This window comes from Trachurus trachurus, assembly GCF_905171665.1.
Source record: "Trachurus trachurus genome assembly, chromosome: 23".
NCBI classification, from domain to species: domain Eukaryota; kingdom Metazoa; phylum Chordata; class Actinopteri; order Carangiformes; family Carangidae; genus Trachurus; species Trachurus trachurus.
In genome coordinates, this window is record NC_139912.1 from 21,073,384 (window position 1) to 21,650,099 (window position 576,716).

At 41.6% G+C, this 576,716-nt stretch overlaps 10 protein-coding genes across 11 annotated transcripts; 6 read left to right on the forward strand and 4 right to left on the reverse strand.

The window, feature by feature from the left end:
• Window positions 1-207: 207 nt before the first annotated feature.
• Window positions 208-67,510, forward strand: arhgef39 (Rho guanine nucleotide exchange factor (GEF) 39). Its single transcript, XM_083999444.1, has 11 exons — window positions 208-354; window positions 2,493-2,587; window positions 14,082-14,202; window positions 19,302-19,420; window positions 34,252-34,322; window positions 44,022-44,150; window positions 52,065-52,294; window positions 60,541-60,629; window positions 65,202-65,331; window positions 66,069-66,166; window positions 67,345-67,510. Exons 1-11 carry the CDS (start codon window positions 220-222, stop codon window positions 67,379-67,381), a joined length of 1,254 nt encoding a protein of 417 aa, XP_083855570.1. The 5' UTR covers window positions 208-219; the 3' UTR covers window positions 67,382-67,510.
• Window positions 67,511-78,102: 10,592 nt separating this feature from the next.
• Window positions 78,103-86,490, reverse strand: rergla (RERG/RAS-like a). Its single transcript, XM_083999179.1, has 5 exons — window positions 86,321-86,490; window positions 86,168-86,224; window positions 82,709-82,782; window positions 80,577-80,725; window positions 78,103-79,171 (listed from the first exon to the last, which is right to left on the reverse strand). The coding sequence occupies exons 1-5, from the start codon at window positions 86,370-86,372 to the stop codon at window positions 78,886-78,888; spliced, it is 618 nt and encodes a 205-aa protein (XP_083855305.1). The 5' UTR covers window positions 86,373-86,490; the 3' UTR covers window positions 78,103-78,885.
• A 13,289-nt stretch (window positions 86,491-99,779) lies between these two features.
• Window positions 99,780-113,782, forward strand: il17ra1a (interleukin 17 receptor A1a). Its single transcript, XM_083999600.1, has 11 exons — window positions 99,780-100,047; window positions 100,841-100,865; window positions 101,347-101,493; window positions 101,900-102,018; window positions 102,198-102,324; window positions 103,789-103,836; window positions 103,932-104,080; window positions 106,066-106,140; window positions 106,254-106,323; window positions 109,435-109,548; window positions 110,788-113,782. Exons 1-11 carry the CDS (start codon window positions 99,955-99,957, stop codon window positions 112,260-112,262), a joined length of 2,442 nt encoding a protein of 813 aa, XP_083855726.1. The 5' UTR covers window positions 99,780-99,954; the 3' UTR covers window positions 112,263-113,782.
• An 8,489-nt stretch (window positions 113,783-122,271) lies between these two features.
• tmem121b (transmembrane protein 121B) lies at window positions 122,272-123,447 on the reverse strand (the record flags this gene model as incomplete). Its single annotated transcript, XM_083999445.1, has 1 exon — window positions 122,272-123,447. The coding sequence occupies one exon, from the start codon at window positions 123,445-123,447 to the stop codon at window positions 122,272-122,274; it is 1,176 nt and encodes a 391-aa protein (XP_083855571.1).
• Window positions 123,448-127,342: 3,895 nt separating this feature from the next.
• Window positions 127,343-150,231, reverse strand: mkrn1 (makorin, ring finger protein, 1). The gene is made up of 8 exons (XM_083999633.1): window positions 150,037-150,231; window positions 149,009-149,140; window positions 137,784-137,971; window positions 136,069-136,292; window positions 132,677-132,891; window positions 132,127-132,237; window positions 131,165-131,309; window positions 127,343-129,317 (listed from the first exon to the last, which is right to left on the reverse strand). Exons 1-8 carry the CDS (start codon window positions 150,108-150,110, stop codon window positions 129,105-129,107), a joined length of 1,302 nt encoding a protein of 433 aa, XP_083855759.1. The 5' UTR covers window positions 150,111-150,231; the 3' UTR covers window positions 127,343-129,104.
• A 1,497-nt stretch (window positions 150,232-151,728) lies between these two features.
• cnot4b (CCR4-NOT transcription complex, subunit 4b) lies at window positions 151,729-184,126 on the forward strand. 2 transcript variants are annotated; one of them, XM_083999596.1, is made up of 13 exons: window positions 151,729-151,963; window positions 160,447-160,685; window positions 161,318-161,515; window positions 163,184-163,270; window positions 163,364-163,465; window positions 163,733-163,858; window positions 164,935-165,056; window positions 165,227-165,430; window positions 165,732-165,789; window positions 166,576-166,834; window positions 168,243-168,827; window positions 177,551-177,808; window positions 182,106-184,126. In XM_083999596.1, the coding sequence occupies exons 2-13, from the start codon at window positions 160,512-160,514 to the stop codon at window positions 182,390-182,392; spliced, it is 2,460 nt and encodes an 819-aa protein (XP_083855722.1). In that variant the 5' UTR covers window positions 151,729-151,963; window positions 160,447-160,511; the 3' UTR covers window positions 182,393-184,126. The 2 variants fall into 2 exon arrangements, with proteins under 2 accessions (XP_083855722.1, XP_083855723.1); XM_083999597.1 differs by lacking the exon at window positions 165,227-165,430.
• A 9,948-nt stretch (window positions 184,127-194,074) lies between these two features.
• On the reverse strand, window positions 194,075-357,215 carry tmem178bb (transmembrane protein 178Bb; the record flags this gene model as incomplete). Its single annotated transcript, XM_083999604.1, has 4 exons — window positions 194,075-194,325; window positions 199,679-199,816; window positions 270,666-270,779; window positions 356,777-357,215. The coding sequence occupies 4 exons, from the start codon at window positions 357,213-357,215 to the stop codon at window positions 194,075-194,077; spliced, it is 942 nt and encodes a 313-aa protein (XP_083855730.1).
• Window positions 357,216-363,902: 6,687 nt separating this feature from the next.
• On the forward strand, window positions 363,903-367,436 carry mrps33 (mitochondrial ribosomal protein S33). Its single transcript, XM_084000019.1, has 3 exons — window positions 363,903-364,050; window positions 366,327-366,543; window positions 366,863-367,436. The coding sequence occupies exons 2-3, from the start codon at window positions 366,329-366,331 to the stop codon at window positions 366,966-366,968; spliced, it is 321 nt and encodes a 106-aa protein (XP_083856145.1). The 5' UTR covers window positions 363,903-364,050; window positions 366,327-366,328; the 3' UTR covers window positions 366,969-367,436.
• A 1,242-nt stretch (window positions 367,437-368,678) lies between these two features.
• Window positions 368,679-398,544, forward strand: braf (B-Raf proto-oncogene, serine/threonine kinase). Its single transcript, XM_083999602.1, has 20 exons — window positions 368,679-368,849; window positions 381,080-381,181; window positions 381,275-381,574; window positions 382,682-382,785; window positions 384,303-384,405; window positions 384,521-384,669; window positions 386,009-386,128; window positions 386,304-386,463; window positions 388,075-388,114; window positions 389,315-389,434; window positions 391,369-391,505; window positions 391,585-391,702; window positions 392,491-392,575; window positions 392,706-392,882; window positions 392,988-393,034; window positions 393,164-393,282; window positions 393,906-394,037; window positions 394,681-394,815; window positions 396,183-396,336; window positions 398,403-398,544. Exons 1-20 carry the CDS (start codon window positions 368,694-368,696, stop codon window positions 398,423-398,425), a joined length of 2,481 nt encoding a protein of 826 aa, XP_083855728.1. The 5' UTR covers window positions 368,679-368,693; the 3' UTR covers window positions 398,426-398,544.
• Window positions 398,545-416,525: 17,981 nt separating this feature from the next.
• LOC311006707 (cytochrome P450 2J4-like) lies at window positions 416,526-426,150 on the forward strand. The gene is made up of 9 exons (XM_083999603.1): window positions 416,526-416,815; window positions 417,828-417,990; window positions 418,221-418,370; window positions 418,464-418,624; window positions 418,742-418,918; window positions 419,031-419,178; window positions 420,901-421,088; window positions 421,169-421,310; window positions 422,248-426,150. The coding sequence occupies exons 1-9, from the start codon at window positions 416,627-416,629 to the stop codon at window positions 422,424-422,426; spliced, it is 1,497 nt and encodes a 498-aa protein (XP_083855729.1). The 5' UTR covers window positions 416,526-416,626; the 3' UTR covers window positions 422,427-426,150.
• The last annotated feature ends 150,566 nt before the right edge of the window (window positions 426,151-576,716 follow it).

A 576,716-nucleotide genomic window follows, 5' to 3' on the forward strand; every position in this document is an offset into this window, starting at 1 on the left:
TTAGGATGGGATCTCTTTTTTTTGCACCATTATAGAGATGAAGAACAGTAACAGTGATCAATTGCTCAGTCTGCATACATTATTTTGAGACATTATACTTGCAGGAGGTACACACCTATTCATATTAGGCATGATGTTCAGTTTGTTATCAGTGCAATCAGTGCATGTCTGTAACCCTGAGCTGCTCCGTCTCTGCAGTGTCTCCTCATCACCGTAACCATGAGTTACTTCCCTGGTCCAAGGAACAGCATCCAGGAGCAGAGGGACCGCTGGGACAGGAAACGCAGCCGGACAGCCAAAGAGTTGGTGAAGACAGAACAACAGTACTGCCAACAGCTGAAGCTGGTCACCACCGTAAGTACTGTAGCAGTCATGAGCATTGATTCAGTCACAGGTTACACAATGACTGAACTACTGACCTCAAAGGTATCAGTCCCAGGAAACAAACACTGAGAGATTGTCTTTACTTTCCAATGTTGGGTCTGTTTTTATTTGGATACTTTAATACTAGCAATAGAAGTCACAACAGCAAGTGGAATGGTGAATTCTCAAAGATTTTAAAAGTTTTAATAAAATAATTTTAATTTAGACTTCTTTTCAATTTCTATGAGGATTTTTCTCTCAGCTTCTGGAAACCAAATCATTTATTAATCACATAAAATAAATTAACTTTTGTTATCTTAATTTCAACTGAACAAAGATTCTTTAACCTGAAAGTGAGGAAGATTTAACTCCTCTTCATTGTTGCGACTCAGAATAACACAAGAGTACTGTGGCGACAACTGGAAAACAAAGCTAAATCTCCATTGTCAAGACTGATGATCCTCAGACTGATCAATATTTATGTGATTATAGGCTACATCTAATTAAAACAATTTAAAGATCTCAAACAGGAAACAGTTTTCTCACTGCAGCTGAAATGTTCAGACCTTAACTTCAGCTTTATCTTAGTTAACACATGTTCATAACAGTTTATTCATCAGCAGACAAAATACTTGTAATTCAGTTCAATGCTCCTCATCATTTTCATATTTGCCTTTGTAGCCAGAAAGGAAAACCTCAAAATTAACTGGGCCAGGTGATTTCCAGCTTCATAGTACAGGTTATGTCAGACAGTCAATGCTTCATACAGTCAACTAGTTTAACATACCAAGTTATCATCTGAATGTTAAACTAGCACAGGTTTTGCACCATAGAAATTATAACATAGAAATACAACATTAACCATAATATCAAACTCATGCAAAAAGTCAACATATTTACTTTCTAATAAGTGATCTTAATGCTTAAACTATCATGTTATTAAACTGATAGAGGAGCGTCTGGATCAGACTGATTCAGCTCAGAATTTGACAGAACATGATTGATCTAGAGTGTGGTATGTTTACTTTGCCGTCATGTGGGTGAATTAAACTCGCAGATGGACTCTGGCCCACCACCAAACTGATAACGCACATTATCATTATTATTCATATTATTGACCATCTTGACTGGGCCCCATTTAGTTTGCATCAAGCTTTGCAATCAGAGTTATTCAAAGGAGGAGCACAGACTTGTTGGCAGGTTTGACTGGCTGGCTTTCTGCCTGGTTGGAAAAACTGCTTACACTACGGTCTGTCAGTGGATTACCCAGACTAACAACAGGGACACTGTTACATTTTCATATTAAAAATGCCATTGTTCAGTATCGTATTGATCCCTTTAACCACCTAGACAGCACCTGAGTAAAGGAATTTGGAAATATGTTCTTTTTTTATTGAACCATATGAAAGTATATTTGATTAATACTGTTTTTTTTTATAAAGATATTGACAGTATGAACACAAAAATCTCCATGCCAAAGGAAAAAGATCAACGCACCACTGTACAACATGTTCCCCCTGCTTGTTATAAAGTGCACTCTTGCTGTTCAATACATTAACAGACTAAAGGTAGAGTTCATGGTAATTTCCCTCCCCGCGGTAGAGAACACACTTTTTTCCCGCCCGTCGCTGTAGCCTCATTTCGACACAATTACTCACCCCTCACCCGTTCACTCCAGTTAGGAGCCATTTTAGGCCTAATGCACATTCAATTTGCTAATCCCATTTTCATTTCAGTTGACTTGAGACCGGCACAGCTGTCGGTTTATTGCGAGTGTCGCCGCACAATAACAACCCCTCTGTGCTCGGTCTTCGTACAGTAGGTGCCACGCAGTTATAGGACGTTGGCTTTAGACCAAAAAGCTATCAAAACTGCAAGGCCTTCTTATTAGAAGTTAAGTGTCTTCTACTGTTTTTGCAGCAGTCTTGGTCTTGGTATTACATTTGCTCTCTGTTCTTGGGGAGTAATTAAGATGTCAGCAGCGAAAGCACGTCCTTATCGAGGAAAAAAAAAAATATTTCCATTCATCAGTGGCATATCCAATCAGAGACAGCCCAATTCCATCTTATTAATACAAATGCAGAGAAATAATGACATTTTGTCTCCCTCTTGTCTCTTGTTTCTCTCAGTACTTTGTGGAGATCTTGAAGGCCAAAGGAACCCTGAGGCAGGACATTAGAGAAAGCATCTTCAGTTCAATTAAAGACATCCATTCAGTAAACCAGTAAGTATCCTACTGAATAATTTAAGGAATATCTATGCTGTAGAGATTGGTGTTGAGAGACAGTAAAGGGATGAGATTAGTGGGTTGTCTCTTGTGTTGAAATACGCTCATGATACACCCTAAGGTTGGCGAACTGTAGGCCTTATCTTCACCATTAGCACCAGTCAATGATAGCTGTGGACCAGCATGGAGGTGTTGTCTCTTCCCTGGTGGATGCATTACTGCATATCAGGCGGAATAACTCCTGCTGATATCGCAAATGAAAAGCATTATTGTTACCGTAGAGACTTAATGAATCGTTGCTATACCTACCTACCTACCCTGACCCACAGCAGCTCAAGATCTTGGGCGGTGGGGGCAGGGTGGCCCAAGCCGAGAGAAGCCGATCTCGCCGCATGTCTAGATGTCAAATTGATCTCGAGCTGTAGAAGTAAATCCTCCAAAGACTTGAGAAAGTTTGGCTACATAAATAAAAAGGTTGATGTTTGAAGTTAGCACACGTGTACATGCCAGGGCACTAGATTCAGCTACGGTATCCATAAATCAATAAAGAAAAATAGAGCGCGTAGTGAGGCCGGGGTTGTTGAGAGCTGATGCCAAAACTGATATTTTTGTTTCAAAGTGGTAAGAGTTAAACTTTGATCATTTTCTATGTTAAAGGATGTTTGATATTCTCGCCGGAGTTCAGGCTTGTTTGTTCAGAAGAAACCTGAGAAGCATTTTATCAGTGTCGAGCCAAGATGAATTTATCACTAAATCTGCTCTTTGTCTTAGTAAGTTGAAGGTACAATGCTTTCCTGGTGCTAATGTTTGCAACAGCAGTTCTTTACCATTAATGCAATTATAAATATGTAAACCTGACTTGGTGGCACAAGGTGTTCCCCCCCCCATTCCCAAACCAATGCTATTAAAAAGGCTGGAATGTAACCATGTATAGAAGGTAGAGAGAACATCAATCAGACTGTATGGCTTATTGTGGATAATTGGTTTGTTAGTCTGTTGTAACCCCCACCCTATCACTCCCCCTTTGGCCTTTTTCCAATATCTACCGGCAATCAGATAACCAATATGTTTACTGTGACTTTAGAAAATGAGCATACCCTTTCACCTTTTTTTTTTCTTTTCTTTTTTTGGTAAAAGGATAAATTGCTGTAAACTCCTGTGGGGAATCAGGTGTAGGAGCAGATACACATGTATATGTAGGGTCTTGGATTGTACACGCATCTACTGTCAGTGGTGGAAAAGTCATGATATAGTCGGTATCAATTAGGGGTGCATGATAACGATTGGTGCTTATAATTATCAACCCGATATTGGAAAATACACAGATAAATCCGATAATATATTTGTTTTGGCAATTATAATTGCCCAACATTTCCTTAATTTTGCAAATTTTCAGTCCGTTTGATTTGAAACAATAATAAAAAATCATAGTCATACTGTAGTTATATCTGTCCTTGTTTGTTCTTGGCTGTTATTTAGAGCTATATTATTAAATTCATCGTTACTCACTACATCTTAGCCTGTCTTAACCTCAGGTGTGAATATAAACTATTAAAAAATGTTATCAGTTATTGGTATTGGCATCAGTTATGAGAAGCAGGAAGTTATCGGTATCGGTGGGAAATAAAGTTATTTTTATTGTGCAATGTGCATCCCTAGTATCAATGAAATTTAATGATTCTCAAATGATCACATTCAATAAATTCACAGACAATGAAGTTGTAAAACGGCCGTGTGAGTGGGTCTGAATACTTCCTGACATTGTAATCCATTCAGACACAATCATTTATGAATAACAGTGTCAACGGTCAGCTTCTAGATTTGAGCAGCCTATCAGTTTAGCTGTCTTCAGTGTAAACACAGTCTAATGGACAAATACTGTACACACACAGACACAGTTCAGTATCAGACTGCACAACAGACTGTGTGTGACTGGGGAATCCATTTTCCAGACTAGAAAAACGAGCGGCACGGTTTCCCACAGGTCCTCATCCTCCACACACTGGCAGGCTTTCTTGTTGAGGGTGCTACAATGAAGATTGAAGTATGAATTACACAGTCTTATGTATTGGATAAATGGTTAGGCAGATCTCATACATCTTCATTATGAGCCCCTCATTGAATCAATGGTTGAAACATAATGGCAAGTACTCTATTAAAAAAAAAAAAAAAGAAGCTCCATAGAGAGACAGTGTGATAGAGCCAGTCTTATTTACCAATGTTAAGTGATTGATTATAGATTTTTCCCACACACTCTTTTCACTTTTTTTTTCAGTCTGACATTTGCTATACATTGATTATATGTGTGACAGTGTCAAGAGTAATTGACAACAATAGTGGTGATAATTAGCTCTCAGACAATTATGAGTTTGACTGTGTCATCAATCTGTCACACATTAAACACCACGTATTAAAAGGACTTATTACTACTGCTCCTGCCGGTACACAGTCTTAATATATGACATAGTTTTGAATGAGTTATATATAATGAGTAGTTTAACAGCTCATACAAAGACAATGGTGATGTTTTGAAATGACCATGCAGTCTAACACTTTGACAACACCAGGCCATGTTTTGTTATTCAGTCATCAAGTTGAAGACATCTCATACAACTTTTTCCACACTAAAGTGTGGGTGAACCAGAGTGATTTTTATTCTTCCGCCTCGTGTTCTTCATTTTATTTTATCGGTTTTGCTTTATACAACAGGATTCCAGGCATTCAGAGACAAAGTCCTGATGAAATTATCTGTGCCACTTATTCATACATATCATGTGACGTCACACAGCAGTCGCAGCGCCGACTTACAACAGGCCGTCTATCTGTCGCCTTGTGGACTGTGACACAAGTCTCACAAAAAGAGTGTATTAACATTTTTTTTATGACACGGCTTTTTTCAATTCTGCATTTTGATCACACTCTAATGAATTACTCTCTGATTCTACATTTTATGGTCTTTTATTAGAGCAGAAGAGCTATGCAGGATATTTATAGTACCTTATGTTTCATTTTTACCGTCGTTAAACAGATTGGGACTAATTGTGATGTTAGATAAATGACTTGTTAGAGAGTGGAGCCTCTCTGCCTTCCACATCACTGCTGGAAACCAAACCTGCGATCAGAGCCTCGGACCCAGTGTCACAGCTCTCGTCTCTGTGGCTCCGCGAGTCCACGACACAAACGTGTCCTGTAAATATGGAACAGGCATGTGATTTTTGAGTTCGAGCACACATTTTGAAAGAAAGCAGCAGACGTTTAAGTGCGAGCACAAAATGTGAGCATGAGGAGAAAAAATCTGAGCACGCGAAGGAGCTGTGTCACTGAAAAGGAATGAAATCATGCCCTCAAACTGAAAATCTATGCACTCGATTAAAGATAGGATCATTCTTCCATAGTAAACTGTAATGTCTTGTTTATGACATGACTACTCAAATACACAAAGTAACATGTAAATGATAATCCAAAGATCCACTGATTGATTATCTACGGAAGCCGAGAACGGCCACGTCCATAATATTTTTTTTATTATCGTTTTCTCGTGATAACGACTTATTATTTCGTTTTCTCGAGATAACAAAGTCCGTTTTCTCGTGATAACGACTTATTATTTCGTTATCTCGAGATAACAAAGTCCGTTTTCTCGTGATAACGAATTAATTTATTTCGTTATCTCGAGATAACAAAGACCGTTTTCTCGTGATAACGAAATAATCATAGAATGTGTCGTTGACATGGTTGCCTAGCAACATGTTTCCCCGGTGCAATCGCTTCTGCTTACGGGGAAGTAGCAGCTGGTTAGCCGCTGTATGTTCGTAGCAGGAGGCTACTAAAGCGAGTCTGTTGGAAACACTACACATCTACAGATCTAACGTAACAGAAGAGATGTTTTCGTGGGATAATTGCTCAGAACCATGTGTAGAACTCAAATCAGTGAGCTGATTAATGTGATCACATCATCCTGATTTCAGCCTTCAAGAGCTGCCACTAACGTTAGTCTGCTCTGAGGAGCTGTCAACAATGAAGTACCGGTAAGTTACACTTTAACGTTAGTTTGTTTACTGAGCTGGGTTTATTTAAGGGGCTACAGTTTAGCATAAACACATGAGAGTTGACTAACTTACGTTATGGCAGCTTCAGCTAAGGTAATGTTAGCTAGTTGCTGCTCAGATAAAGCTCATGAACACTGCTGTCTTGCCAAATTAACATTAGCCTACATGTCGGTGGTCGCAGGCAACAGGTGTCTGATGGTTCGAGATAAGGTTGTGATTTCTGACAGCAGCAGACAGTAGCTAACGTTAGCTTAGCTGAAACAGGATAGATGGGACCACCGGCCGGTAGCCCCTTAAATAAACCCAGCACAGTGACGTTATACAAACTAACGTTAAGTGTAACTTACTGGTAAGTTGTTGTTGACAGCTGGTGTGGACAATAACCACACCAGTGAGTAGAGTAGACTGAAGCAGAGCGATAGATAGATGAATATCTATCGCTCTGGACTGAAGTTAACTGCCCCGAGCTGAACAGTAGCCTCCTGTTGCTAGGCAACCATGTCAACGACACATTCTATGATTATTTCGTTATCACGAGAAAACGGTCTTTGTTATCTCGAGATAACGAAATAAATTAATTCGTTATCACGAGAAAACGGACTTTGTTATCTCGAGATAACGAAATAATAAGTCGTTATCACGAGAAAACGGTAATAAAAAAAAATGTATACGGACCTGGCCGTTCTCGGCTTCCGTAATTATCAAAGGCTTCACTGAAAACAAATGCACACGACCAGGAGGAGGGTTAGCAAAACAGCGGAGAAGTTACAGGACTTGCAGATTGGCTAAATGATGCAATTTATAAATCGATAAAAGTCGTATTTTGATCAAGATTACATCTGAAATTAATTATTTCACTCATAAGCCGTGTAATAAGTGGGATAATGTAGAGTTAGTCTGTTGTTATGGAGAAATAAAGACTGATACTGTACTCGATATCGGCTGATACCCACAGCACAAAGATCAGAATCGGTGTCAGGAGGGAAAAAATGGTATTGGAACTTCTCTAACGTGTATGACGTGTTGAAAATGGTGGAATAACTAGTTCTGTTAGTGTTCCAACTCTTAAAACTGTTAAAGCAGAAGTAAGCGGAATGTTTGTGTTATATAAGTCTTAAATAGTTCTATCTTCCGACAGCAATCACTTCTATAGAGTGTTTGGTCTGAAACACGGGTCTGTCAGTCACTCTGCTCTGAGCCGAGGAGAAAACTTTCCTTGTATCCTACAACCTTTATCCAATGAGGAGAGAGAACGGCATAAAGGGGCAGTCCTCTCTGTGTGTGCAGCCAAGGGATGCGCGTGAATGTGGTGACGTAGGGACGAGGGCGGGGACTGCTAACTCCATCAGCTGACAGGATCGCTTACTTCTGCTTTAAGAATTAAACTGATTAATGAAAAAAACCCAAACAGTAAGGAATATCAAGCAAGCGGCACTATGTATCACACTTACGAGAAGCTGTACAAGGAGGTTATGATTTGACGGAGCTCAGTTAAACTCCACCTCGGTGTTGAATCCTGTGTGGCTGTGAAGAGTTCCACACCTGATAAGGAATCTGCCCAGGATTATCGCAGAACAACTGAGTGACATTTTTCACAGCAGGGCACCGATACTTAGGATGAGTTGTTGATCTTCACCAAGCAGCAAGAAACCACTTTACAATGTCAGAAACATTCTGCGAGAACTGTGCGTGTCAGCTCCACCCGGCCGAACGGTTCTCTGATCATAATACAAGCGTACAACTTCAGAGTGCAGTGTGGAAAGTGGCGATGAATTCTGCTTTCATTAGGCTTTTGGTAGTTACATAAGAAAAGGATAACTGATATAGACAGAAGTCACAATGTTAAAACCACTCACAGGTGAAGTGAATGATATCGATCATCTCATTCCAACAGCACCAGTCAAGGCGTGGAGGCATTCAACAGGAAGTGCACAGTCGGTTCTCGAAGTTGAGAAGTTGGAAACAGGAAAAAATGTTCAAGTGTGTGGTTCAGTGTACTGCATAAAATGTTCAGGAGGAATATTACATGAAGTGCTGAAGATGTTGACCGGGCTTCTGAATTCCCAGGGCCCAGTTGTTCAAAAGGTGTAATCTGGATATAAATGATCCGGATTTTGAAATCCCCTTTTTTGCTATCCAGGATCACGTAATCTGTTTTACTTTTATCCCAGTTGTTCAAAGCAAAGTTGGATTGGATCAGTCTGATCCAAATCCAAATTTTCAAGATTACCAAATCCGGATAATGAGTGCTCTAGATGGGACTGTGTATCAGACTGAAGGCTGATTGGTCTGTAAATAACAGGAAGAACAGCAGCATGGGTCACTCAAGTGTGTTTATTTGAAAACGGAGTGTATGTGTTTTCTGTGCTCTTTGTTGTTTCTTCAATGTCTTTTAAACAGCCAGACTCCATCTGGTTGGGCTGTTAAAATAAATTGAAAAAAGCAAATATACACAAATATATACAAATATACATATATTTCCCCATGTGTTTCAACATTCAAACTTCAAATTTCAAAATTCAAACTTCAAATTTTAAAATTCAAACTTCAAATTTCATTAAATTCAGTTTGGGGAAAAGTAGTTGGGGAAAAGTTTTTCAGTTGTAGAATATTCAAAAGTTAACATTATTTACTAATCACTGTTGTGGTTTAAAATTAGGTGCAAAATGTAAATCAATAAATGTATATATACTATATTATGAATATTGTTTATTTGACCAGTTTGAATTTAATTTAAATCACATTTTGTTCTTGAAATCCTCCCTGAATCCACCCAACTGCTGGGATCAGAATAATCCTGATTTTTTGGATCAAAGTTATCCCGATCCTACTGAAAAGTTTTGAACAACACAAACTGAGGGTTTTATCCAGATCAAAACCAAGATTGGATTACGTGATCTAATCCGATCTCAGAATCCGTTTTGGGTTTTGAACAACCCATTTTCAAGATTTGATCCAATCCATTATCCAAAATCCGATCGGATTACCTTTGAACAACTGGGCCCAGGATCTTAATACGATTGAGCATCTGTAGGATGAGCTGCTGATAAGGTCTGAGCCCTGAGGCCCTGAGGATCTGATGCTACCACACAGGACACCTCAGAGGTCCTGTCAAGTTCATGTGTTGCTTGAAGGGATGCACATTTAATTTTTTTCTTTCAGAGCGATAACTGATGCTTGTTTACCGATTAATAATCATCTTTTTGCTTTTTCTTAGCAACGCAGTCCTTATAGGTGCAGATGTGTACGAGTGGAAGTCTGCACGTGTAGACACGCCCCCTTGAGTCAATGACATAGCTAATTCAAAAAAATAACCGATAGTATTAATCGGTCAAAGTTCTTGTTACCGGTTAAATGGTTAATCATGTGCATCCCTAGTTGCTATAGACAGCATGAGTTGGACCTACACAATATTAGACAGGTGGTTTCAGTGTTGTGGCTGTTGTGAGTGCGGATATGAAATCACTCATAGGAATTGTGGAGCAAACAAAAAAGTGTAAGCAAAGCAAAATGTCTTCGATTTTTATATTCATCAAGGTAGCTGTTATTTAACAGATTTGCACACTAACAACCAGCTCCATGCATTCATCAGCTTCAGTTGGAATGTTTTTCTAACAGTGTAGTCCAACACTTCCCAAACCACATCAGTTAGGTTGAGGTCAGGTCATTGTGGAGGTCGGATCATCTGATGCTGCAATCCAACACATTCCTTCTTGGTTATACAGCCTTTGGTTTGTCTGGAGGTTTGTTTTGGGCATTTGTCCTGTTGATGATCCCACTAAGTGAAAATCAGATGGGATAACATGATGCTGCAGGATGTTGTGGTAGTAATGCTGTGGTTAATGTTGAATAAAGCACCCCGATACCATCACCATGCTTCTCCATGCTTCACAGTGGGAACCATACATACACAGATCACCCTCAGGTGCCCTTTTCTGCATCCCACAGATTAAAAGTATTTATTTCCATTTGTTGTGTTTCCTGCCCTAAGCGACTCTCATCTTAATGGCTTTTCTTAGTTTTGGGTGCAGCAATTTCAGCCGTGAAGCACAGACTGACACAGTCACCTCCAGACAGTTGATGTTGAGATTTCTGTTATGTCGGCTCTAATCTGAGGTGCTGTTAATTAGCAATGTCTGAGGCTGGCTTTTCTAATCAATGTATCCTCTGATGACGGACTTTTGCATTTCTTCACTTAGCTGAATCTCTTAACATAATGTGGATCAGTGCAATTTTGTGTTATATTAACAGGCGTCCCCGGTTCGAATCCCGCGCCGGGCGGACCTTTCCTGCATGTCATTACCCCTCTCTCTGCCTCCCCCTTTCCTGTCTATCTCACTATGTGCTATCAAATAAAAGGCGGAAAAGCCAAAAAATATACTTAAAAAAAAAAAAAAAGGATAGTTCAACATTTTGGCAAATTGGCCCTTTGCCATAATCCCAATAGTTTTAGGAGTAGGTTCGTTACTTTTAATTGTCAGTGCAAGCTGTTTTTAGAACAGCGGAGCAGAGCCGCAAGCTGCTCAGAGCTACACTATGGAGGCTAATGGGATTTCTTCTCCATTCACCACGCTATGAGATAATAACGGAACATTATGAGACAGAGTTGTTTTCGAGGCAAATGCAGAGACTGCTTGCTGAAAAACTGCCCCCGACGGGAATGCGCATCAGCATTTTGCATGAATTCACCTCGAAAACAACTCTGTCTCGTAACGTTCTGTTATTATCTCATAGCGTGGTGAATGTGCAGGTCACAACTTGTCCACTAGAGCGTTTTGGAGTTTTTGGATTGTGTATTTGATGAGTTTGCTGAAGGAAACCAAGAAATCCCATTAGCCTCCGTAGCATAGCTCTGAGCAGTTCACGGCTCTGCTCCGCCGTTCTAAAAATAGCTTGCACCGACAATTAAAGGTAAAAAACCTACTGCTAAAACTATAGGGATTATGGCAATTGGTCAATTTGCCAAAATGTTGAACTATCCCTTTAAGGCGTCCACATCTCTGCTCATGCTTGGATTAGCCTGATAGTTACAGCTTTGCATGGAGACTACGTGCCTCTTTATACACAGTCTATGTCTTAAACACAAGAAATTCCACTAATTATCTTATGCCAGTGCACAGCTGGTAATTGAAAAGCATTCCAGGTGACTGACAACTTTGTGAAGCAGGTTAAGGTGAAACCAATATTGTGTAAAGCTGTCAGTAAGGTAAATGTGGCTTCTTTGAAGAATGTAAGAAATAATAGCATTTGTTTTTTTAACACTCTTTTTCTCTTTTACTACATAATTCTGTGTGTTCCATATGTAATAGTTTGATGCCTTCAGTGTTGTTCTATAGGATCAGAATAAAGAAAATCCTATAGGTGTAACAGACCTTTTGACTGTGTGTGTGTGTGTGTGTCTGTGCATAATCTACACATACGCATATTTATTCTACTCCTGACTGTGTGTGTGGAGCACATACACACAGCACAGGCAGCAGAAGGAGCAGCCCAATTATTGCCTGCTGCTAACATGACAGACAGGAATCAGCTACTTGAAAGAGCTGTCAGTGAATCCGGTACGGAGCATAAAATAAAAAATAAAAAAAAATAACAAGCCACGGATTCGAGGAGGTCACGATAAGTGTAGGTGTGGTCTGATCCTGATAGGTAGATCAGACGGGAATCAGTGTGTCGACGCAGCACGGAGCACATCACACAGTTCACCGAGAGGCGACAAAACGCCGCTTTATTACTTTGCCTCCCTATCAGCGATTTGTGCTCGTTGTTTATTTTTCATTAATTAGTAATTTATGTTTAGCGGATGCTCACGCTGTGTCATAACAATTAGTATTCCTCTGTTCGAGCCTTCCCCAAATGAAGGCGTCTCGCCCTGAATTGTTCGGTCAAGGTTGCATCCACCCCAGATGTCGCAACTGCTCGGAATTAATGTGGATTAACGCGACACGCGCGGAATGCTAATGTTATCTCCATCCTGCCCCGCTGATGGCCAGACAATTTAATTGCTGTGGAAAAAAAAAAAACGAAGTATAAAAATGTAATCCATAATTTCATATTTATCATAATAGCCTCTGGCAGTGTGAGGGGAGGAAAAAAAAAAAAAACGGAAACACAGTTTTTCCCGCCCTTTGCCCTCGTTAGAACTCTCCCGGCTGCTCCTGCATCTCCTGATTATGAACAGAGGCTACCTTGGCACGCAACTTCATTAAAATCTATTTAAATCAACTTCAGCGGCAAAGTACTCCTTTTTTACAGCATGTACGAACAGAAGTCTCTGGGAGCATCATTAGAGAGTAGGACTGTGTGTGTGTGTGTGTGCGCGCGCATGTGTGTATATGTGTGGTACTTCCTCTAAGTTTGGATAACAAGCTCCTTCACAAGTGTCAACACCCCCAACCAATTGCGTCCGTGTTACTGTAATGTGCCTGACAGGCTGAACGATTGCTTTGCCTCTCGCCTTGATCTAGTTGTTTTGTTCCTGAGTTCAGCAGGCAGTGCTCTCACTACAAAGTGGCCCTGGGTGCCCCGAAGACAGACCCCACCATCTGGGTCCCCGGTAAATACGTCACCCACGGGGGAGAGAGGCCCCTTCAAATGACACTACAGAGCCCCGCTCGCTAAACCTCCCATTAACAGGGAAGCAATCCTCTGAACTTTGCTCAACCCCCTCACACTTTCTCTAAACATGTGTGCCTTTGCCGAAAGTGATGTTTTTTCTTCTTTTTTCTAAAGATGTGATCCGACTCCTTCCCCTTTCCTCTTCGCTTGATGCAGAGCAGCAGCAGCTTCTGGCGGCGCTCGTCCGGTGTGCGGCCCTGGCCTCGGCACCATTTTCTTTTTAGAATTAAACTAAAAAAAAAAAGAATTAAACTAAAGTCACAGCACTTTAATATCCAACCAACAGCCTCTTGTGATCGGCGCGCGTCGTTCTGCACCTCTCTCTGACCTATCTAAAATTGACACGAGGCAATCACATCTGTCATTTACCGAGCTCCAAGACTGGAGGTGTTTTTTTTTTTTTTTGTTCTTTTTGAGCAGCGAAAAAATTCAAAGCACATTGACGCTATTTTCAGACACGACCGCTTCAGAGTGATGCGTTCCTTTGATGGAAACTGTCTTTGACCGAGGCAAAATAGAGGCATGCAAAAAGAATATTAACCAAACAGCCAAGAGTTTATTTTTTGTTGTTTGGCCAACTCGCAGAATTAATGTTAATTAACTACAGCTGAGTTGCCAGCTGCCATTACAGTCGGCCTGAATGTTTCATCTCCTGCGACTTGTTGAGACGCAGCTTATTATGGAAATTTATAATTAAAATCTCAGCTCTTTAGGTTTGAAACTGCAGAATGTCAAATCATGATTGTGGATTTAAAATGTGTGCCATTTTTAATGTTTTATTATATCTTTTTTTTTTTTTTAATGAATGTTATTTCTTCTGTCAGATCTCTGCTGGTCCATTTGGAGAATGGCTACTTCGGCCGAGGGTTCGACCAGTTCTGCCCGCACCTGCATCTCTACAACACGTACGCCGACAACATCTACAATTCCACCAAAGTGCTGCGGGTAAGAACACGCCGCCCGCCGCTCGTCCACGTCGCACGTTCCCGCTGCACTCATGAGCATTTCAAAAGACGTGTGTAACATTAAATTTGAGTAGATTTTAATAACCCCTCCCTCCCCCCGCCGCCCCTGTGGGGAAATTGGCCCATGTATTCCTCAGGTACTGGAGTTAATACACATGCAAATGTATATGTGGTTATTGGATTCTTTGCAGACACAATCAATTCCCTCGCTGTCAGTGATGCTGCTAATGCCATGGCAACGCATTCATATAGAGTGGCTTCAGGAAGTATTCAATCCCATTCACTTTTTTTGCACAAGTAATTGCACTGTAAATTGGTAAAATTCAATTGTTGCCAAATCTTCTACACTTAATGATATATAATCACAAAGGGAACCTACGTTTTGGATGTTTTGCAGATTTATTAAAACTCAAAACTGAAATCTCTCATTCACAAAAGTATTCAGACTCTTAATTGAATACTTTGTGGAAGCGCCTTTGGCAACAATTACTGTACAGCTTCACTTCTTCTTGAGTAAGTCTTTACGAGCTTCACACAGCAGTTGTAGAGCTCTGTTCCCCCTCGCTTCCAGTCTTTATGGTCAGATGGAAAAATGACCATATTTCCCAGTTAATGAGTTTGATTTCTTAAAATGTCACGTCCTTGGTTTGTGGACTGACATGCTGGGAGCAGCAGAGATGTCCTCTTGTTGACTTAAAATCAGAGTTGCAAAGACAATGTTGTAAATGTAGCCTTAATTAAGAATAAGGACCACTAATTACATTAGTGGTGGACTAAAGTTTTGTATAATTGCACTGATCTACTTTCGGAGTGACAAGAGAGAAACATGTTTACTTCATCCAAACGATGGAAACCTGTGTGTCTCTGCTCTCAGTTCACAAATCAAATGAAATCTTAAACATGAGTCAGCAAAATGTAGCGAGGACTAATAATTCAGTATTTTTAATCAACTTTCAGCGCAATCATATTGAGATAATGTGTTTTTATTACAGACAAAAGCTTCTGTGAGACATCTATGACTTTGTTTCATATGATGTACATCAGTTTATTGGTTTTATATATGATTTTTTCATACATATGTTTACATTTATGATATACTTTGGAAAACAGTATCATGATGATAACTAATCACCAACTGCAAAAGATCCAGGACCAACAATGTGATGATCCATGTCTGGACACGTCCTGTCTGTAGGTCTCAGCCCCAAAGCCCATTAGTTTGTATATTGTATGTATGTAAAAAAAAATAATAATCTTTTTTAATCAGAGTAATTTCCTGAAACAGCAGGTCACTGTAGTTTATAGCGAATGTTATTCAGAATTTGGCGCTGCAGTGAATCATTTGGAGCAGCAGGACGGTGCGACATGAGGGATTAAGTCAAAGTGAACTACAGTGTGTGGTAATGAAGGAACATGTCGCCCAGTGCAACAATGTGGCTCATTGATGTGTTTTTTAATAGTTTTTGGACATCAGGGGAGCCCCGCGGTCCAGAGAAATGAGATGGAACAGGCTTTGGACACACAGCTCCTGTTAGAAAGACACAGTCACTGTTGTTTTTGGTCTGCACACGGGGTCTGTGGACAATAAGAAATATAGAATATTACCGGATTAATTTAATGCTTATTGCTTATTATTATAGAAAAGAAGGAGAGTGAATCTTTATATAAACAGGTGCATCTCAATAAGTGAGAATATCACAGAGGTCAGCAGTCTTCCCTATGACAGTGGAGCCTACTGGACCAGACTAAAGCCTAGTTTATGCTTCTGCGTCAGCTCCACGCCGCAACATGCCGCCGTTGCATCTTTCGAAGTTCTGCGTCGAGGGAGCAGGTTGCTATGTAATTCACCGCCACAACGGTAGAGGGTAGCGGACCAATCACTGCTCTCGTGGTCTGTGTCGCCTCAATGCGTAGTTACAGTTTTTTGGAGGTGCGCTTCAGGCTACAGCGTAAAGTCTCAGGTAACCTTTGCAGGTGTTTTTTTTTTTTTTTTAGATATAGAATTTTGTGTTTTCATTAAATGGATAGTCCAATATTTTGGCAAATTGGCCCATTGTCATAATCCCTATGGTTTTAGGAGTAGGTTCATTACCTTTACAGTAATTGTTAGTGCAAGCTATTTTTTGAACGGCGGAGCAGAGCCGCGAGCTGCGTGTTCCTGTCCAGTTATCATGGTTATTGTACCTCTTGCTGATATTTGAGGCTGCGAAGGCAAATCAACATGCAGAGCTGTAAAATGTGAAGTTCTACAACACTAAATCCACACGGTCCGGTCTCTACGGCCTCCAGTTTACACCCTCACTCTGTCCACACTCTGCCTCCACCTAATCACTGATTCCTCTCACATTGTGCCCATCATCAACTGACTCACCACCTGTCTGTTTACTATGTCCAAACTCTACCTGCCACAGGCATAATGACCAGCTAAACAGCTGTATGTGAGCAGCACACACACATACAGTGGACACATACACACACACACCACAGCTGGCATCTAAAGTCAAGTGGCATACACTGATGTTTTTCAAAGCTGTGAAATAGCGCAGAGCTCTCCTCAGGTCTATTTAAATACAGCAGCGATGTTTATTTTGATGATTGACGTGAATGACAAGACGAGGCGTTTTGTCATCCAAATGTTGACACACACTCGAGCCGACACGATGTGGAAATTCACGTTTAATGACATCCACAGGCTGCCAGCCCTGCCTCCTCCTCCCCGCGCCTCAGCTGGCAATGCAGCGGAGTGACAACTACAGGGTTTCTGGGATTGTCAGGTGGAGTCTGCAGCTAGAAGTGACATGAGATGTATATGTATGTGCATGTGTGAGAAGATATCTATGAAATATAGACACACTATGCACTTGAAAATTTGATTTTATTAAGATCCCCATTAGCTGCTACACCTGCTAGCCGCTACTCTTCCCGGGGTCCATTAAAAAGCCACATAAAGTAATCAAACACACATGAAACTAAACTAAACTTCCAAATAATATGAAAAGCTGCATGGTACCCATAACAACAATAATTATAATAATAATAATTAAAAAAAAATCAAACAACAAAACAATATCAAATAAATACAACAATAACATACCAATAACAATGTCAACAATGACAAAATCAGTTATAACAAGACATAAACTTTAAAGGGATAGTTCACCCAAAATTGAAATTTCACTCATTATCTACTCACTCTCATGTCGACTAAGGGCTGGGAGAAGTTTCAGAGTCCTCCGTGGCTTCTCTGAGTTACAGGGGGTCTCGGCGTAGCAGTGCATGTCCATATAACGGTTGCAAATGGATACCAACTGTCTTCGTAACAAAAAGACACACCAAAAAACATCCAAATACCTCCATGCTGCTCGTATGTAATGTCCGTCTTGTATTGAAGCCCCGAAATGAAAATTTGGACGAACCAATTCAATTTCAATTTTGGGTGAACTATCCCTTTAAAGTAACCCTGGACAGACCGGAAAACAAAGCAGACTTAAAATAATCTATACCGTCTGCCTGTCGAGGCATTGTCTTTTAAGATATTTTTTAAAAAGTAAATGGACATTAACTCTTTCGCGACCATTGACGAGTAAACTCGTCACAGCCTGCCGAACGTTCACGACCATTGACGAGTTAACTCGTCAAAACCGTTTTTTTTTTTTACAGATTACGATAATAGACACTCTCAGGTACCCTGTGTGTGAATATGGTAGTCCTCTGATATGTAAAACTGTTTTAAACTAAAATCAAAACATAATGTTTTTTATAAACTGTGTGATCTAGGTTTTGTTTGAGTAATCGTTCTCCTTGAATGCTGCTCTGTGGACAGCGTGCAGCGCTGTGCGGCTGTCGGCTACAGTGTTGCCACTTTCTCGCTGAATCTGGCGACTTTCCAAACCCTCTTGGTGACTTTTGACAAAAGCGACTGACGACAAATCTGGCGAGTTTTTCCGGTGCTGTTACAAACGTTTCTGGTTTGGAGACTCGGATCTGAAAGCCGGTTATCTCTGCTGTTTTCACGGTGCAGCAGAGCGGGCGCTCTGCAGCGGGGGCTGTGACCAGCCGCCCCCGCCCCAGAGCACCCACCAGCGGCCAGTCACACAGGAGTGTCACGGAGCTGCTGCACTGCAGCCAGAGACCCGCACCGCTGCACCGCTGCTCTCCACGCTGCCACACCCCCCAGATTTGCCTACAAATATATTTATTTAGCCGTAGAAATGATTTGGGAGACATGCCACACTGCAGAGTACCGGTAAAATGAGCAGATTGCCACTTGACACAAAAGTGCGTTTTTCTCTGAAACTATAGCGGGAGCTCCGTTTTTGGAGAAACCCAGCTCTCTTCTTCTACTTCGTACTCACGAACGAAACGGCGGAAAAACTCGCCGTTTTTTCGAGGAGCACGTTGTAAAGTCACTCTTCAACCACGTGAAAACCGTTTGTTTCTAGGTGATGTACAGAGTTCGGTTCGACGTGAGATAAAAGGTAAACAAATAGCCAAAAACATGTGGTCCTGAGCGGATGTGCTGAGGAATTAGTGTGGTCGCGAAAGAGTTAAAGGTGAACCTTGCTTCAAAAATTAATGCACTGGTTTTTTGTCTCATGAATTAATAGAATAAAAAGCTAAAATTACTAAGTCTTACAGGAGTTCCTTATATATGTGTTTGGCAGATATCACAGACTGTAAATGGTTTTCTGTCCTTAATTTAGGAATTTCCACTGATCTTCTGAGATTGAGTTTCTGACATATTTTTCGGTTGTCTCGTGTGCAGACTAGCAGGTTTAAGATCTTCCCACAGACTTAGTGATGTTCAGAGGACTGAGGGCCGTTCCCACAGCTTCACCTTGTCTTTCTTGAAACATTCTTGAGTTATTCTTTGGCTCCTTGTCCCGCTGTAGAAACCAGTCTGACTTAATTTAGTATGTGCTAATGAGAGATTTCTTCTTACAACATAACTCCCCAAGTGCTCAACACTGCAGGAAGACTTGTTACGTCTCACAAAACGTTGCCTTGCAAAAGCCCAAAGCTGTGTCTTGTTTAATGTGCCTAAGAATAATGTCACAATGTCTTGTGTTATGTTCTTAGATCCAGCTGAAGAAAAACAAGGCCTTCAGACGCTTTAAGAAGCTACAGGAAACACGCCCGGAGTTCAACGACCAAAGGCTGGAGGACTTACTGCAGCTTCCCATCCTGCGGATTGATCAGTAAGCCTGTCTGCTGCCTACTGTGTGTAGATGAAGAAAGGCTACATTATGAAATGTAATTTTTTCTCAAGTGCACTGTGGAGTTGAGTCGATTAACAGTGACACAGGGCTGAAATTCCATCTGCCTTAAAAGTTTATCATGAAAGAAGTTCATTTTAAATAACAATATCCAATCCTTTTTTTTCCTTCACAATATCAAAGTCTGTATTATATTCAGCCAGATGTTACATTAGAGCAGTGGTTCCCAACCTTTTTTGGCTCGTGACCACATTTTCACATCACAAATTTCTGGTGACCCCCCGATCACATGCAGTCGTGATCGCGGCCGACAGTCGTGCTTCAGCTCAGATATTTTTATATGCTGCATTTTATTTGAACTCAATTTATATTTAAGAAAGTGTTGTTTAAAGCAGAAGTAAGCAGAATGTTTGTGTTAATATAAGTCTAAAATAGTTATATCTTCCAACAACAATCACTTCTATAGAGTGTTTGGTCCGAAACACGGGTCTGTCAGTCACTCTGCTCTGCTGTAAGCCGAGGAGAAAACTTTCCTTGTATCCTACAACCTTTATCCAATGAGGAGAGAGAACGGCATAAAGGGGCAGTCCTCTGTGTGTGCAGCCAAGGGATGCGCGTGCATGTGGTGACGTAGGGACGAGGGTGGGGACTGCTAACTCCATCGGCTGACAGGAAGTTAGCCAAAACGACCGGATCGCTTACTTCTGCTTTAAGATTGTGTGTGGTCTTTTTAATCATAATCTTAAAAAGAATAATAATTAGTTAAAAGAATATTTTTATCAGTATTTCTTTCTTTTTTTTATCAATTACGAGACATTCAGGCGACCCCATTTGAATTCCAGGTGACCCCACGTGGGGTCCCGACCCCAAGGTTGAAAAACACGGCATTACTGTAGATTCTCTTGTTGTCCATCATTATGATGAATAAGCTCTGTCATGATCTATCATTACCCGTCATTTTAATTTTCCCAAAAGATTACACATTCATCAGATACCGGAGTGGATAGACGAGCAGTGACTCGGACCGTGTGGTCAGTTTTCACACCGACACCACAGGAAGCAGGTGAATTAGTTGAATTTTCTCAAAGTGACAGTGCCGCAGTCATCAGGCCCTAACTAGGAGAATATGAGCTATACCGTGTTACAGACTTCATTAAAAATGTGCGCAAACCACTGACAAGGAGTTGAGTTGAACCCAGTTGACTTGTCTTCAAATGGACGTTCCTTCACATCCTGCTCACAACGGTACAATTACTGGATAAATCCAGTGGAAATGGATGATAAATTTTCCGCTGCATAATTATAGGGTTGTGTGATATTAAGCGCTTAATTTTGTTTACTTATTGTTTACTACCTAATAAAGCGCATTTACTAATTAAAGGCTTCTGTTTGTGAAGCTATCTGTGAAATTCCACACCCCCTTCTCCCTTGTTCTCTCCGTCACCTTCCAGTCCTTGTCATTTTTCCTTCCAACACCGCTCAGAGCCTCGCAGGCATCCCCCCCCCCCCCCCCCCCCCCCAAAAAAAAAAAAAAAAAAACACAAGGAAGAGGAAGAGAACATGATGTGTGCGAGTCTTCATTTGACAACCAGAAAATATTTCCAGTACATCTTCAGCCGTCTGTACGTACTGTAACTGATGCTTCACGTTGTATGGGATCCTCGTGCACACCTCAGCGTTGTGTTTACGGACGTGTTGCCGTTCCACCGTCGAGAGCACCGCCAGCCGACGGGTCACGGATTTCATGCTCGAGTTCTGTTTCCGCTGTTAAGTTGTTTTCTTTTCATCAGTCGCCCGCTACAATGTATATAGTCTCCCTGACAGATGTAATTATTATTATTTGATGTAGCGCCTATGCCGTTGCTCAGACTGTCCAGAAACTGTCATAATCCCTTTGATGAGACACTAGTTTTTGTTAGCTGTAATTTCATGCGGTCTTGATCTCGCTTGTTAATTAGTGGAACAAGGAGGAGAAATGGGCTGAAACGTACTCTTCCAATGCAGCAGATATCATGACACTGGTTTATCAAGCTGCTTGCTTGTATCTTAATTAGGGCCCCGCTCGTCTTCTCATCTCTCCGCATCTTCCGGCGGAGCACTCCAAATGTTTCCATCCATCCATCATTGCGAGGGAGAAGTTGCCTGTGAGACGAGATGACTCTTTCGCCTTCACATCGGAGGCGCTTTACCGTATATCTCATTTATGTTCGCTTTCTCCCCGTACAACAAAAGGAGCAGTTTCCCCCCTTGATTTTTTTCTCTCCATGTTCCCACGCTTCTGGGATAAGGCAGATCTCCTCAGCGCAGCTTTTCCAAGCCATGGAAAAATGATTGTGATGCACTAATTCACCTTTTTCTGCTTCTGATGGGATACCTCCACAAATCTCCAAGACAGAACACCAGTCTGATATCAGCGCTGTCTTTTTCAAAAATGTAAACTTTGTATAGCTTATTGTGGGAATCTCAAGGGAAGGGCAGGGATTGGTTAAGCTTGCATGTATGTCGGCATAACATACAGGGATAAATCTTCCAAATACGAGCAAAATGGCAAGACTCAAAGACAAATGATGATGAGCTTTTTTCTTATTTTCCTTTTAATGACCACAGGCGCAACCAGGCTCAGCTGGGTGCAACATGGAAGAGAGAGGCCGAATATACCGTCGGAGAGCTGAATACAGAATCAGCAGGTGGAGTCGGGTTGTATTGAGCTTCTGTAATTACACAAGCTCCTCTCATCCTCCTTTTTAAAAGCAGAAACAGAGAGAAGGAACATATGCTGTCAATGGTAGAATTAACAGGCAGCTGATACATGTTGGTGCAGCAGCAGCTGGAATATCAGCAGGGCTGGTTATAGTTGTGCAAACAATTAGGTCACAGACAATTTAATTTAAACAGCAGTTCTTCTCCCTCATATGAAAACGCTCATTTATAATAAGCACAATAAACATTAACAAGTGCACTCGCAAAATGTCAGCTTTTATTTATCCAAAGGGAGAAAATGAACCAGCCCTTTTGGCGCCCAGCACTAGGTGTCTTTGCTAGGTTCAGACAGATGTCATTTTCCAGCCAGGCACCCATGTTTCTTAAACAGCAAATGCCGAAGGGGTGCGTTGGTCTCCAAATTAAATGTGGTGAGGTGCATCGCTATCTTGAGGCAACAGAAAAGGGGTTGACTAGCAAGAAATCTGGCCTGAAATCAATGTCACAGTATTTCAGTTGGTTTAAGGGTGTTAAAGATAGCAATACATTTACGGGCGCCCAGTGTGCTGAACTGAAAACACATGCAGAAGTCTCAGTCCAACCCAGAGTCAGTAGCCTACTGGTCTGGCTTTATTGACATGGAGACCTAAGGTTCAGCTGGACTCATAATAGGCTTTTCTTTTTCTCACTATTGTTAGTAACTTGAAGGCAACATAATGTTACACGTCTGTTTTCAGTAGGTACTGTACAGTACAGGGTTTCCGCTACATGCATTTTTTTCAAGGCGGCCCGCCACGACTAAATTATTTCCGCCACTGCTTCAGTATTGGGGCGGACGCACAATAATAGTCTACCAGTTACTTTGCACCCTTTTCCACTACACAGCTCTACTCGGCTCGACTCGACTCGGTTTAGGTCCATCACAGCTGAGTTCTTCATAGTATCTCAAACTCACTCGTCTGCACCTCCATTATGGACCACAGTGTTGTTTTCCACACAGCAGACATTTAACTTGTGTAAAAGAATAACAAATGTCTCAGTAGGCTACAGAGCCGTGGTCGCTGTTGCTGGTGTGTTTTTCAAATTAGCGGGTTTGATTCTCATGTCGGACGTCACGCTCGAGTGCAAGTGGAAAAGCCAAAAAAAAAAAAAAAAAAGTCAAAAAAGGCCATAAAGAATAAACCCCCATGTTATTGTATAATAAAGAAATAGATTGTATAAGTTTAACACCACGTAGCCTACCCCTTTTGTCGGTACGCAATAATGTTGCAATCAAAAAAGGTAGCTAACTTGTTGTTGGCGTTATTATGAATCGCAAGGGCAAATATTGCTAACATTAGCATTAGCATAGTAGTCGATTGTGGCTTTCTTTTTTTTTTTTTTTTGATTTGTTTTATTTTCTTATGCTCTCTTGTGTACATGGAGCTTCAGCTGTACTTCCTGTGTGTTGATTGGTCTCTTTCACCAGGCTACCTTGCTTATTGAGAACATGGGAGGATGGGGTGGGGATGGTCCAGTACCGGTTCACCCAATACGCACACTATGCAAGTTGCGTAGGGCCCCGCAAAAATAATAGAGGCCCCGTGAAAAAAACTAAACAAAAACCTGACGACGTGACCGTCCGTCAGGCACGTGTTGGCCTACCGGATTCAGACAGCATTTAGCACGCCACGATGAAGCGGAGTTATCCCTCGGGGAATAACTCCGCTTATTTTTAAAGACAATGACCTGCAGGAACAGCAGTCAGGTAACTCTCCTCTCCGGGTGGGAGAGTGGGAGGGAGGGAATAGTCCGTGTTTGACCTGCATCAACAGAGCGATGGGCCCATGGGTGAACCCCAGTCTCTCTGTGCGTATTGCTGGCTTCTATAATTTTTGTTGTAGTGTAGTTACAACTGCACTTATACAAAATGGAAAGTAATGGATAAATATTGACTGAAGATTGAATTTGGTTGCTTGGATACAGGCAAATATAGATGCAGATATCTTAGTGACTTAAATAAAACTTGTGAAATATTGTGACAATGGTGCTAAAAAAAATAATAATATAATAAATAATAATATACATAATTACCTACATTTGAAGTATGTCAAAGTGTCAAGTGCAGCCAATTTGATGGAGCTGAATTAATAGTAGCCTTATCCAGGGTTTCCCCCAGAAAACTGGTTAAGCCCGGTGGTAGGGTGGCACTGGCGGCCCATCGGCGGGCCACCGGTGCCCAAGCGTGTTTTTTTGTGACAGGGGCCTGACCCTGACCGATGGCAGGGCCCTGTAGGGAACAGATTCATTAATGGAGCAGTAGCATTTAGCAGGTGTGATTCCATAAGGCCTTAAGATCAATGTTAAAAGTTGACTAGAAATTTTAAAATATTATCAGAAACATCTGTTATTATAAGACTTTATGTAACATATTTAAACACCAGCTATAGCAGAGTCTTACAGAAAGGCACTCTTGAAATGCTGTTCAATCAACCACAAAAAAAGTAGGCCTAATAATTATAATTATAAAAAAATATTTAAATAAATAACATCAACTGTTTGCATTAAAAACTAAAAAACAACTGCCTGGTGTCTCCATTGTTAAAGTCTAGCCTTATTTCCATGGATTTATAGATCCATCATCCATGGGTTGTTTTTTTTGTTTTTTTTTACACATCTGGAGTCACGTGCACATGACGTACCACGCTCTTTTTCCGGTCAGTCGTCATGGAAACGTGACACTCACGGATCTACTAGAACAAACGTGTGTGATCGCGAACTTTACAAACTGAAAAATGAAACAATGGATCATTTTCACATCAGGTGAAAGCCCCGCGGCTCACAGGAGTCTGGAGCTCTGACGCTGCAGGGGACGACGTGCTAACAGCTAACAGCTACCAGATACTAGCTACCAGCTAACAGCTAACAGCTAACAGCTAACACAGCAGCTGACTGAGCCTCTGGAGCCGCTGCTCGGCTCACGTTAATGTGGACTCGGTGCGTTCCTCTCGCTCAGCTGGTGAAGCAGCGGTCTGATGCTGTCTATTGTCTGATGAGCATGATGTCCGTGACGTGTCCCGTTATGTGCGACGAAGTTGTAACGTTGTCAGGTGATGAAAAAGACACCTGATCACGTGTTTATTGAGTATAAAAACTGATTAAAAAAAATTAATAAACGATGTTTAGCCTGGCGGGGGGGCAAGTAAGGCCTGGCGGCCCGCCAGGCTTATAATACACTGGGGGAAACCCTGCTTATCTATATTTTAGTTTTATTTAATGGTGAGTTATTTCAAACATTAACATGCATGCCCAACATGTAAGACTGTATGATTGTTTGTTTACACATTTAGTTTGATTTGTTCTGAATTTATTCTTAGTTAGACCAACAGTGCAATATGTTTAAAGGGGGGATGAGTGGAAACACTGGGTGTCAGGTGCGACTGTTGAAAGTTTTTGGGGTTCAGTTAGGATGGCCCCTTAGCAGAATTTTGCCTAGGGCCCCATGGAGGTCTGAACCGGCTCTGGGATGGTCTGATACGCTGGTGGTGGTAGTGCAACATCTTGCAGCAAAGGTTTTTGAACACCGTGGTATTTAAGGTAAAATAGACCCAGAATTATAACCAAAATCGCTGCACTTATATCGTATCTGTTCGATATCATCTTTTGTTGCCACCAGCACTTTGTCCTCATGGAGCTACAGCTGATAAACACATTTAAAAGCACAATGAAACATGGAGTAGGACTCCAACGTTTGCTTTGTCACACATTGATATTTCCAGCTCCACCGGATTAAAATGGTGGCTCTGCACTTTAGTCGCCTGTTGCCATGGTGACTTATAGGTAGTCAATAGTTGTTGCCTGTTTTTTATTTTTTTTATTTTCATTCATCACGCACAAACTCAGAACAAACACACTGAGTTGACTGAACCAAACACCGGTCAGCTGATCTAGAAGAAAAACCCGGCGTTTCCCCACCTCGGGGGTTTCGTCTTAATAACCGACCAGCGGGGAAATCAACGCAACTTCCATCTCGTACTCTGTCGTATTTGACTCTGACACATAATCAGTCGGCCTCGCTCTTTCCAACTCGACCCCCCCTCCCCTCCCTTTTCTCTCTCCCTCCGCGTCACACCCATCATCATCATCGATTCATCTGTTCACCAGGAGACTCGAGGGATGTGTCTAATTGTATGATGATTTTAAAGTGCGTTGGCTATAGATAATCATCCGCGGCTGGTGCCTTTACCTTGCTCCGGCTCCGTGGCTGGGAATAGCGGGGAAATTGTTGTCACTTATCGCCATTCAAGGATGATGGATGGCGAGCGCGGCCTGGAGTGTGGATACTTATGTTGCTGCCGGGGGAGGAATAAAATCATTGCCTTTATTAAGTGGCATTCACTAGAGCCGGCTGGATTGGCGTCCTCCCCACTGAGCCCACCATTATGACAGTGATGGGGTCTTGAGTTGATTGTGGCAGTGAATAGCAACCTTCGCCGCCTGTATTGGCCATGTCTGTGTCAATAATAGAGATGAAGCTCTCATAGAGGTGCCAGCAATTGGAGGCCTTGGGATATATCTGCTCTAAGCTGAGCACCATTTAGTATAACAAGGGAACGGCCCGGCGGGGGGGGGGATACTGTAGAGAGTTAGCATGCTATATGTAAAGGCCGTACATCTCCAGAGGTCTCTGGGTCATTGTCATACTTTTCAAACAGTTACAAGTATGCGGCCGCGTGCTGCACTGACCGTGATTGATTTTGTCTTTAATTTGTGATAGTTGGATTTTCAAATTAAGTGCTTTTTATGCGCTCATGGTAGCTCCATTGTCTCCGTCAGCCGAACACAGCGCGGTTCTCCAACACAAGGTCGGAGTTTTGATTAATTTCTTTGAAAAAAAGGGGACTCTTTCTTAAATGTCTCCTCTCTGTGGTCTACAGGTATTGAGTTGTAGTTCAGGTTAATAATTTGCGTGGCATTGTCTGTCTGCCAACCCGGCGGTTCATTGCCAGGTTTGAAGTGAGCCTTACAGTGAGACAAAGCGCCTCAATTATGGCGTGCGACTGTTTTTGTGGTGAATCATTAGTTAATTCCATTGAAGAAACCACATTTTTAAAGCTGAGAGGACGAGTTCAAGACTGTGATTATTGAATGTGAACATTATTGAATCAGTAATTGTCCGAGGTACCTGTGTGGATGAATTAATGCATTAAATGTTTTTGGTAAGAGGTGGATTCACTCATCATGAAAACAATATATTTTTTAATTTAGACACTTTAAAAGATTAGGCTCCATTCAGCTCTCGTAAAGTGCACTAGAGACCCTCTCCAGTACAGACGGGCCTGAGACCACTTGTTGGCACAATAATGAGTCAAACAATTTAATCAAATGGCTCTTTCAGACTTCCCAGATGTACTTGGTGCATCGTGCCCAAGCCTGTCTCCTTGAAATTTCAGCGGAACTGTAAAAGCAGATGTATTCTGTAGGAAATTGAATATAGATGACTGACGCCTTCGCTTGATGCTACAGGTCTCTACATCTGAGTCTTTTACATTTTTTTGTTACGCTTCCAGTTTACCTGACTGACCTGATACTGTATATGCCCCACACAAGGACATCAGAGCAATACACACCTCATTCTATATATGATGTAACATTACTTTGAATATGAACTGTAAATACTCAAATGTAAATAGTGTAAATGCTCATTCAGTTTCTTAAACCTCTTATTGTCTATTATTGTATTTTATATATGTAATCAAACCAACGTGTCCAATATTAATTAACTGCATTTAGGCCCCTTCAATTAATTTCAACTGGATTATGTTTTCATGCGACGTGGATTTAGTTTTAATTGAAGTATTTGCCAAGTCACACATACATTCATGCTGAACGTGGCAGTTAAATGTTTCAGGCGACATGTTTGTTTTCCGCAAGAATATCTGTCCTTGCAGAATAACGTCCACTTGTAGAGACCACAGCATTATTCAAACTTTTTATTATTATGTTTGTATTCCAGAAGGTCAAACTATGGGCTGCTATTGAGTAAGGGTGGGGGGACACTTCGGTTTGGTTCAGTTCTATTCAATTCAAGTTTACTTATATATATATATATATATATATATATATATAATTTTTCATAACCATGTCCCATAATATTATTTATAGAGACCCAACATTCCTACATGAGCATCAATGTCAAGGAAAAACTGTCAGCTGCAACCAAACTTCATGGACAATCAGAGAGACAGATGGGGAGCAGAAAGAAGGAGATAGACTCAATGATACCTCATGAAGATGCATCATAATAATGATGATAGCAATAGCAGTAATAAAAACTGATGAGGCAGGTAGTATGACTAATAATGAGACTAATAATAATGATTGTAGCAGTGGGTGTGGAGCAGGATTTCGGGGGCACTAGGTGGTCCACAGTCACAGATCCAGACTCTACAGCTCCTGAGGTAGAAATACCTGCAGAGCATCAGGAGAGAGAGACAGACAAGAAAGCACCAAACTATGAGAGAGAGAAGCAATGTTAGGAACATGTATTAATGGGATATGAATCAGTACAGATGGAGAGGGGAGTGGAGGAGAGAGGAGCTCAGTGCATCATGGGAAAGCCTCTTGGCAGTCTAGGCCTCCAGTGTCATCAGTAAGGAGTGGTTCAAGACGAACCAAAGCCGGGCCTAACAATGAGCTTCACCAGCTTTACTCTTAACCATGGAGAGGGCATCTCCCACACCCACAGGGGAAGATGTTTCCACAGCTCAAGGCTCCGTAGTCAAGTCTGCATCAGCTGCTGAGCTGTTTTCCTGCATTATTCCATGTACAGTGACACCATAAACAATTTAAATTGAATAAAAAAAGACATAAAACATTGAGGAAATTTAGTTTTCAGAAAGAAAATAGTTTATCTCGAGTAGTTTCAGTTTGTTTTTTTGTTTAGCAGCAGCAACATGTTATATAAAACATAAAATATGATAAACATAATCATATAAATGAGGCAGTTATGTTATAAACCCCTCCCTTCAGCAGTCATATACTTGTTTCCCTACAATATTACTCTCTGAAAATTGCCTAATTGCACTTCCACACATTTACAGGCCACTTCATGGTGTCCATTTGCCCGTGGATGGACCCAAACAGGTTACACGAGTCATTCCAGTCATCCACACTTGAAAGAAAGGAGAACTTTGTTTGTTGTATTTGGCTGAACAACACAATAAAATTAAGAAACTGAGAAATAAATATGAAAAAAAAATACATGAATACGAGGGTAGGCATAGAAACTTGTGTCACATGGTCCTGTGCGGGCCCCTTGAAGATGATTTGGCCTCATGATGCCTAATGGAGCGGCACACAGAAACAAAAGCCGCCGTCCTTCTGGAGTTTGAAGTGTTTTTCGAACGTCCACGTTTACAGAGTTCCTTTAATCACCCTTTTGGAAGAGAGATAAGGCGCTCTTCACAGTCCCTCCATATTACATATTAATTGCTTAAGTTTGGACAGTGGAGTATCTCTCGTCCTTCTGTATTTACCACAAGTGTGCATTCCTTTGCTTTTAAGCTTTTAAGTTGAGTAATTACCCACAAGCCCATGCCATGTTCACTAACCCATGCAGAAGCCTGCCAGCGCCTCTTGTCTCTTAATTACAAATTTGAATCCTTAATGCATGTATGGGTAGCAAAATAATTAGACAGATATTTCCTCCATCGCTTTTTTCTTTACCGACGTGTGTGCAAATGCCCAAATGACCCGACGTGTCTGACAGGAGAGAGAGAAAGAGAGAAAAGCCCCGCATATCATCTGCATATTACAAAGGAATTAGCTGCAGCGCGGAGCGGTGGTGGTGGCGGTGGCGGGCGCATCCCCTCAGCCAGCGCACAGCCACACGCTTTCTAAAAGCTGCATTCTTCATTAGAATATCTGAACTGTTATAAATATGGCTCAGATTACGTTATTGTCTCATTACCCGTTCTTTGCTTTGCCGCTAATGAGCGGGACAGGACAGCTAAATGAGAGAGTTCCGTTTACATTATTTGAAATGTGCCGTAATAATGATCATCGTTGAGTGTTGCTTTTTTGTTGCGCGGCTGCTTTAATTAGATTTTTCCCTCTCCGCTCCCTAACAAGAAAAAAAAAGGGGGGGGTGGATTGGGGCATTGCTAATAATACCTGTAATGTATTTGTTATTACAAGATGAGACAAGATGAGAAAGAAGGGAAATTATTTCTCTTTCTAAGTGTCTCTTAATTGAAGGCGGCATAATTGGAGCTTGTTTTGGCTTCCGTTTCATTTCTAATGAGTAGTCGACAATGCCTTCCTCCTCTGCCACCCACAGACCCACTGCTGTGCGAACAAATTCACGGTAGTGCAGCGCACACTTGACCAGATTATTCACAACACAAACTTTTACACCACACTTCTTTTCTACCACACTGACGCTGCACAACTGACTAAACAGACGCTGGTAGTAGAACCCACTCTGTTGTCATCCAGCTGACAGGCCGAGCGCGATGAGATCCACAACTTTGATTCTTCTGCTTGTGCGTTAATCTGATATTATCATGTCACATGTGATGGATGTTCACATGAGCTGAGTGTGGGCTGGCTTCTCTGCAGGTGGTCTGAACTGGAGCTGTGCCGAGTCGACGCTGTGAATGATGTATTATCATAATTAAAGAGAAACATTGCGGAAACAATTAGCAATAACGAGTATTCTTAGTATTTATTCTCATGAAAATATCTATTTTGTAGCTAAGAAAAGCATGAACTTCCATCTACTTGAACAGTGCATAGCTATGTATCACTAATTGGAGCTTTGAGTCAGCAATTGTCATGAGTAATTGATTATTTTATCACCAAACTGATTAACTGCTAATCAGTTTTGCCATTTTTCAAGCAATCATTCCAAATATTTGCTGGTTAATCAGAATCAGAACTGTTTTTATTGCCAAGAGCAGTAAAGGTCAGTTTACAGCACGGGGAACTTGTCTTGGTGTCAGGTGCAAACATGAAGGTACCAAAAATGGTTTAAAGGGGGGGATAAAAATAAAATTAAAAATTTAAATAAAATAGAATGAATTAAAATATTCTAGTGCAAAAGATATGCATACTATATGCAAAAGATATGCATATACTATACATACACATATACTATATAAAAGAATAGAATAAAGATATACAAAAAAGATATACAAAAAACTCAAATTAACATTTTGGCTTTTGGGTGAAATAAACCAAGCAGTTTATAGAGGAACTATGCAGGATTTTACCTTAATTAAACAGCTTCTGAGTAATTGTGATGGTTAAATAAATGACTTGTAACTTGTTAAAGGGAGAATGGAGGCTATCTGCCTTCCACCTAGCGTCTCTTGGCCGAAAACCAACCTTGTAAGATCAGCGCCTCCGACCCGGTGCCCCGTAACCCATAATCTCTTGTTAATGACAGATAAGACTACAAAAATATACACTTCGTAATAAACAACGTTATCCACCGCTCCATGGATTGGATCCTCATAAAAGTCAACCAACAAAGAAAACAATAGCAAGGAGGCCATACTGTCGGCCACATGTGGCATACTGCTTTATTCTGACAATACAGCAAAACAGAGGAAAAGCGACTAGTTCTCCTTTAAATCCATCATCTAGGACTTTGGGATATCGAAGTGGTCACATTTCACTGTTTTCTGACATTTTATATTAGAAGGTGATCAATCAATTAATTGAGAAAATAATCATTACTGTTGCAGCCCTTAAATACAATGATAAAAGGTTGTCAATTCCCATTTAGGTGACATAATAAAGTTGTCAGAATCCTGTTGAGCAAACAAGTTTGTCAGTGCAGCTTTAAGAACCACAATGGTGTTTTCTGACACTCTCTACACACAGTACACTACATACAGACACCATCACACCACACAGTTGTCACCCCGACACATCTCGTCCCACTCGTGCCACCAAATGGACGAGTGGCGGCGGTGTACAGTCTGCTAGCTTGTCACTAATGGCCTCTCTCACTGGCACCGCTGTGTCTCTCAAACAAGCCCAGACTGCACAAACACAGGGCTGCGAAGACAGAGACAGACACTGGAAATCAATGTCAATTGTCAATGCACTTCAAGGTCACATTATCCCAGTGAAAAGGATAAAGATTTCTGAGGAGGCTAATGCTTCACAACTGTTACTTTAGATGAGACTAAAATTGGCACAATAAGTTCCTTCATTGCACTTCAAGCAGATTGCATTTTAGTTTTTTTTTTTAGAGAGATTCATTCACATGCCACTTAACTAGAGGAGCCATGCAGGCAGCTATGGGCACTTGTCTTTACCCCCATCCAAACTCCAACTTCTCACAGAAAACTGTTTTGTATGGGGCCGCAAGTTCATGGAAAAAGCTTCCAAGGGATATTCAAACCACCAGAGAAAAGAACTGTTTTAAGAGGAAACTTGGAACATAGTTGCAGTCATCTGTTATTTTAAATGACATTTTTGTATGGTTGTTTTTAGTTTTTTTTCCAGGGATGTCTGATATTGAAATATTTGCCGATATCCGATATGCATCCGATATGCTGGTGCTGTCCACCACTTAATTTCCGATTCCGATAACCGATACCAATATACAGTATGTGCAGTATGCCTACGTGACGGTCCGCTGGTGCTTAATTTGCTACGAAATCCAGGGCTTCTACTCGTGTAGTGGTGACTGTGTTCGCAGAAATGGAGAAGGCATCCATGTGAACAGCAGTAGAACATGGGTCAGTCCTGACAACTGCTGCCAGGGGCAGGGGGCATGCACAGTTAAAGGCAGAGTTCAACATTTTGGCAAATTGGCCCATCGCCATAATCGCTACAGTCATAGCAGTAGCTTTGTTACCTTTAATTGTCGGTGCAAGCTATTTTTAGAACGGCGCAGCGGAGCGGCAGGCTGCTCAGAGCTACGCTACGGAGGCTCATGGGATTTCTTGGTTTCCCTCATCAAATACACAATCCAACAACTCCACAACGCTCTGGTGGACAAGTTGTGACCTGCACATTCACCACACTATGAGATAATAATGGAACGTTACGAAACGGAGCCGTTTTCGAGGTAAATACAGAGACTGCTTGCTGAAAAACTGTCCCTGAACGCAACGCGCATCAGCGGTTTTGCATGAATTTACCTCTAAAACAACTCTGTGTGACGTAACGTTCCGTTATTATCTCATAGCGTGGTGAATGTGCAGGTCACAACTTGTCCACCAGAGTGTTTTGGAGTTGTTGGATTGTGCATTTGATGAGTGAAACCAAGAAATTCCATCAGCCTCCGTAGCGTAGCTCTGAGCAGCTCACGGCTCTGCTCTGCCGTTCTAAAAATAGCTTGCACCGGCAATTAAAGCTAACGAACCTACTGCTATGACTATAGGGATTATGGCAATGGGCCAATTTGCCAAAATGTTGAACTATCTCTTTAAGCCATGAATGTTGTGTTTACAAACTGCAGCGAACAAACCTACAGACTCTACCTTTGAGTTTATGGACCAGAAAGACTAGCTGGTTATCTAAGCTGGTTATCTATCTTTAGATAATGGGGATCCATGTAATAAATAAATAGTTTGATTTAGTTTCGTCACATCATAAGTAAGACTTTTTTTTCAGACAGTGATGTCCATTGACGTCCATTTTTTAAAAATGGTTCATCTTGGTTCGTTCACCAGTTCTAACCTCTGGATGGAGTCCGAGTCAATGTTTCATTTGTTTTCTGCCAAGCGAGTGTGTCTGAGGATTCAAGTAAAAACCAGTGCAGATCCTCATCTCATGATCTTACAGCTGTATCCGTCAGAGGTTGTCACCATCAACTCCGCTTCAAAGCAAAACCCGCTCTCTCCATCTGTATCATTCAGGAGCTTCAATCAGACACTGTGTGTTTATATATTTTCCTTCCGGCCTGTTGGATTCCTCCGAGCTGCATTTTGTTGGATGTTTTCCTGCGAGGTTCAGTCTGCAGTGACAGGACAAAGAAAACACTGTTAACAGAAATGAAAAGTCGCTTTATTTACTTTGACCAAGTTTTTAAAGTTTAACCTGCGTCTTTCTTTCTCACAGATATTCTTTTAGCAAACAGTGACTGTGTTTATTTCTCTCTTTTCTCACAGGTATAAGCATTTCCTACAAGACATGGCTGCCAACACAAGTCCAGACAACCCAGAGTTCCAGCAGCTTTCAAGTAAGTTTCCTCTCTGATTATTATGCTGCAGCTCCGATAATCACACACAACTTTCACATTCCTCCTGAGCGCTCTTATTGTGGAGGGATGAGTCTGGAGCTTGCACGTGCACATTTGCGCACGTGCAAGCTCCGAGGTCGATGTTGTCACCCCCCTCCACTCTAGTCAGGATCATTGAGGTCCTTCAGTAGCAACTTAACAACAAGTGTGTGTGTGTGTGTGATGATGTGCGTTGCATCACCAGTCGCAAAGATTTCTGGCTCGCTCACAGAGGAATTCCTCCAACTTGTAACAAGCGGTTTGGAGCACAGGAGAGTTAGGCAAGGCTGTACAATTTAGAATAAAGGCCAGAAAAACAAACAAGCAAAAAAAAAAGAAAAGAAGAAAGAAAAGAAAAGGAAAAAAACAACAACCTGTGAAGACTTTCATCGCACCAGTCAGACTCATAGTGAAAGACAGCTCTCATTATCTTCATTTGAGGAACAAAGGAAAGTGCTCCTTTTGCCTCTCATTCCTCATTTGTTATTATTGTCACAGCAGCGCTTGGCTAGTAGAGAAATGAAAGCGAGGCAAAGCTCGGTATGCGTGTAAGTTGGAGTTTGATGTGGATTTTGACATAATTAATTGGGAGCGGATCAGAGGATATTAAGCGGGAGCTATATTAATAAATAAAATCTCGAACATCAACACGAATCCCGATAATGACTAATTTCAATCGTCAAATAAACAGCAAATCTGACTCAAGTGCGGATGTACACAAGGAATTATTTATGTGTATCAATTAAAATCTCATTGCTGGTGTGCTGCCTTTGCTTACAAATTAAAACAGCCCCTGACTCTAAGATGAAGGTACATATCTAAATGTGCTCCACCATCGCCTCTTCCTCTTCTCATTAGAGATCCTTTTTTTAAACTCCGATGCTTTTTATTGGAGGGGTGGGGGTGGAGTGGTGGAGTGGGGTTCTGTATGTTTAGAAAAAAAAAACTTCACATAGTCAGCTCGGTTGTGTTGTAAAGGGAATAATTTTAAAAAGGAAATACCAGACAAATCACGTTGTATCTGATTAAGCAAATAGAATCACAAGAGGCTTTCCCGTTGTTATTGTTTTCTTGTTGTTGCCTTTCTGCTTTTTTGTCTTTTCTTCTCCCTCCTCTCCCCCAAGCTTCCCTCTTTTTCCCCGGCAGCGCTCTCAGGTTGAATTTAATTGTTGTAATTACATCACTTTAGGATTTTTTTTTTTCATCGGGAAAGCTTTAACATCGCGCTCCAGTCCCGACTGCAGCAACCGTACAGTAAACCAAGCCTGACCACACTACAGGCAACTATCAGGCTCTGTCAGAGATTTAACATTAAAAGTTAACAGCACTCATACCACAGCCAAATACTCTAAATAGTGAATAAAAGGAATAAAGAGCTGTAAGAAGAGGAAGTTGACTTCGGAATGTGTAATGGGCTAGATGTATTATTAATGCCTCAGCCAGAGCTCAGTCCAAGAATACTGTAATTAGGAGCTGTTGTTTTTCTTAAGCAGGCAATGGAAAATATTCCAAACACGTACAACAAAGGGAAAAAGTCTACACGGATGCCTTGTTTGGTTTACATTGTAATTGTTGTGAAGTTAAGCGAGCCAATTAGGCCGTGATTATTTTAGTGTAGACAAGTCACCCTGAGGATCAAGTTCATCTGCCGAGTTTCAGCGCTCAGAACAAAAGCAGGAAAGTTGAGCTTGAAATTAGAATCCATCTGTTTGTTGTTATTTTGGACGCGTTAATGATGCAGTTCTAAATGTTTACAGCAATTATTATAGCTGACACACAGTAATTGGATGCTTCTATTTTGATGATTTGCCTATTTGTTCTGGGGCAAAGATTTTAAAGCTTTGTACAAAAAAAGTAAGGGATGCAGTTTGAGAGAGTCTTTTTTTTTTTTTTTACAGATACATTTTAAAATAACGCAGTTTGTCCACTGACAGCAAACTAATCAGTTTGATGGATTTACATTGACAGTTGTTTGTTGTTTTAAGTGTAGAAAACTGTCAAGATTTCCATCCATGCCACTGTATTGTTGTCAAATAAGGAAACATAATGGTGATCACCCACCCAGGAAATTAAATAGTAGTAATTGAATTTGACATTTTTATGAACTGGGTGTCTGTAATGACTGCATGAAATCACAAGCAGTCACTAACATAAAGTTAAGTTAAGTTAGTGTTCTGTCAAAGAGAGTATACAGCTAAAGTGACAGATTCACTGGCCAGCTAACCTGTCTGTGTGAAGCAGTTCACATTTGTTCAACCTATGTAGACCTAAAACTAACTCTTACAATGGCTGAACAAAGAAAATAAGGATAACAAATGAGGATTAATTTAATGAAAATCTAATTATATGATCAGAAGAAGGAAAACAGTCATTAAGGAAAGCAACAATCAGCTAGTTTTAATCGCTGAATCACTGAAAGAAAAAATAGACAGAGGTCAAACAGGTGTGGCTGTCTGTCTCTTGGCTGGTAAGAAATGTGTAAAATTAAGTTGTGTATTGTATACATTTCTATAAGGGAACGCTACATTGGCTATTCACTTCTTTTCTTCACAGTTTGATACATTTTCCTGTAGTTATTTCGCTTTTCAAGTCAGATTTGTTTTTAAAAAACACTGAACGTTAACACATTTGGAGTTTTTTGTCAAATGTCAAAAGGGTTAGAGTTAGAGTTGTGGAAAACAAAGTGAGTGTTTTCTTATTTGGTAAAGACTAGAGAACTATCATCGTCAGGGTTTAAATAAATCAGTGTTTAACTCTCTGTGTATTTAGTTGAATGATTGTACCAGGCTCATTACCTCCTTACAACGTTTTGAGGTTTTATAAGAGATGTCCTGAGCAACACTTAAAGGAGACATATTCTGCCCCCTTTCCACAAATTAAAATAGTTCCCAGGTGTCTTAAAGACATGTCTGTGACATGCTTTGGTCAAAATACCTCAAGGATCAAACATCACAGCTCTTTTCATCCTCTCAAAACAGCCCTGTTCAGAACGGATGGTTTCAGTGCCTGTCCCTTTAAATGCAAATGAACCACTGCTTGCCCCGCCCCACCCCTTCTACTGGTACCAGGGTGGTATTATGCAAATTTGAATCCTAAAACTGCATGGATTTCAACCTAGGGAGTCTGCACATTACAGATTTTTGTCAATTCTCACATTTTGGGGGCCGGAAGGCAAGACAAACACCCAAATATATGTTAAAGAGCCTTCAGGAAGTGATATTTCCATAATAAGATCATCACTGGGGCCTTTCCAGACATAGTTTAATGGATCAGTATCAGCTAAAGTCACACAGTTCCTTTCTTTACTGAACTCTAGTGGGTTTTTTCCATCACAGCTCCACAGTGAATATTTCACTGCATACGAGAGTGAAAATTTGTGTGTGAATTTGAAAAAGTTATTTGGCTGCACCAGTAAGTGGCACAGCGCCCGTCTTTGCTAAACTCCCATGTTAATTATCAATGTGCAAAACATTCAGGTAGCAGCTTTTTAATTTTTAGCCAGCGCTGATCGTCCCTCACCCGAGAGAAAGCCTCCGGAGGTTTGTTTGATTTCCACGGTATCTCACCTCTGTTTTTACTCAGCTCCTCACTGACTTCACAGTTTTAAAATCTGAAATACAACCAAGTCATCTGGCTGTAGGTGGAGCAGACATGTATTTTGTATCTTCCATGAGCAGATTTTGTTGTGTTGGTGGGCTGGCTGCACGAGACTAATGATGTTAAAGGTCCAGTGTGTAAAATGAGGGGAAAACAGTGACGTCTAGCATTGCGATTCTATTATTTATCTAATAAATAATTCTATTGTTTATTTATGACCGTGAAACTCTTGAAACGCGCTCTCTGGTTGGCTGGATTTTCCATTCCGTACAAACATGGCGGCGCAAGATGGCAACACTCTCTAAGCAAGACCCTTGCTATATATGTATATATAAAAGAAGAATTATAAGGCTACGAAAACCAAACAGATTTTATTATAGGCAAGGCAAAGCAATTTTATTTGTACAGTATTGCCCGTTTTTACAAACAGTTTGTCTCAAAGGGCTTTACATGGCATCACAACAACATCCTCTGCCCTTAGACCCTCACATCGACTGAAGAAAAACCCTTTTAACAGGGAAAAATTAGAGAAACCTCAGGGTGAGCAACAGAGGAGGGATCCCTCACCCAGGACGGGCAGACGTGCAATGTTGTTACAGACAGGGAAACAGTTTATAGTTTATGACACAGAATGTGGGAAACATGGAAATGTTAAGGGGGGGGCTGGCCAGCTTAATGGGAGGACTATACACACCTATACAAATATATTCATTGGTAGTATATTCAGATTTTGCCAATAAACCTTGACAGATTTTACACACTAGACCTTTAAAGCTTCATACATCCATGGTGTTATATCAAAACACTGATCTTTTGATTCACCAGATAATTTAAACGGAGTTCTGTTTTTTAACTTAGCCCGTGTCATAACTACATAGCTAACAGTCCTATCTGTCATGGTCTGTGTGTCTCGTCCCTTTGGTTCCTGTTTTATTTTGAAGTTCAGTGTCTTGTCTTCCTGTGCGCTCCCTCCTCTGATTACCTCGTGTCTCACCTGTGTGATTGCACCACCTGTGTCTCGTTTCTCCTGTGTGTATTTCACCTCAGTGTTTTCCCATCGTCCTTTGTCAGTTTGTCTGTTGTTCGTGCCCTGCGTGAGTCCATGCTGAGTTTTTTCCCCGTAAGTTCAAAATAAAACAGGAAAGGGACACAAACCATGACCCTATTGTTATTTCAACAATAAACTGATAAAAATAGATACAAATCACCCAACCCCAATGAAGTTTGCAGCATTTTGGTCTGATGAATCCTGTGAGGCCACAGATTGTTTGCATCTGTGTTTCTACAGAACAGAAATGTTGGGCCTGCAGTCAAATGCTGTTGCCACCAGTCACAGTGTCAACAGATCAACCAGAACTGACCTTTGTACAGTTACAGTTTCGGTAGTGAATCAGAATCAGAAAGCACCATTCATCCCAGACAGTCACTGACGTAAAGGGGAACTATGCAAGTCATATTTGACTGTCGTAAAAACTCACAGCTAACCCTCCTCCCTCCTCCCCCCGGCCATGTGCATTTGTTTTCAACGAAGCCGGTGAGAAGGCAATCCATGGAGCGATGTCTACCGAGGTGGGTAACGTTAACAAAAGATTACAGATTATGGGGCGCGTTTGTATCGTAGTGCCGTAAAGCAGTCCAGGTTTCTTGTGAGACGAGATCTGGGACACCGAATCAGAGGCGTTGATCTTGCAAGGTTGGTTTTCGGCCAAGAGACGCTAGGTGGAAGGCAGAGAGCCTCCATTCTCCCTGGAACAAGTCATTTAATTATCACATTTTCTCCAAAGCTGTTTAATTAAGGTGCAAATCTTGCATAGTTCCTCTTTAACAAGAACGAGCATGTATCGCAATCAGAGGAGCACAATAAGCAACAAGCAGGGAATAAAAAATAATTAAAATACACAAATAAGATAGAATAAAAACCAATTAAAAGAAAAGAAAAAACAAATAAGTATTTTTATGATCAATTCACTATTTGTAAACCAGCAGGGTGTTGTATAGGAGCTGAGGTGGGAATGGTGTGATGTTGTGGTCAACACTATGGAGGAAATAGGTTTGTTTAACCAAATGAGCTGTGCTTATTGGGGGCTGCTTGTTGTCTGAATGCAATTACAGACAGACAGCTCAGCTGATTTGCAGCAGGGCCCCGCGTTCTAAGCTACAGGGGCCCCCGCGGTGGAGACGAGCGTCCCTCTAATTAATACTACCATGCTTATAGGCGCCCCAACACAACATTTGAAACACAGCACACAGCCACAGCCGGACCCACTCAGCAGACCATCAGGCCCAATCAGGACTGCCTGGATATTTCAATTTGCACAACTCGGTTAAACTCTCTGCAAGCGCTCGCTGATGAAATCAAGCACAATCAGGCCCCGATGCCGAGTGAGCCTCCAAAACAAAGGTCTCCACTTCTTCACATGCCTGTTTGTGTTTACCTGTGGGCCATCTGTGGGCTGCCACACACTTTAGTGTATTACCAGAAGAAGAACAGCCTTCTTGGATATGTTTTGTTGTCATGGTTTAACAGTTTTGTTTTGTTTTTTAAAGGTTATAGCTACAACTTTTTCATCAAATTAATTCATTAATTTTTCAAAATTAAAGCAGAAGTAAGCTGAATGTTTGTGTTAATATAAGTCTTAAATAGTTCAGTGTTTCCTCTAGGAAACCCCCCCCCGCGCACCTGTAAAGCCGGGTTTCCACCGAATCAACATCTCTTTTTTTTTTTCATGACAACTTCATGTCATGATGTATTTTTGCTATTCAAACAAACTACCACAGGTCATATTTCTCTTAGTTTGATAACCTGGGCCTTCTTCAGGAGACTTTTGGTTAAGTAACCGCACGGACAGCTCCTACACAGGATCGTTCTGCCGTCTCGTCGTTGTCGGTGTCGCTGCCGTCATCGCCGTTACCCCTCCTCCCACTCGCACCAGCGGACGGCCGCGGAGAGGAGGGGGAGTTTATGCACGTTTATGTTACAGCGCAGTAGAGGATATGTCCTGTTAAACTTACTGTATGCGCTACAATAACATCATCATAAGCCCGACGGACTGACACACACTTTTTAGTTTTTTTTTCTTTTCCACCAGCACTGAGCGCGACGTCCGACACGAGAATCAAACCCGCTAATTAAAAAAAAAAAAAAACACCGGCAACAGCGACCACTGATCTGTCCTGAGTCTGTTGTCATTCTGTCACCTGAGTTCAATGATTCTGCGGAAAAACAGGCTGTGGTCTGTCATCGAGGTGCAGAGGGGGTGCAAAGAGTAGATACTGAGCAAGATAGTTATCTGTAGTTTACCTTAGTAGCTACTCGCGAGGTGCAGTGCAGGACTCTGCTGTGAAGGTGGAGGCATGTGGCGGTGGTGGATTAGCGACAATTTAAAAAAAAAAAAAAGAAAGAATTTGAAGCAGGGGCGGCTAGGATTTAGCTGTGGCGGTGCGCCACTGCTAAATGAATGTAGAGGAAACACTGTAGTTATATCTTCCGACAGCAATCACAACCGAGGAGAAAACTTTCCTTGTATCCTACAACCTTTATCCAATGAGGAGAGAGAACGGCATGAAGGGCTGTGTGTGCAGCCAAGGGATGCGCGTGAATGTGGTGACGTACTGTAGGGACAAGGACCAATAGATCCATGACAAGGGCGGGGGCTGCTAACTCCATCGGCTGACAAAAAGTTAGCCAAAACGACCGGACCGCTTACTTCTGCTTTAATACATCCAAATAACATCTAGAGGGGTGCAGAATAAAAGTTTTAATTTTACAGATTTTTTTTTAAATTATAGTATATAAATAATTGTTGTATAAATTTTGACGGGTCCAAAATATATAAATATTTACATCTGGTTACGTTGGCAACGTCGGCATGAAATGATCCCAGCGCCAACAGCATTAGTACGTTGATGTCACGTGAGGCGGAGCTCACCTACTGGCCGGGAAGAATTAAACTTGTAGCTAACACCTTTACCTGTAAGTAGAATAGAAACTTTATTTGTCTGAAGCCAAAGGGTAACAGGAATGTATCTTTGACAGAGCTCAACACCACCTTTTCACACAGACAAGACAGAAAGAAAGTATATTCAATAGGATAAGGATGAAAAACAATGAAATTAAATTAAAAAATGGAGAGTTGAAGAATAGCATGCAATAAAAGTCTCTGGGTGTATATGTTTCTGTTAATCAATTAAGAAATGAATCAGTAACTGCTGAAGTCAGCTAATTACTGTCATAGTTAGCGTTATAATTTCAACATAGCATATCTGTCCTCAGCGTAATTAAATCATTTGCATTTTTAGCAACAGGAAAGAATGTGCGAGTCTGTGAAAGCATTTGATCACTGGACTGGTATGTTAAGTATTAATGGGTGATAAACCCATTTTTGTCAAATGTCTTGCCAACAAAGAGAAATGAGAATGAGAGCGTGCTTGTTGATTCTGTTTGCTCGCTCTCTGTCCCGTCCATTTCCACAGCGTTCAAACCGTGTCACACTGATCCGTTTACATCTTTAAACAGCCATCATCATAAAATCAACTGACACTTAGAGATTCATACATACATGATAATTTACACACACACACACACACACACACATTGTGCATCAAGCTGGTTTGAACAGAACAATACTGTTATTTGCCGCATAGTGTTAAAAATGCAAAAAAAAACAGCTGCTAGCAAAGAAACCAAGGTCAGTAACACGTTCATTATCCATGTGTCTTTCTTTCAGCACTAGTAGCACTGATGAGAGCCAATCAGAGGGCAACAGTGGGCGTCTATGTGATTGTTCTCAAAGGCCTCGATTGCCCATCCAGGCTGCAATTCAACCAGGAGTTTTCAAACTGAAACAGGCACAGAGCTGTTTCCAAAGCTCCAGAGTTGTGTTGACACAAAGGCATAGAGTTATAAACTAAAACATGGTGGTGTGAGTGTAGCTTCAGTATCCAGTTGGTTCTTCATTCAGATTTTTGCTGGATCTTGTTTCATGTTCTTTTAGTTGGTGTGTTTTGTGTTTTTGGTGGAGTTGATGTTTGTGCCACAGTTAGTTTGTAGCGGCAACACTAGTTCTGTCTCTCTCATATTTGAGACTCTCTTCTTATTAAACCATCAAAAGGAACTTTGTCTTTAGTATAATACTCTGTAAAGTCATCCCAGTGGATAAGTAGTTTAATTGATATGGTACTTTGGTCGTAATTTCTACACTTCCAAAAGGAATCATAAAATACTTAAAAACTAGAGTAAAAAGCTCATAAAAATGTAGGATTTAGAAGAATTCATCGAAGAACGTGTTTCACAATTAAACATACTCAGAAGGGGAATCCACATCACCAGTAAAGAGAGGAAACTCAGTGATTTATTTTATTTAGCATTCAGAGTTTACATTGCTTTTAGGTTGATTTTTGTTTCTGGGGGGCATGTGGAACTTCTCCAACGTGTGTGAGACTGATATAACTATTAACTTGATATAACTATAACACCATTAGGCCAGCCCTGTAATTAATTAATGGACTGGTACACCAGAGACTGGAGACAAACAAACCTGTGAGCATCTGTAATGTTCAGTCTAGGATCTCCCTTGTGTGTGTAACTCTATGTTTATACAACCGATACATGTACAATCATATATACACGTGTGTATACATGATTGTACATTGTACACATTTATATGGTTTTGGCTTTTCTATTTATTGGTCTATTGTGATTTTATGATGTTTTTTATGAACTTGTATTGTTAATCATTTTATGTTTCTTGTTTGGGGATGAAATGGGGATGTATTCATATCTCATGTTTGCAGTGTTCATTAATACACACTGTCCCATCTAAATAAACAAAGAAATGAAATGAGAGCATACATTGTGACAGGAATATATGTTTTTAGCAGATTAAATACTGACCCAAATGATTTATTTACAGTTTCACACAGCTTCTTTCATGGTGATTTGCGACTTTGCACATAAAGGTGTAACGGCATTATGTAGATTAAAAACTGTTGCCACAAGATTCATTCGATGAGTGTCCTCGCCCGTATGGTTAACGCAAATGTTTGTGTCTTGTTTGTCTGCAGGCGCGGTGACTGCGGTGTGCGACGTGTCCCAGCGCATCGAGAACAATACCCGGCGCCACGAGAACCACCTGCAGCTCTGCCGGGTGCAGAAACTGCTGAAGGGGCGAAAGACAAAGGTGCTGGCTGCAGGTTAGAGCTTCTGATCACATATTCCTTTCATCTCCCACCGAGAACCTCCACCAACCTCGATCTCCTCCCCGCCTGCCTCCTCTGCATCTATTGCTACGTGTCCTCTGGGACGCATGGATGGGTGGAAGGAGGGGGGGGGGGGTGAGGGAAGTGTAGATAAACTGTGAAGAGAAATTAGCAAAGGATGGAGACATTTTTGAAGTCTCCATCGATGGAATTCGCGGGACCTCTGCAGGAAACTAAAGACTGGCTACGTTAACAGAGCGTTGTTGGCCGTCCCTCTTCTGAGTGGATGCGCCGCCGTTCCCCCTTCATCTCACCTTCCCTCCCCGCTCATTTATTCCCCCCTCTTCCGCTGTGGTTCCCTCTCTACTTGTGGAGCTGTGGCCCTTTTCTTCCTGCCACTCCCTCTCCTGTTGTTTATCTCCAGAGATCCTGGCCTCCTCGTTGATCCGCTCGTCCTGCCAATCTCCCCCAGGACCAATTAGAGCCCAGTCTCATCTCACGGACCAGCAGATAAAAAGGAAGCCAAAGTGTGTTTGCGAACACGTGTGTGTGTGTGTGTGTGTGTGTGTGTGTTTGCTTGGATATGCAGGCTGGCTTTTTGCGAGTGTATTTATGGATGTGTTGGTGTAGGCTGGGAGCGAGCGCTGAATAGCAGCTCATCTCTCTAATGCCGATGTGGGAAGTTTCAAAAGCTTCCTCTCATCCGAGCTCTCAGCCCCCCTTCTCCTCCTCCTCCTCCTCGCAAACTCCGCCGGCTTCCTTTCCAGCCAATAAAGCTCGGGTCCCACCAGACAAGACTTCAGAGCAGCGGCAGCACCACCCCAACCCTGCAACCCCATGCCGACCCATTCTACTTCCTTCCCACCAAACACCACCTCTAATGTGGGTAAAAGAAAAGCTCTGCCTTTTACAGATGAGAGGCTCGGAGCCCCTCAGACATATTAAGTAGCTCTGTAGGAGATGAGGGGAGGCGATTGTGAGACACAAAGCCCGAATCAATGGGACATTGATACAGCAGACAGTCGGCCCGTTTCCCTGGGAGGCCGCATATTTGTGTCTGCCAGTCTGTTCCTTCAATTTAAAACAAAGACGTTTCACATTTTCTATCATGTCTTACATTGACTTTTTTTTTTTCCAATTTAGGTGTCTTTATACCCCCGACTGTCGCGCATAATTGTGTTTTGGTGTTTTCTGTAATTTTTATTTTTTGTCTCAGGTGTCTACAGCTCAATCAGACTAGCTCATTAAATTAAGCAGGATTTTAAGTTAAGTAGAGGAAAAAACTTAGAGAGAAACAAATGATGAAATGTTTCCTCCATTTCCTTTGAAACTTCTCCTACACTGATCCTTCCCTTTTTAACGCTGAAACATTTAAATGATTTATTAGTCAGTCCACGGAAAATCAATTGACAGCAATTTTGACTAGTGAGTAATGATTGAAGTCACTCAGCGAGTAAAAACAGCAGCCATTCTCTGCTTCTATCAGGATTCACTGCTTTTTTTCTATTTAATGCTATAGTAAAATTAATATCTTTGGGGGTTAGAGGCAATTGTAATAGGTATTTTTGGAAATGTTCTATCATTTCATAGTTAAAATAACTGACAGTAGTCATTACACAGTTATAAGCTGGGTCTCTATCATTATGCCATCAAGTGCATATGACTGTGAGGTCGTAAATCTACCGGGCCTCGTGACAGACGACACCGTTCTCCCGCCCTAACCTCAAGTACCTTTTTTAGATTGACGTAAAGTACCTTTAAGCCGCTTTTAACTCTCAACCCAGGCAAATAGCAGATACTCAGCAGATTGACCCAGCCTGTAATTTGATGCTAAATGACTGCATATTAATGCCGGCTGTCTGCTAGGTTCTGTGTTGCCAGGAACACATCAGCAAATAGGGTCAGAAATTGTGGTCGACAGCACATCGGATGAACATGATGCATGTGCATTAGTGTAATATTTAAGGAAAAAACAGAAGCACGCCTCTTCCTCAGGTGACTGAGAATGTCAGCGCAGGACGTGATCGGACTGTGTCCGTCCACAATTACACAGAGAGGAATATTCTAGTAGGGTTGCAGCGCATAAACCCGTCATTACAAACATGATTGCACATCTGAGAGATCGTTTGGTGCAAAAGCCATAGGCGCTGGTTGAGGGGAAATGTGGAAAATGGTCAGATGAGTCATCCAGTGCATGTGTGGCGTAGGACCAAGAGAAGGGGGGCTCTGGTCTGCTGTGGGGACCAGTGGGCTGGCATGGTCTGGGTCTACTTGTCCCCTCAGAGGGACGGTTCCCTGGAAATAACTACTGATGGTTAGATGAGTATGAAAATATTATGAATTATATGCTGTGGCCCTTGTCGCTCAGTTGAACATCTCTTGGAGACTTTGGCGCAGTGTGTTAGATGGTGCTCTCCACCACCATCATCAAAACATATTTTGCAAGAACAGTGATGTTCTTGCAAACATGAAACAATTCTTGGAGCGCAGTTCAGTTCTGTATGACAACGTATTTCTGGTGGAAACACGCTGGTATGGAGGGACTTGTCGTAGATATTGATTGACATCTATAGTAGCCAATAGCATGGAATGTACAACATCTGAACATGGGTAACGGTAATGTCGGTAATGGCCAATAACTTTGGTAACTTCGGTATCTGACTTCTCAATATGGAAAACAGCAGCCAGGACTTGTCTCCACGCCTATACACTCTGATGGGTGATAAATACAGCCCCATCTCCACCTATAACCAACTTAGAGGCCTCAATTATAACCTCTATTGCTTTGGAAGCTGTATGTCCTGCCATGATCTCCACAAATCCAACTGATGCCTGTAGTAAACAAAGCAGTTGGTAAACTTAGAGTATCTGGAGGACCAAAGAGTTTTCCCCATACTTGTCCTCTGACTGTTACACCTTGAAATGAGTTATAGTGTTACCTGAAATGTGTTTTGACAGTTTTTTTTGTTGAATCTGTGGTTGTGTTATGATACAACCATCCCTCAGTCAGCCTGTTGGTTATTTGATACACTTCGGTAAATCTTTTGCACTCCTACAACCAACATATTAAAGGGACAACAAGGTGTTTTGGAAAGCAAAGTGTTTTCACACTACATTTCCCATGAGCCTCTGCGCGCACGGTGAAATTCTTGGACCGGCGCAAGACTGATAAAAGCGAAAACATTTGCCAAGAATGTTTTCAAATCAAGAATGAAAGTCGGAGGTTCGAAGACGATCAGATACCGTTGTAGTTCTGACCATAAACAGCGATCTGGCGGCGTTATTCCCATGACCCGTCGGGCACCGAAAGTAGGAAACGCTGGGCGAGTCGACCACTAAATGATAATAACAAAATAACGATAAAGACAAAACGATATATTTATTGAAAATTGACCCATTAACAAGTGGTAACGTAGATTCATCCACACTGATATGAAACTCTTTTATAACCAAATACAAACTCCTCATTGTCCCTTTAATAGATAGTGAAAATAATTAGTCACAGTCAGATTTATTCTTCAACATTCCTGAATTAATCTCTTACCTTAGTGTCATTAAGAGCTTAAGTATTCAACTTTCCATTGGGTCATGTCCCTTCTGTAAAATGTCTTCACATAAAAAAGTGAGAGACACTTTTTGACTCTCCAAACTCAACAATGGCAAACCCGACTTGTCCTCATTCTGCACTCAGCTTGTGTTATCTCTCTGGCTTCAGACACATCAGGAGGAACAGGACCCTTTGTAGATCAACCTTTATTTCCTGCCCCACCTTCCTCAGCCCCCCCACTCGGCCCAGCCCAAAAGACTTTGTAGTGGAGCAGAGGTGCTCTTTGACAAGGGGAGCTGAAAGGCCTGGACATGGAGAGGAGTGCTTGGCACCTCCTGCTCTTTGAACCTGCTGCTGCCTCAAAGCACCGTGGACGGTCAGATGTAGGCAGGGGGTCTGAAGAGAACCCGGTCCACAAAGAGACTCTCATACAGACCATATCCAACCTCTGTGACTCTGTCAACTTCATCAGTCAGGGAGTGTAATAGAGGACGTCCCTTAAAGGTTAGCAAAATCATAGTTAAGTCTCTTAAAGTAGCACCAAATTTAGTTTTAATTAACACAAAGGTGCATGGACTGGAAAAATTATACTTCTGTACAGATAAACACAAAATATCCTCATGTACAACTGTAGTTATTTCTATGCAATAAACATGTATTAAATGTTTATACATTATATAATGTTCATACGTGTAGTCTCAATAGTAAACAGTAGCAAAGGGGGGGAAACAGCACATCTGGATAACCAGCACACTTGATGTCTACTGAAATACATCAGTTTCACCACACTGGACACTGGCAGCATTCTGATGCTTGAGCAGACATGAAACACATAACTGCCCATGCATGAATTAAAAGATAAAATACTCTGTTACAGAGTGCTGCGATGTTATGTATTTATCAAGACACTCTAAACACGCTCAACATAACTCCTGTTGCCACAGTAAATGTCATTTTAGTGTCAAAACATTAGTCGAACATGAATATTATCAATAATCAATTTAGATTTTCTTTTATGTTGGATCAAATAACCCATTCATAGTAATTTGGCAGCTCTCATATTGATATAAGAAGTGTTCCACTGATTTTACACATGCAAGTCATTTTGATCTGCATGGTCAAAGGTTCACAGGCAAGAAAGGTCCAGTGAAATGTTTCTGGAAGAGATTTTCCCCCAATATTCACGATGTGTCAAAGAAGTAGACTGCAGGGGGTCTTGTCCTTCTTCCAACAATCTCTTCAGTCTTGCCTCAGACAGAAACACAGGATCCCCAAAGGTTATGAAACGATCTAATTCAATCCTGGACTATGCTGGTTGAATTAAAAAGAGCAGCTTTGATACATCTCCTTGGGCTGTAGGAAATTAAAGCAGTCATTTTTCACTATTTTCTGACATTTCATCAGCTAAGCCAGTGGTTTTCAAAGTAGGGTCCGGGGACCCCCAGGGGTCCTTGAGAGGGTTCGAGGGGATCCCCAACTTTTTCTCGAAATTTTACCACTTTTTTCCAGAAATATTACATTTTTTTCTCCAGAAATCTCTCAAAATGTTTCCAAAAGATTCACGCCATTAGCCCTAATTTGAACGTACATTGAACGTTATTCAGAACAAATCTCTGAACAAATATTTGTGTATTTCTGGTGTTTGTTTCAAAATGTTGTCCAATGGGGGGGTCCGTGGTCTAATTTGTGTCGGTTTAGGGGTCCTTGATGTAAAAAAGTTTGAGAACCACTGAACTAAGCAACTGAACCAGTATTTTTTTTTTTGTGAATGATTCATCGACTCTCAAAGTTATTTTCTAATTATTTTTGATTCAACTAATTGTCATAATTTATCCTGTAATCTGCCTCTGTAAATTTTACCAACTTTATGTTGGACCTACACATCTTCACATCTCAACATGTTTTAAAGCTGCAGGAGTATGACACCAAAACGAAGACAGATCCATTCCCCACTGGTGTCCTCTTCCTTCAGCTTCCTTGTGAATTACAAAAAACCTGAAACCTTGACATTGTTTTATGAAACACTCTCCCTGTACGGTTATGAGGTCGGAAAACGGCTTTGCAAATAGTGGATGGTCCTGTCAACTAACATGTCCTGTCATGATGAATAAAAGTCTGAAGGTCCGTGAGTTAATTATGAGAGAGCATGGGAGTTCTGTGTCATGAGGACGTTTCCCATCCTTCGTTTGTCTTTGAGCTCAAAACTTCCAAATGTGTGTAACTGAGCGGTTATTGACCACTTACCCTTGAGTAAATGTGTCTTCAAAGGGTCGTATAAGACTCAAGCAGGGTGTTATTTATATCATATTTAATAGAATGATTACAACCGCCCGCTCCAATCTCCGCACAACACCTGAGAGAGTCATGGCATGTCTCTTAACTGTTTTTCCGTTTGAGACCCGTGGCATTTTAAAAGCAATTTGACCCCCGCCTGGCCGTGCCACTTAATCTCAGTAGGCTTGTCTGTAGCTGAAAATGTCCTCGCTAAGCCCCAGAGGCACAGCTCCGGCCACTCAGGCTCGCTGCAATCACAGGCTACTGGCTGGGGCAATTACAAAAACACCCTGGACCCAGGCTGAATTTTCATTTTATCTATCCAAATGTCAGCCTCTTGCTTATTAGCTATCATCAGGCTGCTGCCAATCACGGCCGGAGAGATGAGAGCTTTCTTCTGCAGCCACACCCAGATCCCTAACCTCCCACTGAGTCTGTCTTACATTTTCTCTTGTCTTCTTTGTTCCTTCCCAAATGTTCCATCTCTTGCTTTATTGTTTCAATTCACCGTGGCGTAGTCTCATTATTTTTGCAGTTTGAAGTTAAAGACGATTATTTTTACCACCTTTCCACTACAACATAGTGATATCAGTCAAACTTACGTTGGTTTGCCATTCGGTTGGAACCAAAGTGAGAGATAACAAACCCCAAGCATGTCTTCCGTATAGCTCTTCAGTGTCCGTGTCAGCCTAGCTAGCTAAAACCTGAACATGAGCTGTGCATCATAAGACCATGTTTTTAACAAAGCGAGACACATGGGCCATGGATATTCTCTCTGTAGAGCACCTGCCACAAGCTTTGCCACATCAGATGTCAGCTGTTGCATTTCAGGACATGAACTCGTCGACAACACAGTTTTAAAGTTCAGACCGTTTGCTCTGCTCGACTCATTTTTGGAGCCAACCTCTAGTGGTCACTCAAAGAACTACAGGTTTTAGTGCATCTGTAATGGCTTCATCCTTTAACCCCAGGTACAAATCTGAATTCCTGTTTGATCTGTTGAGATGACTTGTCTGTTTTTACCAGCGGTGACAGCAGGCCTGTTGCTGCACCTGCACCTGCTGCTGCTATTCAACCCTTTACAGACTCACTGACTTAGAGGTGGGTTCACGTGAAGTGTGTGAGTCAGTGAGTGAGCCCTTTATGCCCCCTCCTGACATGCAGCGAGCAAGCGAAGTGGCGACGAAAACTCGCGCTAAGGTGTCCTGATAAGCAGCGTGACGATTTTGTCGCAAGTATATTCTATTGGTTCAGAATCCAAACCATTTTACACAGCAGTTTGAAGAAGAGCGTTGTGCTCGAAACGTCACAATGCTATTAAATCCTTGAAAGGGAGCTTCTATGGTGTGCGGATTTTCTTCATTGTTCCAGTATTCCCTCCTTTATCCAGCACCCATCCCAACTGGGTCTATCTGATGTACGTGTTTTTTTTGTTTTTTTTACAGTTTTTCAGAATCCAAACCAATCAAATTATCGAGGGACGTACACAAACTTGTGGCGCTATTTTGAGATTCCTGGCATTTCCTGGCAATTTTTCCTGGCGATTTTTTCAGGGTTGAGCGACATCGCTGGACAGAGCGATGTCGCTCGCGGCACGTCAGGACAGGCTGATTGAAAAGTATGTATTCTAATCACTTTTTCTCACTCGCTCGCATCGCTGTCGTATCGCTGTATGTCAGGATGGGGTGTGAGTCAGCGTAAAGATATTACCTACAGCTCATAGCTTTGTGAAGACAAATTCAGGGGATGCCGTCAGAACTACAACAACCAAAAAAACTGTAAAAACTCCTCCTCCTCCTCCTCCTTCGTCTTCTTCTTCCTCCTCCCTACTGCCCTCTTCAGTCCCACAAGAACCACCTGTCCAGTACCTACGACATCTTCAGTACTTAATGTCACTGTAGAAATAACCAGTATAGTCACATTTTCAGAATGTTGGTATCATGACATCCCTACAACAATAACGCCTGCTGTCCCGGTGTATGCTGGGAAATTCATCATCTTCCCTGTAACCCAGACTGAAGATGGCCCCGCTAAAAAAAACTTCCAACTCCGTTCATGCTTCTGTGTCTTCCTCCCTCTTCTCACAGGGAGGTGGTACATCCGTGAGGGATGGCTGAACGTGGTTCCCGCTAAAGGAGCAGAGGCTAAGCCCAAGATGTTCTTCCTGTTCTCCGACACGCTGCTGCAGGCCAAGCGCTGCAGCCCCCTGCAACTCACCAACGGAGACAAGTTCACCGGCCAGCACATGTACCCCCTGCAGGAGTGCACGTTGGAGAAGGTGTTTGGGCACACCAGGAGCAAAGGAGGCCTTCTCAGTGTGAGTAATGCACACATTCACATGAAGGAAAAACATGAAATACTGCACTAGTGCATGTTTATCTCAAATCTAAGTGGGGAGTGGGCTGAACAACATTAATCAACCACAAAGAGAAAAAATAGAACAGGACATAAGAATCACATCTGGTGTGAAGAATCCCTCACACCTTACTGTTATATATGTAAACTCATTTTATTTTGGTAACTTCCCTAATGTTCTCAGTAGAGTCTGAGCAGTATGGGAGTTCAAGGCCAATGACAATTTAGATTTTTAATATCCTTAAACAGAAATAGATGACATAAACAAAATATTTTTACCAAGGATCTCTGACATGTAGTTATTATCACCCTTAAAGGGATAGTAGCATTTTTTTTAAAAGTGGGGTTGTATGATCTACAAATAGCCCCTAAGTACTTTAATTGCAGTAGAAGACTCTCTGCACTCCTCCTGTTAGCAACGCCAGCCCATAGCCCTGCCCAGAGATTTACAACATACAGTGTTGTGAACAGACCCAAAGAAACGGCCTATTTTCCAACTCACGTATCCCTCCCCCCAGGGTTAGCGCCCGCCGATCAGCAGTTGGTTAGGTCCAAATAAAAACTGAGTTTTTCCTGCACTTTGAAGGGATGGAAAAAATTATATTATAGCGAACAATGGAACTGTGTATTTTTTTTCAGGTAAAACCTCTTTTAGGCCGCGGAAATAGGCCGTTTCTTTGGGTCTGTTCACAACACTGTATGTTGTAAATCTCTGGGCAGGGCTATTATGGGCTGGCGTTGCTAACGGGAGGAGTGCAGAGAATCTTCTACTGCAATTAAAGTACTTAGGGGCTATTTGTAGATCATACAACCCCACTTTAAAAAAAATGCTAGTATCCCTTTAAGAACTAGAATACAGTAGCATGCAAATGCCTAGGCTCCCCTGGGCAAAATTTCTGTTGTGAAAAGTTAAGTACATTAACAGAAACAGAAATTCTGACCAGGGGTGCCCAAACCTTTGCATACCAATGTACAGTATTTCCCCCCAAAAGCAAGTATTTATCTACTGTCCAACATATTTGAGTAAGAACTGGAGGCATTTCTGATCATTTGTGCAGCCAGCTGATGTGTGTGGTGACCCATCACATCCTGTGACCTGCAGCAATGTGGCAACAAGTCGGCCTTCAGGAAAAACGTCCATTTCTGAAACAAAACACCAGCGTTCTATTCAGTTGCTTTTCTGAAAGCCAAAAGTAAAAAATTTGTATCGTTTCCACTGTTTTGTTTGAGTTGAGCTTCTGTGGCCTCTGCAGCTGCAGCACAGCCTCCCTCTGAGGAGCACGCAGCGTTTTCCCCTCACAGCAAAAAAAACGAGCCAGAACAGCGCTGATGGGTGTCACACAGCGGTGACAAAATATGCGGTGAAAGTCGCACAACTCTTCAGCACCGCAGAGCGCGTGTGTGGTTCAGGTGTCAAGTGTTTGACTCCTGTAATTTACATCAGGGTGTCATGTTTGATTGATAATTGGTCCCCGAGTAACAATTACAATTTGAAACAGTGTTATTACTTTGAAAAGATAACGCCACAATCTCAATTTTTAGTTTTTAATCTGTTTGTTTTTGTTACTTTGCTGTGTGAAATAAAAGCATCTAACTCAGGGGTGTCAAATGTGCGGCCCGCAGGCCAAAACCCAGCCCACCAGTGTGAATGTGTGAAAATTACATAGAAGACAATAGAGGCATAATATTGTTGAAATTGCATGCATTCTTCTCATGAAATTTCAGGTTGTTCATAAAATATTTTGTAAAAGGATAGTTTATTAAAGCAGAAGTGAGTGATCCGGTCGTTTTCGCTAATGCTGCGTTCCAGGCAGGCTTTTGAAATCGTAAATTACAGCTTCAAGTCACAACTTACGACTTTGTAGCGTTCCAGGCAACCCACTCGTGTTTTTCCGACCTGTTTTACCGGTGAAAGTCACTATAACGGCCACTCGTAACTTCCGACCGGTGAACTCGTACCAGATCGAACTGGTACCACTTCACGGTCGGAAAAATACGAGTTTCCTTGAACGCACCATAACAGTCCTCGTCGCTACGTCACCACATTCACGGCGTTCCTTGGCTGCACACACAGCCCTGCATGCCGTTCTCTCTCCTCATTGGATAAAAACTGTAGGATACGATAAATGTTTTCTCTTCGGCTCAGAGCAGAGCAGAGGGACTGAGAGACCCGTGTTTCAGTCCAAACACTCTATGTAAGTGATTGCTGTCGGAAGATATAACTATTTAAGACTTATATTAACACAAATATATCACTCACTTCTGCTTTAACTGTAGACATCTTAAAGGGATAGTTCAACATTTTGGCAAATTGGCCCATTGCCATAATCCCTATAGTCTTTGGAGTAGGTTTGTTACCTTTTAATTGTCAGTGCAAGCTATTTTTAGAACGGCGGAGCAGAGACGCGAGCTGCTCAGAGCTACGCTACGGAGGCTAATGGGATTTCTTGGTTTCCCTCATCAAACTCATCAAATACACAATCCAACAACTCCAAAACGCTCTGGTGGACAAGTTGTGACCTGCACATTCACCACGCTATGAGATAATAACGGAACGTTACGAGACGGAGAATTCATGCAAAACCGCTGATGCGCGTTTCCATCGGTGGCAGTTTTTCGGCATGCATCGAAAACAACTCCTAATGTTCCGTTATTATCTCATAGCGTGGTGAATGTGCAGGTCACAACCAGAGCGTTTTGGAGTTGTTGGATTGTGTATTTGATGGGTTTGCTGAGGGAAACCAAGAAATCCCATAAGCCTCCGTAGCGTAGCTCTGAGCAGCTCGCGACTCTGCTCCACCATTCTAAAAACAGCTTGCACCGACAATTAAAGGTAATGAACCTACTGCTATGACTATAGGGATTAAGGCAATGGGCCAATTTGCCAAAATGAACTATCCCTTTAATAGTTTTCTTGTACTTCTTTGCACTAAAACAAAACGAAGAATTTAGAGTTCTCATTATCAGTGTTTTTTGTTTTGTTTTGTTTCCCCTTTTTATCACTGATTGTCAAACTGAAGGCATCAAACTAGTTCTCATTATCTATAGGTTATTATGCTATTATTTTACTGGTCCCGCCCAACTGAGATCACAATGCGCTGTATGTGACCCCTGAACTAAAATGAGTTTGACACCCCTGATCTAACATCTTCATTTCCCACCTAATAAACATTTTTCATAGATTCAATATCAGATTCAAAAGAATTTAGGTTTAGTTTGTAGAATCGGTGCTGATTTCAGCCTCCACACTGTGTTTACCGCAGTTATTCCCGTATGTTTACACGACAAGGGCCATCTACAGTAGCTGACAGAGGATTTGTGATTTCCTGTGTAACTGACTGTAGAGAAATGTGGACAGTTAGAAAATGCTCGGTGTTTGTTGGGCAGCAGGTGGGGGAGACATCTGTTCATTGATTTGAGTCCACACATGAGTGAGTCTTTAGCAGAGGCATTATTTAATTTCCACTTTTGATGCGCGCCGCTTTGATTTGTCTTACTTATGGCCTTGATGCTTCCCGTCGCATGATCCGCCAAACAAAAGGTTTCCCCCCCGATTGTTTTTCCAGCTTCGCCAAGTGAAATGTCACTCAGTTCCGCTTGTCAGAGGAGACCCCAACCCCCCACCCCTCCCCTTCTTCTCCCCAATCGTTGAAGTAGCCCAAAAAAGTTGAACTTTTTAATGTGTCTCTCCTCCTCGGTCTGCTCCGTCTTCCAGGTCTCAGTGCAGCTGCCGGCTGACAAATTGTGTCTAAATGATGCAGTTGCCGTCATGAAACATTCAAAGGAACGAGTCGCGCGTCATTGAGCAAGTAACCAAAGCGTTTATTCAGCAAGTGTTTAGTGCCCGTGCTGCGTAGTATCAATATTCATTTCAGCCGATACCCTCTCGCTTCAAAGAGCTCTTTATGTTTATGTTTCCAACGTTTCTTCTCTGTGGCACACAGCTCAGCCGCTCACACTGTCCAAGGACTGTCTCATCACACATCCAGCACAGCTGAGAGACCCTAATAAATCTGGACACACAATCAACCCATTTAAAAATTATGAATCGGTTGTTTTGATAATTAATTCTACAATTCATAATTAATAGTTTATTCTGCAGCAAAAAACATATTTAGATCTTGTTGTGAATTTATTTCCCTCCCCCACTCAGACAACCGTCTCCAACGCACAACCTACCTGGCTAAGTAAGAGAGAGTAAGAGAAGAAACGAAACGATAGATGACACAGAATCTTTTTGCCTTTTGTTTTGTCACTTTCATGCCGAGTGGAGGCAGAGCGCAGCACACACACACACACACACACACACACACTGCCCCGCCGTCGCACAACACTGTCATCCTTAAAGCACCAGCATTAATAAAACGGGTGCAGGTAACTCTAACACCTTTATAGTGTTGGTTCATCGTCCAGCACGGGTCTGAATAGAATGTGAGTGAAACACAGACCAGTGTTTCTTTACTTTCGGTTTCATGGCGAGTTATGAGAATAACGCCGCCGTATTGCCGTTTATGGTCGGGACTACGACGGTAACTGGACCTCTTTGAACCTCTGACTTTAATTCTTGATGAATGAAAACATGAGTCCGTCTTGCGCCGGTCGAAGAATTCTACGGTGCGCGCGGAGGCTCATAAATGTAGTGTGAAAACGCTTCACTTTTCCAAAACTCCTCGTTGTCCCTTTAAGTTAACTAAGCTAATAGGTACAGTAAGAGCCTCCCATTGGATAATTACTGCATGGATGATTATGTTTCAGCTGGCCCTAACTGATGCTGTCTCATTTCTTAAACAACCATGTCAGAAGACTGTTTCAGAAGGGTCAAATTATTGGCATCAAGCAAATTAAACATGTAAGGAGATTTCTGAGACTAAATGCTAAATAATAATAACTAAAACTGGGTTCAGAACTGTCCAACACTTTATTAAAAACTGGAAGGAGAGTGAGGAACCATCATCTTCAAGGAAGAAATGTGGTCCAATGTGACCAGACAGTCCAGACCTGAACCCCATTGAGAATCTTTGAAAAATGAATGCAACTCTAGATGGTGTGACAGTGCAGAAGCTTATTGAAACGATGCCACAGCAAATGCATTCCATAATCAAAGCTAAAGGCGGTCCAACGAAATATTAGAGTGCGTGTGTGTGAGAGAGTGGACGGTCATTGTATTTTGTAAAGTTTTAAATAAACCCAGTGAATCCAGTTTGTTTACGACTACGGTGTCCAGCATGTGTCTCTATAGGAGTCTCCTAACAAGGCCCGGTGACGTATCGTCATGACCAGACCTAAGTGACTAATGAAAAGGCTGCTGATGGGGAGATTAGTCAGAGCTGTATTATCCGGAGTGTGTGTGTGTGTGTGTGTGTGTGTGTAGAGCGGAGCAGTGTAGTGACGGCTGCCAGCTGCAACAGAATCTCTCAGTTGCTGGATCAGATTAGGCTGCAGATCCATCTCTTCCGGCCCCTCCAGTAAATACATCTTCCTCAAGCGCTGTCGCCCGCTCTCCACCGGCCGCGCTGCGCATTATCTAATGGCAGAAATGGCATTTCATTAGCCCCTTATCCCGCCGAGGCCCAGATGCATACTCAATAGCATTACATGTAATTTCTCATAAGGACACATTATTGATCCTGGGCCCCTACCTAAGCTCAAAGAAAAAGGGCTGTCAGCACTCCAGGGCCCTCGTCATCCAGGGCCATGAAGAATTAAAGGCAAATTAAATTTGACAGCTGTAAATGCCATGGCAATCTATATGCAAAGTTTGGGGGGGAAAGGGATAAAAAAAACAAAAAAAAAACAGATTTATTAAAATTCTCCCTTTTTTTCTCCCCCCTTCTCTCTCTCTCTGCCCATATGTTTGTGGAGCGCCGGCGACGGCGTTTACCGGTGGCTCGGCCCGTTCTCCTCTTCCTTCCCTCCCTGCTCTCCTTTTGTCTGTCTCGACCTTCCCTTATTCTCTCCCTCCCTCCCTCCCTCCCTCTCTCTCCGTCTGCACTCTTCCTCCTGCTAATATTCCCTCGCTACTTGAATATTTTCCCACATCCCTGACAGATTCTCTTTGATGTATAAATAATCAAGCTAAATTATGTGCAGCGATGAGGCTCCATGCTCTGCCGTTCTTATTATACAAAGTAATTTCTACCTAAGAGGGTCAGATTTCCTGACAAATCCCTAATTACCACATTCCAATAGAAGTGGAACGTATTTGTGAATAAATCAGCCGCCGTCCCCCAAGTAGCGAGCGCCTAATATCATGCGCCACTCAATTCGGCCCCACTCACTGAACTCTGTAATTAGATAATACTTTTGATGATGATACATTTGAAATCTTAATCTATTTAATGTATAATGAGAGACACTCCCCTCCCTGTGTGTAAAAAAAAAACAATTGTGTTTGATGAGCTGTATGTATGCTATATGATAAGTTCTGTCCACACACATGCGAGGACTCGGAGATGATCAATATGTCGGCGCTCGACAAGCCGGTTTTCCGTGTAGATGCCGCAGCCGCAGGTAAATGTGAAAGGCCATTTAATATGGTGAAGGGCTAATTCTGATCCCCTGTAATAGCTTCTCCCAGTGTAATTATGCTCCTCTAAAAGCTCCTCCTTTGTTTGGGCTCAGACGTCTCTCCCACCGCTTTGTTTGACAAGTTCAATCTGAGTCTGCTTTTCTAGCAATGCCAAACGGAGGAGAGTTGATAATTACTGTTGACTCAAAGGCAGTGGACCCCGTCACCACCGGAGATCCCACAACGCACCTCGCCGTGTCCAGACGCCTGTAGTTTTTTCTTTTTGGATGTGACCCTGAACGCTGCGGCCGTCTTTTACCTTCACGTGTCAAAGTTTGGAGGGTGATGATGAATGGAGGAGGAAGGCAGTGGGTTTTTGCTGTGTGATGAGTCGACAGAGAGACGAGGAGGTTTTTTTTTTTTTTTGCTTAATTTGGCCTACCCTCTACTGTCGTGTCGGTGTTACTGCACCACACACAGCTCAGACACAGCACACACTGTTTGTTCCCTGTGTCTCTTTTTATGTTTATTCTATTTGATATGGACATCACAAATACATCCAGACTGTTCCAGTGGACGGACCACATGCTTCGCTTGGTTGTGTGTGTAGCAACATTAGTCCATAGGCGGCTATTCTAAAAACACAGAGCATATTATCAACAGTATGAGATAAAGCAAAGTTCATGATCACAACAGAAATATTAGTAACACTGAGAAAGATCAGTGTATCAGTCTCCAGTTTCAGATGAGTGGGTAAAGTGTTCTATAGGTTAACCCCTTATTGAGAAGGCAGACTGTCCAAATGATGTTGTCCACTTGGAAACAATGCAGTCACCATTGTAGGAGGGTTGTGTGTTTACTTTGAGCTCCAGGGTCTTTTTATCAGTGCAGAAAACACAGTTATGAAGACAACCAGTCTGATGTTACAGTGAATCATGAAGTTTTCGAATTAAATATGACAAACCATGGAAGGGTAACACTTTATCCACACTATTAAGCATTAGTTAAGCATGAAATACTGAATTCAACATTTATAACTCAGGTTTTAGGTTTAGGTTTATTTTTTTAGCACACATTTATATTCGATGGTGCAAGGAGGGAACGAAGCCGATTGGCTTGTACATAAGTTCCACCCCTGTCTCTAATTACAACTAATGGCTAACAAATAAACATAAAGAAAAAAAGGAGATAAAGTGCATACATAATCAATGTTATATAAGCAAAATGAGCAAAAAAAAAAGGAGATAAAGAACAAAGTGATCAGTAACAAATAGAGACAATGGAAATATGGTACAAAAAATTCATAGATTGAAATTAAAAAAAAAAGATAAAGAGTAAGGATGTGGGATATGGAGAGAGCGGGAAATTCAAGAAAAGTTAAGATGTATTTTTAGCTGCTTTTTAAAGAGTATGTAGGTTATAAACACAGTTAAAAATGTTTTACTCATCATTGATAAGCACTAACTGTGTTTATAAACCATATACTAATGAGTATTCATGTGTTATAAAAAAGAATTTAGTATTTATTCATGCTTAACTAATGCTTAATAATGTGTACTTATTATAAAGTGTTACCCATGGAAGTGTCCTGACTGAGTGAAAGAATGAAGGAGACTTTATTATAGCAGTGCTCAGCCATCACACACACACACACACTCACCTTAACTCCTCTCCTCCTCCTCCTCCTCCTCCTCCTCCAGTTAACCTTCCCCAGAGCCAAACTCCTGCTCATGTCCAGCAACCAGGAGGATCTGAACGACTGGTACCAGAGTCTGAGCTCAGCTATCAGGTACGTTCACACACACTCACACACACATACGCATTAATACACTGCGCGAGGTGCTCACTCCTCACTTGGCTCTGCTTTAATAGACACGAGTGTTTTGACTGCTTTCAGGTGTCATAACACATAAGGCAGGTCTTCAGCTCAGGCAGCCCCACCTGAGAACAGCTGATGCATTTCTAAATATAAACTCTTGATCTTCTCCTTCAGTTGCCCCCTCTCTCTCTCTCTCTGTCTCTCCACCCCCCCACCACCACCCCGCGGGTTCTTTAACTGTTAAGAATATGAATAGTCTCTAGTCTTTCTCGACAGCTGCATGATGCAACACTTTGTATGCCGTATTGTTGTATTTTTGCAGAGAATAAAGACGATTCTTTTCATATTGGAGCCTAAAACGCAACGCATACATGTCTGCTCCAGTCCATCAGATGTTGTAGATGACTTTATATACGTGTCCTCTGAATTCAGCCTGATATAGTGTTTGATTTCTCTCATGTAGAGTTCCACTTTAAAAAAAAAAGACGAAAAAAAAAGCTTCAGTAATTTCCTAACCTCTTAACACCCACTGGGCCCGGCAGGTCCACCATTAATTAGAAGCAACATGATCCACAGGCCAGTGGTAAGGTGTTACTGTAGAATCTGGAGTAGCTATTTAAAATGTCCAGATACTTTCTAAATAATTGTCTTTTTGTGATAGTTTAACATGTCACATTGTTTTTATTAGGGATCAACCTATATGTTTTTTTCAAGGCAGATACCGATACTGATTATTAGTAATCAAGGAAACCAATAACTGATATTTAGAATTGATATATGAAAAAGGAAAAAAAAAATGGTGTCAAAATGTAGCTGTTTGATAGTTTTTTGTTAAAATCTGTGATAGAAAAGACCTTAATGTTTTTGTAGAATAACACAAACTCCAACACAAATCTTGTTTCAGTGGGCGGGACACTGTCACACAGTGGAGAGGACAGAGAGACGGTACCTCAGAGCCACAGCAGCACCTTATTTAAAGTGAATTTATTTTATTGGTGGAAAAAAACAAAAAAACAACCGAGGCCCATTATCGCAAAAAAAAAAAAAAAAAAAATGCTGAAATACGTCCGACGATGAGTCGACCCTGAGTTCTTTCTGAGAATATTTCTATTCATGTGCGTTTGTTGCTGTGGTGTGTTGAGTCAAAACAGACAAGTGTGTGTGATCAGTTTAATGACAGAACATGTCTGCTGGTGCAAGAGAGGAGCTCTAACATGTATCACACACACACACACACAGTATGTGGTGTAATTGTGTGTGTGCTTTGTAAACATTTGCTGTTGTCTCCCTGCGTTTCATCATCTGATGAACGGCAGCTCAGAACTCCACCTGTGTGTGTCTGTGTGTGTGTGTGTGTGTGTGTGTGTGTCTGTGTGTGTGTGAGTGTGATGTCTGCCTCTGCTCCCTCTCAGTACAGAATGACTCTTAATAAAACTTTCACACACACACACACTCTGTACTGTACGCGGGGCCTGTCTGCCTCTCGGCATTGATCAGCCAGACCTCAGCTACTCCGCTCCCAAAGCCCCGGCTGGGCCCCCGCTCCCCCAGAGGAGGGTCCGAGTGGGCCCCGGCCACGCTGAGGGGGCCGTGACCCCGGCGTGCCCCGGCCAGGCTTATTAGTTTATCACTCTGTCAGAGAGAGAGAGAGAGAGGAGAGGGGAGGCTGTCAAAGAGCTGAGACGAGGCGGCAGACGGGGGCCGGGGCCGAGGCTGCAGGCTGACGGCTCTAAACTGGAGGGAGGGTAATTAGCAGCGGTGGGAGAGCGAGGAGGGGACAGGGCTGAGAGGAGCAGGGGTCAGCAGCACTCACACCACCGGGGAGAAGTACAGGGCTGAAGGGTGTGTGTGTGTGTGTGTGTGTGTGTGTGTGTGTGTGTGTGTGTGTGTGTGTGTGTGTGTGTGTGTGTGTGTGTGTGTGTGTGAATTATTGATTTAACAAAGACTACACAGGATCTGGACTGACATCTCTGAGTCTCATGGATGCTGCTCCCAGTGATTATCAAACATTTATTGTTTTCTGGGGGTGAAGTCATATCACTACTGGTGATGAGCATCGTCTCCATGTTTCTATACTTTTACATCTTTCTTCAAAGAAGTCCTCGCTCTTTAAAGGTATAATGTGTAGGAATTGCCCCCATCTAGCGGTGCGGTTGCATATCGGAACGTATTCTTGATGTTGCATTCACCTGAAATCGGGCAGACGTCAGACAGACAACAGACGCTGCATGTAACAGGGTAAACAAGCATCTACGTAAACAAGTGGTCCGCCAGCACGAGGCAAAACAATACAGGTGTGACAATATGTTGTCATGGTGATGTGGTATTGTTTACCTGACCCATGTTTTACTGTCTTTCTCTCGTCGAGTAAAATGACATCCGGTTGGTTTGCCGACGGCCGTCTGCCTGACTGCACCTGAATGCAACACCAGTGCCTCCGTCCTTCCTCACACTACACAGTGGTGACAGTTTTAACAGGCCGAGCCCACAGCTCCGCTGAGTTTCTATGGTTACCTACGGTCACGCTGCCACTCAACGTAAAAAATGGCGATGCAACATGGCCGCCTCGGTTCGGTGCGTCGCCCACTTATGTATTTGTAACGACTTGTAACAACTCATTCTAAGGTATCAGAAAGCTTTCATTTGTATGCGGGTGTGATTCCACTTCAGTGAAATACTGTACGTATTTATGAAAGACATATTTGATTTTTGCTAATAAAAAGCCAAATAAGTTACATACTGGGGCTTTAACTCTTTATTCCACTTTCTTTTTTGTGCAGTTCCCCTTTGTTAAACAAATATCGTATTAATACCTACACACTCACACACACACAGAGAGAGAGACACACACAACTCTTAGCCAGGGGACTTAATTAGTGTGTAGATCAATGCTTGGTGACACTAAGTGAATGGTGAGGCAGGCTGAGGCCGGACCACCAGGGAGGAGGTGAAGGCTAAAGACAGTTTGACTCTTCTTCACTTTTCATGTGCAGATGGAGGAGGTGAGGGTCTGCAGGTCCAGCTCCGAGGACAAACTCATAATGATGGAGCCGGACATCAATTCCTTCTTATCATTTATTCATTTATTAATGGAGCAGTGTGGCGGAGTGACATCCTGTTAATGTACACACTAAAGTCAGGATACACACTCCTGCTGAACACACTGAATCATACTAAACATACTTTTTATTAAATATCATTGAATGTGTTACTATATAGATGCTGGAAAATGTTACGTTTGATATGATGATTAATATTGACAAAAAACCCAGTCAGACTAGGATGCTATAAATAATGAAAGTCAGAGCTCAACAATTATTGAAAATATTTTTCTATATCAAAATATGGCCAAGTGTAATATCCAAACCACAGGAGTTGCTTTTTTTTTTTACTTACTTTTTCATTTTGTGACAAGACAAGCTCATCAAAAAAGCAACACAGGATCACAAGATAATACAATAAACACAATAAAAACCAAAAACACAAATATATGTAAAGGACAAAATAAAATAAAAAGTGGGTGTGTGCACAAACCAGAAATGAAAATGAAGCATTAGTGATGATGTCATCATATTTTCTTGTTTGGTACAAAACCAAACTCCCAAATTCCAGCTGAAACAGTGACATTTCACCATCACAGCATCTGACAAAAATCATGTATTTTTTCTCGCATACAGTATGATTCAGTGCTGATGTAAAATGAGGGAACAGGGTCCAGATCAGCCAGAAGTCTAACTATACACACCCGTCCATTTAAATCTCCATATTTAAACCAAGTTCTGTCTGTCAAAGTGAAAACATTAAAACCCATCTTAAGGCAAGACATCTTTATTTATACAGCACATTTCATACCAAGGCAACTCAATGTGCTTTACATAAAGACAAAACATTTAAAAACAAGCATAAAAATTAAAAAAAATGTTAAACATTAAACATAGAGATAAAGCAAGAGTAAAGAAGAATAAAAAAAGAAAATAGATAATGTTTAAAGTTCTTAAATAGAGCTATGAGCACAAAAAAAGCTGTTTTACATTGTGTTGAGTTTGCACCTCAGCCAACATGCTGTCCAACAAACAGCAGTGTGTGGTCGTACACATGTACTGACTACAGGGAGGTTGTGCTGCTGCTGCAAGTTGGACATGACACTGTGTTGTGTCTTTCTTCTTGTATTTATTTGTCTCTTTGTCTCTGAAATGAATATTTAGAGAAGGTTAAGAGAATTGACAGGAATTTCTTTATTTTGTAAACTGTGCTCAATTTTCCCTGAAGATGTGTTTGAAACACGTTGTTCATCTTTAGTTTAGTGCTTAGTGTAATTTAACTTGCAAACTAGAGACAGAACATTAGAAAAATCCCTCAAAGGATCTTTCCTTTGAGGGATTTTTCTAATTCAGTCTGACAAGGGGATGAAATATAGCCCAGGAAATGAAATGAGTGTCATGAGGAACAGATGTTTTATAAAGCGATGATTCGGTGCAGGCCTGTTTTATTGGATGTCGGCGAGTTTTATGAACCTAATTGAGCCTGTTGTTGCGTTTCCAGGAAGCTGCAGACTAAACAGACGGTGGTCCATCGCAGAGAGGAGCCCGACCAGACAGACAGCCACTCAGCTGCTGACGGACACAACGTCCTGATCTCCAGCAGCAACTACCCCGGCAGGAAGAGGAACATGGTGACACACACTTTTCTGTCTCTGGCTAATCGTAAAACCTCCAAAAAAAACGAACATACCTGAAAAGACTTTTTAAAAATCTATAAAATATAACAGGTACAGCTGGATTAGACTGTTTTTATAATATAAACTATGAATGAAATGAGTGTGTGAGGTTTACAAGGTGCTTAATGAACCCTCTGAGGATTATGGGTAGGTCTCAGCTGGAAAAAGGTGTTACTGTGCAAAAGTTTTAGGCAGCCATGAAAAAATGCTGTTAAGTCAGAATGCTTAATATCCATCATGCAATACCATCAGTGAGGCGTCTGATTGGACCCAAATTTATTCACAACAACCCCAAACATTCAGCCAGTGTCATTTAGAACTATCATCAGCATAAAGAAGAACAAGAAGTCCTGGCAGTCCTGGAAGTGATGGTGTGGTGTGATTTAGGATTTTCGTCTCTTTATTCACTGCATTTTGTTAATTGATGAAAAAAAAAAAAAACACTTCCATCTTTGAAAGCATTCATCTTTTTTTTCACACCTGCCTAAAACCTTTACATTAAATCCTTCTATTCTTGAATGTGGCTGTGAGGATGTTTCCTCGTCACTGTCAGACAAATCAGACTCAACCACAGCTCCACAGTCCTGGTGAACTAAACTGAATGTTTCATTTTGATGGTTATATTTAGTAATTAATATTTCCCACTGCAGAGCGATGTCTGATTTCTGCGTCTGTGCCTCTGTGTTCCTCAGGTGAGCGGTGACGCCGTGGAGCCGGTGGAGAGGCCTCCAGTTGAGTGGGAGGGCAGCGCCCCCAAGAGGATGAAGCAGTCTGACACTCCAGAGCCCAGGTCAGATCCTTCAGCCCACTCCCACTCCAGAATGTACCATTTATGTTGTAGCTATCTGGTTAGAGCTTCACTGTGACTTCACTAAGTGTTCAGACAGATCCAGATGAAAAAGACTGTGACGTGTTTTATTTACAAAAAGTATTCAGTTGTGGTGAAGTGCTTCCTGTGTGCAGATGAACTCTAGAAACAGTTTAAACTTTGATCTGCTGACGGAGGAAAGTCCCTCTCAGTTCAGCATATTAACTAGGACATGAACTTTGACCCCATCACTGAGTAGTTCAACATTTAGATCAAACAACAGTTGCATGTTTGTGTTTTTCAGTGATAAAAATAATGATAACAATTTTTTTTGATTAGTACAATAAAGAAAGGACGGATAGAGGGACAGTTAAATACAGTGGACAATAAAGTATGCAGCTGAAAATATATGATAAAATATGAGAGAATTGAGTAAAACCATTTAAATTCTCACATGTCTGTGTCTCTAAAAGCTGTAGACAGAGTTCTCCACAGCATCATATAGAGTAAAAACGAGTCTGTGCTGGTGCTTTTCTTATGTGTAACATTGTGTGTGTTTCTGGCAGCAGAGGATCGATGAGCTCATGTCGGTTTACACAAACCGTTGAGAGCTTTGGAAACAAGCAAAAAATAACTTTAAATCTATTTTCAAGATAAAGGGAGTCTAGGCTGGCTAGTTGTGGATATAATAAACTGAAATTATTCAACCAACCACTTTGGTAGACCATTACAACAATGTTTCAAAGGAGGTTAAATTGAAAGCTCGAATCAAAATACTATGATCTGGGCAAATGAGAATATGCACTGGCTTATTACAACAATGGTATAAAACAGTTATAGCATATTTATAGCATATTTTTAAATGATAAAAAGCTGTTTTTGTCACCTTCTGTAAGTGTTTAGTCAAATTTAATTAGAGTATTTTGTCCAGGCATGTTACTAATGATTCTACCTCAACAATCATAGAGGTTGTGGAGAAAGAAATATAATTTAAAGTAAGTGAACTTTGTGTGAAAAAGCCATACAATCAAACATGATTATTTGAAGCAGAAAAAACATATTATGACAAGTTAATAGAAGCGCGAGTGATGATGCTGACTGCACCACATTCACGTTTCTGACTGAACTGGTCTGAACCCTGTTGTGTTTGTGTCGTGCAGAGCCGAGGCGTCGTCTTCCGGCTGCGTGATCCTCTGACGGACTCGTCCTCCTCCGGCCTCTGATGGGAGATCAGTTTGATCCTGAATGTTCAGTCTGAGAGTTTCACCTCAAACCGACTCAACTCGTTTTTTTTTTTCCAAACACACACATTTATTTCCTTTTGAGCTTTTTTTGTTTTGTTTTTTTTAAGACATATCAGCTTGAAGTCTGAGGAGGTGGAGTTTGTTACTAACAGCAGCTTCAGCTTCTGCTCATCCTGTGCAATATAAACTATATATGATCTTAATGTGAGCTGCTTCAAGACCAAATAAGTGGTGAATGTTCAACTGTGAGCCGTTTGCTGCTGCTGCGTATAATATACTATATATAAAAAAGCCAATCAGTGCCGTACAACCATGTATTCATAAGTTCAAGCCCTGGGTTTCCATTTTCCCGGTGCACCTGAACGCTCCACTCCACTACTAGTCTATTGATACACTGTTTGACTGTATTTACAGGGTAAAGCTGAAAAAATATATCACAATTGGGCGATTGTGTCGGTCCAGTGTCAGGTGGGATGTGTGAGACACACTGTGGTTACATGTGTCTGTTTTATGTTGTAAGTGAATGAGTGCATTTAATCAGGTGCACTTTATTTAAGAGATTGACAGATTGTGTTGATGTGGATTTCTGTTTTAACAGCCAGGCAAGAAAACCTGGTCAACAGAAGTTCACTATTCTGATTATTACAATTATTATTGATTTTATCCTTTAATCAAATCCTTTATCCACAAATTTGATTCAGTTCTGTATCAGACTATATATATTTTACTAACACTGTTTTTTTATGGATTATTTTAATCTTATATTTCTACACCTTTTTTTTCTGAAACTGATTACTAATTACAAATGGGGATGGAAATAACAGCAATTTCCCAATAAAACACTAAAATAAGTCAATGTGTATCTTGTGCTTTTCAAATGACCAAACATCCAATAGATGGACACACAGCAGTGGTGCAGCAGGATGGTTCATGCATAGACATTTGAACTTAAATTGTTTCTATTTGCTGTAAAAGTGATGGATCCAAACCAAATCCTAACAACATAACACCTGAGTGATGTTAAAAGATGAAGACAAAAGAGTCATTAGTTCAGGTTTAACGTCAGCATAAGAAAAATCTATGAGCCGCAGCACATTTGCAAATCTGACTGCGTTTGATATTAAACCGTATCTTAAACGGGATCTTGACTCTGATTGGATTATCATTAGTTCTCCTCCTCCAGCAGCAGGACAGTGTCATGTTGATGAAGATATTTTAAATATTCAACACTTCTTCTATATGTGGACACCACAGAGCAGAGAAAGTGATTAGGTTTCTATTTTAGAAGACAGATGAGAGGTGGTCACTTCACTTCCGTCCACGCTGGGTGAAACTCATCACGCTGATCAGTTTCTGTCCGGCAGCAGACGGACGAGCGGCCTCACGCCAGACTGCAGTACTGCTACATGGAAACAAGATGGAGCCAGAGAGCCACAGTTAGGGTCTGGAACCACCTGCACCGGTCACAGCAGTGGTAGGCTACTGGTGGGAAGCTGAAGTCATGAGAGGTTGGATCTTATTTTTGACAATAATGAAAACTGATGCAGCACAGAAGTATAAAAAAGTCAAGTCCATCTAATCACCTGTCTCAAGTGTAGATGAAGTCTGACGTTATGAATACTGCACCCAAGCAAAGAGATTTTTTTTATTTAGTGGTATAAGTCTCAAGTTCTCAAATTTATTCCTGTCTGACTTAAAGGGATAGTTCAGCATTTTGGCAAATTGGCCCATTGCCATAATCCCTATAGTTTTAGGAGCAGGTTCGTTACCTTTAATTGTCGGTGCAAGCTGTTTTTAGAACGGTGGAGCAGAGCTGCAAGCTGCTCAGAGCTACGCTACGGAGGCTAATGGGATTTATGGGTTTCCCTCATCAAACTCATCAAGTACACAATCCAACAACTCCAAAATGCTCTCATGGACAAGGTGTGACCTGCACATTCACCACGCTATGAGATAATAACGGAACGTTACGAGAAAGAGCTAAAACAACTCTGTAACATTCTGTTATTATCTCATAGTGTGGTGAATGGGCAGGTCACAACTTGTCCACAAGAGCGTTTTGGAGTTGTTGGATTGTGATTGTTAAAGATAACAAACCTACTCCTAAATCTATAGGGATTTGGATCAATTTGCCAAAATGTTGAACTATCCCTTTAAATTGAGTCATGTGATTCAGGTCTGCACCTCTGAAGCAATGTGTTAACCACCTGTGTTCATCATGTGTAACACTACTACCATTTATTAACCACAGCCTCTTTAAGATAAGAAGAGTGTTCCTCCAGCATTGAGCCAAAGCAACAAGAATCCATTCATCCATCCATCCATCCATCGTCCAGACTGCTTGAATGTGCAGTGGAGCCAATCCCAGCTGACACAGGGTGAGGCCACCTCACACACTCAAATTCACACCTACAGCAATTTAACGCCAATAAACCCAGTGTGTGTGTGCATGTGTTTGGACTGTGAGAGGTAAACGCATATAAGCTCCACCCCAGTGTTAATTTCGTCAGACGAGACGAGACGAAAAATATTCGTCAACGATGGTTTTTTTCATGACGAAAACGAGACGAAGACGAGACGAAATCAATGCCCTTAAACACTGACTGTGACGAAATTTACTCCATTTTTTGTTGACGAAAAAAGACGAGACGAAATCTACTTAATCAAATAAAAACTTAATAAAATGTCTCTTTCTTTTTTCGTCACAGACTTTTAAATTAGCTAAAATCATAGGCTAAAATCCAAAAAGTGCCTTCACTGGATGCATGTCATGTTTTTATCCTCTTGCGCTGCTGCCAGGAGTGTGTGTGTGTGTGCCTGAGTGAGGAACACACACACAGTGCTATGTGCGGCGAGTAGGCTACAAACTGGTTATGGGGGGCGGGGGGCGCATGGCCATTGCAGGGGGGCTGCGGGCGCTGTAAACCGGCAGCGGAATCGCTGCGAAGCTCCGAGCAACGGAGATCATGTGGAGCCGGAGCCCTCCTGTTCACATCATTACATTTGTCAATCGCCGTGTTTTATTTTGAAAATTAACCGGATTCTCTCGTTGTTTCTTTGTGCGACTTCCTGCCTGGTTTGACAGCATCGCTGGCGGCTCGCGGCCGCGGCGCTGCTGCTGCTGTGAACCAGAGCGATATGGCTCCGGTGTGAACGACACAATCGTTAACATCAAAGGGGTTACACCCCGCCTTTCCGAAGCCCCGCCTTTCCGACAATAGACCTCCATTCATCGCAATAGCGGGGTTTTCTATTTTTTCTAAAGACCCCGCTATTCCGAAAAGGCTATTGGGGAAACCCCTCCATTTCGACCCCCCCCCACTCCGAACGGACACAATCAGAAAGGAAACGGAGGCTGCGCATTTATCCTTTTTTCCTTTGTGGGTTCAAATAGATCATCTATAATCTTAACCGCAAAACAAGCAAATAGTCTACTTCATATAACGCTCATTATGCTTCAGCTGATCCAATGGCTGGTTATGTTGAAATTAAATTACTTTATCATGCTAAATATCCGAAATTGTATGAAAATTGCTCCAATGCGTTATACCGATCTTCGTGCATAATCACACAGCCTGATCTGAGCAAATGTGTCTCTTTTCTCCCCCGGTCTGTTGTCAGCAGGAGCGGGGGCTGCAGGCTCGCGCCTGGGTGAAGTGGGTTCAAGCCAGAGTTCAGTCGCGCTCGAGCCGAGCAGAGAGAAAAAAATGTTTTGCTCTGTGGGAGATGTCCCACAACAGAGTGGATGAGAAAGCAAGTGGGACAGATCTGCCCAGCAAACACCAGAGTGCAGAGTGCAGTCTACTTTATCTGTCACCTCAGCACCCTGGACAGCTGCCTGCGTAACTGGATGTGGGAATGTGATGCATTTGAAGCCGCAACATTTGGTCAGAAACGTCACATTGTTTCAAGTCGTAAACAGTTCTGTAAGTGGAAGAAATACGAATCAATTAGGCTATTAGTCTTTCTTAGGTGTTGTGTTACAGTCGAGATTGTGTGTGTGTGTGTGTGTGCGTGTGCGTGTGTGTGTGCGTGTGTGTGTGTGTGTCGGCAGATCGACAGTTTATTTCAGCACAGGGATTTCAGCACCACTGATAGCGTCTGTAAAAAGATTTGACAAACGTTTAAATGTGTTTGATACAAGCGAAAATATACATAGCTAATAGGCTAAATGAAGATAGTGACATAAGCCTATTAGCAATAAAAAAAAAAAACCAATGAGTTGCATGAGTGCGGCCGGTGAGCGGACTGCAGTGTTTGAAGTAATTTGAACTTGAAAATCAATTTCGGAGCAGCGGTGTTTCTGGAGAAGGGTCGGAACAGCGGTGTTTCGTAGTGGGGGTGTTTCGAAATGGAGGTGTTTCGAAATGGGGGTGTTTCGAAATGGAAGGCTGTCCCCCATCAAAGGGCGACACACCGGCGCTTCTGCGGCCGGTGTGTCCCTGGCGTATAGACGCGTCTCCGCGCTGGTCGGTCGCTTCTGCGCTGTGTGTGTGTGTGTGTGTGTGTGTGTGTGTGTGTGTGTGTGTGTGTGTGTGTGTGTGCATCTCTGTTTAGATACTGACAAATAGCCTACATAAACGCACACACAAGCTGGAAAGTTGGCTCATCTGACAGCTGCCTGTCAATATTGGTTTGAGTAGATTAGTTGTGATTAACATTACTGTCAATCTGCTTTCAAAGACTAAAAAAAGACTATTGACTAAAACTAGACTAAAATACTTTGGATTTTCTTTGACTAAAACTAGACTAAAATGCCAAGACTTTTCGTCGACTAAATGTGACTAAACAAAAAAGAATACAAGCTAACTAAATATGACTAAAACTTATAAGGGCATTTGACACAAGACTAAGACTAAAACTAAATTGAAAAATAGCTGACAAAATTAACACTGCTCCACCCAGAAAGGCGCCAGACCCGGGAATCGAACCTAGAACCTTCTTGCTGAGAGGTCAGAGAGGTCAAACAATTTGAATAAAGAATGGTGATTTTTTTTCCCTTTTCTTTTTATTTTATTTATTTAGTTAGTTGTTTTTTCAAGTATATATTTTTTGGGCTTTTTCACCTAATGAGAGAGAGACAGGAAATGGGGAGTTTGGGGGGGTTGGCATGCAGGAAAGGGCCGCTCAATGCGGGACTCGAACCGGGGCAGCCTGCATATTTATTTAGTTATTGATATGATGATAAAATGTAATTTTACTGGGTTAAATTGCAACATTTGGGGGGAAGGCGGACTCACCGTGTCCAGACCAGCAGGTGGCAGAAGAGAGCTGGATGTTGAGTTTTATGATGGAAGTGCAGAGGTGTGATCACAACAGCCCCACGGGGCAACTGCAGGGGCATCGTAGTGAAAAGGTTCAAGTGCAAGAACTGTGTGTGATGATATTGAGACTGTATACAGAATGTGTGAGCATGAAACCTCTTCACTGTTTCACTCTCTTCCTTTAAACTGAGAGAAAACAGGAAGGAAGAGAGACTCATGCATGAATCTGTCCATCCTGATTTGGGTCCATTACTTCTGATTAATAATGATGATAAATTACAATACTGTTCTTTTGTTATGTCATTGATTGAAGACAAACATTCCTCCGTCATTCCCACACACCCCCATAACACACACACCCTCTCCTCCCCCCCTCAGTTTCTACCACATGCGTCTTTCTGTGACGTCTGTGAGAGCTCAGACGTGCCTTCATTTCTCTGCCTATGAAACGAACGCAGGCTGTTCAGGGCTGAGCGTCACCGTGTTGCTCTCTTGCCAGAGAAATAGATGTGATCTAAAACAGTAATGGAAACACTTATGTGTCATTATGGATGTTCTCCCAGGCAGCATCATGACTGAAGAGAAGCTCTTATTGCTGCGGCTGGAAGACATTTGTTCCTCTAATTCACTGAACATCTCCTCTTACACATGTTTTACTTTGAGCCCCTGTAGGCCTACCTGTTGCATTGTGTTGTGTTGTGCGCTCAGTCTCTCAGTATTAATGCACGTGACAGCCATATATAGACCCACCTGTTAATAAGCTGGATATTTACAAGTATGGGAGGTTTTTTATGAGTTAACTTGTTCATACAGCACCTCTCATACACAGAGTATTTGAAATACCCATAGTAACATTTGTATATTTATTTTCAAAATATCAATAATATGACTTTTCATGTTTAAATTGAATTAAGTTTTCATTTAATTCTATTAAAACACACACACACAAAATCTAGTTATCCATTTCATCCAGTCTTATTTACATTTGTTTTTCTTTGTCATCTCTCATTCATTTTATTTCTCTTTTCATTCTGGATACATTTTGGAACACATATATGATATCAACATGTACTGGTGAATATACTGTTGTGAACTACACTACCAGTCAAAAGTTTGGACATACCCTCTCATTCAATGTTTTTCTTTATTTTTCTTTATTTATTAATTAACATTTTTGTGTTTATATAATTCCATATGTGTTCCTTCATAGTTTTGATGTATTCAGTATGAATCTACAATGTAGAAAGTAATAAAAGTAAAGAAAGACCATTGAATGAGAAGGTGTGTCCAAACTTTTGACTGGTATTGTACCCTACAATATATACATACAGTATACATGGCCATACATAATTGGACCCGGCATGGGTGTTAATAGATGACATGATTTTTCCAATTTTGTCATACTTTTTTTTTTTTTTTACATGGTGCTTCTTATAAATATATATTGTATATAGAAATGTACTATATGTACATGTATCACATTTGTTTGCAGGGTTAAAACCATACAAATACTATTATAATGACCCTTAGTCAACTATATAGTTTTAATATTATAGTTATTGTGTTGATTTGCATGTAGGTTTTGATTAACTCTCTAAGCATGGCTGAGATTCTGTTTTTAAAAGTTCTCAAATATGTATAATACAGTAGATTATCTGATGTGACATCATTCATTCATTCAATTCAACCTCACACATTGTGATATTACATTTCATGGATTTACAGATACGCTCATGTTTTCATGCCAGTTGAATCACAATGCAGAGTTCCTGGGCCCAGCGACAGAGAACAATATCAGTGTGTGGTATAAGCCCAGAGCTAAAGGTGTTTACCATGGAGCTGTCCGTCAGGCTGATCTGTGGAGTAATGTGAGAGAGAAAGTGAGAAGGATTTCTAATGGTTGGAGCGGATTAGACGCCACCATGCACCGTGCCCACGTTCAAATCCGCTGTCATAACACAGAGGGATCAGGCTCGGAGGCCGCCGGCTGCTGGACCCTGGTGGAGTCCTCAACAAGCCCTAACCAGAGCCATGTGTTCACCACGGCCCCGCCCAAGACATCAAACAGATTCCAGGTCTGTGAAGCAGACGCAGTCCTGGACCCAGCCTGGGTTTGGATACGCTCTGCACCAAGAGAAATACTGCACTCCTGCATGAGTGAGTACGTAATGACAATATAGTGGAGTAAAAAGTGTACTTTTTCCTACTTGTATTGGAGTAACGTTTGAGACGATCTGCACCATCGCTATAGAAACTGATGCTTCTTGATTGGAGGGAAGAAAGCTGTAGCAAGGAAGAGGATACAACCCAACGCACCAACACTGGAAGACTGGCAAGGAACTGTTCATTATGGAGACTGACATTCGCTTTAAAAATACAATCGGAGAAATTTAAAGGGATAGTGGCAAATTCGCCCATTGCCATAATCCCTATAGTTTTAGGAGTAGGTTTGTTACCTTTAATTGTCGGTGCAAGCTATTTTTAGAACGGCGGAGCAGAGCCGCAAGCTGCTCAGAGCTACGCTACGGAGGCTAATGGGATTTCTTGGTTTCCCTCATCAAACTCATCAAATACACAATCCAACAACTCCAACACTCCCTGGTGGACAAGTTGTGACCTGGACATTCACTACGCTATGAAATAATAACGAAACGTTATGAGACAGAGTTGTTTTCGAGGTAAATTCCCTCTCTGTCTCGTAACGTTCCGTTATTATCTCATAGCGTGGTGAATGTGCAGGTCACAACAAGTCCACCAGAGCGTTTTGGAGTTGTTGGATTGTGTATTTGATGAGTTTGATGAGGGAAACCAAGAAATCCCATTAGCCTCCATAGTGTAGCTCTGAGCAGCTCGTGGCTCTGCTCCGCCATTCTAAAAATAGCTTGCACTGACAGTTAAATTTAGCAAACCTACTCCTAAAACTATAGGGATTATGGCAATGGGCGAATTTGCCAAAATGTTGTACTATCCCTTTAAGAAAATTGGTCGAAATGGATCAGATATACACTATATAAGATCAAGAAGACCAGCTTTGAGTACGTTTGTTACGTGGTTTGAACTACCAATCAGACTATTAACTATTGGGATTAGTGAAAATTGCTATGGGTAGCTCTTCGTTAATGAGGATCTTATTTTGCACATTGTAAAATAAAAAGGGAGAGCAATAGATGGGAGAATAAAAGTACAAATGGTGTGTGTGCAATGTGTTTTTTGTGTGTAATTGTGCTGAAAGGATCTTGCATGCTGCTCTCTGATAAAAAAAGAAAAAAGAAACCAATGCTTCAGATTTGAAGGAATCACACCGTATGAAGCTGCTGCAGCTCAACAGTTTTGTCTTGTCCCTCTGTGTTTCAGCCGCCCTGAGATAAACAACATCACTGAGGGCCCTTCACCGCCCTGGGGCCTGTTCCGGGACGCATTCATTTCCACCGAATGATCCGGTTAACGTTGGTGAGTAAAGCCTGGAGAGAGTCCTCAAAACTGGAGCACGACCTGATCCGACCTGCACCATCCCAACCTCCACATGGTAACTCAGCAACCCTCTGTGAACTCCACTCACATCTAAAGTCAGGTTCATCCGTCCCAACCAGCTCCGATGAGGTGATGACACTCACAGCATGGCTCCCTATTCACACCGTCACCAATCAGCAGAATAAAAGCCCGATCTCCGTCTCCTTGAACTGATTCACAGCGCCTTCCACGTCTCCGATACTGAATGTCACTCTGATATCTGTGGCACATTCCTGACAGCCAATCACGTCAGACCTTACTTTACTCAAGCTTGTTTAATTATTAGATTTCAAGACACAAAGCCAACCGGTGACATTTCAGGATTGGAATGTGAAACTGGAGATGGAGACTGATTTCGGCTCATGCTAGATAAACACTCACTCACACACCAGCAACTATATAACCTGCTGAGTCCAAGCACTGCAGCAGGTTTAACAGTCTTTCTGTGTAAACACTCTATGCTACAAGTGCATGTATTGTACTGTGTTGTGTTGTCTGTGGGTCTGTCTTATTCTCATAGACATCTCAGTACAGCACCTTGACAGATTCAAGGACAAACTGACTGGATGTTGGTCAAAGGTCACTGTGATCTAATAAAACGCATGTAGGCCATGAGAACACGATATGTTGAGAACAGGAGAAAAAAAAAAGTCTTGGCAGAGGCAGACAGCCACACGTTAGTAATTCTAGATATTTTTGTACTCTAGTGGATGAATGTGTGTGTGGATATGACCTGATTATCTTCAGTCATGTCATGCTCTCTTTGCATCTTTACAAACTTACAGTGATGCATTCGAATCGTTCCTCAGCTGAACTTGGTTCCGCTTCTGCATGAGCTGCAGCGAGTACGGACATTTGTCTCATTATGTGACTCTATATTTAACTATTTTATCTCATCTTTTCTTATCTTATTTCATCTAATTTTATTTGTTTTTATCATGTATACCCCCCTTTTATTTATTTTTAACTGCATCCTGCACTTTAATTTGAGTCTTCCTGGTCTCAATTTGTTGTTGGGTTCTTGTATTGCCTGTGTTGCTGTATTGCTTGGGCGGTCCACCTCTTATGGCATTTGTGACTTGTCTCTTCTAGATTGTTCTGTGAAGCATTTTGTAAACTTGTGTTTTCAAAGCAGAAGTAAGCGATCCGGTGGTTTTGGCTAACTTTCTGTCAGCCGATGGAGTTAGCATTCCCCGGCCTCGTCCCTACGTCACCACATTCATGCGCATCCCTTGGCTGCACACACAGAGAGGACCGCCCCTTTATGCCGTTCTCTCTCCTCATTGGATAAAGGTTGTAGGATACAAGGAAAGTTTTCTCCTCGGCTCAGAGCAGAGCAGAGTGAGTGACAGACCCGTGTTTCAGACCAAACACTCTATGTAAGTGATTGCTGTCGGGAGATATAACTATTTAAGACTTATATTAACACAAACATTCCGCTTACTTCTGCTTTAAAGGTGCTATATAAATACTATTATTATTATTATTATCAAATCAATGATGTCCAAAGTTGATATAAGTTTCATAATTGTGATATTTACCAAAGTATAAATAAGCAGACAACACACAGGTGAAAGGACTTTTAATTCAAGAAAATTGTTACCATGGTAACAGATAAAAAAAATCACTTGCAGAAATAAAGGAAAACTGATGGAGGTCGCTCACGTATGACACCGTTTCCCATCCGCCCCACTTGTGTACGACAACTCTTTGGTCACATGATGATAAGTAAACCGTGGCTGTTCCTCAACCTTCACCATGAACCAATCTTAAGCGCTTATTAGCGTTACCGTGGCGACAAATGTCTGGTAGGAAAAGAGCCCTGATCATGTCATAGTGATGTTCTCAGGGATTTTCAGCTCGGTGGACTGGACACTGGTGCTGATACTGATGTGACCTAACAGTCTGGATACATCTTCTTATTTTGTCCACTGAATGTTGTTTCAGTGAAACCAACCACTCATCGTGACATCTGTGTGAAGCATCAATCTGAGCGCAGGAAGTGTGAAGCCCATTCATCTGATCCAACGGCGTCTCGCTACATTTCAGCTTGTTGTGGAAATATCTAGGTCCTTTAATTCCTACTTAAAGCCTCTGTAAACGATCATCTCTGCCATTGGATGTTACACCGGAGCACCAACACCTCAGACCTGAATAACAAATGCTTTTATTATCCCTCTAAATCTCATTTACAGAACCTTTAACCTCTGTCTGATCTAGAAAACAAGTCATTTCCATATTACATAATATTATATTACATACCATGACATAATTTCACCTCTTTTAGTCTGGACATGTATCGTAAAGCTGAAAAGATACAATATGTGAGACTAATCACAGTGATACAGCACAGATTTAAAGGCTGAGTCATATAAATCAGATTAAATACTTGAAGCTCAGATTTGATTAGTTCTTCAACAAATCTTTTCCATGAATTGAGTTGAGTTGCTTGGACCGAGAAGCTTCGGGACATTTTGTCTTTTGTCATTGTCACGATCTTAAAGAGTAAAAGCAGGGAGTGAGTGGGCTCAGGTATGTGCTGTGTAGCCTACTACTGTATTAGCACTATCTATATATCTACACATATATACCGTATGTCAGTTCCATGCTAATCAACAGCAACACAAAACACAATCGTATAGATACAAAGCCAAGCAAAGTGTCATTGGTTGTCCAAGCCTTTTCACACTGATTTCCTCCTCTTGCCGAACACGTTGTTGATGAGCTTGGCCATGGACTTGGAGCCGCTGGGGCGTCTCCTGCGCTCCTTGGCTTTGCTGCCCAGGCTGGCGTTCTGCACCACCTTGGAGAAGATAAACGCCACCTCCTGGTAGTGCTCGGCCACCGACAGCTCGTAGAACTGGCAGCGGTACTCGGCGGCCAGGCGCTGGCCCTCCTCGCGCTGGACCTCCCTCATGTGGCACAGGTCCTGCTTGTTGCCCACCAAGAAGATGAGAGAGTCCGCGTCCCTGTGGGGCAAAGACAAAGCAGCTAGGATTGCTCTCGATTGTTCACTGCATGCAAATATCTTAAAGGGATAGTTCACCCAAAATTCAAATTTCACTCATTATCTACTCACCCTCATGTTGACGAAGAGCTGTGAGAATTTTTAGAGTCCTCCGTCTCTTCTCTGAGTTACGGGGGGTCCGCGCAGCAGTATTTGTCCATATAATGGTTGTCAATGGATACCAACTTTCTTCGTCCAAAAAGACACACCAAAAAACATCCAAATACCTCCATACTGCTCGTCTGTAATGTCCCTCTTGTATTGAAGCCCCGACATGAGAAATTGTTCCGCCGGTCAGTGCAAATCACGCGAGATTTGCACTGACACAGGAAGAGCAGTGAACTACAAACAAGCTTAAAATATAGACTTTTTTTTTTTTTCGGAACAATTTCTCATGTCGGGGCTTCAATACAAGAGGGACATTACAGACGAGCAGTGTGGAGGTATTTGGATGTTTTTTGGTGTGTCTTTTTGGACGAAGAAAGTTGGTATCCATTGACAACCATTATATGGACAAATACTGCTGCACGGACCCCCCCGTAACTCAGAGAAGGAACGGAGGACTCTGATAATTCTCACAGCTCTTAGTTGACATGAGGGTGAGTAGATAATGAGTGAAATTTGAATTTTGGGTGAACTATCCCTTTAAAATGCATCAGAATTTATCATGGCTTCTGGTTGAAAACAGACTAAAATTAAGTCTCCTGACTTTCATGAGGAATTTGATTAACAGTAAAAAAAACACAATATTTCTCAGATCAGATAGCGTTCACCAGAAATGTCAATAAATATACAACCAGACAATCAAGATATAATAATTTACTGGCACCTAAACCAAGAACAAACTTTTTAAAACATACTGTAATATACAGAGCCATGGATGGAACACATTACCTAATAACATTAAGAAAATTAACTCAAAACACATTTTTAAAAAGGTAGTAAAAGACTATTTAAATACATTGAAAATTCAATGAGTAAGAAATAACGTATTATAATTTATTATAGGAATTTATTTGTGGGTTGAACTGTTGTGGTACTGTAATGTGACGTATGATGTATTCTTTGTACCTAATAATATACAGTATTTTAGACTAGACTGTTTGCTGTCTGTGTATATGATGACGAGGTGACAGTGATCTGTAACAGCGATGAATGTGAGTATGCACTATGTTCTTTTAAAAATTGCATTGGGGACCCCAGGAAGAATAGCTAATGTCATGACATCGGCTAATGGGGATCCTATAAATAAATAAATAGACAGAGCATGTTGTGAGATGAAAATCCACTGGTTCTCTCTGGTTCTGCTTTGGGTGTAGAACAGAACCAGTAGGCCAGTGTTATGTCACAGTGATATTACTCCATACCTCTTCCCAGATCCCAGCTGGAGCTCTCTGATCAGGTGGACGATGGCTTTGGCCGTGAAGAAGGAGGAGCGGTCGCTGATGTCGTACACCAAAATGAAACCATCGGCCCAGTGGATCTGGTCGTGTAACGCAGATTTCCCCTCGCACACCTAAACACAGAAACACTTAGTTTAATTGATATCAAATAAAAACAAAAGTGTTTTTTGTAGTTACGCTTTGTGCAAATTCACACAGACGTCGTCAGGCTGGAGGAACAGCCTCACACCTCAATCCCTATAGTCTTAGCAGTAGGTTTGTTATCTTTAATTGTCGGTGCAAGCTATTTTTAGAACAGCAGAGCAGAGCCGCGAGGCTTATGGGATTTCTTGGTTTCTCTCATCAAACTCATCAAATACACAATCCAACAACTCCAAAACGCTCTTGTGGACGGAGACGGAGTTGTTTTCAAGGTATATGCAAAACCACTGGTGCGTGTTCCCATCGGAGGCAGTTTTTCAGCAAGCAGTCTCTGCATTTGCCTCCAAAACAACTCTGTCTCGTAACGTTCCGTTTTTATTTCATAGCGTGGTGAATGTTCAGGTCACAACTTGTCCACCAGAGCGTTTTGGAGTTGTTGGATTGTGTATTTGATGAGTTTGATGAGGGAAACCAAGAAATCCCATTAGCCTCCGTAGCGTAGCTGAGCAGCTCACGGCTCTGCTCTGCTGTTCTAAAAATAGCTTGCACCGACAATTAAAGGTAACAAACCTACTGCTAAAACTATGGGGATTATGACAATGGTCCAATTTGCCAAAATGTTGAACTATCCCTTTAAATCTTAAACCAGTTTAATTAGGCTCAGCTGGACCTGTTTGTTGTCTACTGGTTGTTTTTTGTGTGTCAGGTCTTATCTACAGTTACTTTGAGTTGGTTGTGAGGATTGAATACACAAAGGAAGGTTTAGGAGGTGTAGCCTGGGACTGTGCAGACGGCCTCCATATCCTCCTGCTCTAACTCGGATTAATGGACCTAAGTCTGGAGTCAGGTTGGAGGCAGTGCTTCAGCTGCAAGCTTGACTGGCTCTGCAAACTATGATGGATGACAGTGACTGTTTTTTGTTTTTTTTGCTTCACATTCAAGCGCAACGAGTGTGAAGCAGCAGGTTATGGACACACAGACGCCGTGTGCAGCTTCAAGTGAGCCTGTTTGAATAAAATAAAGTTGTAAAGTAGGTTGCGATGCAGAGGAATAATGAGCTCCAGTAATCTGACATCTCCAGGTGGAATATCAAGCCATTAAAAACTCATGTGGTGAAAAATAATGTGGTAATGTGGCCCTTCTGTAACAATCTGATGATATTTGATCATGATTTCATCAGGTTCAGTCCTCTGTGGCGCAGCACTCGTCCAATCACAGGCTACGGATTTAACAGCGCGTGTGTGTGTGTGCTGCTGCTGCTGCGGGGATTTAATGACCAACACGCAGTGTCACAGCGGCCCTGAGGAGAACCAGGACTTCTCCCCAAATTGGGCCGGTGGCTGGATGTGAGAAGAATAAAACATCAGACGAACAAGAGGGTTAGAAATAGAGAGAGTGAGAAAAAGCCAGAGAGAGAGAGAGATGTGGCTGTTGTTGTTGTGTGGTCAGTCTAAAGGAGCAGCCTAGCCGTAACTAGGTTCTGGGCTCCATCCTCATAATTACAGACTGTGAGTCGGCGTCTTGAGGCAGCAGTGGACTCATAACATCCTTCATCGACTGTCTGTTTAAGTTTATTCTGCAGGATAATGTTGTTCAGCTCTGTTTTTTTTCTTCAGAGAAATTCAAATATGCTAATCTAAGTATTCAGAGTGTGTGAAATCAACAGTGTCTTATCACAGAAACATCCACCGAGACGTTAAAACCAACTATACGCTCCCTGTGGTCAAATCCTGGTTTTATAACACGATGTTCTCTGGACAGAAGCTCTTTATTTCTGGATGTGGCTCAAGTTTTATCCTCATTATGTGAGATAATAAGCACAACATTATGATTATGATGTTATCAGGGAGTTGTGCTTCCCCTGAGAGGAAGGAGGGCTCAGACTAAGACCAGAGCTTTGCAGCCGGGTGGCCGTGTTGGTGCGTTTGTGTCGCTTTCTTCTGTTTCTTTCTCACCTGAGAGCACGGGTCGTAGAGCTCCAGGTTGATCTGCCTCCCATCCACAGACACACACTTCCTGTATATGCACTCTGTGGGAGGAAGAGAGGAGAATCACACACAACTGAGACCCCATGTACTCTGTTTTTGAATTGACACCATGTGAATGAGAAGTTAAAAGTTCAACACACTCAGGAATTGTTGCCCAACAACAAACCAGTCTAATCACTACAACAGAGCGTCCTGTGTTTACAGCTTGTTTTGTTATTGAAACCTGGCTCTTACTCGATATACAGAGAAAATCCAATATGAGATGTTAGAGAGGGGAAAAGTAGATTTACGCAGATATGACACGGAAAGGACCCACATGACTCTATCAGTGTATTTAATTCTCAGTTCAACGAAAAGGAACAGGGCAAAACAGATGGCTAAAGAAACTTGTGGTATGAAGAAGAACAGATGAAATGTTCTTCTTGAGTGGGAGGAGGCAAGTAATGTTCCAGTTAGTTTTTTATTTATTTTTGTATTCTTCCATTTCTGTTCTTTGCATAAATTCTAAGTAGACCATCAAAAAGGCTGACAGTGTTGTAAATCATGAGAGGTTGTCCTGCTCACCACAGATGTAGAGACTGGTTACGTGATTGGCTGACTGGCCAGCTCTGATCATTTGTGGATTTAAAAAACCATATGCTTTATAGTTCTATAGCTTTAATTATTTGAATACAAATTTGCGGAGATCACTTTTTAGGGCATTAATTAGCTGTGAGTGACAGCTACTTGTGATACTGGTGAGCAGCAGCAGCATTTATAGAGAGAAAATGTTGATATTGATGATTAGTGGTGGATTTGGTAACACTTTATTTGATGCCTATCTCTATAACACATTATAACCATACTTATAATGAGTTATAATGCAGTTATAACACTGTATAACTATAGTTATAAACACTCATAAATGATCATAATGCTTTATAACAGTAATCATAACACACTATAAAGCATTTTATCATGACTTGGCTTATAAACATGTATAACTACCATTATAAGCACTCCTAAATTATCATAAGGCTTTATAACAATAAGCACAACATAATATAGAGTATTATAACTCTATTATAATACTTGACCTTATAAGCGATTATAAAATGCCCTATGATGTGTTATGTTTATTGTTATAAAGCCTTATGATAACTTATGAGTGTTTATAATGATAGTTATACGTGTTTATAAGACAATTATAACACATTATTACTTTATGATGCATAATCGATGTGGGCATTGTCAGCGGAGTTACAAACAATTATAACGTATTATAATAACTGACCTTATAAGTCATGATAAAATGCTTTATAGTGTGTTACGATTATTGTTATAAAGCATTATGATCATTTATGAGTGTTTATAACTAGAGTTATACAGTGCTATAACTGCATTATAACTCATTATAAGTATGGTTATAATGTGTTAGAGATAGGCGTCAAATAAAGTGTTACCATGGATTTGTACAGTAGTAGTATCTCCAATCCATGAACAAATACCAACCAATGACCAACAAATATAAACCATTTTACATATTAACACACCACAAATTGAATAAATTTGACATCTCAAGTCCACAGATATCATAAAAACATATCATCCTCCTACTACTACTACTACTATACGACTATAAGAGGCTCAGCTGATCTCTGGTAAGAGGTCAATGGGATAAAGTAATTACAAAATAATGTTTTAAAAGACATGACTGTTATCTAATCTGTGATGTATATTTATGAAATCTAGGTTGAACCCTAGTACAGTATATGGCTGAACTGTGTCATTGGTTATTTGAAGTCAGCCTTGTGTCAAGTAGTTTCATCGAGTGAAATCCTATAAACTCTAATCATCTACATGTTCCTCTGTGAAATAGTGAACAGGTGTGTAACTCTGTCATTAAAGTCAGTCACACACATTCACGTGAGCAGAGCTGGTCCTGTTGTCACACTCCAGCCAATAACTGGGTTTTGAACCCTTAAAATAGCACTTTTACTGCCTCTGTGCTCTAAATTTAGTGTAGATCATATAAACGTGACTGAGAGTTTCATGTGTTATCATCAAACCAGAGGAGATGTAGCGTGTGAAGCAGCTCCTCTCTCACCGGTGTTGATTGTGACCTGGGCAGCGACCCAAACAGTCGCATGCTGAAAGTGAACGAGCTCAGATGAAACTACCGGTAGATTATACTCTCGGGGAAAACAATGGCACATTGAGCCGCAATCTTTCAAACTCATGTGAGTCACTCTCCGTGTGCACGTTGTCAGCTCAGGTACAGGCTATCTGCTGGAGGAGGCTGCAGAATGTTGCCTAATCATTACAGCCCTGCAGGCCGGACAGAAGCTGGTAATCTCCCCAGAAAATAAAATAAATAACAGTGAGTGGAGGAGATCAAATATTTAAAATGAAGTTGCGGTCAACTCAGCAGAGATCAAACAGGAATAAAAGTACAAGTAAACAGTGTTATGAAACAGCAGTGGTGCTTAAAGGGATAGTTCAACATTTTGGCAAATTCACCTATTGCCATAATCCCTATAGTCATAGGAGTAGGTTCATTACCTTTAATTGTCGGTGCATGTTGTTTTGAGATCAGGGCAGAGACGCGAGCTGCTCAGTGAACACAATGGAGGTGAACGGTACAGGTCCCCTGTCCCTCATCAAACTCATCAAATACACAATCCAACAACTCCAAAACGCTCTCATGGACAAGTTGTGACCTGCACATTCACCACGCTATGAAATGATCATGTAATTATGTAACATTATGACACATGAAGCAAATACTCTGAACTACTTGCACTTTTGATATCACTCCGCCGAGCAGCAATGTCTTGAATGTAGTTCCGGCTATGCATTTGCCTCTAAAACAACTCATATGTTACATTATTATCTCATAGCGTGGTGAATGTGCAGGTCACAACTTGTCCACAAGAGTGTTTTGGAGTTGTTGGATTGTGTATTTGATGAGTTTGATGAGGGACAGGGGACCTGCCATTCACCTCCATTGTGTTCACTGAGCAGGTCACGGCTCTGCCCCGCTGATCTCAAAACAACATGCAGGTAATTAACCTACTCCTATGACTACAGGATTATGGCAATAGGCGAATTTGCCAAAAATGTTGAACTATCCCTTCAACAGACTTGGATATATGTGAAAGTGAAAGCTGTAGCCTATGTAACAGTGGATACAAAAGTTATTGCATTGTCTATACTGTACAGGTTCAAGAGGAACATCACAGCTGATCTGCTGGATTTCGAGGAAGTCATGATGTTGGACCAAACTTTGAATATTCCCTAAGTGTAAATGTGTTTTTTCATGTTTAAATATTTGAAAGTATAATGTTAATTATATGTTTTATGTTAATTACAACATTGCACTCGTGTCAAAGTGTGTAAATAGAAGTCAGTAGAGAGAAAGTAGAGGTGCAGGCGCGGATCACTTACCTGTGGAGGACGCGTACTCTCCGATAAAGCGCCTGGTGAGGAATCGGACGATGAGAGCTACACAGAGAAAGAGAGAGAGAGAGAGAGGTGAGCTCCATGATCACAGCTGGTCTTGTTTTATCTCCCATGTTCACCTACATGTGTCGCACCTACCTGATTTCCCGACACCCTCACTGCCCAGCACTGCAATCTTGATCTCGTTCATGTTTGTTCGCTGTAGAAACAAGACTGGTCTCTGTTGCAGCGGTGTCTCTCAAATATCACGCCCCGGGGAGGAGAGGAGGAAAGCAGCGTGACAGAGTCCGTTAGCGCGGCGGACTGACGGACTGCTGCTGGGGGAGCCTGGGTAGCTCAGTGTGCAGGAAGCTGCGCGGTGGGCGGCGACAGGAGGAGAGAGGGGAGGTATGGAAATGAGGAGGAGAATGATGAAGATGAAACGCACATCAGGTGAGGAGGTGGACCTGATCACACTGAACTCCAATGTAAGTTTAGTTTTTACCCGTCTGAGCCTCATAAGTTCTGACAAATGCTTTATTATGTGAAAAGTCTTCATCTTGAGAATAAGATGGCTAATAACAGGTCAGTAAATAACAGATTATTAAGCGTTAATCAACCAGAGCAGGACTGTTGCAGCACAGAATCCAGTCCAACCTACACGCTGGTGTATTTTCTCTAAATTTGAAATTAAATGCCACTGGGGGGCAGGGCCGTTGCTAGGAATTCTGGCCCCCCTGAAAGAATACTAAAGTGGGCCCCTGCCCCCTGACTTTTCCAAAAAAAAATTCATAAACTACGTATGTATTATCATTTTTCATTTAGCCTACTTTGTTTTGATGCTAATGCAGCATTACTACGAGTATTAGTCAGGGTCTTATGCAGAATAATTCAGTCATGCAAAGATTAGACTACTGGGGTTTTTTGTGGGCACTGGGCGCTGGGCCCTTAGAATTATCATCACCTTTCTCCATATACAACGGCCCTGCTGGGGGGTGAAAAATACTGTGTAACTCCTTTCTCTTAATCGTTTATCATCAGTTTGATTGTTCTGTCCATGCAGCTCTTTGCTCCACAGCGAACTGGTTCAGAAACTGCAGCTGAGATGTTTTTTTTTTTTTGCATATTCCCAGTCCCAATTAAGTGTAAAATGGTTATGTACCAGGATATACACAGTTGCCCATAAAGTTGGAAGAATTTTGTTTTCAGACACATTCCTCTTTTTTATTCCTATTATTAAGGTTGATTGTGGTTTAATTTTCACAGTGATATGCTTGGAAGAGATTGATCAATTACGTTTTGAGAAGATATACAGTACACTTTATCTATCAAGAATAAATCACATTGTCACAATTATTTTATGAGAAGAGGTTAAAAAAAAATGGTAATAATAATTTATTCCAACTTTATGGGCAACAGTGTATAATGTGTCTAATTCATGATCCCAGGAAGATGAACCTCTTCCACTGGAGACTGCATGGTCCTCCCTTCAGAATCCTGCTAAAATCGGCACATAACATGCTATATCTAAAGTAGTGAACACTTAAGTGATACATTGAGTGTCAATATTTTATTGATTTGTCACTGACATTAAGACAACATGAAGATAACTCAGTTGACAGTGAGGCTGCCACTGCCTGCATTATGATTTCCTTTGATTCCACGACGGTAACTAACAATGCAGCAGGTATAGTGCAAAACAGGTTTATTATTAGACCTGGTCGTCACCAATAAAGTCGAGTCATAGCACATAATTATGAGTCAGGTGCAGTGTCGAGAATCAAAACGTGCCTTTTATCTGAGAGCTGATGCCATAATTGGGCCTAAATTCCAAATTTAAAATACAAAATTAGACAAAAGGGGCTGCTAATCCAATCAGAGGACATGTGCCGGCAGCGAGCACACCACCTCTGTCACCTCTGTGTTCACTGCCACATTGGTCCGAGGTCAAAATGGAAAACACGTTTTAAATTCAACATAGGCTACTTCAAGTCGGACACTTTATCTATCAGTGTCTGGATGGAATACGTGCAGGTAAATGCGTTACATAACTGCATACTTCTGAGGCCTACAGCCCCTCTGGCTTTCCTCTTTATACATAACCGGCTGATAAGCTACATGTTTCTATTAGCTATAAACACACAGCGGCCCAGCAGAACGGCTGAGCTGCCAGGATCCACTTTTCTCTGGATCAGCATCATCCTGCAAAAGTGCTGGATGGGGGGAGAGGATTTCCTGAAGGATTTAGTTTCCTCTGGAACATCTGCATCACACACAGTCTCCTCCGGGGAGTCTGAAGAACATCTGGTGAAGCTTCTTCTGTGTTTTCTTCATTTCAACTCCTGGTCTCGAGCATTTTCCAGAATTTCTTTGAACAAAAGCAAAAGACTAAACAGAGACTGTCCGAATCAACTACAGGGAGGGAAATTATATTTGGCATCTGTGACTTTAGAGCAAGTTAATGATGTTAAACAGAAAGTCAAACCTTTGTCCACTGATTTATGACACATAAAATGTTTTCTCTTTTGACCAATTACAACAAATTCTGTTGTGTTTTCCACTGGGAAAGTGACAGGTTGAAAAACAAAGTCACTTTATCACAGCGGGGCCTTATTGCAAGTGGAGGGCATCATGGGAAACTGAGTCTCGATTAATATTATTCCACTGGATGAGCATGACTTTTAAGATTCAGTGTGAACAATGGAGGCCATCAAAGGTAGCACACAGTCATACCACGCAACTCAACTCAACTTCACTCAATTCAACTCAGCTTTATTGATATAGCACCTTAAACACAACACAAGAGGCAACTCGATGTGCTTTACATAAAGACAACACATTTAAAAAGAACAGCATAATACCACGTAAAAACAAACAAGTAAAACAAATAAATTAAAAATTAAAACACATAAGAAGTAGAAAAAAAAGACATACAAAAACAGCAACAAAAGGAGAATAAACACAACAGAAAAGAAAGGAAAACTGAATGATCATAAAAGCTATCAGTGATGAGTTTGACAGAAGTAATATGAGGCCAAGACCAGGGAGATTGTGGAATTAAAGGAATAGAAAATGAATTATAGGAAACGAAAAAAATCAGGTACAGTTAAAAGCTAAGGAGAATAAGTAGGGGGGGATTCCAGAGTTTGGGGGCGATGATAGAGAAGGCCCTGTCCTCATACTGCTTGGTCCTAGCTCTGTGGACGGACAGAAGTTGGAGGTCCTCTGATGGAGTTTCAATTTCAATTTAATTAATTAAAGCAGAAGTAAGTGATCCGGTGGTTTTGGCTAACTTCCTGTCAGCCGATGGAGTTAGCAGTCCCCGCCCTCGTCCCTACGTCACCACATTCACGCGCATCCCTTGGCTGCACACACAGAGAGGACCGCCCCTTTATGCCGTTCTCTCTCCTCATTGGATAAAGGTTGTAGGATACAAGGAAGGTTTTCTCCTCGGCTTACAGCAGAGCAGAGTGACTGACAGACCCGTGTTTCGGACCAAATATTCTATGTAAGTGATTGTTGTCGGAAGATATAACTAAGTAAGACTTATATTAACACAAATATTCTGCTTACTTCTGCTTTAATTTGTTTTTTTGAGGACAGTGTAGCATTCAGCACTTCCTTCAAAGGGGTGCAGCTGTAACCAACTGCAGCCTTGGCTGATTTACATTGGCAGTCCCCCTGCCGGGTGTTATTAGGCACAAGGGGCCATGCAGTGATTTGAAGACAATTAGCAGAATTTTGAAATGTATCCTGTGGCTGATGGGTAGCCAGTGGAGGGAGGCAAGAATGGGAGTGATGTGGGGTTTTTTTTTCGAAGAAGTTTCCTCAATGCGTGTCACAAGAATGGGACAGATGGACAAAGAGGCACAAAAATATGGAAGAAGACTTCTCCCTGCACCCACTCGGCTAGATCTCTCGGTCACAAAAAGTGACAATCTTGGCAAAGTGTCAGAAACTATCAAAGAAGATGAACGTCTCAAAACTCCCTCAGTTTGAATGAAAAAAAAAAAAGAAACGCTCGTTCTGATTGGCTCTGAGTGGCTGCAGCAGCCTCTAAGACCTTCATCCACTTGCGACGATGACTCATCACGGTTACATTATCACTGCATGTTATACTGACTTATCACAGAATGTAAATCAGCAGCATCCTGACATAAATAATCCCAGTTTGAACCAGATATGAGCTGCACTGACAGGTCGTGCTCCGTTAAAGGAATGTGCTCTGCTCAGTGTTACAGATAGGCTCTGCCCTAAAGGACCATGTAAGGGGGCACGGGCTCTGAAATATTCCTCTATGTCTTTTTTATTGAACAGGAGCGTGTGGAGATAGGAGTTTATATCTTTCTGTGGCAGGAACAGGAACATTCTATCTCCTGTGAAGATTATAAATGATCACAGCGAAGATTTTCTCAGGTGGAGGTGGATGATGTATTATTCTAACACCAGCCTCCTACTGCACTGTGCGCTGCGCTGAAGGTGTTGTTTTTACTGAGCTCCGGTGGTCTTGCATTTAAAGGAAGCGCCAAGGCGTTATCAGAAGGCGTGAAGTGGGTTTTAGAGAGAAACTGTGATTACATAATGAGGAGATAAGCACTAAAATCAACGCTAAGACTTGTTAGGCTGGAAATATGTGGCATAATACCACACTAACACACAGCCTGTGGATCACAGAGTACTGAGAGCAAGTGTTAGTTGTACAGAATGTGCAGAGGGTGAGGTAGGGAACCTCCATACCACACACTTTTTTTTTTTCTGTTTCTGCTCTCTTAGATTTGTCTAATGCTGCTTTTTGGATTTGATGACTTAAGACATTTCTCTGATGGGTGGTGGGTGGTTTTTATTTCCAGAACAGCAGCCAAGGACAACAGATGAGAGTCCTGCCAACATAAAGCAGTGACAGCACAGTGGGAGTTTGCAGTCTGGACTCCTTTGGCGACAGCAGCAGCAGCACCACGAGTGAACAGGAAGAGACAGACTTTTAGAAAGTAACAGATCACTGATTGCGTAGCAGTCTCCTTCAGGAGGCAGCCGAGCCGACCAGACGGGATGAATCCGCTGTTCGGGAAGAAAAGGTCGAGGATTGGAAGTTTTGATAATAGAGCAGGGATGGTTTCCTCTCCCTATAATCAGACCAGAGTGCAGCATCCCTGGATCCTTCCTTCAAGTTTCCTTCATCTTTAAGCAACAACCACCTGTCAGTCAGAAAGAGAAAACATCAGACTTTCGATCATATAATCAATATGTAGGTCCTCTCATCCTTAATGTATGTTTAACCCTTAAAACCCATTGACCTATGGGTCGTGGGCCGTGGATGGGCCAGTGGGTGTAAAGGGATAGTTCAACATTTTGGCAAATTGGCCCATTGCCATAATCCCTATAGTTTTAGGAGTAGGTTTGTTACCTTTAATTGTCGGTGCAAGCTATTTTTAGAACGGCGGAGCAGAGCCGTCATCAAACTCATCAAATACTCAGTCCAACAACTCCAAAACGCTCTTGTGGACAAGTTGTGACCTGCACATTCACCAAGCTATGAGATAATAACAGAACGTTACGAGACAGAGTTGTTTTTCGAGGCAAATGCAGAGACTGCTTGCCGATCAGCGGTTTTGTATGAATTTACCTCGAAAACAACTCTGTCTCATATGGTTCTGTTATTATCTCATAGCGTGGTGAATGTGCAGGTCACAACTTGTCCATGAGAGTGTTTTGGAGTTGTTGGATTGTGTATTTGATGAGTTTGATGAGGAAATGAAGAAATCCCATTTGCCTCCGCAGCGTAGCTCTGAGCAGCTCTGCTCCGCCATTCTGAAAATAGCTTGCACCAACAATTAAAGGAAACAAACCTACTGCTAAGACTATAGGGACTATGGCAATGGGTCAATTTGCCAAAATGTTGAACTATCCCTTTAAGGGCTTAGGGTTAAGTATAAGAACAGGGTGTGGAACTGACATAGTGCTGGACATAATATGAAAAAGACCATTAAAGCAGAAGTGAGTGGTCTGGTCGTTTTCGCTAATGCTGCGTTCCAGGCAGGCTTTTGAAATCGTAAATTACAGCTTCAAGTCACAACTTACGACTTTGTAGCGTTCCAGGCAACCCACTCGTGTTTTTCCGACCTGTTTTACCGGTCAAAGTCACTATAACGGCCACTCGTAACTTCCGACCGGTGAACTCGTACCAGATCGAACTGGTACGACTTCACGGTCGGAAAAATACGAGTTTCCTTGAACGCACCATAACAGTCCTCGTCGCTACGTCGCCACATTCACGGCGTTCCTTGGCTGCACACACAGCCCTGCATGCCGTTCTCTCTCCTCATTGGATAAAAACTGTAGGATACGATAAATGTTTTCTCTTCGGCTCAGAGCAGAGCAGAGGGACTGAGAGACCCGTGTTTCAGTCCAAACACTCTATGTAAGTGATTGCTGTCGGAAGATATAACTATTTAAGACTTATATTAACACAAATATATCACTTACTTCTGCTTTAATGACATTTCTTTCTGTCTGAGTACACAAATACAACTCTTACTATAGTTAGACAAGGACTTGATGGCAGAGTTCCCCCAACGTTACACTTTGAAAATAATTATTGTCTCTCAATCAAAACAGGCTAATAGGAAAACACTGTCAATCTCATCTACTTGTATCCATGTAGATGAGATTGACAGTGTTTTCCTATTAGCCTGTTTTCAACCTCAACAACCTCATCCAGTTATGCAGCGTTACAGTCAATGTTGGAGACATATTATTTTTGTGGTGCTCATCCACATGTACGTCGTGCGTCCATCTGTCCTATTCATGTGGACACAAAATCTCAGTAACACTATGTGAGGGAACTTACACAAATTTAGCACGAATATCTACTAATATCTCTTCAACTTAAATATCTCTATAAAAACAATTTCCTCATGTTTGATGCAAACATTCACATTGCCTTAAGTAAAGAACTGATCAGATTTAAAGGTCAAAGATCATGGTTAATGTGACCTCACAAGACACTTTTTATCCATTACTCAAGACCTCACACAGCAAATATAAAAAAATAAATGTAAAAAAATCACACAAATGGATCATATTATGACTCTGAAGTGGCAGGAGCAGAACTAAGAGGGTGTAACTCTGCTTTCAACAGGTGTCTGTTTGGTCTCCACTGACCTCCATTAGCCTCTTCAAGATTGGAGACAAGACGTTTGATTCTTCCTCACACAGGTTACTGGTAGCATGATTGCATCTGTTCCCTCTGCTGTATGAAATTGCTTTATCGTCTCACTCTGTTTCAGAGCCCGATGGAGGAAATAGCCTGACCCGTAGAGCGACAATGGGACGCGGCGCACGGCGACAACAGAACAAACAAGCCTTGCTGACGACAAGAGTTGTAAACACGCGTCCTCACCCTGCAGCCCCCATCTGCACCGAGTGCCACTTGACAATAGAGAGGTCCATTAAAGAGAAATATCAGAGCGCTATTTTCATCCGCACACTCGAGCTTCACGCTTTTATGTCTGCCATCTGAGAGCCCTTTACTCATTCGGCTAGGGGAGGGAGGGCTGTTATTTGGAACACAATTATCTTCCTTTAGTTGATAGATAAAGGGAAAAAAGGGTCCAAAGAGATAGATGATAGATGGAAGCAGAGCAATTACCTGAGGCAGAGCATGTCTCATCCTAAGTCTTGTACTCATCGATCTGTTTCCTTTTTGCTTTTTTTAAATCTAGAATTATGAACAAAAAACACTAATAAAAGAAGGTATTTGTGTCTGAGTATAGTTTGAGCAGGTTGTGTTCTGGGAAAATGGCATTTTACTCCCAGTCCAGCTGTTTTACCCATGAATTGGTAAGAAGCTTCCATCCTGGCCCATACCTTAAAATACTGTGTTGCTAATACAATAGACAGCTGTGCCCTTTTAACCCACGTTTGTCTTTTTTGCATTTGAATACACTGCCTATCGCTTTAAAATATAATTTGCTGTTATTTAGTATATTATTGTAGAATGATGTGTTTTAATACAGTTTTATACATAATTTGGAAGAAGGACAGTTCAAGTATTCGACTTGCCGTCAAATGTATTGCTCAGTGACACATTTTTATTGGTGTTGGCCAATGAAGTGTTCATCACTATTGTTGTAAGTGATGGGAATAACAGCGTTATAAAATAATAGCATTACTAACAGTGCTACTTTTTTCATTAACAAATAATCAAAAAAGTTACTATTTCCCCCATTATAACACTGTTACCATTACTGACAATAAAATGCACGGTTGGTTGCCGTTACTTGACTCAAGACATCCCATCACAAATAAACACGTTAAAGTGTACGTTATATACACGTTTTTTTTCATCAACTAGTTGGAAAGAAAAACGTTTATCTGGAGCTAACGGTTAGCTCATGCAGACAGAGGTGTTGCAACAGGGAAGGCTACCTACAGGCAATTGCCAAGGGTCCCAAGCTGGAAAGGGCCCCCCCGGAGGGTGGGGGGGCCATTTACCTTGGGCCCCCAGAGTGTCTAGAAATGCCCCTGGATGCAGATGCAGTGTCCTCCACCCTGAAGGGGGCTGGTACTGTATAATGATGGAGGTGAGGTGCAGGATGACCCTCAAGCTTTAGGCAGAAGTGAGGGCGACCAAACCTACATGTAATATATCAAGACAACAAGCAGAGCGGGACGAGGATGTGCTGATAGATCAAAGAGCACGAGACAAACCAGAGCTCTGGACGGAGCCTGTGAAGCTTGAAACGAGCCCTGATCATGGGCAGATAGGTCAATTAAATTAGCCAATTAGAAGCTGGCACAAGGCTGCAGCGGTGAACAGGGGGTGGTGGTGTTTGTTTCTCCGAAATCACAATTTTGTTTGTGTGAATATAGAGCTGACGTGAATCACTAAAAAGCTTTCTTTCTTCTCTTTTTTTCTGTTTTTTGATTTGTTCATAAGACATTAACCCAGAAACACTTTGGCCTGTCATCACAGATTTGTATCAAACTCGAGACTCTTTGTTTATGTCTTGTTCAAAAGTGAGGCCTTCATGACTTCTTCCTAAAATTGACACTGTTGTACCTTTAACATGGGGTCAACTTGGATCTGTTTAATGTGATTTTTCTTTGTTTCTGCTCAATCTGGGGTCATTTTTCTGCTTGTGGTCTTGTCCACTGAGATTAGCTATATTTCCATGGATCATAAGCAACAAGAGGATTAAACTGGATGTAGATGGTCTTATAGCCTTTACCCTGCCCATTCTTGGCTGTTACTTTCCTCCTTATCTCATCAGACAACTTTGATCCCTTCTTTTCTCACCGTGTTCGTGTGCAGTGTGGTTCTGCTCTATTAAAATAGACTGATACTAAGATGGAAGACAAATGCGATTCTGACTGAAGGCAGTAGCGACTTTAAATATCACCATTCCCTCCCTATTCGCTGACATTCGTCCGTGCAGAGGGGAGGACAGACGAAGGCTGAGGGCTGCAGAAGTGGGTCACCTCTGATGGATGGCAGACGGACTCGTTCACTGCTATTAAAGGAAAAGGATGCCCGGCACATATCTAACAGATAGACTGAAATAAAACAATGGTCAGAGATTTGAGTCAGTATAAATAATCTTGGAAGAGCTCATAATTATGCAACAGGGCCCAGAATAACTTCAGATAACAAACATCAGCGTGCACATTTACTGCGATGACATCAGGCCTCCGAGGAATAAAGGGTTAGGTTATGAAAACAGCTGTAACACAAGAAAACTGCAGAAGAGGAACTCAGAGCTGAGAGGTAGAGTGATAAATCCATTAGTTCCCTTTGAAACTAATGGATTTATCACTCTATCTCTTAGTTTACTTCTATTCACCCTCTTAGTTTAGGTTTGTGCCTCAGCATTGGTCAAATATAGTTTAGTTTGTATTGCTCACAGCACTGTGAAATGACATTCAAAAGCTGCAACTGCGATTTAGTCCAGACTTGTCCCCATGACATTTGGGTGTCATTGTAAAAAACCTTGCAATCCAAGACCTTGCCGTCTATAAATAGCCTTCGGCCATTTGTATTCACCCAGAAAACTTTTACAGGCATTTACCTCGTGTCAGTTCGGCTATTGCTACACCTCCCTCGGCTTGCTTGTGAGCTCTGTGGGTTAGCGTGGTGGGTAAAAAAGTGGGCAATATGCAGAGACCCGCAGTGGCCCAAGTTTGATTCCACTGGTGGCCCTTTGCTGCACTCCCCCCCTCTCTGTCTTCCCATTTCTTGTCTTTGTACAGCTGTCCTGTCAATTAAAGGCCCTAATAAGCCAAAAATTATTTTTTGGAAACACAGGGAACGTCATGCAACAAAGCATAGGTATATATATGCATTTTGCTCTGGTTAGTTAAAGGGATACTTCACCCAAAATCAATAATTCACCAACTTTCTACTAACCATCATGCCAAGGAAGGGTTTGGAGAACTTTCACAGTCATCAAAACACTTTTGGAGTTCCGGGGGGGAACTCCAAAACACACACTATGAAACATCCAAATACTGTACCTCCATACTGCTTGTCTGTACTGACCCAAGTGTCCTGAAACTGAGAAATGAAAAAGTTGTTCAGAAAAAAATAATTTGATCTCTGTTTTAGCCTTGTTGTAGTAGCACTTGTTGTAGTAGTTCCCCCCCCCCCCGGAACTCCAAAAGCGTTTTGATAACTCTGATAACAAAAGTTCTCCAAACCCTTTCTTGGAAAGACGGTGAGTAGAAAATTGGTGAATTATCGATATTGGGTGAAGTATCCCTTTAAAGGTTTGATTAGATAATGTGGTTTTTGTATTAAAGGTCAGGTCTTGTTGTTTCAATGGAATCTGAATCTGAAGACGATTTTGGTGTTTGTGCTCAGAGACATTATTAGATGAGTTCCAGCATTAACAAATGCAAAATCAACAATATTTATTTTAACGAGTATTTGACTATATTTGCTTTGTATTTTGTTTTTAACAGTCTTTGATCATTGTTATTTTGTTCATTATGTCAGTTTTTATTATTATTATTAAGCTTTTTAAATAGTGTCACCTGCCTGCACTGTGGTAACCCTGACTCCACAGACTGTAAGTGGATTGGAACACAGCTAAGACACAAATGTTTTGATCCCATCTGGACACAGCTGTATGGTGGTAGCATGTGACAGTTCATCATCCTGCACCTCCACTTCACAGTTATCTCAGTGACCTGTGCAAAGGGATCCTGTCAGATGGTTCAGTACAGATCAGCAGCTCCTGTGTCTTACAGCACCACCACATGTCGGCCACATTCCCGCCTCTCCTGAAAAGAAGCTCCGTCTTATCTCTGGTACGTCTAATCTCTGTTTGAAGGGCTGAAATAGCACACACACACACACACACACACACACACCTGGACTCACTGGGGGCGGCCCTCATCGCACACTGCAGGCGCAGTATCCTCGTTTGATATCGGCCAACAGCTTTCTGCAGCTCAGACCTCCATGGAGAGCAGCAGCACACTGATCCATGACCGTTACTCAGCTTTCACTCACGGTCAGGCTGCTTTGTTTCTGAACAGCTGCCATGATACTGTACTCTGTCTCTGCAGGCTGGGGGTGCTTTAGTTTAGGTGTGGCAGATTAAACCACCAGGTCCAGGTGCCGGGAAAGGACAGGATATTACATGAGGGACTTACTTTTTCTTTGATTTAGTGATGGTTGATTAATGAGGCTGACAAAATATTTCAACGAGGATACTGAGGGATTTATTGTAGTCTTATCATTCCAACATTGTACCTGAACAAGTTCAATTGAGCAGCTCAAAGGGATAGTTCAACATTTTGGCAAATTGGCCCATTGCCATCATCCCTATAGTTTTAGGAATAGGTTTGTTAGCTTTAATTGTCGGTGCAAGCTATTTTTAGAACAGCGGAGCAGAGCCGTGAGCTGCTCAGAGCTACAGAGGCTCATGGAATTTCTTGGTTTCCCTCATCAAACTCATCAAATACACAATCCAACAACTCCAAAACACACAAGTTGTGACCTGCATATTCACCACGCTATGAGATAATAACGGAACATTACGAGACAGAGTCTCGTTTTCGAGGCAAATGCAGAGACTGCTTGCCGAAAAACCCCAACGAGAACGAGCATCAGCAGTTTTGCAAGGATTTACCACGCTTGCACTGACAATTAAAGGTAACAAACTACTCCTAAAGGGATTATGGCAATTTGCCAAAAATGTTGAACTATTCCTTTAAATGTTTCTCACGTTACTGTCTGTATCCACACAATTGAACAAAGTACAGCAGGTAGATGAAGAAGGTATGTTTGGTAATTGTAATAGATTGGATGAGCAGTTTGAGTGCAGAGCTGTTACAGGGCAGGAACTCTTTAATGGGGATAAATATTAATCTGACAGGAGTAAAGATTTATGAAACTTTATGGAAAACTATGAGGAAGGTGGCATTTGGACGTTGTGCATTATTCTAAAGTAGCCTGCCAAAGGAAAAGTATTCAAAATCCTGCAGTTAAAGTACAATAAAGCACCAGGAACCCATGTTGGTATTACAGTAAACCTCAGCAGCACCCAAAGGTCAACAGCACCAAGCTCTAGTCTGTTAGGCCGATACTGTGGAGTAGGTGTTTAAGATGATCTGGGCTCTACTGTTACCAACTCTTGCTTACATGGAAGCACAAGGCTGGTATTAATGCTATTTGAGGTAAATGAGATCCTTCTGCAGTTGAAACGTTTGTGCCATCTAGTGGTGAACATGTCACAATGCTATACAGTATGTATTGAGTAATGAAAATTACTGAGAATAACTAAAGTGCAACTTAAGCCAGTCCCACTCACTTCATACTTCCTGTTCTGATGCAGTGAACGGCAGCGACAGTCCGCCTGGCTCAGCTCTGTTTGTGGTTTCACACCAGCTACAGAGTGTAACTGGGACATACACATCATTATGTTTTTTGTGTGTGTGTTTTCCATTTTCATGATTAAGATAAAAGATGAAGCAGAGAGGTGTCACTTTGAAGTTGTGTGATAGAGCCCACGCAACAAGGAAAAAACTTGAATAGCTACCAATAATGTTGCATTCAATGTCTATATTTAAAAAAAAGCTAGAAATCACTATTCATTGCAGTTTTCAGAGAACAAAGGGATGGACTGTCTTCATACTTCATACAAGATACAGTTTTTTAGTTCAAGTAGCCTATGTAGCCTACTATGTCAATGTTGTTGTTGTTTTTTTACTTATTGTGGAAGGAGCTGCAGCCTGAGTGATACGCAGTTACCCACTGAAAATGCATTCATATAGTATATACTACCACTATAACAAAACGTTTTAACTAGTGTGATACAGGTACTGTATGAACCATGAACCCACACAAAAAGCAGTAGCATACCCACTACAACTAGCTACACCACTGAGCAGGTTATGTGTCTTGCACATGAACATGAGGGACTCATATCAGTCATTGTTTTATAGTAAAAGCTCTAACATTAACACAACCAAACAAACATATTTGCTCAATTTTGGTTTGTAGGCTATCTGTCGCCCGGTAAAAAATGGTGATAGACAACTTTACAGAAGTAACTAGAATTCCCATGCGACCTGAACGCATCAGGTGAGTTTCTTGTAAACACAGCAGGTAATTTCCCTGAAGCTCCGAGGAGGAAGTTTTCATTAATCATCGGCAGCGTCAGTCACAGCAGCTGCTGCCGTCTTCGCTTCAGTTCACACGTTTTTAAAGTGATATTTTGTAATGGCGGCACTGAAACGCTTTGTACACCGGGACTGACAGCGTTTAGTTAGGCTACTGACTCCGGAGGATGTTTCTCACTGGGCTTTTGGTTTTACTGTGTGCGTCACTGTCGCCCGCGGTGAAGGTGTTAACATGGCCGCCCCTCCGCTGTCCTCGACAGGTGAGCGCCGCTCCACACGGACACACGGAGGAGAGTTGTTACAGTGTTACAGTATTGTACTTACTGTTAGTACTGACAGTGGCTATACTGTCTGTGTGTGTGTGTGCCCATAAAGTTTTATTCAACAGAACAAATAATTTCTATTATGTCGTAATGTTGGCAAGTCTATGTGGTGTTTATGTAGGTGTAGTTCAAGTCCAGTCATTTTGGTCAGTGATTCACTTTATTGTTCCTTTGTGTGTGTGTGTGTGTGTGTGTGTGTGTGTGTGTGTGTGTGTGTGTGTGTGTGTGTGTGTGTGTGTGTGTGTGTGTGTGTGTGTGTTTTAACTGCTCTTAAAGCCTACGTTACTATCTTTTTTGATATTTTTACTACTGTTTCTTGCACAATTATTTGTAGGTTTTATTAGACTGTGTGATGTATTTATTATAAAGTAGCTTAACATCTGTGCTTTAGTTATAGGCTACACTGAATTTTAAAAAAATGACACTGGGCAAATGTATTTGAGCAAACACAACATTAATCTTTTTTATGATAATGATACTACCCTGTTTGAGACATCCAAATTATACAAATACATTTTGTTAATGAATAATTATTATTTGTCTTAATCTTGTTGATTTGGCCTTTTCTCTAATAAGTTTATTGTCAACATAAAGTTCTATGTGACAAAGTAATGGAAAACATATTGCTGTTTGTTTTGTTTTTTTTAAATTTGGCCTTCTCCAAACCATCATGTGTAATTGGTGAAGTAAGAAAATTAATAAGTCTTCTTTGTCTCTTTCTCTGCCTCAGGATTTGAATTGCACGGTCAAAGAAAGTGAGTAAATGCTTCTCTTCTTATTTCTAGTTATTGTGATTACCCTGTTGCTCTGATTCTTTTCAGAACATGTTGAATAAAGCAGATTGTTATTCACTTTTCTTTAACCGCAACTTCACACATCACAGATTTGAGTTTTGGAGCGTTACGATACTGTTACTAAATAGTTAATCATCAGCTAACTTAAAATTTACCCCAGCGCTGTAAAGCTGTGGAACCGTTTCCTGCATTAAAATGAAGCAGAGTATAACGCCTCCTGCCTCCACGCTGCATGGAGAAGAGAAAAACACATCACAGTGCCCAGAATTGTCTTTATTACTTTTTATAACAGACCAACAGTTTAATTGGAAGCCACCTTTTAAGAGCGCTATGTAAAACCTTTTCATTTTTAAATAAATGCTGTAAACAAATGCATGATGATTAAATTTCAGATGTAATTTCAGGTTTCTGACATGTAATTTGTGTGTGTGTGTGTGTGTAGGTAACTGTATGGACAAGGGTTGGCTGAAGGTTAATGAGTACACTCCCAGCGGTCCAGAGGCGCTGCAGGTGTCTGTGGACACCAGGCGGGACGAGAGTGGACACCTGCACCCTGTGCTGAATGCTACCTGGAAGCTAAGGGATGATGGTCAGTCAGTCAGTCAGTTTAAAATTGTAAAGATATATAAAATAACTAAGGATCATAATTATAGTTTGTCTTGTAAATATAACAATGGCTGAACAATCACCACCACCACCTGCTCCGGACGAGAAAACTTATAAAGTGCCCCGACATAAACTAACAGCAGGTGTATAACAACAATGTGACGTCATTGATACACTTTGTAACAAATCAGCAGCTTAATGATGGTTAATTATTTGACAGACGAAGTGGAGGTGAATGGTTTAAATTTTACCCTGAACTCAAATGAGGTGGTGGACATCATCTTATCTGTCTGAACTTCTTGACTAAACATCCTTAGCTAAGTGTATTGTTTTTATGTTTTTTTGGGTGAAGACAGGAAGTGACCTCTTTTGTGTTTTTGTCCCATCAGGTAGTATCAGTCACCTGACGGCCACAGAGCTTCAAGTTCTGGTGCTGTCCACCAATCAGAACCTGTGTGTTCGATACTCTATCAAAGGAAAACTCAAACAGGGTTCACACCGTGAACAGGTTGGTGGCTCAGTTCAATTCAATTCAATAAAACCTTATTTGTCCCCAAGGGGCAAATAAAAACTATGACTTGTTCAGTTTTTCAGATGATGTTGATATGTTAATGCCACACAGACAGGATACAGTTTGGATTTCTCACTGAACCCGTGTCATAGCATAACACCGTTTTGTATTTTCAGTGGTCGTTCTCAGCTAACATGGTGGTGTTGGACCCTGGTCAGACCTACCTGGTCTCTGTGTTCAACATCCCCAAACCTGACATGGACCACAGCGTGTATGACGTCAGCGCTGAAATCACTGTTCCTGGTGAGTTTAGTTTAATATTTGACATCACCATCCAGTCGTCTGTAACTCTATAACTCTAAATTCATGCAAAACTGCTGATGCGTGTTCCTGTCAGGGGCGGTTTTTTGGCAAGCAGTCTCTGTATTTACCTCGAAAACAACTCTGTCTCGTAACGTTCCGTTATTATCTCATAGCGTGGTTAATGTGCAGGTCACAACTTGTTCACCAGAGCATTTTGGAGTTGTTGGATTGTGTATTTGATGAGTTTGATGAGAAACCAAGAAATCCCATGAGCCTCCGTAGCGTAGCTCTGAGCAGCTCACGGCTCTGCTCTGCCGTTCTAAAAATAGCTTGCACCGACAATTAAAGGTAACGAACCTACTCCTAAAACTATAGGGATAATGGCAATGGGCCAATTTGCCAAAATATTGAACTATCCCTTTAAACCTCTGCTGCTCTATATGCAGATGACCTGACTAGACTTCACAGCACACTGCTGCATAAAAGTGCATATTAACGTGGGAGCAATGATTTCCTGCATACTTGTGTATGTTTCACACTTTCAGATAAGATCGGTTTATGTGGTATGCAAATGCACAGATGGTGTGAATTCTAATTAGTGAGCTTCATTTGTAGAACAGGTATTTTTCTTGTGAACACAATAACTCCAAAACAATTCAGAGCAGAACCGTAACACTTAAACTACAGGTTCCCCTAATGCAGTGAGGAAGCTAATTAGACTAATTGTTTTTTTGAACCTCTGTTAGCTGTTAGTTACTGTTCTTATTTATTCATTTCTGCTGTGAGCAGTCTGTTTCCCGTGTGTGGGGCTTCGATAATATGGATACCTGGAATATCTAGGATTTGTGTTTATATATAGACATACGAAGTATCTGAAACATCATAGCAGCTTTATAAGTTAATCTTTTATTATTTACATTCAGTTTGATTCAGGCACTTAACAGGGTATGTTGAAGAACTTACACAATTATGAGGTCTCACATCTGGAAACAAACTTTTTAGTGTCCCTACACAAGTATGGAAAAGTATGCAATTTGATTTTATACATTTCCAGGTCTGGAAAAGTATGGAAAATGGAAACTATTGTATGGACATATATTTATCTTAATACTTATCTGGGTTTGGTCTTATGTGAAGTTATTTGGGTTAATTATTTTGTATGCGCTATTAACTACAATCTCCTTGGTGACAAATTCAGAATAATGAAAACAAATGATTAATTGCATACTTTATTTGCAAGGTACACATCTAATTACTCAAATGTCACAAATTATTTGAATTTTTTTAACTGAGAAGTCTGGAAATTAGGGTCTGGAAAAAGTATGGAATTTTGACATTTCAAATGTGTAGGATCCCTGTTTTTAAATGCCACAAATACAGTGTGACCCGACAACGGTGAAGTTTTGTTCATCAAGTTTCATCCTCACTTTGTTTGATGGATTTCTGTGAATCTGGTTTCCTCAGATTGTCAAGACTCCAGGATGAAGATGACCCAGTTCTGCATAGAGAGAGGTGAGTCACTGATGTTCTGAGGGTCCAGGTCCAGTGAGAATGAGTGACTCAGGTGAACCGTGTGTTAACGTGCACGTCTGGTCTCTGCGCTGTAGGAAGTCTGTGGCAGCCCAACGTCAGCATGGCCGAGGTCAGGGGAAGCGTGGCGCTGGCCGTCAGCTTCAGTCCCGATCCGCTGTGTGACGAGTACATGGTCATCGTGAAGTGTTCCACTTTTCAGCCTCAAGTGCATCGCGTAAACAAGGTGAGGTCGCTGCGTCGTGCCGGCCGTTGAAGCGCTTCTTGTGCAGTGGGCCGTGTCACACAGAAGATGAATGCAGTTTCCTTTCCAGTGGATTGACCCAGAATTACAGTCAGAGCTCATTACAACATCCTGTGTGTGTGTCTGTACCTTAGCCTACTTTTTACCCCACTTTGTTTCTTTTCACTGCAGGAAACTGTTCCATTTCCTGCAGTGCTTTTATGCTGATTTTGGACAAAACCACTCATTATATTTACAAGCTACCTGACTGTATGAAACTCTGCAGTCTCAGATTTTGAGACAGTGGCGTTATATTCAGCATGTAACGACATAAACCCCAGTCTGTTTTTGCATTTCTACAGTGGCATGTAAAAGTTTAGGCACCCTTGTTCATAATTTCTCTTAATGTGAACAGTTAAGCAAGTGAAAGATGAAATTAAATTACATTTTAAAGGGCCCATATTATGCAATTGGAAATGCTGCACTGCTTGACGTCACGAAGCACCGAACTCAGGTGACTCCACCTCCCGGTACTTCCTCATACTCCCCCTGTGCCAGTCTGGAAAAACGTGAGCTCCGCCCGGTGACACTTTTCCGGAACAGTCCCCCTCCACACACACACGCTCTCTTTCTGTCTCTCTCCCGTCCGTCATTTGACATGAAGCGGTGCGGGAGGAGCCGCCAGATGATCGGTTTGAATCATTGACTGAAAAACAGCCGTCCGTCATTAAAAATGAAATCGTGGACTGGAGAATATTGAAACGATACCGCTTCTCATCAGCGCAGCGGTCCTCATCACGGAATGAGAGACATCTGAACGAGGAAGTCTCCTCCCCCGGCACAAAACCACGTCAATATTCTCATCAGTCCATACAGTGCACAGTTTCACACAGAACTTTCTGATGGCTGTAGGAGTCCATGTAGGCTATCTCCTTCTGCCACAGTAAAAAAAAAAGGAACATTTAAATTTTTTCAGACAAGATGCGAGTCTCAGAAACTTTTTTTTTTTTTTCGGAAATCAATGCCCGACCCCATTCCCAATGTCAACATTGGCACATGTACCTGTAGTGAAAACCACACCCTCTCCCCGTGACAGGTGTGGAGTGGACGTGGTTTACACATCTTATTTGCATTTCAAGGTGCAGACACAGAAATGGCTCGTTCTCAGGAGAGCTCTGGAGAGACACTTTCAGATTGCTGAGATGTAGAGCTGCAGATTGATTTGGGGACAATACACTAGGAATACTATATGGTTGGACAACTTAGACCCATGTGAAATGGTTGAAAAACAGCATAATATGGGACCTTTAAACAATTTTTTTTTTTAATTTTCATTTTTTACATTCAAAATGACAGAAAAGGAAAAGGGCCTGCAGCAAAGGTTTGGCCACCCTGCATAGTTAGTAGCTAGTAGCCCCCCCTTTGGAAACTATCACAGTGTGTAAATAGTAAATATCTTGTCTGATGGTCAAAGTTATCTGAGAGCTCAAGTCTCCTGGGTTTCCTATTCGTTTGCAGGCTGCTGCTTTGTTTCTCCTTTTCACTCTAAAATTGTTGAAAACAAAATAATACACTGATATTCCTTAAAATATTCCAAAAGAGTGTTTCATGTTTAACTTTTTACATTTTGCAGATAATTTCATCTTCCACTTGCTTCACTGTTCACAGTAAAGGGATAGTTCAACATTTTGGCAAATGGGCCCATTGCCATAATCGCTATAGTCATAGCAGTAGGTTCATTACCTTTATTTGTCAGTGCAAGCTATTTTTAGAACGGCGGAGCAGAGCGGCAGGTCTTATTTGTTAGCTTACACCAATTTGCCAAAATGTTGAACTATCCCTTTAACAAAATGATACTGTATGTTGAAACTTACCAGGATTATAACCAGACTCAGCCAATGATTGTCTTAATAAATGTTCAATGGGCTACTTTTCAATGCTGTACCTTAATGATGAAATGATTAACATAAAAACGCTCTCTTCTCCAGGGCAATCACACGACACTGAATGCAACGTTCAGCCTTGACAAATGGCCGAGCTCCTGCTGCCAGTTCCACGCCTCGGTAAATCTTTTTCGAATCTGTTCCCCGCTCAACTAATGTCTGTGTATCGCAGAAGGTTTTTATTTCTGCCTCCACAATCTTAGAGTTAACGTGACTTTCATTCTTCACTGCAGATCAAACCTCTGTTCCCACAATGCTGCAGCGACTGTGCCCGCTCCGGAAAGACTCTGGATATTTGTCGAGGTACGTTATCGCTGTCATGATCCCACCGCAGTGAGTCTGTGGGAATGGAGAGATTGCCACCTCCACTCTGCTGTCCACATTCCTCACATTTTTACTCTTAAACTGCCTGCGATCGGTGCTGAACTACAGTGCTGGCAGTGAGGAGGAAACAAGATAATATCGTGTTGCGTAACAGAAGATTGATAGATAACCTCCCCGTATGTCAAGATCAAAGTTTTTTTTAATTCAGCAACGTAGTTCAGCTTCGATCAGGATGTGGCTACATGTTGTCTTTATCCTGTTTGTCCTGTTTGTTGATTTATAATGCAAACTGTTCCCTGTTCTGTACAGTTTCCTTCTCAGTAGAACAGAGACATAGTTTCAAGCCCATTGATAATTGAATGATCACCCTTAACCCTTTGATGCACAACATGGGTCTAAATAGACCCGAGTGAGTTTTTTTGTGCTATATCTTTGCGAAAAATTTATTTCATCATATAGAATTCCAGGTATTCCTCAATTAACTTGTTTTTGATCATAACACATCCTTATTTGATTTTTTACTTTTTCACCGTTTTTAATAAAAACACATTTTGTATCACTACCCCTCTAATGCGCAACATGGGTCTAAAATGACCCACATTCATTTCCAATGTGATTTCATGCTGAGTGATAGTTTCTTTGCTGTAACTTTTGAAATCTATCTATTTTATGATTGAATGTTCCAAGTATTATTTAATATCTTGTTTTTTATTAGTGGGGTCATTATTTCCATTTTTCATTTCTTACTTGTGAACAAAAATGAACAAAAATGTCTCAGTGAGTGGACCAGTTGAAAAAACAAGTATAGCAAGAATACTTTAATTTTAGCATTCCCTCACTATCTATACCAACAACAGACCATTGTTTCCTTGATTACATTAATGACTAGTCATTACTTGTCCTTTTTCCCCATTAATAGCTCTGTTAACATATTCTACTGTGGTCAACAGCTAGCCATAGTTTATTCTATCTGAGTAGGCTAGGCTATTTCAATGTTATATCCTTGAAATCACTGCACAGTATTTATCATTTTCTTCAGTAAATATTCTTTTTTAAGCACATATAATCATATTTACTTGTTTTACAATTATTCCAATTTACCTAAAGAAACATTTGATGACTCATTAAAGATAACTGTGCATAATTGATCAGGTAGCTACATTACTTGTCATAAAGGGAAATACCTTAATATTAGCAAGTTAGCTAACTGTTAACATGATGACATGTTCTAGCTGGTGACAACAATAGAATAATATTCTATTGTAGACACCAGCTAGAACATGTCAACAGCTACCTAGCTAGCTAGCTGGTGACATGTTCTACTGTAGTTAAAGCAGAAGTGAGTGATCCGGTCGTTTTCGCTAATGCTGCGTTCCAGGCAGGCTTTTGAAATCGTAAATTACAGCTTCAAGTCACAACTTACGACTTTGTAGCGTTCCAGGCAACCCACTCGTGTTTTTCCGACCTGTTTTACCGGTGAAAGTCACTATAACGGCCACTCGTAACTTCCGACCGGTGAACTCGTACCAGATCGAACTGGTACCACTTCACGGTCGGAAAAATAGAGTTTCCTTGAACGCACCATAACAGTCCTCGTCGCTACGTCACCACATTCACGGTGTCCCTTGGCTGCACACACAGCCCTGCATGCCGTTCTCTCTCCTCATTGGATAAAAACTGTAGGATACGATAAATGTTTTATCTTCGGCTCAGAGCAGAGCAGAGGGACTGAGAGACCCGTGTTTCAGTCCAAACACTCTATGTAAGTGATTGCTGTCGGAAGATATAACTATTTAAGACTTATATTAACACAAATATATCACTCACTTCTGCTTTAACTAATACAGTAGAATGTAGAAATGTCAACTGCTAGCTAGCTAACTGGTCCACTCTCTGAGACTTTTTGTCTATTTGTTCATAAAATAAGAAAGTAAAAATGGAAATAACACCCTGTAGTAATTAAAAACAAGATATTCAAATTATACTTGGAGGATTCAATCATAAAATATATTGATTTTAAAAGATACCACAAAGAAACACTCACCCAGCATGAATTCACATGGAAAATGAATGCGGGTCATTTTAGACCCATGTTGCGCATTAGAGGGGGTGTGCATACAGTATGTTGTGCATCAAAGGGTTAAGGCCAGGATGTCTTCTTTAGAAAATATATTTCCTCACTTCCTCATTCTCTGTATGTCTTCATGTTCCTGACCACTAAACACAAGCAGGCAGATGAAAGATAAGTGTCGTTAGTTTAGTTGGAAAAGCGAGTAGATAACTAATGTCATGCCTGAGATCTCACCTCCACATGAATCACTCCTCATCAGGTCACAGTGGTCTTGACCTCGGACCAAAATAAAACATTCTCTATAGGCTTAGGAGTAGGTTTGTTACCTTTATTTGTCGGTGCAAGCTATTTTTAGAACAGTGAGCAGAGCCACGAGCTGCTCAGAGCTACGCTACGGAAGCTAATGGGATTTCTTGGTTTCCCTCATCAAACTCATCAAATACACAATCCAACAACTCCAAAACGCTCTGGTGGACAAATTGTGACCTGCACATTCACCACGCTATGAGATAATAACAGAACGGTACGAGACAAGAGTTGTTTTCGAGGCAAATGCAGGGACTGCTTACAGGAACGCGCATCAGTGGTTTTGCATGAATTTGCCTCTAAAACAACTCTGTCTCGTAACGCTCCGTTATTATCTCATAGCATGGTGAATGTGCATGTCACAACTTGTCCTCTGTAGCATAGCTCTGAGCAGCTCACGGCTCTGCTCTGCCGTTCTAAAAACAGCTTGCACCGACAATTAAAGGTAACGAACCTACTCTTAAAACTATAGGGATTATGGCAATGGACCAATTTGCCAAAATGTTGAAAAACCTTTAAAACCTTGACCTGCTGATGGTGGTACATAGATGAACGGACTAAAAGAACACCTTAGAGGATATTGTATGGAGAAAACCAGGAGATCTGTACAGACCTGTGTCTTGCCTGTATGTCTCTGTCATGACTTGTTACCTCTGTAAAACAAAACAAAGAAAAACAGCAACACATAATCAAGAAATGATGTTGTGTCACAGTTCCTCCAACAGAAGCCCCAGATGATTCATCGTATGTGTTCATCATCCTGGGTGTGGTGTTCATTTCTGTGGTGATGGCAGTTGCTTTGTACGTCCGCTGCAGGAAGAAGAAAGGTTAGTCTCAAATACTGAGACTTTTATCTAACTCTTCTAATTTCATTTAAAATACAGATTTTATTTTACCCAGGGGGTAAAATCCCATTTTTTTAAAAAACGGACACGGAGCGTTGTAAAAGGTTTGACACCAGAAATGATATCTAGGAACTTCAAGGATTAAAACCTGGGTGGACAACCCGGTCAACTAGCTGCTGGAAAGCTACAGGGGGCCAAAACCCCTTTCTTGGGTCATTTTGCTGGCGAAATGATGTAAATGCAAATATTTAGCTACTACAATGGCATAAATAGTCATACAACTATACAATTTGGCAGAGAGTATCTTGACACATAGGGGGAGGCATTAAAAACAAATTCTGGGGTTTGTTGCAACTCGATTTTAAGATATCACCCTCAACATCCCAAAAAAGACCAAAAAAAGTACTGTTCGCCTGACAAATTCTCATGAAAATTATTATTTTTCAGCACTTTATGGAGAATATCTATGCTTAACATGTATATAGAAAATTTCCTTAATTCATAAGCTTCCATTTGAGTCCAAGATAGCCTTTCTACTAGCTACTGGAAAGCTACAGGCTGTCTCCAAACAATGCAACACCTATTGTGAAAAACTACATGTTAACTGGCCTGATCAGAAACCATTCTATTTCTGGTCTCCCTCAAGGTGAGCAGATAGATAGAGAAGACCACTGGCCACAGCAAGTGGGGCTTTTGAGATAGAAAGGCTATCTTGGACTCAAATGGAAGCTTATGAATTAAGGAAGTTTTCTATATACATGTTAGGCATAGATATTCTCCATAAAGTGCTGAAAAATAATAATTTTCATGAGAATTTGTCACAGTAGTTTTTCGGGATGTTGAGGGTGATATCTTAAAATCAAGTTGCAACAAACCCCAGAATCTTTTTTTCATGCCTCCCCCTATGTGTCAAGATACTCTCTGCCAAATTATATAGTTGTATGATATTTATGCCATTGTAATACCTAAATATTTGCATTTACATAATTTCGCCAACAAATTACCCAAGAAAGGGGTTTTGGCCCCTGTAGCTTTCCAGCAGCTAGTTGACCGGGTTGTCCACCCAGGTTTTAATCCTTGAAGTTCCTAGATATCATTTCTGGTGTGAAACCTTTTACAACGCTCCGTGTCCGTTTTTTTGCTTTGCCCCCTGGGTATTTTTTGTTTATATTGTTTGAAACGACTCATACTTTGCTGACGGCTTCTCCTCTGCACTTTTAGGCGAAGTCACTGAAGCGGATGAAGTCCACGTGATAGGTGAGAACCAGCAGCAGATCAAACAAGCCCCCAAAGTGCTGGTCATCTACTCCCAGGACCACCGCCTGTACAGGGACGTGGTGCTGAAGCTCTGCGCCTTCCTCAAGATCAAGTGCGGCACCGAGGTGGTGGTGGACCTGCTGGACACCACCTCGGTCGGCATGGTCGGCCGCGTCCGCTGGCTGGAGTGGCAGCGGCAGCAGATGACCAACCCGTCGGACAAAATCCTGGTGCTGTGCTCCAGAGGCGTGCAGGCCAAGTGGAGAGCGCTGTGCGGCCACGGTCAGGTGACGCTGAGGGAGGACGTGCTCTCCCCGACCGACGACATGCTCACCCCGTTCCTCCACCTCTTCCTGCCCGACATGCACCAGGCGGGCATGCTGGGCAAGTACATGGTGGCGTATTTCGACGACATCGGCGGCGAGGAGGACATACCGTCGGTCTTCGACATCGCCGTCAAGTTCAAGCTGATGAAGCACTTCGAGGAGCTCTTCTTCCGCATCGTCGACATGGAGAAGTACCAGCCGCGCCACGTCAGGCACATCGAGGGCATCGGAGGGGACGAGTACTTCAACTGTCCCTCGGGCCGGGACCTGAAGAACGCCATCCAGACCTTCGAGGCCTACCAGCTGGAAAACCCCGACTGGTTCGAGCGGCAGTGCGTGCGGAGCGAGGAGGAGGCGATGACCGAGGCCGACGCGCTCATCGAGAACCTGCGGATCCCCCCGGTCCTGGAGTGCGTCCCCCTGATCAGAGAGGGCCCCCCCGTCTACGTCCGCGAGGTGGAAGTGGCCGAGAACGAAGACAGCGTTCACGTCCTCGCGCCCGAGCTGAACGCGCAGCGGCAGCTCCCGTCGGTGGTGGAGCTCCAACCGATTGTGAACCCCGAATTCAGACACGGGTATCCGTCGAGTCTGGAGCAGGTGCTGCCGGATCACGTGAACCCTCACAGCCCCGGGACCGAATCCGTCTACGTGCTCGAGCCCGTTTTGAACAGGCCGCCGCCGCCGAGGCAGAACCTGCTGCCTCTGGAGGAAGAACCACGGTATCAAATTCCCGTCGAGGACAACGAAGAGGCCTCGCCGCTGTTTAAAAGCCACGTGGTGCACTCCGCCTGGGACCCCAGGAGCTCGGTCCTACAGAACTCCCTAGACTCTGACCCTCTGGGATCCTCGTGCACGAGCGTGCCGAGCGAGTATTACCCTCCTTCTCTGGTCAGCCGCTCCGTGCCCGTGGAGATGGAGGAGGATGAGACCGCGGAGCCCGGTGGAGGAAGCTGTCCAAACAGCGGATCAGATCAAGGCTACATCTCCAAAATGTCCTCGGCGCAGCAGGAGCCGCCTCTGAAGGAGGATCCACTAGCAGCTCTGGCCAAGCTGCAGGAGGAGCTGTTTCAGCAGAACCTCGGGTTCTCTGACACGGGTCCTGAAGAGGACTGATGCTCACAGTCCACAGCACTCACCTTTTAATGACTCTAGTCACTGACATTATTAATATTGTCACGTTAGAGCTGCAAAAAAAATCATATTACAATCATTTGGGCTGCATTTCATTTAACCATAAAAAATGAAACAATGATGAAACATGTTTTACATGCTGAATGTGATACAGTATCTAGGCCAGTGATTTTCATTATATCTTGATTAACTGTGCAGCCCGGGCTGAAATGTTATTCATTTATTCAAGCCTTCATGGAACAAAGAAGTAGACACAGTAACTGGTGAATTGTCCAGATGATACTTTTGTTGTCCAGTTTAGTGTAATTTTCTTATTGAAGACAAGATGTTGTTGGACTTCTTGAATGTAAATATTTGCACTCTGTTTTCATGACGGCAGCATCTTGTGAACTGGACTATAAGGCCAAAAAAGCAGCAGCTCAGTTTACACATCCTGTCAGTTGTTCCTTTATCCCAGCTCACCGTACCTAAACACACCTGAAGCGCCTGAAGGTAACACCAGTAGTACTACACACATCTTGAGGAGATAACCTACTTGAAATCTAGTTTTAATTCCTCTGTTATTTTACATCTCATCTCATTTGAAATCTTACATGGTTCAGTTCACTACACAGTATACATGCGTTTTTAATCAGTTTACCACTAACAAACACAGACAGTACACTTTACACAGACAATGGTAGGAAACACAGAGGTTATTAAAGGCCTGCTGCAACTCATTTTTCACCCCAGGTCCCACTAGTGGGTTAATGTGGCCCTGGTTGGTTGTGAAGAAAACTGACGAGTCAGTTATTGAAGTTGAACATTACGCCATAACACTGGCTTCAGAAAGACAACCTTGTGCTGCATTCAAGACAACTCAGAACTCAGATTTTTCCGACCTCCTACTTGAAAAAGTGCAACTGAATGCCACCTCATGTCAGAGCTACCCCTCGGAAAGAAATCGGTGAAGAACCACACTGTCAATGGTAAAACATTGATCAAAATGCATTTTCAATGTTGAAATATGTTATGAAAGAAATACACAATATTTTCTTAAAATATTTTACAGATTACTCTTCGATTTTAAATGTTTTGTTTCATTTTTAAAAAATGCTTCTAATTTAATTGTGTCTGTGCCCTTTGTAATGTTTTAATGCCTTAGTTACACAAAGCACTTTGAATGTGAAATTAAATGAAAGTTTGTCCTGGTCCGCCATGTTTGTGGTTATTCTGGCATGGTGCGTCTCGAACACTTTGAAGTGGTAAATGGAGTTTTCAACTGGGACATTCTGAGTTGTCTCGAACGCAGCATTAGTCTTTGAACTCGAAGGACCAAAGACAAAACCTGAGGTTTGCTGTTGCTGTTTTCCTGTATTGAAGGCAACATTTTTTAAGTGATTTTTTAAGTTACATAATGTTTGAGATTGTTATAATTGTTTAAGGATTACATTGTTGATTTACATTGTTATTTTTCTCTCTTTTTATAAAGAACATATGACAAATAAACACTTGGTACAGTACGTTCCGCAGATTTATTTCAGGTTTCAACCACAGAATACTCTGACTTACATCTACAGTACATAGATTGGATTATATCAGTACAGATATACACCACACGACTTTATAGTACAGGTAGAGTCTTATGTGTAAACAGCGATATTCTTTCCCTGTAAACAAGTTTGAAGAAAAAGGAAAACCCACGTGTTTAAGGTACAAGTGTTTAAATTGTACACGTTGTGTTTGTCATTGCACGTCGCCTAATTAAGAAGAAAAAACATAAACATGAATCTGTGATTAGCTCCTTTGAAGACCCATGTCCATGAAAGCCTTTGGTAGTTTCAGTGTACTTATGCACTGTCCTCATTCATGCAGGTTAAAGGCCCACTATACTGAATTTGAAATAAACAGTCCTGCCTGTGATTAAACTATGGAAAAGGTCCATGTGCAAATCCAAACACAGATTTTTTTATTTTTTTAAAGAGCCTTTCCGTCAGCGTACGGCACATATGCAAAGGTCCAGAAGATTACCGGCACCGGGAAAATGATACAAAATAGTATAGAGAATATAACATTTTCAATACTTTGGCAAGATATGAGAAGCGACAAACAAAACAGAAGCCGTTCTACTCTGAGTGCAGCATGAGAATCAAAGAGAAACCACTGAAGCAGTCAGCGTGGCGTATTGTTTGTACAGCAGCAGCAGCAGCAGCTCTGTGATCAGACCCCACACACACACACACATACACAGTCAGAGAGGTCAGGAACCAGCCTCACAGCAGCACCCTGAAGTCAGCAGAGACCACCAGCAACAATCCAGGTCCACATTATGATGGGAGTCACTGATCTGAGACTTCAAAAAAGTGTTTTCATAAAAAAAATATTGTCATGGTCTGTTGACTTTACAGAGCTTTCAACCACATCTAATGTTCCACATCAGCAGGTACTGGGATTCACATTGAGATTTCATCATGTGACCTGATTATGGAACTTCATTCCCATAAAAAAACAAAAAAAACAGTTCCTTCATGGGAAGACTGGTGCTATGGCAAGCCATTCTAACATTTAAAAGCCTGGATATATGTTGCAGATATCTGTAATTCAGTTTTGCCTAGTCAAAAATAATATTTCCGATATCCGCAACTACATTCTTCCTATCCACAATTGTTATTTCAGATATCCACAACTACGTTCTTCCTCAGACAAATGACGTCACTTTTGCCATTTATGTGTATGGGGTTTGTCATTACATTCAGTTGCAGATATCCGCTATGTGAATTACGGATATCTGTAACTGAATTACGACTAGTCATAATTCCAGTTTGAGATATCTACAATTTGATTCTGACTAGTCATAATTCCAGTTCAAGATATCTTTAATTCACCTCAATTAAAGATATCTACATGTCCCTTTTCAGATATCTTAAATTAAGTTTTGACTAGGCAAAATTAAATTGTAGATGTCTGTAAATGGAATTATGACTCGTCAAAATGACGTTGAAGATATCTCAAACTGGAATTAGGAATAGTCGTAATTCAGTTGCAGATATCCATAATTCACATAGCGGATATCTGCAACTGAAATGTCGATATCTGTAATGACAAACCCCATACACATGAACGGCAAAAGTGACGTAATTTGTCCTAGGAAGAATGTAGTTGCGGATATCTGAAATGTTCTTTTTGACTAGAGGCAATACTGAATTACAGATATCTTGAATGAAAAATCCAACTATTCAAAATGTAGTTATGACAAGTCAGAAAGACATTGTTGATATCTACAATGTTAATTCTGGATAGTAAAACTTAGCTTTTAAATGTTAAATCCGCTTCCCATACTAGTGCTGAGTTACATAGTGACACCTGAACAATTCTATTTACTGTAGAAGACTGAGCTGTAGCTGAAAGCTCTGAAAAAAAAAACAAGATGACCTTGAGATTGTTTTCTCAAACTATTCTATTATTTCTTCTTCTAAATAACAATGACCATTATTGATGATTATTAATTAGACTAAACAACAGATTACACTTCCAACAGCTGCACTGACTGAATATTATGTCTTGTCCTCTTCCCACCATGCTGCAGTCACAGCTGACCTCCAGGCTGGAGGACACACACCCACACCAAGTGGGTTGAGACACAATTAGAGACACAATAGTGACACCTGGTGACACTGATCTGTATCATGATGACTGACAGTTTTCAGGGGAAAGTGGACGTTCTTTCAAAAACCGTCTATTCAAATAGAAAGACTTTTCATTAGCGCAGTTCAAATAGAGTCATCTCTGCCACTTATCTGCTTATCGTTGTACAGAAGCAGTACAAGTTCCCAACAGCTTTAAATCTCATGAGTTATCAGACTTAGCATTATTAGAAATTCACTGTCTTTTTAGGATTCAAATGGGTTGAAGATTATCTCATTCATCCTGCAGGGAATCTTTTTTTTTTTTAAAGCTTCTGAAGCAGCTGAAATTTTCCTCAAGAGGATTTTCACATGAAGTTGTAGATATGTCCAGTGTTGGGCTGAAAGCTCCTTAGATCCCTTCTTAATTTACATTTCAAACTAAAACCTCAGTGGGGTTTGGGTTAGGGTCAGCCACTGTTCAATGGCAATTCAGCTGAAATGACAGAGCCGTCGTATTCAGCACAGACTCTTTCAAGTCAAAACCCTTAAAGGTAAATTAACCCTGATTTTCGAAAGGTGCTTAATAATAAATGCAAATCTCTAAATGTACCATGTGTTATTTTGAACAGAAGTAAATGCTAGAACCATCTTCATAAATCTGACCAGGATAAAGTTCATTTTAGACCTGTTTGATCCTTTTTTAAACCCACAAATATAATATATTTGTATCAGTGCTGCTCATTTTCAAAACAAACTGCATTTTCTGACATTGCTTTCTTCCCATCAGTCAATTTCAGTGCAGCAGGGAAATCAACAGCACAGTTAAGAAGAGGGTAATCCTTCACACAGGGGTGTCAAACATACGGCTGGTGGGCCAAGAACGGCCCACCAGAGGGTCCAATTCGGCCTGTGGGATCAATTTGCAGACAAAAAGATGCATAATACTGTTAAAATTGCACATATGTTTCTCAATAAATTTCATACTGTTTTGTAAAAGGACAAACAAAAATTTAGAGTTCTCATTATTCATAGGTTATTAAGCTGTTATTCTACTGGTCCGGCCCACTTGAGATCAAATTGCCCTGTATGTGGCCCCTGAACTAAAATGAGTTTGACACCCCTGATTAACATAATACATTACAGTGTATCAGTCAAAAGAAATGACACATTAAGAACCGACTTGGCTGCCTGGGAGGTAGGCGAACATGTGGAACACATTGAACAGTATATTTGTCATCTGTGAAGGACTCAAACCCTGACAACAGCTCTGGGCCGGTCCCTTATCTCTTCGCCAGGTCCTGACCCCTTCAGCAGTCATCTTACGCCGCTCACAAGGCACAGCTCGCGTTAACCTCTGACCTGCAGACACCGACCGACCGCTCACAGAAGCAAAAGAAAGACGAGAAATTGCACAGATTCCCTTCTGAGTGATTCAAATCACCTCATTCACAACTCATAAATAATAGGCACTAAAATCAGTTTGATCCCCTCTGACCTATATTGCACAAAGTCTTGACTCTAGTCACATATACTTATGTAATACACTTTGATCACCTAACATTACTATAAGCTTAAGGAGGAGCTCGTGGTGGGGGGACAGTGACCATGCCATGACATACCTACTGCAAAAAAAAAAAAAAAAAAAGTGTGTCAGTTTTAGGAAAGAGTGTCAGTTTTAGGGAGGTTGGACTCAGCTGTGCTGTTCCCAGCAGCACCAGGAGGCAGATTGTCTCCCATTATGTAACTGACCACAATGTAAACCAACACGTACACTCTGAAAAAGGCGGGTTTTCAACACAACCTGTTTGATACAGTGCGAGTGTCACTTTTTCATTTGTTTAAATTAAGGTCCATGGATTATTTTAAGGGAACAGTCGGACATTTGTGGATTATTCCACAGATTCATCCAAACTGAAACGAAAAGCAACCAAAAGAGGCAGGCCTGGGCCTTGTTAGCCTAGCTTAGCATGAAGACTGGAAGCAGGGGGGAACTGTTAGCTCGGTCCTCAGGACGGAACTTCTGCCAGCAGTCACCTGTCGACAGCTCATCCAACTCGGCACCTTTCAAAATGACTCAATAGAGCATCATTTAAATTGTGCGCATTACATCTGAACTGATTCAGCATCAGCACTCACTGCTGGCATCAATCTGGACAAATAGGAGGGTTTTTGGCACTGTAGCAATGTCATGAAACTGTGCTGTGCTGTATTTTGATTGGCTGAACAAAGCTTTGATCTGGTGAGGAAGATCTCTAGCCTATTTCTTCGCCAAACACAGTTACAGTTTCTAAATGTGTTGAAAAAAGAAGGCACAACATGTATGACACATGACAACGAAGATAGTGAAATTATTTTCCATAATGTCCGACTGTTCCTTTAAAAGTCAGTGACTGGGCACTGCGTTATACAATACTAAAGCCAATACCATCACATTGAACACATCCTGGTGTGTGTCACTGGTTTAGGAAGAGATGGATTGTATTTCTCATCCAGAGGCCTGAGGCTGAGTCCAATATTCACTCTCCTCTCCTGAGACCAATATCTGGCTCTTGAGCTGATAAATGTTCCACTTTCTTCAGCTGCCAGTCTCTGACTATCTGTGTCTGCTGCTTGGCGCTGGCCAAGTGGTGTGTGCACAGACAGACAACAGGCTGAGCAAATATTGGGCCTCATTCGAGAACCGGTTGCACAAACTGGCACACAGCCTACTGCTGATCTGAGAGAAACTGTGGCATTTATATTTTCTTTTAAAGGGATAGTTCAACATTTTGGCAAATTGGCCCATCGCCATAATCCCTATAGTGTTAGGAGTAGGTTTGTTGCCTTTAATTGATGGTGCAAGCTATTTTTAGAATGGCGCAGAGCCGCTAGCTTCTCAGAGCTGCACTATACAGAGACTAATGGGATTTCTTGGTTTCCCTCATCAAACTCATCAAATACACAATCGAACAACTCCAAAACAACAAGTTGTGACCTGCACATTCACCATGCTATGAGATAACAACGGAACGTTATGAGACAGAGTTGTTTTCGAGGCAAATTCAGAGACTGCATGACGGGAACGCGCATCAGCGGTTTTGCATGAATTTACCTCGAAAACAACTCTGTCTCGTAACTTTCATTATCATCTCATAGCGTGGTGAATGTGCAGGTCACAACTTGTCCACCAGTGCGTTTTGGAGTTGTTGGATTGTGTATTTGATGAGTTTGATGAAGGAAACCAAGAAATCCCATTAACCTCCGTAGTGTAGCTCTGAGCAGCTCACGGCTCTGCTCCGCCGTTCTAAAAATATCTTGCACCAACAATTAAAGGTAACGAACCTACTGCGATGACTATAGGGATTATGACAATGGACCAAATTGCCAAAATGTTGAACTATCCCTTTAAGGTCCCGTCACACCTGTGCTTTTCAATTGGGTCAAACCAAACGCTTGGTAGTTTGAGCTGATCAGTCAGGCGTGAAAATAGTAGTCAGACCAAAAGTAACACACATGAAGCAACTCCTAACCTCTGTGTTCTTTTTCTTGAGGCTGAATCAACCAAAACAATGAGCTAAAAGACGCTAAAGAGACTTTAGAGGAACTGCAGAGCTGTGATCCTCACTCTGAGCTACACAGTCATGTAATCCACTTTTAATATAAAAGGAGTAAGCTTTATGTAAAAGTTATGATTTAACAGGTCAAGACTGTGACTCAGACTTCGCATCTCTTCTTAAGTGCCTCCATTTAGAGCCATAACTCACTGAGAACAATTCCCTGTTCATGTCACTATTTTTTCCTCCTTTCTTATCGACTCTCTTCAAAAAACCAGAGTTGACACAGGTTTTGAAAATGACGCACACTTTTTCAGAGCTTTTTTGTCTAGTTTAGCGAAGAAGAAGAAAAATTGTAGGCTGATATACGATTATATGTGTGTTTTTTGGAGGCCCTTAGGAGAACTGAAAAGCTGATGACAGCGTGTGTGTGAATGAACAGAACCCAGTGATCTTTTAGGACTCCTGATCCAAAAAAGTGAGAGAAATAGTTCAACAGTAGCAGAGCCAGTAGAAACTCCCGTTGGCCAGGGGTCCATTCAAAAGGGGGCTGTAGAAAACCTGTTTGTCATGGCACTGTTGGATCTTTATGCATGGCGTTGACTTACACACGTGTTTATCTACTCTAATCTCAGTACCAGACACAGCATCTACACACCGGCAGACAACACCGTCGTCGATAGAAAACACTAATGAACACGGGTGGAGCAAAGCCCATTAGGTGAGGATTCTTCAAAATTGCACTTACGTTCCAACACAACACAAAGTCCAGATGCTCTCTCTTTCTCTCTTTTTTCTCTCTTTCTCTCTCTATTCAAGTGCAGTCGTGAACACACACAACTCAACAAGGTCCATTGCACTAAAGTTTGTTCTCCTTTGTTTGTAAGCTATTGCAGGTGTCGGGTTGGACTGTAGCACCTGTGTAGACTGGTCGGGAAAAAAAGGAGCATTGTAAGGCTGGTTACAGATGATGCATTCCAGACTTGTCCCAAAAAAATTGGAAAAACCCATTCTCTTGATTACGTAAAACGTCCGTCAGCGTCAAAATCTCTGGTGATGATTGGTCAGTCCAGGGTTTCAGAGCTGTAAACACTATAGAATCAAACTGCTTTGAAAAGCTTTTAGCCTAATAACACTGAATCTAGAGATTCCTATTTTTTGCATCACATGATGTAAAGTCCACCATGAGTCCAGCTGTGGTTCAACACTACTGCCTCAGGCTTTGTGGCAATTACTTTTGATTCATTAGTGTTTGGTAATATGCACCACTCGGGCCCTATAAGGTAGCTCCTGAATGTTTATCCAGTCACAGGGGCCCGTCTTTTATATATAGACCCAGTGTTATCGTACAGGGCTGGAACTAGTTGTCGACCTTGTGGCTCTGTGTTATAGGCTGACTGGGCCCTGCAGCTGGTACTTAAAATATAGCTGATGATCTGTGCCCAGGCATATATGATGTGCGTTAGATAATAACTCTTCATAGAATTACATATTTGAAAAGAAATCCTTGTAAATAACATTTCAAATGCAGTTGATGGTCTGTTCTTATAATGATGTTATTGACAAACTAAAGGGAGTCAGTGCTTTTTTGTAGTTTAGCCCAGGCGAACAGCTCCTCGTTTTAGAAAGCTTTTTTTTTCTTTCTTTTTTTTTAAAAAAAAGGGGCCCTTTATAACTTAACAACATATACACAGTTGAAAAGTAAAGTTGCACCAATGGTTGTTTATTAATCTCTGAGATGTCTGCCTTCGCCCCGGTATAAAGGAGGTGGCTGGATTTCAGCTCATGCTCACCATATCTTATAAACTCTAAAGCAACATGACGCCCCTGTAGCTTTGAACTATCTGGATGTTGTGTCATAGAGACTGCTGGCCTACTTAGTTGGAAAGCAGCTCAAATGAAAACTGTTCATGGGGACACTGTTTTTAGAAAAAACATATTGCTTTTCAATGTTGTGTACTCCGAGCAGTACAGTTTGTCTCCAATGTTTCCCTTGTTGGGATTTTTATAGTCATGACATCTTTCTAGTTTAGATTTAACATCTAGTTTTAAAGAGGAACTATGCAGAATTTTCACCTTAACTATGCTACATTTTTACCTTAATTAAACAGCTTCAGAGTAATTGTGATGGTTAAATGACTTGTAACTTGTTACAGGGAGAATGGAGGCTCTCTGCCTTTCATCATCAGCATCTCTTGGCCAAAAACCACTGACACAACGCGCCCTGTAACCTGTAATCTCTTGTTTATGACAGATAAGACTGTAACACATATATGTTAAATACTGTTATCCACCGCTCCATGGATTGCTTTCTTGCCGGCTTTGTTGAAAACAAACGCACATGGCTGGGAGGAGGGTTGCATAGTTCCCCTTTAATACTGTTAAAGATTTTTCTTGCTATGAAGCTTGCACTGCATACATTTAAATAGATTAGTGGTTATCAATCTAAGCTGGGGTGCATGGGGGGCTCAAAGGGGGCCACACCTCATGTCTTGCCCACAGGCCAGTCAGCAGGTTAGTCCAGCCCTGCTGGAATGTTGGAGGCGAAAAAATCTCAACTCACCATTAGCAGAAATGCATTTTCGCAGTGTATCTGGTGACCCTGATTGAGCCTGTACTTTTCATAGTTAATTGATTTAATAGGAATACAGTTCTAGGCTACTTTCCCTTGGGGAAACCTAAATTGATGCATTGCTGTCTAAATACCTTGCATGTGGGCTGTTAATTAAGTATTTTCATGCCATCACTCAAAGCCAGTGTCTGGAGGCAGAGGTTGGGGCTGTAATTCCGATTTAATGGGGGGATTTTCCAATTTCAAGCTGTGTTAGGCGAACACCACGACTGTCACGGCATCTAGGACTGGGTGACGGCCAAGGTGTTGACGTATCCGTGCGGACACATGTCATTCTCGGACACGCAGTGGGAGAACTGGGCCGGGTTGCCGCCTCCGGCCAGCCTGCGCACGCCGCGCACCGCCACGCACTGCTCCACCAGCTCCAGGAACTTACAGGCCAGGAAGAAGATGTTTTTGAACATGAACACCGACACCGGCATCTTGTAGACGTACACCTGGAAACACCTGACCACCAGCAGCGGCGCGTTGACCAGCAGGCCCGTGGAGAAGCGGGCCCACAGCCACCGGCAGCGCAGCTCCGACGCGGTGAGCTCGTAGAGCCAGATGACCGGCACGGCCAGGGCCACGAAGTACACCGAGATGACGGTGTACTTGAGGTACAGGGTGGGGATCTCGTTCCTCAGCAGCATCTCCAGCAGCGTGAAGCTGTCCAGCAGGTCCAGGCAGGTGCTCATGAAGCAGCTCTGGGAGTGGTGGCGCGTCGCCCCGTTCAGGTCCTCGATGATGGAGTTGATGAGGCAGAAGAGCAGCGGCGCGGAGAGCAGCACGATGATCTTGAAGCCGGTCACCCCGCACGGGACCTTGAGCGCGATCAGGTCCAGGATGGAGGTCTCCAGGACCAGCACCACTTTGGGGGTGCAGGCGATGACGTAGATGAGCCAGGCCAGGTAGGCGTAGGTGAACTCCCCGAGGTTGCAGCCGAAGATGGAGCTCTTCTGGTGGAAGCCGCAGGCCCGCTCCCGCTTGCTCCGCGCGTTCTTCATGAAGAAAATCCCCCAGCCCGAGATCACCACCAGGTCCGTGGCGATCCACGAGCACCAGTACAGGTCGGTGAAGATGATGAGGTAGAAGTCCAGGATGCCGCCCTGGAAGATGAGCAGGAGGAAGCAGAGCGCCTTGTACAGCAGGCTCCTCTTGGATCTGTGCGCCAGCAGCGGAGCGGTCTGCATGAACTCCCCCGATGTCATGATGCAGGTGGCGGCGACCAGCGGCTGGATGCTGCCGCTCTCCTCCGGGATGATGCTGCCGCTGGTGGTCTGGGTGTCCCGCCTCCTGCTCAGCTGGCCGCCGGCTTCCGGAGAAGAGGAGACGGGGGAGTCGGGGCAGTAGCTGCTCGCTTCGTATCGGAGGAGGTAGTCGGCCTTCGGATTGTCTTTCCCAGTTTCAGAGATCATTGTATTTGCGCGGTCGCCTCCCTTTCTCTCTCCTCTTTTTCTTCCTTCCACCGATGCTTTGAAAGGTGGAGAGGCGGAGGCATGCGCAAAGAAAGGCGCGGACTTGATCTGATGGAATGGACTGCAGCGGCTTCCATAGACCTGCAGCTTGTTGAACAGCTGTTACCTCCATCACTTATTCATTAGGTTGGGAACTAATCACACACCTGCATCAAGTGGTCAACAGGCACAACAGACTGACTGGACTTCTGAAGGTCTTGGTGACGGACCCGGCTGCTTCAATTCTGATCTTTCTTTCTTGCTTTCTTTGTTGCACATCACATGTGCTGGGATACCATTAGCCTAAGTAACAAACAAAGAAACAACCAACAGAAAAAAATATTTAGGCTATTATTATTGTAGACAAGCACAATGAGAATGGTGCAAAACAAGTAGGCCTATTAATATAAATTTGGAGCACATAGGATTATGCCTATTTAAATATGGAGTGGTTTTCACAGCTTTTCTGTTACAAGAGGTATGTAGTGTTTTAATGTAGCCTACTTAATCTCCCTTTTAAAGGTACAGATTTCTTATTATATATATATACATGTCTCAGGAAGTGAGAGAGGGCCAGTTCCAGGGCCCCAGAGGAGCCTCCAGCAAGTTGGCCCCACCAGGCCACTGCTGCCCCATCAGCCTGGAGCTCCACCCAGGTGCAGGGGTACAGATCCAATGTCAGGATGGGGGGGGGGGGGGGGGGGGGGCACACAAGTTTGTTTTGCTTTTTTTGCCTATATGCCATGAATCACAACTTGTAGAGGCTCATTCAAAAAGTACTGCACAGGGAATCATTTATTGTGCTTACCGTTCTTGTTTATTTGTCCTATAACAGTCAACAGCACGTATCAGCTTACCTAACTGTTAATTTTAAGGGTCTCGGGCCTGTAATGTCTACTCACGTTCTTATTTTTTGTCGGAGTCACAGAGGTGCAAAGGTGAAGGCTTGGAAGTGGAGATACAGACTACTGTAGGTCATTTCTGTTAACTCTATGCGATGTGATGTGATGAGCTGGAGATAGGCTGTTGGTGAAGACTCGGAAAGTAGACATTTTTTTCATATCATAGCAATCACTCCCATGGCAACCGCTGAAGTTCCATGTGAAGTTCTCCATGAAGTTGTTGCTAGGATACACAGACCAAACATCCTCAGGCACTGATGGAGAGATGCAGACTGAAGTCTGAACAACTGGGATCATCCACTTCATACACACCTTGATGGACCAGGACGGCTCCTCTCTCTTCTCTTCCTCTCCTCACTCTATAGTTTCTACTTGTAGGTACGTTTTAACACTTTGATTTTTCAGCTGTTTCGTTTCCTTGTCAAATAAATAAATGAATGCATGAATGAATGAACATTTCATTCATCACACTAAGTTTGAACTGGTTTTGGTGGTTGAACTCTTATTTCCAATGAGTAGATTCATTTCTTCCTTTGAGCAAATCAAAGAGAGACTATAGACAAGTTTGAACATTTTCTTTTCTAATTAGTTGCTTTCCTTCTGAGAATAACATATGCAGCCTTCACATGCCCTGTTAGCTTATATTTATTGCTTGGAAACAATTAAACTATTTAAAATAGTATTAAAATTAATATTATTTAAAATTGAAATATGTCAGATGTAAAAACAAAACAAAACAGTATTTAAACTGTATGAGTAAGTTCAAGCATTTATCAGGTGCACTATTTGACTGCATGTTATACTGACTGTGTCCTCTAGAGGGGAGCAGTGTGAAGTTTTAACATAACATATATTTTATGTTCCCAAGCTGGAAAATTACTGAGTTAGAGGAGCAGAAAGAATGAAATAAAAACGTATGATATAATTAAAATATATATATATACATACAGTAATGTAAGAAATAATAGTAGGCTATTTACAATTAAATAAGGAATAATATGTACGAATGGATAAGCCTAGGTTATATAGCTATTAGCTACACTGTTTGGTCTGGAATGTAATAATGGTTTTAAAGTTGCTCTCATGATGTTAGCTCACTGTATCAGCTTTGTCTCTCAGGTTCTGTCTTGTTGCTTTTCTAACGCTCACTGACTCCACTTGGAAAATCACATGATGTCATTGTTAAACTGGGAGTGGAGACGCTGCAGTCCAGTGGCTGTAGTGGTCCAGACTCCTGCTTCTCATCTCTCTGTCGGCTCCTCAGCGGTCAGTTGTCATTCACCACGCACCACACCACCCACCTCAGAGGACCGGAGGCAGGAGCAGCTCATCAGAGTCCACATCACTCACATCTCTCCAGCCTCTTTCTTCTCCCCTTCACCACCTCCATCACCAGTGTCTATACGTCCTTTACTTCACTCAGCTCCACCCCTCTTCTTTTCCTCATTTCTCCTGCTTTGTCTTTGCTGCATCTGTCAATCTCTGGTGGACATTCCCATTTTTGATCAGTGTGCAAGCTTTTTTCTCCTGTTGCTCTGAAATGTTTGTTGGCTTATGCACCTGAAAAGAGGATTTTTTGGACAGTGAACAAGAGCGCAAACACCGTTGCTACTCCTGCTTTGTCAATAAATGTTTCTTCATTCAAGACAGAATCAACTCTCATGTTTTATATGCATCAGTGCCAATTAATGTACAGCCCTTACAGAAAGACCACATGAACTTCACATGTGAAAAATTTTGCACATGGGAAACATGTGGTTTTGGCCCAATTTTATGTGAATTCACACACGTGCTCTATAGTAACACATGTTACCACATGTGTTACCATGTTGAGCACAGGTGGAAAATGGGTCCATGTGGGATTTCACATGTGATTCACATAAAATTGGGCCAAAACCACATGTTTCACATGTGAAGTTCATGTGGTCTTTCTGTAAGGGCAGAAATGACCGACAGTACATCTCCACTTCCAAGCCTTCACCTTTGCACCAAACATGAAAACACCTCTTCATCTCAGCTAGAACAAGGAGGCATCCTCCAGACCTGCTCCGTTTTCAATCAAAGAAGCTCCTCTCCTTACAGAAGTATCCATCAGTAGTTGACAAAAAACGACAAAAACACAACAAAAATAAAGTAAAGGTTGAGTGAAAACTCAGAGCTAAAATACTTTGCTGCTACCAGTTGAAACAAAGTATCAATTTAATTATTGTTTTACTGTATAAAATAAAATAAAAACTTGGTGGGAGTTCTCTTAGAAAATAGCCTATCCTAAATTATTCAAAATTGAACAAATGTATTTACAACTGGCATTGTAAAAAATATGATCAGTTAGTTTACACAACTAGCTTGGTTGGGGCTTCAAATTTTGAATATTCATCTATATAAATGAATCATGCAGAAAAGGAAGACGATGAGAAGAATTGGGGATCTGAGGGTCGGAAGGACTCAAAAAATAAGAACATGAGTAGACATTACATGCCAGAGACCCTTAAAATTATGATTTACTAATAACAGTTGGGTAAGCTGATACGTGCTGTTGGCTGTTATAGGACAAATAAACAACACACATAGATATTCCAAACAAGTGTTGTTGCATTTGAGTGATAAGAGGGGCCAGTTTGGACATCTGGAAGACAGATCATCTGAAGAGCAGAGGAAAAACAGGCCCTTTAGCTTCAAATTACATCATCTGATACTGTGTTGTGTTGATCTGTTTAAATAAAGCGTCATTAAAAATGAGCACAGAGCAGTCAGAGCTCTGTCAGCCTGGGTCTTTGGTGCAGACGCCTGTTGATTAGTTCTTTACAGAGCTCAGGAAATTCATCAATCAATAATTAATATAACTGACAAAAATATGAAAACATACGATGTAAAGTTGTCATAGCTTATTCATGTCTACACATTCTTTTGATCGTTTGTTAAGACACACACAGACTTAGAGTGGACACAGAACAGAGGTTGATAATAAACTTTAATTTCATGTTTAGATGGATGGCTGTGGAACATAGAAAACACACATTTCAGTATTAACATATCCATTCCATAGGAGTTCAACAGGTTGAGACCAGCTAGTAGGAAGTCAGTAGATGAGCATCTTTTTTTTTTAGCAGCAAAAAAAGCTTAAAACTGCATCAAGCTAAACAGGACAGTGAATCTACACTTCACACCGGTGTCGTGGGGGAAATGGAAAACAAGTCTCTCAAAGCTGCTTTGATTCTCTGCGCCGGGGAAAGTCCGCTGATGATCGTTTTAAAATCGCGAGAGCGTCCAGTGGTTCTGAGGGAGGGACTCGGTTCGTCTGTGGATGCTGTTGATTCACAATGACGCTCTACAATTTTTTTTTTGTTTTTTTGTCGTCTACTTGACTGATGGAGCTGATGTATAGGGGGAAGGAGGAGGGGATGGGGGTTAGGGGGGGTTGAGGGGATTTTTTTTTCTCTAAGTAGGACTCACAGAGCTACAAATGGATCTGGAAAAAAAAATTATCACCCAGCCCCGTCGCACCACGTCCATCACACACACTTCGGTCACTGAGCAGCTCGTATAGAATTTGTCACTGAATCTGGAAAATACAGTGTTACAAAGGTGACTACCATTTTTCGTTCAGTAGTAGTATTGCTGTGATATCGACCTGTGAAATGAATGCGTAAAAATGATTATATTAATGCGTAGAAAAAGAGCTGTAGTTGTGCAAAAATTACGTCAACAGAGAGGTTACACAAATCAGAACTAATGTTTTTGTGCCTTTCTGTAACATGATTATTATTATTATTTTTTTTAAACATTGATAAACTTCATTTCACAAGCTCAAAATCTGATTGGTCCAAATTTGTCCTCTATCTTCCTTCATTGCCAGCCATCTGGTGCCTTCATTATTCCCAGCCTTCTTCCAGTATCTAATTCTACTATGAGCCGCTCGGTGACCGAAGCGTCTGAACAACAAAGATGGGCCGTGGTGGATCAGGACTTAGCGATCACCCTGCTTTTAACACAGCCACAAACCCTACAGGTTGTTTTGTATTATTTTTTTTACATTTGGCCTTTCGATGTAAGTGCTGCTTTGTGATTTATTTTTTGAATGTCTCGTAAGAAGGTAAATACTTTTCTGTACAACATGGAGGTGATTATGGTGAATTTATTAAACATCAGCACAAACATATTGGCTATCAGCAACTTTAATAAAGGAAGAGAAAAAAGTTCCAGCCTTCAGAAACCGTATGTAAAATCTTAAAACATGCCCATCACTATTACAGTAAATGGTGCTGAATAAGTTTGAGTGCATCCTCAAGAGTCTCAGTTATTATGTACAAACACCTGGGTAGATGATAAACAAGTCAAACCCACACCCACAAATGAACTTTACATTTTTTATTAGCAATATTTGAAGAAAGTTATAATTTTTGTTAAATCTTATATTGAGTTCATTTTGTAATTTTATTATTTTCAACATGAACCGCACAAGATAAGACTCACAAGGATAGATGTCTAGAAAATGTTTAGCACGAGCGCACTGACTTGTTGGATTTTTTTTTTCCTTTTATCTTTTATAAGTTCATTTATTAATGGCCTGCTTAAAGGCACTGCCACAATACAGGGGGTGGGAAAAGCTACTGTCCATCACTCACACAAGACAGTCCATTCTAGTGTCTAGTATACATGGGGTTGTAGGTAGAAGGAGGGGGGGCGGAGGGGAGGGGGGGTTAGTGGGTGGGGCTGCTATAGGTAAATTTCATAGAAATCATCCAGCTCCTCGTGAAACAAGTCCCATTCATCCTCTGAATCTGTCACCTCGTCGTCGGTTCCGGCGGCGAGCAACATGAGGAGCATCTCGCTCAGCTCGAACGTCACCATCTCCTCGTCGTCGTTGTCGAAGGAGTCGGTGCTTTCCCTCTCGTCGTAGATGTCCCACAGCGGTGTTCGCCGCGAGTTCTGAGGGGACGGAGGAGGACAGACACACAAGTCAGACTAAACAGTTTCATTTCTGATCTGAATCTTGACCCTCCATCTCTACGTTATGTGGTGGAAATGTCTTATTCTTTAATTTGTTAGAATACTAGCGTTAAAGAGGAATTATGCTAGCCTGACAAGCCAGACTATATCATTAAAATGTCTAGTCTGACAACGACCGGTAGACCTCGGCTCAATCCAGGGGGCGGGATGAAGGCTGTCTTTCAAACTGCCTCTGCACCAATAGGGTAGCGCTACGACCAATTGTTTAATTTTTATCTAAACAATGCTACATTTTTACCTTAATTAAACAACTTTGGAGGAATTGTGATGGTTTAATAAATGATATGTAACTTGTTACAGGAAGCATGGAGGCTCTCTGCCTTCCACCTAGCGTCTCTGGGCTGAAAACCAACCTTGTAAGATCAGTTCTCATCTCTGCGTACCGCTACACAAACGCGTCTCGTAACCTGTAATCTCTTGTTTATGACAGATAAGACTACACAAATATACACGTCGCAACATTGTATGTTATATAACGTTATGTACCGCTCTATTGATTGATTCTTCGCTGGCTTTGTTGTAAACAAATGCACATGGCCGGGAGGAGGGTTAGCAAAACAGCTGAAAAGCGACCGGACTTACATAGTTCCCCTTTAAACTGCTGAAGAACTATGATCTGATAACCACATGATTGAAGTGTGCACGGCATGATGGACACATGATAACCCTGTGAGAGGTGCTGTATCGAAATGCCTGAAAGAGAACCCCCCACCCCCATTCAGATATAAAGAGGAAACTGTCATCAAAACAGCTGGAAGTTTATGATGGAAATGAACTGTGTAGAACTCACAGAGGCTTTAATGAAGGACTTACTGAGGGGAGACTTCTTGGTTTGATCTGCATCACAAGGCCGTTCAATATTTCTCACTGAATTCAACATTCAATTAGAGCCGTATCTCTACAGCCTACTGATGTTTGTTGAACAAAGAGCGTGTGGGCTGCTGTGTGTGCGTGTGCACGCTTGAGAAAGTGTGTGTGTATGTGGGAGGGATTGTTTTTGTTTTATTTTATTTTATTTTTTTTTACATGTAAAGCACTTTACTTTATTATTATGTATGAAAAGCGCTATAAATTAAGCTGTGATTAACTGATTTGATTAACTACTTATTGAAACACAAGCTGAAACCTTTGGAATAACCAACACAATTGAACATCACTGGAAATGTGGTTAGATGTGCAGGACAGTCAGACAGGACAAATACCAGAGTTAATAAAACAGTAAAATAAAATTTAAATGTTTAAACATGTGTATGCAATACTCACTGTTTCATTTTCAGCAGTCATTTTGATTCATGAAATAAAACGTGAACATTAACAGTTGGAGAACTTGCAGCATATTTTTTACTTCACAATTATTAATGTGAGTGATTGTAAATGTCATTTGAAAGTCCAATTTTGACTGGATTTTTTTATTTTTTATTTTACTAATATGATTCTATACAACCTTTAACAATAAAACCTTTATATATTTTTGACTGTTGATGTCACTATGGAGGCTGCAGCTTGTGATGCGTCTGTACTGGGCAGTAATACACTGTATTATGAGGTATTTCTAATACTAATTCAACATATAACAAACCTACTATACAAATACAGTGGGTATTACTGATTGGACTGTTCCCATCCTGACTATTAATACATGTTCTACTGTCTGCCTCCAGCAGAGGGGGCTAGAGATGAGGAGGTGCTCCCTTGTACCTGTACTCATATTGAAACTGTCAGCTGTCACAGTCACACTCTTGGTAGAGTAACAGTAAGAGACTAACCCTGTTTCTGCTGTTGGATCCCGTCTGTCTTCTCTGGGGTTGAGCCTCCTCCAGCCGTCCATCGGGGAAGGCGTGCTTGTAGAAGCAATTTGAACCGAAAGGGCAAGTTCCACGACCCTCGTCGAAATATCGACACGGTTTACTCCTGGAGAGCACAAAAAAAGGAGGACAACCAGAGCATGCACACACCGGGTTAGATTGTGTCAAGATAGAACACAAAACCAAACCAGAGGCATGGAGCAACACTAATCTGTTTCTTTCCCCCTTTCACTCCCTGCAGTTTCCCCTCTCCATCAGATTCTCCATCCTGCTCCTGTGCTGATTCTGATCACATCCACCCACAACAGCTTTCTACTGAAAATCTCTCTGCTCCATCCTGCAGGGGGAAATAAGCGATTTTTAATTCTTGACACTGGATTGTTGACTTAAGGGATAGTTCAACATTTTTAGCAAATTGGCCTATTTCCATAATTCATATAGTTTTAGGAGTAGGTTTGTTACCTTTAATTGTCGGTGCAAGCTATTTTTAGAACGGCAGAGCAGAGCCGTAAGCTGCTCAGAGCTACGCTACGGAGGGTCATGGGATTTTTGGTTTCCCTCATCAAACTCATCAAACACACAATCCAACAACTCCAAAATACGTCTTGGAGTTGTTGGATTGTGTATTTGATGAGTTTGATGAGGGAAACCAAGAAATTCCATTAGCCTCTGTAGCCTTTGTAGTGTAGCTCTGAGCAGCTCGCGGCTCTGTTCCGCCATTCTATAGCTTGCACTGACAATTAAAGGTAACAAACCTTTAAAATAAGGCAAAAAAATAAAATAAACCAATGCTAGCACCAGTGGAAATCTAAGATTTAAGGACTGTGTCCCTGTCTCTTTGATTTGGTGGTTCCCACAGAAGAACTAAATGGACAATTGGTTATTGTGTCACATATGTAGAGTGTAGGAAATAGTCTATGTACCCCATGCCGTCCTTGTATTTCTGGATGAGTTTTTGTTTGTCTTCTTTGTCCTCCACCCAGTATTCGCTTGGGATGACAAAGTTGGATGTGATTCGACATTCTGGGCAAGATCTGCAAAAAATAAAACCAAAAGTAACGGTCATAATCGGAAACATAAGACCAGGAACACTGTGGTCAGAAGATACAAATACTGTTAAAAGTTAGTAAATGACTAGTTGTATAGTCCTGAGGACCGTGCTATTGTGACATCCTGATCTAACCATTTCAATAAGAACTCACCCTGACGACCAAATTCCACCTATTTATGGTACATTGCTGTTTTACAATGAGCCCATATGGTTTTAATCAGACAAAACTCTCGTAACTAACCATGTGAGAGCAAATAAATAAGATCCAATGAGATTTTGGAACTGATGATGTTCAGAAATAATTTTGTCAACACAATTTCCTGCCAAAATCTCCAAGAGCTACAGATGACATCACAAACAAGGACACTATACTGTCTCAAAACCCCCCAAATCCAAACCTTCACAAATAAAAAGCGACTCACTTGATGATTTTGCTCTCGAACTGCTTGGCGCTCCTCCACTTGCGGATGCACTTTAGACAGTAGCAGTGGCTGCAGTTGGAGAGGATGCCGAAGCGGCGCTCGCTTGGGTTGGCCTTCTCGAACACCACCTCCATACACACGCCGCACATCATGTCCTTGCTGCGTTGGATGGCGAACGAGATCTCCATGTCCTTCTCGTGGGCCTCGATGCACGCCTGGGAGAGGAGAACGACACGGTCAAACACATGCTGAGCTTCAGCTGAAGACCTCAGATGCGTCAGTGAAACATCTCACAGACCAGACTGTGTTCAGATGGCAGAAGGCCTTCATTAAAAAAACACTGGCTCTCTTTTATTTCAATTGGTCACAGTTGTGGTGCTTGTTTGGTAAGAAAAAAAAAACTTGAACCAGCCTCATGTTTTATTGCAAATCAATCAGTCATGTTAAAGGGATAGTTCAACATTTTGGCAAATTGACCCATTGCCTTCATCCCTATCCATCTTTTTCCGAACGTCAAAAACGTAAGCCGCTTTTGCTCTTCCGGTGGAATTATACGTTTACGTTTCCATGGTTTCGCTAGTCGCAGTAAATTCATGGATTTTTTTTTTTCCAATGGAAATCTGTAAAACGCATGCATCATCACACCAGCTTTTAACAGTGGATATCACACAAATTGACATCCGTGTTAAAAGCCAGCGTTAATAGATCCATGCGTTTACCGCAACTATGACAACGACTGAAAACCATGGAAACGTAAACGTACGATTCCACCGGAAATGCAAAACTGGCTTCCGGTTTTGACCATAGATGACGTTCGGAAACTTAGATAGTTTTAGGAGTAGGTTCATTACCTTTAATTGTCGGTGCAAGCTGTTTTTAGAACGGCGGAGCAGAGCCGCAAGCGACTCAGAGCTACGTAGCGTAGGCTAATGGGATTTCTTGGTTTCCCTCATCAAACTCATCAAATACACAATCCAACAACTCCAAAACGCTCTGGTGGACAAGTTGTGACCTGCACATTCACCACACTATGAGATAATAACAGAACGTTACGAGACAGAGTTGTTTTAGAGGAAAATTTATGCAAAACCGCTGATGCACGTTCCCGTCAGGGGCAGTTTTTTGGCAAGCAGTCTCTGCATTTGCCTCCAAAACAACTCTGTCTAAGATATTTGTTCTATTTGTTAATGCAAAATAGAGGAACTGAAGAGTTATTAAACCTAGGTAACATGTAACATGGATTAAAATAAACTCAGACAAATGCTGCATCTTTGTTCCTGTTTTCTACAGTTGGGAGTAGTGACAGCGACTGAGCTCTGATGTTGGTTTGGTAAAATAAACAACACACACATACTCAACAGTTAGTCACTGACTTCTTTTATCTCTCCTCTGTCTTTCTCATTAGTAGAGAGAAGTGCACACGGTGGCAGATTGTTGTTTGGGAGGCCAGTGTCTGATCTCAGCCAGATGTGTGTGAGAGCAGCAGCACTCTGTGACACTGCTGTATGACTGTGTGTGTGGAGTTCAAACAACTCCTACAGAGCGAGGAGTCCTCTGTCGCTGCCGTCTCCAACAAAGAGTTACCGCGACAACAAATCTGAAGTGACCAGATAACTTTTTTCAGTTTTTACACCAAGGACCCCTACATTGACACAAATTAGACCACAGACCCTCATTGGACAGAATTTTGAAACAAACACCAGAAATACACAGGTATTTGTTCTGAGACTGGATCACATTACTTTCTTACGCCTAAATTCCACTGGATGCGGAACGGCTGCAGATCCGCTCCGGTACGGCGGCGGAGCCGTTACGTATTAATTATAATCACCGTGGCAGCGTCCACCGACTCCGGGTCCGCTGCGTGGTGGGTCCGGAACGGCACCGGCATCCGGCAGCCCTCGCAAAGGATACGCAGAGCTTCTATTTTTGCCGGACGCCGGAGCACGGCGCATCAATCAGCACAGAGCAGGTCGTGTATGACAGGAAATCGCGGGCAAAATACAAAATAAAACACCCGGTTAATTTTCAAAATAAAATACACCATGTTTACAGCGGAGCATATTTCCTGCTTTACACCTTGAAAACGTTGTAATGGGCAGTGACCGGCCTGAAGTCAGCAGCTCGGAGGTTTTCAGACATCATTTCACCCCGTTTACACCATGGATAAGGAGATAGTGATTGTAAAATCAAGTCAGGTCAGCACCAAGTTGTTTCTCTACTACTCCTCTGGATTAAATTAATTGTTTTTGATTTTGTGGTTCACTTTATAGAAACTACAACCTGCTTTATCGCGAGATCACATGTTCCCGCTGTGCGGCGGAGCTGCAACAATCAACATCACGGACGGAACCGGTGTGAGTTGACGGAGTCGGAGTACGCAGCCGTTCCGTAGCGGACCCGTTTCGGAATCATTCCGCATCCAGTGGAATCCCGGCGTTAGTCAATCTATGTACAAATCAGGGCCAATGGCGTACATTTTTGGAAAAACTGGTAACATTTCTAGAAAAAAAGTTTTAAAATTCTAGAAAAATAGTGGTAACATTTTGAGAAAAAGTTGGGGACCCCCTTGAACGCTCTCAGGGACCCCACTTTGAGAACCACTGACTTATGGTGCTTTTCCACTACACTTTCACGGCACGGCTAGGCTCGGCTTGGTAAAGGTGCTTTTCCACTACAGCTGAGTTCTCTAGTACCTCCTCAGCAGGGGCGGGGGCGGCATGGAGGCGATCGCGGGGCCGCATTGTCCGTCTCTCTTTTTTCGATCCTCTCGTCAGCTCCAAACTCACTCATCTGCACCTCGATTACGGACCACAGTGTGATTTTACACACAGCATCATTTGACTCGGGTGAAGGAATAACAACAGTCTCGGTACAGATCAGTGGTTGCTGTTGCTGCTCTGTTTTTGTAATTTCCGGGTTTGATTCTCATGTCGGACGGAGTGCTCACGACTCTTCCAGTGACGATGCTCTGTCCAGTCAGTGGAAGGCAGTCGGCTGACGTCACGTTTTAGTATTGCTTCGGCTCGCTTGGAACCAGGGCCGAGGAGGTACTAAAATAGTACCTAGTACCAGGTACTAGGGCTAGTGGATAAGCAAATAAAGCGGACCGCGCCGTGCCGTGCCGTGCTAGTGGAAAAGCGCCAATAGATAACTAAATGGAGCAGTGGCTACAGTAGGAAATGTAGATCCCAAGATCCCAAGAGCTAGAGGAATGTAAACACTGAAACTAAAGTATGTAGCAGGTATGAAGGTAGGTGTGTGTGTGTGTGTGTGTGTGTGTGTGTGTGTGTGTGTGTGTGTGTGTGTGTGTGTGTGTGTGTGTGTGTGTGTGTGTGTGAAGGCACCACAGGTACCTCCAGCGTGTGTTGTGGATGTGGCCGCTGCATTACCTTGGTGTGGTCGGAGCGCTGGCTGTTGTCAGTGGGGTGGAGCACCTGAAGGCCACACATATCACACACGTCGCCGTGGAGATAGGCACAGTTGATTCCGTAGCGGCACTCTCCGACGGCGGCGTACGGACAGAGCTGCTTCCTCAGCTGTTTGTTCTCGGGCGGCGCCTCGCTGTCGAGCTCCTCGATGAGGGGGGCGGAGCTCTCCGGCTTCCCTGGCTCAGCTGGGAGACGGGGGACAAACACACCGGGACAGAGACACAGACAGACAGACAGTTAGTTTCCTTTACTGTACAGACAGACAGGCCTCAAAATGCATTTTAGTCCACTTTTAAACTTCAACTTTTGCGATTAAGTAAATTTTCCAGACTGTGGATGAACCCAATGCTTCGGAAGAGGGTTAGGGCCGCTGTGGAAAAAAAAGGGAGTTCTGACTTTTTTCTGACTTTAACCTCAGAATTCTGACTTCATTAATCACTGATCACTGATCATTAATTCTGAGATTTTGGGGGTTTTTTTGAGAAAAAAAGGAGCTGTCTAGGAGATTTTTTTTTCAGAATTCTGAGATTAAAGTCAGAATTTTGAGGGGGAAAAAAGTCAGAACTCACTTTTTTTTTCCCCACAGTGGCCCTAATCCTCTTCCGTACAATCCACAGTAGAAGTAAGGTATCATCACTAGGGGTTTAACAGTTCACCTGACCCACGGTTCGGTTCAAACCTCAGTTTTCAAAAAACTACTAAAGGAACTGTTTCAGTGCTCCAGGCTGGCCTTAAATGGTGGCATTTTGCCCCCAAAAATGTGAGTGTGAATGAGTGCAAGAACATTTTTCATCTAGTCACAGTTTTTTTTACACTGGTGAAACGTGAAGAGACGACTCAAAGAATCTGGAATCTGTCATTGCAGGTGGAAGGCTAATGTGTGTGAGAGGGGGAAGGGTGGACCGAAGTTCAGGAAGACAGAATGAGTTTCTAAACCTGACTCCTTTGAACCTACAGGGTTTTTCGGTTCGGTTCAAAACTGTTACACCCCTAGTCGTTACAGTGTCACTTCCACCCCTCGTTTATTTGTTTGCTTATTAGAAGAAACAAACCAATCCTGGAAGACAGATTGAGTCCTTTTGATGGTCTTAGTCTGGTTGTTTGTCTTCCACTGAAGTTTTTAAATGAGTGGCTCCATTCAAGCTTAAAAAGAAAATAGCCAAAAAATACAAGAGGCCGATGGAATTTCAACAAAGAAAGTTCCCTAAGCTCAAATCCATCCTAAACCCTAAAATATTGTATTTTATGTTTCATATTAATGATGTTGCCACTATACAGGCGGTTCAGTGTTTTATTTATGATATGTCTAGGTACAGTTTAGCAAAGCAGGGAAATGAGGGGTGGACCCATCAGCGTGTACAAAACTACAGAAGATTAAATGACACTATGACAATCTCTGCATGTGGTGGGAAATATCACAATATTTGATATTGTGGAACAATAATATCTCTATGCCCTGATGACTCTCCAGTATATCATGTGGCAAACTGTCTAAACCTGGCTGAGGAACATCAGAACCTCAGTGGACAGTGATTTGTTTTCATCTCAGCTTCAAAGGGAGAATAAAAAAATACAGAAACCAGAGAGCTCACAGCCTCAAAACATATAGACAAGCAGAGATTTGTGCACAGGTGTTGTCGATATCAAACTTTATGTAATGGCCCCTGGTGGCTCACCTCGTCCACAGTATGGCTGTCCTGGGACGAACTCAGCGGCGTTGACCCAGTCTTGCGCCCCGGGGGCCGGTGGTGTTGGCCCCGGGCTGGGCTCTGGGTCCGACGGGCCGCCCAGCGAGGCGGAGGCCAGCGGCAGCTCCTGGGTTGTTGGCAGCTCCTCGTTATTTGCCGGTTTACAGTGTTCAAACCTGAGCGGGGAAAAAACAAAAAAGCAGAGGTGATGAGATGACGTCCAAAGACATTTTAAAGACACCAAACATGAGCGACACAGGATCATACAACCTCGGTACTGACGCTTACACCTACAAAGAGGTATGAAACGAGCTACTGCCATCTAGGGTACGTCAATAACACGTTCATGATTTACCCAATTTAATAAAAGTAAATACAAAAGTTTCAGCACATAATAGTTCATGAAAATCAGTTCTTATCACACTGGTTTAGTGTAGAAAATTTAGGGGACACACCATAAATTGACTTGCAGAGCAAATATTCACATTTTCATTTTTATTCATGATCCTCACACACACATTGGCCTGACACCTGTAATGACACATTACAACAGTGGTTTCCAACCATCAAAATTTCACAAATTTCTGGTTACCCCGCAATTGCAGCCGTCAATCAAGATGAGCCAGCTCAGATATTTTTATATGCTGCATTTTATTTTAACTTGATTTATATTCGAGAAAGTTAAAGTATAGAATACAGTTGTTTAAAATAGTGTGTGGTGTTTTTAATCATAATTTTAAAAAGAATAATAATTATTCATAATTTTTTTTTTTTTTTTTATCAGTATTTTTTTCCTTCCAATAATTAGACATTTCAGGCGGCTCTATTTGAATTCCAGGCGACCCAAGGTTGAAAAACACGATTCTTGAGTCATCCCTTCCATGTTTCACCAGTGTTAAAAAAAACAAACCCAAAAACCCCCCAAAACCCCAGAAAATGTACTAGTTGCATATGCACAAGTATGGAAATTTTACTTGCACACTCTCAAATTTTATTTTTTAGCCAAAATGCCTCTATTTAGGGGCAGTCTGGAGCCCTGCAGTGCAAATAAAAATGTAATCTACTTGCACATGAGCAACCAGTAAATTTGCTGGGGGGGGGGGTTGTTGTTATTTTTAACACTGGTGAAACGTGGAAAGGATGACTCAAAGAATCTGATATCTGTCATTACAGGTGTGAGGAATGGATCATGAAGAAAAAAAGTGAATATTTGCTTTGCAGTGGATTTATGATGTGCACTGCAAAAAAAACTCCTAGTAAAAAAAAGTTAGTCTGGAGTCTTGCATGTTGTTATACTGGATTATTAGGAAAAGTTCTGGTGTTGTTATTCTTCCTTTGAAGCAAACAATTATATCCATGATGCAGATCCTTGGACAAAATCTGGTTCTATGTGGTTGATGTTTTTCTCTCATCTCTCCGTGGCCCTGCCTCTTCAATGACAGCTGTTAGCCCTGTCTGTGGTATAATTCAACCAAGTCATTGTAGTGGTTTTGAAGCTTAGTCAGTAAGAACATAGAGACCAACACATTCATTTACATGTTAACTTACATACCCAAGCTGCTGCTGCACTGCTAAAATCCTGATTTTATAGGCTAACCATACAGTACAAAGATGACAGGCAGTGAAACCATCTGATTCATTTTGAGAGAGCAACACTTGACAAGGAAACTCCAGCAGTCAGCATGTTGACCAGGGAGGTGTAACTCCATGACTCAGTGATCATTACACCATCACTGACTCAGTCTGACCAGCTGCATCCACACAGATACAACTTCATGTTCAAAAGGCAGTTTGAAACTAAAACCATTTCCCTTCAGTCAAGTGTTTCAGCTCTGTATGAGAAATAAACTCACACCCCCTAAATAAGGGAATCACCTGATTGTTCACAGACACTGTGTGCTGTATCCTGAGCCTGACACCTCCCAAGACTGTGATAAAGAAATGCAAACAAGCCAGAGCGGAATGATGATGGGTACGGCGTGGCCGTTCTCCAGCTGTGACACGGCGCGTTAAGAGCAATAAAAAACTTTCCATCAAGTGTTATCAATCCCTCTTAGTAAAAACCACAGAGGGACGGACGTCGACACCAAACACAGAGTCAGTGGAGAGGAAGGATGCTCTCTGCTCTCTGCTCTCCTGCTGCTCCGGCTACAAAGAGAAGCTGACAGTTGCTTCAAACGTGGGTTTAAAACTCAAACATGACTTTATGTTACTGAACGTTCAGCTTCTCTCAACTGTTCCAGGGTTTCCGCTAGGATGTTTTTAAGTGGTGGTGCCCCCTCCACCCCCGCTGTTGACGAGTGAATTTGGAGCTGACGAGAGGATCGAAAAAAAGAGAGCAAGACAACACGACCGTAGCCGCCGTGATATGACGACCCCACGATGAGGAGGAACTATGAAGAACTCCTAAACCGAGTCCAGCCGAGTTAGCCTTAGAAACCTGCCTTGGGACTGCGGCTGAAATTTAGCAGTTGTGCTAAGTCCGGCACATTTACACTGATGCTTAATGCGTCATTGTTGATTATTATTATTAGTTTATTTAGGGGACATTGTGCAATGACATTAATCATTTACAGAAAGTGAGAAGATGGTTGCACCAGATTTAGCTCACAGCTAATTTCCATCTGCAGTCCCAACATGTAACATATAACAAACAGACAAGAAACGCAGACCACAAACTACTATACAAGAGTGATACACAAATAAGACAGTAGACAAATAGACAGTAGACAGCACATAGACAATACAAAAAAAACAACAGTTTCCACATCTAAAGAGACCAGATCAAGTGCACTGTCCCAATTCAATAAATAAAGAAATGAAAAATGAAATAGTAGCGCTGTAACTGTGTAGTAGAAAGGGGTGCAAAGTAATGGTAACTGGTAGTGGAAACCCTGTTTTATGTTGTTTTAAAGGGACTATGAGGAGTTTCGGAGAGCAAAGTGTTTTCACACTACATTTCCCATGAGCCTCCGCACGCATGGTGAAATTCTTGGACCGGCACAAGACGGACGAAAAGCGAAAGTATTTGCCAAGAATGTTTTTCATAATCAAAAACTAAAGTCGGAGCTTTGAAGACGATCAGATACCGTCGTAGTTCCAACCATAGCGATCCAGCGGCGTTATTCCCATGACCCGCCAGGCAGCGTCCGGGAAACCGAAACTCGGAAACGCTGGGCGTGTCGACCACTAAATAATAATATCAAAATAACTAAAGACAAAACAATATATTTATCGAAAATGAACCCATTAACAAGTGTGGGTAATGCAGATTCATCCATATTAATATGAGACTCTTTAATAACCAAAAGTAAACTCCTCTGGGTCTCTTTAATATAAAAAAGATTTTAAAAAATCATCATTCTGAAGGTATGGTGGTTTTTATTTTGCCGTGGACCCCGTGTTCTGTAAAAAAAAAAAAAAAACTGTCCTCAGAGTGAGACACAATGTGCCTGTGCAATGTTTGTCAGTCATCAAGGACTGACAACACACAGTACACTGAGACGAGACTCGTCCAGGACAAAGACGCCTCTGAGATACTCCACTCAGTTTGACCTTCAGTAAGTTTGGTTTGTACAGACACAACTCTGTTGGCACCACGTTATCAGAGCTGGACCCAGGACACTGATTTCACCCGTTGACTCCAGTGATTGTGAGGAGAGTATTTTGGTTCGCCCACCCTCCCCTCCTCCTCCTCCTGTAAATAATAAGCATGTAACTGGAATGTAAACTGGCATTTCCCGTGCCGGGCTGTTTTTAAGTGCAGGTTGCTCTCCAGGCTTTGGCTGTTGCTGAGGCCTCCAGATGAAGTTTCACAACCTGACAGACAGATACAGTATCACCACCTGACCACAGTCTGGATATGGTGAAATGTGATGAACAGATGATGAAAAAAGTCTGTGTACTATTTTTTGAATGGAGCCATGGTGGGAGGATCTTACCCAGTCGAAAGGTTTTATTTGGGGATCAACAGTTTATGTGTTTCCCGTTGATGTAAAGTGTTTTTTCAGACTGTGTTGAAACCTCTCAGACCATTTTTTTGTAACTTTCAGACATCAATGATCTAATACACACACATATTTCATGCTGTGTGCAGGTCCAGGCTCTGACTTCATGGTTATCAAGAAGTCAGTGTCTGTGTTATTGAAAATGAGACGGTGTGTCCCCGTCTCTCTCACGCTTTGTCTTTTGTTTGTTTTCTTATCTTCTATGTGGCCTTCTGGGGCGACTGTACAACACATGTGATTTCCAAAGAGGTTGGCTGGAAGGTCCTAAAAAACTACTTCTGGGGGACCAATCAGGCTACGATTAGATGGCACTGTTGAAGCCCTTTATCATGGTGTGAGTGTTCAGGGAGTGTACAATCAAAATACTCTTATAAGATACAGGTGGTGGTAAAAATGTCGGGAAACTTTTGGATCTAACACAGAAGCAGGTGCATCTCAATAAATGAGAATATCATGGAAAAGTTCATTTACTTCAGTCATTCAATTCAAATAGATTCATTACACACTGACGGAAATATTTCGTGTCATAATGTCTTTTAATTGTAATGACAATAGCTAATTTTTACTGAAAAAACCCCCACTGTATTTCAAACAATTAGAATATTGAAAAAGTTCACTAGTATATTGTAACCGAATGATGTCGCACGGTAGCTTCACTCCGAAAAAACCTGCAAAGGTTTCCTGAGCCTGGTTCAGTAGCTCCACTATCATAGCAGGGAAGACTGCTGACAGTTGTATTCTAATTTATTGAGATGCACCTGTAAATGGGAAAGATACAGTCTGATGTTCTTATTATACCAGAGTGTAAAAATGAAAGGTGAAGCATCCTAAGGCCAGTATTGTGTCTGTGTAAGTCAAGCCTTATTTATGTTTTAATGACTTGGAAAGAGTTATCCATGCCTTTGTAACATGTAGGCTCGATTTTTGTAATTCATTATATGTTGGTCTAGACCAGAGCTCACTCCGTCGCCTGCAGCTGGTGCAAAACGCTGCTGCTCGCCTTTTGACCGGCACTAAAAAACATCAACACATCACCCCTGTTCTGGCCTCCCTCCACTGGCTTCCTATCCGCTTTAGGATTGATTTTAAAGTGTTATTAATTGTTTTTAAGATTTTAACTGGTCTGGCTCCTCTATATCTAGCAGACCTTATACAAATCCGAAATCCAGCCAGAGATCTACGGTCATCCAGTGAGTTGTTGCTGGATGCACCGAGGTCAAAATTAAAAACTAAGGGTGATCGTGCCTTCTCTGTGGCTGCTCCCAGACTATGGAACAGCCTCCCATTACATGTTAGACATGCAGGATCCATGGAGAGGTTTAAGTGCGCCTTAAAAACGCACCTTTTCTCCTTGGCCTTCGGATCCATAAGGACTTCTGATCCTGGCTAGTTTTTTGTTTAAATATCTATGTGCACTGTTGTCTATGACTACTGTAGCTGTGCACATCTGCATTTGCGTATGTGTATGTGTATGTATGCGCATATGTCCGTATATGTATATGTACATACATCTGTGTGTGAGAATGTGTGATAGTATGCATGTCATTTTGTTTCTTGCACATGCATTTGTCTTTGTTTCTGTCTCTGCTCTGTGAAGCACTTTGGACGACTGTCACAGGTCTTTTTAACTGTGCTATACAAATAAAAGTGAACTTGAACTTGAACTTGGACCAACAAAAAACATAAATATCATCTTTAGTCCAAATGTATGACTGAAGAAGTTCCCTAAGGTGTTACTGAAACATTGTAGTTAAAAAGGGAATAGAAGGACGACCTGAAACCATAATGCCGACTGATGCCCGGTGGAGACATATAATAAAACAAGTAAAGGGCTCATGTTGTTGCTCTCAGCATACTTCACTTCATCCACTGTTAAGAATTTCCTGTTTGAAAAATGCTGCTTATATCATAATATATGAGGGGACTTGCAAAACCTGTAATGTAACATTACTCCAAAGAAATGCAAACACTGCATGATGTCACCTATGAAGCCAGCAAAGACTTGTGGTGTGTCCCAAATCGCGCACTTCTGCACTTACACTTAATATTTTGAGTGCATAAGTGCGTTCACACTGAGCAGTGTGCGAAAACGTAGTGCGCTATGCGCACTCAATTGGCGCACTCAAACGGCCAGAATTGAGTGTGGATCGATGGACACTTTCCACACTTAACGGCCGCCATCTTAGTGACGTAGCGGAAACACGTCACTACTTTTCAAACGGCAGCGGTTGCTTTGAGCAGCGACGGAGCTGACACCGGCGTAAATGTCTTTAAAAAACACTAATAATAACAGCACAACAACAACACTAACACAATAAAACACAACTTAATAGCTCGTTTTGAACGGCAAAAAGCGCTGTCTAGTGTCGGCGATAGGGCTCGTACGGCCGGTTGCTATGGTTGCAATCAGAATTTAAAAAATAGAAGAAGCAGCTGTCGAGTCGTTTCCGGTAAGTGCGCAGCAGCAGTGTTTGATTTGAGACGGTACTAACCTGTCGAAATTTGTGCACTGCACAAGGCTGTGCACTGCTTTACAGTGTACTGTAAAGCAGTGCACTGAGAGAAGTGTGCGATTTGAGACACACCATTGGTTTCTCTGTGTACCACCGTACAAACACTGCAGCTGCACTAGGGTACGTTAGCATCACATATAACTTTATTCATATAGCACCTTAAAAACACAAGTTTACAAAGTGCTTGATAAAAGCAACATATACTGTAAGAGACAAGTGCCATAAAACCATAAGAGATGGACCGCCCAAACAATACAGCAACAAAGGACAATAGGACAACCCAACAACTACCTGAGACCAGGAGGACTGGTCTGGCCTCTGATGGCAAAGACCCAGTCACCTTTGGATTTGAGCCTTGACTTCTACTAGCATCTAATAGCTCATAGTGTGTCAATAGGTCTGATAGAGCTTTACATATAATTTCTTGAGATCTGAGCTATTGGTCGACTCTTGTTGGAATAAAAATTGCACTGATACAACTGTTTCGAAGTCCATTTGTGATGTTAACATTTATATTTCTAATAATGCACCAGGTTAGTGATACAACTGAATCGCTCGTTGTAAGTGAACTGTGCTGTGAGTGAAATATCTCTAACGGAATCAATGTTGAATTGAATCGGGACTTTGCAAATGGGAGCCAAATTGATTTTGGGGATTAGTGGCAATACCCAGGCCTGCTATATGCTATACATCCATGGTGTTAACATAATACTGTATATTCTCTACTCTGAAACAGGAAGTAATCTACGGTTAGCTTTGTGTTCGACGTGTTGGAGAGTGCGACCTCGCCCTTAACTTTCATGTTCCTTTCTTTGGATGTCTTTTATTTTTAATAGAATGTGTGTTAATTATCTCATTCACACATGTTGGATTTCTAAGAATTCAAATAGACAAACATACGCTGAAGTTTATATTTGACCATTATACCAAAGCGGCAGATGTAAATATCCAGCAGAATACAAAGATATATGAACACGTAAATTATCGCTTTTCATTTTCATACACAGCACATTCAGGGGAAGCAACAATTAAACAAATGACAAAAACACACATACAGCTCTCACTCGACTCGCACACTCACACACACTTCTTCAAGTGTCAAAAAATCTGACATATCTCCAAGCGTCACAGGCAAGCATGATGTTTACCAGCTTTCCAACTTAATATTACTGACACACTGATGTTAGATGGTAGTTTGCTAAAGAAGTTGATTAGTAACCACATTAGTTAGCTGCCATGCTGCATATGAATGTGTTTTTGTTTGGAGTAATGCAGCATTAACAATGACAGGAGGTGAGGCCCTGGGGGATGGGAGGGATTAAGAGTCCAGACTGGGTCTAGATGGTGCAGGATCTCTGCTCCTCTGTCTGCTCCACAAACAAACTGTCACTCTGAAATATGACTTCTGAACTCTGTGGTTCTTCTTCAGGAGACTGAAGGTGTAGTGGTGTGGTGTGGTGTGCAGGTCAAGGCTCGTTTTGGATCATTGTGCTGTCGAGGTTGCAGATTCTCCACCACTGCTTACACTCTCCAGTGTTTCCACAAAACTATTGCCTCGTCAAAACACACTCAACGGGGCTTTTAATTTGAAACTATGGATACAGGAATTGAAAACATGCGGTGACACCCAGCAGGGACCAGATGCAGAGAGAGAGAGAACAGAAAAAGAAAGAGAGAGAAATGTAAATTAACTAGCTAACAGATTTTTATTCTTTATTGATTTCCACACAGACTGCTGACATGCAACATGTCCATGTGGTTAGTTATGAGTTTAAAGGGATAGTTCAACATTTTGGCAAATTGGCCCATTCCCTATAGTTATTAGGAGTAGGTTAGTTACCTTTAATTGTCGGTGCAAGCTTTTTTTTTAGAACGGTGCTATGAGATAATAACGCAACGTTACGAGACGAAACCTCGAAAACAACTCCATCTCGTAACGTTCCGTTATTTTCTCATAGCGTGGTGAATGTGCAGGTCACAACTTGTCCACCAGAGCGTTTTGGAGTTGTTGATTGTGTATTTGATGAGTTTGATAAGGGAAAGCAAGAAATCCCATTAGCCTCCGTAGCGTAGCTCTGAGCAGCTCGCGGCTCTGCTCCGCCGTTCTAAAAATAGCTTGCACCGACAATTAAAGGTAACAAACCTACTCCTAAAACTATAGGGATTATGGCAATGAGCCAATTTACCAAAATGTTGAACTATCCCTTTAGCCCTCACATCTAAATTTCATACAGGTAACAACTTCTCAGGAAATAAATGGTCAAAATATCTTCAAAGACGCATGAAATGTACAACAGAGGATGAAATTAAATCTTGAAAATGTAATATTCTTTGCAAGAAATTGAATTTATTTTTTATGAACTTAATTATTGTAGAAAATTCTGCAAAAACTTTTTTTTTTTATATTATTGATCAGTGTTCTTGAAAGATTGGAACACATTTGAAAAAACAGATGATTGATGGGGGGGGGACATCACAAGTGTTTAGAAGAGACCTATAGGATTTTGTCTGCGTTCATATGAATGAATATGAATGGTGGTGGGGTTGAATGGAATTATCCTAAAATACAAGATGACTGACAGACCATGACAGTCAGTCTGCGCACACAGACGCACAAAAGGAAGACCTGGCCCCGTCGCTCCTCCGGCTTCCTTCCTTGCACAATGGTTGAGCACCATCACGGTGTTGTTAACCAGTCTGTTCCCAGGAAGCCGCTGGAGGAGCGCTGGAAAAAGCAGGGAGGGGAGGGGGAAGGAGGAGGAGGAGGAGGGGGGAGCGCTGGAGTTACGCATAAATAAATGAGAGAGGAGGGTGCTGCAGTGGAGTGAACCTGGGGAACCCAGCAACAGCACGGGGAGGAGGGAGGGGAGGGGGGGGCTCTCAGAAAGAGAACAGGAGGGAAACAGAGAACGTTATGCAATTGCCATGCAGGCTGCAGTGCACTCTGTCTGGCCCTGGGGGCTGCAGGAGAGAGGGAGAGAGGGAGAGAGGGAGAGAGGGAGAGCGACACAGAGGCAGAGTGAGAAGGCGAGACAGAGCCCGTCACAATAGATAGAGCCCAGGGAATTCAACCATAATAAACCCCCACGGCGAGAGCTTTTCTATGGACTCACTAATACAGGGTGCACAGCCCCCGTGGGGGTCACCGAAATAATGAGGACACCTTCCTTGGCTGGGCTCTATCACTATAATGGAGGAATGTGACTTATCAACACAACAACAACAGCAGCTTTGTGCCATTTTACACTTCAACCAAAAGGCTCAACAGACCCACTATTCAAGATATATATATATATAAAAAAAATAAAAAATAAAATAAAATATGCGAGTAACTAACCAACGCATCCCCTGGTGCTGATGGGGTGGTCCTACAAGTGCCTTGGTAACTATGGGGATGCTCCTGAAGCCAGACATGGGAGCAGACAGTGTCTGTACAGGCAGGCTGCTGCTGTCTGGGTACACTCGCGCTTTAACAACACACTAGGAGCCTAATTAGTTTCTCAAAAGGCCCACACCACTGCATGTTGGAGCTCATTTACTACAAATATACACCCATCACCGGATTCAAAGCGTGCCGCAGTGCTCTACATTCTTTGAACGTTGGGGTCGGCCCTTTTCTCTTTGGTAATGCTGTTTTAACTCTTGATAACTCACATTAACTAACACATGATGCTTACAGAGACAGATATATGGAAATAGAGATAATAAAAATTCATCCGAATATGTTGCGCTTAGAAAAGTGGTTGAAATAATGGTGCAGGAGTTCATCTTCAGATTGGATGACACATAGGGCATGAGGACTATTTAGAAACAGCATGTACTTTGGATAATTTTTCACCGTTGATAAGACTGATACACAGAATGTAATGTCCTATGAGAACTTTATTATTGGACGCATCAGTTAGTGTTTTGGATGATATTTTTTAAATGTCTATTGAAAGTGACAGTGGGAAATCAGCCTTCTAGTTTCCTAATTGCATTTAACACACCCATAAAAAGCCACAATGTGCCACCCTGATCTTAGCGCATCGTGACTTCAATCTATTCCAGAGGGATTATATTGTTAAAGTGGAAACAAATAGAGACAAATACAATGCAAAAATATAAAATACTAAAACATGTAGCTATGTTGAGGGTCAAGAGGCTATGATCAGTCAAACTGTCGTTTCTGTACTGCAACTATTCTCCATCTAAGCTTATGGTGAGAAAGCCAGAGGGTCGTAGTGTGTGTGTGCTAGCAGTGATATCAATCACACACACACACACTAACACCACAAATACTCCTGATATTTCATAGTACATGATTTCATCCAGCAGAGCAGCACTGTAATGCCATAGATGAGTGATTCCAGCTCTTTGGACCTACATGGTGCTGCCACACACACACAAAGACACACACAGACCAACAAACATGTTGACATTAGAAAGCAGCAGTCTCAGGTGTCAGATCTACTTGAGGAACATACTGCAACACTTCTGAGAAGCCCTGCCAGCGAAGCTGCTGTGCTGTCACTTGGCTAAGACCGAGGCCAGTTTTAGAAAGGAAGTTATTATGCAGCTCATCTGACAACTGGGAGACTCTTTCAGACTGGTGGCAGCTGACTTTGAACATGCCAGCCGAAGACAGACATCCAACCCCCTTTTTTTTTCTTGTATATACATTTTTTTTAATATAAGAACTTAGTTTCTTTACCTGCAACGGTCCCCAAACACACAGTTTCCCCTCTGAAAGAACTTGCAAATCATGGCCGCCGGTTTGCTGTTGGTCAGATCATGGGAATATCGACAGTTTTCTCCTTCTTTGCAAACTCCATGCGTGAAATATCTGAAAATATAAAAACAATACATAACAATTGAGTTGCTATTTTTCCTACCCACATGTCAGTCAATCAATCAATCAATCAACCAATCAATCAATTTATTGTCATTCATCAATGAAGCACAACAAAATTTAGGTGCATCTCTCCCTCATCATTTTTAAAAGACAAACGAAATATACAAAAAATAATTTAATTTAAGAGATATATAAATAAAAAATAAATAAATAAAAGGAAGTAGAGTATAAATATGTAAAAACAAGTGATCTACAAGTGTGCTAGACTAAACTTTCATCGTTTGAGGGACTGAGCAACACGATGGGACAAAGCACGGCCAATGTTTCACTTTCACACTGGTAAGGCAGTCAGGCTAATCTTAGCACGGTCCAAACAAACAATGCGTCCCATAACGTCAGTCAATGTAGGCTGATGTAGACATTATTAGCAGGTGCTACGACTGTTACGAAATCGAAACTCGACAGTTGTAGTGCTGGTTAATGTTAGTTTGAAAGTAAAAACAAACAAAAAAACTATAAGTGCTAATTAACATTTACATAAAATATTTTTATTTTATTTTGTATCATTGTGTTGTGTGACAGTTGTTTCACGAGGGCTAATGTTGTTGTCCGGCGTTAATGCTATGGCCGTGTGTCAATTATTCCAAACGTAGCCAGTCGTAAGCCGACGGTTAACCTCCACGCAGCCCCATATGTAACCATAACACAGAAAACACAACACCACCACCAACAGCAGTCTAGTGTTGAGCTAAGCTAGCCCCAACAGCTGAGTCGAGCCTCAGAAGACGCCGCTGTTGTCACTCGTTGGCAACCCTGGTATCGAAACAGTGACGGGTAGACCACAATCTCCTGTCAAATCGTCTAACAATCGCTTGTCCTTTCTTTACCTGCAGGTTACGTGTTTGGTCCAGCCTCCTATTACTCCCGAAGCCGCCGTAGACGCTGCTGCTGCCTCCGCCATAGCTGTTTATGTTGAGAAGCTACAGCCGGATGTTCCGGACAGCTCCGTCCCAGCTCGGCTCCTTTCGTATTTCAACGATTGAGGTCGGAGTTTGCCGAAGACCCGACGCGTAGTGTCATCATCATCTGTGGGGCGAAACCATAGGGTGAAACAGCCATATGCTCACCTGTTATTCATTTATGGGAAACGGCCGTATAAACTGGTGTCGTTAAGGTTTTGTTACGTAACCGTATGTGAAACATCAGATAATATGACGACTGTGATGACATCTCATTCAGTCAAAGCAAATTAATTCTTGACGGTATTTTTTTTTTTTTTTTTTTTTTTTACTATAGCCTGTCTTTGACACGAATTTGGAAATCAAAATAATAGAAACGATAAAAACAACAAACAAAAAAAATCTAATGGTTTTCTTATTCAGATTTCTCAGACACCATAAGAAGAAAAGTACATGAATAGATAATAAAGGATAAAAAAAGAGCAGATTTTGCAAAGAAATGCTGAATTAGGTTAGCCTGTATGTTGATTTTATTAATCAAGGGGATGAATTAAAAAAAAAAACACTTGCTCATGTTGCTGACATTGTTGCTAAAGAAAAAAAAGTGTAGGCTAGAAGAAGGGAAGAGCTGTGCCCTCTGGTGGCAATTTTAGAATATACTTTGAACCAGTGTAGGCCACATGACTGGAAGAAGTCAGTCTAATAGACTATCAACTTACAACACCAGAAGATGTGATAATCACAATGCTCAGAAGTAGGTTATGTCTGAACAAACTAATGCAACAATGACTCTGCAGGATTTGACAAAGGTAATATGAAATAATTTGAAGACAATCACACAAACTCAAGATATTGCCCCTTTAATTCTGACTTGTCAACCAGTTTGAGATAATGAATGATTAACTTAATGGTGAGGAAGATATATAATTTAAATTTCTGACAACAAATGTGTATTTTTTTTCTCATTAGGGTTTGTTTTGAGTTTATGTGCTGTGTCTAAAACTTTTTTTCAGTGAATATCTCCATCTACTGTTTGTAATGACTCTCTACACTACATGGTATGAAATAATGAAATTGAGTGAGGCTGTATAACACGTATATCATGGCTGTTCCTAACAATTAAATCATGCTTGTAATTGTCAGTTCTATGGAGAGGTTTATCTTAATACTGGGTCCCTAAATCCTGAATATTGAGGCCATATAAACTTTGCATAATGACACTCTAACACAACCAAGCCAACCATAAAGTGAACCTTGATGTAAAATAGTAACACATTTTTAAATCATTTAAAAATACTCCTAACACAATTCAAAAAAAGAGAAGAGAAAATAAAGTAGGTCAAGGTAGTAGGTTAATAAATACATAGATAAATACTTTTCATTAGCCCTATTTATTTTTATTTATCTTAACATTATTATTTATTTTCTTATCTCATTACTTATTTATTCTCATGTCATTTTTTGTTCTTCAAATGTTGATGCCGCCGCTAAAACATAAAAAAAATACAAGTGGAGCTGCTTTCCTCATCCTCCTCAGATACTACAATACCCAGCATTCAATGCGCACAACATCAACACGATTTGCGCCGATTTGCGCCGACTCACTGAGTTGTGTAGTTGCCCCTGCTCCCCCTCTCTCTCTCTCCTCCTCTCACTGTAAGATGGTGGTTAGTGTAGTAAGTTGGTAGCCAGCACCTTTACGTGCACAGAGAGCAGCTCGGTTGTTTTCTGGGGACATATGCTACAAAGTGTCCCCAGACGACAGAAGCTTCTGTCGGGGGGGAGTTCCTGTCCCTTTACGGCGGACTTCTTCTCCCTCAACATCCTGGAGAGGAATCTCACTCACTCAGGCAGGGTGAGTATCCCGACTATCTCCATTAAAACAACGCCACAAAGTACTCTACCCGCTGTAATATCGCTGTCAGTGGAAGACAAGAGCGGCATAGTTGAGCTGTCAGGTGACGGTGGGCTGCTTGGCGAGGATAGCCGAGGATTTTCAGTTAGGTCGGGCTGCGCCGGCGGAGGGAGGGAGGGCAGGCCGTGTAAACTCCTCTCCCTGTCAGACTTTTTACAGGGAATGCAAATGTATTAAACACCACGTTAGTATGCGAGCAAGTGCTTGTATTTATTATGCACTTTGCCTCGGTATTTAATGTCACGGTAAGCGCTGTATTTCATGCAACAATTAACGGACAGGAGTAGAAGAGGTCCGTCCACCCTAAACGGACGTCGCACAAGAGTTCGCGGCATTCCTGTCTGGCAGCAGCTGGTCACTTTAGCCGGTTAGCTTATTAGCCTAGCCCGTCAGGAGCACCGGCGGCGCCCAGCTGAGGTGACAGCTCAGCTGGCACGTGAATGACAGCAAAGCCCCTCACCAACGCTGACTCTAGTTCCATAACTGATTAACTGTAAAACAAGGGCGTTATTTCTCTATTACATAAGCTAATAGGGCACTAAATAAGACGCTAAACTTTGCATACGCTGTCATCCAGTAGGTTTTAGGTCAGTCGTATGATGATTAGCCTAATAAAGTTCACCCAGCCCTGTCTTGTTATTGGCTTATAGCTATCTATGAAAATAAGATTAATATATTTATTTATTTTCATATTTCATATGCACAATGATAAAACAAACATTTCATAGTACAAAAGGCAAATAACTGCGCAAGAGAGGAAAATAACCCCCCTTTAATATAGAAATAACCAAAACAAGCCAATCAATAGGAAAAGGAAAGAGGGGAAAGAAGCAGAAAAAGGGGAAAGAAACAAGGAAAAACACAATAAACAAGCAACAGAGATTAAAAAAGAAGAGAGTTTCTTAATTGTTGTGTATACGGTTCAAGTCAAAGGTGCATCTTTTGGCCTGACCACCTGAGCACCACTGCACACCATTGTGTAACTGAATAAGTAAGTTAAGTCCTAATGGTAGTCAGCAGTGTTTTGTTGTGGTGCCAATACATTTCTCCCCGTGGCACAGCTCAGTGTTGACACATGACACTTTTTCTCATTCTTCCCTCAAAAAGAGAGACACGGTGGCATGACAGGATTGCTGATGTGGGCTTTTACGCTGCTCATTTTGTCCCTGTGCTCATAATGTACAGTTTTAATGGAGCTGATGGTAGCGATTTTTAATTCCTCTTCGTCATTTTGTCAATTTATGTGATGTCAGCCTGCTGTTGCTTTTTTTTTTTTGTAGTGGGGGAGAAATCTGGTCCTGGCCCTGCGGTGGTTAAAACCTGCTCGCTGACACAGACAGGCAGGGTGCAGGGAACTCTTTTTTTGACTTTGACATAACTGTTCCTGCCTTTAACACCATCTGTCACAGTGCAGCCGTGCCTGCAGGCAAAGTTTTTCACTCATGTTGGAACTAATCACACAACTTTGTTGTTAAAGATATTTGGACTGGGCCTTGCCCTTCTGAAGAACGAGTATTAGATTGCCAAAGACAACACCACCTCCACATCGGGACTCTCCACCACTCAGCTTGTCATGAACTCACCTGTTGACATTGAGGTTGAATTGAATACCTACGTTTAAGAGTGTAAATATCTAACAATGGATCAAATCGATGCAGTAATGAATGTAAAATCTCTCTCCTAGGGAATTATCTCAGCTCTTTGGGTTTTTTTTAATCTCATTGAACTCATTGTTTTGGATGTATGAGGCTGTAATCACCACCAATCATCTGATAAACATGCTGCAGTACACACACACACACACACACACACACACACACACTACATGCCCAGCAGACACAGCTCAAGAGACCAGACCAGACCAGACCAGAAGTCATCTGTAATGACTAGTTGATCTAGTTGGTGTGTAGAGCAGGTTAGTCAACCCTCTGGTATTCTGTGTGTGTTTAGTTTGACAGGGTGCACACACGGTGTAGTTGTAAATACCACCAACACCTCTGTGGTTCAGGTGTGTGTGTGTGTGTGTGTGTGATGTGTTATACATCGCCGCGCTCATTCTGGCACGCTCTCTGAAATCACACTCTGGAGCAGCTTTATGGTGCTTTTGTTTGGTTCATTGTTGCTGCTGGCTGAAGGGCCTCAGCACCAGTGTAGTGGGATGGAACCTCGGTCGTGTTACTGCTGTAACTTTTGCACACCTTTGAGAAGTGACTTCCTGCTCTTGACCTGTTTGATAATGCTTAAATAAACAGAGGACTCACTGTATTAGTAATGTTTGTCTCTTGCAAACAGCTCTGTGTATCGTACCATGGCCGACGTTTTAGTTCTGCGTGTTTTTTTTTTTTCCTCTTCCTGTTTCCTTCGGCCTAACCCCGCCTCCTTCTCTGTGAAACTAGCTGTTTGTCTTTCTGTAATGAACTTGCAGACACTGGTTTTCAGTTAATCATTAACGAGAAAGAGTCCTAGATGCATAATGGACGATTTCACAGTGGCTGCTTTTTTATTTTAGCACCTTGTGTGTGTGCTTTATTGTCTATCAGGGCTGTTGTGCAGGTTATTGCTTTGTTGTCCTTTGGTCACTGACGGCGGCGGGCGGGGCGGGGCAGGTTACCCAGGTGTTTTCCTTGTCCCTGAGAGAAAGCTCTTCGTCTTGTGTGACATGTGTGACACCACAATACAAAGGTTAAAGGGATAGTTCATCATTTTGGCAAATTTGCCTGTTGCCATAATCTCTATAGTCATAGCAGTAGGTTCATTACCTTTAATTATCGGATCATGTTGTTTTGATATCGGCGGGGCAGAGACGTGAGCTGCTCAGTGAACACAATGGAGGTAAATGGTACAGGTCCCGTGTCCGTCATCAAACTCATCAAATACACAATCCAACAGCTCCAAAACGCTCTGGTGGACAAGTTGTGACCTACACATTCACCACGCTTAAATAATCATGTATAATTATGTAACATTACGACACACGAAGCAAATAGTACTTAGAACTACTTGCGCTTTTGAAATCACTCCACATGACAGTCATGTCTGGAATGTAGTTCCGGCTGCATTTGCCTTGAAAACAACTCTGTCTCGTAGTGTTACATGATTATCTCATAGCGTGGTGAATGTGCAGGTCACAACTTGTCCACCAGAGCGTTTTGAAGTTGTTTGATTGTATATTTGATAGGGCTGACGCTGACCCAAAAAAATCGAAGCTTCGAAGTCTGTAATCGATTGTTTGTTTTTTTTCTTCCTTTTTTCCTTTTTGACATGGTTCTCATCGGCAATTGTTAGGCTTCATTAAAATGAGTCGGCGACTTGGCATCCAGGAAACCTGCCTGATTTTGGAGATATGCAGTGTTTGTTTGCCATTACTTTTTGCCATTACCCCCCCCCGTCAGACGTTACGATCGTGTGAGGGAAAATTTTGGTCTTAGTCTGTTTAATCATCTTAGAAACAATGGAATGATTGTTTAATCAATAAGGGTCAGCTGCTACGCTGAGTGGTAGTGGATGTCGACAGTTACTTTGGACTGTCTTTTAAACAATGGTATTAATGTACTTTTAACGGTTTGTTTACCTGTGACTGTCTTGTATTTAAGGCTCAGTCATTCTGACAGTTGGTGTCCAGACTCTTGATACCTCTGTGGTTGAGAGACGCTGCATGAATAGTATGACTCTGTCTTTATTTTGATGATCATTGTTTATTATTTACCGGTTACTATTTACCGGTTACTCCCTTTGGTTAGACAGGGGATTGTAATAAATTCTCGAAACTTCGAGAAGCCTTTGTTGTTCCTTACTCCTCGGCAGAGGGCGACGTTTTTGCCACCACAGATCGCGCACCCCCCCCCCCCCTCCCCCCCCCCCGGCCGTCGAAGCTTCGATTACAATCGATTTTATGTCCGCGAAGCTTCGATTATCAAAATATGATAATCGGGTCAGCCCTAGTATTTGATGAGTTTGATGAGGGACAGGGGACCTGTACCATTCACCTCCATTGTGTTCACTGAGCAGCTTGCGGCTCTGCCCCGCTGATCTCAAAACAACATGCACCAATAATTCAAGGTAATGAACCTACTCCTATGACTATAGGGATTATGGCAACAGACAAATTTGACAAAATGTTGAACTATCCCTTTAAGATTTGTCATGATTCTGCTAGCAATTTTTCATCATCATCATTGCATACGGCTGTTACAACCAGGGAGGGGTTCATCTGTGTTTTGTAATAATCGCAGAAATCATCAGCCTTCTTCTTACCCATGTGAAACCAGCTGATGCTATTTGCATCCAAAGTGACTCTCCTCATGCATCGGAGCAAATTGTGTGTGGAATCGCCCGGTTTCTTGCCAAGACAATTAAATGAGGCGCTTAGACTGAGTCATATAAAGTTTTGCATCTCTTGTGTAACACAGACTCAGAGCTCATGCCCGTTTCATTTGCTCTCGTGATTTCAGATGACATTGTGTTAAATACTAGTCATATTTCAGCACATTAAGTAGCCTAACATTAGATATGATAATGTGGATAACTGCGGTGTCCTGTCCACCCACAGTGGCAGGAGTTACAGCCACACATAGTGTTATGAAGTTATTTGTGGTTATAAAAGACACTGTTCACATCACATATACTCAGTGCAGGGACTGGATCCTCTACACAGTGTGTGATGGAGACATGGTCTTAAAGTTCCTGCAGCCCAGACTAGACCTGCTTTTCTTTCCTTAAATCACACGGTGTAACTTCACAGAAACCAAAGCTGGTTTATCAGAGGATTTTATAAGATACCAACCTCTGCTTTGACATATTATGACACAAATGTCATAATATTTCATCTAACACACAATGATGGACCCTTGGCAAATAGTTCATCAGGTTAAAGGTGCCTTGTGGAATTTTCTTGTTCAGATATGAAGTGGTTTTGCTAATGCTCTGTCCTCCAGCTTTACTTCTTTGACTTGATTCCAAGTTGATAGTGTGCGCTCACCCTATCCCTGATGTGATCATCAGCTCCTGCTTAACACTTTGTGTTGATCTGCATCTTGTCTGCACCACTTGATAGGATATCTGTTGAATGCATAGTGATTTGTGGCTCTGTCTAAGTGCTGTGCTTTCCCTTCATCTGTGTGTGTTTTGTGCCTCCTCCTGTTGAATGGGTATAGTTACAGAATGATATAAATAACACACACATTCCAAGACAAGCATAAAGGCATTCTCAAGGCAGGAATATCATCAGAAGAATAAATGGAGTCACGATGCTCTCTGGTGGGCAAACTGTGCAGCAGTGGCAGTGGTACAGTAGTAAAACTGCCTAAGCATTTACATTTCTTGTAACTTATCACATCTTATCTGCAGTTATCTTACTCGCTCATGTACCAATGTATCAGTTGGGCCTGATATCTAAAAGTAATTTAATATATTTACATAACTTTATTTATCTACTTTCCTTTTCCTAATTTCTGATAAGCACTTAGAAACAGAAAGTGGAAAAACTTTTTTCCTGCCTTTTCCTCTGGCTGATTCCAGAATTTGGCAGCACACAGCAGGAGATTTGGCTTCAGAAAACATGTTCTCGTAAAAGCAGGAAAAGACAAGGACATCGCCTCGACACATGAATAATAAAAACTTGAAATAAGTGTTGAAATAATTCAACCTCTGAGTAACCTTCTGTCATCTTCAGCTGCTCTCTGCACAGATAATTCAAATGGATAACTCCTGATCTTCTCACATTAGATGTTTAAGGATTCCTTTCAAGCATCCTTTGTGTGTTTGCTCCTGAAGCATCTTATTGTGTTTTTGAAAACTGGAACCACACTGTGATGGAATTAGGTCAATCACCGCTGTTTATGTGGGAGTCGGACCATGCTAGTGCTGTCCCCCTTATAGCACTGTAGAGTCGGACATTAGAGGAGCAGTGTTTGATACACACCTGATAGGGCTGAGTATCGCAAACGATTTACTGAATCAATTCGATTCGCATTCACAAGGTCCAGATTTGATTCGATATTGATTTATTTAGAGATATTTCAGTTATAATACCAAATTTTGCTCAGTTATGTAAGAGATCTTCACAGTACTAATGCTGCAAATTGTACAAAGATGGAATTCTCTAACGTGGTTGATTAAAACTATTAATGTTCACATTATAAACTGACACAAAAGCAGTTCCACTAATGCATATTTATTTATTTAAAGGGAAAGTTCAACATTTTTGCAATTTGGCCCATTGCCATAATACCTATAGTCTTAGGAGTAGGTTCATCACCTTTGACTGTCGGTGCAAGCTATTTTTAGAACAGCGGAGCAGAGCCGTGAGCTGCTCAGAGCTATGCTACGGAGGCTAATGGGATTTCTTGGTTTCCCTCATCAAACTCATCAAATACACAATCCAACAACTCCAAAACGTTCTGTTGGACAAGTTGTGACCTGCACATTCACTATGAAATAATAACGGAACGTTACGAGACAGAGTTGTTTTAGAGAAGAGACTGCTTGCCGAAAAACTGCTACCGACGGGAACACGCATCAGCGGTTTTGCATGAATTTACCTCGAAACAACCCTGTGTCATAGAGTTCCGTTATTATCTCATAGTGTGGTGAATGTGCAGGTCACAACAACACAGAGCGTTTTGGAGTTGTTGGATTGTGTATTTGATGAGTTTGATGAGGGAAACCAAGAAATCCCATGAGCCTCCGTAGCGTAGCTCTAAGCAGCTCACGGCTCTGCTCCGCCATTCTAAAAATAGCTTGCACTGACAATTAAAGGTAACAAACCTACTCCTAAGACTATAGTGATTTAGGCAATGGGCCAATTTGCCAAAATGTTGAACTGTCCCTTTAGCTCATTGAGTGCCGCGCTCCTTTCCAAAGTTTTAGTCAAGTGTACCGGCAATTTAGACCATTTTTGACTTTTCATGTAGAGCCACAGTGTATTCTATATTATTGCCACCAACACATACTGTGGCTCAATTGAAAGGTTTAACTTAATGCTTCAAGTGGCCACAAACCGTTTGTTTCTACGTGCCTCCGTTCCTGAGAAAAGTCAAGCTAAACATGGCTGGGTTTCACCAAAATCCCTCCTTTTTTTCTAGAAAAGGAGATAGAGCGTCTTTTATGAAAGGTGCGCTGTTTGTGTCTGTCGCTCTTCTCACACTCGCATTTCTGGATCAAAGGGCTCGTATAAGATAAATATATACAACAATGGTTGTTCTATTCACAAAACCACCAGCGGGGGCGCCACTAAACAACAATAACACAGACGCACCGTGCCGTGTCACAGCTTCTCCCCGCGGAACGTGAGGGTCAGTCGGCCACCGCGGCTCGGGAAGACCGGTCTCGCCGGTGGTCGCGGTCCTTCTGTGGTACGGGTCGGTGATGCCGGTCTGCTTTGGCCCAGAGACCATCAGATTTTACCGCGGGAGGACTTTGGAGAGGACACGGTGTTGCTCCAGATGAAGACCGGGCGGACTGTCGGCTGAGAGCTTCCTGTTTCTGCTCCGAGCAGCTCGAGCAGCTGGAGCTGCAGCGCGGGTGAGAGCAGAGCAGCTGTGCTGCATCTGCGCTGCATCTGCATGCAGAACTCGTTTGCAGAAGCCGAGTTATGATAAAAACTTCCAGATCATGAGCTGTCATGTGACTTTGATCGTCATCTATTTCAGTTCTCCTCGTCGTAGAGTCCCCAAATTTACATATAATGTGTATTAAAGTGTCTATTTTCATAATTAAAAAAAAAAGCAAAAAACGTAAAATTACGTTTTTGGCACTCAACGCATGGGAACGAAAAACGAGAAATTACGTGGTTGGCACTCAATGAGTTAACATGACCCACTCTGGAAGTAAACAGTGCAACTCTTAGAACAGCATGGGTGATCAGTGCGCACATTTCAGCAGTGAATCGACGCAACAAAATGTAAACAGCGGCGTGATCACAGATCTTGCAGGTTCTGTGATCTCGTCCCATTAGTGTCGCGGTCTGTGAGGTCACCCGGATCAAGTGAGACTGACAAACAGGAAGTGGTTTATATTAAAAGATCAATCTAAAGATTAATCAATAACACATCTTTAAAATGAAGATCGATATGAATCAAGAAATCAGTTTTTTGAATCCAGACCGAGTACCTGATGTCGTCACCTGAAGCTTCAGATTTTCCAACAGTTTCATGCTGAACAACACAAGAAAATAGAACAGCAGGTTATGAACTATAATGAAAACACCTTACTTGTAATAGTTGAAAAAGAGGTCAGAGCAGAATGATGCTCTTCCCGTTTCTATCCTCATCACAGATGATGATAATAGGCCTCAGAATCCATGTTTTGAGGTTAAAGCTGCAGGATGGATGGTTAAGTAGAGTGGCTGTTGTTTAGATAATTTTAGTTTCATCATCACATTTCTCTTCAGGATGTAGCTAAGCCTCTGTTCGTCTCTGCTCTAGTGTCTGCAGCTCCTCCTGTCCCTCTCCTGTGAACGCTGTCCGGTCCAGAGGCGCGCCACCGTAGAATGCTCCGGAGCCCCGAGGTGAAGGACGACGCCATGGAGTGCCCGCTGTGTATGGAACCGCTGGAGATCGACGACGTCAACTTCTTCCCCTGCACCTGTGGATACCAGATCTGCCGCTTCTGCTGGCACCGAATCAGGACGGACGAGAACGGCCTCTGTCCCGCCTGCAGAAAGGTAGAACCCGTTCCGCCGTTAACCCCGCTTGAGCCCCGAAACAATGGAGCATTTACTCATGATAACTGATTAATACTCGTCCAACTGAAAGAGATTTATTCATGTCAGTTCTGCAAGCCTCAGTTTACACCTCAGATTTAGGTATGAGAGATCAATACAGCATTTTCAGGGGGCCTACATGTGCTAACGAACAACACTGAATCTTTTATTGAGCACATTCGCGTCATAAAAATTAGATTGAGCTAGTGGTATCATCGAAACAGAAAATACACTCATGTTTTCTTTCCCCTCTGTTGTCGACAGACTCCATCAACACTCTGAGCCCTCTTGATTTTTTGCCAAGCTAAACATTAATGCTACCACTTTATTTTATTGATTATACTCATCAAGGAGACTGAGAGAGCTGACAAGGTCTGAAGGATGAGAGTCAAAGCATCTTCACGAGCCAAAAAGAAAAATCCACTTGCCTTCGATTTTAGCGCCTCATCAAAAAGACAGCTCACACCGTTATGAGCAGCACAGTGTGTATGATATCTGACAGGTAGATCATGTGATTGATGATGTGTGTGTGTGTGTGTGTGTGTGTGTGTGTGTGTGTGTGTGTGTGTGTGTGTGTGTGTGTGTGTACGCAGCCGTACCCGGAAGACCCCGCGGTGTACAAGCCCCTGTCGCACGAGGAGCTGCAGAGGATAAAGAACGAGAAGAAGCAGAAACAGAACGAGAAGAAGCAGAAGATCACGGAGAACAGGAAACACCTGGCCAGCGTCCGCGTGGTCCAGAGAAACCTGGTGTTTGTCGTGGGGCTGTCTCAGAGGCTGGCTGACCCAGAGGTGCCACGCACACACACACATGCACACACACACACGTACACACATGGTATGTTGTGATGATTAAAAAATTACCATCAGACCAGCATCTGTCTAAAAAACAAATGCAGAAAAATAGAAATAAATTGATAAACAAATGAAGAAAGTATTTAGTGATTTATTAGGTGAATAGAAATGAAGAAATGTTGTATTTATTTATGCTTAGGTCCCACCACAGGCCATATGTCACTTATGCAGCAAAAAATGCATCACAGACAAGGACTCTCTTCTCCCTAGGTTTATGGACAGGGAGGTTCGGCCCTGAAAAAGTCCCGGTGGGGCTCTGTGCTGATTGGTCAGGCTCAAAGCAGGAAGTGACGCTAAGAGAAAGGCCCAAAGTGGCATTTTTAAATGTAATATTACTAAAAATGCGAGACGGCCAGAAAAAAGAGAGAATAATGAGTCAGTAAAAGACGAGAGTAGCAGTAGGCCTGGTAAAAAAAAGTGTGATAAAAAATACGTTATCACGGTATTACGTGACGATCAAGACGGCAATCCCATCTTTTTTTTATTTTAGAAAGCGTCTAAACTGCCGGAGAAAAATAACAACAAGAGCAGCAGTCTTTTTATTCAGTCTTTTTTATTTGTGTGTTTTATAGTCTTCTATCAAACTGTACCAAAACTGCTATTTACCCAACAGGTGACAAAAAATATGTATCTCTTCAAATTAGTTAAATTGAGTGAAGGTACATCTGATTGCAGCACAAAATCCTCCATGTGTCAAGTTTGGTTGCTTGTCTGTACTAAAATCATCAAGTTGATGAACATCAATCTCCTGAGGGGGCAGCGTTCTCCTTCAGATAAGAAGACAGACATCATATTAAACTCTGATAAAGAAAAAAAAATCTTGGGTGCAGTAACTTTGCAGAGTGCCAATGGCCTCAGTGGCTCAGTATTCTCTGATTATCTGAGTAGCTTTGCTGAAAATAAATTGTTAATAATGGAAAAATCTGATTAAATATGTTGATATGTGATATACTATACAGTATGTAAAAGTAAAGTCTTAATAAATTGGTACATATTGGCTGATGGATTGCTGTTTTGGACAAAACCTTTGCAAAAATACATTCTAAAGAAATTCTAATTCATCAAAACATTACAGGTTGTTATTATGAAGTCACATAACGGTGCCCAGTCGAGCACCAAGGTCATATATTTGACTAAAAACCATGTTCAAGCAGATATATTTGTATGGAGAGACTGGTGCTGACACGCTAAGCAAGATTCAAGAAATGAACAAAACCCTCAGAGAAAATCTATCCCAAGACGACTGAACTCCAAACCTCCATCTCTGGGCTGCAGTTTAATACAGATGGAGGCTGAGCTGCGTATGAGCTGCAGATCAACTGATTAAACAACTGCAGAAAGATTTTCTTCAATCTATATTTATGAAGGACGTTATCACCTTATTCAGCTTTGTATGAGGAGAAAGAATGATAGATGGAAATGTTTTTAATTGTTGGGGCTTCAAAATTTGGATGATACAGCAAACTAACTAATGGCAGTGAGACAAAATGTTCATATGATCCACATGCCAGTTTTCTGCAATTACCCAAAATGAATAATTAATGCAATAACAGTGGCAGCGATATTAATCGTGAATACATTGGGAATGTTTGTTTTGTGTTATAGGTTTTAAAGAGGCCAGAATATTTTGGGAAGTTTGGGAAGATACACAAAGTGGTGATCAACAACAGCACATCCTACGCTGGTTCACAGGTAAAGCTACAACAGATATCAGCGGTGTCATAGCTCCACATGGATGAAACTGGTTTTTTATATCAGCTGTTGTGTGTGTGTGTGTTTTCCCAGGGTCCCAGTGCCAGTGCCTATGTCACATACATCAGGTCCGAAGATGCTCTCAAAGCGATCCAGTGTGTCAACAACGTCATGGTAGATGGCAGAACGCTGAAGGTCAGCCTTGACTTTTGTCCTGTTATTAGTAAAGCTTTTATTTGTATTTAACCTCACTGGTATTTTAATGATTGTTTTGACTTTATTTAGTTATTGACTTTATTGCTAGCACTGGATTGTATTGATGTTGTGCAGCACTTTGGGCAACTGAGGTTTTAAATGTGCTTTAGTTGAGCGTGAAGTATTATACTGTATGTAGACCATTCACAGATGGTTTAGTGGCTGAATATCAACTAACCGTGAAACATGTTTTGTGTTTTTGTGCAGGCTTCTTTAGGAACAACAAAATACTGCAGTTACTTTCTAAAGAGCATGCAGTGCCCCAAACCAGACTGCATGTATCTGCACGAGCTGGGCGACGAAGCTGCTAGTTTCACTAAAGAGGAGATGCAGGTGAGTCGAGGTGGAGAAGTGGATTCAAATCTGAACTCCCAGATACACAGACTGCTGCAGTGCTGCGATAAGAGTCACTGCATGAGAATTGTTCATTAAAGAATGATCAGCAGATTCTGATTATGTTTCTTCAGGGTCAAATTAATGCAGGCAGTAATTATTTGTACACCCATGGCAACAGTGCAAACAGCCCATCCAATATGATTTGCTATGGTGCAAGTCAATGTCTCCATTTCAAATTGCTTACTACTATGCTAAGAAACAGCTTTCCAACTAATGTTGATTATATGATGTGTTTAAGACATGTAGTGAATAAACAACACGCTTTTAAATGAAGCTAGCAAAAAGAAGTGAGCCCATGTACCACTTGTATAATTCCTTAACTTGGTTTAAAGGGATAGTTCAACATTTTGGCAAATTGGCCCATTGCCATAATCCCTGTAGTTTTAGGAGGAGGATTGTTACCTTTAATTGTCGGTGCAAGCTATTTTTAGAATGGCGGAGCAGAGCCGCGAGCTGCTCAGAGCTACACTACGGAGGCTGATGGAATTTCTTGGTTTCCCTCTTCAAACTCATCAAATACACAATCCAACAACACCAAAACGCTCTCGTGGACAAGTTGTGACCTGCACATTCACCACGTTATGAGATAATAACAGAACTCTATGACAAAGAGTTGTTTTCGAGGTAAATTCATGCAAAACCGCTGATGCGTGTTCCCATCAGGGAAAATTTTTCAGCAAGCAGTCTCTGCACTTGTATTTGATGAGTTTGATGATGGAAACCAAGAAATCCCATTAGCCTCCGTAGTGTAGCTCTGAGCAGCTCGCGGCTCTGCTCCACCGTTCTAAAAATAGCTTGCACCGACAATTAAAGGTAACAAACCTACTCCTAAAACTATAGGGATTATGGCAATAGGCCAATTTGTCAAAATGTTGAACTATCCCTTTAAGGTCCCTCTTGCAGTCCTGACATCACTCTGTAGTAGTACCGACACTGGCACTTGGTATTTGACATTAGTGTGTCATGTTTCTATCAAAACAAAGTCCTCTCTTATCTGTCCATTTCGCCTCCAGGCAGGAAAGCATCAAGAGTACGAGCAGAAGCTTCAGGACCTCAACAAAATCAACTCCACCTTTCTACAGACCCCGGCCGTGTCGGGGGACAAACCAAAGGGCAAAGCCAACTCTTTACAGACGTACGATAACAGCATCAGTCTGTCTCTGCGTATCAGTGTCTGTGTGTGTCAGTAGTGTTTAGACATGCCAATCTTTCCTTTCCCTGTCAGGTCTACCGCAAACATACACAGCACAGCTTTGACATCATCGTGTGACCTCTCCTTGCTTCTCTGTCCGTGTGGCCTCACAGATCCAACAGCTCCAGTAAAGACAGCTGGCTGTCGACGCAGCCGTCAGGGCAAACCACCAACGGGCTGTCGTCGGATCATGGGAAGAGCCCGCCGTTAGAGGGCTCCGACTCCGAACACTCGACCCCCGAGGGGCCAAAACCTGACCTCAGCCTCGGCCCCTTACCGGCCCTCTCCCCTTTCTCTTCAAACTGTGATGCTACTAGGTAAACTAGATGATTAGATTACTTTTTATTCCTCGCACAAAATAGAATTTTCATTTCACTGTTTCTCATTTGATTCAGAGGCTGCGATAACCAAGTAACAGTTGATCTAGGCCACATTCTTTCACATTAGCAACTGGCCTTTCTTTGCTGGTGCTGGTCACACGCCCAGTTGTTATTTGGACTTAGATCTTACTGTAAGACTTGTTAGTGCACTTGGACACCATCAGAGGAGATTTGAACCATCCACAGTCTTCTGATGAGTTAATCTCATTGCTTGTTTTTTTTCTGTTTTTATTTTCAGCCCCAGCGACAAACTGCCAGAAATGATCAGTATAGGCAACGGTGAAACCTCACAAGTGGTAAGACATTGATTCCCTTTAAATTATAATCACAAAGATGTCTAAATATGTACAGTTAATGATTGTTCTCAGCTTGATGCATCTAAAACATAAAACTAACTGAAAAACTCTGCTCACTGTTAAAGGGATAGTTCAACATTTTGGCAAATTGGCCCATTGGCCCCCAGAGCTAAGCTACGGAGGCTAATGGAATTTCTTGGTTTCCCTCATCAAACTCATCAAATACACAATCCAACAACTCCAAAACGCTCTGGTGGACAAGTTGTGACCTGCACATTCACCACGCTATGAGATAATAATGGAACGTTATGAAACGGAGCCGTTTCCGAGTCTGCTTGCTGAAAAACTGTCCTTGAACGCAACGCGCATCAGCGGTTTTGCATGAATTTACCTCGAAAACAACTCTGTCTCGTAACGTTCCGTTATTATCTCATAGCGTGGTGAATGTGCAGGTCACAACTTGTCCTTGACAGTGTTTTGGAGTTGTTGGATTGTGTATTTGATGAGTTTGATGAGGGAAACCAAGAAATTCCATTAGCCTCCATAGTGTAGCTCTGAGCAGCTCGCCGCTCTGCTCTGCCGATCTAAAAATAGCTTACACTGACAAATAAAGGTAACAAACCTACTGCTATGACTATAGCAGTTATGGCAATGGGCCAATTTGCCAAAATGTTGAACTATCCCTTTAAATTAACAAATCAATCACTCAATCAATATGTGAATTTCTTTGAGACGAGATGTAAAGATTGACAGAACTGAGAGAATCTGCCCTCTTGTGTGTTGCAGCTCCCGGGCAGTGACTTCCCATCGCCCCCCCCTGGCCTCAGTAAGCCCAGCCTGGTGGTTCCCATCAGCGTCACCGGCCACACGGCTCGCTCCCTGTTCGAGGCCACCGCCGCCGCCGACTCCCAGTCGCTGTTCTCAGACAACAGCAACTTCAGGCATCCCAACCCTCTCCCCAGCGGACGGTGCAACTTCCCCACCCCCCCACACAGCAGCTCAGACTGGCCCACTGCCCCAGAGCCGCAGAGCCTCTTCACCTCAGGTGGGAATAAAACTGACATGTTGTGCAGGAAGAGGCCATTTGTCGGCTGCTTTATCTGTCAGTGTATTGGTTCTTTACAAAGTCTCCAGTTGGGCTGAAAACAGAAACAAGGTCTTATTTTTATTTTTTGCACAATGCTTTTACAATGCTGATTTGGATGAAGCTGCCTTTTCTACCTTTTTAAGACCATTTATCTCAGCTGATGTGCAAGTGCACAGCTCTAAGTTCAGGTGTAAACACAGCTGAGATGCATTGAAGACACACATGAGATTCCATCATTGGGCCACATTCCATTATCCGTGTAAATGCAGATGCTTTTTGGGCCACTGCTAATGACTGCCCACTCTACCAGTGTCCTCTGCCTCAGTCTAACTAGTCCCAAAACAGTTTTATTACAAAGCAAAAATATTCTATTACGTCAAAAGGATAAAACCTTATTCCACTGTAGAGCTGTGGGTAGCGGATTAATTTGTTCAACCTTTCGTTGCCCTGCTCACTCTCTCTTGCTCACACACACACACACACACGCACACACACACACACACACACACACACCCAGGCACATTGACAACAGACCAGCCTATTGAGTAAAAGCAACAACACTGGGTGTTTATCTGCATATTAAGTCTGAAAGTGAGACTTGATCACTTGAGACACATTGTAAACGACTCTTTGCACAGCTACATTTGCACAGTTTTTCTTCCATTTCACAGTTATATACATTATGCATATTTAATTTGGTACAGATTTTTTTCTTTTTTCTCTATTTATTCTATTTTAGTATTTTATTCATGACATAGTTTTATATGGATGTATATAGTGTATATTTTTCTTACTTTTCTTATCTGTGTTATATTGCTCTTCTGTGCCTTTATAATATACGTACGTCCTCTGCTACTGGATATTTGAATTGCCTTTGGGATCAACAAAGATTCTCTAAGTCTAAGTCTAAGTCTAAATCCAGGTGTAGACAGAGGTGGAGCTGTCTACTTGTGATCAGATCACCGAAGACACATGTTAATACCAGGTCTGAACAGGATTTAAATGCTGAACCTTCAGAGAATTAATAGCTGACAGACTGAGCATCAAACAGCAGACACACACAGAGATTTAGATGTTGAGAGGTTGGAGCATTTAGTGGATGAAGAGTCAGATATTACCCTAAGAACTGGACTATTGAACACATAAATTCAGCAAGTCAACACTCTGTGGTGTGTAAATAAGCAGCTATTTGTTGAATTCACAATGTCAACCTCTATTCAAATCAAAATTGCATGATCTAAAAGCAGTGTAACTACAGAGGCGTTAGTGTAGGCGAGCTGTGCAAGGAACTGAAGTTCAGTGTATCAATAAACTGTCAGATTCTTCACTGCTCCTCTCCTGTGTGTGTGTGTGTGTGTGTGTACAGATACCATCCCAGTGTCGTCGTCCACCGACTGGCAGGCAGCTTTTGGCTTCGGCTCATCCAAACAGCAGCAGCAGGAGGACGAGCTGGGCTTCGACCCCTTCGACGTGACGCGCAGGGCTCTGGCCGACCTCATAGAGAAGGAGCTCTGCGTGGAGGACGGCTTCGGCTCGTCCCTGTCCCCCAGCTTCCTCCCCCACAGGAACCACAAACCGCTGCTAAACAAAGGCCCCGGGCCCCCGGGAGGGCTCCCGCTGTCCAACCACCACCCTCACTCCCACCACTTCTCCCAGAATCATCACCGTCACACGGGGGGCTACGGCTTCCCCAGCCACCTCTCTCCATCATCGTCATCGCCATCATCATCAGCCTCGGCGTCTTCATCCTCGGCGGTCTTCTCCTCCCCCTCCTCCTCCTCCTCCTCTGCCTTCCGTCAGTCCTGGACGGGCTCCACCGCCTCCCGGAGCAACTTTGTTCATTTGAACCACGCGGTCAGTCCAACAGCCTCCACATCAAACTGCAGCTTCTCAGACTTTACACAGCTGCCAGGACATCACAGCACCGGGCTCGGAGGAATCCCCATCACAGGTAAGACGACTGGATCAGGGAGAAGGGGGGGGGGGGGTCTCAGGGATCTGACTATTATGTATCACTTTAAATCTGGATCACTGGTGTTAATGCTGTTATTTATTTTCAATGACCCCAGCCTGAAGCAGAACTGAAGCTGGGGTTGAAATGTTAAAACGGAGAAAAGCCATTCTACTTTGATTTATAATATTGTGCCAAGAGGAGAACACACACTACTGAGCTTTTACCAGCTATTATAGTGTGTGTGTGTGTGAGTGACACTTATTTGGTCCTACCTTTAGGACTGGGAGTGAAGATAAATTCTGTCATCTTTCTTAAAGGGATAGTTCAACATTTTGGCAAATTGGCCCATTGCCATTATCCCTATAGTCTTAGCAGTAGGTTCGTTCCCTTTAATTGTCGGTGCAAGCTATTTTTAGAACGGCGGAGCAGAGCCGCTAGCTGCTCAGAGCTACGCTACGGAGGCTAATGGGATTTCTTGGTTTCCCTCATCAAACTCATCAAATACACAATCCAACAACTCCAAAACCCTCTGGTGGACAAGTTGTGACCTGCACATTCACCACGCTATGAGATAATAATGGAACGTTACGAGATGGAGTTGTTCCTAAAATTATAGGGATTATGGCAATGGGCCAATTTGCCAAAATGTTGAACTATCCCTTTTACTTAGGATATAACTTGTATCTCTGCTGATATTTAAGAGAACCTAGGGTGTATTCATCTGTTAGGAGCTGGCTTTTACAGTGAGGCTGTCATTCATTATGCAGGAGAGAGCTTCATTGATGAATACAATCTAATTACGTACTTAAAAGATACTATTTTTATAAGAATTCAGTTGTTAAATCTTACAACAGATGTTGTGAAAGATTCATCCTCAGGTCACAAAAGCCAAGCACCTATCGACAGAAGCTTTGAAACAGTGATGAAAAGAATAAAACAAAAAACAAAGCCTTGAGTGCTGCGACGGCTGAATTGATCAGTAAATTTCCTCAAAATTAGCAAATGGCAAAGTTATTTTTACTTCCTGATTTATGTCATCAGAGAAATAGTTTTAGTACAAGCCCCAGAAAACACATCATCATCATCAGCAGCAGCAGCAGCAGCAGCGTCACTGTCATCACTTTTTCAGTGAAAATGAAATGACTCATCAAAATCACAATAGGATTTTTATTGCATATAATTAAACAGTAATTAAAAAGTTCAAAATGACCTTTTAACATGACGCTGTTGCAGTATGTCTTGAAGTGAAGTTTCATGCTCACATAAACTCATAAATAAATAGTGCATTTATAATTTTCCATTGCATCATACTTGACACAGAAACTGTGGACTTTGTTCAGTGTCATTGTTTTAAATCATGTGGGATCTTTTATCCCAACATGCAGCACAATCCACACAAAGAGCAGAGATGAATGGAGACACACAGTACTAGTATTTACTCTGCAAATGGACCGCTCCTGCAGAACATGACATCATCGTAGTGTACTGCATTGTGGGTAAACACCTGTTCATTCGTTGACCACTGGGTGGCAGCACATCATTTCACTGTAACACAGCAGACGGCTTTAGCTCAGGCACCTGATTGGAAAACTAGTCACAGCTATGAGACTCAGACCAAGTCCCTACTGGTTGATACTTTACTGTATAGCAACACTTGGTGTGTTCTCTGTTGACTGTTCACTAACACCACACCTGGCTGTATTACCAGTTCTTGTTTTTTTCACTGTTCCTTCATATTTTATTGTAACACCTGCAGATTTTCCATTATCATAGAACTGTATGAGATTATGAGATTTACCATCATAATTAGGGCTGGGACGATATGCTTTTCTCCCGATTCGATTCTTCTACGTTTTTTTGGATGGCGATTCTCACACAAATATCTGCACACAAATACTGTAGGAGCCTATGAATTAACATACTCAATTATAAAGTGAACTTAAACCCTTTTCAAAACCTGTACTCTCTGTATGTAAAAAAGGCTAACAAATGCACATTGCACAATTTAAAAAAAAATTCAAAAAAAAAAAAATCTATTTAAAAATCGTCAAAAAAGATATCGCGATATATACAGTTAAGGTCAAAATTATTAGCCCCCATGCAACTTTTTAACATTTCCCTAAAATAATGCCCAATGTTAGCAATATTCATAAAATTTTATTTAGTAAATCATTCATCAATGATATGACCCCATTTTGGTACACTTTGGAATGTGAAATAAATATTCGAGATTTATTTATGAACAATTTGGTAAAAATTGAGATGGTCAAAATTATTAGCCCTCTATGGGATTTTTTGCTTGCTTTTTCTGCTAACTCGGTTTGAAACCACACCTGAGCAGTCAAAAAACACAAGATTTCCAAAACTTTGGAGCGCAAAATAATCAGAGATGTCAACAAGAAACCCTGGAGCTCTGCAAAGACGATTGTTGCTGAACTGGCTTCATCTGGACATGATGTTTCATGCAAGACTGTTGTGAGGGATCTTCATCGTGGTGGACTTAATGGTCATCGTCCAAGAAAAACCCCTTTGCTCTCACGGCAGCACATCAAAGTCGGACTGAACTTTGCCAGAGACAATTTGAAACATTAGGGTGAGTTTTGGAAGTCTGTGCTTTGGTCTGATGAAACTACACATGAGCTGTTTGGGCATGCACCACGATGAAGAGCCCTCACAACAGTCTTGCATGAAACATCATGTCCAGAAGAAGCCAGTTCAGCAACAATCGTCTTTGCAGAGCTCCAGGGTTTCTTGTTGACATCTCTGATTATTTTGCGCTCCAAAGTTTTGGAAATCTTGTGTTTTTTGACTGCTCAGGTGTGGTTTCAAACCGAGTTAGCAGAAAAAGCAAGCAAAAAATCCCATAGAGGGCTAATAATTTTGACCATCTCAATTTTTACCAAATTGTTCATAAATAAATCTTGAATATTTATTTCACATTCCAAAGTGTACCAAAATGGGGTCATATCATTGATGAATGATTTACTAAATAAAATTTTATGAATATTGCTAACATTGGGCATTATTTTAGGGAAATGTTAAAAAGTTGCATGGGGGCTAATAATTTTGACCTTAACTGTATGTGAATCGATTTTTTCTCCCACCCCTAATCATAATGCATGGTGGTCATTTTGACTTCAAACAGAAGCAGCTTCTCATGTGTTAGCATATGACTTTGCCTCTGCAAGCTTCACTAGTACGTTTTAATTCTGTTCAATTCAATTCAATACTTTACTGTCACTGTTATAATAACACAGTTATAAAATAGTAACGAGATTGATCGTTTAAGCATCTCGGGTCTGGCATAACTTGAGTATTAAAAAGTGCAGAAGTGCCTCCCAGATATCAAAAATGTCTCCATACTGTGTACTGTTTAGCACATCAACAACAACAGTAATAGCTGTTGCAGACCCAGCTGTGCAGCGGTGCAATATTCAAGTCCATCTTCTGTGTGCAAAAGGGAGATAGGGGTCGGGGCAGTAAACAGGGATGGATGGAAAGTTGTGTGAGAGCTGCAACAATGCAAAGTCTGCTTCACAGTTATTGCAGTAGTGTAATGGGGGGCAGAGATTCATTGGGGCGGTTATGAGCCGTATCTAGCGAGCTAATTAATGTAAACTGTGGAGGTTTGTACAATAACCTTCAGGAAAACTAAACCCATTTATCAGGAGAAATGTAAGTTTACAGCTATTTTGTTATATAGAGTACGTTTAATTTTGACTCGGCGGCGAGTGTGATGCATTAAGCTGTGGCTGCTGGAGTGTTAACTTTCCCAAATCCACTGCAAGAGCTGTAAATGTCAGCCTAATTCACAGTAGCATCCAGGACTGGCAGCCACGCAGATGGGGAATACTACATAATAATGCGATGTGCCAATCTTGAAAGGAGCTTTTTTATTTTTTTTTTATAAGACTTGTTATGCTTCTTTGCTCCTTGGTGGCGGCGGCGGCGGCGGCGGCTTCCTGCTGCAGGACAAATGAAGTGGACGGGCCTGTTAACATAGGATAATGAAATTAAGCGGCTTCTTCTCTCTTAGGCCGGGATTGTCGACCATTTCTGATCTCATTATATGTCAGAAATTAGCAGTGTTTCTACATAAGGTAATGGTTGTTAAAAACAAACTAGCTGAGGAACACGAGGCTCCACCCGGCAGACAACCCCACTCTGATTGCAGTCATAAAAGATATCGGCTAATTCACTGGTAAATAATTCATCCCTGTGAAGGAGTGCTACTGGATAACTTGATTAAAACGGATTCTGAAGACAGATCTCGTTCTCATGAATTAAACATGGCAGCACTTGTTTATCTGGGGATGCAAATGGCAACATAGGTGATGATGTTAATGCCAGTCATGCTTCCCTGGCTGACAGGCTGATTAAAATGAAAAAAGGGGCATGGTGAGGGCTAAGCAAGGATCACAGGGGAATACTGAGGGAGGATTGTTTCTTCTTAATCACTGATGTTCAGGGGGGTTACTGCTTTGCAGTATTTAATTGAAAGGCTCAATATAATCAGTGCTGGAAGAAGTGTTTGTATTCTTTACATACAGCAGTGTAAAATACCCAGAAGTCCTGCATGAAAAGGCCAACTTCACTACAAGTAGAAGCAGCAAAGGGTAGCTAAAGGGGATGTAAGAAAATATAGATACACTGAAATATCGCAATATTTCGTTTTGCAGTACTGTATCAATATTCAAAAGCACTGCATCAATTTTTTTATTAAAGGGATAGTTCAACATTTTGGCAAATTCGCCGATTGCCATAATCACTATAGTTTTAGGAGTAGGTTTGTTATCTTTAATTGTCGGTGCAAGCTATTTTTAGATCGGCGGAGCGGAGCCGTGGGCTGCTCAGAGCTACGCTACGGAGGCTCATTATGGGATTTCTTGGTTTCCCTCATCAAACTCATCAAATACACAATCCAACAACTCCAAAACGCTTTGGAGGCGGAATCGCTCAATTTTCCAGGAAAATGACAACATAATCACTTTCCCAATCAAAATTTGATTGAAAAAAAATCTGTCAAAAGATTTTTGTTGGATTTTGGCAAATACGATTCCAGGCTGTAGGTGGAGCCAGAGGAGTTGGATTTTATTTACTTAATTACTAATTTAATGTTTGACCATCAGAATATAGTGACAGTTCCAGCAAATATGACTGAATAATTGTTACCAACTGAAGCTTTAATCCCTGCTGCTGGTTGGCAGCAGTCATTCAGCCATCCACTCCTCTGCTCCAAAGAAACAAGGAGATCTCAGAGAGCACAGATCTGAGGTCTGTGGCTCATCACATAACTTGGCACAGTCAAATAAGGAAAAAATGGCAATATATCATCTTGCTCATAATATCGCAATATATCGCAATATATTGCATCGTTGCCCCTGTATCTGTGATACGATACGTATCACCAGATTCTTGCCCATACATGACACCCCTAGTTAAAGTGTGGAAATAAAAGTACTAGGTTGGTTCCTCTAACATCACTGGCTGTTAAACACTGAAGCATCAGTGTGTCACCAGCAGCCTGTCACTGTTGTAGCTGCTGGAAATAGAGCTACTATTATAAACTGTGTTTATATAGTCTATATACAGTTAGAAACAAAGAGTCAGAACATTAACGGGAGAGGAAAGAAGAATGAAACAAAGGTCTGATCCATTAATGTTCTTTTTCAGTCTCTGGACTTCACTTTGATTTTCAGAGAGATATTGAATCATTCAAACATTTATTGTGAGAAGTTTATAGAAAGAAAAAAAATCACTAATGGTCCTGGACAGATGTCTTAACAATTCGTGCTCACCTGAAATGTGACCTTTACTTTAGTCATTAGCAAAGTGTTGGATTTGAAAGGTCTTATCTATTGTGTAATCTGAAAATGAAAGCTGTTTAATAGATGTAATGCAGCAGAAAGTAAAATATTTCCCTCTGTCTAGTGGAATGGAAATATTAAGTAGCATAAAATGGAAATAATAGTTATAAAGTACCTTTGAATTGTACTTTATGAACTCGGTTACTTCCCACCACATCATCGATAGAATCTTATTCAGACCTGCTCTTATAAATAATGCGTCATAGCATTTCCACGTCTCCTCTGTCCAACAGTCTTATAGGAAGCCAGCTGTGAGGGCTTAGTCAACTAACATTCATCTTGTCTCGTTAGTATTTAGCATTCACAGAACCATGGTAACTGGAAATCCTGTCTTGGCGGTGAGGCCTGCTGTCTCATCAGACAGAGCTCTAAATGAATCCGACTCGCAGCCACAGCGCTGCCTTTACGTCCTCCTTTTGGGCTGCTGGAGCAAATATGGCAGATGGGTAATTAACCCAGTGCTGCAGCCGCTCCTGTCCTTAGATCAGATCTCAGATCAGACTTACCTGGCTCCATTTGTGAGGCACAGAAATCCAGGAAATAGATTGTTTCAGCACATTTTATGAATTCTAAGTATTGATCAATGATGGCTCATTTAATTTTGAACAGCAGTAATCATTTTGGACAAATGAAATTAGGCATCTTCTAATGTTGTAGATGACATTCAGCATTCAGGAACTTTTCTTTTGTTACTTTTTTAACAACTTATTTAGTATTGATAGAGTCAAGGTATTGAATAAATGCATGCTTTTTCATATCAGTACTGAATCTTTTCCACTGGCTCTAAATCTGTCACCGTAGCCAACCAGCCTGTCACTTTGTGGCAAAATGTCATGTCATTCTGTGTTACAGGCTTTTGTGGCCGTGCCCCCCCACTCCCACTACCCTCCAAACTTTAAGGCTTTAGATTTTTAAAATTCAGAGTAGATCACGCAAAGCTGTTAATTCTTCCCTCGTCGGATTTCCTCGAGCTGTGTTGTCAGATTGTGAAATGAAGAGGCCGTGTTCACACACCAACGGCCCACTTGTTCACTTTCACCACCAGCACCGCAGTCGTCTGCCAGCAGCACTTGAAATAGTCCACATGACGTTGGTTGTTTTTTTTGTTTTTTTACATTTGCAATTGAAGCCGTTTCACACCTGAGCTGCTTTTTGGTCTGCTCTGGTGTGTTTGTCCGTTTCTTTGTTCAGGCTGGTGTCAGAGCTGTCAGTCAAACTGCTGCAGTCTTGTTCTTGGTGAAAATGCACTGCAGACCAACCACAGGGCTGATGATCCTTGGTTTGAGTTTCATACATCCATTTTATTTATTTTATTTTATTTTTTCTCTTCTATATACATCCATTTTAGTCAAACTAAGTAGAAGAGAGGAGGCTCTGAGTCTTTGTTTTCTTAGGGACACACCATGAACTCTAGCCAGGGGTGGTCTGTTGTCCAGTGGTTAAAGGGATAGTTTAACGTTTTGGCAAATTGGCCCATTGCTATAATCCCTATGGTCTCAGGAGTAGGTTCGTAACCTTTAATTGTCAGTGCATGTTGTTTTTAGAATGGCGCGGAGCAGAGCCGCAAGTTGCTCAGAGCTACGCTACAGAGGCTAATGGGATTTCTTGGTTTCCCTCATCAAATACACAATCCAACAACTCCAAAACGCTCCGGTGGACAAGTTGTGACCTGCACATTCACCACGCTATGAGATAATAACACAACGTTACCACACAGAGTTGTTTTCGAGGTAAATTCATGCAAAACCACTGATGCGCGTTCCTGTCGGGGGCAGTTTTTCGGCAAGCAGTCTCTGCATTTGCCTCGAAAACAACTCTGTCTTGTAACGTTCCGTTATTATCTCATAGCGTGGTGAATGTGCAGGTCACAACTTGTCCACCAGAGCGTTTTGGAGTTGTTGGATTGTGTATTTGATGAGTTTGATGAGGGAAACCAAGAAATCCCATTAGCCTCCGTAGCGTAGCTCTGAGCAGCTCTGCTCCGCCATTTTAAAAATAGCTTGCACCGACAATTAAAGGTAACAAACCTACTCTAAAACTATAGGGATTATGGCAATGGGCCAATTTGCCAAAATGTTGAAATATCCCTTTAAGAGCATGTCCCATGTTGGCATTGCCCAATGCAGTGATCACTGGATTGATTCCCGTCTGTGCCGATCTGAACTGCGTGTCACTTAACCAGTCCCTCTCCCCACTTTCTTGTCCCTCTGCACAACGCCTTTCAATTAAAGGTAAAATGTCAAAAATAAATATGTCAAATATTTATAAATATATCAATGTCAATGAATAACTGTAGCCCACTGCTTTATCTTGGTAAATCTCACCTGTAACTTAAAATGGTACAAGGCAGGGTTTAGGGAAGATTTGAAAAAAAAGAAAACTGACCTCATCAGGAGCATGAACATCAAATCTGTCATCAGAAGTAACAGTGGACACTCAAACACTGGGAGAAACTACCAGTCTTTGGGATATAAATTAATTATGGTCTTGTCCTGGAAAAAAAACTCTTCTTAGAGTTCTGTAGTGACTTGCAGCTCAGTTCAACAATTCATTACACATTCAAAATGCTCAAATGAAACCAGAACAGTTCATCCACAGTCCACTGAACACACTGACCTAAACAAGTATAAACAACAGACAGCATGAGATAATGATGACTGTTTCCTTTGAAGAAACCGTTATTCATGTATTTATGTCCCATAAACCAAGATGGTTTTCACAACACAGTGATGGAAACTTGACTTTTGCATTGATTTCTTAACATTACAGTACATTAGATGAGAATATGTAACTACCACAACATGAGTTAACCTTCTCTTCCACATTTTGCCTCCTTTCTCTGTCTCCATGCAGAACACAGCGGCCGCGTCGAGGGTATAAACGTGAAGGAGTGGCAGGACGGCCTCAGAGCGCTGTTACCCAACATCAACATCAATTTCGGGGGTCTCCCCAACTCTTCATCCTCCTCATCGTCATCCTCCTCCTCTTCCTCCTCCTCATCCTCCTCGTCCAGCATCAACCACACTGGGGCGCCGGGGCTTTATGGGAGCGTTCCTCACAGCCTCCGTTGGGAAGGCACAGCCAGCTGGATGGACCCGGCCATCATCACAGGTACACTTCACTACCACAGTAATCAACTATTAAACCATATAGGGATGTCACAATTACTTGTTTTCACTATTAATTGCGGTATTAAAAGCCACAATTAATTAATCGTAAAGATTCTTAACTCATTGAGTGCCAACCACGTAATTTCTCATTTTTCGTTCCCATGCGTTGAGTGCCAAAAACGTAATTTTACGTTTTTTGCTTTTTTTTTAAATGATGAAAATAGACACTTTAATACACATTATATGTAAATTTGGGGACTCTACGATGAGGAGAACTGAAATAGATGACGATCAAAGTCACATGACAGCTCATGATCTGGAAGTTTTTATCATAACTCGGCTTCTGCAAACGAGTTCTGCATGCAGATGCAGTGCAGCTGCTCCGCTCTCACCTGCGCTGCTGCTCCAGCTGCTCGAGCTGCTCGGAGCAGAAACAGGAAGCTCTCAGCGACAGTCCGCCCGGTCTTCAGCTGGAGCAACACCGTGTCCTCCCCAAAGTCCTCCCGCGGTAAAATCTGATGGTCTCTGGGCCAAAGCAGACCGGCATCACCGACCCGTACCACAGAAGGACCGCGACCACCGGCGAGACCGGTCTTCCCGAGCCGCGGTGGCTGACTGACCCTCACGCTCCGCGGGGAGAAGCTGTGACACGGCACGGTGCGTCTGTGTTATTGTTGTTTAGTGGCGCCCCCCCCGCCCCCGATGGTGGTTTTGTGAATAGAACAACAACTGTTGTATATATTTATCTTATACGAGCCCTTTGATCCAGAAATGCGAGTGTGAGAAGAGCGACAGACACAAACAGCGCACCTTTCATAAAAGACGCTCTATCTCCTTTTCTAGAAAAAAAGGAGGGATTTTGGTGAAACCCAGCCATGTTTAGCTTGAGTTTACTCAGGAACAGAGGCACGTAGAAACAAACGGTTTGTGGCCACTTGAAGCATTAAGTTAAACCTTTCAATTGAGCCACAGTATGTGTTGGTGGCAATAATATAGAATACACAGTGGCTCTACAAAAATCGTCAAAAATGGTCTAAATTGCCGGTACACTTGACTAAAACTTTGGAAAGGAGCGCGGCACTCAATGAGTTAAATACTGCCACTTTCCAAAAAAGATTATGTCGGAACCGTATCAGCAGATGTGGACCAAAGTAAAGGTAAATGCACAGATACTGGTCCATTTACATAACATTGAATTGGTAGGAATTTAATTGCTAGAGTGTTATTTGTAATTTTTAAAAAATGATTAAAATTAACTTAAACATTTGGTATAGATGACAATTAATGACTTGAATATTTCAAACACTTCCCCTGGGGGATTAATAATTAGTCATATTTTAATATAATATGATATGATACTTAAAATATTCAGTGTAAATATTTAGTCATGTAATTATACTTTGACTATATTTGATTTTACACATTATTATTGTGAAATTGATAACTACATAATAATCGTGATAGCCGTAATACCGTGATTATTTCTCTGACAACAATCGTACCAAGAAAATCTATAATCGTGACATCCCTATGATTTCATGGTTATTATGAATGGCTTTGAATAGTAAACTGTCTCCATCTGTCATGTGTCAGACCCGACAAGACTAGAGTGTCCTGCATCACTTCCCCTGACCAGACACCATGTTTAGTGACGAGGTTACCACTGAATGTCATTAGCATGATGAGGCCTTATTCCATGTACTGTATTAATAGCAGCCAAAGGCCTGTGGTCACATGTCTTTGTCAGATGATTCATGTTTTGTTTTGTTTTTGTTTTGTCAGAGAGCTACAGTATTACATTTCCAGAAGATTAGATGAGTACCGAGAGGACAGGATTCATTTACATTTACTGTATAAAGACGAGTTACCTGTAGGTACAGAAAACATAGGACATGCCTTCTCATCATTAAAATGGATCCATGTTCAAAGGCAGAGGCTTCAACTTGCACTTTGCTTCCATTCAACTTGAGCTGTAATTTAAGGTCCAAGGCTTGGTCTTTGAGAACACACACACAGATACAGTCATGTGAAAAACTTAAGGCACCCTATGAAAGCCCATGTTTTTTGTTTTTGTTTTTGTTTTTTACATATTTGGACACATGGATATTATAAATATAACTAAACAATTGAAGAAAATACTTTTAAAAATGTCAGTAATGTGAACATTTATTCCCACTTAAACTGGCTAAAATTTGACACAGATGAAAAACATCAGGTGCACATGATCTGAACATTGTTACTCAGCTTTTTTATGAAGGCTTGCCCTATTTAAACCTCAGACAGGCAGGCTCTGTAACACTGTCGCAGAGTCTGTGCGGAGGAATACTGAGCGAGTTGTCTAGTTCCAGATAAATGTCTTTTTTCTGACTAGTTGATGGACTGAAAAAGAATGTGTATAGAAATTACACTTGAACAGGTGTATTATTTTGTGACAGGACTTCTTGAGTCAAGTAACGGCGCATTTTATTGTCAGTAACAGCATTATAACGGCGGAGACAGTAACTTTTTTTATTACTCGTTAGTGTAAAAGACGCCTTTTCTCAACTGGTCACAAGGCGTCCACTTCCATCTCCACAGTTTTGGGCGTGTTCAGGGTCAGGTTGGTTGTTGTGACCACAGAGAGGCCAGCTGTTCATCCTCACATCTGCACGCACACCCACCGCCGTCGACGGTGAAAGTCAGGAAATCAGGAGTGTAGCAAACAGGTCTTCTGATGTGCAGCGAAGGGAAATGAGTGATGGGGAGAGCAGGCCTCCCCCCGAGGAGTGACTGTGCTGACTGTCCAGGTGCTGGAGGAAGGAGGGGGAGGAAGGAGGGGGAGGAAGGAGGGGGAGGAAGGGCTCAACTGCTGCTCCCCATCTGTGAGGAAGCAGGTGATGCACTGACTGGTGGAGGTGGGGAGCAGGGAGCTGGAGGATTTCTGGAGAGATGGTGTTGAGAGGACTGGACAGACATGACATTTACATGTGTCATCACCTCACACCTGCTTTTAAGTGCATCTCCACCTGCAACTTAAAGGGGTAGTTCAACATTTTGGCAAATTCGCCCATTGCCATAATCCCTTTAGTTTTAGGAGTAGGTTCGTTACCTTTAATTGTTGGTGCAAGCTATTTTTAGAACGGTGGAGCAGAGCCGTGAGCTGCTCAGAGCTAGGCTAATGGGATTTCTTGGTTTCCCTCATCAAACTCATCAAATACACAATCTAACAACTCCAAAACGCTCTGGTGGACAAGTTGTGACCTGCACATTCACCACGCTATCATGGAAAACCGCTGATGCGCGTTCCCGTCAGGGGCAGTTTTTCGGCAAGCAGTCTCTGCATTTGCCTCAAAACAACTCTGTCTGGTAACGTTCTGTTATTATCTCATAACGTGGTGAATGTGCAGGTCACAACTTGTCCATGAGAGCGTTTTGGAGTTGTTGGATTGTGTATTTGATGAGTTTGATGAGGGAAGCCTCTGTAGCGTATATATCTTGTTGATTTTATGCACTGCTGCCACAGGATGGGCTGATTGGATTATTGCATGAGTAAGCAGAAGTACAGGTGTTGTTAGTAAAATGCTCAGTGAGTGATTTTAGAAGTCATACAGTGTACAGGTGTTGTGGAGGAGGAACGTTAGAGCTGATACCTCAAAGCCAAAATTCTCAAAATACGACAGTTGTTGTTTACAGTACGGTAGATACCAAAGGTAAAAAAAAAAAAAAGATACTGGACGTGTGATTCCTCTGGGAAGAAGAAGAAGGCCGACACAGCAAAACAAGAACAACAACTAGTGTAATTGTCTGTGCAGAAACAGGTCTACAAATGACACAGCACTGCAGAACTGCTGCTGTTTGTATCTACAGGGGGAAACTGAGTGATGACGCTTCAGTTCAGCATCGGATAAGTTAGTAGGACAAACGTCTGAAAATTTGCTTTGTGGGTAATGTAGGCTTCCAGTTTTGACAAGGAAGGAGAAGAAAGTGTGAAATAAAAAGACGACATCTCTGTTCTGCTGCATTGATTTTGATTCTCTCTTAATGTAATGAGAGTGCAGCGCTGAATCAATGGAGCGCTCCTCTAATGTCACACGTTTCTCTCTGGATGTCATCGTTCTACATTACTGATTTTTCTAATCTTGTTTGTGAGGAATAATAAAATAGCAAAACCCAAAGCATCCCAGTAATTGTTAAATATGGCAAATGGAGCATTTAGGCATGGAAATAGAATCTTCTTATTTTTTTAATGATTCAGCTTTAAACAGCTGCATTTGAGTGAAGTTTTTTTTTTCTCCCCCCCCCCGTCTTGTCCTCTGCAGGGATCCCGGCCTCCAGCGGCAACGGTCTGGACTCTCTTCAAGACGACAATCCCCCACACTGGCTCAAGTCCTTGCAGACGCTCACAGAAATGGACGCCCCGTCCGGCCCTGCTTTGCAAAAAGGCGCCTTCGGGGGCCAGCACCCCCCCTACAGAGCCGTCTGGGCGCACTACCCAGCCCCCGCCGGCCAGTTCCACTCTCCGCCGCCAGGCTTCCAGACGGCCTTCAGACCCCCCACACAGACCCAGACGGACCTGCGACAGAGCGCAGCAATCGACCGCCACTAGGGACTATTAACACACACACACACACACACACACACACACACATTACCATATTGAACCACACTGAATCAGCAGATAAAGAGTACAACTATTAACGACTAATCAGATAATATAATATTTAAAAATGTCCTCCTCCAGAGATTCAAAGCTCGTGTGTTTCTCATCTTGGTTTCTGATCGGTTGCTGGAGTTGGTCTAGGCCAGCGACCCCCCCGGCCGCACTTGTCTGAAAGTGATCATGACAAAAAGAGAAAAACATTTTCAGGATAAGAATCTGAGGCAGTTTCTAATGGTTGAAAAGTTTGTTTTTTTTTTGTAATGGCAAGGTCAATCACAGCAAATCATGTTGAAAAGGTGCGATTTAGAGATGCTGGGCAATAAAAACAGCCGAGACGCGTTCGAGGACACTTCTCGAGAAGTCTGTTCATTCAGTCTGAGTCTGGGTCAGAAGATGGAGAATAAAAAAAATCAAGTGTTAATGCTAATGTCTCTGTAGCCCACCTCTCATTTCAGCTTGAGGCCAAAGGCTCAGGGCTCAAGGCTTTATTAGCTTCCATTAGCATAACACAACCCAACTGCTACTTATGAAATTTGCACTGTGGCCACTGCACACACCGGCTTTTACAAAGGGGAATATGTGGAGTAAAATAGATCACATTTTTTATGTTCTGCTGCGTTTGATCGTCGAATCGTTCGCTATGATTTTGACAGCTGAATTGCAATGTTAAACCAGTCCAATGGTCTCTTCAGTGGATCACAGGAAAGCAAAGCCGTATCTTTGATCTATATATATATATATATTCACACAGAAGCTTGTGTCTACATACACAGTGGGTTACACACAGTAGCAGACAAAGAAGACATTAACGATGATTTGTGTTTAAGGAGCACTTTGCTTTTCACAGAGCAGTGAAATAGTTTTAGTCTGTTTGTGCTGTTTGTTTTCGAAGGCAAAAAAAAAAAACAGGAAGCGTCGTGCGTCCACGTGGATGCCGAGTGAATCACCCCGTTGCCCCAGGAGATGCGTCGTCCGACCCCTCTGTATCACAGAGTCGACACAGACATCTGCATCGGGATGTGAAGTGTCTGGGCTCAGAGTAGTTTTAGCTCACTGTCAGCCGTCTTCAGAGACCTCGCCCGTGGCTGCAGATTGACGTGACAGCTCAGAGCCTCCACCGTGTGAGCGACGGGTCCCCGTGCGTTTAAAAACTGTTTGATTTCACCACTACGATGACGGCAGGGGGAAATGAAAGAAAACACCCATTCAGTTTTTTTTTTTTTTTGGTTTTGTTTTGTTTTGCCAGCAGAACACAGGAACAAGAAAGCAACTTAAAATCCTCCCTTTTGGGGCTCGTGTTCGAAAAACCAAGACGTGTAGATGGAATCAAACAGTTTCCTCCGACAGCAGGAGAAACGAGAACACAACCTTAATATCCCTCAATGTGATTTACAGTCGGGAAACCAAAATTATACTGACTACTTGATATTTTCTATGTGAGTAGTAACTACTTACCACTAACACAGCACTCCGAGCTACAGTCACATGTCATATCTGACTTGTGGTTTATGATAATGTAACAAATACAGCTTAGAACCATTTAGAGACACACTAACCTGAGTCTCCGTGTGGTCTCTTGGCTGGATCATCCTGCTCAACTGATCTGGACCACAAACAGTTGAGTGTTAAAGGGATTGTTCAACATTTTGGCAAATTGGCCCATTGCCATAATCCCTATAGTTTTAGGAGTAGGTTTGTTACCTTTAATTGTCGGTGCAAGCTATTTTTAGAACGGCGGAGCAGAGCCGCTAGCTGCTCAGAGCTACACTACAGAGGCTAATGGGATTTTTTGGTTTCCCTCATCAAACTCATCAAATACATAATCCAACAACTCCACAACGCTCTGGTGGACAAGTTGTGACCTGCATATTCACCACGCTATGAGATAATAACGGAACGTTACAAGACAGAGTTGTTTTCAAGGTAAATTCATGCAAAGCCGCTGATGCGCGTTCCCGTCGGGCGCAGTTTTTCGGCAAGCAGTCTCTGCCTTTACCTCGAAAACAACTAAGTCTCGTAACGTTCCGTTATTATCTCGTGGTGAAGTTGGAGTTGTTGGATTGTGTATTTGATGAGTTTGATGAGGGAAAATTCCATTAGCCTCCGTAGCGTAACTCTGAGCAGCTCGCGGCTCTGCTCCACCGTTCTAAAAATAGCTTGCACCGACAATTAAAGGTAATGAACCTACTCTTAAAACTAAGGGATTATGGCAATGGGCCAATTTGCCAAAATGTTGAACTATCCCTTTAATTCTCAGGCAGGTGAGGTATTATGCCAGATGCTGCTGGTGGATGTTACTATTATGTTAGGACCATGACAATCATCGCATTTAGGTCATTTGCAGTACCAATACCACACTGGATAGACTATATGAAAGTGAAGCTGAATGGCATTGGAGAGGATGGGTGAAGAGGGTTTGGTGGTCTGATGGGATTGGCGAGACAAACCTTCTGCTAACACACTACTTAATTTCCTTTTGAGCAGAGAAGACGACAGTGCAGACCGATCAGGAGATAATGATGTAAAAATAATTTGGACAAAAGGTTCTGCAGCCCGGTCTCCTTTTAATCCTCAGGCCCCATTAGGTCTGTATTTTAAAGTGGAGTCACGTCCATGCAAGTAGTCCATTTAAATCAGTCAAAACATCTATAATAGCTCATCAGAGGTGTTGATCGGCTGCTCAGTATGGACACTGTTGACCTCTGCAGGTTCAGAGGTGTGAAACCAGCTCCAGCAGGGGAGACGGTCTTCATACTGGGATTTCATCAAAGTCAAGCCAAGCCATTATTATTCTATCAATTAGTCAATCAACACTCTTTGATGTGACATGGCTGCACATGGTAAGGGAACTTCGCTTTGTAGTATTTGTAGTACTTTCTGGAGCACAAATTCCTTCATACATATATATAACGGTCTGGTTTCCCTTATTTGCCTCATAGCTTCACCAACCACATTCTGTTATTCATTATAAAGGATTTGTAATGCCAGTGTATGCAATCAGTATGATATAATAGCACAACATGACACTCGTAGGGTTCTGCTCTTGCTTATATTTTGGTTTCCTGGATGTAAATCATATTGAGAAATCAGGCCGTATTCTTGTTTATGTTTTGAAAAATGAAAATGAAAAAAAAAAACATTCTTTTTTAGTATTCTAGTTTTTCATGCTGTCAGCAGAAAAAAAAATACTATTTGACCGCTCGCTACACAAACAAACAATGCAGTTCTTAATTGGACTGGGCTACAGTGTGAAACGCTCATGAATTAAACAGCTACTCTCACAGGAATCCTGAAAGGGCTGGTGACATTTTTCCATTTACACTTTCTTGTTTTTTTTCACAGTTTGAGTCTTTGCAGGCCGTGTGTGCAGGGGATAGCGGAGCAACAGACCAACTCAAACCATCAGTAACACGAGGTGTACGCTATGTACCCATTTATCATCCAAAAGCTTCAAATTTCAATGGTTTTCAATAGTATCTTTATGTAAGGTCCTGGCAACGTTCATTGTTCAACAGTATTGTTACGGATGAAGACACTGATGCAGTCTAACATGTTTTTCACACTGCTTAAACTTAATCTTAAACAAAGAGCTGAGGAGAATCACACCTTTAAACCTGGAAACTAATTATGAAATAAAAAGACAAATTTAAAGTGTCCTGGGTTTTGGTCCTTTATTTTTGAAAACCTCTTCTCTGTGTCAGTTTAAACAAGCCAGCTAATCAAGCCTGTGGAGATAAAAACCCTCTGAATCAGGTTTCACTGCATGGTGAACCCTCCGGTATGAATCTGTTCTCCATTCATGTAGGAAGTGGTTTTCCAGCCCATTTGGCGACATGTGGCCTCTCAGAACCGGCGTCTGAAAAAGCTCTGATGGTTTCCCACTCGGGTCACATTTCCTGTAAAACCTCAAGTGCTTCCAATGTGGACCAATTAGCTTTATCTTGCTGAGGAGGAAGCAGCTTGCAGATAATGTCAAGAAGAAATTAACTGCTTGTACTGTTCCTGGTAAAGGCATACTCACGTTCAATACAAGTGTGACACCCCCACCCCCTTTTTCAATAACACAAATGACTTGTCCTCTTTGTTAATTGGCCGATCAAGCTATTGATCTCAACCCTGGTATATAGATGCTAATTGACTTCATTAGGCAGCATGTTGCAGCTTTTAGTGGGCGGCCAATGCCAACTTTAATGTGTGTGGGGATCTAAAAAGGTTTGTTAGTTTTAATATTGATACTTATCCTAACGTATTTGTGAGTTTACATGCTAACCAGTTAGCATCGTACCTGCTCTTAAGAAGTGGCTTCGCTATATGCATAACCTTGTGACATGTAAATGCCTAAATGACTAAAACTCTCTTAAAGGAAGCTTATTTTACTAAAAACTTAAACAATAGCTCATTAGCTAGTTCAAAATTCAGACAAAATTACTTTTTTCACATAGGGCCAGGTAGGTTTGGATAGCCTTTTTCCCGTAATAAATAAAATAATCATTTAAAAACTGCATTTTATATTTACTTGGGTTATCTTTGTCTGATATTAAAACATTTTTGTTGATCTTAAACAGTTGAAGGTCAAAGGTCAAAGGTCTCTTTATTGTCATACAAGACATGTTAAAAACATGGGATGAACGAAATTGCGATGCCCTGGTCCCGTGCCAGCCCACTAAGATAAATACAAATTAAATTATTACAATAAGTTGCAAATATGCAGTAAAAAGTAAAGTAAGAATTAGAAAGAGGGCAAATACTTTTATGTGGCACTGTATGTTACAGAGACATTGGTAATAAATCTTTCTGTTTAATTGTCTCTTATTGTCAATTGATAGCAATTGACAATTGACATAGCCATCATTAGTATTAACAGCTGGTTATTTATCAGTATTGCCAAGGGCGCCATCCATAATAGCATTTACAAGAGGTTCAATACACCCTCTTGGCGGTGCTACCTCCTTGATGCTACAGTGACTCGGTATCGGAAAGTGACATGATATAAGGTTAAGTGGTTGGCAACTTCAGGAATGACAGATTAAATACGATCTTCAGATTGTTGTATTGTTTTGGTTAAAGTAGTCAGGAATATTATTGTATTAACCAAAAAAAAAAAGTTTAGTTTTTTTGAAATTTTTATTTGTTTTAAATTCAATGAAAAAGTGATTATGGTCAATGGGGACATACATATTTGGCTGTCATCTACTCCTAAACAGATTTCAATTGTTTTTTTGTGTTCTATAATCTAACGACACATGGATCTATCAATTTATGGCTTTAAATGCAAACATTATTTTACTTTATTTGAAACCTGAAGGATTCAGACTGCACCGAATTCAGAGAATCACTCAGTTTAACCTTTTAAGTTGTTTGAGAACCCTTATTCATTGTGCATCTGAAGGTTACCTACAGTATCAATGCCCATAGTGGTACTGCAGGAAACTTATCTTGTTGCCATGTAAACCACTCTGGGATGATACTTGAGCATCATTTATCTACAGTTGATTCACCTCACCAACTCTCTAAATCTCCTGCATTGTCTCCTTCTCTCTTACCTCACACATTCCAACATTGACGACAACCAACAAGCATTAGTAAACACACCGATGAGATTTATTTTGTTGTGATTTTACATTCCACAGTTGAACATTTCCTTTTTTTCTCCTATTTTTATGTTTTACTCAACAGACACATTACTGATGTTAAAGGTTGATAGATCAGTTCTTGTTAGAAATATCTGTCCACATATGGAAGTTGCAGTATCTCTGTCCTAAAAACCTCTTCAGCTCCAGTCTGTCCGTCCGTCCGTCTGTCCGTCCTCTCCTGGTGCGGTATATAGCTCAGAAACGATGAGGTTTTCAGTTCGCTCTGTCAAAGCTGTTGGCCTTATTAGTTGCCTGGGAGAGAAGTCTTGCCGCCGCTGGGTGAGTCATGGTTCAGTCTGTCGGTCTGAGCTATTTCTAGATGTCCATATTCTGACATACTATAAGCCCTTGCCCGTGTGCTTCCCTGCTAACTCAGCTTTTTAATGGTTGTGACAGCGAATTTGACTACACGTGAAAAGCATTTCTATTTGTCAGTGAGCGCGGTAACACTGCCTCACGCTCGCTCGGATAGTTCGAAGAGCCTCTTGGACCTCTGACAGGTCATAGCATGGTTGATGTTAAAGTAGACTTCTGCTGCCTATGCGATATGTCTATGTATGTATGTATCTATGTGTGTATGTATGCATATATATACAGTATACAAATGATAGTTTCTGTGTGTTTGTACGTGTGTGAATATGTACATATATATGTTGGTGCATGTACATGAACAAGCTGCTAATACTGTCTCGTCTCGTTTTAATTCACTCAGTGAAATGGTAATGCATGAAAAAGGCCTCCACAGTTGTAACTACTAGACATCAGTGTTACTGGAGGAGAGGTTTTCATTTCAAGATTTCAAGGAAATTAAAAATGATCAACATTAGTGAAGTTTTAATAGATGGTTATTTTCCTTTTAAATCAACAGCTCCAGTCATTAACTTCAGCTCTGGGGGGGAAACAAACATGAACAAAATGCAAAATGCCAAATCGACTTCTCAAGGGGCTAAAAAAAAAAAAAAAAAAAAAACCATTATTTCAGCTCTATACATGTTTCCTGGCTGAAACTCCCTTTTGACTATTAACACAAATTTGAATGGGAATTTGTTTATAATCTATAATTAGTTAGCTGCTAATGCCAGACAGGGCCTAATTACATTATGGCACTTCCACATCCAGACTGTGGATGTCAGCCAGAGGCATGAGTCAGTGTATTACTGTAGTACATGACTTGAGGTCTCGGGTCAGGTCCAGGTCTAAAACACAGCAGGACCAGTCAGGCTTAATTGAGGTGGGTCTTTCAGATATGTGTATGGGCTGAGTTTATATATTCAAAGTATGACCAGGAGCACCATCTTACTGTACATGAAGCTGCTTGTGCTTTTATGCATGGCTTGATATTTCCTCTTTGTGCCTCTTCTAGCTCTTTGCTGAGAAGGCTTTGAATAGCACAGCTCTTCATGTTCAGGAGAGTTAAAGTATTTGCAGGTTGATTTGCATGTGTCCAAACAAACAATCTGTCTCTGAGAAAATATGTGAGCAAAAAGCTCTGGCCTCACTGCACCTGAATGCTTAATAGATGAGCCATGGGTTGTGTGGAAATCATTATGTCTGCATATCATAACACTGATGTAAAGAGAAGTGTGTTCTGGAGTAAACAGTGGTATAAATCAATTAAATCCAACAGCAGTTACAGTTACAGATCATTTCTTGTTTCATAATGTTGTGATGACAACATAATTATTCCATATCCTTTTTTTTATATCTTTATTTTTCAAGACTTGTCACGATTTGAAATTTCTCAGGAACCGCCAAATTCAACAGTTAATTTATGATGGTAACTTTATTATGACATTATATGAGGTTATTGTATTAAAAGATTACGCGGTGGCCTACAGTACAGTACCCACACAGCTGACGACCCGTCACTCTGAGGCCTCACAGGAATCACTCCATGATAAAAAAGAAAAAAAAACAGACTCGAATAGAACACGATTATCCCGATATAATGAGAAACGAATGCTCTGATCAGCAGAACGGCAATGTTTGATGTCTCCAGATAACATTATAATTACATTTTTATTAAAAGCACTGACTCATTCATTACCTTGGTCTCTGGTTGTAAGTGTCTGGCCGGGTTCAGAGGGATGATTGGTTTCCATTGAACCCTTTGAGGGTGCAGTCGCTAACTGAAGAAGGTGCGATAAAAGACGTCTAATCTCTTCCCCCTTCCCTCGGTAGTTTTCTTTACATCCCACAAAGACAAGACTGTGTCACTGTGATTTCAATATGGAGATAAAACTACTTTTTTTGTCTGTAACATGACATAATTAATTTCTAGCTATATTCTATAATAGTGTTATTTGGATACAGCCAATTCCATAGCAAACCATAAATGATAAAGCGATATGTTGATTGATAAGTATGACAATTATGATGTAACTGTAACCCATCAAGGGCACTAGAATATGTGTATGAGTTCCTGTTATTAAAGGATCATTCCGGTTTTATCACCCTGGATCTTATTTTTGCAGCTGTATCCGACACATCACGACGGAATCGTGCTCTGGGAGTTCGTTTCTGAGATCTGGGAACACGGCGGCATTGATACGACAAAGGCCGACAAGTCAGGAAACATGAACAATCAGATGATCAGACAGGCTGCACAACAATCCAACAGTTAATGTAGATTATCTGATCCAGTCCCAGTCCAAGCACTGTCGGCTGGTACAGATGTTATCTGACAAGAACAAAGCATCTTGCCTGAAATGACTTTCTGCTCAACTCCAATTCACATTTTACAACTGTGGATGCAGTGTTTACTTGTTATCCAATTGCAAGGCTTGGGTAATAATAGAAAAACTTAAAACTTAAAATTAAAATGAACATGTTGTCTGAACCAGTTCTGATATCATGTGATTTGAGCAGGGCCGTTACTAAGAATTCTGGGCCCCCTGAAAGAAAGTGGGCCCCTGACTTTTCCACTTTTTTTCTTAGACTATTATCATTTTTTATTTAGCCTACCTTGTTTTGATGCTAATGCAGCATTACTATGAGTATTAGTCAGGGTCTTATGCAGAATTATTCAGTCATACTAAGATTAGACTACTGGGCCCCTAGAATTATCATCACCTTTCTCCCCTATACAACGGCCCTGGATTTCAGGTGAGTGTGAATGTTGGATATTTTTGGTTTTGGGAAATTAGAGAAATGGTGACAGCCTCCACTAATCCCACACTGGGTGAAGGGTGTGGGGGTGAGTGGGGTCTGAACCCATAGGACTGAGTCAAGTCAAGACAAGTAGTTCTGATGACACATATCTAAGCATTGTGAACTGGAGTGAATCAGAATAAAGGCAGTAGATAAACCCTACATTTACATACAGTATCTCCCACTTGGATCCAAAGGCTGACACCCTCTGGGCTGAACCAGAATCAGTTCCATAGTACTCCAGGTAACATATCCAGATGTGTACAAACTAACTTATCCCATGATAACATGAAGCAGGATCGTCAAGAAACTGGAATACAAAAACAAGTCCTAAGTTGTATTGAACTAGAATAATCTTGAATCAGTTTTGAACTTGGATTCATTATCCTGAACGGTTTTAAAGGGATAGTTCACCCAAAATTGAAATTTCACTCATTATCTACTCACCCTCATGTCGACTAAGGGCTGGGAGAAGTTTCAGAGTTATCTGTGGCTTCTCTGAGTTACAGGGGGTCTCGGCGTAGCAGTGCATGTCCATATAATGGTTGCAAATGGATACCAACTGTCTTCGTAACAAAAAGACACACCAAAAAACATCCAAATACCTCCATGCTGCTCGTATGTAATGTCCGTCTTGTATTGAAGCCCCGAAAGGCGAAATTGTCCCGAAAAAAATTCAATAAGTCTATATCTCAAGCCTGTTTTGTAGCGGAAGCTCCTGTTCCCGGTTCGTCAAATTTGGACGAACCGGGAGCTTCGAGAAGCTTCAGTTACAAAACAAGCTTGAAATATAGACTTATTTTGGGACAATTTCGCATTCCGGGGCTTCAATACAAGACAGACATTACATACGAGCAGCATGGAGGTATTTGGATGTTTTTTGGTGTGTCGTTTTGTTACGAAGACAGTTGGTATCCATTTGCAACCGTCATAAGGACATGCACTGCTACGCCAAGACCTCCTGTAACTCAGAGAAGCCACGGAGGACTCTGAAACTTCTCCCAGCCCTTAGTCGACATGAGGGTGAGTAGGTAATGAGTGAAATTTTGGGTGAACTATCCCTTTAATGTTCACAATGGGTGTGATGTCACTTCCTTACAGTATTTCATACTGTCATCATGGAGCTTGATCACTCAAATTCTGCACCATCATCATGCCTAATGCGTATAGAAATGTTGGTGACCATGCTAGTTTATGTTTAAATATCTGACATCTGATTGGCAGCTGAGACCTGGAGGAATCTTGTAGATACACAACCTCTTCGATTTCCTCTTTGTGACATCTTTTTTTTAACGTAAAAACCTCAGTGGTACAGTCACAGCGTGGAGGGTAACAGAGATTAAAGAGGTTGGAGAGAGGAGGCTCAGCAGAAAGCCCGGCTGTAGGTGGTAAAAAAAAAGAGAAAAGGAAAAAAAAAAGCCATGTAGTCTGAGAAAGAGTGGAGCTTCACAGATCTGCAGGAAGAAAAGCCAGAGAGTGTGTGTTCTCATCAGATGCAACTACTTAAATCTTCCATATAGTCACTCAGGGCAGCGGAGCAGAGAGCTGACATGCTGCTGCTGACTCTTCTTATGTGCCACGTCTGCTGGGAATCTCCAGAAAAGATGACAAGGCAGAAGTCATTTGGGTTAAACAGGATACTGCATCTCCCCCCATTACATCTGTCTGTTCATCAAAGCTCCTGCCTTTATACATCCCTAAGGCAGGGCTCCGCTTTGTCATTATTATAATCTTGATTTTTTTTTTTTTTGATTGTTTTATTTTTTTACAACTGTTTTTCTTTAGAGACTGCAAAATAAACCCTCCCCACGCATACGCACATTCACGCTCACACATTTATCTCTATGACTAGAATGGAAAAAAAAAAAAGTCAAACAAACACGACATTTGCTCTGAACGTTAGGCTCAGTCAACAATTTTCGTCCACGACATGAAGGGTTCAGTAAAAAGGAAAATACACTTCGAATAAAAGAGGAATGCATGTATAAAATGCTATAACGGCTAATGGGGGGTCATCAGACGGTTTGGAATGCACCTACACAAGAAAATGAAAATGGTCCGACATGACAAGTTCCTGGTTGTCTCTTCTTCTGGTATATTCTGTACAGTAATGTACAACAGTGGAGGTCCTGGATCTCCTGGCTAACATAACACCCGCACGTTGTCCCCAACAACAGAACAGCAGCTGGAATACTGAGAGTTCATAGATGGCCACTAGACATGTACTGTACTCCAGCTCCACAGCATGGTCACATGGTTTCATGTTTGAAGGTTCGAGTTCCTTGTGAATGATCCCCCAACAGGACGGATCCATGAGAAACCTCCACAAGATCTCCACTGGACTCCAACGATCTGATTCCAACACTGCCGAGTCACTCAGTTCTCCACAGTCACAGTTAGACCAGTTAAGCAATAAGCATTGCACAGGTTGCACGCCATCATCGTTCACCTTTAAAGGCTTTAGAGCCTTTTTTTTTTTTTTTTTTGGGCAACAACCGCTCACCATCCAAAATCTAAGTCCTTCGGTGTCTCTGCCTGTTTCCTCTTAGAAAACTTGGTCATGGTCCATTATTCATCGTCTGCTCCACAACAACAAAACAAGCACAACTTCAAATTTTTGATAATATTTCTTTTAGTTCTTCAGTTTTTTTCTGTTATTTTCATGATAGCAGATCATCAAGACACTCATTTTAAAACACACACAAACTTAAAAAAAAAGAAAAAAGAAAAGAAAAAAAAGTCTGGAACCAGGAGAGACTGGAGATGAGCGGATGGATGAACACATGGAACAGTTTTTTTTTCTGTTTCTATCCGTCTTGGTTTTGTGGCTTCAGGCGGTCTTCTTTTAGCAGACGGTGCCGTTCTCCTGTCGGGACTTGGGGCAGGTGGATCGGGGTATGGGCTGGACGGAGGGGGCCAGGGTGCAGAAGAAGCCGGCGATGAGGGTGAGGCCCAGGCCTCCCCAGGCGCAGAACATGGACCAGCCATAGCCATGGCCGATGTCGTCCGGCAGGCCGTACAGGTACCGGGGGTAACGGGAGAGCTCGAAGTTGATGCCGGCGACGCAGGTGCAGAGGGAAATGATGCAGAAGGTTCCTGCAACGACAGAGACACAAGATGTTAAAGAAGAAAGCCATCATTATTAACTTTAACACCCACTCGCCCGTCCACGGGGCCCAGCTACAACCGACAGGCCAGTGGGTGTTAAATGGATAGCTCAACATTTTGGCAAATTGGCCCATTGCCATAATCCCTATAGTTTTAGCAGTAGGTTTGTTACCTTTATTTGTCGGTGCAAGCTATTTTTAGAATGGCGGAGCAGAGCCGTGAGCTGCTCAGAGCTAAGCTACGGAGGCTCATGGGATTTCTTGGTTTCCCTCATCAAACTCATCAAATACACAATCCAACAACTCCAAAACGCTCTGGTGGACAAGTTGTGACCTGCACATAACGTAAATTAATACAAAACCGCTGATGCGGATTCCCGTCAGGGGCAGTTTTTCGGCAAGCAGTCTCTGCATTTGCCTCGAAAACAACTCTGTCTGGTAACGTTCCGTTATTGTCCACGAGAGCGTTTTGGAGTTGTTGGATTGTGTATTTGATGAGTTTGAAATCCCGTTAGCCTCCGTAGCGTAGCTCTGCTCCGCTGTTCTAAAAATAGCTTTCACCGACAATTAAAGGTAACAAAACTATAGGGATTATGACAATGGGCCAATTTGCCAAAATGTTGAACTATCCCTTTAAGGGGTTAATACAGTTAAAGAGCAACCAAGGTAAAATCCTGACAGTGTCCATCATAACATACAGTACTATATACAGCTGTGCTCATAAGTTTACATACCCTGACAGAACTTGTGAAATATTGACCATATTTCAGAAAATATAATTGATTATGCAAAAAAAAATATTTTATTCAGAGTTAGTGGTTCGGTAACATCATCATGGTATCATAATGATTGCCCTGAGCAATAGTTTACATACCCTCAAAGTTTTGGCCTGATAATATACACACAAACTGACACAGACAGGAGAAGGTTGTTCAACTTTATAAAACAGGAAAATGATATAAAAAAAGATATACAAAGATCCTTTATACACAGAGTTTTGGCTATTGGAAGGAGGTTGTCCTTCAGCTGTAGAGATTGCCATTGTGTGTTCATTGTATTTCATGTATTCTTACTTATTTCACTAATTCATTCAGTGTTTTATTCAATGTGTTTGATTGTGCCAATGGCTATTCTAAACCAAATTGCCCCTTGGGGACAATAAAGATTAAAGAAGATTTCCACTGTCCCATTGTAACATAAGGAGTCCTTAAACATTAAAATAGTGTCCACATAATATTGTCCATGTGATCACTTGTGCAGCTCCTTCACCACAAAGGCGACAGGTTCAGAGAAATATATTTACAGGTGCAGATGACTTAGAAGTTGACTGTTGCTTGGACTGTGCCTATTCCCATCCAGGAATGTACGACGTCCCTGCACTGCGGAGGATTTGTCATGGTGATGCATAGGTGTGTGCACATCATTAATTGCTAGGTGTTAATGACGACCATGACACTAATGACGGCCGAGGAGAGAAGCACAGTTTGGTTAAACGCTGAACAAGTCTCATCCTGCACGCTTTAGTCAGCACTGACCTTTCCTGTATTTAACCGAGACCATAATCTTAAAGGTCAGGTTACGCTTGAAACTAACTGGTGTCACTGTCACAGGGTGACACTTCAGATTTTTTTCTCTTTTTAAAGCTTTTTGAAGGCGAAGTCTTATGTAATATGAGCTGATTAAAAGGTCAGACACCAGAGAGTGGGAGAAGACTGGCTGAGTTCACCTGAGCTGACAAACAGGGCACTCAGGTTGTGTTTTGGCCTGTTAGTCCCTGGTACAACCATAAGAGTCAGTTCTATGTGACCTTAAAGGGATAGTTCAACATTTTGGCAAATTCGCCTATTGCCATTATCCCTATAGTTATAGGAGTAGGTTCATTACCTTTAATCATCGGTGCATGTTGTTTTGAGATCAGCAGGGCAGAGACGCTAGCTGCTCGGCGAACACAATGGAGGTGAATGGTACAGGTCCCCTGTCCCTCATCAAACTCATCAAATACACAATCCAACAACTCCAAAATGCTCTTGTGGACAAGTTGTGACCTGCACAATCACCACGCTATGAAATAATCATGTAACATTACAAGATGGAGTTGATTTCGAGGCAAATGCGTAGCCGGAACTACATTCCAGACATGGCTGCTGGGCGGAGTGATTTCAAAAGCGCAAGTAGTTTTGAGTACTTGCTTCATGTGTCATAATGTTCAATCATTATACATACACTTCTCCACAAGAGCATTTTGGTGTTGGATTGTGTATTTCTGTGTATTATATGAGTTCTAAAAACAACATTCACTGATAATTAAAGGTAACAAACCTACTGCTATGACTATAGGGATTATGACAATAGGCAAATTTGCTAAAATGTTGATCTACCCCTTTAAGATTAGGACTACCTACTGTATGGCCCTAGCTCATGTGATATATTGCTCAAAATGCAAATGTATATGTCGTTGTTCCAACAACAAACACTTCAGTCAGTTTCTACTGAAGTCATTCATGATGTTGCACTGTGACTGAGGTTTAGTTAGCTGTGCACAGAATAAAACAAAGAGCTTGAAAGAGAACAGTAAAAACTCTGATCCTGATGCCATTACAGTATGTGCCCTTTAAAACATAATTTTACGGAATTTCTCCCTTTTTTTAGACTGATGATTCAACTACTCAGGTTTTAAAGTCCATCAGACTGTTGGAAACACTCCAGTGGATCATTGCCTGATGAGCGCGTCTGCATAAAATGAAGAGGACTTTTACTTCCACAGCCCGGGCTGCCTGATATAATCCCCCCCACTTCATCACTCTGCCGTGTCTGCATTGCATTGTGGTCCATTTATTGGAGAAATGTGTCTCTCTCTCTCTCTCCATCCTCTCTGCAGGATCTTTCCCCGAACAGTCTTTGAATTAAATGTTTGTTTTTTTTCCAGGGGAAAAAATGGCCGCAGTCCAGTTTCACGGACCAAAGCACAACCTCGGGGAGAAAACCCAGGAGAGGAGAGGATGTACCTCCAAATCACTGACATCCCTTACCTTGACTATTTTTTGCAGTATTTTTTTTTTATATTCAGTCCACATTATCTCATCTGAATGAATCTTTTCCTCTGGATTGTGTAGTAGGAGCTGTGTGTGTGTGATGCAGACTCTAAATTTGGCCTGGTTTTTTTGGAGCTCTGTGACCCCGTGGGCTGCTTCTCTGTGATTTGGCCACTGCAGACTGACCCAGCCTGTTTCTTGTGCCTTTATTACCAAGCAACATAATTGACTTTTTAATTGCCTGTTCATTATACAACTGTAGGGCACAGCACTAATCCAAGACTGATCATAATTGAGTGTGCAGTCGTCTCCTGCCAAGCAAGAGCTGTGCAGCGCACAACACATCACATCACTGTGTATGTGTGTGGAGAGTTACTACCGAATGTCCACTGCCAGAAAGTGGGACACGTAGGGTTGTGTGTGTGTGTGTGTGTGTGTGTGTGTGTGCTTGGGGGATGCAGGGGCAGAATATGCACACTCATACAGTCCACTTTCATCAGTCTAAACCAGCATCAGCACGGATGAGAACACAAATATAAACACTGCTGTTTGCAGGGTTTTCTGTTTGACATCTATCTATAGTGGTTTAACATATGAAATGGGACTTTAGATGAATACATTTTTTGTATTTATAGACAGTAGTTCTATATTTTGTCAAAACACAGTTTTTCTTTCTGGGAGTGAGATGTTTAGGTGCAGAACATAAAGACATAAAACAGAGGGAAACATCTAGTTTCACTGCTTTGATTTAAAGTAATCATTTTCATATGATAATACTTCAATCTTGTGATTTTTAATGCTTTTTTGTTTCCAGGTGTCTATACATTTTTACATGAGTATGAAAATGATGTGGATCATAAGCCCAGTAAAACACCCTAATAAAACACTTTACAGACATGTTTCCTTTAATTTGTCACTCATCTGTTTATAGTTAAATATACAGTATATATATAAACTACCAGTCAAACGTTTGGACACACCTTCTCATTCAATGATTTTTCTTTATTTTTATGACTTTCTACATTGTAGATTCAAACTGAAGACATCACAACTATGAAGGAACACTGTGGATTGATATAGTAAACAAAACAGTGTTAAACAAAGCAGTATGTGTTTTAGATTTTAGATTTTTTTCAAGTAGCCACCTTTTGCTTTGATAACAGCTTTTTGCACACTTGATTCTGTCATCATCTTCATGAGGTCGTCACCTGAACTGGTTTTCCAACAGTCTTGAAGGAGTTCCCAGAGGTGCTGAGCTCTTGTTGGCTGTTTTGCCCAAACCATCTCAGCTGGATTTAGGTCAGGTGACAGATTAGACTTTTGTAACACTTTTGTGTTTAGACCTTTGTTTTAATTAACACTTTTGTGTTTACTATGTGATTCCATAGTGTTTCCTTCATAGTTTTGATGTATTAAAGCAGAAGTAAGTGATATATTTGTGTTAATATAAGTCTTAAATAGTTATATCTTCCGACAGCAATCACTTACATAGAGTGTTTGGACCGAAACACGGGTCTGTCAGTCACTCTGCTCTGCTCTGAGCCGAGGAGAAAACATTTATCGTATCCTACAGTTTTTATCCAATGAGGAGAGAGAACGGCATGCAGGGCTGTGTGTGCAGCCAAGGGACGCCGTGAATGTGGTGACGTAGGGACGAGGACTGTTATGGTGCGTTCAAGGAAACTCGTATTTTTCCGACCGTGAAGTCGTACCAGTTCGATCTGGTACGAGTTCACCGGTCGGAAGTTACGAGTGGCCGTTATAGTGACTTTCACCGGTAAAACAGGTCGGAAAAACACGAGTGTGTTGCCTGGAACGCTACAAAGTCGTAAGTTGTGACTTGAAGCTGTAATTTACGATTTCAAAAGCCTGCCTGGAACACAGCATTAGCGAAAACGACCGGACCACTTACTTCTGCTTTAACTATGAATCTACAATGAAAGAAAGTCATATAAAGAAAGACCATTGAGTGAGAAGGTGTGTCCAAACTTTTGACTGGTAGTGTGTATAGCCCTATATTTGCATTTCAGTCATGTTCATTATGCAATGAGCATGAAGTAATTGGGTTCAGTGAACTCAAAATCTTCTATCTTTCTATGCTGCATGTTAACTGTGTGCATTTGACACTATTCCTCCACATGCTTAAAACCTGCTGAGTGGCTTATGCCATAAACCGTAACATCATCGGTGTGTGTCGGTGTGTGTGTGTGTGTGTGTGTGTGTGTGTGTGTGTGTGTGTGTGTGTGTGTGTGTGTGTGTGTGTGTGTGTGTGTGTGTGTGTGTGTGTGTGTGTGTGTGTGTGTGACTCACCTCCCATGAGGAAGAGGAGACCAGCCACATACTGCATAAGGCCTCGGTCCCAGCAGCAGCCGAGAACGCCGATGATCCAGCCGAAGAGGATGATGGCCACGGCCATGCCCATGAAGCCTGCCGTCATCCGCCGCAAGTCTGAAGAAAACACACAAGGAGAAGAGGGAGAGGATGGTTAGAACGGCAAACAAACACTGATCTAAAAAGGAAACCGAGGACACATACTATATTAATAAGATGCACTTTTACACATATAAGATCATAAAAAACAAGCTCCTCCATAATATCTTTTTTTTTAATATGCAAGAAAAGCATCTTCTGATACTTGGATGTGGCCAGATGTGCCACACAGCTGACAATGTGAATCTGCAGCAGCTGCTTTCAGCCCCGTGTGACTCTGTGTTGACTATAAGCCTTTTTTAAAACGACTTGAACCTGTTGCAGATGTGACAGGGATAATGAATCACAATGAGGAACGCACCCCCACACACCCCCCACCCCTTTTAATACACAGTCTCATTAGTAGCGGTGAACTCCTGGGCCTCAGCCTGAACGTGGCAGGCTGTTCAGCGCTCAGATGTTCCAGACCGTTCTGTTTACAGCACATAGCCGCAAACTCTTCATGGTGAACACGTAACGTCTTTAAGTAAATGCACAGTGTTTGATTTACTGTAGCTTTCATGGTTCTCCCTGATGTGTGTGTGTGTGTGTGTGTGTGTGTATGTGGCTTTACAGTTCTCGTTCCTACCACTTCTCCCCATCACTTTAAAGGTATAATGTGTAGGAATTCCCCCCATCTAGCGGTGCGGTTGCATATCTGAACGTATTCTTGATGTTGCATTCACGTGAAATCGGGCAGACGTCAGACAGACAACAGATGCTGCATGTAACAGGATAAATAATACTCGCCACCTGACCCACGTTTTACCGTCTTTCTCTGGTGGAGTAAAATGACATCCGGTTAGTTTGCCGACGGCCGTCTGCCTGACTGCACCTGAATGCAACACCAGTGCCTCCGTCCTTCCTCACACTACACAGTGGTGACAGTTTTAACAGGCGCTACCTGGAAAACTTTCTCCCCGAGCCGACAGCTCCGCTGAGTTTCCGTGGTTACCTACGGTCACGCTTCCACTCAACGTAAAAAATGGCGATGCAACATGGCCGCCTCGGTTCGGTGCGTTGCCCACTTATGTAACGACTTGTAACAACTCATTCTAAGGTACGAGAAAGCTTTCATTTGTATGCGGGCGTGATTCCACTTCAGTGAAATACGTATTTATGAAAGCAATATTTGATTTTTGCTAATAAAAAGCCAAAGAAGTTACATACTGGGGCATTAACAAACTGCTGCTGTATAAAGGTTCTGTATACCCCGACTCATCACCCCTGTCCTCATCAGATCTCCATCCACTGCTGCCTGACCATCCCCGTACCATCTCCTCTCCTGCTCACTTTGACACTCAACCAACTGTTCAATCTGTTTAGTCTGACACCTGCTTCTGAGTCTGAGAGACATACTTTATTTAGAACTTTGCATTAAGACATGAAGTTATTTTTTTCCCCAACAATATCTGTATTTATTTCCAGACATAATAACACACACATATAACCACTAGGACTCAAAACTCCTGCCCCAAACCATGCAGAACCCATGTCCATCAAACCACGACCAAGAGATAACAACAAAACAACACAAATAAATAAATATAAATATCTAAAGAAAAAAAGGAACTTACACAATAAAATAATAATACAAATACTACATAAGTAAATAAAAAGGGGGAATATGTACAAAACCAACCATACACTGTTCTATACTCACAAGTGGAAGTTATTATTGGTATATGTCCAATCCAAGATTTTTTATATTCAAGACTGAATATTCAGAATATTCTCCTATTTTCACATGATGGTTTTAATATTTCAGCTATAATGCTTGAAATACACAAACTGTATTCCTACACTTTTAAATCACTGTATTATTTTGTATTTAATTTCGAATAGGTACAGTTGCTTTTGGCTCATTCATCTACACTCAATGACTGAAAATGACAAAGTCAAGCATCTTTTTCTTTTCTTTTTTGATATTTTGCTTATTTATTAAAATCAAAAACTTAAAAATAAAATTGGTCATACATACATATTTTTACAGTCTTTAAGTCTAAAAAGTCTTTACAAAAGTATTCAGAACCTGAATTTAGTACTACTTTAGATTAGGATTTGAGTCAACCTCTGTCAGACTAAAGCGTCTCTGAGCGGATAACTTCTGATCTCTCTGCAGATGTTTACATCTGGACTTTAGCACCTCAAGGACAGTCAGAGACTTGTCCCTAAGCTGCTCTAGAGTTATCAGCTGTTTGCTTCAGGTCACCGTCCTGCTAAAAGGTCAACAATCGTCCCAGTCTGCTACTTGGATCAGACTGTCTTACAGTCCTTCTCTGTATTTGGCTGCATTCATCTTCCCCTCCACCCCGACCAGTCCTCCATGTTCCTGCTGCTTCCCTGAGAAGCCCCGTAAGCATGACGCTGCCAAATCTCCGCTCGGCTGTAGAGAGGCATTAGCCAAGTGATGAGCGCGGCCTGGTGTTCACCAGACATTCATTAATTCATCCATAGTCATTCCTCAGTCAGTCAGAGTCAGTCTTTCACTATAAAAGCCTGATTGATGGAGAGCTGCTGAGCTTCCTCTGGCAGGTTGACAGTCACACAGCAAAGACTCTGAGCCATTCAATCCAGTTCAATCTACAGCACAATGTGCAACAATAGGAGGGATCTGAACGCTTTATACGTTTACTTTTTGATTAGTTACTTTACATTTTCACCTCAAGTTCAAATACAGTTATAAGTTGAGCGTGGTATCAGGTGTTTAACATTTAACATAACAAAAATGTTGAATAAATCTGGAATTCGTCCACTGAACACTCATTAACCTGTTCTGCCCCTCCACACACTAATGTGCCTATATGTTTTGTACATTTTCTTTATTCTCATGTTAGAATACAGAAAAATATGAACTACACGTGATTTTTCACACGTGAAAAATTTTGCACATGAGAATCATGTTATTTGCACATGGGAAACATGTGGTTTTGGCCCAATTTTATGTGAATCACAACCCATTTTCCACATGTGATAACATGTGCTCTATATGGTAACACATGTGTTTTGCAGATGCATATGTGCTGAGCACGTGTAAAACATGTTACCATGTGGAAAATGGGTTCACATGGGAATTCACATGTGACTGATTCACATAAAATTGGGCCAAAACCACTTGTTTCCCATGTGCAAAATGTTTCACATGTGAAAAATCACATGAATCACATGTGAAGTTCATGTGGTTTTTCTGTAATATATATGAATATACGTATATGATTCTGATTGAGTTTCTGATGTTGATTTTGTGAATGAAGATCTCTGAATAGTGATTCACCTTTTCAGGAATAATTAAAAAATAGATTATTATTCTAATTTGAAATATGTTCTATGAGCTGACAGACACACAAATTAATTTCCCTTTGGAGATTAATAAAGTCATTCTTATTCTTATGAAGAGTCCATGAGCTCATTTCATAAGCAGCATTCTTGTACAAAGTAATATTCAGTGTTATTATGAAGGGAAATATTGTCCCACTGTGTCTGAGGAAAGCAGCCAGTGGTTTAAAATCTCAACAGTCTGACCTATAGTTCAGTTGGAGAAGAAACCCGCTCACTGATGGAGGACAGGTGAAGTCAGACGACTTCAACGCGTCTTTGCCGTCTTTTGTATCGGTGCGGTTTTTGTAAATGTGGCCCATTGTGCAAGAGGCGACTGTGAGGGGCTAACACAAAGAAGGAACAGAGAAGAGTGGGTAAGGCCGAGCTCAGCCACGAGGACAGCAGTGTGCTCGGCGGGAGGGTAATGACAGTGACAATGATTAGCTGCAGAGAGCAGCTGAAATATGAACAAGTGGGGAGGAAGATGAAGAGCTCCAAGCGAAAAACCCACAAGACTCCCCTCCACAAGTAGATTAGAATGTCATGGGTGAGCTGCTCTGCCAGGAGGAGGATGGTGGGGGAGGAGGAGGAGGAGGAAGAGGAGGGGAGGCTGGGGGCTGGCACAGGGCTAGGGTGGAGGACACCATGTGGTGGAGCGAGAAAGGTCAAAACATTTGGCCCGAGAGAATGAATGAGGAACAACAGAAAGGCAAAGCACCTCCTCATGTTGTACATGTTGTACATGCTCCTTTATGGTTACTGTTAATGAGCTGTTCACACACTCACACCCAGCAGCTACAGCAGTGGATGACAAATATTATCAACCACAGCCAGGGACATCAGAGTCAGCAGGAAAGAGTTTAACATCAATCTACTGAATTCTGCTTAATTGCAGATACAAAGAACACACTAGTTTGTTTGTTTTTCAGATTAAAAGTCTGGACTATCACAATATTAAATGCATTTTTTCTATCATTAAACAGATTTTCAGTTGCTTAAGATTAAATATAGGTCTATATTTAGATCATTTTAGAGAATACAGAGGTCGTTCAGCCTTTTGTAAATGAACGCTGTTGAAAATTGCTTTTTTAAAGTAATCTTCATAATATGAGTATAATGTCAAAGAGTCACTTGATGAACTGTGACGAGCTCAGTGTTGGTTTTAAAGCCCCCATAGGTCGTCAAAAGAAAGAAAAGAAAACCCCAATAGCAGCTTTAAATGTAGTTTTACAGTTTAATGTGAACTGTAATAAAAGTATATGGTCATTTAGATCCATTTGTACGACGCTGTGCGATAAAGTCAATCATCCTTTAAAGCCTTTAGATGATTGACCTGATGTAAGAAACGAGCAAACTGCGTCATGGAATTGACCATTTACAGTGAATGGGTTTCACAGTTTGGCAGCAGGAGGCCGCGCTGATGGAGGCAGCAAACTGTGCTGCCGTGAAAGTGTGAGCTGAGTAAGACAGAGAGATAAAGATAGGGTAACGTCTCTGTTCTGCTCTGTGGAAACCATCAAAACTGCCCCTTGAGTACAGGTACATACCCACGGTTAAAATAAACCTTAGAAAAATAATATATTTTACACTGCATTAGTTGATTAAAGTGGATATATTATTGGAATATCACTTTTTGAAGGCTCTTTAACATATATTTGGGTGTTTGTCTTGCCTTCTGGACCCCAAATTGTGAGAATTGACAAATCTGTAATGTGCAGACTCCCTAGGTTGAAATCCACATGGTTTTACGAGCTGTTCCCTCAGTTGTCTTCCAGTGATGTAACTAAGATTCAAATTTACATAAAACCACCCCTACCTGGTACCAGTAGAAGGGGTGGGGCAAGCAGTGGCTCATTTGTATTTAAAGGGACAGACACTGAAACCAGCTGTTCTGAACAGGGCTGTTTTGAAAGGATGAAAAGAGCTGTGATGTTTGATCCTTGAGGTATTTTGACCAAAGCATGTCACAGATACGTCTTTAAGACACCTGGGGACTATTTTAATTTGTGGAAAGGGGGCAGAATATGTCTCATTTAAGTCACAGAACTGGAAATCATGTTCTTGAATGGTTAAAAATAAACAAACAAAATCAGGATTTCAGGAATGTCTGTGTCAATAATCAATAAAGTGAGAATCAAAGCTGAGAATAAAAGCGAGAGAGGGAATGCTGTAGGAGGAGTGTGTGTGATGTGTCGGTGTGTTGAACACGGACGTCCCGCTGTGAGCATGAAGATCACAGAGATGCGTCTTCCTCCCTGAGAAGCACCAGGGGAAGAAATGATGGGGAAGTGAAAAAGTGTGAATGTCGAACAGACGCTAATGTGACAACACATTACTGTCATGTCTGTCCAATTCCTCACACTTAAAATGTGGAGCGTCTTTATGCACATTATTGAAGAGTTCGATCTGCAGACGGTAAATGAATATTTTGTGTTTTTGCAGTTATTGAGTTGAGTTGTGTTATACAGCTCTGGTTTGCTGATCCAGAATATTTTATTCTCAACTATTACTGTACATGATTTCTTTTGGGGGGGAGTTTCAATCCATTTCTATATTTGAGTAACTCGTCACTATAGCGGAGACTATGGTATTTCTCAATACATACGTCTGTAAAACTCAAAAACTTTTATCAAGTACATTTTTGAGTTCATTGTAGCCAATAGTATTATCATTTTATTCAGTAACTATGTTACATTTCACTCCATGTCTTAAAATGACTACATATAGTGTTTTGTTAGTTGCCATTATTTACAGATTGAGATTTTACATAAAACATGTTACATAACAGCACCCTATAAATATTTAAGTAAGTAGTTTAAAGGACAATTCCGGGCAAATTCAACTCGGGGCTGTATTTTCCTAACAATCAACTCTTGACATGCTTGAAGTAAACAAACTTCTCGGTGCATGTTTGAGGAGCCATCTGACGCTGTCTGTGGACAAAAATTGCGGCTTTGAGGGATGTAAACAGCCTAAGCAGTGGAACTTCAATCCACTCCCATTCATCGCTGCCGTGGCGATGCGGGGACGGACACAACTACCGCACAACAGGAGCAATTAAACTGAAAATCTTCATATTCCTTCTTTTAGACCTAAGATGTTAGGAAAATACAGCCTCGAGTTGAATTTGCCCGGAATTGTCCTTTAACAGGCTTCACCCTGACTGGCTACAACGTTTGAATGTTGTTTATATGGTACAGCTTCATGCGACAGCCACATGTTACAGATGTTCTGTGAAAATACAAATTAAATATTTATTAGGGAACATGGGTGACTTTGTATGATGAGTGATTTCAGTGTGTACGTGTGTGTGTGTGTGTGTGTGTGTGTGTGTGTGTGTGTAGACAAACAGACAGACTCTAGGAAACAAACAGAACAGCGTTTCAAAGACTGAGGCGTTTTTCATACTGATGGCCTTCGAGTCGTTTCAGACACGTGCTGATGTCTGCACACGGCTTCATGATGAAGGAGCTCGTGTAGAAGTTCCAGTTAGGAGACCTGTCACTCACACTCTGTAACCATAGTGACACCTGACCTATAGAGTAAGTAAGGCAGTACGAACTCATCCTCACTACAGCCACACTGTGCTTTCTTCTCATATGTCATGTAGTTTTGCTTTAGATTTCACTTTCTTCTAACTGCAATGTTCCTTCTATTACATTACACTTTTTTTTTTATAAAATACATTTTTTTCTACCCATGTGTGATCCATATAATGATTTTACAGCATGCTGTGGATATTGATGATACGAAGATATTCTTTGTGACCTCCCTGACCTTTGCTCTTACAATGCTCTCAGGCTAAAATATCAATTTGCACATACAACATATCATAATCTATCTATGAAATCCATGCTCTCCAGAGGTTAGACTACATTTTTTCTTTCTCTGATTAATTCAATTCATACAAAGTGGTCCAGGTTAACATAAATCTTAATTTGCGTCATATGCTTAATAAAAGGCTAAAGGCTGGTTGGCACTGATGTAGGTCAGGGTGAGCTGTTTGCACTACGCTGAGCGATGTTTTCCCCTCTGCCTGCACCCTGACAGTCGTCCTGTCAGGTCAGATCAGCCTTTACCATGTTCTCCATCAACAGCCAGACCCTGCAGGTCACTGTGGGACTGTACCAGTTTAAGCACTAGAGGACAACCGAGGAGTAAAACCCCCTGTGGTGTACATTAGAAGTGCCCCCTGTAAAAAAAAAAAAAAAAGATCTTAAAGGCCCAGTATATAACTTATTTGGCTTTTTATTAGCAAAAATCAAATATGTCTTTCATAAATACGTATTTCACTGAAGTCGAATCACACCCGCATACAAATGAAAGCTTTCTCGTACCTTAGGAAAGGCAAGGCAAGGCAAAGCAAGGCAATTTTATCTGTATAGCCCGTTTTTACAAACAGTTTGTCTCAAAGGGCTTTACATGACATCGTAACAACATCCTCTGCCCTTAGAACCTCACATCCACTGAGGAAAAACTCCATAGAAAACCCTTTTAACAGGGAAAAATTGGAGAAACCTCAGGGTGAGCAACAGAGGAGGGATCCCTCACTCAGGACGGACAGACGTGCAATAGATGTTGTTACAGACAAGAAAACAGTTTACAACAGAGTGAGTTATTACAAGTCGTTACAAATACATAAGTGGGCGACGCACCGAACCGAGGCGGCCATGTTGCATCGCCATTTTTTACGTTCAGTGGCAGCGTGACCGTAGGTAACCACGGAAACTCAGTGGAGCTGTGGGCTCGGCCTGTTAAAACTGTCACCACTGTGTAGTGTGAGGAAGGACGGAGGCACTGATGTTGCATTCAGGTGTAGTCAGGCAGACGGCCGTCGGCAAACCAACCGGATGTCATTTTACTTGACGAGAGAAAGACGGTAAAACGTGGGTCAGGTAAACAATACGACATCACCATGACAACATATCGTCACGCCTGTATTGTTTTGCCTCGTGCTGGCGGACCACTTGTTTACATAGACGCTTGTTTATCCTGTTACATGCAGCGTCTGTTGTCTGTCTGACGTCTGCCCGATTTCACGTGAATGCAACATCAAGAATACGTTCAGATATGCAACCGCACCGCTAGATGGGGGGAATTCCTACACATTATACCTTTAAAGAGATGAGGAGAAGTGGTAGGAACGAGAACTGTAGAGCCACACACACATCAGGGAGAAGCATGAAAGCTACAGTAAATCAAACACTGTGCATTTACTTAAAGACTGCACCGCTAGATGGGGGTAATTCCTACACATTATACCTTTAAGGAATATTTTTCATGTATTAAATAAAATCTAAAAAAAAATCTATTTAACTGTCTAAGTATATAACCAAATCTCAGTCTGAGTCTAAGCTGGACTCCTCTTTGTGAACTGAACTAAAGGCAGAGACGGACGTAGTGACGGCCTGAAGGATAATCACCAGGGAAAATAACAGAGCAGCTGCTAATGTCCATGAGCCAGAGACCTCAACTTGTCACTGACAATAAATATGATCATATTTGACTTTATCAAATGTGGTTTTATGTGTATGTGTAATTCATTTTAACCCACTGATGTCTGCATGCTGCCTGTTCGAAGGGAGATCTCACACAAGGCTCTCACAGAGAAGCAGGAAACTATCCAAACACTTGGACTGCATGGGTCTGGACTCTACACAGCAACAGTGAGTGACTGCATCAGCCAAGAAAATGAAGAGATTTTTTGGAGCCAAAAGGTCTCTAAGCCCCGATGTCAGCACCTTCTCTGACATGCTGTAGCACGCAGGGAGGGGAAGAGGCTGACGGACACACCGACTGGGCTGTCACTCAGCGTCTGGGAGGGAGGCCAGAGGAGGATTTTAACCGAATGCACTCCTCTGGCCAAATTCTGTAGCGATACAAAGTCTTCAGATTGCACACGCTTGGCCACATCCAATTATTCTAAATGTATAATCACAATATTGGCGCGGATGAAATGATTGTGATTTAGCTGAAGCGATTAACCGCCTAAAGCCTTTCATGCCTTTAGAAAATAAACACCTTTTCATATTAGTTGTGTATTTATTTTCATTGATGATGGGTTGTGTGGAGCTGTTGGTGCTTGGACGGCTCTAACTTTGGCACAAAGTTGGAAATTTGACAAAATTTGACACACCACACTAATTCTTTCAAGTTTTTAAAGACCTGAAGTAATTCTGTCACCTCATAATCAGCATCACCTATTTGCCTAGGGAACCTGGAGAGTAGGATTTAATGCTCCCTTTGCTTATTTATTTATTTTTTTTGGTTTTCTGTGCTATCTGACCAAATGAGTCCTGCTGGCAGGTAATAAATGTAATAAATTCCCTTTAAGGTCTCTCCTCTGAGACGTTTTTATTGAATCTAATACAATCCCGACTCTCTTGCCATGGAGATGAAACCTCTGCAGAGGCCTGGATATTGTGTGATATCCTCGACTATGCCGGTTACCATTATCATCATCACCGTAATTTGCCGAACACGTTCGGTGGAGTGCAAATACATGACACGGTCAGTTACGCTGTAAAAATCATCATTAGTCCCACTGGGGTGGAGATAATGTGACACTTGGACATCTACAACACCAAACAATCTGTCTATCCAATGCTGCATTTGCATCATTAACATAATAACAGACATTGTGAATTCAAACTCAACTATTACATGTTTTGTATTCTTGGTAGGGTTCAGTCCATTTCTATTATATATTTGGAGAGTATAGTGGGGGGAATGGTATTAAGTCTATTCCTCAATAACCTCTATTAAAGGGATAGTTCAACATTTTGGCAAATTCACCTACTGCCATATACCCTAGTTGTAGTGGTAGGTTCATTACCTTTAATTATCGGTGCATGCTGTTTTGAGATCTGCGGGGCAGAGACACAAGCTGCTCAGTGAAGACAATGGAGGTGAATGGTACAGGTCCCCTGTCCCCCAAAATTCATCAAATACACAATCCAACAACCCCAAAACGCTCTTGTGGAGAAGTTGTGACCTGCACATTCACCACGCTAAGAAATAATCATGTAACATTACAAGACAGAGTTGTTTTCAAGGCAAATGCGTAACCGGAACTACATTCCAGACACAGCTGCTGGGTATTTGGTTCATGTGTCGCAATGATTTTTTCATAGTGTGGCAAATGTGCAGGCCACAACTTGTCCACAAGAGCATTTTGGAGTTGTTGGATTGTGTATTTGATGAGTAAATAAGTAGTTGGCTTTACCCTGACTGGCTCCAACATTCAAAGGCTGTTTATATGGTGCAGCTTCATGTGACACAGCCACATGTTAGAGAATTCTAACTCAGCACCGCAGCATGTCCTACGTCAGCCGACTCCTGTGCAACAGCCGACCTGCTTTATCTGCATACAGGTATAAGCTCCTGTTTACGGGAGACTGAGCTTTGTCACGTTTTAATGCGGCTGCTTCACTCAGAGATCTGTTTAGACCCCGGAGCACAGTTTGATGCATGTCAGCAGTTGTCATCCCGACTGTCTTGGTCTGCGGATCCCAGATACGAAGGATCGCAGCAGTCAGAGAGCTCCGCCGGGGCGCGTGGGGGGGCCTGTGCACCGGCTGGAGCTCGGAGCTGTCAGACGTCATCCCCTGCCCCTGCATTTGACTACATTTCAACTCCCATGGAAGTTTCAAATGCGTGATTGATGGACATCCCTTAGGTCACATCACGCATATCCATCTACGTGTTGTACTGGTATTCTTTAAGGACATATAAACAAATCTGGAACAGATTCTGTACAAATTATCATATGTAAATGGTTTTTTTTTTGTATTTTGAACATCTTGGACAAACATGTAAAGGCATCACCTTGGGCTCTGGGAAATTGTCATAGACATTTTTCCAGCTTTTTCAATAGATTGTACCAGCCTGTGAAGTGACTGCATTAAGCTGTGGGAGATAATTTGGTGCCTAGGTTTGTAACATCCTAACATCTATCCTATTTTTCTTTTGTAATGCAATTTGCATACATTTGCATACTCAAATAAAAACGCTTGTAAGCTGAGGCCAAAATGCATTTATGAGACATCATTTGAAAACCAATATCTTCCAGTTTATGGAAAATGTGCTTGTTTACCATGAGACTAAAAGCAAACCTAACCTACATTGTTTTTTGTATTTTTTTGTATTTACATTGTCCTTTTTTTGCAGGAAGGTGTTGAATTGTGGAGAGAACCAATGCAAAAAAGTCCATCTATAGTCTGCAGCGGACTTCTTGTGACCATATTCATAACTTTGAATGCTTTTATGAATAAAACATTTAGATTTTTTTAAAATCTGTGCACCACAGACTAAAGGAACAGAAGAAACCATGGAATGTCCTGATGATATGGCATCAAAACCTCTTAAAGGGAATCAGCACTTTGCTTGTTTTGCTGGTTTCTGAAGCTTGTAAATATGAATGAAATGTGCTTGAGCTGAATATTTGAACTGAACAGGTTCTGTACATTAAAACTGAAGGAAAAAGAAAAGTATTTACATCTTCACAATACTGCATCAGCGCTGGTCTCAGAGCTCATTATCTTCAGCATCAGCTGAATGCTATGTGAGATGCCTTCTTCTCCAAGTAGGCTAATTTACACTGAGGCTATACATAGATAGGCCTTATGGCAAATGCAAACATCAGCACAATAATATTGCCATAATGCAAATATGCTAATGTTTACTAGATATATGTTTACCAGTATAGTTTAGTGTGTTAGCATACTAAAACAGGCTAATTAGCACTAAACAAAGCAAATCTGAGGCTGATGGGAATTTGTTTGGTTTTGAAGTTTCCCCTTCATTGTTATGCATCCTGTGTATTGTTAATTAATTTGTTTCCCATCTGTAAACAGGTGTGTGTGTCTGTGTGTAGAGTTGTGCCTGAATCAAAATATGTAACCAGGGTTGATGAAACCAAATAGTTTTCATACTACTGTATATCTGAATATTCTCGGCCTTATTCAGACAATAAAGTAAAAAGCCTCAATGCAGCAATGCTGACTCCCGTCCGAGCGGATACCGCAGCCTCGTCTCCACAGACAGAGACGCATTATAGTAGCTCCACATTATTGAAGTTAATCTCCTGATGCCGTGGACCTCGCCTCTCTCTGCTCGGCTGCACTGAGACAGCTGTTTGCTGAAGCCAGTCGGCACTTTGTTTTCGGTTTGGCTCGGTATCTATAGCGTAGTCCAGCGGAGAGTCTCGTCTGTCACTGTCTCATACTGGCGGAGGAGGCATTAAATACTTGTTCATTAATAGCAGTGAACGGCTCGTGTCTGGCAGTTTTTTTTTTGTTAAACCCTTACAAATTATACCAAAGAATTAAGCTTAGAAGCCAAAGCCTTGTAAAATATAATGACAGAGAGAAAAACAGATGAAAAATACAATGTGAGAAGGCTGAAATGATATCTTACTTAGACCTATAATCATTTGATGCTTTGAATTGATTTATTTGGTTAATAATGTTCTATGAAATGTATTATTAAACGTTTCATGTACTATTGTTGTAAGCTGACTAGTTGCCTGTCGTGGACTGTGCAGGACCGTTGTATAGGGGAGAAAGGTGATGATAATTCTAGGGGCCCAGCGCCCAGTGGGGCCCACAAAAAACCCCTCTTTGTATGACTGAATTATTCTGCATAAGACCCTGACTAATACTCATAGTAATGCTGCATTAGCATCAAAACAAAGTAGGCTAAATAAAAAATGATAATACATACGTACTGTAGTCTAAGAAAAAAAGTGGAAAGGTCAGGGGCCCACTTTAGTATTCTTTCAGGGGCCCCAGAATTCCTAGCAACGGCCCTGAGAATGTGTCGAACAATGTGCACTTGCAACTTGTTATTTCTATGACTGTCTGGCTGAATGACGTCTGCTTGCAAATCAAATTGCCCTTCAAGGGACATTCAATAAAGATGATGAAGATTCAATAAAAATGATGATGATGATGATTATGATGTTGAAGATCTCTCCCTTGCCAGAATTAACATCACTTCCTCTAAACTAAAGGTCCTTCGTCATTTGATTTTGTCCGTTCTCATCAAGAACCAATAATAGTTTTTGCAGTACTGTAACCACGACCACCGCTGGTTTCAATCTGATACTGATACTGATCATTTTGGGGTTAAACAGTGATAATTACATCTCTCAAAATGCGACTCCTGCATATCTGTCGCTTCAGTCATTGTTCTTCTCTTGCATTAAAGCTGTTGGAGCTGTTTCCATTTGCTGCATCTGAGAGAAGCGTTAAATGGCTGAAATAATGACATGTTCAGTAGAACAATAAACGCCTAGATAAACTATGGAAATTAAAAAAAAAGAAGGAAGGGAGACTAAGAAGCGCAGATGCAGAGAGCGACCACCGTCGTCACACTCGATCCTCTTGATTGTCGACGTTGCGCTGTGAATAACTGTGGATAAAACTGTGCTCATTTGTTTACTGTATCTGCATATGACAGGCTGCTGTCTATCTGCTTTTCTCTGCTGCTTAATAGGTTCCATTGTTCAGCTCTGTGCTGCAATTCCCTTTTAATTACGTTCTTCGCTCCAGGACCAATGGCCCAATGAAACGTTATTTCATAAAAGGGAAATGGCTTTTGGTGCCTGTGTGTGGAAATGTTATTTTCTCAGTCAGATAGATGGAAATGAAAATGTCTTGTCTGCAACAGCTCAAGGTTGCCTGTTAATCAGCGGTTTGCTGCCTCGGATACTCCTCCACACTGTTAGAATATGCACTGCTCCAACTCCAGAGCATATTTTTTAAATACTAATGAACTGTTGTAGTGGGCCATCAGTCTGTGACCTGGGGGGATATCTGACTATGATGTCATATTGTCTACATGTGGCTAAATAATCAGTGAGCAAAGAAAAAAATGCCAATAAACAAAATCATTAAGGCAGAAATCCAACACACACAAACTGAAAAGACAAAGTTTGGTCATTTCCCTTCATTACTGCTGCTGTCATTGCACTGTCAATTATGCAATAGCTGAATTATCCCCAGAGGTGTCCTCCTCTTCAAAACAAATAGACCCTGTGATTGAATCCAGTAGCAGTTTCATGTTTTTCCCGACACTATCCTGTGAGGGTCTGACGTCTGATGGCGGAAATCTGACACAGTTAAGATATATAATAAAAATCTTATCAAGATCCAAGAAGCTAAAAAGCTTAAAACTGAATAAAACATCTTCTTTCTGGCAGAGAAACATGATATAGATGAAAAGTGCTGAAAATATATTAAAATATACCATAGATCTAGTTTATCTTAGTAAGCTGCAGAAATATTATATATTATACCTTCAACCCGATGCTGAGCGTGCAAGTCTAACAAACAGTTACAGCCTCACACTATATCATAGCAAAAATGCCTGACGGTAAGCATTACTGTTAAAAATTTAATCACCAATATAAGTGTTTATTACAGCTGTAAATGACTGTGGTTAGTTTGAGTCACGTAAGGTTCCAACCAGCAGCAGTCTCACAGATTTATGCGCAGTAAGCTACACGGGTTTGTTCTGTGTCAGTCAAAACATGGCAGAAGGTAGCGAAAGTGCTTCTAATACCCTGTAACGCTGAGGCTCCATCTTCAAGCTGTGATTGTATGTTTTCAAACTTATTCCGGGGCCGCAGCTCACTCTTTCATCCTATGTTTCCAAAAGGTCTTTGATTGAATCTATCAACCGTCCACTGCTTTGAAATGGCCTTATGAAATAACCTACATTACTGTAAAAAAATGTGTGTCACACAGTGATATAGCTCCAAAATATGTCAATAGCATCTGTCTGTTTTACAGTGAAAATCTTCACACGTAAGAAGAAGAAGAAGCCTAAAGCTGGATGAATTATTTGTAGCATCACTTTAATAGTTTTAATAGCTTTCAACTGCATCTCACAGTCTTCTTCAGCAAATGGAGCTGTTGGCTCAGTTGTCATCACACACTGTTGTGTATGAAACGGAGCCAACTACTTGACAACGGAGCCAACAGCTCCATTCACTGATGATGATGATGATGATGAGATGCAAGTGAAAACTCTGGAAGATTATTTTGTCCAACTACTTTTCACAAAGTCAACTTGGGTCCCATTCCAATATTTGATATATATACAGTATTAATAGCCAATACATTAATATCAGTTATGTTATGTAAGAATTTGATATGATGTTGGAACACGGTCAAGGAATTCACAGTGTGACAATCAGACTGGCTTGAAACAAACCAGCAAACTATCTGATCCTGAAAGCCACTTCATTTGGAAGTAAAGGGAAGCCATTGTCTCAAAGGTGTATCAGGTCGGTCAAGTTTGAGTTTTGGGTATAACTCTTACAATTATTAAGATTACCAGAAATAATTATTTTATTTGGAGTGGTCTGAAAATCTAATGTGGATTTTGAGAAACAGGTCTAATGCCAAGTGAAAGGCTTGAGTTCAGCTTTTCAATTTCTTCATACTAATCTTCAACAATTCAAGTAATTTCCAACCATTTCATACAGCCTTGTTCTTACATGTTTTACTTTTAGTCTTAAGATATTGTTTTATCTTGTCAATATTTCTTCAGCAGTTTCCTAACTTAATTCAGCATAGTTTCAACAATTTATTCAGCTCATTCAGCTTCCAGCTTTCAGCATTCACCTGTATTTCCTTCAGGAAATGCATTCTCTAGTTGTTACTAATTATTATTCAGATTACCAGAAATAATTCTTTTATTTGAACTGGTCTGAAAATCTAATGCAGATTTTAAGAATCAGGTCTAATGCCAAGTGAAAGGCTTGACTTTCACTCTGACTGCTCATGTCACCTACTGCAGTGTCGGTGTTCCCATCAGTGCCTCTGTTTTTCAGGGATCAGAGTGATTAAGCGTTTCTGGTGAAAAGGTGCTGTAGAGGAGGGTTCAGTCCGTTTTTTTTTTTTTTTGCAATCTGCTGAGGTTTTGCTGCTGTAAGCATGTGGCCCTGTCACACAGGCTGGCTGCAGCCACAGCTCAAGATATTGAGCTTAATTTCATTACCCCATGTCAACTGCCACTGGGGAGAAAACAATGGAGTGGGAAAATCAAATTATGCAAGATAACAGGAAGGGGGGAGATGGTGGGTGTGATGGGGATGAGTTGGCAGCAGCGAGAGCAGAGTTAATGTCTTTAAACATATGTGCTATTTGCTGAGGAAGCCCCTCACAATGCCCTGTGGCTTTTTTGGCACTGTGGCGAAGCCTTCATCCGGAGTGGGGGGGCATATGCGTAATTTTATAGTGTGTCAGGCAGCGGCAATGTGAGTACCCCTGCAGGTTGAGTCAGCCCCCCACCCCCAAAAAAAAGGGAGTCAGTCAGCCGAGCGCACAGAGCGGGCGGGGTAGACAGAGGATGGACGGACATGTGTGTGTGTGTGTGTGGGGGGGTTCTAACTGACAGCCGTCTCCTGGAGAATAGGCCGGATGCTGGGTCGACGGGAGACGGGATGACACCCCGGGCCCTCCGGTTGGTCCTGGAGGGCCCAGCAGCTGTCAATCACCTCTCCTGGGTTAGGCATGTACCGAGCACAGATGGTGACAGGATAGCAGCCGGCATATGGGAGTGTTACCACAATGGCATTCTTATCATCGGCCGTCTCCATGACGACCGGAGACAGGACGCTGATAACACCTTTTGATATGACAAATGAAAATGAACTCCAGGCGCTGTGATGCAACCAAACCTCATCATCATCCTCATCATAACACTGATAACACTCCACATATTGGCCCAGAGGCTGAAATGTTCACTGCAGCTCCCATTGGACAAAATTGTTTTTGGTGAAAACTGCCAACTTAGCACTGTAGTAATGGCCCAGACGTGCTATTCCGAAAGATTTAATTCAACTCGTAAAAAATCACTTGAGTTACAGTAATTTTACGAAGGCTTTACCTATACTGATGATAGATGGAATAGAACTAACAGACAAAAAATGTAACAACAAGCATATACGCCAGTGTTTTCAAAGAAAGAATAGAGTTATACCTAGAGGAAATTTTTTTTGGAGATCTCATATTGAGGACATAAACTGGAGAAGGGGCTGGCTCCTCCCATATAAATATTGCATTTCAAATAAAGCAAAAGAAGTACATTTCAAGATTTTACATAATATACTGTATACCCTGTCAACTCTATTATTGCAAAATTTACAGATGTGAATGACTCCTGCACTTTTTGTAATAGCAACGTAGAAACTTCTTCGCATTTGTTTTTTCATTGTGATGTGTTAAGGAAGTTTATCTTGGATCTCATTTTTTTGGTGCTGCTAACTCTATCTACTCCCTTACCTTTAAATATATCATTTGTTACTACGTTAATCCAGAAGATCGCGCTCTTGAACACTTGATGAATTTTATCATCATTTATGCAAAATTCTTTACTCACAAACAAAAATCTGCTAATTCTGTACCTAAATTCGCTCCTTTTTTACTTGAACTAAATTCTTTGTTTAAATCTCTCTATTTGATCAATAACAAAAAAAGCAATACATTACTGGACAATTATGAAAAGTATTTCCCCGAAACCTCTGACTAAACCTTTATTAATGTCTGTTTTTTTTCTTTTTTTTTTTAAATTATTATTATTATTTTATTTTATGTATCTTATTGTATTTTTCATCCTTGTTGTACCCATCTCTGACTCATTTTTATGTATGTATTCATCTTACTACTAGTATTATTATTTTATTATTTTCAAGCCATATTTTATAAATTACTGTATTATTGTACTGTCCCTTTGTACTGTTTGATGTGCTGTTACACAGGAATGTATACCTTGTTGGTTTTGTAAAATTTGTTCAATAAAAAAAAAAGTAATGGCCCAGACTGCTTATATCCATTTGAGCAATTGTCTTCTTCCGTCTCCATGACGCCCGGCTTCTCACCCTGCCATTGTGCGCGGCTGGTCCCAATGGTTACAACTGCTCCGGCCTGAAGCGGTGTTAGGACATTTTGCACAAAGTAGTTAATTTTAAGCATATAGCCCAACCCCTTAAGGGCCCGCTTTATGATCTGTCAGAGTTAGTTTGTAAGACACGGCGCCTGGAGGAGGAGAGAAAAAGCCCGGCCATCGTAGAGAAGGAGGGATACGTGATTTCATTTAAATACGGAGATAACTACTCTCTCCGGGAAGACACTTGCACTTGGTTGTTCATGTGAAATATGCCACAAATAGCAACATAGAGGGAGAGAGGGAGCAGAAGAGAGTGGAATACAATTCTTGGCTCATTTCTCACCTCCACACAGTTGATCAAACACAGCTTGAAGTGCGTGCGAATGTTGGATCATTGGTTTCGGAAAGTTAAGGCAATGGTTGGATGCAGAATCTGGATCCCCCGTCAGTCGAATGTTAGAAAGGTGTGTGTGTGGGGGTTTCTAAAGCTACTGAAGCAGCGAGTTGCTGGGATGAACTATAGTATTCCTCCTCTCCAGCTCTAGACTTCCTTCCTTTCTTTACAACCTCTTCTCATCACACACGTCCACTACCTCGCTGAAACATTTACTTCTTTTACACTCAAGAACTCAAACTGCTCCGCTGCCTTTGTGTTTTTGGAGATCTCCACTAGCAGCTTAATAAGATCTGTAGTTATGTTTAAATGTTTAACTACTTCTAGTGCCTGGGGTACTTATGATGCAAGTGAAGGAGGAAGTTAGTTACAAAGAACAAAGTCTGCTCTGCATTGCTTCAGTAGGAGGCTGGTTGGTGTGGGTGAATGACAAACATTGATGCACAATTTTTCAGTCGGTGTTTGTTTTAGCTGTAACTCTTGTGTAAGCTTGTACGAGTGCTACAGTAGGTTAACTGTGATGACAAATGGCCTTTTCCATGCAGTTACAGCAGCACAGTTACTGCTCTACTCAGCTTAACTCGGTTTAGGCGGGGTCGTCATAGCACAGCTGCTACAGTATGGTCGCTCCTTCTTTTTTCGATTTAAAGGGGAAATGTGACTTTTTGAAAGCTCTTTAACATATATTTGGGTGTTTGTCTTGCCTTCCGGCCCCCTAAACGTGAGAACTGACAAAAAAAGTCAGTCCAGTGATGTAACTAGGTTTCGAATTTGCATAATACCACCCCTACCTGGGACCAGTAGAAGGGGCGGGGCAAGCAGTGGTTCATTTGCATTTAAAGGGAGAGGCACTGAAACCAGCCGTTCTGAACAGGGCTGTTTTGAGAGGATGAAAAGAGCTGTGATGTTTGATCCTTGGGGGATTTTGACCGAAGCATGTCACAGATATGTCTTTAAGACACGTGGGAACTATTTTAATTTGTGGAAAGGGGGCAGAATATGTCTCCTTTAACTCGTCTGAAAGAACAGCAACAGTCTCAGTACAGATTAGTGGTCACTGTTGCCGATGTGTGTGTGTGTGTGTGTGTGTGTGTGTGTGTGTGTGTTTTTTTTTTTTTAAAGCGGGTTTGATTCTTGTGTTGGATGATGCACTCGTGACTCTTCAAGTGATGACGCTCTGGCCAATCAGTGGCAGGTGGTTGGTTGATATCATGTATCAACTGTCATCATGTATCAGCTCAGCCCGCTTGGAACCTTGGCTGAGGCGTTACCAAAAAAAAAAGTACCAGGTGCCAGGTATGGTATCCCTGGTGGAAAAGCAAAGGAAAACCCAGTAGAGTTGAGTCCAGCCGGGTAGTGCTAGTGGAAAAGGGCCAAATGGTTCTCCAACCTTAAGGAACTATCCATTTGGACCCTGCCTCTCCCTGAACCTAACCAAGTAGTATGCTGAAACCAAACTGTGAATTTTCCAAAAGCTTAATTTCATTCAGCAGTATAACTACGACGACTTCGAAGGTCCGGTGATGCCTGTTTCAAACCTTGAAGGTGGAGGGTTTGTTGTTGACATGCTGCCAGTGTGCAACCTGAGGGCAGGCTATGACTTCCTGTGACTGGACTTTCACTTTCCTCAAGTTGTCCATATACAGTACATTTGTCCATGTGCGTGCACTTTAATCCTCCCGATTGTCTGCCTCTGGCTGTGATCCCATGAGAAAAATAATGGAATCAGCAATAAAAGTCAGCAAAACAATACCCCCTAGGCCTATATGAATTAGTCGTTAAGTGCTAAAATCAAAAGGCATCTGGACTTCTTTTTAGCTCTTTGGTTTGACTTACTTTTTAACTTCTTTATCCTTTTGAAAACATTAACTTGAGGTTGAGTGAAGGACGGTATCCTTTATCAGAGTCATCCAGAACTTCTGAGCAAGCCAATTTCTTTTTTTTTTTTTTACCAGTTTTAATGGGCAACAAACAAAATACGAGCAGGGTAATGATCTCGATTAATCAAGGTCAGGAACCACATTCAACAGATAAGCGAATGAAAATCAGCAGCCTCTATTAAATGAATTCATATTGCAAAGCATTTGATGATCATGAAACAGAGAGAGAAAACAGCTGGTAAAGAGGAAAAAGGAAATTGTTCAATCTGGTGCATCAGTAAGCCATTTCCCTCCGCTGCCAACTGTAGAACATATCTCACTGCTAATATGCAAATGGCTGTGTCTCTCTGAAAGGGGAGGACGGGTGCGCTGCAGATGGAGCAGGGGGACGGGGGGGTCTGATAGCCAATCACTGCATGGCATCATTAAAGCATCGGTGCTTCCTTAATAGCTGTTTGTACGTCCTCCCTGACGGGGCCTGGCCGCTCCGCTGGCGCCGCTGATAAAACAGGAAGCGTCTGAATCAGCAATTTTTCCTCTTTTTTTTTGAGAGTAGATTTTGTTAATCTTTCCAGTTACTGATGCCAAGTTGTTAAGAAAGCTAAGCTTCAGCCTGGACCCCTGAAAAAGCTGCTTGAATGATTCAAAGGCAGAGCAGGAGGCAGCGAGTGAGGGAGAGGGAGCGAGCGGCAGAATTTTGACGGGAGAGATACTAAAAGCTGTCAGCCATTAATATCTCCGGTTCTCGATGCTCCGAGCATGTAAATGAGTGTGTCATTCATTTAGAGAGGACGTGCAGAGCTGAGAGCTTAAATGGAGATAGGATAGGAAGAGGAAATGACATGATGGGTCTGGTCAAAAACGTAACGTGTGGTATGATATCCATGTTTCCACATTAAAGGGGAACTATGCTTGCTAACCCTCCTCACAGACATGTGCATTTGTTTTCAGCAGAGCTGGTGAGAAAGCAATCCATGGAGCGGTGAATAACTTTTGTGTATATTTGTGTTGTCTTAACTGTCATAAACAAGAGATTAAAGGGTGCATTTGTGTTGCGGGGTCCAAGAGACGCTATGGAAAGCAGAGAGCCTCCATTCTCCCTGTAACAAGTTACAAGTCATTTATTTAACCATCACAATTACTCCAAAGCTGTTATTAATAATATAGGTATTATAATATAAGGTAAAATTGTTGCAGCGTTAGGGTAAAAATTCTTCCATAGTTCCTCTTTAAAGGGAAACTATGCAAGTCTGGTCGCTTTTTCACTGCTTTGGTCACTTTTTTTCTCTACAGAGCTCCCCCTACAGTTTCGGAGTGCATATTTTCGCTGTCGTAAAAACTCACAGCTAATCCTAATTTATTTTCAACAAAGCCGGTGAGAAGGAAATCCATGGAGCAATGCCTACCGAGGTGGGTAACGTTAACAAGAGATTACAGATTACGTTTGTGTTGTAGTGCCGTAAAGCAGTCAATGTTTCTCGCGAGATGAGATCTGGGACACCGGCTCTTGCAAGGTTGGTTTTCAGGGATGAGCAACTCATTCCACAAATGGCTGCTGTGGCTGCAGGTTTTTGTTCCAACCAAGCAGCAGCACACCAGACCTGACTCATTTAATCCATTGATCTCAGTTGATTGGTCAAACTGTGTGCTCTTGATTGGTCCTTTGTGGAATGGGTTGCCCATCCCTGACCCAGATGGAAGGCAGAGAGCCTCCATTCTCCCTGTAAAACGTCATTTAACCATCACAATCACTCTGAAGTGGTTTAATTTAAGGTAAAAAATCTTGCATAGTTCCTCTTTAAGTGACCACATCCTGCATTTGGAGACTGTGCGTGACTAGGCTGCCCCATTTCGGATAGGGGGCGTAGCTGGTCATGCAAAGCCAGACCAGTGAAGTGCTGCACCTTCGTCCTCAGAGTGAAGCAGCCTTTAAACTGGGACACAGCTAATGTCACAATTCATTGACATATCACGAGATAACACACACAAATACCCACCAACACACACAAAAAAACCTAATCAAGAGGCCTAAAGGGTTTAAACAAAATCCACTGGTGGTGTTCAAGCAAAAAGATCAGTGAACTATAAGAAAAGAAACATCAATATTTATCTCCTGAAGGCTGCGGTATATTCATCTTAATGAAGCTCTTAAACCTTTGTCCTGCAACCAAACTATTGTTCAAGAGGAAATCCAGCCTTAATGATGGACTAGAGGAGAGGTCAGCAACGGGATCGCCATGATCACCAGGGATCACCATGAGCTTCGCAATTACCATGCCTACATCCACTCACTGCAGCTCAGAAGACTGCAGGGGAGAAGGAACTCTAATGAGCTGAGGCTGATATTAGAGTATCATTTTTCTGTATTTTCAGATTCGCTAGTTAGTGATCCTCAGCCGCACATGTTAAAGGGCTTAAAATCTATGACACATGCATTCATTTATTTTACAGTAAGCCGACAAGAGGAGCGGCACAGAGCTACAGTACACTCGTAGAAATAAGAGTTCCAAAAGGGTTCTTCTACAAGGGCTGAGGTTCTACCTGGAACCATTTTCTTCTGAAAAACCCTTTCCTGAAAAAAGGGTTTTTCGAGGGTTCTTGGTAACAATAAGGGTTCCAGTAAGAACCACTTTGATCCAGAGAACCCTTAAATTCTCGGTGGAACTCCCTGTGTGGGTGCTAGATGAAACCGTAAGAAGTCGGATAGTTTCTGGATGGAACCCCTAGTAAGGGTTCTGGGTGAAACCAATACACCATAAAAGGGTTTTTTGTAGAACCTCTCATTGGGGGTTCTAGGTAACCTTTGACAGATGGTTCCAGGTATAACCCTTTATGTTGGATTCTAGGTCGAACCCTCCAAAAGGGTTCCAGGTGGAACCTTTATAAAAGGTTCTACCTGGAGCCAAAAAGGGTTCTCCTATGAGGACAAGCAGAAGAACCTTATATGGTTCTACTTAGCACTTTTATTTCTAAGAGTGTATCAACGCCGAACCGCATCACCAGGAAAAGCAGGGAACAGACGGAAAAGTTTACAGAGAGATGCACACCGGCAGCTTTTATCATTCCATTACAATTGGGTGGCGGACAAACGGTCGTCCCGGACACACAGCGTGATGCGGATTATATGTTTTCACAGACTGCTCCGTTTGCCGTGAAAAAAGGATGTTTGTCTGAAAGCATCCTGCGTCGGTCAGGAGGCAGAGGGAAGCGAGCGCCTAAGGGCTCTCATTTTCCTCCCTCCAGGAGGCCGGCTTCCTCCCCCCGAGGTGGTGCTTCTCCTCCATACTAAGAACACACCTCATAGGATGAAATGGGATGGCTGTTGCCATGCCGAGTGAAGCCCGGAGCATCAAAACATGTAGAGGATTTTTTTCGTTGGCCCACCCACCCAAACCGAACTGAATTTATCTGAATGTGATGCAGTACTGTGTTGTGGCTTCTGTGCTACTTTGTTGATTGTCGACCACGGATGAATTCCTACCCACTTAAAAACACCTCTAACCCACTCCTGATGTAATTATTCTCACAAATCAGCACTGAAGGAGCCCATTGAGAGGGGAAACATCTTCAAGTATCAACACAAGTGCAGTTACTGAGTGTTGGAATGTGAATGTGTTTGTCTATAGCTCTGTGATAGATTTGTGACTTGTTATAATAAAAAAATAACATTCATACAGGACTGGGCTGCTGGTTTTGCCAAAATCTCCTGAGGAAGAATCACTGCATTTCAACACTGGTTCTGACTTGCTTGGTTTCACTGGTATTTGGTCATGAAATAACTGTGCAGGACAAATAGAAACTTTAAAGAGGAACTATGCAAGATTTTTTACCTTAATTAAATAGCTTCAGAGCAATTTGTGATGGTTAAATGACTTGTTACAGGGAGAATGGAGGCTCTCTGTCTTCCACCTATCGTCTCCTTGCTGAAAAATCAACCTTGTAAGGTCAGCGCCTCCGACCTGGTGTCCCAGCTCTTGTCTTGACGACACCACGACACAAACACACCCCATAATCTGCAATCTCTTGTTTACGACAGATAAGACTACAGAAATGCACATTGTAAAAACATATACGATAAATAACGTTATCGACTGCTCCATGGATTGCCATGCTGGCTTCTTTGAAAACAAATGCCGGGTGGAGGGTTAGTAAAACAGCAAAAAAGCGTTCCCCTTTAAATGTCAAGAGGGACGAATCACATCAATTCATCCTGATTAACGTGTCTAACAAATTTCACGGTGATCCATCTAATAGATATTGAGATTGATATTTAACTCGAAGCCACAAATGTTAAATTTCATGGCGATGCGGCAGAGCGGTCATCCTCTTGGCAACATGAACAATGTGTGTGAAATTTCATTGCAATCCATTTAGGTTCTACAACACATACTTTACTTCAGTGTACTGAATGCAATTATGTTCAAGTATCCTGTATAATATGTGTAGGAGCCATTTCGCTTTTATTTTGGTGTTTTATTGTTGGAGGGTTTTATTGTGTTAATTCCGTTGACACCGGAAGTGGGTAACACACTACGGGTCACGCGGGGTTATTTACTGTAAAAAAAACAAGCAGCTCTCGGTATCTTTGACCAATCAATTCTATTTTGGTATGGGGGTTCCTGATTGGTTGAAGAGTCGGCCCTACTCCAATGAAATCTGCTATTTGATTGATTGTTCAACGATACTGGGAGCTGTAGGCTGTTCAGGCTGCTGCATACAGAGGCAAACACTCAGACCTTTCTAGGCAGCTTGAAAGGGAAAACACAATTTTCTTTAAAAAATAAGTTAATATTTGAATTTAAAACAAATCCTGCCTACCCCAGCTTTAAATCTGCACTAAACCCATATGTGGGCCAAAATGTGGAGAGGAATGACTCGTCATCTTCACATTCAATAACCTGTGAGCTCTGCAGCTCACACAGCCGTGAGTGAATATGCGGAGCATGCAACCGTGCTTTGTAAAGGCAAGTTAAAACTATGACCAATGACAGTTTGGAGCTGGAAGGAGAAGCATCTCCAGAGGGAGCGGAGGAGATGAAGATAGAATTAGATAACAATGTTACACCGTGGCACCACAGGAAGGGAAGAGTTGCAGTACTGCACTATAAAAATAATTCACTTATATTTTGAAAACTAAATAAAAGCAGGCTACTCCTAATTTAAGTGTCCAGTTAATATATTCCAAAACCATTATGATTATGGAGGAATAATGTTTAACCAGCATTTTAGCGGAGCTAGTTGTCACTTTTTATGGTGTTGGGCAGCGTGATCTACAGCGGCGCACTGATTAAAATGTTAATAGTGGAGAAAATAGTCGTTAAAGCCGTTAATTAAAGCAAAGTAAGACAATATTTCCCTTCGATGTGTTGTGAAGCAGAGGTATGAAGTTGTATTGTAATTAAATTCCAGTTTACATGACATTGCTCTTCAAATTAAAGAGGATATTGTATTTAAGGGTGGCCAGGGCACAGATGGAGGTCAGGGGATCAGGTCCATTGAAATCCTCCTCGCCTACCAGAACATCACCACAAACACTGTTTCTAAGATTTTTTTAAATTCATTTAATTGGGACACCATGTAGAGTTAAATGTCTGCAGCATATGGCCAAAGTGTTTAAAACATTTTATCACTAAAAATGAGTCGCACAGAGGAAACCGCAAATGATTTCTACAGCCAGATTGTTTTCCCCTTTTTCTTTATATCTAATGTCCTCTAGCTGACATTTTTATATTTACTGAATGACTATAAAGTAATGAAGTGGACAGCTTTTACTATTTATTGATTAAAAGATAAAATAACAAACAGCGCTGTGGCCCTGTCCTGCTCTGAGCCAAGTTTGAATGGTCAGTGAAAGCAACACACTCGACTCACATAACACACCTTGGGATGATAAATACATAGATATTATATCAATAAATATATTCCTGACCTGAAGCTGTCTGATCTGATGAGTACTGTAGTTCTCAAAGCTTTAATTCCAACACCTTTCATTTCTGGTTTTAACACTAACTAACCCTGGATGCTCCTCTCTCGCCTTTAACAACTTGAAATCAGCAAAATGGCCTCAAATCGCAAACAACACGAGTCTAGAAGTCAACCGGTTCTCACAAAAGGTGTAGAACGAGAGCGGACGCGCTACAGTTAGAGAGGGCGCGCTCTTCTTCTTCTTCGTCATTAAGCTCTCTGAACCTCGCGGCCCGAGGTGCCTCCACTTCCTCCGCTCATCCTGCCACTGAAGGATGTCGGGAATATGCTGCGATTTTATCTTAATAAACGTCCAGCTGAAGATAACGGGAGAGAGGAGAGAAACAGTGGCGGGATGAGAGCGGCGGTAAGTAATTACTCCTTCAGCTGTGAGAGCTAGATTAAGGAGACAGAGGGCAAAGAAACACACTTCCCCGTTTTCAGCTCCGAGGGAGACGAACTGATGAGGTGACTGATGGAAGCTGGGTGTTACCATCACACTGTCTGTGGTCTCTGATAGGTTCAAGGACTAACAAAGCACAATTATACTATTGATAATTGTTTGTCATGGAATAAAGAGGAAATAGATTTGAAATAATCACTAATGGTATTGGTAACACCATGTGCTCCAGTAAGGAGCACCATAAAGCCACAGATAGCTGATGCTATGTTCAAAGTTAGCACCTCACTTATTTCTATGAAAATGACTGATTACATAAACACTTGGTGGACTGCCTCTTGACATTTCTTGTCTGTGTTTTTATGCCCATAGAGCACAATCAGTGGATTTCTACTCTGATGGATGGAAGATACAGTATATTTTATATTACTAACACTTGTTTTCTAATGATAGTATAGAGAAAGAGGAATCCTAGACTTGTGTGCATCAAGTCCTGCAATATAGACTGCAGCCACCCACGACCCTCCAGCTGGTTTACAAGCATAAAAGCAAACTAAAAGACTAAAAAAAAAATGCATTCACTGACTTATAGACAATCTAAAAATAGGGTAGAAAATGCGTCCTCATAATCTTTGAGGCTGTATATACAGTCAATTGTTGTCTTCTTCAACTACCTTGGAAATAAATGAAAGAAGTATAAATCATTACATATGCAACACTCTTAATCCACCCTGATAGATAATCTTCAAATCTTATTCTAGACTATATTGACCAAGAAGTCCTTGAAGTCATTGAAATAAATGGAGATTTGAATATATACTAGCCTATATACTATAATATACACTATTTCATATCATCTGCTGATAAAGGGTGGAGGGTGGGAGCCAGAGTGGCAGATGGAAATTGATGGTTAGGGTGAGATGGCTTGAGGAGATTCTGCATTTGATGGAGATACTCCCACTTATTCACTAGTTCCAGTTGGAAATCAATTGAACAGGCACAATGAGAACTGTCTTTATGTTCTAATGGAAATCCTGTGATGTCATACAAAGAGGATTAGCTGCTGCAAATCTGCTAAACATCTTCTGCGACTAAGCGTGCGTGTTGTTGGAGATGTGTGTCAGATGACTGACAGCTGAGAAACAGTTATGTCTATATTACAGTAAAGGCCCATGATTCCTCACACTCTCCTGGTGCCATGAGGATTATTTATCACCCAGTGGTCAGCTGACCTGGACAGACAATGGCCTTCAGTGTTTGACACCTGCAGAGAGCCGACAGCTGTGAGATGCAGGTTACATAGCTACTCTATTAACATTAAAGGAGACATATTCTGCCCCTTTTCCAAAAATTAAAATAGTTCCCTGGTGTCTTAAAGACATACCTGTCACATGATTCAGTCCAAATACGCCAAGGATCAAACATCACAGCTCTTTTCATCCTCTCAAAACAGCTCTGTTCAGAACGGCTGGTTTCAGTGCCTGTCCCTTTAAATGCAAATGAACCACTGCTTGCCCCGCCCCTCCCCTTCTACCGGTACCAGGTAGGGGTGGTAAAACCACATGGATTTCAATCTAGGGAGCTTGCACATTACAAATGTTTTTGTCAATTCTCACATTTTGGGGGATGGAAGGCAAAACAAAGACCCAAATATCAATCAATCAATCAATCAATCAATCAATCAATCAATCAATCAATCAATCAATCAATCAATCAATCAATCAATCAATCAATCAATCAATCAATCAATCAATCAATCAATCAATTTGTTTATTTCGGGCATGTCAATTTAAATCATCATCATCATATCATATCATATCATAATATATGTAAAAGAGCCTTCAAAAAGTGATATTTCAATAACATGTCCCCTTTAAATCTCTGCTGTCTGAGGGGAAGTGGAGAGTTGGTGCTAATTCTCTATGAATTCGTCACCATGAGCCAGTCACAGTCATTTGATCCTTTGTTAATATTAAAATATTAATCAGTGTAGACTAAATAATTGCATAACCCATATTCTTAAATAGAGGCGTGTCTAATCAAATTACCATAAACAAACTGATGGATTATTTCAGCACATGAGCTCTGGGCGCAGTGAGCGCTGAAGCTGCCATATATAGACTGCTGTTTGCACAGGGCTTGACAGGAACATAATACACAGAGGCTCCATAGAGCTGTGTGTGAGTAGATGTGTTTACTGAAGTGGTGATGCAGGTGAGATTGATATTTCATTGTTCCCTGTGTATACAAAGAAGATGGGAAGGATGCCAGTGAGGTATAATGGGCCACAATGTCATGCAGTTATATCAGTGTTTCAAAGAGACTGTCTGTGACTGTGGTTTAGATATAATGAACTGTCAGACTTCAGAGAGACGTCTGAATTCATCTGTTGCACAAAGCAGGCTAGTTCTTCAGCGTAAGCTGGTCTGTGATACAATGAATTCTTGGTAAATACAGACTTTAAAAAGAAAAAAAAGTCCAATCAAGAAACCACATACACCAACGCAGCTCTATTTACCCAAGAAATAATGTTTGTCTTTTGGAAGAACTGAAGTTAGGAGAGTGTTTTACTTCAAAAAGAGTGAAAAAAACAAAAACAAAACTTTCTATTGGCTTTGCTTTCTCCAGAACAATGTTAGAAAACCGCAAATTATGAGCCATGTTTCCTGTTTTTCTCTTGTGGGGTGCTACTGGTCAGCACAGGTGCCACAAATGACTAATTATGTTACTATGGCAACATTGGTGGTTTCACAAAGACAAGACTTATAGGCTGTGTCCTACAGATAGAACAAATTGTCAGACTTCAGACAGACGTTCAAATTCATCTGCTGCACAAAGCAGATTAGTTTTTGACTGTCTTTAAGCCAGAGCGTGGCACAATGAATTCTGGGTAAATTCAGACTTTTTCTTTTTTTCAAAATAAAAGAAAGTCAGACAGAGGAACCACATCCAAGAATTCAATAGTTTCAAAGACAGTTTACTTGGGGAAATACAGAAAAGAAGAAAAAAAACAGAAAAATAACTTTTAAACTTTCTTTTTCTTCTCGTTCTCTCCACTTGTTAGAAAACCACAAATTACGAGCCACGTTTCCCTGTTTCTACTTCTCGTCTGGTATAGGCTACTGCTGCTACTGGTCAGTGCAGTTGCCACTAATTACCATGGAACCGTCGGCTAGCCAGTGGGTTAGCCTGTGGGTAAGGTGTTCGACTATATTGGACTGTTGTTACCATATGGCCCCTGTGCTGACCAGTATAAAATATGTAAAAGACAGGAAAGGAAACCCAATTTGCTAACATTGTAGTGCGTAGCTGAGAGAGAGGAGAAATATGTGTTTTAAAGACTTTTGAAGATATGTTTCTTGTTAATGCTCAAGTCCTTGTAGCTGTTGAATTCTTCCAAAAGATTAACATTTCCTGCTGTGGTAAACAGAGCTGAGCGATTAGCTCCCTGGTCGGCTATTTGTTCTTTTATTGTGAAAAATGTCTTGATTTTCCCAGAATTAATCGCAGCACGGACTGTTTTAAAATAATCAATTTAAACTGCTTGTACAACATATTGACTATTTGTTATATCTAAAGTATATAAGTCAAAGTTATGTTTTTGTCTTTAAATGCGTTTTCACTGTGACTGGAGTGGACCAACAAGTCAGACGAGACGGAAACACTCTTTCTAAAAGGTGTAAGAATAACACAAGTGTAGCCTATGTAAAGCAGGATTTGTCAAGGATTTTCTACTTTTCCAGGAAGTCAAACTCATATTGAGGTTAACTGAGGTGAGAAGTGAAGTCTTGACATGTCTAACAACACTTCTTTGTCTTTTCTCTCTCAGCTTTCCCTTTGTCAGCACACGCTCCGGTATCTGAAGAGGTCTGTGTTTCTATTCTCACGGGACGGAGGGAGATGGAGAGAGAGGGGAGATGACCTTGGTTTCTCAGACCGAGCAGAGGCCCCCGCTGCCCACATGCACCGAGGAGATAAGCAACAGTGCTGAGGAGCCAGCTTGACACCGCCGTAAAGCTGGACCCTTGGTCTTTTCCGCAGCACTCAGATAGACTGTATATACACAGGAACACTGCAAAACGGCTTATGTGACACTTCCATTCAACATGTGTACACCCACACACAGCGTCCTTCTTATCTGCCCCATATACACACTCATTTTAAACCAACTTTAATTACAGCTGCACGCCGGCGAAGGATGAAGCTTAAAAAAAGCACTAGCAACAGCAAATGTACCGGCACACTGTCACCTGACCCTTGTTGGAATACGCAAGTAAAAAAAAAAAAAAAAAAAGACAACATATTAATCTGTGTTCAGCACACAGTGTAAATGTTGGTGTGGATGTTTCGTACCTGTGGGGAGAGACCGGTCCTCAGAGAACACACAATACCTTATATTGTCTTTCCGTTTCACTAAGTGCTGATATGTGGGTTGGCATCCACTCAGAGTTAATGATAAACAGAGAGAGGAAAGCCTCTGCTCTCCTCTCCTCCCACAGGATGTGACGAGTAGGAACCTGATGAACAAGGTTAAATTCAAGATCACAGAACAACACAACGAGCCTTCAATCCATCCTCTCAGGTTACTTTTGTGGAGCGTTTTCGACTCCTTGAAAAGTCAACCAGCAAACACCTCAGAGCTGGACGTGCATAGGATTGAACGGTGCAACACCTGAGCCGTTGTTGCGGCGAGGATCTATAGGAAAACAATGGACCACACCGGATAAATAGATATTCACATTTTCGGGAGTGAAATGCAGCTCAAAACAGACCAATATCTGCCCACGGTGTTCTCAGTACTGCATCACTGCTTTCCCACAGGCTTCATTAGTGCTGCACCCAATTGCCTCTCTAGCTTTTGTTTTTTTCCAACTGGCAGTGTCTTTGTCTTGGCTTTATTGTCCGCTTCTAATTTTATGTTTCATTTGAGATCTGGGTTTAAATCAATTTGAATTTATTCAAAACTAGGTGTAGATTTCTCCATCATCTCTACTGTACTGTACATATGCTCAGCTATATGACCAGACAGACTGGAAAAAAGCCAACAATTTATTTATTTATGAACCGTTTTCACACTGAGGTCAAATTGAGAGTAGAGAACTTCAAATGCGGCTCATAATCCTTCATAGCACAGCTTCGGTTTCTGGATTGGCCTGGAGGTTTGGTTACCACCACTGAAAAAATGGCCCACACTAGCTTTTTTGTGAAGAATCCTATCATAAAACCAACACCGCCTGCCTGTGCTTCCACAGCTGTTACAAATCACTATTTTCCTTGGTTAGCTCTTCGCAATACAACCAATCATCTCAGGATTTGGCAATACTTTCGGTAAAAAAAAATATATATATATTGTCATCTGTTCAACCAAATGTTTAAAAGAACCATACTTTGATGTAGGTAGCACATGGGAGGTATTTCTGACTCTGAAAATCTGTCTCAGCAGTTTGTGCGCTGTCAAAATAAGAGGCCACACAAGTAGTTCTTCATTTTCCATATTTCCCATTCCCTAGAAATATCTATAAGGAGCTAATCCCTTAAACGCTGCCCTGGAAAGAGACTACTCAACAAAACGGTGACTTTAGCAGAGCAAATGCGTTCAGCACCGCACATAGGCTACTGTATGTGACGATAGAGCAGCAGCAGCAGCTCTTTAGGTGGCTAACTTTGAGCTAATTACAGTAAACTAGGAGGATAGCAGTGCACTGTGAAATCTCATGTGGCAGTTGGTCAAAGTAAGCTAAGCTCTCTCTTCTCTTCTTTTTCTTCTTTTTTTTCAGTCAGGGTAAATGACTTGAGGATTTCTGAGCTGGTGGATACAGAAGCTCTGTGATGTGACGAACCGGATTAGCGGTTAGCTAGGACTTCATGGGAGGAAAAATGCAGTGCGGACTCATCATCCTCTGCCGCACTGGCAACACACATACACACACACACACGGCGTTAAAACCATGGAAGAAACACTCGCACACCCACAACTTTACAGTCTGTGACAAAACTGAGGACGAAGAAAGAGTGGGCGCAGCGTTATCCTAGTAGAACTGGTAATTATGTTCAGTGGCTACATGATGAAAAATGATACACACTTCCTGTAATGATGTAAATCATTAACAGTCTTGGCTGTTATATACTTGTGATTAATGTATCCTCTAACTCCATCCATCATTCAATCAATCCATCCATGCACAGTCATGTGGTTCAGGGGGGAGGGGTGCAATCCCAGCTGACTGGTCAGGTCACCTGTCTGTCACAGGGCCCACATATAGAAATTAATCTTACATGCTGACATTCATATCGGCAGTTTGGAGTCTCCAATGAACCTATATGCATGTCTCTTTGTCTTTAAACTCAACCCACGTTAGCATAATCCTGCCTGTAGTGGAAGAAAAACACAATTCAGTATACCTTCAACTGATTGGTGTGACCACCACCGAGGTGTTCAGGTGTTGGATTACAAAACTCTGTGTATCCTTCTCCCCGTTTACACCTGGCATTAACATGCGTTTTCATTGGATAATGCTTGACCACATGAAAGCACATGTGTACACGCACCCAAGACATATTAAGGACAGATTGTGATCCGATCGGCCAAACCACCTCCGAAGGTGGTCATTATGGACGCATTGTGATCACATTGAACACAAGTGTAAACGGTAATGTGTCCTGTATCTGCATACAACTATGTGGACGGAAAAACATCATTGCAGCGCGCTACGGTTTCCAAATCAAACTAGCTTCATGGATAGCAGCGGTCAATGCCAGAAGCTAAGGAAAATGTTGAGGATACTCGTGCATGAAGTGAGGATGAGACCCCTTTCAATTTGGTGCGTTCAATAGCGCAACTTCACCGACAGCTACTGTTTTCTCTTCTTTGACTATTTATTTTCTTTTTTCTTTATATAATTAACTGCACAAATATGTGATTAGATCTCAATTGAATCTCAATGTGAACACTGGAGATGTATAATGCCAGGTGTAAATGCTATCCGGTCAAATTGTATCCATACAATCTGGATACGAGACAGATGTTAATGCCAGGCGGGGTGCTTTAAATTTGCATTACTGTGGAGCAATTCAGTCTTTTCCAGGGGCGGGTCTTCCATGGTGGCACAGGGGGGCACCTGCCCCCCCTGCAATCTGAATGGCCACCCTGTGTGCCCCCATCATTATATTATATATTATATTCTGCTTGGATGGATCATTTTCACATTCAAATTTGAATTTGAATTTGAATTTATTCTGCATAACTGACTGACTGTTACACAAAACACTGAGATGTTTGTACAGAGCGAGCGCTAACTGGGTAAAAGTCTGAGATATTGATGTTCACTTGGAGAATTTATTGTGTTGCTTATTCTGCTAAGACTTCTTATACAAGATAGAGTTGATTATTGATTGGTTATCATTTTAATATGGGAAATTAATGGGCTCCTTGAACCGCCACCTTACCGTGGTGGAGGGGTTTGAGCACCCGAATGATCCTAGGAGCTATGTTGTCCGGGGCTTAATGCCCCTGGTAGGGTCTCCCAAGGCAAACAGGTCCTAGGTGACGAGTCAGACTAAGAGCGGTTCCAAGCCCCTATGAAAAAGAAAACATCAAGGAAGTGTACGTCGCCCGGACTGGCGTTACCGGGGCCCCACCCTGGAGCCAGGCCTGGGGTCGGGGCTCGCAGGCGAGCGTCTGGTGGCCGGGTCTTGGCCCACGGGACCCGGCCGGGCGCAGCCCGAAGGAGCGACGTGGGCCCGCCTTTCCGTAGGCTCACCACCCGCGGGAGGGTTCAGAAGGGGCCGGTGCCGTGTGATTTGGGTGGCAGCCGTGGGCGGGGGCCCCGGCGACCCAATCCCCGGACAACGACTCTGGCTTTAGGGACATGGAATGTCACCTCGCTGGGGGGGAAAGAGCCTGAGCTCGTGCGGGAGGCTGAGAGGTATCGGCTAGAGATAGTCGGGCTCACCTCCACGCACAGCCTGGGCTCTGGAACCCAACTCCTTGAGAGAGGTTGGACTCTCTTCCACTCTGGAGTTGCCCATGGTGAGAGGCGGCGAGCTGGTGTGGGCTTGCTCATAGCTCCCCAGCTCAGCCGCCATGTGTTGGAGTTCTCCCCACTTAACGAGAGGGTCGCTTCCCTGCGCCTTCGGGTCGGGGATAGGTCTCTCACTGTCGTTTCGGCCTACGGGCCGAACGGCAGTGCAGAGTACCCGGCCTTCCTGGAGGCCCTGGGAGGGGTGCTGGAAAGTGCCCCGACTGGGGACTCCATCGTTCTGTTGGGGGACTTCAACGCTCACGTGGGCAGCGACAGTGTTACCTGGAGAGGTGTGATTGGGAGGAACGGCCTCCCTGATCTGAACCCGAGTGGTGTTTTGTTATTGGACTTCTGTGCTAGCCACAGTCTGTCCATAACGAACACCATGTTTGAGCATAAGGGTGTCCATCAGTGCACGTGGCACCAGGACACCCTAGGCCGGAGGTCAATGATCGACTTTGTAGTCGTGTCATCTGACCTCCGGCCGTATGTCTTGGACACTCGGGTGAAGAGAGGGGCTGAGCTGTCAACTGATCACCACCTGGTGGTGAGTTGGATCCGCTGGCAGGGGAGGAAGCCGGTCAGACCTGGAAGACCCAAGCGTATCGTGAGGGTCTGCTGGGAACGTCTGGCAGAATCCCCTGTCAGGGAGGTCTTCAACTCCCACCTCCGGGAGAGCTTTGACCGGATTCCGAGGGAGGCCGGAGACATTGAGTCTGAATGGACCATGTTCTCCACTTCCATTGTTGACGCGGCCGTCCGGAGCTGTGGCCGTAAGGTCTCCGGTGCCTGTCGCGGTGGCAATCCCCGAACCCGGTGGTGGACCCCGGAAGTAAGGGATGCCGTCAAGCTGAAGAAGGAGTCCTACCGAGCCTGGCTAGCTCGGGGGACCCCCGAGGCAGCTGACGGGTACCGGCAGCCCGGGCGGTCACGGAAGCAAAAACTCGGGTCTGGGAAAAGTTCGGGGAGGCCATGGAGGAGGACTACCGGTCAGCCTCGAGGAAATTCTGGCAAACCATCCGGCGCCTCAGGAGGGGGAAGCAGTGCTCCGCCAACACTGTTTACAGTGGAGGAGGGGAGCTGTTGACCTCGACTGGGGATATCGTCGGGCGGTGGAAGGAATACTTCGAGGATCTCCTCAATCCCACTGACACGCCTTCCGTCGAGGAAACAGAGTCTGAGGACTCAGAGGTTGATTCATTCATCACCCAAGCTGAAGTCACTGAGGTAGTCCGGAAGCTCCTCAGTGGCAAGTCACCGGGGGTGGATGAAATCCGCCCTGAGTACCTCAAGTCTCTGGATGTTGCGGGGCTGTCGTGGCTGACACGCCTCTGCAGCATCGCGTGGCAGTCGGGGACAGTGCCTCTGGACTGGCAGACCGGGGTGGTGGTCCCTCTCTTCAAAAAGGGGGACCGGAGGGTGTGTCCCAACTACCGGGGGATCACACTCCTCAGCCTCCCGGGGAAAGTCTATTCCAGGGTGCTGGAGAGGAGAATAGTCGAACCTCGGATCCAGGAGGAACAATGCGGTTTTCGTCCTGGCCGTGGAACGCTGGACCAGCTCTACACCCTCCGCAGGGTGCTCGAGGGCGCATGGGAGTTTGCCCAACCAGTCCACATGTGTTTTGTGGACTTGGAGAAGGCTTTCGACCGTGTCCCACGTGGCATCCTGTGGGAGGTGCTCCGGGAGTATGGGGTCGGAGGCCCTCTGCTGAGGGCTGTACGGTCCCTGTATGACCGGAGCAGGAGCTTGGTTCGCATTGCCGGCAGTAAGTCAGACCTGTTCCCGGTGCGTGTTGGACTCCGGCAGGGCTGCCCTTTGTCACCGGTTCTGTTCATTATTTTTATGGACAGAATTTCTAGGTGCAGCCAAGGGCCGGAGGGGGTACGGTTCGGGAGCCACTTGATTTCATCTCTGCTTTTTGCAGATGATGTGGTCTTGTTGGCTCCCTCGAGCCAGGACCTTCAGCATGCACTGGGGCGGTTTGCAGCCGAGTGTGAAGCAGCTGGGATGAGAATCAGCACCTCTAAGTCCGAGGCCATGGTTCTCGACCGGAAAAAGGTGGCTTGCACCCTCCAGGCCGGGGGAGAGTTCCTGCCTCAGGTGGAGGAGTTTAAGTATCTTGGGGTCTTGTTCACGAGTGAGGGGAGAATGGAGCGCGAGATCGACAGGCGGATCGGTGCGGCGGCCGCAGTAATGCGGTCATTGTATCGGTCCGTCGTGGTGAAGAAGGAGCTGAGCCGAAAGGCAAAGCTCTCAATTTACCGGTCGATCTACGTTCCCACCCTCACCTATGGTCATGAACTCTGGGTCATGACCGAAAGAACGGGGTCCCGGATACAAGCGGCCGAAATGAGTTTCCTCCGCAGGGTGGCGGGGCGCTCCCTTAGAGATAGGGTGAGGAGCTCTGTCACCCGGGAGGAGCTCGGAGTAGAGCCGCTGCTCCTCCACATCGAGAGGAGTCAGCTGAGGTGGCTCGGGCACCTGTATAGGATGCCCCCTGGACGCCTCCCTCGTGAGGTGTTCCGGGCATGTCCCACCGGGAGGAGGCCCCGAGGAAGACCCAGGACACGCTGGAGTGACTACGTCACTCGGCTGGCCTGGGAACGCCTTGGGGTCCCCCCGGAAGAGCTGGAGGAAGTGTCCGGGGAGAGGGAAGTCTGGGCATCCCTGCTCCGACTGCTGCCCCCGCGACCCGATTCCGGATAAGCGGTGGACAATGGATGGATGGATGGATGGAAAGGTCATAGGCATCTTCCTTACAAAGTGAAAGATGTGGCCAATAAAAGCAAGATGAAGACATGTAAACAGTGTGTAACTGTACAATATAAATATTCAAGAGAGCGGTCAATGGCAGCCTTCATTTTAGTTATTTTTGGGCGGCCCCCCCAGATTCACTGTTGCTACCCCTTGTGCCCCCAACCAGAAAATACTCTGGACCCGCTCCTGGTCTTTTCCTAAAGAAATTCATGGTATTGCATTTGGTTCTAACCCCTGACACAAGGGATGGACGTGGCTTTGAAATGCTGTCTGGTTTCAGACACTTAGATCGTCGGATTAACAATTTATTTTTAAGTGAGACGTCTTCATGTTGTTGACAACAGCTTCTCTGTCTGAACAACCTCTAAGTGTCAGCAGTTACACTTTAGATAACAACAGCAAAGAAAGGACACAGAGGGTAAATGTTGGCCCTCTCTGCTCCAGTTGTTTTTTGCACACCCTAGGTTTAGAAACACAAACTAACTAATCGCTGCTGTCTAAACAACATAACGTTATATTTGAGGTGAATTACCTCTAAGTCTCAGACAACAATATCCTGTTCATGCCCAGAGCTCGTGAAACTGATCAGTGCAGTAGATCTATATAGGTCCATTCTTCAAACAAGCCAAAGTGTATTATCTTAAGCAGCTGTCTCAAAAAAAAAAAAAAGTCAGTGGAATTTACCGAGGCGTTTTATGTCTCTGTTTACTGTTTTTATGAGCTCCAGCCTGCAGACTGCGGGCTCTGGTCCTGCAGAGTCACCAACACACCCGTGCAATTGCTCCAAGCGTAAAAAAAGAGAGGACAAACGATGTGACCGATTGCAATGTTTAGCCCATCGCTTGATAATAAATATGCCGCTTTGTGCAGTTAGCGGGGGTGGAGGGGGATGTTTTTTTTTTTTCCAACCAAGAGATGAGCTGCTGAGTTGGAGACAGGGAGAAGTGGTGTCTCAGTGAGGAGATTTGGTGGTGTAGCCTGGTATTGCTTTGAAGTCTGTGAAGTGCTGCCGCAGACAACCATGAGATGGGGCTTTCAGTTTCCAATTACTCCAGCTCCACACAAATGTGGGGGGAAACTGAATTCACTCAAAGTTATGTCAGACCCCCTCGCTGCAAATAAGAAGCCAACTGCCAGTTTTTCGATGCGTGTCATATGGCCCTATTATATAACATATGTTACATGTCAGATTTCGCATGATGTAATTCCATGTGCTTTGAGTCATGAGCGTGTAAAAACCGTTTCAGCTGTGTTTCTGCTCGACACAATTAGGGAAATTTCACAGATTACTCATCAACCGCTTTAGACTCAACAGAAATGTACTTTATGTGGACTACTAGGTCAGTTCATACAGCCGTTTAGTGCATACACCGTCTATAGCTGTGTTTCGCATGGATTTGGAGAGATTAAAACTGGCCCTAAAAATATGTGGTTGCAAAAAAGCCAAACCCCTCCTAAACTGATTAAAGGTTGTTGAATAAAACGGTATAATTTGATAGTCCAGTACAGTATAAAAGCAGCTTCACAACATTATAACAATATACAGCATATCAGATTTGCATCATAAAATAGTGAGACTAGAGTTTTACATCTCAATATATAACTACAAATACTTGCGTCATGATATACAGTGGGGAAAATAAGTATTTGATCCCCTGCTGATTTAGTAAGTTTGCTCCCCCACAAAGAAATGAATGGTCTATAGTGTTCATGGTAAGTTTTTTAATTTAAACAGAAGATCAACAAAACATCCAGAAATAATATAATCATATAAAGTTATCAATTAATTTTAATTTGATGAAGTGAAATGAGCAGGGAATCAAATACTTATTTTCCACTCTTTGTAAATAAAACCACTGTACTGTGTGTTCAGTACACCAAATTAAGAGCTTTGTAAGTTACTGCTTTTTAAAGCTCCGATATAATTTTTTTTTTAACTAATCTTGGATCAGGGGAGCTTTTTTCACTACAGTGCAAAAAAAAAAAAAAAAAAAAAAAAAAAAAAAATATATATATATATATATATATATATATATATATATAAACAACACTGACACTGCACAGCTGTAAGATTGTGAAATTATTGAAATTAGTGTTATGTAATTAGAGCCTGAGAAGCAACTGGTGCGAGGACACCACTGGAACTGCTCTCTCTCTTTATTCCTCTCCTCCATAAAAAATGAATCATGTTCTTTAAAGGTCTCTCTTAGCTCATGTCAGGCAGCCGTGCCAACACCTGAACACACCGGAGGCCCTGTCACACCTGCAGCTACTGTCTACCACTGTCATCACATCACGTATTTTGACAGCGAGGAGCTTGTTGTGGTCCAGTTGCTTGTTCATTGATCATATGGAGCTGCAGCTTCTTTCCTTTGGGCCATTACATTCCTATACTCTCATACAGTATCTCCTCTGGTTTCAGTTTGTGCCGTGCAGCTGATCTGCCGAGGCCACGAGGCAATGTTCAGAGAGGATGTTGTCAGTGCTGTGGTTCAGTTGCAAGCCTGGATTCCCATCAAGACATCTGAGTAAACCCTGGAGAGGAGCTACTCAAGCTCGATGATCACTCCGTCCAGGCACGGGAAAAGGATTTTCCTCTTCACATCATCTACACTGGCTTGGATCAGCTCTCGCAGCACAAGATGATTGCACGACAATGTCATCCATCCGTTCCTGCTTTCTAGTTTGGGCTGCGTTCTCTCCAAGATGTCACACATCTCTTACTGCACTAAGTAACATCATTGCATTAGCTGTGAGCTATCATAGATGGCCCCTTTGTGTTGGAATTTAGCCAAAAGACCCACTGTTGGCTGTCTGACGGCAGAGAAGTTGATACGCAGTGAGTTGAGGTTGGGGAATCGGCACGACCCGGAGCGGTGATAGATGAATGAGATTATTTGGCTGCGATACGAGGAGTTTCTGAAGCTCCACATATTTCTGACAGTTACCTGGGGAACCGCTGCAGAAGGCTCACACACTCCACTGTATCAGAGCAACGCATGGTAAGTGAATGAACGCGTGACACAGCACCAAATTTAACTAATTAACAGTGAAAGTAGACGGCCTCAGGGTGATGTTCTCAAATACAGGTCACAATCCGCCGACAGGCCCACTCATCACTGATGCACTGTCAATTCCACGAGGTGCTGGACTGATGCTATATATAGTACATACAGTTGTTCTGCACGGTAATCTCTTGCCGCATTTGCCACTATAGAGAGCACTTTGAGCTTTTCATGTCCCCCACAAAGCTTTCTATCTTCTGCATAACATGCAATGCAATTAGTTGCATTACGTAGTAGGTAAGCTGAATGACACAGAGCTAGCACTACAATCACGAATGTTACTGACTGAATGACTGAGTGATGGTAGTTCCGCCACTGCTTAGCTGAGCTGCTCTGTTTCCCTGCCTGCTCAAGAACTGCAGGGAAGTGGAGGAGCACTTCCACTACACTGAGGCTCACAACCATTACAGCAGATAAATTCCTTTACACATTAGTGTTCGGGTCACCAGTGACCCGTTTTCAGGTTTTAAATGCATATAAATACCACATAAATTTGTTTATAGCATCAAGGCTTTTTGACTTTCTATTTAAACAAAAAAACATTTTTTTCACAAATTTTTAAAATGCTCTGGTTAAAATTGTGACATTTGTGGGGATAGGGTCAATTTTGACCCGGTTATTACGATAAGAACAATAATGACAGTTAAAACTGAAATCATAAGTGCAAAACCAACCTTTTCATAGATAAGGAAGCCTAACAATATAACCAAGAGATGATAAAAAAAATGGGATGATAAAAAATGGTTATAGTGTGTTTTACAGCTGATTTAAGACCCTAACACCATAAATGGCAGCAGAAAGCTGACAAGAGGAAGGTTCAATTGAAGCCAATGGGTATACTGACAAAAAAGGCCCAGGGCCCCACACCAAAAATATTAAATCCAAAATTTTCATGGATAAGGAAGCCTGACAATGTAACCAAGAGAAGAAAAACAGATTGGATGGGAAATAAATGTTTTTAGTGTATTTTACAGCTGATTTAAAACTGACCCGAACACCAGAGATGGCAGTAGAAAGCTAACACAAGACGAAGGTTAAAGCAGAAGTGAGTGATCCGGTCGTTTTCGCTAATGCTGCGTTCCAGGCAGGCTTTTGAAATCGTAAATTACAGCTTCAAGTCACAACTTACGAATTTGTAGCGTTCCAGGCAACCCACTCGTGTTTTTCCGACCTGTTTTACCGATGAAAGTCACTATAACGGCCACTCGTAACTTCCGACCGGTGAACTCGTACCAGATCGAACTGGTACCACTTCACGGTCGGAAAAATACGAGTTTCCTTGAACGCACCATAACAGTCCTCGTCGCTACGTCACCACATTCACGGCGTTCCTTGGCTGCACACACAGCCCTGCATGCCGTTCTCTCTCCTCATTGGATAAAAACTGTAGGATACGATAAATGTTTTCTCTTCGGCTCAGAGCAGAGCAGAGGGACTGACAGACCCGTGTTTCAGTCCAAACACTCTATGTAAGTGATTGCTGTCGGAAGATATAACTATTTAAGACTTATATTAACACAAATATATCACTCACTTCTGCTTTAAGTACTTCTTATTACTAAAGGAGGCAGCAGGAGCAGGTGAGAATTCATCAGTAAGGAGGATTTGTTCTAACAACTCTGACCAACTCTCCTTATCAAACAGAGGGAGTCAGGCCTAAAGACCTGTCTCTTTTAAAAGTCTGGTACTTTCTGGAGTTGGAAGTAAATAAGGGCTAAACCAGGTGAATGCTCTTAACTTTGCAAGGGACGAAATAAGAAATATATTGTGTCTTGAGGTACCGCAGCGCCTCACCTGACGGGTTTGACCATGTCTTGTTTAGGGATGGGCTGAATTGCTTGAGGTACGTCGGACACTGGAGAAAACTGCCATGGTTACGGGCTTATGTTGGATTCGTCACGACCATGAAATTGAATTCCCTGCTTCCTTAAGTTGCAACTCCACAGCGAAGGAACGCTCTCCTTTAAATAGTTTCCTAAAGTTTTGTAGACTTTCTCCAGATGCTCAATTTCTCCACTGCCACAGGCTTTTATTGTGCAGCGGCTACAGGATGTGTGGTTTTCTTTTTAAGTGGAGCACTTTTAAAGACTCCAAAGAGTGGACTGGTATAACAGCCGCAGTGAATGGGTCAGATGAAGTGTCGTTGACAGTAAAAATCAAATCTCTAGCACGTCACTAAAGTGAGCCCTATACCTCGTAGGATACTGGATCACAGAGTCAGATCACGCAAAGTGTGTAAAGTGTATCTGATGGTCTGATTTAGAGCTCTGTCTCCTCTCCAAGCGCATCTCTGGCTCTCAGACCTGCTGTCTGCCTGTGATGACCCCCAGCACAGTGATAAGGTCCACACCCAACCCTGTGTCTGGACTAAAAATAACACCTAGTTGTAGGCTGGCTGCAGCACACCTCATCATGAGTCTGCAAAAGAGCAAAAGAAACATTTTGTCTTTAACCCTTCAGCACCAAAGTGAGGCTGTGTTAAGACCTCTGGTTGTTATCATCAAAACCTGAGTGTATGTCAGTGTGTGTGTGAGAGTGTGTGTGTGTGGACTGGACCTCTATTACTGAGGGGAAGTGGTTGATACACCTCACTGATTAAATCTGAGTACATTTCAAATGACTTCTCTCTCGTTTCATTAACAGTCCAAATAGAAATCATGTATCTGAAAGTGCACTGTAAAAAATATCACGGTGATATCAGCAAAACTAGTTAGGTTGTCTGACGTCATTTCTTAATTATAGGGTGTGATTGAATTTAATGTAGAAATGACTTTAATTAATCCAAGCCACAGTAACATTTTCCCATTATCTCAACTCATCGAATCAATTTACACTTTCTTTGCACCTTCTTCTCCCAGATGGAAGCTTCAGCAGCGCTGCCACCTGTGACGCAAAGCCCAACAATAGCAGCAGCTAATGTGTATATGTTCCAATAATTTGCTGTAATGGTGGAAATCAAACATCAGTCAACAACAACGCCTCCGCTACTTCTCCAGGAAACCGAGGTAACTCTGAACGTTGCTACAATACATCTCTTAAAATATCCTGAGAGTGTTTGATATTGGCTGTAGAGCCCAGAGGAAGAGTTTGCATGAATATGTGTGACTTCAGCACCACGGACAGCTCCATGGCTTCATCAATACACAGCACAGTGACGCTATGGGCTGGAGAGGGAGGATGGAGGACCGTTTGTGCTGACATGTCTATGAACAGTCAAATGTTTATTTTGATTATTCTAGGAATCCATAAAATGTAACTGAATATAATCATATGTCAATGTCAAATATGACATAAACACATAATTACCCAATAACTCTTTAATGTATAGGAGAAAGATACTCACACATTAAGATAAAAATAATTATTAAGTTTCAAACCTGCTTCAAATAATACTTTATATTATCATTTTTAAATAATTTAAGTATACTTCAAGCATTTTTTCTCTTTACTATAATAATTTTACTCAGTTACTTTATTAACTGCTATATACTGAAAATTGTGGACAAACCAGTTCATACATTTTGAAGAATCCACCCAAGATATATGATAACAGTGGCAGAAAGGAGATATTAAAAGGGCATATTACAAGGTGTCGTGTTGTTATCCAGATGATATCCAATATGATACAGACAGAGATCCTGTGTTTTCTCCCAACCTAAAAGCTCAAGACCTGGATTCAGTCCTCAAAGTTTCTGCTTCTTAAAGGGGAACTATGCAAGCCCGGTTGCTTTTTCGGTGCGGTGCTGCCGAAATGAGATCTGGGACACCGGGTCGGACGCGCTGATCTTGCAAGGTTGTTTTTTTGGCAAAGAGACGCTAGGTGGAAGGCAGAGAGCCTCCATTATCCCCATAACAAGTCATTTAACCATCACAATTACTCAAAGCTATTTAATTAAGGTAGAAATCTAATTAAAATAAAAGCTCTTGACCTGCTCTATTTGACAAGTGCCAGGAGATAACTTCTGTCGTGATTTGAAACTATACAAATAGTTTTTATCTTTGTCATTAGTTTGAGTTTGTTACTTTTATTCCCCACTGTAGCACTACATGAATTGAAGAGCTCGGGCTGCAGAAGAGCAAGTCTCACAACATACGCAACTGTCTTACAGGATGCGACTGCTGGTGGCAACAAGACTTTTTCCTCTCCCGTGATAGGTCGGACATCAGCTTTCCTCCTTCATCACATCATGCAGGTCCAGAGAAGGACAGCTCGCTGCCGGAGGCCCAGCCAGAGGTGAAGTGAGCTGTCAACCGCTTCCTTATGACACACTCTTACTGCTGTGTGTAAAAAAAAAAAAAAAAAAAAAAAATCCAACTGCATGCCACTTAAATCCCTCCTCTCCTGCACCGATCACAACCCTGCTGTCTTGGTCTCAGGATAATTGTAGTTTTTTAAGGCTTAAGCCTGTCTAAATTTTTTATTTCTTTTCACATATTCTATGAATATTAATGTGCCACTCAGCAACCAGCCTTTTCAACAGGACTCTCATTTTCCTTCCTTTTGTCCGCGTCCTCAGAGCCAGTAATGAAAGCGAAACTTTGCGCACTACCTGTCAGAGCTGGTTCACCACCATCTCCATTTGTTGGCATAAGTGTTTTATATCATCTGTGGTGGCAGCAAATCGTCCTGAGGCAACACAACACACAACCGACAAAATAGTTTGATCATACTTACACCATGTGAGCCAAATGTAAAATACAAAATAAAACCTGTCATTTGCTTGTTAGATAAATTGTGTAAAAAATAAAAGTTTAGCCCCAGGAAAGTTTAATTTAAGCCAAATCTCTGAAAACAATTGTGCACTGTAGCTTTGGTGGAAAAAGTTTTCACAAGTTGGAGAAAATAAACCTAAAAATAACCCCTGATGTCATTGCCCACACCAACCTGCCCTGCCAACCACTCCATCACCTGTTTTCACTGTCTTTGTTCCATGTACTCCCTGCTGAATCATCATATCCCCATGTTTCTGCTACTGACTCATGTTCTCCTCAACCTGCCTGTTATCTGAACCAAAACCCTTTTTCCTGTACCTAACCTCCCTGTAGACCATCTGTTCTTTTAAAGGCATTTTCAAACAAAGTCATTTCATCGCACCTGCCTGGCTAACTCCTCCTTCCTGTTACCAGCACCTGATGACACTATGATCTTCTAAATATCAGAATGGATGGAGCAAACCTAATGTTTAATGAGGTGGCGTGCATTATTCACTGTCTCCAGCCTACAGCTGAATGATGCAGCTCTGAAACCGGCTTGGCTGAAAAATGGCTGTCTCTCATTCAGTTTGCCTACAAGACTTCACACTGTAAAATGTAATTTTGATTTACTTAAAATGAAGAGTGATCTTAACTGATGTTTGGTTAAATTGTTGAAACTCTTTACATGTAATTAATACAATTTTCTGGTGAAGAAAGTAATTGAAGTCATCAGGCTAAAGTAACCGTTACGGAAAAGTATGGGTGAGGATTAACTATCCTCATAAAAAGATCGTGGTAATGTGTCCTTAAAGCTGGTTGCCACCCTGGATCTACGGTTGCCACTCGCAAAAAAAAAAGCAAGAACAAAAAGAACCATCCTTGACAGAAATTTGGTGAGTGCACATGAGTGCAGATCTATTTCTCAAACTTAGCCAGTCTCATGCCATATTTTTGTTGTGTCAACACCTGTTTGTGAGAGTGGGCAGGTTCACTTTATGGGCCCTAGTTTGCTGGCGCAGCGCAGGTGGCGCAAGGTAGCGCAGCCGGTCTAATGCAAGTTTGGACCAGCGCAGCCTAGCGCAAAGTCAGATTGGAAGATTGGCAGATCGCGCTGCGCTGAGATAGGCGTGGCCGCGCAGCAGGGGGAGGCGTCACAGATTCAGCTTGGTGCAGTGGAAGTTTCGTCCGAAAATGTCCCGCCGAAGTTGCGCTGAAAGCTCGCCACCTCCAACCAGGTCTAGTCTCAGCGCAGCGCGGAGCGCAGCAGGTGCAGTGCAAGTTTGGCTGACTGACCTGCAGTGCACACACGTCACCAAGACCTCACAGGCAGATCTCCACAGTTCCAGACACATTTCAATGCAATAAATATCCACAATAACCACTATTTAATGCAACTAATGGAATCAACACGTGAATTTATATCTATATAGATTGTCCCGTCACATCTGACGTCAGATCAAAGCAGAGATCAAAGGCTGTGGCACGCGTAATGGAAACTCCACCTGAATTAACACAGCAGGGACGAACTGGCACTGAAAAGCAGCTGTGGATGTCCCAAGCAGGACTGAGGGTGAATGACTGCATGTCGCTGCCGTGTTGAGATACCACTCTGCCCTTGTGATGATCGCTTTATTTATTTATTTATTTACTTATTAATTTATTAACGCCAGCGACCGCATCAGGCAGCCGTAATGAAAAACAAAACACAAATCTTCATCTCTCTTAGTCCACCACCACTGCCTCGGTATCAGATAGTCAGTATATAGCCTACTACAGTATACTCTCTATCACAGAAAAAAAGAGAAAAAAAGAGACGGACAGAGAGAGAGAGAGAGAGAGAGGGAGAGAGAGAGCGTCCTTTACGCGGATTTCATCCGTTACGCATGGTGTTTGTTTATCTTTGTCTCATCATCTTGCACAGGGTTTGAATAAATGTGAGTTTCTTTATTAGTTTATTAGTTGTTGTTTCTTATACTATTGGGCAGGGGTTCTCAGTGTATCAGATCAAACCTGATTAAGGATATTTGTATTATTATTAGTAAACTCATTGTTGGTCACTCTGAGCTCGGACCTCCGGGGAAACAGCTGTTTCCTCCTGGGAGAGGTTCGGCCTCTGGCGTCGCTGTTTCCTCCGTCCATGTCAAAGTATAAAATGACAAACTTGCAGCGCGCATCACCCACCGCGCAGTTAAAGGTGAGGAGAGGAGCTCCTTTGATTGGTGAAGATCTGACTCGGCTGTGTCAAACCCACTCCACGCCTTTCTCTCCTCCTCCTGTCTCCCTTCCGCCCTCTCTCCTCCCTCTTTGCCGTTTGCGCCGGTGGGAGGGACGAGGGGAGGGATTGCGCTGGCGTAAGTCTGACTGCGCGGCCCACCAAACTTGCGAAATGGACCTGGGCCACACCCCGTTGGCGTGGCGAAGCTGCGCTGACGTTAGACTTCACCTGGTCGACGAAACTAGGGCCCTATGTCTTCAATTTAGCCAAGTCAGGGAGTATCTGGCCTGTTTAAACTAATGCTAAAAACTAATGGTTTTAGAAAACATTGCTAGCTGTCTAAACAGAGTTCTTTTCAGCTTAAACAACTTAGAATGAATGATCTACTGTACGTACTGTACATTTTGGGGCAATTGGTTTCCCAAGTTATTTAAGTAAAGTCAACAAATTACATTTTTCAGTGCAGTCAGTTAGTACCCAAAGGCCTTCCGCCTGCATCCCAGTCAGCTATCATCTGGCCTGCTAGCTTCTGGCTTAATGCTGCCCTTTAGTTGGCACCACTCAGCCCTCACATCAGGTGATTTGCCTCCTACCTGATCCTGCAAACTCAGCCCCCCCCCCTCAATGGCCTTTCTTGGGACTCATCATTTTCAGAGAGCAACTGAAATATGTTGGAACTCCGAGAAGAAAGCAAAGTCCTTGAAGTTCCCCCGGGTGCCCTGCGGCCCAGAGCCCCCCACTGCCCAGCTACCCTGCTGACACCCCAGCACAAACTTAGTCTGGCCGTCCTCACTCACACTCAGCTGGATCCAGAGTTGGCTGGACCTAATAACGCACTAGTTATTGGCCTCTTGCCCTGGACTCCAGTCGCTGGGCCACCTTTGATGTTGCCTCTAGTTTCACCACAGCCACCTTCAACACCATCACCTGCCAGCCTCTCTGTTGTGTGTATTATGTGTGTGTGTTTTGTTCCTGCCTGTAAGCTTTAGTTTTCACATCATATTCAAATAAAGCCACTTCTCTGCACCTGCCTGCACCATCTAACCAGTACTCATGGTGATAGATCCACCAATATATGGCCTCAAAAGGTCTGAGATGATTTAATATACAGTACACATAATAATAATAATGTAATTTCTAGGGGTGTCACGATTCTCCAAATCCTCGATTTTAGGGTCACGATTCAATTCGATTCTCTATTTTTTTTTCTTTTTCTTACAGCACAGAGGCCTGTGCCATTTTCAGACTAGTCTAGTCTAAGATCATTGGTTTTATTCATCAAATTTTGTACAGTAAATCTTATTTCAAAAGATGGGCTACATATACATAAGTGATGCAATTTCCATAATGTATCACATTAGGCACTATGGTCAAATTTAAATAATTTATTTACAATATAAAGGTAACAATCTTGTTCTCAGTCAAGTGGAAAACAACAAAAACAAACATAATCTAGTGACTCTTTTTGGTTACGGCAGTGTGCACTACTTTTAAAATGACAATGTGCAACAAAACAAAATAAAAAAATATGTCCAATGTCATGGAACAATTAGAGCCTTAAATTATCAATTTTACGAAGAATGCCCCCAAAAATCATGATCCAGGGGCCAAAATTGCCCCCAAGGTTTCAAAACAAATATATTTATATCTGTACATTATTATAATTATTATCGTCGATCCTCTCTTTGAGTTCGATGCTCGAGACCATGACGTAATTTCGATCGGTCTGTGGTGGCTTCTCAGAAATTAAGCTCATTCAATAATTGCATATTCAAATGTTGAGAGATGAGCAAGATGAGAAACTGTATGTAAAACATACAGTAAACCATGCCATCCAAAACAAGCTCTACAAACTTGAACATATAAAATGATAAAACTCTGCTGATGTTCACCAAGTGCAGTATTTCTTTGATCAGACTCTCTTCAGCCGACCAGGTCAAACACCTTGCGAGAGAACTGTTGGGATGCTGTCTGACCTGGCGGTGCTGTCACCTCATTGGTTTTTTTTTGCTTTAAATTTTTTTATTGGCAACCAGGAAGTCAAAAATAATGAATCACAATCAAATTAATCATAATTTACCAATACATTTTTTTCAATTTATATAGATTAAAAAGTGTGAGAAAAATAATAACAAACAAACAAAAACAAACAGAAACAAAACACAACACAATAAAAAACATCAGACTAAACGAGCATAAAACAAAAAAAAATATATATATATAGATACTAAATCACATAAATTAATTTAGAAGGAAGAAAAAAAAAAAAAAATGGTGGTGTACAGATGTCGTAAATCTCAATAATCCAGAAGGCAGGAAGGGGGGAAACAGTTTGTAGGCAGTTGAGGACCAGGCATGTAGTCTGTATGAGCTCAAACTCACCCTTAAAACACTTAAGTTCTCTTGAAAGAGGGTATCCTGCGTATCATATTAATTATCTCTCTCCATAAGAGCTGTTCCTCATTACACTTTTCCAGAAGATTAGAAGCAGCTCCCTCCAAAGAAATTGTCTCGAGGAAAGTTTGCAACCATCTTCCCATTACCAGATGGTCAGCATTTTTCCAATTGGTAGCGATGAGTCTTTTGGCCGTCATACATCCAGTTATTATAATTTGTTTGTGATCTTTGGGCCAAGATCCAGAGGCCATATAATTCAATAGACAAAGTACTGGGTCACAAACAACATATTGGCCAATAATTCCACCCAGGGATTGTGTTACACTTTCCCAAAAGGATTTTATTTTTGGGCAGGCCCATACCATATGAAAAAATGTACCTTTTTCTAGTTGACAGTGCCAACATCGGTCAGAAACAGAGGGGTTCATTCTATGAAGTCGAACAGGGGTAAAATATGTTCTGTGCATAAAATTAAAGTTTATCATTTTGTTCTTAACTGATTTTGATACTTTGTGTAATTCTTTCCAAATCTGTCCCCATTCTTCAATTCCTAATGAACTGCCCAAGTCAGTTTCCCAATTTCTTTGGACCATGTTCCATTCCTTTCCTGTTGGGCTGTTCAACATTTTATAAAGTTTAGAAGCAATCTTATGTTTCTGTTTGACCATAGATTCAAGTAAAGTTTCAGACTCTGTCACTGTGGGTATTCTAACCACTTCACCTAGGTAAGAAGCCAAGTGAGATCGTATTTGCATATAAAATAAGTAATCCTTGTTGTCAATTCGATATGAATTTTAAAGTTCAGCAAACGATTTCAGTTTTCTGTCCCTGGGATTTATCAAGTCACCAATAGTTCTTATACCCTTACTTTCCCAAAGTTCATTTTTGAGAGGTTTGCCATTCAAGGTAAATTTATAGTTGTTCCATAAGGGGATCTTTGGAGAGTTATTGACTTTAAAGTTAATCATCTCTTGGATTTTTTTCACCATAGAGCAAGAAAAATTAATCAGAGGGTTGTCGATTTTATTGCATATCGGAGCATACCACAACCCTTGTAATGAAAGCTTATCTTTTTGTATGTCCAAAACTTCCTGTTCAATGCTTTCCCAGCTAGTATCTCTAAATTCTGCTCCGTAACCCCACTTCAAAGGATATCTAGCATTAAATGCTATATAGTATTTGTATACATTTGGGAGGCCAAGGCCCCCTGATCCCCTGTCCACGTACAGGTTTTTTATACTGACCCGAGGGGACTTGTTATTCCAGATAAAGTTTCTGAAAATAACTTCAACTTCTTTGAAAAATTTTTTATCTAGAGGAAGTGGGATGGCAGCCATAAGAAAATTTATCCTCGGTAGGACATTCATTTTTATAGTATCTATTCGGCCCCAGATAGTTAATGGGAGGCCTTTCCACCTTTCAATATCTACCTTAATGTCATTAATAAGGTTTTTCAAATTAAATGAGGCAATATCTTGTGGGTTCGATTTCAAAATTAAACCCAAATAACGCATTCCCTCAGGAGACCATTTGAATGGCAAACCAGTAATATGTGACTTAAGACAGTAAGGATTTAAAGGTAAGGCTTCAGATTTCTCCCAGTTCACCTTATACCCCGAGATGGAGCCAAAGTCTTCCACTATCTCCAGAATATGTTTAAGGGAGGTGGATGGGTCAGATACTGTCAATAATATGTCATCCGCAAAAAGACTTAATTTTATTTCTGTTACGGGGGCTGGGACACCTTTAATATTCTGATTATTTCTAATTAAAATGGCCAAGGGTTCCAATAATAAAATAAAAAGCAAAGGGCTTAAATTACACCCTTGCGGGGTCCCTCGATTAAGCGGAAATTGATTGGAAATTATACTGTTTGTAATAATTTTAGCTTTTGGTTGTGAATAAATCAAAGAGATATACTTAATAAAATTGGGACCAAATCCAAATTTAGACAATGTTTTGAAAAGGTAAGGCCATTCAATGCGGTCGAATGCCTTTTCGGCGTCCAACGATACCGCAATGGCTGGAGTAACAGATGAGTTTGCATAGTGCATTATATGAAGTAACTTACGCATGTTGTCTGCAATTTGCCTTGATTTTACAAATCCAATTTGATCTATATGGATAAGTTTAGAAATAATTCCCTCAAGTCTTCTTGCCAGGATTTTGGCATAAATTTTTCTCTCAGAATTAAGAAGAGAAATAGGGCGGTATCCCGCGCATTGCAAAGGGTCCTTATTTGGCTTAAGCAGAACTGTAATAAGGGAAACTTGGGAAGAACCTGGTAGGTGACCTATTCCCTTAGCTTCGTTAAACACCCTTTCCAATTTATCCACTAATAATAGGGAAAAGGTTTTATAAAAATTTATACTATAGCCATCTTCCCCTGGAGCGCGACCGCTAGCCATATTGTTGATAGCAATTTTTATTTCAGACTGAGTTATTGGTCTTTCAAGGTCCTCTTTGTCTTCATTTGTTAAAGCAGGCAATTCTATACTGCCAAAAAATCTATCTAGATCTTCTAAAGAGGGTTTAACCTCTGAAGAATAGAGAGATTCATAATATTCCTTAAATCTTTTATTAATATCTACAGGAGTTTTTAATATTTCACCATTTTCTGATTTAATGGCAGGAATAAGACGAGAAGCCCTGGCCTTCTGAAGCCGATACGCCAGTAATTTCCCGGCTTTATCACCGTATTCAAAATATTTTGATTTCAAACGATACAAATCAAATTCGGTTTTTTTGTTCATTAAATTTTTAACTTCAAATTTAGCCTTTTGTAGTTCTGTATACAGCTTATTGTCTTTTGGGTTTGCCTTATGAGCAGCTTCCAAATCTGATAATTTTTTGGAAGAGTCAATTATATTTTTAGCTCTTATTTTCTTTTGATTTGAAGCAAAACTTATAAGCCAGCCCCTACAGGTGGCTTTGTATGCCTCCCATGTGGTAGCAAAGGATTCAACGGATTCACTATTTATGTCAAAAAAGAATTTTGTCTCTTTATTAATTAATTCCACCAAACTTTCGTTTTGAAGCAAAGAATTATTGAGTTTCCACATGGATGACCGAATACGGTGTAAGGAGGAAGCAAATGTCAATGTCAAAGGGCAGTGATCACTGAAAATCATATTATTGATTTCAGAGGACCAGACATTGGAGAACACATCTTGTGTAACCCAGAATGCATCTATCCTTGAATAAGATTTGTGAGGGCTTGAGTAAAAAGTATAGTCCCTTGAATCAGGATTCATCAGCCTCCAAACATCAAATAAACCTGCATCCTTACATAAATTTATGAGGGATGCTGAGACTGTTCGATCAGAAGGCAAGGGCTTACTACTCCTGTCTATAGTTGGGTTGGAAACCGCGTTAAAATCACCCGCCATTATTATGGGTTTGCCAACATATTGTGAGAGAATTGTATTGAGGCCATTAAAAAAAGGAACCGAGTGAATGTTTGGACCATATATATTGGCAAAAACTATAGGATCGTTATACAGTAGACCTTCAATTATAATATATCTACCTTCAGGATCAACTAAAGAGTCATGAAGGACAAAAGATGTTTTTTTATGAACTAAAATAGTTACTCCCCTACTCTTACTGTTGAAACCTGCATGGAAGACCTGTCCAACCCATTTTTGCTTTAATTTAAGGGCCTCAGACTGTATTAGATGGGTTTCTTGCAGCAGGGCTATCTGTGTTTTAAGTTTTGCTAGGTGGCTTAGAATTCTAGTGCGCTTCACCGGACTATTCAACCCGTCCACATTCCAGCTACAAACTGTTACACTGTTTAATGTCTGGCTTGCCATTTTATTTCAGAAGACAAATATAAACATGTATCTGTAAGGTCCTTATCTCACTAAACCCAATATCCATTCCCCCTAGCCCATTTTCCAACTTGATTATTTGTGAACCTTCTGTACCAAAAACTAAAGAATTTACAAAAAAGAAAAAAGAAAAAAGGAGAACACAAAAAAACAAAACAAACATTAAGGCATAGCAAGAGCTATGCTCGATGGAGCCAAGGGGATCCATAAAAAGGTGATTAAAATAAAACAAATACTTCCAAAAACCGTCCGACAACGCTACTGTGTGGCCCGTTGCCTGAGCGCAACTCCAGTATAGTCCATAACTTTGTATATGCTTTTCCCCTTTTAAGAAAATAAAAAACGAGCGCAAAAAAAAAAGAAAAAAGGAGGAAACAGCCAGATATTTTTTTCTTTTCTTTTTCCCCATTGCAAAATCCATTATTTACATATCAAGTGCATATTCGCAAGACAGAGTAGCCTCCGTAATATTCTGTATGTTGGCGCGTGCAAGGGAGCAGGACGCAAACCACACGCACACGCCAAAATTAAAATTAAAAAAATTAAAGAGGGAGGAAAGGAGGAAAGAAAAAAAAGGGAGGGGGGGGGGAGAGGAAAAGAAAAAAGGAACTCATTCACAGTCCAAACGTAATCGATCAAAGCACACATTGGCTAAAGTAATAACTTATATCCACTCTCTTGACAGTTCAATCGGGAGTAGTATAGAATTCCCTCTCTACATCTGTATAGAAACTAACAAAAAGTAGCCTAGTACAAATACATTGAAATTAATTAATTAGCCTAATTAATTAATTAAACAAAAAAAAAAGGAGAGAGAGAGAGAAAAGAGGAGAGGGACAAAAATACAGACCATGTGCGCTTCACTAGTCCCTGAGTCTAATCAGAAACGGATAGCGGGTAGTAGACGTGGAAGATCAGCCCTGGCCTTGGCCGGAGTGTCGTAGCTGTGCGTATCGGCTCCTATGTTGACAATAAGCCGGGCTGGAAACAGCAGTTTGAAGGGGATCTTCAGGCGATGCAACGCTGCTTTGAAGGTGTTAAATTCCATCCTCTTCTGAGACACGGCCGCCGAATAGTCCGGGAAGACCAGGAATTTTGAAGAATTAAAGGACAGCTCCTTACTTTGCCGCGACAACCTGAGGATCCTTTCTTTGTCTTCATATCTGAGAAACTTGACCAGAATCGAGCGCGGATTCTTTATGTTGTCTCGCTGTGCGCCCACGCGGTGGACGCGCTCCATTTCAACAGCAGGCTGGCCGACAGGAAGAATCTCTTTGAGCAGATTAGCCATAAAGGCTTTTATATTGGAGCCCTCAGCTTTTTCTGGAATAAGAACAAATCGGAGGTTGTTTCTCCGTGAGTAGTTGTCCATATATTCAATCCTCTGGCTGAGCTCCAGTATCGAAGTCTCAAGTAACTTTTGCTTTGCCGAAAGAGGAACAAGTTTGTCCTCCACGTCTGATATTCGCTGCTCAGCGTTGTTGATGCGGGTGGCAAGGGTGGAAAGCTCCGACTCGATTCTGTTAGTTGTGGCTTGTATTGCTGGCAGGTGATCCGATACAGTCTTTTGAACCAAATTTAGGTCGAGGATCAACTTTAAAGCCCAACGTGGTGTGAAGCGTTCACCTTCATTTTGCTGGTCGGGAGCCTCATTGTCTTGATTGCCTGCAGCGGTGGCGTGGACTTCGCTGTCGTTAAGTTGTTGTAGCTGCTCGCCGAGGTTTTTATTTTTCCTCGGCATAGTGTCTACCAAATGTTGCCGCACGTAATAACTAGCCGAGCAAGTTAGTAGACTCTTGAATGAGGGTTTAAGCCGTATGCAATATCATCGGACTGGAGCGCGGCTCATGACACGTCCTACCCCACCGAAGTCATTACCGGAAGTCCTGTCACCTCATTGGTAAACATGAGTGCAGCACAGACACCTGGGGGGGTTGTGCATGATAGCGGGCCACAATGAGATAACTTGGCCCAGCACAGGCCTGTCTGTGAACCGCAGCGTACGGCTAAGACGTTACAGCTTTAACCCCTGCTGATGTTTCTGAAATGAATGTCACTTCACAAATATTGAATACTAATTACACACTTTAAACTGTCCTCAATTTATGTTAATTATGCTGCTGTTCCATTCAACATTTATGTTGTTCTTTTTTCTTCATTTTCTTTTTAATACACTCCGGAACTCCCCTCATGCTCCAGGGAGCCGATGGTAGCCATTACTTTTCATGTAACCTTTCAACAATAATCTAACACTGACAAAAATAATTATAGACTTGAATATCTAGAAAGTAAAAAAAAAAAAAAAAAAAAGGTCTTATTCTTACTTATAATCAGCCACTTCTTTCCCTTGGTCTGTGCTACATTACTGCTGCATGTACTGTTTGTAAAATGAGCCTGGATAAAGCTTGTTCACAGACTTAAATATCAGTATGTGATGTTCTGCACTGACCCGTGCTATTTCTAGGAAATAGCCAAAGCCTTGACTGCGTATCTGACACTGACAAAAGCTCTGACCTTTTCCCACAAATGAGCTTTTGTATATTATCCAGCGAACCAGTCAGAGAACAAGGCTGCAGCATTACACGCTATTGATTAACACCATTAAAGGAAGTTTTAACCGTTTTGGGGTCCATTATTTGAGAAAATAAATATGTCTGAAGCACGTTTGACACATCCCGGGCCTCAGGAGAAGCCTCCTGGTCTGGGCTTCTGTTCCAGCTCCAGTGGTTGTCCCTGCTGGACCGGGACACAGCTCTCAGCTCTCATCGCCGGACTGAGGCTTCTTCGTATGGATGAGCAGCGATGACTCACCGGGCCTACGGGGCGCCGAGGTTACACGGCGAGACTCAACTGATTTCCACTAATACGGAGCGCCCCAAGCAACCTAAGTATAATGAGGTGCATCCATGACTGCCAGCTATGTGTTTCTGCAGCAATTCAGCCCTAATAATTAGGCCTAATTGTACTTCCCATCAGTCATTCACAACAAGAGGGAACGAATCCACGCAAAGTCATCCACATACCTCCGGATCAACTCCATGTTTTGTGCGAGAGGCAGTGAGTAATGTTTGTCATGCCAATGAGCATCCCCCGTTTCACCATGTCTAAATATAGAAACCAAACGATTTCTCCGCTAATTATTATTACCATAATTACCCGCTGCTTAGCATAATTCCTTTAACTTGACATCAGACAGCAAGGCAACATGAAGGGAACTTTTTGAAGCTTTAACACCCGTCCCCCTGTCAGATGATTGGTAACATGGTGGGTTTGATGATGCGCGAGGAACACAGGGCTGGGAAAAGAGGCCGCGGCCGTGACGATGTGGAGACCGGGCAGAAGGTTTCCCTCAGCCATGCGATGCAGGATGTTCCCAACAGCAGCTCACTGACTCGCATATAAGTAATTGCGCGTTTTGACCTTTCTCTCGCGTCACGTCTGAACATACAGAACATCGCGTGCGAATGTTTTCTGCAACTTTACACATGGAGACGGTATAAGGTTGAGCTGGGCTGATGCAGTGGTTGATTTATCAGAGATGTAGGTCACACTGATACTAATGTGTGTGTCAGGTCAGGAGATGAATAAGACAACACAGGTTCTGTTGGCTGAGGAAGAAACATCTTTAAATGCACAAGGTGACATCATCATATATGTTGATTCATAGACTGTTAATAGAAATTGATCAGTTCTAGGGATGCACCTGAGATAGTACATACAACTTTGCCTCAGTCCTTTGGGTTTGAGTCCCACCCATGGTCCTTTGCTGTCATTCTCTCACTGTGCTGATCGAATTTAAGAGGAAAACAAAGAAACATCATTGGGTTCAGCTTTTACTATTTATCAGCCACTTCCTGTCTCTGGCTACATTCACACTGCAGTTACAAGTGACCTGAATCCGATTTTTTCGCTCATATGTGACCCATATCTGATTTGCTTTTGACAGTGTGAACAGCACAAGTCGCATTGAATCTAACATTTTCGAATCATATTCAGGCGACTTTTAAATGTGGTACTGAATCTGATACGTATCGGATTGAATGCGACCGCAATCTGAACAGCCAGGTCGCATTTAATGCGACTTTGACGTCCTTCTGACCCGCCAAATCCAAATCGGATTTGAGCAATAAATCGGAATTGTGCATTAAGACCTGCAGTGTGAACGTAGCCTCTGTCTTTTCATTGCATTGTTTTCCTTGGTCAAAGTCAAAGTCAACTTTATTGTCAATGCTTTAAACATGATTTACATTATAGAAATTAAAATTGTCTTTGTTTGCAGTCCCGTTTAAATAGAATAAATAATACATGTAGTATAAAAATATATGAGATATAAATACAAAATATTTAAATATAAAAGTTAAAAAAGAAAAGGTACGTATGTTGCACATACTATTGTTGTACTGTCTGTAAAACGAGCCTAAGGCTGGACAGAGCTCCCAATAGTTTGTTCACAGAGTAAAGTTATGTTCTGCACTGAGGCGTATTAATTTCCAGGAAATAGCTATAGCCTTGGACACATATCAGACACTGACAAAAGCTCTGACCTTTTCCCTTAAATCAGCTTTTGTATATTATTAAATGAGCTGTCAAAAAACAAGACTGAAGCGTCGCAAAATGTTATAAACTAACTGGAACCTGGAGAAGAAAAGAAATGTAGCAGTGTGGGTGGAGAAGGGCACATTTTGTAACTCTATGCTTCCCTCAAAGATGAATATACAACATTGTGTTATCACTGAATCAACTGGAATATGACTGCACCCACTGAACTTTAAATATTTGTATAGAGCATCCAAGTTTATTGCACAGCATTGTAATATATTTCATATGAGAGACTGAAGCTAAGTGATGTATACACAGCCAGGGCTACATCTAAAGAAGTGTTTCTCCTTTATTAGTGTCTGTTGAGTGTACTGTACATTTATCCTCTTAATCACATGATAAATGAGGTCACAGTCAGTCAGTCAGTCACACAGGGGAACAGACCTGTGCGCAGTGCCAACTACTGTAAATACTATAGGCTGCACTGGGCCACTTACTCACAACTATAAACTCACAGGTACAACACAATCTACTTTAACAATCCAGAGGAGATTGGGATTTTCTTTTGCAATAAAGTTAGCCATTAGACAAATCATCTAGTGTGGGGAAAATAGGTTTAATGACCATATGATTTATGGGCGTTGCAGTGATTTAGTAATGCACTGTCGTAAATAATCTTTTAAGAGATTGTTTTAAAACAAACGGTCAAAGTGGAAGCAGCAGAGGTCCAGGATGTTTCTTCGTACTTGGCTAAACTTCCCCACAGCCACAGAGGAATTTATACAACTGCTTTCACATGGTGTTAAGTATTCATCAAGTAGACTGACTGTAATGTTTAGAGCTGGTGGAGTGGCCCTTTAAATATGTTATAAACATATCAAGTGTTTTGGTATTTGGGGCTGTAATGGTCTCAGTTTGTGCCTCGGCCATTAAAGGGGACATATTATGGAAATATCACTTTTTGAAGGCTCTTTAACATATTTGGGTGTTTGTCTTGACTTCTGGCCCCCAAAATGTGAGAATTGACAAAATAATCTGTAATGTTCAGGCTCCCTAGGTTGAAATCCAAGTGGTTTTATGAGCTGTTCCCTCAGTTGTCTTCCAGTGATGTAACTAGGTTTCGAATTTGCATAATACCACCCCTACCTGGTACCAGTAGAAGGGGTGGGGCAAGCAGTGGTTCATTTGCATTTAAAGGGACAGGCACTGAAACCAGCCGTTCTGAGCAGGGCTGTTTTGAGCAGATGAAAAGAGCTGTGATGTTTGATCCTTGGGGGATTTGGACCACAGCATGTCACAGACATGTCTTTAAGACACCTGGGTACTATTTTGATTTGTGGAAAGGGGGCAGAATATGTCTCCTTTAAAATAGCCAAGTGATAGTGGAGAGAGCACCTTCTCCTCTTTGTGTACATCACATGTTTTTGTCTTCAGCTCCAGTTCTACTGTTCACTATTGACACTTCCTCATCTAAATGCTGATCCCAAAAGAAGACCACCCACTGTTTTCCAGTTACTTAAAAAAAATCCAGCCTGTCGTTTTGGGAAATTTGTCATCGTGTCTCTTCCAAGTTGCTGGTGCACTGGGGAGGTCTGGGAGGTGTGCAGCTTAGCTTAGCTGGAAGCAGAGGAAACTGCAAACCTTGTCCAAAACTATAACAATGTGCCTTCTAACAATTCCGAAGCGGTTTGCACTGTGCATACATTTATGATCATTTGATCTGCCTCACATCAAAGTCTCGGCCTCGGGCGAGACATTTGAAGAATTCTGACAGAACTGCGAAAACTAGGCCCCTATTTCCATTTCTCTCTCTCTCTCTCTCTCTCTCTCTCTCTCTCTCTCTCTCTCTCTCTCTCTCTCTCTCTCTCTCTCTCTCTCTCTCTCTCTCTCTCTCTCTCTCTCTCTCTCTCTCTCTCTCTCTCTCTCTCTCTCTCTCACACACACACTTGTGTCACTATATTTGTGAGGACCTGTAATTGATACAATGCATTCTTTAGCCTCTCACCCTTAAATTAGGCATCACAATTGATGCTTAACCGCAACCCTCACCCTAAATTTAACCTAGACCTGATTATAATCTTGACCCTCAGACCAAGTCTTAACCCTTGTTCTCTCATTTAAACTTATGAGGTCCAGTATTTCAGTTTATGCAAACCTGTCAGACCCCATTAGTGCTTTTGATTTGAAACTAACAGGGACGATCAGCGACAGACACGGCATCTTTCAATATCACCTTGGCTCTTTTATGGTCTCAGATATGACTTGACAGAAATGGCCTGTGCCAGTGAACAGCATAATGGTTGTACATAATGAAATATGTTTAATTTTTTTCCCCTTGCATTTCAAAAACACAGTGGTGACATCAAAACTGAACATCTACCTTTTGAGTTTTGAGGAATTCATCACTATTTCACATTTTAGAATAACCTTTACCTATGTATCTTTCTGTCTAGGTCCCCATCTTGGTGGTTTTGGAGATTTTTTTGGGGGGGTTTTAAGTTACAAGTTGTTACCAGCAGTTGTTATCACCAAAGGCCACTTTTGCATAGTAACTATTACTGTCACAAAAGCCAAAGACAGCAGAATGCATAGGACTGGGTATGGCTACTGATTTACTGAATGGACTCAATTCCATTTCAGAAGGTCCAGATTCGATCCGATTCGATATTGATTCATCTAGAGATATTTCAGTTTCAATACCAATTTTGCTCGGTTCCAAATGAGATTTTCACAGAACTAATACTGCAAATTGTACAAAAATGGAACTCGCTAACCTGGTGCATTTTTGAAAATATTTTATGTTTAATGTGAACAGTGCAACTCTTCAGAACAGTCATGGGCTGATAATTCAAGTACTAAATAGCAGTGTGCTCCTCTGTGATCCCGTCTGGTTAGTCTCACCAGATTTGTGCAATTGCTTGAGACTAACAAACTGTAAATGGTATACATCAAAAGATTGATCAAACGATTTTATGAATTTATATTGGATCTTTCAAAAGAAGATCGATACGAATCGGAAATCAGATTTTTTTAACCCAGCTTTAGTTTTCACAGGCTCTGTAGGACTAAGCATAATGAATAAATCGAGCATTACAGTATTTGTAAAAATGAATGGTATGGACCTTTAAAGGTGTGATAACACTCCTTGTGATAACCAGACAATGTGATGTCCTTCCAATACTCTCTCACAGAAACTCAACTTTCATGTGTAACTAGAGGGCTTTAATCCAGAAGTGGCTGCTTTTTCCTTCCTTCATAACGTTGTATTTTCCACTCATTGGTGACCTCCACATGTTCAGGTTTCCTCAGGGTCGCATCCTTTAAACGTGAAAATAAAAAAAAGTGTTGACTGTGAGAAACGGACGGGGGCCAAAGCCGACGACGGATCGCTTTCTGTTTGTTTGCGTGGGAGTGCGGCAGAGATGGTAACGGAGGGGGTAGAAGGTGGAGGTTCTACCTTATCAGCTTAACAGGATGAAACCAGCAGCCCTACAAAGCTCTTAAATAGCAGTGAATCAGTGCTTCTCAATGAGATAAATCCCTGTCATCTTCGCGCGGGGCCTGCTCAGTGCATAATCTACCAACTGTAGCAGCCACATCAGCGTGATGAGATTGAGTGTGGGAGTGACTGCCTGGTGGAGAAATTAGCCTCAGCCACAACCTTTAGCTAGCACCTTGGATTACGCACTGTCACTCATTGACAGCTTTCCCCAGCTCACAATTTATAGTTTCTTTTGAAGTAACAAAAAACCCCATAAGCTGCAGAATGAGAAACCCTCCTTCCATCCCGTCTTCTCTGAAAGCCAGCGTAAAAAAAAAAAAAAAAAAGAAACGAACGCACCCTTCGCCGTTCGCTATCTGCATCTGTGACAGAGAATGAGGGTGGGAGAGAGGATATTGTGTACTCTGTGCTGTTTGCTTTGATGTTCAGCAGTAATAGAAAAAGGTTGTTTTTTTTCCCTTTTTTGGTTCCCAGCCGCGAGTGGCTGCGGCTTTTTGACTGACAGAAACAAATGAGTATCATGTTCATCTCGGAGTCTTTGAAGCGGTGTCGGTGTCGCCCCACTGTTTCCTCAAATCTGTGTAACGGGAGTGGGAGAAATTGTCAGGCCTGCCCAAGCTCGATTTCCCTTCATGAAAGTGAAGACTAGGTTGTCATTCTTACTTAATCCATACAAGCTCCGAGGCAGCGTGGGCGGATTTAGCCCGGGATATCTCTGAAGTTGAACAGCAAACTATTAAACTCTGCCTGCTGACCAAACAGCATGAATAGGCTGAGATGAAGTGGGGGCTGCTTGTCCATTAAAAAAAAAAAAAAAAAAAAAAAGCAGCACTTGGGTTTTCTACTTCCAGGGGGCTGAAAGAGCGACAGCAAGTTTGACTTTATTCTAACACTTCTGTCTAATCTGTCAGATGTTTCAAAGGGTGTAAATGAATCTGTCGGTGCAATGACGTCACTGAGTGGAAATCAGCTGCAGGTCTGTCTCATTAACAGCACCAGGACAAAGGAGCTCCGCTGATGAAGACCCCAACATCTCTGTGGGCAGGGTGATAGATGGGAGGACAAAAACGTTCAGTCTGTTGGATATATACTATAGCTGCACTGGCGTTGTAACTAGCAAGTGCCACAGACGGTAAAAAGAGACATCACTCATATGAGGAACAGTTATAGAGCTCAGAGTAGGCTGCTCCTCTGTAGCCATCTTGGCAGCACCTGACTTTACCTTTACACCCTCTTTCTTTCTTTCTTTCTTTCTTTCTTTCTTTCTTTCTTTCTTTCTTTCTTTCTTTCTTTCTTTCTTTCTTTCTTTCTTTCTTTCCCCAATCCCCATTACCACCAACAAGGTATTGGCTATTTTTCCTGGGCTCCACATCACAAACAGTCCAATCAGCAGCACCTGACTTTACATGTACACCCAATTTTCTTTCTTTCTGTCTTTCATTCGTTTGTTTGATTCTTTCTTTCTCTCAATCCCCAATCCCCATTACCACCAACAAGGCATTGGCCTTTCTTCCTGGGCTCCACATCACATACAGTGCAATCATGCACACCACAGAGTCACATTTCCATAAGAAACATCTGTAAGTTCCAGAAAACATTCATTTTTATGCAGACATACTTTCCATTACGACACGCTATTTGACCACTTTAAATCATAAAGTTATCCTTCCTACCCCTTACTTTCGAGGAAATAAGAGTATTTAAAATAGTTCGATGGAGTTCAATTATGTCTGCCAATTTTCAATAGCTAGACAAGAAGAGGTTGTTCTTTTCATACCAATCTGTTGAAACATGTAAAGAACAACAAAGAACAACTTGTTTGATACACAAGAGAACCTAGCTACGTATAACTCATTTCATTTATGGTTGTCCAAATATTTAACAGGACCAGGACCAACTGTTTTCTGTATCAGACTTTAGCAAGAATCATCATCCTGTCACATAACTTGTTAAGCAAACTGAGAAATAACCTAGAAGTAGTATTTCATTTCTAACATTTTAATCAAATTTTAAATATGTAATTAAATAAAACAAAAGTGGATCTTTGATTTACAGTGAGCCAACTTTGCCTATTTTGCATTTCTATTCGATTAGTTCTGTGCACACTCTTAATCTAATTCACTAATTCAAAATGGCCAAAGAGTTGGGGTGTGTGTGGGAACCAGATAGTTCATGTCAGTTTGTTGCAAGCAAAAGGTCAGCCACCTGTCACTCAAAGCCTAAACTGTTTTGTAACAGGCTATAAACAAGTTTATTTCTGCTGTAAAGGTCTGCATTTTAACACGGGCATCTATGGTGACTGAGGGACAGTGAGATGAATACATGAACCCCATCAGACACATTATTCATAGCAGTGACCATAGACGTTGATTCTTCTTCTGAAAAAACAAATTACTCCTCTGATAAATCAGCCACATAACAGGAATCTTCTTTTCTTCACCTCTAAAACCTCCAAAGCAGTGGTGACAGAGGAACAATGTAGAGTGAAAATGATCAGTTGAAGGTTTCTGTCATCGCTGCCACTTGATGTGAAAGGCATGCTGGGATACTTGTCAATCGCAAAAGTCAAGTCAAAGTGTTGGCTTCCCACTGCTTCAACAGAAAGTGTTACTCCAACAGCTGCTATATTTCAGACTTCCCCTTTTCGTTGTTCCATTTCTTATAGTAAAGTCATTTTTTTTAGAGTTGAAAAATAAAAAACTGTAACATAAAATATCAAAGCACAGACTGGTCCAACTAAGTTCTCAGTAAACAATACATTATCTTGATAGCAGCCTCTGGATGGCAGTCCTTCGTCTTCTCTGATTACTCATCGCATGGGCAGAAATAACGTAATCATAGAAAACGACTGTCGTATCTTTCCAGAGCGAGATCAGCCGGCCTGTCCCGAGGCTGTTTCACAACACAACACATCATTTATTTACTACTCTTGTGATTCCAGAAACTTATGAATCATCATCACCAGGAGGTGCAGAAAGCAGTAATTCATACTCATCAAAAAACTGTGGGATTGTTAGCAGAAAAGACCGTGCACATGCTACAGTGTGTACAGCATCAGCAGTCAGACTGTGGACTCATTAGAAGACGACTGTCCCCTAAGACCCCCACCCCTCCCTCCCCCCACTTCCACTAGTTCAAGGCCTGCATGTAATTTGTTATTAGTGGGTCAGAGCCGCTGCTGCTGCTGCTGCTGGTTTTGGAGCGAGGGACGCTCACTCGGTGGACACAGCTTTGCTTACTCACTCTTTTGCCATTTCTGTTTTCTAGTTTTCATCCCCACTGCGACAAGCCATCAGTTAGAGGGGTGGAGTTATCTCCCACTGCGATGGCGAGTGGACGGGCACGGTAATAAGGACATTAAACATCTCTGACTAGCCGTAAATAAGAGCTAGTGTTGTTTTTTTTTCTTTTTTTCTCCTCCCTCCGGCTTTCACCGAGAGAGAAGAAACACATCCTTTACCATGCATATGAGCCCATAGCGCTGAAGTAGAAAGCAGCAGCGACTGAGCCAAATGTTTGGTTTTTTTTTTTTTTAGAGCATTTGCATACAGAGCACCGGCATCGGCTCTCTCCCTTATTGAGTTCAATAAATGTGATGTCATTTGTCCAGGGCTGGATGTAAAAAGCCTTATCCACAGGGGATGATTTAGGGTCAATGATGTCCTGATGGGAACTGTTCATTTGTCTGAAGCTGAATATACTCAGCGCCATAAACTGTCAAACAGATAGATTCATCTACTAAAACACATGCGCAACACACACACACTTGAATATTCATCTGATTTTCCAGTCAGTAAAACTTTCAACTTGAAACTGGAAAGAAGATGATAGAAATTCTTTCAACTTCCCAAGAATACAGCATTTTTATTCTCCAAATGTATTGCATCTTGATTGCCTGCGTCTAGTTTCCCTATATATATAAAGCTGTAGAGGAGTGTAATCTAGTGTAATCTTGATGCTGTGCGTGCAGCCTCAGCACAAATTGCCGTCTTCTTTCTGGTTCATGTTTACATGATTACGATAAACGTCTTCTTCCATTATGTTCTGAGTGGAGTGGAGAATTTCACTCCCTGTTTTCGCAACCTTATATAGAATTTGACAATATAGCATCATACAGTATGTGTGCTCTCATTTTAACCCTCTTTTTTTAGTTGACTGACTGACTGTTCCAGTTGGAGCTGAACCGTCCTTCACTGTGGTTAAGGAGTATTTTTCTTTATCTCCATTCCTGCCCAGCATATCTTGATTTTATTCCTGGGAATTTACAGCTGGACATCACCTGACCTGCAGTCAGCTATGGGAGGATACTCCCACATTCTTGTTTTACATAATATAACAAACTGAACTGCTCTCATTCTGGGAGGATTGCTTTAGGGACCATTGATTTCTGTATAAGGGCTGAGCTCATTTGCAAATGTTATATTTTTAATACAACCCACAAAGACATACTTCATACCTTTATTTAGTTTACACATCAGTGAATTCAATAACTATGCTCTTCTGTTCTATTTCATTAAATAACACAAGTGGGATGATGTAAAATCATCCAACTTGATGTAAGAATTTATGAAAAAATAAAACGTACATTTAGAGGTTCATCTGGCAAATTTTATAAGATCTGGCAACCTTTTCTGAGATATGTTGAAGAGAAATCAGAGCTGCGTGAAACAATCCAATTAGTACAACCATGGCTTCAACAACCTGCTTAAATTTTTACTCTATACTGAATGTATTGTACTTTTCTAATGATTGTTTTTGTAACATTCTCTTTCTCTTGTCCTCTTTTACAATATACTTAAAGGTTATACCACTTTTTCATCAAAATGATTAATTTTTCAAAAATAATAGGCTACATCCACAGAACGTCTAGAAGGGTGCAGAATAAAAGTATTAATTTTACAGATTTTTTTTATAGTGGAAATAATAGTTTTATAAATTCTGACGGGTTCAAAATATATAAATATTTACATCTGGTTACGTTGGCAACATCGGGTGGGGATTCTTTTTCTCTATGTCCATTCTTTGTTCTGAAAAAAGCTCAATAAACAAAGTTGAAAAAAAAAAGATCTATACATCCTATCATCCGTGGCCCTGATATGCTACAGAATAGCCTTCAAACAGAAACTTTTTCCTCCTCCGCTTTGTTGGACGGACGGATTGTGCAGCAGGGAGAAGGCAGAGGGAAGCAGACAGCAGCAGTCCTCTGTGGTTTAGAGCTGAGAGGAGCTTTTCCCAAGCCTGTCACCTGACAGCCGACGACTAGTCAGACCGAGACAGTGACAGTTTGGGGTCAGAGTGTGTTTCCACTCGGCTCATTGGCCAGGCGACTGGAGAGCCTCGACGAGCCCAGAGGAGCGGCTCGTGAATGGCAGGTATCCTAAAAGTAGATAGACTCCCCCTAGATTCCTCTGACAGCGCTCGCACCCACACTGATGTAATCTAACAGAGGAGCCGCAGCGTGGAGAGGGAGCGCTCCACCTCGGGCCCGGGACTTAGTGGAGTAAAACTCAAACACAGGCAGTGAGGCTCAAACTGGATCAACACTGAAGGCAGAGACTTGAGCTTTTATTAACCCCACGAACCAGTGTTGGACTGAACCGACATCAAACTGGATATTTATTTTATTCCATTAGACAGTTTGCATTGGGGTTTAAGGAGGTGCTATGAGAAAAAAAAATCATGATTATGTTGATTAAATAGGCACCATAATGACTTTCATGCTAATATTCTTTTTTTATAAAATACTTTCAGGCCATTTTTGCCTTTATTTGATAGGACCATGTAGAGAGACAGGAAGGCAGGGAGAGAGACTGGGGGAATGACATGCGCTTAAAGGGATAGTTCAACATTTTGGCAAATTGGCCCATTGCCATAATCCCTAGGCTATAGTTTATAGAGGAGTAGGTTTGTTATCTTAAATTGTCGGTGCAAGCTATTTTTAGAACGGTGGAGCAGAGCTGCGAGCTGCTCAGAGCTACGCTACGGAGGCTAATGGGATTTCTTGGTTTTCTTCATCAAACTCATCAAATACACAATCCAACAACTCCAAAAACGCTCTCGTGTGACCTGCACATTCACCACGCTATGAGATAATAACAGAACGTTACGAGACCAATTTGCCAAAATGTTGAACTATCCCTTTAAGATCATCACAGTTAAAATGCTCCCCTCATCTAGCCTAGAAATCTAGCTGCACCCTAGCGGCAGCAAATCTATTTGCTCCGTAGGTGGGTCTCTTGTCTGACGAAGAGCAGCTGCTCGAAACTTTACATTATTCCTGACATTAAATGGACTGCATTCAGGAGCCCTGCGGTGTGCGAGCCTTTCTACTTTCTTTTTAATTCTCCGTAGGTGGGTCTAGAAACGAGCCATAGGAACTTTTTGAGTCTCGAACACCGTTTGTGTTCACCAATCACAGCGCTCTATCTGTTTAGAGAGTCGTTGGGTGGGCTTAACGCGATGACGACATACATTTTAATTGGCGTGTCAGGCTAACGTCATCCTGCTCTTTGCTCTGATTGGTCGTAGTGCTACCCTATTGGTGCAGAGGCAGTTTGAAAGACAGCCTTCATCTCACCCCCTGGATTGAGCCGAGGTCTACCGGTCGTTGCCAGACTAGACATTTTAATGATATAGTCTGGCTTGTCAGGCTACCCCTCATCATGTTACTAAGAGAAATCGAATAAAAAGTAAAAAAAAAACAACTCGACCACCGAGCACCCCGATATCCAAATTTGTAAATAGCATTCACCTTATGGGGCCTGTGAATGTACAGCAGGTTTATAGAAATTAACTTTCCAAGTTTCTGTGTCAGATATTGTGTCCTTGACCTAAAGTGCTAGAAGTCTAAAATCTAAATGTACAATATGATCTGATGACATTCAGACGTTTGCTGTTGAACAAACAGTGGAACAGGGGATTAGAAGGATGGACAGACTGACAGACTGACCACATGGTGCCACCAGTGCAAATTAGAGGTGGAATAGTGGATTAAGTAGTTGCACAATCCTGGAAATGTTGTTTCTATGAGACCTGCAAAACCACACACATTAAGCCCTGAAGATGCGTCATTAAAATCAAAGCAGTTCATCCCTTGGAAACCACAAATGAGCTCAGCACACATATGTATTTTTCTTATTTTATGTAAAAAGAAATGAAAAAAAAATCCCTAAAAAAAAAGTATAAAAATCATAAAGATATGAGCTATTAAGTCAAACCTATCTTTCTGAAACAAAATTATAGTTTTCAAGTAAATGAAAATTAGGACTTTTAAAGCACTGACACACGCAACTACATATAATGAAAAACATATCAATGCATGTCAAAAAAGTGAGTTCAAATATGACGGTGGTGTCATTTATCTAATGTTTGAGTATATAAATTATACTTTTCAAATTAAAAAGTTATGAGGGTGGTCAATACTTAAAATTAGATCCAAAGTTTGACTAATATGTGCTTATGTACAAAACTGACAGGTGACAGCAGACAGGGTGGTTGGATCTGTCTGGGATGTACCACACCTCTCACAAAGTGTGAGCTCAGTGAGCTGGGATCAGCGCCAGCCTCCACTGGATTAACAGGTGTAGCTATACCAGACTGATGTGGTAACCTGATAATGGCTTGAAAGGGAAAGTCAGGTGGGGTCACACCTGGATTTATAGAATCAGACAGGCAGCATTCACTCTCTCGGGAATTCTCACGGAAAATGTCACAGAAGTCAATATTCGCAAAGGATTTTTTTTCTGTCAGTCATTTTGCTCAAAGGAAACTTTTGAAGCGATTAAAGGGATAGTTCACCCAAAATTGAAATTTCACTCATTATCTACTCACCATCATGTCGACTAAGGGCTGGGAGAAGTTTCAGAGTCCTCCGTGGCTTCTCTGAGTTACAGGGGGTCTCGGCGTGGCAGTGCATGTCCATATAACGGTTGCAAATGGATACCAACTGTCTTCGTAACAAAAAGACACACCAAAAAACATCCAAATACCTCCACGCTGCTCGTATGTAATGTCCGTCTTGTATTGAGATGCGAAATTGTCCCGAAAAAAATTAAATAAGTCTATATTTCAAGCTTGTTTTGTAGTGGAAGCTCCTCTTCGACGATCTGGGAAGAGGAGCTTCCTCTACAAACAAGCTTGAAATATAGACTTATTAAATTTTTTTCGGGACAATTTCGCATTTCGGGGCTTCAATACAAGACGGACATTACATACGAGCAGCATTTGGATATTTTTTGGTGTGTCTTTTTGTTACGAAGACAGTTGGTATCCATTTGCAACCGTTATATGGACATGCACTGCCACGCCGAGACCCCGCTGTAACTCAGAGAAGCCACGGAGGACTCTCCCAGCCCTTAGTCGACACGAGGGTGAGTAGATAATGAGTGAAATTTCAATTTTGGGTGAACTATCCCTTTAAGTCACCACATGGAAGGTCGGTTGGAACTGTGTCACAATTTCACAGCTGATCAGAATGAAATAATTGCATCAGACTTGAACTGTTGTTGGTCTTACTCCTGAAACAATTAAAGATAATAAAAAATCAAAGCCCACTCTGAGTGAGCCCAGCTCACTGTACAGTAAATGACACACTACACCAGCCCCACCTGTGAAAATGAACATTAGCCCGCAGGTTTAATCACAGTCAATTCTTTACTGCAGCTGCTCTTTGCCACATTAACAGCTTCCACTGGAAGCTCAAGCAAGGAAAGTCAATTAAACATAAAGACGGAGCAAAGCAGCCAAATGACTCTCTAATGGCTAATGTGGTGTATTTCTATTTATCTTTTTGTTCTTTAAAAAAAAAAACACGCCTATTATAATATGAGCAGCACGTCTCAGAGGAAAGAAAATTTCCACAGCCTAAAGCGTTTACACATAACAATGAAATGGTGCGCTGTCAGAGGAGAAAGAAAAGAGGGAGAGAGAGAAAGAGCAGCAGACTTACGGAGGGAGTGCCACTCGTCCTGCCTTATTGTCTTGGTGATGTTGTATGAGAGATTTTTGGGTATCGTAGCTGAGGAGTAGTGATATTTGATGTAGGAGCACCTCGCAATGGAACCTGCAGAGGAGGGGAGAAAAAAGAAGAAAAAAAACACAACATACTGAGTCATAGGTCGTTACATAAGGTCCACACATTGAGACTTTGCCACAGAGGATGATGATTGTACGTCTGCAGTCATTAATAAATACCCACACACAAGCAAAAATCAGTCACGCGGGCCCCGAAAACAATGGCAATCTGCCGTCGTATTAGACCCCATTGTGTCGGCGGCGGAGGAACGCTTCCAACATATATTTCTATTATCTGCAGCTCTGGTACAATGGCTGTCAGGGAAGTGATGCTTTCTTCTATAGCTATTAACTAATCAGTCATCATGGGAGATGCTCATTGTGTAATTATAAATGTTTCCAACAGTCCCCTGCCCCGCTCACGTCTGTGGGACTTCACTCATAACGTTAGACCTGAGTCCTGCTGACAGGCAGACAGACAGCTGAATTAACGGAGGTGGCTGAGTTGCAAGAATATCGAGATTAAAAAAAAAAAAAGGTTGTACAATCAAGCTGAGACAACTATGTAATGAGTTATCATGTTAACTAAGCAGGTGAATTTAACGGAACTGTGCTGGCAGATCAGAAAACACTTCAAAGTAAGAAAAGATTAGAATACTTGAGATGGAGAAAATACAAAGATTTTATGTGAGATGGAAGAGGAAACAGACTTCCTCTCTGTATTTTATTTTGAAAATCCCCTGGTGTAGAACCAAAGTAAGGTTTTGGACACAACCAGGTGTCAGAATAGCAAAAAAAACTAAACAGGTCCTACAGGTGTTTGTCATTGGACAGTTTTTGTCACTATGGATACAAGATGTAGTCAGAAAACTTAAACAGGTGTGTAGCTGACATCAAAATAAAGATGGACATCTGACCTGTGAGTATTACTGAATATAGTATATGGGTCAGTCAGACCATTGACATGGTGGAAGTGATTAGGAAACCAAGCCTGAGCATGTCGTCGGCCTTGGGATTGAGTGCTGACAGGTTATTTCATATATTTGCTCACCTTTGCGTTTATCCATACACGAGGCGGTCATGCTCCTAAATCAAAACCTGCCATGCACACCTCTTTTACACTATGCATCTTGCACTTTAGGCACAATTGATTAAGCACTTTGCAAAGCTGGTATGAGTATGTGTGCATGTGCATGAGAATGTGTACGAGTGAATGTGTTTTCTAGGTAAATGCAGAGACTGCTTGCCAAAAAACTGCCCCCGACGGGGACACGCATCAGCGGTTTTGCATGAATTTACCTAGAAAACAACTCTGTTCCCTTATTATCTCACAGCGTGGTGAATGTGTAGGTCACACCTTGTCCACCAGAGCGTTTTGGAGTTGTTGGATTGTGTATTTGATGAGGGAAACCAAGAAATCCCATTAGCCTCCGTAGCGTAGCTCTGAGCAGCTCACGGCTCTGCTCCGCCGTTCTAAAAATAGCTTGCACCGACAACAAACCTACTGCTAAAACTATAAGGATTATGGCAATGGGCCAATTTGCCAAAATGTTGAACTATCCCTTTAACTGCTTGTTATAAGCGTACACTATGACTATGCATGTGACAAATAAAGGATATTGAACTTGCTTCTTTTTATTTTTGGATGTTTCTGCTTCTTTTCCATTCTGCAGCACTTCCTGCCTCCACGTTATCACAGTCAGCCACACATGTAACGATACAGTAACTGTGTATATATAATATAATATATATATATATATATATAACCTGTCCTGTTCCTTCCTGTTGACCCTTTCCATCTAGATAACCTGGTACAGAGCCAGTCCTGGGCCCTGTATTAACACAGTGTGAGGATGGTGGCTGTTATTACTATATACTCATACAATGACTGTAATTTCCTGGCTGGTGGAGAAAAGCGCGCTGCTTCCTCTCAACACCATTACATTACACCACATGTCTGCTCTAATTATTTCTGGCAAGGCTTCGTGGCCCACTGAAAACTGCATTATTGCTGGAGTCCTGGTAGATTTGAACTGCACAAACAGAGACAACCGGGATAACACTCCACTGCCTCTCCTCTGTCCCGCGGCCATGCAAACACACTCACACAACAACGGCAGCAACACAAGCAGCAGCGCACACTTGGCATAAACAAGCAAACCCAGGAGGCCACAACTGCTGACAATGATAATTACCCATTCATGACTATCTCCTTAGCAGTGGTGCAGTCAGCACCCAGCAGCTCACACAAGATCGAGCGAATGTATTAGATGAAACCACTAATACAACTAATGATACAGTTTATTATTCTGAACACTTAAAGCCGCACTATGTAACTTTTTTTTCTTATATTTTAGTTCAAATATTCTCGCACAGACTCATTGAGGAGCAATAGGAGAAGGCTCGAGTCTGGAAAAAAAGCTGATGGCTGTCAATCAATACTTAAATGCTTTTCTACCACTCTTCTACCACAGGCTTGCATTGGCTTGGGGTGGGCGGAGCCAAATGGAGCAATGAGGGGGAAGGGATGTACTGTATGGTACTTGCATATCGTAATTTTACAAAAGCTTAACTCTTTCGACAGCGTTTTCAAAAGTAGAGGACACACGGGCTAAGCGTCTTTGATGTTATCTGTCTTAGGTTTTGCCCTAAAAAAACCAGGAGAAAAGCAAATATTAACAGATGGCAGATTGTAAATAATTATGTCTTAGTCTCCATACATTAGTCTCTGTAATCCCGGAGGCTTTACACACAGAGAGCATATGATGACAGCCTGCTACATGTGAAAATACTACTACACTTGACTTATTTAGCTCTGCATGGGAGTAGGTCAGTCTGTTTGTCAACCACTTATTGTGCAGAAGGTTATCTAAAGCAGTGGTTCTCAAAGTGGCGTCCGGGGACCCCCAGGGGGTCCTTGAGAGGGTTCAATTGGGTCCCCAACTTTTTCGCATAACTTTACCACATTTATTTCCCAGAAATATAAATTTAAAAAAAAAATCTAGAGCTTTCTTGGAATTTTTCCAAAAGTTCATGCCACTGGCAGTAATTTGAACCTACATTGACTAAAAAAAGTTACATTATTCAGTCTCAAAACAAATATTTCTGTATTTCTGGTGTTTGTTTCAAAATTTTGTCCAATGGGGGTCCATGGTTTAATTGTGTCAGTTTAGGGTCCTTGGTGTAAAAAAGTTGAGAACCAATGAAGGTATGATAGATTTTAGATTATTATTGCTGATGCTACATAAAGAACATTTTCATGTTGTAAATGAAACAGGGAGTAATGATGTTAGTGAGTTATACTCTGCTAGTGGAATTTGCATAAAATGAAAAATATTCAGGCATAGTACACAAATTTCAAAACCTATGTGTACAATAGTATGTCCCTAAAAGATTAAGGCTTAGATTGAACTATATTTTTCACTGCACTGCTAAAAGCTAAAATGCATTAAAGATTATAATCAACCAGACCCCAACATTAGAATATGCACTGCTTCATTCAGTTAAGTGGTAGCCATTATAGTCCACACAGTGGGGTTCAAAGTATCACTTCTAGTGAAATCACCATGGCTACGGCTGATGGATAATATGAAAATTCTTAAAGTTTCTAATCTCCAGTGGTTTCTTTGCTCCCTGTGTGGGTTCTCTCCAGGTTCCACCCACAGTCCAAACACATCAGGCTGACTGGAGACTCTAAAATGCCCATAGGGGTGAATATGAGAATACAGTGCAAAATATTTCCAAGAATATTTGTCTTATCTATTGTCAAAATGTCTCATTTATAGTCAAAACTAATCTCTTTCCATTTAAAATAAGACTCATCACCTAAAATTGAACTTGTTTTTAGATCATTTTCACTTGAAATAAGTAGAAAATTCTGCCAGTGAAAGCAGGTTTTTTGTGCTTGTAATAAGAAAGAAAAACTTCCCCCACTATGAGATTGTTTAAGTGAAAATATGCTTGAAATAAGTAAAAAGTGTCTAAAAACAAGCTACTTTTGATGTGATGAGTCTGATTTTAAGAATAATGAGATTTGTTTTGACTGGAAATGAGACAAATATTCTTGGTAAGTTTTTGAGTTTTTGCAGTGTATATGTGAATATGTGTGAGGTTGTTTATCTCTTTACAGTATGTTGGCCCTGTGATAGACTGACGACATGTCCAGGGTGTAGCCTGTACCCTGTCCTCGCCCTCTGTTAGCTGGGACTGGCTCCTGCCTCCTCTCAACTCTGCAGGGCTAAGCAGCAGTCTATCTGATGGATGGATGCTTCCTGTACTTCTGCTGGGTTTCATCCAAACCAAAACTCTGGTCCTACTGTATATACAGCAGTAAAATCCACTGAGTGTTCTAACCTTACCTACTCATCCCTAGTGTCTGGTATCCTAATGCAACGCTGATTAATCAGTGATGTTCCAGTGTAATTCATGGACTCAGTGAAGGCTTTGCTTAAGGCTCCCACAAGACATCTCCTGTTACCTCGGAGCTGTGTTTGAAGTGGATCTTATCGCTGCCATCGTACCCGGCTTCGGAACACAGATTTCTGTTGATGTTACAGCACGGACACAAAGCTTTCTAGCAATGATCCGTCTTGTGCAGCGGAGTCGTGGGGCTGATATAGATTTTTCACGATTGTTTGAGGAAGCCTCTCAGACCTGGAGGGATTTCAAATAGGCCAATAAAACCAAAGACCCCAGCAAAGAGGCTTGTCAGGGCAGTATCTTAATGGGCTTCTATTATCCAAGCAACTAATTTGAATGCACCTCAACACTGTCTGCGCACCGCTCACATACAGATTTGTGCATTAAAGATGCCACTAGAGGGGACAGTACCATTTACACACACTGAAATTGTAGGGTTTTAAAAGCTTTTTCCCCTGCTGCAGCGTGGACACAAAATACAAGGCTGACAATCAAGAAGCGGCTTTAATTGGTGCTTGTTCGCGTAAACATTTGCATTGAGGTAATCAGTACCCGGAGCACATGTCCTATTATGTGCTGGACTGGAGGTTTTAATGAAGAGGCACTTGGATTTTCAGAGCGGGATCCTGGGAATGAAGGTCTGACGAGTGGTCAGAGTCCATTAGGTCTGGAGATTTTTGAGGACCGTCATGTCAATGACAATTTCCTCTATCATTCTAATAGCTGTCTTTTACCGTCTTATTTCTTTCTTTTTCTTTTAAATGTATTTTTCGGTTTTGATTCTAATCTTTTAATGATTTTTATAATTCTAATTGCTGTTATTTCTTTCTTTTCCTTTTTAATGTATTCTTTTGTTTTTGATTTTAAAGGGGACATATTATGGAAATTGCCATTTTTGAAGGCTCTTTAACATATATTACGGTGTTTGTCTTGCCTTCCAGCTGCCAAATTGTGACAACTGACGAATAAATCTGTAACTTTCAGGCTCCAGAGGTTGTTTTGAACGGATAAAAAGAGCTGTGATGTTTGATCCTTGGGGTATTTGGACCAAAGCATGTCACATATGTCTTTAAGACACCTGGAAACTATAATAATATGTCATAATATGTCTCCTTTAATGTATCATTTTCTATGCCTCTGTAAAGCACTTTGAATTGACTGGTGTATGAATTGTGCTATACAAATAAATTTGCCATGCCTTGCCTTACAATAATGTGGGATGGAAGAAGTGGTGTTAAACATTTCATACTTCAAAATAAAAGTTGAAATAAAATGTACTTCCCCTTCATACAAGGGAACCAAAGACACTCAACAGACAAGACCTCCCAATGCAAAATGTAGTTTAATTTCCACACTTGACACATGTTTGTCAGCAGGTATCGCACTTTTCTTTTCTTTTTTTAACCTTTGAATGCAATGACCTGACAAGTTCTCCGGGCTGACCTGTGCTCCTGATGATGCGGTCGGTTTTCCCAGGATGCAGGATGTCAGCGGGCGCCAGAGTTACAGTAACAACATTATCAACAAAAAACAGCTTTTTATGCACAAGTTGTTCTGAGTCAGAACCATTTTTGCAGCGTGATGGGAAGTCACCTTCACATGTATATTTTTGCTGCCGTAACAGTAGGAATGGATGAGTAAGCGTTCAGAGCTTGAAAGTAGGCTGGAGACCTCCTCTCACACACAAGGGCATTCTGCCTATCTGTCTGTCTTGTCTGGGAATTTATAGCAACACATCTCCAAGGTATCTCCTCCAGATCAACTGGAGCCCAGGATATCACACGTCCATATGCTAACACCTGTATATGTAACAACACAACCCTGGAGTGACACTGTTGAAATTAGCCAAGTATCTACAATAATCATGTACCCACTTGCACATACTTTAATTTAAAAAATCCAATCCAATAACCAGCCCTCCCTCTTCCCACCCACTCACAGAGAGCACTGGGTGATATCAAAGACGCGTCTGTGTGTGTTATGTCAAGGAGACGATCTGTTAGAGGCTTGTCCAACAAAAGATTATCTAAGGGCCGGGAGGACACATCTGATCTCAGTACCAATGGGTACCCTGTGCAACTAGTAGTTTTTCATTGTTTCTGGCAGTTTCCTTCCATTCCTCACCATTCAGATTGCATTACACTACACAAAAGGGTTCACACGATGCACAGTGACAGATCACAAGAGTTGCGCCTCTTCTGTTGTGTCTCTGACAGAACTGCAGCTGCTCACGGCACATTCGCAGCCTCCCAGTGGTCAATACATTGGAAGTCTGAGACCTCTTTTCCCATAAATCCTCAGTTTGTGTCCAGGTGTTAAACTCAGCTGCAGAAAACCAGAACTAGAAGACATAGTTTACAAAGTACAAGTTTTAATTTTGCCTTGCTGTAACGCCTCCTCCGTGTTGAACTGTCTTGATAAGTTCAGGGTGATCTACAACATTAATTTGCTACCAAGACTTCCCGCTCAGATGTTTCACATTAAAAGCCCCTCAGCAGCTCAGAGGGCAACACCCTCCTCATTCAATGCAGGAGGTAATTACAAATAATGCTTTCTTCCAAACTCATGCAACCCACTCCTTTACCTAACATGTTTGTACCGTGTCCTCTATCCATCTTTTACTCTTTGTCATATACATTTACCAAGCACTTTGGGAACACCTGTGCACCTGCTCATTCATGCAGCTACCCAATCAGCCAATCATGTGGAAGCAGTGCACCGCATAAAATCATGCGGTTACAGGTCAGGAACCTCGGTTATTGTTCAAATCAAACACCACAGAGGCAGCAGCTCTGTGGACGGAGCTGACAGAAAGACTACAGTCACTCAGATAACCACTGTTTACAACTGTGAGCAAATTGAACAAGACGTTGAGCTACTGGAGGAGAAACAACAGCAGAATCTGAGCAGCAGTGGTCAAGGTGGTGCACAGGTGTGATGGATGTTCTCTTGGTCCCTTAAAGGAGACATATTCTGCCCCTTTTCCACAAATTAAAATAGTTCCCAGGTGTCTTAAAGACATGTCTGTGACATGCTGTGGTAAAAATCCCCCAAGGATCAAACATCACGGCTCTTTTCATCCTCTCAAAACAGCCCTGTTCAGAACGGCTGGTTTCAGAGCCTGTCCCTTTAAATGCAAATGAACCACGGCTTGCCCCGCCCCTTCTACTGGTACAGGTAGGGGTGGTATTATGCAATTTCAAAAACTAGTTACATTGCCAGACAACTGAGGGAACAGCCACATTTCAACTTAGGGAGCCTGCAAATTACAGATCTTTTGGTAAATTCTCACATTTTGGGGACCGGAAGGCAAGACAAACACCCAAATCTATGTTAAAGAGCCTTCAAAAAGTGATATTTCAATAATATGTCTCCTTTAATACCAATTAAATGTGTTTTACATATTCATCAGGCTTTAAAAACCTCAGCCATATGCAGAGTATGAAGATGTTTTATGAAGGCGTTCCTCCACAGGTAATTTACCACAACAACTAGGAAAGCCCTGATTCATCATCTGCCAATCATTACTGGCCAATTATCATTAGATATGCGTGATTGGTTGATTGAAATTGATGCCTCTAGTCAGCAATCACCTTCAAAACGATCCCCTGTGGTTAATACTCAGGTGTCTGCGGCTGAGAAACACTATAGCATCCACCTTGTCCACTGTGCCAGTCACCAAAACAAAACAACGTCAGCCGTGTGGAACTTTTACAGTGACAGGGTGTGTGAGTATCGAAAAGCAAAGAAGGAGGAGCAAAAAATTAATAAATACATCTTTGTGTGAACATATAATATTTGTTGACCAAATAAATAAAGAGATAATTCCAATTCTCTTAGTTTTACAGTGTGCGCTAACGTGACGCAGGCTGTAGAATGAGGACAAAAGAACATCCTGTGAACCTGTTGGCTCTACTTTTAGAGTCCATTACTTCAAATGTATTCATGCCTCAGGTAATCCAGTCTTCCTATTCAAATATTTATAAAAAGGGATAAGGCTCCACACATGGTTCCTTAAAAAAAGAACCCAAAAATGTGTCAAACGCTGAAATCAGCAGCCTCGTCTTGACCATTTGCAAATATTTACCCATGGAGGACCGATTATGTAAAACACAATCATTTTATCCCGGGTTGCTAAAGATGTGAATTAGCATGAGTCAACAGTTTTTTTTTAAGGCAAAGGACGGCAGCAGCCATGTGAGTCAGTCACAGCCTGGTTGAGAATGAAGGAAGCAGCTGATTATAACTCATGGTTACATTGTATTGTTAGCCGACCTCTATGGTCCATAGTACAGTACTGTAGCTATGATGGGAGTTTAGGTGATGTGGTATATGCAGGAGGAGGGTTTGGCTGGATGAACAAACTCTACCTCAATATAAACTTCACAAGCCTTTCAATAACTGCACTTTAAAAGTTGAAATTGAGTTTTGCATGTCCTAAATTTAGCATATCGACAAGTTTCAAACACAGTAAGGAAGTAATCTGCTTCCAGGCCTGTGTGATAGATGCAGTATCCTGCATCATCGCTCCCCATCGGCCTGAAGCTGCCACGCACTTCCACCATTTGATTTCCTCACCGGAGAGCGCCACATTAACGTCTCTTTCTGCTTGTTTCTGCCAACGATAATGCCCGAAGAAGCCTAATCCCAAACCTCTGGAATCTTTTTTGCACTGCGGGATATATTGCATTACACAACATTAGGCCTACACACTTCAACGAGAAACGCTCCTCGCAGCCCGTCGACCGGGCATATTGCTCCCGCCCTCCCAAATGGATTTCTAACTCATTTTATCCAAATTGCCCTTCAGCCTTCTGCAAACATCTCTGTGAGCCAGACACCATTTCCTTTCTCTTAGTGATTGTGACTGGAAGTGATTGCACAGTGGAGCTGCGGGTGTCAGTTTATATACATACACACTGCATCTGCACTGTTTGGATATTTGCATAATGGTTATTTTCTTGATTCAGTGTCTTTATTCACTGAGACCGTCGAGCCCACGGGTTGGGCAGCAGGTTATTGTAACGTTTTGTTGCTTGGAGCAAAGGGAAGAGTGCAGTGGCGTAGAATAAAGACTATCAGGTGGAGTTAGGGATGGATGGACGGGAAAACAAAACACAGTGATATGACATGTGAGAATAGTGTTACTTAATGATAGGGAAGTACTGATTTAAAATCAAATTATCATTACACTAAACAACCTAAATTGTTTTTTGGGTTGGATAATATTATGGTTTTAATACAACTACTCCCCAAAACTGCAAAAACTGGTCAATTACAGACCAGAGTTGGTTGTATGCCGATGATAGAGTTTTAATTAATGCCGAAACCTGGAGGCCACTTTAGAGAATAGTTTATGTTAAAGGGATAGTTCAACTTTTTGGCAAATTGGCCCATTGCCATAACCCCTATAGTTTTAGAAGTAGGTTTGTTACCTTTAATTGTCGGTGCAAGCTATTTTAGAACGGCGGAGCAGAGCCGCGAGCTGCTCAGAGCTACGCTACAGAGGCTAATGGGATTTCTTGGTTTCCCCCATCAAACTCATCAAATACACAATCCAACAACTCCAAAACGCTCTGGTGGACAAGTTGTGACCTGCACATTCACCACGATTGAAGTTTTAAAATTATTCAATGTACCACAGATTTGTGTTTATTGCAATTCCATTTAATGCAGGGTTTGGACTTGGCTTCTTCTCCAGACATTTGTAAATATTCCACCTAAATAGGACTTGGATTTGAGAAAAATGGGTTCTAAACGTATAGGATTACTTTTAGAGCAAACAATGTGATTTCCCATAATGCTGCTGTGATAACTCAAATGATTTCAAACCTACAGCGAGCAGTAGGTCACCAACAGCACTAACAACAAACAACAACAAACCATGCGGCCACTTTCCATTAGGTTTTATTTTCTGGGGGGGGGGTATGAGTAAAAATAAAATTCCTTACTAAAGCAGCATGATGTCAGAACGTTGAAACCCTTTAATATTTCATCCATCACAAATCTACTTCCTGCCTTCGATGCAGCAGTGTCAGATTCAGAAGCTCTTGCTGTAGCTGAGAGCGTGGCTGAAAAACAGGATATTGTGTATGACAGGAACACGACAGTAAAATAACAACAGCGATATAACTCAGCCACCGAGAGGTGCTGGCTGCTGCAGCACCCTCAGCACCCTCAGCACCCATTCCTCTCCCAGCTCTTGCCGAGCAACGTCTCGGTGCTGAATATCCTCAGGACCAGATGTTTGCTGTTTGCTGTTTGCACGGCACTTCACTGGAGAAACTGTCGGGTAAAACTTTTTTAATTACTCCCGATGGCTTTTCACACAAACGACACATTCAGTCCATTATTTTGATTTTACTTGAAACGATTTTTTTGGAGGTGGTGTGGTGCATAATGGGCCGATATTCCACCCCAATGTCACCCCTGGCAACAGGCTCAGGGACATGCAAAGCAGTCAGTTCTCCTTTCACTCATATGCAAACTAGCCTATATGAAATGTATGTATCCCTTCAGAATATTCAGGAATATGATGATGAATGGTACTGAGACTCTATCTATCTATCTATCTATCTATCTATCTATCTATCTATCTATCTATCTATCTATCTATCTATCTATCTATCTATCTATCTATCTATCTATCTATACTGTATCTTGATTTTTGAATGAATTATACAATAACTAATTTATAGTCTCCTCAGAATAGCAGCGCCACATCCATGCTTTCTAATTGCACAGCTCATCAGTGTCACATTTCATCGGCTTTCATCAGCACATGGACATCAGGGAACAGACTTCTCAGATGAATATATGTTTGTATATTTCCCCTTCTCTCAAACCGACTGAAGAAATTCAAGGGAGAAAAAAAAACACAACTAACATTTGCATAAAGTAGTATTTCAGTGAATACCGTACATTCCCTGAGGAAACCTGAGCCAGCTGCTTTGGCCTGTTTGGTCCGTGTGCATGGCAGATAGGTTGGACAGCTCTCTGCCAGATGGGAGGTCCTGCTACAGTTCAAGCCCTACATGGCCTCATTTCTGCGTGACCCACTTCATCTCTCCCTCTGTCCCTCCTCCCCTGCTCCCACACCCAGACCAATGGGATTAGAATGGAGAGCAGCCAGCACAGTCATCCTGATGCTGCATCCACTCCAGCTGGGAGGATGCACGGGGGGCAAATGGGGGTGGAGGCTTTAACAGGTTTAAGGGAGGACGGGGAGAGGAGGAGGAGGAAGAGGAGGGGTGGGGGGTCAAACTACAGTCTGACTGCTCTGTATTCACTAACACCAGCTGTCTGCTATTTTAACTCTTTTAATATCTTCACACGATGAGGCTCATCTAACTGCTGGATCATAGCAAACGTGACTGGTGTGTGTGTGTGTGTGAGTGACTCTTCACAGTGGATACATGTAGCTGTGAACAGAATAATTACCCTGGGTAAGATGTTGAATTGATGCACGTCACACACCTAACAGTTTCCAAAGTGTGCTGCCAACCTACTGAGGTGTCACCCAGGAGCATTAGTGAAATATACTCAGGCATAACACATTGCACATTATTCTAACACTATGGGCGAGGTAATGATAAAGCTGTGGTTTTATCTTTGGGGCCAAAATGTGTGCACTTTGTCTCTCTTTCCTCATTCATATAAAGAATATGTAGCCTATTTTCTGCCTGAAACTGGACTTTTCTTTACAGTTATTTCACCTTTTAAAATACAGAAATATGTCAAAATTTGAAAAGAAATTCTGAGACACTATAAATATGTAAATTGACAGTTTTGCCGCTGCTCATCACCAGCTCCACTGCCAGGCTGCTGCTTGTCAACAACGCCTAATGCAGTTTGAAGTTGAGGGTTGCCAGATACAGTCATGGACACCCCATAATAACAGTCTTTCAGTCCTTATCATGATGAAATATTGCAGGAAAACCTCACAACTCATAGTTGCTGCAATATATTAGTTATAAGACAGAGAAAAATAAAAATGCCACATCATTTAAAACAGCTACTTTTATAGGTAGAGACAAGTCCACATTCCATTAACCTAAGCTGTATTTGACTAAATAGCAAATAATAGCATGGTAATATTAAAGGGATACTTCACCCAAAATCGATAATCCACCAACTTTCTACTCACTGTCACGCCAGGGAAGGGTTGGGAGAACTTTTGGAGTCATCAAAACGCTTTTGGAGTTCCAGGGGGGGTCCGGCTGGCAACGGATTTTCATATAATGGCGGCGGATAGTGCTCACTTTGAATCGTCCAAAACACACACTATGAAACTTTTTCATGTCTCGGCTTCAGGACATTTTGGTCAGTATGAACGAGCAGTATGGAGGTATTTGGATGTTTCATAGTGTGTGGTTTGGATGATTCAAAAGTGAACTCTATCCACCGCCATTATATGAAAATCTGTTGCCAGCCGGACCCCTCCTAGAACTCCAAAAGCATTTTGATGACTGAAGTATCCCTTTAACAGTAACAGTATAAATGTGATAAGCTACCTGCTTAGCAACAGCATTTTAACACTGTTTATGTGAACATATTATTGTCTTGTCTTGCTGAGGTTGGCATTTAGCATTTAGCATTTAGCTGCCTCTGGTTTGTGTTTCGGGGATTTGAGCAGCACAGAAACTGTTACGGTCCAAATGTGTTGGTTTCAAGGCAAAAATGTCAGAGACAGCAGGACAAATTAAACCAAAGGTACCATTGGGTGAGAGTGTGTTTTTTTATGTATTTTTTTTTAAAGCAGGAGCCCCAAATCGTTTTTTTTTTTTTTTTTTTTTTTAATATTCAACTAACATTGAGTATATAGCAGCCACTGTCTCATTATGTGTGTACAGTAACACTCTTCTCGCTGAGTCTGTTCCTAACTACAAAGACTTATGTGTTAGAATACATCTTCTCCTAAAAACAGAGTAATTAAAGTCATCTAGGAGAGATCCTGAGGTTCTCATCCATGGTTAACTTGACATGAGCTGAGGTGGAGACGAGTGCTGCCTGCGCTTTGGAGCTCGGCTCCATCAGCGCCGAGCGAGCCGGCCTAATTCTGCTTCACACAGACCTGCCAGACCCACTTCTTCAGTAGAACCAATTAGAGAGAAGGAAACCTGGTGTTTTCTCCTGTGGAGCTCAGTGGGACATCTTCACACTCAGTCTGTCAGAGCAGGTGCTTTTCCTGCACCAATACAAAGCTCCTGAACACACCTTCACCACCACCAGCAGCCTGCAGCCATGGAGGCTACAGTGATTCTATTTCTGTTTGTTAAAGCATACAGAGTGCAAATGAAAATGAGCAGAAGGAGGATTATTAGCAGAAGAATAAAAATAGGAAACTATGATACATGTGGCTCCTCTTTTATTGTACCCTAGCTGTGATTGGGCCAGAAAAGAAGAGGCTGAAACTCCTCCAGCCTCTGTTTAAGAAACTAAAATTAATTTGGTAGGTTACATGACGATCAATCGTTGGTGAATCAGCAGTGACTCTTATTGCTACTGAACACAAGCTAAGGAGAAAGTCTCTGAGTGCAAGTGAACACACCACTTGTCTTGGAGGGGTGCGTGGTAAGGAGGAAGGGAAGTACAATTTGCACTGCTCTCCTCTCACCGCCTGTTGACAGGCTTGTGTCAGGTGGAATCTGAAAAGTGAGAGTGGCAGTGAAAGTGGAACAACACAACTACGGCTTGTAGTCTGGGCTCCGGGTCAGGTGTCGCATTTTAAAGTGCCAGGTGGACACAGACAGGTCACGTCCTAAAGGTTCAAGTCTGAGCAGAACTGGAACAAACTCAAGAAACAGATGAGCTGCAGAGAAGTGTCCTCCTTTTTGATACTTTTTGATACTGTTTTTTCCTCATGACTTTGAATCTCCTTTTTTGTGATAATTTTGTTTTTCTGTTCTTTTTCAGAATGATCCAGAGTTGAGTGATTTTCATCTCAGCTGGAGGTCTAGGAGCTTCTCCATTTGGGTGGCAGCCCCTCCCCCACTACAAATGCCAACCCAACCATCTGTAACAGAGGGTCCTAAATCTCTCTTTAGGCTTTGGTGAAGCAGTTATGATGGATTGGAGCCCCCCCTCCTCTTTCCATCCCTTCCTTAGAATATTATTATTATATATTATATTATACAGTATATATTATATTATTATAATAATATTAATAATAATAACTTTATCTATATGGCACCTTTAAAACGTGCTTGACAACACAACATAAGAGACAATTCACAATTACCATAACATAAAACTATAAGAGATGGACCGCCAAACAATACAGTCGGCAACACAGGTCATACGAGAACCCAACAACAAATTGAGACCAGGAGGACTTACATTAAAATGCAGGATGCAGTTAATTAGATCAAATAAATGAAAGAGGGGTATACGTGATAAAAGGAGATTGGATTTTCATAAGGTTTTCATATAAGCCCTTTTAGGGTTTCATATAGCCTACTTCTCCTTCACACATCCCAATCATAATAATATTATTTTAAATGATTTGTTTGTGCAAAATAAATAAAGAAACAAAAGATGAGATACGATAAGATGAGAAAAGATGGGATAGAAATAATTACAACAGAATGAGGAACAAAGTAAAACTATAAGAGCATCTGAGTAAAACTGAGATAAAATAGATTACGACCATGGCAATGACAGAAGCCCACCATCGTCCGCGACCCAGCAGAGGACAAACAGATCAGACACAGGGAGGGGGAATGGGACTAAAATATGTCCCTCTTTTCTACATTTTTTGGGCGCAGCGGGGGGGAGGATAAGCAGGGTGGAACGGCAGATTGCCATGTCATCTGTCGGTCTGTCCAAAAGCATTGTCAAGGGCAGCCAATCGCACAACCTGCCATCAGGTCAAAATTTCCCTTCGACGAACATTTCCACACGCTGGACAAACACTTACAATCATGTCATGTTATCTCAAAAGGAGACGTCAAGTCCTTAATTAAATTACAATCAATTTGCTTAAATGGTGACCTTTGACTCCTGCCACTGTTAGACAAGAATTTTCCTGGTTTACTGCCGTCTAACAGTCATGACATTTAGTCAGTGTTAATTCAACAGGGGATGAAGCCTTTCCATTTCAGACACAACAGCATCCCGAGGTTAAAGAACTATGCATTAAAAACAAAAAGCAGTCATGTGTGAGAGAGGTTTAAGAAAAGAACCGTTTGAGCTTTTGACCTGATTCCAGTGCGAGATAAGCAGCCAGGGTTAAAAAAAAACAAAAAAACATGTATGACTGTAGTAAATTGCACTGTAATCTGCAACAGTTGTTCAAAGATTTCAGTGTGTAAACACAGATGTCGACCCTGACCTAGGAGATCACCAAATTCATCAGAGTTCATCCTCTGGACATCATTAACGAATAGAAATTGATTGAGTCATTGTTGAGATACTTCAGTCTGGATGAAAGGTTTATGGCCGTAATGCATCCTACTGTATGTATGCAAACCTCTTGGCTCTGTAAGGTGTGGTAGATTTTGATCAGTATGAACTCATAAAAATCATAGAGTAGTATAATCTCATAAGGCCATAGAGCTCTCATTCAGAGAAAGGTTTGGGCACCCCTGGTCAAAAGTTCTGTTAATGTGAACAGTTCAGCAAGTGGAAGATGAAATTATCTCCAAAAGCCAAAAAGTTAAACATGAAACACTCTTTTTCAATATTTTAATCAATATCAGTATTATTTTTGTTTTCTACAGTTTTAGAGTGAAAGGGGAAAACAAAGCAGCAGCCTGCAAATGAATGGGAAACCCAGGAGACTTGAGCTTTCAGATAACTTTAACCAAGGTATCAGACAAGATATTTACTATTTACACACTGTGATAGTTTCCAAATGGGAGGGTCTACCAGGTACTAACTATGCAGGGTGGCCAAACCTTTGCTGCTGGCCCTTTTCCTTTTCTGTCACTTTGAAAATGTAAAAGATGAAAAAAAAATAAAATAAATATTGTTTAAAATGAAAAGGGAATGTATCATCTGTAACTTTATGTATTTTGGAGATCATTTCATCTTCCACTGAACTGTTCATATTAACCCCTTCAGACCCGCATTTTTTTGGCTGAGCAAAAAAAAATTTTTTTTATGTATTCTGACTCCTCTCAAACATAAAAACAAAGTGGAAAAAAAACATTTTTGCTAACTCATGTTTTTAATAGTATTTTTTCATGTCCATTCCAATGGACGCCAGGACTAAAAGGCTGTAAAATGTCAGAAAAACTTAAGAAAAATAAGGTTGTGTTTTTCCACATAGTAATCAATCAGTTATGACCTAAACATCTGGAACTGGATGTTTGCATGGTTTTGAGTTTGTGTGCAGTTCTAAACATGTACATCAACTTGATAGAAGCCTGCAAGAAGAGAGGAGGATGTCGCACTTGTCACAAAAGATGTGTTTTTTCATGAATAGTCTTCATCTGGTAGCCTCGTTGTTTTCATCATAATCTGGCATGTCAACCATGTCATACTGTACTTTAGGTAGAATATATATAGGTACAGTGGCAAGAAATAGTATGAACCCTTTGGAATTTCCTAGTTTTCTGCATTAATTGCTTTGCTTTCCATTGCAGGCCTGACGTTTGCCACTCCACAACACTAATGGGAAAATATTTCGTCGACTGTTGAAACTAAGATTTAATATTTTGTATTTATTTTTTAAAGTAAAAGTTTATCAAGACTTCCTACAGGATAATGTCAGGGTGGCTGTCCACTAGCTGAATTCAGTAGAATAGCGTGATGCAGCAGGACAATGAGCCTAAACATTGAAGTAAATCTACAACCTAGATAATCTAGAGTAGCTTCAAAAAAAGAAAATCCACCTTTGGGAATGGCCCAGTCAGAGCCCAGACCTGAATCTGTATGCTATGGAATGACCTCCATTCACACCAGACATCCTAAGAACATGGCTGAGCTGAAGCAGTTCTGTAAGGACCAATGGTGTTGTGCAGTTCTGATCTGCAGCTACAGGAAACGTTTGGTTGAGGTTTTTGCTGCCACAGGAGGTTCAACCATGTATTAAATCCAAGGGTTCACTTACTTCTTCCACCTGCACTGTGAATGTTTATTGGACATGTTCAATGAAGACATGAAATATTATTATTGTGTGGAATTAGGTTAAGCACATTGTGTTTGTTTATACTTGTGACTTAGATGTAGATCGGATCACATTGAATGACTAATTAATGCAGAAAACTAAGAAATTCCATATTTTTTCTTGCCACTGTATACAGTATATTGTTTGATGTCTTCATAGGGTCTATGGGATGATCCTCATCAATTGGAGCATTCTAAAAAGGACGTGCCCATGATCGTAGTGAATGGCCTGTGACGCCACTTGATTTCTTCCTTCCTTGCTACTGTCATCTCCTCCTGTCCTCCTCTTTCACTATACTGTCTGTCTCCTCTATCTCAATCTCATCTGCCACATAAGTTCTTCTGGCATGCATGTACTGTAACCTCTCCACTGTCCCTCTCTGAATCTAATAACAAAACAATCACATTTGAACTCATTTTATGTATTCTCACTCTCGAATACTTATCCATTCCATTTAGATAAGACATTAAATTGATGGAAACCACATACTAAGAATTAAAAACTGTCTTGATTTCTAAACTTAGGCCTACCACCTATCTCACTCCTGGTAACATCCTCCTCATTGCCTGAATTCAAGGAGTCAAGTTCAGATTTACGAGACGTTTAAGGGAGTCTTTGACACTCATTATTATGATTATGAGAACATTATGAACAAAAAATATATATTAAAAATGTTATAATCATGAATAAATAAACTGTTACACCATGCTTTACCTATGAAAAGCTTACAGGTATTTTGTTTCTTTATATACTGACACTAAGCATTTGAGTGTTGGCTTACCTCGCCTAACTCCTGATGTCCACTGCAATGGACATTGGACTTTGAAAAAATCCTACAAATTAATGATATGATATTTGTTTAAAATAACTTCAAATATTATGACTTGTAACAGTTAAAAGTATACTGACAGCAAATTGCTTTGGCCAGCATGAACATAAATTTATATTTTTGACTGAAAATGGGCGCTTCCTCCTCCCTCTCTGCAGTCGGTCCACCATGCTTGTCTTGTCCGATGTCTGTCACTCTCTCAGAGTGTGCTCAAAGTCATAACATGATTGTGGTTGGATAATCAGGACCCAATCAGTAACTAGCATTGCTGACATCATTGAATTACAGAGTATTTATTTGTTTAGAGACAGAAATATGTCATGTCCATTCCAATGGACGCAGGGTCTGAAGGGGTTAACAGACATTTGGACCAGAGTCTAGGGTGATTGTGCAATTCTGCCTTTTCCCCCTCGTCAGCTGATCTCCATCAGTCCGGGCATGACAGTAAACAGGGCCATTAGTCGGCCCAGTGGTTGAGTTTGGTATTTGTGTTGGTGAATGTTCTGGGAAACACCTGATTAAGATGAAGTCACTAACCCATGTAGCCCTGAGGGGAGTTTACTTTGGAACTACATCAACTGATGTACTTCCTGTTTTGTTCAGCTGCTCTGCAGACCGACTCTGTTCTTTTTTCTTTCTTATAGCTGGCAACAAAGATCTTCCTCCTTCATACTCTTACTGAAGCTGCAAATCCCAATTCACAGACAAACACTGTTCCGGTATTATCCTTTAAATCCTGACATTGTCCACTAAAGGACGCTGCCAGTCATTTGTTCTAGTGTCTACAATACATGTAACCTCTTTGCTGTATAACATAAAGCGACTAGAGAGAAGCTGTGAGTTCTCAGTCTTGTGGCTTTGTCACGCTGTGATGGAGTCTCGGGGGTCAGGGTGGATAGCAGCAGGCAAACAAAGCGCAGGACTTTGACACATCCCGTTCCTTAGCAACATCTTTTAATAACTTTAAAAAACTTTTGTTGCTTTAACCCAGCGGCTCGAGTTGTTTCCAGAGTATTACCAAGGAAAAGAAGGCTCCAGTAAATTTAATGAGAGTGAACGCAGCTGTCTAGCTAGCACTAGTTTCCTCTTCTTTACCTCCTCATTGTAGAGTCGACTTGGCACCGGTGGCTCTACCTTCGCAGAATTTAATTTGGATTAATGGGGTGAGTTCACCTCATGACCGTCAGTGGGGACTTTTTTTCTCCAGCCACAGGAAGTTGAAACTACTTTAAAACAAAAAAAAACTCAACTTTAAACTTTAGTCAATTATTCTTCAGGAGCAGCTGGGAACTTGTTTTTGCTTCTTTCCTGCCTTTTTTGGACCTTTGGGGCTTCCTTTAAGCCCTTTTGTAAAAAATCTCCTAACCCGAGGGACGCACGATCCGCTCCTTTGTTGTGACTGGCACCTCTGTTACTGTCAGCTCCAGTTCCTCCGTCTCGCTGTTAACGCAGTAGCTGTTATTTTTAATTTAAGCAGTACTTTATTTCATCTCAGTGAGAGTTGACAGCAAGGCCCGCTGTTTTTATGGAAACAAATTACTCATTAAACGCAGCGTGTTTCAATAACCTTAAAGCAGCAGAAATGCTGGCGAGTTTGCAGAAGAGTCTTCCCCCGCCGCCGCTGTGTGCGCGCGTCTCTTGACAGTTCGCTCTCGAAGACTGATTATCGTCGGCCTGCGTTTAGATCGCTCTCATCCAATACTGATAATTGTTGCGATTCCGTGTTTTTTTGTAGAGATAGAGAAAAAAAAGGGGGAAAGACAATGGAGGGAGCTTTATTATCATCAAGGTGCTGTATGCCACAGGAGCAGCAGTCTCTTTGCATTGAACCTCCTTTTACACAGCTTGAGGCTTTTCAAGATGAAAATGTCAGAGGTGCAGCAGCCCACAGACGTGACTAACCTTTATGTGTTCTTTTGGGGGAACAATGAAACAAACGTGCATGTACAAAGCCTCCTATTGGCATAAGCAAATCCTTTGTTGCATTAGACGTATGACACGTCAGCCTATTTTGCAAGCAAGTTGATTACGAATAGACTTTGACTGTCAAATAGTGAAGTACCCACAAGTCTATTGGGCGTTTCCATGGACAGGAACAGTACAGAGGCACTCAATTAAGTCTCCTATTCTACCATTTGGAGAAGAAGTGTGATCCTGTTTTTAATTCTAACCAGTGAGCACTGCTAATGGCTATATTTGAAATATGGGATGATGAAATTTTGGAAGCAGCCTCTCTCAAATTACAATTATATAACACTGCAGGATTGAAACATTTAAAGGTACTAGTTGCGAGCCTCCGACGTGAGATCTGTGTGCGTGAAATTTATTTTCCACATTCCAAATTTATTTCAACATTTATATTCCACATGTTTCTATAGCCGGAATGTGAATCCTCAATGTGTGTCATGTGCCATGTCTGCACACAGTGAGACAGCTGGAGCCGGGCTAAGACAGCCTGGCTACAGTATACCCAGGACTACAGTACATGGCAGGGCTGACCCACATGCAGAGACTGCCTACGGTTCACTTTACACTTTGCACTTGAGCACAGAGAGACGTCGACCGCACGGAGCCGGAGCTTGTGTGAAGACGAGCATTGTTCCGGCTCCAGTCGGTCTTCCACAGATCTTAGACTGTGTTATTGTAGGTGGTGTAAGAGTGTTCAGTCTGGGTTAATCTGTCTCCTTGATCTGCCCTATACGTCTCTTTGAACCATTGTGTAACAGTGCGAGTGTAGGAATGTAAGACAGAACAGAACATTGTCACATTGTTCAGTCTTCAGGGAAACAAGAATGAGTGAAATGCTGTATGTTTCAGGATAGTTTGCAATGTTTTGATATTTCAAGCAAAAAAAGGGGACTAATTTAAAATAATTCTGACTTTTTAAAGCTAACATTTTGTTTTTAGAGAGATTTTCATGTGTTCTTTTATTATTAAGGCTTTGATCGATTCTAGATTAACACTGTGAAAGTCTCAAAGCCTCAGTCTACAGAGAAATGCATGCAGCCTGTATTCAGAATATGAGCCCTAAAACCAGCTGTCAGGATTTCCTGTGACTTTGTGATGTCACAACAAAGCAGTCGCTGTTTTTTGCCCCGCCCACCAAGACCCTCTATCCGGTTTTACTTGATTTTCATTTGGTTTCACTGAGTGTTTTACCTGAAATCTGATTTATTTTGGGGGGATTGCTTAGAAAACAGTCAGCCAATCAGAGGACAGACTCAGACCCTCCTATTTTGTGATTGGCTCACCAACCTGTTGTCACTAGAGGAGTCAAACTTCTTCAAAATATATTGAGATATTGTTTGTTTTTTAAAACTTCTTATGGATTAACATTTCAAATAAATCAGGAAGAGTAAATATGGAATATGGCACCTTTAAGATCCATCCCCAGGGAACCAAGAATAATGGCGAAATATCATTTATACTTGTGAAGATGTTTTATTCATGACTGACAGACGAACCAACTAACAAGCACTACTCCTCAAAAGCACCACCGCTTATTTCCTGCAGTTGTTCAAGGCTCAGCAGGACATAAAGGAGTAACGAGGCATACTTATGACATAAATATCACATAGAGGATTAAAAGCTAATTTCAAAGTCTCCTGCAGCTCTTACGTACTTGATGTCCTTGCCTGCCTGCATTCAAGAGAGCGTGGCAGTAGAAAATGGTGGAGCGATGGCGAATAATCTAAACCGCCGAGAAGAAGATGGGGAGGTTATTTCACATATTGATGGAACTGATTTTCAGGCCTGAATGGCCAAGTCCAATTATTGTGCCCTTTGGTGTGAGGAATTGACATTGTGTAAGAAGGAGGGGATGGGGGGGGGATGGGGATTTGAAATAAAAGTGAATTAATCAGCAGGAAAAGGTTACGGCCCCTGTTTGTAAGATAAGGTCCCTGTCTGTGTGTCGTTGGCTCTGTTTTGATTGGATTCATCCTCCTCTGATGTATTTCACTTACTGCACTCCCTCATATTGTCCCTGCCTTGATTCAAAGTCCCCATTTCCAAGCAAATGTGGAGTCAGTTGAAAGTATGAAATTTGCATCACATTTGAATAATGATGACAGCGTTTCCCCCGCACGCTGCTGCAGGCTGCACTCTCCCCTCCGCTCCTTTTCTCCTTCTGTCAAGCCTTTCCTTGTTTCCCTAACTCCTGTCTCCTCAGCGCTCCCCGTCTCTCTTCTTCCTCTCTGCGTGTGTGTGTGTGTGTATGTGTGCCCCCGACTATTTGACTTGTAAAAAGGAGTGACGGGTCTGGACCAGCCTTGAGTCTCAGCCTGGCACTAATATTAGTCCCTGTAATCCCAGCATGCACCGCTCCAAATGCAGAAGGCGGGGCCCATCCTGGAGGCTGCTGGCAGATTCTGACACATAGTCACTATCACAGAGCTGAGAGTGGTTTGAACATTTGAGTGAGCATATGTGAACATGCTCCTCCTGCCAGAGGATGTGTGTGTGTATGTGTGTGTGTTAGAGTCTCTTCCATGGCCCAAAGCTATCAGCTTGTAATTACAGCGATACTGCTCACGTGAGCTTTTTTTTTTTGCCACGGGAATCTGTAGAAAACCGGATTACTGGCCTAGAAGACGGTAAACATGACCCTGATGATCATCTGTTTCTATTAGATGTAGCGTTGGGCCGGCTTTCTAACCACGTGATCTGCTGAGTCACTGCATTCCCTGGTCTAGAAACCACGAGGGGAACAGTGCACATTGTCAGACGGACCCTCTCTGGAGGAGAGGAGAGGCCCTGACCCCCCCGGCTCCCTTTCTCACCTCCACTGGAGGCGAGAAGTGGGTGTGAATATCAGATTGTTGGCTTCCCGACAGAGCGGAGAGCGTTTAACAAGCAGTTGCATTTCACCCAAAACCTACCCACAGCGGTGTGTGACAGAAAACTGTCTATTAGTGATTTACAGTCCTGGAAAGCACAGACAGATGATTTAGTCCTGCTAATGGAGGTATCAGGTTAGAAAACTTTTTTTGTTATTCCATCTAATATTGTTCCAGATGAAGTAGTGCGCTGGATTTACTGTCCTTGTTCTGAGTTTGTAATGTTAACACAATGGAAGTAGAGTCAACGCCATGTGTCCCATTTTACAGGTAAACTGCAATGCACCTGTGAATGATGGTGCTAAATGATGCTTCAAACAGATTCCACTTTGTACTCAATACGGTTGTATGAGTTTGTCATTTCAGATGCAGCCTGTCTGTTGTAATCAACACAACATTATCATGTTTATGACAGAGGTGCACTCCGGTGGTTCGGGGACTCACGGTGGCTCCTAGAGCTCAACACACCGCAGCTTAAAAAAAAACAAAACATGAAAACGGACTAAACACAAGTAAGTTCAGTTCAAGTGTGAAACGGTTTCTAGGGTGACGAGCCCAGCTGTGACCCACCTGCACGGATGCAGCACATTTATGAATTTGGTTGTGCTATCAAACAGGTGAGGATGTTTACTGCAGCTTTGAATGTATTTCCTTAAGCTGAAATGGAAGTTGAGCCTTCGGGGCCACCATAGGATTCTGTTTTAAATGGTCACAATCAAAGCAGAAGCCGACATATTCTTACTTTCTATGAAGCTTAGCTCATTAGCCATGGTTATAGCACTGCTAGGTAGGGATGTACCCGAACCCAAATATGTTATTCGAAGTACACAAATAATGCTTTGAGAATAGCTTTTCTGTCCGAAGTTTTTCCTCATCATTCAGGAGCTTTTTTCTAAAGAAAAAGAAACATTTGGATGTGTGTTTTGAGCATGATTTTGAGCTGGTTCACGCTCCAACACAGTAGGTGGCACTAATGCACCTTAACGGGAAAAGAAGCAGCTTTACGTAAAACGGTGGATACATTTGTTTGAGTGTAACAACCCTGCAAAACGATTCGTTTCACTGCCAGAATTTTATCCATTCAGTCCAATTACGTTTGGAAAGTCTAGAAGAGCCGCACGATTAAATGATTTGATTCCCGTTCTAGTTAGCCGAGCGGTAAAGCGGAAATTAGCCGGCTAGCTCGGCGGAAGTCTCTAGCGTGCCCACTTCTGGTTTCTTCCTCAATACGGATAACGAATCCAACGTTTTTTTTTAAAGCCTGAACCTGAACTTGAATAAATAGTGCACTGGCTGTACCCCTACTGCTAGGCTTGCTAATAACCTTTTTGTTACCATTAGAGTCAATTTACAGAAAACCAATATTTGTAACCTTAATTACCGCTGACTAATTGGATGGCAGACAGTTCAGTTTGGGTCAAGTATTATTCAATACTATGAGCAATATAGAGGAATATTTTTATGAGTGTGGGACTGTTTCTGCACAAGCCCACGGGGTGATGTTAGGTCACGGAAGTAGCGTGTAAAGCAACACAGAAAGGAAGGAAAGAGAAAGAAGGAAGAAGAAGAAGAGGGCCGCGAGCTAATGCTACATTCTCTACAAGAATCGGCTTCAGAGCTGTTTTATGAGGTAGAAAATGCACTCAGCGTTAGTTAGACATCAAGGATGTCAGAGAGCCGCTGTAGTTATAGGTAAAAGAAAACTTCATCTGAGTCTGGAGACAGAGCGTAAACCGCTGTCTCTCGTGTGAAACGTTCTCTGAGCATCCCCAGCATGTGTGCCAACCTCTTGCCCGGAGGTTCTTCAGCCGTAATGTCAAGTTCCGTTTTGCCTTTTCTCCTGAGTAAGAACAGACATTTTTTTTCACAACACGCGAGAGGAAAAATGTGAACACGGAGGAACCAGTGCTGCTGGTCGTCTGATGAAGAGGACCACAGCCAGGCGACCGCTTCGGTGTCAGAAAAGATCTCCATCCATGCGTACTGTAAACACACACCAGGAAAGCACAGGAAGAGGACTGCTCACTCTGATTTCCCTCAGCTGCAGGAAATAGTGTCAACTTAGGAACAGCAACAACAATTTCACCATTAAAATGCAGAATTTAACTGGTCAGCAACTGCTAGCAAAGACAACTTTGTCACTAATGCTTGTGAGAACATCAGGGGGCCAATCAGCATCATTTCCAGTTGTTTCAGTTTGTCTCCATCCAGTGCAACACAAGTGTTCAAATGAAAACAGGTTAGCAACATTTCCAACACACAACACACTCTCGAGCAGAGGTAGAGTGTCATTTGTTAAAGTACCGGAGATCAGCTGCAAACAGAGACACACACGGTTGACAGACTGATTTCTGTGTTCCTGTGTATGAAAAAATAATGAATACAGAAACTCAGTTCAGTGATGATGAAAGGATGTTTTTTTGTCTTTTCATGATTACTAATTACCAATTTAATTTATAACTGGCACAGACTACTGGCAAATACACACCACTTTTAAGGCAGACTGTTTTCTTGTGTGTTGTGTGTCTTTGGAAATCATCAATCCCCTCTTAAATGTCCCTGAATAACAACATTTCACCATTTAATTTGCTTTCTTAGCTCTATTTAATAACAGACTTGTAATGATGATTGGCAGCTATGGTATTAGGATACTTCTTCACACTCCTTTTGAATATGAAATATATATATAGAGAGAGTATATATACTGCACATATGATGTTGTTTGGTCCACTTTTTTTCTTTTCTTTTTTTTTGATTAATTGTTATTTTGGGTTGTTTTGTTTGTCACATATTCAAATAAAGAATAAAGAAAGAAAACTTGAGCTTGAAAACTCCACAGTAGCCTACAGTATGGACACCAGGCTGAAAATATCACATCAAATGTAAAATGTAGTATAAAATGGAGCCTCATGTTAAGTGTGAGCCTGCTAATGGAGCATCGGTGCTGGGTTATTGGAACTGAAATCCTCTAACCTGAGCAAAAAGTGGCAGGAACTCACAACCAGACGATGTCAGACGTTAACAAACTGCTCCTTCCTGACTATACCAGGCCCGTGGTCATTAGCGGATTCACCGCTCCTCCAGCTCGAGCCGGGACACTAAGCAGCAGTGCGCGCCGGCTTCGCTGGTGACATTTCATTTCATTTTCTGTCTGATTTAATGGGCCCGTGTTGTCACAGCGGAGGCCATCCCGGTGAGAGAGGAGCTCCGGGCGCTGTGCGGATCCCCGGGGCCTCCCACAGACAGACAGCAGGGAGAGATGTGCAGGAAGCGGTGGGTGTGACAGACAGGTGGACCATATTTAATTAGTCACATTAGCCTGTTAGTCATCGGCTGCAGGAGCCAAGTGGTTAGAGGAGCTCCTTCCTCGGAAACAGGGCTGGCAGGACCTTCCATATTCCTAGAGCTACCATGTTGTATTTCCTGTATTTGACTTCAATGGAGGCATAATGTTAATCCCTTTGGTTCCTTTATAATAAGTCAATTAAAGGGATAGAAGCATTTTTTAAAGTAGGGTTGAATGATCTACAAATAGCCCCTAAGTACTTTAATTGCAGTAGAAGACTCTCTGCACTCCTCCCGTTAGCAACGCCAGCCCATAGCCCTGCCCAGAGATTTTTTGTTTTTCCTGCACTTTGAAGGGCTGTAAAAAATTATATTATAGCGAACAATGGAACTGTGTATTTTTTTTCAGGTAAAACCTCTTTTAGACCATGAAAATAGGACGTTTCTTTAGGTCTGTTCACAACACTGTATGTTGGGCAGGGCTATGGGCTGGCGTTGCTAACGGGAGGAGTGCAGAGAGTCTTCTACTGCAATTAAAGTACTTAGGGGCTATTTGTAGATCATACAACCCCACTTTAAAAAAATGCTACTATCCCTTTAAAGGTGTACAGAAAAGAAAATTGAATTTGAGCCCACTTTGGGTCATAAAATTAATGTGATAACTCATCTTTCAGACGTTGTAGGCCAAACTTTGTGCAAAATTCTATTTTTGAGTAAATCCGGGATGAAAGTGTGTATTTTTTTTTTCGCATTGGATAACGCAGGCGCACGGATTATACGTCAGCCTGTACACGATTCACCAGCCACTGATATTGGATCCGTCATCCGTCATTCAAACGTCTGAGACACGCACACACACACGGAGCTCGGGCTCGCCCCAAGCTTTGAATATCCCGCCCGCTCGATAACGACCAATCAAATTCGTTTTCCTCACTCGGGTAAACTCGTGTTGCAGCTCGTGACAACTCGGCGCGACAAACAGGACAAACGGCCATTTCTGTACACCTTTAAACAATGGAATTTGTATTTTTGTCGGTGTTGTTTAGGAGCAAGAGTAGTTCAGTTCTTCTCAGGGCAAAATGATGTCACTGCTTTGTTTCCTTAGACAGTGCTCACACAGATAACGACACACACACACACACACACACACACACACACACACACCTACACACTCAGACGCACACAGACATCCATCATCAGTGCTGTGCGATGTCTACTTCCCTTGACCAACTTTTCCAAGGTTCCAGCTAAAAACAGGCTCTCCATGCATTTAATTAACACCAACCCGCTCACTGCGCTTCCATCTGCACGGCTCCTCTGGGGTGCGGAGGAATGATGTGTGTGTGTGTGTGTGTGTTTCTTCTTAAATTATATGGTTTCTCGTGCGTTTCTGGAGCATTACAGTTTTCATTATTCAACTTCACCGCGGCCTCAATTTATCCCTTTGTCTCCATCGGGCCCCCGGGGGGGTTTAACTAAAAAAAAAAAAAAAAAAAAGAAACAGAGAAGGGACATGATGCTGCTGGTATCAGAGCGATGATCTGAGCCCACGGCGACAGTCGTACATCTCCTGCCAGGCGCCGCGGTGCCAGCTGCAGCCGCACAGGCGCAGCTCTGAAATTACAGATCATGGCCGGGTGGATCGCTCTACAAATCAACAAAACTGATCCCAGATAGGCTCAAACCGCCACTGCAAAACATGGCCCTGGACCGCTCCAGTAACGATCAAACTTTTAACACCGTGACAAGCGTTCAGTATAGTCGTGCACCGGTTTGGGGTGGTGGGTGGGTGGGTTTAACAACTGTGATGGAAAAAACTGTGTGAGACTAAATGAAAGCATTACACGCCGGAATTACTCTGTGTTCTCGCTCACGGTGCGAACAAACAGAAAAAAAAGAGGGAACAACATACAATTCTCTACAGTCTCCAAATGCCTGTTATCCCGCTAAACAAAAAGTGCTTCCACTTGCATCACCGCCTTGAGGAACTCTGCTGCACCCAGCACGGCCCGCTCATCCAGAGAGAGAGGCTCATCCACAGTCAGTCTGCTGTGTTTTCACTATTCCTGCAATTACTGTTTCATGTGGCGCCCGCCAGTCCTCACTTTCATGTTGTGTGAAAAGCTTTTTGGGATCCTGGCTGTATACTTCAGTTTGCTAATTGCATACTAATTTGCTTATTTAGTGGACAGTATGCAGTATAGTCCTTTAATTAGTATTTATTGTTAGATGAAGTGATTGTACCAAAGACGGTTAAAGGGATGGTTCAATACTTTGGCAAATTGGCCCATTGCCATAATCCCTTTAGTCTTAGGAGTAGCTTCATTACCTTTAATTGTCGGTAAAAGCTATTTTTAGAACGGCGGAGCAGAGCCGTGAGCTGCTCATTTGCCTCGAAAACAACTCTGTCTCGTAATGTTCTGTTATTATCTCATAGCGTGGTGAATGTGCAGGTCACATTGTGACCTGCACATTTAACTTCCACCAGAGCGTTTTGGAGTTGTTCGATTGTGTATTTGATGAGTTTGATGAGGGAAACCAAGAAATTCCATTAGCCTCCGTAGTGTAGCTCTGAGCAGCTCTGCTCCGCCGTTCCACAATTAGCTTGCACAGACAATTAAAGCCAACAAACCTACTCCTAAAACTATAGGGATTATGGTAATCGGCCTATTTGCCAAAATGTTGAACTATCCCTTTAAGAAGCAAGACACTCCATGACGAGCCATTTTCACCGCTACATCGCCCCTTTAGGAGACAAGTAGCACCAGGTCTTGAGTCTATTGACTCCAATGTGAACACAGATTATGTCACTAATGTAAATATTGGACTATTTTTCACAAGCCACATCTCTTCTAAACATTTCGACATGAAAATGGCAAATCTTAGATGGACAAACCAGGAGAAAATGAAATTGTTTAAGACCTGTCACTGTCTCGACAACACACTCTTGAAAGATTTGGAAAAGATCTCCTAGGCAACGTCAATTTTCGTGATGTTAACTATCATAAGAAAATTTCACTTTCCTCTACCGACAACTTCTATAACTCCACACACATGTTCACAACACCAGATTGGGGCACGGGTGACCACACCCACTTAGGAGACAGATAGTATATATCATTGGCGCAGCTTGTAATGAGCCATCTTGTCAGGGTAGAGTATCTTTGGTTGTACTTTAACTCCTACTAAAGTTATTTTCTAGTAAGATACTTGTACTTTTAATCAAGTGCTGCTTTTAAATACTGAGTAAATGGTGCATGAAGTGGTGACGAGTTATGGCAAAAAACATGTTTTGTGAGGTCAAAGTGTGACTTTGAAATCCAAGTGAACTCTTGTGCCAAATTAAAGACATGTATGAGGAGTTATACAATTTCAAATGAATTTTATTTGATCAGTTATTGGTTAAAAATATACAATTTTCACTTTCGCTTTAATTGTAAAAATGCTGAAAACTGTCTGATAATCATTCTGATCACCTGTAGGACCTTAATCACAGCCTTTGCCCTTTATACAATGCAAATATCAGACAGCATCTAACATACAATGAGACAGAGATTAATACCCTGAAGGCCTGATACCAGCCCAGACTGTTATTGATCCGCATGTGTAAACTTGAGGCCCGTACACCTGGCTGGGCTCAGAGTGACGTCAGGGAACTGCAGCTGCTTTTATGAGTGTGTTTCTCCCCCGCTGTTTGATATTCCCATCCATACCCGCTCCATCCAGGCAGCCTCCGACAGAGAGATGTGCACGCTGCTGTGGCAAGGTGAGGCAGAGCACGGCCGCTTTTACCCCACCTCCCTCCTCCCCCCGTACTATAATTACACTGGAGCTCTGTGAAACTTCGAGATGACAAATTAGTAATCGGTTGTGTGTTTTTTTTTGCGAAGGGTCTGAGAGAATCTGACGCAACGCAACGACAACGAGTAGGACCATGAAAAAAGAAAAGACGGAAAGATTTGCACGGTTCTGATCCCGACGAGGCTGCTGCAGTGCCGGCTCACTGAATTAGAGAGGAAATGTTCTTTCTGGCTCAGCCGGGGCCCCGGGGACCGAGCTGCAAACAGACCCCCAGCAACTTCATTTTCCACCGCATAAAGCTGTAAAAATTATGATCAAATCAATTCTTGCAGTTTAGTGTATTAAAGGGACAACGAGGAGTTTCTATTCGGTTATAAAAAAGTCTCACGTTAATGTGGATGAATCTCCGCTACTCACACTTGTTAATGGCTCCATTTTCGCTAAATATATCGATCTGTCTCTATCGTTATTTTGTTATTATTAGTGGTGGCGGAAATGCTGGTCGAGCCGACCAGCGTTTCCTTCATGGCGAGTTATGAGAATAACGCAGCTGAATCGCCGTTTATGGTCGGAACTACGGTGGTATGTGAACCTCTTTGAACCTCTGACTTTAATTTTTGATGAATGAAAACATGAGTCCGTCTTGCGCCGGGTCAAAGAAATGTACGGTGCGCGCGGAGGCTCATAAATGTAGTGTGAAAACGCTTCGCTTTTCCAAAACTCCTCGTTGTCCCTTTAAGTGTTACATAAGTATTCAGAACCAGCAGCCCGGGCTAGAATAAGTCTTTTAGAGGTTTTAAGATGTGATGCTGTATTGTATTATATGTTTTATTCAATCTAATTGTTATATTATCATTTATCATATTGATAGCAAATTATATTATAGACAATATACAGTAGATAAGACAATAGGACAATGGGACTAAGATTGTACATCCTCAACCTGTGCATACAGAGAGTTCCTCCTGATGTCTGCTTCAATGTCTGGACCTCGTTTAGGCATCTCATGTCAAATTAACACAATCTAACGCCCACAGCCAGGAAGTGGAATTCAATTAGTGCAGCAGCATGGCAGAGCTGGTCCAACCAAATGGCACCGGGACCAACAGTCCAGTCCAGCCAAATTAACGAGGGGGGGAAATGGGCACTCTGGAAATGGACTCCTTGACCTTCTGACATCCAAGTCAGAAACATTAAAATAATGAGCAGGGCCGCCAGAGGCGTTTAGCCAAGAGGAGGAACATGCAAATCTGTTAATGGAGATGGTGCATGTGAAGGAAATCCATTTAGTAATATACAGTAGTATATCACTGCAAATGATGAGGAGATTTTATATGAATGTTGTTTCTTTCGCAGTGTCTCCTCCTAAATTGGGCTTAACAGAATCTGACTGAGCTAAGTTGTGATTGAAAGAAAAAAAAACATTCAATTTGTTGCTGCTTTTCACCAAAATAAAGAAATATTCATAACATTTGTGTGATAATGGATTGACAATGGAACAATATTGAAAGGATTTTGAGCAGCAATGTCTATGTTGGTAGTTGGAAGCCTGTGGAGGGAACTGAGCTGAGAAATTCTGCCAGTTGTCTTATGTCAGGGGTTTTATTGACATGATGAAGTACTGTTTAATGTCAGATCATGTCGTAAAGCTCCCAATAAAGCATCAAAGGGTTCATGTTGGGTAAAGGCAGATCTAAGGACAAACATCCTCTTTGGCTTTGTGAAGAACAGCACAAATGGAAAAAAAAAAGTTGGTATTCTGCACATTTGATAGAGAAATATGATATATCTGTAGGCCTATCTGTCCTTAAAATCCAACCTGAGGTCACAACCCAACCAGCACCTTTACACTTTACACTTTAATCAACATGTTGTATCTCTTGTTGTTTTATCCATACAAAAATTTAAACAATGATCTGCTGTTTTACACACAGTGATGTGCTGGGCTCTTTCTTGGCAAGGACCAGTAACTTCCCCAAATCCTCTGCTAGTTGCCTGGCAACTGCTCAGAGGCTTTGCCAAAGCTCTAAACTTTGCCCAAATTGCCAGTTTCTAAACTATAATCTGAAATTCTCATTAGTTTTTTTTTTCTTTTTCTTTTAGTCATTGAATTTTGCAAATCTGAATCATAGAAACCTGCCAGTGGAATTTGCAATGATTGCAATATACGTAATCATTCATAATTCAGTTTCAATTCTCTGGTCATGTGGCGAAACAGGGTTAAATGTTTTGTCTTAAAGGGATAGTTCAAAATTTTTGGCAAATTCGCCTATTGCCACAATCCCCATAGTCATAGGAGTAGGTTCGTTAACTGTAATTACCGGTGCAGGTTGTTTTGAGATCCATGGGGCAGAGTGGCCAGCTGCTCAGTGAACACAATGGAGGTGAATCGGTACAGGTCCCCTGTCCCTCAAAACCCATCAAATACACAATCCGACTTGCACATTCACCACGCTAGACATAATCATGTATAATTATGTAACATTACGACACATGACTTGCGCTTTTGAAATCACTCCACCACTCCTCCAATGTAGTTCCGGCTACGCATTTGCCTCAAAAACAACTCTGTCTTGTAATGTCACATTATTATTTCATACTAGCGTGGTGAATGTGCAGGTCACAACTTGTTCACGACAGCGTTTTGGAGTTGTTGGATTATGTATTTGATGAGTTGGATGAGGGACAAGGGACCTGCTTGCGTCTCTGCCCCGCTGATCTCAAAACAACATGCACTGACAATTAAAGGTTATGAACCTACTTCTATGACTATAGGTATTATGGCAATAGGCAAATTTGCCAAAATGTTGGAACTATCCCTTTAAGTTTTTCTTCCACCATCTCCAGTCTGCACCTGTGTCTCTGCTGGAGCTTCACATTCTTCGCAGATTTGGTTACATCAGCCTCTGTACTACACTGTGTAGCAGGAAGGTCACCGTGTGTTCCCATCTGTCTCATGTTGTTGTCACAGCAGCGGAAGACGCGAGTGTTGCGAGGAGGCAGCCCCGAGTGCCGCGGGGCAGCTAGGTGTGTGTAACAAGACCTATGAGCCGACCCGACACCGAGACACTGACACCACACTCCCACTGCACACACGTCGGTTTGTTCACTCCTTAGTTTTTGTGTCAGCTTCTTTACAGCTAATCTCCTGGAGCCGTTCCTCCTCCCTGGTTAAAGGTGAAATGAGCCTCTGCTGTGTTTGGATGCTTATGGAAAAATATTTGCTTTTTTACATGTTAATGTTGGCTGCAATCATCTCAGCGGTGTTCTAAAGCCAAGAATGTGCTCTTAAAAATGAAATCTCATCAAGGCAAATAGCTTCTGGAAAAAAAAAAAAGAAAAATCATTTGCCCGAGTCGGGACCTCCAGCGGCTCATTTGACCTTTTGTTGATTTTCCATCAAGGCCAGGAGAGTAATGGAGAGCTTCTTATTCCTCTTAGGAGACTATTATTCCTTCAACACGCGGAGCATCGGAGGCTTAAGTGATTCTGACTTTAACCTTCAGTTAACTGTTTGCATGTGGAACAATAGTATATGTCTTTTCATTTGACGGACAGGAGATATGAAGAGTGGGCGGCCAGTTTCACAGTCTGTTCAGTCTATAAAAATCAATAAATCATAAATCAAGAATTAGAAACTATTAATGCATCTGAGCTGATATTATTCTGTCAAAAAGTGCAGCCAAGACCGTGCGCATTTAAACACAACAACAGGCAGCAGTTCGTTAACCCAACGACTGTGTTGCTGTCTGTCTGGTCCTCGTCCTTCCTCTGACATCACATACACACACACACACACACACACACACACACTCTCAAGAAGTGTGTGTGTGACTGGGGGACAGATTTACAGCAGCGGAGCTCTGGTGGAGGTCAGGGTCAAACAGACCTCACCTTTACCACGGCCGAGATTAATCTGACACGATGGCTATCGAATGCATCTTTCTTTATTTCTTTCTTTTCTCTTCTTTTTTATCTAACCTTTATCTTTTTAACCTTTTTTACATTGCACTTTTTACCTACATATTTATTGTGTTTTTATACATGTGTTTCATGTATTTTTAGGTATTTTTTGTGTTTCTGTGATTTATGTTTTTTGTAGTTGTGTCATGTATTTCCATCATCTGCTGCTATGACATTTTAAATTTACCCTCAGGGATTAAATAAAGTTATCTATCTATCTATCTATCTATCTATCTATCTATCTATCTATCTATCTATCTATCTATCTATCTATCTATCTATCTATCTATCTATCTATCTATCTATCTATCTATCTATCTATCTATCTATCTACCCATCCATCCATCCAAAGAAAATACATGTTCACATTAAACACATTGGCATTTTTGCACAAGTTCCATAACAAAATGTAGACATGTAAAAAGTTTAAAATGTACAGTATACATCCTCCTGTCTTATTTTAGTAAGTCTTACTGATGTTATGCTATATGTAATCACTTTTCATATATTTTAATGAATTATTCGATATATTATTTTAATATTTAATGCATGTTTGTTTAACCTTTCATTATTGCTGTTGTTGTTATTATGTGTTCTCATTAAAAGCCTGTGCTGAAAGGAATCTCTTGCTGCTCTCTGTTTCACAGAGTTGGGAGATTTTTTTCTCCTTTTCTTTGTCTAAACTGTGGAAGTGTTTGGCAGTATTGATTCGAAGCTTCCTGGATTTTCCCCGTAACGCTGCTGTTTATCATCTCGACGTTGAAAATTCCTCAGTTGGTTTTGCTTTGAGCACAACGCGCCAACTTAAATAAAAACCGAATAAGCCCCTCAAAGCCAGAGAAAATCCCATAAACTCATCAATTTTTCAACAAAACATATTGTTATGTGGAGAGGGTTGAAACTTAAAAACCCACTCCACTTTATTCTGCTGAACCGCTCTCAAGTTGAATGTGTTTGCTTTGGCTTTCAACAGAGCTACGTGTTAAAGTTCCGCTATTGCTTCACAGCCGACATCAGCACTGACAAAACTTTATTATTTATCACCAGCAGCTGTTTCCAGCTGGACGGCAGCTCTTCCCATACGGAAAAGAAATAGAAGAAACTTATAAAAAAATCCATCGCCTTCAGTTTATGTTTCATGTATTGTATGTTTCATGTATAATATATGATTTACTCCTGAAAGTGGCCACTTTTGCATTCTTTTCATACAAGAGAATAAAAAGAATTATATAACAATCATATGAAAACTATATATGTTGAAGATAAGGAAAGCACATGTCAACGTATATTTTCCATACACGTTTCATATAATTTTTGCAGTTTTTTTACTATGTCTGTTTAAAGACATATACTTTACATATATGAATAAATACCACTATATGTACATTTTCTGTATGAAAAGTTTATATTTTTTGCAGGTGAATTATGCTGTCTTTATATGTTTTATATAAGTTTATTAAATGGCATATAATAAAAATCAGTATAAAAACATATAGGAATATATACCATTACATATAGATTTTTTGTATGTTATGGCATTGTAATGCCATAGTAAACTATGTTTTCTTTATGTTTTTTGTATAAGAATTTTTAAATGTCAGCCTATGAAATTTGCAATATGATTATAAAAATTACATACTTTTTTATGAATGATTTAATACAACTTCATATACATTTCTATCATTAGAAACACGTGACTCACATATGAAAGTGACAAAACTTATTTTTTCTCTTTACTACTGCAATACTACTTTCTACCATCCCAGCTACATAATAACTGCAGTCTATAAATGCAATATTTCAATATCTGTAATGCTGAAAAAATGGCTGTTAGGCAAACTTTTAATTTGATGGACTTTATTTGCAGTGAACTGATATTACATCAACATGGGCAAAACGAGGGAGGGATAAAAACCTGCCCACTTAAAACAAGTTCCCTCTAACAGGTAAAAACCTGGCTACAAATATGACACTTAACAGTAACAGTTACTACCAGGTGGATCATGTTTGTGGTGTGGTATACAGTGTTTTAAGGGGTTGTTGTGACAGAAACAATTTTACTTTTGGCACGGAGCTCTGTGATCTTGGCATTGATTGTGCTGCCAATGCTGGAGGGCTGGGTCCCAGGCCACCTCTCAAGCGTTGCACCTATGAACACAATAGGGGAAAATGGAAAAGAATGACAGTACAATTATTAATCTGAAAGTAATCCCCCCAAAAAACATCATTACATAATATAATGTCTAATGATGCTAGCTTTATTGCACTGTATTGGAGATGCATAGAGAAGTTAACTTAAAGGAAATGCATCACAATGTATAACCTTTGATGAAGAGATGCCTCTATCAAAGGCAAGATTATACTTCAGACTAAAATATACTTATTTTCCTAAATGTATTAATTTGTTTATTTGCTGTTGGACAAAAAAGAGGCACTTGAAAGAGGAGAGAACAAGGTAGCCTGTATAATACAGTATATAAGCAAGGGAAGATCAGACAGTATTCTATGAATTAGGTTCTTCCATTTGGCAAAGGCATTGTTTCATTACCACTTACACAATGTAGAAATGTTGGGTATATATTGTATGCTCTCCATGTGTCTCATAGAATTTAACACAACTGACACTAAAGTCTCACACTGTAGAATGCTGGTATGGTGTATGAAATCGGTAAAAAAAAAAAAAAAAGCAACCATAAAAGGTTGAAAACTTACTGTAGATGGCATCCAGTTTAGTTTTGTCCAGAGGTAGACGAGCATCTCCTCTGCCTCGTTTCCCCCCTCGAAGATTGCTCACCAGCAGTATCTCCATTGGGAAGACTGCTGTGAGCAGATGCCTCACAAATACTGTAGCCGAATTTGCATTAACTGCATAGGCCCACGCCAGTTTCTCTACCATGACTCCAGTCCCAGGATGGATCTCCACCTGTTTAAACAAGGAGACATTGTGAGTATTTAAGGTTTAAATATAATGTGCTCACCCCTAGAGACTTAACACTTTAAAACAAAAATTAGATATCCCATACATGTACATCTGAGAGGCAGTAGATTCAATTTATGCACTGGATTTATTTATTCTTTAAAAATCAATTACCTTGGACGACTGGCAGCCCCTTGTAACAGTCTCTGATGTGGAGCTGGATGCTGAAGATCTGGGGAGGGACAGCAGTGAATCTGCAGATGATGAACCGGGCCTGTACGGTGGAGAATCTTGGGGGGGCAGTGGTGGTGTGGTCAGCTCCAAACTGGATCTCTTAGGAGTTTCAGCCAAACCAATGACATTCTTCATGGTCTTTAGGAGTTCAGGCACATCTATACACAGAAGATGACAAACAAAAACGGTACATCATTCTTTAGTACAATATAAAGTATGGCTAAAGTGTTTTGGTTGTCTAACTGTTAAATAAGTGATAAGAAGTGATACCTTGGACAACCAACTCCCTCAAAGTAGCATTCTCTTCTTTCAGATCTTGGATCTCCCGCTTTAATTCAGCCACTGTCTTTGTCAGATTTTTACCACGATGAATGACTGAAGGTGGTGAATCGCTGTACATTGCAAGGAATTCCTCTGCAGGGTCTTTCCTTGTGAGAGCTTTTGACTTCTGGGTATACAGAGAGAGAAAGAGAAAGAGAGAGAGAGGGAGAGAGAAAAAGATCATTCTATTTACATGATACAACCGAAAAAATATGGTAACCTCAAAATAGTTTAAAGCAAATAGATATCACCTTGACTTGCAATGGCTGAGTGAGAATCTGAGTCTCATCTGGATCTGAGACATCTGAATCATCCTGATACTTTTGAGGGCGGACTGGTATCCTCTTGTTCAGCTCTGCAGGTTCATTTTCCTTCAGTAGTGCATTAAGTTTACGGGTTGCCTCATAACGAGTAGCTAGAGAACAAAATAAGAAAGAATACAAACAGATTTAATAACAAACTGTTTAAGACTCAAGAGCAGTTTTTGTATCACCATGTTATGTTATGACAATGTCAGTATCATAGTATGTGTTGTGTAGAGCTGTGGTTCAGTGGGCTTTGCAAAAAATACTAATAATTAATATTTTACTACATGTATTTCAAATCCATATGAAACTTTGGTTAATGTTTAATAAACCGTATGTACTAAACAGCTATAAATAAATAAAAACATCAGACAGGGTTTTGTGTTCCAGTTTGTGTCAAGTACTTAAGTAGGAACCACTGCTATAGACATTAACATCATGAGATTGCTATGTTATAGTGATGTTCAGGCATTCACTTAGAGAGGAGGGAAGTTGTGTAGATAAGCATTTTGTAGAGCAGTGATTTACACATGATAAAATGGTGACAAAACTGTTGTAAATAATATGCATAACATTTTATATCAAGAGTTGGCTTATAGGGCTCATTTGACATGACTTTCCCACCAATAATACTGTAATTAATCATCATGTATCCTGTAAAACATTTGTTGGAAAGCATTTACGCACCTGGCAAGGAAAGTAAGTTAAGCACACACATTCAGACAGGTAAAAACTTTTGTCTAACTTTAGTCACCTATTTTCAAGTTTTGTAGAAAGGACAATCTTCACTTTGAACCATAGCAACTTACCACTGACAAAAATAACAGTGGCCCGGTAGTGGGGCCACCCTCCACGCTGTTTCTTCCCATGGCGCCATTCGATGAAGGCTGAGTAGGTGGAAACGGGATCCCCATGTTGGTCCATCTTGGAATCATCATACCCGCGTATATTGTCAGTCTTTACTTCACTGAGCTTCCCAGAATCTTCCCCTTCACTCCACTGCACCACTGCAAATTTCCTGTCCTTGTGTTCTTAAGTGAAAAAAAAAAAGAAATCTATTATTTCTAAGCCGAATAATATGACCAATATACATACATTTTTTCTTATTTCTATTTTTTTTTTTTACAGGCTATCTGTTAAAAAAAGAAAACTGAGAACAACCACATTTCTCACTTTTTAAAATGTGTGTTACCCTTTAGCATCAAGCTAACTATCAATTTTAGCAATGCTACATAAACCGAAAAAACCGATGTACGCGAACTCTTTCAAATTACGTTATTTTACTTACCACTAACGGGAGGTTCAGTTGTCTCCATTGCATCCGAAGAGGCGACGATATGCAGAGAGCATCAACTGACAGCCGAACCGAGGCCTACCGCCGCCGCCGCCCTGTTCAAAATGAACCACCCTCGCGTGACCGTGTTGCCAAGGTCTCGCGATCGCTGCCAGGCATGATGGACATTGGGCATTGGGCATGATGGGCATGATGACCCGCCCTACGCTGCCCTTGATTGGCGTATCCTCATATTTTACCTACTTCTAGCAAATCAACGCTCTCAAGACTAAAAACAACCATTTAACTTCCTGAGTGGTAGCGGGCTTTGCTTTTTTGCGGGCATTGCCTTGGCTTTCCACAGCATGGGAAACAGACTGTGAATCCAGCTCCTGTAATGTTAACGTTACAAACATGCCGAAAAGAAAAGTCGTGACACCTGACACAACAGAAAAAGACTGGCTGCGGAGAAACGTTCCTACACGGACTTTGTCGAGATGGAAAAAAAGGTATGCGCGCTCCCTGCAGCTCACAAGTGATGTTAACGTTACAGTTATCGTTACTAGTTACTGTCGTTACTGTCCGTTGTGTCACTAGGAAAATCAACAGAGCTTTGAGTGACAGCGGGAAGCACACGACTCAACATGTTAAGTGCAATATTTATTTCTTGTCCTCTTTGTTTTACAGCTAATGTAAAGTGAGCTGCCCACAGCACTATAATAATTGAATCCCAAGTCAAGGTTGTGTGTAACGTTACCAAATGTGAGCTTAAGTGTTAATTTGATTACAAAAGCATGAATTAACTTTGTACAGTATGGATAATCAGTTATGTTTTGATGGGCACAAATTACAGTGGTAGGTTATAGTGTTATATGTAACATAATCCATTATGTTTGCCACATAAATGTTGTATACTGTGCATTTATTGCTGGAAATCGCTTGATAATATTTCTGCTGTACAAATTATCCAAAGTTTTACTTGAGTAAATGTAAAATGTTTACTAGAAGAAGAAAATGAACTGTTTTTAACTTATAATCAAAACATTATGTTACTGTGAAGTTCAAAAACAATTAGTCAACAATATAAGGGAGAAAAACTGTATCGGGAGCTGTGTGAAAATCTGTCTCAAACAAGTTCTTGTTACCATTTTAAGGAAGGTGATGAAGATAATACCCAGAGAGAAGAGCAGAGACCAGGACCTCTCACAGTACCACAACAGGTGAGGAAAAAAACACAGAATTATTATACAACCTCCACTCTCTCACACAGTCAAACTACTGCCATCCTCTATGTCCCTCCATCATTCTTTTTAGAGAAGCACCAATCCACGTGTTTCGGTTCAGATCTGATTCTTACATTAGCACTCTTTTTTTATCTTGAATAATATTGTTATTAACATCAACTTTACAGTTGTTGTTGGTGTTATGTGTATGATTGCATATTAATTTCTGTAACCTTTTTCCTCCTGGATTTTAATATCTGCATATTCTTATGTTGTTCTTTGTGCAAGTCTCCTCTACACTGCTACATCACAGTGTAGTAGAGAGAGATGTACAGTTCACAGATGTCTTCACATGAGCTTGGCTTCTCTTCAGTCGCCCATAGTGCCTTGGTGCCATCAGTTCAATATCCATTCCATGAATTAGGTCACTGTTAAATCGGTTCAGTCCCATCTCTAATTCTTTTATTTATAAATTATGGACTTGTGTTCCTCTCAGGAAAGTGAAAATGCCACCCAAAGAGATGAGCTTGGAGCAGAACCTTTCACAGTGCCACAGGTGAGACAAAACTACAATATTAGACCATTCTACCTCTGTTGCTTACTCTTACAGTCAAATTACAATTATTATCTCTGTTGTTTCATTGTGTCATTCTTAGGAAAGTGATGAAGATGATGGCCAGAGAGAAGAGGAGCGAGCAGAACCTCTCACTGTGCCACAGGTGACAAAACTTCATTAGACCACTCTACCTCTGTTGCTTACTCTTACAGTAAAATTACAATTATTATCTCTGTTGTTTCTTTGTGTCATTCTTAGGAAAGTGATGAAGATGATGGCCAGAGAGAAGAGGAGAGAGCAGAACCTCTCACTGTGCCACAGGTGACAAAACTACAGTGTCATATAATCTGCTCCACTGCTATCCCTCTCTTTCACTTTAATGAGTTGTTCATTACTGTCTTTCTCAGGAAAACAATGAAGATGGAAGCCAAAGACAAGAACAGAGAGCAGAATCTTTCACAATGGTGCAGGTGAGACAAAACTTAAGCATTCACATGTGAGGTTGATTACATTTTTTTTTTTTTTTACATCAGATTAATTTGCCATTGGACTAATTGTAACATATTCTGCAGTTCATTGACATGTACACTTTACATCAATCAGCTTTTTTTTTTCTTTCTCATGTGTTGTAGCTTCTGTCTATTTTCCATGCTAAGTGCAGTCTGCCAAAGCAAGGTTATGGGTAAATCAAATGACACCTGATCCGTTTCATTGCAGTGCTTCTTTTTCTATCATTTAGGACAATGTCCCTCAAGAGGTACATGATGACCACTCCTCCCATGGACTAACAGAAGGGCAAAGCATCATCTCGATTCTCTCCTTTGCATTGAGACACAACACAACAGGTGTATTAATGGAAGACCTGCTGAAACTGCTCAAATTGCATTCAGCTCGGACTAGTGCAGTTCCAACAAGCAAGTATTTTCTGGAGAAACCATTAGCTGATATTACACAACAGTTCGAACGACACCATTACTGTGGAGTTTGTACTAAGTACATTGGTGCTTCACAATCTCTGGAAGAAACACTCAAATGTGTGTCATGTTCCTCATTCACAACAGTGAAAGCCAGTTTACAGGAAGGACATTTCTTTATTAGCATACCATTAAAGGATCAGCTGAAAGATATTCTTGAGCACCAGGATATGCAGGATCTATGTTTTTGTGCTGATGGCCGTACAAAGCATGTAATAAAGGACATATGTGATGGCACCTTATATCAGACCTTGAAAAATAAGAGTAAGGAGGATTTTCTGTCACTCACATTCAATTGTGATGGTGTACCAGTTTTTCAGTCCTCCAAATTTAGTATTTGGCCAATATTATGTTGTGTTAATGAGATACCACCTGAGAGTAGAGATAAACATATACTTTTATGTGCTTTGTGGTTTGGAGCTAAGAAGCCAGATATGTCTTGCTTCTTTAAACCATTTGTTGAGGAGTGTGCCAGTCTTTCTCAAGATGGTTTTGAGTGGCAGCATCCTAGTGATCAGTCATTGAGACGCATAAAAGTGCACACGTTGTGCTGTGTGTGTGATGCAGTAGCAAGGCCATTACTACAGAATTTTAAGCAGTTTAATGGTGAGTATGGCTGTGGAGTCTGCCTTCACCCTGGGATGCAAACAAGGAAAGGAAAAGGAAACACAAGGGTTTACACATGTCCAGATGAAAAGCCAAGTGACAGAAATCATAAAACCACAGTAGAAATAGGACAAATAGCTGAAAGAGAAGGGAATACCATATTGGGCATAAAGGGCTCATCTGCTCTTACAGATATACCATTGTTTGATCTAATCAATGGGATGGTCCCTGACTACATGCACTGTGTGCTGCTTGGTGTGTGCAGATACATGGCAAATTTATGGATGGATTCTAAAAGTAGTTCTGAGCCATGGTATATTGGTACACAAACAGTCATCATGGACAGATACCTCTTGTCTATTAAACCTCCAAGCATTGTTGCTCGTGTTCCAAGATCTCTAACAGAACGGAGATTCTGGAAAGCCCATGAGTGGCAGCACTGGCTTTTGTATTACAGCTTGCCAGTTCTGAAAGGCATACTTCCACAGAGGTATCACTCTCATTGGGCATTACTGATAGAGGGCATAAGCATTCTGTTGGGGTCTGAATTAAATGCTGAGCTGATAAATCACGCACATGACGCATTAGTGTACTTTGTTGGAGGTGTGCAGTCACTGTATGGGAAAGAGCACATGACATTTAATGTTCATTCACTACTGCATTTAAGCACAAGCGTTGTACACTGGGGTCCTCTGTGGGCTCACTCAGCCTTCATGTTTGAAGATTTCAATGGGTACCTCCTGAAACAAGTAAAAAGTAGTCAAGCTGTTCCACAGCAAATATGCAAACAAGTGGCATTAGCCCGTGCTTTCCCCCGTTTAGCAAAGCAATTCTTAACAAATGCACCAGGAGAAGTTAAAGATTTCTGCAATGAAATGAGACAGGGAAACAAGCATGCCAAGAAGTATAAAAGGTTTACTGAGGTGACTGCCCTTGGTCCACCAAATGTGAGATTAATATCTCTTGGTGACCAAGCTGCTCTCCACACAGTCAGAGAAGTTCCCACAAACTCTGTGGTGAGTTACTACAAGAGAATTGCTGTAAATGGTGTTGTTGTTCATGGTCATACATACAGCAAAACAAAACAGAGAAACAACTCGGTTGTGCTTTTGAAGGATGGAAGTATTTTTACAGTCTCACACTTTATTGACATGGGTGATCCATTTTTATATGCCATAGGAAAATATGGCAATTGTACAGTGCAGAAGTTGGCCAGAGGTTCTCTAATCAGAACTCAACTGAGCTACATGTCAACTGTCCACTTTCCCACAGGCTTCCACAAAGCCATAAATGCCACTCTGATAGTTAGACCATGTATGTACATACAGTGTCCACAGTCCACCTCAATTGTTTGTCGGTTACTGAATACATATTACTGTAAATGAAAATGAAATGAGTGTCAACTAAATGTGAAGATGGAGTTAATGATTTTGGGTTTCTTAGCAGAAAATTAAATATTTGACCCAGCCCAACCCAGCTTTCAATCCAAACACACACCGTGACTGCTCCACCAAACCTCTGCTCCACCTCTCATTCAACTACTAAATATGGTTCATACTGTATCTATGATGAGAAAAAAAAACTATGTTTAAACTAATATCCCTCTTAACTTTTTTTGGTACTATGATAACTTATTTTCTTGGTTTCTACTGAGGTCTGTAGTTGTTTAGATGTCATAAACTGGAAAATATAGTGTTGTTTTTGTACAGTGAAAAATGCTTTGAGCTTTACGATACTGTTAATTTGATAATGTGGTCATGGCTGGAGTGTGTATGTGGTTACAGCCACTATGCATACAGTAAGATGTTGCAATGCCACTATTATAGATATCAGAGGCATGTTTTAATTATAATTATGCCTTCAATAAAAAAATAATTACTATTTAAGCACTTATAAAACTTGTTACAGTAGATGAAAGTGCCCCTATCAGTGGTTGTTATTGTTATTGTAAGTGTCTACATCACAAAATTGTGATCAAATGTACGAGCAGTACGTGTGTATTGTGTATTGTATCTATATCTGTATATTTGTATCTATAATTCATGGTGGTCTTTGCGTGCACCTCTTTTGACTATAAATGTGTATTTAGGAAGTCAAAAAAAAGAAGAGAAAAAAAATGAAATATTTGTCCAAACAAGTACTCCTGTACTGTACTGTACTGATCTAATGTAATCTGCTGATCTTGTGCAAAATAAAAATAAAAAATTCTACAAAAAGAATTGAATGAATATTATTGGATATAATTGCTAGTAAAATGTTACACAATATTAGCAACAACAAAAAAGTCCATTGTCATTATCAGTTGACTAAAAACAGCTGCTTTTAGTCAATCATGCATTTCCCTGTAATCACATTGTCAAATCATGTTGTTTATGTAAATGTCTCACATTTGTGGCAACACAAGTAAAATTTGTAAGTATTTTATATAACATTTGCAACAGTTTAGTTTCATTGATGATTGCCCAACTTATATAGGTTTGATATTGCATTTTCCTACTAAGGATATTGTATGCAACATCACTGTCATATATTGTTCTGATAAATACCCAAATCATACAAGTTTAATTTTGTTCAAATTTACTAAGGATCTTATATCTGATTTCACTGTTGTATACTTTACTTACAAGTTTCAGACAAAGCAGATACAAATTTTATAAGATTTATCTATATCTTTTCCATATGGGTTTGACTGACCGGACGTTCACCACCTTCGTCCAATCGGAGGGTGGGATGTAAAACTCTTGTTCCAAACACAAGAGAGCTAAGTAAACATGCTGTTGATGCTAATTCTGGCTATGCAGCAATAGCAATAACTTAAACAGGATCAGCAGCGTGTAAACAGCTTATACCCGCCGAGTGTGGTGTAAGAACGCGCAGCTCGGGGCTTTGGCAGGGGCTCGCCAAGCTGAAAAAAATGCCCCCCAGCTCTGTCTCGCAGAATGAGACGCTGGCTGCAACGTTCAGACAACATAGGCCTACAAAACTACAGCAGGAAAAAAACTGTGAGGCTGTCGGCCTGCTGGATCGCTTCAACCAACACTGCAAAAACTCTAAATCTTTCCAAGAATATTTGTCTTCTTTCTTATCAAAATGTCTCATTTATAGTCAAAACAATCCCTTTCCACTTAAAATAAGAACCATCACCTAAAAAATTACTTGTTTTTAGATTTCAAACTAATTTTCACTTGAAATAAGTAGAAAAATCTGCCAGTGAAAGCAGGTTTTTTGTGCTTGTAATAAGAAAGAAAAATTGCTCCACTATCAGATTATTTTAAGTGAAAATATGCTTGAAAGAAGGAAAAAGTGTCTAAAAACAAGCTGCTTTTTAAAGGGATAGTTCACCCAAAATTCAAATTTCAAATCTCATTATCTACTCACCCTCATGTCGACTAAGAGCTGTGAGAATTTTCAGAGTCCTCCGTTCCTTCTCTGAGTTATGGGGGGGTCCCGCGCAGCAGTATTATATATCCAAATACGTCCATACTGCTCGTCTGTAATGTCCCTCTTGTATTGAAGCCCCAACATGAGAAATTGTTCCGCTGGTCAGTGCAAATCTCGCAGGAAGAGCAGTGAACTGAGACACTGGGAGCTTCCGCTACAAACAAGCTTAAAATATAGACTTATTAAATTTTTTTAGGAACAATTTCTCATGTTGGGGCTTCAATACAAGAGGGACATTACAGACGAGCAGCATGGAGGTATTTGGATGTTTTTTGGTGTGTCTTTTTGGACGAAGAAAGTTGGTATCCATTCACAACCATTATATGGACAAATACTTGTACGGACCCCCCCGTAACTCAGAGAAGGAACGGAGGACTCTGAAAATTCTCACAGCTCTTAGTTGACATGAGGGTGAGTAGATAATGAAATTTGAATTTTGGGTGAACTATCCCTTTAAAATAAGAATCATCACCTAAAAATTTACTTGTTTTTAGATAATTTTCACTTGTTTCCAACAAATATTCACTTGAAATAAGTAGAAAAATCTGCCAGTGAAAGCAGGTTTTTGTGCTTGTAATAAGAAAGAAAAACTTGCTCCACTATCAGATTATTTGAAAATATGCTTGAAAGAAGGAAAAGTGTCTAAAAACAAGCTGCTTTTTAATGTGATGAGTCTTATTTTAAGTATAATGAGATTTGTTTTAGAAATAAGACAAATATTCTTGGTAAGATATTTGATTTTTTGCAGTGAAGACAGTCAGAGTTTGGACCGAGGCCACGAAGCTGCCACCCCCCCGCCTTCCTCCATTCCACAGCTGGATCACCGTGGTGGGAATATGCTGCTCTGGTGGAAGGGCCTTCTGCAGGAAAACACCCACTCTGACATTCCCATGGGTACGAGCACATTCCTCTCAGGGATCCGACCCTTCTGACCTCAGCTGATCACCTGCGTCCCTCTCAGTAGCCTATTTTGTGTGTATTCTCCATCTCTGTGGTCAGCTGTGGCTCTGTCTCCGACTCCTGAGCATATAGTGGGTTGGAGGAATCTCTCTGCAACCGGGAAGTATAGTGGCACTTATAGGCTCTTTCTTCTATTATTGCCTTTTTTTTTCTTTTTCTTTTTTGAAAGATGTGAAGCCTCCACCGCAGCCTCCAGTGTCTCATCCTGTCTCTTGTTTAGATCTTTTGTGACATGGCTGTCTGTAGTTGTCTGCAGACAAAATTGGCTCGACACAAACTGGTGCAAAGCTTTTAGAGGAGGCGGATGTCCCCTCTGCATTGGTGTGTCCCTCATTGTCAGACTGAGAGGAAGTACAAGAGGAGATCAAAGGTGAAAACTCACTTATCTCAATCACAGCTCTCTCTAGCTCTCAATTCTCACTCTCAAGGCTGCTAGGAAAAGTCAAAGTGTCTCAAGTCCACACCGTCAAGACCGGACTCTGATTGATTTGCTGATTCTTAACAAAATTAGCTTTTATTAACTAGAATTACTACCTTGCAGTTGTTTTAACAAAATTAGCTTTTATTAACTAGAATTACTACCTTGCAGTTGTTTTCTTCACAAACAAAGATGCTGTTCCTGAGTTGCAGCACTGAATAATGCCCAGCAGCATTTTTGCAAGACAAGTCACAGTGAAGTTGGCCTTTGACCTTTTGTTTATAAAACATCATCACTTCCTTATTTTCGACCTGTTACTGTGCGTTCACACCAAAAGCTTCCGTCAAAACGCCGGAAGTCAATTCATTTTCATAAAGCGTCAACTGGCGTCACCACGCTAAAGCATCCAAAGCTCACCAAACGAGTTGAGCCATATGGTTAACTTAAGGGTAATTAGCTATGACAACCGGCAGCAACCTGTCAGAATAGAGATGTCCTTCGGCTGGCTTTTTTTTCTTTTTTTTGTATTTCGGCTCCCCAATGACCAGCACGATTTGACGTCAGTCACGTGACGAGCGACCAAAGCGGCTGAAAATATTTGCCGTTTTGGGAGCTTTCTTGTCTGAAGCCCATGCACCCTCAAGCGTTTTTGACGCTTTGGAAGCTTTTGGTGTGAACGCACAGTGAGACATTTTTCTTAAAGGTTAGCTACAGCTTTTTTATCAAAACAATACATTTTTCAAAAATAAAAGGCTACATCCACAGAACATCTAGAGGGGCGCAGAGTAAAAGTATTAATTTTACTGATTTTTAATTTTTTTTATAGTATATAAATAATTGTTTTATACATTTTGACGGGTCCAAAATATATAAATATTTACATCTGGTTACGTTGGCAACGTCGGCATGAAATGATCTCAGCGCCAACAGCATTAGTACGTTGATGTCACGTGAGTGAGGTGGAGCTCAGGAGCCAGATCCTGATAGCTCTGTGGAGAAAATGGCATCGTGCTAATGCTAATGCTAACTAACGTTCAGCTGGTACTGTAACGTTTCCGGTGCAGGTGTGATGCTGCGGGTTTGTCGGGTTCGTCTGCAGGTGAGTTAGTGTGAAATGATTCAGATGTGTTTCCAGTCTCGTTACGGTTAGCGTTAGCTTAGCTTTAGCTACTAGCCGCTATAGGCGTACCTGGCAACCAGTACAATTGAAGGTTGGAGCGAAAGCAGGCGAGTGTGAGTGCGACACTTGCTGACCGGGAGAAATTAAACTTGTAGCTAACACTTTTAAATTATTGTAAGAATTCCCAGTGACCTTGATCTCCGACCTTTGATCACCAAAATCTAACTGGTATCCTTGAATGCATCATCTTTGCTTTGCTATGAGAATGGGATGGCGAGCTTTAATAAATCATATTTGAATCATTGATGAAGCTGATTCTACACATATCCTCTTAAATTAGTACCATTTTTAAGCTCCTTGATCCCCGATTTTCCCCATGTTTTCTTTTCTTGGATCACCTTGATGTTTGATATTCTATCTTTAAAACACGTGGGGCTGCAATCTCTGTTTCCCTTTATCTCACCCCGCACACCCAGCTGCATCTCTCCGAGCCACAGGCGTCTGCGGCGATCAAAAGATTAGAAAAGGCCGCGCAGTCGAGGCGAGACGGCTGAATTTCCCCCACCACCTTTATGATATAGCTTTCTTAATCTATTCTGACATTGAACGGGGGGGGACGCAAAAGAGTTGAGTTTACAGAGACGGAGATAAATAGAGGGAGGGGTGGTGGTGGGGGGGGGCTGCAGAGACCCACGGCTACACAAAATCAATCAATTCTCGGGGGCCATTTTCTGTTAATGTTCTCGATATTTTCTGAGGCGTGAACGAGCTCGTCCTGAGGTCCAGGAGTCTCAGTGATACAGAGGAACAAGAGACACAATGTTTTACACAATGGTGTTCTTTCAGCAGTTCCTTCAATGTGACACAAAGCCAAGTTCATGAAGAAATTTTCCAGTTCACTGCGTAAGAATCCAAATGTCCCCGACCTCGCCGACACCTTTGGGATGAACTGGATTTGCAGCCGAGAGTCAGACCTTATCACCCAGCTCCAGAGTTGGACCACGTTAAAATGCTCCTGTGTGTGAACGGCTGCGAAATGCGATGGAAAAAAAAAAAAAGCCAATAAAAGGCTGTAATATCAACACATTAATACGCATAATTAAGGAATTGCATCCTCGGCTATCACACTTTAGCCTTGGTGTCAAGTCAGACTTTTAATTACATATTGTAATGTAAATAGATGGCTTTTTTCCCACACTGTTTGTGTAAGGGGTGAAATGCTGGATTATGTAAAATCAGGCATTCATAAAACTGATTATATGAATAATAAATCATCTGGGGAAATAAAATAAAAAAAAAACAGAAATATTTGTATCCCCCCAATATGCATTATCAGCCTCCTGCATTAGACAATGTTCAGTGTGCGAGTGGGAACTGGACGTAAGGTCAGATAATCACTAAGGTTTATTCTAAGGAATGAATACCTTCATTAAACCTCGTAGATATTTGGCATTAGTAACATCCACAGTGGCACAGTACCTGTCAATGAGTGTTCAACACTAGAAATAAAAATTTAATTATCTATAGTGAAGGAATCTGTGAGATTATCTGTCAACTTAAAGGGATAGTTCAACATTTTGGCAAATTGGCCCATTGCCAGTTGTTTTCGAGGCAAATGCAGAGACCATGCTTGCCGAAAAACTGCCCTTGATGGGAACGCGCATCAGTGGTTTTGGATTGTAATAGAGTTGTTGGATTGTGTATTTAATGAGTTTGATAAGGGAAACCAAGAAAGCTCCGCCATTCTAAAAATAGCTTGCACCGACAATTAAAGGTATACCTACTGCTATAGGAATTATGGCAATGGGCCAATTTGCCAAAATGTTGAACTATCCCTTTAAAGTAATACTGTAAAGGACTGAAGAAGTTGTACGAGGTTCATCCAGAAAATAATCACATGGTTGCACTTTAGAGTCAGGAAATGACGAAAGCTTTCACATTGTTCCCATTTACTGAATCTTAATGTAACCACACCAACCAGTGCCACGTCAATTAAAGTCTAAACCTCAAATTGGTCTCATTTCTCCTCCATTATATCAATCGCATGTGATGGTGCGACCAGCAGCAGCCCGGGATTCTGGGCTGCAGATTCTGCAGTGCGTCCCGCCCTGGGCACTCTACATATGTACGGATGACAATATCAGTTACGTGCTGCTGACAGATAACAGCGGCAGAGAGGCCGAGGCAGAGAGGAAGCAGCACATGCCTCTGCAGTCAGCTCTGAAATGGCACTTAGTGTCAAAGAGGCAAATGGATGTGTCTTTAAAACTGCTGCTTCAGGAGTCAAGACGGTTCTGTGAAAGCCTCCAACTATTACTCTGTTGTTCTATCACAGAGGACGATTACACTGAGATCTAAATCACAGTGCACGTGTGTGAGTGTGTGTCTGTGTGTGTGTGTGCTTTTATCTCAGTGAGGACCATTTTGAGATATTGTAAGGACGTTTGTGGGAAACTTCAAAGAGCTGTTTGAGGTTTTAATGTAAGTGGCCTGAAAAAAATCATTATGGCAATGAGTGTCCTCACAAAGATTAAAGTACAGTGTGTGTGAGTGTGTGTGTGTGTGTGTGTTCAGACACGCCCACTTTTCTTGCAAACCTACTGATAACGATTAAGAAGCAACACTGTTTAACCTCGACCTTTCCTCATCTGCTGGCGCGCCCCCCATTGATGGCTTCTCGCAGCTAGGTGCATCTCCTTTGATTTTTTTTATTTGAAAAGCAGACAAATATTTTTTTCCTGGTATTTTTCCTGCGAGTCCGATAATGAATCCAGTTTATATCCGTCTGCCCCGCTTCTTAAAAAAAACAGCCATATGCTCACACTTTCCAGTCGGACACTGACAAAAGCTTTTTCCTTCTCCTGCCCACTCGCCTGCTGCTGCCGACGCCGGCCTTTGTACAGGCTCGCTGCCGAAACGCCGGCGTGTACGCGAAGAAAGCCGAGGAGAGAGTTTGCCGCTCGCCAGGATCGTTCATGTACCAGAGTCAGACAGCAGACTGTGTGTTCGCCCGTCCATCTATTAGCTGCTGAGCCTGTGGATATTAGTGCTTTTAAAGTCTGGATTTACTTTCATCATCTATGGATTATTCCCTATATCTGCTAGCATTAATACAATTATCTGGAGAGTTTAAGTTTTAAGCTTTGTGTTGCAAACAGCTTACTGTTTTTTGGCGGATAATGAAGCATAGTGATTTTACTGAACACCCACTGGCCCAGCTTTAATTAAAAGCAATATGACCCACAGGCCAGTGGGTGTTAACGGGGTTAATTAGTAAAAACTTTTTTATTGGACGATCGTTTTTGTTTGTGTAGGGCTCAGCAAATTTCACAATAAAGTTGCATCCAAAATCACTCACTACTCATTATATAGTGGACATAGTGACGTCATTTTGTAGTGCTGTCCGAATGTTTAGTGAATATCAATATACCCTATATAGTGGACTCATAGTATCCCACAATGCAGCGTGAAAAGTAGTGTACAACACTCAGCTAATGTTAGTGTGAAAAAGAAATATTTATTTGGAATACTGAGTCTAGATGCTAGAAAAGCAATTACAAAGAAATGGCTTAAGCCAGACATCCCATAATAGATGAATGGTATGATATAATTTATGATGTTTATGTAATGGAAAGAATCACTTTTTTAATGAGGCTTCAGTAATCTAAATTCAATGACATCTGGAAGCAATGGAAAATGTACATTTCCCTGAAACGCCCTTCATTTGTTTAGGTTTTTTTTTTCCTATATCAAGATACTTACTTACTTATTTTTCTGTAGTATTGTGACAGAAAACACCTCATGTTCATGTTGTGTTACTTTATCAAATACTTTGTAAAAGGAAAAACAAAAAAACAGTAGTGTAGAACCGATGGTCACTAAGCAACTTAGTAATACCATAATGCATTGTGGTCACGCATTGCGTTTATGAACGTGGTTCAGCATTGGTCTGCAACGTTTTAATTATGCAACGTAAAAAAATATATATAGTCCTCTATATGAGTGAGTGATTTTGGACACAGCCTAAAACTCCCTCTGATGTAAAATGCGTGTTTACAGTGTTAATGAGAAGTGGAACTATTCCTCTTGTCATGAAAAGAGGAAAAACCACCATAAGAGTGAATTTTGGGATCAGGTAAACAGGATAATGCCAGGATATAGCAGATAACTATAAGCGTCTGCTTTGCTAACTATCTGGACAGTGCAATGTAAACAGAAAATCACCAGAGTACCATATCATCAACACACTAAGGCGGTCAGAACAGATCCTTATCAGTCTAAGAAGTGAACAAACTGAAGCTGCCTGGACATAATCTGAGCAATCTCCTGTGTGACGCCTTAGAAAAGCAGATGTTTAAGCCCCCGGTCCATTTGCCATGAGGTGACAGTGAGCCAATGAGCCGACATGATGACCTCCACTGTCACATTTTCCCCCGGAATTTCAAGCTCACTGCTCCTTGAAACGACATCATCTTAAGCTGAAAGGATGAAATCATCTCGATGTCATCCGTCACCTGGACGCGAACCTCACATAAACTCTGAGCTGCCGGCGTCAGGCCGCATCTTGTTCAGATTGTTGCTGTAGCTGCTGTAGAGGCAAAGAAATATCCCACTGCTTCTGGCAAATGTAAAGACAAACAGAAATCAAACTGTAATCTAGGGGTGGGTGATATGGGCAAAAAAAAAATCTCAATTTATTTTTACATAAAATGCTGTAAAACTCTACTTACTTACCAGGACATCTATGGATGGCCTCAGCGTTTTCAGAACAACAGCTCTTGTTAATTTTCTATAAACTTCTCTTCTATACTTCTATACTTATTTTCTATAAACATTTTGGCAAATTGGCCCATTGCCATAATCCCTATAGTAATAGCAGTAGGTTCGTTACCTTTAATTGTCGGTGCAAGCTGTTTTTAGAACGGCGGAGCAGAGCTGCGAGCTGCTCAGAGCTACGCTACGGAGGCTAATGGGATTTCTTGGTTTCCCTCATCAAACTCATCAAATACACAATCCAACAACTCCACAACACTCTGGTGGACAAGTTGTGACCTGCTGCAATCACCAAAAACAACTTGCACCGACAATTAAAGGTAACGAACCTACTGCTAAAACTATAGGGATTATGGCAATGGGCCAATTTGCCAAAATGTTGAAATATCCCTTTAAACATTCAAGAAACTCAATTAAACTCCAGTGTGGAGACATTTAATGAGTAAACATTCAGTTTTCTCCGCTCTGAGCCTCAGAGACCATGTTGTGTTATGGTTGCTGGAGAGACTATAGCGGGAGATCACGTTATCACCACATGACTGAATCCTGCCCGCTGATTGGTTTCTGTGGCACAAATCAGATAAATTAATCCCGCCCGCTGAGGCACAAATTTGGCGAATGAGGACTTTCATGCACCTCTCCTTTACCGTCTACGCACCTTCTGTTTGTTTTCTTTTCGAGATAGTATAAATTCTCGATGTTGTAAAATTGCACATGGTCAAAACAACATTTACGATACTATTGTAGGTGATATATATCACAAACTCAGTATTTAATTTATTTTGTAAACAAGGTTCTCCACAGTCCATTCTATCTCTCTGTCTGTTCAGTCATGAGACTGTGAAACCTCAAGTCTTGAACTTGTACAGTACATGTAACTTCAGAATGAATTTCCAAGCTTAGCCGCCTAACTTTTCATCTGGACCTGCACATGATAGGTTGATAGGTGGTGGGTGGTACAGTGGTACAGTGGATATAGCACTATCACACAGACGGTTCTGGGTTCGAACCCTGAGTCTGTGTGTAGTTGGTTAACACCAGTTGGGACTGGCTCCAGCGCCGCCCGCCCCCATGCACTCCCCTGCCTGGCTAAGCTAAGTACGACTAATGGAAGGATGGATTTTCATTATGCGCTCACTATTAGGCTATTATTGCTATTACATTAAATTGAGCCTCTCTCACTTCTCACTCATTTTTTTTTTTTTTTACACTGCTGAAACCCCTCATTCTATTTCCATTATTAATTTCCACCTGAGTCACTGAGCACTTACTAATTAAGCAATTAAGTAAGTTTGTTAGCAGCTAAACTCATATTTACATAAATGATGTATTAGTCTGGTCACATGAAAACAGCCAGTGGCAGCAGAGCGGAGCCGCACGGATACTGCAGCCACATAATACAGATAGAGATAATGATAAAGAAGACATGGAGCTCGTTGTTACCAGGCAGACAGTCAGCTTCACATCTGTTCCTGGAAAGTTTCAACTTCATCACAGTCTCTTAATCTTTTTCATGACATTTTAAGCTGTTCTCTGTGGTACGAAAGTGCAAGGATGCAGTAGTGTGAAGACTTAGACCATGTTTGTGTCTGTTCATGTATAATTGCCTGAATAAACAAAGTAGTCTTTGGTAAATGAAAGAGACAAAAGAGGAGCAGCAGTTGAAGAAGATAAGTGAAACAAAGTAGAGCTCTGACAGCGGTTTCACACCGGCAGGGCTCCGGCACAGTTCTGGTTCCCGAACGCAACTTTGAACCGGCCGGCGCGTTCAGACTGAAAAAATAATTGGTTCGGAACCTGAAAAGTCGGTTCGTAGTGGAACCAAAAAATAGTTGGTTTTTCCTTGCGAACCGTGACATCATCATTGGGCGAGTCACTTAATACGAGCAGGAAAGCAGCAGGAAACCGTAACCATGTTATATACAGTAGCTTAGTAAAATAAAACTTAATGCAGACTGATCGGTTCATTGTAAAACATTTATTTATTTTTGTAAATGTGGTGATTTCTGTACGTAGTTTACAGACAGAGCCCCGAGGCAGCGCAGCTCTGTCCACACAGGAAGCTTCACTTTTCATTCAAACAAATAATGCTACTGCCACAACTGTTAGATTTCATCAATGAGACCAACATTTATCTCCTAAACATAATTTAACCAGCCGGTGATAAACCTCTAAAAAACCTGCGGGTAAGTTAATTAGTGATTGTTTTCTCCCCCTGGCATAACGAACGTAAGCTGGCCGGGTGGGGGGGGCGACCGCCATTCCGAAGGACCGCCATTCCGACGGTCTGCCAGTCCGAAAATTCCCGAAGGTCCGTCATTTCGAACTTCACGAGGGGCCGCCGTTCCGAATGTGTTTTATTTTGAAAATTGACCGGATTCTCTCGTGGTTTGACTTCCTGCCCGGCTTGACACGACGCGCCGCTGGGACAGCGCCCGACCGGCCCCTCCCCCTCCCCCTCCGCCTCCAAAGTTTCACCCAGGTGCGAGTCTGATGCATTACATCCATGGTCTGATGCAGCCGCGGCACTCCTGCTGAAAATAAATGTCCTTGCTCTGTGCTTTGGTTAGGTTTCGGCAATGTAGAAAGGAGTTGGTTAAGTTTAGTAAAAAGGTTAGGTAGAGGCCAATAAAATCGCAGTTAATATGTATCTCCCCCGGGAGTCGAACCCTGATCCACCGCGTCAAAAGCAGATGCTCTGACCACTACGCTACCACCGCAATTAGGCTTGTTTACTCCGTGCCGTAAACCATTCAAGATTTTTTCAGGTTCGGAATGGCACCCTTTCTTTCAGGTTCGTAATGGCACCCTTTTCCCATAAATAATTAAGGGTCGGCATTCCGACAAATTAAAGTAAACGTTCGGAGTGGCGGCCCTTCGGAATGGCACCCTGGAACCGGCCGGGTGACCAACTCTCCAAAACGGCTACTGCCTCCGTGATGTCGCGGTCGTTGCGGAGCTTCACTTCTCCAAATAACATCGGAGCAAACTTCTAAACAGCCGTCATTTGGATAAACTGACCGTATATTTGGGATCTTAACAGTTACTTTCTTGCATGAAAAAATATTAAAAGTAAGTAGTACGGTATAGTATGCTGTTTCGGAAAGAGCCGTTGCTGTGTCCGCGGGGGTATGACGTCCTCCCACTAAAGCGGGCTGGTTCGGCAGACAGCACCAAGGTTCTGAGTCTTCCGAACCGAACCAGTGCCAGAACCAGAACCGTGGCAGTGTGAAACCGCTATGCGAGGTGGAGAGTTGGTGTTCACTATTTGCTGTGTGGAGGAGTTTTTATAACACCTGGATATATTTTCTATACCTGCTGAGGAGAACCTGGTTAGGAGAGACAGCTTTCTGGACACCTAATCTCCACCCGTTGGCGGGCGGGCGGGGAGGGGAGGTGGGGGGGTCGGCCAATTATTCACAGGGAAATGGATGTCATTCAAATGTCAAAGCCATTCCGGCGGTCCTGCTGCAGCCTCGGCCCGCATGTCAGGGCCGTTAATTAAATGCAGCTCAGGGAACGCAAGGAATCAGGACCTGCAGCATGTTTCAGTGTGTGAGAATACAACATTGTGTTTATGTTTTCAGCCTGTGCCCGCTGCTGCTGCACGGCGGGCCGCATGAAGCCAGGCAGGCGGGGAGACCTATATGCTGAATATTAATGTGAGATCTTCTGGCGGGGGAAGATATTCCTGCCATCCGAATTTACCTCATGTCGAGAGACGGGACTGGACTCAAATGTCAATGCATATATCCCATTATCCTAATGCTATGTAATGCAGGCTGCAGCCAGTATTTTAGTTATACTAAAGTTATATCTCTAAGCAGCAACCCCACCAGAGACATTAATTTGAGTAAGTAGTTTTTTTATGTTCCACTCATCCAGTGCATGTTTTAGATTTATTTTCTTTACTTCAGTTTAATGGACGCAAAATAGCTACAAATCAGGGAGATCATTTAATAAGTCCTTGTTCATGGAAAAACATGCTTCAGATTTTATCTTAAGGTAATATGAGGCTCTATCAGTCTGTATGAGCTGCAGAACTACAGTATTCAATTCAGCCTCTGTGTTTCCACGAGTAAAAAATGGCCGCCACCAGGGAATTAGTCATGGGAGGGAAGTTTATCTGTTGGAGCTCGTATGAACAAAATAATCTCACCGCATTCTGATCTGGCACCCTTATCACATATCAGATAAGTTAAATTTAGGGACCCAAACTCAAAACGACAACATCAACGGCTTGGATATCATTGTTTCCATGACGACGGAACACCCCAAGTATGCCTGGCACGACTCGAATCGTTGTTACAGGTTTATGAAGACGATACAAGTGAAGTGCCATGCGATGAGTGTCTGAGAGTGGGGACAAGAAATCTATGTGGTAATTTAGGTTGGACTAGTTGAGTCTGAACCATGTGATCACCATAACAACACAAAATGACCTCCATCCTGAGGCCATTAAGATAAGATAAGATAAGATAAGATAAACTTTATTGTCTGTCACGAGTGACAGAAATTCGTCTTTGACAGGCTTGTATAAAAAACACTAAGAAACAAACAGACATTAAAAACAACAATGTTGTACAATCATGCTAAAAAGAGGAGGGGGGGGGGGGGTGTTAAAGGAAGCAGAATGCTCATTTCTTATTGTTCAGGATGGTTATTGCAGAGGGGATGAAGGATTTTTTGTAGATGTTTTTTACCCATAAAGTCATAATTCACACAACCACTATTATTTCTGAGAGGTCAGTCTCTTTGACAAAACATAAATCCATTATCCTTGGAACAGAACATAATTTACCAGTGCTAATGTAGCTGCAGACATCTTTTCAACTATGTAAAAATGCTCTGTAATTATTAATATTTTCTTTAACATGCAAGAAAACTGAAAACTGGAGCTGGATTAGGCTCCTTATTGTTAAGTAGGCCCAGACTCAGGAGTCTGGAGCAGTTAGAATCGTTCATTCATTGTTTAGCTTGTTTTTGGGCCTGTGGCTAACACTGTTGTGCTAACGCTAACTCTCCCTCTCTCGGTTTACTTGGCTCCAGCCCCCAGTCCCAACAAATGACAGGATTGGATCCTTAGGTTTGTATGAAACAGTGGCAATATTAATCTATTTTATGAGACCATCATTGGTTCACTGCAGTTGAAAGGTGGAAATACTCCTTAATTCATTGATTAAAAAATCACTATGTGGGCATGTTAATGCAGAAGTAAGCAATATTTTTGTGTTAATATAAGTCTTAAATAGTTCTATCTTCCGACAGCAATCACTTACATAGAGTGTTTGGTCTGAAACACGGGTCTGTCAGTCACTCTGCTCTGCTCTGAGCCGAGGAGAAAACTTTTCTCGTATCCTACAAGTTTTATCCAATGAGGCGAGAGAACGGCATGAAGGGCTGTGTGTGCAGGGACGAGGACCAATAGATCCATGACGAGGGCGGGGGCTGCTAACTCCATCGGCTGACAAGACGTTCTGGTGCGTTCAAGGCAACTCGTAACTCGTGTTTTTCCGACCTGTGAAGTCGTACCAGTTCGATCTGGTACGAGTTCACGGGTCGGAAGTTACAAGTGGCCGTTATAGTGACTTTCACAGGTAAAACAGGTCGGAAAAACACGAGTGGGTTGCCTGGAACGCTAAGTCGTGACGTGAAGCTGTAATTTACGGTTTCAAAAGCCTGCCCGGAACGCAGCATTAGCCAAAACAACCGGACCGCTTACTTCTGCTTTAACAATCGTTATTTTCATTACAAGGGTACTGGAACATATTTTATCTTTTAAACAAAATTCAAAACTGTCCTTGTTCTTTTCTTATTCCATGGAGCAGTCGTCATTTTGAAAACCTGCAGTTCAAAGGTGGAAATTATCTTTAATTCAATAATATATTGTAGTATATTGTATTAAAAAAATGTTAACAAGGTTAAAAAATCTTTATTTTCATCACAAGCGTTCTGGACTATATTTTGGGGGGATTTTTTACACAAAATTTATAAAGTCCTTCTTTTCTAATTCCATGGTGCTGTCGTGTGTCACAGTCGTTTTGAAAACCTGCAGTCATCATCCTGTAGTCTGCGTCCGTGGTAACAAAAGTCAAATGAGATACTCCACCTACACTCATATCATCTCAACCTCTGTCCGTCTCCCATCATCCTGCATGTTATAATTATGAACTCGGCGCAAATTAGAAGGCGAAAGGAGCTGAGAGAGGCAGGACGGAAAGCGAGGGCTTGATGATTATGCGAGGAGACGAGCTGTTAAGCAGAATGAGATGAAGCCCTTATGCAGGTTTAAACAGGGTCACGCGGGGCCAAGGTATTTCTGCACTTCTTCCTGTAGCGATGAGAAACAGACACGGCCTCGTTGTCAGCCAGAGACAGTACAGTGCCTGATCCACCTCCCCAAATTAATTTTCAAGGAAGCAAAAAAAAAAAAATACTTTTCAGTGAGAACTGAAACCCAGCTGGTCCTGTGGTAGAGTCGACACTACAGTCAGGAAGGTGCTTAATGTGACTTCACAGCTGCGTTCTTCCTCCCCGTCTTGGTCCCAGTCACCCACAACAGGCCTCTCCTTCTTGATATTCTTGCAAGCAGTGCACATTTTCAAGGTGGTTGTCCTGTACTGTGTGCAGCATCCTGTAGCCACTTGTCTGTACAACTATTGATCTGTTGTGCCTGCCGGTTTGGATCAGATTCAGACGACCACTCCAACATGGATAAAATACATTTCAAGGCCGGCTGTGCGTCTTTTGTCATGTGTGATGACTGCTGACGGTGTAGTTATCTGGAGTTTTTATATCGTCATGTTGTTTCAGAGATAAAATGTCATGATGCTGGTGAGGTGTGATTTGTTGTGAGGTCTGGTTGTTGAATAAAAATGTGACTTAAAGTTTAACTTAACAGTTATTGTGTGGTTGTATTCATTAATTTGCAAGTACACTGTGCATTAAAGGGATAGTTCAACATTTTGCCCCATTGCCATAATCCTTAGGAGTAGGTTCATTACCTTTAATTGTCGATGCAAGCTATTTTTTGAACGGCGTAGCAGAGCCGTGAGCTGCTCAGCAAACGCTACAGAGGTATATGGTATTTCCAGCTATCCCTCATCAAACTCATCAAATACAAATACACTAAATACACAATCCAACAACTCCAAAACAATCTTGTGGACAAGTTAATAACGGAACGTTATGAGATGAGAAAGTTGTTTTCAAGTTAAATTCATAGCCGGAACTACATTTCAGACACGGCTGCTGGGCGGAGTGATTTCAAAAGCACAAGTGAGTATTCATGTGTCATAATGTTACATAATTATACGTTATTATCTCATAGCGTGGTGAATGTGCAGGTCACAACTTGTCCACCAGAGCGTTTTGGAGTTGTTGGATTGTGTATTTGATGGGGGAAACCGTGCAGCTCGCGTACTCCCCCGCTGATCTAAAAATAGCTTGCACCGACAATTAAAGGTAATGAATCTACTCCTAAAACTATAGGGATTATGGCAATAGGCGAATTTGCCAAAACGTTGCTGTAAATAAGGAAGAAAATCACATTGAGGAAAATGATGTGCAGGTGCAGCAACTCAAACGACTTAAATGAGCATTTTGAGTTCTTGAATTGTGAATCATCATGTGAAAATACATTTCTTTTTGCCTGGAAAACATTCCCAGAGGCCCCAGCTGTGCTTTGTGCTCAGAGCTCATTGGCAAAAGTCAGCATGTTAACACCCTAAATTAACTTGGTGACCATGGTTACAATGTTATGTGCTAAAAAAACATGTTTTGCTCAAACCGTAACTACTGCAGTTACAGATCAGTGATCAACCACACCAATCCTCTTTGGAATAGAGATTTGTGTTGTTGGGAGCCAGTGACAAACAATGTTGTATTGTTAATGAGAGCAGTGCTGTGGAGTGAAAACAAGATGCTGAGTTAAATGAAGAATGACTGCAATCAACATCCTGCTTTGTGAATAATGACTGGAAGTTCAGACCATTGTGATGCTACTGTGAAGATGACCTTTGACCGCTGTTGTGTCGCAATCAGCCAATGAATTCTTGGTTCACGGTCAAAAATGTATTTAATGAGTTTTGACTTTTAACAACCGAAGCTCCATCACTTCATTTTCAACTCTAAATTAATGTTTGTACCAAACTTTATGAAATTCCCTCCCTTTGTTCTTGAGATATAAATGGGACGGAGGCATAAGGAGTTCTATTCTCCTTTTATCCAACAGACCGTCTGCTCCCACTGAATGGAGCATTATAAATACAAATACTCTGAAAGTAGAAAGTAAACACAGTAGTGAGGTAAGTTAATAAACCACATGTGCAGGAGGTTCTATTAAAGGGATACTCCACCCAAAATTCATAATTCACCAATTGTCTACACCGCCATGCCAAGGAAGGGTTTGGAGAACTTTCAGAGTTATCAAAACGCTTTTGGAGTTCCAGGGGGGGTCCGACTGGCAACAGATTTTCATATAATGGCGGCGGATAGTGCTCACTTTTGAATCGTCCAAAACACACACTATGAAACATCCAAATACCTCCATACTGCTCGTCTGTACTGACCCAAGTGTCCTGAAGCCACCACATGAAAAAGTTAATTTAATCTCTGTTTTTATCCTTGTTGTAGTAGTAGCTCCCAGTGGCTCTGTTGATGTTTGTGCACATGCGCAAGATTTGCTGCGAGATGTTGGTTTGTCATTCTAAACCATTGGATGTTTGATGTAAACACGGAAGAACATCTCGCAGCAGTACGGACGAGCAGTATGGAGGTATTTGGATGTTTCATAGTGTGTGTTTTGGACGATTCAAAAGTGAGCACTATCCGCCGCCATTATATGAAAATCTGTTGCCAACTGGACCCCCCCTGGAACTCCAAAAGCATTTTGATTAGGGCCCAACCGATATGGATTTTTTGGGGCCGATGCCGATTACAATTATTAGGGGGAAGAAAATCCGATAACCGATTAATCGGTCATTTTTTAAATTTTTTTATAAAGTTTTAATATTGTATTAATTTAAGTAATATATCTATAATATATACATTAGGGCTGCCCCCAAATAGTTGAGCAAGCACTGGTCGACCAAATAAATCATTAGCTGACCAAAATTTCATTGGTCACAGGAAAAAAACAACATTTGGAGCCCTGTCTTGTCAAAATAAAGTCAAAACCAATATGACTGAACTGTATATGAAAGGCTATAGGGCTTTTAATTTGAAGGGCCAGATACAGGAAGTCATGACACGTGACACTTTTTTGTTGTTGTTTTTTTCCGGACCCAACACAGCCGGAGTCACGCGCATTAATGAATGAATTCACTACCCGACCGCGGCAACAAATCGATAAATCGGCTGGGCCCTAATTTTGATAAATCCAAAAGTTCTTCAAACCCTTCCTTGGCATGACGGTGAGGAGAAAATTGGTGAATTATCAATTTTGGGTGAAGTATCCCTTTAACATGTGAAATCCGAAAGGGAAATATCTGTCTCTCAACACTCGGAAAACATCAACAATAACGCTCATGAAGATTAAAGCAGAAGTAAGCGATCTGGTCGTTTTGGCTAATGCTGCGTTCCAGGCAGGCTTTTGAAACCGTAAATTACAGCTTCAAGTCACGACTTAGTAGCGTTCCAGGCAACCCACTCGTGTTTTTCCGACCTGTTTTACCTGTGAAAGTCACTATAACGGCCACTCGTAACTTCCGACCCGTAGTCGTACCAGATCGAACTGGTACGACTTCACAGGTCGGAAAAACACGAGTTACGGGTTGCCTTGAACGCACCATAACTTCTTGTCAGCCGATGGAGTTAGCAGCCCCCGCCCTCTTCATGGATCTACTGGTCCTCGTCCCTACGTCACCACATTCAGGCGCATCCCTTGGCTGCACACACAGCCCTTCATGCCGTTCTCTCTCCTCATTGGATAAAACTTGTAGGATACGAGAAAAGTTTTCTCCTCGGCTCAGAGCAGAGCAGAGGGACTGAGAGACCCGTGTTTCGGTCCAAACACTCTATGTAAGTGATTGCTGTCGGAAGATAGAACTATTTAAGACTTATATTAACACAAAAATATCGCTTACTTCTGCTTTAATAAGCGGTTAAATGTGTGTGTGTGTGTGTGTGTGTGTGTGTGTGTGTGTGTGTGTGTGTGTGTGTGTGTGTGTGTGTGTGTGTGTGTGTGTGTGTGTGTGTGTGTGTGTGTGTGTGTGTGTGTGTGTGTGTGTGATACATGTAGGTGTGTGAATCAGTGGCTCCGAGGCCTGATGCTATTTACATCTCCACAGCAACAACAAGAGAGGCAACTAGCTCAGATTCACACATGGCTCACGTCGCGGCATCCTCGCTGACATGAAGCCGATCCCTTCTCCTCTTTGACAAAGCACACAGCAAACACACCCAGACAGCAGCGAAGGTATACGCTTGGCTGGGAAACAGGGAAGATGTCACCGTGGGAACGCAGTCTCCTCTCTCTGTCTCCCTCTCTCTCCCTCTCTATCTCTCTCTTCACGCCTGTCGTCATCCGGGAGCCGGAAGCTTTGTTGTCTAACCTCCTGACATTCAGAGAAAACGCTGCTCCTGATCCCCAAACACCCCCCACCACCACCCCTCCCTCCCTCCCTCCCTCCCTCTCCCTCTCTCGCCTCGCATCAGCTCAGCTGCCGGCTCAACCTGCCTGAATAACATCTGTCAGACGGTAATCGCGCGTTACCATGACGACGCAAAAAAAAAAAAAAAAAACGAGGTGGAGGTGGGAGGAGGGCGAGCTGGATGTTGCTTCAGCCGACGACGCTCTCATTCCAAGTCCCTCCGGCGTTAATCAAGGGATGCAAATGAGCGATCGTTTTCAAAGTGAGTGTGAGACGATGTTATGAGCGAAGGAAGCACAAAGCTAAGATAAACCAAAAAAAAAAAAAAAAAAGCCTTTCACTTAACATCCAGCCCCGGCCGCTCTGCCCGTATACCACAATGCTCCTTTTATAGGACATAATTCTTGTATTGTCCGGTTGGTCTGGAGCAGTAAAGAGGCCTTTTCTTGTGAGGCCGGCAGCTGTGGTCACAGAGCTCCCTTCATCTGCTCTGCCTCCTCACAGGCAGCCAGTCTTTGGACAGGCAAAATAAGGATCTGATTGATGCAGTCTCTTCCTACGGAGGCCCGCAGCGCTCTCTTGACTTGATTAGCCATTGATTAAACGGGCCAGTGGAAGACAAGGCTGGAGAGGCACCACGGGAGACAGAGCTGTCTTTAAAAAAAAAGAATGAAAATGTCCACTGATGTGAAATCAGAAATGGTCTTTATCCCCCAACGCTTCGGGATAAAAATCGCAACGGGCCGTTTCAGAGCTGGCTGACTGTTCCGTGAACCGCTCGCCGGTATCTCTGCGGTCCCAGAGTGGAGGTTTCCGCTGTGTTGTGCCCCGAAGAAGTCAGTTTAAAACTTACATGGCTCTATTTTACCTGCATAAAGGCAGCACCAAGTAGCCTACAAAGCACTGGGTCTCAAGGACACTGAATGTGTGCGATAACGTAATTACTCATTGACTTTGGAAACACAGAAAAGTTTCCTTGTTAACACTCAACTTTCCAGTCTATATAATCACAATTAAAAATCTAGTGCGGAAGCGATACAAAACATCAATCCTAGCAGCAGCTCATTGATTGTAAAATTAATACCAAGCACTAACAAAAAAAGAAAAATATGAAGTAAAAGAAAAGATTTCCAATCTGAAACACTGAGGCGGCCCTGTAAAAATCGATGAAAGAGTGAGCGCAGCTTCTGAATAAGTTTTAAAAACACACAATATTCAATTTAAAGCAGAAGTAAGTGATCCGGTCGTTCCTGTCAGCCGATGGAGTTAGCAGTCCCCGCCCTCGTCATGGATCTATTGGTCCTCGTCCCTACGTCACCACATTCACGCGCATCCCTTGGCTGCACACACAGAGAGGACCGCCCCTTTATGCCGTTCTCTCTCCTCATTGGATAAAGCTTGTAGGATACAAGGAAAGTTTTCTCCTCAGCTTACAGCAGAGCAGAGTGATTGACAGACCCGTGTTTCGGACCAAACACTATGTAAGTGATTGTGTTAATATAAGTCTTAAATAGTTATATCTTCCGACAGCAAACATTCCGCTTACTTCTGCTTTAAAAGTCCAGGGTGTAAAATGCGGGGAAACCGTCACATCTAGCGTTCAGATTCTAGATTACAGCGCTCACTAGCACTCACCCCGGTGACGATATAAACCATTTTACAATATGTCTGCTGTTTCCTTAATTCTTCTTTCCTTCCGCCTTCTTTTTCATTGGTTTATTTATGAATGCAAAACTCGCCAAACGTGCTCTCTGACTGGCTGGATTTTCCATTCGGGCTGCCGTACAAACATGGCGGCAGAAGATGGCAACACTCTTTAAAGCAAGACCCTTGCTATATATAAAAGATTTTATTATAATAATAATTATAAGGCTACGAAAACCAAACACATTTCATTTTATAGCAATTATACACTTATACTAATATATTCATGGGTCGTATATTCAGATTTTGCCAATAACCCTCGCCAATTATTACACACTGGACCTTTAAGCACGAGATTTACAGAGCACCGACGCAGGGATGAGATGTAACTGTTACCAGTCTGCATGGCTGCTAACAACAAGTGCATTTGATGACAACAGTAAAACTCATTGTAGATGGCTTTTTTTTTTTTTTTTATTAGCTGCTGTGGTCACACGAGGTTCCAGAAGTTGGTTGCCAATAAAACATTATCTTGGATTGATACCATCTCTCATCATTTGACTCTACAACACTCATTTACCCCTGATTGGTGGAAAATGGCATAAATTAAAGATATGTGAATGCGGGACAGCAGCTGAACAGTGTGATCTCTCCTGACTTAATACAGAAAATCTCCGACTGCTGTACAACACAACATGACACAACAGTCATTTTATCTCAATTATCTTGTTTCCATAATCGTCGGAAGCCAAAATCGTAATTGAAAATAAAATTAGATGAATTGTCCATCCCCAGAGTGTGATGATTAATAAGCTCGCTCTTTGCCCGGCTGAGCCAATCACAGAGACAAATGACAATAACAGTTCAGCAAATAGAAGGAGAGGTTACTCCAGGAAATCATTTTGCTGTCTGGATGATGCAGCACTGACACAATGTGAAGACACAGACCTACAGCCAGAGGGGGTTTTGATTTGAACTTTTTTGATGATCATACATAAGATTAAAAAGCCAGTATTTCAGTTTTATTTCTACTCAATCCCCCACATCCCATCATAAACTTTGACACAATTGCATCTGCACTATAATGTATTTCAGCAATAAAACACAAACTGTTTTTGCAAAGTCACTACAGAGCAGGTTGCTGTGTGCTGTGTTGGAGGAGTTTTGCTGTCATTTGCATGGTGCCATTTAATAAAGAGTGAAGTGAACACAGTGGGAAGCGGTGTACAATCGGTGCTGCTGCCGACTTCTCCACACTTCTCAAACTCAAACGGTGCCGATCAATCAGCACGCGTCCGCCGCTGCCTTCAGGTACCTGCAGTTTGATGCTTTTTCACATTTTTTTTGCACAAAGCTGCTGTGAACAACGCGTGCTGTGAGAATCGTCGTTCCCGCGTTGCTCTGTGCCGGTTCCGGCCGCCTCGTACCAGGATGTTCCCCAGCATTCAAACCAATTAGTCGGACATGCTGTGGCTAATTTTGCGCATGAATAATGTCCATGTCCCACACAATAATGAGCCATTATGAGCTGTTGTGAAAAGGGAGGAGGGATGGTGTCAAATTACTAAAATATTTCCTCTAGAAAAATAACAGTCAAAGATATTTTCTTTAGGCTCTGATTGCTCAATAAACACAGATATTTGATAATGATAAGATAACTAGTGAACAGCACATACAATCAGCTTGGTAAACACTGCCACTCTTTTCTTAAAATCATTTTCGAGGTCATTTTCAGCTACTACAGTATGAAAGACATGTTATTATGCCATACACTAATACATCCCACGACCCATTCAGGCTTTGGAGAAGTGTTCTTTTCAACAGTTGTACCTTATTTTGTACATGATAGTTTCTATGTTTATTCCTCTCTGACCCCCAGAAGTCTGATTTAAAGATGTGCAGTCTATTGCTCTAACTTATCTATGAAATAACCTCTTCCCTTACAGAAAAACCACGTGAACTTCACATGTGGAAAATTTTGCACATGGGAATTATGTTATTTGCACATGGGAAACATGTGGTTTTGGCCCAATTTTATGTGAATCACATGTGAATTCTCATGCGAACCCATTTTCCACATGCCATGTTATCACATGTGTTACCATGTAGTGCACATGAGTAAAACCACATGTGGAAAATGGGTTCACATGGGAATTCACATGTGATTCACATAAAATTGGGCCAAAACCACATGTTTCCCATGTGCAAAATATTTTTTCACATGTGAAGTTCATGTCGTTTTTCTGTTAAGGTTACAGTATGCTTAGAAATGATGACAAATTTGGGGTGGTGTTTAGCTCAGTTGGTAGAGCACCCGCCCTGTGTTGAGGCTGTGGTCCTCGCTGCAGGTGGCCCGGTTCAATTCCCGCGTCGGGCGGCCCTGTCCTGCATGTCATTCCTCCCTCTCTGCCTCCCATTTCCTGTCTCTCTCAACTGTCCTATCAAATAAAGGCACGAAAAGCCAAAAAAAGAAAAAGAAAGAAATGATGACAAATTTATCACAGAACAACACAAACATATTGTTGTTCTTTGTTTTTTATAAACCACACCCAAAACAGCTCTGCTGCTCCTCTATCAGTCACTCAGCAGAAGAGACTGCAGCTGCGGGAGAGAAAACCATCATGCTCGCGGCCCAACTCACTAGACACTTCTTTGGAAAAGAAATCCTTAGTGAGGTCTGAGGTCTCAAATAGAGCTCTGGTAACTGATGTCACAATGTGATACATAATTTTCCAGGAAAACTTAAGCTTTTCCAGGACATTCGACTATTTTTCTCATCTTCCATGTGTTTTCCTGTGAACTGTTTTCCAGGTTTTCCAGGACGTGTGGGAACCCTGCTGTGTTGTGTGAACACCAGGATGAAGCTGCTGTGTCTCTGATGTTACCATCAACTCTGTCTCTCTACATACAACTTGCAGGTTACTGGAATGTGGATTTGTTTTCATTATGTTTTATTTTCCAATATATTTTTGACTGAAAAATAAATAGATAAAGTGCCACTGTCTCCACATAGATGACTTACAAGTTTTATATAATGTTGCTGTATGATGTCAACGGAGATACGTGCAGTGTTTCCACTTTGAACTGTTCGTATGAGCAGTGAGACACGACACATCCAGTGTGTTTCTGGACTTTGGGTTGCCAGATCAGCTGTGAAACAAGATGTTTTAATCTCCACTGTGATTTAGGTGAAGTGACCCTTCAAGCTGCAGTTGTAGCAAAGAATCCTGGGACTTTTAGTTGTTGACCAGGGAGGAGCTGTTGTGTTTTACCCCAGGGTGTGATGATCGCACTTGTCAGATTTGTGCCTCCTTCTGCTTCTGCCCACTTATCGCCATAAAGCCTCTGTCTGCCAATCACAAGTCGGGGATACTTTTGTCTCCATGGAGATGTCATGCCTCCCTGACACTGTGAAGTCACTAAACCTACAGAGGAGATGTGTGAATACATGCTGTGTGTCATGCCTGGCATTTCATAAAACGGGAGTCATTAATTAAGAGGGGATCCTACACATAAACCACATTACTCAGAACATTCACCTGCCAACACGCTCAAGTTGTCTGATGCGTGACTTGTCTCATTTCTGCTTCATCTGTTGTTATTTGAGTTGGATGAAAAAGTCCAACTCAAATAAAGTAGTGCTTCCTCCTATGCCAGATGACACAAGTGTTTGGACCAAAAGGTTTTAATGACAGACTGGGATTACTGCAACACAGACACTAGAAAATTACAGATCAGCTTTCATTTAGACTGATATGTCACGTTGCCGATTATTATTATGATCTGAATAAAGTCTGGGATGTCAATGTGTTTTGGTGCAAAAGAAAAGCTGAGTGAAACAGACTATCACTGTCAGGATTATATTTCAGACGTACGAGAACGATATGTTCACTTGTAGGATACTTTTAGGTTTCCACACACACACACACACACACACACGCACACACACACACACACACACACACACACACACACACACACACACACACACACACACACACACACACACACACACACACCTAAACACATTGGTGTCGGAAGCAAAAAAAAAAGGGGGTGGGTCCTCTGGAAAAAAAATTCTCTATAGAAAAACTTGAAGATGCCATTTCTGCCTTTCAATTAAAGCAGATATCAGTGGAATGTTTTTGTTAATATAAGTCCTAAATAGTCCTATTTTCCGTCAGCAATCACTTACATGAAGTATTTCAGCCTAAACACGAGTCTCTCCGTCACTCTGCTCTGCTGTAACCCGAGGAGAAAATTTTCCTTGTGGGATACAAGTGTTATCCAATGAGGAGAGAGAACGGCATGAAGGGCTGTGTGTGCAGCCAAGGGATGCGCGTGAATGTGGTGACGTAGCACGAGGACCAATTGATGCCTGACAAGGGCGGGGGCTGCTAACTCATGGTGCGTTCAAAGAAACTCGTACTTTGTGTTTTTCCTTCCTGTGAAGTCATACCAGTTCGATCTGGTACGAGTTCACGGGTCGGAAGTTACGAGTGGCCGTTATAGGGAACTTTCACAGACAACAGGATGGTAAAAACACGAGCTACGGGTTACCTGGAACGCTACCAAGTCGTAGTTGTGACTTGAAGCTGTAACTTACGGTTTCAAAAGCCTGCCTTGAACGCAGCATTAGCCGAAACGGCCGTGAAGCTGATATCTGCTTTAAGATCAATGCTCCAGCAAATCTTAATAATGCCTTTAAAGTCCAGATGAACACATTTTGAAAAATGAATTTAAGGGAAGCACAGTTTGAGTTTTTTTTTTTTTTTTGCTGACCGATAACCAACGCTCATTAACTGATTATTAAAGCAGAAGTAAGCGGAATGTTTGTGTTAATATAAGTCTTAAATAGTTCTATCTCCCGACGGCAATCACTTCTAGAGTGTTTGGTCTGAAACACGGGTCTGTCAGTCACTCTGCTCTGCTGTAAGCCGAGTAGAAAACTTTCCTTGTATCCTACAACCTTTATCCAATGAGGAGAGAGAGAACGGCATAAAGGGGCGGTCCTCTCTGTGTGTGCAGCCAAGGGATGCGCGTGAATGTGGTGACGTAGGGACGAGGGCGGGGACTGCTAACTCCATCTGCTGACAAGAAGTTAGCCAAACCGACTGGATCGCTTCTGCTTTAACCTGATAAAATGAAGATGCTCCATTAAACGTCTGTGACTTGGCTTGTGCCGACTGGCAACCTGATCCTCTTGAGAGAAGATTGAATATGTTTTTTTTTCTATAAAACACACACACTACACACTCTGCTTCAGCTGTACTCAAATGAGTGAGCGAGCAAGGGAATAAGAGAGAGAGAGAGAGAGAGACTCTCTTGACACAAACTTACGACTGCAACATTAAACTACTACTACTACTTTGGGGACATTCCTTCATGCTATATGGGACTGTCCTATGGTACTGCCCTTCTGGAAGGTGGTGCTGAAAAACCTTGAAGGATGGCTTAAACAACCTTTACCAGAATCCCCACAATTATGCCTGTTAATGGATAGGGCTCTAATGCCTCCAGGCCTTACCAAAGCAGAGGTCCGGGTGACAATAACTGGTCTTGTTGTTGCGGCTCGACTCATACTACGCAAGTGGAAGAGCCCACATAAACCAGAGAGTGGTTAAAACTCATGACAGAGACTGCTGCCTTTGAAAAGATGGTTGCTAGGGTTAATAATGTTCCAAGTAAAATTAGTCAGATATGGGAAGTCTTTGTGAACTACGTACATAAGGGATGTGCCATAGAGGGGTGTAAGGCATGGTTGGAATGATAGTTACATTGCATGTAATTGTATTTATTTATGCTTTGAATATGTATGAAGCATGAGGGGTGCCAGGGGTGGGGGCTTCCTCTAAGTTGTAAGATGAGTATTTTATTTTCATCAATGTTATATTTTATTTTTTCAGATTTTTTTTCTTTTTTTGTCTGTTTTTCTCCTCGTCCTATCAATCTGTTTCTCCTTTTTTACTTTCTTAAACAGACTATTAATTTGTGTGATATCTGTAACACTTGAAATGTCTGTAAAGTTATGTTAAAACAAATAAAAATTTGAATGACAAAAAAAAAAAAAAACTACTACCACAAAAAACTTGATTCCCTCATATATGGACAGTTGACTAACTAACAGAGATCATTATAATAGGAAGAAAAAGAAGAAGACAGCAATCCAAAAATCACAAGATAACATAATGAAGTAGTTTTCCAACCTATTTGAAGTTCACTATGAACGTTACATCAAACTCTCTGAGAACGGCCTCTGCATCAGTTCTAATAAGATGGTGGATGTTGATCAGTTGATTAGTGATGACATCGGCATCAAAGCACTAAACTCCTCCTTTATCTCCTGCATCAGTGAGTGGGTGCAGCCCAAAAACAAGACAGGATCTCCACTGGTTGCCACAATGTTTTTAAAAATAGGATATTAAAAAAGACTGAAAGAATCTTTTTTTTTTTTTAAATGGAAGTGCATACAGGATTAAAGCTGCCGGCTCAGGAAATGAACAATCAATCTTTTTGGTGTATTTATTCCTAAACTCTGAAAAATCTGCTGATACGCTGCTGTACCAGTCTGACACCGCTGATCTTTCCCCGCAAATTTAAAATGTACATACCGAGCCGCATGGGGATAAATGAGATGACAAAATATCCTCCAGGGTTTGTTTTTTTTGCACCAGTCGGAGTCTGAATAAATACAACAGAGTGAAGTCAATAATGACTTTGACCAGGAAACAGGATCTAATGCTGCGGTTCGGTCAGAGTCTGGCTGATCATGAAAATTTAATGAGAAATCATGATTGTGGGAACAAATCTCAAACATGATCTATAAGCAGCAATCTGTGTTAACTACACAGCTGGGTTACCATGGTTACGCGTACTGTATGTAGGGTAAGCAAAAAGTGTGAGGAATTCCCCGGGCGCATCAGTAAAAAAAGTGAAAAGGAGTTCAAACCGGGCTCTGTTGTGGGTTTAAGTTGCTCCTCATTAAATTGAGCGACACGCTGTGACGCCTCTGTGTCGTGGTGTCTCTGAACAACCTGCTGTCAGTCAGCGGAGACGGATTTTTTTTTTTTACCACACGGTTCCACGGAGCTGCTGCGCCCAGGCAGGATGACATCATCACCCTCCCCCTCAGCGTGTTACATGTTTAAAGCCCGTATGACTTCAGCGTGAGTCACTGAGCCGGCGCGAACATGACACAGACCCGAAACTAAAGGCAACAAGGTTTCCTAATTTGTCTTGGTTTTATATTCTGACATGCACCACCACCTGCGAGAAAAAACACACTTAGTGTTTGGATGAGTGTTGCTGCCTGGTTCTGAGAGCGTGGAGAGCATCTGTCCCGAGGGCGGAGAGATGCTGGGGATGAGACTGTTAATCCTCTGGAGAGCAGGAACGTGCTCATGCTGAATGGAAATTGGTCATCATCATGGAGTCAGTCAAAAATCTATGGAATTCAGAGAGCTTCAGGTTGCTTTGTAACCAAACTTTCATTCTCACTTAAAGGAGACATATTATGCCCCTTTTCCACAAATTAAAATAGTTCCCAGGTGTCTTAAAGACATGTCTGTGACATGCTTTGGTCCCCCAAAGATCAAACATCACAGCTCTTTTCATCCTCTCAAAACAGCCCTGTTCAGAACAGCTGGTTTCAGTGCCTGTCCCTTTAAATACAAAATGAGCTACAGCTGCTCACCTGGCCCCCCCCCTCTGGTACCGGTGCTCACAGGTAGAGGTGGTATCATGTAACTTCAAAACTTCAAAACTAATGACATCATTGTATGACAACTGTGGGAACAGCTCGTAAAACAACATGGATTTCAACCTCGGGAGCAAATTACAGAGATCTTTTTTTAACTCCCAAGGACCTGCAAAAAGTGATATTTCCTTAATATGTTCCCTTTAAATTAACTATGGCCACAATTTTACTTTAAACCTAACTGAGGATTAATTGCATAAAACTGGTCCAATATCAACAGGCATGACTCCCAACCTTTTTTGGCTCATGACCCCACTTTGACATCACAAATTTCTGGCAATCAAGATGCGCCAGCTCAGATATTTTTATATGCTGCATTTTATTTGAACACGATTTATATTTGAGAAAGTGAAAGAAAATTTCAATCATAATTTTAAAAATAATAATAATCAGTTAATAAAAAATATTTTTATCAGTAATTTTTTTTTTTTTTTTTTTTATCAATTACTGGACATTTCAGGCGACCCCATTTGAATTTCAGGCGACCCCACATGGGGTCCCGACCCCAAGGTTGAAAAACACTGGGTTAAGGTAAACATCACATACAGCAGGTTGGGTTGGTTTTATAAAGCACCAACCCTGACTACAGTCTGTTTTGGGGTCTTTGGGACATTCTCTGTCTGGAAGGTTACAGGGTTATTTTGTCTGAGTTAAATAGCAAAACGTCACTAATCTGTTTCGCCGGAATTATTTTCTGTTGTCTTAGAGGCTTAAAAGTAATGATTACTGCAAGAGAGTATATCTTTGTCAGACCAACTTGGAGAAATAAGACAGAGCATGTACTATGATCTCAGCTGCATCAGGTTCATCTTCACCTGTCAAGACTTTGAGTTGGATTCTCACTCTAGTAAAGGACGATGTGGCCTCGGTGTTAACTCTGCCTGTGCAGCTCTTCTTTGTGCCGTTGGAGAAGTGGAAGGGAAACAGACTTCAGTACTAGGCAGTGTTATTAAATAACACTGTGAAGAAGATGCTCCACTCGCAAAGTACTTCATGACAAATAACCCAGTATATTCACAGCTCCTTCGCCTCACACTGTGCGAGTCAGACGTGGCAGTATAAGCTCTGCACATTCAGGCTCACAGGGGGGGGAGCTGGTGAAGACACAGACAGGGATTAAACAATAAAAACTTTATGGACTCTTTGATAGTCCATGTGGTCAATGGGTTTGTGAGCAAGAGAGAGGGAGGGGTCGAGGACCGCTTAGTGCTCTATAAAGAACAATCTAACTCATTTGAAACAGCACAAAATAAATAAAAAATCAATATGCGGTGGTCAATATTGATATTGTTGCAGTGGATGGAAAACACTGCTTAAATAACTGCAGTAGCAAGCTGAGATTCAAAGGTCTGGATCCAGACTAAATCAATACTTGATTGCACATTTCATGGTAATTTGGCCATTAATCATGAAAATATATTGTGTTCACACTCTTTTTTTTATTATTTCTTGCACCAAAAAATATCATCAGTTTATATATTTCATTTAAAGGGATAGTTCACCCAAAATTGAAATTTCATTATCTACTCACTCTCATGTGGACTAAGGGCTGGGAGAAGTTTCAGAGTTATCCGTGGCTTCTCTGAGTTACAGGGGGTCTCGGCGTAGCAGTGCATGTCAATATAACGGTTGCAAATGGATACCAACTGTCTTCGTAACAAAAAGACACACCAAAAAACATCCAAATACCTCCATGCTGCTTATATGTAATGTCCGTCTTGTATTGAAGCCCCGAAATGCGAAATTGTCCTGAAAAAAATTAAATAAGTATATATTTCAAGCTTGTTTTGTAGCGGAAGCTTCTCGAAGCTCCTCTTCCCGGTTCGTCAGATTTGGACCAACTGGGAAGAGGAGCTTCCGCTACAAACAGGCAAATGAGTGAAATTTCAATTTTGGGTGAACTATCCCTTTAATTCTCACCTAAGCCTGAGTATAGGTTCGATCCCCACCTCATCATCAAAGACACAGCAGCATCCCCCTCTCGTATGTGTGTATCTGTTCCCACTGAGTGTCAAGAGAGTATCAGAAGTGCACTGAGTGCATCATTTATTATTCATGCTGGATAAATCATGCTCTTTATGCATGTGATGTGATGTGTGTGGTGTGTACAGTATAGCCATCAAAGTCGGTATTATGTCTCATGTGCGTATGCATGCATCAGCCACACATGGCGGCCTTCCTTTAGGTGGCGCATGCAGCTTGCGCTCGTCCGTGGGAGAGTGCGCGAGGTCATCAAACATTGATGTTGGCCGCGCGGCTGCGAAGAAACAAACCACATCGTGCTTCTTCCTCCTCCTCCTCCTCCTCCTCATCCCCCCCTTTCTCTCTCTCTGGTCCTCTCTCTGACTCTCTCCATCTACTCTGCCTGTGGTCATACGAGTCAGACTGACTTCATGATGAGTAAGTCTCCCAGCAGAGCGGAGCTGCTCTCTGGCTCAGGCCTTTTCAAACACACACTCACACACACACACACACACACACACATGGCCGAGTCCAAACAGGAATAAAACGCATCCACCGCATGTCAAGCTGCTCTCGTCATGTGCACGTTCACTTCATTCGAGAAGCGCAGGATGTGTCCTCGTATTTGGAGGATAACCACATTATACAGTACATATCACACACTGCATGCAGTCAGATATAATATCCATCCTCACATAGAGTAATATTATTATATCAGATTTGAGCTATAGCCTGAGGGTACAAGGTCTAAGTGTTTCCTGTGGTTTAAAAATAATATCTTCATATAAACACAGCACACACGGCCTGGGATCACTTTGATTATAACTGCAGATAAATGAATAATTAAAAATAATGTGATGTAAAATAAAAGCTGGCAGGAGGCAAATCAAGTATTTAACGTATTATAAATGCCATTTTCGATGATATCAGCGATGACACACAAGCTGGCTGACTGAAATATGAATGGTTGAGTAGTCTGACATCAGCTTTCGGCCCCAGTCGGGTGGACTTTTAACAGATTTTCAAAGTAAAAGCTCTTCAGCAATGAAAGCTTGAACCCACCGCCCATCACACAGAGGATCACACCCCCGGCCGATGATGTCGGGGCAGTAATGACACTGGGGTTCATTATGCTCATACAGACACCAAACCGTAACCTGCTTCCAAATCGAATTAAAATTTAAAACAAAGAGCTGATTGCCCTGACACACTTGTCTCTGCCTTTTCCTGTTCCTGAGACTCTGAATTATTAAAGACCGTCCTGACTGTCAGTTATGATTCATATTGCAGTTTTAGTGGATTAAAAGCACAAGGGAATCGTTTAGCACAGTGTGAACTACAAAACCTGAACCCGGTTAGCAGTTAGCCCCTGATCCGTTCCTTCCTCTTTCATAATGCCACTAACATTTCTGCAACTTAATAGAAAGTTATAGTTTTATAGCATTAATAATCCTTTATTATACAGCTTGTCTGATTGACTGTTTACATTGTGATAATGACATAATCGGTGGCTGGACGGTAAAGCCAGAGCCTGAATTTCTAGTGTTTAAATGACTGAATGAATGAAATGCTACACTGAGTCTATTAATGGCAACAGAGTTCACAGGAAGTGGTTGGGATGGAAGAGGGTGATTATGTTCATTACGTCTTCTTTTTTCAGCTAGAGTTTTTTCTTCAATTGAAAGGTGAAAAGAAAATGTCTTTTGTCTGTTCAAAAGAAGAAAAAACTCTAACTGGGATGGAAGACAATGTCAAACCAGAGACCATGTTCACATCCACAGCCCCGTCTGTGGTTTAGACCACTGGTTTCCAACCTGTGAGCTTTGGCCTGAAAGTGAGCAATGGAGGTGGGCCAACAAATTAAACCAGTACAAGTTTGGTAAAAATGTGTATATAAAAGTACAAATATGAGGTTTCAACATTTTTTTAAATTAAATTTTGTTGGAAAATACTAAAAACCTTGGAAAAACCTTTTTTTTCTCCTTTTTTCCTGTTTCAAGGCCTATCAATGCTGGTCTATCTCAGTTTGATTGCAGGCTGAAAGATGAGAACAGCCAAGGACTAAAAAACAGTCCTTGATGTTGGATTGTTATCATTAAAGTAAAAAGTGCTCTAAAGAGGTTCTAGCATGGCCTCCCTGTTGTTAAGTGGTTGAATGTGGACCATGAGTTGGAAACACAGGAAAAAGCACTGGTTTAGACAACAAAAACGCTTTGGTTACGTTTAGGGAAATATATTGATTTAGATACATGTAAAATAAAAGGCTTTCTGCCAGAACAGACGTCACATTAAGACAACGCAGTAACTTTAACATCAAATCAAACTAAACTGTGCTGAAGAAAAAGGAACATTAACCTGAATTAAACCCAAACTGCTGCTGATGCCTGAGCAGCTTCATGATAGAAAGTACTTAACATCAAATTGAGTGAATTTTAGATCAGGTGAAGCAAGACATTTTTTATCAGATTACACTTCATAAGAGTCAAGTGCCCTGATATGAAAAAAAAAAAAAAAACTCAAGAAACCTCTGTGCATTTTTAAAAAGACTAGTTTTAACATATTCTCAGTCATATCTGTGTGGATGGCATCACTGAACTCTAGTGAAAATACAGTGTTTCATTAGTGCCTGGGTGTAAATGGCTGCCAACAGACAGGCAGTCAGTCTCCCCGGCTGGGCTGCAGACTGCAGGGGCACTAATGAGCAAGGAATCCTGCCATATGTGTCTGAATTATTTAAATGTTTCCAGGAAGACGGAGAGTATACCCTGTGTTTGCTGCATGTGGCCACAACAAAACTACCCTACAGGTGAATAACCTCGCCGCTACACCTCTGCCTTAAACTGAACACAACCCGGCTCCAGATCCACCTGGATAATCTGTCATACTACAACACCAATATGTCAAGTCCACTAAAAGAGTTCTGGGTCATTGTAATCATTTATCTTCTCCATACTGGCTGTGATGGGACACAAGCATCAAGCAGTGTCCTCATTCTGATAGGAAACAAGTAGTTTGAATTGATTCAAATGATTCTCTAATCCTCCACCAATGCAAATGTCAGTATTTCCTGTATTTGTGTGGTTTCATATCCCGAAACTTTGATATTGTGTGAAACAGGAAGGAACTAGAAGTGCGGTCGTCTGCCCCCAACCACTCAGACTAGAGCTTCAGGTTACATCCATGTGTATTCCAGAGTCATTAAATATTAATCATTGGTGCGAAATTGTGTCATAAAAGCTATGTGAGGTCTTGAGGGGATGAAGAAATGTTCTGTGAGATCACACTGACCTTTGACCTCGGACCACCAAACATCTAATCAGTTCATTCCTGAATCCTAATAGATGTTTGTACCGCATTCACGCAAGGGGATATCTCGTTCATGAGGGCAAAGCCACATTTTGTGAAGTCAACACCACCTTGACCTTTGACTAAAGCTGAATCGCTTCATCCTTGAGTCCAAGTGAACATTTTTACCAAATCTGAAGGGATTCCCTTCTAGATATCGCATCAAAAAGACCAAAATCATGTTTTGTGAAGTCAAACTTGACCTTTAACCTTTATCCACTAAAATCTATTCATTTCCTCCTCGAGTCCAAGTGAATATTTTTACCCAGAGAAATTCCCTCAAGGCATTACTAAGATGTATAGGCTACCATGGTCTGGGTGAAAACTCAGTTCTGATTGGCTGTAGGGTGCCCGTTTAAAAGTGATAATGGACACCCACAAAGACGCTCCAGTCAAATTGCCTGATCACAGTTCCAAATTATTGTGCTAGCTTAAATGCTTGGTAACATTGGTAACGGAGACTCGGAGCATAACGAGTTTTCTTCAGCGTGTAATCCTTTAACCATCAGAGTCACAGTCCTGATAATTGGACACCTCATCGGGTATTATCCCTTACATCGTGTCCAAGAGAATTAGCCATCACAGCGTCGCCATCTTTGCCTACGTCGTCACTTGGGGTGGAAAGATTCAACACCGTCACATAACGTTAACGTTAGCAGTTGCAGCTAATGCCGGCTAACTTAATTCAAATCGGTTGAACCCAAATGCCGTTTTACTTTGAAATATGGCCCGATGTCCCTTCGGACGTCAACAACCCATGCCTTCCTTAAATCTGTATCAATTGTAGGTGATGAAAGGAAGGCAGTTTATCAGATGTTTGTACGGCTTGCAGCCAGTTATACGGTTTGTTTACCCACCCCGAGTGATGGCGTAAGGAAAGATGGCAACGCTGTGAATATGGTCAATGGGACACATGGACTGAGAGATGTGGACAACAACAAAGAAAGAACAAAAAGAAAACGAACACCCATAGAGAGACAACATCCAGTAACACCACTCTGATCTCTAATATGCACACACAACGCTACAGACAATTAGCCGGCGGGCCGAACAGAGTCCATCGTTTTAACTGTCACTATAATCAAACCTCAAAAACAATGATGTGCTCCCAGCTAACTCCCACTAATAGCCATCTAGCAGCAAGTCAAAGCAGAAGTGAAGGGAGCCGCCCCACCCACACTCAGCCTCTTCCCCGCTCCTATTAGAGGAGCAGCCTCGCCGGCAGCAGGCTCTTTGGCAGGGGCCCTACGAAGCAACTTTAGTCTCCCGTAGTGTCTAATTTAGCCCTCCCCATGATACAGGGCCCCCCGGGGAGCAGGGTAATCCAATCCGTGGATTCTCCCTGTTCTTTCTGCATGGATGGGGACCGTGAATGTCTTGATCAGGTCCTGAAAAGCCCTCTTTTACCTCAGCAGATGGTGCAAGATGAGGAGGCTTCAGCCCCTCCACCTCTCCTCTCCCACTCCCTCCCACTCCTCACTGTAATCCTCTCTTCTCCTGACATCCTCAACAAGCCGTCCTCGGCTTTGTCACTTTCTTCTCATCCTCTGTCTCAAACCACATTCCAGGCTGGTGTCTCTCAGCTGTTGATTTTATATTTTCTCTCTCTTTCTCTCGAGGAGGTCTCTCCTTGTGACGGACAGCATGAGAAAGTGAGCTGTCTCTTCAAACATGGGTGGTGGGGTTAAATACGTTGCCCAGTCAGGGCATCAGAACCCAAGCCAACTGTTTGTGGATTATCAACATGAGCTGTATGGTGAATGAGCAGCAACAATTAGACACTGGTATTTACACAAGAGGATGACTGCACAAAAATCCACATGTTCACTAGAGGAGATGGAAAATATCAATACAGCAGAGCATCACAATATTTTTTGAGGCAATATTGTGACAATATTCATCTTTTATTAGCTGACTTCCTGACTGTGTTGGTCAGCCTACGAGCCACTTTTGAATAGAGAATAAAAGTGATTCAAGTGGCATGAACTTTTTCTTATCTGTTGACAAGGTTTTCCTTTCAGGACATGATTTGCAGTGGCAAAAAGAAAATAAATAATGCATCACGATATGTAATTGCAATACTCAGGATGTCGTACATTTTTTAAATCTCATTAAAAGGTGACATTTTATGGAAATATCACTTTTTGAAGGCTCTTGGGTGTTTGTCTTGCCTTCCGGCCCACAAAATGTGAGAATTGACAAAAAAATATGAAATTTTCAGACTCCCTATAGGTTGAAATCCACGTGGTTTTATGAGCTGTTCCCTCAGTTGTCTTCCAGTTATGTAACTGGGATTCAAATTTGCATAATACCACCCCTACCTGGGACCAGTAGAATGGGCGGGGCAAGCAGTGGCTCATTTGTATTTAAAGGGACAGGCACTGAAACCAGCCGTTCTGAACAGGGCTGTTTTGAGAGGATGAAAAGAGCTGTGATGTTTGATCCTTGGGGGATTTTAACCAAAGCATGTCACAGATATGTCTTTTAATTTTTTTTGTGGAATAGGGGGCATATCTCTCCTTTAATATTGTATCATGACTTATATATCGTGATAATATCGTATATGGGGCCTGTAGTCATTCTCACCCTTGTGCTCACACAAAGCATGTATTCTATATTTATTAGTATAGTTAATAAAGATCAATACACATGGAAGCGACACTGTGTATATATTTAAGTTGCCTGTAAGTCTCTATAGTGACTTAAACTGAAACAAATCTTTGTGTTTCACCTTATAGTTCTGTATTATTGTAAAATGCACTCCGGGCCATTTCATGTCATTTCTTATTTCCTCATTGCGATTGTGATCTGACTCAGGGTTGCAGTTAAAATGTTTATTTCTGCATTTCACTTTCACTGAAAAGATATATACGCTCGGGGCGTCTCTGTAGCACAATATTGCTAATGTGATTATATTTTGCTGCTGAGTGAGTAGCCTACCTACAGTGAGTATTTTATAGTTCCTCACTAGAGGGAAAGTGCATTCGTTGGGGACTATTTACAACAGCGGATGAATCCACATTTGGTTGCTCGATTGAGTATGTAGGCCAGAAAGACGTACGGTATGTGTATGAATGATTCAAAATAAAGTCCACTAAGTTCACAGTGATGAATAATGTATCACCCACTCCGACAGTGTGGCCCATTAATGTGTTTTTAATAGTTTTTGGACAATAGCGGAGCTCCATGACCCAGAGGAATAATCAGGCTTTGGATAGACACACAATGCTTGTGATGCATTCATTGTGGGTTTTGTTTTTTTTCATGGGACTTGTTTAGACAACCCAACCCACTCTGTCTTCACAAGCACTCGCATTATTCTCATACTGTAACAGACAAACTCATTAAAATGGAGGCTGTGGTGTTTTGCGTCGACCTGTTGACACTGTTTCTCTCCCAAACTCTCCTGTTTCCATAAATCTACATAAAGACGTTATGCAAGAAGACACCCATGGGCTGAGGGGAAGAAACGGATGCTGCTGATCTGGTCAAACACATGGCAGAGAGATGGATGAGCTCGCCCAGATTAGAGTTTTTGAATTGTTAAACGTGAAGTTGTATGTGAAGGTGAATCAGGACTGATCTGTGTAGAGCATTAGGATGAGCACTTTTTTGGGGGGGATTATGATTCATTCCTGACAAATACCAACAATGTTCATGTTTATTTATGTGAAAAGGAAAAAAAAAGAATTATGTTTTTCAGATGAACAGGAAGTGAGTCATCTGGGTTTAGATAGCTAATGACTGCATGGACGGATCCTTCATGTGTCATGAGCACACAGGAGAATGTGGAGTCATTATGAAACAGCAGGCCACAATCATCCCGTGTGTGTGTGTGTGTGTGTATGTGTGTGTGTGATTTGATTTTGGAGATTAAATGGAATAAAAGTGAAAAACAGCATGTGGGTGGGTGGGGTGGGGGCACTCGGTACTTTTCTCTGACCTTTCACCTCCCAAAATCCCGGAAAAATTAAAATTATGTTCTTTCTACAATGCATGGTAGCCTCCACAGAGCTTAACATTAGCTGTTAATGAAAACTACTGTAAATATGAAGGAGTGTAGTAGTAGTGGAAGAGGCAGGTAGAAACAGTAGGGACTTAAAGCAGTAACTGCAGCTGTATGCATTTAAAGCCGTTGCTATAGTGGTGGAAATTAAAGATCATTAAGCAACATTCATCTCATGGCTGTAGATATCACCTCTCTGAGCTCTGAACGTTACTATAATCTCTTAAAATGTCCTGAGAGAGCTTGATATTTGCTTTAGAGACCATTTAATATCAGATGAAGAGGTTGCGCGTAGCTTCAGCACCACGGACAGCGGCATGGTTTCAATACAAGACATGGCACAGAGAATCTGGGAGCTGGGCAGCTGATTTATGTAGGAATAAATTTAAAAAATAAGCAAATATCATTCATCTTTAATCCATAAAACTATTAATGGTATAATTGGATACAACAAAGCACTAACTATGCCTTTCTCCCACCTTACCCGAGATCAAGTAAAGACCAAGACCAAACCAATGCAAGACCATTACTATACTCAGTAGTACCAGTCCAGTACAGATGATTATCATGTGGCTTGATATTCACATTATCCCTCAGCTAAAAGGAAAATTTGTTTTCATATAAAATCTATACCATATTTACAAAGGTTGGATTGAACAGAAGGACGCAGCACACAATCTGCTGAAGTCTCCCACTTTTGTTCTCTTCAGATAGTCACATAAGCATATATTCTGTAGAACAATTTTATTTATCTTAAAGTTATAGAACTACATTACATAACAGAGTCCGACACGGTCGAGATCGAGACAAGGCCGAGTAAAAATTGTAGTCGATTCTGAGACACGACCAAGACCTAGACAATGTCTTGAGATCAAGACGGTCGTGAGTAGGACAACACTACCGTAAAACGTAAACCTTGATTTTATTCCCTATAGCAGCTGGAAGCAGTACATGGGTAGTATAGTAGAAAGTGTGGCCGTAGTACGCAGCAGAGTAACTGTGGCCACAGCAGATTAAAAACTAGTAGCACAAGTAGCGTAGGTAATAGCAGCACTGGCAGAAGATGCAGGTTTAGGAGTTGTAGTTGCACCAGTGATAGGGCAGAAGGTGTAGCAGTGGTTCTAGCAGTAGAAATATAGGTGTAATAGATAGTAGGTGTAGACACTATGCTGGCTAGTAGTAGTAATAGGAGTAGAGGCTAAATTAGTAACAGCAGCAGTAGTAGAAGGAGGTAGAGCTGTCGGAGCAATCGAAGTAGAAGCAGTAGAAGACATAGCAGCTGTAGCACAGTAGGAATATTATGAACAAAGGCATTAGCTGTAGTAATGGTTGTAGCAGCAGTCAGTGCAGAACAATAAACATATAGCAAAAGACTGTGAGGAAAACATGATTTAGAGGAAAAAATCCCTATCCACCCTGTAGTAACACTGGGTTTTTCGAGGTAAATTCATGCAAAACTGCTGATGTGAGTTCCCGTCGGGGGCAGTTTTTCAGCAAGAAGTCTCTGCATTTGCCTCGAAAAGAACTCTGTCTCGTAATGTTCCGTTATTATCTCATAGCGTGGTGAATGTGCAGGTCACAACTTGTCCACCGGAGTGTTTTGGAGTTGTTGGATTGTGTATTTGATGAGTTTGATGAGGGAAACCAAGAAATCCCATTAGCCTCCGTAGTGTAGCTCTGAGCAGCTCACGGCTCTGCTCCACCGATCTAAAAACAGCTTGCACCGACAATTAAAGGTATAACAAACCTACTTCTATGACTATAGCGATTATGGCAATGGGCCAATTTGCCAAAATGTTGAACTGTCATTTAAAAGTGCTATATCATAATATATATTTCATGCAAGCTTAGGGCAGCAGTGGAATTATAAGTAGTAGTTACTATAGGAGAGCTGAAATGGTAAGGTGGGTGCATGTTGTTGTTGGCTGCTGGGTGTCCCTGCATCATGAACCTGCAGCCGTGAGTGTGAGCTTTAAGTGCCGACATTAGATCACGCTGTAGAGCACACGGAGATAAAAAAAAAAAAAAACCCTGTTAATCCCCACAATGTTGTTCTTATTGACCCCCTCGGTGTGAAGTTGAGCGTTCAGATGCTTGGCGATGACAAAGCACGCTCCTGCTTCTTTTTTTTTCTCCACATGCTGATGGGTTAGCGGAGAGGAGCTGGAATAGATCACACGCCCCTCTATGGAGGCATTCATCTGATCACTGAACACACTGACTGTGAGCTGCCCATTACTGCAGATGGTAGGCCATCAAGGCCATTGAGGCATTCTCAAAGGAAGCCACAGCTGCAACACACACACATGCACGCACACAGATGTATTCAGAGTATACACACACACCCTTTCCTCTTCTAGCTTTGACTCGGGCCAGTATTTCCCATCAGAAAGCTCAGCCTCCATCTTTTTTAAACACAGAACCTGCCTTGAAAAACATAAACCTCCTCAAAACAAACCATTAAAGCATCATATTTTTAAATTCTGTGAACCTCGCTGCCCCACAATAACAGCATTTTCCCCCTGATAAATGGCAGGAACTGTCTACATGCCACTCCTTAAGGTGACAACCTTTGAAATGGGGTCATGCATTACCGCCGCTGCCAGCCACGTCTTAAAAAATGAGCCTGTGTGTCAGAATCTGGTTTTAAGAGGGCGATTTAATCTACCTGCTGTTGCACGATTCCTGGGTATATGACACTGGGGGTGGGAATAAACAGGAGGGCCACAGTTAGCTCTCTCTTTTATTTGCATAGGGACCCAACCATGCATAATATAAAGTCTGTCTACACAAACATGGATCCCTGGAAACCGATACACTCCCAGGAAATGATTATGTCATTATGTGCAGGAGCAGGGGTCGAGCGAGCACCACTTAAACTACAAGAGAGCGACAATCAAGACCTATGAAAACAGAGGGGAAACATGCACGCACTGGTTTTTTTTCTTCCCCAGAATCGTAATTAACATGCACCTCTTCTCTTCTGCAAAAAAAAAAAAAAAAAAGCATGACAACAAGCAGGTCTGCAGCCACAGGACGTCCATCCATCCCTCCTCAACACACACACAGCCAGTGACGCCGTACGTGCATGCCTTTAGACAAACATTTGCTCCCTAGCAATAGCAAGGGAAATAGCTCGATGCCCTTGCTCGCCCTTTTGGTCAAATGAACAATCAACACACATGGGAGGAGGAGGAAGAGGAGGAAGAGGAGGAGGAGGGGGGGGGGGGGGCAGACTGATTGATTTCTCATAATAAATGTCATGGTGCGTTTACTGTCTGGGATGCACGGTGCTTGTTTCTGCAACAACTTTTGAGTCGATTATTTTTCATTCATTCATTCATTCATTCATTTTCATTCATCCTGATCCTTACCTTTCCGGATGAGGTCTTCCATTTCTTGGTCAAAGCCCAGCCGGTGACATTTCCTCCACAGCCCCATGTTGGTGGAGTTGTACTGCCGGCTGCACTCATCCGCGGCGCTCATGGCGAACAGCTGCCGCCGATTCCGGGCCAGCAGCAGCTTCTCCTCCCAGCGGGGCAGACCACTACCACTAACACCACTAACACTACTAACACTACCACTACTGCTGCTGCCTCGATCGCTCCGGCTGGCCCGCAGCGGCAGGCTGTTGTTGGGGATGTAGATGAAGCCCGGGTCCTTGCGGCGGCTGGAAAAGCTTCGGCACCGCTCCCTGTACCTCCTGGCGTCGGTCTCGTACCAGTGGTCGGAGCACATCGCCACGGCCAGCATGCCCAGGGCGCACAGAGACAGAGAGAGCCCGGCGTAGAGCAGCAACTTCCCGGCGGCCATGCTCGCTTTCAGGTCAACTCGATCACAGCCGCATCTGCAGCCTCAACAGACGGACAAGCTCCTCTGCGGCTTCTCCTCCAACCCCCCCACCCCCCCAACTACCACCACCACCACCACCACCACCACCACCTCCTCCTCTTTTTGGCTCAGTTCAGCTCACATCACCTCTGGAGAGCAGCATCGGGATCATCATCAAGAAGGCGACTGTGTGCAAGTTGAATAATAATAATAATAATAGTCTCAAAAAAAAGGGACAGTTCACAGCAGCACGGCTCGGATCGATAGGCTATATACCCAGACCGATGTATTCCGGTGTTTTCGACCCCCCAAAGAAACGTGCCCACGTCCTTCTTATGTGCGCGCGTCGCTGCAGCAGCTCGGCGGAGGTAGAGAGAGGAGAGAAGGAGAGGAGGCTTATCTCATCTCAGCTCCCGGATCCTCAGCATCCATCTGTCTGTGAGCAGGGCGACACCAACACACATACGCACACGCAGACGCACACGCACAGGCGCACAGACGCACACACACACCCCGAACACATCAGCACAGCATTCACCGCCAATCAAGCATAACATCTAGACTATAACTCACATAACACCCCCCTCCTGTCCTGACTGCATCGACAAAGAGGAGATAGGAGGGGAAAACTGGAGAAACACCTTAGAGGGAATCATCCATCCTATTTATGAATGCAATATCATTCTTAAAAAATAAAAAAATAAGTAATAGCCTAATAATAATAATCATAATGTCAGGTGTCAGTGTAGTCTTACCTGGGGAGTCCGAACCGAGCACCGTGCGGTCCAGCAGCAGCAGCAGCAGCAGCGGCGGAGAGTGAGGGATCAGCCGGACTGGTTCGCATCCGCTCACGTCTGCTGGATGACGGCAGCTGCTACAGAGCACAGGCCCGACCGAGGACCAATCACCAGCAGCCTGTCTACAGGAGCACCGTGTTAGCTTACAGGCTACATGGTATTTGACATAACAATTATTTTCTATAATTTATAGCGAAGTCGCACTATTTTTTTATAGAAGCAAATCCAAACATTTATAACTGCTCAGTGACACGCGACAAAGGGTAATTAGCCTATGTGTTTTGTGGGCAATTAGTACTTTTAATTTTTAATTCTCACATTACAAACTGGAGATTTTATACTATAATGATATAGGTTTTGTAATATTAAAGAATAATGCGTGTTTAATTAGGCCTATATCACTTGATAATGTGTTATTCTCAGTGTGAACTATGAATGAATGAGTCTAGTTGGGTTATAGGTAGAGCAAGGACACACGGGGGATATTTGCAATCGTCATACATCACATCACTGCCTTACATCATATCACTCCGCCGACCTGAGCCATCAGTTAACACACAGCGAGGTGGATCATCCGGTGTTACATCTAAATGAAAAAACAGAACATTGGGTTTATAGGCCTACTGTGTGTCTGTTCTGTAGTTACTTAAGTGAACCCGAGGAAATAAGATAATGTACAAAATAGATCTTTACAAAAGTACATTAATCTACATAATTATTAATTATGAACTAATAGGCTACACTTAACTCCAGGCCACACTGGAGCAGTGCTGGTCTCAGCCATTTTAAGGCTCTGTGAAGAAGACTACTTTTATTCTTTATAGTGAACTTGGCCTCCTCTATACCCTTATATGGAACAAATATAGCCTAGTTTAGTTAGGCCTTATACATAATGGGTTAAAAATCTGGGAATTGCCATTAAAGTGGTTCATCATCATACTATACACAGGTTCCCTGAAGGATAAACTCTTTCCATCCTTATTTAATTCATGACTAATAGTATCATCTATACCGTTGCACTAGATATTCATCATACAGGAGCTGCACTAAATAATATCTTTAAAGGAGCAATGGATCAAGTAACTAATCTAAATTAAAATGTGTCTCTACAGAATATTTTTGCCCCTTTCTTAGCTCATTGTTGTGTTTCTTCTGTTTCTCCTCTCTCAACTTGTTTGCAGCAGCAGCAGCAGCACCAGCTGCTCTGAATTTGCTCTGGTAAATCCACAGTTCACCACCTGCTCACCACTACAGCAGCACACAGACACACTCAGGGACCAGCTGATGAACATTCAGCAGCGATAGAGCCGGAGGTTTTCTGAAGAGCTGGTGGAGACCAAATCAGAGGCACAAGAAAGTACATATAAGTAAGATATAGTGAGTGGTATTTTGATGGTGTCTTTCCTGCACATGGCACCATACTCAGTCAGGACAGACAAAACACTTCATAAATAAACTCAATTTATCAATATATTCATTATTCTGGCTAATACTTTACCATTTGCATGTTAATTGTCATCATTTCTGTTATTATGTTGAATTGATGCATATAGAAACCCAAATGTAATTCAGCAGAACACATTATATTAGGCAATATAAAATACAGTAACAAATGTGTTACTGCCAAGTAGCTGTGAGGTCAGTTGGCTGCACAACCATGAAGTCAGTATTATTAAATGACCAATGGAGGCTAATTTGATGAACTGCTGCTCTGCTGCGGCTGAAGGGCAGACACCAACTTGAATTCCAGCCCTATACTTGTGGCAGAGGTGCCCAGTATTCATTTTGATGTGTGTGTCTGTGTGTGTGTGTGTGTGTGTCCCCTCCAGAGTCTGTGGTCCAAGTTTGTGATGGATCATTTGACTTTCAGTGGTTACCATGAGGCGGCCACTCTGCTGCTGTGGATGCTGAGCTGCGGTTTTCTTTGTATCTGGTGCCCTCTGCTGTTAATAGATTGTAAAGACAGTGGAAATACACTGACAGCTCCAACTCTCATGTTGTCAAATCTAACAAAAGCTGACCAAAAAAACAAAGTGTAACGTGCAAGAAGTGTTGGACAGAATATTGACATATAGAGGGTGCATGGGAAAAAGCATATATTTAAATTAAATTCCACAATTTGCAGAATGCAAAGTAAAATAGACATAATATCCCACTTTTCTGGGGTGGTATACAGTATGTCTTGAGATCTGCACACACACTGCACTATTTCACACAATAAACCATGATCTACAATACAATCCAGACCAAAGCAGTTGGACAATTACCTATTATTTGTCCTTCAGACTCTGCTCTGTAGCTTATTCAATTTGACATAAAAAATAACATGGACACTGCATTAAAGCACCAAGACCCACTTTTACTTTTATATAAACCTGTGAAGCACATAAGACTATCTACCTGTGTTTTAAGATGATGACACCTTACGTCAATCCCTCTATGTTTGAACTAACACCAGTGAGCTTTAATGGATCAACCATGATCACTGCGAACATACTGCGTCCACTATAGCCTGATTCATTAAAACCAGTGAACTACACACAGTTCTGACATGGAGAAGTCAGTAACAGTGCTACTGTGTGATTTGGGTGTAACTGGAGAGATGTGATCCAGCTCCTTGAAAGACCTGTGGAAAATGCTTCTTGCATGACAAAGACAAATAAGGAAGTCTTTTGTCTGAAGGAGGCTGTCACTGTAACTCAAAATAAAACTGAATTTTGTACCAGTTTTACTGACAGCAGCTCCACAGGCAAAGCAATCTGGGACCTAAACTACTTGAAAACCATGTATCAGACATAGTTGAACTAGTGGTGGCACCAGAGGGAGGCTTCAACAGGTGTTCGGCTTCTCCCTCTCCTCATTTTGCAGACATAGTGAATGAATCCTTGGTTCTGGCAGCTGGCCTGTTCAACTCCCTTATCTGCTGACCACTGGACCCACCTGCCTTGAAGCTACATCTGACCACCATGTAGTCTAGTCTGCACTGAACTTTCACATATGGAGCTCTCTGCTGACCATGGAGGTTGGAGCTGCTGAGCAGACATGCTGGTGATCCATCACAGCCTTGTTCAAGGTGTTCACCTGACAAGAGCTCCAGCGTTCAGTCTGGCTGGTGGTTTTATGGTCTATGGCCAAGCAAACAAACTCCATATGTTCTTATCACAAGTTCTAAAAATGATATAAAGCAAAGAATTGAAAATTATTCAGTTATTAAATGGGGTGTGAAAACTACAATGGATTACACATCAATGGGTTTTGAACATTATATTGCCATATGCATTTCTGCTGCTTAATTTTGTCATAATAATTATAATAAAAAAATGTTGCAGACACCAATTTATAATACATTTTATGGCAAAAATGTATGCGCACCCAATCCAACACTAAATAAATTCATATGGAATAGACATGGTTTGACAAAGGACTATGCAGGGCAAGAACATCTCCATTAACAATGTTTCCATCAACAGGTGGTTGACCCACACAGCTCAAGTGAAAACCAGTTCCCACAAAGTGTGCACTCATGCAAGAAATTAGAATTACCGCCTCACAGATGTTCCACCTATGGGTTGTATATCCCCCTTTTATCCTGACTCGCTCATATAAAATATTAATCATTTGTGTGACATTTTGTCATAACTTCTGTGGGAGGTATTGAGCAATGTCTAAAACTGTTTTGTAACATCACAACTTGACATTTGACCACCAAAATCTAATACGTTTGTCCTTGAGATCCAGTGAATGTTTGTATTAAATTGGAAGAAATCCCTGAATGAGGACTTTGACCTTTGATCAGTTTGTTTGTCAGTCAGCAGGTCTGGAAATATTGTGTTCACAAGGCCAAAATCGTGTTTAGTAAGGTCACTGTGACCTGTGACCACCAAAATTGATGGGTTAGGGTTATTCATCCTTAATGCATCCACAATTGTGGTAACAGACTCTAAGGTCAAACTCAGGTATCTCAGAAAAAAAGAAAATCAATATAATAACTTTCAAACAACTGCAGTTCAAGTCAATAAACAAAGGTAAAAAGGTCATTCCACCTGTCTTTGTTCCTGCAAAGATTTGGAGGGAAAGAGCGAGGTCAAAGGTCAGAGGGCGGGGTTATAACCTTGGGGGTGTGGTGATGCAGGTAGGGTGGAGAGTCATGTGATTTTAACAAATTTATTAAATATCTGTTCAGGTGAGGTTTATTAGGCTATCTGTAGGCCTAATCAAATTAAGTATTAATCAGATAATCGCAATTTGAAAAGCCCTAATTTTTGCTCTCCTCGACTGAGCTTCACTTTTGCAACTTTGATGGAAAAACAACAACGACAAGAACAAAACAGTCTTGCTTTTATTTAACTCTGTGGTGACAAACAGCAGCTTCATCAACTTCAATAAGGCTAAATGGGGCTGGAACTGGTTCTTGTTATTTATTTAGGTTTTACCAATTGAAAACACAGGTCTCAATTGGCGGGCTATTCCCACTCCAACATGAAGAGTAGAAAGTGTAAAACAATGAGACAAACAAATTGACAATTACAAAAAAGACAGAAAAAAAAACAAAGTAGACACGCACATCACACCAACGAGGGCAGGTGCTGAGTACAAACATTAAGCAAACTAAAAAGAATAAAGGTACTCGCAACTCTGCAGGACTCTGCGTAATAATTTATTGTGACATTTCGAGCAATAGGGGTTTGCTCTTCGCCAGACAGTAGAGGATAGCTTGATCAGGTGAGGATAACATGCAGCTGTCCGCCTCAATAACATGACCTCAATACATCCAAAATATTCTTAGTGCATACAGATAAATTATACATTATGTCACACAATCAGAACACATACAAATCATTATAACCTACCACAGACCAAAAAAGAACAATAGGTTACAGAGTGATAAAACAGATGGAACTACAGCAAACATCACCTTAAAGCAGATATCAGCTTCACGGCCGTTTCGGCTAATGCTGCGTTCAAGGCAGGCTTTTGAAACCGTAAGTTACAGCTTCAAGTCACAACTACGACTTGGTAGCGTTCCAGGTAACCCGTAGCTCGTGTTTTTACCATCCTGTTGTCTGTGAAAGTTCCCTATAACGGCCACTCGTAACTTCCGACCCGTGAACTCGTACCAGATCGAACTGGTATGACTTCACAGGAAGGAAAAACACAAAGTACGAGTTTCTTTGAACGCACCATGAGTTAGCAGCCCCCGCCCTTGTCAGGCATCAATTGGTCCTCGTGCTACGTCACCACATTCACGCGCATCCCTTGGCTGCACACACAGCCCTTCATGCCGTTCTCTCTCCTCATTGGATAACACTTGTATCCCACAAGGAAAATTTTCTCCTCGGGTTACAGCAGAGCAGAGTGACGGAGAGACTCGTGTTTAGGCTGAAATACTTCATGTAAGTGATTGCTGACGGAAAATAGGACTATTTAGGACTTATATTAACAAAAACATTCCACTGATATCTGCTTTAACAAAAAAGTATTGCTTGCTTCATTATGGTTTATTGCCATGGTGATGATAAAGTCAAATGAAAGAGTAAATAATACATCACTGTGTAAACAAAGAAAGCCACTGAGGCTCGAAGTGAAATGAGCCGACAGCCATCTGGCAGCTAGGCGGAACCTTTGTGCAGTCTGTCAAACCTACGGCTCTCTTAAAAGTGACGGACTTCCGGTCACCGCCTGAGTGCATAAAAACGAACTTTAGATTACATTAATAATGACGGCGCGTTAACATGAGGTTTGTATGGGAACATAAAACGTATTCGTGTGACAAATCTTAAAAAGTGTACGTAAAAAAAGGAAATATAAGAAAACAGGAAGTGAACGCCAGTAGCCAATCAGCTTCTCGGACGCCGTGTCATGCGCAGTGGAGCCTGTCATGGCGGTGCGGTGTGTGAAGGTGAACGGCGGCTAAAACATTACGGTTAATTTAACGACTGATACCGTTTCACGTTGAATTTAACTCATATTACGAGAGGTTATACTGCGTTTAACTAATCTCTGAGTGACTGCAGCCTCAGGTAAGACACCGTTTTATTGCGAAGAAGATAGAAGTTGACAGTTGAAATGCTGTCAGCCATGTTGTTGCAAAGGGCTTTACATCATGTCTGAGGGAAGTTAGCTAACACCTAGTTTAGATGAAACCACTAAAACAGGAAAGGTGTGTACAGCAACATGAGTTCACAGTGTTTGTCTGATAACTGAATAGCTTAAAGGGACAGTTCAACATTTTGGCAAATTCGCCTATTGCCATAATCCCTATAGTCATAGGTGTAGGTTCATTACCTTTAATTGTTGGTACAAGCTGTTTTGAGATCAGCGGGGCAGAGACGTGAGCTGCTCAGTGAACACAATGGAGGTGAATGGTACAGGTCCCCTGTCCCTCATCAAACTCATCAAATGCACAATCCAACAACTCCAAAACGCTCTCCTGGAGAAGTTGTGACCTGCACATTCACCACGCTATGAAATAATCATGTAACATTACAAGACAGAGTTGTTTTTGAGGCAAATGCCAAGCCGGAACTATGTTTCAGACACGGCTGGTGGGTGGAGTGATTTCAAAAGCGCAAGTAGTTCCAAGTATTTGCTTCATATGTTGTAATGTTACATTACATGATTATTTTAATGTTGCGTGGTGAATGTGCAGGGCACAACTTGTCCATGAGAGCGTTTTGGAGTTGTTGGATTGTGTATTTGATGAGTTTTGAGGGACAGGGGACCTGTACTGTTCACTGAGCAGCTCACACCACTGCCCCGTGGATCTCAAAACAACATGCACTGATAATTAAAGGTAGCCTACTCCTATGATTATAGAGATTATGGCAATAGGCAACCTTGCCAAAATGTTGAACTATCCCTTTAGATCAGTGTGTAGATTTTGGGGATTTTATTTGAATGTCTAAAATTATATTTTGCTCTAATGTACAATCAAAAGTGTAAAGGCATTTATATTGTACTATTAAGATGGATAAAAGTGATCATGTTTGTTATCACATCCCATAATACACCTCTCTGTGTAGCCTTCTATCCAGATTCTCTGAGAGCTACCATCTCTGCTTTGATTGATGCAGTGAGGATAGTGGTTACATTTTAGATCATGATCCTAACCATTGGGATTATATTTGATGATATAAAATTGTCATTCTTCTTTTTTTCTCTCTTATCATTATTTTTCTTTTGAGTGTTTTTTTTTATATTTTGCCCTATATTTCTATCCTGCATTTTATTTTATTCTACTTTATTACATTTTATTGTTGTGTCGTGGAAATTTCCTTTAACTTGTGAGAGAGAAAATCATAAGTCCAGCAAATTGAGGTTTCACTTTAAGTACTTTATTTGATCTTGCAAGAGGTGGACTGTCATACACACAAAAGTCTGTACGAGAGTGCACACTGAGAATTGGTAACGTCAGGTTACATAGGCACAAGAGCAGGAAGGAGCCATGTGCTCCTCCTTGGAGGCGGCATCATACATTGTCCAATAACATTATTGCATTCTTGCAGAATAAGTTTGCATAGTACAAGTTTGCACTTAGCGCTCATGACATGTCACTGGACTATTATAAGGTTAATTATAAGGTTTTTTCACACTTCGGCATGTTGACATTTCGTTGACATCTCACTATGGTTTTGGATATGGAGACAACTGCTTGCTTAAGCATAATTATCATAAAATAACAGGAACCAAGTCGGACACCTGCATACTGCTCTATGCACAGCAGACGTGCAACTTGCGCTTTCTTTGAAGTTCACCTAAAGTTCATGAGCATACATCTTCAAAGTTCAATCAAGGGTCATAAACATAAACATTTCCATTACAGTTGTTAAAAGTATTTTTTACTATTGCTATATTTTATTGTTGCTTTTAAACTTAGTGCATTAGTCTCCATGTTATTCTTCTTGTTTCACCTCTTATACTTTTTTCAATCAAATGTAAATCACTTTGAACGGCATTTATTTGCTTTGAAATGTGCTATATAAATAAAATTTGATTGATTGATTGATTGAATCTTAAATGCAACAGCTGGAATTATATCTGTCAGTAGTTGCATTGTAATTTAACTTAAAAGTTCACCAGCAAAGTGCCATTTGAATGGAAACTCCATCTGATGTATGGCAAATAACAATAAGATATTTTAGGTTGTGACTAGGATGTATTGCATGGATATTGTATATGTTAACAGTGAAATAATAACAAACTGCAGTTAAGAAAACACTGATTGTGATGATTATTGATGATATAGCCAATGTGTTTCATTCTACGTCCCTAACTTCTCTCCGCTCTGCTTTAATAGCCATGGCCGGTCTGTCCAACTACGCTACACGCATGGCCAGACTGAGCGCACAGATCTTCGGGGAGGTTGTGCGTCCGACAGACCCCAGGTCTATGAAGGTGGTCCAGCTGTTCCGGGAGCCTCCCATGGCCAAGACGAAGGAGGTGTACGAGTGGTACCCACAGCACAAGATTTACTACGCCATGACCCAGAAGCTGAGGTTCATGGGACTGTTCAGGTAATGTGGAAACTGCTCACCTGCCCTTGGATGTTCATGCAGGTTTTGACTTGTAGCAACAGTTTAAGCTTGGTTTTGGACATTTTATGCATTTTTTAAATTAAATATAAGTGATTTAATTATCAACACTTTCTCCATTTGTCACTCAATTGAGCTGCTGAACATTAAAAGGGTCACACACGAGTGCCTGTGTTTAAAATAAAAATATTCAACCAAATAATGTACCAACCTGGTACATTAAGTATAAATCCACAGCACTCTCACGTTTTCCAATCCCAGTAGATGTTACCTGCAATAACTGTTTTCTCTTCCTTTTCAGAGATGAGCATGAAGACTTCAAAGACGAAATGCGTCGCATGAGGAAACTGAGAGGAAAAGGGAAGCCAAACAAAGGAGAGGGGAAGAGAGCGACCAAGAAGAAATGAGCTGCATCGTTTCTGCTGCTTCATCTTTCCACAGAACTTTTTGTTTTGTTTTTTATAATGGAGGCAGACAGCATTGGACTGTGTACACTATCACTGCTGATCCTCAATCAGTTCCATCGGTCTACCCTAACCCTTCAACATGTTGGCACGGGTAATCACATATGTGATGCATTCTCATCCATGTCTGTTGTACTCAATGGGATTCCATTGTTTTAATGCTGAACATGTGTGATTTAAGTTGTAGGGGGTGAAGCAATATGGAGAAAGAGGTAGCCAATCAAATTCTATTGGTTACTATGAAAACAAGCGGATTACTATGATCATGTGAACACATATAGAACATCAACAGGCCTGTGGTCCTGTCTTTTCAAGATTCATGGATTTTGGTCCAGTGCCATGATATTGTACCTCATGTGATCTTGCAAAGAAACCGGCATATTTAGTGTTTTCAAAATAAAGTCAATGTGAGAAATATATAGTGTGTTTGACATGCTGTTCAAAAATGCTGCAATAAAACACAGTAGCTACATAAGAGCTGGATAGCTGCTAAACACACAGGTGCATCTAACACCAGACCAGACATTTTTTAAGCCTCAAAATAATTATTGGGAAAGCACTTTGGCAACAGGAGGGCTTTAGTAATATTCTGACCTGCACTGAGTCACTGCTGATAGGTACACCACAGAAAATGATGAAATGCAGAAAAAAAAGGCATATTGGTTGGTTTCAGATGTGGCTTTATTTATTTATTTCATTATACCTCTATCATTTCTGTTATTTTTGCACATTTATTGCCTGCCACATCTGTTATAAGTTCAATTTCTAAAAAAAAAAAAAAAAGGATAAGTTCAATAAATGATCACAAAAAAGAGATGTGGCTTCAAGCCACAATGACCAACTAATTGACCACAATTGAGACACAATGACGTCCACTGCGTATCAAAAAAAAGAAAGTAATTTTTTTCAGAAATTTTATTTTTTTAACAGACAACCGAACCTATAGGCTATTATTACATCACCCTGAGGCCCTGCCTTTTGCGTGGATGACCAAAACAAAAGTTCTGATAGGACTGGATGAAATGACAGTGACCGATCAAACACATAGGATAGCTCCACCTACAGGAAGTTTGTAGTGACTGTGATTTTTGAAAACAGGTTGTAGGCTAAATGATTTTTCCAGAATAATGTGAAAATATAAGTGATAAAGTGACAGAGATATTTATTTTTCTTCCAATGAAACAATATTGTTAACTATAGGCTATAGCCTAACGAATTGAGTAGAAGTAGCTATAGGCCTAGACATTGTTTCCAATATTTTTGATAAGGCGTGATTGGAGATAGCCTATATCATGGAGTTCATGGGTTATTTTAACATTTAGCTGTATTTTAAACACATTTGGATAGAATTCAACATTAATAGTCATTTAAATCTCCTTTTATTTGAGGTTTATTAATTAAAATATGGATTTTAACCTTGGCTTAGGCTAGTGGTTTTCACATTTCTGTCACCCAGTGAAGGGAGCGCGTGCACCTCTAAACCCTTCCTTATCCAGGCGGTGAACGTGTTGCCAAGTATAACAGTAGTAGTAGCTAGTTGTTGTGGTCCATCCATCCATCCAGTCGGGATCAGTCCTCCCGTCCTGCGTCTCTGTCTCCCCCTCCTGTCCTCACCACCACCCTGCGTTTCCCTCTTATTATTTTCCACTCAGTTTCTCGCAGTTTAAAATGGCGGCGTTGAGCAGCGCCGAGTCCCCACCGCCCGTCTTTAACGGAGACACCGCGGAGCGGGAGCCGGGCAGCGAGCGGGGCCTGGAGGAGCTGGGCGCCGGGCTGGACTCCTCCTGCTCGTCGGGGATCCCCGGAGGTCCGCAGGATGAGGAGGTAAGCTAAGCGCTGCGGCGGCAGCAGCAGCAGCGGTGGCGGCGGCGGGTATAGCGTGTCTGGGCTAAGCAGGGGACACGGGCTCCGAGTGGAGGTAATTGGATGTAAATGTTCAGGAAACACCGGCTGTTAACATGGATCGTTGGGGGGGCTGCAGTGCAGGAGGAGAGGGGTAGGCTGCGGGGGGTGGCAAAGACGATGGGGGCTAAAATGTGTAACCCTAACCCTACCCCCTTTTTTCAGAAAAATGCGACAGAGTGATGCGAGCAGAGCAGAGCAGGGGGGGTGGAGGAGGAGGAGGAGGGGGGGGGGAGAGGAAGGTTTTATTCGGCGGAGCCTGTGTTTATTTCGGGGCCTGTGCTTTATTCCACTCGCTCCTGGCTTCGTTTTTTCCTCCTCGCTGCAGCTGCAGCCCGGTGCGCCACCGGGGGAGCACACACCAAACACCGCTGTTGACACAACAAAGACAACGCAACACTACGCCGCTCTCTAACGCATTCTTCTACATTGTAACGCGCCCCGAATAAGTTTCATTTTCACCAGTCCGCAGGGGGTTCACTGATGATGATGATGGTGATGATGGTGGTGGTGGTGGTGGAGGAGGAGGAGGAGGAGGTGGAGGCTAAATCAAGTCGTGCCTGTGTTTTTTTTTTTTTTTTTTTGCGGGTGCAACACAGGCTACTTTTTATTTATATTACAGGCTTTACAATCACCGCCCCCACCTACACACACACATACACACACACACACACGGGGGGCGCGCGCACACACGCAGGCGGACCCATCAGCCAGGCTGTGTGTGTGTCCTCATCATTTAATGCACAGTGACCATGTAGCCTAGCCTGGAAATCTGTCTCCAGTCTGCAGATCAGAGGCCTCGCTGCTTGACCATGACAGCAGGCAACAGCGTATTAGCAAGGATGCTGTTCGTCTCACAGCCAATAGCATTCACATGAAATGTATAATAAATGATGAACTGCTAAAAAATCAGATATTCTACCTCTGTTGGCGTTAACCAGGTGTGTTTTGGAGCCCCCCTCTTTGACTTACATGGCCTCTGACCTCAGGTCATTTTTGTTTTAGACTGGAGCTGAGAGTTTTGCAGTTTGACTGTGATATTGTACATTTGGGCGAATGTCCGTGCCCATCATGGGCAATCCAAAAGTCTTTTTGATTCTTTTTTATGCCCTCACTTATCCAATAAGTCAATAGAGCTGATTTTATTATCATTATACTGTTTTTTTTTCATTTCATTTGCAGACATTATAGTGATCGTAAAATGCTAAATTTGCCACTAGCAACAGCTTTGCCTCACCTGAATGGAGATCTGTTTCCATCCTCTCTGGTTTCACAAATGAAATGCACAATTAAAAGTCATTTTTAAGTCAATTTCGATATATATTTAAAAAAGTACAGTACATTACACACGCACAAGTAAATGCCAGGGCATTAAGAGACCTGATCTGATGGCAGAGCAGGGAGAAGAGGGAGGATCACGCAGGGCTCAAGAACCTTGTGGTGGACACATGCACAGCATGAATGGAGGTGCTCAGGGTTGGCAGATGGAAGAAGTGAGTTAAGGTTGAACAGTTGCCGCTTATAATGGCAAGAAATCTGGAAGCCGAAAAGAAAAAAAGGCTATAGCCTTATTGGCTATAGTTTATCTGATTGCCAATGGCCACACCTATGGCATCGTTTTTTAATTTACAGGAACATGAGAGAGCTCCAGTGAGATGTACTTGAGATGCATTCAAAACGTAATACAGTGATTTTAATACAGTGCATCCTTAAAGTTGAAGGATCTACAACAGACAGATGAAGAAATGGCATGGCTTGACTTTCAGCACTAAAGGCGCAATAGTGTATCCTACATCTCCCATGATGCAGCAAATGGAATTTAAAGTGTGTCCAAGCAAATTTCCATCAGTACAATAAATAGTAATGTTGTGACAGTTTGTGCAAATAAAATTCAAACTTATTCCCACACTAGCCTACCCATGACACGATGGGGCCATTCAATACTATTATGTATAATTCTATGTTAAATATATAGGCTAATGGAATTCTACCGATGGAAATTAGCTTGGACACACTTTATTTTTTGCTAGCCCCAAATCATAACATTGACTTCTTCTGTATTAGATCCAAAGTCATATTATATTGACGTTGGCATCATCAGTACAAACCTCCAGAGCCCAGAAGACATGTCATATCTGCACACCAAGCAATAATAAACGTATTATATTTTGGAATTTTGTTTTCAGAGCAGTCTAATGTGACAATGTGTCTTCTCTCGCATCCCCTTCGATTAAACATTAACTCATAACTCCAGCTGTTTTCAACCTTTTATCTGTTGATAAAAGCTGCTGCTGGCTTGATGGAAGGAGAAACATGTCTAAACCTAAGGACAGCTAAAGTCTAGAGGAGTCGGTCATAAGCAGTGTGTTTATCTATTAGAAATCTAAACTGAAATCCTTCATTTACACAAGTATTCTGTCTGTTTTGTGGTCGGGTGCTTTGCTGCAGCACTTGACTCAAGTACTTTTGTGGAAATGTATACATCTGAAAGGTCCCACAATTCACACTGCGTATCAGAACCAGATAGGAACCAGGATTTGAACTCCAAAGAACCTCCACGATAAAACTAGTTAGTCATAGATCAGGGTATAAAGGTGCAAGACCATTTCTAAAGTTCTGCCTTGTTCAGGCAGGGGTCGCTACAATGGAAACATGACTTGCTCACTAGGAGCACCTGTCTGAATAAAAGACATTAAAATTTCAACAGTGGCGCACTGCACAGCACTAAACCACTGGAGATTCATGTTGCCAATAGTTCAACGAAAAAGTGATGTTCAGAGTCTACAATAAAGACCTGATCAGTGATCGACAATCAGACTGAGCAGATTATTTTGGCCCCCCTTATACAATTTTAAGCAGAAATAATTCTTATAGTATGAATGGATTAAAAACCGAATGTACTTTTTAAAATTCACTTCAATTTGTCCATTGCTGTCCTTTTACTGAGGGAAATCCCCTGATGTACTTAAAGCATTCTTAAAGGAGAATTCTGGTCATTTTCTAAGTAACGCTCTACAGCACTAGGTCCCCGAGTGCGACCATAGGAAAAAATTGGGACTGTTTCCATCAACAAAGACAAAAACCCGAGGAAAACATGGATTTAAAAGGAAAAGGATTTTGGATGAAAAAAAAAAACAGCTTTTCCCCATCCAAAATCATTTTTTTCCATCTAGCCTAAATCTAATGTTGGGGAGACCTGGGTAAATGGGAAAAAAACAGTTTTTCCCATCCAATATCATTTTTTTCCCTTCTAAATCGATGTTTTCCTCACGTTTTTGTCTTGTTCATATGGAAACGGTCCCGAGCTCGACTAGTAAGGTCTACCCAGGAAGCTGAGTAAACAGAACTACATGATAAAACACACGTTAACACTGCTCTCTCACATTAACAGAGTGATGCACACTCAGTGTTGTGTGGTAAGGAACTGGTGGATGTTGCAAAGCATTTGTAGTGATATTTTGAGCATTATATAGAAGCCAAAGTCACGGTTAGAAGAATTGCCCCCATTACTTCACTGTTTAACTGCAGCGTAGCGCAGCTGCAGGAGGAGAGCTAGGTCCTGGCTGCACATATTTTTCTCAGATTTTTTCCCATGGTCAGACTCGTGGACCTAGAGCTGTAGAGCGTTACTTAGAAAATGACTGGAATTCTCCTTTAAGTTAGTTAACAAAAAGTGATGCTCCTTGCCCAAAACAGTAAGCATCAAGCCCTAGAAGTTCTCTGCAGACTTAACTTAGGCTACAGGAAGGACGATCATCTCACCAGCGCTCCATCAATCAGGTCTTAGATTGGCTAGATTGAAGCCCCTTTTATTTTTTGATCATCTTAGATCATCTTTTTTGTTAAAATGTGGATAAAACCTGCTTAAAAGCCGCAGGTTGACTCCTTTTACACAGCCAGCCAGGTTTGCCTATCTGTTTGGAGAGGACACACACAACTACAGGGAGCAGTGTCATCACATGCCGTTACAGAGCGCACACACACACACACACACACACACACACACACACACACACACACACACACACACACACACACACACACACACACACACACACACACACACACACACACACACACACACACACACACACACACAAGCTGGAGAGAAGAGTGAGCTGCTAGCTGCTGTGCTAACTAGAAAAATTGGTCTGTTGTATCTCATCCCTGGTTTGAGCTGCTATAACTGTCACAGCCTCCGTGTGATGTGCTTTGATTGGTGATTGCATGTTTTTGAAACTAATTTTGGGGCTGCAGGTCACTCCTACAGGCCAGATTGTAGTGTAGTCACTGTATTTCAGGTTTAACTACCATATACAGGACTGTTTATAGTGGTTGTGCTCTTAAGCTATACTATTGTGTTTACATTACTGCCGATCAGTCGCATTAGAGTAATAAATGCATTACCACCAGAAGTGAATGCAGAATGATGTGGACAAAAGTAGGCTATGATGTTAATGGGCATTGGTTGATTTTTTTTTTTGACCAATGTCACCTCAAAAGTCATAGTTGGTCTGACCATCAGAGGCACTGGGAGCAATACTGCCATTTTGGTTGGCCTTATGACTTTGTATCCCTGTATGTCAGTCATTCAGTTCATGAGAGCAGGTTGAGTTTGAAGGAAAGAAAGAACCTGGCAGTTAAAACATAAATAGCAAAGCAACTAGTTCACAGTTATATTTAATATTAAGTTAAAGGTTCGGTGCGTCGCCCACTTATGTATTTGTAACGACAAAATACGTATTTATGGGAGCAATATTTAATTTTTGCTACTAAAAAGCCAAATAAGTTACACACTGGGGCTTTAAGAAAGCCAGGAGACCGATCACAATTAAGGGAAAGATGAATGCAGCCAAATATGGAGGGGTTCTTGAAGAAAACCACAGTGGTTTAGATATAATAAATAATCTGACTTCAGATAGATGTCTAAATTCATCCACTGAATGTATAGACTTGTCAGGGAAACCAACCAAACTCTACAGAAATACATGGCTCAACTGGAGCATCAACTCCTCTGGGCAAGACTCAGCAGTTTACCTACCCCTGAAGGGTAAGGGACACTCATAAGATGACAAACATGGGCATAATTTATATTGGGTGGATCACCAACAATGGCCGCGTTTCCCAGATTTGTTAAGAAGCTCTTAGCGCTAAGATCTTCTTTGGAGCGCTCTTAAGAACGCTGTGAAAGAAGAACGTGTTTCCCAGAGTCGCTCTTAGCCTAAGAAGATCTTTCACTAAGAAGGAAATGTAAGATCGAGCGGACCCACTCTTACGAGTCTTCTTAGCGACCAACGCTCACGTTTTCAAGGCAAATCAATATCACACTAAGCAAGATATTAAACAGTGCACATCGTATGTTTAAAACATTAAATTATGTGCCGAAATAAAAAATAAAGAGATAAAGAAATAAAATAAGAACAATAATAAACTAAATATGAGGAATAACATGTGCTCTGCACATCAGGCACACAAATAAAATTAATCATCATCATTCATCATAACTTTTTACGCACACATCCACGTCCCATATCTGCATGAACATCAAAAACAACCGTTCTTAAATCAACCCCTAGTGTCGCTGTTTCATCGTGTTTTTACACAGTGGGCAGCTTCTTGGTGTGGTGGGGGCATCGCAAGCAAGGGTCAGTGTCACGGAGTGTGGCAGCCGTGACACTGATCCTCCTGTGCCATTTTATACTGGCACCAAAAAGACTGTCACGCATTAACACTCCACTGCCTAAATATATATGTAGCCTATATACATATGTAGCCTTGCATTGATCATTTAATGATGATGAGAAAAGAAAAACGTGTTGACCACCAAAATAATTTTCTATTGGGTGGATTTGAACCCAGACCACAGCAATGCTTCAACTTGCAGTGGGGATACTCTATGAAGTGAGCTATTTGCTACCTTGTGTTTTCATCCTTTCCAGAGTTGTCTGGCTGTAAACCAGCCAGCCCCTGCGCACATTTTTATTTTTTATTTTCACACACATCAATCACATGGTCACGCAGCCGTCTGGCCGCATCTTTACGCGGCTGTGCCGTGTCATCTACGGCCAGTCCGTCGCTGCCCGTGACCAACGCGGCAACAACAGCGGAGAAGTTTCTAATCAGGCCCGCGGACACCGGGACCTGTGTTAACCCCGTGTTTGACAAGTGGAAATCCCGTTTTCGGTTTATTCATCGCCCGTCGGTGCAGCTGCGCTTGTCACTGTGTGTGATCTATGTGTGTATTAGGTGGCGTGTGATATAATAATCGATTTGCCTGGCATCGATTGATTCAGTTTCAGTACCGTGGTGGTGGACAGCTCCCGTTAAGAGCTTCTTAAGAAGCTTCTTTGGCGTGATCTTAAGAAGGCAGTTAAGAACGCATCTGGGAAACACCCGTATCTTAGCGCTCCTTCTTAGCCGAACCCTTCTTAAGAGCCTTCTTAAGTCCTTAAGAAAGATCGAATCTGGGAAACGCAGCCAATGTCTTTCATCGCTTACCAGGAAATTAACTGCCATTCACACTTGGCCTCATGTGACTCCAACAGCTAGGTGCGCACTAGGGCTACACCTTTTGGACGTTGTGGGCACAGCTTCTCAGGAACTGCAGGGAAGCAGAGGAGCACTTCCAATACACTGAGCCTTGTCTCCAGAATGGCAAATGAACACCATTTATTTACATGCATTATAATTAAGAAGGGATGCAGATAAGTGTATGCTATGTTTTTCCAGCATATTTTTTAAAAAGGGAGAGGCCTGGTGTGATTTCAATAGGTAAGACACAAGGAAGAGCTCATAGTCGGCTCAGCAACCATGAGAAGCTGCTTCATACTCTGTGTTGCTGGAAAGTAGGGACCTGGATGGAGCTTTGATAGGGTCACTGTGGGGATAGCTGAGCTGTGGCTGTGTGTCTGTGGGAGTACAAATCTGTAGCCTTGTTATGAAGCACTGTTAACATTACTGTATATAAGCCCCAAACACATTATTGAGCATTTTTATTTATTTGTTTTATTTAATGTCATCTCCTGGCATTAGTGGGGCTCAGTTTTGAAATTCTGACATGTTACTGACAGGCAGGTTCTGCCTATTCCAACATTAATGGCGCTTTTCCGCTAGTGCGGTACGGCACGGCATGGCTGTACTCAATTTTTTTGCCTTTCCACTAGCCTCTACCTGGTACTTTTTTGGTAACGGCTCAGCCCGGGTTCCAAGCGAGCCGAAGCGATACTAAAATGTGAAGTTAGCCGACTGCTGAAAACCACGCTGTGGTCCGTAATCGTGGGGCACACGAGGGAGTTTGGAGCTGACGAGAAGATCGAAAAAAGAGAGTGTGACGACGCGGCCGTAGCCACAGTGATATGAGGACCACATCTTTCTGCCTGTATTTTAACGTTCTCAACAATTCATGAGATTGATTTCAAACTTGGCGGGTGTATTGCTGAGGACCCAAGGAAGTGCAGCATTAAGATTCCTTGTTTATTCAAAACTGCCTTGTTACTTTGGTTACCATCTTTTCTGATGAATTGAGACACAGCCCTTTTAGATGTCAGTAATGACATCAAAGGTCATGCCCTACCTTGATGGACACTGCAGAATGTAGCACAACAAAGGCCACACACGATACATGAAAAATCATTGTTATGGGCACCACGTCATCCATTTTGGGAGGAACAGTTTTAGAGGCCTAATTAACTGAAACAATCATTGATAATGAGCCCAATCAGTTTAATATCAGAAGCTGTGACTTTTCAATTCTGCTGGCTTCACCAGTCCTCTCAGCTGTTCAGCTCTTGGTGGTCTGCCAGTAGGCTTTCTCCATTGGCACCACTGTTCAGTTGTCTATAGGCGGTAAGGGGCAGATCATGTTTGTCCACTTGCTGGTTCAAGTGAAATAAAGGCCTAATTACCCCTACTATTTGGTAGGTAACCCTAAAATGAAATTGTGATATCAATTAAAACATTGCAAAAATGTTCTGAAGCATTGTAACTCAGTGTCTCAGATCAACAAAGAACGAACAGTCGACAAAAAGCCAATTTTGGAAAATCAGCAAGACTTGTTTAAGGTGGGAGAAAATCCCAAAGTATGTAGGGCCTACTCCTCCGGCACCAGGGGCCATGGCTGGGGTCCATGCCTATGTTCCCACATTTCTAAGATTTTTCTCAAAATTAGTCCTTAACCTGTGTCTAACCCTAACCCCCTGTGTCTAAATTGTACCAACTGGCCGGAAGCTAGTCAATGCAAGGCCTCTGTGCTACCTGCTACTGGACTGCACCCCTTTTGTGGCCTGTAGTGGTCATGGATGTACTTCAAGGCCTCCAGTCCATAGCTCTCACTCACACTCTCAGCACCAGAAGAGAACTTATTGTGTTCAGGTTAGCAATTGTATACATTTTTTTTTTGATGGATTCATTTACTACCTTCACTTAACTAGGAGAGTTTGAAAAATTCTGATTTGAAAAGTGACCAGTATCCAAGACCTCTGACCGATAGTGGAGTTGAAACTTAGGGGTAGAAACTCACAAAAAGTACAAGAACCTCACAAGTGACTGCTCACCTGGCCCATTCATCAAGTTGTAGGTTTATGTTGATGACCAAAATGGACGTTGATGTCTTCTTTTTGGGAAATGGTGTGGTTCACCACAGCCAAGATGTCAGGCAGGGAACATGGATGGATTTGATGGCCCTAACTACTAGTGGACGTGGTGCAACAGATTGTCGTTGATCCGTGATCCGTTTGGTGATCCACGGATCGGCGCGCAAGTGGTCCGTGGATTGGTTGACGAAAAAAAAAAAGTTGTGTGTGTAGTGTGGGAACACTTTGGTGCACCACCGCAATCGAATAAACGGGCAATTGAAATTGACCTCGTTGCTGCCACTTGCTAGTCCTGTAGCATCAGCTGCTATTGTTATCAGCATTATTCATTATTCACTACATTTGTTCCTCTCTCTTTACTTCCACACTGTGATTACTGGACTTTCCAAAGAAAACAGATGCTTTACAATAGCCAGGCTACGTATTGATGTAGCTTACCGATGATGGATAGACAGGTTGTTGATATTTTTGCATCATTGTTAAAGGGATACTTCACCCAAAATCGATAATTCACCAATTTTCTACTCACCATCATGCCAAGGAAGGGTTTGGAGAACTTTTGGAGTCATCAAAACGCTTTTGGAGTTTCATATAATGGCGGCAGATAGAGCTTACTTTTGAATCGTCCAAAACACACATATGAAACATCCAAATATCTCCATACTGCTCGTCTGTACTGACCCAAGTGACATGAAAACACATGAAAAAGTTGTTCGAAAAAAATGTATCTGATCTCTGTTTTCAGCCTTGTTGTAGCAGTAGCTCCCAGTGGCTGTTGATGTTTGTGCGCATGCGTGAGATTTGCTGCGAATGTTCTTCCGTGTCTACATCAAACATCCAATGGTTTACAACAACGAACGAACATCTTGCAGCAAATTTTGCTCGCTATTTGGATGTTTCATAGTGTGTGTTTTTTACTTTTACTTTGGTGTTACTGGAATCACTGTTTGGTCATTTGTGGTTTTGAAACAAGGAGAAAGAGAAGAGGGAAATAAAAGATGAGGAACAGGTTTAAATACTGTCGTTTATAACTATTTAGATTGATTGTAATAATGATAATGGGAACAATACACACAGGTGCAGGTTCAATAATCAATAACAACAGTAGCAATGAAGGCAACATCAAATAGTATTAATAATATTAATAATAATGATGATAATGATGGTGAATGTTGTGACAGATCTGGATCTTGCAGCTCCAGAGAGTTACCTGCAGAATGAGGACAGGGACAGAGAGAGAGATGGAGAGATGGAGAGAGAAAAAAGCACAAATTACAGGAAAGAGAGAACACAGAAAGTTAATGACATGCAGTAGTGTGATAAAAATGCAATTGGGAAGGACAGAAAGAGAGAAGGATGGAGGCATCATGGGAGATCCCCTGACCTATAGCAGCACAACTAAAAGACGGCTAAAGGCTGAACTGATCCAGCTCCAACCATAAACTGTAGCTCTAGTCCTTCATGTAGAGCAGGTGTCTGCCTCCTGAAGCAGACTGAGCTGGCTCAACAGAGGAGGAGACTGAGAGCTGAAGGCTCTGCTGCAAGGAACCACAAGTAGACAGTCTGAGATCAGTGTGTTTGGTTAGGATAGCTCTTAAAGACACAGTACTCAGCCATTAAAGGCTTTTTATGTATTTTAAATGGAGCTAGGAAACCGACATAGGAGAAATGTGATCTCCGTTGCTACTTCCTGTCAGTACTGATTGAAGTTGCAGAATCATGTGGAGGAGTTCCTGGGACATCTTGGTATTTAGGAGTTAACAGTAGTCTGTCCTAAAGGCTGTCCTAAACGGTTAGGGTTAGGTTCATGGTTTTGTTTTGATATGTGGTACTGGAGCTCTACTATACTGTCTGTGATGGGAGATGATGGGAAATAAGTGCATCAGTATCAACTACAGTCATGCATGTAGCCTAGTACCTGTCGCTGTATACTGCCTGTCTTGAGTTTATTGATCAGCTGCTTCACAGTGTGGAGTGTTTTTGGACGTCTAAACTAGTATTTATTTGAAGGTCTGCAGTAGTATCATTTCATACCAGCCCCAAGCAGCGGCACACAGTTTACACAAGTACAAGCTGTGCTGGTTGTGTTATATTTTGTTGTGAACATTAAAAAGAAAAAAAATCTACTCTGTGCTTAGTGTCAATAAGGGCGTCCCAACAAGTCCTGTAAGATTTTATGACGGCCTCGTGTGATGAAGTGATGACTTTGAAGTGAAATGCAGTGTCATTACATCCTGGTCTTATTATAAACTTATTATAAACTGAGACTCTTGATCTGAGGGATCATGAGAAGATTCATTCTCAGACTCTACATTTTTGTTTCTGGAGCTCTGGAGGGGAGATCGGTTAGTAGGGTTGCAAAGGGACGGAAAATTTCCAGTAAATTTCCGTTAAATTACCAGAAACTTTCCATGGGAAGTTAACCTGGGGAATTTGGGAAATATTCCAAATTGGAAACTTTCCCCGGGAATTATGGGAATTAAAGGGACAACGAGGAGTTTTGGAAAAGCGAAGCGTTTTCACACTACATTTATGAGCCTCCGCGCGCACCGTACATTTCTTTGATAGGGCGCAAGACGGACTCATGTTTTCATTCATCAATAATTAAAGTCAGAGGTTCAAAGAGGTTCACATACCACCGTAGTTCCGACCATAAACGGCGATGCGGCTGCGTTATTCTCATGATTCGCAACGAAGGAAACGCTGGTCGGCTCGACCAGCACTTCCGCCACCACTAATAATAACAAAATAACGATAGAGACAGAACGATATATTTATCGAAAATGGGCCCATTAACAAGTGTGGGTAGCGGAGATTCATCCACATTAACGTGAGACTTTTTTATAACCGAATAGAAACTCCTCGTTGTCCCTTTAACTGGAAATTGGGAGTTTTGTTTTGTAATAAGCAGACATCCATGCAAAATAATACAATTAAAAAACATGACCCCCCCCTCCCAGTTCCCTGTTAAGGGCCAACCTTCAGTTTTGCAAATTTCGGATTTATTCCCGTTAATTCCCATATATTCCTGTTTATTCCCATATATTCCCATTGATTCCCATATATTCCTGTTCATTCCCATATATTCCTGTTTATTCCTATATATTCCTGTTTATTCCCGTTAATTCCCATATATTCCCGTTAATTCCCATATATTCCCGTTTATTCCCATATATTCCCATTATTTCCATATATTCCTTTTAATTCCCATATATTCCTTTATATTCCCGTTAATTCCCATGGAAATTTTCCAACAAAATTTTTGCAACCCTATGGGTTAGCCATGCAGCCCATCGCAGGGTGCTGGTGTGTGGGTGGGAGGAGCAGGGAGCTCAGGGCTTGAGCTGGGAACTGCAGTGTACCAGGACCGCGGTAGCGCTGCGTTCCTACTCGAACAGGAAAGCTAGTTCCAGACGGCACGACCCCCACTCAGGCTGCAGCGTCGGCACTGTTCATCCTATGAACCGTTTTTCTACCACTTCAATGAGTTTAAAAACATTATTTTGAGGTCGGAAAACTACATAGTGCTGCTTTAACATTGTTTGTTGTGTCTCTCCACAGATATGGAATATCAAACAGATGATAAAGTTGACACAAGAACACTTAGAGGCTCTTCTGGACAAGTTCGGAGGAGAACACAACCCTCCCTCCATATATCTAGAGGTAAGAGTGCCTTGCTTTTAGAAAATCTCACCATGCACATCTGAGAATTTGAAGCCGATGAGTGAAGTCTCCCTGCCGTGTGTTCTCCGTCAGGCCTATGAGGAGTACACCAGTAAGCTGGACGCCCTGCAGCAGAGGGAGCAGCAGCTGCTGGAGGCCATGGGGAACGGTACAGACTTTTCCTGCTCTCCGTCCCCCATGCCGGCCCTGCTGGAGGTCAAGATGGGAGGCTGCGGGGTCGGAGGCGGAGGCGGCGGCGGCGCTCAGGCCTTTCCCTCGGCCCCCAACACCCTGGCCGTGTTACAGACCCCCACCGACGCCAGCCGAGCCAACCCCCGCTCCCCTCAGAAACCCATCGTCAGGGTCTTCCTGCCCAACAAACAGAGGACAGTGGTACGTCTGGCGTCTTCTCAGTGGATGTAAATGTATTGAAAGTGGTTTTATGGTTGGAAATTTTGATTGGTTGACTTCTTCCACCAATCAGATCAGTTCCAGGTTACATCTCTGTTTATCTAGGGTCATAAAATATGAACCATTTGTGTGAAATTCCTGTACGAAGTCTTGAGTACTGGCTAAAACGTATTTTCTTATGGCACTGAGGTGACCTTTGACGTTTAACCATCAAAATCTTATCAGGTTGCCTTTGTGTCCAAGAGACAATATTGCTTTCACAAGGCAAAAAACATGTCCAATGAGCTCAGTTTGACCTTTGACCTTTAGCTACCAAAATGTAATCAGTTCATCCTTCAGTCCATTAACGTAGTAAACATGTTGATAAAACAAACTATTTAGTTGTTGTTGTGCACAACGTAGAGCTGCAGCTTCAAATTTATGAGCATTTTTTTTTTAATTGCCCTACTACATGCTCACATTCTTTTTTTCTTTTTTTTTTTCTTTTCTTTTCTTTTTATTGATCGATCCGATAAAAAAATCGATAGATCAAAAATCGATCGATCAACTGTGATCCGTTGCACCACTAATAATATTTCGATTTCCCTTCTTGAAGTTTTATATTGAGTGTGTGCAAATGTTACATAGCAGATTTGGTTGGAATGCCCTTTAGTGGACACAGGATGTAGTAATAATAAGCTGGTATAGGTGTATATAATGAGCTAAAAAACACATAAAAAAGTTAAATATAATTCAAATATTTAACATAATGAAGCATTAGAAACTCAAATCTGATTTCGGGGGGGGGGGGGGGGGGGGGGGGATTGACAGCCCAATACGTACCTGTCACCAGTGGCATGGATATGTCTATTTACAGGATGTTTTACTAGTGAATACACAGTAGCTGTCTTAACTTTCACTTTGATGAGAAGCTGCAGATAAAAACAGCCGTTGCCGGGCCTGAAGCCGTGCTGCTGACCAATGTAAATGCTCTGAAACGCTCTTACTCAGACGTTGCAGCACCTCCAGACTCGCTGCTGTTATCTCAGCTCATTCGCCTCCTGTTTGTTAAGTCTGGTGCGCCGCCGTTTTGTTGTGTGCTGCGTTCAGGTGCCGGCCCGCTGCGGGATGACCGTGAGGGACTCACTGAAGAAAGCTCTGATGATGCGAGGCCTGATCCCAGAGTGCTGCGCAGTGTACAGGATACAGGATGGGTAAGTCTGTCACTGACCCACAACACTAACCAAACAACACACTGATGCATTACACATACACACTCCCTCCTGCCGGATCGTGCACTAGTTTGAAGTGACGGTGTTTGTTACATAATGCACTATATTTGCACTTGCAACTCTGAGAGCTTCAGCTGGGAGAGTTCTCAGGTGCTTTTTTTTCAACTTGCACTGAGGAGAGACGCCTCTGTCTAGCAGTGAAGAGCTGCAGTGATGATTGACCCTCTGGAAGTTTCTCCCTGATGCCTCATATTGGCTTCGTGCAGCAGAAATATTTCCATACCCTTCTCCAGATCTGTGCCACAATCATCATCATGTCTCTGGTCTCTGAAGACAGTTCCTTTTTTAATAACAAAATGTGGAAAACATCCACACAACTCCAAAAGATTAATATCATCAGGTCTGGGTGCATGTTAAAACATGTACACACAAAATAATAGAATATAATAGACAACATTATTGTAACACCTGATACGGTGCAGCAGTGAGGAGCCATCAGCGCTAAGACGTTTGTTACCTTTAATTGTCGGTGCAAGCTATTTTTAGAACGGCGGAGCAGAGCCGTGAGCTGCTCAGAGCTACGCTACGGAGGCTCATGGGATTTCTTGGTTTCCCTCATCAAACTCATCAAATACACAATCCAACAACTCCACAACGCTCTGGTGGACAAGTTGTGACCTGCACATTCACCACGCTATGAGATAATAACAGAACGTTACGAGACAGAGTTGTTTTCGAGGTAAATTCATACAAATCCGCTGCTGCGCGTTGCCTTCAGGGACATTTTTTCATCAAGCAGTCTCTGCATTTGCCTCGAAAACAACTCTGTCTCGTAATGTTCTGTTATTATCTCATAGTGTGGTGAATGTGCAGGCCACAACTTGTTGGATTGTGAATATGATGAGTTTGATGAGGGAAACCAAAAAATCCCATTAGCCTCCGTAGTGTAGCTCTGAGCAGCTCGCGGCTCTGCTCCACCATTCTAAAAATAGCTTGCACCGACAATTTTAGGTAACAAACCTACTGCTATGACTATAGGGATTATGACAATGGGCCAATTTGCCAAAATGTTGAACTATCCCTTTAACCTGTGTGTAATCAATGAGCTGCCTCTCCCAGAGGAGGAGGGATGCACAAAGTAGAAAATTCAAGAGGGACAATTTACATCTGTCCGGGGTATGAATAAGCCCCACTAGACAAAATTGTATAGAAAAACTTGTTAGCAAAAAAAATATCATAGAAAAAAGATATATATGTACATAATTATGTCTATAAAAAACAACCTAATAATAATATTCCTTGTTCTGGCCACCAGAGTTCCTTCATTGACCCAATTTATGTTCTCAACTGTAGACAAGTGTGTGTGTCTTTCCAAGTCTAAGTCCAATTGAATTTACCATGGGTGGAGAAATGGGAAGCATTGAGCACCTGAGCTAAAACTATATATGATGTCATAATCCGACTATATGAATCAGTGGGATGTTAACTTCCTGTTTCAGAGAGAAGAAGCCTATTGGCTGGGACACAGACATCTCCTGGCTGACAGGAGAGGAGCTCCATGTAGAAGTATTGGAGAACGTGCCGCTCACCACACACAACTTTGTAAGTACTGTTAGATAAAAAATCATAGGAAACGCTTGCGCTGTATCCTGATTGTATGGCTTATGTTACCCAACCCGATTGCACATTTTGTGTGTGTGTGTTTTTTGATTGACAGGTGAGGAAGACCTTCTTCACGCTGGCCTTCTGTGACTTCTGCAGAAAGCTGCTGTTCCAGGGTTTCCGCTGTCAGACCTGTGGTTACAAGTTCCACCAGCGCTGCAGCACCGAGGTTCCCCTCATGTGTGTCAACTACGACCAGCTAGAGTAAGTCACACACACACACACACACACACACACACACACACACACACACACACACACACACACACACACACACACACACACACACACACACACACACACAGAGTGGAGAGACCGTCACACTGTGACCAGCCTGGAACTGACCCTACTCTACATTTTTATTTAAATGTTTTTATTTTACTTTATTTGTATTACTATTTTTATTTTCTATTATAAGTAGTACTAGTAGAAGAAGTTGTTGCAATATGTTTGTTCATTTGTGTCTCCTTGTTGCAATTGTGGGTTTATTTTCTGGTGTAAAAATACTGAAGGGCGTGGATTTTCAGTTGTTAGCTTTAATTGTGAGAGAATGGTTTGATTATAGAATAGTTGAAAGGGATATTTAGTTTTTAAATACTATACTGTGCATGCTGTGGTGTGAAACCAAGCTCTGCTGTAGTTTAATCACTTAAAATCCAAGACAATGTGAAGGGGAAATGCCAAAAAAAACCCTACAGGGGCTTGTAGGGTGGCATTCTCCGACTACAGTTCTATAAATACAAACATAGTTTAACATGATTTAACATTGTACAATGCAATACAAAAGCTCGATAGACATATGATAAAAAATATAAAGTAATCCCAGTTTAGATAGGCAGGCCATGTGGAAAGTATTGACTGGTTAGCAGGAGTGACTTTAGTGCTCTCCTAAATTGTTGTAAAGATACATTAATTAAGGTAATAAATTCCATATTCTTGGCCCACGATAAAGTATACAGAACTGTGATTGGGAGGTACAACAATATTGGGTTCTAAGGTGGCAAGAGTTACGTGTGGAATAGGTGTGCAATTGATAGTTGTATGCAAACATATAATGAAAAAATGATGGGATGATTTTTTTTATACTATACTTTACTGCAGTGTTTTCCAACCTTGGGTTCAGGACCCCACGTGCGGTCGCCTGGAATTCAAATGGGGTCGCCTGAAATGTCTAGTAGTTGATAAATAAAAATTACGGATAAAAATATTCTTTTAACTAATTATTATTATTTTTTAAATTATGATTAAAAACACCACACAGAATCATAAACAACTGTGTTCTATACTTTCACCTTCTAGAAGATAAATCGAGTTCTAATTAAATGCAGCATAAAAATCGGGTCGCCATAAATGTTTGATATCAAAATGGGGTCACGAGCCAAAAAAGGTTGGGAACCACTGCTTTACTGTATTATTTTTATCCATCCAGTGTTTCGTCATTCACTCGAAGCTTCACAGTCGTGTGGTAAACGACAGAATAATTACGTATAATTGTTACTAAATAATAACTAAGCAACCTTGTTGCTTGTTGTGTGTCCCGCAGCTTGTTGCTAGTGTCCAAGTTCTTTGAGCACCACCCGTTCACCCAGGAGGAGGTTTGCTCGGAGGGAACCACCCCCGTGTCCGAGGTCTGTCCCTCGCTCCCCCCGTCTGACTCCACCGGGTGAGTCCTCCACCTTCACACCGCTCTGTGGAATCATTTTTAGCAACACAACACGGAGTTGGCAGCTTTTCTTTCCAGACGCACATTATAATCGAAGCTTTTGGGTTGTCTCTCCGTAAAATAAGAAAACAGTGAGTGTGTATAGATGCGTACTGACTAATTTGGTCTTCTCCAGGTCTATATGTCACGCCTCTGTGTCACCGTCCAAGTCCATACCCATCCCGCCCAGTTTCCGGCCCAATGAGGAGGACCACCGCAACCAGTTTGGCCAGCGGGACCGTTCGTCCTCCGCCCCCAACGTCCACATCAACACCATCGAGCCTGTCAACATCGATGTGAGTCTGTCCTCTGTGGTCTAGCTGACTACTGTGACCTTTACTATGATGACCCGGCCCAGGAAAATAAACAAAACCAAGAACCTAACTGAGAGAAGAGTGAAGTAGATGCAGAAACCACCTGTTATACACCCCGTGAGCTTGTAGTCTGTTTCTAACCATGTTGAATGTTAGTTTTATAAGTCAAAATTGGGCATCATTCATATTTAAAGAATAAAAATATTTTCTTTTCACAAAAGCAAATTTGCTGCAATCAAGAAAACATAGATAATAGCTCCTCAGTTATTATTAAACTGGCTTATGGCTCTGTCATGACTGCAGGTACAACAACTTTGATTCTCTTGGTCAGATTCATGAAGGGTGAGATAATTGGTGTAGGCACGTTTCATCTGGTTTTAGTCAGGTGGTGTCACTGGTGAAACTACTGTAGGCAACTGATTTACAAATGTGTTGCACCACATATGAAGATAATTATTGCTAAAAACTGACTTGTTAGACTTGTGAACAATAAGGGAGCCACATGTATACAAATTAATGAGTGGACAAAAAAGTTCCCCCTAAAGGGATAGTTTAACATTTTGGCAAATCCGTCTCGTAACGTTCTGTTATTATCTCATAGCGTGGTGAATGTGCAGGTCACAACTTGTCCACGGAAGCGTTTTGGAGTTGTTGGATTGTGTATTTGATGAGTTTGATGAGGGAAACCAAGAAATTCCATTAGCCTCCGTAGCGTAGCTCTGAGCAGCTTGCGGCTCTGCTCCGCCGTTCTAAAAATAGCTTGCATCGACAATTATAGGTAACAAACCTACTCCTAAAACTATAGGGATTATGGCAATGGGCCAATTTGCCAAAATATTGAACTATCCCTTTAAGGGCAGTCACGACAGAGCCATAAGCTGCAGCCACAGTTTACATAACCGAGGAGCTATTATCTATGTTATCAGAGCTGCTGCCATATCATATAGGCCTACATAAAATGACAAAATATCTTGTAACCCAGTGAGACAAAAATATCAAGGGTGACAAAACATGCAGCCACAAAGCGAAACGCATCAGTTTACTTCTCATTGATAAATACCTCCAGTCCACTCCTGGACTGTCACTGCTGTGGTTTTTACTGGACATCCCATTATTGACAGCTCTCTGAGGACACGATGTGTATGAAAATATGGGACAGATTGCATCTCATATTGATTATTACAACCTTGTTTTATGTGTTATATGTTATATGGGGCCTGTAGCAACATGGATGCCAACAGTAACGATACTGTGTAATATTTTTTAACTTGCTGACGAATGCATCGTGCAAAACAACAGACATTATAATAAATCAAATTCAGTGTATCACTTTTCCTTAGAATTAGAATATACTATATAATGGGTTCAAATAAATGAGAAACTTGAGTTGATGGGTGACACTCAGCTTTACATGTTCAGGAAAGTGACACATAAACATGTTAATATCTATATGTATCTATACACTCAGCCTTTTGCCTCTAAAACTGACCTCATGTCAGTCTGAACACAGTAAATTGTACAGCACGATGCATTTAATTGAGTGTATGTTTGAATTACGACAGTGTTCATTCTTTTTCCCCCTCTTTGTTTCAGGATCTGATTCGAGATCAGGGTATAACAAGGTCCGACGGAGGTAAGGATCACGACGGCAGACTTCAGCCTCATTCCGTGGCTTTTTTTTCCCACCATCCTCCGTCTGCGTGCTCTTGGTCTTTTTTGTGTGTGCGTGTGTGTGTGTGTGTATGGAGTCCAGATCCGAGGAGCCCGAGTCAGTCCTGCAAACCACTCAGCAGCTCAGTCAGGACACATGGAAGAGTCAGAGTGGCTCAGGAGGAGGACACGTAGCTAACAAAGCTTTTCAGCTCAATTGGAAAAAGTCAAACCAATCAGCCTCCATGGTGTAAAGAGCCAGCTGATTCCCCTGCTTTAAAAAAAAAATGTATTCAAAGCTGAACTCACTGTTACTACTGACTGACATCCACCTGAACATGTCACTATTTCCCAACATGTTCAAAACTGAAATTAATCACAGTTAAAGGGATAGTTCAACATTTTGGCAAATTCGCCTATTGCCATAATCCCTAAAGTCATAGGAGTAGGTTAATTACTTTTAATTGTCGGTGAATGTTGTTTTGAGATCAGAGGGGCAGAGACGTGAGCTGCGCAGCAAACACAATGGAGACAAATGGTACAGGTCCCCTGTCCCTCATCAAACTCATCAAATACACAATCCAACAACTCCAAAACACTCTTGTGGAGAAGTTGTGACCTGCACATTCACAACGCTGTGAAATAATAATGTATAAAGCAAATACTAGTGATATACTGAAATCACTCCGCCCAGCAGCCGTGTCTGGAATGTAGTTCCGGCTGTGCATTTGCCTAGAAAACAACTCCGTCTCACAATGTTACATTATTATCTCATAGCGTGGTGAATGTGCAGATCTCAACTTGTCCACCAGTTTGTTTTATTGTGTATTTGATGAGTTTGATGAGGGACAGGGGACCTGTACCATTCACCTCCATTGTGTTCACTAAGCAGCTCGCGTCTCTGTCCCGCTGATCTCAAAACAACATGCACCGACAATTAAAAGTAATGAACCTACCTCTATGACTGTAGGGATTATGGCAATAGGCGAATTTGCCAAAATGTTGAACTATCCCTTTAAGTATAGATTTGGCGAGTGAAATCCGAGCTAAGCTAACTTGCTAAATGCGGTGTGGTAGGAGGGCTCTCTGCTCAGCTGTATCCTTGGACAAGTAACAGTAGTCAGAGGTGAGAGGGGCAGGGTGAGTAGCAGTGATGGTCTGTCTGTCTCTCTTTGCCCTGCAGCCCCCCCGACCCACCCCGCCCGCTGCTTGAGGAAGCACCGAACACGGACCTCAAGCCCCCTCCTATACTCCTACCCCAATGACATAGTGTTTGATTTTGAGCCCGAGCCCGTTTTCCGAGGTAGTTAGGCCTCCGTGTGTGTTTCCTGTGTCTTTCCACCTGCAACCCCTTCCTTCCTACCCCCCCTCACCCCCCATCACACAACCCATCCCACTGACTTCCCCCGCACACACACACACACAAACCGACCACTCCCCCACCCCCACCCCCAGCCTCCCCTCTCTCCCGACACACACATACCTGTGTCACATCCACCGTGTGTTCCCCTCTTTCTGTTTCCCCACTGTTTACGTCCTCACATGCTCTGTCACACACACACAGACCACACACAGATCACACACTGATCACACCACCACTCTGATGTGACACCTCTTTATCCTCTGGATGGTGGTTTTTATCTCATTAAGATGCTCCGTTACTCAGCGATTCGTTAACTTTTGTGACAAATGAATCAGCAGTTGTTAAGGTCAGTTTCTTTATGGCACAATAATTAAAAAAAGGCGTCAGTTAACATGAGTCCAGGCTTCAGCTGCTTTAAAATGAGGCCATTTACTCCCATTTGTTTAGATGCTTAAAATTACACACAACATCATCAGTAAATCCTGAAGTATTTAAAGGGTAAGTTCACTGAAAAGAAAGTTTTTTTTTTACCTGAACTTTTCTCTTTTTTTTTCAATAATGTGACTAAGATTTCAATTGCAATGGTAGTTTAGGTAACACTTTTAAAATAATTAGACTTAGAAAACTGTATTATTACTTTTTATTTACACACTACTACACACTATTAAGCTTTCCTTAGTTTATAACGCATTGTATTTTCATACTTAACATAACAAATGATGATTCAGCATTTTTTATTCAGTATTGGATCAATCACAACCAGTTATTTAGAAGATGTTATTTACAAAGTGTCAATAATTTTAATAGATTAATAGATATGTATTAGAATATAGAATATCAGAGTTAAACATTTACAGCTATTTATGAATGACATATTAATCAATGTAGGAGGAATACTTCATAAATGATGAATTAAGTATTTGATAATGCCTAATAGTGTGTAATTATTATAAAGCAGTGCTACTGTGTTAACCTTACCCCAGTGTTTGAGGCATGTTTTACACTAGTAGTCTCTGATAAAATAATGCTTGATTAGAAAGAAGTGAAGTGGTCTGATCATCTGATCTTTGGATTTGAAGTAACTCAGGTTATTTACATTGATTTCATATCTTTGCTGATTGAAGATATTGATATATAAGACGTATTTTCCAACTCACATGATGGTGTAAGACTAATGCTGCATTCACATGGAATCAGGCAGACGGCAGGCAGACTACAGCCACGGGACGGAACTTGACAGACAATATGTTGCTATGCCACTGGCGTATTGTATTATGTTTTGTTATTATATAGTATTATTATGTATATGTATGTTATTATTATTATCATAGCTGTACATATCAAGGTCAAGGTCAAGGTCAAGGTTTCTTTATTAATACCAGCTGGTAAATTTGTTGTGCAGACAGGCACTCAGCAGTCCCAGTACAAAAAACAGCCGCACACACACAAATCACAAATATAAAAGACAACATAATATGGCTATACAATTCAGATTTATCTTGATATTATATTGCAAACTGAAACTTATACATTTTTAACATAGTTGAATCAGCAGAGACGATATACTATCATTAATAATTAAGCAGCTAATAACAGTGATGGATTTTTGATTATTAAACCATTAACTGCCATCCAACAAAGCACCCCCCTCACCTCTCCTCTGCATGTCAACCAAACACACACACACACACACACACACACACACACACACAACTGATACAGACGCCTCAGCTCCCGTCTTTCTCTTTCTCTCTCTCTCTTGACTCTGCAGCTTTATCTCATCTTCTTCTGACCCGTGTTTCTCATTCTCTCCACTTTTTTTTCTTTTTTTTTTGTTATTCTTTCTCTTCTTTTCCTCCACGGCCCCGCTCCAGGCTCCACCACAGGACTGTCGGCCACACCACCTGCTTCTCTACCCGGCTCCCTGACCAACGTCAAGGTCCCACAGAAGTCGCCATGCCAACAGAGGGAGCGCAAGTCGTCATCCTCGTCCGAGGACCGCAATAAGATGGTAAGAGATTGTCACAGTGTGTTGCAGGACTATTTTTCTTGTGTGTGTGTTTTTGCTGACCATGTTCCTTGTAAAGCAGAAAACCCTGGGGAGAAGGGACTCCAGTGATGACTGGGAAATCCCCGAGGGTCAGATCACTCTGGGTCAGAGGATAGGCTCTGGATCCTTTGGAACTGTCTTCAAGGGAAAGTGGCACGGTAAGACCAAGAACACACACCCTGTGTTCACACCACCACAGGAAACTTATCAGGCACCTGTTTTAATCCTTGGGGAACACCATTATCAACACACACCTTGATTTTTGATTTATTCCCAAGTGCTCCTGTCAGAAAAAACTCTGACTCCCTAACTCAGTGTGCAACGTTCACTCAAAGGATAATTACAGTTTTTTACATTCTGGACCTTATTTCAGAGACAGAATAGAGAAGTCAGAAAACATCACAATACTGACTGACACACTGTTGGTTCTGCTCTTTAATGGGTATTGTTGACTGTAAGGAAAACACCCCCTGTAACCATAGGTACAGCCAAATCAACCAGGCATGTCATTTGAATTTTGGCATCATTTGCCCGAGGATGATACAATGGTTTCTCTTTGTATAGATCGTAAAGGCTGGGTTGTTTTGCATCCACAGACAGGATGTTAAATTTATTATTGTGATTTTAAAAAGATCACAAAAAGTTGTAAAAGTGTCTCTGACAAATGTAAAAAAAAAAAAAAAAAAAAAAAAAAAGAATTGGCTCATCTTGTATTCAAGTCAAGTACCTTATGTGACCAATTGGTTTAATGAAATATGGATCATTAAAGGCATCTCCTCCTCTCCTTCCCTCCCTTCTCCTCTCCTCTCCTTCCCTCCTTTCTCCTCTCCTCTCTTTCTCTCCCTTCTCCTCTCCTCTCCTTCCCTCCTTTCTCCTCTCCCCTCCTCTCCTCTCCTTCCCTCCTTTCTCCTCTCTTTCCCTCCCTTCTCCTCTCCTCTCCTCTCAGGTGACGTGGCAGTGAAGATGTTGAACGTCACTGCTCCTACGCCACAGCAGCTTCAGGCCTTCAAGAATGAAGTGGGAGTCCTCAGGTAACCTCATCCCCCTTCTCTTTAACCAGGAGAACCCACTGCACTGTCACTGTTTCTACTGTGCTACAAACATCTGCACTTCTTTTTTTTTTTCATCAACCTGTGCATGTGTGTGTGTTTCTACACACAGGAAAACGCGTCATGTGAACATCCTGCTGTTCATGGGCTACACCACCAAGCCTCAGCTGGCCATAGTGACCCAGTGGTGCGAAGGCTCCAGCCTCTACCACCACCTGCACATCATTGAGACCAAGTTTGAGATGATCAAGCTGATCGACATCGCCCGGCAGACTGCCCAGGGCATGGAGTGAGTTCCCTTCAACAACATGTCAGATTTTTATGCTTTTGCCTGTGTGTGTGTGTGTGTGTGTGTGTGTGTGTTTGGTCTAATAATGTTTCTCTTCCCCCTCAGTTACCTGCATGCCAAATCAATCATCCATAGAGACCTGAAGAGCAACAGTATCCTTTTTTTAAAAAAAACTTTCCACTAAGTCAGCTCATCTGTAGTCCGAGGATCAGGGCCGAAAAATATAACCTCCATCCTTTGGAACAAAGAGAAGACTTTTCCTTGACCCCCTCCCCTCCCAGATATTTTCCTCCACGAGGATCTGACGGTGAAGATCGGTGACTTTGGCCTGGCTACAGTCAAGTCCCGCTGGAGTGGCTCCCACCAGTTTGAACAGCTGTCTGGCTCCATACTGTGGATGGTCGGTCTTAGTTTTCCAAGTATACTAATACTAATAATCCTACTGTGTATATACCATGCACTGATAAATGTATTGATATTGTATAGTAAGGATGTACCGAACCTGAATACATTATTCAGAAGTACACAAATAATGCTTTGATCCAGAATAGTTTTTCTGTCCGAACTTTCTCCTCATTATTCGGGAGCTTTTTTCTAAAGAAAAAGAAACGTTTGGATGAGCAGCAGCACATAACCAGGTGACTGTGGTTCACACTCCAACACAGTAGGTGGCGGTAGCATTTTTCTCATAGACAGTAACGGGAAAAGAAGCAGCTAGAAAACGGTGGATTCGCAAAACGACTTGTTTCACTACTGGAATTTGATCCATTCAGTCCGATTACGTTTGGAAAGTCTAGAAGAGCCACACAATTAAATTATTTTATACCCGTTCTAGTTAGCCGAGCGCTGAAGCAGAAGTTAGCCGGCTCCTAGCTTGGCTTAGCTCTCTAGCACGCCCACTTCCGGTTTCTTCCCAATACGAATAACAAATCCAAAGTTTTTTTAAAAGCCTGAACCCAAACCCGAATACAAACTGGTGTGTTGTGGTCTGTGGGTCATGTGACACTGTGTTTGCTCTGACAGGCTCCGGAGGTGATCCGGCTGCAGGACAAGAACCCCTACAGCTTCCAGTCAGATGTTTATGCGTTCGGCATCGTGCTGTACGAGCTCATGTCGGGAGCGCTGCCCTACTCCAACATCAACAACAGAGACCAGGTGACGAACACACTGCTACCGAATAAGATCTCTTTTCTCTTCATGTGTTGTCATAGATACATTATATGACCTTTATTTTATGTCGAAAGACCACTGAGGAGGAGTCGTCATTTACGATGTGTCGTCCGCATACAGGTGGAATTTGCAGGACGATATCATTAATGTATAGAGAACAACACTGGCCCTAGCACAGAGCCTTGTGGAACACCATTTGAAATATGTTGGAAGTCAGAGTGAACATTGTTTTACACACTGTAGTCTAATAGAGAGGCAGCTTTTAAACCATAAATAACTGGCAGGATCAAAACCAATACAGAATGATGATAATTGAATGATCAACAGTATCAAATGCTTTAGACAGGTCTATGAAGAGAGCAGCACAAGACAATTTGCTATCTAGAGCAAGTGTGATGTCATTTGGCATCATCTGATAAGTTATAGTAAATAAAAAACTGTGAGGAAATAAAATGATTGTGTCTTTATGCATCATCCTGTGCATTTAATTATAAATATGAAAAAATTAAATGTATTTATTTAATTCACTTCATAATGATCAACACTCTCACAGTCTTTGAGCTCTTTTGGAAGCAGCAGCTTTTCAAGAAATGACAAATTGACTCACATCCATCTCCTCTTCCCTCAGATCATATTCATGGTGGGTCGAGGTTACCTGTCCCCTGACCTCAGCAAGGTGCGCAGCAACTGTCCGAAGGCCATGAAGAGACTGATGGCAGACTGCCTGAAGAAGAAGAGAGAGGAGCGGCCTCTCTTCCCTCAGGTGAGACACAAGTGTTGATGTTATTTCATGGGGAGGGAGACGGATGTACATGATTGAGTGAAGACCTCAAACACAGGCTTATATCAGGCTGTTGTTTCTATAATCCTTTGATCTGAATACCTTGTGAATACACAGTATATTTAATCAGAGAGCCCACACTGAAAGAACCTATAGGTTTTAATATAGGTTTGAATATATGTGACATATAAAATTGGCCTTTTTCATATATACGCATATATGCTATATATGTATATGCACCATAGCAGCATATATGCACCATATATACAGCTCTGGAAAAATTAAGAGACCACTTTCACAAATGTTTCTTAAAAGCATCTCTACATGTATGACAGTCATTCTTTTCTTTTCTTTTTTAAACACCAACACAAACACAACTCATTCTACTTAATGAGACACTGATGAGGTCATCACCTGAACCACATCAGGTTTTATAGGAAGATTATAAAAACCACTGCTGGGATTAAACATTGACATTATCCCACAAAAACTGATTTATAAACTCTCCCTGAGTTAAAATATTCTTGCTGTGTTGTTTAGGAATAAATATGAACATGTTTTCTTTGCATTATTATTATTCAAGGTCTGAAAAGACTTGATATTTTTTGTTATTTTGACAAGTTGTCATTTTCAGCCAATAAAAGCTCTAAATGACAATATTTTTATTTCAATTTTGGGTGAAATGTTGTCGGTAGTTGATAGAATAAAACAATTTTTTTTTACTCAAACACATACCTATAAATAGTAAAACCAGAGAAACTGATCATTTTTGGAGTGGTCTCTTAATTTTTTCCAGAGCTGTATATAACATATATGCGTATATATGAAAACGGCCAATTTTATTTATGTCATATATTCAAACCTATAGGTTCTTTCTGTGTGGGAGTGAGTACTTGCATAAGATTGATATGAACAGGCCGATGGTGTAGATTTGTGATGATTATGGCTGCAACATAACTACATACTTCCTGAATGCACTAGTAAGACATGTTTGATTTCCTCTATGTTTACCTCCTGATAATTGAAGTATAATATACAGATGGGTGACAACCTATAGGAAAAGCTTAATTTCTCCATCAATTCCAACCACTTTTTAACCGCTATCACTGTTAAGCTTTTGTCAGTGGAGCACTTCCTGCACAGGTCTTTCAAATTAAAAGCCTTGCATCCAGTCAGAGAGCAGAACTGATGGACGTTGAGGATAGAAACTGATGAAAGTCTAATCCAAACACACAGGAAGGTTTTAGGCACAGCATCTTTCTTGGTTTTGTGTTTGTTTGTTTTTTTTGCATTTATTATTGAAGTGACTCTGGCTGATGAATGTGCGGCTCTACTGTGTACTCCATCAGATCTTGGCATCCATCGAGCTGCTGGCTCGCTCATTACCCAAAATTCACCGCAGCGCCTCGGAGCCTTCGTTAAACCGAGCCGGCTTTCAGACGGAGGACTTCAGCTTGTACGCCTGCGCCTCACCCAAAACCCCCATCCAGGCCGGTGGCTATGGTGAGCTCACACACACACACACACACACACACACACACACACACACACACACACACACACACTCACACGCTCTCATGAACATCTGTCTAAACAGCATTGGTCAGCAACTCTTTGTAACTGTTGGTCACTTCATACCAAAGTCAGATGATGTTACACTTGATGCTCATCCAGTCAGTCTGTTCTCCATGTTTATCACACAGTGTTATATTGTTGTACAGTGTGATTCATACATAGTATAGCTCACACCTTTTAAAGGGATAGTTCAACATTTTGGCAAATTGGCCCATTGCCATTATCTCTAAGAGTAGGTTTGTTACCTTTAATTCTCATTGCAAGCAATATTTAGAACGGCGGAGCAGAGCCGCGAGCTGCTCAGAGCTACGCTGCGGAGGCTAATTGATTTCTTGGTTTCCCTAATCAAACTCATCAAATACACAATCCAACAACTCCAAAACGCTCTGGTGGACAAGTTGTGACCTGCACATTCACCACGCTATGAGATAATAACGGAACGTTACACGCATCAGCGGTTTTACATGAATTTACCTCTAAAACAACTCTGTCTCGTAATGTTCCATTATTATCTCATAGCGTGGTGAATGTGCAGGTCACAACTTGTCCACCAGAGCGTTTTGGAGTTGTTGGATTGTGTATTTGATGAGTTTGATGAGGGAAACCAAGAAATCCCATTAGCCTTCGTAGCGTAGCTCTGAGCAGCTCATGGCTCTGCTCCGTCGTTCTAAAAATAGCTTGCACTGACAATTAAAGGTAATGAACCTACTGCTATGACTATAGGGATTATGGCAATGGGTCAATTTTCCAAAATGTTGAACTATCCCTTTTAATATATGAGGTCGAAGTCATTTATAAATCAATATTTTTTTTTTTTTAGACAACCCCAATAGACTGCTGATACCAACGTATAAATCCTCTAAAATATCATTCTGTCAGGAGATGATTGATCTGACACTTCATTAAATACTGTGGTGATTGAATGTGACTAAAAACTCACCCTGAGACGATGACATAAATGTCAGATGACTCCTTTTGGAGAGAGCCATTTAAAGTTGTGTCATCATAGCAATAAATAAAGTTCTGTCAAGGTAAAGTTATCACATCCACAAGAATCAGACAGAGAGGAGGATGAGCCATAAACCATATCACTCCAGCTCTGGCACAGAGACACAGTCATATTATCAAGTTAGTTACTTAGTACTCACTACTCAGTGATAATATTAACAAACCCCAACCACAAAGATTAAAGCAGAGACTGTTGGGTTTAGTTTACGTTGAATTGAATGATGTAATATCACATCCACAAGAATCAGACGGAGAGGAGGATGAGCCATAAACCATATCACTCTGTACAGTCATATCATTATCAAGTTATGAATAGTTACTCAGTGATAGGGTTGCAAAATTCTGGGAATTTTCAAAGTTGGAAACTTTCCATGGGAATTAATGGGAATATATGGGAATAAACAGGAATAAATCCGAAATTTACAAAATTGAAGGCTGGCCCTTAACAGGGAACTTGGGGGGAGGGGGGGTAACATTTTACTCAACATTCATGTTTTTGTTGTTCAGTAAATTAATTGATTGTTCATACAATAATTAAAACTTGATAAAGTTCTACTCACAAATAAATCTGTTGAAATACCATGTTTTTTAATTGTATTATTTTGCATGGATATCTGCTTATGACAAAACCAAATACTTACATTTATGTTTAGATATGATACAGTTTGTTTAAATTACCCCCCAGTTTCCAGTTAATTCCCATAAATTCCCATAGCAAGTTTCCAATTTGGAATATTTCCAAAATTCCCCAGCTTAACTTCCCATGGAAAGTTTCTGGAAATTTACTGAAAATTTTCCACCCCTTTGCAACCCTACTCAGTGATAATATGAGCAATGTTAATGAACCCCAACAACACAGATTAAAGCAGAGACTGTTGGGTTTAGTTTACGTTGAATTGAATGATGTAATATATAATGGGTGTAACTAGATAATGGACGACTGCTTCCTCACTCATGTTCTCCATCACTTTATTATTGTCTTTCAGGGGAGTTTTCAGCATTCAAGTAAGTGCTGCAGATCCCACCAGTCCATCCCTCGTCACTTCTCAAAAAGTCTCGTGTCCCTGCGGTGGATTCATCCATTACTGAAGAAAAAACTACAACAACAACAACAAAAAAAGAAAATTTGAAGTCTCAAAGAGCCTGGGCTGTTTTCTTCCTCTATCACCCTGAAGAAGGCAGCCTCACCCGGAGGCACCAAAACAGCTTGTCCAGCAGGCAAACAGCCACAACCACACACGACAAATTAGGGAAAGAAAAAAAAAGACAAAAAAAAACAAACTTGAATGACACAAAAAGGAATAAAAAAAATGATTATCCATACCAAAACAGTTTTCTTGCCTGCTGGAGGGAAAGGAAGAGGAGACGGATGGATGAGAAACGTGAGGAGAGGTCGAGGGCTCTGGGTGCCACTCATCTCGCCATCTCCCAATGTGGGCGAGGAAGAAGAGGAGGAGGAGGAGGAGGAAGAGGAGGAGGGGCCCCGGTTTACCAGCCGGGGGGGGGGTGTGGGAGGGGGCCCCGGCTGAACTGCTCTTTTGAGTGACGGCACGAAGCGGTGGTTGGCCCCCGCGGAAGGAGAAGCAGCCTCTCCCAGTCAGACGGATGAGACAGGGAGGTCAGACTTTGAGCCCGTTTTCCCCGAGAAGAGCTGGACGACGTCACTCAGCGAAGGGTTAACCCTGAAGGAAGATGACTTGAAAGACAGAGCTATTTTTACTTTTCCATTTATTTCTCATGTTTCCTGATTATTTTTTTTAGCTAGCAGCTGCTAGAAATGATGAGTCTTTTTTTGGTCCTTTTTCTTTTCCCAAGAGATGGTAGCTGCAGCACAGGCCTTTCGCTTGATTAGTTGTTTGTTTTTAAATCGCTGACCAAATTCTGCAAAATCTCGTCTTTTGCCTTCTCGTTTGCCTCCGAATTTGACAAAACCGTTCTCGATCCATGGGAAGATTTTGCATGTGAACGCAGGAGGAGTTTTTTTTTTTTTTTTTTTACTTTCTATAGATTCACAGCAGAGAATCCAGAGGCCGATCTCTGGAAGGAAGAAACGCTCATTTTGTTTGGTGTTGGAAGCTGCATGAGAGGGATTCCTTGTTCCCTTTAAAGAACCTCGGTCTAAACCAACAAAGGTCCATTAGCGTGCTTTTAGAGGCGTTGGATATTTCCACCACCACCCCCCACCACCCTTTTTTTATTTTATTTTTTTGTTTTTACAAAGGGTTTGGTGTTGATGTGAAAGCAGGATGTTTGTCTGCAGGTTTTTCCCGTTGTAAAGCCTCTGCAGCCTGCCGAGCCGAGCCGAGCCGAGCCGAGGGAGGAGCACAGCTCAGATTGGTTTGATGACGGAATTTAAACGAGGTGCTTTAAAGAGCCCGTTGAAGCCGAGCTGAGCCGCTGCCCGGGGTGTGTGTGTGTGTGAGTTTGTGTGTGTGTGTATGTAAATGAGAGCGTGCTTGTGCTCGGCTAAAGGAGTGTGTACAGTACTTGTGGCTTCTTCTCGAGCTTCAAAGTTGTTACACGGCATCTTTGCAACAAAAGCTTGTGATGCTTTTCCACAAAACCCAACCTCAGATTTCTTTTTTTGTGACAAGTGCATGTCCTGTCTTCTTTTTTTTTTGGTTTCCTATTTAATTTTTCTTTTTTTGGGGGGGGTGGGGGTGTTTGTCGATCATGTGGCTTTAATATTGCACTCAGCTTATTATGGGGACCTTACTTGCTGCAGCCGCCTGACTGAAGGCGCTGCGGCGCGATCTGCTGAAAGGACCAGTGATCTTCTGGAGAGCTCCGTTAGTCTTGAAAATGTTCTGTCAATCACACCTTTTACCTTTTCTACTCACATGCACCTGTACCTTTTTTTTTTTTTTTTTCATTCCAGCGTGTGTTTAGGGGTTGTAGGTGTTCCAGGTTCTTTTTATTTTCTTTTTGTTATTGTCATTGTTTGCCTTTTTCTGTACAGGCAGGCCTGCAGATATTTACTTATTTATGTGAATCTTTTCTTCTTTTTTTTTTTTTTGTTCTTGTTGTTTTATGGATTAATTTTCAGAACGGCTTTATTTGATGCTATCAATTTTTTTTTTTTCGTTTTGAAGCTTGTTTTAGTCTTTGTGACTCGTGTACTTGCACTTTGTAGAGACGGATCGAAGTAAATGAGCGACTTGCCTTGACTTTTTTTTTTTTTTTTTTTTTTAAATTGAAGAATTTTGACGAGCAGAGCCGATGACCCAACATCCATCTGATGCATGAGTCATCTGCAGGAGCTGGAGTGTGAATATTTTTCCCCGAGAAGGCTCCGATTGTGATGAAGCCTTCAGGACTCGGAGCTGGCTGTGGCATCAGACCTGGTGTGACGGGGAGCTGAGAAAATAAGACTGCTGGTTTGGTAAATGGATGTTTTTTTTGGAGGTGGAACACACAGCTAAAGCATCCATCCAAACACCAACGAACTGCTTCCTCACATACATCACGGGTCGTGTTTGTCTTTCCATTATAAACATGAGGCACCCTCACCCACCCTTGGTATTTTTTCTTTCTTTTTTTTGCCTTTTTATGGAACAGTCCAACTTGTTAGAAGATAAACTTATGTCATCTTACTCATCATTCCCACCATATGCTGTAAAATGGAGAGGGCTGTGAGTTTAGCCTAGCTTAGCACAAAGTACTGGAAGCAAAGGAAAACTGCTAGCCCCAAAGCCAGCACAGTCTTATTGTTTGCCGTTCTCCTGGATTAATGCCACCTCCTTTTTTAATTTGGACATTCCAGACAGCTCATGAAATGTGTTACAAGAAGCATATTCAAAATCCACCAAATCTGGTGCAGAACACGTCATTTAGCTTCAGAGAGCAGATGAAAATGGGCAAAACCAACTCTGTGAAGTCTGGAAACAGTGTGGTAGATGTTTTAGCAGCTGGTGTGTGTGGCCCAACATCCCATAGGTGATGTCACTCTGTTGATTTGGCTTTGCGGCCACGTGTTGCACTGCTGTGGGCAAAGCTTTTGAAGGGTGATCCTAGGTTTAGTAGTTGCGGTCAACATTCCTGCCTAAGCCGGGCTTTCAGCTTTTATTTTGAAAGTACAAAATGCCATTCCTACATAGGGAATCTTGTATCTGTGGATAAGCATTCCGCCAAACCAATCCAAGAAAAAGACTAGTGCATGTGTTTTTGAATGGGATGCCACAGGTTTAAACATCTCAGAAGAACAAAAGGGAAATAGTGGAAGAGCAGCTTGGTGAACATTATGGAGCATTTAGCAGCTAAAGTATCGGATCTTCTCTGGTGCTGGTGGAGACCAAAACCGAGCTTCAACAGACCCGTAGTTTGTGGAATGGTGTGGTACACTGCAAAAACTCAAAATCTTTCCAAGAATATTTGTCTTATTTCTTGTCAAAATGTCTCATTTCTAGTCAAAATGAATCTCTTTCCACTTAAAATAAGACTCATCACCTAAAAATTTACTTGTTTTTAGATGATTCTCACTTGTTTGAAACACATTTTCACTTGAAATAAGTAGAAAAATCTGCCAGTGAAGGCAAGTTTTTTTGTGCTTGTAATAAGAAAGAAAAACTTGCCCCACTATCAGATTTTTCTACTTATTTCAAGTGAAAATATGCTTGAAAGAATTGAAAAGTGTCTAAAAACAAGCTACTTTTTATGTGACGGGTCTTGTTTTAAGCATAATGAGATTTATTTTGACTAGAAATAAGACAAATATTCTTGGTAAGATATTTGAGTTTTTGCAGTGTATCAGACATTCAAGCTGTTCTAAGACGCTTGATGTTTGTTTCCATTAACTCCTCATCTGGATTTATGTGTTAGCACAACATGTTAGTGTTTAACACATTAGACAGATTGGCTTTGTGTCAAGTGTTTTGTTTTCACATTGTGCTCATCTGCCCCTAAGTCATCAAAAAATTTGGCAATATCAACATCATCTAAAAGATGTTAGGGAGCAGCATTAGCATCCTCGGCAGCTGTGGTTGATACATAGATAGGCTATGACAAAAATTGTTAACTATAGCCGATAGTTAGTCATTCTGTTAGCTAAAGTGGCGGCCATGTTTTTTGGGTCACATGGTGTTAGTTTACAGCATGTTTAGGCTGTTTCTGGATGTTGAGCACAAACTGGTGTGGGTGGATTTTGGTTTCTGGCACTACGGACCAGCCAATAGCAGAGAGAGAGAGACTCTAGACATGAGGCTAACACTAACCTGGCATAGTAGAGTAGATGTAGGCCTTTTTTCTTTCTTTTTTTTTTTTAGAATATTACATATCTCCAGTCTGAAGTCTCTCTGTCCACGGCTTCACACAACATCTGAAGAAAAACTCCCCTTTTCCACAAGATGATGAACGACTCAGCGATTTGTCTGGTTAAGGTGGTGAAGGACGCTTTGTAGTTTCATCACTAATGACTCAAAAGAACTTCTCGGCCATGAGGTTCTCAAAGTTTGGAAGATGCTCGGACATCGGTGAAAATGACCACTGGTACTTCTGGAAGAGGAGGACGAGGTCATCATGACCGGCGATTGGTTCAGCGCTGAATCTGCAGACGCCTGAAGTTTTGAACAGGAAGCTGCATTTTTTGCTTTAGAATCATTATTTCTCAGTAGATTTTATAGATTTAAGGGCTTTTTTTTTTGGCCCAAAGCAGTTTTCTCACTTCTCATCAATGGTGTGTGTCCAGTCAGATAGTTTTAGCTATGTGTCTTGTTATTTCTGAGATTTTTTGTTAGTTGTTTTGACCGTATCCTGTGGTCTTCTTCAGCATTTAGTTCGCAAAAAACGATCTCTACGCGAGGTTTATTTGCATTCCCAGTGCTTTTGATCGTCTTTTTTTTTTTTTTTTTTTTGAGAGGTTTAAATATCAGGATGTGTGCTGATGAAGACCATGTGAACAAAGGAGTAAGTGGACCTTGAGTCAAGACCACCCGCATCACACGACGCCCCCTCAGTCCTCTTCCACAGGGACCGGTGCCGCCCGCCCAGCAGTGGAGATCTGCCGCTTCACTCTCAGACCGAACATTGTCGTACACACACTGAGGAAGCTAACAGCTATTAGCAGTGTCTTTCAGAGTGCTGTATTTATTTTCCTCTTTGTTTTTCTGTCAGAATATCATCACTGAGGTGTGTTCTACAGCATCTACAGGAGGAGACGCCCTCCTTCCCATCTTCTTCCACTCGACGCACAACTTTGTGTTTCAGCATTTCTCTCCTTCATTCCCCACCCTCTTCTGAAACATTCCCTCTCTTTCTCTCTCTCTCTCCTCCTTGCCTGCACCTTAAACCCCAACGATTCCTTTTCAACTGAGAACTATCATGAAAAAAAACTTTATGGAGATTTGTCGTTTTTTTGTTTTGTTTAATTTTTGTTTCACCTGTAAATAGTTGTACAAAGGAAATACTGTCAGTTTGCTAGGAGGCATGGAGACTACAAATGTAACAAATTATAAAACCTTCAAAATAAAAGAGGAAGATTAAAAAGACATTTTGATAGGCAGACTTCTGAGAAAAATGGTGAGTGTAAAAAATATTTAAGGCTGTATCATAAGAAGAAAAAAGCTTAATGTATTTGTTGTGAATATGAAAAACTGATATATTAAAGAAGTGCATGAAAACTGTAGCTTGGTTTATTAGTACATTAATGGGCTTCGGTGATGATGATGTGGTTTTGCTGATTTGGAAATATTTATGTCCACATGGTGGCAGCATCTACTGTAGTAATGTGATGAGGAACATGCTGCTGCACAGAGGGATCCATGCCATTGTTTGGGTTCAACACATACTTACATAAAGGAGGGAGGGGTCTGCAAGGTCAATCCTTTTTCTGTCATGGCTTTTATCAATGGAAACAAATCAGGAGAAACTTGTCAGAAAAGGAGCCAAATTTAATTTGACTGAAACATTTAAAACATAAACCAGTAGTAATGAGAAAAATATCTATAATAATATAGATAGTATTATAGTATCGAAAGTATAATAAATACTTGGTTCCTATATATATATTCACTCACAATATATATTGTGTACTGTATACACAATATATGAGTGTGTATAAACACACAAAAATTGCACCACATGTCATGCTACACATCATCAGGCTAATGAGAATGGAAATGCATATTGTGTAGTAATCTGTAGAAATAATAGACTTATATAGGAGGAAATAAAATAAATATTACAATAAATGTGATATAATAGGGAAAAAAGGAAGAAAGGGTAAAATTAAAAGACATACAAAATAATACATTATATATTAGTGTAACATATTATTTCATTGGTCTGGATTTCTGCTGGAAACTGTGTTGTGGTGCTAATGAGGGGGGAGAAAGACCGTTTCCAGTTGTTACTCTCTTAACTAAGTGGTTTTAATGAAGTGATGTAGTCCAGAGGTCAGCTGAACATGCAGATGCCTCACAATTTAGGAATAATTAGGAATTATAGGTGGTACTAAAACAACATAATGATTATGAGATTATGTGGACACTACGAGATGAACTTTGCCCTCACCGACAGATTTTGATAAAAACACACACGTCTCTCCTGCCGTTTGATGATGTAAGCATGATTGACCCCCAGCACAGCGCTGAACAGGAGGATCCAGTCCAGGAGGAACGGCATGGACTTGGTTCTGCCTGGGTCTGGTCTCTGATCCAAGCAGATGAAGTGGTTTTGCTGGTTTTATCAGATCTCGGCCTTCAGTGTGGGCACTGGGGAAGTTCACAGCTGAGTGTGAAGCAGCCAGGATGAGGGTCTGCACCTCCAGGTCTGAGGCCATATGATGCTTCTCTGGTGAAACTGTGAATTTCAGGAGTGAGGGTAGTTGAATCTCTTAAAGGGATACTTCACCCAAAATCGATAATTCACCAATTTTCTTCTCACCGTCATGCCAAGGAAGGGTTTGGAGAACTTTCGGAGTTATCAAAACGCTTTTAGGGTCAGTACGGATGAGCTGTATGGAGGTATTTGGATGTTTTGGACGATTCAAAAGTGAGCTCTATCCGCCACCATTATATGAAAATCCGTTGCCAGCCGGACCGACCCTGGAACTCCAAAAGCGTCCGAAACCCTTCCTTGGCATGACAGTGAGTAGAAAATTGGTGAATTATTAATTTTGGGTGAAGTATCCCTTTAATTTACCTGCTAATTCAGGTGCTCCAACCATCATCTTAACTCTTATGGTGACAGGAAGACTGAGACTATAATGGTTTCATCCACAGTGTCTGGACAGATCACAGCACCTGGTTGTGGTGAACCCTGAATCTTGCGGGAGAACCACAATTAATGTTGTTAATTATGAACCCCATATGTCAAACCTACAGTAGATTGGATAGGTCTGTTTTTCTTTTCTTGTTTCTTTTTCTTTTTGGTAACAACACTGTAAACACTATTGGTATGAAAGACATTTAATCCTTATTACAATGACTTGTTAGACACTCAACCATGGTTCTGTTTGCTCCTGAAAAGAGGAAGTTCTCTGCTTTGACAAAATGAGTTTGATGTTGTAGTGTAGGTCTGTGATAACACTGTATCGACTGCAACAGGTAGCTGCTGAGATGTCAGTATCCACTAACAGAATGAAGACAGGTCCGTTTTCTCTGCAGAGTCTCAGTGTCTCATTTATAAAAAAGCTTGTGACGATGTTTGTGACAGAGCTGAGGGCAGTTCTTCACTGATGCTGCAGGAGTCACTGAGGAGCTGCAGTACAACTCCTACAGACAGCACACACACACACACACACACACACTCACACATACAAATACTTATCAGATCACTTGGAAACTTGGTTTGTCTGAAAATGCGATGCAGGAGAAATTAATTTCACATCATGTCAAATTCATTCATCTGTGTTAAACACTTGTTGAACACGAGTGTGTGAGCGAGTTCTTCAGTGGCTCTGCTGGGATCACATCACGCACACACACACACACGCACATACGCACACACACAAAGGCAGTTTGACTCATACAGCTTAGCAGATAAACAGCTTTAGCAGATAAGCGCACTCAACCCTGTCTCCTAGAAATTTTGTTTCGATACAACAGCAAACTCATTTTGTAGGAAATGTGATGGCCGATTGAATCACAATCAGAGGTTTGTATTTTATTTTATTTTATTTTTATCTTTTATGAATGAACGATCAAGTGAGACGCGTATTATCAGCATCCAAGTCACCAGGAAGTGGTTGCCGTGGATGGTGGTTGTACAAATGCTTAAAGGGACAACGAGGAGTTTCTCCAGCGGCAGAACGAAACAATATCGCAACAATAAAAAAGTCTCATATTAATGTGGATGAATCTACGTTACCCACACTTGTTAATGGACCCATGTTCGATAAATATATCATTTTGTCTCTATCGTTATTTTGTTATTATTAATGCTGGGCGAGCCGACCAGCGTTTCCTTACTTTCGGTTTCGCGGACGCTGCCCGGCGGGTCATGAGAATAACGCCGAATGAAAACATGAGTCTGTCTTGCGCCGGTCAAAGAATTTCACGGTGCGCAGAGGCTCATAAATGTAGTGGGAAAACGCTTCGCTTTTCCAAAACTCCTCGTTGTCCCTTTAACCTCAACGGGAATAATGGTCACTGCAAATGGATAATGTTCTATCAGACATTTGTCATTTGCCAATTACATAAATCAATATATCCCCAATGTGGTGATGTTTACTCTTATATGAGCCTGGTCGCTTTTTCACTGTGTTGGTCACCTTTTTCTCTACAGAGCTCCCCCTACAGATTCAGTGTGCATATTTTCACTGTCATAAAACCTCCAGCTCCAGGTTCAGCAGGTGTTTCAATTTTTAAGCCACGGTTGGTTCATGCACCAAAACGGTTCAGTTCTGTACTTGTACTGTTTAGGTTCTTATCATAACATATTGTAAATACAATGAAGAGTTAAACCCAGGGCTGTTGCATAGGGGAGAAAGGGCCCACTGGGGCCCCACAAAACCCCCCAATAGACTAATCTTTCTATCATTCTATTATTCTACATAAAAAATTGTTTAGTCTATGCTGGAGCAACTGTAGCCCTCCACAATAATAATAATAAGTGGCTATATTGGCTCTGGCACTGTCAAAAACATAGAGTGATAAAAAAAAAGTGTAAGAAAAAAAGTGGCTATGAAAAGTCAGGGGGCAGGGGCCCAGGATTCCTAGCAACAGCCCTGGCTGAACCTCTTCAGTTTTTGCAATTGACATTCCAGAATGAGTGACTGAATGAAACTCTCCCTCATTTACCAGAAGCAGACCCTTCACTCAGGACTTTGCAGGAGTTCCTTTGGCAAAGAATTAAAGCTTCAAGTCTGCTTGTGTGAGTCTCTACAGCTTAGCACACCTGGATTTGAACCGTTTATCCCACTCCTCCTTATACATATCCTCTCAAGTCTGGGCTTCATCTGGTTTGCTTCAGACTTGTCCCAAAGCCACTCCTGGATTGTCTCGGCTGCGTGCTTTCGGCCACCGACATGCTGAAAGGTGAGGCATCAGTCCAATCTCCGGTCTTTTCCTCTCTGGAACAGGTTTTCTCCAAGGGCCGCTCTGTTTTGGCTGCATTCATTCTTCACTGAGCTGAATTCACCTGTGTGTCCCTCTGTCCCAGCTGCTGAGAAGCTTTAAAGGGGTTTTATACCCTGGTATTGTTCTTTAGTCTTTGCCACCGTTTTATCGCTGAGATCTTCAGGGAGTTCCTGAGACTTCATGGTTGGTTTTTTGCCCTAAAATGCAGTGTCAAAAGGTAAAGTATGCTTTTAGGAAGCCATCCCTGTCTTCTAGAAATTAGCTTTATATACAGTACAACTTAGTCTGGACTCTTACTCTTTTACCCACCTGTCTATTTTAAGATTCTGACAGGTACCAGCATGAAATAATGTCCTACAATGTCCTACACCTTTCCCAACTCTGGACCCAAGGAATTCAGTAGAATGGTTATTTTTTTTGGACAAAAAATAAGCTGAAAATGTTTAGATCACATGTATATTTTAAACTGTGTGCATTGGATAAGAACATTTGACATTTTTCTTAATCCTTCAAGTGTCTACTTTACTATTTTGACAGCTACCAGGATGAAATAATGTCCCATGGGGTTTATTTCTAACCCCAAATCTGAACCTGAAGAAAATGAAAAAGAAATGAGCATAGCTTTTGAAGTTAACAACCTACAGAGTCAAATGAAGACATTTTGTGATACTTTATATAAACTAGTATATAGTACCTCCAGAAATATTCTCAGCACAACTCAAGGATAACGCAAACCGAAAGCCCAGTTTTGAGTACCACAGGAAAGGCTCTGAATCCATCCACACAACCATTAGTTATACTGTCTACTGGGGGGGCTGGAGCCAATCCCAGCTGATGTTAGGCGAGGTTCACCCTGGTCAGGTCACATGTGCCGACAGTGATAAACAACCTCGCACACTCACATTCACACCTATGGGCCCTGTGGAGCCAGGTTACCTTGTGTGCATGTGTTTGGACTGAGGGAGGGAGCTGGAGAACCTGCAGAGAACATGTGCTAACCGCTGCATCACCCTGCAGAACTCATCTTTTATTTCTAATGATGAAATTCCAATTGTTTTTATTATTAATTTAATTTAATTTAATAAGTTTATTTGTATCAGGGACAATGTACAAAATAACATTAGTCTCGAAATGAGAAGAGATGCCTTGTACCGGATTTAGCTTACTAGCTACTTTCCATCCGTAGTCCCTGGGCAGGTTAATCAGAACAATAGAAAGGTAAGAATTATCAATTTACATTGCTTTCTAAACATCCATACACAAAAATGCATAATACACCCTCTCAAACATCACAAACACTCGAGACATATTTCATATCAGAAAGAAACATACAGTTATTAAAATACTTCACACTTTGCCAAGGTTAAAAATAATTTAGGCTCATGATTAATGCTGACGTGACTGGTTTCTTAGGATCCATTGTTTGACTTCCTGGGAAAAAACATTGAAGTCTGTACAGAGTTTCAGAGTTGGAAGATTGTTCCATGATTTGACAGATTTAAAAGAAAGGGCAGATTGAGCAAAGGCAGAGCTACGCTTAGGAATATTACAATCTCCACTTGAGACAGATCTTAAAGCTCTGGTGGAGTGCTCAGAGCAGAGTTTAATGAAGGTTTTCAACGGGGGAGGGGCAACATGAATTATTTTGTACACTAAACGAACATCAGAATACATCATTAGATTATCAAAGCGAAGCATTTTATATTTGTTTAGTATTTTACAGTGATGATACTGTCGTGACTTTCTGTCTAATATTTTCAGAGCTTGTTTGTGTAGTGACCTGATGGATTTCAGATGTACTTGCCTGAGACCGACAGGACATGCAGAGCCAGGACATGAGTTCCTGATGTTTCTAAAATTTAACACTAAAATGTATCCCATGTACATTAATGGGTGAATGCAAAATGAAACATACTACTCTTTACAGTTTATAAAAGATGAATGGATCTGAATGTTCTGAAGGAACTGCGTAGTTGGAAGTGTAATGTGTCGGTCCATACAGAGGAGCAGAGCGCTGCACAGTGACCTGACTCTATTTCAATTTTCCTGCAGCATTCAGATTGTCCACAACTCTGAGATATGATAATCCACACCATTAAACAAATTTACAACCATGCATAAAGTCCCATTAGAATGCCTGTCTCTCTTATCATATGTCCCATTAATCACCTCTGTGGTTACAATACGGACACTTTTATTCATATGACAGCATGTACAGTAGTTGCCATAAGATCCAAATCCTCCCTCGCATCACAACAGTGGGAAACATCTGTCTGGGAAATGTGGGAGGGGGTGAGGTGAATGAATCATCCTCTGAACTGACAACTCTGCATTGTTGGTGAATGAGCAAGTGTGGTATTTTCAATAATTTAAGGACATTTATAGATCACCCACGTTAATAGCATCATTGAGGACCCTTTACAGATAAACATTATAGGCGAGTAAAAAAAAAAAAAAATAGTTGTCTACATTAATGTTTCAATCTACATTTCATAATAAACAAATTATAAGTATAATTTAATATGACCAAGACACCTAAAAACAAAAACACGGCCGTTTTCATCAATTTACAAGCAAGTGGGCAACACACATACATTGGAGTGAATGAGTTTTCTGGGCGCTTTTGCAATACCCATATCCTGCCACTCGGGGCGCAAAACCCTTACCACGGGAGTCAATGGTGGTGTCGTTACTCTCTTTTCCAGTGCTCTGGTAACGCCAAGATCTTATCGACCAATCACATGGCAGCAACTCACAAACTGTGTTGATAGCTGGTATTTTTACACACAGCTGTCTCAAGGGTTCAACGGAGGATGCGAAAAAGAGGAAATACCCAGTGAGCAGCAAGTGTGCCAAAATGCATTTTTATCTTTTTTATTTCTGTTCATTTATTTTTTATTTTTATATGGTAGAGCAGAGAGACAGTAAAGCAGGGAGTGAGACTGGAGGAATGATATGCAGTAAAGATCATCTTGGTCAGAAGTCGAACCGGTGATCACTGCTTCCGACTGTGCCAATATGTACACTAACCACTCGACAACTGAGTGGTTTTTGGATTCCAGAGGTCAGAGGAGAAGGGCCAGACTGTTGATACTGATAGAAAGTCAACAGCAACTCAAATTATAGCTGCCGTGCAGCGATGGGTCTGTCGCACTGAGCTAATTGGCAAGTGGCAGTGCTACGGTAGCTTCACAAATTGAGTAAGCCATTGTGGTGTATTTTCTACCTCCTAATTTGTTAAAGGAATAGTTCACTCAAAATTGAAATTTCACTCATTATCTACTCACCCTCATGTCGACTAAGGGCTGGGAGAAGTTTCAGAGTTATCCGTGGCTTTTCTGAGTTACAGGGGGTCTCGGCGTAGCAGTGCATGTCCATATAACGGTTGCAAATGGATACCAACTGTCTTCATTACAAAAAGACACACCAAAAAACATCCAAATACTTCCATAGTGCTCGTATATAATTTCTGTCTTGTATTGAAGCCCTGAAATGTGAAATTGTTCAGAAAAAAATTAAATAAGTCTATATTTCAAGCTTGTTTGCAGCGGAAGCTCCTCTTCCTGGTCCGTCCAAATCTCGAGAGATTTGCACCAGCATCAGTAATCGCACTGACGATCCATTTGCAACCGTTATATGGACATGCACTGCTACGCCGGGACCCCCTGTAACTCAGAGAAGCCACGGATAACTCTGAAACTTCTCCCAGCCCTTAGTCGACATGAGGGTGAGTAATTACCCTCATGTCATTAATTTAGTCAGTAATTTACCCTGAGGGTTGATTGTGGGGGCAAAAACATTGCCCCCTGCCGAGGAATAAGAAAAACCAAAGACCTACCAAGGGTTTTGGGATTTATTACAACCCTTTGTCTAACCAAAGGGAACAATCAGTAAATAATAAACAATGATCATCAAAATAAAGACGGAGTCGTGCTGTTCGGCAGAGTGGGGTGCAGCGTCTCTCAACCACAGAGGTATCAAGAGGCTGGGCACCTACTGCCAGAATGGCTGAGCCTTGAGTGCATGACAGTTACAGATAAACGAACAGTTCAAGGTAAATACCATTGTCTGAAAAGGAAGTCCAAAGTAACTGATGGCATTACTCAGTGTGGCAGCTGACTCTTGTTGATTAAATAATCACTCCTTCTGTTTAGAGAGGTGGAGTTTTAGAGAATATACTATATAAGGTCAGGACTTTTGGCCAAAGCTCCAGAGGCTTCTCGAAGATTCGGCTTTTTGACACTACATCTTTTTTTCGTAATAAACTTCTTTTTTTACCATCTACAAAGAAGAGTGGTCATCTTTCCATCAGCATCGGCATCGAAATATACTACACCATTCACTGTCGTGCAGGGAGATTTGAAACCACTGTAAAAAGAAAAGTTTTTGAGGTAAGATTCTAGTCTATCTATTTTGTGCATTTGTTTCACAAAGACCATCTGGTATTTTGATATGTTATCACCAACTAACTCCCTCCTTAGGTCTTGAACACACATCCTCTGACACCAAGAACCAGCTCCTAACTCACTGAGCTAATTGTCTGTGAGAGAGATCTGGGGCCTCATTTATCATTGTGGATACACCTTTTTTTACGCCATTTTCCCCTCGTTTTGTGCGTACGCACTTTTCTCCGCCAAATTTGGGATCTATCAAGCCAAAACCTGACGGGGAAAAGTGCGGACATTTACACCCATTTTGACCCTGGCGTACGCCTTTTTTGAGGAACAGGAGGAATTGGCGACACCGTTGCTGAGTCAGAGAACTGCAATGTGAGAGGGGAGCGGAGTAAATTTAGAAGAGCACAGTAGGATTTTTTAAAGTAATTGTGGTAGTGGTGGACCGTTGATGCTGGCAATCCAACCCGCTCTATAATAACACTAGGCTTTATGTTCATTGATAAACAGAGCGCATTGTGGATTTTGCTTTTTTGATTAGGCTATGTGTGACGTCCGACAAGGATCAAACCATCCAAGTTTAAAAACACACCGGCAGCAGCGCACACTGATCTGCAGCTACTGAGACTGTTATTATTCTGTCACCTGAGTTAACGAGGTGCACGTGTGTTTGGAGCTGACGAGAGGAGAGAATAAAGAGCGAGACAACGCGGCCTGAGGAGGAACTGTGAAGGACTCAGCTGTAATGGAAAATGACCTAAACCGAGTCCAGTAGAGCTGTAACTGTGTAGTGGGAAGGCGTGCAAAGTAATGGTAACTATCGTCCTGCTTCCTACATTGTTTTAACATCTAGGTAAAAAGAAAAAAAAAAGGAAAAAAAGATTTTCTGGGATAAACGGGCAGATTACATAAGATTCTTCTTCTTTCTGCTCCCTTTTGTTGAGATTTGGGAGGTTTTTGTTTTCATTGTAGCTTATTAAAATGCAAGATCATTTTTCTGACTGATTTATTGCCCGTGTATCTGCTTTCGGAGAAGCGGAGAAGTTCCGCTTCTTTCCCCCGTCCTCCGCCGGTTGTCTCCGTTGTCACTTTGTTGTCACAAAAGTTGCTGCGCCACAGAGAGCACATGGCTAATTACAGGGCCGGCCCTAGCATTTTGGTGGCCCTAAACAAGATTTTTGTTTGTGGCCCACTCTAAGCGCAAACACCAAATCACATACACTGCTTAAAACTGAATACAGACATGTTTAATAGACAGATGTAACAATACTCAAGTGTTTTATGTCTAATCTTCCGCTCTAAGCACACTGAGGCCAATTTGTCCTAGAACACTGTATAAAGAAATAATTTAGGCCAAATTTTCTGAAAATTTTCAAATCCCTTGTGAAAACACTCCTTCAGTCATGAGAATGAACTGTTTTGGTGCTTGAAATAGGATATGAATACAGTAATAGATAAGTGTAGAAAACAAGTCTAAAATGAAATTTTGTAAAATCGCCTTTTGAGCATAAATGTTGTCATTCTGGCATTCTATGTTCACCAAATGTCTCAAATGTGAGATAAAAGAAGCTGAATATTGACTTCAAAGCTTCATCAGATTTTTTAAATGAGAAATTAAAACAAAAATATTTACTAAATAAATGGAATTGTTGTGCAATGAAATAAATGGAAAACACACAATTTACATTGTTCATATAGTGTTGTCACTGTGTCTGTGCTGTGTGAAAGGTAAAAAAAAAAAAAAAAAAAGTGTAGAGCTCAACAGGTCTGTATACAGAGCTGGAGCTGAGTTTAAGTCTGAACTTTCTCATATATATATATTTTTTTAAATAACCATGCTCATCAGATGAGTCAAAACTTTCAGTGTCTGAAGCACCGTCATCACCTCTTCTCTCTCTCTCCTAACGATTCTGTGGGTTTGAAGCTTCACCGTTGTTTTAATTGACAGGTTCGGTCTCCTCTGCCGTGTCTCTCCATGCCAGCCGCTGTAGGTAAACCATGGAGCTAAAACTGTGATAGGAAGGACCTTAGTGATCCCAGAGTGCCAATTGGTTGGCCGAAGTTGACTGACAGGCGATTCAACCAATCACGTATGCTCAAGTTGACGGACAACGGATTCAACCAATTACGCACAGTGAGAGGGGACGATGCGTGCACTATGCTCTGTTATTGGCTCTCAAACCCTGGCTGTGAATAACGTAGGTCATCGAGGGCGGGTGTATTTGAAAGAGGAGAGCCGACCCTCGGTCACGGGAGCAGTTAAACCACTTTTCTACGGCGTAAAATAACCGAAATATAAACAAAAACATATCAAGACCGTCGCGTAAACGCGCGCGCCGACCGCAGTGTTAAAATGACTTGAACTGAACCCCAGTACCTTCTGATCATGTGGCCCCACCTGTCGGCTGAGGCCCTAAACAACCGCATAGAGTGTTTATGCCAGGGGCCGGCCCTGGCTAATTAAATATGCACGTGCTGACCATATATAGTTGTATATAGGCGTTCCGGGGGTGGAGTAAGAGGTGTGTTCACGTGTGCACCATTCTTGAGTCCTGTGTGATTTATTGCGGAGAGTTGTGCGTACGCACAGTTTGATTGATCTGAAAAAGGTGTAAATATTTAGGGTGTACGCCATTTTCGTCTTTTCGCCGTACGCAAATATTTAGTAGCAGTTTTACACCCTCTTTGATAAATGAGGCCCCTGGTGTGTGACTTCTCAAATACACTCAGGGAGTCAGTGACCAGGCAGCAGCTGTCATGGCATATATCTGATAATGCATAAATTCTATCTAGACAGCATGGAAATGTTGGTGATTTGTTTTTGACGATAAGTGTTTTACTTCACAAGAGAAAATCTGATGTTTAAAAATACCACTCTTACATTGACTGCAGTTGTTCCCATGAGAGCAGAATTCAAAATGTTCTAGAAAATTCAGTTTTTGAGATAAAATTCTGATATTTGCCAAACTTCATCAACCATGACTCCGAAATATTGTCAATTTTTTTCAGGAAGATTGAAAATGTATTTAGCAGGAATTGGATGGTATATGTTTACAGTAGTGTTTACAGTCATACGTTTTCATGCACTGTAGGCTCAATTTTTGATAAATCAAAAATCCGAGAAACAAGTTTTGTTGAGGACAGTCTGGAGATGCTCTCTAGCAAGTTTGGTGTCAATTGAGCAACAATTGTAGGAGGGGATAGGTTTTATAAGTTTTAGAGTTATTGAAAAAAACTGATGGACTTCATAATTTGTAGTGAGTTTAAGTGAACTAAAGTTTCAACAGTATTGGGGCGACATTTAGGTGAAAGTTGCAAAACTGTAGCATGTATGGTTGTTTTGGTAGGAATTTTTAAAGTTTTTAAATTTAAACGCTTATTGTGCACATGTCCTTGGAGTTGAGTAAATCTGGCATGGGGTTGGACATTTTTGTGAAGTTTGGTGAGTTTTCATCCATGGGAAGTATGATTTCCCTAGGAATACAATAGGGTCCGGGCTAATTAGTTAAGGTGATGCAGCTCAACATAACTCAAAATTTGATGTTCATGGATGAAAGATGAAATTCAGCCTGTGGGATATAAATGAAACTTAGTTGAGTTATTATCTCTAAGTTTATTGCTAAAAAATAATAAAATAAAATGTTCCTAATGGAAACTTGCTTTGATATGTTGAATCACATATGGTTAGGGCATTAAATTCAGTTCTTATCCGTCGGTTGATGCAGCCATACATGTTTTTGTCCTAAATCTGGTCCATTGTGGCTTCCGCAGGAGCAGCTACTACAGTTCTAAGTTGTTCATTACAAATGGAGGACCGATCTTAGCCTGGATCACTTGTTTATTTACCTTGGTTAGTTTTAATACCGAGGAAACTAACACCTCTCTTACACAATTCATAGAGTTGCTTTTTTCATGAAAGTAAATGTGTGATTCATTAACAAACTGTGACAAAGTCCAGTCTTCGCATATGTTTTTCATTTAGTGTTATTACAGATTAAAATACCTTTAAATGACATATATAGTGATTTTCTTTTCTTTCTTTTTTTATGACACACACAAAGTAGGCCAAAGAATAAAGCTGTTCTCATGCAAAGACCTTGTAACTGATGTAGGTAAATACACTGTTAATGATTATTTTCATGTGGACACAAAAGACATGACATGCTGAACCTTGTGAACTCAACTCACACATGCAGTTGGAGTCAGTCTGTGATCAACTTGTTTCTAAAGTTTTACTACCTCTACAGCAGGTATAAATCACTGCAGATTTCCTCGTGAATCCTGAGGCGGCGGTTTGACAGGATGGACCTACCTGTGTGGCTGTGGCTGGACAGCCACAGTCTGATCGTCTTCACTCTGGTCTTCTTGGTGATAGCAGACTATCTAAGAAACCGTCGGCCCAGCAACTTTCCTCCAGGACCAACAGCTTTTCCTTTGGTGGGAAACTTGTTCTCCGTGGATTTAAGCAATGCCCACACAGAGCTGACTAAGGTAGGATTCAGATTATGCATACATTTATCTAAAGATTGGATGTCAGTAGCTAAATACTTCGTCACACCACTGTTTGAAAATGCACTATACTTGGTTAAATAAAAGTACCCATACAATCATTTAAAATCACTAAAAAACACACTGTGAAGGCATTGACAAAAACACACAGAACACAAGTAAAAACCAAAGCAGTCAAAAGTGCACACATTAAAACAACAATGAAATGACAAACATCAGTGCAAAAACAATAACCTGTAATATCATAATAATGCCTCTTCAAGTCCAAACTAAGGTCTCTACACATTTTCAAAAAATAGAAAATCTTAGTACAATAATAATTAAAAAAAAACAAATGCTGGTTTAATCATTAACAGTGCTGCATAAATTGGAAAGTAAAGTACGGCAAGATTTTACTTGAATAAATGTTCTTGTACCACTATGACAAAAAATAACTGTTGGGCTACTGTTGATACCTCACCTACTGCTACTGCCCTCTGTAAAAGTGCAAGTGACCACTTGCAAATTTCCCACAAAGACCAGTACAACCAATGCTAGAGTCATTTAATATTTTGGTATGATATGATGTATTCATAATATGTAATTAAAATGCCCATGTAACACCTATACTGTATCAGTAAACTCAATTTACAGGTTTACACACGAGTGACAAACCTAATCACTCACAGTGTTGTCTGATAAAACTGACATAATCAGTGAAATTTTCAGTGCAGGATTTTTAAATGTCATGATGAGTATTTTATACTGTTCTTCTGTCTGTTGTGTAAAATTTTAATAATTTTAATAATCTGAATAATAATTAATAATATGAAAGAGATATCAGTCCACATTCCATCAAAGTTCATTTGGTTTTGTGAAGAATTCCAAGCTTTCACTTCTGTCTCGTCAAACCTTAATTGCCACCTTGTCACAGTAAAAAAAAAGTTCACTTACAGTTACATGGAAAGTTGCATGTATGTTTTTTCTCATCTCACTTGTGTTGTTCTTGTGGCAGTTAACAGAGGAGTATGGAGATGTGTTCAGCCTTAAAATTGGCCGCTCGTGGACAGTGGTGTTGAATGGCCTGAACGCACTGCAGGAAGGTCTACTCACCAAAGGAGACGTCCTGGTTGACCGCCCAATACTTCCACTCCATATTGATGCGCTCCCTGACTTGGGTATAGATTTATTTCCAGCCGTGTAGATTAAATATAATATACTCCCATCAGGGCTACAGCAGAGCAGCTTATAATATGGTCAAATACTGTAAAAGGGTGTGTAATCTGAATAGATACTAATATACTTTTTTGTTTTTTGAATTATGTGTAAGCATTGCTAATGACCAAGGGTTTTCAACTCTGTGAAGTTATACATCACAGCCTGAGTCTAAATTACATTTTCTCATCAGGTATTATTTTTACTAATGGACACAAGTGGAAACAGCAAAGGCGATTTGCCCTCTTCACCCTCAAATACTTTGGAGTTGGCAAGAAATCCCTGGAATCTTCTATACTGGATGAATTTATTTTCTTGACCAAAGAAATTGCAAAGCATAAGGGTAGGAATGGAAATCCCCAGATTCTGAGATGCAGTAAAAATAAAATTCCAATTTTTTGAGTTTGATATATTTCACATGTGATCTCTTACCCAGGCAAACCCTTCAATCCACACTTCATCATCCACAAAGCTGTTTCCAACATCATCAGTTCCCTGGTGTTTGGTCATCGCTTTGAGTACAGTGATGAGAGATTTCTGAAAATGTTGAACTTGCTTGACAAAGGGACCAAAATTGAAGGCACCATTTGGGCACAGGTACAGCATCAAAGCATTTTGATTTTTACTTTTGGCTGATCCAGTGATACAGTTTTGCTTCTAGAAATTAATTTTTACAAGTGATCTTACATTTAGTCTTCTTGTTGATCTTGACAGCTGTACAACGCATTTCCTGTGCTGATGAGGCGTGTACCAGGCCCACACCGCACTATGCAAAAATCGTACTGTGAAGTAATAGAGATGATAAGAACAGAAATCGATCAGCACAAGAAAGACTGGGACCCCTCTGAGCCCAGAGACTACATCGACTGTTACCTGAATGAGATTCAGAGGGTGAGTGGAAAAATCAGAAGCAATACAAAAAAGGCACACTGTGGCTACTTTTACATGTAGATTCAAACATTAGCAAGTGACCAATCTACTTGTTGGAAACATTTCCCATTAGATGAAGAAGATCAACAATATGGAGGCTGGTTTTGATGAAGAAAACTTGGCAATGTGTTCTTTTGACCTGTTTGGCGCTGGTACTGAGACCACATCCACCACCCTGCTCTGGGCTATCCTCTACATGGCAAAGTATCCCGAGATTCAGGGTAAGACAAGGAAGGAATTTGTGCCCAACTGACTAGCTCTTACTAGTACTCCTTTCCCACTGGCCAAAAAAACTGTTAAAACCCGCTAACAATTGGCTTTTGGTGGCAGTGGGAAAGGCGCACCGAGCCGCGTCGACCCGCGTCAAACGACTCGGCAAGCGACCCGGGTTAAAATCGCCTTCAATCGGCTCGGCTCCGATCGGCTTGCAGTGGGAACGCCAGACCCGTGTCAAACCCGCTAATTTACGTGATGACGCTGGGCGTTACGTGACGCCCATAGACTGTAAAAAGAATGGACGTAGCGTCCGTGACGTCACCCATTGGTTTTGGGTAGTCGTTTTTGTGACTCAAATATGGCGGCCTGGACAGCGCCATGTTGGATTGGCCGGCCGAGAACCCGCCCACTGGCCTCGAAGCAGCTGTCCACGGAGCTGCTCGGACCTGTCACTCAACGTTTCCGCGCCCTTATTGGCCAGAGTTTTAACCTAATAACAGTAAAACGGTAGAGTTAAAAAAAATTCACCCCCCTCAGAGTGTGTGCGGGGGTAGAAACTATCGATTGAGAAAAAAAAACGTTCTGACACCAGGCTTTTAACATGTTTACTGAGGATGTAAAATCGGCGATTTTAACATGGGGGTCTATGGGGAATGCTCCCTTCTGACACCAGCCCCCAGAGGAAGTCGAGGGGATTGCAGTTTTTTGAACGCGGAAGTGAGCTTCACTTCTCAGACCCACAACTGCCCCCTTGGTGACGCCACGTCATCGCGCCGGTCGTGTCTCATATCACATACCAAAACAAAGCGCTGGTCTCATTCGAGACTGGGATCGAAAGATCAAACAACACTGACCAAAAACGATTGAAAAAAATTGTTTAAAGGTTGGGTCTGGAGTTTTGTGCCCAGAAATAAACATTAGACTTGTACAAATGAAATCCGTCTTAAAGGGATAGTTCACCCAAAATTGAAATTGCACTCATTATCTACTCACCCTCATGTGGACTAAGGGCTGGGAGAAGTTTCAGAGTTATCTGTGGCTTCTCTGTGTTACAGGAGGTCTCGGCGTAGCAGTGCATGTCCATATAACGGTTGCAAATGGATACCAACTGTCTTCGTAACAAAAAGACACACCAAAAAACATCCAAATACCTCCATGCTGCTCGTATGTAATGTCCGTCTTGTATTGAAGCCCTGAAATGTGAAATTGTCCCCAAAAAAATTAAATAAGTCTATATTTCAAGCTTGTTTGTAGCAGAAGCTCCTCTTCCCGGTTCGTCAAATTTGGACGAAGCAGGGTCTGTCCTCTTCCCAGTAGACTTATAGACTTATTTAATTTTTTTCAGGACAATTTCGCATTTCGGGGCTTCAATACAACACAACGACAGACATTACATACGAGCAGCATGGAGGTATTTGGATGTTTTTTGGTGTCCCTTTTTGTTACGAAGACAGTTGGTATCCATTTGCAACCATTATATGGACATGCACTGCTACGCCGAGATGAGAGCGGGGCGACTGGTTAATGCTCTGTCTGATCCCCCAGCGGGGGGGCAGACTCGGCTCATTTTGGTCAATGGGAAAGGATCTAAATGCCAATTGTTAGCGGGTCGACCCGCGTTTAAATTACCCGTGTCGACCCGCTAATTTTAGTGGGAAAACGGCTTAGGTCTACTCTCTGTAAGCGACTAATTTATTGTTCCATTCACCTGCTGTTGTATTTCTTAGAAAAGGTCCAGGCTGAGATAGACAGAGTGATTGGACAGTCCAGGCAGCCATCGATGGAGGACCGTGCTAATCTGTCCTACACCAACGCCGTCATCCACGAGGTCCAGAGGATAAGCAACATAGTCCCTCTAAGCATGCCTCATATTGTCACCAGAGACGTACAACTGGGTGGCTACACAATCCCAAAGGTCAGTTTACCATTTATGTTTTGTCTTGTTTCGTCACAGTTACACTTGCTTCTCATAAACTAAGGTATCCAATTTCGCAGGGTGTTACGATAATTCCGAATTTGACCTCGGTGCTGTACGACAAGAAGGAATGGCAGACGCCCAACACCTTGAATCCAGGACACTTTTTGAGTGAAGAGGGCAAGTTTGTGAAGAAAGCTGCTTTCCTGCCTTTCTCTGCTGGCAAGTATTACAGTTGTAACAATTGATTGACTTTATTTTCCCTTCCTCAAAAGAGAACATAATAGTTTTTTTTTTTTTGGGATCATCCCTATGTTCCCCGCTGTGTCCGGACTGGGGAACATACACTGTAGAGCCCTTTTTTCCCCCAAAAAGGACCCGGAACATGCAATTTTTGTACCCATACCCAGAAGTGGAGTTGTGAGTGACTTGGCATATTTGGGCCTATTTTTGAGAAGTTGTTTTGTGACTTTGAGTGAGAAGTGTAATTGTCCCATTGGTTGGGTTTAGGCAATGAAGAAAGGAGTTGGTTAAGTTTAGTAAAAATACTAAGTATAGAGGCTAGACACGCCAGATAGATAGGCCTAGAGAGAGTCCAGATAAGAGAGTCCAGCAACAGTGGGGAACATAGGACCCTTTTTTTTAGAAAGAGGGTCCTATGTTCCCCAGTATGTATTGCGACTGGAGAACATAGGACCCTTTTTGGGAAAATGGGGAACATGGGACCCTTTTTCAAAAAGAGGGTCGGGGAACATAGGACCCGGGGAACATACTGTAGGTACACTCCCGTTTTTTTTTTTTTTTTTTCCAAAGTAACCAGGTGAACATTGGGTAGAATTGGTTTCACAAATACTCTTTAAACCCTAAGGTACTTGAAATAGCAGTAGGCCATGTCTTGTACTTGAAGCTAATTTCAACCATAATATAGAATTACATTTTCAAGGATACTCAATTTTGCATTGACAGTTTATCTTTTCTAATCCACATTTTTTACTTCCCTGCACACAGCCACAAGGCAACTAGACTGCAAAAAGTTGAGATATACACTGTATTTTGTTGTGTTATATTAGCTAATGTACTGTAGCCTTCCACTATTAGCAGTAATGACATGATACCAACTTTTCTCAGGTAAATTGTCATAATGTATTTTTTGCTCCAGGCAAGCGGGTGTGTCTTGGGGAGAATCTGGCCAGGATGGAGCTTTTCCTCATCTATACGTCCTTAATGCAGCACTTCACCTTCTCCATGCCGGCCGGGGTGGAACCTGTGCTACAGCCCAATGTCAGCGTTGTTTTGTCACCCCAGGAATATGACATCTGTGCCACACTACGCAAATAGTGATACTCCCCCTTCAAGATGAAGACATTAGACCAGAGCTGCCAAAGTGAATCTGGCATGGGACTGGACCTTTGTGCAAAGTTTGGTGATTTTTCAGCCATGGGAAGTATGACTTCCTCGGAAGAAGAAGAAGAAGAAGAAAGAAGAATTCCTAGGAATACCATAGGGAAGCTGCCCGGATCCTATTACAAATTACATTACAAATCGAGCATTGTTTGAATATACCTGGGTATTGTTGCTAAACGTATATAGTGCTTATTATGAAGACTTCATTTGCAAAAGCAGATAACTCCTTTGTTAAAAAATTCTAGAATCTTCATTTTGTATTTTTTATTTACATAAGGTGATATCAGTCAAACCAAAGTTGAGTGACTTTGAGATGTAACAAAACAGACATAGTATCTCAAAAAATTAAGTTTTATTGAAAACAATGCTATGCAAAGAATAATTACAAAGCCTCAGCTCATTTTTTTTCAAAATGGCACTTATCTGCTTTTGCAAATGAACTGTACAATGATATAAGCAAATCACACACAATGGTCTGTTAGACGACCACAGATACAAAAAAAAAGTGGCAAAAAGTCTGTTGAGTTTATGTTACAATAAGATAATGAGATTTCAATGGATGTTTGTGTTCAGAGTGACCATAGTCGTCTACTGTGACACAGTCAGCCAAATTCAGGACATAAAAACTCAATGTGTGAGTTTCATGACTCACCTGAGCTCCTCTGTTGACACAGACACAGACAGTAGTTAATGTTTGACAAACTGAAGTGCGCACATGCACACACAATGGAATAGAAAGGCTTAAAAGCTACATTAGAGCTGCTTGGAGAGGATAAATTATGATTATTTTAATAAAACAATTGCTGATACTGTTAATTACCATACTTCACTTCATTCTGTACACCCCCCTAGTACTGGAAAGGACCCTTTATCCTTTTTCCCTTCAGAACTGGTGTCATTTTTCATGGCACAGATCCAATGAGGCGCTGAAAACGTTCTTAAGAGGTTCTGGTCCATATCAACATGACAGCATCACACAGCTGTAGCAGATGTGTCGGCTGCGCATCTCCTACCACATCCCACAGAACAAAGCTCAGTTGGACTGAGGTCTGCTAACTGTGGAGGCCATGAAGTCATTGAAATGTTCAAGAAACCAGTTTGAGAGGATTTGAGCTCAGTGATATGGAGCGTTATCCTGGAGGGGAGAGGTACACTGTGGTTATGAAGGGATGCACAGGGTCGGACTCGGCATTAACACTCAGGTCGGCTGCGGTATTTAAAGGGATAGTTCAACATTTTGGCGAATTGGCCCATTGCCATAGTTGTAAGAGTACGTTTGTTACCTTTAATTGTCGGTGCAAGCTATTTTTAGAATGGCGGAGCAGAGCCGCAAGCTCAGTTGCTCAGAGCTACGCTACGGAGGCTAATGGGATTTCTTGGTTTCCCTCATCAAACTCATGAAATACACAATCCAACAACTCCAAAATGCTCTGGTGGACAAGTTGTGACCTGCACACCACACTATGAGATAATAACAGAACGTTACGAGACAGAGTTATTTTCGAGGTAAATTAATGCAAAACCACTTATACACGTTTTTCTGCAAGCAGTCTCTGCATTTGCCTCGAGAACAACTCCGTCTCATTACGTTCCAACTTGTCCACGAGAGCATTTTGGAGTTGTTGGATTGTGTATTTGATGAGGGAAACCAAGAAATCCCATTAGTCTCTGAGCAGCTTGCGGCTCTGCTCCGCCATTCTAAAAATGGCTTGCACTGACAATTAAAGGTAACGAACCTACTCCTAAGACTATAGGGATTTGCCAAAATGTTGAACTATCCCTTTAAATTATGCTCCATTGGTGCTAAGGAGCCTAAAGTGTGGCAGGAGCATGTCCTCACACCATCACACCACCACCACCAGCAGCCTGAACCACTGAAACAGGGCAGGACAGATCCATAATTTTCATGTTGTTTCCACCACATTCTGATCCAACCAGCCGAACGGTCCCAGCAGAAAATCGAAATCCATCGGACCAGGAAAGGTTTTTCTTCAGTTTCCTGTTGTTCTTCTTCTGCTGCTGTAGCTCATCTGCATCAAGGTTCAATGTTATGTGTTCAGAGATGCTCCTCTGCAGACCAGCTGATCAGTTGCTACAGTACCATGTGACTGGTCTATTGGGGATTTGTGCTTATAAACTTTACAAAGTGGCATATGAGTGTGTGTTTAATTTTGAATCATCATGGTGGTTTGCAGACAGGGCTGCACAGAACACACACTCACTCACACACAGATAAACAGAAAAATGGATATTTACATCTGTCTGTCAGCTGTGTGAGAACAAATACTGAACAGGTTGAGCTAATTGTTATGGCCTTGCAATAATATCCATTTATCAGGCAGTAGGCTACCTAATAGTTTTTTCACAATTGCTAAATCAAATTTCTTGAAACCATCCACGATTTTCTCAAAACTGTAAACACAAAACCCAACTGTCTGACATATACATACGTGTGTGTAGGTGTGTGTGTGTGTGTGTGTGTGTGTGTGTGTGTGTGTGTGCCTCAGTACAAGTCCATTTGTCAAACATTAACTACTGTCTGTGTCTTATCACAATGGAGGAGAACAGGTGAGTCAATGAAAGTCAAACACACACACAGTTACACTGAGAAGGAGCCACTCCCTCCTTGTAATAGTTGTTGGTGAGCTGCACCACTGGAGCAGCTGGGGGCGTCACTGCTTTGCACAAGGGCACCTCCACTGTAGATGAGGGAGGCCAGAGGATGATTCATTCACCTCACCCCCTCCCACATTTCCCAGACAGATGTTTCCCACTGTTGTGATGCGAGGGAGGATTTGGATCTTATGGCAACTAACATGCTGTCATATGAATAAAAGTGTCCGTATTGTAACCACAGAGGTGATTAATGGGACATATGATAAGAGAGACAGGCATTCTATGGGACTTTATGAATGGTTGTAAATGTGTTTAATGGTGTGGATTATCATATCTCAGTGGTGTGAATGGTGTGAATGCTGATAGGGTTAGGTCACTGTGCAGCGCTCTGCATCTTTATATGGACAAAAACATTCTGAGGTACAAAGATTATATTGAGTCTGTTTATTTTAGTAGATGCAGTCTGCTCTGTAGTTAAAGGAATAGTTCAACATTTTGGCAAATTAGCCCATTGCCATAATCCCTATAGGACTATAGTTTTAGGAGTAGGTTTGTTACCTTTAATTGTCGGTGCAAGCTGCTCAGAGCTACGCTACGGAGGCTAATGGAATTTCATAGTTTCCCTCATCAAACTCATGAAATACACAATCCAATAACTCCAAAACACGCCCACCGAGCACCCAAATAATAAAAAAATGGGTTACAAGGGACATGAAAATCTGCCTAGTCCAAAAGAAAGCAGCATTCCTGCAAGGGGACACACTCAGAGTGAGGGAGTTGGGGAAAGAGTTCAGAAGGATGGCTAGGCTTTCAAAAATCAACTACAAGAACAAGGTGGAGCAAAAATTAACATCTGGCAATGCAAGGGAAGCGAGGCACGGTCTAAATATTATGATGGACAGAGTTGCCAAACCCGTAGTGGCCAGCTGTCTGGACCCCGCCCCCTTTGCAGAACAGGTTCAACAACAACAGCACTCCATCCAACTTTGACTTTGACTGCTCAACCACCATCTCCCCCCGCCCAGCCATCACCATCACCGAGCAGCAGGTAACCTCCATCCTTCACCGGGTCAAACCACATAAGGCCTCTGGCCCTGACAAGCTCAGAGGCAGGGTACTTAAGGACTGCTCTGCTCAGCTAGGTGGAGTGGTCACAAGACTGTTTCAGTGCCTTTTGGATTCGGGAAACGTCCCCAATAATTGGAAGGAATCCACCATAATTCCCATCCCCAAAAAGACACCAGCTAAGGAGCTGAAAGACACAGACCAGTGGCCCTGACCTCGTGCTGTGCAAGTGCATGGAGAGAGTCCTGTGTGACCTCCTGGAACAAAATGATGTCACACAAAATGGATCCTTTTCAGTTTGCCTACAGGGCAAAAAGGGGGGTCGAGGACGCAAGTCTCACATTGCTGAATACCGTCACTAAACATCGACTCTCCACATCCTCACAACAGGATCTTATTTATGGACTTTTCCTCCGCTTTTAACACTGTGAACATAGACCCTGCTGCATGCTCTTTTAGACCTCCAAGTTCATCCCACACTGGTTTTATGGATCAGGATTTTTTTTAATGACAGGCCACAACAGGTGCTTTTTAATGGTTTTAAATTAAAGACGCTGATTTTAAACACAGGTGTTCCCCAGAGTTGTGTTTTATCTCCCGTTCTCTTCTGTGTGTACACAAACAACATCACCTGTAACAGCGAGGGAATGAGCTTTTTTAAATATGCGGATGACATGGCCCTGGTGGCTCACCTGGCTGACACCACTGCTCTGGACCGGTATCAGCAGGCTGTTGAAGACCTGGCACAGACTTTTAACCAGCTCTGTCTTGAGCTAAATGTCCAGAAAACCAAAGAGATGTGCTGTGGGGGCAGAAGGGAGTCAGCAACCGCTCTTTTTAAACCACTCAGCATCCAGGGTCAGCCTGTGGAGCAGGTTGAGTCTTTTAAATACCTTGGAACTGACCTGGACAACTGCATACCACTTCAATGTCAGCATGTTTTAACTCTGGTTTACCAATCCCTCATTGAATCCATACTCACCTTCAACACCTCTTCCTGGTACAGCCTAACACAAGACCAAACTTTCCTGCACAGTTAACCAGGCCAGCAAAATCATTGGAGCACCACAAACCCCCCCCTCAGAACTGTACAGCCGGTCTGTGATCAGGAAGGCCAGGAAGACCTTTCTCACCCCCTCCACCACTGCTTCCAGCTGCTGCCATCAGGCAAACGTCATAAGGTTCCACTGGCCAAGAAAAACATCTACAAAAAATCCTTCATCCCCTCTTCAATAACCACCCTGAACAATCAAAAATGAACACTCTGCTGCTTTTAGCATGATTCCACTACATTTTTGATTTTAATGTTTGTGTGTTTTTATACGAGCCTGTCAAAGACGAATTTCTGTCACTCGTGACAGACAATAAAGTGTATCTATCTATCTATATATCTAAGTCCAAGAGTTCATCATGTCAAGTTCCATCAGGTTTTAATTTGTAGGAATTGAATCTGTTTCTAGTTTAAAAACACAACACAGGGTCAGCAGAACTAAAGACGATCTGAAGGCAGTCGTTACCTTGTGTCAACAAAGGGCATGGACTCCCGAGGGACAGAATTCAAACTGATGGCAGTTAAAGGTGTCAGCAGGACTGTTAATGTAATGTAATGGAAATAACACAGTGTCTTATCACAACAGAGGAGCTCAGGTGAGTCAATGAAAGTCGCACACACCGAGTTTATTTGTCCTGAATTTGCCTGACTGTGTAACAGTAGACGACTGTGGACACTCTGAACACACATGTCCATTGAAATCTCATTATCTCATTGTAACTGAAACTCAAGAGACTTTGTGCCACATTTTTTATCTTTGGTTGTTTAACAGACTCATGACCATTGTGTGTGATTTGCTTATATCACTAACTGCCGTTCTCTAGACCAACGTCTACACATATACGGTAATTAAACAATTTTCACTTTCAATCACACACACACACACACACACACACACACACACACACACACACACACACACACACACACACACACACACACACACACACACACACACACACACACACACACAGTGAGTTACTTCAGTGTGTGTGTGTGTGTGTGTGTGTGTGTGTGTGTGTGTGTGTGTGTGTGTGTGTGTGTGTGTGTGTGTGTGTTACTGTAACAAATTCTCTTTTTTGCTTCATGTGAATTATGTAGAGAATAAATAATGTTTAGGTCATGAACTGGCACAGCATCTGTTTTGGTTTTTTACCTGATATTTTAATGTCACCATGAAATCAGCTTTAATTTGTGAAGACAGTTTTTTCCCTTCTTTTCCATCTGAGAGGTATTTCCCTGACATTGCCTCATGTAAGACAATACATGACGTGATAAAACATTTGCATCAGTGCAGAACGTAATGCGGTTGCGCTGATAAACCACCATGAGGTGATTGGTGGCATGGAGGCCAGAAGTACAGGGTGAAAGGGTTTAAATACGTCAGCAGTGTGGCAGCAGGAGGGCAGTCGGTCACTGACGAAGATGGTCGATATGGCTCCTCTTCTCCTCCTGCTGTTGGTCGGTGAGTGTTCAACTACTGATGACTTTGTTTATTCCACTCTTCATGTAGATCAGTGGTTCCCAACATTTTTTGGCTTGTGACCCCATTTTGACATCACAAATTTCTGGCGACCCCGTGATCTGATCACGTACAGTCAAGTGATGGTGGCCTTCAATCAAGATGCCCCAGTTCAGATATTTTATACTACATTTAATTTTAAATCAATTTATATTCGAGAAAGTATAGAATACAGTTGTTTAAGATTGTGTGTGTGTTTAAAAAGAACAATAATTAGTTAAATATTTTCATCAGTATTTTTTCTGTATCAACTACTAGACATTTCAGGCGACCCCATTTGAATTCCAGGCGACCACACGTGGGGTCCCGAAACCAAGGTTGAAAAACACTGATGTAGATAATAAAAGTGATCTTTTTATGTTGGGTTGACTATTACTACCAATACAATCACATTCTCTTTGCTGGTGCTTCAGCCACGATCAAGCCTGCAGGGTGCTGCAGACGTCTGTATGGCACATCCTTGTTGTCCTAACAGCCACTGGTTGAACTCACACTCACCTGGTGGAGGTCTTTCTCTCTCAGGTGTCTCAGGTGGCACAGATCTGGATCTGCAGAAGAGAATCTTCGGAGGGCACACTTGTGAATCTAACGAGGCTCTCCACCACGTCAGGCTGTTTTCAACTAATGAAACTGGTCCAGTCAGACGTGGGTATCTCTGCGGTGGCTCTCTGATCAGTACTGAGTGGGTTCTGACCGCTGCTCACTGTTGGAAGTCAGCACCAGGATGGTGAGAAAGTCACGGTTTTACTGTAATGTGTCATTTCATGATTTTCTCCTTCAAGATTTTAACCTCTCCATTTACACACAGGAAAATGTACGCGTACTTGGGTACGCATCCTGATTTACCAACCAAAATACCACCAGAGGAAATAACCACAAACGAGATCTATTCACCCGACCACGACATCATGCTGGTGAAGCTGAAAAACCCAACCTCTTACCCCACAGTCAAACTTCCTAAATGTTTGCCATGTCTAAAATGTCTCCAGAAACCCCGCAAGTGAGTGAAGAATCATTCAATGTATTTGTTTTAAAGTTTGTGTCCACATTTTATAGACAGACTGTTACTGTTTATCTGGTAGAGTAGTTCCCCTCAGAGATGAGTTGTATGTCTGTATTTGATTTTAAAGCCTCTGACCACTGACAGTGAGTGGCAGTAACGTGTAATGTGCTGCTTTAACTTGATTGTTTTTTTATTTACAGAAAGGAAGAATTTCTGGTCTCAGGTTTTGGCTGTAATGCTATAGACCTCACCTTTAAATTTTGTGAGTAATAGATTTGTTTCTTTTTTTTGTAAGATTATAATTCATCTTTTCTCTTTACATGAGAATATTACTGAAGAGTTAATTTAAAAATGTTATCTGCAAAAGCAGATAACATTTTTAAAAAATTCTAGAATCTTCATTTTTTATTTAGGTACATAAGGTGATATCAGTCAAACCAAAGTTGAGTGACTTTGAGATGTAACAAAACAGACATATCTCAAAAAAGTTTTATTGAAAACAACACTATACAAAGAATAATTACAAAGCCTTAGCTCATTTTTTTCAAAATGGCACTTATCTGCTTTTGCAAATGAACTCTTCATATATATATTTTAAATATTTTGTCTTTTCCTTTTTCTAGTGTATAACAGTCTACCACAACAACTCCAGTGTGTCAACATGACTGCTGTTGACTGCGCACCTATCAGAGGCAACCTACTACAAGATTATCCATATGTACCAGATAACAACTGGCTCTGTGCTCATTCTCGAGGAAAAGACACCTGTAAAGTGAGTTGTCCTAGTTTCTAATCTGATGTTTCATGTCCTCAGAAACATTCCTCTCATGATCTGTGTATACCTCTGTGTCACAGGGCGACTCTGGCGGAGGAGCTGTGTACAAGGGCAAGATCTATGGTCTGGTCAGCGGTGGTCATTCTTCGTGCGCGTTTGAGGAGCCATGTTATTTTGTGAGAGTCTGTCCATACATCAAATGGATTCGATCTTTCATTAGACAGTAAATCGGATGCTGAACAGTCATAATAAATTTGCCATGTGACTTTGGCTCTTAGATGAACTTTGTGTGATTATTTATTTTTTCAATCTTTATCCAGGAAAAAGAAGAAGAAAAAAACTGTATTTATAATAATCATGAAGCCGGTTCTTTCTCGGTTCAGCAAATGTAAAAGTAACAGTTGTTATATAATCATACACATATCCCCCTTGCAGCGTTAACACCTTGAATGTAAGTTCCATTTATCCTGATGCAACCTACTGGCAATGCTTTTCCTCCGGTGTTCCATTCACTGAAACTTCATTTGACAGTTTGATGAAAGAAAGGGCAAAAGAAAAGGGTCAGTTGCAGCATTTACTCTCACATACATGCTTCTTGTTCATATCAACATAGAATAGTTATGGTGCTTACCGTATGGACCATTTGCTTCATGTCATCTTCACTCTCTCCTCCTGCATTTGCCTTCCCACTTGTTAGAACCATGTGTCTCATCCTCATGGACACTATTTCAGTAACTTCCTCAAATGTGTTATGCATATTTATAAGGAGGCAGTAATGATCTTATTGGATTTTGATGGGTAAAGGTCAAAGGTCAGAAGTCAAGTTCATTGTGACCTCCTTGCCAAACATGCTTTGGAGGAACCTCTTCAAATTTGGGTCAAATATTCACTTGGACTGAAGCATGAACTGATCCGACTTTGGTGTTCAAAGGTCAAAGGTCAAGATGAACTGAATGTGTGATATGAGTCTGGATAAAGGGGGATGTAACCTGAAAACAAGTCAAAAAAGTACTTAAAGGGACAGGGAGTTCAACATATTGGCAAATGTTCCTATTGCCAGAATCCCGAGAGTCATAGCAGTAGGTTCATTACCTTTAATTATCGGTGCATGTTGTTTTGAGATCAGCGGGGCAGAGACGCAAGCTGCTCAGCGAACACAATGGAGGTGAATGGTACAGGTCCCCTGTCCCTCATCAAACTCATCAAATACACAATCCAACAACTCCAAAATGCTCTGGTGGACAAGTTGTGACCTGCACATTCACCACGCTATGAAATAATCATGTAACATTATGAGACAGAGTTGTTTTTGAGGCTAATGCATAGCTGGAACTACAGACGTGGCTGCTTGGTGGAGTGATTTCAAAAGCGCATAGTGCAGTTACTCCCATTTACTCAATTAGTTCTGAGTATTTGCTTCATGTGTCGTAATGTCACATAATTATACATGATTATTTCATAGTGTGGTGAACCTGTACCTGCCTTCCTCCTTTGCTCCCATCATAATGAATATATGATTACCTGGCCATTAGAGGCGCTTGCCACTTTAATGTTACGGTTTTCAGACCCTTGCAGAAAAGTCGTGTGCAAAAATGAACCATTAGTCTCTTCTAAGTTGCTGTCATAAATCAACAGGTGCACTTGGTCTCACCTATACAAACACAGAAAGAAGTTTGCCTATTAAAAAAAGAAGAAAATCCAATTTTCCACCCTCATTCTGTTGATGCTGTTTTAATGGCATTGGGCACCCTCTTCTGTAAATACACTGTACACACATAGCTATACTGCTGATGGGACAGGACAACTGATGAGGCTATTTATTTCTGTATCTCTGTTAGTAAGAGGTTTATCCTGAATGTTAATGCTTAGCAATGGCATAAAGAAACAGCTGATGTCAGTACGTATATGTGTGTGTGTGTTCCCTTTTTGTCCATACTGTAAAATGCATTTTGATGCTAATCAAAGATGGGTACCTCCAGAGCAACAACAGTAAATAAAACTAACTGTGAAAAGGCAGCTGATATAGTCTTTATTAGTGGAGCAGTTGCTGGCATGGATTCTGCAAACTACAGATAACACATGTGAAATAATAAATCCTGCTACTCCTGTCCTGACATTTATGCATTTTTTTTTTATCCTGTGTAACCTTCTCGCCTTAAAATCCTTATGTCTTAAGAAACAAAGCTTTGGCAAAAACTATGAGGACACCACAGAGAAAGTGACCTCAGAGCAGCTTGTATGTCATAAAGGAGTCTGATGTCTGCTTTGTGTCCATCATGTCCCTTACTGCCCACTAGTGGCAGCAGTGGGCTGTTGTCCCTGGAAGCTTGCTGGACCTCTGGCTTATGAATTGGGTGGGTTGAAGATGCACTTATGAACTCCATGAGCTATTCTTCACCACTGTTCACACTGTGCACCTATCTGTGTTTAGTGGACACTGTATAATGAGCTTGTATCTCAGAACAAGTTTGACTTCATCTATTTGTCTCCCATCTGTGTATCCCAGGATCTCAGAAGAAGAAGACAGCTGACCTTCGGATTTGCAGGTCACATTTTAACAATTGTTGATCCAAAAACTACCCTCCTGAGTCAAAATAGTTGCAGATGTTCATTGTTGTATCTGGTGGACATTTGACATTTAGATTTTTTTTTAACATTGCAGGCAGAACAGGTGATGTAGCCTCCATGCTGCTCTGAACTGCACCGGGTTTCTGGCCCAGCAACCTGGAGATTTGAAAGACCCTTGCTGACACCTGAGACAGACTGGTGAGAGTTGTGGAGGAGATTCAGCCTGCCTTTGTCATAATCAATGGACAGCCTTCAAGCAGTCAACTTGGTGTTTCTTGCTTTGCCAATAAAAGAATGGTTAGACAGTTATGTGTTTTTGTTGTTTCATCATTTCATAGTAATTTATTACAATTGTGATTTAATTAAATGCTGCATGTTTACGTTTAAGTAGTAGAAGTAGGTGTATTTTCAACCCAGAATTTGGGTTATACTTTTTTAACCCATTTCTTGGTAGCTTAAACCCAACAACAATATTTTTGACTCACTTTTGAGTAAAAACCTTAACACAGCATGCTGGGTCAAATCTCTAATCCAACGTGCTGAGTATAACTAACCCAGTGTTGGTTCAGTTTCTTTTGGACTCAGCGCTGGTCTAGCAAATTAAACCCAAATTGGGTTACTTTTAACCCGGCAGTTTTAAGAGTGTATATCTATAGTGTCTGTTATTTCAATGGGTATGTGTGTGTCCTGTTGACAAAGGCTGGGACTTGTCAAGCAGAGAGGAAAACAGCATCTTTTGGAGGTTTGCACAATCCTGGGCTCTGACAGGTGGTTAGCTACAGCCAGTGTGCTTGTCAGGTTGTTCTAGACTTTACTGTTCTGAGATCAGTTAGAATATTGCATGCACTATGCACAAACACAGACATGTGGGCATAATAGAGGCAGCTGTTTTCTGCTGTAGGTTTGAAAAGTTTGAGACAGAATATTGTTACACAAGTAGCAGGAATAGCTCAGTGTGTGGTGGGCGTAAGAAGTAGAGAGACACACGGAGAGAAAGGGAGGAGGAGGAGCTAGAGAGAGCTGGTGAACAGAGCAGGAATGTAGCTGTGAATGCACAGTGCAATTCATGTGCACTTTAAAGGCTGGTTGTCAATATATAAATAAATAAATAAACGTTACAACCCTCCAAGTCCCAAGTTCATCCATCTCCCTTTGCTTTGTAGCTAAAGTCCAGACGTGAGTCAAGAAAGGTTAACAAGACTGGAAATTGCAGGATTCTGCCGGATCACTGGAGTGTGTCATTGGCAGCTAATGGTATTTGAAGACGACCATAGGTGGGTTGTGGATATTTTTCCTCTATACTGCACCTTCTACATGTTTAGTGTCGGTTGAAAGGAGTGACCCTAGACTGTCAGCCAGGAAGGAGAAAGGTGGAGATGCCCAAGATGTCAATCAAAGACATGATAAGTATGTTTTAGTCTTCATGTTGGTATAGAAAACAGCTGCATTACAAATTGATTTTTTAATTTTTTTCCCCCTTTTCTTTTTTTTCTTTGTGAAAGCCACCCAGGCCACTGCTGCAGTCTTCTTTTGGGACATGGACATCTCAGTCCCCTTGTCCTCAAGCTGATCTTCACAACAGGCTGAATCAAACTTAATGCTCTGCACTTCTACATCGTCTTAACCATAGTACGTAAACAATATTAAATATCAGTTCCAAACATATACCAAGCCACACCAAGCTCACCAAGCTGGTCTGGGCTTTTTGGCGCACACCTGTCCTGAATCATGGTATCACCTAACCCAGTCTTGACTTCACCACTTCTCCCAGTTGATTCTGTCCTCTTCTGTAGTGCTCTGATCAGAACTTCTCCTAGTGTTCTTGTAATGTGCCGTTGGTAAATGGTTCTTAGTCCATGCTTTGTGCTTGGCTTTGATTAACATTTTTCGAGTGTGGGCATCTCTGCTTTTTTTTTGCTTGGTTCCTCAACACTGTGGCCAGCCTGCCTCCTGCCACCACCAACTGGGTTTTCCTTTTTTCTTGTTGTGGGATTTTTTATTTTTTTTTGCACTTTTTCCTGAGAGCGTATTAAACACATTGAAACTGCTCTGGTCTCTGATCTCCTACAAATTGTTGGGCCAAACCCCAGCTTTCACACGTGACTTCCTAAAGCTTCCCATTACTAATTACTGATTATCCAGATTACAAAATTACAGTCAGTAGTTCTCTGGCTTTGATATATAATAATTTTAATGATATAAATCTACATTTAAGTCAGATCTAATGACGATAAGATTAATTGATAGATAACAGATAGACTAAGATTAAAGATATTAAGTCTGAGATGGACAGGGCTCGCAGTCAAGTTTGATCCACCGCTAACTGATATGACAGCGACCTCAGATGAGAGATCTAATGCACCCAAAATCTAAGTGTTTGACATTCTGTTCTGCCTCTGAACTTAAAGGGATAGTTCACCCAAAATTGAAATTTCACTCATTATCTACTCACCCTCATGTCGACTAAGGGCTGGGAGAAGTTTCAGAGTCCTCTGTGCCTTCTCTGAGTTACAGGGGGTCTCGGCGTAGCAGTGCATGTCCATATAACGGTTGCAAATGGATACCAACTGTCTTCGTAACAAAAAGACACACCAAAAAACATCCAAATACCTCCATGCTGCTCGTATGTAATGTCCGTCTTGTATTGAAGTCCCGAAATGCGAAATTGTCCTGAAAAAAAAAAAAAAAGTTTATATTTCAAGCTTGTTTTGTAGTGGAAGCTTCTTGAAGCTCCTCTTCCCGGTTCGTCAAATTTGGACGAACTGAGAAGAGGACAGACCCTGGTTCGTCCAAATTTGACGAACCGGGAACAGGAGCTTCCGCTACAAACAAGCTTGAAAAATAGACTTATTTAATTTTTTTCGGGACAATTTCGCATTTCGGGGCTTCAATACAAGACAAAACAAGATTACATACGAGCAGCATGGAGGTATTTGGATGTTTTTTGGTGTGTCTTTTTGTTACGAAGACAGTTGGTATCCATATGCAACCGTTATATGGACATGCACTGCTACGCCGAGACCCCCTGTAACTCAGAGAAGCCACGGATAACTCTGAAACTTCTCCCAGCCCTTAGTCGACATGAGGGTGAGTAGATAATGAGTGAAATTTCAATTCTGGGTGAACTATCCCTTTAAGCTAAAATAGTGGTTAAAATAACTGAGCAGTTTCTTGTCTATGCTGTTTTAAAGGCAGTTTCTAACTGTGCAATATTATACAGCTGCTCATGCAATCATAACTCTACAACAGCTGTATGATCCACAGGCTGAGATCATTTTTTCAAAAGTTACAGTCCTTCGAAGCCCATTAAAGGACTGTAACTTTAATGTGGCTCTCACCACGTTGGTTTAATATCAAGAAGTATTTGTGCCTTATAGTTTATTAAAGGACGACTCACTTCGGCAGCTCCACAGTTTGAGTTTTGCCTGCTAAAGATTGCCAAAACCCAAGTGTTGTGTACAAACAAATTCCCCAAAGGCGGCCCTCAATGTCCCGTCTCTCCCCCTCAGAAATCAATACAGGCATTTGTTCTCAGATGTCTTCATTGTGACATGTCTTTGCATGCTTAATGAACTTTCCTTGTTCACTGTCCAAGGATGTATCGATCCGCAGAACGGCTAGTATTCAGCAGAGATCTCCATTTGGTCAGAGCAGAGCCGGCGGAGAAAGCTCCATAGATCAAGCGGACAGACTTATGCTTTCCTTTTCAGAGCCCAACTGTTCCACTCACTTTTCAGCCACTGGCCATTTATCCACTGTCTCCTGCAGACAGCTGTTTAAGAGAGGTGAAAAGGGGGGGAGGGGGGGTGCAGTGAATCTTAATCTAATTAGATAAAGAAAGTCAGCAGGAAAGTCTCTCTCGGCTGTGGACTGTCTCTGCAGATCTCCCTCTGCTGATAACAGTGAATAATGAGCTCTAAGGTCAAAGGTCGCAGTCAGGCTGGGATTTATTCTTTTCTCTATGTTCACCCGTTGTGCACGCAACACTCCCAACAAAACAAACGACAATACAACTTATAGGTAGACACACTGTACAGGTGAACAAAGAGCAGAAGTGTGATCATATTGGATGACTTCATTATTTGTGTGTTCCCCTGTTTAGTTTGAGTTTCCTGTTTTATTTTGAAATCACCTCGTCTTTTTCCTGCCATCTTGTGTCGAGCTTTGTCTGTGTCTTCCACACCTCTCATTTGTCATTAAAGGGATAGTAGCATTTTTTTTTAAAGTGGGGTTGTATGATCTACAAATAACCCCTACTATTAAGTACTTTAATTGCAGTAGAAGACTCTCTGCACTCCTCCCTTTAGCAACACCAGCCCATAGCCCTGCCCAGAGATTTACAACTTGCAGTGTTGTGAACAGACCCAAAGAAACGGCCTATTTTCGTGGCCTAAAAGAGGTTTTACCTGAAAAAAAAATGCACAGTTCCATTGTTCGCTATAATATAATTTTGCAGGAAAAGTTTTTATTTGGAGCTAACCAACTCACGTATCCCTCCGCCCAGGGTTAGCGCCTGCCGATCAGCAGTTGGTTTGGGGCCATAGGCCATTTCTTTGGGTCTGTTCAAAACAATGTATGTTGTAAATCTCTGGGCAGGGCTATGGGCTGGCGTTGCTAACGGGAGGACTGCAGAGAGTCTTCTACTGCAATTAAAGTACTTAGGGGCTATTTGTAGATCATACAACCCCACTTTAAAAAAAATGCTACTATCCCTTTAACGCTGTGTCTATTCAGTCTGCGTGTTCCCTCTCCTCTTTATTCCATCGTTTCTCTCTCCCCTCCTTGTGAGTTGTCAGTCTTTTCATCTTTGAGTTAGTTAGGTTTTTTGGTGTTGCTTGAGTTGTTTTGTACTTTTGGCTGTGTTCCTTCTTTTGTGACATCTCAGATTTATATCTGTTGACCCTTTTTTGTTACTTTGTTTTTTCTGTCCCTTTTGCCCCTTTTTTTCCCCCCAACATCCTTGTTTCCACTCACCTGTGTTGTTCTTGTTTGCATTTGGGTCCAGCATTTTCCAAAACGTGACATTCATTCAGTTATTTACCTGGACCTTGAATAGGAAACAGATGAGGGGATGGAAATAGGAGCAGAGATACTGGTGCGTGATGCTGCTTACATAAAACACCTCCTGGAGCAGAAGACATAGACTGACCCGTCAAGGGGGGTCTGGGCATGGCCCAATGGGCTCTATGCACAACTCCACTACTTCCTGAATTTAAGGCAGCTCTTTTATTTCCTGTCTTACATTATTGGACAAACTGATTAATCCAGGTGTGTCTGACCATTGTGACTACTCAGACACACCTGGATTAATCAGTTTGTCCAATAATGTAAGACAGGAAATAAAAGAGCTGCCTTAAATTCAGGAAGTAGCAGAGACGTACATAGAGCCCATTGTTGTAAAACATGTGCTAAAGTGCCCTCTTGGGAGCCAAAACGCATGCTAAAGTGCCCTCTTCAGTGGCAAGGATGCCCTTTTTTTTCCTTTTTGCCCCTGCCCTTCAAAAAGTCTGTGCACACCACTGGGGTGGTATGTCAACAATCACAGGAGTAGAAACAGATACAAAACATGATGGAGGGAGCAGAATGTAGCCATGATGATGATGATAATAATTATGCAATTAAGCAAATAATAGATAAAACAGTAAATACATGAGGTTTCCATCAGTACATATTTGGTAGGCCTACCACTCAAAACAGTGGTATTTTATATTGACATTTTAACCATTCCATTTTTAGCCATACACCAGTGGAAATCAGTTTGACAGCCATCATTGTACTGTCAGTGACACTTTGAATACAAAGAATAAATGTGAGCATTAAAAAAAACCACAGGGTGGACAGGATGAAGCGTGCCCTGCTCAGCATGACAGCTTTAAGTTCTGTTCTTCCTAAGGCAAACATCACATGCCAACAGGTCCATCTTTGTCGTATCCATCCAAGCCTCTGTTCTCCTGTAAGCGAGTGGGATAATCCTCAGTGGAAACCATACGTCTGCTGGACTCAGCTTCCTTGAATCCTCCAAACAGCCTAAGCAGCTTCCACCACTGGTCTGGATCTCAGGCAGCAGCAGCAGGTGCTGCATGCTGATGCAGGATTGTTGGCATATTTCTTTGAAAGTATCAATTGCGACAGCGAATTCAAGACAAAACATGAAATTTTTGGACGTTACAGCATGGAAATTTCATGTTACAGGATTTTGGGTTTCATGAAAAGATTACTGGACCGTGCCAGTCTTCAAAACACTATGCAGACATGTATGCAACATTCATATAGAGGAATTCAGTTTGATGCAACCCTCTAGTACCTTCTCTAGTGTAAAAATTCATATTTTACCATTGAGATGTAATTGTAAATGAAAAAAATCTACATCATTTTGTTGACTTTATCATATGGAAAAGATCAAACACCCAGTTGTGTAACACCAAATGACCATATTTCAGGTGATATCATGACATCATCATTTATAGTTCCTGTGTCATTACCATTAAACCCAACCATTAAACCACTAAAAGAGTCATTCATACCTTTGTTCCATCATGCTTAGATTGTAAGTCTTTGTTGGCATCGACCCGTCAGCACTGCGCAAGTTTGCAGGTATAGTCCAAAATGTAGCTGCCGCCTGCTGACTGGAAAGAAACGCCGTTATCACATCTGTGTCATCCTGGCATCTTTGCACTGGCTGCCTGTTGATTTAAGGATCCAGTTCAAAGTTTTATTAATTGTTTTTTGGTTTGGCACCGCTTTATTTATCAGAGCTTGTATGGCTGCACACTCAGTCCCAGCTAATCGAGTAACCTTGGCTCTATTTACTTTGTTTTTTAATCTAACTTTGTTTCAAATTGAATTCTTACTATTCCTTTTACTGTTTTATTTATGATTATATCTGTGCCGGATTAGCTATATAGAATTTTAACAGTTTCCTATGGAGCTAGAACAGTCTCATAATGAATAAATGCACACAGAAATTAATAAATGTACAAAAGAAGATTTGCATGTATTTGGGGATTTATATAAAAATCACATACAGAAAATAAGATTCATAAACATATTTCGTAGTTTCCATGTTTTATGTAGACTGATAATGGAAAAAAAATTCTGATTAATTATTTAACATCTGTCTCTGCTCACCCAGTGGATTTCTGACAACTCAAGAAAGGCCAGCTCTGAGTTTTTAGCCATAGCAAATCCTGAAAACTTGAAGAATGTGAAGAGAAACAATGACATTTTTGCAATGAAACAACTTTGTAAATATTAGGGCCGGGACTTTAACGCATTAATTGCGATTAATTAACTACACAGAAATTAACGCGTTAAAAAAAATTAACGCATTTTAATCGCACTTATTAAAAAAAAAAATCATTTTTTTTTTTTTTTCCCTCACGTGTGTCTACGTGCGGTGCGCCCGCACGCGAGAGAGGCGGCAGTTTGAGAGGCTGACTGGCAGAGATGAGAGCTGGTGAAACGCTAGCATGGTTATTAAAACACCATCTCTGATCTCTGCCTGCACATAGATACACAGACACGGGCGCACGCTAAATGCGCTATATAGCGCTAATTGCTCAGCTGCAGCGCTATAGGTATCTATGACCTGTCACTGTCACAGGTGCAGCTCATCTCATTATGACAGGACTTCACCCTCAGAGCTCTGTCTTCAGACTGTCCTGACCTGTCCCTGGACATCACACAGGGACAACATGGAGCTGCTGTGTGATTGGTTACTGAGTTTTATTAATGTTTACATCAGGCTGAGTTCAACAAATCAGTTTATGCTACTGTGATTTAAGTAGCCTAGTTAAATACTACAGTAATCATCATAGTGTATTGGAAGGAAAGACCATTTAATCTGTATGTATCAAATATCGATTAATGAATTAATCGATAATTTGCATCCCTAGTCTGTTGGTCTTGGTTAAGTACCACCTTGAATGCTTAAAGGTGTACAGAAATGGCCGTTTGTCCTGTTTGTCGCGCCGAGTTGTCACGAGCTGCAACACGAGTTTACCCGAGTGAGGAAAACGAATTTGATTGGTCGTTATCGAGCGGGCGGGATATTCAAAGCTTGGGGCGAGCCCGAGCTCCGTGTGTGTGTGCGTGTCTCAGACGTTTGAATGACGGATGACGGATCCAATATCAGTGGCTGGTGAATCGTGTACAGGCTGACGTATAATCCGTGCGCCTGCATTATCCAATGCGAAAAAAAAAATACACACTTTCATCCCGGATTTACTCAAAAATAGAATTTTGCACAAAGTTTGGCCTACATCGTCTGAAAGATGAGTTATCACATTAATTTTATGACCCAAAGTGGGCTCAAATTCAATTTTCTTTTCTGTACACCTTTAAGATTATGTATTCAGTCATTCAATGGTATACTAAAATCCATGTGGAAAAAAAATGCTTCTCACTGTTCTCAGGTCAAATATTTATATGCGATTAAAATGCGATTCATTGCGATTAATTAATTACAAAGCCTCTGATTAATTCAATTAATTTTTTTAATCGAGTCCCAGCCCTAGTAAATATTGCAAATTTTCAGTTATGTTCGCTAAGAAAAAACTAAATGAATTTAGACATGGAGGCTACTGATCAGTAATCATTATTAAATTACAGTCAAGTCAGGTCACAGTTTATTCATGAAACATTCAAAAACAACCTCAGTCGACCAAAGTGCTGTACAGTTCTTAAAACATTACTGTAACATAGGGATGAGTTTCTTGATGGGGTCAGGCTGGTTTTCTTTAGCAGTTAGGACCACATTCTGGTTCTGTTCAATAGAAAACACAACGACACATGTGTGGCTTACAATGACAGTTCCAGTCAGGACTTCCAGAGAGAGTTTTCTCTCTGCAGAGCTCAGTCTGGTCTTATAGTCTGCTGCTCTGACAAGGTTACTTTCCAGGGTTGAAGCCACATCAGATACCTGACTGCGGGTAACAGATTAAACGCACACCCTCCCTTGATCACGTCACGCTGGCTGTAATTTGCGGCGTGAGAGAGCGAGTCCCCCCGCCGCGCTCTGTGTTCACACTCCTCCATCACTGTGTGTGAAATGAAGTGAAAATCTAAATGAATTCTTGGACGCGTCGACGGCGCTCACGGTGAAACACTCTTCATCTTGTCCTGGTCACAGTTGGATTTTTCATTACATGCACTTTATCAGTGTAACATGTGTTGAGATCCTGCTTCCCCCCAAAACACAAGACTTTATTTCTATTTTAGCATCTTATCTCAGATCTTAGGTTAAACTCACATACGGCATTTCATTTTTAACTCATCCTGAGCGTGTTTCATTTCCACTCTTCGACAAGCATTCATCGAATTAACATCCTGATTTTGCCATATTCATCAACCGTTAAATTGCCTCACACGGAAAGTGAAATTGTGTGTGTAATGCAATCAATTCAGAAATGTAGTTTGGAGAGGGAAATGAAAATGAGTCTTCACACACACAAACGGCTCTACTGAGCTTTTCTCCTCTTCCTGATGTTGTTGTTTTTTGGCCACTGACAACAGAATGTACTTGTACACCGTGTGTGAATAGGCTTCGGACAACTCAGAGCCTCGGTGTGAAGGTAATTCTCTTCAATAAATGAACTCCATTTGTTTTCTCAACCCTCTGAAAATCCGCCCCCGACTGCTGCTCGGGACTATTCCCCCTGACTTTTTTTTTTTTTTAGCCCACACGAAGCAGCAGTTAGACAGTGGTGTAACTGTATACAGAGCAGGGACAGGACCGGATGACTCATCTGTAATCATGCAGACACAGACGCTGATTTTATCGTATATGACAAAGTGAACCTCATGTCCCTCAGATATTTTCCGTAAGCTTATCACCATAGTGACTGCTACTGGTCAAATTACCCCAGGACTCGACTAGATTGAACACTGTGAGTAGTTCCACTTTGATAATTCTCTCATTATAATAAACCTCATAAGACACCAGAACAGGGAAATGTACCTTGGAGACTATTTTGCCAAATGAAGTGGATAGACTTTGCATACAGCTCTGACCTGAATAAATGACTAGCGAGACAAATGCCATGTTCACAAGCAGAATGTATTGCTGTGCTGCCAAATAATTGCCCGGAGAAGTTCTTGCCCATTTCTCAATGTATAATTAAGCTCCCTGTTGCATTTTTTTTTTTTTTTTTTTGGTGGGTTGCATAGAATATTCTGCATTTCATTAGTGTGAATGAGTTTTCTGTTTTGTACTGTACGTCGATACATGTTTTGTGCAAATGTCAGATTGGCCTCTGGCCGTCACATAATGAACTAATTAGTTCAGTTTCAGTCTATCAATGTTACCTACTTCAGATTGAGGATTGTTCTCCAACACATACATTGTATTAATAAAACAAATTGGTTTGGTTTTCTTGTTTGCCATAGTTTTATGTTTGTAAAATGTACCTATGTTCATCATTTTGTACAGAAGTGCCAAGGAAATAATGTTTATAAAAGACACACCGGAGACCAGGCTACAAAAGAGCTTTGCTTAAAGTTCAGGAAGGTTTGGATAAATCATTATTATTAATTATTAGTTTTCTTTAACGACCTTGACCTTTCAACTATCCACCAAGATCCATCCCTAAATTCCATCCCGGAAATGTTTGTTTTACTTTTGAAGATATTCCCTCGAGATGTGACAGATATATCGTGTTTTGTTAGGTTACAGTACTGTGACCTTGACCTTTGACCTTTGACCACCAAAGTCTAACCAGGTTATCCCTGAGTCTAAGTGGACATTTGTGCCAAGTTTGAAGACCCTCCTCCAAGACATTATTGAGATTCCTGTGTTTACAAGGCCAAAACAGTGTTTTTTGAGGTCACCACGCCCGCGACCTTCGACCTTTGACCCTTAAAATCTGATCATATTTGAGCCAAATCTGAGGCACGTCCATCAGGGCATTACTGAGACATTGTGTCTGTGAGAAATGGACAGACAGAATGCAGAATAAATGTTAGAACTCGCTATTTATGGACCTTAGACCTTTGAAAGGCCAAGTAAGACATTGTAATTGGACTTCAAACTACTGCTTCCAAGATGGATGATGATCTTTTTCACACTCACAGTGGGCTCTTTTTTTTTTTTTTCCTTAAATACATTTTCATGATTAACAAGACTTTTCAAAACTACAATCCTCTCAATGTGAATGTATAAAGAAGTGGACACTTTCCCCGAGACACGTGATAGTTTCGACCATGTTCATATATAACGCGGTTATCAGCTCTCAGCCAGTTGTAAATACAGGCCACACAGAGGGAAATGCAGTCTGTGTAAAGGAGGCTGAGAGCAGATGGCTGGCTGATTGAAAGGATTAGTACAAATTAGTGGGAGGCTGTTACCTATAAATGCATGAAAATACATCAAACAAATGGGAAGCAGGTGAAAGTGGCAGGCATTAGTGTGTGCGTGCGTGTGTGCGTGCTGTGTGTGTTGAGGGCTGGAGGTGCAGATGCCTCAGTGAATAAGGTGAATGCAGATATGGATCACGGGAGAGCAGATGATCTATTGACTGAAAACGGAAATGCATCTGCTTCCTCGGCAACTTTGGGCGACAAATACACCTTGAAGGCAGCAAGCAGTGAAAACACCATCTGCCAGTCTCTTCCTACATAATAGCCAGGAACTAAATGTGCATGCAATCCACCCAAAGCACATAGGAGCAGTGTACTCCACACACTATACATTCTATATTCATCAGACGTGTAGCCTAAACTTTGAAAAATATTTCTGATAGCGGGCTCAGCGAGGGCTTATTTATAGATTAATGCTCAGGCAATAAACTGTGAACTTCAGTATTTATGAACTTATTCCACACAGACACACTTCATTTGAACAGGGGGAGGCTGATTTATCACCTGAGACCTTGCTGAACGATGCTCCATGCATGGGAGATAAAATACAGGTAAGGAAAGACGGTTCTTCACCCCAGAATGAATGGATTATGTGTCAGAGTCATGATATATAGCAGCAATACTGTATCACTTCTTCTCAAGCGCTGACAAATGCAAAGATGAAGATGAAGGCTACCATGTTGACATTTGGGATTTGTTAACTCTGCGTGGATCTAACTCTTTTTGACTCTAGTGGTGTGCTGCCTTAAAACACTGGATCCTAGATCAATATAGAGGAGAGGGTGCATTGTGGAAATGTGCCAGTGTTTATTTATTAGGAATAGTTGCAACTTAGAGTAGATAACTGTAACTGTAAGCTATAAACTTTCAAAAATATATTGACAACAGAGAGCAGAAAACTTGAAGAACATGAAAGGAGATGTGTTATTTGAGTTTATGTAAATGACTTTTTCTCGACATAGCCCTATTGTTGGAATTTTCATCGACAATTTCTCTACAAACATTGCATAGATATTTGCCTTGAGTCACGTTTGCTATACAATAAACTCGCAGAAAACTCAGTATAATGTAAAGCTATTTATATTCCAGAGGTTTTCAAGAACCAATTTCATCAAGCAAACACTAAGAACTCGAAGAAAATGAGGACAAATATGTTTTCATTTGAGATTCAGATAGTGCTTCCTACTGCAGGTGTTGATTCTGAGTCATTATCACTGAGACTCTGTCATTGTGAGTTCACTGTGATGTTAATCTCTATTTCCTCGCCACAAGGACAAACAAGCCGACTGTTCACAAGTGTTAAACCTGAGGTGAGAAAGGGAAGAGACTTTGTGTGTCTAAATACCATCTCAAAACATCTACATCATTCATTTCAGTTACTTAGGCTGGATAAAACTCAATTAAACTCAGTGTTAGACTGGAATTTCTCTTGAGAAGCTGTCACTAAGAAATGTAGCCTACTCTCCATGACCACTAAAAGTCTGAATACAATAAAGGGAAATGTGTTTTCATATGAATTTCTGAAATAACTGTTCCAAGATGTGCAGACAACAAGTCCCCAGCTTCTTCAAGGAGAGCGAAGCAACCGGCACCTGACAGAGTGAAGCAAATGAAAATGAATTTTAATTTTCTTTTCAAACAACTGTACTCTAGGTTGTTGTTTGAAGTGCTACGCCCATTCCCAGGGTGTATCCTGCCCGTTTCTTTAATGTGTTTCATTTAATTTTGATTGCAAATTTTGAAATATCTTTTGGTTTCGGTTGTAATTCATGAAGTAATTTGTTTTGTATAATTATGGAGAAATATAATTCCGGTAAGATGGAGAAATTTCCTCTGTTTTCAGTAGACGTTGAACTTCTCTCTTTTCATTTCCTGTTTGTGTATTAGTTACCCATTAGCAGCCAATCACAGCCAAGTCAAAGGTCAACATTGTATCCAACCAGATTCGTAGAAGGGCCGGACCTATCACAGAGTGAAAAAATAGTTTTTTACATTATCTAAGTTGCTGTAGTTCATTAAAGTTAAGTTTGTGTAATGTATAAAACGGGTGTGTGAGCCAGTTTGAAATGGTTTTCAGTCAGAAATGTTGCTAAAATGGCATAACAAGTGAAATGTTGCTAGCTAACTAACTGATGGGAGAACAGATTGAATGTGCTCATGTGAAATGTGGTTTTCTACCAAGCCTCTGAGTGATTATGAACCCTGAGAAGTAGAATAATATAAATATTTATGGACATATTTATGGTCAGACATAGAGTTTGGTTCCCAACAGTGGTTCCCAAACCCCGATCCGTGGACCGGTAGCGGGCCGTGGACCATTTGGTACCGGGCCGCAGAAAGAGAATGTAAAAATATAGGCTATAATTGTTTATTTTAGAAATTTTCCGTTTGTGCATCTTCCCAGCGCTGCACAATTGACAGGCAGGTCCACAAACGTAAAAGAGTGAAAAACACACGTCACCGGGAAAAACTTAATAATGAAACGACAGAAGACCCGACGCCTGCCAACAAAAAGAAAGCTGTTGTAAAAGAAAAACCAACAGTCCTGTTTAAATTACACGCTCATTGCAACAGGTGATTGACATGCTCCAAGCTCCAGTGTGTAGCCTATGTGTGAGACCGGCTCTCCACCGCTTCTTCACATCTCCCTGCGTTCTGGATTAAAGCAGAATATCCTGAGATCGCCACAAAAGCACTGAAAACCTGCTTCCATTAGGCAGAGTTTTCAGCAGCGACAGCAGCAAAACGAGATGACAGAGTGGAGTGGACCATCACCCCCAGATGACTGATATTATTATTATGATATTATGGTGAGTTGTAACAGAACGTAAACGTAACAGAAAACCATGTGACCATCCACAATCGTTTTTTTGATGTTTAAGGACGATATATATTATATTATATATAGGACGATATATAATATATATATATTTATGATTTCAATTAATGATTTTTTTGTACTTTATCTCTATTGTCTCTATTTGTTACTGAATCACTTTGCACTTTATCTCTTTATTTTTTTCTCATTTCTGTTCATTTTGCTCATATAACGTTGATTATGTATGCACTTTATCTCCTTTTTTTTCTATGTTTATTTGTTAGCCATAGAAATTTGTCTTGTTGTAATTTGTTATAGGGGTGGAACTTATGTACAAGCCAACCGGCTTTGTTCCCTCCGTGCACCATTGCATTTAAATGTGTGCTAAATAAATAAACTCTAAACTCTAAATATAATAATTCTTGTGACTGTATGGTTTAATACTCTTTGCAACTTAGTCAGAGTCATATGCCTGAATTTGTAACTGTTGACACATCCGAGTATCATAATTTTGGTAGCAATTCACCTCTCATGCAAAATAGTCTATCAGGTGTAAAAGTTGTGTATCACAACAATCCTGTATCAAAATTGAATTGGGTCGGCTACAACCACATAATTTATGACTATCCATGTGATAAATAGACTAAGAAAATCTGAGTGTGTGTTGACAGAATGCATGTGACATGTACACTAAAACATAAACCATGTGTGTTGACAGAATGCATGTGATGCTGAAACATAAACCTTGTGTGTTGACAGGACCCATTTTGGGAGTAAGCTTATACATGGACATGCGATGTGTAGACACTAGAGACTCGGGGTGTTAAGAGAGTGAGCAACATAGATCACATCGCTCTGGAGCAGAAAACCTCTGAAAGCAGCGTAAATCAACCAGTGCTGCAGGAAGACACGTGTGTGCCAAATACATCCGGTGGAAACTCAGGGTCATCAGTGTGTAAAAAGAATGCACCTAAACCAACTCCTAATTAGTTGTTAGGTCGATTCAGCAACAAATAATGAAGTTGAACCAAAGCCAAATTAGGGAAATGGGGTTAATTAGAAAATCTACAAGAAAATAATGGTGGAAAAATTCCAAAATAGAGAAAAGAAGGGGATTCCCTGCAGAGTAAAGCTCTGCAAGAGGTGGAGACTCTTTTGTAGCACTCCAATTCAGTGTCTGTGTTCATGGACCAACCACATGTAAACTAAACACCAGTGAATATAATCTACTTTAGATTTGCTCTAAATATCTCTTGACTCTTGTGTTTAAGGCCAAACCCACAAACTTTAAGGGATAGTTCAACATTTTGGCAAATTGGCCCATTGCCATAATCGCTTAGGAGTAGGTTTGTTACTTTTAATTGTTAATGCAAGCTATTTTCAGAACAGCGGAGCAGAGCCGCAAGCTGCTTAGAGCTACAAAACAAAACAACTCTGTCTCGTAGCGTACCGTTATTATCTCATAGCGTGGTGAATGTGCAGGTCACAACAGGTCCACAAGAGCGTTTTGGAGTTGTTGGATTGTGTATTTGATGAGTTTGATGAGGGAAACCAAGAAATCCCATTAGCCTCTAGCGTAGCTCTGAGAAGCTCACAGCTCTGCTCTGCCGTTCTAAAATAGCTTGCACCGACAATTAAAGGTAACAAGCCTACTCCTAAAAACTATAGGGATTATGGCAATGGGCCAATTTGCCAAAAATGTTGAACTATCCCTTTAATTTATACCTCTTTTGGAGGCATTTCAAGCCTGACTGAAATTGTTGTTTGCACAATGTGAGTAGACCAGAGCCAGAGAGAACATAATAATAATATACCGTAGTATGAATATAAAATTGATACTAATTATCTTAGAGAAATTGCTTTTGTAGCAGCTGTTAAATCAGAGTCCCTTATGTGTGAGAAAATATGTGAAGCTTTAAAAGTAATAATCATCAAAACTAAAAGCATGTTTGGATTTGACCAGCAGCCAGCAGAAAGACTCATGAATGGAGGTGATAGAGTCTCTCTGTTTCTGTTTGTCTGCAGTCTGCCAGTTCCACAGTTCCAGTCATCTTGGCAAGAGAAAATGGGGGCACGTAACCTTTTTCAAGGTCAAACTGAGAACGGAAACTTTTAGTTTTATTAATGTTCCTGAGCTGGAAAAAAAACAAGATTGAACTCGCTATTTGTTGTTTGAGGCAAAATGCGAGCAGAGCATCCAGGAAATAGAAAATAACACCCACATTCTGTGCCTGAAGTTATAGCATCTGAGAAATGATTTGATAGGCAAAATTGTTCTTGTTTTGGCAGAAGACAAACTGCCTGATGCTTTGTCGACATATTTGTGTCTTACCAAATGAATTAAGGACGTTGCCTCCTCATGAGAAACCAAACCAAACTCTATACCTTTCATGCATGTTTGTGTTGTTGTGTTACCGACGTACCTTTTCTGTCAGACAACCTGGAGAGTTCCAGCTGTTCCAGCTGTTAAGTCATTCAATCTGGGGCTCCAACAAGCACTACCACCAACTCAATTCTTTCTGATTAGAAGCCGCTCAGTGTGTCGTACCACGGAGAGCAAAGGGACACTCACTCAAAACAGGGCTGTGAAATCAATAACTCATTGTATTCAGTTTTTCTGTTTTATTTTTAGAAAGACAACAGGGCACAAGCTCACCCACAGATTTCCAAATGATTCGCCTCAATGCATGGAGGCATGAGTGGAATCCGTGATGGCCGTGTTATGTTTGAGCCACAATTATACAGCATATTACAATGAGCTCATTATGAGGTCTTTAAGATATGATGGATAAGATACTTATCATTCCATTAGCTCTATAAATGACTGTGTTCCTCAGGATTTTAAAAGTAAAATGGGGGGCAGAGATTTCCTCTCCTGTGGAGCCATGCAGCTTCCAGTCTGGGTTTGAGAGGCTTCTCTGCATTTAAAGGGATAGTTAAACATTTTGGCAAATTCGCCTATTGCCATAATCCCTATAGTTATAAGGGTAGGTTCATTACCTTTAATTATCGGTGCATGCTGTTTTGAGATCAGCGGGGCAGAGACGTGAGCTGCTCAGCGAACACAATGGAGGTGAATGGTACAGGTCCCCCAAAGTCCATCAAATACACAATCCAACAACTCTTAAACGCCCTCGTGGACAAGTTGTGACCTGCACATTCACCACGCTATGAAATAATAATGTAACATTACGAGACAGAGTTGTTTTCGAGGCAAATGCGTAGCCGGATCTACATTCCAGACACGGCTTCTGGGCGGAAATAGAGTATTTGCTTCATGTGTCGTAATGTTACATAATTATTTGCCAAAATGTTGAACTATACCTTTAAGAAAAGACATAAAAACCCCTCTCTGATGAAGCGTCAGCTGTCTCAGGTGGGCCCCAAACCGTCCATTAGAATCAGACAACATCTGCGCTGTCTGTCGGTACTGGGCCCACTAATGTTTGATGGAGAGCAATGAGGACTTGTATTAAAAACTACAAGAGATAAACAAATTCACAGCAATACCGCAATTGTCCCCTCAGCATTTGATTTTTTCATTGCAAAAGGGAAAATTAATTCACAAGCGAAGCAGCAGAGAGCTGGCAGGCCATAATTTGATTTCTGCCAGCTGCGTGGGAGGCGGTCATTGCTGAATGCATCTCTGTCTTTAGAGGAGTCCTTGAACAGACAGACAGTAATATCAGGCGGAGCTCCCGACAATTCACAAGCATTGAAAAACATAGCCAGCACTTACTTGTGTTAATTACTGCAGCATTGGATGAGATTCAGAGTTGAAATAAACGCTGAGGAGGCATTATCATATCATTTTACCCCACTCTTTGTAATTAAAATCAATTCACAAAACCCCTTTATCCAAAACAACCTCATAAATCCATGGTTAGGTTTTATACCATTATTAATTTAATAATCGTCATAATAGTCTTTTATGCTTGTGCAATCAGGTCACATGCACTAACTGCACAAGACATGAGGCTGTTGATGAGCTGTAATATGAGCTCTGTAAACACAATTAAGATTAATCGGCTGTGCATGCGTATGTGTGTGTCTCTGTTAATAAATGGATGATGATCAGTGAGTCCAATGTTACAAAAAGAAATGTAAGGACATCAATAGAGTTTATCATAATGTAACAGTCCTATAATAGTGGCACTCATCACATCACTTTGCTGCTAAAGCTGCAGAAGGGGATAATTGCTGAGGCGTAATATGAGATGGAAATGTTGCAGCAGTGTGGCCAAAGATTTTCAGTGCAAAAAGGTTTCCTCATGGATTTTTAAAATCTCTGGTAGCCATTTGGAGCTGTTAATCAGACAGGTTAAAGATTAAAATGCATTAATACAAGAAAAAAACTTTATCACTAAAAGTCAGATGATGATGAATTGACATTCTCCAGCTACAGGCATCACAGCAGGCAGTGTGTTGTATTTATTTATGCTTTCATTTCATCTGCCTATGGTCCATGGTTTTATGACTGTGATGTCGTCTGTCAGAATTAGAAAGCACATCGATGGAAGACAAAGATGCAGCCTTGACTTTGGTTCAACCAACTAATGAAATTATCACTCGGACAAAAAGGGTCAAGAGACAGACTGTCTTTGTCTGAAGTCGTTTTTTAATAAGTTATTTGAAAGGCTTTTGTCTTTCTTTCAGCAATAGTGAGAGAAAGAAAGTAGTAATACTGGAGAAAAAGAGAGAGAGCGAGAGAAAGAAGATGACAAGCAGTAAAGGGCCACAGGCTGAGGCCCCTAAAGCAAGTAATAAGCTCAAATGGGACGTGCACTAGGTGAGCCGGATTACATTTCTTCTTTTGTCTCTCACAGCTCACAGCCTGCATCTAGGATCCACAATAGACTTTATTTACTTCCAACTCCAAAACTAACAGAATTTTATTACAGGAGGGCCTTTATAGAGAGCCTAAGTGGAATCAGGAAGTAATTAGGAAAAAAATCTCCATGTAAGTGAACGGGAGTCAAAATTTTATTTTGTGATCCGATTTAATTGTCATGAGAAAAATATATGACCTCTACCTATTTAAAACATTGCGCTCATGCTAAGAAATCAGCAGTTGGTTGTAAAACTATTGTAAAATAAAATTCTGAAAATCGGTAACCAGAAAGACTACAGGTCGCATAGGTGATGTCACATACCACAGGCCGTGTCAGCTACTCCACTGTAGTCCGTCTTCACACAAAATTAATTTTTCCATTGCCATTTTACGACAAACTGCTGATTTTTTGGCATGAAACACAATGTTTTAAATATATTTTTCTCAATGCAATCAGATCACGAAATAACATTTTGACTCCCATTCATTTACATGGAGATTTTTTATCAATTTAAGTCCCATGGCGAGCTTCTCTTCCGCTTCCGCTTAGGCTCTCTATGTCTTACTCCTTCTGTTTGATATGGAGAGTTGGTCAGAGTGGTCAGTTATCTTCTGGCTTTTCTGCTCCGTCTGCTCAGTGTATCTTTAGTTATTTCTCTGTCTCCTTTATTTGCTGTAACTTCGGTGTGGCTCAGTGTATTGGGAGTACTCCTCTGCTTCTCTGTAGTCACTGAGCAGGTGGGAAACCAGAATGGCTTGTTGGTCTGTGGCTCCACACATATCATCAGTCAGTCACATTTACAATATAAAGCTGTTGGGATTCAAAATCTTGGTGGTTTAACTGGTAGACCATGTCCATGACCATTAGGGTTTGGTCCTACCCACTGGTTCAAATCCAACCAATGGCCCTTTAAAGGGATAGTCCACTCAAAATTGAAATTTCACTCATTATTTACTCACCCTCATGTCGACTAAGGGCTGGGAGAAGTTTCAGAGTCCTCCGTGGCTTCTCTGAGTTACAGGGGGTCTCGGCGTAGCAGTGCATGCCCATATAACGGTTGCAAATGGATACCAACTGTCTTCGTAACAAAAAGACACACCAAAAAACATCCAAATACCTCCATGCTGCTCGTATGTAATGTCCGTCTTGTATTGAAGCCCCGAAATGCAAAATTGTCCCGAAAAAAAATGTAAAAAGTCTGTATTTCAAGCTTGTTTGTAGCGGAAGCTTTTCGAAGCTCCTCTTCCCGGTTCGTCAAATTTGGACGAACTGGGAAGAGGACAGACCCTGGTTCGTCCAAATTTGACCAACCGGGAAGAGGAGCTTCTGCTACAAACAAGCTTGAAAAATAGACTTATCTAATTTTTTTCGGGACAATTTCGCATTTCGGGGCTTCAAATTTGAATTTTGGGTGAACTATCCCTTTAATGCATTTCATCCCTTCTCACTGTCTCTATAATTAAGGCATTAGAGGGCAGAACAGGGAATTCATCATTATGCAGTAGTGATAAAAACAAATTTCAACACCCAATAATCTTTAACATAATCCTTGACTTGTTATTAAAATCTGTTGAACAAATTCAAACAGAACATTCTAACCAGTACATGATGAATTATCTCACTTACAGATGCTGCCCTGACTGTCTGACTACATCATCATTTTATGTGATCAATGCTTTTTTCTTTAGTAAACTCAGTGGACTAAGAGCTGAGACAAGAGCTGAGTTTAATATTCTCCCTCTTAAGGTCAGCTCTCTTAAAAGAAAATCTATCTCTCAGCTCTCCAGACTTCGCATGCAGGTGAGTGTGTGAGTTTGTGTCATAGAAACACTTAGATGCAGGACAGAAACATGAAGGCATGCAAACATGTTCACAGGACAGATCAGGATCAGATGTGATCCTGTCTTTGCTTCTCTGGCACCTGACACCAGGGCTTATGCTTGCTGGCCGTGGGCTAGCATTTCTAATGAAGTTCTGAAGTGATGGAGGAGTGATTTGTGCTTGTGTTTTTGGCAATGGGACGGAGAGGCTGAGCCAGCTGCTCTGCCTTGAAAGAAATAATCAGCACAACCGAATGGGAGTACCCACACTGTCATTGTAATTGTGGAGTTTGAATCTGATGCAACTTCCACAACTACCAGCCCAGTTGAGGAGCTTCATATTCAGTCTTATTCAATGGGGATCTGTGCCTTCAAATTGCCAAAAGTTGTCTCCACTGTTTTGTTTCTGTTTCCATCACTAAAGTTTGCAAGCTAACCATCTCTGGCTCAGTCAGACAGTCTCATCACTTTCCCACACCAAGTCTGTAATATCTAGTCTGCCCTGACGAGGTTGGGCTCATTACATCTCAGCTGCTAACTGCAACAACGCTGCCTGGCTCAGTAGCAGAAGTAAAGGTTTTGAGTAGCTTCTTTACTGATTGTCATTCATGGCAGATGTTTGAAAAGACTGCTGTAGTTTCAAATATGTGATGTGGTTCATGACTGAACTTTTTCATACAAGAATGGAGGCTCTGTGCCTTCCACGAAGCATTGCCAACATTGTTGTAAACAAATGCACATGGCCAGGAGGAGGGTTAGCAAAACAGCAGGAAAGTGACCGGGCTTGCATAGTTCCTCTTTAAAGGGATAGTTCAACATTTTGGCAAATTGGCCCGTTGCCATAATCCCTTTAGTTTTAGGAGTAGGTTTGTTACCTTTAATTGTCGGTGCAAGCTATTTTTAGAACGGCGGAGCAGAGCCATGAGCTGCTCAGAGCTACGCTACGGAGGCTCATGGAATTTCCTTGTTTCCCTCATCAAACTCATCAAATACACAATCCAACAACTCCAAAACGCTCTGGTGGACAAGTTGTGACCTGCACATTCACCACGCTATGAGATAAAACGTTACGAGACAGAGTTGTTTTAGAGGTAAATTCATGCAAAACCCCTGATGTGCGTTCCTGTGGGGGGCAGTTTTTCGGCAAGCAGTAACTGCATTTGCCTCGAAAAGAAACTCTGTCTCATAACGTTCCATTATTATCTCAAAGCGTGGTGAATGTGCAGGTCACAACTTGTCCACGAGAACATTTTGCAGTTGTTGGATTGTGTATTTGACGAGTTTGATGAGGGAAACCGAGAAATTCCATTAGCCTCCGTAGCATAGCTCTGAGCAGCTCACGGCTCTGATCCACCGTTCTAAAAACAGTTTGCACCGACAATTGAAGTTAACGAATCAACTCCTAAAACTGTAAGGATTATGGCAATGGGCCATTTTGCTCAAATGTTGAACTATCCCTTTAATCTGTAAATAATATTGCTTCAATTCCCAGCACCAGGAACATGCTGATGTGGATGTAGATATCTTTCGGTGCCAAAAAACACAGTTCTCCTTCTTCTCATGTTCAGTGATTGCATCACTTAACTCAGACTAAAACTAATTTATATGACATGGAGCAGCTCAGGGAAGGCGATGAAGATGAAGAATGGACTCGTAATGCTTACTGAGGGGAGCTCCAATAGTAGCGATAAGGAAGAGAGTGAAAGTGTCAACCAGATGAGCTATTGAATTTTGAATATGATGAATGTGCTGAGGAAGCCTCAGAAGACAGGTGCAACTATATATGTGAGGTCGAACTTTTATTTTTTATTTTTCTTGTAAAAGGTTCCTGTCTGGGGGAAAAAAGAAGGCAAATCAGTTAAAATGTTCCATCCTTCCCCGAGGCTGGAGGCAATCCCAGCCGACAGCGGGCGAGGGCTGGGAACACTGTGGACAGGTTGTATATCACATCGCTGACATGTAGGGACAAACAGCATCGCATTCACACCTATGGGCACTTTAGAATTGCTAATGAACCTAATGTGAATGTCTATGGACTGTGGACACAGATCGACATGCACAGAAAGAGTGATAAATCCCCAACAATTAAACACGGTACAAAGAAAACACCAGTGCAAATGATTTATAGGGAATCATTTTCTTTTAACAGTTTAGTTTCAAATAGCAAAATGACAAACACACAAAGCAAATAAATAAACTCCTCTGGAAAATTGTAATATATTGTAGCACCTATACCCTTGGCAAACCTTCAATAAAAACTCACTGTTGTAGGTTATACTTAAAGGGATAGTTCACCCAAAATTGAAATTTCACTCATTATCTACTCACCCTTATGTCGACTAAGGGCTGGGAGAAGTTTCAGAGTTATCCGTGGCTTCTCTGAGTTACAGGGGGTCTTGGCATAGGAGTGCATGTCCATATAACGGTTGCAAATGGATACCAACTGTCTTCGTAACAAAAAGACACACCAAAAAACATCCAAATACCTCCACGCTGCTCGTATGTAACGTCCGTCTTGTATTAAAGCCCCGAAATGCAAAATTGTCCCGAAAAAAATTAAATAAGTCTATTTTTCAAGCTTGTTTGTAGCGGAAGCTCCTCTTCCTGGTTCATAAAATTTGGACGAACCAGGGTCTGTCCTCTTCCCAGTTCGTCCAAATCTACTACAAAACAAGCTTGAAATATAGACTTTTTTTTTTTCGGGACAATTTCTCATTTTGGGGCTTCAATACAAGACGGACATTACATACGAGCAGCATGGAGGTATTTGGATGTTTTTTGGTGTGTCTTTTTGTTACGAAGACAGTTGGTATCCATTTGCAACCGTTATATGGACATGCACTGCTAAGCCGAGACCCCCTGTAACTCAGAGAAGCCACGGAGGACTCTGAAACTTCTCCCAGCCCTTAGTTGACATGAGGGTGAGTAGATAATGAGTGCAATTTGAATTTTGGGTGAACTATCCCTTTAAATTTACTTCCATCCCCTCCTCTCAGTATGGATCACTAGTTATCTGAATGGATATACAGTCTCCCCTCCATTATCTTTTGGGTGCTAAAGAGCATTAATTAGCAGCGGAACGAGTGGTTCAGTGATTCCTCGGGGTCGCTGACCTCCATTAGCAGTCAGGAGGTCTGCAATCATTACTCTCCATTGGCTACAACAAAAGGCAGTAGGGAGAGAGACAGGGGGAGAGAGAGAGGGGCGTTTTGTCAAATAATCAGTGGTGAGAGAGAAGAGCAACGGTAACTTGTGACAATCGCCATCTATCATGGAGCAGCACAGGAGGGCTGAAGTGAGAACATTGACCCGCGGGGCTGCGTCTTGGCAAAGTTCCCGTTGACCTTTACTGTAATTGATTGTCTACTGCGAGTTTGGGTCAGCAAAAACAAATGATGCTGTAATTAAACAAACACTGGAGGATAATGTTATATCCTTACCAACCTGATGTACAGTACACACACACTCAACTTGTTGAAGGTTGGGGAATAAACTCCAAAAGCTGAAGGGACATGGAAAAAATAGAAATTAAAGCCCCAGTATGTAATTTATTTGGCTTTTTATTAGCAAAAATCAAATATGTCTTTCATAAATACGTATTTCACTGAAGTGGAATCACACCCGCATACAAATGAAAGCTTTCTCGTACCTTAGAATGAGTTGTTACAAGTCGTTACAAATACATAAGTGGGCGACGCACCGAACCGAGGCGGCCATGTTGCATCGCCATTTTTTTTACGTTCAGTGTCAGTGTGACCGTAGGTAACCACGGAAACTCAGCGGAGCTGTGGGCTCGGCCTGTTAAAACTGTCACACACTGTGTAGTGTGAGGAAGGACGGAGGCACTGATGTTGCATTCAGGTGTAGTCAGACAGACGGCCGTCGGCAAACTAACCGGATGTTATTTTACTCCACGAGAGAAAGACGGTAAAACGTGGGTCAGGTAAACAATACGACATCACCATGACAACATATTGTCACGCCTGTATTGTTTTGCCTCATGCTGGCGGACCACTTGTTTACATAGACGTGTGTTTATCCTGTTACATGCAGCGTCTGTTGTCTGTCTGACGTCTGCCCCATTTCAAGTGAATGCAACATCAAAAATACATTCCGATATGCAACCGCACCGCTAGATGGGGGGAATTCCAACCTTTAAATGAAAAAAAAGTAATGATAATGATATTATTGGCTCAAAGAATCAATAAGTTGTTGACTTTAAATATCATCATGTCAGGTGACTGATAGTGAAACTTTTCATTCAAAAATCCTCAGAAAATAAAAGATGTTGCTTCAAGCTTTTAATGTGCAGCAAAGTGTTTGTACAACACACCAAGTAAATCTAAATGATGATGAAATATTTAGTGTACCATATAAACATGAATCAGATAAAAAAAACAAAAAAAACAGATATGACAGTGCTTGATTTGAGTATTTTTGGTGCACAAACATCTCATCCTGAGTTTAGTTTCAAACAATTATTAATATCATTTTCTAGCACATTAGGAGGATTAAATATTGTGCTATTCTGTTACTGTAACATCAGTTCCACTGATAAATACAATACATCTTACAATATATATGAATGTAATTCATGCTTCAGACTGTCAACATTCCCGCCTCCCTCTCTCGTGTTTCCCGATCCGTTCATTGACTCTCACACTGATGCCAGGTTTTGCTGTCAGCCAACTCTGAGCCTGATGGGATGGGCTGTGTGTGGATTGGATTCTTCCTGGTTGTCAGGAGCGGAGGAGGCTGGGAAGAAAGCTTTTCATTCTTGTGCGTTACTATGGGACAGAGACTGGGACACAGAGTCTGCTGCTCTGTTCTGTGTGTCTACACACACTCGCTGATGTCATCTTTTATTTTAAAAAGTTTTACCTGTTATCCTGGGTGGAATCCATTCAGAGTATGGCGTGGAACACACAAGAAATAGTAAAGGAAACTGACATCCACATAATCTGTGTGTCTTCTGTAGATATATATTTCTGTTGTGGTGCTAGAAGGATCATTCCGTTTTCTTCATTTTGATTCAGGTATTATGAAGTAGGGATGTGTGAGTCAGTAATATATGAATTCAGGAGAGCAGAGCAGGAGCCCAGGGACATGAGAAAAGATGAGTTCTAGGCACTTTTAAAATCAACAAAACAATAAAATATCCCTTTAAATGTATCCCATGGAGTATTTAAGCAGTTTATCCTCAGTAAAACAGCACTTTATTTTGACACATATTCCTACAACCAGTTTTGAAAACACATTTTATTCTGGTGGCCTTGTGCACAGCACCACATACTGTAGCTCTACCACTCTGCTCACTGCCTCTATTACTTCTAAATGAGGAGGAAATTGATTGAAGTCTTGAGGTAAGGAGTTTAGAAGAAGAGACTAAACTTGTGTTATGTTTGAAGGAAGTGGAACCTGTGCAGTGTCTCCTCAGACTTGGCAGCCTGCACCTGAGCAACCACCTGGTTTCGTTCCGTCGTCAAAAGGATGTGGATAAATATTTCATTCTCTTTGAGAGTGTTGCCACAACTTCAGAGTGGTCGCATCATCATCCCATGTCTTGTAGTGTGTGTGTTTGTGTCACATGAGCAGCTTGAAAATAGAGTTCTCTTCTGTTTTTGATGGTGCTATGTCGGAGGAGGAGAGGCTGTTGGTTTGTTTCTGGTTCTGTTTAAAGGGATAGTTCAACATTTTGGCAAATTGGCCATATAATTTGCCATAATCCCTATAGTTTTAGGAGTAGGTCTGTTATCTTTATTTGTCGGTGCAAGTTATTTTTAGAACGGCGGAGCAGCGCCGCGAGCTGCTCAGAGCTACGCTACGGAGGCTAATGGGATTTCTTTGTTTCCCTCATCAAACTCATCAAATAGGCTACACAACCCAACAACTCCAAAACGCTCTGGTGGACAAGTTGTGACATGCACATTCACCATGCTATGAGATACTAACAGAATGTTACGACACAGAGTTGTTTTCGGGTTAAATTCATGCAAAACCGCTGATGCGCGTTCCCGTCGGGGCAGTTCTTCGGCAAGCGGTCTCTGCATTTGCTTCGAAAACAACTCTGTCTCGTAACGTTCCGTTATTATCTCATAGCGTGGTGAATGTGCAGGTCACAACTTGTCCACCAGAGCGTTTTGGAGTTGTTGGATTGTGTATTTGATGAGTTTGATGAGGGAAACCAAGAAATCCCATTAGTTCGCGGCTCTGCTCCGCTGTTCTAAAAATAGCTTGCACTTAGGGCTGGGCGATATATCGATATAAAAAATATATCGATATATTTTTTAATGGGATATGGAATTTGACCATATCGCATATATCGATATAGTTCAAATTTGCGCTGTGATCCTTGCTCCATTCAGGCTGCTGATCTGGAGCTCCCTGCACTGCTCGCCGCGCTCCGCGCCGCCGCCCCTCCTCTTCCTATTTTATCATGCTTATCAGGCCGCTGCTTCACCAGCTGACCGAGAGGAACGCACCGAGTCCACGTCGACCTCGTTGCCGTTAACGAGCCGAGCCGCGGCTCTAGAGGCTCAGTCAGCTGCTGTAGCACAGCTGTTAGCTGTTATTAGCCGTTAGCCGTTAGCACGCCGTCCCCTGCAGCAGCGTCAGAGCTCCAGACTCCTGTGAGCCGCGGTGCTTTCACCAGATTCAGCTCGTGAGGTTCGCGTTTACCCCATGGATCTATGATAATATAATACATCCATGGTTTACACACGTTTGTTTTCACTCTGGTCCAAACCGTGGGTCCGTGAGTGTCACGTGACGTTTCCATGACGACTGACCAGAAAAAGACGTGGGGCACGTCACGTGACTCCAGGTTAAAAAAAAAAAATCTCTGAGAAATAACAGAGACACAAGGCAGTTGTTGTTTTTTAGTTTTTAGTGCAGACAATTGATAGTTTTTTTTATTTCAAGAGTGCCTTTCTATAAGACTCTGCTATAGCTGGTGTTTATGTTACAGAAATGTCTTATAATAAATTATACATGATAATGACAATATTTTCAAATTTCCAGCCAACTTTTAACATTGATCTTAGAAGAGGCCTTATGGGATCACGCCTTCTAAAATCCATTACTCTATTACTTTGATTTCAAAAAAGGTACTCTTGTCAGGCAGTATTTATATTTACATTTTGTTATTTGAGCAACTGAACATGTATTCATGAACCAGATGAAGAAACCTGTTTATTATTTATTCATTTGATTTTGCAACTGTTCAGTGAAATAGCCGATTTCAATAAAACTACCTGTGGCTTGTCATATTTGGCTTTAACTTTGACTGAACATTTGCTCTCACTTTGCGGAAAAATATCGGGATATATATCGTATATCGATATTCAGACAAAATATATCGCATATCGGGACTTTTGGTCCATATCGCCCAGCCCTACTTGCACTGACAATTAAAGGTAACAAACCTACTCCTAAAACTACAGGGATTATGGCAATGGGCCAATTTGCCAAAATGTTGAACTATCCCTTTAAAGGTAGAGTGGGAGATGTCTTTCTGGAACATTTTTTACTGAAATGCTTGAAATCCTCTTCACACCCAAATAATTAAATGCTTTTTCACAGAAATGAAAAAAGTCAATCACCTGTGGAAGGGAAAATCCTGTAGAAACAGCATCCAATCATTTTAAACGCCAAGTTCAAGTCAATTGGATCGTGATCGAACTGCCAACTCTGTCCCTCCCTCCTCTGTGCGGGTTCGCCGCAGAAAAAACAATGCCAGTGATCCAATGTACCAAACTGAAGTCAGGTAGGTGGCAATGTTCCTCTATGCTGGATGGTTTATTATAATGTTATGTGTATTTTTTTTTTTACATGAATCAGCCACAAGAAAAAGCTGGTGGAAAGTTGGCAGATAGTGACGCTGCGCACCCAATGTAAGAGATGTGCCCTTCCACGATACTGTGGCCTGCTAGAACCGTTTTTCCAGGATCTCCCACCCTATCTTTTAATATCCATGTGATATCCAGTGTGGTGTTTGTCTCATGATCAACAGCTTGCTGGCGACCTTGATGTCAATAAGACCTATCGTAGGGTGTAATGCAAAGTCCCAGCTTTAGGTGACCCATTGGAATAATGTCGACTAAGAGCTGTGAGAATTATATATAATGGTTGTCAATGGATACCAACTTTCTTCGTCCAAAAGACACACCAAAAAACATCCAAATACCTCCATAGTGCTCGTCTGTAATGTCCCTCTTGTATTGAAGCCCCGACATGAGAAATTATTCCGAAAAAAATTAAATAAGTCTATATTTTAAGCTTGTTTGTAGCGGAAGCTCCCAGTGTCTCAGTTCACTGCTCTTCCTGTGTCAGTGCAAATCTCGCGTGATTTGCACTGACCGGCAGAACAATTTCTCATGTCGGGGCTTCAATACAAGAGGGACATTACAGACAGGGGCATGGAGGTATTTGGATGTTTTTTGGTGTGTCTTTTTGCACGAAGAAAGTTGGTATCCATTGACAACCATTATATGGACAAATACTGCTGTGCGGACCCCCCCGTAACTCAGAGAAGGGACGGAGGACTTTCACAGCTCTTATTCGACATGAGGGTGAGTAGATAATGAGTGAAATTTGAATTTTGGGTGAACTAACCCTTTAATGACTGTTTTGGCCTACTCCACTGTACAATTCATACATACACTTCTGCTGTGGAAAAGGTTTTAATCAAGTTCTCCTGAGTGTTGGTGTTGGAAACTCATCGGGGAACCAACTTCATGTCATGGGTCTTTGCTCAGGTTCTCAAGCAGCTTGCAGTTAGTCACGTTCAGCCGAGCATGCACCACCTGAGTCGCTCCAGTGATTTCATCAGACGCTCAAATCAGTGCTGCGTGTACTATGCTTGGTGTTTGAACAAGACCGGGGTGATGGTGTTCCTACTTCCTCTGCTGTTGTTTGGGGTGTAATTCTTATGACTTAGTCCCTCTGAGCTTAGGTTTCCTCATCCATGATCTGCTGATGATCTTATCAAAGAGGTGGCTGGGTGAAGGTGAGTGGGGGAAAATATGATAGATAATTTGTGATGGGAATGCTGGGATGAGTTTTTTCCCAAAGCTGCAAGAAGACTGGAGCCAATCTAACATAGGTCAAGGGCGGGGTACAACACCCTGAACAGTTTGTCAGTCTATCACAGGGCTGACATGTACGTGGGATGGGAACGACACGGGATTTGGATTGTCGATTATCGAGGCCCATGTGTCGACTTTTTGTCGATTTGTCGGCCCTTTTTAAAAAAAAAAAAAAAAAAGCAGCAGCAGCAGATATGCGGGCGGGTGGGGGTACACGTGCTTTTGTTGTGGTTTATTAACGCCGCTGTCGGCACGAGCGGACTAGGCAGCGCGCATTCGGTTTCTTTTTTCTCCGTGCATGTCCGCGTCCTCTACGGAGAATGCAACCATTGCATCCACCTGTTTTGCCGATGGTTTTGCCCTTTTTGCGGACCCGGACTCGTCATCAACAGCGCACCATCACCTAGACTGCAGGGAGCCCAGACAGCTGATCTCTTGACTCTGTGGCCTGTCAGCATGCGCACACGCTCCCGTCACATGTGAAGCAGAATGAGGGTCAAGTAGCTATCCCATTTAGAAAAGGTGGATTTGTTTTATTTAAAATATTTTTATTTCATTAGGGGAAAAGTGGCACTTTCTGCTGTTAATTTGAATAGGAAATATTGAAAGACAAAATGCAATTTACACATGGAAATCCCACAAGCCCCGCCCACTCGACATTTCGACACTCCATTTTTTTTGTCGAGGGGAGCATGTGTCGATTTTTTGTCGATTTGTCGACAAAAAGTCCCATCCCTAGTAGAGACACATTCATACCTTTGGACAATTCACCAACCAACCTAACATGCATGTGTTTGAACTGTAGGAAGACAGAGAACACACACTCACAGAGAGAACATGAAAGCTCCACACAAAACGGCACCAGACCCAGGAATCGAACACACAACCCTCTTGCTGTGAGGTGACACTGTCCCACCATGCCGGCCTCGGCCCTTAAATTGTCCAAGACAGAAAGCTGGAGACCATGATTATCTCCTTACTACACTGTGCTATGTGAATCTTACCATGAGTGTGTGGCTGTTTCTTACATGTGTGAGTTATGTAGATCACATCACATGTGTGGAAGACAATCTTGTAGCTGTTAGTACTGCAAACCCACACCCGGACCCCCCCACCGGTCCAGTCGATCATTCTGTCCATGTTCAAGTTTACATGCAACACGGAAAATCGAGGTAACACTTTTTTAAGTCCACACTATTACGCATTAGTTAAGCATGAAATACTGAATTCATCATTTATAACACATGTATTTTATAAACAGTTAAACATGTTTTACTCATCATCAGTTTCAGTCCGATTAAGACTGTACATGTAGAGGAAAATCGATTTCCAATCGCATTATCTGGGTGTCTTAGGGTGTATTCACACCAGGCTCGTTTGGTCTGCTTAAAACTGACTTTTCCTGTGGTGCAGACCTTTTGGGGAGGTGTGAATACAAACCAGCGGACTCTGGTGCGGATCAAACAAGTGGACCGAGACCACTTCTGCAGCTGGGACTCGGTTCACTTGTTTGATCCGCACAAGAGTCCGAAACCAACCCTGGTGCGATTCGCGTCCGGTGTGAATGCAGACCGAACCTTTCCCAAACCAAATGCAAAATCCAAGCCCCTTTTTGGATTCAACAGGCTTCCGTTGTTGTCAGAAAATGTGGAAATGATCAACAATGAGCCGTGGGTCGACATGGAGCACAGATACAGTAGACACGCTGCCTCCTGGATATCTGGTCAGAGGAAAACATTTATCAGATGCTGGAGAGGACGCACCCGTCGCCCCTAAGGATGCACATTCTTAATATTTTTTTAACTGATAACAGAAACTCGTTATCCGATTAATAACCGTTAACAGAAATAAATGTGACTAGGCTTAAATGACGATCGGCAACGCGGCATCCTGAGAGAATGATTATGTTTTTTGTTTGTTTGTTTTTTGCTGTGTCGTCCTTTTTTCTTTCTTTTTTTTTTTTTTAGCACACCATCCTTCAGACGCACATGCAGACGTCTGTGTGTTTGTCTGTTGTCTGACCATCCTTCACGGGGACTAGCTGCATAACGGCCACATACTCCAAGTGATGAATAAGCACAGGACAGGTGCAACTGGAAAAAGGCAGCAAGAAACGCATTCATGACCTCCATTGTGTACTATTCGTGGAAGATCCCGCTGATAATTTTTTATCCAATGATTGAGCGACTGTGGGACACACATGCTGTTGTTTACAAAGTTGATCCGCTTGTGAAAAAATGCAATGTGAATACATACCGCACCCATACTTGCCAACCTTGAGACCTCAGAATTAGGGAGATATTCAAAAGAGGCGGGGATTTGAATTAGTGACATAGGCCTTTATATACTCTCCCATGATATTCTAATGCACCTGTACATCAGAAACAATAGGTAGGATATGCAATAATTAACTAACTGTTACAGCATATATCTTGACAGCTCTACACTGTTGATTTGTATAATCCCAACAGACATGTCCAGTGGTTTTCAGCCTTCTGTGTTTACATTTGTCTGTTGTGATGATACAAGTCAGCAGTCCTAAATGTGTTTCTCTTCTACATCGCGGAGGCGACGTCTTTCCACTCAGGGCTTCCCTCACCTCTGAAACGGGGCAGAGCTCCGTGGGAAACACAGCTGACACAGCAACGTAGGGAACCGTGCACCGAATGCACGCGGATACGCGCCGCTTAACGAGCGCGTATGCCGCGCGTCTACATTATCAGTATAATCAGAGGCACCCCTTGTGAACGCACTGTACTGCTACTCGCCATGGTCTCTTCTTCTGCTTGTTCTGCCGCGCTTGACTTCGAGCCGGTGTAACCGTTATTATGTCCGGCCGGAAACGGTGCCCAGTGAAGGATGATGTAGCAATACTGTTGTCCGGTGGAAATCGGGAGAAATTCAGGAGAATTGTGGCCCCGGGAGATTTTCGGGAGGGGCATTGAAATTCGGGACTCTCCCGGGAAGATCGGGAGGGTTGGCAAGTATGACCGCACCAGGTAAAAAATAAATTTGTCCGCACCAAAGCAACTGAACTATCTGACTTTCCTGGTGTGAATACGCCCTTAGTCGGATTTGGAGAAGTCCGTTTTGTCCGTTTACATGCACTTCAGTTGTCCATTTATAGTCGGATTAAGGCCATAATTCTGGGTTTTTTTTCCCGCTGCCTTAGTACTGACTGATTGTGGGGCAGCACCCAATGCTGGAAGTATCGGGCCAGCTGTTACCTCTGTGGGCAGTGATACCGGGGGGTTTTGCTGCAGGAGCATTAATGGGACAGCTAGGTAAGTTGTTGTTTGCTGCAGGGCTGTATGAGGTGGTAATGTGTAGTCAGGGTGTTCAGTACACTGCCATTAAGAGAGGTGGCCAGGAGGAGCACCAGTACTCTAGCTGAGTGGTGTGTTTCTGTGCACTGGCCCAGAAGAAAAATGTGTTTCAGGCACTTTTAAAAAATGCCCACTGAAACAATTCAATATCCATTGAAATGTGGACTCCATGCTTCACTTTCATCAATTTATCTTCCTGTCAAAACAGCCTTTTCTTACATACAAGTGCTCTTACGGGGAGCACTGTGTGACTTTGTTGTTCTCTCGGTTGACCTGCGGCTGCAGAGTAACACAATAACGGCGGTGCATGTTTTGTTCCAGGCAGCCAGATGAAACAAATCTGGAGTCAAAGGAGCAAACTGACTCGGGGTCAAGCGCCTAATTGCGCAAATGCGTTTGTAATTGGAAAGGATATTTAATATCATCACACATAATGGGGTTAGGGTTGTGTGCTTTGAATAACAATGAATGTAATCAAATTGCAATTGAGTTAGTTTATCTGGGTCAAAGGAGGACGCTTCTTTGTTTCTGTCCACAGATTCTCAACACCTGCTGGCAGAAGCTCAGAGCGTATGAGTGATAAACAGAGAGCAGGCTATCGTTACAGAACAGTAAGCTAAGAATCAGAGTTTTATAAATAAATGGTTGACTGTGAGTTTGTCAAGGGGAGAGACTGGTTACACTAAACGCAGCTCCTTTTGAGTATAGCTCAGTACGCAGAGAGTTGAATACTACAACTCCTCATGACCCAAAAGCTACAGTCCAAACAATGAGCCAGGAAGATTACCATTAGTGTAGAAAATGCTGAATTCTGCATTGTCACTAGGGGTGTAAGAAAATATTGATATGCTGAAATATAGCAATATTTCATCGATATTCAAAAGCACTGTATTGATTTTTTAAAATTAACAATTAGCATACAAACATCCATGGCAGTGGTTCATTTATGTTGCATTTAAATCTCTGACTGCTAGTTGGCAGCAGTCATTCAGCCATTGACTATTCCGCTTCAATGGAATGATGAAATCTCACAAGAGTACAGGTCTGTGGCCAGGGGCGGCACTAGGGATTTTGGGCACCATGAAAAGATTTCTTACTGGGGGGGGGGGGGGTCATGTTTCCAAAACAAATAAAGTTATTGTTACCAGTAAATTGTAAATAAAATCAAATATATTTGTGATTATAAGTAGTTAATAACTTAGTTTCATATTATTTTTTATTTATAATTTTATTAGGGGCCTCTCTGGGCCCCTCTTAATCATGGGCCCCTAGAATCCTTCTCCTTTCCCCCCCCTTTTGTCCACCCAGTCTGTGGCTCATCGCATGGTCAAGCGTTAACGAAGCAGAGTCAAAAAATAAAAAATAAATCACAATATATCGTCTTGCTTATAGTATCACAATATATCATATTGTAGCCCCTGTATCGTGACACGTACATCTTGTATGGATTCTTGCCAATACACACCCCTAATTGTTCACTGGTCTATCAAGTGATTTTTAGGTATTCTATGATGTGTAGTGTCAGTTCCTTTTTGCCTTGTATACAGTACCACTGCTGTATATCTACCTATGTGTGCTTGGTGGCTTCATGCTTCAGATTATGTTTACCCCTGCTGTAATCTCATCACACAATTCATCTTCGTGTTCTTTTATACTCTTTGCTCTCAGCCTGCAGTTTGTCCTTTTCCTATTGTCAGCCCCCTACGAGACAACACCATATCTATGGAAATACTCTCTTTATAGAATCTGGTTTAGAGTGTATATATTTATTCATATCAGTGCTCTACAGATATGTAACAATACAATAACAGAACACACCTTCACTGAGGGAAGTTTCTGACAAGAGGGTGAAGTTGTTCATTGTTGGGTGATATTATCCAGAATATTGTCACAACTAGAGTCCCCACCAATGCCTTTGTCGAACAACAGCCTTGAGACATACTGTATAGACCTGCCCCAAAATGTGACAAGTCCTTCCCTTCCCCATACTTTCACCAAGTACTGTGTAAATCGGGTCAGTATAATAAATCAAGAAACATGTATTTGTAATGCTGATGCCTATGTAGATAGAGGATAGTTCCGGCAGCTGTGACGTGAACCCACAACTGTTCATGACACTTCTCTCCACAATCCACATACAAAGCATCATGGGGTAGTCATCAACCAATAGGACAAACACCTGTAGGTTCTGCTCCTCTCAGCTACTCTGCTATCAATACTGTATTTACTATCATGACCAGATTTAACATCATCTTGTTGTACTTTATGCACTTTGAAGCAGTTTTATGGAGGTCGAAATAAATGCATTGATGAAATGCATTATTAGTTCACTGTATAAAACATTTGAGTGAGATTGCTTCTTCTGTCTTACTGTAGCTCTGACCTTTTCACCGATCAATACCAGTAACTTCATTCAAAACTTCTTGCAGGCCTGTCTGTGCCCATAGGCATGTTCAATGATCCATCCTAAATGGGCATTTTAAAAAAATCAGTGGTTGTAGCAGCTGAGATGAGAAGATACAATAACTGCATCTGATCCACTCCATCTCTGCAACAAATCCTTAAAGGGATAGTTCAACAATTTGGCAAATTGGCCCATTGCCATAATCCCTATAGTCTCGGGAGTAGGTTCGCAACCTTTAATTGTTGGTGCAAGCTATTTTTAGAACGGCGGAGCAGAGCCGTGAGCTGCTCAGAGCTACGCTACGGAGGCTAATGGAATTTCTTGGTTTCCCTCATCAAACTCATCAAATACACAATCCAACAACTCCAAAACGCTCTCGTGGACAATTTGTGACCTGCACATTCACCACGCTATGAGATAATAACAGAACGTCACAAGTTGGAGTTGTTTTCAAGGCAAATGCAGAGACTGCTTGCCGGAAAACTGCCCCTGACGGGAACGCACATCATGTGTGAATTTACCTCGAAAACAACTAATGTTCTGTTATTATCTCATAGCGTGGTGAATGTGCAGGTCACAATTTGTCCATGAGAGCATTTTGGAGTTGTTGGATTGTGTATTTGATGAGTTTGATGAGGGAAACCAAGAAATCCTATGAGCCTCCGTAGCGTAGCTCTGAGCAGCTCACGGCTCTGCTCCACAGTTCTAGAAATAGCTTGCACCGACAAACCTATACTTCTAAATCTATAGGGATTATGGCAATGGGTCAATTTGCTAACATGTTGAACTATCCCTTTAATAATGCTCTTCTTGCTTTAAGTGTTTTCTAATGGGATGGCTCTATGAGATGGGGTCTATTCAGCTTCAATGTAATGCTGCAGTTCAGCATGTACAGGGAACAAGGACAAGCAGAAGGTACGACAACTTGTATCAGCATCAGATGAGTAGACCTGAGCCTGTTGGCTTGTACAGGTCAAGACATGAAGATCTATCATTTGTCCAAAAGAGAAAATCAGGAAAAAGTTGGCTCTTTGTTCACTGCAGTGGCTACAGCTGCTACAGTTGTCAAAGTACTTCAGGCAGCATTTTTTCAAATATACTTTTTTGGGGGCATTTTCACTTTACCTTCATGGTGACAGTGGAGACAGACAGGAACATTGGACCTGAAGCCAGGCTGCTGCAGTAAGGACTCAGCCTTAGCACCTGGCACATGCTCCACCAGGTGAACCACTGTACCAGGGTGACAGTTAGATTGGTGAGTAGGTGAGAAGAGGTGAAAGCTTTTGTCATTGTCAGGCTTAACAGCACAGAGCTCTATCCTTGGAAAACAGTTTTTACCAGAGCAAAGTCACTTGGGACTCAATCCGCAAAAAAATACCAGTAGAAACTATTTGGCTGGTCATTGTGGAGCAACACAGTGAGTCAGTAGTTTAACAGAAGAATATAAAATGAATCATGTAGCTGAAACTTCAGGGACACAGTATGAATTAAAGTACATTTGTTTGGGTGTCAAGGCTGTGGGGGACTTATATGCAAAGATTGTGATTTCTCTAATGATATTTAAACACAGCCAACGGAGCACCTTTGGCATGACTCAGCAAAAAAAAAAAAAAAGTTTGCCGCCTGCTCGCTCCTGGGTGCTTGTTGACAAGTGAGTTTTCCATGGCGACTGCATTCTCCTCTTTTATGCTTTACATCCTTCTAATGAATATGTAGTATGTTTATCCCAGAAGCACAATGAGGACTTTCATTTCCTATGGTGGAGCATTGTTAATTTAAAGCTGTCTGCCTCTGAGTGAGGGTCCCTGTAGCGTGCTTCAGGGGATTGATGGGAGTCCTTGAAAAACTTATTAGGTTAAAATTACACAATAGAGAGATTTGTGTGTGTGTGTGTGTGTGTGTGTGTGAGTTTGGACAGAAATAATTAAGTCATCCATAACTGAAATGTAGAGTTTAAACCTTTTATGAGATAATTAGTGAAAATAAAGCGTCCGAGTGTTTTGAGGAGTCAATGAAAAACAATTTGGTCAGAAGACGGACTGTTTGTGCTATTACATGCAAATGAGATGCAAATAAATGCAATTTCAAAGTTTTGCTGAGAAAACACTTCTGTCTGTCCACCGCTCTGACCACAGAGGAACAGTTTGTTTAGCAGATTACCTTTAAATGCCACCTTATGTGAACAATAATGTTATCTGTGCCTGGATATGTTTTTCTTTACAATACACTATGTTGAAGGGATAGTTCACCCAAAATTAAAATTTAACTCATTTTCTACTCACCCTCAAGTCGATAAGGGTTGGGAGAAGTTTCTGTTCCGTGAACTGGGTGCACTGTATGCACTGTATGGAGGTATTTGGATGTTTTTTGGAGTTTCTTTTTGGACGAAGAAAAGTGAGCCCCATTCGCTACCGTCATATGGCAATGCAGTGCTGCGTGGACCCCCCCTGTAACTCCAAAAAGGCATGGATGACTCTTAAACTTCTCTCAACCCTTATCGACATGAGGGTGAGTAGAAAATAATGAGTGAAATTTGAATTTTGGGTGAACAATCCCTTTAGTATTGCAATATATAACCAGGCTGTCTACACCATAAAGGAGTATAATGTTATTTAATCACAAATGTGTCTCCCAGCAGGAGTTGGATTAACCCTTACATACTGTTTAAATTTGATACCTTCACAGTATGGTTCGGGTCAATTTTGACCCGGACCAAGAATTCCCTCATAGTAAGTATCTATATTGAATTTTAAACTACAGATCTATTTAGAATGTTTAAATAGCCTATGACACATAAATTAATGTATGATTAAGTGTTAAAAAAAAATTCAGAGAGCAGGGAGAGTGCATTTTTAAGTTTTACAACACTCGTTTTTGGAGAAAAACTTCTACTATTACACAGTATTACATCCTGTTCTACATAAGACATAAACACATAAAAGCCACAATGATTTAAATATATTTCATTGAATTTTAAAATGGCATGAACATTGTGGAACTGTTGGAATTCATAATATGACCATGTTTAACCATTGCGACCATTAGGTGCTATATGTTATAAGGTAGATGAAATATCATAAGAAATCATAATTATCAATATTAATTCAACATTTACCACTTAGAACACAAAAACATTAAATAATAAAATGCTTATTATAAAAAAAAATGTACTCTCCCTGCTTTATATATAATATGGTTTTCTTTGGCATTGTCTTCCTGCTCTGGCACATCCGCCACCAAATCACTATCAACCTCCTCCTTTTGGAAGATCAGATAAAGGGCCTGTTGTACCAAGTCTTGTTGCTATGATGTCAGTCACTGAAATGGCAGCTCAGGAACCTCTATGTCATGACCCCCCACCACCACCCTCCCAACGCAAATTGATTCAAATTTGTTACTTTATAGATGATTTTATTACATTGCAGGTGCAGGTGCTTGCAGGTGCAGATCTCGTGTCTGTGTCAAGGCACCCCTTGACCTCAGATGACCTCTGTTCCATTTGTGCACCATACTGTATGATCACCACTATGCTGTTTTACTATTTCACTGTTTCGAGGTCTCCCCATGCTCCCTCAAAGACCAGCAGGTGTCTGTCTCTGTGGGAACCTGGGCAAATGTGGTGGGAACACAGGCAGTCCCCCTTGAACTCTGTTTCTGTCACCACTGTCCCATAAATTATACACACAGACATGGCCTGTACAGTTCCACAGTTTCAAGATTCCCTAAAACCACAGTTTTCCTTGATTTGACCCACACTGGTGGATCTAAAATCCATCTAAACAGATACGGGTCAAATTTGACCCGAAACAGCCTCAGTGTATAAAAATTTGTAGCACCTGTTCAAAAGTATACAATTTAAAAATATTTTCATTTTTGTGTATTTTGGGTCACTTTAGGAAAAGTCATAAAATTTCAGCCTAAAAGAATGATGTTTAGGGTATTTTTTCTGCTGTCAAATGTCAAAACGGGTCAAATTTGACCCGAACAGTATGTAAGGGTTAACACCTCAGCTTGTTTGGTACAACATAGTGTTGAGATTTGAGAGGTGTGTGTTTCAGAAGTCTCTGCATGGTTAAATCCAAAACAGACTCTTAGACAGACCCACAGGGATGTGTACAGGCATCTTCAGAGAAACATAACTCCATGTGCGCAGAGCGACAGTGATTGTGTGTTGGCCTGATAGTGTTCCTGGCTGCCCAAATACTGGAGTCATTTTCACACACACACACACACACAATACACTAGAGAAGAGAAGTAAACCTTTTGAAGTGTGGTTATTAAATGTATAGTAAACTTGAGTGACCTCTGGAAAGGTCCAATGAAGGTCCGTCACACACAGGTAGGGGAAATGTATAGACTTCGACCACTTGGCAAATAGTTGATCTGTTTTTGCAGCCGGTGTACTTTGCTGCAGCCTGGAGCCCTCACAGAGTTAACTCAATTATAGGAGCATTAGGGTTGTGCTGATGGATAATGACTTCAGTGATCGACAATCATCAGAACGGCTGTCGATTGCTCATACCTTTGCAAATGTCAATACAATACATGGCTTGTTTTCAAATGAATGGAATGACTTATTATTTGAAGTAATAAATCAATACTGAATTTAATTTGCCCTGCAATATTTTCACATATATATCCATTCTTTATAACTGCGTTTTTAAATTAGTCTTTTTTTCTCTTGCAAAATAACAAAAAGTAGTGTACACACATATGGCTACTGGAAAATCAATAGGCATTATCATTAGGACACCAATCTTCACTCAGACCTATAAGATCAAACGATTCATACATGTCAGGAAACAAACAAAGACCAAGGAACTTTCAACTAGCATTAAAATAGTAAAAGATAGATCATACTTGACCCTTTTCCTAGAGTTCCTTGAGACCAGATGAGATTAATTTTATAGGTGGTGGTGCTGCTGTATGCATTGAGTGCAACAATGCAACTGGACCCACAGTGAAGAAAAAACAAACAAGAGATTTCAGTAAAATTATAAAAATTCAACAGACACTCTTAATGAGCAGCCAATGATCCATATGCTGCTTGTTAAATAAAGCTAGTATTAGGTAAATTAGTGCTGCAAAAACATTCTATAATTACACATGTAGACATAATAGTGTAATGACTTCAGAAGTAGTGATACACATAATGAAGTAACAGCTCATGAATGGAGCTTTTCATTATTCATGAGGTGCTGTCTTTCTTTTCCCCCTTCGGCCTCAGTCCAAAACCACTTCACCAAGTTGCTTAATCCTGTCCCATCTAATGACTCTAGTTAGACAGCTGTCAGTGCATTAAATTAATGGTGCAGATCACAACAAACAAATAGCAATTACTTTTAATTCAAACAGGAACTCCGAGGCCTTGGGGCTGCTGTGGGTGAAAATGAACTGTCCATCACTGTCTCCAAAGAAACAGATCCAAAGAATTAGATGAAAGTCGTACGGGAGATTGTTCTTAACTTCCTGCCATGACTCCAGTCATGACAAAGCTAATCCGTACTACATCAAGCAGCCAAGCAAGACAAGGTTGGTCAAACTTTGGTTTATAATTAAACAATTAAAATGAAGTTCAACCTCCTCAGAGCTGCATAAAAAATATGCATCAAACAAATACAAATAAAAAGATAAACACGATCAGATCAATACAATAAAGTTAGTCATCAACATAAAAAAAATTGTCATCAGGTCAAATCCCTTGTATATCAGACATTTTGCAATTAAAAACTGTCTGGTATATTAATACTCCAGTGCTGAAATCAGTGTCGGCCATGCACATGCATAATATTTCTGGCCTTGATCTTATTACCTACTCAGCTGTAGGAAATACACTTTTGTTCTCACTTAACTGTTCTTTAAGATATTGGGGAAATCAGACTAGCTGAGCAGAGAAAAATGACCTTCACCATTACCTGCTTTGTTGTCCTATTGGCTGGAGGCCAGAAACAAGTTTTGCCCTATGAAATACAATGGCACAGCGGAGCAGTTGCGAAGGTGCACTTGAAGTTTTGTAATAAATCATTTACAGAAAGTAGATGGTTGGAGACACGCCAACAGTCTGCATAAGCAGGATATAGAAATTCCTGATTTTGGCACCATTCATTGGTAAAGAAACCTGCAGCCTGCTAACGGTGTTCCCACAAGGCCCAAGAGGCCCCTTCTCCCCCGTCCCCGTGCACCAAGGATATGTCGTATATCGCAAAGTGAATGTGAAGGCACCAACTAAAGCTCAGCCTGGACAGCCTGGTTGAAGGATGCCTGCTCTGGGACCAAGCCATTACCTTTGACAACATGGAGTGATGCCAACTCAGACACTGGAGAATCTGGGTGTTAGCCCGGACAACGAGATTCTGCAGTCTGTCTGGTCCTCAGGCTTCAAACTTCCCCCCCTTCACTACTACTATATCCTCCGATGCAGGGCAGTAATAGGAACTGCCTTCAAGCCCTGTGGTGTAGTGGTCGTTGGACCCAAGGGTGCGCCGTCCCCCCAGGCTTTTTTTTTCTTCTAAAGAGGAACTAAGCAGATTTTTCCGTGGCTATGCTACGTTTTTACCTTAATTAAAAAGCTCCGGAGTAATTGTGATCGTTAACTACATGACTTGCAACTGGTTACGAGTGAGAACGGAGGCTCTCTGCCCTTCACCTGGCATCTCATGGCTGGAAACCAACCTTCTAACAAAACTGTAGTACCTGGTCGCCGCCCAGCTCTCGTCTCTGCACACCGCGACACAAGCGCACTCCGTAACCCGCATTCTTTATGACGTCCATTACACGTCATAACATCGTAATGTTATTCAAATTCAAATCCACATGGCCAGGCGAAGGGGTGTCAAAACAGCGGAAAATAAATGGGGTTTTCCCCCTAGAAATAACTATGGAAAGCTGCAGATAGAGCCATTAGAAACGAATGCAACTGATTTTTTAAATGTAATTAATTTTGTTGTTTAAGGTTCAATATGTGCAAAAAAGTCAAGGTTCTCAATAAACAACTAGTCCGGCCCTGGACTTGTACCAATTTTTAAAGTTTGGCCCACAGCGTATTTGAGTTTGACACCCCTGGTCTAGAGATTAAAACTTTGTCTTGGACTTTCAACACTTTGGAGTGAAAGATTGTGACAGTGGCATTCGGCTAGATAACAATTAAACATTACAGTCTTGTTCAGTCACACAACTCTCGTGTGGCAGTGGATGGTATTTCAATGACATCACATATTTATTTCAATGACGTCACATATTTTGTATTTCGATGGCGTCCACCCAGTACAAAAATCCCCACTACATCACTGTTCAAGCCACAGTCAGACCATAACCTCACTCCTCTGCTAATATACATTTTTGGACACCCTGTCAATCAGAACTTATCCTGGTTGGGATACTTTTCTGTTTGGGCCCTTTCACCACCATTGCTGGCCCTTACCCAGATCTCATTTATTCAAAAGTACAGAAAAATAAGCCCTGAATATGTTTTTATTTCTTGCTTTGGGAGTTTTTCATGATATCAAGCCCCTATAATATAATTAATATGTTGTTGCAACTGCCAAATGAATAAACTGTAATGCTGGGATATTGGCAGGAAGAAATGCCATATGCTGCTACTTCAAAGTGCTCGTGTTGATATGAAGATGTTGGAGCTGGACTGGTGGGATTTACTGTATTGTAAATTACAATTGCTTTGACTCGTTTATATTCATTTATATCCTGCGTTATCCTAATCGAAATTTCATTAACCATTCAAAATGCAATCTAGTGTTTCAAATGAGGAAGCAGTACTGTAGATTGATAGGTCTCGTACCCTCTGGTTCCCTCTGTTTACTTTAACGGCTGTCATCCCAGTCACTTCATGGTCCACGGAGAGCTGCTGAGCTTTCTGACATCCTCTTAATAGAAAATTTCATCACCCCTCGAAGCTCCTCTTTCACTCTAATCTGATAGAACTGACAAGAGGGAGGAAAGGCCCCTTGTGATGAGTTGAATGAAAGATGATTTTTTTTCTGGAGATTCATAGGTTTTCTGCAAATGAGTGATGCTGTAATTACTGTAATTAGGAGATTACAGATCTCGGGAAAGTGATGATCCGCTGTAAAAGCTAGTCGTGTCGTGTCTGTAGATAAATAATGTTAACATTTACCATAATATAAACATAGGTTATGACTCTTTATCCTTTGAGTTTCAAGGCTAAGTTAGTTGCTACATCAGTGTGGCTGTGAGGGTCCATGTGCTGTACTGTATGGGATTCTGCTATTCCAACGCACCATCATCCCACCATTCCGACAAGTGAATGTGCGAAAATGTGCATTAGCCTACTCAACAGGTGACTCCCTCCTACTTATCTGGACTCTCGCTATCTATCTGGAATGTCTAGCCTCTATCTTTTTACTAAACTTAACCAACTCATTTCATCATTGCCTAAGCCCAACCAGTGCAAAATCTTTTTTGGGAAAAAAATACACTATTAAAAGAATTGTCGTAAAGGCAGGATGTTTAAAAAAAGAAAAAAATACAATCATTCCGACCATATGAGGCAAGAATTGTCAGAATGATTGGACATTTGTTAGAAAATTAAGTGTTGCCATTTAGACAATTAGAAGCCTATGTCGGACTGGTGGGATGTCAGAATGGCGGTTGCCCCCTATTGTTAAGAGGTTCCACGTGTAATTTTCTTTCATTTAAAATCACATAGCATGCTACATTTTTGTCTCCACTCTCAGAAAATATATATAACTTTGTATTATGATATTATAGCCTACCTGTTTGAGATACTTCAACTGAATCTGTCTCACTCAGTTAGAACTAAGCAGGTGAAATCACCATGGCAACCTCTGAGTGCCGGGACACACAGGTGTTTCAAATCAGCTGATTAGAGACTCCTCTTAAATCTGTGATGTTTATCACTTTACTGACACCTCAGTCCAAGTCCAGCTACAGAGCAGAGCTCTCCAACAGTAAGTACAAGAGGATGATTTACACACATGAAATATGTTTTATGTCAGACACGTCAGGAACATTTTTGGCAGTTCAAGTACATTTATTCTCACCGGTGGATTACGTTTAAGCAGGGTTTATCAGCTGCTAACTTTTCCTTTCCATTGCAACCAGGTAAACAGGAGACAGGACATTTTTTAAGTGGCCGATTGGATTTAATATAATGTTTGATTGTCAAGCCAGAGGTGGAGAGGTTCCTCCCAGATGAATCCATAAATGTGTCCAAAAAAACTCTCTACTCCTCATATAAGTCCACTACTCTGGGAGTTTGTCATTTTGTAATGCTGAGTATAGTGAGAAAGTATTATACCCACTCTGCTGCGCAGTGAAGTGAGACACTACAGGTGAATAGGATAAAAAATTAAACTAACAGATATCACCATGAAACTTACCAAGTTTATCACTTACATTAAGACAAATATTTTTTGTATTACAATTTTTGTCAAATTGTATGTTTAAATATGTAAATGAGGCAATAGCTAATGAAATATGCGCTGATTTGCATACATTTCAGAAATCAGAACAATGGATAAAGCCACTTTCAAAATGTTTGTTTTATTTTGTTGACATATTAGAGTCAGAAGTCTTTACAGAGGGGTGTTTGGATATCTCTTTTTATCACTCTGTAAATGAGAAAATTCTGTCACCAGCCAGAGAAAGCAGGTGGACTAAATTACCTGAGTAAATTCAGTGTGTTCAGAGTGTTTTTTTTTCTTCTTTTTTTCATTTTTAGTTCCTCTACATTGACTGAGTGAGCTCAGACACAGTTCATGGCTGGGTCCAAAATCATTCACTTATTTATTACTCGCTACTCAGGGCATTCATTAAAGAGGGCTGTATAGTGAGCTCACTGGTAAAAAAAAACAAAAAAAAAAACACATACTTTTAGACACTAATCTGCTGTGCAGTTAATTACATTATTACTGTCACATAATTAAAATGTTCCAGATCAATGCTGACCACAATGCATTATGGTATACAGTATGTTGCTTGCTTAGTAACCATTGATTGTACACTGCTTTTCACGCTGCACTGTGGGATACTCTGAGTCCACTATAGGGTATATTACTTCTCACTAGACATCCTGACATCACTACAAAATGATGTAGACACAGTATACATGTCTCATTCAGTAGAAACTGAGCACTTAGGAGTACCATGGCAACATGTGTGTGCAGGAGGACACACTCAGCTGATCCCGATCAGTTCATTAGACGACTTCTGTGCTGATTATAACACTTTATTGACAGTCATTAGGACAGATTTTTGTCCATTTCCAGCAACACAATTAGGTTTCTTGGGTAGAAGCAACAGTCCCACCCTGTTTTCTACACAAACTGCATCGTTTCAAATGCGAAATGCAACAGCCCTTAATGGGTTAGTGTTTGGCCATCTACCCTGTGCAACAAAGAACATTAAATTTGCTCACATCAATCGAAGACTCAGGGATTTAGTTAACGCATACTGATATTTGTTCCTCCAGCTGACAAGATGAAGCCAATGTCTAACTATTCAGTGTCACTAATTAAAAGGAGAAAGTTTTGCACATCTACTGGGGAGTGGGGATTAATGCAGACACCAGACAGTGACTGACCCTAAAGTGCAAAGCATGGAGAGTGGATTCCTGCAGACTTTAGGGTTTAATGATGTAGGTTAATGATGACGAGGCCCTTCTGCATTCATTTAACTTTGAAACAGTTCAGTTTCAAACTTTATTAATGTGCGAGTGGAGCTTAGCAGAGAGAAAGTCCACCCCGTTACCACGCGGCTGTGCTTGTGCGCTGCGCCATCATTTTCTTACCTTATACTGCTCCCGGCAAGAATGAGGCCCGGGTTATTTGCTGGAAGCCCCCAGGGCTGAGGCTACAGAGTCCCTGCAGAGCTGTGATGTCCTTGTCTTCCTCCACAGCACCCTGGGGAAAAAAAAAGGTCAGGTGAGCTGCTGGGAAAGGAGGCTTCTCAGGATCCTCCAGGTCAGAATCAGACATGGGATCAGCCAACATGCAAAGAGGCCCAGGGACTCTGGGCTTACTGCTCACCCACTGGGAAAATGACTGGAGGCTTGTTTGACTGAGGGTGCTGGAGTTTGAACTTTATAGAGTGCCAACGCTGTAAGTAGTGTAGTGTGTTGTAGCTTAATTATAAAACAGTTTCCATAAAAAGGTTAATACAAGTGGGGCGTGAACGTGTGAAGAAATAAATCAGGTTCACTTGTCAGTAATCAGAAATAAAGGCTGTTGAAAGATTTGAGGTAAAATCAGTCATAAAGTCTCTGACCGGCTGCACATTGCATTAGCTCAGTTTTCCAGTCAGGTTAAGTTATTGCCTGTCTCACTGTGTCAATGACATTTATTTCAGAGTCCGCGCTTGAGTGTTTCAAACAATTAGATTTCGGAAGGTTTGTGGCAAAATGTCAAATCTAATCTCATTGAAAGTAAAATTGCCTTCTTTTATTCAGGTGCTTGTGTTCTGCTGTTAAATGTTAAATAACCTGGATTTCAGACATCAGCGTCATTGATGTTGAAAGCTCAACTTCAAATGGGTTACCGGTGAGACGGCTTAATTAGCTTAACACACACAATCCTAAAATGGAACCCAAGGCAAAAATGATACCTGAGGAGGTAATGATGAGGTGGGATTATGGGAATGTTTTCACAGCAGGCTGCCGAGAGGCTGGTATGAAAATGAGGGTGAAAAATAAAATAGAAGGAAAAAACAATGAATGGAGCTTACGGAGCCCGAGCATGCGGGGCTGCTGGGTTTGCAACTGAGAGAATTGCATCTGGATGATTCTGTCACGCACAACAGCTGTGAGGGGTAAAGCAAACCATTTGCAAACATCTTGGTTCCCTCTCTGCTAGAAACCATGCTGAGAGACAAAGGAGTGGAACTGTATAGGCAAAAAGTTTTTTTTTTCTTACTTCATCACCATCTATTTCTATAAATTCAGCTTCTTTATGTGTTGAGGACCATAAACAAACAGTGCAAGGTTCATTGTTTTTAGTCTCATTTGCATACTGATGATGTGTTTTCTTACCTAGGTTCAACTGGGCATGGCTCCATGCTCATTTTTCAGCTCCACCCTTTATTATATTCAGCACAAATCAGTTTTCATGGAATGTGGTGCATTGGGTTCAAGATAAAAATTCCTTTTGCAGGAGCATCAGCCTGAATAATTCATTTCAGCCAGTTAAGTTTTAACTATTTCTTGTAGAAAAAACTTTTTTTTTCTCTTCCATAGTTGGTGAAGTTTACATTTTGTATATGTTATGTAGCAATCGGATCTTAAAGGGATAGTTCACCCAAAATTGAAATTTCATTCTCATTATCTACTCACCCTCATGTCGACTAAGGGCTGGGAGAAGTTTCAGAGTCCTCCGTGGCTTCTCTGAGTTACAGGGGGTCTCGGCGTAGCAGTGCATGTCCATATAACGGTTGCAAATGGATACCAACTGTCTTCGTAACAAAAAGACACACCAAAAAACATCCAAATACCTCCATGCTGCTTGTATGTAATGTCCGTTTTGTATTGAAGCCCTGTTCCGAAAAAAATTAAATAAGTCTATATTTCAAGCTTGTTTGCAGCGGAAGCTCCTCTTCCTGGTCTGTCCAAATCTTGCACGATTTGCGCCGGCGTCAGTAATCGCACATTATCGTAGATAATGAGTGAAATTTCAATTTTGATTGAACTATCCCTTTAACTATAAGATAGGTTGATGTTAAATTTTGAACAGACATCTACCAATCAAAATGAATTGATAAGACTTTTTGACATCATCTCAATTTTTTGTCTTGAAATAATGTATATGGAATGTGTCCACTTTTTCAGTATCACAATATACCAGCATAATTTTGTTCCCATCAGCCTCTGCTGTAGCCTAATCTACTGTTAGCATGCTAAGAAGATCAGCTAATGTTTTGAAAAGGGTTAATATCATGACCTCCAAACTCCAAAACCTCAACTCGTCATTGCATGACTGGTTCCTGAATTTTCTTCTTTCCCAGTGGCGTGCACAGACTTTTTGAAGCGCAGGACCGAAAAGAAAAAAAGGGCACATAGGTACAGTGTACTCTTGCCACTGAAGAGGGCACTTTAGCATGTTGTTCAACAATCAAAGTACTGGCCCACCACAAGGATGTGCACTGCACCCCATAATCTGCTCCCTCTTCAGGCATGCTTGTGTTCCTGCATTCATCATGAGCACCATCATGATATTTGCAGATGAAACAGCAGCGATCGATCTCTAACAGCGATGAATCAGCCCACAGAGGAGAGCAGAACCTTGTGAACTGAGAAGAACCGGCCCCTGAATCCAATTTTCCTCAAAAGGGACACAGTAGAAAGTATCCAGTTTTAGGTTTCTAAGCAAATGCATCCCAGAGGAAATCACATGGTCCTCAAACACCACTGCACTTGGTTGTTTATCCCAAGGACACTGAGGAAAGCTGGACTTGGCCCCACAGATGCTAGTGATGTTCGATCGCTGCACTACAGAGAGTCATACTATACTGCATCTCTATGTGATGTTTCAACCTCGCTAAAGCTGATAGGAAAGCTTTTCCATGGGTCATCTTCAGTTCACAACAGATCATTGGGATGCAGCTATACCAGCTCTGGAGGACTTCTGCCTCAGGTAGCTTCAACTACTCAAATGACCACAGACACCCACTCCATATTCTGTTGAAGCTCCTGGCCTCTGGCACAGACACGATACGAAGCCTTTCCACACCCACACATCCAGATTGTAGAACAACTTTTTCCCCCAAGATCTGCTGGTGCACATTTTAAAGAAGATTCACTGCAGAATGCAAGACTATAACCTAAAAATCAGCAGCAGCTGCTAGTAGTTCAAAACAACAGTAATACCCTACGTGCTTTCACATCGGAGTCTCCAAAAAAGAATCGTCTGTAACAACATCAAAAAAGTTGCTTTTGACAAAATAAATTAATAAATTAATTTAAATAAGGACCTGCGGTGCCGTGTAAAAAATAACAAAAAAAACGGACAGTGAGTGAGTATCACGACTTCCTGTATCTGCCCCTTCAAATTAAAAGCCCTAGAGCCTTTCATACAGTTCAGTCATATAGATTTTTACTTCATTTTGACAAGACATGGCTCCAAATGTTTTTGGGGTTTTTTGCTGCGACCAATCAACCAATGATTTTGGTCGACTAATGCTTGGTCGTCTATTTGGGGGCAGCCCTACTGCAATTAATACATTCTAACTGACCTAAGAAAATTGGGTTAAATATGGACAACACAAAGAGGCAGTCTGGTCTACACAACTGCTGTCCGCGAAGGCACAAAATGGCACAGTTGTAGTATTATAATGTAGCTGTTGATCTGAGCTGAAAGTTGTATTTGAAACCAATACGCAGTGAATCTTGGCATATGTTGGACCACAAAGGATCCACCTGTTTTTGGATTTCTTGCCAAGAAAGAGAAGGCTGTGTTTGTCGGCTGCATTTGAAGGACGCTTCCAAACAGGACAGTAGTAACAAATGCAGCCTCTCAAGAACACAGCACCAGAATTGGAACATACACAGACAAGCACCAGATATGTCTGTATGTTGATACTAACAGGCAAATTTTTCATGCGATAAGATTACATACAAAGTCAATGTAAAGACGCGAATGGACACAAATTTGTGGCGGTGGCACGAATGAGGCGAACACGCGAAATTCGCCTGTTCACGCAAATTCAAAATATTGAACTCAATACAATACAATACAAACTTTATTGTCCCTGCAGGGAAATTTGTCATGGACAGTCATGTGCCGCAAGTTACTGCATTACATAAGTACACAAAACAGTTAAAAAACCAGTATATTTGACATTCCTCGCACAGTTCTCACATACACACAGTTCTCCCATTCACACAGAGGAATATAAATATGGTAGATAAAAAGTACTGATGAGAACTATTAAAAACTCAAAAGATTAAAAAAAAAAAGTACAGTCTCAAGAAAAAGAATGAAAAATAAGGATAACAACCCAATTAAAATTTAGCGGGTTTGTTTAGAAGGGAAATGGACTCAAGCGAAATATTTGCGGGAATGCCGCGGGTAAAAACAAATATTCCAGCGGGCAAACTCGAGCGAGTAGAGCGAGGCAAATATTTTACTCGCGCCCGGCGGTGTGAATGCACTGTGACACTTGGTGGTGACATGTGATGCAGCCATCTCACATCATAACTCTATATTGCTCAGAGGGAGCAATAATATTATAAGAAAAAGTGATGTAGTACAACAGATTAGTAAATAATTTATTTGTTAAATTTATTCATTTTGTATATGTTATGTAGCAACCGGATCTTAAAGGGATAGTTCACCCAAAATTGAAATTTCACTCATTATCTACTCACCCTCATGTGGACTAAGGGCTGGGAGAAGTTTCAGAGTCCTCCGTGGCTTCTCTGAATTACAGGGGGTCTTGGCGTAGCAGTGCATGTCCATTATAACGGTTGCAAATGGATACCAACTGTCTTCGTAACAAAAAGACACACCAAAAAACATCCAAATACCTCCATGCTGCTCGTATGTAATGTCCGTCTTGTATTGAAGCCCCGAAATGCGAAATTGTCCCGAAAAACATTAAATAAGTCTATATTTCAAGCTTGTTTTGTAGCGGAAGCTTCTGGAAGCTCCTCTTCCTGGTTCATCAAATTTGGACGAACTGGGAAGAGGACAGACCCTGGTTTGTCCAAATTTGACGAACCGGGAAGAGGAGCTTCCGCTACAAACAAGCTTGAAATATAGACTTAATTAATTTTTTTCGGGACAATTTCGCATTTTGGGGCTTCAATACAAGACGGACATTACATACGAGCAGCATGGAGGTATTTGGATGTTTTGTGGTGTGTCTTTTTGTTACAAAGACAGTTGGTATCCATTTGCAACCGTTATATGGACATGCACTGCTACGCTAAGACCCCCTGTAACTCAGAGAAGCCACGGATAACTCTGAAACTTCTCCCAGCCCTTAGTCCACATGAGGGTGAGTAGATAATGAGTGAAATTTCAATTTTGGCAGAACTACCCCTTTAAATAACTACTTTTAGAAGTAAATAGGAAGCACACTCTGAAAGGGGAAGCATGCAATAAAGTGCAATGTGTTGATATGCTTGACCACACCATCAAAACACAAACAAAACAAAATGCAGCAATCTGTAAGGAAGATTTAACATTTCACTCACACATCTGAACAGACCTTAAGGTCAGTTGTGAGACAATTAGAGGGCCCTGACTTCATTAGGATTCTGACGTTCCAGCGTCAGAGAGCTGAGCTGCAGGTCTGACGGCCTCCATGTTGGGGAGATGTGCTAATGAGCAGAGAGTTTGGCAGTCTTCCCTAATGACTGCAAATTACACTTACCTAGCTCACAGTGGACGCTCTGAACTTCCAACAGCACGTGTTCACAGGTGGTTCACACTCACTGATTATTCTCCTTGTTTACATTATTGCCTCCAGCATGGTTTCAAACAGTGTGAAACGACGTGGTGTAAAAACGTGGAGGTGGACAAACACATGTGCCCAGCGAGGGTCGTGCATCAGCATCTGTGTGATTGGCTGTTGAACAGCTGTAACGGAGCCAGTGGACATAAAGCTATAGCCAGTTCGCTCCATTCACAGCCTGTGCCCATTACTGTGAGCTGTGCTTCATTTGAACCACAGCCAAGGGGCATGGAAGTGTGCCGCTTTTGGACGGGGATCTGCTCTCTGTCGTCCAATCAAAGGACAGATATGAGACTTTGAAATACAGTCCCTTCAAATAGACACACCGGCTTAAGATCCTACTATATTGGGTATTACAGCAGTCAGTACGGTCCATGTCAAGTGCATGTCCACTATCAATTCTTAGCTGGCTGTGGAATTTCTTATTAGTGAGGAGTGAAAAGAAAAGAGGAACTGAATTTAAGTTTTTGAAAAAATGGTTGGCACAGAGGAATTTGCATGTATTATGGAGAGAAGCACCAATCTGTCCAAGAGCTCCATTCTTTGTAGAAATTTAGATTAATCAGATTAGTTTTGACTACATCTCATCGATGCCAAGTCTTAGCAATGGACCAATTGATTGCATTGTTTTAGAACATGTTCCTCAAGCTTTAGGAGCTTCTGAACAAGTAAAATTGTAACAAATACCTACTTGTTTTTCAACCAAGCTGCTGTATTGCAGCAAAGATGTTTCAACTTCCATCCCTCCACCTTTCAGCAATATCAGGTTACTTTCGACTGAGATGTTTAAATCAATTAGAGGATCAAATCCACCTTTCAATTTTTCTCTTAAGTAGAACAAATCAGTTGTGTGATTATGGTCTGTTTGAGTCCATCGTAGAACAGAGACAGCTGTGATGAAGTTTCACCAATGATATCTTTGGAGCCTATGAAAAAGGACTTACTTCCTCCATTCCTGTCCTACTAAACCATGCTGTTTTAAGTCAGATAGATTCCACAAGGTTCTAGGGCTGTCACTTTTTATTCAATATTCGAATATTCGTTCGAACGTGGGGTGAAAAGTTAATATTCGAGCGGTAATAACATGCTTGAAATGTAGGCTGCAGTGCCTGCATAGCGGAAGCGCAGTGAATAGCTGCGAAGTGCCGAGAAGCGGAGCCAGTTTCCTTTCTGCACCCATATTAACCGCTGGTCTCGTGGCGTGCACCTCCGCGGCCGGCTCGCACCCTGCAGTGATCGTTTCGCCGCCTGGTCTATTTTGTGCGTGAGCCGCGAGCGATTGTGTCAAGCTGGGCAGGAAGTCAAACATAAAACAACGAGAGAATCCGGTCAATTTTCAAAACTAAAACAATTTTCAATATTAAACAGTGCGATTGTGTGTGTGTCGGCCTCAGTGTGAATTTATCTGAATGAATTACGGGTCATTTGATATTCGTTCGAACCTTTTTAAAAAAAGTGACAGCCCTACAAGGTTCAAGGAGTTCCACAAGGCTCTGTGCTAAGACCGATACTTTTCACCATATATATGCTTCCTTCAGGCAATATTATAAGTAAGCACCACATAAACTTCCATTGATACACAGATTGCACCCAGCTGAGTCTATGCACCCATGTGAGATGAAGCAGTTTGTCAAACTTCAGACGTGTCATGAAGACACGGTGACCTGAAAAACTTCACTTTCCTGTTTGATGAGGCATGTAATCAGGCTCTGTGATAAGTTATGTAGTTAACCTGATGCTAGTTTTCCATTATGCACTTACTGTATCTCTCTCTCCTGTTCACATATCGCAGTTACCTCTTTTTTATTTAAAGTTTTTCTCAGTTTATGGAGACAAGACATGACAAAAACGACAAGCAAGCAGACACATTGCAGGTATCTGGAGCAGTAAGATCCAGACACTGTAACACTCATTATTATAATCATTTTTACCATGACTGTTTTTCATTAGTATTATTGATAACACCATTACCTATGAGTAGAACTGTTATTATTTTAAATTAACAATCATCAGTATAAACCGCTGTTCATTCCATTTTCCTCCCCATGCTCTCTTTCTCTGTCCAAACCCAAAATCAGAGGGCTGCTCACCCTGACCCAGGTCGTTTCTTCCTTTTGAAAGGGGATTTTTCCTGTATCCCTGCTGCTCTTTGTGGGAACTGTTGGGTTTCCCTTTATAAAGTAAGGTCATGACAGTAATCCATACAGTCCCCTGAGATGATGTATATCATGATTTAGTGCTATCCACAAATTGAACTGAATGTGTTAATGTTCCAGAGGTATAAACCTGATGTTCGAAGCCTGCAGTAAAAACATTGTCCAATCTGGAGATCAGTGCTCACAAAAACGCAACAAAACAAATTAACTGAGAAAAAGAAAAATAGCAGGTTGTAAACAGAAAGGAGAAAACTCATTATACATTCACCTGGTATTGTTATTTTGTAGTGCAAAAGTCATAGCTTTTGGTCCTTGGGATTTTATTTTCTGTTCTATCAAAGTAAAATCAGGCAGAGTGCGATTGATTTCTTTGTTTTCCTCCCAGATCCAACAGCCGTTCCACTTGGCTAGCTTTGAAAACACAGGATTAGTAAGAAAAATGCTCCCAGAAGCCTCAAGGGGTTTTAAACCTCAAGAGTGACCACATAGAAACTTCAAAGTTTGTAACAATTGGACAAAAGCACACTTTAACAGATAGACCTGCACTATGTTTCATGTTTATAATAGATTTCGGTGGCAGATTTTCTAAAATGATTAGGTGATGAAGACCAGCTTTATCTTAATCATGCCCACTAGGCTTCACCTGTTAATGAAGACACAAGACACCAGTAAATAACTAGGGAAGAGTTTGAATTCTCCTGTGTGACACTATGGAAGCAAAATGTATTCAGCTGAAAAAAAATCTTCATAGCTGGTTAGAAAGGAGGGAGGCAGAGCTGTGACAGCAGCATCAGCCACTGACTGCAGTCACAGCTAAGGTCAGCTCTGGATATGACTATTCTCTGGTTGTGGTTATTTTAGTGGCTGAGTGACATGAGCTATAAATGGGCCAAGACAGTGCTCCAAAGCCTGTGACTGTGGGGAATTTGAATCTGGTACATCAATCAAATATGGCTTTTTGATCTGTATGCTGATTGTTTTTTTTGCTCTTTTCTGATTTGTAGCCACTTTAAAAGTTAATTATTAGCCATATTTCAATTGGTCGATTAGTGGGTGGATACTAATTGTTGGCCTGTAGCTGTAATAAGATTAGTTGGTGTCTACTCCCATTCTTATTGGACAACATAGCTGTCATCTGATTAGTTTGTAGCCATGATTGGTCGGTTTTTAGTTCTACTGGTTGATCTGCAACTCTTGGTTGACTTATACTGTAGCTCTATTCCAATTAGTCGATTTGTAGGTCTGTTTTGATTGACTGGCTTGTAGCTGTACTCTGGTTGATTCACTTTTTGCATTGGGTGTTTTGTAGCTCTTTTCCAATTGGATGATCTGTTGTATTCTGATTCCTCAAATTGTAGCTCTATTGGTTTTTCTTGCAGCTTTAGTCTGACTGGTTGGTATGTACAGGGCCGTTGCTAGGAATTCTGGGTCCCCTTAAAGAATACTAAAGTGGGCCCCTAACCCCTGACTTTCCCCCCTTTTTTTTTCTTAGACTACACATTTATTATCATTTTTTATTTAGCCTACTTTGTTTTGATGCTAATGCAACATTACTATGAGTAATAGTCAGGCTCTTATGCAGAATAATTCAGTCATAAAGATTAGACTACTGAGGTTTTTTGTGGGCCCTACTGGACGCTGGGCCCCTAGAATTATCATCACCTTTCTCCCCTATACAACAGCTCTGGGTATGTATCCATATCATGTTGGGTCAATGTATAGTTCAGTTGATTTCTCCCTGTATTCTAATATGTCCGTTGAGTTGTAGTCATACCCTGATTGGTCAGACATGTACACCTGTTATCACACTCACTAGTGATGCCATAGTGTAAAATTATTACATTTTGGATTTTCCTAACACATAACACATACAGATATAGAGCCAAATATTAGCTGTGTTTTTCTTGCCTGACAGCAGATTTATGGCAGTGAGTATCGGTCTATACCTCTCCAGCTGTGCTGATGCTCTCTGGAGCCAAACTGGCTTTGATTTCCTGCCCTCCTGTCACTGTCAGCTCTGCTGTCGGCTCCGTCTCTGTTTCCTGCCCCCTGCAAACTCTCATTATCCGCCTTGCCTCTGGATTACCTCATCTCTGTCTCTTTGACACATACAAACAAATGCTGGAGTAACTTTTTTTTTTTTTTTTACTTTCTTTTTCATGTAACAAACAACATTGTCACAAGTTACTTGACGTCAAACCACTGAATACCATTCATGTGACGACTCATCACCAGGGTTATATGACTGTAATAATATGCAGCTATAAAAACTTTATCCAAAACACAAAAAAACAAACATCTAGCACTGGAACACGGCCTGTGATATCTTTTATGTAGCTTTAAGATATCCTGCTGCCAAGGACACAGAATAGATGAGGAATCGCAATAGAAAACAACAACAGCTCCTTGGAAGAAATAATGAGCAGCTGACTCATTTTAAAACCATCCAAGTAAAATGTTAATCAAGGACCCTGACCACTGTGTTCTGCTCCCAGACCCTTTCACATTTAGACTGAAAAAAAACTGCACACTAAAACTTTGCTTTGTTTGCTACGTATCTTGGTACTATACTTCAGTAAGTCATCTGTGCTTTAAAGGGATAGTTCACCCAAAATTGAAATTTCACTCATTATCTACTCACCCTCATGTGGACTAAGGGCTGGGAGAAGTTTCAGAGTCCTCCGTGGCTTCTCTGAGTTACAGGGGGTCTCGGCGTAGCAGTGCATGTCCATATAACGGTTGCAAATGGATACCAACTGTCTTCGTAACAAAAAGACACACCAAAAAACATCCAAATACCTCCATGCTGCTCGTATGTAATGTTCGTCTTGTATTGAAGCCCCAAAATGCGAAATACATAAAAAATGAAATAAGTCTATGGGCCCTAGTTTGCTGGCGCAGCACAGGTGGCGCAAGGTAGTGCAGCCGGTCTAATGCAAGTTTCGACCAGCGCAGCCTAGCGCAAAGTCAGATTGGAAGATTGGCAGATCGCGCTGCGCTGAGATAGGCGTGGCCGCGCGTCACAGATTCAGCTTGGTGCAGTGGAAGTTTTGTGCGAAAATGTCTCGCCGAGGTTGCGCTGAAAGCTCGCCACCTCCAACCAGGTCTATTCTCAGCGCAGGACGGAGCGCAGCAGGTGCAGTGGAAGTTTGGCTGACTGACCTGCAGTGCACACACGTCACCAAGACCTCACAGGCAGATCTCCACAGTTCCAGGCACATTTCAATGCAATACATATCCACAATAACCACTATTTAATGCAACTAACGGAATCAACAGTGAATTTATATCTATATAGATTGTCCCGTCACATCTGACGTCAGATCAAAGCAGAGATCAAAGGCTGTCGGCGCGTAAAGGAAACTCCACCTGAATTAACACAGCAGGGACGAACTGGCACTGAAAAGCAGCTGTGGATGTCCCAAAAGCAGGACTGAGGGTGGATGACTGCATGTCGCTGCCGTGTTGAGATACCACTCTGCCCTTGTAATGATCGCTTTATTTATTTATTTACTTATTAATTCATTAGAGCGAGCGACCGCATCACGCAGCCGTAATGAAAAACAAAACACAAATCATCATCTCTCTTAGTCCACCACAACAGCCTCGGTATCAGATAGTCAGTATATAGCCTACTACAGTACTCTCTATCACAGAAAAAAAAGAGAAAAAAAGAGACGGACAGAGAGAGAGAGAGAGGAGGACAGAGAGAGAGAGAGAGAGCGTCCTTTACGCTGATTTCATTCCGCATGGTGTTTGTTTATGTTGTGATTAGTGTAGGCTACACCTTCATCTTGCTTACACAGGGTTTGAATAACTGTGAGTTTCTTTATTAGTTTATTAGTTGTTGTTTCTTACATTGGGCACCGGTTCTCAGTGTATCAGATCAATCCTGGTTAAGTATATTAGTAAACTCATTATTGGTCACTCTGAGCTCGGACCTCCGGACCGCACAGCTGTTTCCTCCTGGGAGAGGTTCAGCCTCTGGCGTCGCTGTTTCCTCCGTCCATGTCCAAGTATAAAATGACAAACTTGCAGCGCGCATCACCCGCCGCGCAGTTAAAGGTGAGGAGAGGAGCTCATTTGATTGGTGAAGATCTGACTCGGCTGTGTCAAACCCACTCCACGCCTTTCTCTCCTCCTCCTGTCTCCCTCCCGCCCTCTCTCCTCCCTCTTTGCCGTTTGCGCCGGTGGGAGGGACGAGGGGAGGGTTTACGCTGGTCTAAGTCTGACTGCGCGGCCCACCAATCTTGCGAAAAGGACCTGGACCACACCCCGTTGGCGTGGCGAAGCTGCGCTGCACTTAGACTTCGCTCGGTCTAAGAAACTAGGGCCCTATATTTCAAGCTTGTTTTGTAGCAGAAGCTTCTCGAAGCTCCTCTTCCCGGTTCGTCCAATTCTGACGAACCAGGAAGAGAAGCTTCCGCTACAAAACAAGCTTGAAATATAGACTTATTTAATTTTTTTCGGGACAATTTCGCATTTCGGGCTTCAATACAAGACGGACATTACATACGAGCAGCATGGAGGTATGTTTTTTGGTGTGTCTTTTTGTTACGAAGACAGTTGGTATCCATTTGCAACCGTTATATGGACATGCACTGCTACGCCGAGACCCCCTTTAACTCAGAGAAGCCACGGAGGACTCTGAAACTTCTCCCAGCCCTTAGTCAACATGAGGGTGAGTAGATAATGAGTGACATTTCAATTTTGGGTGAACTATCCCTTTAAAGCACAGATGACTAAAGGTAACGAACCTACTGCTATGACTATAGTGATTATGGCGATGCGCCATTTGCCAAAATGTTGAACTATCCCTTTAAGACAGCTCTGCTTGCTTAACTGAATGTGTCCTCACATTCTGTATGTTGCCCCAGCCCAAATCCATGTGAATCCACGGTGAAAGAAAAAGTTGTTTATGCGTGTTTTCCATCAGTATTTTGTCATCTCACTTTTTCCATCAGTGTGTTGATGAATGTCAGTGATGAGTGTGTCCCAGGTGAATGATGCCGCCCCTGATTTCCCGGCATGGATGTGGCACCGTAATAACGTGAGAGCTGTCAGACTAATGAGGTGACTCTGAGACCCAACCGGTCCTCATCTGTCTCTATTTGTCTGTTTTGTTCTCTGCAGCCTCTCGCCGACACCTTTCCTTTCCTAAAAATTTCCTGGACAGCAAAAGAAAGAAAGAAAGAAAAAAGAGCAAGGTCTTCTAACATGAGATAATACATGTGACAGATTCTCTGCCCTGGTTCTGTTAGGACATCCTGCATGTCACCACTGATAACAAAAGTTTTCTAATTAAACATTGAGATATGAATGAATTACATTCTACTGCAAATCCAGCCTGCTAATTCCAGTTTTAGAAGTGTAGATGTGATTATTAAAGAAGAAAAAAAAGGGCTAAAACTTTACCATTAGTCCCCAGGAGTTACAATGTTCATAACACCCCATAATACTAAGCATTAGAGGAATATTGAGTAATTAGTTATGCTTAGGCTTTTTCAGCTTCAGAACTAAAATGTAAAAGTGGTCCTGATTTTGGCAGCAGAGGAAAAGTCATGCAGATACCAAAATGAAATATATGTTTAAAATGTTATTTTATTCCCACCTGTGTGATTACCTGCAAGCTCCTCCCCCTGATGTGTTTCAACTCTCTCTGTGTCTTCCCCTTGTTCCCAGTTTGTCTTTGTCCCAAGCGTTCCAGCTATTTGCTCTCTGTGTAGCTCTTGTGTGTTTTGACCAGTTTGTGATTTGTTTTACTCATCCCTCCCCCATCGTTGTACTTCTGCCTGACCATCTGCATTTAATTTCAGTGAAGACCTTTGGACTTTTGCATGTATGTCTCTCTTCGGCCCATGATCTCCACAACTCCATCTCCTCTTCTCTTTCTTTCTCCACTGTACGTCTCTAGGTGGTCTTTGGTCTTCCTCTTCTTCTTTTCTCTTCAGGTGCCCATATACCATTGCAATGTTGCAGTCATTATTTTGGTCCTGCCTTAGTATATGACCAATCATCTTCCATCTTCTCCTCTTCACTTCCTCGCTCAGCGGCCTCATGTCGGCTCTTTCTAATAGTTCTTCTGTACTGATGTGGTCTTGCCATTGGATTTTGAGGATTCTTCACTTGTTGCGAAACATATCGATTGCCTTGTTGTCTCCTTTATTCATTTTCCATGTTTCACATCCATATACCAACACCGGCACCACCATTGTTTTGTACAGCCTCTGTTTCGTTCTTCTTGTGATGCTCTTGGAGTGCACCTCTTGCTTTTGAAAGTCTGTTTTTCAGGTCCTTCATTCCTCCTCCATCCTTACTTACTGTGGCTCCTATATAGCCTACTGTAGGTAAGTGAACTCATCTACATCTTCAATGTGCTCTCCTGGTTTCTTGCATATAGCTACTCATGGTATGTGCACGTATGTAGAGTCATGTATTTGATCCCTCACGGATTGTGCCTAATCTGGTGGACACATCATATGGGAAATAAGCAGTAAACAAATTCAGACAACTAGGGATCCATACGTCATAATGAAGGAACCAACCCCATCAAATATACCAAACACCTTATCAGTATAATGTATAACATAAGCAAATAATTCTGATGCACAGTCACAGTCCCAGGGCTCCCGTGTGCAGTGGTTTCCCCTTGGGCCAAAGATCCACAGCTTCTACATCAAATCCCCACTCATCTGCAAAATGAATGCATACTTGATATGTGGGATTAGTGAATACTTATTTGCTACAATGCTGATTCAGTGATCAGGCAGTGAGACACCCCCTTGAAGGAAAATAAGATAGGGAGAAGAGCCCAAAGTCTTATTCACACAACTATGTCAATTATTAACAAAGGTCATTGGTTTCAGTATTAGATTTAGACTTGTCCAGATGATGCCTTTTTCAACACTGCCGCCAGCCTTTTGAACACACCTTTTGACAATAATAAAAAAAAAAAATCCATATCAAACATTACAAGGCCTTTTTGTGTCATTTTACTAAAGTCAAATAACTATTGAACACATCAAAGAAAGTTGGACACCAAAGGAAATATTGACCCTCCCTATTCACAGTGCTGCTTTTCATATCACTGTCTGACATTTCCTTATGCTTTCAGAAAAAAAAAAAAAAAAAAAAAAAAAATTATTATGTGACCCTGAAAGGCCTGGAGAGGCTGAGTGACTCACTGAGCTGCACTCAGCTCTATGAAGCAGTAACAGCACAAACTGATGCAACTCACTAAAATCTTATGATCTTATGAGTCTGTTACTCTGTCTGCGTTCCACTTAATATTAATGTCTATTGAGTAGACTTACACATACATACACGTAAATACATTTCCAACACGAGTCATTTAAAATTCATTTTGACCACACGTGTCTTTCAGGGCTTCCATAGTGCCCAGTGTATTTTCTATTTACTCAACAACATGTGTGCTGGATGGGGAAATGACAACTGTGTCCAAACCTGAAACAAGCCAACACAATCTAGACATCTTCTCATGCTGCACCACCCCTGAACTTCTTTGACTCCCTCAGGGTAGGTCCACCTCAGACTTTGAAAACTGCTGACACAAACCATATCATAGGAGTTTTAGATGTAAAGACTTGTTAAATTTTCTTGCTGATGGTCTTTTTTACATTTGGTTTAGGGTGAAATACATGATCCACCCAGTAGTGCACTGCCTTTAGAGGCATTGTACACTAACCAGTGTGGCCATCTTTGATGGATTGGCACAAAATAGAGTTTGACGAAGGATGGCTGAGAACTCACGAAATGTGCTGCAAAAATAATATTTGATATGGGTCTCAGTACTGTGTGTGACAAAGTGGCTCAATAGTGAGGCTGTGGCTCAGGAGGTATAGAGCAGATAATCTGATAAGTGGAAGGTTTGATGTCTGGCTCCTCTGGTCTGCATACTTAAGTGTTCTTTGGCACAATACTGAACCCCAAACTGCCCCTTTATGTATCACAAAACAACTCTGTCTCGTAACGTTCCATTATTATCTCATAGCGTGGTGAATGTGCCACAACTTGTCCACAAGAGTGTTTTGGAGTTGTTGGATTGTGTATTTGATGAGTATGATGTGGGAAACACAGCGTAGCGTAGCTCTGAGCAGCTCGCGGCTCTGCTTCGCCGTTCTAAAAATAGCTTGCACTGACAATTAAAGGTAACAAACCTACTCCTAAAACTATAGGGATTATGGCAATGGGCCATTTTGCCAAAATGTTGAACTATCCCTTTAACACTCTCTATGAGACAGAATAAATCACAACACTTAGCTGGCAGTGCCTTCCCAAAGCTTTAAAACAAGGCTTGCCTAAAAAACAGTTTTACAGTCTAATGAAAATCATCCTGATGAATGAAACAAATTCCAAAAACAGAGCTTATCATATTCTCTATCAAAACCCAGGTCTAACACACAGTCTAGTCTCAATATTTGAACTCCCTAAATTCACATTTTTATGAACACCTTGAAATATTGACATATCTTGGCCTCAGATCCAGCCCTCACAACATTTTAAGGAACCACCTTCCTTCTTTTATATAAAAGCGTTAATCTGATCTATTAACATCCGTCCATTTTTCAAAGTTCAGGTTCCCTCCTGTAGCTCACAGCTGATATGAACATCAGCAGACGTTTCCCCTCTGTGGCCAAATTGACTGTTAGTTTGAATTCTGCTGAGGGAGATATTCATCCTAGTTATGGAGAGATAGAAGTTGCTATAGGAGGCTTTATGAGTTTTCTGTCCAGAGCAGGGGGGTCATTATTCAAACCATGTCAGTGCTGATCTCAGCCCCGGCACTGCAGTCCCTGCTGAATGAGGAGCCAAATAAAGAAAATCCACCCCAGTGTCCCCTGCTGACCAGGCTGCTGCGTGGCACCTGTTAAGTGAGGAGTTATTTAGTGGCGACTGCCAGCTGGTGTAGCAATAGAGAGATTTGTCCTTCAATATCATTTTGAAAGTTTTTCTAGAAATCTTATAACTTCAATATAGAGGGACTTTAAAACTTTATTTTAAACTTTTTTATTTTTTCCAGCCAGACTAATCAATATCTAACTGGGTTTTGTTTTGGATCTCTAATTCAATACCTTAAGCCCATAAAGTTCAGGTCTTCCAAGTGTTCAGAAAAAAGATCACAGAGACAAAAAATAACACAAGGTAATAATAACAATAGTAAATTTAACCCTCAGCCATCAGTTGCCATAACAACCAGTTTAAATGTTACCTAATATTGATTTTAAAAGAAAGTCCTGTTCAAATGCAGCTCTGTTTATCCTTCTATGACTGAGTGTACTGTATTGGTGTCCATCTACATTTAGTTTTCTGTTTGGATAGTCCTTCCATCCACTAATCCATCCATCCATCCATCCATCCATCCATCCATCCATCCATCCATCCATCAATCCATCTATCCATCCATCCTTCCGTCCGTCCATCCGTCCGTCCATCCATCCATCCATCCATCCATCCATCCGCCCGCCCGTCCGTCCGTCCATCCATCCATCCATCCACCCACCCACCCACCTAACCATCCGTCCGTCCATCCATCCATCCATCCATCCATCCATCCATCCATCCATCCATCCATCCATCCATCCATCCATCCATCCACCAATCCGTCCATCCATCCATCCATCCATCCATCCATCCATCCATCCATCCATCCATCCATCCATCCATCCATCCATCCATCCATCTATCCATCCACCAATCCGTCCATCCATCCATCCATCCATCCGCCCGCCCGTCCGTCCATCCATCCATCCATCCACCCACCCACCCACCTAACCATCCGTCCGTCCGTCCGTCCGTCCATCCATCCATCCATCCATCCATCCATCCACCAATCCGTCCATCCATCCATCCGTCCGTCCGTCCGTCCGTCCGTCCGTCCGTCCGTCCGTCCGTCCGTCCGTCCGTCCGTCCATCCATCCATCCATCCATCCATCCATCCGTCCATCCATCCATCCATCCATCCATCCATCCATCCATGTATGGATGGGTAAGGACAGGGTACACCCTGGACAGTTCACCAGTCTATCACAGGCCCCCCATTACTCTAATGTACATGTCTTTTTAAACTGCAGGAGGAAGCTGGAGAACCCAGAGAGAACCCACACAGGCACTGAGAGAATATGCAAACTCAAAGATAGGATTCAAGCTTGGAGTTCAAACCCAGAACCGTCTTGCTACTCGGACTACTGCTTCTATATTGAATCTGAAATGGAAAACAATACATTATTGAACACAGGAACAAGTGAGTAAACAATCTGTCCAAAAGGTCCACAGGGTTTTGAAAAAATCAAAGAAGTCGAAGAAATCAAAACTATGACCTCTGAGTGGATCCAGTAGTGAGATAATTCTCTTTTCTGTGTATTATTTTTCATGGCAAAGCACAATAATTAATGAATGACCTCCAAAACACCTCTCAGTGCTTGGCAGGTTTATTTTATCCCCTGTTCTGATTGCTAAAAAGTGGTCATCTGTTCCAATCATAGCATGAGGAAACTGATGGAAAATTGTAATAGAAGTGGTTATCTACAAAACACACCGTCATTTTTAATATTAGTTTCAGCAATAGAAAGTACTTGTCACACACACTCAACTAACCTGGGGCTCTATTTTCTGGAAATAAGGTGCAGATGATAAAAAAAAAGGGAGAAAAAAAAGAACCTGCACCCAAAGGAAAATTGCATAAAAACTGCATTTGGCCCCTCACTGACTTGGCGATTGCGAGAGAGCAGAGCTCCTGGTCATTTTCAATTATTCATACAAGTTCCACCCAAGTATTTATTACAAATGCAATCATATCCACGCTGAGCTAATCAACAACACTTTGGATGCTGTTTGTTTCAACAATTTGAGGAAGGTTACAGTCAGCCATCTACACAATTATAGTGTTTTCATCTCTCCAGTGGATGCTTGTTTCAAGTCACATTTTTCATATACAGCATCATTTATTAACTCAGTCTGTTTCCATTATACAAATGTGACATTTTACACCACGGCATCAGGAAATGGCAGCCTGGACTGTCACCACAGCTCTTTTGTCTTTAGTGTAAACAGTAGTAGTCTTTTATTATTTATATTTGGACTGATGTTGTATGTGCTCAACAGCTACTCTGCTGACCTTCGCTACACTTCTGTTATGTGTGTTTTGAATATACTGGTATTATAATGGTTACAGCTTTGTATGCTGTAGTTACTGTATGTGTTTGCAAAGTTTTAAGGAACAATACAAATCTTTTCAGAGCAACTGGTTTTGATTTTTGTATTTGCACACAACACGAAAGTGATCTCTACAATGCATAGAGACCTAACCTGGGTTGTAAAGAAATAATTAATTCATGTTACATAATACATTTAAATAATTTTAGCATTGTTAGTATTGTCTATTGTCTATCTATCACACTCCCTTGTGCCCTGTATTATTCACTATGTTTTTTTTCTAATTTTTTGAGGAATTAAATACAATTTTGATCAAAAAAATAATATTAGCATGAACAAATCACGTTAGTTATGTTTGAAAATCAGGTATCCTGAACATGATAAAATCACTTTCATACTACATAATTAATTTGTATTGCAGTACCTTAAAAAAATAAGTTAACTCATCATGATTATTTTGAATACCTGAACATGATTTAAATATGTTGGTTTAACAAGTAATAATTCATTGGGAAAAAGAAGGAAATTGTGTCAGCCATCCACATTCTAATCATGTGGGACCGAAATCCTCCCAAAATCCAAAGGATTCTTTTTTTCAGTGCAACAAGTCCTGGTGGCTAAAACAGTTTTTGATCTGCCGCTGCTGAAGATTATGTGCAGTTAGGTTAAGACAAGTAAAATTACTTGGCTAAGGTCATTTCAATGCTAGCTCCTCCAGTTCTAGAGACCCCCCTCCCCCTCCCTGCAGAAATAAAGGTCACTGTCTATATTCAGCACAAATTGTGGCGCTCTATCAGGAGGGGCGGCCCTGAGAAGAATAGTGCTGCATGTAACCACAATAACGCTCAGCATGCCTGTTGTGCAGCGCAGGCAGTCGCCGGCGGTGTCTAGACCGCCGCTGAGGATGTAGCGGTTTGCTCAGCTCCTGTTATAAGGTCAACTCCTTCCCTCTGGAGACATCACACATCTTTACTGAACAGAGAGGGGGAGAGAAAGCAGAGAGCATCGTGTGAGCCTCAGCTCATGGTGCTCGTGACCTCTGTGTTAGCAGAGAAAAGAGCAGAGTAGTCATGGGGATACAGTGGAGCAAGAAATAAGGGTTTTTTTTCCCCAGAACAAGTTAGATTTAAAGTTATTGTACAAATTCACAAGTGCTTTTATTTGACAGCGTGAAAGAATCTGCAAGAAAAGGATAAGATTTATTATGGTCCAGTGGTCCACTCTAAAAGTTAAAATTGCAGGATAAGAAAAAGCCGTCATGCTGAGAGTGCTGACCCTCTAACAAGAGTCTGGAGATCGGAGGGAATGAGGATCACGGAAACTTCACCGATACTAATTAAGTTTAATTCATACTCTCTTCTTCATTGGCCATTGTTCTTTATCCTTCCAGGACTCTGTCAGTAAGTAAACATACACAAAACCCAACACAACGAAAGACAGTAAGGATGTGGTGGAGGTGACTAGTTAAAGGGATAGTTCACCCAAAATTGAAATTTCACTCATTATTTACTCACCCTCATGTGGACTAAGGGCTGGGAGAAGTTTCAGAGTTATCCATGGCTTCTCTTTCTTAATGGGGGTCTCGGCGTAGCAGTGCATGTCCATATAACGGTTGCAAATGGATACCAACTGTCTTCGTAACAAAAAGACACACCAAAAAACATCCAAATACCTCCATGCTGCCCGTATGTAATGTCCGTCTTGTATTGAAGCCCCGACATGTGAAATTGTCCCGAAAAAAATTAAATAAGTCTATATTTCAAGCTTGTTTTGTAGCGGAAACTTCTCGGAGCTCCTCTTCCCGGTTCGTCAAATTTGGACGAACTGGGAAGAAGACAGACCCTGGTTCGTCCAAATTTGACGAACCGGGAAGAGGAGCTTCTGCTACAAACAAGCTTGAAACTTATTTCATTTTTTTTGGGACAATTTCGCATTTTGGGGCTTCAATACAAGATGGACATTACATATGAGCAGCATGGAGGTATTTGGGTGTTTTTTGGTGTGTCTTTTTGTTACAAAGACAGTTGGTATCCATTTGCAACTGTTATATGGACATGCACTGCTACGCCAAGACCCCCTGTAACTCAGAGAAGCCACGGATAACTCTGAAACTTCTCCCAGCCCTTAGTCGACATGAGGGTGAGTAGATTGAAAGTGAAATTTCAATTTTGGGTGAACTATCCCTTTAATGTCCCATTCTGAAATGTACTTTGAGTCTGAGGAACACACTCGCCCACAATCAGATCTGCCTCTTAGAGCTGTAATGATGGACGTTAGTGCAGGGAATTACAAAAAACTGGTTTCTTAAAGCTTAATGACAGTCGTCCCAGCTGCCACCAGTGCTGCACTATTGGATCATTAATGCACAGAAATGAACGCACTGCCCCCTAGTGTGTGCTCATTGTGGGGGCACAAAGTGTGTGTTCAGTATGTCGGTGTGTGTGTAACACTTATAATAAGAGCATAATCAGTATGAATGCATTAAATGTGGTAAGCATATAGAAAGAAGCAAGCTTTTATAACATCTTGATATATATGGAAAAATAATACATGCAAATATAAAAATAGTTGTCTCAACTTCTCATTTTAATTGAAGTCTCATTTAGAAAGTGACATTATCATGCTGACAGCAGACCAGCGCCGAGGCTCAGCCAAGATCCTTGGGTGTGTGCAGCAGGATGTTGATAATCTTCCTCCAGTCTGTTGTGACCAGTTCGCTGTGCTTGGCTGGCAGATCAGCATCAGCAGACTGAATACATTGATCAACAAGGCCCGGCTCAGTAATTGGCCGATACGAGAAAATCTTTCCCCTCCTCCAGCAATAACTCTGCACCTCATTCTGGTGGAGAAACTCTACCGGCTGCATCGGTTGGAGAGAGTATGTGAGTGTGAATGTGCGGCATCACAGCTGGGCGTTCATTTCCAACAGGGTCGTATTAATAAAATCTGATTAGCATAGTCGTAACTGTATGTAAACAAAGTACCTTATTTTGTTAGAATTCAAACAAAACTTCCTCTTCATGTGCCATTTTCAGTCTGTTGCCCATTACTCTTTAAAATAGGTACAATATGTTGCTCAAGCAAGACTAAGGGAATAAAGCCTCGTCATTAAACCGATTTCACCATTTCCAGTCTTTGCGCCCTGTATAATTTTATGTCTCCCGCTCCACAAACGGTGACTCAGCCCCAGTTAAAAAAAAAAAAAAAGCCAGGCTGTTTCGTGACTCCGGGGCAGATGTCTCGCCTTCCAGGCATTTCATTCTGACAGTAGAATGTATTTTATGAAGCATTCATTGTGTGTAATTGCTCTCATAATGGGCCACTTCCACTGTAGTGAAAATAAAACCAGTCACTGGCCAGAGTGGCTCTGCTTACCTCTCTCTCTCTCTTTGTGTTTGAGAGAAAACATCCTACGGGGTTGAGCGGGGGGCCGTGCGCACAAACCAAATGAAGGCATCCTAATCAAATGTGACCTTCCCCTTCTCCCTTCATCCATGTTAATAATGGCTTTCACTACTCTGCCTCAGGTGCTCTCTCTCACTCTCATCTGCTCCTTCCTGAGCCCCTCGCTCTCAAATAATACGCTCCAAATGATGAAATATGATCAAATTAATGCAACAGGGTAACGATCATTTAAATTCAGTGTCATTATTATCTCCCCACCCTCCCCTTCAGCAAAGCCTCCGGGAATACTGTGGTGAATAGTGATGTAGTCATCATAGGACCAAGTCTTGAGCTTGAGAGTGGCCTTGAAAACACTTTTTGAAGGTTTTTGGTCTCCTTGTGGGATCCAGCACATAGTTTTTGGTTTCCGATGAAAAGAACAGATCACAACTGCCTGTGGATTCTCTGATTTATTTGTTAACACCAACGCCCTGATTAGATGCAGCAATTCCCCATTCAAATGCAGCCAAGAATTTTTTTTTTCAATTTTATTTAATTGGCTGCCATTGTCAGCACTTCTGTGCACTCTGTGACAATCCGCCAAGAAAATAATAAGTAAATGAACTTTTCAGTAATCTTCTTTTGCCCCTAATTCAGCCTCCAGTCTCAACCAATGACGTCCCCTCAATAGGTAATATACCATAGATATAAGAAGACTAGATGAGTCACCCAAGGCTGCTGCCCAACGGCATTGCTGCACGGCCGCCATCTTGGCTCAGTCAACGTGCTCCCTCAGAGAATTAAGTCTATGGTGCATGTTCTAATAAAATAACCAGGACTTGCTCAGTTTTTGATTTTTAAACACTTTGGTTTGTTATGAATGTCAGAAATGCAGTTATGATACTGCATACTTGAAATTACGAATTATTATCATCATGTAGGCTACTTTCCTATGAAAGCAGTATTATAGTAACATTATGCAAATAGTCAAAGTCAAATAGACAAAGTTGAACTTTCTGCTGACTGAATTGAACTGCTTTTGTTGCTATTACTGATGTGTGTAATGCTTCTGTTGTGATATAGTGACTTGGGATAATGCCCGACGAGGTTTCAATTCAGAAATTAAGGGATAACGCAGAGGGGTGAATCATCTGACGTGTCTTAATATCCAGTTACTATAATTATAGTAACTCCAGGCATTTATTGTAGGCATATTCATGTGTGCTGTGTCAATTCACGTTCACAAGATTATACAATAAGCACCCCAGACCAGATTCACTGAGTTCAGGACACACTCAGATGCACTCCCAACCTGCAGGGGGCAACCATGCACAACAGAGTCGGTGGAGCCAAATTCTCAGGAAGTGCTCCTTGGGACCAGATTCACCTGGACACCCACAGGAAGAGCATGGAATGAAATGTTTGGAAAGAGCTCAGTTACATGCTCTCTCACCTGTTCCTGCAAAGACACTACGACCACAGCTCCTGATAATCCAAAAGACACAACTGGTATGACAGAACAAGTTTGAAATGTGTTTGAGGTCATACATAACTTTTACTTGTTTGTAAGTAGCGTGCAATTCAAGTTGAGTAGGTTGAGACTATATGTGACAATGTGCCATTGTTTGTTAATCTCAGACATAAGTCATACACATATCTGCTCTAGCCCCATCAGTGTGCGACACCACATACTAGAGTGTGGGACATTTTGAACATTCTTCTTGTGGTTTCACCTTAAAGGGATAGTTCACCCAAAATTCAAATTTCACTCATTATCTACTCACCCTCATGTTGACTAAGAGCTGGGAGAATTTTCAGAGTCCTCCGTGCCTTCTCTGAGTTACGGGGGGGTCCGTGCAGCAGTATTTGTCCATATGATGGTTGTGAATGGGGCTCACTTTTCTTCGTCCAAAAAGACACACCAAAAAACATCCAAATACCTCCATACTGCTCCTCTGTAATGGCCCTCTTGTATTGAAGCCCCAACATGAGAAATTGTTCCGCCGGTCGGTCAGTGCAAATCACGCGAGATTTGCACTGACACAGGAAGAGCAGTGAACCGAGACACTGGGAGCTTCCGCTACAAACAAGCTTAAAATATAGACATATTTAATTTTTTTCGGAACAATTTCTCACGTCGGGGCTTCAAAATTTGAGTTTTGGGTGAACTATCCCTTTAAAAGGACATTTTTGTTTGAGATTTGTGCTTGGACTTTAATGTGTCACATTTGCAACTGTGTCTTGTTGTCTCCTTTCATGCTGGGTCTTGGTGGTTTGATTGAAGGGTCACATGTTGCTTAGTTGTGTGTCCTTGTGGAGTATTAACCTCTCTCTAACTCAGTTAGAGATCAGTAGAAATGGCAGGTAGGCTAATCCGATACAACTCTAAGAAAGCGAATGTGGTGAACAAAAGAAGAAGCTGCAGCTATATCTGAGAGCCATCGTCCAAATCGACTGTAATAAGATTTGGTTCCCTAAAACACAAAGAGTTTTATCAGCAAAACAACATCCAGGGGAAAACGCACAACGATGCAATGCAACACTTAGTGAGACAGCTAGGACCATATCAGCCTTTTACTGGCACTTACAAAGGAAACATAAAGAAAGAAATGCAGGCACAGTGAGAGCTTAAACCTCACACACAGTGGGAGTTGAACACAGACCCCCCCCCCCCCTTGCTGTGGGGATACATTGCCAACAACTGCACCACCACAAACATACGTACATATCACTGTCAAATTATTTTACATCTATAAAAACCATTCCAAATCTTGCTACACCTCAAAAAATAATAACAAAATCTCCACATATCATGCAAAATAGTATAGTATGCATGGACTACATACAACAGTATACCTACCTCTTTTCATTTGTTGATGACTTCTATTAAAGGGATAGTTCACCCAAAATTGAAATTTATACTCATTATCTACTCACCCTCATGTCGACTAAGGGCTGGGAGAAGTTTCAGAGTTATCCGTGGCTTCTCAATTCAATTTTGGGTGAACTATCCCTTTAAACAAGGGAAAGGAGGCAGTTGAAACGGTGTGTATGAGTGGATGTGGGGAGTGAGCAGTTCACCATCTGTCTTTGGAAGGTGTCTCTTCTCCTTCCACCTCAGTATGCACCTCTGAGCCTCACAGACAAATTCTTTTCCACATGGATGTCGACACTTTATGATCAGATGTCTGTCTTGGACACTGGATGTCTGCAGGAGATTAACCAGGGAGAGATGGGCAGATGCAGAAAGCCAGGCGTATTGGAGAGAGAGATAAATGGAGTTGATCGATGAGAACTGACAGGGTTGACTAGTGCTGTTGTATTTCACATTTGTTGTGATTTTGATACTTTGTTATCTCTTTAGTTACATTTTGAGCAGTTAGACCCACCCACTGCAAATGTTGCAAAATGTAATGAAACAAACATTGTCGAAATGCAATGCATTACCTGTGTACTTTCCTGTATCATGCACGCTCCAAGGACACATCCGGTGGCAGTTATACAATTTGCTTTGAGTCCCTCATGGCTTGAAAGTGATTGGTCTCCATGGTGACAGATCTCAGTTCTCCTCACCTCACGCTGCGTCTCACCAGTTTATTCAGGACATTATGTTTTTCGGCAGCAGCTATCCCCAACACTCCAGGTTCAGTCTGTGCTTAGTTTCACGGTTTAACTCTCATTAGTTTTCGGCCATAGAGGCGATAAGTCCTGGATTTCCGTGCCCCGTCTCTTAACTGCAGCAATTACCATATCCGCCTGTAATCTAACTTTCAGGCAACTTCCACAGATACTTGGTATTTATTTATGACTTTTCACAGCATGCAGCGAGTGGGAGGCCGCGAGGGCATACATTTGTAATGGTGTGTGTCTAAGGCCTGCAGAGTGACAATATGTATCAGACTTTTAGATCATGTCTCGGTGATTCACTGGCAGCAGCTGTCTCACTCTTCGGCTTCACTTCAGTGGCTCTCCCGGATCACACTGCTGGTCCACAATATGCCCGTGGAACATACATAAAAAAATAAATAAATGGCGTGAACTCCTTATTCAGACCGACCGCTGCAGCCTGCTGGAAGTAAATGGCAGAAAAAAAAGCCTGTGAAAACCCCCCGGCACGTACTAAATATTCAGAGGGTTAGATTCGCTCGCTCTGAAGCAGTTCTGAAAAGTACCTGCATGGCACCCTAGGGTGCTTCCAAGGACAGGTCAAGAAAGAAGATGTACAGTTTTTTGGAACTTGTACTTTACTCAAATTTTAACACTTTTTACTTGACTAAAATTCAAAATGTGTCTGTTTATCTATTATCTGTCAGGGAGTGTTGCCAATCACTTTTGTGATGAATATTTTAAGTAAAAAGATAAATAATGAACTTAAAGCTATAGTGCGTAACTTCCACGTGTCTGTAAATATCTGTTTCACCCAAGCCACTACAAGAGGAGATGATACAACGCTGATTAAGCCGTTCAGCTCCTCTAACACCTCGCGGTATTTTTCAGTATTTGTTCTTTTTGTATTTGGTGTCTTGGGCGACATTCCCGCGCTGGCACACAGGGAATAATGGTGCGTTCCAGGCAACCCGTAACTTGTGTTTTTCCGACCCGTGAAGTCATACCAGTTCGATCTGGTACGAGTTCACGGGTCAGAAGTTACAAGTTTGACGGCCGTTATAGTGACTTTCACGGGTAACAGGTTAGAAAAACAGGAGTTAGGGGTTGTCTGGAACACTACTAAGTCGTGACTTGAAGTCGTAACTTACGGGTTCAAAAGCCTGCCTGGACCGAGCATAATGCGTTCTACTCGGGGATTTTTTAAAATACATTTACTTAAACAGCTTTGGAGTAATTGTGATGGTTAAATGACTTGTTCCAGTGTCTCTTGGCCGAAGACCAACCTTGTGAGAACAGCGTCTCCAACCCAACGTCCTGTATCTCGTTTTGCAAGAAACATGGACTGATTTACGTAACTACAACACGAATGCTCTGTAATCTGTAATCTCTTGTTAACATTACCCATCTCAGTAAACATTGCCCCATGGATTGCTTTCACACTGGCTTCATTGAAAACAAATGCACATGGCCGGGGGGGAGTTTTTATGACAGAGAAAATATGCACTATGAAATTGTTGGGGGCGCTCCGTAGAGAAATAAAGCGACTGGACTTTCATAGTGTCCCTTTAATGTTTAAGTGACTCCTCGTATTTTGGACCTTTGACAAAAAAAAGACCTTTCTCCTCTAAACTTCTCACTTGTTTTCTTTTGAAGAACTGTTCAAGGGCTGAGGAGGTACAAGTTGATAAAAAAAAAAAAAATCCAAAGATTAATGAAAAGTCTTGCATATCAGAACTTTCTTTTGTCTTCTTTCTCTATTCTTCTTCGTCCCCTAACATTAATCATCTCTTGACACCTTAGATTCATCTTGTTTGGAGATGCCTGACCCCTCATTTTTCTAACCATAGCATTAAACTATTCTGCACCTAAAGTAGCTGCAACAGTAAAATATTACGTTGCATCCCCAGTACTCTTGTAATATAAAATACAGCATCAGCAATAAGGACTTTTGCAAGTTTTGTGTTTAATGTGCTCCACTAAATTGCACTTAATTAACTGGAGACTAATTTTACTACTTTTTAAGAATCGCTATAATACACATTTCTCTTTGCTTCCATCCAGTTTAGCCCAGTTAATGTTACATCCAAAATGCCCTGATGCCACCAAAACACTTCATGCACATCTTGGTATTAACTCATTGAACCGGAACTCTGACATCATTTACCTCCCAACAGAAACGCAGTGGTTCATTACACAATCACCCAGATGTGACGCTATCACCTGCTGATGTCATTGACTAACGTTTACCATTAGATTTCAATCACCCATCAAAGCTGTAATGGCCAAATGCTCCATTTCCAGTGTATGTGATGTGTAATTAACATATGGTTTCTGTATAGACATCTTTAGTGAACCTGTCTCGCTAAGGATTTCGTGTTAGCCTGTATTTTTACTACACTGTATAAAGTGCAGTGTTAACAGTTGAGGCCTGTAGCCCTGTTCAGTTTTATTTAAGAGTGATGTTTACCCTCTCACTTGGAACAGAGGCATAGTACTGCAAGGTAGCGCTTTGCTAACTTGGCAATACGAGTATAATGTAGGCTCACAACCACAAGACTCTCACAGAGATAAGAGGGAATAAACCGTGGCTCCTGGTATTTTGGAAGCCACGGGTTCAGCTAACAACTGTGTTGATCAGATACCTCTGACTGTTGGGCTTGGTCCCTCTTGTCTTGGCTTGTTAATAAGAAGTAGCAGCATGATCCCTCAGAACGGGGAGACGGGAGACCTGTGTGATGGCACAAGGCTGCAAAGTCCAGAGGCAGAAACCCCCCTACCCCCGTACATACAGTACCCCCATCCCTCACTATCTCAAACACACACATAGCAAACAAACATCTGATGTTTCCTCCTGACTGTGATAATACTGCAGCACTAGTAGAGCAGCTCCACATCCTGATCCTACATGCTCTTTGTTTTCTACCCTACTGTGGATCCAGCAGAACTGTATCCATTATTCTATTAATCTATCTATCTATTAGGGCTGGGACGATATGCTTTTCTCCTGATTCGATTCTTCTACGATTTTTTGGATGGCGATTCGATTTAAATTGCGATTCTACGATATTGCCGATTCTCTTGATTTTTAGTCTGCATTTTTAATATTTATCTGCACACAAATACTGTAGGAGCAAATTAACATACTCCATTATAAAGTGAACTTAAACCCTTTTCAAAACCTGTACTCTGTATGTAAAAAAAATCGATTTAAAAATCGTCAAAAAAGATATTGCGATATTTACGTGAATCGATTTTTTATCTCTATCTATCTATCTATCTATCTATCTATCTATCTATCTATCTATCTATCTATCTATCTATCTATCTATCTATCTATCTATCTATCTATCTATCTATCTATCTATCTATCGCATTTTTCTAGAACTGAAAAACTCCACTGTTTCAGCCTCCAAAGAAATGATCATAGTCAGGATTTTATGAGTATTAAACTGATGTACGACGTGAAGTGTGAAACCAGTAGTGGTATCGGTGCCATATCATGAATTCACAAATCCTGTCTGATCCGGCTTTATTGTCTTTGGAAGCATGTTTTAAATTCTGCCAGCTAACAATTAAGAGACAGCTTTATGTCCGCATTAAGCAGGTGGATGGATGGGCCTGTAAGATGAACAGTCAAGGGGTTTCTTTTTTCCTGAGAGTAGACTAATGAAGGCATATCTCCAAGAGGGTGGGGCTGAAGAACTTGATGTATCTCTGGCCAGTATTCCTTGAAGAATCCTACAGGGAACTCATCGGCCGCAGGACATTTCCCATTCAGCACAGCCTGGACCGCAGCCCAGACTTCCAATGCAATGTAAATACTGCATTTAAGCTGGAACCTTCCTCCTCCTCCTCCTACGTAATGATATTTTGTTTAGGTATAGAAGCAATGGACTCAATCTTCTCTGAGCCCCAGGGGAATTTATAGAAATCCCGAAACGCACTATAGTACTACTATAGTCAATGGATCACAGAAGACATCGTCACGGTTGTAGGACAGAAGAACCACTGTACCATTAAATTCATAAAACCTGTGTTTAGGGAAACAGAGAAGCTTCTAAATGTGATCAGTCTGATCCATGTTAAGTTTGTTTTTCGCAGCTACCCGCACTTTGAGATTTGAATCTCTGTTTGTTCTAATCTATCGGCCTCTTGTTGGAGATTTTTCCTATTACTCTCTCTGACTTTCTTCTGTTGATAAGATAAGGTGTTTGTGTAAAGTGGCTTTGGTTATATTCCAGGTCACAGCAGGGGACACGGGGAGGATTTTATTATCCGGTCCAAATTTTGATAGATTGTTTCGCACAAAGGCACAAAAACGCTCATCGTTCAAGATATGATGTATTGAATCATAGAGTTGGAGGTCAAGGAATGCTGGATGAAGGATCAATATGCAAATGCATGGAGGCGTCGTCTGATAAGACGGCGTTCTGTACGACAGGCCAGAGCCCCGTGTAAAAAACTGTTTGGTGATAAAAAATAATTATGCCTGGGGTTAGGAATTATGAGGATGTGAATAGAATGTGTTGTCTCTCATTTTTGGATTTATCTGTTGCCGTATATCAGACCAGCACGGATTTGATATGTTTGTGCGAGAGGATTTATCCAAAGAGGCGTTCATTATGCTGTTTAAATCACCAGCCTTTACTTTAAAGTAATGATTAAACATTAAAACCATTTGCCCTATAAAATGGGCCGAGTCATGGTTTGGGGCATAAACATTAAGTGTAGTGTTGTGTTTAAGAGCTGGGCCTGTGATTACAATGAATATCCCCTCTGGATCTTTTTTCTTTATGTTCTAAACTGACCCGTTTAGAATTCATTCTGTGAATAGGAGAAGTAGATTCAATCCACCCAAAAGTCTCCTGAGATTTCATCGTGCTGTATCAGATACTTTAATTTCTTGAACCAGTGCTGGATAAGAGTTTTACTCTCTCGGATGTGTCATAATCTTTTTCTTTCTAATTATAATTCTGATCCTCTGAATATTCCAAGTAGTAAGTCCTTTGTATGGGAGGCATGCTTCAGGGAGCATGTCATGTATACCCAGTGGTGGAGACCAAGGTTAGAGATGCAGCTGTGCTCCCCTATGCCCTCAGCTAATACCCAGGATAGTGGCCTTTGTTGGCTATGATAGCCTTACAACACAACTACATGTGTCTACTAACTACAACCAAAATCAATTGTGTTGACTATTTTAATCCAAGGCAGAGGGAGCCTATCATTTAAAAACTCAGCCCCATAATACAAAAATGTGAGCATCCCTTGGTGACCTTCCTGACAAGTCGGGTATCATTAAAGGGATAGGATAGGGATATATATTATCTACTCACCCTCATGTCGACTAAGGGCTGGCTTCTCTGAGTTACAGGGGGTCTCGGCGTAGCAGTGCATGTCCATATAACGGTTGCAAATGGATACCAACTGTCTTCGTAACAAAAAGACACACCAAAAAACATCCAAATACCTCCATGCTGCTCGTATGTAATGTCCGTCTTGTATTGAAGCCCCGAAATGCGAAATTGTCCCGAAAAAAATGAAATGAGTCTATATTTCAAGCTTGTTTGTAGCGGAAGCTCCTCTTCCCGGTTCGTCAAATTTGGACGAACCAGGGTCTGTCCTCTTCCCAGTTCGTCCAAATTGACGAACCGGGTAGAGGAGCTTCGAGAAGCTTCCATTACAAAACAAGCTTGAAATATAGACTTATTTCATTTTTTCGGGACAATTTTGCATTTCGGGGCTTCAATACAAGACGGACATTACATACGAGCAGCATGGAGGTATTTGGATGTTTTTTGGTGTGTCTTTTTGTTACGAAGACAGTTGGTATCCATTTGCAACCGTTATATGGACATGCACTGCTACGCCGAGACCAGTGTGCGAAATACCCATCAATATTCGGGGGGGTCCCTAACTCGCGATTGTTGCGCAATACCGTTTTTTTTTTTTTTTTTATAAAGTAGGACTATAACATTACAATAAGCCAAGAAAATTAGCCCATAGCCTAAAAAGGAGAGGCAAAGTTGTGCATTACAATGCAGAAAGTAATTGATAATAAATAGACGATAATTCAATAAATAAAAGACAATAATTGGCACCACACTGGCGCACTTGAACAATGAATAAATGCCAGGTATAGGAGACTGGCGCGATCAGGGCAATGCAGAAACGAATAGACAATAAATAAAATACAATAATTAAAATGAATGAAAGACACCAAACTCGTGCACTCAAATAACAACTATAAATCTGGAGATCAGAGACTGGCGTGCAATTATGTGCACGAGATCCTCAGCCTGCAACTATGACCGATTATGTAGCCTTATCTAACCATCCATCTAGCAAATACGTTTAAACACAGCATTGAACACATCCACAAATCACATTCGTATAACGGGCCATCATGAAAATTGAAAAAGCACAGACAAATAGCTCACAGCAGGCGCCTGGCCAAACAACACCACTGGGGGTTCAGGCCATAGTATGCTGAAGCAGGCTAGCCTCTTACCTCAAGTTATTTTCCTGCCTTAATGTCAAGCCAAGGGTTGCGGTATTTCCATTACCCCACCTGCTTAGGTGTAAAAAAAAAAAAAAAAGCGGCCAATCACCAGTGCTAGCAGCAGGGGCTGCGGCTACGTCTTCAGAGCACTCGGCCTCAACTTCACTTTCTTCGGCAGAGGATGGAGAGGAACGGGATCCTCTGTTCTGATAGCGAGTGGGCTCGACTCTTGCGCTGGGCTGGCGCACATGGCTAATTTGCATAATGCGCAGGTGACACGGTTCAGCTTAATGTTAAACGAATAAATGTTTTGAATTATGAATACTGGACATGGTGATCTTAAACACATTTAATTGACCACAATAAAATTATTATATTATATTATTTATTTTTTGACAAGATTGAGACCCCCCTCAGATTTTGCTTTTGAGTCTTTCATGGGGTCTCAAGGGGTTAATCGGGGGGGTCCGACCCCCCCAAACCCCCCCGTATTTTGCACTATGGCCGAGACCCCCTGTAACTCAGAGAAGCCACGGATAACTCTGAAACCTCTCCCAGCCCTTAGTCGACATGAGGGTGAGTAGATAATGAGTGAAATTTCAGTTTTGGGTGAACTATCCCTTTAAGCCTCACCATGTCCCTCCTGCTCAGCAGAGGGAGAGTTGCCTGAGATAGAGCTGAAAGACATCATCAGTAAGGTCTGGGGAAAAAAAAATTGGATTGCAGGATCGGTTAAGATAAGAGAATACAGTATGTACAATCAGAAATTTAAAGATAGCAACAAATAGCAGATCAATAATATTGCACAACTGGTGAGTGTGTCAGTTTTTGCTGCGTGCTGCTGAATCTGTAATTCAGTCTGACAGCAGAAGGAGGAAAAGACCTGTGTTATCTTACATTCTCACAGTGCAGGTGCAGCGGCCTGTCTCTGAGGGGGCAGCTCAGAGCTGTCAGTGTCCTGCGTGGGGTGGGAGACGTTCTCAAACCATGGTAATAGCTTAGCCATCATTCTCCGGTCGCCCACTATTCCTCCACATGGGGTTGATGGGGGGGAGGGGGGGTCCCTGGACTGAGCGGGCGCTCTTGATCAGTCTGTTCAGTCTTGATCTGTCAGCAGTGGGGTTGCTGCTGCCTCAGTAGACCAGTGTATTGAAAATGGCTGAGGCCATATACTGTGTTCCCAGGAGGTGTCCCCCAGCACTCGAGGGGGACATGGTCTCCTTGGCAGATACAGCCTGCTCTGTCCTTTATTATGGAGTGTGTTCGTACCTGTGGAGGTCCACCATCGGCTCTTTGGTTTTTCCATTAAAGGGATTGTTCACCCAAAATTGAAATTTCAATTAAATATTTATCGTGGCTTCCCTGAGTTACAGGGGGTCTCGGCGTAGCAGTGCATGTCCATATAACGGTTGCAAATGGATACCAACTGTCTTCGTAACAAAAAGACACACCAGAAAACATCCAAATACCTCCATGCTGCTCGTATGTAATGTCCGTCTTGTATTGAAGCCCCGAAATGTGAAATTGTCCGGAAAAAATTAAATAAGTATATATTTCAAGCTTGTTTTGTAGCGGAAGCTTCTCGAAGCTCCTCTTCCCTGTTCGTCAAATTTGGACGAACTGGGAAGAGGACGGACCCTGGTTCGTCCAAATTTGACGAACCGGGAAGAGGAGCTTCAGCTACAAACAAGCTTGAAAAATAGACTCATTTAATTTTTTTCGGGACAATTTTGCATTTCGGGGCTTCAATACAAGACGGACATTACATACGACAAGCATGGAGGTATTTGGATGTTTTTTGGTGTGTCTTTTTGTTTCGAAGACAGTTGGTATCCATTTGCAACCGTTATATGGACATGCACTGCTACGCCGAGACCCCCTGTAACTCAGAGAAGCCACAGAGGACTCTGAAACTTCTCCCAGCCCTTAGTCCACATGAGGGTGAGTAGATAATAATTGAAGTTTCAATTTTGGGTGAACTATCCCTTTAATGATCTGGGAGAGAAGATCAGGAACAGGATTCACAGATGGTAAGCATCATCCCATGCAGATAATAGTCAGCATCTATGGTGATTTGAACCTTTCTGTAATGATCAACTCATCTTCACTCAGTTTTGATGAGGAAGCCCTGAGATGATTGGAGATGTTCTTCTCATGTCCCTCAACCAACAACCTCAAGCTGGTACAGAGGAATTTTCCACTTTCTTTGCTCATCTGGGAGGTCTCTAGGTCACATGGTGGACAGCAGTGATGTCTGAGTCCACCTGAGGAAAGTAAAGGTGATCTCAACTTTAAGAACAAAGAACTTATGAATGATGATGGCTGCTCTTCAGGTCATTTGTTGGGACGGTGCTGTACCTGGATGCTCTTCCATCATCAGAGCATTAGACCACAGGGAATCAAGGAAAGGCTAAGAGCTCCTGTAGTTGTTGGAGAGCTGATACCTTGTACTGACAACTCAGGATTGGATTCCTGCCTGTGATCAAACATTTAAGGATAAAGCGCACCTCTTAACAGTGGCTCACTTGGACATGTGGAGGCCTTTCATCACCTCCATCGATGAATCCCCTGATGCCCCGGGTCCTGTCCTGCCTGCTGGCAAGAACAGAGCAAGACCACTCAGGTAACAACAAGAGTAAAAGCACCATTTGCTCTTAAAAAAAAAAAATCAAAAAGCTGTTCTCCAACATCCCACGACGTTTGTCAGGCTGTCAAAAAAACCCAGTCTGAATTGCAACCCTGGTTCAGTCCATGTCAAACAACTTGCCCACTTACTTGAGATAAATGGGAAAATGAAGCCCTGTAGGAGAGTTTACCGAAACAGCTGAATGCCCTCTCATTGTGATTGGCAGGAGATTTATAACTAATCTGACTGCGCATTAGTGGGCCTTTCTCCCTCATCAGTGTACGGATATTAAAAAGATTAAACTGAAGAACTGGGAGGGGGAGGCCTGTCAAGTCTCGGGGCCAAACAAGTGCACCCAGCACTCGCCTAATTTTGTCGTGTAGAAACTCTCATGTTTGGTCGTCCATGTGGCTTCTATCAGTCAATACACACTGAATAAGAAAGAGACATGCAGTGGCTGAGCCCATGTCTGATCGATATCCATTCATTCTGCCCATCAAGAACTTACACCTTCTTTTTGCCATTATAGATTAATGGATGAAAGTTTTAATTTATAAGGATGAATTGCATGAAACTTTAAAATGATCCTTGGTGTACTTCCCCATGGTCAGTGTCGAATTGCTATATAGTATACAAAAGAAAAGGCATGTATTCATTTCAAAATGTATCTCATGATACCATCCATCCATCCATCCATCCATCATCAATACCTTTTATCTCTGTTGGGTCAATAGCAGTAACCCTTTCTGTCTCATCTATTTTCATACACCTGTCTCACATAACAGTTTGAACCTGGGTGATGATGCTGATGGTGACTTGTCATTTTCTTCGGGTGTATGTTAAAGGTTTCAGCCTTGGTTTTGTTAAGTATTTGTAGGTGGGACATGGTCTGCAGTCGGTGTGTACCAATAAGGGGGTTGAATTCAGACTGATGAAAACATCCACATTAGAGGAGCAAGATTACAATTTAATCCAGATTTATTTTTTGTAAACCAGACTTGTTTAAATTAGTCCGGACTAGTCTTGTCCAGTTTCGGCTTGCTCTCAGGACTGAGAATTGCTTTTCTCGAATGTCATCAAATTCATAAGGAAAAGATTTTGGAGTGATTTTAGTTTAGTTTAATACCTTTATTTGTATCAGGGACAATGTACAAAATAACATTAGTCTCGAAATGAGAAGAGATGCCTTGTACCGGATTTAGCTTATTAGCTACTTTCCATCCGTAGTCCCTGGGCAGGTGATTGATTGATCAATCAATCAATCAATACGTTTATTTGTCCCCAAGGGGGCAATTTGCAGAAGCAGGAGCACACGAGACAAAATATTCAAAACACATGGGATAATAATTACAATAATGTATCAAAGTTAATGTAGAGATTTTTTGCTGTGAGTTTTTATGACAGTGAAAATATGCACTCCGAAACTGGATGGGAAGCTCTGTAGAGAAGAAAAAAAAAAAAGCAACCAAAACAGCGAAAAAGCAACTGGACTTGCAGTTCCCCTTTAAGTTCACTGGAGCTTTTTTCCTATTCATAGATTTTATTTCATTTTCAAACTTGTGCTCTTTCAGCCCCTGTGGACGCTGACTCAGGAAGCATCACTTGACATGATTTTCCCAACACTCCTCTCCCTCTGGAAAGACAACAGGCTTAACTGTGCTAAGACGGTGACATTGAGAGGTCGTCAGCAGCCTCTCCAGGTGGCGTCTGATTACTTTTCAGAGGCCTCTCGACGCAAATAAGCACTTTGTGGATCCACCGGTTCTTTAGCTCGATGCATCTACTTTGTTATTATATTTCTCATAAGTATGCGGAGTGTTTACAGCACTAACATAACAAAGTGCCCCCTTCCTCTGTAATTGGGATATTGTTGTTTATCTCAGAGTCACTCTCTGTGTGTTAACTCTGCTGCATGTTGATGGAGCTTTGCAAAAAAGAAAAAAAAAGTTATTCACTTGCTATGTATCATTCTAAAATACCTCACACACTCCATGCTTATCTCTAAACAGTATGAGGAGTTCAAGGAAATCAATAATAATGTGTCAATCCAGAGCGCTTGACTAAGATACAGTTGCAGCTTCTGAGATTTGATGTGGAGACTGGATCAGAGGATGTTCTTGACTACATATTGAAGTTCATACTGTATATAGATGTAGTCAGATTGTAAGGTGAGAAGGTGAGCAGTCTACTCAAACTCAAACAGACATTGTGAGCTGTGCATTAAAGCGGATAGACTGCTTTCTCATCAGCTTTCGGTTTGCTGGCAGACGGGGCAATCCATAGGATTCGCTCCACCTCTGGGCAGATATAGCTACAGATTCTAAACAAATAAACGACAGCTTTATGAAATATTATGTAAATGTGTATTCCTCCGGGTCCACCGCTACAGACTCTGCAATTACAGACTTCTTTAAATCTATAGAAATGCCAACTCTCAGCACTGATTCCAGGAATCTATTCCATACTGCTTTCACTGTAGAAGAAATTATTTCTGCTTTAAACTCCTTTCCTAATGGAAAAGCCCTTGCACTCAGCAGCTTCAGGACTGAAGTAAAAAAAAAAGTAGATGTAATAGCCATATTGCTGCTGTGGATGATCAGATGCTCCGTGAATAATGATGTATTACCTGAGTCCTTGCATGAGATGAATATTTGTCTTCAACTGAGGGAAAATGGAGAGGAATCTGATTTATCCTCCGATAAGTCTGCTGACAGTGACCGCAGGATAATTGCGAAGGTTTTAGATTATCGGCTCAAAAACATATTGGTTATATACGCCGTGATTGCACAGGATTTGTTCCTGATAAACTCATTTTCAAATGCTCGATGCCTGTTAAATGCTTTGAATTCAAAGCATTGAACTTTGCCGGATGCTCAGCAGGGTTTTGACCAGGGTGAACTGAAGTTTTTGTTTCCTTTAGCCTTTGTTCTGCAACTTATCACCTGAACACCTTCAGTGCCACCTTCAATGTTTGTATCCTTTCCCAGATTCTATTGATTCAATCGTGTCTCTGAGCTTTGCAGGTAGTTGTTTTGACCTCGTGGCTTGGTTTTGGCTCTTATATGTATTGTCAGCTATGAGACCAAGTCTGTGGGTCTTTCCAAACCATTGTCCTGAACTGACTAATCAAGATGATCAGGAGACGTAGGAGTTACCTCAGCTAAGTTTCATTTTTGGAAAGCTCATTAAATGGCAAACAAGCAGAACACACCATCTCATTTAGGGTGACCATATTTTGACGTCCAAAAAAGAGGACAGTCGACCTGAAGGGGGGGGTTTGCTGGCTTTCACAGACAGAGCCAGCCCAAGGCATGAGCAAACTAAGCACCTGCTTCGGGCACCATGGCCCCCAAGAGCAATAAACTTTCTGTGTGACTTCTGTCGATCCCTTGAGAAATCCTGCAGAAACCCTTAATTGTTGTGGTTGCACTTTAAGTTGTTGTTTCACATTGGTGTTGCAGTTTGTTTAAAACCAAAAAGAAATGATGACATGTTTACAGCAAATGCATTGGCTATTGGTTTATTTTGTTACTTTTAGTAGGCCCATATGACATTTAGTACTAGGCCTACAGTATATCACTTAGAATATTAAGTGTAAATCAACCCCAGGCTGCACTTTTAAAAAGTGGACATGTCCGGGTAAAAGAGGACGTTTGGTCACCCACCAATATACAGCATATAGGGAAATAAATAAACCAATATGGAAAATACAATAGAGAAAACAAGCATGAAAAAACATGTCACACATCTTCAGTCATAAAACAGGATCATATGTTCACATGGGAGACTGATAATCTAATTAGACCTTCTATTTCAATGTGATCACAGTACTGGTTCCCAGGAGACACCGCTCCATCCTGACGGCCATTTGTTCTACTGAGCACATATTCATAAGATGCTGTTTCCACATCTGCACTGACCCATGCCGTCACATCTGGAGCAGTTGTTTCTATCCAGTGTCTTAAAATAATTCAACAGACTGCAATCAAACCCATAACAACAGCAAATACACTCTTGGATAATGTTTGGTGTTTGAGACCAGTCCCCAAGTAAACATACTGTAACTTAGCTGGAATACCTTTCTCCAGAGTGGTTTGACCAAAACACACTCACTCACTGTAGGAAAGTTCCTCGATTATTGCAGCACAGGTTATTATTAATTTAACAACTTTATTATGTGGAGTCTCAGCGGTATCTATGTAATACTTTATGGTATGAGCTTCTTTCATGTATTTACAGCACCCAGTCAAAATGTTTAGACCATTCATCACATTCTGTTTCTTCTCTATGGTCACTCTAACCACATCATTTTCATATTAACAGAGTTATTACTAGAAAATGGAATGAATTATTCTGTTATTCTGTTCTTTTTATATAGTGTTATCAGCCAAATTGTAAGACTTGGATAAAATACAACTTCTTATCTGTAAATACCTACGAAAAAATTCATTTTCCCACCAGACCAAATCGCTCTATCAGTTTATTGCATGGCAGAGTCACCATCCTCAAGTCAATTACAACTGTGCTTAAACCACAGGGATGCCAGTGCTTCAATGTACAGTATCTTTTCCAATAAAGATTGTGGAGTTGCACCATTGTGATGCATATCTTAAATCACATTACATGAAGTTTAAACTCCTTATAAATTCTGGACCAGGCGTCTCTTGAATATAAAGGGACTGGGGTTTTTTAATACTGCAAGTGTAGTGAGACAAAACTTTGAGAGGATTGAATGATGAGCGGAGTTTCTTCTCAGTTTCCATTCAATCCGATTCACCCCAATATTTTTGCTATTTTGGCCATTTCAAAGGATGAATGATTCAATCTGTGTCCAGTAGGACAAATTCTCCTTTCTCCTTGTGGGCAAGTAACTTACTCAATTTAATCCTCAGCCTTTTCCCATTCAACGGAAAAAAAAAAAAAAACATTTACTGAGAAATTGCTTAAAAATACTAGATGGCATTATGATAGGGAACATCATGAGAATTTAATTGAATTCTGAAGCCACTACCATTTTTATAATACGATTTTCTCCTCATAATATAAGTTCAGTCTTCTCACACTTTTCAAGATATTCTCTAATCTTTTGTCGCAGCGGATGAAAATTTGACTTCATCATTTCCCCTGCATCCTGATAAAGTTTGATGCTGAGTTCTCTTACTCCCACTAAAAGTTGAACTTACCATATCTACCATAAAAGAGAGGAAGACTATGCTGGGCTATTGCCTCAGAATTACAACAGTCACTGTTGAATTATGGCTAAAAAGTATTTTGTGAATCTGACTAATGACCTTTGACCACCAAAGCTCATCAGGTCACTCATGAGTCCAAATAAATGAATAGATAGGCCAAATCTGAAGAAGTTCCCTCAAGTTGTCAGTAACTGGGTTTCCATCCAAATGTATCGAATTTAAGAGCGGATTTTGTGAAAATGCGAATTTATGCCCGTTTCCATTCGTTATTGTTTTGCGATTATTGGGAGAGGAGGAGTGCACCGTGAGATTACGTCATAAGAGAGCATGAATGTATCCATGACAACAGTTGACACTCAGCTGACACTCAACATCATGGACAATTTACGTACTTTCCGGACTATACTGTAGACGCACCTGTATAAGCCGCACCAGCTAAATTTTAAAAGAAAATACACAAGAGGCCACACTTGAATATAAGCTGCAGGTTTTCATGTTGTAACATGAGATATTTACACAGAAAGACAATAGGGAACTGTGCAAGTCCACTCGCTTTTCTGCTGTTTGGGTTATGCTCCTCTCGCCCATGTGCATCTGTTGACCACAAAGCCGGCGAAAAATCAATAAATGGAGCGGTGGATAACGTTACATAACATATACAATGTTACGGCGTGTGTTTGTGTAGTCTTAACCGTCATAAACAAAAGATTACGGTTACGGAGCGCGTTTGTGTTGCAGTGTGCAGAGACGGGGGGCGACCGCCATTCCGAAGGACCGCCATTCCGACGGTCTGCCAGTCCGAAAATTCCCGAAGGTCCGTCATTTCGAACTTCCCGAGGGGCCGCCGTTCCGAATGTGTTTTATTTTGAAAATTGACCGGATTCTCTCGTGGTTTGACTTCCTGCCCGGCTTGACACGACGCGCCGCGGGGACAGCGCCCGACCGGCCCCTCCCCCTCCGCCTCCAAAGTTTCACCCAGGTGCGAGTCTGATGCATTACATCCATGGTCTGATGCAGCCGCGGCACTCCTGCTGAAAATAAATGTCCTTGCTCTGTGCTTTGGTTAGGTTTAGGCAATGTAGAAAGGAGTTGGTTAAGTTTAGTAAAAAGGTTAGGTAGAGGCCAATAAAATCACAGTTAATATGTATCTCCCCCGGGAGTCGAACCCTGATCCACTACGCTACCACCGCAAGTAGGCTTATTTACTCCGTGCCGTAAACCATTCAAGATTTTTTCAGGTTCGGAACTGCACCCTTTCTTTCAGGTTCGGAACTGCACCCTTTCTTTCAGGTTCGTAATGGCACCCTTTTCCCATAAATAATTAAGGGTCGGCATTCCGACAAATTAAAGTAAACGTTCGGAGTGGCGGCCCTTCGGAATGGCACCCTGGAACCTGCAGAGACTAGAGCTGGGAGACCGCGTCGTTCTCCATTTGTTTGAACGTCGCTGGGTGAAGTCCAGCAGCACTTCACCCACAAACTCTGGCTTAATTTGCATAATCTGTTTCCATAACAAAAAGTCACATTTTCATTTTATCGATACGCTGACAAATCCACCCCCCCAAAGCGAAAAAACGTTTATGCGCATTTACTGCCTTTTTTCGAATTTCTGGCGTTTCCATCCAAGTATTTATTCGCAATTTTTGAAAATGCGAATAAAAAAAGGTGGATGGAAACGCAACTATTGTGATATTGTGTTCACATGAATGAGATGGACCTGAAACCATATGTAACCCCAACCTAGCTGTCAATGGCAAGATAAAAAGGCGGAGAAAACATCACAGCTGGTTTCATTTTCCTTTCTTCAAAGGCCTCAGAGTGTCCAGGGACAAGGTGCTTTAGAAGATACGATCACAGCAGTCTGTGATGTGCTGTGATCAATTGTACCGGAAGTGTCTACATGTAAACACTGTATGTACATGCACATGGGGATTTTTACATAGAGGCTTTCTGTTTGACATGTTTCTGTGCAAGCAAAAGGATTCCCATGAAATGTCTTTGCTTCATATGAGTGGTGGGTGAATGGGAAGGTTGGTCTGAGTATGAAACATAAAGCGTGGTCGATGATGTAATACAGTTCCTCAAGATCTTTATGTGGTACATTTTAATGAATATGGAAATAAACATAAACACAGTGAATAAATTAATTAATAATAAATAATCACACAAAAAAGCTGCTGATAGTCAGTGTCAATCTCTCATGCATGAGCAGCCCATTATAATTAATTAGATACTGATTCTGCACTAAAATGCAAATCAAAAAAAGTCCTAGAGACCCTGAACGTGTCTGTCAAAATCTGAAAGGAAATTGAATGCATTTCCTTAAAAAAAATGCAAAAATCTGGGTTTTCCATACATGCTGAATGGAGTGTTGTTATAGCAACACACCTGTTACCATGTGCTTCAGACAAAGGTCACGGCGTGAATGCCTCTCAGCAGAACAGCACACCCAGTTCTTATTTGCTCTGCCGCTGAGCGCTAAGTGGGATGTGCCTATGCTAAACACGACATGATGACAGCATTAGCATGTGTCAGCCTATTCTGTCTATTTCCCTACCTCTGAACTCTCCGCGGATCTGGATGTGACAAAAGACTTGACATAAGCACAGCAGTTTGCAGCATCCAAGACATTTAATTATTTGCATAATGTTGCATTAATATTAAATGTCTGCTGGAAGCACGGGTGTCAGAGCGGCTGCCTCCTCTGTACCGTCTTCAGAGCTGCTCAGGCCTCCTCTTCTGTGTGTTGTAAATCTTTGACTTAAATGCATTGTGGCACTCAGACACTGTCAGACGCTATAAACAGTGAGGGGCAAGGGCTGAGAGATGTTATATCTGTTCCTCGTGCTGTCAGATGCACTTACATCCGGCTCGCAGCCCGTCGTCTGTCATCCTGATACTCCCTGGATGCTCAGCCGGGCCTCAGAGCTGTAAGTAAGCGCACAGTAAATGGCCAGACTGCAGCTACAGTCCCAAGTGGCCCTCTGGAAATGGACTGAGTGGCCACCTGTCAGATAGACTTAGAGTGGACTGGCTGTGCAGGGCCTTGACCGCCTCTCCACTGGAAATACAGACTTCTTGCAGTGAAGTGAGCAGAAATAGAATGAGGTACAGAGTGAAATATTTAGGCACCAAAAGACAGGGATGGTGCTTTGAAATATATCACCTTTACCCCTTTGTAGGGCATTCATTTAAATACTTGTAAATTCAAGTTTTTAACATTCTTTTTTTTACACTTACTTTTCGGCCTATTCTTTTTTCCCCACATCAAATCAAGGTCAATAAAGTAACTACAATTCTTCACCAATTGAAGTATGGCTGACCGATTAATCTTATTTTCAACGTCATCACGATGTCTACATGCACGATAAACACATCGCGAAAGGTTGCCTGAGATGCGATGAGTACAGTAGTTTTTTTTTACAGACGCTATGCCTTCACACTGATACACCTCATACCTGTAACTTAAAGCAGAAGTAAGCGATCCAGTCGTTTTGGCTACTTCTTGTCAGCCGATGGAGTTAGCAGCCCCCGCCCTCGTCATGGATCTATTGGTCCTCGTGGCTGCACACACAGCCCTTCATGCCGTTCTCTCTCCTCATTGGATAAAGCTTGTAGGATACAAGGAAGTATACAAGAAGTTTTCTCCTCGTCTTACAGCAGAGCAGAGTGACTGACAGACCTGTGTTTCAGACCAAACACTCTATATAAGTGATTGCCGTTGGAAGATATAACTATTTAAGACTTATATTAACACAAACATTCCGCTTACTTCTGCTTTAAGCCACATCGCTCGACCTCAAGGGATAGTTCAACATTTTGGCAAATTGGCCCATTGACATAATCCCTATAGTTTTAGGAGTTGTAGGTTTGTTACCTTTAATTGTCGATGCAAGCTATTTTTAGAACGGCGGAGCAGAGCCGTGAGTTAACTCATAGCTACGCTATGGAGGCTCATGGAATTTCATAAAGTTACGAGACAGAGTTGTTTTCGAGGCAAATGCGGAGACTCGTAACGCTCCGTTATTATCTCATAGCGTGGTGAATGTGCAGGTCACAACTTGTCCACGAGAGCATTTTGGAGGGAAACCAAGAAATCCCATTAGCCTCCGTAGCGTAGCTCTGAGCAGCTCGCGGTTCTGCTCCACCGTTCTAAAAATAGCTTGCACTGACAATTAAAGGTAACGAACCTACTCCTAAAACTATAGGGATTATGGCAATGGGCCAATTTGCCAAAATGTTGAACTATCCCCCGTAACGTAACAACAACAACAACGCCGGACTTCCGACGGGTCACTCGGGTACAGCGACTGAAACGTGTCTACGCAGCATCAATTGGCATATTTGACTGTGTGACTAGTCGACTTATAATGTTTGGAGTTTGTTTACAGCTCGCAACTTTCCCACTCTTCTTTTCTGTTTTTTGTGTATGTGTATGGCAGTGTTACAGTGCCACTACAGGCCTGGTGTATGCACTACAGCTTCTGGAGTCATTTTCAGAAAGACACAGGAACTGTGGAAAATATGCACACCTGAATATTTGCTTATTTATCGCAGGTCATATCGTCATCGCAATATTGAACAGTGTCATTGCACATTGGACATTTTGCTGATATCGTGCAGGCCTACTTTGAAGGTTTTTTTTTTTTCACAAATGGTGCGTGTACAGAATGTGTAAAATATTTGAACAACACAGATAAAGTTAAAGAGACGGAGTGCAGTGAACAGAAACAAAATAATCAAATCTACTCTATATCCAGTGTGACCATCCTTTGTCTTCGGTGCAAAGTGAGATGGGGCTTCTTCAAGTTTGCGTCCTCTGCTTGAACTGCACCCTTCCTGACAAAAACTTCTGAAGTCATTCTATCATTTTAGGGGTCACAGCCCTTTATGCTTTTTATGACATGGACCACCTTGGACCTCTGCTCCAGTTGTTCTATCAACCCCTGATACGTCTTGATCTTCTCATGTTGACTGATCAGCTAGTACTATATTCTTCTTTATCTTTTAATATTCTTGTGTTTGTCCTTCATGTTATGACATTGGGATGCTGTGTTGTAGTGTGTGGCTACTTGTGGTCAACCCACAAGTTTTCATATTTATATTTTTTCCTTTTTGTTTGCTGGTGTGACAATACAGTGTAGATTTTGGCCAACAGCGGATACCCAAGGAATTTTTCGGCCACTGTTTTTTTTTCAGCAGATTTGGCAATTCCTGGAGTTTGTTTCAGCTAATGAACACAATCTCCTCCATGGTGTGTGAGTCACATACTGGAGACTTGACTCCCACCAAGCCATCACGTTCCCTCCTCTTCCAAACAAAGGGGAAACAGTGGAATTAGAGCCAGAATTCAGCAGAAGAAATGTAAACAGCTCCTGCTCCCCTCAGTCATCCTGGCTAATATGTGCTAACACACACAGCTACAAGCCAATATTAATCCCATGAATCCCTATAAAAACAGAACTGCCTCCATGTACAAGCCTATTGGAGGTTTCATCTCCCACTTACCAGAAATTTTGACCACGGGTGCCCAATCTTTTGCATGCCACTGCAGCTCCATGTGCTCCATCATTGTTTTGATGTCTTCAGTATGAATTTACAATGTAAAAAAAGTGATACAGAAAAACCATTAAAGGGATAGTTCACCCAAAATTGAAATTTCACTCATTATCTACTCACCCTCATGTGGACTAAGGGCTGGGAGAAGTTTCAGAGTCCTCCGTGGCTTCTCTGAATTACAGGGGGTCTCGGCGTAGCAGTGCATGTCCATTATAACGGTTGCAAATGGATACCAACTGTCTTCGTAACAAAAAGACACACCAAAAAACATCCAAATACCTCCATGCTGCTCGTATGTCCGTCTTGTATTGAAGCCCCGAAATGCGAAATTGTCCCGAAAAAAATTAATACGTCTATATTTCAAGCTTGTTTTGTAGCGGAAGCTCCTCTTCCCGGTGAACAAACTGGGAAGAGGACAGACCCTGGTTAGTCCAAATTTGACGAATCGAGAAAATTTCGCATTTCGGGGCTTCAATACATGAGTGAAATTTCAATTTTTGGTGAACTATCCCTTTAAATGAGAAGTTGTGTCCAAACTTTTGACTGGTAGTGTTCATCCAGTGCAGAGCAAATGCAGCCACGGCACATATCAATACAACATTAAACACAGGCTTAAACTTGTATCTCATGGCTCTGTTAATTTCTCAAAGCTCTGCGTTGATTCCAGCTGTTGAACTCCAGCTAAAACCACATCATTAAGGCGACACGCTCACATCTGGACCCCCCCCAATTTGCATATCCTGCAGACAGCTGGGACGAGGATGCAAAAACATTCACTATAGGATGCCATATGCAAACATCTGGATCTGGATCTCCCCAACGCTACAACCAGGACTGCTGAGTGCTCTGTATTCAATACCCTGCAGACGCTCACTGAGAAACCCACCAGCCCACTTCCTCCAACTGACCATCTAATCCCGTGGATAATGGAGTCTCTCACCAGCAGGTCACACAGAGTGCTGGTCAATAACACCTTCTCTCTGACCTCCCACACTCTTGAACCGGCTCCTCACAGGATGGCGTCATCTCACCTCCCGCTCTCCATCCTTCGCTCCGATGACTGTCATCTGGCGGAGTGCGCTGCTGATGACACGGTTCTCCACCACAGCTCGGCTCTTCTTGTGTTTGTGCAGCGGTGTAATGTAATGTAAATTATCCATTAAGGACAGGGAACTCCGTGGTGATTGGTGGCTGCAGAAGGTCATCACTACTATCCACAGGAAACCCATAGAAGAAAACTGAAGCGTATAAATTCATGAGCACGCACTGTGATAACCTCCTCAACTTCTGGGGTCAACGAGGACAAGGACCTCGAAACTTTTTTTTTTTTTACTGCTCCTCCGCTGAGAACCTCATGACATTCTCCATCACCTGCTGGTTCCACTCCATCAGCCTCCTAAACACAATCTGCCCGCAGAGCGCCGTCACAGTCCAAAATTATTGGGCTCCCTGTCAGAGCCCTCCTCATCCTACGTGAGTGGTAAATGCTAAGGACAGCGGGCAGCATTCTTACAGGACCCCCACCCCACACACACACACACACATACTCTGTTTCCAGCAGTGGAGTGGCACCCCTCAGGATACTGGCTTCACTCACTGACCTGTAGGACACAAAGAGGAGAGGCAACCTTTGTCGCAACACGCATATACAGTACACACACACACACCTCCTCTGTTTCACATGCAGCGACACAGTGACTTTCACTTTGACTTTGCTGCTATTTGGACTTGGCTGCTTGTGTGCATGTATCATGTGCATGCATATCTACTGCCACTCTATCCACAAGTTTCCAAACGTCATCTATGGTCAAAACCGGAAGTCGGTTTTGCATTTCCGGTGGAATTGAAAATGTATGTTTCTATGGTTTTCAGTCGTTGTCATAGTTGCGGTAAACGCATGGATCTATTAACGCTGGGATGTCAATTTGTGTGATATCCATTGTTAAAAGCTGGTGTGATGATCCATGCGTTTTACAGATTTTCATTGAAGAAAAAAAAAATCCATGCATTTACCGCGACTACCGAAACCATGGAAACGTAAACATAAAATTCCACCGGAAGAGCAAACCGGCTTATGTTTTTGACGTTCGGAAAAAGGTGGATAGAAGGGAAATAAAGCAGTCCAACAGTCAATTAGAAAAATCTACAATTGAGTTTATATTCCAACAAAGGAGATAGAATTTGAATGCTGCACTTGTGAGCAATGGCTTTCTATGCATACAGCTGTACAGTATCTGTGATTCAAAATAATCAATCTATCCTTTAGCTCTACCACAGGTCCCTATAGGGTTGTAGGATCCTGATTTTAAGGCAACATATTATGGAAATATCACCTTTTGAAGGCTCTTTAACATATATTTAGGTGTTTGTCTTGCCTTTTGGCCCCTGAAATGTGAAAATTGACAAAAACGTCTGTAATGTGCAGGCTCCCTATAGGTTGAAATCCATATGGTTTTACGAGCTGTTCCCTCAGTTGTCTTCCAGTGATGTAACTAGGATTTAAAGTTGCATAACCCCACCCCTACCTGGTACCAGTAGAAGGGGTGGGGCAAGCAGTAGCTCATTTGCATTTAAAGGGACAGGCGCTGAAACCAGCCGTCCTGAACAGAGCTGTTTTGAGAGGATGAAAAGAGCTGTGATGTTTGATCCTTGGGGTATTTTGACCAAAGCATGTCACAGACATGTCTTTAAGACACCTATTTTAATTTGTGGAAAGGGGGCAGAATATGTCTCCTTTTAATATGCAATGAAAATCCTGAAGATTTCTCATTCTTTAAATGGTTGTGTGTTTGTTGTGGAGATTTTTAGGTCAACCCGTTGGAAGTCAAAAAACAAGACCGATGAAATATCAAGCGCATAGATTTAATCCTCTATAGAGAGACACAACACAGAAGCACACCACAGTCTAGTAGCTCAGGGTTGTGCCCGCTGACCAGTGGTTGCAGCCCCAGTACTGATAAGGATAAAGATAAGATACAGGCAATAAAGCAATGAGGATACAACATGTAGGGTAACATCTGTTGCTCAGATGTTACCCTACACACATTAACAATACTGTCATAAGTCACATGGTTATCTTTGGGCATCTGGTCATCCTCATTTTAAACAGAAGGTTTAACATACCAGGGTACAATATGTTACAATGATCATTCTAACAGACTTCCACAGAATAAGACCACATCAAAATTCCCACCACACCACATGTTAAAATTAAGAGGTCAATTTTAAAGGCTTTGGAAATATTTTTCAATATGGTGTTTTATTTGTAATGGAAAATACATTAAATCATTTTTTTTTAATTCTCTGATACGAATATTGCATCATTATATTTGAAAATTACACTTAACATTTGATAGACAATGTACCACAACATACCAGGCCAGTATTATCAGCAGCCTGTGAATATTTGCATCTTTTCATCAGCGTGTCCATGTGCTTGGCCCTGATCGTGGCGCTGTGTGTGTTTCTGTAGAGGTCTCCGAAGCAGAGAGCTGCAGTCCACGTCGGGGTTTGGTCTCTGCGGCGACAGACTGTAGTGGAGCAGGTGATTTATTCCACCTGTCAGCACAGCAGATGCTCCAGTAGGATGCTCCAATGTTGCAGCTCCAGCAGATGTCTCCTTTCGTGTACGGTGACTCACAGACCAAAGCCAGAAGGCTCAATGACAATTATATCCACTCCAATCAATACGGGCTCCGAACGAGGAAGAGCTCTGATATGCTTCCCCCTAGTTCTGCATGTCTGCTCGCACTTGAATCGTGTTCAAACATGAACTATATGACTTTTAATTGCACAGGAGTTTGAAGAAACGTGTACTATCACATCCTACAATCACTCAGTTCTAGTTAAAACGAGTCTGTGAAAAATCCTCAGTTGAATTCTGTGTGATTGACACATTTGAGATGAAATCATCATTTCCTGATTAGACAATCTAATTGGAAGTTGTCCTCTGTGCCATTCTGTCAATGTACAGAATCAGAATCAGATTGAATATACAGTACAGTATACCTCCATAGAATTATGGAGCTCCCATAATTCTACCCATGGGAGTGAGGTATTGTTCTGCTCCTGTCAGGGGATATGACAGACTTACACATTAGACACATAATGATGCATATCAAGCCAAAACATATAGGTTCAGTTTAAGTTTAAATGACAATGCATAGGTTAAATGCCAAAAGCAACAGTGTCTTGGTTTGTCTTTCATTACCTTCTAACTACACTCCCCTGTCTGGGACTGAACAAAACAGTGAAAAATGGGGATTTACCCCCCATTTTTATTCAGTTTCAAGGAGATAAAGTCCAGTGAGTAACATAAAATGAACCAAAAATGAGCAGTAAACTATAGAGATTAGGGAATGTGAGTGAATTCACAGCTTCTCTGTAGCAATAGTGAAGCCAATGAAGCCTTGAAAGTTGATGTAAAATTCCTACAGGTTGATGACTTACATTCTGATGCACTACAGGAGGATAATTGACTGTATACGACCTAGGATATTAGAAGAAAAGAGACACACAATAGTTTTTTTTTATACTAATCAAGCTGTAGGACTGATGGGAGGTATATTTTTTAGGAAATGAACATTGTATGAAAGATTGAGTTAAAGCAAGCTACAACAATGGAGCTTTATGGTCTAGAACAGTAATCATCAACTGGTGGTCCGCTGGCCCAATAACCTTCTTATTCCTGAAATAACATCAGAAACAAGTCATCAGGAGTAGCTTCAGATTCCACAACAGATTTGCTGAACAGGCGGGGCTGCGTATGTGATTTTCCTCTGATGAAGTTGATTATTTTCAGTGTTTTGTCCATGACCTCATGTTGAAGCCAGTGACACCCACTGGTATTGAGTCAAAATATTTATATCACTCCTGGTGGCTGACTGTGATACTGTAGGTGATAGGAACCGAACTGACAAAGGCTAACAATATATTGAGATTCTTGAGAAACAATAAACACCCCAAAATGATTAGGCCAAAATGTGAATTTTATTTATTTTATTTGAATGTCCGGCGCCCAAGTTGCCTGTTTAGAAAAATTCTGGCCCTTCGACAAATCTAGTTGGTGACCCCTGGTGACCCCTGGCCTAGAGGACTGAGACCTTTCCAGTCATATTCTATATCAGTACCATAGACTGTAAAAAGAATGGACGTAGCACCCGTGACGTCACCCATTGGTTTGGGGGAGTCTGTTTTGTGATCCTATACGGACATTTGAACTGCGCCATCTTGGATTTTAGTGGGAGTCTACTTTCCATATTTGGAGAGATGCGGGGGTCAGCCGGCTGAGAACCCGCCCACTGAACTCGAAGCAACCAATTAACAGCCGGTCACTGTCTGTGAACCTGTCACTCAACGTAACCACGCCCCCATTTATGTACGAATTTTAACAACTAAACAACACTAAAAGAGGTGGAACCTATCGGTAGAGACCAAAACAATAAAATGTACCAGGCTGTAAATATGTTTTTTTAAGCTGTAAAGTTGGTTATTTTAACATGGGGGTCAATGGAGAGTTGCTCACTTCTGGTCCCAGCCCCCAGTGGCCACCGGAGAACTGCAGCTTTTTGAACGCGGAAGTGGTATTCACTTGTAGAACCCACAACTCCCCCCTTGATCAATAGAATTAACATTGGGAGTATGACATAAAATAGTTCTGATTACAAAATTTCACCTCCAGTTGCTTTAGACTTATTACTGCCACTGCTTATATCATATAACCTTGATAACACACGCAGTGGAACACACACTGTCAAATGCCAGAGGAGTGAAATATGGCTAAAGACAGATACCACTTGGATCTTCCTCCACCAGTCGAGGCTCAGCGTGAGCTGCCAAATCGAGGGTGTGCACTGTCAGACCACTTGCTATTTTAGCAGGGCGTTCGCCACCATGCAGTTAATACACGGATCATTTCCCCTCAAATCTTTGTGCACTTTGCAGGGAGAGGAGAGATGCTTTAACAGTGGCACGCAGGGCAGAGACGGCAGATGGCTGAAAGTCTTGGTTTAAAGTTCAGAAGGGACGGAGCGGCGTGGCGGTCCTCTGATGACAGCATGTCTGCTCTGTGCGCCCAGATTATCTTCTAGTGTGTCAGTGTGTCTCTCGATGCTTTGGCTCCTTTCCATCCTTTTTTTCCATCTCTTATTACATGGAACCTTATGTCCGTCCAGCTGACTGACTTAAAACGTGGAACGATACAAATTTACAATTTTTGTAAAGCGACAGCAGCAGATGGACAAGAGTTACTGAAGTTTTCTATATGGACTTATCTCAGCAGAGGCCCCTCCAACTGGGTGTCTGTCCAAGTTTGCACAAACACAAGGTGCCCATGGAAGGGACTGACTATGCATAATGCGCACAGGTTTTTGGCAAAGTAGCTTTATTTGTATAGCACATTTCACACACAAGACAATTCAAAGCAATGAATAAAATATAAAACATAAAAAGGAACAGATTTGCAATAAAAGAGTAAAAAGAAAAGATAATGTTCAAATTAATCACTAAATGAGGTCCAATTTAAAATTCACCATTAAAAAGAGCAAATGGAATTAAAAATTGAGTTTAAATAAGATAGCAGTAATTACATAGCCGAGTAGGCGGTGTAAAAGAGGAGCATGTTTAACTTTTAACTACTTGTGGGGCCTCAACTGGGAACAACTAGACACATTGTAGAACCAGAAAAATTATCTAATAGCCATGTATCAGGGGTCATGTACACAAACATGATATGTATTTAGTGAGTGCTGTAGTGTAGTTGTTTTTGTTGCTGTTGTTGTTGTTGTTGGCTCGGCTCTGTGTTTGTCAGGACCACAAGGTGCTGGAGAGCTCCTTAGCAGCTCCCAGACTCAGGATCAGCACCTTGGAGAGCGCCACGGCAACACAGTGCTGTACAGCTGCATTACTGTCAGAGTGCACTGAGGAGAAAGGGATGAAGGTATAAGGGTGGGGTGGGTAAGAGTCTACAGGAGGATTCACCCATTATGTGAATGTAATTTTTGATTTTTATTTATTAATTATTTGGGTAACACTTTATTTGATGCCTATCTCTATATTATAACCACTTATGAGTTATAATGCAGTTATAGCACTGTATAACTATAGTTATAAACACTCATAAATGATCATAATGCTTTATAACAATAATCATAACACACTATAAAGCATTTTATTATGACTTATAAGGTCAGGTATTATAATAGGCTACGTTATAATTGTTAGTAACTCGCTGCCAATGCCCACATTGATAATGCATTATAAATATAGTTATAATGTGTTATAATTGGCTTATAGACGTAATTATAAACACTCATACATTATCATAAGGCTTTATAACAATAAACATAACAGATTATAGAGCATTTTAATATCAATGTAAAGGTTGATCTCAACCTTCACATTCACAGTGAGTGGAGTGGCAAAGGGTAGTAGCTCATTATCAAATTTCATCTTTATGATCTTTTCTTACCAGCCATTGTAGTATTATAACACTTGACCTTATAAGCCATTATAAAATGCTCTATAATGTGTTATGCTTATGTTATAAAGTCTTATGATAACTTATGAGTGTTTATAATGATAGTTATACACTTTTATAAGCCAATTATAACACACTATGATTATATTTATAATGCATTATAGATGTGGTCATTGTCTATGAGTTACTAACAATTATGACGTATTATAATACCTGACCGTATAAGTCAAGATAAAATGCTTTATAGTGTGTTATGATTATTGTTATAAAGCATTATGATAAGTATGGTTATGATGTGTTATAGAGCTGGGCATCAAATAAAGTGTTACCATTATTTGTTTTTGATAAATCTTTGTTTGTCTGCCTTTTCACACAGTAACCTGGGCTTTTAAGATGATAGTGCGTGTGGGACTCTGTTGACCCAGCACAGTGCACATATCAAACAGTTCAGTTAATAGATGGTTTGGTTGTTTTGAACATGAGTGCTCTGTGCTGGTTGTAAAACACCTGAGACACAGTGAAAGTAGAAGCATGCACGTCGTTATCTATTAATAGTGAGTAAGCTAGAAAGGATTCATTTATAGATAAGTCGAAACAGGGTTGTATGGGTCACATCATGCCTTCTTTCATCTGCAGTGAAATCTAAACAGTGAACTGGCTCTAGATGATAAGTCATAAAGTAAAGCAGGGTTCAGCAAAGGACAACAGATTCAACATGAGACATGTTGTGTGGTATATTTCGATGTTGATGCTGATGAAAAGATGACCACTCTGACACATCTTCTTTGTAAATGGTAAAAAAGAGTTTATTGCAAAAAAGATGTGTCGAAAAGCCGAATCTTCGAGATGTCTCTGGAGCCAAATATGAGACCTCTGTCTCTTTGCAAAAAGTCCTGACCTTATATATAGGTATATATATTCCTGAAACTCCACCTCTCTAAACAGAAGGATGTAGGTGACCAGGATGGTCATAAACTAAAACATATTAGGAGGTAGAAAATACACTACAGTTGAGTCAAGTTTTCATAGTGCAGCTGTATTTTTGGTATTTTTAATGGAAATAAAACTCCACAAATTGTGTTACTGTTTTATTCAAATAAAAATAAATAAATAAATGAACAGAATAAAATTATCAGTGGTTTAATTAAGTGCCTCAATCAGGGACAAAGAAAAAACTTTTTTTTTCTGTCTTTCACTAATAAACCTCCTGTTTGCTCCTCTTCTTCCACCTGTGCTGTGTAACATCCTGCTGCACAGATGGTCGAAGAAACTCAAGGTCTGTAAAATGTCACAGCACTCCCTGCAATAGTCATATGCCCATCATTTTGAGACATACTCCACACACACACACAATGGATGTAAGAAGCCTGACAGTGCTCCCTCTTCAAGACCTCCTCCAACTAGTACACCAGTAGTGGAGGGGATAAATGTTCCCAGCACATCCACCTCTGAGGAGCAGCAGCATCCTTCTGTGATTACCCATGATGCACCTGTTAGCCGTGAGTGCTATAGCCGTGGAGGGCGACCCATAGATGACCTTGGGACTGACCGGCCCAACCACAGAACGCTGCCAGCGTGCTCAGTGCAGGACGAAGCCTCCATTTGTCTTTGTCTTTGCTTGATATCGGCGCCGGCTGGAGGTCTGAGATACTGGACGTCAGTGTGTGTGAATGTGTGTGAATGTGTGTGTGTGTGAGTGAAAAAACGCTGAGGAGAGTTCAAGTGAGTTCAAGTGAGTCAATTAATGTCCATGCACACGCACACTCAGGGGAGTGGTCAAGGTGGTGAGATATTCAGATTTTCTAACGAGACCGTGAGTTAGTGATGTAATCATGTGCAACGCTGCATCCAGCAGCATGAGAGGATGTTCAGATCTGGATCTTATACTCTTGTTTATTACTCAGAGCTCATTATTTCTGTTGTCAGTTTAGGAACATCTGATTATTGATCTATTTATTTATTAGACTACACAACAAGAGCTGTTTTTAATCATACTCTATTACAAATACTGCTTTCTTTTTTTTTTACTGCTTTTGCTATTTATTATCTATTTCCTGTATTTTTTATTCCCTGCATTGTTGGACAAATAAAAGGTTATTTTATCTTATCTTATCTTATCTAAGATATATTCACACTTAATGATGGTTAAAATGTCAGAGCGAAGAGACAAACATACAGGCTGAAACATACATTCTGTTGTCAGTTTATTAGGAATTCATTTATTTAAACTGAGGCCTGCATCATGAAGTGAGCTCAACTTACCCGGGGTTACAGGACTCCCAACCTGTCCAGTTGAAAACTATGGCAATCTGGATAAGCGGTATCACGACACTGGTTATCAACTCATTAACTCAACCCAGGTTTGTCTTATTGTGAATCTGCACGTATAAAGGGCGGTATCCAAGGCAGCCGACCAATCACAATCATGAGTGCCAATGCGTCAGGGAAGTGAGGAGAGTGAACGGCGTATTAAAAGTATAAAAAAGGTATTTCTCCTGTAAGGACCAAAGGCTAAAGTACAAGGAAGAAAATATAAATCTAATGGAGAAATCCAACACTGTGGCTACCTCCAAGAGACGACAGATGGAATGGCAATGGATTGTGGATTGCGTAAATACGTAATGGCTCAAGTAGTAAATGTGCTGCATATGAATCATGTGTATGACAATTACAGTCTCTTTCCCTCCAGATTTAACCCCTCAGGAGTAAATAGGACTTGAGAGCAGATCAAAACCAAGCATGAAAACATCATTTCATCTGGTAATGATGAAATGAATAAAGTCTGTTCGGAACCTTTTAATTCCATAACATTACATGGGCTACAATAAAGTTGGAAGTTGATGCCACAAGCATATCAATACATCAAGTTGATAGCTTGAATGACATCATCCTGATTTTGAGCTGCATTAGAACTCAGCAGGGACAAACGGCCAAAATATATTCTTCCACTATTTGGGCTGCTATCTCAACGGGGTTTTCAGTGAAAGGGCACGTAATTCTTTCCCGAACAGGTGATTGGATATTGGTTATTGGTTATTGGATGGCCTTTTATTGGATTGGAGAGTGAGTTATCATGGTAACTTACCTTGATAAAAATGAATCCAACTTTGTGATACCGGAAACGTTACCTCGCTAAGCCATTTTTGTTATTTTTTATTTCATTTTTATGTTTTTGTCTTAATCATACTCTATTACAAACACTGCTTTCTTTTTTTTTACTGCTATTGCTATCTGCTATTTATTATCTGTGCTATACATTTGTTCGCTGTTGTCTGTTACTGCAACCCTGTAAATTCCCCCATTGTGGGACATTTAAAGGTTCATCTTATCTTCTTATCTTATCTTAATTCACACTTAATGATGGTTAAGATGTCAGAGCGAAGAGATGTTTAATCAATTGTATGATGATCTTTGAGGCTACAGTTCTCATTTTGCACCCTGCTGTCATACTGACAGCTCTTTTCACTGCATTCAAGTCAATCAGTGTTGGTTGAATGACAGAGGCTCCTCTGTATAATGCAGAGCTTCACCCTCAGCCTCGGCCCCTTTGACACTTGTGTGTGACTGTACATTTGATCTGTCAATCTTTGCTCGGCAATTTTTGTATTAACATAATAGCGGATTTATCTGTTGTAGCAGATCAATTGAGATTTTTATTACTTTATTACCGCTGCCATTTTTTCCAGTGCTCTTATGACTCTATTTTATTCCTGCCAGAGCCATGCTGATTTATTATAGCACCGCATTAATTTGTGAAACAGGTGAATTTGAATTGGGTTATGGGCTGTTAAAAGAGAGCCACATGCTTCCATAAGTAATGACACGAGCCAACAGCATGAAGAAGCAGAGTTGTGCCTCTTGTGATGGACCACTCAGCACTTTGTCAACACGGGAGTTTACAGCACACGACGGAACAAAGCCACGTTTTTTTTAACAAATGACCCGTGCATGTGCAGGCTATTGTATGCCGTGGATATCTCCCCCTCCCCTGCCATTTGCACGACAGCCCACATTCCTCTTGTAGCCAAACTCCAGGCCAAAGGGGAGGGAGGCTCTCCCAGTGCAACCGCTTGTTGCATCTGAAATGACAGATTGCAGCATGGCGGAAAGACATCTATCCTCCTACGCTGATCAATACATGTAATAAGAGTGATGACACCCTCTCACTTTCCGCTCACAGGTTTCCCCTGCGCGAGAAGCTGCAGCTGATCAATGGCTCTCCTTGCATGCTACAGTAAGTAATGATCCCCGTGCTTCTAAACGGGAGGGTTGTTGTTGTTCTGGGGGAAACGTCTAGTTATTGCAGAGATTCGGCATCAATGATGCACACCAAAGAGTTTAACTTTAACATTTTTTTCTGCTGAATGGTACTAAACACAAGCGCTTTCCTGTGGAAGCAGGAGCAGAAAGCCTCTCAGCCTGTGATTGAGTGACATCTGGTATTGATCTGATGATGGATGGAAGCTCAGAGGCTTAAGACGTAGCAACACTTGAACCTGACAGATCGAAACTCCAAACCAGGCAGCGGCTGGTTTTTTGTTGTTGTTGTTGTTTTCTGCACAGGCAATCACTAACTGCAGCTATAGACGACATGGAAAGCTGAGAGTTCAAATGCAGCTCATTATATACACACACACATAGATTCAGACCTGCACTATAACTAGAAGGGATGGTGTTTCAACTCAGACACCTCAAATTGTGCAGAAAAAAAACAAAAAATCATGTTTTATCTTTCTGGAGAGTTTACAAGTTAAAATTCCTCCACGTTTCCATCTGATCGCTGTGTTTCATACGCGAGGAATGTTTCTATATGAGCAGAATTAGCAATCGATACGAGCGGAGGCTCCAGGCCGTCCTCCTCATGGATTAGCTGCCCGGGAGCATGCCTTGCATGGGGCCAATCATTTGTCAGAGCTCTTACTTAAAAAGAAAAGGCCATTTTCCTGCTGCGTTCAAGTGAAGGTCATCTGACGCAGAAGTCTCAGTGCAGAGGAAAATTGCGAAGGATCATTGTTCTTTAAATTGCAGCTTGTGATCTGTCAGCTCAAAGGTAAAAACTGAGAGCTGGTTGGAGTGAAAAACTGAGCAGGAGATGTGTTTATAGACTCTTTGTCTTTATTTCTGCATTCTTTTTACATTGGGGTCTTAGTTTTATTTTATTTTATTTTTATTTAAAGCATAGCAGAATATTTTAAATATAGACAAAGATGGATTTGCAGCCACATACATAAAAAGTGATTTAATTGAACTCCCTTTTAGAATAATAGTTGCACTCCATTCCTCCACTTCCCCTCAAAGACATTGAGATTCCAATCTTGCATCTCGTCCGTCTATCACCTTCCAAATGAATCCAAAATTTCACCAGTATTACCATGTAACAAGATAACCTTGACAAAACATGAAAGATACTGTGATGGATTACGGAGCTCAGGTACGGCCGGTGTCTCTGCGAGAGGGTTTTTATAATGTGGTGACATGATTGGAAGCTAAAAAAGCTGGAGGAGAGAGACACGAGAGAAGATCACATGCTGGAGTTAGTTCTGTAAAGAATGTGTGAATCTGGTGGCTGCAGCACGGAGAAGCTTTGATATGATAAATATTGTATTGTTTGGTCTTTTAAGCTCGTATAATACAAACAGTTATGGAGAACTGCTCGGAAAGAACAAACAGGCTTTGCCAAAGTGCATTATTTGTGCATTGCTGAATATTGTATTTAGATTAAGGAGCCTCAGTATTGAGCAGCCCAGCCACAGGCCAATGTCCATCTTTCACATTAATCCTTTAAGCTCACAAGGTCCGTGAGATTAGTCTAATTCAAAACCCAATCCAGCATCTGCTCTTCATCTTCACTCATCCATTTAGCAGGTACAGCCTCTCTCGTCGTCTCGCTGTCCCCCCCCCCCCCCCCCCCCGATGCTTTGTTCTCCTTTTCTTTCATCTGCTTCTCCTCCTGCTTTGGACCAAAGCCTCTCCCCGCCTTCATTTATTCCCATCACACACAGCAGGTGGATGAGTCACACCAAAATGACCTTTTCACTAGATAATTGTCAATGTGAGGCAGAGGTTGTGGTGCTCTGCTCCCCCGCAGCCGGGCCTTGGCCGGGGCCGGAGTTTGATAGGTGGCTGCCTGAAAACAAATGACAAAGAGGAAAAAAAAAAAAAAAGGAAAAACATGCTGCATTTTTCTCTCTCCGAGCCTCAGCACATTATATATGTCTGTGTGCCTTGACTTGAAGGCTGCCATTATTAAATAAACCAGCCACAGACAATGTGTGCTTTGTGCGTCCTTGTTCTGCGGCGGATCGCTCTGTGGAATATCTCTCGCTCTGTCTCCTCCGCTTCCTCTCCGGGAGACGAGGTGATGTGTGCTGAGTCGAGGGTCAAGCGTTAAGAGCATATACACCGGCTTGGTTTTTGTTTCTGCTGTAAATTGAATTACAATTAAGTGTCAGTCTATATTTCATATTTTACAAGTGTTCGTAATGTTTTCAGCTCCAATTGGCCTAAAGGCATCTTTATTTGCTGCCTAATTAGACACTTAACAAACGAAGCTAACAGGCGAGCACAGACACCAATACCTGCTAATTAGTGACAACATAGATAGAAGAATATTAGAATTTCACTCACCTCATAAAATAGAATAATCATGGTGTGTTAATTACCAAGCAAACAGAAAGTAACATAATTTTCTTATGCAAACACAGCATAATGTCACATTTAGTGGTTTGCATAAGGTGAGGCAACCACCTGTCTTGAATGGCCACAACCTCATGCATAACTTTAAAGGGATAGTTCAACATTTTGGCAAATTAGCCCATTTAAGACGAAATAGTTTTTGAGGCAAATGCAGAAACTGCTTGCCAAAAAAACTGCCTCCGACGGGAATGCGCATCAGCCGTTTTGCATGAATTTACCATGAAAACAACTCTGTCTAGTAACGTTCCGTTATTATCTCATAGCGTGGTGAATGTGCAGGTCACAACTTGTCCACCAGAGCGTTTTGGAGTTGTTGGATTGTGTATTTGATGAGGGAAACCAAGAAATCCCATTAGCCCATTAGCTCGTGGCTCTGCTCCGCCTTTCTAAAAGTAGCTTGCACCGACAATTAAAGATAACAAACCTAAGTTAATGCAATGGGCCAATTTGCCAAAAATGTTGAACTATCCCTTTAAGCCTGAATGAAGAGGTCATACAGTTGTCATGGAGGGAGGAATGGACATAGGGGGACGGCCTCAAGTGACCGTTTATGGAGCTGCACTTTTGGCACATGTGCGTTGGCTTCATTTTCCAGCCTCAGAGGTTTAACGGATGGTTTAACATTAGACACAGCAATCCATCTGACAGAGGGCCACTCTTTTCTTCACCTCTACTCTCAACATTTGAATATGAATTATGATCCACTCAACCACTGACTCCTGAATCTTTTGATCTTTTGTGGTTAAACACACACACAGATCACACAGTATTGTGTTCTCGGCAGCACAGACTCTCCTCCTCTCCTCTTTTTCCACAAGCTGACCCTAACCCTGTGACTGTTATTATATAGATCTCCCTATATCAGAAGTGCTTCTGTCATATGTCCCTTTTATTATCACTTTTATTGTTTACATCCTCTGGATATCTGAAGAAAGGAAAATTGTATGTACATGTATGGAAATTTCTACATGATATCACATGTTGCAACCCCACGTATGTTAGAAATATAACTTACATGTACTCAGACATTTTGCAAGTACATGTAGACACATACGTTGCTGTGATGTATTGCATATTATGTCATGTATGGAGATGAAATCAGGAAACACCTCATACTTATCTCAGCAGCTGTAATATCACATCCTCTATAGTGAATATGCATCTTACCGCCACACCAGCTAAACTAACTTCAGCAAACTTTCCTTTGTGCACAGTAATTGGTGCGAGATATCCACTTCCTTCGTCCCTGTGTGCCTTTTTTTTTTTTTTTTTACTGCACTCTAAGCTGCAGCTATAAGCCAAAATGATTACAGAAATGGACTATAGCTTTCATCACCACAGAACTTCTGTTGTTTATTTGTTTTGCAAACCCGCACAGTCTGAATGTATAGTCTATTAAACAGCCCAGCTCTGAGTCAAGAGCTGCAGTTCAGCAGTTCAACCAGCACCACCATCAGTTTGCACAGAAGTTTTTAAAAATGCCAGGCACACCTCCAGGAGAGAGGAGACGAGGGAGGTGAGAGGGACAGGTGCAGCCCAGTGTCCTCGAGACAACAGAGAGACAGTTTGTGTAGTTTAGCGGCTGATCTTGGCTGGCTCACCTACACGGTCAGCAGTTGGAGCTGCAGCAGTGGCTGTGACACGGTGATGGAGGCAATTAAGATACATAATTGTCTACTTCCCCGGCACTCCTGATTACCGCAATCAGCAGCACAAATGGTACTCCCTCTCAGAGCCATAACTCATTCAACACAGTGTTAGTAGGCTACTTTGAAAACAACAGCTCCAAAAGTAACCCTAATGTTTCAACGTTTAAAATCTCATCTGATCCATATAAATGGTGTTTAATATGTAGGAAAATAGATGGTTTTAAGCCCCTTGTGAATGATGTGCAAGTGATGACACTTAACCTTCGTCTTGTGTCAGCTTTCTGCTACCATCTATGGTGTTAGGGTCAGTTCTGACCCGTGTTTTTAATCAGCTGTAACATACACTAAAAACTTTCTTTTTTCATCCAATTAGTTTTTCTTCTCTTGGTTACATTGTCAGGCTTCTTATCCATGGAAATTAGTTTTAATATTTTTTGGTGGCCCCTGCACCTTTTTGGTCAGTATACCCATTGGCTTTCATTTAACCTTCCTCTTGTCAGCTTTCTGCTGCCATCTATGGTGTTAGGGTCAGTTTTGACCCGAGTCTTAAATCAGTTGTAAAACAATTATTTATCATTCCATTTGTTTCTCATCTCTTGGTTATGTTGTAAGGCTTCTTTATCCATGAAAAGGTTGGTTTTGCACTTGTGTTCTTATCGTTATAACCAGGTCAAAATTGACCCTAACACAAATGACACAAATGTCATAATTTTGACCAGAGCATTCTAGAACTATGTGAAAAAAATAAAATGTTTTATTTAGTTTAAATAGAGGTTCCTGACAAAGTCAAAAAGCCTTGATGCAATAAACAAATTCATGTGGTACTTTTTTTTTAAACATTTAAAACCTAAAACTGGTATGTGAATGTTCATGTCCTGCAGTAATAATACCTAATAATAATTAATCCTACAATAATGATGGATCCCCTGATTAGAAAAACAATATACTCTTTACTTCCTCAGGAAACTTAATTGATCACTTGATCACTCTAAAGACAATTTGAGTTAGTTACAAGTTTAAATTCAATACAGTTCAGTCAGAAAACTCACAAGTCAAATGTTTATTGCAGATTCAACATAGAGTGTGACTTCAATATACATTAAGAATTTGACTTAAGTTTACATACATTTAGAGTATGACTTAAGTATACATTTAGAGTTTAGTAACTAGGCTTCAGCTCATCACTCCCTAAATAGGATTTCATCAAATATAGACATTGGGAGTGATGAGGACATATCTTAATCCCCCCACTCCCAGAGCCTACAGGTGGCAGTAGGCAATAGTACGGGGCAGCTGTGAAACAAACGGAAGGGAGAAAATTTCCGAAGCGAGCTGAATTGCGACAGACTGGCTTGTCACATGAGTAAAACAATGCAGCTGGAGTTTCCTGCCTGAAGTAGCTTGCAGGCTTCGCTCCATTTGTCAGCAGCCTATTTATTATTTCAATGTACCTAAGTGGCTCACGGTGGAGAGGAATTCATGGTGGACGGTAGGTTTAATGTTTGAGACCAGGAGAAAAAAAACACAATGTCACAACACAATTTCAAATATAACAGTGGCAAAAGTCAGCAGCCATTGTGGCAAGTGTCCCTCAGCGTATCTGATATGAGCTATCATGCAGCAATGCAATGTATTTTTCTCCAGACAGACATTATCACCTCCCTGTATCCAGGGCAACGGCCAGCAAACTAATGTATTGATCACAGTATGGATCATTGTAATGAATAGTCTCTCAGGGACACTGCACCAACGGTGGGCGGAATAACAATGGTTAAAGGAATGATCAGTTACTCTAACCCTAACCCTGTAATTTGAAAAAAAAAAAGTGCATTTGCTACTTTGTATTTCCAGGTAATTTACCAAACCTGATTTAACCTGTAGCGTGATGGATAACATTTGTCTTAAGCAGGACAGAGCACCTGTGGCCAAAACCAAACAATCAAGTAAATGTGTTATAATTGGATAGAGTTTACAAGACTTATAGAAAGCAATATCACCTAGGCTGCTTGGACACAATAACAATAACTTCCCCCAGACTCGTCTTAAGGGTTAGTCAAATCGAACTTTTCCACACAGGCTCAAATTTCTCAAAACAACCTCTCATCCTTCAAATAATAATCAAGAATCTTTGAATATTCATAAATGTTTCATCTCTCAAATTGAACAGCTGCGCATGAGAGGTCTCTGACTTCGATTTCAGGCTTTATATTTCCACATCACACTCTATTTAGTTGTAGCCTATATTGTAGCATGATTGTTGGTCCATCCCTACAATTATGTTGTACGGTCAGAATCACAGAGGACAAGAATGAACCATTCTGTTTTTTCCAATGTTGAAACATCAAAAATAAATAAATAAATGGTCGAAATGGACTTGTGCCAGGCTCTTCAGACCCTTTTTGATTGTTAGAATAACAGCTTAGAGTCATTGAACAGCCAGGCAGCAGTTTTGATTGAACCTCATACAGGTTCAGGTGTGGCCGCTGTCAGTCAGTCAGTGAAAACACTTCTGGAGCCCTATTCACTAAACATCTCAAAAAATAACATATAATGACGGGCATGTCTGTTAAAGGGGTCATGGAGGGGACTTCAGACTCAAAACTACTTAAGACCAAATCACAAAGAATGGTGAAAGGGCTGCGATCATCCCATGACAGTTGCACACAATGCCGAGTCACTTGTACACACATCAGTGATTCATTCTGGATTAATTCATGCAACAAATAACCATCAAATCTATTTGCAATGTCACTATGAAATTATAATTTAAATATTTGAAAATAATAATGAAATAAGATATAAAAAATTAAAAAATGAAGAGATGAAGATGAAGTTCAGTGTCTTGCTCCAGCATTTTGGATGGATTTTTAAAGCCAAACAAAGACTGATCGTTGTCGGCTCCATTTCTTCACCTCTGCTGTGGTATTGGAGGTTTTTTCTCCACCTCCTCCCGCTGCTCGGTGTCACCCTGCCTGGTGGTCATGTTGTCCTGCGCCGCCTTTAAAGCTGGTGGAAGAGGAGCCACAGCAGGAGCTGCAGCTCCGAACAGGCTGGAGCTCAGCGGGGTGAAGGGCGTCGCTGGAAGAGGGACAGCAGCACAGACCGGCTCTCTGGTTGGCGCTGTGTCTTCTCCTGGACCAGACTCCTTGTTCAAATGTTTAGAAGGGGTCACCAGGTCTCTGCACCTTCTGCCCTGTGAGGCTGAACGAGTGCACAGATTTCCCAGACTGCAACATGAGTGATGCAGGCAGGGCTGGACTGGGACCAAATAATGGCCCTGCATGGTATTTTAGATCCCTGGTGGCCCCTCATGATTATTATACGATATGCAGAAGCACATGCCATACCAGCGGATATATGTGCACATTGTGAAGTTTCAAAAATGAAAATAAAGCACAGTAGCCTACATGGAAGATGTTAAAAAATCGAACGCTATATTACATGATAATGTATAACCTGAAAATATCACTTAAAGCCCCTGTACAGACTTTTCATTTAGTGTTGATTTTGGCGGCCCCTGTGGACGAAAGCGGTGGTGTTTTGCCAGATTGAAGACTGCATTTCCCACTGTTGTGAAGATGTTTGTCTGGCCGGCGTGTGTAGATTTGTTTTGGAAACATCTGAAAGACGATGGGACTTGCTTTGAAAACTTTTTTTTTTTCAGCAGCTATCTGCAGCGTGCATATGGATGAGGTAATGTATCTATTCGTATCGTTTCGTCAGTGGTCCGACCCGACCATGCCTTCCAGAGGTATAGAATTAGACTACTTAGAAATAGCGTATCTTTACACTGATGGGCTCATTTGCTGTTGTAGGTAACAGAGACACATCAGCAGAAACCAGAGACTTTTGCGTATCCAGTTAAAAGCTCCGTACCGGGGCTTTAATGGCAAGCTAAAATAACACTGTAATTTGGACACCAAATCTACTCAAAGCATTATTTGACAATAAAGGCTATAAAGGCAATTCACACACACACACACACACACACACTAGGATGACCACCTCAAAACCTGCAAGAACAAGGTTGTGCATAAAACTCTATACGCTGCTATTATTATGCATGTTTTAAGTCCTGTAATAATTTTCTAGGTTGAGCATTTGCATACTTTTAGCCTACAATTTCCCCAGATACTGTTTAGTGAAGATACACATCCAAAAGCATTTTCATTGTTGATTCTGTTGAAAATCTGAGAACCTTGGTTAGGAGGGAGGGGGCGAGCCAATGAGAGCTGAGAGATTTAATTGGTCTAGCCCAAGAAAATCAACCGATGGGCCGCATTTCGTCTCAGATACCGTCGCGGTCGATATAAACGATATAGCCTACTTTTTTGATTAAAATATGACAGACCTGGGCCGGTCCAAAGATTTGCGTTGGCCAGGTACACTGCCAGGTACACCAGATGGCCAGACCATCCTTGGATGCAGGTCATGCTGCACATCTGCTGCAAAGCTCTGCAGATTCTCCATGAGGATCCTCAGGGTGAGGCTGTCTGGTCTTGGTGCTGATAGACAGGAGGAGGACCATGCATGGTGGACAAAGCAGCTGAGCCCTGGTCCAGAGCAGCTTTTGTGATGTCGACAGCCATTTCACTGAGCTGCTGTGAGAGCATGTTTAAGTGGGTGCTCAGAGGAGGCACCCAGAGGCCCTGAAGGACCCTAGGAACCACCTGGATCCCCCCATCCTGGGATCCAAGCAGCTTGTTGCTGGTCGCCTCCTTCTAGTATACTGACCACCTGAACCTTCTTATCTTAAAGCAGAAGTAAGTGTGTTGGTCCAGTGTTTGGTCCGAAACACGGGTCTGTCAGTCACTCTGCTCTGCTGTAAGCAGAGGAGAAAACTTTCCTTGTATCCTACAACCTTTATCCAATGAGGAGAGAGAACGACATAAAGGGGCGGTCCTCTCTGTGTGTGCAGCCAAGGGATGCGCGTGAATGTGGTGACGTAGGGACAAGGGCGGGGACTGTTAACTCCATCTGCTGACCGGAAGTTAGCCAAAACCACCGGATCGCTTACTTCTGCTTTAATCTTCTGAACCATCTTATCTTCTTCTTGGGGGTGTTTTGGTGGAATGGGAACTAATGCTTTTCTTTACCTTAAAGGTTATGGAACATCTGGACAGAGGCTCTTCTCTGCCTGGATAAGGTGGAGTTTTGGAGATACGCCAAAGTATATAGAAGGGATTTGGACTGAGACAAGAGAGATCTCACATTGGCACCAGAAATTCTCCAGGATTCTGCATTTTTGTGACAGCCTTTTTTGAATGCGAGTAAAGACGTGTCAGCAGTGATCACAGCTGCTCTCAGGATCCTCGGAAACATGGAGACATGCCCTCTGGAGTAATGAGGATCTTGGTGGCATCAAATCCAATGCCTCTCATCTTCACGTTCACCTCCAACACCAGCCAGAGAAGAGGCCTGGCATCCTCCTCCTCCATCCTCATCATCAAAATCTTCCACTTCAGACTCCCAGAGCTGGGCTTCAATAGTTCTTCTGCTCTGCTCCTCCCTCCAGCAGCTCCACAGTCAGTCAGTCCTCTGCTGGGATCCTCTTCTCCTACTGAAGCTTCATGAGTTCAGCCGCCAGTGCAGTCTGAGCCTTGTAGGAGCCGATGTTCCAACACAGCTGCAGAGCCTGATGATGTATGGGGTGTGCCCAACGGCACCCTGATGGGTCTGTGCACGCCATCGATGAACTCCATGAGCTATAACCTGCTGAATATTTCAATATAAAACAAGCTCAAGTGTCAAAACGAGCATAAAATCACTTTAAAACAGTCAGTTCAACAGATGAACTGGAGAGCGTTCAAACATAGTCAATCCTTCAGGTGCAAATGAACTCAGTGTATTCAAGTGGAGAGTGAAATCTGCAGACTAAAACTCACTATGACAGGCACACTCATTTACGTATGTGTATCGCTATTTTATTTATGTTCAGTGTCTCAGATATTTAAACAGAAATAATTATGGACATTATTTCTAAATTCTTTAAGCATAAAATATCCAATAAAGCTGGAACAGACTATAAATCTTAATTCCCAACTATATAAAACCCTATATAAGGATAGGATAATGAAATTATGAAATGATGAAGTGATTCACTCATTAGTTTTTCTTCCTTTCATCATTAAACCATCAACTTAAATATAAATTGAATTAAGTCATAACATTTACAACAATCTTTTTTCCCCCACATTTATCTGTGTATTAATGATTGATAGAATCCATGCACTGCAATTGAGGCAAAACTACACATGCAATAGGGGACCTCAAAGAGCAAAAGAGTGGAAGAGGGAAACAGATTTCAGTCTCAGTTCTCATTAGCACTCAGGAAGCGAATAGTGGCAAACAGAAACCCTGCTGCTGTTTCTCCAGGGATGAGGAGTACAATGTAAGTCAGCATCCAAACAAAACGTGATCCAACCTAATGCTGTGTGTGCAGCAGATAAAGCTTCGGAGGCATCTGGGGCACCGACGCTCAGACATAAAGCTCTCTGCCTCCCATCACTTCTGCACCATGCATTAAAGAGATAAATTAGGGTTTTAGAAGAAGCCTGATTGGAGACTCTTAAGATAGCTGTCAGCATTTTGCAGCTAATCCTCCTTTAAAACCAGGGCCTCTGGAAGCATCCTTCATTTGGAAAGAAAAACACCAGTTAATCAATAGTGATCTGTGGTTTTAATCTAACTCTAGAAGAATCCAGCGTGTGGTCAATGGCCGTGAATGCATTGATATTTGGATTGGATTCCGCTCGTGTGTTCGATCTCCATCACGGCAGCACGCTCGGCTTTCAATTGGACGTTGATCTGTTAATAATGGCGGATTCATGTCATAATTTGGGGACTTCTGAGTGTAAACAGAGTGGCTGGTCCAAAATATTCAAATCAGTTTGATTATGTGACGCACTCATGTTCATAAACATGGATTAGCAATGGGCCTCTAAACCTCTTCATGGTGATTCAAGGGATGATTTATAATGATTTTAATGAGTTTTATAGTTGGTTACAGTAACTTTGCAATTATATTGTTTGTAACATTTTAAGGAGATAGTTCATCATTTTGGCCAATTGGTCCATTGCCATAATCCCTGTAGTTTTAGGAGTAGGTTTGTTACCTTTAATTGTCGGTGCAAGCTATTTTTAGAATGGCGGAGCAGAGCCATGAGCTGCTCAGAGCTACGCTACGGAGGCTAATGGGATTTCTTGGTTTCCCTCATCAAACTCATCAAATACACAATCCAACGACTCCAAAACGCTCTTGTGGACAAATTGTGACCTGCACATTCACTACGCTATGAAATAATAACGGAACGTTACGAGATGGAGTTGTTTTCAAGGTAAATTCATGCAAAACCACTGATGCGTGATCCTGCAGGCAGTTTTTCGGCAAGCATCTCTGCATTTGCCTCGAAAGCAACTCTGTCTCGTAACGTTCTGTTTTTATCTCATAGCATGCAGGTCACAACTTGTCCACCAGAGCGTTTTGGAGTTGTTGGATTGTGTATTTGATGAGTTTGATGAGGGAAATCCCATGAGCCTCCGTAGCGTAGCTCTAAGCAGCTCTGCTCTGCTGTTCTAAAAATAGCTTGCACCGACAATTAAAGGTAACTAACCTACTCCTAAGACTATAGGGATTATGGCAATGGGCCAATTTGCCAAAATGTTTAACCATCCCTTTAAATTTGACTTTTGTTTCGCCATTTTAATAAATGAATATCAATGCATACACCAAGATCATGTATGATACTGTTTTTTTTTTTTTTTTGCAACCTCCATGAACAGAGCATGGCTGCAGAGTGTAGCAGAATATAAGGTATCGAATGGTTTGAGGGAAGTGCTGACTTTAAGACTTAAGACTACTACTATTACTCACAGCACTGTAAGTGGAGATCAGTGACTCTGAGAATCACATATTTGATGAGGTTAAATTGTGTTCAACCGCTGTTCGCTTTTTGTTTTTGAGCTCTAATCGTCCTGCTTGGTCTTCACCTAGATGACGGATGTCTGCTCTGTTTGTTGCAGTCTTTCTAAAGGCCGCCCGCTCTCTGCTGCCTGCTCCAATAAGCTCTCATTAATCTTCCTTACAGCCTTCATTAACGCTGTCACTGATAAACTCCCCTCCCTCTCTCACATCTCCTGCAATATTTTCACTTAGCGCGTTATTATATTGGTTTTGTGTATCTCTCATATACATTCCCTTTGTTCCCTGAAAATCCCTTCTCTGACCATCTCGCTGCCTCCATGACCATTTTTCTAGTGCCGCCATCAGGCTGCTCCTTCCTCCAAACTGTGAGCCAACATTACCATGGAAATGTAAAAATGGAATTAGTTTTTTTATTTGTTGATTTTGTTTTTGTTTTTGCACTAACAGTAGCAGTACCAAAATCTAAACTACAATTTCCCAAGTTTAATAACTGCAAGTCATTATATAGTTCTTTACACCAACTCCTTAAGAATAATGATCACAATATGCAACATTTTTTTACTGTCACTTGAGAGTCAAAGAAACCAATGTACTGTATGTGAGTGTATCCTACTCACAAGCACTCCTGCATGTATTTAAAGTTATATTTGTCTGTGCCATAGAGCTCCATTCTTGTCCAAATAGACATCAGTGTATAGTATAGAGTCTGTTATATAGTGTGACTCAATCTCACATACACTGCTCTGCTGCCAAATATTCTCACTAGGGTACCAAGTGTGGATTTATCTGCAGCTAAAAAGAGATCCAACAATTGTCCTGTAGTGTTTCTTCTTGGACCAGGAAAACTGTTGGCCAGAATTAGCCCCTTTATTGCTTAGCTTCCATCTCTAGTTTCAGGTTACAACCCTGTTTATCCACAGTCATCTCAAATATCACCCATTTTATGTTTATTTTTACTCATTTTGACCACCAATATCTAATCTAATCGTAGTGGACAGCTGTGTATAATTTGGAGGGATTCGCATGAGATACTGCATTCACAAGGCCCAAATTATGTTTTGTGAGGTCACTGTGAACTTGACCTTTGACCTAACATCTAAGCACATTGTCCACAGAGGCGTTCCTGAGATATCAAACCCATGAGAATCATAGTAACAAGACTTATCATGGAACATTATTAAGCATTCACTGTTGGCTTCAATCTTCACTTGCATGTTGTCCCTGCCACTGTTTAGTTTATCAGTGTTGGTCTTTGGTGCTCAGGTGTTTGATTGCCAGACCCTTTATTCATGACATCATTTATAGGTAAACAGTGAAGATGCACACAGGTATTTCACTCCATAGGCCAGCAGTCCTTGTGGTTGATAAGATAAGATAAGATAATCCTTTATTTATCAATGGGGAAATGTACAGGGTTGCAGCAGCGGAGACAGATAATAAACAGCAGATAGCAGTAAAAAGAAAGCAGTATTTGTAATAGAGTATGATTAAGACCATAGTGCGAATTACAGGGGGGTTTGACCCCCCTAATTACGACTGCGACCCCCCTAAAAGAGGTACAAATAACAGACAGGGGGGGTTGAAACATTTATCTTTCTTATAGTATTTCCATTGTCATGCCAGGAAGATGCTTGTAGTAAAACTTCAGACACCCCTAGTGGACTAAACCATTTCATTGCCTGAATCTGCGCGTGAACCAGGGACTGAGTCCAGGTGTTTGGTTCCTGTGTGGAGTTTAACATGTGAACCCTAGAATAGAGCTTCAGAACCAGAACCAGCAGGTCCACGGACAGTCCTGGAACAACTTTTACCTGAACCAGAACCAGAACCTGAGCCAGAATCTGAACCAGAATCTGGACCTAAATCAGAACCTGAACCAGAACCTGAATCAGAACCAGAACCAGAACTGGGGACTGGGGCCAGGTGTTTCGTTCCTGTGTGGAGTTTAACATGTGAACACGAGATACCAGGAATGAGTCCAGGTGCGCTGTGTAAAATGTTGACCCCCCCAATTGTCATTGTATAATTCGCACTCTGATTAAGACAAAAGAAGAAATAAGAAAAAATATATACACATTTGGCTGCTCTGCCTGTGTTTCCACAGGTACCGGTGGAAAGAATGGGGTGTGGAAGAAATTTAGACATCTGTAGAAGTGCGGGGTTGTTGTTTCCGGTAGTCCTTGGTTCATGTATCCTTTTCTCTGTGAAATGACTTCCTGAGTTGGGAACTCTGCTCCTGTGTTTGGGCTGCCTGCTCCAGGAGACCCACTCACCTTCCCTGCAGGTTAGTGGAGTCTCCAGTATGTGCATGATGGAGTTACTGTAAACACAGGTTTCCCTTGTCATGATCCCCCACACCTGGATGGACCATGGCTGTTAAATTCTTCCTCTGTTGTGAACAAACCCTTGGTGCTTAATGATCCTTCTCTGTCTCAGAGACAGATTCTCTTAGATTCTGGTGTTTCTGACTGAAACCTTGCAGAGGGAAGTGGAACATTGCCTCCTCACTGAGCTGTGAATGAAAGCTAACACTTTTATCATCTTCGTCTAGGACCCCGAGCCACGGTGGAGGACTTGTTGTATTATTCAGGTGCAGGTTTTGGTATATGCTGGCTGAAGTACAAATGATCAAAGTTGGAAGTATTCACCCCTTTTTATTGCATTTTAATTTATCCTCCACTGCCCCCAAACTGCTCCTCTCTGAATGAATTTGGTGATTATTTGCTCATAATCCCTCAAAGTATCCAGACTGCATTTTTAATACTGATGCTGATACTCATTCTGACAGTTTTGCCCTGTGGACATCAGGGAGTCTTCTACGCACCTTTCAGTTGAAATATTAATTCTATTTACTTTGAGTAACTTTTTATTACCCATCATTACAAAGATGTTGATTAGACATGGGGGTTGAAGATGAAATTCTCTTTTAAGGCCAGACAAGTTCACCATAATTTCGTGAAACTTTTGTGCTTCCACTGATACCAGAGCGACCAATTTCTCTGGTTTTAAACATTTGACAGTGGAAGTTCTGCTCCTGTATCACCTGCTGTGCCTATTTTTCAGATTGCAATAATTTCCTCTCTTCCTCTGCGGATGAGACCTCATCTGAGGAGATAACATCTCATCATTTTCTGCCCATAGGGGAAGAAGACGAGAGGATTTTTCTCCCATTTCATTTGTTCCTTTGACATTTTTTCTTTGTTTAAAAAATGTCACTGTTGCAAAAAAATAAAAATAAAAAATCCTTTTCTGCCAGCCATAATTAACAGTTAGCAGATACCTTATCAGGATATGTATCTGCTTATGCTGTTGTTCAACAACTTCTTTTAAAAGATATCTTTTATCCTGGAAACAACAGGCCCATCCATCAGCTGCCTTTAACAGCCAAGCTTTTGCAAAAATAAAAAAGATATCACACCTGCTTTGAAGTCACAGAACATTTTTGTCAGGCCTCAGTGTGGCTTCTGTAGATCGCAGCAATTCTGAACTTCTGAAACTTCCCAGTGTCACATAACATACTGATGCAGGATGATGAAGGTGAATACTTTCCTTTAGTTTTAGTAGTATTTGATCTCAGGGTGGATTTTGACACTGTGGACAGGTTTAACTCCAATTAAGTCACCTCTGGTAAATGACATCACTTCTTGTTTTGATCTTGTCAACATCCTTTTCTTGGGCTTGTTGACCCATATTTTCTGTCACAACTCACTCCTCACTCAAAACTAAAGGAAAACTGTATCTTTGAAATCTTGACTGCTAAACTTTAGAGTATTTGCCTGTTGGACGTGGATCTGTGAACACTGCTATAAAAGCAGAAGTATCTCTTTATACTTGTCTTTTGAGATGTACTGATCTTTTTTTTTTACCACTATCCATTTTGTTTTGTGTGCTTTTGCTTCTGCTGGCACCTCTCTTGTCCTTGTGACTGCAGTGTCTCCAGAAGGGAATCCCTTCAAAATTGTGAACTGATTAGGTTTTGGGGGTCAAAGGTCCAGAAAGTGGCTTTGGCCTTCATCTCTGCAAGACTTTTTGATGGAATTTCTTCACATTTGGCAAAGGTTGACTCGGACACGGACAAACTGATGGAATTTTTGGTCAAAGGTCAAAGTTCAGAGGTCCAGGTGACCACTCATAATATGATTTTGGCCTTGTGAATGCAATATATCCAATTTATACTGTAATCCCTTCGAATTTGGCCTTATGTCCACTGGTGCAAGCTGATTAAACTTTATGGTGACACTATGGTGAACACGTTTTAGCCATAACTCAGGACACAAAAATAATTATGACAAATGGCTTGTGTTTAAAGATGGATGTAACCTGAAACTAGTCTGAGCAGTGGGGTAGATAACTGTAAATGGTTAGTTGTAGTTTCTGTGGTAAATGAATGTCTACTCACTCAGTAAAAGCCATGGATAGGTTTGTGTCCACAGTTGCAGTCAACCAGTGAAATAACATGAAGCTTTATGGTTAGTGCTCTGGCTATTTTCAATTTATAATGGCCAGTTCAGTGATTTAGAACATTTGACCAGAACGTGTCGGAGGTATGTTTAACACCAGTGAGCCAATCCGACCCAGCGTCTGTGCTGTAAACACTATCTATCTATCAACATTCCACCTCAATGGCAGAGCAATTTAGCTCCGGTCTGGCCCTGTGAGTTGTGGCCCTGTGTGAAGGGCTCTGCCTTGGACATGCCTCTCAGCCCTGAATGACTAACACTTGCTGCGCCGTATGAAGAGGGAACGCTGCGTTCAGTGGGAATGACAGGGTGAGTGAGTTCTATTAGAGAGGGTTATCCCCTCAAATCAAGCACTACAGCTCTCTCACAGCAATCCACCTCCAGACCCCAGAGCCAGTTCTGCTCATTCATTTGCTCTCACCCCAGTTCTTATCATCTGTTCCTACAAAAATATAGAACCTTTCGGTAACACTTTACTTGACGCCTATCTCTATAACACATTATAACCATACTTATAATGTGTTATAATGGAGTTATAGCACTGTATAACACTCATAAATCATCATAATGATTTATAACAATAATCATAACACACTATAAAGCATTTTATCTTGACTTATAAGGTCAGGTATTATAATACTGTATAATTGTTAGTAACTGGCTGACAATGCCCACATCGATAATGCATTATTAATATAGTTATAATGTGTTATAATTGGCTTATGAATGTGTATAACTATCATTATAAACACTCATTACTTATCATATGGCTTTATAACAATAAGGAGGGGGCCTCACTGTTGAGTGCTTTGTGTGTGAGGAGGATTTTGAATTGTATGCAGTAAGTAATAGGGAGCGAGTGCAGGTTTTGTAGGACGGGGGTGATGTGGTCATGGGAGTGGGTGTGGGTGAGTGGGTCACTGTTCAGTTTGAGGTACTTGTTTGCATCCATGCTTTAATTTCTGTGAGACAGTTTCTGAGTGTGGAGTGGGTGGAGTGTGGAGTCAATACTGGTCTGGACTTAGTGAGATGAAGAGCTGTTGAAGAACAGCTTGACCGAGAACTGCCTTTTCCTCCTCTCAACTTAAAGAGTAACTATGCAGGATTTGTAGCTTAACTATGCTACATTTTGACATAATTAATTAGATATGGAGTAATTGTGATGGCTTTATAAATGACAGGTAACTTGTTACAGGGAGAATGGAGGCTCTCTGCCTTCCACCTACAGTAGCGTCTCTAGGCTGAAAAACAACTTTGCAAGATCAGCGCTGCTGCCCGGTGTCCCAGCTCTCGTCTCTGCGGCACCACAACACATACCCCGCAATCTCTTGTTTATGATGAATAAGACTACACGTCGTAACACTGTATATGTTATATAACATTTTGTCCCGCCCTATTGATTGATTCCTCGCTGGCTTCGTTGTAAACAAATGCACATGGCCAGGAGGAGGGTTAGCAAAACAGCAGAAAAGCAGCTGGACTTGCATAGTTCCCCTGTGTGGCTAAAGTAGGCTTGATAGCGTTAGTAAATTTCCTGCTGTTGCATTGATGTGGAGTCTCCTGCAGCACTGCTAGCATGGGCTAATGGTCTTGGCTTCACTGTTTTCTTGTTCTTGTTCATTCAGCTGAGCTTCTTGTTGTGTATTTACTTGCTGTTTTTCACGGTTTGTAACACTTTGGTGGGGAGATTTGTTTGTTGTTGTTTTTTGTCCAGATCAGTGTGATGCTCTGAAACAAAGGAATCTCCATCAGCTTCCTGCTGGGGTTTGATCACATGCAGCAGGCCGAACACTCGCAAAAACATACAGCTCCCTAAAATGAATGCTGCTCTGCTGCTCTGTGTGGATAAGCATTTATTAACACATTAATAAATTACTCCATCTTCTCAGATCTGTGGACTCTGATACAGACCATGTTCATGAGGTGTACGTGCTGCAGCGTGACTTCAGATCTTTGTTATTCTGGCTTCTTGCGAGCATGATAATAATGTGTTTGCATAACAGGCGGTAGTTCCTTCATCTGCAGAGGCTGCTCACTGTGCCGAGCGGCAGCGCACAGCACCAGAGCTCAGTAAGTGATGATGATATACAGTGGATGTGTCTGTGTGGTTATAATCACCTCGGGAACTCAAACCAATGCATCATTGTAGAAGTTCTGCATCTGCTCCAATGACTCAGATAAGCTATTAGGACTTATCTATCCTCTAAACACCTTATTATCTTACTTTGAAGGGGGAAAGAAAACAATGAAGATGATTTGTTTGTCCAGAAGTTATGAAGACCAGTTTTCCAGATGTTCCAAGACTGTGTCTGATGATGTGTTCAAGTGTCTATTGTATTTTGATTTTGTTAAACTGTTTTGAAATTATGTCTAGGTAGTTTTCTCTGAACATTCCCACCCACCTTACCTCCAAGCCATCAGACTCATGAACTCACATTGACTTCACTATTGCACTTTGCACCATACTGTGTACACGATGTCGCTGGGTACTGTTCCCTGTCATTTGTAAATTGTATTGTATTTTGTAATTTATTCTGTCCCCCGCATGTGTTTTTCATGTGGGGTCGTGTCGTGTTGTATGTACTGGAGAGCAAACCAAGACAAATTCCTTGTCACTGGTTGACATGGCAATAAATTTTCTATGACTATGACACCTGACCTGTGGTAACATCACGCTCCTCATCTACCACCTGCTTGCCTATTCCCTTGCCCTATGCCCAGCTGTTTCTTGTTTCAGTCTTTCTGGATCCACCTTTGTCTATTTTTGTTCTTGCACTTTTACCTTTTGCTTACTGCCCTTATACCTGGTGTTCTTGCCTGTGAAGACGACTGCCTGCCTGTTGACCCTGTGTCTCTGCAATACATTTTGTACTTTTCTTCAGTATCTCTTGAGTTGTACATCTGATTCCTGTGCTGCTAAACTGTGACCTTACTCAGTTGCCTCTGAGTTACAGGGGGTCTCGGCGTAGCAGTGCGTGTCTATATAATGGTTGCAAATGGATACCAACTGTCTTCGTAACAAAAAGACACACCAAAAAACATCCAAATACCTCCATGCTGCTCGTATGTAATGTCCGTCTTGTATTGAAGCCCCGAAATGTGAAATTGTCCCGAAAAAAATTAAATAAGTCTATTTTTCAAGCTTGTTTGTAGCGGAAGCTTCTCTTCCCGGTTCATCAAATTTGGACGAACCAGGGTCTGTCCTCTTCCCAGTTTGTCCAAATTTGACGACCCGGGAAGAGGAGCTTTGAGAAGCTTCCGCTACAAAACAAGCTCGAAATATAGACTTATTTAATTTTTTTCGGGACAATTTCGAGTACAATTAAAGGTAACGAAACTACTCCTAAAACTATAGGGATTATGGCAATGGGTCAATTTTCCAAAATGTTGAAATATCCCTTTAAAGGGGACCTATTACTGTATGCTTTTCCAGCTTTTCAGACTTTTAAATATGTTTAAAATGTTGGATACTTGTTCTAGAGGACATGGAAGTGCCATATCATGAGGTAGGCCTGTGTTGAAGTAATCCCTGGGGGCGGTTTCAGGCATCTCTGAACTGCTGCAAACGCTAGAGTTTGGATTGATTTTAATAAAGAGGGTAAGTACCCTATATGGCAACTCGCCTGGCTCTGGCCTTAGTTCCCAGTGTAATTTGCAGGATGATAAAAAAAAAGAGATGTGGTGGAATTTAGTGTTTACCATTCAGAGACTTCTCGCAAAAGTCGTTGCTCCAATGGAGGTTCAGGCTGTGTGTTTTTGTTGTCTGTATTGTTGCCCTTTGTATCATGATATGTATCGTGTCGGCAGATTCTTGCCAATACACATCCCTGGATTTTATATGAAAATCTGAAAGGCTCTTTAACAGTGAAGGTAAACATCACCCAATAAGTTTCAAGTCTAAATCAGTTTTTCTTACTCAAACCTGCAAGTGAAACTTTTTAGATAAAAACATAAAGTAACGGTGAAAACAGGCAGCCTACCACAGACATGCTCCAGCTGTGTGTGATGGTTGGAAGGAGCCCGAAACGGCGGCGTCCTCGTTGCCTCCTCGCTGAGAGGAGCAGGCTGAGGTCACCGCACTTCGCTGAAATCCGCACCATCACAGGCAGCTGTGGGGGCATCTTCTAATGAGGCTGCCTTTTCTCACAGGCACATCATCACACAGCCTAAGTAGAGGCCAGATTAGAGGCACAGCAGAGGAGTAGTGGACTGAGGAGCCGCTCTCGTGCAGTTAGGGAGAGAAAAATAGACACAATTGCGTGTGGTTGAGAATTTTGTGTGACCTCGGTAACCGCTGACTCTCGGTCCACTAATGAAGAGGCCATAAATAACCATAGAAAAAGTTAGTTTGTAGTCTACGGAGCGTATCTGTCTCACTCTGAAAAGAGCAGTCTCTGTAAATGCCAGCGTACTCTGTGCAGACACCCTGCTCTCCATCATCCAGCTCTACACTGGGGAGCCCAAACGTTTCCCTGTGATGTATGGCATACAGACTGATTTGGACTCACTCCAGAATGTCTTCCTGGTTCTGTTTATCTGATCTCCTCAGACTGCTGCTGCCGTGAGTGAGTGGAGTGACACATCTCTCACATCTCACAGCTCATGATGTGATAGTTGGAGTGTAAACAAACTGTCTATTTCTGAACTGAAAACAGTCAGCCGCTAGGTGGATGGAATACACAGAGTAATCCGAATAATGGAAAAGTGAGAGATGCTAAGGTAAATTATTACACAGCAGTTGGACCCAACCTTTTTTCTTTGAAGCCCCTCTTGCTTGTGTCCAAAACAAGCCAGCCTCCCCATCCACAACCCCTGCCTGCATCAAAATAATAAAGTGATCAGTTACAAACTTTTATTTACAAAAATAAACAGCTTTTGTATGTTTTTGTTTCTCTTTGTTATACATATTTTTGATTATCCATGTGGGTATATTATTGGGATTTTTAAAATGTAATATGCACAAATATAATTTTGACCCCAGGTTGGGAACCAATATGAGGGGTTTCTGTGGATGTTTCAATCACTTTTTCATAATCCATTGTAGTTGAAGTGTTTGGGGAGCTACTTTGACATCAGAGCATACATACAACTCTATTTATATTCAAGAAAGTGAAAGTAGAATATAGTAAGACTGTGTGTGGTGTTATTAATCATAATTTTAAAAAGAACAATAATTAGTTAGAAAAATATTTCATATTCATATTACTGATATCATAATATCAGTAATATTTTTTTTATCAATTACTAGACATTTCAGGCAAGGCAAGGCAAGGCAATTTTATTTGTATAGCCTGTTTTTACAAACAGTTTGTCTCAAAGGGCTTTACATGGCATCATAACAACATCCTCTGTCGATAGACCCTCACATCCACTGAGGAAAAACTCCATAGAAAACCCTTTTAACAGGGAAAATCAGAGAAACCTCAGGGTGAGCAACAGAGGAGGGATCCCTCTGCAATAGATGTTGTTATAGACAAGAAAACAGTTTATAACAGAGAATGTGGTTAGCATGGAAATGTTAACAACAGCTGAAGAAGGAAGCTTCTGGTAGGCAAGGGAGGCAAGGAGAGCAGGCCAGCATAATGGGAGGGCTGGATGGCAGACTGGTTCATGGGAAGGGAGGGAAGGCCGGTTTAATTTCATTTGAATTTCAGGCGACCCCATGTGGGGTCCCGACCCCAAGGTTGAAAAACACTGCTGTAAGCTGAACTATAAGATAGTTTGGATGATAGAAAAAAAAACTGCCTTATAATGACATGATAATATGATGGAATGAAATGAAAACAAAAAAAAATCGTATGAAGTTGTAATGTTGAACTATCTCTTCAAGTTTGTCCATGTTGATTCATGACTCGAGACGTTTATCCATGATGATAGGGTCGCTGTGTGAGCCCTGAGCAACACCGCCGCCCTTGGCTTTTGCACATGCACAACACAAAAGGTCAAGTGCCGTATGTGGCGGTGGCTGCCTGACAAATGTATTGCCAGGGCGTGATTTCACAGCGGTCAGCAGGAAACAACAACAAGGTCTGGCCGGTCGGAGGAGGTTCATATTACAGCAGGAAAGGCAAAATATACCGTAGATAAGACAAATATAGATTTTTATGACCCAAAATTGTGGTTTCATCAGTTTATTATAGAGAACAAATGCAAGCAAACAAAATGCTGTTAAATTATAGTAATTCACAGAACATGCATTAAACAACCAAGGAGCTGTGGTCAGCATGACTACAATACTATATTCTTCTAAATGCTGATGATGGGACAATACAATTCAAACATTTTTTTTGTCATCAGTGTTGAGTTTGTATTCCCTTTTTGTTTAAATGACAACTCTAAACACTTTAGTCCTTTCAGCAGTATAGAAATAGAGGTAATTGACTTAAAGGGATAGTTCACCCAAAATTCAAATTTCACTCATTATCTACTCACCCTCATGTCGACTAAGAGCTGTGAGAATTATCAGTGTCCTCTGTGCCTTCTCGGAGTTACGGGGGGGTCCACGCAGCAGTATTTGTCTATATAATGGCTGTGAATGGATACCAACTTTCTTCGTCCAAAAAGACACACCAAAAAACATCCAAATACCTCCATAGTGCTCGTCTGTAATGTCCCTCTTGTATTCAAGCCCCGACATGAGAAATTGTTCCGCCGGTCTGTCACAGGAAGAGCAGTGAACCGAGACACTGGGAGCTTCCACTACAAACAAGCTTAAAAAGACTTATTTAATTTTTTTCGGAACAATTTCCCATGTCGGGGCTTCAATACGAGAGGGACATTACAGACGAGCAGGTATTTGGATGTTTTTTGGTGTGTCTTTTTGACGAAGAAAGTTGGTATCCATTCACAACCATTATATGGACAAATACTGCTGCGTGGACCCCCCCACCGTAACTCCGAGAAGGCACGGAGGACTCTGAAAATTCTCACAGCTCTTAGTTGACATGAGGGTGAGTAGATAATTAGTGAAATTTGAATTTTGGGTGAACTATCCCTTTAAATGCTGGAATGATCCTGATTTAAAATGAGGCCCAGCTATGTATCATACATCAACTGTGTCTAAACCGGCTCCTTCCTCCTGGGTTTGCAGAATCGTCCAGTGCTGAGATTTTATTAGTTTCTCTGAAGTGAGGTCAGACTCTGAGTAACTCCACTATTTCTTCAATTTCGACTCGGGACACCTCTAACTGGGACAGTCCTGAGAGGAGAGTCTCTCCAACCTCTTTGTACTTTCTCGTCTCACTTTGCTTTGCTTTCTTTCCTCCTCACTGTCCTTTAATGTGTATCTCCAACACACATCTTTTTTTTGGTCTGTCTCTCATGTGCTCTAAGTCGGTTCCCTCACCTCCTTTCCGCTCCCTCCACCTCTCCCTCATCAGCTATTCCATTCACACTGCTTGCTCTGCTGCTCTGGCCCTCAGGCATTGCTTCTCCTGCATGATTTATTGTCCTCCCTGGCTGCTCTCAACACTCCGGTCCTCGTTCCTCCGCTCCCCTCCCAGCATCGTCTGACAAGAAGAATGAGTAAACTTCCACTGCTGGGACATCATTGTACAGTCTGATGAGATGGTAAAGCAGCCCGCTGTTTATCCCGCTGACATGAAGGACATGAACGACATCTCATATGAGGTTTAGTGTTTGCTTTTTAATTAACTTGTCATTTCACCACTCAGAAGTTTTGTTTTCCCTTCCCCGGTAAAAAAAGAACTTTGAAACATTCACCACAGAGACGATTGAACATTTCCACGTAAATGCGGAGAATCCCGAAGCTATACCCGGTAAGATGGAAAAAAAAAAAATCTGAGGTTAAACTTTGAGACTGCATGAAGAGGAGGAGAAAATAGTATAGTGCGCCAAGGGAAGGAAGACAAATTAATTAGAGGAGCACAAACCCAGCTCAATAGTTTGGCTCGCCAGCATGTTTTAATCACTAACAGTATAATTAGGAAGGGCCACGGCGAGGCATGTGAGGGTTCTCCATAAGGGATGGGAGCAACTCCAATTACAGAAAACACTCCGAGGATACACCCCGGGATAAGGTCTTTGATGCTAAATAGAAACACACACTGACCCTCCAGCCGTGTCCCATGAACCCCTTCTCACTTGTATCAGTCCAGTGCCACAGCAGGTACGAGTGTTACACACCATCAGCTGGTCTGTGCTGACGGATTTCAACCAGGGACACTTATCAAAGACTTTGAGAAAGTTAAAACAACTTACAACTTGAGTCTTCATAGCTTTGCTTTCCTTTCTGTGCTGACAGGAAGTCAAAGGGATCAGAGGATTAGAAAATGAAAAAAAAAAAAAAACCTGCAGGTGGCGGTGTAGCAACAGCTGGAGCCGGAGGCGTATTGTTTTGTGGCTACCTGTCCATCCATCTGTCCATGTGTCCAATTCTCTTGGACATGATATCCAACTAATGCTATTCAAATTTGGCACAAACTTTCACAATGACTTAAAGGTCAGCTAATTCTGGTAGTCAAAGGTCATGGTCATGGTCACCTCACAAAACAACTTTTAAAGGGATAGTTCACCCAAAATTGAAATACTCATTATCTACTCACCCTCATGTGGACTAAGGGCTGGGAGAAGTTTCAGAGTTATCCGTGGCATATCTGAGTTACAGGGGGTCTCGGCGTAGCAGTGCATGTCCATATAACGGTTGCAAATGGATACCAATTCATAACAAAAAGACACACCAAAAAACATCCAAATACCTCCATGCTGCTCATGTAATGTCTGTCTTGTATTGAAGCCCCGAAATACAAAATTGTCCTGAAAAAAATTAAATAAGTCTATTTTTCAAGCTTGTTTGTAGTGGAAGCTTCTCTTCCCAGTTCGTCCAAATTTGACGAACCGGGAAGGGGAGCTTCGAGAAGCTTCCGCTACAAACAAGCTTGAAATATAGACTTAATTTTTTTCGGGACAATTTCGCATTTCGGGGCTTCAATACAAGACGGACATTACATACGAGCAGCATGGAGGTATTTGGATGTTTTTTGGTGTGTCTTTTTGTTGCGAAGACAGTTGGTATCCATTTGCAACCATTTCAAAGTTGTAATAAGTTACACAGTAACTTATTAAACCATCACATCCACTCTGAAGCTGTTTAATTAATAATACAAATGTAGCATATCAAGGTAAGAATCCTGCATAGTTCCTCTTTAAAGCTGGAATGGTCAAGAATAAAGGAAACAACGGTCGGTCTGTTTGAATTGGGAAATGAGCAGCTTCCTGTTTGTCTTGGAGGCTTGAGTTAGTCAGCAAACTTTGTGGCACCCTCTTAGATTATGTGTGTGGAATGGATGGTGGTTCATTCGGAGTGCTATTGTTTCCAAGTAAACTTTTGCCCATCAGGATGAAGTCAGATGGTCGCCAAACACTCTGAGATTCATTGGGTTGGCACTGTTAAAGCTACCTTGTCGTGTGGACAAGTGTTGGTAAGAGGAAACGTTGGCCCAGTGGCAGCGAAGTGCTCAGGAGACCAAATTTTGAAAGATTCATACTCCATGAAATGAAGTTATTAGTTTGGGCCAAAGAGTTGGACGGGTCAAGAGGAACCTGTTGAATAGCACCACCAACCTGAGACCGAGGCTCTGATCAGTAATGCACAGTCTGATCCTGAGAAAGTAAATGGAACCAACCAGAGAGGAATAAACAAAGCAGGGAGGCAGCACAACACAGCAGACCCAGCTGGAGATAGCTGGCATGAGAAGTCTTATTTTGGCATTGTGCTGTGTGCAACAAAGCAGTCTGGCAGAATGCTGGATTAATAACAATCCGGAGAAGTGGGTGGTGGGTCACAAAGGATTTCAGTGCTCAGCACTTACTATAAATGTTCTCCTTTTGTCTTAGAGAGGTTAATCTCCTCATGGCGCCATTTGTTCTCTCTGTTGCCAGCATCCAACCTCGTCACACTGATAACAGGACACAGCTTTAGTCGCAGGCTTGAACCAACATGTTCAGCCCACTGGTTCGTGCCACGACAACTTCCACTTTTCACTTTAAACCCATTTCAGTGAGTGATGTGCTAATAAGAAATAAATCAACTTCTGAGAAGAGGTGATGGGGTTTGAAAGTGATTAATCTGTCTAGACCTCCATCTCTGTATGAATACAGCTATAACTTCAGAGAAACATCTCTGAAAATGAGAGTGGGGGAGTGTGCCTCGAAATGTATCATCTTATTTATTCTTAATTATACAGTTGTATGTCACGGTAGGGAATTTTGTCAGCGTTTGAATTATTAATTCATTTCCCTCTGAAAACCAAGTGGTCAAAATGAAAGGCATCTATTCAGGTACAAGTGTATTGCTGCAAATATTTCTATAGGGTATATAGAAGGAGAACCAAGACCTTCCAGCATCAGTAGCAATTTCTTGTTGATTCTGTCATTAATCTTGTACTGAATAGAAGTCTTGTCCAGAGCCCTGAGGTTTCTGGTTACAGAAGACTTTATATACTGTATGTGAGGTCCCTGTGACAGGTTATCCTGGTTAACCTGACAAGGCTGGGTGAGTTGGGGGAAGCCTATACATCCCAAGGCTCCGGGTTGTCTCTTATACATAGCTGCCTTGTGTCATTCTTGACTGGCTATATACTGTAACCTTAGCTAACCTGCTGGTACCAATATGATTGAATCTGACAAATGTTGTTGTCATTATTTGGTTATGTTACAGCTTGCATTGCTGTGCTGTGCTGTGAGCATATCATGGCAATGCTAACGTGGCATAATAGTTGTGTGTTTTTGTTGCTCAGAGGGAACTTTATTCAGTTGCACTGGGATTCGTATTACTTTGCTGTGAACATGAAGGGAAGAAGGCTTTGTGGCCAAGGAGAGGTCACAGGTGATGGAACATTATTTCTGGTCTGAGATTATGGAATGATATCTAATAGCTGTTACAACTGCTTACACAGGTTTTAGGCTTAGTGAGTTCAAAACAAAAGCAAACAGGAAGTTGGTCAGGGCAGTAACACTAGTCAGGAGACAGTCTAAGGGAACCAAAGGGATGGATTTTAGATTAGATTTTTCTTTCTTTTTAACTTTTTTTCCAAAGTATGGGGATATCATAGGTTAGAGACCGGTCATTCAATAATAGACTTGCTGTATGTCATCAGGTGTATCCTCTCTCTTAACTGTGTTTTTTCTTCAGGATCTGCCATTTACTGTCTTTTATTTCTGTGTCCTGTCTTGAATCTGTCCTTTTATTTCTCTCTTATGTCTCTCCTTGTAAAGCACGCTGACCAGCATTTTATTTTACGAAGGCTTCTAGCCTATATATAGCAACGCACCAAGCATGCTTGTAATATAATACATGCTCATGCCATGAGAGCTAGAAAGCCTCCAGTTATGATTTACACCATCTGCACTCTAATCTCTTGCGGGCCTGCTCCATAGCTCATGGAAACCAGGGTGCAGACCTCTTTGACTGTTTAATTTTACACGTACTGTGTTTTGAACGCAAAACAATATCTATCTTTATCAGAAACAAAAGAAATTGACACTTTGATGTTCAGTAGTCTCATGATGACAGACAGGAGTCGTCCCTCAGGGCACCATGAGGGCACTGTCATCTACTTGTATAAAATCTAAAGGAGAAAACGTTCTTTTACCAGTCCAATTCTGATATGAAATACAGTCAAATATGAATACGTATGAAAATATGGAGCTCCTCCATCCATATGTTGTGCACATTTGTTGTTTTCTGTACATCTGAGCCGCAGGACAAAAATAAACCCAAAGACACTTTTATTAATTGTCTGTGTCACTGATAGCGACGCTCTGGGTTTATTCCCATTAATTTGCTCTCCATCTGAATCACAAGAAAACTTGCAGCAGATAAATATTTGCTCCACATGATAGAGTGACACCTGATTTACAGTGATAATGGAGGATTTCCAAAAGCATGCATGGAGAAAATGAAGACAGACATAAAAGAAGCAATACATCAATAGTAGGATGAATGAACTGCAGCTTGAGGGACTATGAGCTTATGTTAAGTGGCCCTGATGACTTATCATAATTCACCTGAATACCAACATGTTGTAAATGCAGATTTTACGAGACAGCGTGGCTGCAGCAGAGTAATTAACCTCTTTCACTGTTCCCTATGACGATCAAAGCAGTTTTCACCGTCTCCATAACTCAGCTGTTTGGCAAATTGAGAAGAGCAGGGAAGAAGAAAGAAGCCTCAAGGTGCCTCAAGGGCAATAATGGATACTGAAAGGGTTACAAAAGAAAGAAAAACACCAATCAAACAAAGCCTAAAGCCTAGGGTGTTGATTGCACATCAAAGTTTTGATTGCAGCTTACCATTTACCGACCTGAAAGCCAAATTGTTGGATTTCAGGAACAATTTTGAAAGGTTGCTCCTTCAGGGAACATTAACCTGCTTAGAAATGTCTATGTGCAACTCTATTGTGTGGCAGAGTACACACAGCAAAACATCTTTCAAAGTAAGGCAGATGGGCGAATGGCTACAAAGAATAGATGATGAAAATCCCAAATCACACGAAAACCTCAACAGGAGGCGACCCTGTAGCTCTCCCCTGTGTGGTGGACTGAGAGAATATTTCAACAACAAGCACTTTGTTTTAACTTATTTAATTGTGGCCCTATTTATTGTAATGTTGTATCTTATGGATGTTTGCTGATGACGTGTGCTGCTGCCTTCTTGGCCAGTTCGCCCTCGAAAATGAGATCACGATCTCAACAGGTTTTACCTGATTAAATAAAGGTTAGGGTTACAACGACAACAAAAAAGTTGTCAAGTCACAAAGCATGAGCAATTAGCCGACGTTCTTCACCTTTAAAATCTGCTTGTACCCCTTGAAGGTACAGTATATTATGTAGGAATTGCCCCCATCTAGCGGTGCGGTTGCATATCTGAACGTATTCTTGATGTTGCATTCACGTGAAATCGGGCAGACGTCAGACAGACAACAGACGCTGCATGTAACAGGATAAACAAGCCTCTATGTAAACAAGTGGTCCGCCAGCACGAGGCAAAACAGGTGTGACAATATGTTGTCATGGTGATGTGGTATTGTTTACCTGACCCACGTTTTACCGTCTTTCTCTCGTCGAGTAAAATTACATCGCCGTCTGCCTGACTGCACCTGAATGCAACACCAGTGCCTCCGTCCCTCCTCACACTACACAGTGGTGACAGTTTTAACAGGCGCTACCTGGAAAACTTTCTCCCCGAGCCGACAGCTCCGGTGAGTTTCCGTGGTTACCTACGGTCACGCTGCCACTCAACGTAAAAGATGGCGATGCAACATGGCCGCCTCGGTTTGGTGCGTCGCCCCTTGTATATTTGTAACGACTTGTAACAACTCATTCTAAGGTACGAGAAAGCTTTCATTTGTATGCGGGTGTGATTCGACTTCAGTGAAATACGTATTTATGAAAGACATATTTGATTTTTGCTAATAAAAAGCCAAATAAGTTACACACTGGGGCTTTAAAGCCCCAAGATTTAGTTTTTTGACCTTTAAATCTAAACTCATTGAAGTGGTAGAAAAAGGGTTAATAGGATGAATTGAGCGGGGTCGCGCCCTCTGCAACTGCTCTGTAATTGTTCTGTTCAGGTAGGATCACAGCTCCACCGTGGTCCTGGTACACCACAGTTCCACTAAGCTCCAGAGACCAAGCTCAAGCCCGGTCTCCCTGCTCCTCTCGCCCTCAGCTCAGCCTCTTTGCTTGGCACCGACACCGGAAACGGCAACAATGCAGCGGCGGCAGAATTCTTCCTTTTAACTGTTTGTCTACCACTTAATGAGTTTAGAAACATTATTTTAAGGCTGAAAAAACTACATAGTGTTGCTTTAAAGACAGGACCCTGGTGTATGACAATATCACATGTGACAGATCCACACAAGACCGATTCAACACCAAGAACAACTGAATGGGATGTGTTTGATTCAGTTACATTGTATGCAAGTCTTGGTATTTCATCCACCAATATGTATATGTATATAAGTGGGTCACACAAATATAATATCCCATAATGCCATTTAGAGTGTGTAAAAGTGTATATGTCTGTGTGTTTACAGCCACTTCCACATGCACACTCGGCAAAGAGTAACTGCAAATTGGATTTCTCTTTTGGAGGAAGCCGCAAACTCGCTTTGATGTTCCGTCATTGAGCATGAGTGCAATCGGTGAGGAAAGGAGCGTCTACAGCAGAGGTGTGTGTGTGTGTGTGTGTGTGTGACAAGACATCAAAAGCCTCATTTCAACCATACGGGAGAAATTCTTCCAGGTGATCGTCAGTTAGGTCATATTGAAATGTCTATACTCGGTGGATGAGATTTTTTTATTTTTATCATACAAACATTTTCCACAGACAGGCCACCTTTGGAAGCAGAAATGCTCTTATTGGCACGGTGACTTTGTGGTTTGCAGTATCACTTCACAGCAAGCCGGTTCTGGCCTTGAATTTGGGCTCTGGTCCTCTCTGTAAAAATCTACCATGTCTCTCCTATGTGGGACAAAATTTCACTGTGCTGTTTTTTTAAATCAGCAATAATGTCTCTCAGTTGGACCGTGTGTGGCATTTGTCTGTTAATTGGAGGCTCAAGTTGAAGTAAAAACAAAATGACCGTTCAGTGTGATAATCCTCCGCTGTGCCAGCTGACACGTTCAGCCGAGCTACATGTTTACAGACATTAACTGCATTAGGAACAGCGGTGTTTGGAGTGAAATGCTAATCGCATGCACGGTGACAATGCGAACATGCCCGTAATTAGATGATTAACGCTGAGGAACCAGTGATGGGAATGTGATTGTTTCTGCAGGTGTTTGATCATGGACCAAAGAACTGGATGAGAAGAGAATACCAAAGTGTGCATGAGATCTCTCTATTTAAAGGGATAGTTCAACATTTTGGCAAATTGACCCATTGCCATAATACCTATAGCCATAGCAGTAGGTTTGTTACCTTTATTTGTTGGTGTAGCTATTTTTAGAACGGCGGAGCAGAGCCATGAGCTGCTCAGAGCTACGCTATGGAGGCTAATGGGATTTCTTGGTTTCCCTCATCAAATACACAATCCAACAACTCCAAAACGCTCTTAAGTTGTGACCTGCACATTCGCCACGCTATGAGATGAGTTGTTTTCGAGGTAAATTCATGCAAAACAGCTGATGTGTGTTCCCGGCGGGGGCAGTTTTTCGGCAAACAGTCTCTGCATTTGCCTCAAAAAAAACTCTGTCTCGTAACGTTCTGTTATTATCTCATAGCGTGGTGAATGTGCAGCTCACAACTTGTCCACCAGAGCGTTGTGGAGTTGTTGGATTGTGTATTTGATGAGTTTGATGAGGGAAACCAAGAAATCCCATGAGCCTCCGTAGCGTAGCTCTGAGCAGCTCGCGGCTCTGCTCCGCCATTCTAAAACAGCTTGCACCAACAATTATAGGTAACGAACGTACTGCTAAGACTAGGGATTATGGCAATGGGCCAATTTGCCAAATTGTTGAACTATCCCTTGAAAATCACCACAGAGCACACCTCACTTGTTCCCTTGAACATATCTACACAAGTTTTCCAAAGTAATTCAAGATAATGTGAAGTGAAAACAAAATGAGATGAGACACAGAATGTAACATAAATTAAACCACGCATGGAGCTTCATTCATCAGTGTCAGCTTTGCTGTTTTGCAAGATCAATTTTACAATTCGTAATGTGTTCAGTGTTTAATTTCTCTTAATATACTTACTATTTATTATAAGTGATTCTGTAAATGTTAAGTAGAATAAAATATATACTAAAAAATACAACTTTGCATTGGTTGTACTGAAAAATCTTTCTGTGCCATGGCTGAAAACGTGTGGCAGAGGCAGTGTTTTTGTTTTCATCTAAACTGATTGATTACAGTGTCTTCACTGTGCCTTCATCCATTTGTGACTAATTACTGGAGTGAAAATGAGGCTTGAACACATGGATCCAAATCCTGATTTAGTGAAATTTTATAAACCCACAATCACAGCTTCAGAGTTTTGATGAAAAGACTGCATATGCATATTTCTGGTTTTGATGATTGGCTCATGACATGTTTAATCATGAATCAACAAGTGGCCTCTGAAAGAACATTAAATCAGGAGAAATCAGCATGACATATGTGTGGAGTTGGAGCGGAGCAGGGCAGAGAGCACAGAGGGTGGCAGAGTGGCTGAAGAACCTCTTTAGAAAGTGAGACTGTAGTTCCGTTGTGGGAATTTAACTTGTGATTTAATGGTTGTGATGTTAAGTGTGCCCAGTAGAAAAGGAAACATTTGCAAATACCAGCCACAGAAGAAATAAAGAGGCCATTTGGAGAAGCTCCACAGCTTTAAAACAGATTATTGGAAAGGAAGAGGACTGTTTAGTGCAGCCACTTGCTGTGGATGGTCTGAGCTGCTGCAGAGGATACGAGGGAAGATGTGTTAGGGTTGGCTGTTGTAGAAACTTTGTGCTCAAGACAATTTGGCAGAAATCATGTACATCTGAATAGATAATGTTAATTCTCCAAGGCAAGATGTCATTAACAATTCATCCATCTCATTTAGAGTTATATTAACACTAGAACCGCCAAGGGGTCATTTTTACCCCCTTGGTGTTTTTAAATATGTGTAACTCTGTTAAAACAAAACCTCCACTTCTCTCAGTTCATGACTTTTCCTAAAATGGGTTCATTAATCATCTAGTGAACTTTGAAGTCTGTGGGATAAAAATAAAAAAAAATATGACCATTTATACCTAGAACCGCCGAGGGGGTCATTTTTACCCCCAATTAGTCAGGGAGCCACAGGCTCAAAAGCTCAAGGAAATGGGTTGAACCTGACATCGTCCGTTATACTTTTTATTTGTGTTTTTTCTGTTAACTTTGACACTAAGGAACAATAATTGAGGGGTCTGCTCTGCCGGAAATATCGCGAAAAAAAATTGTGGCCATTTCACTGTATGCACCCTTTATTTTTCGACAGGAAATTGTAAAAAATGATTTTTTTCTTCAAATCCTCAGTGGGCTGGGTAGGCTGTCAATGAATGCATTTCAGATACACAGAACACATGTGGTGACAACATCCACTGAAAAAATAACTCCTAAAACACATTTCTACATGATTTTGTATCAATTTTATGGAAAAAAATTAGGCGTTTTCTCACTTTTTCCCAATATTTTCATCTTTACTTAATTGGCAATCAACTATGGGTCCAGGTTATGACATCAGTCAATGTGTCATCATTTTCAGCAAACAGTATACTCATTCCAGTGAAAAAATTATAAAAATCCAACCAAAATCATTGGTTCTATGATAATTTCACCACTAGCTGGCGATCAACAGGCTCAGAACCTCAATGGAATTTTAGGCTAGGCCTACTCTCGAAATTCCAAAAGACATACTGGATGTTTAGCATCATGGTACACTCACAAACACGATCTTAGTATTTGAATGAGTTTGAAACAACCAACAGTTACCAGTGTTTCTAGTTTAGCTGTTAGTTGAAATTCAACTCCCGTGGGAAACCCCCTTAAAAAAGTAGTTGGGGTACCTGTAACCAGACTTTCAAAAATTCCGAAGTTTTTAATTTGGCCTTAAGTAAGTTGTGAGGGGTCAAACTAGGGGTTTTTCACGATTCTGAGTTGATTGCAAGCATTAGCTTTTCATCCAAAACACTCCTTGGTGTAAAAAAAAAAAACAGCCACACCCACTTTTCCTGTTCATCGGAAAGGAACAACCCCCTCCCCCCACCAATAGAATGTATTAGAAGTTATTCCGTAGCATGACACAGGTTGTCTGTCACATATCACTACTATACTCAATATAATATAACTTATATTCTACCCTTTTTTCTTTGTAGGACATTATACAGACCCTCCAGGATTTTGCAATGTCGCAAAATTTCTTAAAAAATTTCAATAGGCTAAATGTAATTTATTACATGGATCGGGAGCAAGTGAACGAAAGAGAAAAGACACTGGACATGCACTGGATTTCACATACCAGCAAAAACTGAAACAAGTTTGCTAGAAATGAAGAGAGGACACAAAAAACACATAGTGCTGTCAGGTACCAGCTTTTGTTGTGGGGTGTATACATCTTTGCATCAACTAATAGAGTGCTAAAGATTTTGTAATCTAAGTAATATTATTAACCTTACTTTAATGTTATGAGTTAAAAACTCATAACATGTGTGCTGATGTATGTTGAGCACTGTACAGATATCTCCAGGACCCTCAACCTCAACCCTCAAGCTTGTGTTTGTCCTGTTTGTCGCCTCCTTCTACGATTTTCCACAAGTTGCCACACGAGTTTACCCGAGCCAGGAAAACAAATTTGATTGGTCGTTATTGAGCGGGCGGGATATTCAATGTTTGGGTCGAGACCAAGCTCCGTGTGTGTGTGTTGTCTCAGACGTTTGATTGACGGATAATGGATCCAATATCAGTGGCTGATGAATCGTGAGCAGCGTGACGCATAACCCGTGCGTCTGCATTATCCAATGCGGAAAAAAACTACCACACTTTCATCCCAGATTTACTCGAAAATAGAATTTTGCACAAAGTTTGGGCTACATCGTCCGATAGATGAGTTATTACACTAATGTTAGGACCAACAGTGGGCTCAAATTCATTTTTCTTTTCTGTACAGCTTTAAGGGCTATTTTGTGACTTAGAAATGGGACACCCCTTAAATGCCGATACCCCTAAAATAAGAAAATAAATGTTATGTAACAATGAGGTAAATACTCCATAAAATGGCCCTAGACTTAGATAATACAATGGTTTTCGTAATATTCATATCTCTATTAACAAAGAAAATACTGCATTCTGGATAGCCCTTGCTCCCAAGGGTGGTGTCGGAAAATCTCAATATTGAGGGCTATACAGCCCTTAAACTTGCACTTTCTGAGAATCAGGACAGCACTAGCACTAGCAGGAGCGCACATTTTTGAGATTGAGGGTTAAGATTGAGGGTTAAAAAAGAGAGGAAATGGAATTCACCCAAAATTTGTCCAGTCCCATTGGTGTGAGTAAGGGAGGATCAGAAAGTGGAATAGATTTAGTGATGAGGAAAGTCACTGTCAGCTACACATCTGTCAGCAGGTCAGCTCCATGCAGGCACTACACAAACTTTATTTTGTAATGTAAACAGTGACATGCCAGGTAGAACAACTGTAAAACACCTGGGGCTGGCAATCCAGTAAAGAGCAACATTGACTCCTGACATACGAGCAGCACACATGTCCAGAACAGGAATATGATTTTGAACAGCTAGCATACAATCTTCTCAATAAAAATAAAATATGAATATAATGAATGAAAATAATATTAACTACGTTCTTTCATTAATGATGCCTTCAAGCAAAATGAGAATATCGGATGTGATAAAGCTGGTGAAACCTTATTGTGGTTCCAGAAAAAGATATTATTCTTAAAATAAGGTGATGTTAAAATGGTGTTAAAAATAAACAACAATAACACAGACGCACCGTGCCGTGTCACAGCCTCTCGCCGCGGAATGTGAGGGTCTCTCGGCCACAGCAGGTCGGGAACACCGGCCCCACCGGTGGTCGCAGTCCTTCTGTGGTACGGGTCGGTGGTGCCGGCCTGCTTTGGCCCAGAGACCATCACATTTTACCGCGGGAGGACCTTGGGGAGGACACGGTGTTGCTCCAGATGAAGACCGGGCAGGACTCTCGGCTGAGAGCTTCCTGTTTCGGCTCCGAGCTGCTGGAGCAGTGGCGTGCACAGACTTTTTGAAGGGCAGGGGCGAAAAGGAAAAAAAAGGGCACATAATAGCGCATCCTCACCACTGAAGAGGGCACTTTAGCACACGTTTTGGCTCCTAGAGGGCACTTTAGCACACGTTTTGCCCCCCATGAGGCCACTTTAGCACACGTTTTGGCTGCCATGAGGGGACTTTAGCATGCGTTTTGGCTCCCAAGAGGACACTTCAGCATGCGTTTTGGCTCCTAGAGGGCACTTTAGCACACGTTTTGGCTCCTAGAGGGCACTTAAGTCTGCGTTTTTGGCTCCCAAGAGGGCACTTTAGCACATGTTTTGGCTCCTAGTGGGCACTTTAGCACACGTTTTGGCTCCTAGTGGGCACTTTAGCACATGTTTTGGCTCCTAGAGGGCACTTAAGTGTGCGTTTTTGGCTCCCAAGAGGTCACTTTAGCACACGTTTTGGCTCCTAGAGGGCACTTTAGCACATGTTTTGGCTCCTAGAGGGCACTTTAGCACATGTTCTGGCTGCCATGAGGGCACTTGAGCACACGTTTTGGCTCCTAGTTGGCACTTTAGCACATGTTTTGGCTGCCATGAGGGCACTTAAGCACGCATTTTGGCTTCCATGAGGGCACTTGAGAACGCGTTTTGGCTCCTAGAGGGCACGTAAAATTACGTGGTTGGCACTCAATGAGTTAAATGTTTGGCAGGAACCTGTACCAATGAGCTGTACTGGAAGCAAATTCCACCAGCCTGGCTGTGTGATCATTAAAAAGAATCAATCAATCAACTGCACACATCCTCTCTAAGACCATGCCTTAGCCATAGCTAGATAGCTATTGGGGCAGTCAGCGAGCATTTAAGAAAATGAAATGATCATCAGATGCAGTTTGGGGTGTGTAACACATACATAGAGTTGGCTAATGAGCCATGATATTTACTGTTAGCCAACTAACAATTAAGCTAAGTTGACAATAGGTTTCTTATGCATGTTATCAATGTAGTGGCATGAAAAACGTCAAGTTCTTCAAAAAAGATATAGATAATATTAATGTATCAGAGGTAAAAAGTTGTATATTGTCAACCAACTAACTACCACTAAGCAACATTTAGGCCTATTTACCATGGCAAATAATAAAAAGGGAAACCAATAAAGCAACTTTTTAATTTACATGTATACCCAGCAGTGAGAAGGGTGTGTGTGTGTGCATTTCAGCTTTTACTGGTATGTGAAATCTGGTGTGCACCCAGTGTTTTTTCTCTCTCTCACACTCCCAATCCACATAATATCTTAATATATGAAAACAATAATAAAAAAAATATTAATAATAATAAAAAAAAAAATCACAGCTATTGACAACATCAATAATTCCTGTGACCATAACTAGCCACAGCGGTCTATGATAGCAAATTTGCAGAGAGGTTGTGGTGATAAATTGCGTGGGGGATGAGAATACATGAGGACTGGTTGAATTTGCGTTAATAGTTGCAATTAAAACATTGTAAAATCCTGGAGGGTCCTACCAAGAAAAAGAGGTAGAATGTAAGTTATATTATATTGAGTATATGTGACATTAAAGACAACCTGTGCCATGCTAAAGAATAACTTCTAATACATTCTATTGGTGGTGGGGGGGGGTTGTTCCTTTCCGATGAACAGGAAAAGTGGGTGTGGCTGTTTTTTTTTTACACCAAGGAGTGTTTTGGATGAAAAGCTAATGCTTGCAATCAACTCAGAATCGTGAAAAACCCCTAGTTTGACCCCTCACAACTTACTTAAGGCCAAATTAAAAACTTCGGAATTTTTGAAAGTCTGGTTACAGGTACCCCAACTACTTTTTTAAGGGGGTTTCCCACGGGAGTTGAATTTCAACTAACAGCTAAACTAGAAACACTGGTAACTGTTGGTTGTTTCAAACTCATTCAAATACTAAGATCGTGTTTGTGAGTGTACCATGATGCTAAACATCCAGTATGTCTTTTGGAATTTCGAGAGTAGGCCTAGCCTAAAATTCCATTGAGGTTCTGAGCCTGTTGATCGCCAGCTAGTAGTGAAATTATCATAGAACCAATGATTTTGGTTGGATTTTTATAATTTTTTCACTGGAATGAGTATACTGTTTGCTGAAAATGATGACACATTGACTGATGTCATAACCTGGACCCATAGTTGATTGCCAATGAAGTAAAGATGAAAATATTGGGAAAAAGTGAGAAAACGCCTAATTTTTTTCCATAAAATTGATACAAAATCATGTAGAAATGTGTTTTAGGAGTTATTTTTTCAGTGGATGTTGTCACCACATGTGTTCTGTGTATCTGAAATGCATTCATTGACAGCCTACCCAGCCCACTGAGGATTTGAAGAAAAAAATCATTTTTTACAATTTCCTGTCGAAAAATAAAGGGTGCATACAGTGAAATGGCCACAATTTTTTTTCGCGATATTTCCGGCAGAGCAGACCCCTCAATTATTGTTCCTTAGTGTCAAAGTTAACAGAAAAAACACAAATAAAAAGTATAACGGACGATGTCAGGTTCAACCCATTTTTGAGCCTGTGGCTCCCCGACTAAATAGAAAACAGCTGTTTAGTGCCGTGATCAACATTCACGCCGCTGTCCGGTTGCTTAGCAACGACTATTACACGCCGTTTGACAAGTAGCCTACCTATCCTGCTGACCATGCATGAAGAGAAGAGGAGGAAATGCGGTGTTAAAACGCACTAAAAACAAAATGTCAACAATGTGCATGAAGAGCCTGTGAACAGGCAGCGTGTGGACAGTGTTCCGTAGTGTTCCGTATCGGCCCGAATGTAGAGACGACGCGCGTGTGTGCAGCGTGTGTGTTGCTACTGAAACTAACCACGGAGAGCGCCTCAGTCAAACCATACACGTAAGTTTGTTTGTGTGTGTCTGTGCCTGTGTGTGTGTGTGTGTGTGTGCGTCTGTGTGTGTGTGTGAGTGAGTGAGTGAGAGAGAGAGAGGAAGAGGGAGAGAAAAAACGGCGAAATGTATTTTTGACGATGTATTTTTTCGATTCATAACGAAATAGTCTAGGCTAAAGCAACTGTAAAATTAATAACTCTCCCCATAGATTCAAAATTTAAAAGTATTTTTATCAAGCACTACTTATTATTTAAAAGAAATGATGAAAATGAACAACTTTACTGCTTAAAAAAAAGGGCATCCTTGTGATTGATGACGGAGTGGAGGCGGGGGGGTAAAAATGACCCCCTCGGCGGTTCTAGGGGGTGTTGGAATGTCGGCGGTTCTAGTGTTAAAGCAGAAGTGAGTGATATATTTGTGTTAATATAAGTCTTAAATAGTTATATCTTCCGACAGCAATCACTTACATAGAGTGTTTGGACTGAAACACGGGTCTCTCAGTCCCTCTGCTCTGCTCTGAGCCGAAGAGAAAACAT

What these genes read in the sequence shown, in the direction of transcription:
- mkrn1 (XM_083999633.1), bottom strand. Translation starts at nt 150,110, where the DNA reads ATGGCGGAGGCAGCAGCAGCGTCTACGGCGGCTTCGGGAGTAATAGGA. An exon ending in ACAGCCATACTGTGGACGAG is followed by an intron (nt 136,293 to 137,783) that starts GTGAGCCACCAG and finishes CCCGTCTCCCAG; the next exon opens with CTGAGCCAGGGAAGCCGGAG. An exon ending in TTCGAGAGCAAAATCATCAA is followed by an intron (nt 132,238 to 132,676) that starts GTGAGTCGCTTT and finishes TATTTTTTGCAG; the next exon opens with ATCTTGCCCAGAATGTCGAA.
- LOC311006707 (XM_083999603.1), top strand. Translation starts at nt 416,627, where the DNA reads ATGGACCTACCTGTGTGGCTGTGGCTGGACAGCCACAGTCTGATCGTC. An exon ending in CCCACACAGAGCTGACTAAG is followed by an intron (nt 416,816 to 417,827) that starts GTAGGATTCAGA and finishes TTCTTGTGGCAG; the next exon opens with TTAACAGAGGAGTATGGAGA. An exon ending in TGATGCGCTCCCTGACTTGG is followed by an intron (nt 417,991 to 418,220) that starts GTATAGATTTAT and finishes TTTTCTCATCAG; the next exon opens with GTATTATTTTTACTAATGGA.
- il17ra1a (XM_083999600.1), top strand. Translation starts at nt 99,955, where the DNA reads ATGTTTCTCACTGGGCTTTTGGTTTTACTGTGTGCGTCACTGTCGCCC. An exon ending in AGGGTTCACACCGTGAACAG is followed by an intron (nt 102,019 to 102,197) that starts GTTGGTGGCTCA and finishes TTGTATTTTCAG; the next exon opens with TGGTCGTTCTCAGCTAACAT. An exon ending in GCTGCCAGTTCCACGCCTCG is followed by an intron (nt 106,141 to 106,253) that starts GTAAATCTTTTT and finishes TCTTCACTGCAG; the next exon opens with ATCAAACCTCTGTTCCCACA.
- arhgef39 (XM_083999444.1), top strand. Translation starts at nt 220, where the DNA reads ATGAGTTACTTCCCTGGTCCAAGGAACAGCATCCAGGAGCAGAGGGAC. An exon ending in AGAGTTCCAGCAGCTTTCAA is followed by an intron (nt 34,323 to 44,021) that starts GTAAGTTTCCTC and finishes GTTTGTCTGCAG; the next exon opens with GCGCGGTGACTGCGGTGTGC. An exon ending in CCGGCAGGAAGAGGAACATG is followed by an intron (nt 65,332 to 66,068) that starts GTGACACACACT and finishes TGTGTTCCTCAG; the next exon opens with GTGAGCGGTGACGCCGTGGA.
- braf (XM_083999602.1), top strand. Translation starts at nt 368,694, where the DNA reads ATGGCGGCGTTGAGCAGCGCCGAGTCCCCACCGCCCGTCTTTAACGGA. An exon ending in CTCCCTCCATATATCTAGAG is followed by an intron (nt 381,182 to 381,274) that starts GTAAGAGTGCCT and finishes GTTCTCCGTCAG; the next exon opens with GCCTATGAGGAGTACACCAG. An exon ending in CTTCAAGGGAAAGTGGCACG is followed by an intron (nt 391,703 to 392,490) that starts GTAAGACCAAGA and finishes CTCTCCTCTCAG; the next exon opens with GTGACGTGGCAGTGAAGATG.
- mrps33 (XM_084000019.1), top strand. Translation starts at nt 366,329, where the DNA reads ATGGCCGGTCTGTCCAACTACGCTACACGCATGGCCAGACTGAGCGCA. An exon ending in AGGTTCATGGGACTGTTCAG is followed by an intron (nt 366,544 to 366,862) that starts GTAATGTGGAAA and finishes CTTCCTTTTCAG; the next exon opens with AGATGAGCATGAAGACTTCA.
- rergla (XM_083999179.1), bottom strand. Translation starts at nt 86,372, where the DNA reads ATGAACGAGATCAAGATTGCAGTGCTGGGCAGTGAGGGTGTCGGGAAA. An exon ending in TGAGGGTGTCGGGAAATCAG is followed by an intron (nt 86,225 to 86,320) that starts GTAGGTGCGACA and finishes TTCTCTGTGTAG; the next exon opens with CTCTCATCGTCCGATTCCTC. An exon ending in TCTACGACCCGTGCTCTCAG is followed by an intron (nt 80,726 to 82,708) that starts GTGAGAAAGAAA and finishes TTCTGTGTTTAG; the next exon opens with GTGTGCGAGGGGAAATCTGC.
- cnot4b (XM_083999596.1), top strand. Translation starts at nt 160,512, where the DNA reads ATGCTCCGGAGCCCCGAGGTGAAGGACGACGCCATGGAGTGCCCGCTG. An exon ending in TCTGTCCCGCCTGCAGAAAG is followed by an intron (nt 160,686 to 161,317) that starts GTAGAACCCGTT and finishes GTGTGTACGCAG; the next exon opens with CCGTACCCGGAAGACCCCGC. An exon ending in GGACCCGGCCATCATCACAG is followed by an intron (nt 177,809 to 182,105) that starts GTACACTTCACT and finishes TGTCCTCTGCAG; the next exon opens with GGATCCCGGCCTCCAGCGGC.